Source organism: Eurosta solidaginis, chromosome 2 (assembly GCF_040869045.1).
Source record: "Eurosta solidaginis isolate ZX-2024a chromosome 2, ASM4086904v1, whole genome shotgun sequence".
NCBI lineage: Eukaryota > Metazoa > Arthropoda > Insecta > Diptera > Tephritidae > Eurosta > Eurosta solidaginis.
This window is the reverse complement of record NC_090320.1, coordinates 62,801,651-63,378,366: the sequence shown is the minus strand read 5'-3', so window position 1 is coordinate 63,378,366 and position 576,716 is coordinate 62,801,651. Positions and strand designations below refer to the sequence as shown.

At 37.9% G+C, this 576,716-nt stretch overlaps 2 protein-coding genes, 1 long non-coding RNA gene and 5 other non-coding genes across 25 annotated transcripts; 5 read left to right on the top strand and 3 right to left on the bottom strand.

Annotated features, from left to right (window-relative positions):
• The first annotated feature begins 117,314 nt into the window (after window positions 1-117,314).
• Window positions 117,315-117,386, top strand: TRNAP-AGG (transfer RNA proline (anticodon AGG)). Its single transcript has one exon. It is a non-coding gene; the product is annotated as a tRNA-Pro (tRNA).
• Window positions 117,387-121,266: 3,880 nt separating this feature from the next.
• TRNAP-AGG (transfer RNA proline (anticodon AGG)) lies at window positions 121,267-121,338 on the top strand. Its single transcript has one exon. It is a non-coding gene; the product is annotated as a tRNA-Pro (tRNA).
• Window positions 121,339-143,515: 22,177 nt separating this feature from the next.
• Window positions 143,516-143,587, top strand: TRNAP-AGG (transfer RNA proline (anticodon AGG)). Its single transcript has one exon. It is a non-coding gene; the product is annotated as a tRNA-Pro (tRNA).
• A 9,508-nt stretch (window positions 143,588-153,095) lies between these two features.
• On the bottom strand, window positions 153,096-571,401 carry osp (outspread). Of its 14 annotated transcripts, none has more exons than XM_067765574.1 (13): window positions 570,708-571,401; window positions 545,986-546,405; window positions 359,842-359,856; window positions 350,860-350,940; window positions 229,261-229,326; window positions 209,224-209,863; window positions 176,401-181,445; window positions 176,193-176,327; window positions 175,986-176,122; window positions 173,466-173,615; window positions 173,224-173,335; window positions 169,020-169,410; window positions 153,096-157,127 (listed from the first exon to the last, which is right to left on the bottom strand). In XM_067765574.1, exons 2-13 carry the CDS (start codon window positions 546,106-546,108, stop codon window positions 155,815-155,817), a joined length of 8,208 nt encoding a protein of 2,735 aa, XP_067621675.1. In that variant the 5' UTR covers window positions 546,109-546,405; window positions 570,708-571,401; the 3' UTR covers window positions 153,096-155,814. The 14 variants fall into 14 exon arrangements, with proteins under 14 accessions (XP_067621675.1, XP_067621677.1, XP_067621676.1 ...); XM_067765576.1 differs by having other exon boundaries at window positions 545,986-546,381; XM_067765575.1 differs by having other exon boundaries at window positions 570,797-571,401.
• Window positions 241,023-241,094, bottom strand: TRNAA-CGC (transfer RNA alanine (anticodon CGC)). Its single transcript has one exon. It is a non-coding gene; the product is annotated as a tRNA-Ala (tRNA).
• On the top strand, window positions 267,360-284,116 carry LOC137239845 (alcohol dehydrogenase-like). 5 transcript variants are annotated; one of them, XM_067765570.1, is made up of 5 exons: window positions 267,363-267,506; window positions 267,565-267,755; window positions 267,857-268,261; window positions 278,589-278,892; window positions 278,980-284,116. In XM_067765570.1, the coding sequence occupies exons 2-5, from the start codon at window positions 267,648-267,650 to the stop codon at window positions 279,081-279,083; spliced, it is 921 nt and encodes a 306-aa protein (XP_067621671.1). In that variant the 5' UTR covers window positions 267,363-267,506; window positions 267,565-267,647; the 3' UTR covers window positions 279,084-284,116. The 5 variants fall into 5 exon arrangements, with proteins under 5 accessions (XP_067621670.1, XP_067621672.1, XP_067621671.1 ...); XM_067765569.1 differs by having other exon boundaries at window positions 267,360-267,755; XM_067765571.1 differs by having other exon boundaries at window positions 267,361-267,755; window positions 278,589-278,914; window positions 278,980-279,063.
• Window positions 355,893-357,033, top strand: LOC137242165 (uncharacterized). Its single transcript, XR_010950105.1, has 3 exons — window positions 355,893-356,083; window positions 356,273-356,539; window positions 356,647-357,033. It is a non-coding gene; the product is annotated as an uncharacterized lncRNA (long non-coding RNA).
• On the bottom strand, window positions 507,348-507,419 carry TRNAA-CGC (transfer RNA alanine (anticodon CGC)). The gene has a single exon. It is a non-coding gene; the product is annotated as a tRNA-Ala (tRNA).
• Window positions 571,402-576,716: the final 5,315 nt, after the last annotated feature.

The following is a 576,716-nucleotide window of genomic DNA, read 5'->3' as shown; positions in this document are numbered from 1 at the left end:
GCCCCAGAAAAAGCTAAGAATCGTTAGCGAAACGTCGGGCATCAAGTAAAAAAATTTTCAAAAACCTGGTTTTTTAATTTCACTACATGGATCCATGATAGCCCACATACAAAAAAGTCCTCCGCCACCTTCTAGCAGCGACGCATCAACCGTCCGCTGTTGCTCGCGCCAAATGGCGCTTCCACCTAACGCGGTCGCTACAACCCATCACTACAATCTACGTAGCATGGATAGTAGGAATGCCGAGCACCAGCTTTTACCCCGTCCTTCCCCTCCCTTAACGACACTCGTACTCGCGTAAGAAGGAGTCATCAACTCCTTGTCCCCACACCGTGTGTTCCGTATGCCAGCTCAGAGTATTTACGATCGCGGCATCGGTCGAATGCAGTTCATGCCTTGGCCTATGCCACCGTCATAGAAGCTCTGGGCTCACAAACGGAAATCATCCGACCCGCACATTCGTTGCACCTTGCTCTCAAAACACTATTACCAACCCATTGACATCGACAAAGCCTATATCCTTCAAGTCGCCTTCATCCATCTCTGACTCCCAGAGTGACGATTGCCCCCCCCCCCCCCCCCCCTTTGCACTTCAGAATTTTGCAACTTAATTGTAACGGTTTAACTGGTAAGATCGCGGAGATAGTTGACTTCATGAATAAAAATAACATCCATATTGCCGCAATTCAAGAAACAAAGCTAACTGTCAGATCGGACCTCCGAACTTGCGATGGCTACAACATTCACAGGCAAGTTCGCACAAGGGATAATGGTAGTAGCATAACCATCCGGTCAGTCGATGTTGAACTAGAAATTATTAACATTTATATTCCCCTGCCAACTGCTTTCCAAGTGGCTATCGCCCTGATATCAGTACGCTACTCTGTGGCGAAACCCGTCTTATCCTTGGCGATTTCAACCCTCACCACGATCTCTGGCATTCCAGCTTGCCAGTCGAAATCAGATGCAGACAGCTAGCGGACCAAATAGGCAATACACTTTCTGCACGATAAACGGCGATGCTCCACCAGAATTGCAGATAATTGCCACAGCTCACCTGACATCTCAATCGTCAGTGCAGGGCTCATAAATTGCGTTGAATGGAAACCGATCCTTACTTTAGCTTCTGATCACCTGCCCATACTCCTTTTAAATGAGCGACCTGCCAATTTTATCATCTCTGAAAAGCGGACTTTCATTAGTTTTAAAAAAGCCAATTGGGAAGAATACACATCCTTTACAAACCAATATTTTGCTGCTCTTCCCGTTCCGATCGATTTCCGGCAGGGCGGGCGTGCGTTCCGCAAGGTCATCGCTTCAGCTTCTGCGCATTTCTCGGCCGAAGCCGCAAATTTAGCAAGAGAACGTGACCTTGCGAGACACCTTAACCCTAGAGACCCCTTATTAGGAGTCTTAATTTGGATATCATGCGGCTGATAAATGAACATAAACGTACCAAATGGGAAGAGCATCTAAAGAAATGCAAATCTCTGCGGGTGTTGGTAAATCGTGGTCAACCGTCAAATCCTTGTCTAATTCGACTAAACACAAAGATAAAGTATCTGTAGCCTTCGGTGATAAAACTTTATCTGATTCGAAGAAATTCGCGAGCGGCTTTTGCCGACAATGCCACACGTCTTGCTCATAAACATAAACACGACGTCCCACCATTGCCATCACCCCCACAGAGGTTGAAGCAGCCATCCGTAAGGCCAGGCCCTCCAAGTCGATAGGCCCCGACGGAATAGCCATGCCAATGCTTAAACACCTTGGCGATGAGGGAATAAATTACTTCACACATGTTGTTCGGCCGGGGTGCGTCGAATCCTGGAGGTAGGTGGGCGCATCGGGCCGATCTCAATGAACGGGTTGGGTTTTGGAATAAAGAAGAAAAATGAAGACGAGAATTTCTCGTTATAATAAGATGTTTTATTGGGTAGAAGTAAAATAAACTGGTTACAATAGTACTTACCTGACTGTATTGTAGAAAAAACGGCAGAGATCGCTGGCGGCAGATGTAAGCTGGTTGGCTCCTAAAATCCAAGAGGCGGTTGTATAGAAAGCTACATCCGTTGACCCGCAAAATCCTCCGTTTTGGAGGGGAAAGGCACCCACACATCAACCCCGACATGCATATGCATGAGTGCTGACAAAAAACACACATACACGTGCATGTACATGCATGCACATGCATGTGGCGGTGATGGTGTGGGTGGTTATAAATTAAGTCGAGTATCGATTCACAGAGTTGCATTGGGAGGATCGCAAACAGATGAGGGAAATTTAGGCATCCTGCCTAAGCACATGTTTTCAACCTGTCACTGGAATCCTTCGTTATTCCCGAAAAATGGAAAATGGCAAGGATAATCCCGCTACTAAAGCCTGGTAATTCAGCTAACGAAGACGACTCTTATCGACCGATATCACTCCCTTCGCCAGTAGCTAAACATTGGAAACTGTTCTGCTTCCTCATTTCACGACAAATCTTTGCCTAGCCACGCATCAACCTGGCTTCCGTAAAATGCATAGCACCACCACTGCGCCCAATGCCATTAGCATTCAAATTAATTACGGATTAAATCAGCAAAAACCCCATCATAGGACGGTGCTCGTGGCACTTGACTTGTCAAAAGCTTTTGACACAGTCAACCACGGCACGCTACTCTAAGACATAGAAGATTCAAGCTTTACCGCTTGTCTTAAAAGATGGACCGCTAATTATCTGAGTTGTCGGCAGGCTTCGGTTGAATTTAGAAAAGAAATTTCTAAATTTAGAAAAATTAAACAGGGGGTTCCACAGGGTGGTGTCCTATCCCCGCTTCTGTTTAATTTTCACATATCAAAACTCCCTTCCCAACCAGAAGGAGTCACAATCATTTCTTATGCTGACGACTGCACGATTATGGCTACAGGACCTGGCCCTTCAGTCGATGATTTAGTTTCTAAAATAAATAGCTATCTCCCCGATCTTTCCGATTTCTTCACCTCGGGCAACTTTACATTATCACCGACAAAATCAACGGCCACCCTGTTTACGACGTGGAAGGAACAGATGTCGCAAATATTGGACGTACGCGTCGATGGTATCACACTACCGACTGCCAGCCACCTAAAGATCTTAGGGGTAACGTTCGATAATACTCTAACCTTGAAGGCTAATACCACCGAGATTGTTTCTAAAGTACAAAGTCGCAACAATATCCCCAAGTCGCTTGCCGGCAGCATATGGGGAAAAGATAAAAAAACGTTGCTCACCACGTACAAAGCAATTGGCCGGCCGCTCATGAGCTACGCGTCACCAGTCTGGTCGCGCGGTCTTAAAAGTACAGGCTACAGACCTGTCAAAATGCTGCAATCAGAACTGCCACCGGATGCCTTCTTATGACTCCCGAACACCATCTACAGAGTGAGGCCAAAGAGCTCAATAATAAAGAGCACAACCAAATGATGAACCAGCAGTTCTTGCTTATTTGTCACAAACCGGGACATTCTAGCAAACAACTGCTTGAATTAGCACCGCCTCCACGGGGATTAAGGAAACATCTCCTAAACTACTATGACGAGATCCGGCACTCGCCAACTCAGCCGTTTGATCCAGGCATGCATAAACGCATTTGTCAGGACGCGCCCGGTAAACCCCCTTATTAATATGCAATATCCCACCCTTGTAGAAGAAGGAATCACTACCAAGGGAAACACGAGTCACCCTGACCCAACTTCGTTCTGGATACTGTAACAGGTTAAACTCTCATTTGTAGAGAATCAACCCCAACATACGTAGTGCATGTCCTGCATGTGATGTGTCCCCACATTACACCAAACATCTTTTCAATTGTAATGTGGGAACCTACGACGCTAACACCCATTTCCCTTTGGTCTCACTTCCCCCCCACGCACCCGTTGAAACAGCCAGTTTCCTTGGACTCCCGTTAGAGGATTTTCATGACAATTTTTGGCTGATCGTGCCCGTTGAATTGGACGAAGCACTGTTAATACAACAACAACAACATCATATACTATTCATATATGAGGAAAACATAGAGGAAAGGAATGATGTAGAAGCGAGAAAGGTGGGGTCAAAGACTCGAAAATGAGATACGAAAAATGGAGGTTAGGGAGAAACAAGTAAAGGAGTCTAAGTTCGGGTGTAACAGAACATTATATACTCAGCGTGAGCTTCAATTGAACATTTCATTTCAGATAAATTACTTTTCTACATAACACGTGGTACCGCCCGTCTCCCCATTTCCTCTTACACTAAAACTTGATAAGTGAAATATGATTGATTCAAATCTATTTTTTGCTAAGCTAAAGCTTATTATTCTAGTCTACGACCCTTTTACTTGCTTTATATCTAAGTTGCCGTAGTCTTTAACCGATCCCGTCCATTTTTACCAGAAATATTTCTCCTATAAGGAAAATATGTGTACACAATTTCATTACGATATGTAAATTTCCTTTGAGTTATGGCTCCCTAAACATAGAAAATTGCTTAGTAGTAAAAGGGGCGGTGCCACACCCATTTTTGAAAATTTTAAGCTTTTCCTATTTATTGTTATAAATCCACTTGGGAAATGAAATACTATTGATATAAAGCTCTTTTTTGCAAAGATATAGCTTATTTTATTCGTCCACGACCCTTTTAAAACTCTTTTATATAAAAGTGGGCGTGGTCCTTAACCGATTTCGTTAATTTTTCTTCAAAGCATTCCTTATAGTAAATGCAACCTCTCTGCCGAATTTTGTTACGACAGGTTTAACGATTTTTGATTTAATATTTGTAAAATTGGTTTTACCACAAGTGGGCGGTGCCAATCCCATTTAAAAAAATTTTTTCAAATTTTTTTCAAGAGTCTCAATGTCAGTCCACGCGTCAAATTTGAACATTCTAGGTGTATTATTTACTAAATAATCAGGTTTTTTGTGTTTTGCAAAATGTTATATATATAAAATGTGGGCGTGGTTATCATCCGATTTCGCTCATTTTCAATACCAATCTATTCTGGTTTCAGAAAAGCTCGGGTGGTGAAGACGGACGAACAGACGGACGGACATGGCTCAATAAAATTTTATTTCGATACTGATTATTTTGAAATATGGAAGTCTATATCTATCTCGACTCCTTTATACCTGTACAACCAACCGTTATCCAAACAAAGTTAATATACTCTGTGTGCAAAGCAGGCTACTGGGGGCGCCAAATGCTGCGCGAAGCAGAAATTCCTGGATAATTTATATTTTTATTATAACTGATTTCTGGAAAAAAATGTCCATACTAAAAAATTCATGCATATATCCAGAAAACTTGCGACAGGTTGTGCAATAATTGAAAGCATATATCTTTTTTCTCATGTTCATCATTACGATGGGAACTATTAAAAAATGCTTTAGCAAAAACTGTCGAACATGAATCCCAAATTCGAGACTCTCTGTGAAGAAGCAATAGAAAAAGCGAAGTATCTTTGTGATAAATGGTAATGTGAAATTTCTCGCGATATGAAGTGTGTTCTCGATCGTCCCCAACAAGAAATACGTACAAGATTTACACGACTAAATGACCTTAATTTAAGATTTTGATTTCTCTTAGACGTTGGAAATTTGTTAAACAGGCATAATAATAACGACGAAATTGTAAGGACTTGGGTGAATTTTTTAATACCTATTTCGATGGAACAGAACTTTTTATCGAAATATTGAAATGTCTCAGTATTACTAATTTATTTTATTACTAATGTGTTATAATCATATTATTATTAAATATGTATTTGAGTCTGCTTATAGATGATATTTTCAGCCCATGATAAAAATATAAGAAGGTAAAACCATTCTTTCTTCTAGGCGGCAATAATTATTTTTTGATTTTTAAAAAAATTTTAAAATCTCTCTCAAAAGCTCTGTGGAAATGCCAAACCAAAGGATACAAACAAAAATTTTAGCATATTTGACCTTTACAAATGCCCGATAAAAAATAAAAATAAAAATAAAATAGATCGAAAATTTGGTATGATTTTTTTTTAGTTCGGTTTTATAGTTTTTTTTTTTAATTTGTACGATTTAACCTTGCATGGTCAAAATTTGCTCATACCAGAATGCAGGTTACTTCCATGATTAGAGATGTTGTAGGTCTTCGCAGCTGGAGGTTTCACCTAGTCCAACTGGGGAATGTTAATTTGTTGAAGTTGAATTTTTCCGACACCTTTTTCCCCACTTTGGCGTTAAGTGGGACATCCCGATTTTGTTTTGATGGCATGCAGAGAGCAGCGCACATATACATTTTCCTGTTTATCATCTACAGAACTAGGCGGCGTAATCTTTTCCCGTCCGTCCATGTATGGTTCTTATTTTTGTTGTACAAATCCCTCGCTTGGGTTAATAGAACACTCAAGAAACTTTAAATAAAATCCTCTAACGGAGGTCCAAGGAATCGAACTCAATATGGTTTTACCAAAAAGAAGTTGCTATTACAGATTTTTGTTCCACATTACAGACGAATAGATGAGTTGTGCTATACACCAGGCTGGGGCCATACATAGAAATCGAAGTCGGGGCAGGGTAACGCGCATATCCTTCGGAAGTGTGCATTCTTCTTCGGCGATGTTTGCAAAGGCGGGAGCCTGACTTTGAAGGAAATCACAGACTCTGCGTTCGTGTTGCTCTGGATCATGCTACACCAGATCTCGTCATAGGGCTTATGCAGATGTTTTCTTATCTGCCTTGAAGGCGCAACTACATCAATCAGTTGTCATTTGGGATGCCTCGGTGCTCAGACGTCTTAAGAAGATAGGTCAACACTAATTCGGTGAACTTAAAAATATTATCAACAAAAAGAAAATAAAAACTGCTAATGACCAAAGAGGAAAAAATCATGAGAAATTTTTAAATAATAAATTAAGATTGATGCATGATGGATGTGGTAAGTTGTGCATGTGACAACAACAACAACCGATATGCCTTATAAAAATATCGTGCAATCGGTGTAATATCTATGCATGTATGTATGCGTGAGGGCAAAAGAAAATACGCGAATTCATAATAAAAATATGTTTATATCCTCTTATTCACATACACATACATATATACTTATGTGTGTATATGTATGTAGATTTGTTTGCGTTTAGATTGATTGGCATGCCTGTCTACTACGTTTATATGTTGTTGCTGTTTGTATGTCGGTTATGTGTTTTTTCTGGGTTTTGTGTATTTTTCCTCGTTTCTGTGTTGACAGCAACCGGGTGATGACTTTAGATTGATGGCTAACCACTAACCATCAAGCCGTAACAAATGGCAACCGAAAGCCTACGGGTAAACAACCACACTTGCTACAAAAACAACAAATAACAAAACGAATTCAACAACTTTTGACATATGCAGCAATACTAGAGAGCGCTATTATTTAACACTTTAGCGCCGTTTTTTTTTTTCAATTCGGCGATCGGATGTGTACTTTTGAATTTAGTAAGTGAAAAAAGAATGTTCAGTATGAAATGTGGAACTAGTTTATTTCGATGCAGTACTGGTTAAGATTGGATTTTACTTCTCAATTGTGTACTTAGTCAGAAGAACCACTTATTGCCAAGAATGATTTCTATTTCGCTATAAACACCGGCTCAGCATGCATTATTTGATGGGCGAAACACTTCGTGATCTCCTCGTTCAGCGCAAGACCCCACTTCCTCGCTTCTTTATCCATGCCAGAGAAGGTAGAAATTACGACGAGTATCTCGATTCCACGTTCATGGGTCTTCGCCGGGACTTTGAAAATGGTGACGATGTAGGCAAAAATACATAGTAGGGCTGGAAATACGCTGGTATGGTCCAATCAGTTTTGACAGTGAGCTGCAGCCATTCTTCAATACGCGTAATATAAAAAATTTTCCGAGAATATTTCTGCGCACTTATCTATTACCTTATTAGTATCTCTGCAGCCTTTTTACTCCATATCACGAATGGATTAAGAAGTAAGCCACCTAGATGTGTGCCATAACGTCGTCTTTGCAGTAAATATAAACCGGCGCTTCATCCTTCAGCTCACAAAAGCGGCACATATGTGCATCCGATAGATTTAACTTACTTAGGTAATATTGTAGACTACAGTGTGCTGTATAGTACCAAGTGAGATTTCTTAGGTCCTCTCTGAGTTTGGCTGATACTATCGTTGTTGGAAATATAAACAGTTTGGCATGTCTTTGCCACGGGCAATCAATGCAGTGCTGCCTCAATTTCTTTGTTTCACAGTAACATAGGGTTTCCCTAGTTTATACATGTGTGAGTACACAGAAGGGATCTGGACCATAGAATGCTGCTATAGCACCCTGCTTGGATACGCAGTTTGCTTGTTCAATACCTTCATGTAATGCCTTCATCCACTAGCTTAAAATTAGTTGTGTAAAAGACTGCACGGCAGCAAGGCTGCTGGTTGTGAACATAATCAGAACACTTCTCGAGGATAAGCCTCTCCGTAGACATTTTCTCATGGATTTCTACTTCAAAATAGTGGGATAGCACTCCTTAGTATTGATTACTTGAAGTTCGGCCCATAGATACTAGCTGCCGTTTTTCTGTCATCTATCAAAAAATTTCGCGAGATTCTGAAAGAAGGCGCAATTGCATCATGTAGTTGGAATATGTGATTTTCTATTAATTTTCTTATTACTTTCATATTCCCTGTCATGTTTCCGATCTTAAGCTCACAAATATTTTGAAGTCAGGTGCAGGAAGTGTTGCCTCTCTCTATAAGAATAGGGAAGGGAGCTGTTCCCACAGAGGCACTAAGTGCATCTACAGGGACGTTCTCATTGTATCCGTTATGGCAATACATAAATTTTATTATTGCTTTTTTTGCGTAGTCTTCATCAAACTTAGGAAATGTAGATGACTATAGGCTTCACAGCAGTATTAAATGTTCAGTTACGATTCCGGAAGATAGTTAGCCCCCAGTTTTGTCAATTTCAGGCCAAGAAAGCTGTTGTTGCTTTGTTATAGCAGACAGGGTATAAAAATAGTGGTACAACAAAGGGTAATGAAAATATATTGCATTGTGCGAAACTAAATTTCATTGAAAAATACTTCGAATGGGAGATCAAAAGTCGCATCAAAGATTTCAAAAATGCTGAAAGTCGGTTGCGCGATACCATTCAAATTAATGCTTGTTAGTAGCTCATGTTCCAATTTCATTTCACGAAGTTTTTTGCTTCAGTGTACAGCACACAGCCCCTTGGGTCGCGTCCTCCGAAATCATATACTGTACTCGAAGGCGGTACTGAACGAAATTTTTAACAAGTCCTTTGTTGTTGTTGTTGTTGTTGTAGCGATATAGACGATCCCCAAAAGGTGGGAAGTGTTATCGACCGGATATATATCCGGTACGCACCGGTAACAAGCACCATTAAGACAGCCCGACCATCTCGGGAAAGACTTAATACGACCACATTGAAACTTCTAGGCAATCCCGCCCCACCCCCTAGTTTCATGAAGAACTTGGGGTCGCCAGAATTTCTGCTGCTAAAGAAACAGATTAGCTAAGGCTATGTGAGGTTGACAACTGGGTTGGAGAAACTATAAAATGCACTACACAACCCCTTGAATCATTTGGGTATTTTAGTTGCCTCTTAACTATTACAGGCATACCTGGCGCGGGTATATTCTAAGCTCGCTAGCCCGTTGGGGGTCCTTTCTTACGCTTTTGCATCATCGACATATTCTTGCAGGAAAATATATCTATTCAAATTTTAAATTGAAAAGTAGATAAAACTTTCTTAAAAAACCAGGACAAGTCCCTTACGGCTTACACGCACTTTTTGCTATATGGTTATCATATGTGTGAAAATATGGGTGTGTGTTCTAAGTTAGCTTATTTGTTTGTTGTGACAGACCACAATTAAGGTTTTAGGGCTTTGCATAAGCAACTGTCAGTGATCAGTCATCAGCCATCAGACACCAGTTAAAAACTATCAGCTAACAGCCACAAATACTGCCGATGGCTTTAAAAGAGTGGCGTCGACGAAACATGACACCATTTGGTTGTGACACTAATTTCGGGTAAGCCCAATTATTCGAATATTTTTGCACTAAATCAATCAACAAAAAGTTGTTATGTGCTTGCGAGCTTATTCGTTTACTTACTACAATGAAAATGAAAACTTTGGCACTTTTGATTGATGTCACTTTGGTCTGATGATAACCAAATAACCTCTTTTAATTTTGTTAATGTTTAGTGTAAGCTCATTTACTTTTTAATTTAATTTTTCGTTTATATTTTAGATGGATGGTAAAAAATTAAATCCGCTTACGGTAATATCAATCATTTTCAATGACATATTTTGTGGCTTCATTATATCGTTGTCGAAATACATACACATGTGCATACAGATATGTATGTGTATTTGGAACGGCCAGTTTAATGGTGATTATTCACTCTCTGTAATGCGAAAAGCACGTGGAACCTTGAGCTAAGACAGGAAACTAGGTAACTTCAGTGTGAGTTGTCCGTATATTCGCAGAGAACTGCCTATTGAACCTTGGAACCGTGTCAAAACTCACGACTACATCGACTTAAACAAAATCTAAAACTTAGAAATAAGTTTTTATAAGCGGACTCGCACATATGCAATGACTTGGCACACTCCCAATGTGCTTCGGCCATGAAAAGCTTCTCCTATTCGTAGGAAAAGCTAAGAAGAGCACCACGCAAGTTGGAAGAGAAGCTTGACTTTAATCACTTCGGAAGTAGATCGCGCGAATTATTTAATTTATTTTTATACTCAGCGCTAATTTTCACACAGAGTATATAAACTTTGGTAATATAAAGGTTGACCGCAACGACACAAACGAAGATAACTTGAGTGAGTATTGAGATATCTTAATAGAAATTTTGTATATTGGTTCCTTGGCACTCATTTCCCATAGCTAATAACCGCGCCTACTTTTTATTTATATAACATTTTGCAAAACACAAAGAAATGAAATTTAATGTGTGGACTGATATAGAGGCTAAAAATTTCAAAAACGGCCTGGCACCGCCCACTAGTGATAAAATCAATTTAAAAATCTTATTTATAATAAATCAAAAACCATCGAACCTATCACAACAAAATTCGCATTTACTATAACGAATGCTTCGAAGAAAAATTAACGGAATCGAATAAGGACCACGTCCACAATTTTATAAAAGACTTTCAAAAGGGTCATAGACCAATATAATAAGCTATACTTTAGCGAAAAAGAGCTTAATCTCAATGGTATTTTACTTTCTAAATGGAATTACAAAAAAAAGTTAAAAAATATTAAAATATTTTAAAATGGGCGTGGCACTTCCCCTTTTTGGACTAAGTAATTTTCTATGTTTCAGGAGCCATAACTAGAAGAAAAATTAACATGTCGTAATAAAATTAGGCATACATACTTTCTTTATACCAAGAAATATTTCTGTAAAAATGGACGTTATCGGTTAAGGACCACGCCCACTTTTATATAAAAGATGTTTAAAAGGGTCGTAGACTAGAATAATAATATTGTAACGAATTTACTTGCAAATCCTCTTATTTGCAAACTTCTGCTAAGTTCGAATCACTTAAACTGTTGAATAAATAACTCCAATATTTAATAATACAAAATGGCCTTTATTAAAGTACTTCACAATAAATAACTCTGCTATTGCCTGACAGATTGCGTGCTTAATCAAAACTGAATTATTGCGCCTCGACTGTTGTTGCCTTTTATTCTCTCTGATTTCCTCGTTCGCATCTTCTAGGCGCTTCCATTTCCAGAATCTACTAGTTGGCCATCAGCTATCAAATTTCTCAGCTGTAACTACAATTGCACGATTTTATAGCTCATTGCATTCTTTCGGGAGTATCTCAGATATATGCGTGTGGTTGTGCGTTGCTTCTCAGCTGCGTATACGTACATATGTGTAGACATAATGATTGAATTATTGATGTGCATTCACGTCACTGCTTAGCATCGGCTTAGAGATGACAGTACCCTTAGTGTTGCTAATATTCGTTACAATATATATCTTATATAAAAATAGTTACACCCGTACTTAGACACCCTTACTTGTTTTAGTTCTACTGATGATTGAAGGTTTCAATAATAGTGTATGTCTTACTTTTTTCCACCTGGGACCGAATTAGAAACTGCAAGGTATCACAGATCGGTCTCCATCTGGTGCTTCCAACGGAGTTGAGATCTCCATTTTCCTCTATTGCTACATATGGATTCCGTTTAAAAATGCTTTCTGAATAGTAGTGTCTTAAACAATTGCCATAAAGTGGACCACACAAAGTAGATAGTGGTTTTCTGGTTCGCTGAAGCATGCCGATATCTGCATGTAGCTCATACTGCTTCTTCTTCTGCTTGTAGCGATAGGGATTTACGAGAGTTTTATCGATGTTCATGATCATTTACCGGATATTAATGATCCGGTATAAGCCAGAAAATAGCAGCATGAAGGTACTGGAACGATTTGATATGATTAAGTTTATCCTACTAAATCATTACACCCCTTCCTTCCATGAGGAACCAGCAGTCGCCAGAGCCTATTGACAATTGGGTTATAGAATCTAAAAATTCCGCTGGTAGCCCCTTTAAAGGGTTGCGCTTCTTAACTCAGCTCATACAGCCTATTTATAAATGTCCTTCTGTACTCGACATAGCGAACACGTGAGGACAAATGCTCTAAGAGCCGTCTCATTCAATTGATTTCTCATTTCAGTGTAGCATTTGTTGGCAAGGAAATAATTATTCGCTAAGTACCGGATTACAAACAATGCAATATATTGCTCCCTTTTTTCAGGTGAAAAAAGTAATTTGACGTAAGCTCCAAAATGTTCGATTAAAATCTACAGTTTGTGTATACATTTTTTTTATGAACTTTTTCGAAAATTTGGTGCATATTTCAAATCTGGGCCAGGCTATATTTAGCAAGACCGAAGACTTACTGTTAAGTTCCCATCAGTCGGTTTCTTCGATGTATTTTATGGGGGGAGACATGTACTCGTCTAACCATTCTCTACATACTTAGAAGTGGATGCATCTGCTTTATCCACTCCTCGACACTGTAATTGAATAGCTTAGCTGGCAATTAATGCGCTCCTTCAATGTTAGCTTAGGACTATCTCATCGACAGCATTGCTTGCGGAGAGGTCACTCTACAATAGGATACCTGAGAGATTGATATTTAAGGTACGAACACCCACGCTTAAAGGAAGGTAAAGATGACACACGGAGCAGCGCAGGGCTCCGTACTAGGCCCAGATCTCTGCAACATTAGGATTGTACATACCAGAAAGTGCATTCCTCGTTGCTTTCGTGGACAACTTTTCAGCTGACAAAATAGTGCAAAAACTGCCTAAAAAGATGGTTGGCGGAACATGGATTTAAGGCAGCAACAGCAAAAACGGAGAGTTTGATCCCTACAAAGAGGCGAATCCCGCTACCATTAGCATTACGGTTGAATATCAGTAAGTAAAAGCGCGCACTTCAGAAAAATATTTGGGCGTGAAGCTAAACAGAAAGCTCACCTTCTCGGCGCACAATATAGCGAAGCCGATAAGAATAATCGCAAGCACAGTTCATCCAAACCCATGTACAAGGAATCAGCACGTGAGTCTCAGATTCTATACTCTTACACGGTGCAAAAATCTGGGTGGACGAAACGAAATACCCGAAGCACAGACCCGTCCTCTCCTCGGTCCAAGGCAGAGGGGCACTGCGAACAACTTCGACTTACCGCACGGTCTCGGCAGAAGCTGTCCTCGTCGTTGCGGTAACCATAACGATACACCTTCCCACTGAGAAAAAAATGCTACATACGAGTGTGGACTGTAAGCGAAAGCTGTTGTTATACAGGCAAGAGAAGAATCGATCCAACGTTGGCAACGAAAGTAGAGCAGCAGCACCGCACGAAATTGGACCAGGAAATTAATTCCTGAAATAAAACCATGGAAGAGGTCGACTTTCACCTGACCCAATTTGTAACCGGATAGTACTGCAGACATCTAGATGATGTACACCACACCTTCTTAGAATTCGAGCACTTCGCCCTACAGCGGCCTATCCCCTGTAGTGTCATCAAAAGTATGATATACTGAAGCAGCAGATGAGATACGGTCAGCTCACTGCGTACCCAAAGCAATGCTTGTTGCGGCTACGGGGAATCGCGCGGGCCTTAGCAGGTTAGATTTTAGTTGGTAGCCCTTCAAAAAAGTGGGTATTCCTACACTCGAAGAGTCTCACAGTGAGGCTTTAACATCTCGGTCAACACACTAATGCATTTTCTTCCTTATATGAAACTCAAACGAAAAAAAAACTAACAAAACCAAGCAGTTGATGGCAATAATGAGAACAAACAATTCAAAGCACCTTTAAATACCACAATGAATCCATTGAAAATTGCTATTTCCTGGTCGATCTAATTGAACACTTGCCAATAATACTTACGAGAAGGTCTAGTGTGCACTGACCAACCGATGTAACGAGTTCATTTCAATATGTGTAAATGTGTTAAAAACTACATAAAATGTATATTAACATAGCATACATCCTAAAAACAAATAACACAAATTGTATGTAAGTATTTTGCTGATTTTATTCCTCTCCACCTAATCCATCGATTTGTAATTATTTCCGTTCAACTACATGTGAGTGCCCTGTAGTGTCAACACCAAACTAGTTACGAAAGATACTAACTCTCAATTTTATTGTTGAGATCACAGATTTGCAAGATGTAAAAGAGTAAATATTAGCAACGCTTGAAGAAATTTCAGATGGCGATATCAAAACCTCGTAAAAATGAAACTCTCTTCCCAGCAACGCTTGGGTAGTAGTGTTCCGGAACACTTCCACATTCAGGAGTACCTTTCTTGTAATATAAGGGCGACATTGTGCCCACCATTTGCGTCCTGTTTTTCCTTTTCAAAAGAAGCAGGACGGCTTTTCGGCTTCACATTAACCCCACAGTCCTTTGAAAATGGCTGATCCTCGTCATAGCACAGATAAACGCTTAGAACGGGCGGCCCGTGGTGGTATCATAGATATGAGCTAGAGTTCCGCTCGGCTGTCAGTGAAGTACTCGTTCGGACATTCCATATTTGAATTGCAGGGCATATGCAAACGGAAGTATTGAAAACCTCCCCCTTCCTCCTTTCGTGTAGTACACGGTAAAAAATTTGAGCCTAAATCTGAAAGTTTCTTGTACTATATATCCTCAGGTAGGCTCCATGGAAGAACAGCATGATTAAAATTTTTAGGAAAGACTAACACCATTCATGTTTGCGGAGAAAACTGGCACAGTTCGTTATTTGCGTGGTAGACTAGCACGTTTCAATTGTTTGCGTAGAAAATAGCTGGGTTCAGTTCTTCGCGCTGAGGACTTACATATACTTTACCGCTGTTGGCGTAGGAGGCTAACACAGTTCGTTAAGGAAAACTTAATTCCAAATTCACCAATATTTTTTGCAAATTTAATCAGAAACAACATATTCAATCTCGGGAACCATAGATGTAGGATAATAGTTAAGGCGGCGACTGTAGTTGATAGGACAACGACATCTGTTTGTCAACCTCATATAACAATAACTGGCAACGCCTACATGCGTCCCATTAATTACAACATTGATAAGTCACCTGCGCAACCCTTTCGCGTCACCGCGAAGGTAACCGAAATATTCAAACGTTTCAGTTGCAATTAGATCCGCGCCACGACACAGTAAAACGCCTCCAATACCGCGCCGGTAGTTCGACATGTGCTAAAATGAAAAGTGAACTTAATTACTTAAATTAAAACTTATTTCGAATAAAACTCAACTTAGCTTAACTTTAACCTTAATTCTAACTTAATCTAAATAAAATATAATAAACTATTTGTGTTTAAATAAAAAGTCTCAAACATTACTTGGAATCAAAAGGGGTGTAAAAAGGTAAGAATCCCACATAGATGGTACACGAAAGAGGAAACCTGCTCTCATTTAAAATAAAATAATTAAAAAAAGAATACTTTCATGAAATAATAATAATACTAAAAGCTAGAAAATAATTAGGTAGGTCCTAGGTACTAGTCACCACACTCCTCATCAATCTATGGCGTTGATCAGACAATTAAATAAAAATCTGACCACAAATACGATTTTTGGAAATATTTCGATCCATGCGCCACCTGTCGGAGTTTTTTTCTTATTATTGCATTGTCATCGGGTTCTAAACTATATTCCAAGTTTGAAGCTTGTAGCTTATCCGGAAGTTACTTAAATTTTAATTACAAAATTCTTGCCGGCCGGCCTGTCAAGTCAAGCTAAATAAAAACGTTAAAAAAAAGGAGCTAATAAAAACGAAAATTTATGGGGTCTGGCGTTAGGGTTTGAGTCGAGTTTGAGTTGAGTTTATCATGACATTTCATATGTATAAAAACATGTGAAAAATATATGACTTGCAGCAATTTAAATTTTTTTTTTAAACCAGAAATGTGTACAACTTTCTGGTATTGTATAAACACCAATAGTGTCTACTTGATTCTATTTTTAGAACTATTAAACTTTTTGGTTTTGTGTTAAACAACTTTGAGACTTAAGACTTATTTTTCAGTTAAGCTTTAAATTTAAACCGAATAAAATTAGAAAACAGTGTAGTAAAATGAAAGGTTATTATTGTAGGTGACAATAGTTGGAAAAAGGGCTTCAACCGATTGTTTTAAATTTGGGCTTAAACTTCTTACCGTGTACGTAAATAATTTGCGGTTCAGAACTCACTGATGCAGAGCAAGATGACTCACTTGTAAGTTTTACTTGAGGTTTTACTTGGCCTGCATATTAATTTTTCCCAAACTTGTAATTTTATTTTCTGAAGCATCTTTTCAAAGAAGATTTTATTCAATGTATTAATCAAATTATTTTGGGTCGGCTGGGGTCTAAACGCAACATATAGCTTTTGTAAGAAACCGGCAGATTTTTTTTTCCATTTTTTATCTAGATGTTTATGTTTGCGACTCAACGGTTTCAGCTCCCCCTGTGGGTTAGGGGTTAGAATATGCCCACGGTAGGTATACCGGTCGTAAAAGGCGACCATAATACCATGGGTACCCAATCCATGAGTAAGGTGTTTTACTCGAAAGGTAGCAGGGTGGACGCGGTGTATCACCCTGTGGGACTCTAGGCAAGGTCTTTATAAAAACTGCTACCGCGGGAGCAGGAGAAGCCAGTGTGATCTGGTGCACTGCATCTAACGATGCTTTGTACTCAGGTCTCGCCTCCTGTCCTGGGATGGCCCCCTTGTTGGAGCATCGCGGTGGCTGTGGTTTCAAATAGAGTTCACTTATGACACACGCTCTGAGTAGACTTGTTTTCCCTTGGGGACCTAAGACCCAAGGGAATTCGGTCTCATGCTTGCCACGGCAGTCCCAATTTCATTGAGAAACTGACCCTGAGGGGCAGATGATAGGTTGGTCACATCCCTTAATTTGTGACAAATATGCTGCAAATAAGTTGACGAAAGATGGTGAAGGAACGCATGTCTATCATCAGCCGAAAAACAATCGATAATTGTACGAGTGGGCCGGTGCTCATCTCGTATTTTGAGATGTTTGAGGCTGCTTTAGACTGCGTAAGCGAATACGAGGCGTTCGCTGTGTGGATGGCCACATCCTATATGTGGTAGATTTGACGTTGTCAAATCACTGCAATGTGGCGGACTGCAATGCAAGGATGTTGCTGGGGCAGGTACTCGGTACTTACAGGTCTGTGAGCGGAAAAGGTTGGACACATCCCTTAATTGTGGTAGGAGTTTATTTGGAGGCATACCGGAGCATAATTGTTGCGTAATTGAGTGGAAATTGGAGCGAAATTATTAGCAAAAATGGAAGCCAATAGTAGACAATATGGCACACAATGTTTGTCAACGTAGTGTGGCCTCAAGCGATGTCGAGGGGCATTGTTGAGGCGGGCACTCGGCACTCACAGGTCTGTGTGCGGAAAAGGTTGGTCACATCCCTTGATTTTTAATTGTGATGGAGTTTTAAGACGGAGCATAATTGGATGCCAAGCTCACCCTGTCTGTCAACGTAGTGCGGCCCTTTAAGCAATATCTAAGCAAAACCAAGCTCCGTCGTTAACAATGTATTTATACATTGTTGTAACACTGCAGGACAGAAAGGGTTGGTCACATTCCTAAATTGCGACAAAAACACAATATCTCAATCTGGTTAACTTGTTAATCAGATATCGAGATATCAAAATCAATGAAAGAGGGACTCTGAGGCAAGCACGGAACTCGCGGTGGAGTTGCCGTGCAACCGGGTGCCATTACCCGAAAATGGAAGAGGAGGATGGATAATCCTCCTCGGCCAAACCAAGGCTGGTTGACTTGAACACCCCAGCTCACCGATTTGGTACCAACTTGTTGGGCCGAAGATCAACGGACATTGATCTGTGTTTTACACCGGAGGTAAGTCTTCACGACAGGGAGTCCCGTAATGCACGTTCTTTCAACGGTTTCAGCTTCGGACTTGCACATGTGAACCGAGAAATTGTTCAATATGCTAGTTATAAGGTCGTTTATAAACAGTTGCTTTTACTGCAGGGAATATGTTCTACTCTGTATGGACCATTCCATTATTATGACTCTAAAAACCTGATATCATCACTTCATTGCAACGAAATGAAAAACATGTGTCACCTCTCAAACAAACTGAGAAGGGCATGTGTGATAAATATAATTGAGTATTATACGTGTTGGAGAGGCTTGTTAACAAAAGGTGTGACTGACTTCATGGAAACTAGGAGAGGGCTATTAAGGAGGTTTTCCAGGAAATTGACCAGAAATTTGATTTGCTTAAAGGTTAGTACTTAGCTTTGTTCTTGTCTATATTAGCATATGGGCGACTGAGTGGAAGATAAACTTATCGCGGCTGTCGTTTCGAAAACCCCTATTTCAGAAAAACACTTTAAAACTGGCCAATAACAGAATTTGTTAGAAGAATGCCTTAGACCAGATTATTTTCATAAAAGCATCAGAATTCAATGAATAATGCCCTATCTCCTATTTCAGCAGAAGTTCAGTTCATTATAAGCTGAGATAAGGCAGTTAGTGAAAAATGGCGAGCTTTTAAAACAAATTCTAATATATAAGATGTTCTTCAGTAAAATTCAGAGACAGAGAGTGAAAGGGATAAAGAGAGAGAGGAATGGCAGGAGCGAAGAGGGAGAGGGAGTATAGGATGGGAGAGAAATACTTGGAGGAAGAGAAAAGGGTGATGCATAATGAGAATGAGAGGGAAGAGGGAGATATATAGTGAGATAACAGGGAAAAGTATAATGAGAGTTAGACTGAAAGGAAGAGAGAAGGAAAGACACGGAGAGATAGAAGGAAAGACGAGGATGAGATAGAGACGGATGTGGAAATAGAGTGAGAGAAGTAGGAAGAGGAGTAGAATGGTGAGGGGAGAGTGAACAAGGTTATTTAAAATTAAGCAGCTAAAACAAAAATTAGAGCAGTACCGCATCTTCCGGGCTTGTTAGTAATAGAACAAAGTTAAAATGGATGATAAAATAGAATTGGAGTGAGAGTGGGAATGTGAGTGGAATTGGTATTGTGAGTTTGAGTGAGATTGGGAGTGAGAGTGAAAGCAAGACTGGTATTTAGAGTGGGTGTTGGAGCTCATAGATCAATGGCCATTCAACGATTTTAGGAACAAAGAGCTATAAAATCAGCTGTACTAGTTATGGTATTGAAGCCACCAAACTCACTTAAAATTATTTATATATGTATGTATCTATATATACATCCATAAATTGAACATGAATTTTAACAGTTACACAACTCAGCCAATATGGGTTTCAAATTAACATACGAGAGAAAAATTCTATTACGCAATGAATAGTACACATATGTATGTATGTATATTAGACTTAGTCGATTTATTAACCGATATCGCGCCATCCATTTTTCGATAGAATTTGGGCTCAGGAAAAAAAGTTCCACTACGCATAACCCAAAAAAATAATTTTCGAGCCTGCGAAATTTCATCGATTTTGTATGCATTTTTTTTTTTTCATTTTCAAGGCTCCAAATCATTTTTTGTGTACTTTTTTCGTGTCAATTGGTAAATGCAGTATTTTGAAAAAAAATTTCTTTTATGGAGATTTAGAAAAATTTTGGTCGAAAAATCGGCTTTTTTTTGCAAGCTCGAAAATTATTTTTTTGGGTATTCGTAGTGGAACTTTTTTTCCTGAGCCCAAATCCAATCGAAAAAGTGATGGCGCGATATAGGTTAACTTTCGTCCATACAAATCGACCCAACCCAATGTATGTATATATCAGAGGAAGACCCAGGGGAGACGGCCTCGTGGTAGTCCCTCAGCTTATCGATTAGTGCCCAAATCGTAACAACAGCAAAAGGCATTAAAATAATATATAAATATATTTAAAGGGTGTTCTTCAAAAATATTTTGAGACAATGTGTTTTGATCAAGATAGAATGATCTTTCACAAAGCCAACGTTATCTACCTGTATACTTTAGATCCAATTCATATAACGTTGGAATTACCCATACCTGAGTGTGCTTGTGCGGCTCGCCTGGTATGCGAATATTAAGCCATTTTATTATTAGAATGGAATGTAAACTTTGATTTGCTTATAAAATTCAACGCTACCGCCAACACAAATATTCAACGACATTCCTTTGCCCATAGCCAAGTCAAAAGCATCTAACCAAGTTCAAATTGTAAAATCGTTATTACCCGGCACATAAGTATCTGCAATGGCAGTCATAATGGCGCATTTGTACAACATACTTTTACTTCTCCTGCTCGAATGTATGTATGCTGTTGTTGGTCTGCAATTTTCATTCCTCACCATTCTATTTAAATTTCTATTTAATTGCTTGTCCTTACAGTTGTCACTGACAGTATTATCCATGTTGTTGCTATTTTTGTCTATTGTGTTAAACAAATTGTCTGCGTATTGAACTGTAAATAGTTTTCCGCCACTTTTCTCCATTTTCACTCTTTTCACTCCTTACTCCTCACCATGCCCTATGCTATATAAGCAATTGTCGGCTGTTATTATCCTTTTTTACAAAGTTCAAGTGGCATTATGAAACTAGCATAAAACCACATTGCGGCTAAATGTATGAGTATGGGTAAATCCATACATACGAATGTAGTCGTAATTGGCCTTTTTCATGCTTATTTGTATGCCATTCTCATGTATACGATTGTAGGTTTTGCAATTTGTTGTTTTTGGTTCATTTGTAGTATTGTGCATGTTGAAAGTGCAAAGATTAACTTACATGGCATGTTGCAAATTGAGTTGATAATACAATTGTACAAAGCTGGTGAAGTCAATTAAGCGATATTGCAAATGTTTGCCAATAGACCGAATGAAGGTTCTTATAAATGTGTGTTTGCGGAAGTTGTATATAAATATTTTTTTTCGTATGTACTACACTCAAAAAAAAGCTCTTCCCTAAAATGAGGAAATCACTTCCTAAAAAAAATGTCTATAGATTGAAGAAATATTCTATGAATTGAGTTAAATTTTTCTATTTGTGTATAAAACCTGCCATTAATTTGAGGAGAGATTTATCTTTGTTTCTGAAAACCGAAATATAATGCTGCCACCCTTTCTAAATATGTTAACGAACTTTGGTCGTGTTTTTTACGCATATGCGTTTGCGCTTAATATTCGCATGTAGAGATTTGAGCGCTTATCTCTTCATACAAAATTTAGGCGCAAACGCATATGCGCGTAATAAAAGCACGACCGCATTTCGCCCACTTGCGTGGATTTTTCTTCAAAAATATCAATTATGATACATGTTGCGTTTAATTACCAGCATTTATCTTAGCTGTCAAAAATTAAATGTCACGCAACGCGCCACAAAAGTTTTATTAAACATCCCCTTAACCGTCTCCAATGTGATCCATTAATGGTGCCATAACCTTAAACAGCTTAAACGATGCCTCATTTCGCGTTTTTTGCAAATATCTCTTGAGAGACATTTATATTTTATTTTCCGCTTTTTCACGAAAAATATAATTTTAATTTCGAAAAACCAAATACAAGCAAACACAAAATGTTCAATAACACAAAAATGGCAATCAGGTGTTTATGGATATGGCAGAAAACCAAAAAACAATTCGTTGGATATGGTATAGTTAAGGCGTTAGCGTTATGGTATGTCACCATTAATCGATTTCATTGATTTTCATACAGTTTGTTCGATCAGCTTGGTGATTAAGGTTAAGTCACCATTAATAAGCCCTTTAGCAGTACATCTGATGCAACAAGCAATAAGAGCCAAATACATTTTTGAGGCGTTTTCCAGTTTGGCTATTTTTTCCAAAATGTTTGATTCAGATAAATCATTATAGGTAACAAAACCAAAAAATTATTTTGTTGCAAATGAACAACTTTAGCTATTTTGAGCAAAAGTCATGAAAACTTGTATGATAGCAGGTGCAAGTACCAGGAACGCAATGTTATTGCTTGTTGCCACGTGCATACTGCTACGTAGTTGAGCTGGAGCAACGCATGCAGTACGAATGAGCCATTTTCCGGTCGTAGGTAAATAACAAAAAATAATAAAAAAATATCTTAATTTAAATTTGTAACAATGTGGCATCTGCTGCAAACTTGCAGGGGTAAGTATTGGCGTCAATCTTCATGCGCTGATATCGTGAGGCCAACATTAAGTTTGATATCAGCGCATTGTCTTAATGCAATCGCATGAAAAGATTTTTTTAATAGTGTCTTTGCATAGAATACTTCCTGATGCAATTTTTTGTATTGACGTTTTATGAGACTACACTGAAATTTGACACATTGATATATATCTATCTCGATTTCTTTATACCATTCGTTATCCAATCAAATTTATAATACCCTGTGTACAAGTACAGCTGTCTATAAAAAATACACGTAAAAAGTGTTATTGGCATCACTGGCGCCATTGCGACATGTTCCGAATTTATGTATCAGCGCCACTCTCAGTATGAGTGCAATAACGCAACGCCAAGCAGCGTGAAAGTGCGAATTTTCACCGATCAGCTGTTAGTTGCGCTTCTTGGTAAGATTTAAAAAGGTTCTGTTTCTTTGCCAATAAAATAGCGCAAAAACTGCGATGCACGGTCAAATCGTCGCAAATAAAGCATTTGTAAGTAAATAAAGCAAATATACTAATCCTTTGCTAAACTTTTACATATTGATGCATTGTTTAATTTCTTCATTAGGGTGTTTACAAATACATTTATCCGATTGTGTGCGCAATGGCAGAAGAATTAAAAAATCTTGTGGAGAAACTGCAAGGAGGAGTATTTTTTGAACTTCTCAAAGGTAAGTTATTGCTTTATATTTTATAGTTGTTATGCTTATTTAAGACTTTAAAAATAAAGATAATGGCTTTACAATTGAAAGCTTGCGTCATTTCAAACAAAATCATTTGGATACCCTAATTGACAAATCTATGTTTGGACAGCGCGTAATATTTGAGAGAAATCTTTTAAAATGGAAAGCGGAAGAAGTAATAAAACATAACATTTTTAATCATAAAATATTTAAAATAATTTTTGTTCACAGGGTGAAGGAGGTACTACAGAGACACATTGTTTATCGGAACCCATGCCACCAGCCTCAAGTTTCAACAGTGGTATCAGAAGTTTTTAGGATGTAAGTGTACTTGCTGCTAGGAAATGAAAATCAGTGCCAAGTTCGTATTGACTTTGCGGGAGGGGGGTGGGAGTAGGAATGGGATTGGAGTAGTAGTAGTAAGAAAGGGATGGGAGAAGGTGCAGGCGCAGGAATGGAACTGGAAGTGGGAGTAAGAACAAGATGGGAGTGGTAGTATGAATGGGAATGGAAATGGAGTAGGAGTAGGACTAGGATTGGGAGTAGGACTGGGATGAATGGGAGTGGAAATGTGAGGAGGAATGGGAGTGGAAGTGGAAGTTGGAATGGGATTGGAGTAGTAGTAGTAAGAAAGGGATGGAAGCAGGTGCAGGCGCAGGAATGGAAGTGGAAGTGGGAGTAAGAACAAGATAGGAGTTGTTGTATGGATGGGAATGGAATTGGAATAGCAGTAGGACTAGGATTGGGAGTAGAACTAGGAATGGAATTGGGTGGTAGGACTGGGAGTATCAGTATTATTTTAATTAAATTAAATCAAAAAATGCATTTTCTTTTTATTAATTTTATTGTATAAAAAAAATAAAGCCTTCGGGCGTTATTTGACTGCACCAGTGGTGATCACCTAAACAGATCACTTAATTTGTATACAGTATTTACAACTGTTTTGTATAGCATTTTTAAAACTTGTAACAGAAATCTGTAGAAGATATTTCAATTAACCAGCTAGTGGAAAACAAATCCTAAAGTTCTACGAAAACAAACAAAATCTTACATCGAAATACCGTAAATTATTACCTACAACTGTGATCAGTTATCAATTTTTCCTTGCTTGGGTTTAGTAGCAGGAGACAACTTAGCATTAAATAATATTCTCGGTTTTTCTAGATAATTTTCCTCAAACTATTTTTGTAGATTTTGTAAAACTAATAAAATAGACACAAAGTCAGCATTTACAGAAGAATTTGACAAGTTGCGAAATAAACTTAGTTATGAGCAGGATATTGTACAAAATGATTTCGGAAACACAGGGATTACTGAAAATTTTATTTTTAATAAAATACATAATTTTAATGTTACTTAAAACTATTATGTTGTTATATTACATGATATCCTAGAGGGCGTATTGAAATATGGTTTTTGTAATATTATCCTACATTATATCAATACGAAAACTTTTGAATTGGAATTTCTTAATCTTCGGAAACAAAATTTTGACTATGGTGAAACTGAAAATGGGAACATATCACCTTCTCTGCAGTTGCATCATACAAAATCATTTAACTTGAAGCTTTCTGGTCGAGAAATGCTAACATTTGCTAATTTTTTTACTTTGATTGTTGGAGATGTAGTAGATAGATGATATCGTATGGAAATTTGTTTTGAATCTTATAGAGCTATTGGACTTGTTATTATTGTCTGAGTACACGAGCTTAGATATGATAAATTTAAAATCTCATATACAAACTCATAACAGGCATTACCCAATCATTTTTTATGATACTTTGAAACCAAAGCATCATCTTCTCATCCACTACTGTAGAGTGCTTGAACATTCGGGTCCCTTGAAATTGCTTTGGACACTACCTTCTGAATCAAAGCATATACAGTTGAAAGAATATGCTAAAAATATTACATCAAGAAAAAACTTACCATGGTCTTTAGCCATTAAGTTTGCAATAGTATTTTCGGAAAGTGTAAATAATTTCGAAAATATTGAGATTTTACTTGGTAAAAAAATAGGTTTGCTACAATGTTCTTTGTATTGGACGCATTTACAGAGTATGTTTAATAATGAAACACTGGAAGAATGTGTATGTTATTTAAGTTTCAAAAGGTATAATACATTTTATAAACGGAATTTTATTATATTTTTTTATGATGCCAATTTTTCCGCTTGTCAATTACTTGAGATTTTCATAAAGGATAATAAAACATTCATGTTTTGTGGAAAAATTAGTATTCTAACATATAATGCACATTTTTTATCGTACGAGGTTGGTGGGAAATCGTCAGAATTTAAACTTTTTAACGCAGATAACTTAAAAAATCTACCAATTCATCTTTAACAGTTCAAAATCGAATGTTTTTGAGACCAAAGCAGTTCTTTTAATATCGATATATATTTGCAAATACATTTTTATTTTTGTTATTATTACTATGTATATTATTATGTATAATATTAATTATGGATGTAAATGGATTGTTTGGGCTGTCCGTTATACCCAAGGCAATTTAAACAATGATTTCACCTGGAAACCGTTTTTTGTAAATTGCACCCTAGTATTACATTAAAAAAGCATTAAGTGCAAAAGATATTAAACAGTTTCCGTTTAAATATAAAAAGGCGTTAAAGAAAAAGTGAACTTGGTATTTATATAACGGACATGCTTATATACACACATATGATTAGTACATGAATAAAATTGAAATATACCATATGTTTCATAGTTATATAATTTTTACTGTCTTGTTTAATTCCTGAAATAAATATAATAATAAAACTAATTAAAGAAAACCCGAGGAAATATTTTGTTTTAATGTACCCCAGATTTAAAGAAATATTTTCTCCAAACGCTGGAAAAATTTAACTAATTTTTAGGATTTTTTTTCTCGAAAGTAAGAAATTTTTGCTACTTTCAAGTAAAGTATTACTCATTTTGAAAAATATTTTCTCCAAATACCGGAAAAATAGAACTCATTCTTAGGATTTTTTTTCTCGAAACTGAGCAATTTTTAGTATTTTTTAGTAAAATATTAGTCATTTTAAAGAAAAAACTTCTAAAAATTCAATACAAATATTTTCATATTGTAAGAAAGCCTCTTCTCTTTCTTACGATAATCCCTATTCCTTTTGAAGAAATGCTTTTCAATGAAACAAATACTTTTTTCCTATTTTTAACTAATTTATTATTAATTTTAAGGAAAATACTTTCATAAATTCTATACAGTTATTTCCTTATTTTATTAACACATTTTTTCTTTCCTTAGATAATTTTCCTAAAACCGTGGAAAAAAATATCTTCATTTTTAAGAAAATTACTTATCTTGATTGAGGAGAACTTTTCAATGGCGCAAAATCATACCTGTTTTTTCTCAGTTTGATAGCTATTTTCCTCAGTTTTAGGAAAATTTTTTTTGAGTGTAGGCATAAGGGTTTTATGTAAAGTCAAAGTAAGCAAATGGAATATAAATACATTGCGGTTTTATAGGGTTTAAGGTAAATAACCACATTATCGCCTAATTTGTATTAAAATAATTTATTAAATATGACGAAACGAGAATAATATAGGTTTAGTTCTCAACTATTCGCTCCTAATGATTTAGCATTCAACCGCAGGGCCCAAATTTTGATGTTATCGTGTAGTAGTTGTTACAAGGTATTCAATATATTGTAGCAAATTTTAAGGATTGTCGATAATACTGCCCCTTCTGTTATCGTTCGAATCGTTTAACTGTCGAATAAATAACTCAAATATTCAGTACAGCAAAATGTTCTCTATTAACCGCTATTATGGGTGTAGTACTTCACAATTAAATTACACGCTTGCTTCACTTACAACGTTTTAAAATCAAACTGATTGACCACCTCTAGGACTGCGCTGCTTTCATACTGTCAGTTTGCCTCATTTACCTATTTCTCCCAGGGTGTAGACTTTTCGTGAACAGCCTTCTTGATTAGTTGCTTGGTTACTGCTGTCATATCCTCTGCATCCCATATTCACTGTTGCCTTCTATTTAGGTATATGTCTGAGTAATTTGCGCTTTTTACTGCTGTATAGATGTATCTGTGGCTGTTTTCTATTTCATCTGCTTGCCGCGCTGTTGCTGTTGTCCAGCATTTATTGCTAGCGACACAGCGACGTATCGAAACTACTAATATTTGCCACAATATTGTTATTATTGTTTTTTTTTTTTAACCTTGATGTAAGTACATGAAATGGTAAACTAAGGCCAGGTTCAAGTTTAAACTACAGTATGAGTTGGCTAGAATTTAAACATGCAATTTTAAATACGGCGATGAGGAGTTAGTAAGGCACATACATCAGCTTGTTTGCAAAATATGGACAGACGATTTGAATCTAAGTGTTCTTTGCTCAGTCCAGAAGAAAAAGGATACTGCAAACTGCCCCAACTATCGCGGAATTAGCCTTCTTTGTATAGCATATAAAACCCTGTCAAGCGTATTGAGCGAAAGATTGAAGCCCATCGTGAATCGGTTGATTGGACGATCGACCAGATTTTCACTATGCAATACTTGCAAAAAAACCCGCGATAAACGTATTGACACATATCACCTCTTCGTCAATTTGAAAGCCGCCTTCGACAGCACGAAAATTAGCTGCCTATATGACGCGATGTATGAATTTGGTTTTCCCGCTAAACTTACACGGCTGTGCAAAATTACGTTGAGCAACACCATCAGCTCAGTAATAATTGGTGAAGGACCTCTGCGAGCCGTTCGATACTAACCGAGGCTTCAAACTGGACTGGACAGGTCTTTTGGCGTAATTTCGAAATAGTAAAAGACTTCGTTTATTTGGGAGCCAGCATTAACACTCACAACAACATCAGCTTTGAAATCCATCTGAGAATCTTCGAGAGAAAAGTTTTTCGAAAGATTTAGGCAGCCTATACGCATTGGCGACGTCGATGAAAGAAGAATATTTAATGGTGAGCCGATAGTTCACCGAAATTAAAACACAGCGGCAACGCTGGCTGAGTGTCGTTATGAAAATGAAAGATGATGCAGCCAGCGTTGCCGCTGTGTTTTAATTTCGCTGAACTCTGCCTAAGAAAGTATTTTAATAGGAACGAGGAGGACAGCCCCCACTCCGCTGAAAGGACCAGTTAGAATTCTCTTGGTGTTACCAATTGGAGCCTAACAAAGAAGCGACTATTGTTATTATTAGGTTAAATTAATTTTTTTCCTCGTTTGAAGATGGCCGACTTCCTTATTGCGTCACTCATTCGATGTTTGTCTTGCTGTTAGCAACTCATTGTTTTTTTATTCTTACTTACTTACTTAATTGGCGCTTAACCGTCTAAACGGTTATGGCCGTCCAACAAGTCGCGCCAGTCGCTCCTTCGCTCCGCCAACTGGCGCCAATTGGTCACACCAAGGGAGTTTTAATCGTTTTCCACCTGGTCCTTCCAACGGAGTGGGGGCCGCCCTCTAACTCTGCTTCCATAGGCGGGTTCCGATAGAAACACTTTCTTGGCCGGAGCATCATCTTTCATTCGCATAACATGGCCTAGCCCGCGCAGCCGCTGCGTTTTAATTCGCTGGACTATGTTGATGTCTGCGTATAGCTCGTACAGCTCATCATTAAATCTTCTTCGGTACTCGCCATCGCCAACGCGTAGAGGTCCATAAATCTTTCGAAGAACTTTTCTCCCGAACACTCCCAAAGCCGCTTCATCTGCTGTTGTCATGGTCAATGCTTCTGCCCCATATAGCAGGACGGGTACGATAAGTGGCTTGTAGAGTATGATTTTCGTTCGCCGAGAGAGGACTTTACTTTTCAATTGCCTACCTAGTCCAAAGTAGCATTTACTGGCAAGATTGATTCTTCGCTGGATTTCAGTACTGATGTTGTTGTTTGTGTTAATGCTGGTACTAAAATAAACGAAGTATTTTACTATTTCGAAATTATATGCGCTGACTCTTTGCTCGGTGACAGCAGGTACTTCCTTTTGTTTCAGTTTGGAGTAAGCAGAGCTAACAGCGCGGGTGTTTAGGCCGATGATATCAATGTCATCAGCATATACCAGTAATTGCACGCTTTTATAGTATATTGTTCCAGTGCGGTTAAGTTCTGCAGCCAGTATAATTTTCTCCAGCATCAAATTAAAGAAATCGCACGATAGGGGTCACCCTGTCTGAAACCTCGTTTAGTTTCGAACGGCTCGGAGAGGTCCTTCCCAATTCTGACTGAGCTGATGGTGTTGCTCAACGTCATTTTGCACAGCCGTATAAGTTTTGCGGGGAACCAAATTCAGACATAGCGGCATATAGGCAGCTCCTTTTCGTGCTTTCGAAGGCGGCTTTAAAGTCGACGAAGAGGTGATGTGTGTCGATTATTTTTTCACGGGTTTTTTCCAAGATTTGGCGCATTGTGAAAATCTGGTCGATGGTAGATTTACCAGGTCTGAAGCCGCATTGATAAGGTCCAATCAGCCGGTTCACGGTGGGATTCAATCTTTCGCACAATACACTTGAAAGGACCTTATATGCGATATTGAGAAGGCTCATTCCACTATAGTTGGTGCATTTTGCAGTATCCCCCTTCTTGTGGACGGGGCAAAGAACACTTAGATTCCAACCGTCGGGCATTCACTCTTCCGCCCATATTTTGCTTATAAGCTGCTGCATGCGCCTTACCAACTCCTCGTCGCCTTTCTGGAATAGCTCCGCAGGCAATCCATCAGCGCCCACGGCCTTGTTGTTTTTCAATCTGGTTATTGCTATTCTAACATCGTCATAATCGGGCGGAGGACATATATTCCATCATCATCGATTGCGGGATCGGGTTCTTCATCTCTGCGCCGTGAAGTGCTGCCTCCATTTGTTTTTTATTCATAGGTATATAATATACCTTATAATATCGATATGTACATATATTTTTGAAAACGAAAATTAGCAAATCTAATTTCCCTATATCCATAAAACTCTTGCACCAGCAAGGCCACCAGCCATACTCACAATTCCTGTCATTTATCATTTGGTATATGCTTCATTTATTCGTTGACTGCCTGTCCATCTTCTTTACTTTGCTTCGCGTTATCCATTCATTTTTGGCATACATTAATCATGTGAAGTTGACAGCTGTCAGCACTTTTACATCAACGAAAATAAGAAAAATTATGAAATACGAAAAAATAAATATAGATTTTAGTTTAGATATTTAATCATGAGTATCTTATTTGCTGCGAAGGAAGTTCAAACTACAAAATTTTTTACTTAAGTACTTAATTGTCTGCAGTTGCAAATATAGATACATCTCCTATATATATAAAAATAAAATGATGTACGTTCCTGTCCATGTTTTGGAGCCGATACGAGGCCAATTTTATTCGTTCTTTTTTCATATTATAGATCAAATAGGGGAAGGTTTTTAGCAAAAAAAAATGTAAAGAATTTCTATGGTCTTGAGGTATAAGATCAAATGGAAGCTTCTGATGAGTACTTTAATATGGGGTACTTTTTGTACCCCTAGGTGACTAGGGTCTCGAGATATAGGCCAAAGTGTGGACCCGGGTACCCCAAGAATGTGCTTATACAATATGGATATCAAATGAAAGCTATTCATGAGTGCTTTAGTACCCCTGGGTGACTAGGGTCTCGAGATATAGGCCAAAACGTGGACCCAGATACCCCTAGAATGTGTTTATACAATATGGATATCAAATGAAAGCTGTTGATGAGTTCTTTTGCATACATCTGGGTGATTAGGGTCTCGAGATATTGCCCAAAACGTGGATCAGAATTACCTTAGGATGTATTTTTACATTATGGGAATGAAATGGTAGCTGTTAATGAATACTTCAATATGGGTATCAAAAGGAAGCTTTGCTGATGAGTGGTAATTTTTCTCTGGGTGACAAGCGTCTCGAGATCATTTCATGTGTACAACATTTTTTGAATAAATATACGAATTTTTCGATTTGTGTCGTGCTGCTAAGTTGCAAATTTTTTTCGAAGGAGAGTTAACATAAACACCGAGGTTTGTACACTGTTTATGAGAGATGCTTCAGCACACATACACAAACGTATGTAACATTTCGTTGTTGGCTGAACATTTCTACTGCTTTGTATTTGTTATACAAACGACGCTTACGTTCCGTTAATTTGTATGCAAATTGTATGTTCAACTGTGAGCAGTGTTCGGACTTCTACCACTAAAATGGTAGAACTACCACCTTTTTTCCTGAAATAGAAGTTCTACAACTTCTACCACGCAAACTTAAAAATAGGTGGTCGATTTTTATAGAACTTTCCTGAAGAAACCGTATTTTTCCACAATTATTCAGAGAAGTGTAAGTCAGTTCTTACGAGGGTACTTAGATAACATTACGTGAACTTAACGATGCACTTAGAAAAGCGCTAAAATTTTTTTCTTACATCTTACATCATACATCTTACATCATATATCCCCCATACCCATACCATCCTCCATATACATACCCATACCCACCCAATCTTACATCTTATATCTTACACCTTGCACTTACAGCTTACATTCAAAATTCCACCACACCGTCAGCAAAGATGTTTACACATAAAAAATATTCACAAATGATAATAATAATCTCACAAATGTGATTTTTTTTAATTCAGGCGTAGAAACGAATAAAAAAGTTAGCGCTATGAATTATTATTCATATCGATTAATGATTCGCTAAAATGAAAAATCTCACATTCTGAAATGCAAAAGATTGTTCCACCAAATTTTCGTTGACACGTGTGCGAAAATTGAAACCGAGCGTTTAAACTATATCAAATTAAACCAGACTAAGTTACGGTCCGAGGAATACATTCACTTACGGGATGCAGTGAATAACGATGGTAATGTGAATGCCATCGGTAGAATGATCATATTACCAGCAACATATACTGGTAGCCCGCGACACATACATGAATATGCACAGGATGCCATGGCGTATGGACGGCCGGATCTGTTTATTACTTTTACATGCAATCCGCAATGGAGTGAAATCAAAGACCATTTGTTTCCTGGCCAATCCCCAATTGATCGACACGACACAGCTGCACGTATTTTCAAACTAAAACTAAAATCACTTATGGACTTTATTTTCAAACATAGAGTGTTTGGAGAGCTGCGTTGTTATATGTATTCCGTTGAATGGCAGAAGCGGGGATTACCGCACGCACACATTTTGATTGGGTTGGTTAATATAATTACACCGGATCAAATTGATAGTGTGATATCAGCTGAAATACTGGAACAAACGATTGATCCAGATTTGTTCGAAGTCGTCACAAAAACTAGCATACATGGACTTTGCGGTGCATTGCATGTGAACTCTCCATCCATGATTGTTGGAAAATGTTCGAAGCGATACCCACGAACATTAATTTCGGATACGGTCACAGGTGACGATGGATATCCGGCATATCGTCGTCGATCCACTGATGACACTGGCAAATCAATGATAATTAAGATGGGAAATCAAAATTTTGAAGTTGACAATCGTTGGATTGTTCCATATTGTCCATTGTTCTCCAAAACATTCAAAGCGCATATTAAAGTGGAATACTGTTATTCCGTTAAATCAATTAAATGCATTTGCAAATATGTAAATAAAGGAAGCGATATGGAAATATTAAATGGGGCGCTATATAAGCTGTAACGAAGCGTTATGGCGTATTTTTTCATTCCCAATACACGAAAGACATCCAAAAGTCGTTCATTTAGCGGTTCACCTTGAAAATGGCCAACGCGTTTATTTTACTCCTTAAAATGCAGCGCTTAGAGCAACAAGTGCACTGTCTACAACTTTGACTGCCTTTTTTCATTTATGTCAATCGGACGATTTTGCAAGAACATTGCTATATGCAGAAGTGCCACAATATCTCACATGGGATAAATCCAGGAAAACATTTCAAAGGCGAAAACAAGGAAAACCAGTTCAATGTCATCCGAATATGTTCTCAACAGATGCATTAGGATACGGATAATAACGTTTCTTGGCACTCGCTTCTTCCGGAATTGCGGCTACATTACTTGAAGGCGGTCGCACAGCACATTCTGCATTAAAGTTGCCTTTGAATATGCAGGTAAATGAAACACCAACATGTAATATTTCGAAAACATCTGGAATGGCAAAAGTTTTTAAAGTATGTAAGCTCATCGTATGGGATGAATGTACTATGGCACACAAGAAATCATTGGAAGCACTTGATAGAACTTTGAAAGATCTACGAGGAAGCCAAACAGTCTTTGGAGGTGCCATGATTTGGCTGGAGATTTCAGGACATTACCTGTGATCCCAAAATCCACGGCTGCAGATGAAATCAATGCATGTTTAAAATCATCGTATTTATGGAGACACGTAAACTCGCTTACACTTAGTACAAACGTACGTGTTCACTACAAAATGATCCGTCAGCAGTTGAATTTTCACAGCAATTACTAAAAATCGGAAATGGCCAAATGTCTGTCGATCCAACAGGAACGATTACATTGCCTAACAATTTCTGCACTTTTGCAGAGTCTAAAGAGGCATTGATACGGAGTGTGTTTCCAAACATTGTTCAACATTACAAAAACTATGATTGGCTTAGCGAAAGAGCAATTTTAGCTGGGAAAAATAAGGACGTCAATGATATAAATGCAGCTATTCTGGATCAAACACCTGGTGACATAGTTGCATATAAGTCAATGGACACTATTACTGTTCAATATGATCGTAAGTTATACAACTGAATTCTTAAACTCGCTCGATTTGCCAGGCCTGCCACCTCATAATTTACCATTAAAAATTGGAGCACCGATTATTATGCTGCGCAACATTAATGTGCCACCACTTTGCAACGGTATCAGACTAGCTGTGGAGAAGCTAATGGGTAACGTTATCGAAGCAACAATTTTGAAAGGGAAGTACAAAGGAGAAGACGTTTTTATACCCAGAATTCTACTGGTTCCGATGGATTTACCATTCGATTTCAAACGTTCGCAGTTCCCTATTCGCCTTGCCTTCGCTATGACAATTAATAAGGCGCAATGACAGTCTCTAAAAATATGCGGTATTAATTTAGAATATCCAATTTTTTCTCATGGACAATTGTATGTAGCTTGATCACGAGTAGGCAAACAATCGTCATTTTTCATTTACGCGAAAGATGGAAAACCAAAAAACGTTGTCTACCAAAAAGTGTTACAATAAAGTTCGAATGAAATTGTATGAAAGAATTGACTTTGTTTATTATTAATTTTATTCTCTTTCAGCAAATCAATGTATTTATCGCCTAGCGAATCGGGCGAGGGTACGCTAGTATATTTATAATGAGAGGCCTTATAGGATTTGGTAAATGAAGTAATTTTGTTTCTTAAAGGTGTTTTTATATTTTATTCTGAATAATTTCTGGTAAAAAATCATTTTACTCATCTTTTCTTTATGAAATCTGATGCCATTTGGGAACGCGTATGCTGACGAAGTCATCCCCTATACTTGTTCAGATCTCTTTTTAAATAGGAAACTTGAAAATTTGGCATCCCTTTTACCGCCATACTACAACTCTCTGGCATAAACAATTTTTTTTTATCGACAGGTCTTCGCAAGGAGCAGTGCAGGCCATTGAAAAACTTAAAAAAAAAACAAGTAAGAAAGTCTAAGTTCGGGTGAAACCGAATATTACATACCCAGCTGTACACTTGAAATGCTGTTGTTGTTTGTTTTGTCTGCTTAATAGTGTTACAAGGCTGCGCAATAATACATGTAAATATGGTTCTATTCTGAACTAATTTTCGTTTAAAAGAATCAAAAAGGATACAGAGGCTAACACCAATGACCTTGAGCGGGTAATAATGCAGTTTTCCTTCAGATATGGGGATTTCCCTACTGTTTATTTAAAAATAAAGATATAACAGAACAATAATTTAAACACACAAGTGCCATTGTACTAAAAAGCGTTATTACAAAAAAAGAGCAGGGTTATTAACGAAATTTTCCAACTTTTACTAGAAATAGCTTATTGCCTGCATCTACGCACTTTTACAAAATCTTTTATATAAAAGAAGGCGACTTAACCGATTTAGTCCATTTTTACTGAAAATATTTCCTGTTAAACATCAAACTTTTCGTGGAGTTATGGCTCCAGAAACGTTGGGAAATGCATTGTAAGAAAGGGGCTGTGCCACGCCCATTTTTCAAGATTTAAATTTTTTTCCCATTTCTTGTTAAAATGGCACAAAATACGATTGGTACAAAACTATTTTTTGCTAAGAATTAACTTATTATTTTTGCCTGCGGCAATCTTATATATAAAAGCGGGCATGGTCTTTAACCAATCTTATCCATTTTTACTAGAAATATTTCCTGCTATAAGGAAAAATGTGTACCCAATTTTGTTACGATATGTAAATTTTTCTTCGTGTTATGGCTCCCGAAACATAGAAAATTGCTTAGTCATAAAAGGGGTGGTGCCACGCCCTTTTTTTTATTTTAAGTTTTTCTTATTTATTGTTATCAATCCACTTAAGAAGTGAAATACCATTGATATAAAGCTCTTTTTGCAAAGATATAGCTTATTTTATTCGTCCACGACCCTTTTAAAAATCTTTTATATAAAAGTGGGCGTGGTCCTTAACCGATTTCGCATTTTCGCATTCCGTATAGTAAAGGCAAGCTTTCTGCCGAATTTTGTTGAATAGGTGTAACGATTTTTGATATATGATTAATAATATTTGTAAAATTGATTTTATCACAAGTGGACGGTGCCACGCCCATTTTAAACATTTTTTTCAAATTTTTATTTCAATTTTCAGCATTCTAGGTGTATTATTTACTAAATAATAAGGTTTATTGTATTTTCCAAAATGTTATATATATGAAACGTGGACGTGCTTATCATCCGATTTCGCTCATTTTCAATGCCGATCTATCCTGGGTCCAGATAAGCACGTGTACCAAATTTGGTGAAGATATCTCAATATTTACTCAAGTTATCGTGTTAACGGACAGACGGACGGACGGACATGATCCAATCAAATTTTTTTTCGATACTGATGATTTTGATATATGGAAGTCTATATTTATCTCGATTCCTTTATACCTGTACAACCCACCGTTATCCAATCAAAGTTATAATATCTACCCTGTGTACAAGTACTGCTGGGTATAATAAATATAGCGCTAGAACATCAATTTAAAATTACGCCACTACATATGCAAAACAATTGGATGACACACACCCCAATATGCACAAGTACAACTTTTTTCCAACCTTTGAGAAATATGTAGTTCTCAAATGGAAATCCAACTTTTACAACAATTGGAGATCAAATGATTTTTCCAAAGTTAGTTTTCAAATTGAGTGCTCTTGGAGGTCAATTTGAGGTATTACTTAAAATTTTTTCAGATGGTAACGCGTTTTTTCATTTATGTTTGTGGCAATGCTGGCAAATCATCTGTCAAAAGATTTGATAGCAGCGAAACTCAAAGTAGTAAAAAAGCAAATTAGTTTATATATTTCGGAGAAGTAGCCAATTTTAATACTGTAAGTGTTAAATTAATGTAATATACATATGTGCAACAAACAAAATGCATAGAAGTAAAAAAGTTAGAAGTGAGGTAACGCAGGTGGTGGCTTTGCTGTCGGAGCGCTCGCCAACAGTTGAAAGTTTGCCAATGGAGCCTTCCACATCAACTGCTGCATGCAATACTCTTTTGGAAAACTTTTCAAGTGAAGAAACTTCCTCGGAAAGCGATTCAGAAGAGATTGCTGATGATTTGCCCAACTTAAATGATGAGTTAGCTAGTTGGGCAGTAGAATTTAATATTACAAATGAAGCTGCCAATAGCCTTTTAAATATATTGGGTAAGCGCATATGTGGGCTTCCAAAAGATGTGAGAACTCTGAAATCGACTCCAAAATTTGCTCCCGTAGAAAAAATGGGTTCGGGAGAATATGTACATTACGGGCTTAAGGACACATTAACTGATTTTTTGGTAAAATATTCTTCATATTCTGGTGAGCTCAGCCTGAATATAAATGTTGATAGTCTCCCGTTATCCGAAAGTTCGGGTTTGCAAACTTGGCCCATTTTGATAAATGTCAATGGGACGTCAGATGTTATGGTTGCAGGTGCTTTTTGTGGAGAAACTAAACCAGAGTGTCGCAATACGTATTTAGAAAAGTTAATAGAAGATTTATGTGAATTAATGGAAACAGGGTTGAATTTCCAAACTAAAATATTATCCGTCAAATGTCGAGCATTTATATGCGATGCACCAGCAAGAGCGTATATTATTGGCATAAAAGGGCATTCAGGATACTTTAGTTGTTCGAACTGATGCAAACTTTCGATCGAGAAGAGATACCGACCATCATAATATAGATCAACCAATGGTTATAGAAAAATTGCCGATAGACATTGTCAAATCATTTCCAAATGATTATATACATGTTGTCTGCCTGGAGGTTATGAAAACAATGGTTATAGCTTTGATTAGGGAAAAAAGACAAATATATTCCTTATCAACATCAAAAATAAAATTATAGATAAAAAACTTATATATTTGAGCAACCAAATGCCCAAAGAATTCGCAAGGCGTCCCCGAAGCTTAAATAAAATAGATAGATTTAAGGCCACCGAATTAAGGTCATTTCTTTTATACGCAGGTATTTTTGTACTGACTGACATTTTAGATGATGAACGCTATACTCACTTTTTGTTACTAAGTTTAGGAGTTAGGATTCTATTAGATTCAAAGTTGTGTATAGAAAAAAATGAATGTGCTAACTTACTTTTAACTGAATTCGTAAAAAACGTTGGACGTCTTTACGACAAAAAATTGTTAACCTTCAACTTTCACACATTTAGCAAGTGATGTACTGCATTACGGCTCTTTGGAATCAATAAGCGCTTTCATGCTCTGTCATGCAAAGCCTGAAGACCAAGCAATTTGCGCCTGCTGGTATATGATGGGAGGGTCGTTAAAGTCACTGGTGTAACGCTACTTAACCCAACCATTCCTGTAAAATTCGTAAAAGTTGACTTAGCACATTTTCACATTAAGCTAACGATATATATATATATATGTATATATATAAAACAACGTATAGTATATAACGTAAACTATATACCAACATGTATGTATCGTTGCTCGCTTGTTAACAGGTGAACCCATTAACTCTATTTAGAAACAAGTAAGGAAGGCTAAGTTCGGGTGTAACCGAACATTACATACTCAGTTGAGAGCTATGGAGACAAAATAAGGAAAATCACCATGTAGGAAAATGAACCTAGGGTAACCCTGGAATGTGGTTGTATGACATGTGTATCAAATGGAAGGTATTAAAGAGTATTTTATGAGAGAGTAGGCCATAGTTCTATGGATGGACGCCATTTAGGGATATCGCCATAAAGGTGGACCAGGGGGCCTACTCTGTATTGCGATGCGAAAGAAAAAATACGCGAAATCGCAAAATCGGTACTCTGTATCTTGACATTCGCATGTATATTTTGACTTTCGCATTCACATTTTGCCCATTCGCAATTTTTCTCCCTTTTCGCATTGCCGGCACTCTGTAAAGCGAAAGCGAATGTCAAACAGCATTCATTTTCGCATTTTTCTTGCTACAAGTAATAGGCATTCGCATTGTTCAAATATGTAAGTATTAATTGACGATTTTATAAATTGATATCTTTATATTCATTTAAAAATATATAGGACAACTCAAAAAATAAAACAAACACAAAAGCAACAATTTGTAATCCTAGTGGACTTAAAATACATAAATAAATAACAATTAAATCGAAACCACTTTTTTATAAAGCATTTCTATTGGAAATCATGTCATTTTTTATTTGTTCTCTGATACAACTAGCAATATTTCCCATTCTATGATTTTCCACGTTTTCTGTATTTATCACGTTCACTTCTTCCAGTTCAATTTCTGAACTGGGAGGATTTCTTCATTTAAATCGTTCCATAATGCTACAGAATCCTTTTTTTAATTTGTTCAACAAAAATTAATCGTTTGCCGAAATTGTAATCGCCTTGTTTCTTTTGTTCTCTTTCTTTGAGTTTGGTCAGTGATGCATACTCAAGCAAAAAATTTGCGAAAAATAAAAAAGCGACATTGTTAGCGATGCGATAGCGCTACAGAGTTCCAATTACCTTTCGCATCGCAATTTATTTTCGCATCGCACTGCCTTTCGCATCGCAATACAGAGTAGGCCCCCAGGGCTGACTCTAGAATTTGTTTGTACGATATGGGTATCAAATGAAAGATGTTGCTGAGCATTTTAAGAGGGAGTGGGCCTTAGGTCTATCGGTGGACGCCTTTTCGAGATATCGCCATTAAGGTGGACCAGGGGTGACTCTAGAATGTGTTTGTACGATATGGGTATCAAATGAAAGCTGTTAATGAGTATTTTAGTTCCATAGGAGGACGCCGTTTCGAGATATCGCCATAAAGGTGGACCAGGGGTGTCTCTAGAATGTGTTTGTACGATATGGGAATCAAATGAAAGGTGTTACTGAGCATTTTAAGAGGGAGTGGGCATTAGGTCTATAGGTGGACGCCTTTTCGAGATATCGCCATTAGGGTGGGCCATGGGTTACTCTAGAATGTTTGTACGATATGGGCATCAAACGAAAAGTGTTACTGAGCATTTTAAGAGGGAGCGGGCATTAGGTCTATAGGTGGACGCCTTTTCGAAATGTCGCCATTAGGGTGGGCCAGGGGTGACTCTAGAATGTGTTTGTATGATATGGGTATCAAATGAAAGGTGGTAATGAGTATTTTAAAAGGGAATGGGCTTTAGTTCTATAGGTGAACGCCTTTTCGAGAAATCGCCATAAAGGTGGACCAGGGGTGACTCTGGAATATGTTTGTACGATATGGGTATCAAATGAAAGCTGTTAATGAGTATTTTGAAAAGGAGTGATCCTTAGTTCCATAGGTGGACGCCGTTTCGAGATATCGCCATAAAGGTGGACCAGGGGTATCTCTAGAATGTGTTTGTACGATATGGGAATCAAATGAAAGGTGTTTCTGAGCATTTTAAGAGGGAGTGGGTATTAGGTCTATAGGTGCACGCCTTTTCGAGATATCGCCATTAGGGTGGGCCAGGGGTGACTCTAAAATGTTTGTACGATATGTGTATCAAACGAAAGGTGTTACTGAGCATTTTAAGAGGGAGTGGGCATTAGGTCTATAGGTGGACGCCTTTTCGAGATATCGCCATTAGGGTGGGCCATGGGTTACTCTAGAATGTTTGTACGATATGGGCATCAAACGAAAAGTGTTACTGAGCATTTTAAGAGGGAGTGGGCATTGGGTATATAGGTGGACGCCTTTTCGAAATGTCGCCATTAGGGTGGGCCAGGGGTGACTCTAGAATGTGTTTGTACGATATGAGTATCAAATGAAAGCTGTTAATGAGTATTTTAGTTCCATAGGAGGACGCCGTTTCGAGATATCGCCATAAAGGTGGACCAGGGGTGTCTCTAGAATTTGTTTGTACGATATGGGAATCAAATGAAAGGTGTTACTGAGCATTTTAAGAGGGAGTGGGCATTAGGTCTATAGGTGGACGCCTTTTCGAGATATCGCCATTAGGGTGGGCCAGAGGTGACTCTAGAATGTATTTGTACGATATGGGTATCAAATGAAAGGCGGTAATGAGTATTTTAAAAGGGAGTAATCCTTAGTTCTATAGGTGGACGCCTTTTCGAGATATCGCCATAAAGGTGGACCAAGGGTGACTCTAGAATGTTTGTACGATATGGGTATCAAACGAAAGGTGTTACTGAGCATTTTAAGAGGGAGTGGGCATTAGGTCTATAGGTGGACGCCTTTTCGAGATATCGCCATTAGGGTGGGCCAGGGTGACTCTAGAATGTGTTTGTACGACATGGGTATCAAATGAAAGGTGGTAATGAGTATTTTAAAAGGGAGTAATCCTTAGTTCTATAGGTGGACGCCTTTTCGAGATATCGCCATAAAGGTGGACCAAGGGTGACTCTAGAATGTTTGTACGATATGGGTATCAAACGAAAGGTGTTACTGAGCATTTTAAGAGAGAGTGGGCCTTAGGTCTATCGGTGGACGCCTTTTCCAGATATCGTAATTAAAGTGGACCAGGGGTGACTCTAGAATGTGTTTGTACGATATGGGTATCCAATGAAAGCTGTTAATGAGTATATTAGTTCCATAGGAGGACGCCGTTTCGACATATCGCCATAAAGGTGGACCAGGGGTGTCTCTAGAATGTGTTTGTACGATATGGGAATCAAATGAAAGGTGTTACTGAGCATTTTAAGAGGGAGTGGGCATTAGGTCTATAGGTGGACGCCTTTTCGAGATATCGCCATTAGGGTGGGCCATGGGTTACTCTAGAATGTTTGTACGATATGGGTATCAAACGAAAAGTGTTACTGAGCATTTTAAGAGGGAGTGGGCATTAGGTGGACGCCTTTTCGAAATGTCGCCATTAGGGTGGGCCAGGGGTGACTCTAGAATGTGTTTGTATGATATGGGTATCAAATGAAAGGTGGTAATGAGTATTTTAAAAGGGAATGGGCTTTAGTTCTATAGGTGAACGCCTTTTCGAGAAATCGCCATAAAGGTGGACCAGGGGTGACTCTAGAATATGTTTGTACGATATGGGTATCAAATGAAAGCTGTTAATGAGTATTTTGAAAAGGAGTGATCCTTAGTTCCATAGGTGGACGCCGTTTCGAGATATCGCCATAAAGTTGGACCAGGGGTATCTCTAGAATGTGTTTGTACGATATGGGAATCAAATGAAAGGTGTTACTGAGCATTTTAAGAGGGAGTGGGTATTAGGTCTATAGGTGGACGCCTTTTCGAGATATCGCCATTAGGGTGGGCCATGGGTTACTCTAGAATGTTTGTACGATATGGGTATCAAACGAAAAGTGTTACTGAGCATTTTAAGAGGGAGTGGGCATTAGGTCTATAGGTGGACGCCTTTTCGAAATGTCGCCATACGGTGGGCCAGGGGTGACTCTAGAATGTGTTTGTATGATATGGGTATCAAATGAAAGATGGTAATGAGTATTTTAAAAGGAAGTAATCCTTAGTTCTATAGGTGGACGCCTTTTCGAGATATCGCCATAAAGGTGGACCAAGCGTGACTCTAGAATGTTTGTACGATATGGGTATCAAACGAAAGGTGTTACTGAGCATTTTAAGAGGGAGTGGACATGAGGTCTGTAGGTGGACACCTTTTCGAAATATCGTCATTAGGGTGGGCCAGGGGTGACTCTAGAATGTGTTTGTACGATATGGGTATCAAACGAAAGGTGTTACTGAGCATTTTAAGAGGGAGTGGGCATTAGGTCTATAGGTGGACGCCTTTTCGAGCTATCGCCATTAGGGTGGGCCAGGGGTGACTCTAAAATGTTTGTACGATATGGGTATCAAACGAAAGGTGTTACTGAGCATTTTAAGAGGGAGTGGGCATTAGGTCTATAGGTGGACGCCTTTTCGAGATATCGCCATTAGGGTGGGCCAGGGGTGACTTTAGAATGTGTTTGTACGATATGGGTATCAAATGAAAGGTGGTAATGAGTATTTTAAAAGGGAGTAATCCTTAGTTCTATAGGTGGACGCCTTTTCGAGAAATTGCCATAAAGGTGGACCAAGGGTTACTCTAGAATTTTTGTACGATATGGGTATCAAACGAAAGGTGTTACTGAGCATTTTAAGAGGGAGTGGGCATTAGGTCTATAGGTGGACGCCTTTTCGAGATATCGCCATTAGGGTGGGCCAGGGTGACTCTAGAATGTGTTTGTACGATATGGGTATCAAATGAAAGGTGGTAATGAGTATTTTAAAAGGGAGTAATCCTTAGTTCTATAGGTGGACGCCTTTTCGAGATATCGCCATAAAGGTGGACCAAGGGTGACTCTAGAATGTTTGTACGATATGGGTATCAAACGAAAGGTGATACTGAGCATTTTAAGAGAGAGTGGGCATTAGGTCTATAGGTGGACGCCTTTTCGAGATATCGCCATTATGGTGGGCCAGGGGTGACTCTAGAATGTTTGTACGATATGGGTATCAAACGAAATGTGTTACTGAGCATTTTAAGAGGGAGTGGACATTAGGTCTATAGGTGGACGCCTTTTCGAGATATCGCCATTATGGTGGGCCAGGGGTGACTCTAGAATGTTTGTACGATATGGGTATCAAACGAAAGGTGTTACTGAGCATTTTAAGAGGGAGTGGGCATTAGGTCTATAGGTGGACGCCTTTTCGAGATATCGCCATTAGTGTGGGCCAGGGGTGACTCTAGAATGTGTTTGTACGATATGGATATCAAATTAAAGGTATTAATGAGGGTTTTAAAAGCGAGTGGCCCTTAGATGTATATGTGAAGGCGTTCTCGCGATATCGACCAAAATGTGGACCAGGTGATCCAGAAAATCATCTGTCGGGTACTGCTAATTTATTTATATATGCAATACCACTAACAGTATTCCTGCCAAGATTCCAAGGGCTGTTGATTTCGGCTTGTAGAACTTTTTCATTTTCTTCTACTTAATATGGTAGGTGTCACACCCATTTTACAAAGTTTTTTCCAAAGTTATATTTTGCGTCAATAAACCAATCCAGTTACCATATTTCATCCCTTTTTTCGTATTTGGTATAGAATTATGGCATTTTTTTCATTTTTCGTTATTTTCGATATCGATAAAGTGGGCGTGGTTATGGTCGGATTTCGGTCATTTTTTATACCAAGATAAAGTGAGTTCAGATAAGTACGTGGGCTAAGTTTAGTAAAGATATGTCGGTTTTTGCTCAAGTTATTGTGTTAACGGCCGAGCGGAAGGACAGACGGTGGACAGTGTATAAAAACTGGGCGTGGCTTCCACCGATTTCGCCTATTTTCACAGAGAACAATTACCGTCATAGAATCTATACCCCTACCAAATTTGAGAAGGATTGGTAAATTTTTGTTCGACTTATGGCATTAAAAGTATTCTAGACAAACTAAATGAAAATGGGCGGAGCCACGCCCATTTTGAAATTTTCTTTTATTTTTGTATTTTATTGCATCATATGGAGTTGAATTTTTACTTAATTTACTTATATACAGTAAAGATATTAAATTTTTTGTTAAAATTTGAATTTAAAACAATTTTTTTTTAAAAAGTGGGCGTGTTCTTCATCCAATTTTGCTAATTTTTATTTAGCACATATATAGTAATAGTAGTAACGCTCCTGCCAAATTTCATCATGATATCTTCAACGACTGCCAAATTACAGCTTGCAAAACTTTTAAATTACCTTCTTGTAAAAGTGGGCGGTGCCACGCCCATTGTCCAAAATCTTACTAATTTTCTATTCTGCGTCATAACGTCAACCCATCTACCAAGTTTCATCGCTTAATCCATATTTGGTAATGAATTATCGCACTTTTTCAATTTTTCGAAATTTTCGATAACGAAAAAGTGGGCGTGGTTATAGTCCGATATCGTTCATTTTAAATAGCGATCTGAGATGAGTGCCCAGGAATCTATATACCAAATTTCGTCAAGATACCTCAAAATTTACTCAAGTTATCGTATTAACGGACAGACGGACGGACGGACGGACGGACATGGCTCAATCAAATCTTTTTTCGATACTGATGATTTTGATATATGGAAGTCTATATCTATCTCGATTCCTTTATACCTGTACAACCAACCGTTATCCAATCAAAGTTAATATACTCTATGAGCTCTGCTCAACTGAGTATGAAAATGCACATTCATGTTTCTGGCTAGATAGCGACGATGTGTACATTGATTCATATAAAGCTTTTTAAAGTGGCATTTCCATAAAAAAATGTCTACTATAAGAGCTTTCTAAACTGTTTTATTTATATATTCTATTCAACTGTATACTTCGTACTCTCTTTTTGCTCTAGGTTGTTGAACTTCAAACTATAGTTTGTGGCAATTCCATACGCTTCTTAAAAATGGTGTGGCGAAAAGTGATGAGCGATGAAGCTGCCAGGCACTTCACTTGGAAGGGCACGTCCAACAAGAAATCTATTAGAGTGCTCAGTACAACGGGAGCGCTGAAAAGTAACTATTACATGTCCATTATTATTTTAATTTATAATTCAAATCTTTTTTATTTCAGAGGCTTACAATCAAAAATTTGCCAACTCTTCCGATGAGGACTTTGAAAGGACTAATATGTCCTTCTTTCATCAAGCCAACAACCGCCTGGTGAAAAAAAAGCAATACAGCAAGAAGGAGAATGCTACTGAATTTAAATAAAAAAATTATTAATTTATTGCATTAATTTAATGATTCTATAATAATCATTAAAAATCTTAAGTAATTGTAATTCATTAATTAGATTCTTACAAAAGTTTTAAAATTGTTTGCACCAAAGCTGAGATATTTTTTTTTTTCATGCTCAAAGCATCGAGAAACAGAAAAATGTAAAAAAAGTGTGGGGTCAACCGGAGAAATTCTGAGATAATTGAAGTTATGTACTCGAAAAACGGATTTCCCCCACTTTTGAGATCTTGTACAGGGTACAAAAATTTTTGGTGATTTCTTTCTCCAATCATATCATTTAGTACTACTCTTAGCCTTCAATTCAAGATGTTACGATCTTAATTACGAACTCTTTTCGTAAAGTTATGGCTATTTTAAATTATGAAAAGTGCATTGAAATTTGATACATAACTTAAAATAGCTGCAACTTTGCGAAAAGAGTTCGTAATTAAGATCGTAACTTCTTGAATTGAAGGCTAAGAGTAGTATTAAATGATATGATTGGAGAAAGAAATCACCAAAAAATTTTGTACCCTGTACAAGATCTCAAAAGTGAAGGAAATCCGTTTTTCGCGTACATAACCTCAATTATCTCAGAATTTCTCCGGTTGAACCCCCACATTTTTAACATTTTTCTGTTTCTCGATGCTTTGAGCGCGAAAAAAAAATATCTCAGTTTTGGTGCAAACAATTTTTAAGATTTTGTAAGAATCTAATTAATGAATTACAATTACTTAAAATTTTTAAATACTTTTAATTTATTTAAAAAAATGTAAAATGAATTACTATTTATTTTAATTTATGTTTATTTTATTAAACTGAAACCAATTTAATATACAACGCTGTTATTTTTATTCAATTGGGATGGGAAATTTAATTCTAGAAGAGTTTTTTTTTTCATTTGAATCCAATTGGAGATTGATGTTGGAGTTCAAATTTATATCAAAGAACTTCTCAAGTGGAGAACTAAGATTATTTACGTATAAAAAATGTGCCGTTTTGTTTGAGAATGGGTTGGTTCTCCAATGGAGGTACAGTGGATATAAAACATTGGAATTTGGAGAACAAGTTGGATTTCCATTTGACCTCAAACCAATTTCCAACAAAAATGTTTATTGGGACACTACTATGCTCAAAATCATGTTGTTGTTTAGAAACCCAGCAGGCCTCTTGTTAATAAACTGAGAACTCAGACTATATTTCGAGAACAAATGAGCGAAGAGTGTGTACCAGTATCTGCATGATTGCAATCAAAAGCCGAAATAAGCCACTCCCAAAAAAAACGATTGGTGAATCAGCACTGTGCACCAAAAATGCGAGTGGGATTCAAGGCATGATTCATGTAGCGTGGTGTTGGTGACTGTTGATGTCAAAGCATGTACTACCTGTGGTGAAATTGCTTGAATGCAGCGAATACTTTACTAGTATTCGCGATTGGTTTTATTTTATATGCACCTATGCCTTTGACGATTACTTGATGCCTTTTTCATGAAGCTACACAATTAATGTAAAGAAATACGCATATTGTCACTTGCGAAGCGAATATATTTGGCGAGTCGAACATATTGGCGAATTCACATCAAATTTGCATTGTGAGTGGCGAATGAACTTATTCGACTGCAATGTGTCATTGCCATTCAAACAAATTTAATTAGTTCATCCGAATTTGACGTTTCTGTCATCTGTTTTTATTATTTATTTGTGCACAAACAGAAATGTAAAAAACAAATTTATTAAATAGTAATAAATAAAGGTAAAAATGTTTTATAACGTTGAGCTTTTTTCCGTTATTACCCGGATTATTAGTTCCACGCCCGTTATCACCCGGATTATTGGTTCCAAAGGACTGTCCTGTCGGGTTAGCGGCTTCTTGGAGGTTCAGTAGCTCATTCACGGATCTCTCTAGCGCAGATAAACTTCGCTGGGCGTACGGTCCTCCTACAGTGGCTACGATCTCGCTGCGGTTTGTAGAAAACTTTTTCTTAAGCTTCAATTTATAATCTAACCAAACCTAGGACAAATATATTGGTAAGTATGAACTGACACGCAGAATACAATTCAGTTACTACTAGAGGCCTGCACGGATACGATGGTTCGGGTTATAGCTAAGTAAAGCTTCTGACAATTATCACATTGTCAGTTACTTTGGAAACTTGCATCGTGATACCGTACGGTTACTTTTGAAACTAACTGGTCAAGTATCTTATCGGGTATTATCAGAAAAATAGTAGGCGGTGGCTCGGAGCTAGGATCTAACCAAACCTAGGGCCCATCTCTGCACCCTTCACAATGCCAGTAACATACCCGAGTAGATACATTAGCAGGTAAAGCTGCTTTACTCGAGTCAATTTCCTGGTAAATTTTCTCAAACAAAGTGCCTACTTGTATATGATGGTTGAATTGAGTTGGGAGTCAAAAAAACCATCAGTAATTCGACTCGTGTAAAACAGCCTTAAGTATCAAAAGTAACTCCAGTCAGTAACCGTTCGATGCTACGATGCCACGATTCTGCGATGTATACTTTTGTATTATTCGTGCAGGTATATTCTTCTTACCTTGTTCCACTCGCGCCCGTTACGTATTGGAGGACCTATGGAGTTAAGATCCGTGGCGAAATGGTCCCACAATTCTGCCCTGCTCCTCCTGGTCTCTCCAAAATTCCCCATGCCTCTGGCGACGTCTGGATTATTTTCCATCAGCTCGACCAGCTTTTGGAATTGCTGCGGCGTTGTTCTTCTCATTCTGAAAACTTCATTTATTCAAACCAATAAATAACTCAATTTAATTTAATGAATTACTCACTTTTATTTATTTATTCAATTTATTTACTTTTTTCAATTGAAAACATTCAAATAAATGCCAATGCGTCCTTTTCTATTTTCAAGCGCGAACAAAATAAGCATTCGACAAATTTTGACAGATTTGGCGAAGCGAATATGATTTTTTCGCTTGTGGCAATTCGACAAATTCATCTTCGTCACTCATTCGACTTTTTTTTGCGAATTCGCTAGCGATTCGCATCTCGCAATTCGAGACCGCGAAATTCGACAAAGTTTTCATTCGCTTCGCAAGTGACAATATGCGTAAAAATGATTGAACCACTTTTAAACGTTATATAGACTGCTAGTATGATTGTTAACTATATATTTGTGCATTGAAATATACAAGAATACTTATTGACATATTTTAATAGAAGGGTCGTAACTTAAAAGTTTTGTTAATAAGGCCGTATCTGAGCGAAGTTGCTAATAAAGTCGTACCTCAGGTTTTAAAGAGGTCGCAACTGAAAAAATTATTTTTTTTTGTCCAAAAAGCTTCGAATTTAACTTTATTTCCAATTCAGAATTTACAAAAGACATAAATTGGTAAACCAGAATATTGATTTTGTGTCGTCTATAGTATAGTTTAGCATTTAACCAACTTTCAAAAGAATTTGAACTAAATTTAGTTCATATCTCGACCTTATTACGACTTTATTAACGACTTCGTTGAGATACGGTCTTATTAACAGAATGTCTAAGATACGTCCTTTTTAACAAATCTTTTAAATTGCGACTTTCCTATTAGTACAGGCCGATATCTATTAAGCAAATAAAGTTTTTAAAATTGTATGAAAAAAGCAGGGTAGGTTAGAAAATTGTTTAGCAGCTTGATAATATGTCTCTATCTCGAGCTTTATATGTTGAGATAATTAAAATTAGTATTTTTTACCTACGCTGTCTTCACTTGAGGTCTCTTAAATACCTTAATTTAAACAACTTCTAAAAAATTATAAACGGAAATCAATTCTGATTAAGTCCACTTACGGCTGGGAAATAAGGAAGGTTTTATTTACCAGCTGATTCACAAAGGCAAAATTAAATTAAAATAAAATTAATTATTCAGGGATTTTTATTTAATTTTTTTTTATAATTTATATTTATGTTTTATGTTTTTGTCTTATATTTTTTTTTCTTACTTTATTTAAAAAAAAGTAAGCATAAATCCCCTCCTAAACTCTTCTTCAAACGATTCGTAAAACTAAAGACTGATTGAAGAGTAAAGATGTTGCAGGGACGAAGCAAGCTTCACAAAATCTCTAGTGGGTCACATTCACCACTTATCACAGCAGAATTTGTTAACTACCACTGTCTGTATTTGTTATTTAATAATTATTTGTACACTTTTTATTCAGCTAATGTATTCAGAATTTTAACTTTTACTCTCTAAAACTCCAATCAGTGTATTTGTGTGATTAAATTATGTTAAAAATAGTGTTAAAGTTTTTGGTGTGTTGAAAGTGACCTACTAGAATTTTGTTATGCTCCGCTGCTCTCCACCGAAGTTTGCGCCTGCAACATCTTTACTCTTCGATCAGTCTTTGGTACAACACCAAAAATGATTCGCTGCTTTTCGTTCATATACTGAAAATGCTTTGAAATTTATTATTACTAAAATAGTATTCTCATATTGTATCAATAAAAACCAATTCTTCCTATCAAACTTATCTGTTGATTGAAAAAAATTTAATATATTTTAAATAATTTTATTCTAAAACTATAATAGTTCCACTTACAAAAGTACAAAATCTTAAAATTAAGTTGAATGAGTTTTTCTTGATACAAAAAAATCATATATACCTAATTATATATTTAGTTATTATTATTTTTCAAATTACTTAAAGAATTTAAGAATAATAAATTATTTGAGCTTTTTGGTCCCAAGCGATTCCTTTTGTCAGTCATAATATTTCCCGCTAGTGAAAAAACTCTTTCAGATGGAGCACTGCTTGCAGGATTGCTCAAAATAATTTTTGCAAATTTTGATAGGCTGGGATATTCTGATGAATGGTGATCCCACCATTTCAATTGCTCACAATTTTTATCAGGATTTACTTTACACGAGCAGTACCTTTTCAATTCATCTCCTACACGTTCTCTATCTGAACGGTTCTCTGTACTAATCACACTTGAGAAAAATAATCTGAAATCTAGATCTTGATTTGTGAAACTCATTGAGGTATTCTCGACTGTTAAATCAATTGTTGAGTTAACCATATTTCCTTCCAAAATTTTAGAAATGCATTTTTGATTTCAGCATTGTCTTCAATTAGATTATTAGTGGGAGGATACAAAAAACAGGCTACTTTGTGGTATATACTAAGATTTGGAATCCACTTCTCCTCTATTTGATGCAAAATCTTATCTTTCAATGTTTGTAAGACTAATAAGTCTTCGTGATTAGGAGAAAAAATCTGCCTCATGCTGGAAATCGAAAGGTATACATAGTTTATTGACACATAATTTTTCTTCCTGTAGCTTTCGGTTGATTCTATCAAACTTTTCAAAAATTCCTACCAATGCATTTAAAGTCGGGTAATCTATCGAACTTATTCTATACATTTCGTTGTGATTGGACAATATTTCGCCTATCTTAACCCAATTAGCTAAAATTGATTTGAATAAATTAAGATGGGAACTCCAACGCGTAGTGCAAAATTTTTTAATGAAGTATCTAGCACGTGCTGTAAATTTGATTTTTTGAAATAACGGACCAGTTTTTTACAAGAGTCAAAAATTTGGCCTAGTTCCTCAGTTTCTTCAAATGCAGAGCGTTGAACATTGTTCAGGAAATGATTAGCACAGTTAATTCTATTGAAGCCTTCTAGAGCTTTATTTATATTGGAACCCCTATCTGTTAGAAATTTAACATTTTGAAGTTCTCTCATGTTAAATTCCTCTAAAAGTGATTGGAGCCTAGACAAAATATTTTCTCCTGTACATCTCTCGAATTCAAGAGATTTTGCACCTAAGACTAACTCTGCTGGCTTGAAACTTTTTTGTGAATGAAGAGCAGCACATAAAAAATGTCTTCTTACAAAATTATCGCTCCAAAAGTCGCATGTAATTGACACCCCCTCTTCTATAAAAAGCCCTAACTCTGCTGATAACTCTATCCTCTGTTGAGCCATTTGGCCGACATGCCGGGATATTGTAGTACTAGGAATCATATCTCTTATGTTGATATTTCTTCCATACTTTGATCCAAGATTAACGAAGTATGCTATCATTTTAAGATATCCCTTCCCATCCACCGACGAAAATGGCTTCGTATCTTCAACCACCCACTCGGAACATACTTTCACTACTCCAGTTTTGTCATCGGTGCTTATAATTTGCAGTTCCTCTTCTACGTTTCTGTTAATGTAACACGTATGGCGCAGAAGGTTCGATGTTTGCTTTCCATTGTATGATAATATATTTTGGGAGTTTCGGCAAAACGCAATCCTATCTATTACTGTGTCGTCTTCCTTTTTGACCAGCCCAAATACTTTCCAGATTTGGCTTTTACTTTTTCCCTTAGGAACAACGGAGTAACTTCCACTCAAAATTTTGCTAATAATTTCTTGGTTGTCCATGGTAAATACTATCAGCAATTTTAAACTTTGAATGTCAGATTCGCGTGAAAGTAAAAATTATACTGGTGATATATTCAGAAGTACTTGTTCTATTAATAAAAATTTATTGCATAGTTACGAATTCTTGAGATTACGAGCATTGTTTAATATTAAAATTTAAAAGACTTAAATCAATACACATATTATCCGGCCCATAAAAACATATTGTTTTACATAAGATGTAAAACCGCATTTAGTGGCTTTGTAATAATGATGTTTGTAAGGATATTTTTTTAATTTTTCCTTTTTTGGATTAGAATTTGGTGCTCAAGGTTACAAAAAAAAGGCATACCCATATAAGTAGGTATTTTTTTGGCTTGAACAAGCTCAACGGATAACTATATTTCGAGTTTTGCGAATAAGAAGAAATAATTCTTAGATATTGTTATTTGAAATACATGAGTATATGAACGAAAATGTTTGTGTGTGCATGAAAAACCCTCAAAAGTATGCAACATTTTGTCACTGTATGATGCAAGTTGCTTTCACCACGTTAACATCGTCATACACCTCGAATGACATTGCTGCCTTCCAAAAAGCAGCGAATCATTTTTGGTGTTGTACGAATCATTTGAGGTGATTCCAATTTTCAGAGTGCGCTGCATTATGCTAACTTTTATTAAATAATTTTGGAAATTCGGTAAAGAATTCGTTTGAGCTTAGTAAGCCTTGCCTGTTAACCGCATTTTGCTGATCCATGTTATATATTCATAACTAATAATATACATATGTTGTACGTTGCACTAATTACTTTCGCAAGTAGGTAAGTTTACACTGTATGCAAGTGATGACCCACTATTAGCCAACCTACTAAATTTTCTAAAATTTGAAAAGGCTTAGATTATTGTTATATTCGCCCACAGAAGACTTCGGGGAAAAATTTGCACTCGCTGATTTTTGTCTTTGTTATGTTGATTAAAAGGATACGGTTTTGCTGTTTCATTGTTTAAACCAATAGAAAACGTTCTGTATTGCACACTAAAATGTAGTACTATGTAACTAAACATTTGTACGTATTCAATTTGATAACAAAAACATGCGTTAACTATATAAATGTATGTATTTAAAAACTCTATTATTAATATTAAAAGTGCTTGTATCCCTGGTATATTGGTCATTTAAATATATGCTTATATGAACGAAATTTATTTTATATATGTACGTAAACAACGAATTTCAGCTCGATTCATTTTATTTCACTATAATTTATTTATTTAATAATAATGAGAATAATGCACTGCCAATTTCTCTAAAAAATTGGAATCACCTCAAATGATTCATCCAACACGAAAAACGATTCGCTGCTTTTGAAAATGCACTACTGTCTTCGAGGTGTAGCTCGATGTTAGAATAGTGAAAAAATAATGCAGTACTGTCGACTGGGAGTGCAGCATTGGCAGCGAATTCTTGAATCTGATTCACATACGAAACATTCGGCACTGTTCTCTGAACGATTGTAACCGAATGAATTTTATTCTTCTTGCTCTGCTTAGCTTAAAGGCCCCATTACTGATACTTAGCATAGACTTGACTTGGCGTAAATTTGGCAACTTAGCCACGATTATACTCCACTCAGCGCATACAATCTGGCATCATTATCAATAAATGTCAATTTGTATGACAAAATGTCAAAATGAAATGGAAACAAACAAATGGCATCTCAAATGTAAACGTCACTTAGAACTTACATAGAAAATCAAAATTCAACAGATTTCTAAATCAAGTTAAGTGTTGCTAAGTTTTGAGTAATCAGTAACATACAATGTTCATTTAACAAAACTGTAAGTGGCAGTTCTCAAGCCAAGTCAAGTCTATGCTAAGTATCAGTAATGGGGCCTTAAGGTAAATTTTTAAAGTAATGAGAATAAAGAGAATCAAATAACAATAACCGTTAACTCTACATTGTACTAAAACAGTGGTGGCTAAGCATATTAAGCCGTACATAAATAACAATAAATAATAGTCAGGTCTTACTAATGGTAGATATATTAATCAGCTCGTTACAAATTGAAATAATTTAAAAAAATAAAAACAAAAAACTCAAATTCAAGTTAAATAACATAAAATAAAATAAGTTAAAATTAAATTCATTAAAATAAATTAAATTAAATTGAATTAAATAAAACTAAAATTATTTAAATTCAATTATATTAAATTAACTTAATAAACTAAACTAAACTAAATTAAATGAAATTAAATTAAGTTAAACTAAATTATTTAAATTCAATTAAATTAAACTAAATAAAATAAGATAAAATTAATTAAAATAAACTAAATTAAAATAATTTATATTATATTAAACAAAGTAAAATAAATAATATGAAATAAATTAAAATAAACTAAAAGTAAATTAAGTAAAATAAAATGAAATAAAAATATAAATATAAATAAAATGATATTAAAAAAATAAAAAGAAAAGAAAAGAAAAGAAAAGAAAAAAAAAAGAAAAGAAAAGAAAAAAAACGCAAACGCATAGTTCCTATGGGGACTATGTCCTGTAGTATATATATATAAATAAATAAATAGAGTGAATTTCAGCCATTGGGCGAACTCTAGTTTTTCAATTTTCATCAGATTCATTGTGAATTCATACAGGTTGCGAATTTTATACAAAAACGTTCACAATAGTAAACAGCCTCGATCACCTGTTCAATCGCTGTTCGATTACTTAAATTATTTGCTGAATAGCGCTTTTCAAAAATTTTTGTAGAGGACTGGTTTATTGCATTATTTACATATTTTAAAATGTTTGCTTAACTGGCTGCTCAGATTTTATCTTTTAACTAGATTTTAAAAATTAATAGAAATATGTTGTCTGTATTTTAGTATACACATTTAAAAGGAAATCTGATTTGAGACACAAATGGGCAATTCATGGCAGTTCAATTTAATAACGGAGAGCAAAAAACAAACATATCTTCCATTCTCTGGCCACTCGCGACAGCCATTCTCCCTGTCAGCTATTATTTGACAGGTGGGTATGGCAATGGAAGAATAGAAAGATTTTTCACTTGTATGAATTCACAATGAGCAGATCATTGTTGCCTTGCATTCGAGAAAGATATCAGATATTCGGCACAGCCGTCTCGCCCTTACTTGCTTCAACTAACTTTCTTGGTACGAAAACATATTTCATCTTTAAGTAGATTTTTATGTATAATATATGTACATTGTATGTGTGTAAAAAATGTGCTAAATCAGCTATGCAATTTTCATTAAAGTGTCAGATATAAACATTTATAAAAACTTCTTTCCCAATATAAGTAACACATTCATAGATTCTATTAGCGGCTAATTCTTACAAACTAATGATTAACTCATCATTTTTCTCTACAAAACTGTGTAAAGGCAAATTGTTATTCATTATGAAATTTCATGCACATATCTCAAACAGCCGTGAAGTTATGAGCGCACACTTTTTTATCGCCTCAGATTCGAATAAGAATCAAAAGCATCTGCCGAAACTGGTTACTTTCATGAATTATGTACAACAACTGCAATTACAACATTCAGCAACAATCTGTTCTGCAGAAGAGGTAGATGCGATGCATACCTATCAACAACCAAAAGTTGTAATTGTAAAAGTACCCAATGGAGGTACCCAATTTGCCAAACGGCGACTTATTGAAGTCATCTACGACAAGTTGTATGCAACAGTTTGTGTACAACCTGTCCACGAACGAGTGTAGCAATAAACAAAAAGTTTTATTAAGGGAAAGTATATTTTGTTGTAATTTTGTTGTTGAAATAGTTGCAGCCGACCGCCTTTAAATTCAAAGACGATGTCAAACTGATTTTTGATGTGTAAATCCTGAATGTAAGCGTAAGCGTTTTCTATGTAAGTGGTATGCTATATGAGGAATATATGAAGAATCAATATATATGCAGGCCTAGTGTGTGATATTGGTATGTTGTACGGAGTAATAGAGGATGTAAATGTAACCGTCACTACACTGCACGTGGCAGAGTTGATATGGGCGAAATAATACAGCACGTCACCTACATATAAATTAAAGTATCTGAGCATATACACAATTTTTATGCATGCACGAAGAGATGTATACGCTGCAGTTTTGTTGGAAATAAATAAACAGAGGGCGTTTACAAAAACAAAACACGTGATAAGGTATTCAGTTATAAAAGTAATTTGTTTTTAAAAGGATTTCAACTTGTTTTCGGAAATTTTTAGATTTGTTATCGGCGTGTTAGGTATTCTTAATCCGCGTGTCTTCCGTCATGAAAAGATTCTCAGTAAAAACTCATCTACCTTGTAAATCGGCCTAAAATCAATTCGAAGGTTATCACGCCTTGCATTTATTTATTTGTTTATCGGCGTGTTATAAAAAAATTACTTCTTTCGGTGCAATGAACTAAGTGTGATTCCTTGCGATTGTCTAAATTCGTCTGGCCCCTGCCAGAACTTTTTCTCTTATAGGTATTTCAATTCCTTTGGCTTCTGAAATACGTTTAAAATCAACTAAGTATGAGGTATTGAGATATAGCTCTATAAGAAGTTCCTCAAAAATTGATTTCGAGAATCCATCACATCCGTACAATTTTGCCAAATATCTATATCCGTGCGTTACCTAGCGAAACTGTCATTTAACTCTGAACCACAATACAAATATCAGGTATCTAGCTGACTGGAAGCTGAAAACTGGATTTCCAGCGGTGCGAGAGAATTTAGTTAAAAATCGATCGCAAGATTCCTATGCCACTCTAAATATCACGATCTCTGCCCAATCTTGAAGAATTTTTCACCTTTATATTTCGTTATAATATAACTATAAGCTATGTTCAAAAATCATATGCAAATTCTATATCAGACTAATAAAGTTGCTCATATCTCAAAAGGAAGAAGACTTAAGGCTTATGATGGACATGCTAACTGAACACAGCCTTCTGGCGTCTTAGCATATAAATTAAACCTCGTCAGAAACAGCAGTTGCTTGAAGTATGGGCTGCAGAGAAACGGTTGAGAATATCATGTGTTAATGTCTGTGCTCGCGAGGTCATTGCACCAGCTGATAGGGGTGGCAAAGTTGCCAGATCTCGAGGCTGATATTAAGATGGGTTCTAGAGAACCTCTAGCATTTGCCAAGAGGGCAGAGTTATTTTATAACACAAGTCCTGATACCTAATTGGCGGTTTTCCGTTTGGTCGTCAAACAAATTCTGGTGACACTATGAACACATTCAATCTATGTGAATCCTCTATTCACCGGAAAGTTCAACCTAACCTACAAATGTTCAAAATTGCAAGTCTGGACATAACCGGGAAGTTACTTAAATATAGTTTTTTTTTTAAATACCATGTTCATAGCGCCACCAAGCAACATTCTTTTCCCTCTTGCTGAATTGGCATTGGGTTCTGAAGTGTGTGTCATGTTTTAGGACTCCAGCTAGACGGTAAGTTACTCAAAAATCAATTGCAAGATTCCTCCATTTTTGCTGAAATCTCTGCACAAACATGAAGCCGACTTAATATAAAGGAAGAAAGATCCAACTCTGCTGCAGTTTCAGTCAACTCCGAGCTTTAACGAGGAAACCACAAAGTATTGTCATCAAAACATTGATTTCAAATAGCCCTTGTTGTATGGTAAATTGGGTAGCACGACGAAAAATTAACAGAAAAACTCATTTTCAAAGCGTGTTCGAATCGAACATTCAATTGAATTGCAGCGGCATCAACAAATTAACTGCACTCAGCAAATCGAGTGTGCGGCATATTTATGCAACGCCATCAATTACAGCAACTCGACCTGAGTAGAATGGAAGACACACTAATGCATTCATTCATATTTATTTAAATGTGTGTGAGTATGAGTAATTGTAGCAGCAGCAGCAGGTTTGTTGCCTCTTTCGCTTGTGAATGTATGGTAATATCAATGTCGATAAAATATTATTAGCGCGAATGGTTTCCCCTCCTTAATGAAACACTTTGCACAATTTGCAATTTGCTGTTATTCCCGCTTAACGACTTTTTTACATGGACATATAATTCTATGCTTTTTTTTTGTTTTTTTCATCGTCGTCTTATTAGGCAATTGCCTATTGCTGCATGCACCACCACGTTCGATAGAGCTCATCAGGTTAAGACTTAAGAGTGCAGTCTCAATCGATCAAAAAATGCAACAGCAACGCTCATCGAAAAATGCCAAGAGCGAGAGGAGATGTGAAAGGCAGTTTAATATGCAAGTCTTCATCTTCTTTAAATAAGAAACGCATATTGTGTGCTAGTTTGGATAAAAATTGGCTTGAAATTTAGGAACACATGCGCCTTCAGCTGTGCGATGTAAAGTTAGAACTTATAATGGAACGAGTACTGGATTTCCAAGAAGAAAGACCCATATTTCGCCGCAACAACAACCCTAAGCCAAGGTGTAGAGGTAGTCGTGCCGATGACTGAATATTTAGCGGCCGGTCATTGAATAGCTGACCACGAACGGTCCCCTCCGATGCCCGGACAAGGTCGGCTGTATAAGTGCCTTGTCCCGTTATGCTGGATATGCCGGAGCTCACGAACCCCTTTCCGTTTCACTTATGGGAATCAAGTGGGAATATAATGGCAATAAAAACAAAAAATAAGAAAAGGAAAAAGATGAGGAGATCGTCGTCAAGTCAAGGAAAAGCACAGTGGCTCCTCGACAATCAAAAAAGTCGTCAGAAACCCTACTAAGGGCTAAGTTCCTGGGGCTTTGTTTATATTAAAAAATATCCCCAGTAATAAGAAGATTGGCGTGGTTCGCCAAAGAGTACGAGACTGCCCTCGCCAATAAATCCGCGACGCAGCCACGGCAGCAACAACCATAACTACAGCAGGCGGCAAAGCGTATGTCAAAAAGGGCAGGTTCAACTAGTGCTTTGGCTTTGGCAAGACACCCCTATAGCTAGGTGGTCAGAAACAATCTTCAGATTGCTTTCATCTATGCTGAGAGCAGTAATGGGAGGCAGGTTTCAAAATTGTGGAGATTAATTAGGAGACGCCCAACTGAGATGGTCGTCGAGCGCCTCGTGGAAAAATGAACTCCAGTAGCGGGATACAATTTTGATGAAATCTGCCAGTGCTTCAGGGTCATCAAATATACGGTCGTTTTCTTGCAGGGAATTCCTCGAGCAATTCGTTTTTAAGTGCGATCTCGTCAACTTCTGGCAGTGCGAAAGAGCGTTCCTGGTCCAATGATAAAAATTGCGCAGATAAGCTTGCAACATGCCGAATTTGCCACGAATAACCTAATGGTTCTCCATAGGGGGAACCACATCGACGCCTAGTTCAGGAACCGTGAGTTAAACGCTTAAAGAACAGGGGCATACAGGCAAAAAATTGCAACTTACACATATTTGAAAGATTAGCAGTCCCTACCATCGTTACGAATACGTTTAATGCTTCATATTTACCTAATTTCAATACCTACAACGTTGCATATGTAAGCGTGGGGTCACTATGCGGTCGCATCTTAGTGAGGAGGAAACTCAGCTAAGGGATGGCATAACCAGAAATTAGTTGATGGTCAGTGGCTGCGACGCCAACGCCGTATACGCCATATAGGGCAGCAGCGAGATATATGAACGAGATGAGTCACCCTTTGACTTTATAGTAGGTCATTTTCTCCGGATATGTAACAGCAGAGGTCCTATCTTTTTCTTTTCGAGCTCAGGGAACAAGACTTGCGGTGGTCCTTGGTATCCTGAAGCAACTGATTCCCGTAATCTCTCATTAAGGAACTGGGCGGTGTTGACATAAACCTCCAGTACAGGAATCCAAAACGAATGTTTTGGAGTCTATTCAATAAGATTCAATGATAGGCTATGTAGAAACAAGTCACATATCCAATCATCAGCAAGTCAGCTCGGCCGAGTAAGGGGAAAAAGCTTTCATGTAACGTAGAAAGTTGCCTGTACAATTTCATGGAGCAAGAAAACCTCCATGGAGACATAAAAACCTAAACGACCCACGGTCAAGAATGTTTTCAACGAATGGTGGCTTTCAGAGGTATACGACCTATGTATGTAAGGAAATATTATATGTGGTGAGAACATTCCGAATATAACGCGTTCATGAAGGTCTCAGCAAGGCTTGTAAAGATTGTAGCAAAATCATTAAATCAATGTTCCTTTCTTCAATTTCATTTACTCTTATATAATGCTGATACATCTTACCCTTAATTTTGCTCACATTCCGAGTCGTCACCGAGTAAAGACCACACAGACTTTCAAAGAAGATTTCAGTTAAACAGGTAACTACAAAATCAGCTTAATTTTTAAATTGTGTAAGTTTCGCCTTTATAACCTACTGTACAGTGTTCACATCAAGCAGCAATGCTTGTAACAACAACAATAGAAAACCACTTGCACGAAGATTGAGCGGCAGCGGTTTTAAACGGAAATTACATACAACGCGTTGACGTGCCGAGTCACCGCACCGACAGACAGCCGACCAAAAAGCTGAAGTGTAGGCTGTAAGCCACTTTGCGATTACCAACACAACAACAACACGCCACCAACCACCAGCCGCCCTCAACAGCTACAATCCTCAACGATTATATGATATGCTAGCGTGCAGCATGTAGCACGTTTTTCGAATCAAGCAGGCTGAAAACAAAAATGTCTGAAGTTGGTAAGGAGGAAAGGGCATGCAAATTTTGTTATTTTTTTTTTTTGCATGTAAATATATTTGTTTCTACGATTCTTTGCCACGCGAATGCAGTTGAAATGATTGCATGCAAGCCAACGCTTTTTTCTTCGCAATTTATGTTTGTACATGTGCTCTTGCATATTAATAATAAATTTTCTTTGCATCAATTGGCGTAATAATAATTTCGTGTCTGAGCTTTGTTGCAGGCGGCAAAGGCGTTTTTATTTTATTTCCTTTTCATCGTTGCAGCGGCTATATGCTGCATTAAAGTGCATAATTAATTCTGTTTACAACATAAAATACGTCGAGTGTAATAGATTTCGAGCAGCTTGCCAGCTCTCCAAGCCTAAGGCAGCAACATATCATTGCGCTGCGGTAGAGCATGGTGCTGGTATTTACATATATACAAAATTGATGGGTATGACAAAAGTTTGGAGAACATAATTCCGTTTCAGATATACGCTGGAAATCGATTTTATTGGTGTAGAAGTATGTTCCTCAGGATGTAAACTTCTTGCGGGGGCATGTCAAATGACCGGTCTAACTGGAAGGGTCTTTAAACCCGACCTTTTATAACATTCATAAAAATGAAATGATATATTAAGCATGTCACGAGTCTCAAAACTGTAAGTCCATAGAGGAGAAACGATAGACCCACCAATAAGTACATCGAAATTGTCAGGATGACGATCTGAGTTGATTTAGCCATGTCCGTGTGTCTTGTTGAACGCAAACTAGTCCCTCAATATTTGAGATATTTTGATGAATTTTGGTAAGCGGGTATATTATGTCGTCCAATTTACAACTAATTTTTCAGAAAAGAGGTTTTTTGCCATATCTTTCTGAGTTTATCAGAAGGAAGCTTCAAATTTCACCAAATTCTTTCGTATATCGCCCACTAACCAGAAGCATAAATGTGCATTTTTTCCGATTTTGTGTTATAGGCCTCGTTATATTATCCTTTAGATTATCTAGGTTCTACTTAAATCTAGAGCTTCCTACGCACATGGAAACCCCAATAATTTGCAGTGCCATTTGCATGAATGTGCAATTCAATCACTCAAAGTCGAGCCAGAAAAATGAATGTAGCACATTCATGTTTATTTATAAAAATCTTGAGGGCAACGCTTACCCAAACCCAATATTTCAGAAGATTCTGATTCTGATGGGAATAAGAACTAGTTCTAAGTTTGGAATAATATCTTAAATAAAAACATATTAGTGTATATGAAATTGAATTGAATGTGTAACTTTTTCATTTACATATGTACATACTTTCGATAAGTTAAAGCCGCGGATGTTTTCCCCAAGTACTGTGATGCTCCGAATCCCAATCCGCCAACAGAATTGGCCTAGCAGGTATTGGCTTGGCCCTAACATTATTTAAAAATCAATCTGCAGTGATTTTTTTTTTACGTGTGTTGAGGTTAAGGCCATACCATGACCACTTGGGCCAATTCTTATAGAGCCTTTGTATTCAGCGCATCAAAATGTATAGAAAACATGAGTCAAATTATCTGATCCGACTACTTTTATTTTTTTTGCCAGCAAAATGAATGTGCTAAATCTCGGAAAATAGAATAGATGCGAGCAGAACAATTATCTCAGTTGAAAGAGCATAGTGTCAATATAATATATAGATACACTTTTACATTAGAAACTAATTCTTCTAATTTTGAGGGAGCAATAAACTTTGAAACTCGATTTCCCAACATTTTCATTTTGGCACATTCATGCTTCTGGCAAGCATCGTACATATTGTTGTCCGAAAAAATCGCAGAGATCGGTCGTATACCTACATCTATATACATATAAAAATAAATTGCTGTTCGTAAGTCTCGTTAAAACTCGAGAGTGGCTGAACCGATTTGGCAAATTTCGTATTTTAATTATTTTTGGAAGTCCAGGGAAGGTTAGAAGGTGAGTAAACATGATAAAAATATCAGGGTCTAGCTGACCCGGCTAGCTTGACCGATTTCGATAATATTTTTGTTTCATTCGTTAGGTTTTAAGGATGCTTGAGAAAATATTTTGGAAAAAGTAGCAAAGTAATCAAAATTTGTTATAGAGTTTCCATACATGAGTGGAGCTGCAGTGGAAGTGGATGTGAAAGTCGGCGTGAGTGTAGGTGTGTGAGTAGGAATGGGCGTTTTAGTGATAGTTGGAGTGGTGGTGGGATTGGCGCCGTAGTGGGAGTAGGAATGGGAAGGAAAGTTGAAGAGGAAGTCTGGACCTGAGTGGGGTTGGGAACGAGAGTGGGAGTTGGGGTTGAAGTGGAATGGACATTTATCTCCAATAAAGGATTGACGAGAATAACAATAGAAATAATGGATAATGTAGAAGAGAGTGATATAGAGAAAGAAGAGGGGAAGCGAGGCTCATTTTTTGAATGTTGGCAAACCAATTTTCCTACAGGACAAAAGCTGCCCGATACCCTAGTATACACTGAAAGAAAAAGACTGGTAAAATCAACCGAAATACGGGTCAATTCAACCGAAATTTTTGTAAATTTTTATCCATCGCAACAAGATGTTGAATCAACTGCGCACAAATCGTTGATTCGTAATTGACCGTTTTAGTAGTCAAATGAACAAAAAACGTTGTTGCGACAGCTTTGTATGAAAGTACTTATGTTGCGGCATTTGCAAGGCAGATGAGTTTTCACTGAGATCTTTTCATGCCAGAAATACACTCGGAGTGCTTGCCGAACAGTGCCGAGGGGCGACCCCACTTAGGAAAATTTTTTTTTAATTGAAAAACATTATTTCTAAAATTTGTATGCTGCTTTGCCCGAGGTGTGAACCCAGGGTCTTCGGTGTGGTAAGCGGAGCACGCTACCATCACACCACGGCGGCCGCCATATACATACGTAAATATGTGCATAGATATAGTACACAGCATACATAAGTACAAAGTAGAGAGCGCAGTGAGCGTAAAATTCTCTTTGAAATTTGCTCATGTACTGACTGTTGATCGCTAATGAAATGAGCAGTAGATTGATTAGGAATTTGTCAATTTTACAGAACTTTGTTAACTTAAGAGCGACAATCTGTTGAAATGACTAAACTAATTTGTTCGCTTAACAAAAAAATCGGTCGAATTAACCATAATTTCTTCAATTTCACCGAATCTCCGTTAAGCCAAGAAAAACAGAACCGATTTGTTGATTTTACTAGCACTAGTAGTAGGCGAAGTTTTATTACATTAGTGATACGTGCTGTACGAGCTATACGCAGACATCGACATAGTCCAGCGAATTAAAACGCAGCGGCTGCGCTGGCTAGGCCATGTTATGCGAATGAAAGATGATGCTCCGGCCAAGAAAGTCGGAACCCGCCTATGGAAGCAGAGGTAGAGGGCGGCACCCACTCCGTTGGAAGGACCAGGTGGGAAACGATTTAAACTCCCTTGGTGCGACCAATTGGTGCCGGTTGGCGGAGCGAAGGAGCGACTGGCGCGCCTTGTTGGACGGCCATAACCGTTTAGACGGTTAAGCGCCAATTAAGTAAGTAAGTAAGATACGTGGATATTTTGTTTTATATATTTTCTATGCCGATTTCAAATGATAACTGCTTAAAGAGTGGTATTATTTTATAGAAAGATTTTCATTGCAGAATACAGATCACTTCCGAGAGGTGACCCCGCCTAAACGACTTTTTTGCAAGTGTTTTGATGTTAATTCTTCCATTAGCTGAACTAAGGATAGCTCTTCCCTTACTTATTTAGTGCAGTCGAATTTTGTTCAATCCCCACAAAGATGCATTTATCAATTTAAATAAATTATATGCGTAGCAATGTGAGCGGATACTACACAATCTTAAACTCATTTGTATACGTTTTAAATATATTATTATGAGGCTTGTGAGTTTGCTAGTATTTATAGGACCATTTGCGCTCGAGCTTAAATGCAAAAAGAGCCGAATATATGGACGGTTGCGATACCTGTTCCGGCTCTGTAATCTTTGGCGTTTCCTTTCTGAAAATAGTGCATCCTCTTGGCTCTTCTCAGCTACCTTGTAAGTTTGGGTGTACCCCTGCATGACATGACAACTAAAAAGTCTTTGGAAACTGAATTTGTGAGTTAACTTTTTTATAGTCTACTAATAGTGACTTATTTTGCATATTCCTGTAAAATAGTTAATTATTAGCAAGCTTATTTTTATTGACGAGTTATGGGTTTGTAATCGATTCCGACTATTTATCGAAAAGTTATCTATATACTATGACAGAATTATCGATTTTTCAGGCTATGAAGTGTTATCAATTTGTTATCGCTTTTTGTCGATTGGCTATGGAAAAGTTATCAATTTGTTATGGAAAAGCCATCGATTTGTTATCAATAAGCTATCGATTTGTAATCTATTGTTATCGGCGTGCTGTCGATTTGTTATCGATGATTCTTTTTTTTGTAGCCATAAAGCTTCAATATAAAATCTATGACACATCTTAAACACGTCGATAAATAAAATAAATAAATACAGGGCGCGATAGCCTCCGAAGAGATTTTGGACCGAACTTCTCGTCCGATTTGCGTCGTGGTCCTTTTTTAATTTTTCCTACAAATTGGCGGGACGGGATATCCGAACGGCATTTGCAAGGTAGATGAGTTTACACTGAGTAGCTCCAAAAACTTTCTTCTTATTGAGAAAAACTTGTTTCTAAATTTTTGATGTTGCTTTGCCCGGGAATCCAACCCAGGATATTCGGTAAAAAGCCGACGAAGTTCTTCTCAAAAAGCCCGAAATTATTTGTTTCTGGTAAATCACCTCTGTTGTGATAAAAAAATTATTTTCAAGACGTATATCTGTATGTTCACTTATAGAAATTTGTGAGTATCTGGTGCTCACGCTTTTTTTCAATTCTAGGTCTTTGGTTCTCGGTTATTTCCATCACCATCTACTTTAATACCACTTAGTAACCGAGCAACAACGAAATTAGTATGAGTCGTCATGCAGCGAGTAATTGGGGCTATTCAAGCTTGCAATGTGGCAAAGTGCTTGCATAAACTCAAGTGCATGTATGTATATAATTATGAGTGGTATGTATCCAGAAAATAAGCGTGCTTGTTTTTAAGAACTGTCAAAGTTTACGGAATCGCCTCTCCTGTTACAACTTTAGGCATGTGCTTAGCCGACCATTTATATATAGAAGACGCCTATATTTTACTATCACTTCAACTCCTTATCCCATAGTTGTTATTCTTCTCGGATAGCCGAAACTCTCTACCTCTGAGAGAAATTGCGAAACCTCATATCTGTTGTAAAAAATACCACAAAACAGCAGCAGCGAAAAATATGCTCTGCTATTGCTCCGGCTCTAAACACGAATAGAGCAAGAGCAGTGAAAGGTGAGAGTATTTCTTATCTCGTAGATACGTCGTGCTTTAGAGTGGAGCAAATAGTAGGAAAAAACTCCAAACGAAATGCTATTTGTATCGGAGCGGTAGCAAAAAAAAAATATTGCAGAGCATAAGAAACGCTATCACTTTTTTATTCTAAGGCTCTGATCTATGCTCTGTTCATGTACAGAGCCGGAGCAAAAGCACAAAAACCCCACATTATACTTTGTTTAAAGAATGCTACATTTGTATCGTCCTGGCCGCGATAAATGCTGCTGAATCCGTCATATGCCGACTCTGAGTGACTAAAAGACTGTTCGTATGATTTAAAATGATTCAATTAACACCAAACTGTAACAATTGCCAGCCACATAGTGCCAGATTATGATTGTAAATTTCAAAATATATAGATAATATATGGAGTTAGCAGCTTTTCATAGTTTTTTTGGAGTCAACGCTTTTCTTTTATGATGATGTGCAGAAATCGTGTCTCATTCCTCCAATATAAAAAATACATTTTTATTGAAACGTGGAGTTACTAGCTTTTACCACGGCATCGAAGATATTTTAACGAATCAAAAAAAGTTTTTGACTATTTCGCGCCTTCTGTTATTGTTGAAATCGCTGAAATGTCGCATACATAACCCATATATTCAGTATAGCAAAATGTTCTTTATTTACACACTACTATGGTAGAAGTACTCCATAATAAAATTATTCGCTACTTCACTTAAAACTTTATAAAATCAAACTGATCGAATATTCCTGAGATCGCGCTGGTTTTACACTTTGAGTTGCCTCGCTCGCCTGTTTTTTCCCCAAGGTCTAAACTTTTACGAACAGCTTTATCGAATAATTGTTTATTTATTTCTCGTTTCTGTATGTCACATTGGAATTGGCTATATGGTACATGTATACCTGAGTATATGACTGAGCTATATGCGCTGTACATCTCTGCATCTCAGTTGCCTTCTATGTATATGTGTATATGACTGAGTAATATGCGATCTTTCTTGCTGTGTATATGTATGTGTGGCTGTTTTTTATATCATCTGCTCGCTTTGCTGCTGTTCAGCATTTATTATTAATGGCACAGTAACGTATCGATACTGCTAATATTAGCCACAATATTGTTACGAATATTAGCAAAACTAAGGGGTGCTGCTATCTCTAAGCCGATGCTAAGCAGTGACGTGAATTCACATCAATAATTCAATCATTATGTATCTACATAAACGAAACAATAATTGCGTCTACACGTATGTACCATGTACGTATACGAGCAGCGGAGAGTCAATGCACAAACACATGCATATATCTGAGATACTCCTGAAAGTATGCAATGAGAGAAGCTATAAAATCGTGCAATTGTAGTTATAGCTGAGAAGTTTGAGAGCCGATGTCAACTAGTAGATTCTGGAAGCACCTAGAAGATGCGAACGTTGAAATCAGAGAGTATAAAAGGCAGCAAATGCAGAGGCGCTGGAATTCAGTTTGAGTTGAGCTATTAAGCAGTTTCGATTAAGACGCTATCTAGCGAGCCATAGCAGTATTATTTTGAAAGCAGAGTTTCATTTGAGCTATCAATCAGTTAGGTTGTTAAGCCAGCTAGTTGCAAAGTATAAGTGTTATTGTGAAGTACTTTAATAAAGGCCATTTTTCCATTATTCAATATTGGAGTTATTTATTGAACAGTTTAGTGATACGAACATTGGCAGAAGATTGCAAATAAGGGGAATTGCAGTAAATTCGTTACAATATGTACAAATTAGTGCTTTAAAAATGCTGGACCTTACTCTACAAGAATTTCGATCAAATGAAATAAGCAGCAATTTTTATTGTGATGTTATAAGTAAATATTTCATAATGTTGTATGATCCACTCAAATGCATAACCGTTTGCACTCAAACCACTCATTTGGCCCTTAGATACAGCTTTACTCCAGTTTAAATATCTTATATATGCCGTATAGTTATACATATTTATCAGCGTATAGACACAAGTGAGTGTGTAAGTATGTTTGTACGCATAGAGCTTGTCAAATTGCCTAGCAAAGCAATAAAATTATCTCTATGCACTGCCTGCTAGCTGCCACTTTGAACTCGCATGTTGCATGCCACAACTTTCAATCAGCAACTGTGCAAAAGCTTATAAAAATTGCTATGAGTACTCACATGCTGTCCCGCACTCATTCTTACATACATAAATTTTTTACACATATAAGTTAGTATGTATGTGCTTACATGCTTTTCTCATATTGCATGCCACACATTGGCATGAAGAAAATTGATTTATTATCGCGATACGCATGTGCAGTCTACATTTGTTGTTAGTGCTGTACACTATCACCACATCAACAACAACACCAACAGCAACACAACTTTGGCATACGAAACGACCCTAACATCAACCATCAACATGCACATCCGCACAAATTGTCGGTGTCAGCCACCGCATATCCTGTTCATGCAACAAACATTTTTCATTTCTGTTGCATATCATTTGTGCCGTTTTGCAGTCTGTTGGCAGTCGTGTTGCACATTTGCATCGATTAATATGAGAATTTTACAGCGCGCCCATATTTTACTGCTATATTCTCGGGTTGTTTGTAGCTTGCATGCATGGTTTGTGTAAGGTGTTGTTGTGAATGTTGTTGCAGGGCTGAGAATTGAACAATTTGCACAGTGGCAGAAATTTAACAAGGCAGCAAAAATTCAATGAATTTCTGATGGAAAAGTCGCGACATAAATTACAAACAGTACCCCATCTCAGCCTTGTTGGTATGAATGTGAAAGCTCTTTGTTTTATACGGCCCATATTCATCTTTCCTCTCTTCGCAATCTTGCCATACTCAAACAAGTTTATCATCAACTTTCTGCGTTATAGGCCTTCATTATTTTCTCTACCTTCGACTTCAGCGTACTTTCATATTTATTATCTCTTTGTCCTCAATCCATTTATGGCATGTCTATAACTCCGCTTGTCACTACTTTGTCTTCATTTCTCACCTCATGCGCCTCTTTCCACATCTCAGCGCATCTGCGCCCAATTTATGGTTTTCATCTTTTATGCAATTTCTTTAATCCAATACATTCACACTTGATATATATTTATGTGTAATGCAATGACGGTACATATATGTAAGTATGTATGTCTGCACATCAGCCTTAATCATAAATTTATAAATCATCATTGTGCCCATCAGTCGGTGTCGCTGATAACAATACTTTGTATGATAGTGTGTTGACAATAAATTAATAAATTATTTTATATTGTAAATAATGCATATGTCGGTATGTATGCAACATTTGTGCAGAACTTAATTATTTATGGTTTAGCAGTATGAGCTTTTCAGACGAAGTTGTTGCTTGATTAATTGACGTGGCGTATGCGCAACTAGTTAACCCCTTCGCTGTCAGTCCTAGTTTAAGGGCATCATCATCATAAATTGTTTTATAACCGTCTATCCCTGTTTCGCTAAAAAATGAAGCCAATTGGGAGCATGGTGCATAGCGATCAAGTCTACCGTCCATGATTCCGAGCCAAACATCATGAGTGACTTGTGGAACGTGATTTTTTTACGTCGAGGGGGGACTTTACTTTTCATTTGACTACTCAGTCCAAGGTACCACTTGTTCGCAAGAGGTTTTCTCCGTTTGATTACTAAGCTGATATTGTTTTTGCAGTTGATGGTTCCCAGATAGACGAAATCCCTCACAGTCACGGGGTCGGGCAGACATGCGCTCATTTTGCGTAGGAATGGTTGATGCATGCCATTTTACCAACTCTTCGCGTCGGTATTTGAACAGCTCGGCGGGTAGTCCGTCATTGACAGGCGCCTTACGGTTTTTAACAGGCATAAGCGGTCCTAAAATTTCATATGCGGGTGACAACTTGTTAAAAAAAAGTTGATTTGATTGGAATTTGTTGCGTGAAATAATTAATTTTAGGTCAATTTAGGCGAGGGTCCATCTTCACCAACGAAATGCAACAACAAGTAAATGTATTGGTTATTTCATAAAAAAAAAAGAGTTTAACCGATGAAGCCGATTAAATTGCAGCTGAAACCGACTGACTTGATTAACAAGCGAATTTTATAAAAATAGCAAATAAAAACCCACATTGAGACTAACAAAAAAAAAAAAACAACAAATAAAAAAAAAAAATAAGAATAATCAACGCAGGATAAAAAGCGTGAAGTTGGAAAGAAAAATGCCCACTTTGCCATCTCGTGGTAAATAACCATTCATCAAATTGTTGTCCAAATTACAGACATTTCGCATCGTTTTTCTTCAACTTGTTTACACCAATTTCTCACTAACAAGAGCTGAAAAAGAGGTAGAATGCGTTCCGCTGCCACATACTCTTGGCATGCACATTGTTGTTGTATCTGTGTATGTGAGTTAAAATCAGAACATTATGGTGACACTTAAAAATTGTACCTAACCTTCCAAATGCAAATTTAACGTGTCCAATTCCCAGATCTTATGCATCCTGAATAAAAATCATCTTAGGCTGGCATTTTATTCCATGAGATGTACCGCAAATAGAGAATGTTTTCTTTTTTATATAGCAGTTTTTTACGTATACCAGTTAGTGAGAACCTAGCTTGTTTTAATTTAGTTGACTAGTAGTTAGCTGGACCAGGACAATAGCAGAAGAAGCGGCTCTGGAAGTGTTCGAGAAAAAAGTTCTTCGAAAGATTTACGGACCTCTACGCCTTGGCTATGGCAAGTACCGAAGAAAATTGAATGACGAGCTGTACGAGTTTTACGCAGGCATCAACATAGCCCTGCTAATTACAAAGCAGCGGCTAAGCTGGATATGCCATGTTATGCGAATTAAAGATGACGCTCCGGCTAAGAAAGTACTTTAATTGGAACCTACCTATGAAAGCAGAGGAATAGAGCGGCTCCCGGTCCGTTGGAAGGATATGGTGGAAAACAATTTGAACTCCCTTGGTGTGACCAATTGACGCCAGTTGGCAAAGCGAAGAACCGACGCGGCCTTATTGGACGGCCATGACCGTTGAAACCGTTAAGCGCCAGTTAAGTAAGTAATTAGCTGAAAAGTAATGCCTGACTACTTTTCGGCCATTGCCATACAAAAGTAGTTTACTTCCTTCAAAGATAATAAAGCACGTTAGTTCATTGGTAACCAACTTTTAATTAGCTCATAGTAAGCTTATTTTCCAGCAAGGAATAAGAGTAGAGTATTCTATCTTTCTTAAGATATTATAGAAAATGTAGAAAGTTTTCATTTTACTTTCCGAAAAATAGTCTGAGGTGGTTATTGTTAACCCTGATAAGCGATGTGTCACATCAAAACAGAATTCATCCACTAACGGCTCTTATTCTGGATGCATTCCCTGCAGAAAAAGTTAGTATCTACCTTCCAAGAAAAGTCATAAGCTTTCTGCTACCTTTTTGTATAGAGTTTTAAGCAAACCTACACGGAGGAGCCCTGGGTTCCGCGAGAAATATATGTGTGCCTTATTATTTTTTGAGCACGACCTTGTAAGAACACAGTCGGTTAAATACCTGAGATAACAGTGAATTGAATTTGAAATTCTATTTGAGAACAAGTGTTTATTTTCAGTTGCTTAGAGTAAACTCTTTAACTTAAGTGCACTTTTAATTGGAATAACTTAATTATAACAAACTTTCTTCTAATGCATTGCTGAATGTTATTTTTGTATCTTGCAGGCAATTAGGTTAAAATAAAATAAAAAAATGTAAGGCGCGATAACCTCCGAAGAGATCTAAGGCCGAGCTTCTCTTCCATTTGCGTCGTGCTCCTCTTGAGTTTCCCTACAAATTGGCCGGACGGGACCTACATGTTTTATGCCGACTCCGAACGGCATCTGCAAGGCAGATGAGTTTTCACTGAGAGCTCTTCATGGCAGAAATACACCCGGAGCGCTTGCCAAACACTGCCGAGGGGCGACCCCGCTTAGAAAAATTTTCTTCTAATTTAAAAACCTTATTTCTAAACTTTTGATGTTGCTTTGCCCGGGGTGCGAACCCAGGGTATACGGTGTGGTAGGCGGAGCACGCTACCATCACACCACGGTGGCCGCCAAGTTGGTTAGGTTAGTTAAAAATGGCCGTTTCCGCTGCCCAAGTGGAAACTCATGTAGGCTATTGTGGTCCGTTATTAAAGCACGAAGAAGTGTTTACATTCTTTAGAATGTGGTTCATACACCCATAAAGCTTAACCAGTGCGTTTGCCTAATATAGCGCCGAATGTCGTTTATATTTGCGGATTCTATTTATTTATTTATAATAGTATAATTTTAATCCTTACAGACTATAATACACAAAGAAGTATCTGTGGAGACAACGGTACTTGGTCTTCGATAGGGCGAAACAATGGCATAGATAATGCTTTACGCTTTCTATCTTTTCCTCGTGCCTGCAGCTGCGACAGACGTAATTTGTTTGCAGACCCATATGAGCCCCATGGGCACCCATAATACAGTGACCTGTTAGAATACCCACTAATGGGCTAATAGAAAGGCGGTTCAGAAGTATGACCAATTACGATCTCTTTTCGTCCAGCTTGGGCCAGATTTTCCTGGACACCCTACATGTTGGTTCCGTGGCCCATCTCGCATTAGCTTGTCCCGAGAACTGAGGACGCAGCCAGTGCTTGCATGTATTCATAGGAGGATTCACCTAGCCAAAAAAAAAAAAAAATTCCCGAGATGTAACTGTGGCCTAGGACCCATACTCAGGTTGCACTTATCAGCTCGCTTGTTTAGAACTTCCCTGCACTTTAATGCTACTAGTGACATTGTATCCTTATCGCTACAACAACAACAACAACGCTGTATCACTTCATTGTAGAGATTGTATGGCAGCTTGGCTGTCGGAAAAATTGAAGCAGAGTTAGTCGCAGGGAAGTAACGCCGATTCATAGAGAAGCGAGAGATAAAGGAAATGTCAAAATTCCCTGGCTGCTGCTATTTTGCACACAAGAAATACATACGAATTTTTCTTCAGCTGTTTCTAAAAATGTGCATACCGCGCTTAAAATTGGTTGAGAACTTCCTAACTTAAGTTAGTCATATTAGACTGCAAATGTTGATTTTAAACTTAAACAACAATGGGCCAAGTAAAAGTTTCTGAGTCGTTTTTATAAAAACTTTAATTTCTTTCAAATTCTATTTTCATGAAAATAAGTATGTATAACTCATCCAGCACAACAAGCTTATGTTCCTAACCTAATAGTTCAGAATTAATATATCAGCGAATGAAGCTCGACCATAATTTTAAGAATTTTTTGGAGATATTTTATGGGACTAATACTACGTAAGGGCGGCCACCGTGGTGTGATGGTAGCGTGCTCCGCCTATCACACCGTATGCCCTGGGTTCGCACCCCGGCCAAAGCAACATCAAAATTTTAGAAATAAGGTTTTTTAATTAGAAGAAAACTTTTCTAAGCGGGGTCGCCCCTCGGCAGTGTTTGGCAAGCGCTCTGGGTGTATTTCTGCCATGAAAAGCTCTCAGTGAAAACTCATCTGCCTTGCAGATGCCGTTCGGAGTCGGCATAAAACATGTAGGTCCCGTCCGGCCAATTTGTAGGGAAAATCAAGAGGAGTACGACGCAAATTGGAAGAGAAGCTCGGCCTTAGATCTCTTCGGAGGTTATCGCGCCTTACATTTATTTTTTTTATAATACTACGCAAGAGAAGCTCGGTCTAAAATCTCTTCGGAGGTTATTGTGCCTTATATTTACAATACTACATTTTGTGACAAATAAGTTATGTATTATTTGTGAAAAATCCATGCGTGTATTCCTTAAAATGTTTTAAAAATTGTCGTGTTTAAGCCCACGATGAGTACGTTGAACGTAGCTGCTGGCTATATTATAAAGACAAACTGATATTTCAACCTCATACTCCTTCAGGCATGAGGAGTTATATGGAATTTTGATTTAAGGTACACCCTAACAAATATATGTACATATGAACTTACATACGTATGCATCCACAAAAGACACTCAGACAGCTGGGTCACTGGATTCACCTTTCATTCGCATTCGTTACTCAGTGCAACCCAACAAATTTCGTACAATTTATTTAGCTTCCCTTTTATACAAGCATTTGATTTACTCGCAATAATTTTTTCTAAAGCACGAATACTTGCAATAAGTACAATTCCTGCCAGCTTTGCGCTACACTTAAACATTAAAAATATTGCTTTTGGTAGTTATTTTCCATTTCTCTTTGTTGATATTAGAAATATGCTTTCGTGTTGGCCGCAAGTGGCAGTTAGCCATCAGGAGTTTACTTATGTACATAATGAGCCCCTGCAAAGTATTTTACATTCCGCATACAGTGGTTCAGGGGCGAACAAAATTTATGTAAAAGGTTTTCTGGTTAGTCAATTAAGGCTTAAAATACCTAGTCCGATTTTACTGTCGGTTATATTGTATTTGTATTATTCGATTGATCACTTACTCAATTTATCAATATTCCGAGTAATTTTTCACAACATTAAAATAATAATTTTAAAGGTAGATCTTTACATTAGCTCACAGTTCCTAAAACACGTCCAAAAATATTGGGAGAGGTGTCAAAACACGCGCTTTGGAGCCATGATAATGAATCCTAAAACGGGAACTAAAAATTAGATTTCTATCAAAAGATATTTTCAAAAAAAGGAAAAGGATCCCGGATGGCTCCGAAACACAGAACATTTATCTGCGTTGGGCCTTTCAGTCGCACTTATAAAGAAATTAACCTCTTTGGGTTCAACACAAGTATGGAGCTCAAAAGCATATCGACGCAAAACGCCTTTCTACATAATTTTTCTTTGTGTGTACAATAAAATTATGAAAAATGCAACAATCATATGGAAAAATTCAACTTATTTTGCAACTATATTTTGACAGAAATACAACTTATAATTTCATCCACGGTCCACCTTTCTGCTTTACCGCTATCCCGATTACATTGAAATTTGCCAATTTTTTTATTATGCTTGGTTTTCACTTGGTCAAATTTGACCACAAACTTGGCGATATCAATAAAAACGGTCTGTAAAACATACAAAGTTTGCCGTTCGTTTTGACTACAAAGTGACAGTTAAATTGACCAACGGTGTGGCAAATTGGAGATTCAAATTTCGACTTGTGAAATATATGAACACAAAATCCTAGCGTGGGGTTCGACCACGCACTGCTTTATCGACTTGGAGTCAGTAATGTAACATAATGGAAACGCCTTTGACCCCAACATAACAGCGGGTCAGTTTGGGACAGTTTTTGATGTCAGCCAATTTGACCTAATAAGAACCAAGCATTAGAGTTCGGGCGGCCGCCGTGGTATGATGGTAGCGTAATCTGCCTTTCATACCGAACGTCCTAGGTTCTAATCCCGACCGATCATACAATTTTTTTTTATTATAATTTAAATTATAATTTTAGAAAAGTTTTGTCATAGGCCTCACGCGTTACACTGTGCATGGTTTTTCAAAATGTATTTTTTACACTATATACATTATTTTTTCATTTTGCTTTAGTGTTATGTAACTAAGCTGGTATATTTATGTTTGTAAGCGCGCAATTTGGCCAGCTTTTAGCGGACTAAATGAGTGCGTGAGATGTACCAATAAATGTCAGTGAGCGGATCACCTTTTAAGCACATTAAGTAGAAAGTGCAAAAACGATTTTTTAAGTATTTATTGTGTCAATGGCGTTAAGGTATTTGTAAAGGAATGGTTAATGAGGAGGGTATTTATATGCACTTCTACCTACTTATAAAGCGAATAATTAATACTTTACAAATCTAAGTAAAGGAAATTGGGTTGAAGTTGTACCAGAGGCTGAGAGCGGAGGCTTTCATTGCCGTTCCACTATACCATGGGCCTAGATTCTGTTTCTCCTATTAAAGGAGTGACAACTGGTTAGAAATTATCTTTTTCCTCGTATCGAGCTGAAAAAAGAATTAACAAACTCTCTGTGAATGGAGATCCCTCCTTATTTGCGCCCTTGGTAGCTCCGCGTCAAACGGATGTCGTTGGTGTGTGCCGTTAGGCAACAACCCAGGAGGAGCCGAATACAATTTCAAGCATATGCGTCTCGCGTTGAATATGATGTTCCATTCCTTGGCAGTCTAAAGCGATGTTATGGCATTTCTGTCATTTCATCCACCTTTTTCCCATGCCTCGATGTGCACACTGGTCGAGCAAAGTTGAAAATCGGCAAGCAGATTTTATTGTTGGTTGCGCGCAACGTCTCCGTGAGAGTGTAGACAATCTCAAGTACTTTACGGAAGGAAGAGTAGTAACCATATCAAATATTTGGCACAACAGCCGACAAAGTACCTTAGAGTTTTGACGCTGACGGCATGTAACAATGTGGATTGTCGGTAATTTCTTCTGACGGTCCTGGCAGATTAAAAATGGTTGAACATTCGTGAGTTTATTACTGACAGGGTCTATTTCACAAACGCGTTGTACTGAGGGTTTGTGTTATGTGAAAAATCACTGAATGCAAGATCGATAGTAGCTATGTGTAGATTTATGATGGATAGATAAAAGTATAAATTATTGCAAAATCTAGATCGGAGTTCACGCAGAGTGACCCTCGTCGGTACATATCTCGACAAAAGGACTGTGCTATGTATAGTGCTTCCCATTATATGCATAGCAAACGGGGCTGCGTCAAGAAGTGGTATGCGGCGATGTTATTGTTCATGACATTCGTGAAACTTTGCAACTTCCTCCGGTGCAGTGCAATAACTCCCAAATGCAATAACTCCCATGAAATAATTACCAATGAAATAAGTCCCAAAAAAATGAAATAAATCCCAAATCAAAATTTGAAATGGTATCTTTAAACTATATAATCAGTTACAATGAGATTTGAAAAATACAGCAAATCGTTATGTACATGTGTAAAAGTTACAATTGCAAGAAAATTTGAATAGTGTCGTCGACCTTTGCTCGGACAGTTAAAGCTTTCTAGTCCTTCGGAAATACTCTTAGCCTGCAGCATTAGAACACAAGCGTTGCATATTTTTAAATGTTTGCACGGCATCAACAGTACATTGGGCTCAACCTCGAAACAAATTACGCATAAAATTTGAGAGCGCGGTATTTCTGATGTCTTTGATGCGGAATCTTGTTCTTCCTCCTCCTCTTCTTCAAGATACGGTTTATCTTCAAAAAAATCTTCTTCTGGCTCCATTTCACTAACAATTTTATTTTTTGGATACACCATTCGATTAACAAACGCAGTAGCTGTTATGATTCCAGAACGTAGATTTTCGTTGGATTTCGCAATCAGTTCAGCTTTTTCAATAAATTTCCGTCTTTTTTTAGTTATTCCCAAAGCTCCACTACTATTAGCCAGCATTTCGAAATTTCGGGACATATTGAACTCCTCTGTTTGCAAAACTTTGATAAATTTATAAAAGTTTCCCTGTTTTGGTATCATTTTTGCCAGCGCTCCATTATATCCCTCGATGGCCGATGTCGTCCGTGTTGTTGTCGCAAAGACTGACATTGCATCTAGTCCAATCTTTATTCGATATAAATAAAAAGCAAAAAACAAAACCTACAACATACGCAAGACTTGTATGAGATTTCGGTAAAAGTCTAGTTGAGGGGTCGACTGCTAATACGTGTCCAAAAATATCGAAAGAGGTGTCAAAAGACGCGTATTGTCCTCGACAACAATTATCAGAGGGCTGAAAAAAAAATTGTATCTATGTCCGGAGATATTTGCAGTTGAATTTGGCAATTTTCATGTGGTTGTTGTAATGTTGTTGCGCACTGAAAAAAAATTGTAACGCAGAAGGCCATCACCGTGGCGGTAGCCACGGTTATACCACACCCCAGACTTGGCATGTCGTAGCACAGGTAATTTTTTATAAGCACGGCCGAAGGACGCCAATGCAAAACGCTGTTCTGCGCAAAAATACTATGGATTCCACCCACGGTTTCGGAGGGACCCGCGGGTAATTTTTCGGTTTTTCGTTAATATCTTTTGAACGGTATAAAATTTATCTTTTCCGCTTTCGGATTATTGTTGTCGAGGTCATTACGCGTCTATATTTTTGGTAGCGTATTAGCAGTCGACCCCTCAACTAGACTTTTACCGAGATTTCTTTAATAGAGCTTACCTTCTTTAGCCATTGTTTCTCGAAATATTCCAAAAAGCTTGCAAAGTGGGAATGACGCTCGGGGTTTCCAATATCGTCCTTAATTTTTAGAAATGTGACCACTATATGCTCGGCGAGCAACAGAGGAAGTGACAAAAGCTTGTGGTATTCCAATGACGCCTTACTGTTTTGTCGAATCAATTGAGCAAGTTGTTTATGCTTTGTAGTTATTTGGCCTCGTACCGCGTGGCAAAAATGGAACCAACAGCCGTACAATTTTGAATCTAAAAATGAGGCTTTAATAGCCTTCCTTACGCTCGCTTCATAATCGGCGATGAAGGTCGCACCATTTAAGTTCAAAAGATTTGAATTTACATATGTAGTTGAATAAATGTGTATAGCATTTTGTTGACTTTTTATTTGTCAAAATAAAAAATACTGGAAAAACCTAGTAATAGTAACACGAAATTATTTTGGAACCTTATTAATTAATATATAAAAAAGGGTGAAGAAGGGGGTGGGCGTAACGCGCCGCGCAGGATCCTGGCGGTGCGGGCGTTACGCGCCACACAACGCGCCGCCCCCTCCCCTCCCCCCCCCCCCCCCCCCCCCCCGCCGTTTCTAACCTTTTCGTAATATTCAATATGAATTAAAATGAACTGCTTAAAACATCCAAGTGGTACAATTGAAAATGTACCATCAATTAAAATCTGTCTATTGTTGTAGTTGGGAACGTTTTCACCCATCAGCTTGATTATCTTATCAGATGCAAATACGCAGTACGCAAAATCCTTCGAGTTATGGCAAACTTTATAAAAGAGTGTTTTCTCTTGGCCATCGTGCAAAGTAAGTCCAAAGTTATTGAAAATATTTTTTTTCTTAAACATATTAACAATATCAGTTGGGGTCTTCGGAGATGCTGCAAACACTTTGGCTGTCAAATATTGCAGACCACGCTTGATTTTATTAAAATCAATATTTTCGTCGATTCCTGCTGGCTTTATTAACAAAAGACATTTTTAACACCCAATGTGAGTTTACACATGCATGTAACATTATTCTTACCTCATGCATATTTCTTGAAAATTCTCTCGGATTCCGCTGACAGTACTAGATGCACCAAAAGTACTTGTGAAATGTAAACACCTATCCCTTATTTCATTAAGGGCTTTGAGTTCTTCATATAGCTCATGTTGATCATTATAGTTATGCTCTGTGAAGTTTCGGACCTTTCGACACTGTCCGCTTTCCAAATATACTCGCGATTTACAATTTGTTTCATAACACGTATAGAATATTTTACCATTACTTTCAGATTTTTTTAAGTAAAATTTTTTTTTCATTTTTTATGTACAATAATTAGCAATTTCTTCTTTTTCCACTCACTACTTCAAAATCAAGATTTGACATTTTTAGCACTCTCGCTAAGCACCGATCTATAATAGTAAAATTCTAACAAGAACTGATGGCGTACAGATTGATAATTGAAAAATAACTCATTGTTTTGATACAGATTTCTTTACACCAGTTATAGAAACTGTTAGAAGAAAGTTTTAGTTTGATAAAACTGTATTTTTAAGAAAATGAAATAACTCACAACAAAAATGAAATAAATCCCAATGCCTGAATTACAAACAATGAAGTAAGTCCCAATAAAAATGAAATAACTCCCAATCTCAAAAAATTATGAAATAACTCCCAAAGAAATTTTATTGAGGATTATTTCATTTGGGAGTTATTTTATTATGAAATAATGACCAGCAAAAATTATTAAATAAGTTCCAATGAATTGGGGGCTATTTCATAATAAAATAAGTTCCAATTTGTATGGAAAATATTTGGGAGTTATTGCACTACACCACTTCCTCCACTTTGTAGTTCTTTGATTTCGAGAGCATACTGGCAAATCGTAGCACACAATATGCTGGACGTTTCATTGTATGTGGCCAGCGTCTTTCTTTGGCTTTTGTTCTTCGCTATGAAAGCAATTTCGGTTATATGTATGCTGAAGGTAGGACTATATCAAAGGAAGCTTCCAGGATTTGAGGAAAGATACCAGTTTATAGCGTGAAACCATTGACATGGATGTGTTATTTTTGCCCCCCTTCATTCAAGGATTCAAGGTTTTGTTAAGCATAATAAAATGTTTTATAGCGTCCCGGTTTTCCGAGATGGTCGGGCTAGTACCTTAACCGTGCTTGTACTGGATCTATAAAATTCTACCAAACAATCCAGCGGATGAAGGTGCGGCCTCAGGCCTGGTAAATCAACTATCAACGAGATCTTCACGATGCGTCAGATCGTGGAGAGGACTCACGATAAGAGAATCGAAACTAACGGGCTTTTGTCTAGTTCAAAACAACCTTTGACAGCTAGAAAAGAAGCTGTCAAAAGACGTCGAGCAACACCACCAGCCCCATAAGGATTGGGAAGGACCTCTCGAAGCCATTCGAAACCAAACGAAGCTTCAGACAAGGCGACTTCCTTTCCCTGGAAAAAATAACTCTGTAAGCATAATTAAACTGTGATGGTGCAATCTATTAAAAGAGCGTACAACTACTGGCGTATACTGATGATATTGATATCTTTGGCCTGAACAATTTAAAAATGAAGTCCTCAAAGTCCAAAATCAGGCGGTTAAGCGCTAATTAATGAGGATAAGATGGTACTCAACCGAAAGTTATGCCTGTACTAATGGTGTTACATGAGTGTAAAAAAATGAAAACGATCCAGTTGAAGGATAGAGGAAGTAGGTAATTGACGATATGTGTAGGCATGTGAACGCACTTAGGCTCAAACTACAATTGATGCATACCATTTACTGTACATCAATATTCCTTGCTCCATCAGTACATCAATACATCAACATCAACTGAAGTATAATTATTATCTACTCAAGTGCATATAGTATATATGTATGTATGTATGCACATATAGACGTATATCATAAAATCATAAATTATGTTTTTCTCCCTAGTCATGGCGTAACAAATGATTTGTAACGTTACAAGAATAATCTGTAAATCGCATGAGGGAATACTTGCGAGCGCAAAGACTGGATAATAATTTTTTTTTTCTGTACGTTATTTATGACAATTCAAACTGAGCTGCCATTGGGCATTCCAATATAATTAGCGCTATATACAAGGTAACGAGTTATTGATCGACAGCAACATTATCAACGGCAGTCATCGATCAACACAAACACTATATAAGACGTACGATGGAAGAAACATAAGTCATTTTAAGTTTGTTCTCTTTTCTTTTTTGATTTACGCGCCAACATTCTACTTGAATTTTTCATTTTTTCTTTTTCAGTTCTTTGATTGACATGTTGTGGCATCCGGAAAATGTATAGATTCATAAAGGTTGGAACAACTACTGATCTCTTTTTATACCTTTCATGAAAATGAAATGGTATATTAAATTTGGTCATTGAGGTATTTAGGCGTCCGATAGACATCTGTCGGAACCGGCCGGATGGGACCACTAAAGCATATATCGGGGATACAACCAATTTTTCAAAAAATTTGATTTTTGTCATATCTTCCTCAATTTATCACATTGAAGCTTCAAACTTCATCCTATGCTTTCGTATATTGCAAATATTGTTGTCTGAAAAAAATTGTAGAGATCGGTCGTAAATATACCATATGTTCCCTACAATGGATTGTTCAGATAAGAAACTTTTCGCAATTTCTATATAAACAAAATTCAATAGCGGGAGTTGGAGTATGGTGTATGGAGTAATACGGAATGTAAACGGCAGTGTAGTCACCACACTTTAGCGTGCTGTGGAAACAATGTACGCGGTAAAGTTTATATGATCGAAATCACACAGCAAATCAAGGCAAGGCAAGCAAGAAAAGAAAATGGAACGTAAGGAAAAGGAAAAGAAGCTTAATAACGATTAGAAGTCCGAACCGAAGTCGGAATCATAACCGACAGGCTACCTATCAATTTGCTACCGAAGTGTTAGCGGATTAGGGGCGTGTTTTCAATTTCATATCAACGAGTTGTCGGTATTTTGATACCATACCCATCGATATTTTATAAATTCATTATCAATTGGTATCGATATGTTATCGAATGTTGTCGATTTATTATCGAAAATTCATCGCTATGTTATCAAAAAATATAGATTTTTTTATTGCAAAAATATCAATTTGCTATAGGAGTTTTGCCAATTCATTGTCGGCGTGTTATTGATTTGTTTGCCAAAAAGCTATCGGTTTAATTTTGAAACAATTTCGATTATTTATGGAACAGTTATCAATATGTTTAGAAAACATTCAGTGTCTAAGAAGAATCAGATATGGATCCTTAATCGTTTACACTCCTTATGAGGTCATGTATGAGTTCAAATATCCCTGCTTTCAAATGATTACAGGTAACCTGATATGTGAGAAAAAGCACTCCAGCCTATTTCAAAAGGAAACCGCAGCGCAAGAAGATAGTTTTCTTTATATCGCAGATATAAAAGCCTCCTAAATTAATATATTTCTTAGACTTAAATTTCTCGCATACCTTAAACTCAAAAAGGTTATACGAATCACCCTAATTAAATTAACTTCTATTAATTCGAATAAATTCAGAAATTTCCAAGAATTTGAGTTGAAGTAAGAAAAATGTTTTTGTGGGGCACATTTTTGAGTGGAGAGTAGGAGTAGGGGACTCCGGTAAAAAAAAAAAGTAATTTAAGGTTAAACAGGCAATCGCGAAGTAAGGGCATGTCATGAAGGAACAGAAATCGAACTCTCGTAAGCAGCTCATCACTGGAGCCTTGCTGTATCCTCCAGATACATGGACAGTAATTACTAAGGGGGAAACTACTGGGCGCCGACCTATATCTCATTCTTTTCACAGACTCTTATTTGGAATACTCCAAATTTTTGTAAGCAAAATAAAAAAATATTTTAAATATTCACGTATCGAGAACCAATTTCACTCAATCGATAAATATAAATCTGGCAAGCTATTGGGAAAAATGATAATACATTATGAATATACATAGCAAGGACTTGTAGCCAATATTCCATGTATTGCCTCAACTCCAATCACCATTTCAGTGGTATTGCGATTAAAAAACAGAATTCGATCACGGATCGTAGAACACGATACGGGCTCTGATATTATCTGAACTTTTGAAAACTTTACCAAGCAGATACAAAAAAAAATTCACATGTTCCACTGCAAAAGTCAAGGGTGCCCCTTCGAAGGGGTGAGACCTCCTATAGAAAAATAAGTCACAAAATTGAAAGCTCAATAATCCCTTAAAATAACGTAACATTACATTTCAAATAGGTTTCGAGAAATGTTTTTTTCACATAAAGTCGTCTTTCCCCAAATAACACCACGCAGACAGCACGCATAAATGTCTAATTTTATTTCACATACATGTGAAACAGACTTTCAGTCAAAAATATTGCCTCCAAATTACCAACAGGAAATAGGCGACCTTTCGAAATAGGATAAGTGGTTTCAAAATAAAAAATAAAACTATATGAACCACCCTGTTAATCTGCAAGTTTGGCTCTTATTCGATCTTTAGCTGCACACACGTGCATAACGAATTGTGTTTATTTACGCTAAGTCATCGAAGAGTGACATGAGTCGTCGATCTTTTTATGATCTGCGCCTGCGCCTTAATGTGCCTCACGATCATTGTACACATCATTTAACGGCGTTCGTTACTTCAAAATGCCCAGAGCGCTACTCATCAATTGGTTTTCTATGCTTGTATACATATATTCTTTACTTTTTCTTTCTTTTATTGAAATCATATCTCAACGTTCCCATATAGACTTTTCATGATTTAGTATTTCTAACTTCTGGTTTTACGCGTCACAAAAGACTATTTTGATTGATGGTTTCTGGTAATTACCTAATTTTTTTTTAATGCTTCGGCATGTTATTTTCTTGACATTTCACTGTCCTCATATCGGGTCACTGGGGATTTTTATGAGTGTCTCAACATGGTATCTTAATGTTTGATTGGTTACATCAAAGTTGACGTCGTTATAAATGAGGAAGTTGTTTCTTTGATTTATTTATTGTGTTTTTTTGTGTTTTCTTCTTTTTTTAGACCACAAAACATTTTTCCAAAGGTGTGAAATGATTGCAGCTGAGCATATTTATGAAATAAATCTAGCAAAGACCAGAGCATGAGAAATTAAAGGGATATTTAAAAAGGAATCTGACGTTTTCAGTGGATCAAGCCAAGCCCTAAGTACAGTAGGCTTTTAAAAAATGAGAAATATGGAACGCCACCCTGAAGTAATGCGAAAGTGGTGCCGGGGTGGGCGACGGTTCCAGAACGGGGCTGTTTTTTAGTATACGGACACACGGTTGCTGCGACGGCAGGAAATATGGCGCAGTAGGCATTTTTCAGCCCAGCCTCCCCGCAAAAAAAAAAAAAAAAAAAAGAGTGACGCGCATTTCCCTAGGGAGAGTGCGTTCCTCCTCTGCTAGTTCTGGGTATTTTTCTTTGAGTACCGGATTTGCCGGGCAATTCCTAGCACAGAAATCCGACGCCTGTTTGTGAATATCACTGAGGACCTGCTTGTGCTTTTTTGCTGCATACGGCTGTGTTCTCAGGTGCTGTATTTTCTCATAATGATTACGGAGATGACCCCTTAAGCCTCTGGGCGCTGTAGCCTCATCAATAAGAGGTCTGTTAGGAGTTGGGTATTCAACAGAAACTGTTTGGTTAGCATTTCATTTCTCTCCCTAATGGAGAGTACTCTCACCTCATTGTTTAGATAGTGTTCTGGGGACATAAGAAGCCAGCCCGTAGCGGTTCTGAGGGCAGTATTTTGGCAGGCCTGTATTTGCCCCAGTTCTTCTTTAGTGGGAACTTCTATGGATATTCTCAGTGTTTTTAAATGTTTCAAAAATTTCCTCCGGTTCGTTGGGCTAGAGTTTTTAAAAGTTTCTCATTTCTCTGCCGCTTTAGTGGGATGCTGAAGCTGATATACGCATAGTGTGAGAAGCATCGCCTATAAAGGACTCCTCAGACATACCTTGATACATCACGTTCAGAGCTCAATGTAATATCAAGTATATTGCTGGATGTTGGATCAACATATGTAGGGACGCTACCTCTGTTGGCTATCTGCAAATTACCTTGCAGCTTATAACAAAAGCATTTGCATCCGCGCCTATGACCAACCATCCTTTACACCTTTGTTCTTCCACTAGCCTTTGGCATACCCCCGTTGGTGCCTCCGCCGTATGGGCCATATAACAGGATGACAGGATAAACAAAGTTATAAGGTGTGAGAAAAAGTATTACTCAAGACAATTTCAACCGCTCTGAAGTTAAAATGTTTCTCTCTTTTATTTTCAATCTCAATTCTACTCACTTCTACTTATAATTGTCTGTCCATTAAGTTGATACCTTGTTGTAACTTTTTGTACTTGCCAAAAAAAAAATCATAAAAAATGCTAACGCACACAAATTGTTACTGCCTAATGATTTGACGTACACGAAGTCGTCCATCATCGGAACCATTAGTCAAAAAATTGTGTATCATTTATATTAATTTATTATCACCACTGAGCTCAATTCTGTTTGAACATGGCGGGTGGGATGAAAGCAAAGCAGATTAATATGAAACGCCGCAGAAAATGATATTTCATCAAAAGCGCCAGAACGCAGGAACAATAAATGAGCGCCATCCATCTAAAAGTAATAATAATCTGTCTGGCTGTCGATTCGCCTTAAATAAGTGAATTAATGAATGACCAAAGGCATGCCTATCGTAGTTAAAAGTTTCTATTTTTGTTGAGATTTTCCATTTTGCGGTTGATTACATATTATACCCAGCAAATAATATATTTTACAATCATAGCTACAAATTATAAAATTGCTCTATATTTATGATTTTTTTTTTTTAATGTGTAAAAGTTATTTTTTCCAATATACCTGTTTTAAATTTAACACGGGTTAGGTACGAAAAAGATGTACATACCTGGGCATCTGGAGTCGGGTTAGCCGCCAACGCGGAAAAAAGCGAACGTATACCAAAAACTTGTTAGGGTTTGCAGAGTATCAATGATTAGCATAACGGGAGCCTTAAAAACTACCGACATCAGCATTGCATGCCATTCTACACATCCCGCCTGCATACCTAACGCCCAAAAATAGCGCGTTAGTAACGGCAACAATGCTTAAGGCCCTAGGCAGCTTGATTGCAGGCCATATGGTCATATCAGTATAGTGCCATCTAATATCGGGCAAACGGAATATATGGTCCCGTGCCTGTGCTTCGGAAGAGATATTAGGGTCACAATTTAGCCGGAGGGGTGGTGACGGGGTGCAAACATGGCAGAACATACTATACACGTGTTTACGGATGGTTCCAAATTAATGGAAGGGGTTGGATCTGCTGTTTACTATGTCGACCCAGAAATAAGTAGATGGTACAGGCTGCCAGATTACTGTAGCGTTTTTCTGGCGGAAATTATGAAGAAAGCAGCAGAAAATCCGGAGGAAGCGTGCTTGAGCTTCAGTCGTGCCAATTTATATACTGATAGTCATGCTGCGATTAAGGCAATAATCTCACACAGTACTTCATCAATAAGTGTCTGTAATGCAAAGAAGCATTGGAAAAACTTCGCTCAGGCCGGACCATACAAATTTTCTGGGTTCACGTTCATAAAGAGATAGAAGGTAACGAAAAGGCCGATGAGTTGGCAAAGGAGGGTGCAACACTTGCTGAATCGACAATAAACGTATCTCTGAAGAGAGAAGACTTAAGTCTCACGATGGTCATACTGACTGGGCATTGCCTTCTGGCATCACATGCTTATAAGTTAGGTCTCGTCAGTAACAGCAAGGGTAGGAAGTGCGAGGTGCAGGAAGAACCCCTCGAGCACGTTCTGTGTTCATGTCCTGCGCTCGCCAGGTCAAGATTCCAGCTGTTAGGGGCGGCAGAGTTGCCAGACCTCGAGGCAGCAATTAAGCTGGGTCTTAGAAAACTGCTAGTATTTGCCAAGGGGACGAAGTTATTCCATAACATATGCCCTAGCACCTGATTGAGGTTCTTCCGTTTGGTCGTCAAACAAATTCTGGTAACACTATGGACACATTCAGTCTATGTGAGGTCTTTATTGGCCGGCCGGGTCAGCCTAACCTAGGTACGAAAATGAAGACAATCTTGCTATATATAAACAAGGTTAAAGCTACTTAGAAATGACATAGTTTCGAATAATTCCGATCTCGACCCCGTATAAAGGCCATCTCCTAGTGAAGCGTGACCATATACTTTCGGCCAGACCTGCTAAAAGCTGAATATTCAAGCATAAGTGTCTCAAGGCTACCACTCCATCACCCTCCATGCATCTGCAGTAAGAGGGGTTTTCCATTATATTGATGCTTAACGCATGGACTACCATTGAACAGTGGCCCGAAAAAAATCCAATCACCATTAACAATTGGTAATTTTAGCAGACCTCCAGCTATCCACTTCCGGCCATATCAAATGCTTGGGTACCTGCCAATGATGGTCTTAACTTGCGGTGCTTAAAATCACAACGGATCTAATTACATACGTAAAACATCGGTCCAACGAAGGCTTCATGCCATACCAACACTTCAGTGCATAACGTTGATACTAATAGATTATAAAGGGTGCATAGTAGAGGTTTACGCCGATCACTTTATCGGCGGCGGCGGCGTAGGTACTATTATATACCGGCGGCGGAGGCGTTGGCGGCGTGCCGGCGTACGCCGGTGTTCTTACTTTAAAAAGCTTGATTTTTCTATTTAAAAAAATAATATTTACGAAAGGTTTTGTTTGTATGTATTTAAAGAAATCAACGTGTTGGCCAGTTCGAAAGATCCGTAGTTTTTGCCTCAAGATATCGCAGACCATTCAAAAATGTTCAGGCGCAGCTCCTTGCGGAGGGATTGTCCCTCATTCACTTACTCCAGAGAGGATTCGAACCTAACCCGGTCTTTGGAATTGGTACTGCTGCGTCTTCATAAAAGAAATAGATATACATAAAATATGCACACTTTTGTCTGTATATCTCGTACAAAGCGTAGTTTCACCTAGTTTTAACTCCTAATAATCGTCGCGAACACAATTTCTCTAAATCATTTGTGGCTCCTTGGCGATCACGCACAAAGGCGACTTATTGTTGCTATTAATGGTCTATTAATACTCATGACTCTCGTGGCACAGGGCGCCTCCAGGTTTTTCGGCTGTTTTTAAGAGCTACAATTCCGGATGTGCGAACAGTAGCAATTCCGAACAACAGTCGCTACCACGCCTCCTGACTCTCTTACCATATGCCAGCACAGAAGCTATAGGACTGCGACTTCGAACTCATACTTTCGTCGACGTCACTTTCCTAGAAGCTCGGATGCTTTTGTCGCGCTATGCTGCCGAGCTACACCAGAGAAACATATTGAAACGTTAGGGAGTGACTATTCGGCCAAAGATGCCGCCCTCGAAATCATAAGCAGTCTAAGTGGATGTCATTTCGTAATGGGCGAAAATCGTAAAATCCTCGGCGCATCTACATAATTAAAATTTTACAAGGACTCTGCATTAAATTTTTAAAATATAGATCAAAGTTTGCAGACGTTTGTATTCACAACATTGATTTCAATAGTCTTCGTTAAATCAAAACGATATTTTAGAATGAAAGTCGACCGATTTTAAGTTGAAAGATGTTAACTGTTGTTTTCCGGCCTTATGATATAAGAGCCCGTTTTGGATGACCGCGTAGCTTCAGTTTTCAGACTAGTTCGATTGTCCACTACGTTAGGGTAGTAGCACACACGGTCATTAGTTCGACTGTCTTGGGAAAGCTTTTGCTTCACCACTTTGAGTGTTCTTGCGAAGGACACATTCACATTTGCAAAAGGAGTCGTAACGTGTAGGTGATATTTAAACTTGGTTGATAGGCTATAATCAATGTGATTCACTCCAAGGGACTAGTTTTGGATAGGGCCGCCAACTTTAGGAAATGTCAAAGCGGGAGACTTGGGTGTTCAAGGATGAAGTCTGAAAATCAAAATTAATATTTCAGACCCTATTGTATAGTTTCGCAAATAGACAACAGATGTTTGAATGTAAACCCAAGTGATTTTTCAAACCCTTCTCATACGTCCATAAATCCCCAACTTAAGTATGAGGTAAGAATCATTTCAAAGGAGTGTTTATGCCCCTAGAACATATTAAAGGATTTGGCATCACGGATTTCGCTTATTCTTTCAGCAATGTAAAATTTAAAAAAATCGGCACCTTTTTGTGTAATTTGGCTTTTAACAACTTGAGGACAATTTGAAAACATGTTCGCCTTGGGTAATTTTATTTGAATTGATTGTTCATTACTAATTTTTTGAAAAAAATGTCTAAATTTATAATCTAACTCTTCTTTTAGTGTTTTGTTTAAATAAGTCCGTGTTAAGCTGGCATTGAAAGTGTCTGTTTTTTTAAATAACTTTTGAAAATGTAGAAAGAGTTAAATTTCGCAATTAGTTTTTTATAACTGGCAGCGATGCGCACCCGTTGATACACTTTCGACCATATTCGACCATATTCGACCAATTTTCGACATGAACAATAAATGGCCTAAACAGTCTTAAATTAGTAGAAAATATAGTACCGCGTCGGACGCCGCCGCCGCGCCGATATTTTTGACATTCGGCGGCGGCGTTTGTCGGCGGCGTATATCTCTAGTGCATAGATACAATCTATCTTGGCTAGGTACGAGAGCTAACTATATTCTCTGTAATTTAATGGATAACATCCGGTCCACCAAAAGTTCCAATATTCGTTTAAAACCACATATAGGCAGTTCGATGCATCTTGTTAAGACATTTAATCTCCAGACTGCAACATTCACTGTTTGGGGATATGATCAGCCTTTTCATTGACCCTACTTTGGAAGGCGGAGTTGAACAATTCATGCATAGATATAAATAAAGGAGCTGCTTTACCCTTGGTGGCAGAAAATCCAAAGGAAAGGTTCACTGCCAAATTATAGATTGCAGATACCGCTTAACCCTAGGTGCCGCCTCACCAAGAAGAGCTTTATTGCCGACTTCAAGAATAGAAGAGACTACTTTATCCCTAGTGACGCATTATCAAGGGAAATCTTTACTGTTAACATCTTTCTAAAATGAGCTTTTCTCGCATTTGAGCTGAAAGCAAAAATACAAAAATACAAACAAAAAAATAAAAAAATTTTATTTCCGAAGAGATTTAAAGCCGAGCTTCTCTTCCAATTTGCGTCGTACTCCTTTTAGTTTTTCCTACAAATTGGCGGGATGGGATATACTTGTTCAATGCCGACTTCGAACGGCATCTGCAAGGCAGATGAGTTTTCACTGTGAAGTTTCCATGGCAGAAATACACTCGGAGCGCTTGCCAAACACTGCCGAGGGGCGACCCCGCTTAGAAAAATTTTCTTCTAATTGAAAAAAAAGTCTTTCTAAAATTTTGATGCTGCTTTTCCCTGGGCGTGAACACAGGGTATTCGGTGTGGTAGGCGGAGCACGCTACCATCACACCACGACAGCCGCAACCCCAAAACTCCCAGTTAAGGGCCGTGACCTTGTACAGGAGATGAGACTTCTATAAGGACCACTACAAGTTTTTCCTGCTCCAACGGACCAGTTTTTAACGGCCTTCGTGAGTCCCGCAAGTGGTACTCTACGCCGCAGCTTACCGTCTTTGAGTAAATACATCTTACTGCGAATTGGGTACCCATATTTTAATCACCGTTTAATCCAATTCCGGCCAGTGAAATCTCGCTCCCCTGTAAGATATAGTGTCCACCCAGCATTTGCTTAGCGGAAATTTCCACTTGAAGACTATGTAGTGCACGGCCAACTTCAATTTTGCGTTGGTTCCACATTGCAACTGAAAAGATGGTTGGTGTAATTTGGAGACCGTTACAAACCGGACACATATGTGTCGGGGTTGATTCTGGTTAAGTAAGGATTGAACTTATTACAGTATCCAGAACGAAGTTGAGCTAGAGTGACGCGCTTGTCCCTCCGGTGGTGGATTTCCTCAACTGCGAGTTCAGGGTATTTGTCTTTGAGAACGGACAACCTCTGGCATACTAGTACAGCGACTTTGTCTCTGAGGGCCTTTTCATGCTCCATATCTTCATACGGCGTATTTCTAAAGTGCCGGATTTCTTCATAGAGCTTACAACATATTATATGAGGTTACACTGAAATAACAACCCTTGGTCGGGAAACATGAGGAGTCGCTCCGGTATATAGAACCGGCTGCCGTGGGAAGCGTCATAGTGCTTACGGAGATGACTTCTTAAGCTCCTGCGAGGCAGGCCTCTTCAACCAGATGTGTGTTGGGACGTTCTGGTTTCTGGGTATTAAGCAGAAACTGTCTCCTTTATGGGTAATAGTCTCCTCACTGTGTGGTGATGTTATGCGGACAAAAATGTACGTCCCATGCCAGTTCTGAGCGCAGTGTTTTGACAGGCCTACAGTTTCTTTCAGTGTGTTCAAAGACTTGAGGGTGTTGTAACGGCTCTGAACTTTAGGTACAGTAGCGGCCGCATGCTCGCCAAAACTTAGGTCCTGATTGAACCTCGTATTTTTGGGTGGGTATAGGACAGTCAGTAGCGTAATGCCATCGACTTGGATGTCCAATATGATCGACATTTGCTTTCTTTCTCCAAGTTGTAAATTACGTCACCGAGGCTTTGGTCGTAGACAGTGTCACATTTCGCGAGTTGAAAAAACTGGAAAGACTAAAGAGATAGTCCTTGAACGGGATGTTCAATAGTATTAATAAATACAATATTTAATGGAATTTAATAGAATATTCATATTTATTTTGTAACGTATAAAGTTATTCTACCAACAAGCACAAAGTTCCCACCCATCAACAATCATTAATACTAATAACATTTATAAAAGTTTTAACAAATTTATTTACGAGGCCTATTCCAAGAGTAAATAAAATAAAATATTTGAACTTATGCAGCACAATAACTAAGCAGTATGTTTGTACTTTCGGTTACCCCTTTCGAGCTGGTAACAATTTTCAATTCATATAAAAATCACAAAAGTCGTATACAAATTGAACTTCCTTTCAACCTAAACTCCAGCGACAGCAACACCAAAGCAAAGGCATTACCATTGAAAAAAGCTGGAGTCCCACAGCAGAGTCATTGGGATAAAAGCAGCAAGAAATTACGATTCACGACGCGCTAGATGTGGTGACAATTGCACAAATGCTTACAACACCAACACCGGCATATAATAGATATAGCTACAAAACATTTCTATTCTCTTGACGTTGTATTACAATTGTATATTGTTATTGGTGTTTTTGCCTTTTCTGTTTGTTGCTTGCAAAGTCATGTTGACAATGGCTTTAGTTTTGCTTTTGACACTTGAAATAAGCAGCAGCAACAACAACTAAGGCAGCAGAACCAGAAATTGTAAATAACAGCGAAGCTTTTTCCACAATCTAAACAAGGAGTATACAAATGTTCATAGTTGGTGTGCGTGTGTGTGTGTGCGTGTGCATGAGTGTCTACCCGCTGAGCCATGCTGACTTGGCAACCAATCTTAGTGACAATACTAGCGACTGGCGACAGAAGGCAGTCAACCAAGAGTTTGAAATAGTGTAGCATACAAAAAGGCGCTACTCTCTGTAGAGTCAATGGAGACGGTGTTTGTTATTGTTCAGCTTGTGACAATTTTACAAATAGGGTTTGTAGAATGCGCTATCCTCGTACTGACTCATGCATACTGCAAAACTGCAGTCCGCCACAAGCGTATCATATGATGTCAACACTTTGAGGTTTGAGTGAAAACTGAATTGGGTGATTTAATATGAGTGTTACCCGGCGGGTAGGAAATGAACGACTTTTATATTTTAGGATAGCAATCAAACTCTCGAAGATTGCATTGTCCAAGATTTATTAGAATAACTCAACTAATTTTACTGTATCCTTCATGGGATTATAATCACGTTACAGTCGGAAGGCCTCTTCACGTAATGAGGAAATTGATGGAATCGACTAAAGCGCAAAATATGCTAATACGCAACGAAATTGACACCGTCCTGATAGGCTTTGTCGATTTAGAGAGGGCCTTTACGGTTGACCAAAACTTACTTTCACAGATGAGAGGTTACAGTTCTTTAGATGTTCCTCCCATTTCCTCCGAAGCGGATTCAATGATCTTGCGAAAACCACGTTCCCTGTATCTGTGTATCCTTTCCTATTTTGAAGTGGATGAAAATGCAATTGTCAGCAGGTGCCACGAAAGTTTTAAAAAAAAAAATGTGGTCGACGAATATCGGGTTCTAGCCCACAACACTCCGTCCGATGCAACCATTCTTTGCAATTGACACACACATGACGTGGGTGTGAATGTGCCAAAAAGATTTGTTTCGAGCACACGCAGAAAAATATTTTCCTGATCCGGACTTAGGTTTAACACCTTCCCGAAATAAGAGGGTATGGAGCAGTCCCGCTACAAGTATCTGCGCTGAGGATGACAGTGACGCAACAAACTATTTGGAGGTACACTGACAGTCAACGTCATTTTGCTCAGCTGTATAAGTTTTCGGGGTAACCAAATGCAGACATAGCTGCATATTGGCAGCCCTTTTTCGGACTGTTGAAAGTGGCTTTAAAATCGATGAAGACGTGTTGAGTGTCAATTCGTTGTTCGCTGTTTTTTTATATTCAGTTGAGCAGAACTCACAGAGTATATTAACTTTGATTGGATAACGGTTGGTTGTACAGGTATAAAGGAATCGAGATAGATATAGACTTACATATATCAAAATCATCAGTATCGAAAAAAAATTCGATTGAGCCATGTCCGTCCGTCCGTCCGTCCGTCTGCCCGTTAACACGATAACTTGAGTAAATTTTGAGGTATCTTGATGAAATTTGGTATGTAGGTTCCTGGGCTCTCATCTCAGATCGCTATTTAAAATGAATGATATCGGACAATAACCACGCCCACTTTTTCGATATCGAAAATTTCAAAAAATCGAAAAAGTGCGATAATTCATTACCAAATACGGATTAAGCGATGAAACTTGGTGGTGAGTTGAACTTATGACGTAGAATAGAAAACTAGTAAAATTTTGGACAATGGGCGTGGCACCGCCCACTTTTAAAAGAAGGTAATTTAGAAGTATTGCAAGCTGTAATTTGTCACTCGTTGAAGATATTATGATGAAATTTGGCAGGAACGTTACTCTTATTACTGTATGTCTGCTTAATAAAAATTACCAAAATCGGAGAACGACCACGCCCACTTTTAAAAAAAAAATTTTTTTTTATTCAAATTTTAAAAGAAAAGTTAATATCTTTACAGTATATAAGTAAATTATGTCAACATTCAACTCCAATAATGATATGTTGCAACAAAATACAAAAATAAAAGAAAATTTCAAAATGGGCGTGGCTCCGCCCTTTTTCATTTAATTTGTCTAGGATACTTTTAATGCCATAAGTCGAACAAAAATTTACCAATCCTTGTGAAATTTGGTAGAGGCTTAGATTCTAGGACGATAACTGTTTTCTGTGAAAAAGGGCGAAATCGGTTGAAGCCACCCCCAGTTTTTATACACAGTCGACCGTCTGTCCTTCCGCTCGGCCGTTAACACGATAACTTGAGCAAAAATCGATATATCTTTACTAAACTCAGTTCACGTACTTATCTGAACTCACTTTGTATTGGTGTAAAAAATGGCCGAAATCCGACTATGACCACGCCCACTTTTTCGATATCGAAAATTACGAAAAATGAAAAAAATTCCATAATTATATACCAAATACGAAAAAAGGGATGAAACATGGTAATTGTATTGGTCTATTGACGCAAAATATAACTTTACAAAAAAAACTTGGTAAAATGGGTGTGACACCTACCATATTAAGTAGAAGAAACTGAAAAAGTTTTGCAGGGCGAAATCAAAAGCCCTTGGAATCTTGGAAGAAATATTGTTCGTGGTATTACATATATATAAATAAATTAGCGGTACCCGACAGATGATGTTCTGGATCACCCTGATCCACATTTTGGTCGATATCTCGAAACGCCTTCACATATACAACTACCACCACTTTCTTTTAAAACCCTCATTAATACCTTTCATTTGATACCCATATCGTACAAACATATTCTAGAGTCACCCCTGGTCCACGTTTATGGCGATATCCCGAAAAGGCGTCCACCCATAGAACTAAGGCCCACTCCCTTTTAAAATACTCATTAACACCTTTCTTTTGATGCCCATATTGTACAAACGCATTCTAGAATCACCCCTGGTCCACGTTTATGGCGATATCCCGAAAAGGCGTCCACCCATAGAACTAAGGCCCACTCCCTTTTAAAATACTCATTAACACCTTTCTTTTGATGCCCATATTGTACAAATGCATTCTAGAATCACCCCTGGTCCACGTTTATGGCGATATCCCGAAAAGGTGTCCACCCATAGAACTAAGGCCCACTCCCTTTTAAAATACTCATTAACACCTTTCATTTGATACCCATATAGTACAAACAAATTCTAGAGTCAGGCCTGGTCCACCTTTATGGCGATATCCCTAAATGGCGTCCATCTATAGAACTATGGCACACTTCCTCTTAAAATACTCTTTAATACCTTCCATTTGATACACATGTCATATAAACACATTCCAGGATTACCCTAAGTTCTTTTTACAACATGGTGATTTTCCGTTACTTTGTCTCCACAGCTCTCAACTGAGTATGTAATGTTCGGTTACACCCGAACTTAGCCTTCCTTACTTGTTTTTTCAAAGATTTGGCGCATAGTGAAAACCTGGACTTTGTTAGACTTACTGGGTCTCAGTTCGCACTGATATAACTAAACAGACAATTGTAGACCGATAAATAAAAGCATTCCGTCCGTCCATCACAGCGCTATGTAGAATGATTAATATTTTTAGGCCATATTTCGAGCACCGTCGAATTCGATCCGCCTCAGTCCATTAGGTGCGGCTAAAACCACCTTATTTGCCCACCTTGTCGTGGACTTTTATATCATAGCTGGGGGAGCACTCTAGGCGCTCGTAGAATGAGTCTTTCACTTCTCCTCCATCGGTGCATGGGCGCATCGGTAGCGGCACATGGGGACGACAGTACTTGGCGAAGTCTCTCTCCCACCACAAACCATACACCGAAACTGAACTCATTTTCATGACCACGCCAGTAAATATAAAAAATGTTTGTTGGTTTGTTTCCATGTTTTGTCAATCGTCAGTCGCATCTCATGGATGGTGGTGATATCGCCTTTTGTCTTCACGAGAACATCAAGCAGTCAGACATATGCACCAACCCCACTGAGGGAACGAACATATCAGGTGGATGAACATTTTATTTATAATATTTACATGGGACAGAGTCTAGCGGATATCCGAACCCGGCTATGATTTTCTACTCTGGAATTCTATATCTATCCGGCACAACCAACCCTACTTGTTATATTATTAAATCTTGACGTCTTTAAAACGAAGAGGCATAGTCATGCCATTAAACTTGTTCACTTAACTTTTCATTGCTGCTAAAAATGGAATATATATCCATGTACCTATGTAAAAAGTATATTTGACATACATAGACACATGTAACATACATGTATATTAGAACAGACTTCGATTCCGATTTTTATGCGTCGGAACTTTCGATTGACTCAGACTTTCGATGCCGATGCCGGTACAGACTATTCGGTATCAGATTCAAAAGTAAAATCCTCTCTCGGCAAATGAAAATCATACTCTACAAGTCACTTATCGCAAAGTTCTTCGAAAGAATTATGGACCTCTATGCGTTGGCGATGGCGAGTACCGAAGAAGATTTAACGATGATCTGTACGAGCTTTACGCAGACATCAACATAGTCCAGCGAATGAAAATGCAGCGGTTGCACTGGCTAGGCCATGTTATGCGAATGAAAGATGACGCTCCGGCAAAGAAAGTGTGTCTATCGGAACCCGTCTATGGAAGCATAGGAAGAGGGCGGTCCCCACTCAGCTGAAAGAACCAGGTCGAAAACGATTTAAGCTCCCTTGGTGTGACCAAGGCTTGGCGCCAGTTGGCAGAGAGAAGAAGCGACTGGCCGGCCATAACCTTTCCAACGGTTAAGCGCCAATTAAGTAAGTAAACATCATCCGCTATGCGTTTAACGACTACCTCCGAAATTGTGCTAATCAGGTGCATAGCGGGACAGTGGCTGCACTTGTACCAACAGCACTTAAGTCTTAGCTATATGAGTTTAAATCATCTACTCAAAGGCAGCGCCTATTTCAGAGCCACCTACAACTGAACCAGTTAAGAACGCGTTCAAAAGGTCTGCAGGAGTGACAATTTCCATTTCGTATGAAATCGCAATGTTAAACGTGTCAGATGAAAGCACTGCTAGGGGACGGCATTAGAACTATTACCGTCTTTGAAAGAGATAGTTCTGCGCTAGTTTGGAACTAGTGCGATTCGCTATGTAAAAGTAAAGAAGTAAGGTTGTTATTACTAGTGATTACATAGTAATGTTGCATGCTTTTCTGCGTACTTGATACTGTTTTAGAGATTTTTAGCGATGAGGTTTTGGCGTTAGCGAAGGTTTAAATTTGGGGTTGAATCAAAACCCCGAATCGTTTTGTAGGACGCAACAGGGATTAACCACTCTCCACAGCGCCACTAAGGGACAATTTATCTGTACTAAATATTGATATTTTAAGATAAGGAGTTTATTGGATTTAATAAGAATTGTTTGTCAAAAGTCACTGGTCGGTCTAATGTGACGAAGAAAGAGTGGCTGTTAGTATTTTGTGAAAAATTACAAAGCATAAATCTTGGCGTTGGACACTAAGTTTTCATTTCACACCTTTCAACGAAATATCCAAACTGACATTGAAACTTACTGAATAAAAATAAAACATACTTATAAATAGAAGAATGGTAGCACAGAATAAAAAAGTGGAAAACAGGGTAAAATCAACAGAAGGTGAGAAAGTTAAATGTAACTTATAGAGTATAACATGAAATCAAACACTGGGACGAGCTGATGTGAATTATGGTGGACAATAGATATGTATAATATATATGGCGCCAACTTGTGAACTCAAATGGAGCAATTACGGGACTGAAAACAAATCATACCCATAAGGATACTATTTTCATCTGATAGTAACAAAAGAAAGATAGAGAGGGAAGTTTAAAATATCTTGGTATTCCTAATTAAGAAATTTTTAAAGACCTAATAACCAAGGCAGGTGTTTTAGTCGTATGCGTATTTCTCTGCGCTCCCCTACTAAAGTCCTAATGGAATGCTCCTCTCCAAAAACTCTGTGTACAGAGAGTCTTTCGCCGTGAAAACGAGGGCAGTGAAACCTAACATGTTCTGCGCTTTCCAATTCGAAGGGACAGTGTGGACAGAAAGGATTCTCCTCTATCCCATGCTTATGCAGATATTCCTTGAAGCTGCCGTGCCCGCTCAATATCTGTGTGAGGTGGTAATTTAGTTCACCGTGTTTTCGCTCGTACTATTCCGCTATATTCCGAACTAGCATGAAAGTCCAGCGCCCTTATCTCGATTCTTCTCAGCTTTCTATCCACCTAACTATTGTTCGTTACCTTGCGCTTTTCTTAGCATCTTCAGATGGTCGGCTGATTCCAATGTCATACAGATCGGCCATTGCACCTGAGAGTAGATCTACTTGAATTTTCCAGGATAAAAGATGGATCCCGTCGTCGGACACCGTCCGATACGCACATGCTATTCATATAGCAGTAATACGGTAGGCTGCTAGTATATCTTTTTGGTGGACCATTTTAGATCCGTGCCATACTGATGCTGCATATAATATTTTCGGGCTCGTTACGTTGGATAATAGTTGACGTGTAGCTTCGCCTGTGCCGCCGATGTTGGGCATTATTCGCATTAGGCCTCCACTAACTCTAGAAACTTTCTCCCCCACCGTCCTGAAGTTCTCCTTAAAAGTTAGTTTTGAGTCAATGATTACTCCTAGATATTTTAAGAAAGACTTTGAATTTATTTGATAATCTCCTATGGTTAGGACTAACTCATTCACAGTCCGCTTTGTGCTCAACAAAACCACTTCTGTCTTATTGGTAGCCATCACCATGTTCGTCAGCCATCCCTTTATTCTTCCCAAGGCGTCATTACATAATGCTTGGAGCAGATCAAGTTCCTTGGACACTGCTACTACGACAATATCATCTGCATAGCCGACAATTTCCGTGCCTGCGGGAAGGTAAGTTTGTAGCACACCATCATACATCTCATTCCATAGTGTTGTTGGACCCTGAGGAACACGGCCTCGTTTAAATAGCTACCAATTATTCGGAGCAGGTAAGCTGGTGTGCCAAAGTTTCGTAGCGCTGTCATTATCTGTATCCAGTTGGCGGTGTTCAATATGTATGACTTTATAAAGCCGAAGAGTATCTTTGCGACACCAACCGAATAGTCGAAGATAACCTTCACTTAAAAATTGTCACTATTCAGATCTGGGTGGGAATCCTTGTTCTGTGAAATAAGGAAGGAAAAAACTTGTATACATTTGAATCAAATTACTAGAAAGCTCCTCTAAGTTTTGCATCTGCAATAAAGTTTAAAGCTGCATACATTGGTGCTTTATCGGTAACCGTATCGGTAACCTTATAACAACAACAACCAACCTTATGGGAATCAATGCAATCGATTATTGGTGCCGCTAAGGTAGTAACCTTATCGAAGCCAACCAATTGGTTTTTGGTTTTCCGCCGTAACGATAAACAGCTGATTACGTTAGGGATACGACTACAGCAATACGACAAACGGCACCAATGATTCCAGCTTTAAAGATGTTCTTTCAATAAATCATAACCGCTTTCTCTGTCGCGCCTAATGATGCTCTGGGTTCAGTGCTTAATGGGCGAAAAGTAGATCGTAAGGGAATCGTGCATTTTCACTTACACGGAATTTCACGGCATCTTTTTCGTTGCTAACGAACTTTTATACTCAGCGTGCTTTGCACACAGAGTATATTAACTTTGATTGGATAACGGTTGGTTGTACAGGTATAAAGGAATCGATATAGATATAGACTTCCATATATCAAAATAATCAGTATCGAAATAAAATTTTATTGAGCCATGTCCGTCCGTCTGTTCGTCCGTCTTCACCACCCGAGCTTTTCTGAAACCAGAATAGATTGGTATAGTAAATGAGCGAAATCGGATGATAACCACGCCCACTTTTTATATATATATATAACATTTTTGAAAGCACAAAAAACCTGATTATTAAGTAAATAATAAATACACCTAGAATGTTGAAATTTGACGTGAGAACTGATATTGAGACTCTGGATACAAATTTGAAAAAAAATTTAAAATGGGCTTGGTACCGCCCACTTGTGATAAAATCAATTTTACAAATATTATTTATCATAAATCAAAAATCGTTAAACCTGTCGTAACAAAATTCGGCAGAGAGGTTGCCTTTACTATAAGGAATACTTTTAAGAAAAATTAATGAAATCGGTTAAGGCCCACGCCCACTTTTATATAAAAGATTTTTAAAAGGGTCGTGGACGAATAAAATAAGCTTTATCTTTGCAATAGAGAGCTTTATATCAATGGTATTTCATTTCCCAAGTGGACTTGTAACAATAAATAGGAAAAACTTCAAATTTAAAAAAATGGGTGTGGCACCGCCCCTTTTATGGCTAAGCAATTTTCTATGTTTCGGGAGCCATAACTCGAAGAAAAATTTACATATCGTAACAAAATTAGGTACACATATTTTCCTTATAGTAGGAAATGATTCTAGTAAAAATGGACGGGATCGGTTAAAGACCCCGGCAACTTAGATATAAAACAAGTTTAAAAGGGTCGTAGACTAGAATACTAAGCTATATCTTAGCAAAAAATAGTTTTGAATCGATGATATTTCACTTATCAAGTTTTATTGTAAGAGGAAATGGGGAGACATTTTTCTTTTAAACGGCCGGTGCCACGTGTTATGTAGAAAAGTAATTTATCTGAAATGAAATGTACAATTGAAGCTCACGCTGAGTATATAATGTTCGGTTACACCTTTACTTGTTTTAAATTGAGTTCTCTTGGGCTCAGTATAACCGTTTTCACTGTCTTCGGTTAGTCACTTATTCATAAACTATCGAAAATCTCATTTTCGCTATGCTAACTGAAACAAGGACTGTCAGTTAAATGCAAGAATGCAAACAAAACAGCTGTTTTATTGCTTTTCAGCTATACAAAATATATTTTTGTGATTTGTTTTACAAAATATTAACAAAAATCGATTTAACTGGGAGTTGGTCACCATGGCTGGTGAAAACGAAAATGTCCAATGAACCTATCTGAAGTAGAACCAAGCTGTTGTAATACTGGTTCGTAAATATAAGTTTGGCCCAAAATTTTGTTGCGTTTACTCTACTCTGGGTGCTTGGTCGCACAGGAGATTCTGAGAATGAGAATGTGTTATACCTGGTACGCTCTCTTTCAGCCTTCGAAGCGACAGTCGCAAACTCGGTGGGAAGCAGCGAAGCAAACCACACTATGCTATCAATCTCATGTAGTCTAGCTGGGTATTCGTGTTCACTGAGTAAAGAGAATGAACATGAGAAAGAAAATCATCGACTACATGATATTTCAGACTGCGCTTTCTGCCTTTGAGGAAGATAAGAAGGCTATTCACTTTCTATGCACCTGCCATCACTCCACTAAGAACAGTGGCTTAAGGTATAGAGATTCTCGGCGTATGAAAAAGGTTATCAAAGTCCGATATGTGTTATCTTAGGAACTACTTGACGATCTGGTAATTGACGTATACGCACATAAACCTGAAGAAGACCTGTGAAAAGATGTGCTCGCTCCAATCCTTGCTAGACCAAACCAGGTTCAGACTAGGCGATAACCTATTATCAGAGCCGTATAAAAGTGTAGCTCGTCGGACGAAAAAGAAGGTCTCACCCTTTTTTGTTTAGAAGTTTATTGTCGGTTATACACTTTTAGCACGCAAATATAACATCTCCTACGCATCGAAGAGGTGGTGTGAGCATGTCACCTTTTGACTGTTTCCTCGAACAAAGCTTAGGTAACTCCTAAAAGTTGTGACCTATAACACAGGGATTTGGGATGTCTCAGCACGTCTGGATTAAGCAGAGTTTGACCTTCTTAGCCAATTTCAAATACAGAGTTTCGTGGACTTTGCTTATGTAAATAAATATCCGTAGTACAAAATATTTGTGCTCAAATGCAAAAGACCATAGAAAGGCACAATTTATTTGTTTTCCTCGCCATAAACTACACTCGTAAGAAGTGAGAAGACAACAAAGCAACATTGAGTGAACATTTTTGTATTTCGCTTTTTAAAAAAGAAGAACCCGCTAAACAATCGTATGCTCACACTAAACACACACAAGCGTGAAAATCGAAGAAAAATGAGAGCATAAGAAAAGTGTAAAAGCAATGAAATTGTGGACTTCTGTTGCAGGCAAAATAAATCAAAGGTCCCACCAACACTGCCAGTTAACGTTGCATTGGAAATTATTGTCTCAGCAATGGAAGAGAAAACGAAATCAACGTTGATGAGAAAAGCAAAACGAAAATAGGAAGTTAAGCTTAATATATGTATATAGCTGTACAAGATTCAACAGCTTTTTCGCCCCCGATTTGCTTTCACAACGAAAATTGTACATATTTTATTTCTCACTTTCTTGCCACACGGACACTTCTCCGTAACATCCAAACTGCTTTATTAACTTGCATGTGTGTGTATAGCGACCCTGTAGGACAAATCTTTAGCTCTTCAAAAGGGCACTTTAGGTGGGTTACTATAGTGGTTGCTACCCAGACCACCCATGTAGTCGATTTAAAGTTGATAATCTCCTCATGGTTTTCAAAAGAGGTCTTCCAAAGAATCTTAGACAAATTTTAGCTAGAGCCGGGCATTATTTACTTTCTTTCTAACCGTTTAAACGAGTGTGGCATTCCATCCATCCACAGTCGCTTCTTCATTGGGCTAACTGACGCCAATTGGTCACACCAACGAAATTTATATTCCTCCAGCGGAGTGGGGACCGCCCTCTTCCTCTGCTTCCATACGCCGGTTCCAATAAAAATAGCTTCCTTAGCCGGAGCATCATCTTTCATTCGTCTGACATGGCCAAGCCAGCGTAGCCGCTGTACTTTAATTCACTAGACTATGTTGTATTCGTAGAGCTCATACAGCTCACCATTAAATCTTCTTCATTACTTAGCGTCGCCAAGCGTGGCGTCCGCAATTCCTTCGAAGAACTTTCCTCTCGAACACTCCCAGTGCCACCTCATCTCATGTTGTCATCGTCCATGCTTCTGCACGATTTAGCAGGACGTGTACGATAAGTGGCTTGTAAAATATGATCTCCGGGTAGTATGTAAATGCCGATTCCAGACCAATTTTGTATGGAAAAAATGGTGCAAGGAAAAGTATATACACACCGACACACATATATATACAGCAAATCAATTTCGTTGCCTACATTTAGGCGCATCCATGTGTGTGTGTGTGTGTGTGTGTGTGAACCCAGCCAAAAAAAAAAAGGAGCGACTGATTAGTATCAGAACCGTATCTGTTCAAATACTGATCAGATACTGGTCTGACACTGATCAGATATTGAACTGATACTGATCAGACAGTATCAGCCCAGTATCTGAGCAGTACCTGATCAGTATCAGTCGCTCGTTTTTTTGCTGGGCTCACAAAGTTCAGACACACACACACACACACACACACATGGATGCGCCTAAATGCAGGCAACGAAATTGTTTTGCTGTATATATATGTGTGTCGGTGTGTATATACTTTTCCTTGCACCATTTTTTCCATACAAAATTGGTTTGGAATCGGCATTTACATACTACTTCTCCGTTTGCCGAAAGAGGACTTCACTTTTCAATTGCCTACCTAGTTCAAAGTAGCATTTATTTGCAAGAGCGATTTTTCGCTGGATTTCAGATCCTGTGTTATTATTTGTGCTTTAATGCTAGTTTGCAAACAAAATCTTTTGACGAAATTAGGTATGCAAATGCGCTGCCTGTTTGCTTGATGACAGCAGGTACTTCGTATTGTCCTCATTCACCACAAAACCCATCTTTTCCGCTTCACTTTCTAGTTTGGAGCAGGCACAACCTACGGCGCCGGTGTTCAGGCCGTTGATATCAATGTCGGCAGCTTACATCAGTAATTGCACCCTCTTATAGGATGTTGTTCCAGAGCGGTTAAGTTCTGTATCTTTTATTATTTTCTCCATAATCAAATTAAAGCAATCGCACGACAGCGGGTCACCCCGTCTGAAACCTCGTTCAGTTTCGAACGGCTAGGGGAAGTCCTTTCCAATTCCGGCTGGGATGATGGTGCTGCTCATTCATTTATTCCATCATCATAGATTGCGTACTCAGGCTCATCATCTTCCCAAGGCGTATCATCGCTCTCTCTCTCTATAGTAACGGTAACTCATTGGACAAGTTTTGAACTGCTGGAGGTGCTTGTACTTAGTTCTTATTTGACTTAAGTTCTACAACAGAAATCATTTTCCTGCAGGGAAATGTTCTTTGGTTTTGTGCTGCTATTGGTGCAACAGACAAGTTGGAGATGTGCAACATGAAAAGCATGCTCGTTGCATGGGATCAAGGGTTGATAACATGATAGCTTTATAGTAGTTCTTTTAATACTTTTCCAACAGCAATATAAGACTTCCGAATTGGTGTAAATGTGTGTATGCGCGTGTAGCAAAGTGAATGAGGTGTACGGGTTAAGATGATTACATTGCAACATGGCCGACAGCAAAAGTAACAGCACCTACATATAAATAAAGTGGCAGCAATTTTCACAGGAGTTTGCTTACATTGGGGGCTGCCAGTCACCAAGCTAAGCACTTTTGCCATATATGTGTATATTCACTGACATAAATTGCTTCAACTGGCAGCAACAGCAATATCAGGAAGAACAACAACACCAATTGCCACATTTACACTTACAAAGTTTAGTAAAGCTAACTGCAAAGCCATCACCTTAGTGTTAAACAAAAACGAATATTCGCATATCTTCAAATTCTGCACTCTCACAAAGATGGAGTTCTAAAAACTCGAGCATATCCTGACAAGGGCGGCATTTATCATTCCTTCATATGCTCTATGGTAAATTAATATTAAAATGGAATTGTTGCTAGTGAAAAGGACATTTCCAATTTATTTACGCTTCTAGCCACTCTATCACTTTTCAGTTATTTCTTTTGGTCAACAAATCAAGGATTTACATATTTATAAATGAAAATACTTATGTATGTAAATGTACAAGCATTTCCTCGCATACTTCTTCCACTTCTTGAAAACCTTTCACTCGAGATTATGAAGAACTATTGTGGAAGGAAACGGCATTACGTCTGGACGTAAATCATATGCTAGTCCTCCACGCAAATGTATTAGTTTTTCATGTGTTTATTCCCCGGCTTGCGCTGCTTTTATACTCTCTGTTGCCTCGTTCGCAGAATTCTCCTAAGATCTAGAGGTTTCACCTTCTAGAACAGTTGTATCTCCTGCTTGGTAATTTAGCTATATGCGTGGGTATTTGTGAGTAGCAACTTCTGTTCTTAGCAGATGACTACATATGTGTATGTGAGATAACTTCTGTGCTTTAAGCTACTGGTTATGTGTGTGAAATATTCTTCGTCGCCTTCTATGTATACATATGTGTTTAAATGGCTTTCTTTGATGTGCTCATATACACAAGAGTGGCTGCTTCCTTTATCGTTGTTGTGCATTTATTTGGTAGCAGCATAGTTATGTATAGAACTGCTTATATTCACCACAATATTAAAAGCATTCTTCCCCACCCACGAAGCACACTTGAAGAACCTCCGCCATTTACATCAGCAGAGTTACAACTTGCAGTAAGAAGATTGAAAAATAATAAGGTCCACTTCCAAATGGCATTCCAGCAGAAAGAGATCGCAAAAATGCGCCCAGAGTTTATACTGAATATGTTTAATGTATGTCTAAAGGAGAGACTGTTCCCCGAAATATGGAAAAAGCAGCAGCTTGTTTAATTTGGCAAAGACAAAAAGGGCCCGAAACAGCTACCTCAGTGATCTCATCCTTATATATCAAACCCAAGAGTATTCGCGTACCATGAAAGTCACATGCGGAGCAGCACAGGGATCAATTCTTGGTCCTGACCTGTGGAACGCCAGTTACAATGAATCTTCAAATGTCTGATGATTCATTTTTAATTTGATAAGCAGACAACATTGCTGCCGTCATTACAGCCCGAAGCACAGAAGAAGTATGCATAAAGTTCAATCTGGCCATAATACGTACAAAGGAGTGGCTAGACTCGCGTGGACTCCAACTGGCAGCAGAATGATACTTCTCTAGCAAAAAAGCATATACAGCTAACAGATGACTTTGAAACCTTCTCTGGAAAAATAACATCAAGGAAGGTTGTCAACTATTTAGGAAAAGTGACACCAAAGAAGGTTATAAACTATTTTGGAGTAAGGTTCAACTCCCGACTAACATATTGGGCGCAAATGCGACTAAGAGGGTATCCAAATAGGTATCGTTGATAAACAGCCTAATGGCAAACATGGGAGGATTAACAGAAAGCGATAGAAAAATGCTGATGGACATCACCCTATCCACGTTATTTCACGGCTCCGAACTGTGGGCACACAGTCTTCGTAGGAAGAATTGTTGTAAACTTATAAAAGTTGTACAGCAAACAGCAGTTTTCAGAGTAGCATCCACTAATTGCACTGCGTCAGTACCAGCGGAACAAGTTACTATCGGAACAATCCCCATCGACATATTAGCGCTGGAAAGAAGAAGGTTATAGAACACAAGACGGATCCAGAGCGCCAGAAATGTTGCTGAGGAACCCATCATTATACTTAGAGCAAAAATGCGAGACCTTCCCCCGAATTCCAACAATCGCTAACGCTTAAACTCCATCGCCAAAAATTTTAAAACAGTATCAAGTTCGCAGAAAAGTTTGTAATATTTAGAACCATATGGTCATAAGGAATAACCATCTAAATCCTATGTAAAAGTATAGGAATTATGCTGTTATTTCTTGAGACCATATGGTACTAACTGTTGCGTACTTTTCTGAGCCTTGATACTGTTTTAGAAAGTTTTGGCGTTGGAGTTTAAGCGTTAGCGGATGTTGGAATTCGGGTGCTGAACGCAGGAACGACAAAAGGATCTTAAAAAACGAGAAATATGGAACGCCACCCTGAAATTATACGAAAGCGGTCCCGGCTGTGGGTGACGGTTACAAACAGGGTGGCTTTTAGGTCACGGACACACGGTTGCTGCGACGGCAGCAATTATGGTGCATACGACATTTTCCATCCCAAACAAAAAAAAAATAGCATACTTTAGCGAATATTAGCAGTTCTACACATAACTATGCTGCTACTAAATAAATTCACAACGCAATAAAGCAAGCAGCCACACTTGTGTACATGAACACATCAAAGTAAGCCATTTACACAGTTACATAGAGGGCGACGAAGAATATTTCACACACATAACCAGCAGCTTAAAGCAAAGAGGTAATACACATATGAAGTTATCAGCTAAGTGCAGAAGTTGTTACTCACACATACACACGCAAGTATGCGATACAACTGTTCTATGTTCGTGAAAAGTCTAGACTATACGCGAAATATGCGAACGAGGCAACAGAGAGTATAAAAGCAGCGCAAGCTGAGGAATAACTAATCAGTTTGATTTAAACACGTTATTAGTTGTGAAGTACTAATCCCAAAATAGTCTAAATAAAGACCATTTTGAAATACTGAATATTGGAGTTATTTATTCGACAGTTCAGCATTCGAACGTTAGCAGAAGGTGCAAAATAATCGGAATCCCCCAAAATTCGTTACAATACATAGGTATCTGAACACATATACGATATAGTCGCATACTACTTTGCGATTTATACCGGATTCATTTTGGAATACTGTTCGTATTTCTGGCAAGAGTATTACTGTTTTCAAACACATTTATACTATATATGTGCATATATACAGATGATTAATATATCGTGCAAAAAATCGAAAGTCCAAAATTCAATTCATTCACTTAGGCTGTCAGTTTAACTGACACACCACGTCTTTCAATGCCAATTGATGCAAAGTAAACTAAAATTATATAAGTTGTAAGCTCGGCACAATCTAATGCTGCCAGGATAATTGTCAAAATGAATGACAAGGATACTTAGGGATTTGTTAGCCAAATGTGCATGATATATGATGTGGAGTATACTATGAAAATGGACGCTTACAAACACAAATATACAAACACACAAGCGCACACACAAATACACTCGTAACATTTGACACGCCACACAGCAAGCACACAGAATGATTAATGACTTTTGAAGTGACTTGTATGAAAAATAACCCAAGTCTGTGACTACAACAAGAAAAGGCAGCAGCAGCAGTTAAGTTAAGGAGCTGCTAGTTGGTCAACCGTTCAGCCGGATGACGAATGAACCTAACGGGCCAAGGCAAAGCAAACCGGCGAAGGTGATGAAGAACAGGAAAATTGTACAAAGAGTCACGAGTATAAATTAGAAAAGAACAAATGATCGCAGCCAACGAGTCAGACGCTAGTGGCTGCAAAAACAACAACAGCGGAAGTAAATATTCGTACGCCATTACCTCCACTATGTTTGCCATATCAAATCACTTGTAGTCCTGTGAGCGTGCTGCACTCAAGACTTTCAACAATGACAACAACAACATTAACGCTTTTCATGTCAAAATGAATGACACGATGGAACTATGTGGAACTATGGCGAAAATGAAAACGAAAACGTGTGAGGTCGCTAAAATTAATGGTTCAAATGACTTGGCGAAAACTGTTTAAAGGCTAAAGGAAAATCATGTTGTTGTTTTTGTCATGGTGGTGATGTTGAATTTGATGTGTACGCTTAAGGAAATAGTATGTATGAACATATATGCTGATTGGAAGTCAAAATACGGGAAAAAACTACAAGGCAATTTTTTTGAAAAAAAAAATCTTAAAAATATGCAGTCATGAAAAATTAAGCTTTTATTTCAACATTTTTATTTTCAAGCGTATGCAATTTTGTTTGTTTCTTTCTAATATAGTCTTTTTCTCCCTTTTTTTATTTACTCACACATTCCATCCATCTACTACATCCATTTACTTCCGCTGGCGTATTGGCATTACTTATCCGTCAAATGAACAACGAATGCAACGTAACGCGTAGCAACTATGACAGCGTTGACGTTGACAGCGAGACGACAGCTACAACGATTTGTGTGTGTTAATTGCAGTGCACGTCAAAAGTCGATGTATTTGACATGGGGCAAGGTTCATAGTAATGACAAAGATGATGATGGTGCTGTTGTTGATGGGTGATGGGTTAGTGATGGCTGAAAGAGAATATTTTTACTGAATTGTTGAGGATCACTACGATGTCAGATAACAGTGGCGTATGCATTTTTTAAAAAGGGTGCTAAGGTTTGGAAAAGTGGCGAAGAGGTGAAGGCAGCAGGACGGGCACAGATTGATGGAGAGGTAAAAGGGAAAGGTAGATATACACAGTGAGGAGAGGCACAGGAGCTGAGACGAGAAGATATACAGGGATAGGGATAGGGATAGGGATTGGGAGAGGGCTACTGAGGGAGAGGAAGAGGATGTGCGATTAGCAGAGGCAGAGATAAATCAGAGGGCGTAGGGAGAGAGGGAGACTGTGATAAATAACAAGAGAGGTATAAAGATATAATAGGGAAAAGGGAGAAAGATGCGGAGTTGGAGAAATAAGAGTAGAAGAGTGTGTATTTATACATAATTAATTTTTCAAATAAATACTGATTTCGGAAATTAGTATTTTGCGGCAGTAACGCGCTGGTTAAAAGTTTGAGCCTAAATCTGAAACTTCGCCTAAGCCATTATGGCCGTTTCGTAACAAGTAACGCCAGCTATCCCTGTTTCACGATGACTGAAGCCAATTGAGGACACCAAAGAAGGTCCAGTCTTCCTCAGAGAAGGTCCCCCTTTTCTCTGATTCCCTACTGCGGCGTCCACCTTCTAGCTAGGAGCGTTGTTCTTTCTCATAATATGGCGTAGCCTTTGGGCTTTTATTTGCTGCACTAACTTCGCATCTGCGCAAATCCCATACATATTTATCGCATCTCGCTTTCGGCATCACGGACATGACCATAAATCTTCCAGAGAACTTTTTTCCTCACAATAACGATCTGATCAACCGCGCGTTGCCGTCCCCGTGCGCGTGACACTCCTCATCGTACATGTTCGTCTTAGCAGCAGCGGTACGTAATGAGAGAGAAATATGTCTTAACTACTCCGCATGTCTGAAAGCCGAGTATAGTATTCATCAGCTGTTTTGTAAGCAGCTTTTCGATAGCAAACTTTCCTTGTGCCGCTGCACGAATTGAATCTTCCGACTATAAAACCAAAGACGGGCTCCTACGTGTTGGCACCGAAGAAGATAGATGTAATGATGAGCTTTAATCGGAAAACAAAATAGCCCAACAGCTACGCTGGCTAGGCCATTTTATGCCAATTAAAGATGATGCTACGGCTAAGAAGGTATTCTTTTTCGGAAGCCGCCTACGGACGCTGAAGAAGAGCACAGCAACCACTTGGAAGCACCGGGTTGAAAACGATTTAACCTCACGGGGTGTTGCCAGTTAGCCTAAGATAAATCCCTGGAAAGAAATGGGACAGACAAAAGCATACATCTATATTGGGTCCCAGGGCATATGGGAATAGATGGGAATGAAAAAGTGGATGAAAGGGAGCGTGTCATTATTCTGTATTACAAAATTCTGGGTGACAAAATTCTGCTTGAACAAAATTCTGCTTGAACAAAATACTGCTTTCTAAAATTCTGCTTTTTTAAAATTCTGCATGTTTAATGCGAAAAATTCCGCTTTATTCAAGTTTTGTGATTTTCGTCATACGCAGAAGGGTGTACTACGCAGAAGGGCATCACCGTGGCGGTAGCCACGGTTATACCACACACCCGGACTTGGCATGGCGTAGCCCAGGGTTATTTTTTATAAGCGCGGCCGAAGGCCGCCTATGCAGAAAGGTGTTCTACGCAGAATTTCTGTGCATGGCGCAGCCGGTGTTGGATCGGCTTTTTCCAGAATATTGACTTCCACAATATTGATTTCCGGTGTTTCGACGTCCGGAATTATGAATGCATGACCTCTGCAACATTGCTAACATTATATTTTAATACAGAATTTTGTAATACAGAATTTTGAAAGCAGAATTTTAGAAAGCAGAATTTTAAAAAAGCAAAATTTTAAAAAGCAGAATTTTGTTCATACAGAATTTCGACACCAACCCGGATGAAATAGCTAAAAAGGACGCATTCTTCAAAGCTTGCTCCGCAAACGTCGTAATTAGATTGGGCGGGATTAAGAGAAGGCGAGAGGTTCACATGACAGACCACGCGGGAAAGGCGTGGACCAAAACGTGGGGTTGCAAAATTTCGAAGGCCAAGTATAGCTTTTACAAAGTTAGACTTATAAAATTACTTCTATAACTAAAAAGAGAGCACTGTAGACTCATGACGGGTATTCTGACTGAACACTGCCTTCTGGTGTCACATGCTTTTAAATTAGGCTTGGTCAGTAATAGCGTATATAGAAAGGTGGGTAAGAGGAGGAAACGATCGAGCACTTTTTGTTCTCGTGGACTGCGCTTGCCCAGCTAAGACTCCAGCTATTAGGAGTAATACGGTTGTCAGATCAAGTGGCATAGATCCTAAGAAAGCTTTTGGTATTTGCCAAAAGGACGGCGTTGTTTTATAACATAGGCCCGGGATTTTGATACGTTTTTTTTTCAGTTTGGTTGTTAAACACACTTCTTGTATCACTAAGGACTCATTCAATCTATGTGAGGTCCTCATGGACCGGCCAGTACAACCTAACCTAACCTAGCCTTTTACGACAGGCATATGCACCCACCGCGGATTTATTCCAAACTACCAAAACCCGAAGGGAAAATGTTGCTACGTTTCTCTACCACAGCCTTAAACTAAGTACTCTTGGCGATTCCTCCAAAAAAAATAAAAACTTTCTGATATTTGGTAAGAAAACTCAAGAGAAACGTGTCGTAATACGGTGTGGGAAACGATTTCAGCAGTGACTAGATGAGATGTTGATCTTGAAAAATATATATTCTTATTTTTCAGTATTACACCGTAACTACTTCCAGTTAGGCTTAACCTCATATAACTCTTTACATATCTGTTTTTTACCTTCGACCATCCTTATGAGACTTCCGGACTTAAGCCGGGCTGGCTTAAACAAATTTTCCAAAGTATGTCCAGCCACTTGAACCTGGGACTTTGAACTAAGAATCTTAAAGAACAGTCTCACATGTCACCGAAGGCACATGAAAACCCTCGGCATTTGGTCATGTCAGTATCACGGGATCGCTAGTTTTCCTACATACGCGAAGTGAACCCTCAGCTTGTCGCTCTGAAATAGCAAATCAACGCTCTTAGAAGTGAAAACAGTCAGTAACAAAAACAAAAAAAATTATACTTCCACAAACGGCAAGCGTGTTTTCGCAGTGACGTTAGGAAGCCATGGCAGCTGTGCAACAACAAAGATTGATGCGTTAAGGAAAATAAATGATGATGGTGATTATTTCTCATTGTTTTTTGCTTTCTCAATGTAGTGCTTGCAGTGCTGAAATGTAATATTGCCATGACAGCAACAGCAACATCAATGGTAGTGGCAGCGGCAGCATCACTCGTTGAAGATCCATGGCCGTCATTAACATCAACATCATCTATGAGTCGCCAACAATACTGCTCAGTCACTAACGCGTACCTCCCCCCCGATACACACATACACCTAGGCAGGCTGTTAATGCAACATACCATTCATCTGTCCGTCGAAATAACGTTCAACTACATATCCGCCCATCCAGCCACCAGGCGATCCATCTCTTCTATTGCCAACATTCATCTAATCATATGGCATAGCCAACGACAGTTAGCAGTCAGCAGTAAGCAATCACGATGGAACAACAACAACATGAAAACAAAAACCAACAAAATCCAACATATTTTGTCATTTTTAACTTTTGACGCGAATTGGCAACATCACAGCCAAGTCATTGTTGAAGTGACGTCGGAATATGACTCAACTGGATTAGATATTAGATGGATAACCCATACATAAATATAGAAGAACATACATACATACAGTTCCGTAAGCATGTTGGCTTACAATTTGTTATACTTGATAAGATGGATTGGTTGACTTGTTATTGTTCCCCTGATTCTTATTGCGAGGAAGTTCATCCAATAAGAAGAATAAGCACAAATTATTTTAAGTACTTGGAAATGATTTCGATTTTGGCACAATTTCAGCGCTCACTGAAGGATTACTCAAAGGCTACGGCAGTGAACGACGACAACATACAAAACTGTCGAAACTTCTTGAGTATTTTTATATTGATGGCAGCAGAGGAAGGGGAAATCCTTCATTCGTTTGGAGGGAGGTGAACCGTGGTTAAAAGTTTGAGCCTAAATTTTAAACCATTCATCGGTTTAAGCAATTTTTAAAACTTGCTTGTACTAAGTTAGGTTGAACTGACCGGTCCGTGTGGACCTCGCATAGACTGAATCAAACTAAAAACCCCTATCAAAAACTAGAACCTATGTTATAAAAAAAGTATGTCCTATTGGAAAATATTAGTAGCTTTCTAGGGTCTTTCACGAGCATGAGCGCTTTAGAGGCTTAGATTATACCCGCGGCAGATATGCTTGTCGTAAAAGGCGACTAAAATACCAAATTGATTCAAGGGTTGTGTAGCGTAACCCTTTCAAGGGGTTACCAGCGCAATATATAGCTTCTCCAACCCAATTGTCAAACTCACCTACCCGTGACGAATCCTGTTTCTTTAACAGCCGGGTATGAGGGCGGTATGCCCTAGAAGGTTTCATGTGGTCATACCAATTCGTTCCCGAGATGGTCGGGCTGGTGCCTTAATGGTGCTTGTTACCGAAACTTACCGACTTTGCGTCCGCCAAAGGGCGCCATCAACATCGTTAATACTTCCCTAAGCCTTCGGGGAGTGTCCTTATCGCTACACCAATAGCGCTTTCTGTCGGCAATACAACAAGACACGCGCACATAAACATAAACACAGCGCGTCTCCTAATACCATCACCACCACAGGGGTTAACGAAACCGTAAAACTTGCTAAACCATCTAAAGCAGTAGGCCCGAATGGGATTACCAGCTTGGCTCTGAGGGCTTAAAACACCATGCCGATTCTTAAAACCCGTGGTTCTAAGGGTTTTAAATACCAGGCTCTCGTCTTCAACCTGTCTCTGTTCACTTTTATAATCCCTGACAAATAGAAAATGGCGATGGTTATACCGCTACTAAAGCCAGGGAAAGTAGCCAAAGGATTTCGCCATAGAACAGCACTCGTAGCTCTAGACTTATAAAATGGCTTTGACACAGTCAATCACAGCACGTTATTGCAAGAATTGGAAGGGTCTACCCATCCTCCCAGTCCCAAAACATGGACTGCAAATTATCTGTGTGGTCGGCAGGCATAGATCGAGGAAGACTAGAACCAAGAAGGGCTGCCGCAAGGTGGTGTTCTATTCCCATTTCTGTTTAGTTTTTACACATCGAAGCTTCTTTCCCCAACTGAAGGAGTTACCATTGTGTTTCATACGTCTGATTTGTTGAGTGCGGAATTTCTTCATAGTGCCCTGAGACACATCCACATAAATTCGGAAAATTACTATGCCAACAAGTACCCGAAATTCGGTGGGTACTGTGACAGGTTGAACTTTTACTTATCCAGACGCCCACATACTCAATGTATGTCCCGCATGTAATACGTCTCCACATGACACCAACCATATTTTCTATTGCAATGTGGAACCAACACCTCTAACACCCATATCTCTTTGGTTCCACCCTCCTGAAACTGTAAGTTTCCTTGTACTCCCGTTAGAGGATGTTGATGACAATTTGTGAGTGATCGCACCTTTTGGAAAGGGCGAAGCAAAGGTACAGCATCAACTACAACATACATACAACTGCTGCCACCGACGAGACCTTATTTAGGAGCATGAGACGCAGAATGCTGAGTCCAGTCAGAATACCCATCATCATAAGTGTAAGTTTGTTAGTTAAGAACGTAAGACTTCCACATGTTCTTCGAAATCTTCCAGTTCCGCACTTTGTTCCACGACTTTCCTGCTTGATGAATTAGGAGCAACTATTGCCGTCTTTCCATCTCGCTCTAGCAGCAAGCCCTTAGTAGATAGCACTGCAGTTATCTGACAGCTCGAAGGATCTTTTTGTTTCCGCATCAGCACGGTATACTGCAAACCCACTCTTCCAATTATTTTTGAACCATTGGTGTGCACGTGACCTGAATTTCTGCGCTCTTGGGCCAACCTTCTACCACTATTGTTTCCCACCGAAACGCTAGTTCGGGATCAGTTAGTCTGTTCATCCAATATTTGATAACACTATACTACTATGGTTGTATGGTTTGCGCTCAGGCTGCCCCGAGGTATTTAGTGTCGTTGCATTTGCTTAGGCAATCTTCTTCGCCACCGGGTCTACAGATGGGAAGTGCAGAATGTCATATAGTGCAGCCGTCAGGGTTATTTACTGGGCACCCGTTATTCTAAGCATTGACAGACTACTTTAATGCAGGTTCTTTTTTGTATGGCCGTCCACCAAACAAGGACTCCATAGTATAGGATGGGCTTTACTATCGCTGCAACTATCCAATGAGATAGAGAGTGCGATAGACCCTATGTAAAGTCCAACATTACTTTACATGCATAAAGCGCCGACGAAGCTTTCTTCACTCTCGTCTGCAAGTCGAGCTTCCATGACTATTACGGTCTAGAATAATTTCTAAACATTCTTGATGTATTTACTGCCGAGGGGCAGTATTTTTGATGATATTTTTGTCGCACTTATGGTAGGAGATGCGGGTTTGTAGGCAAGCATGCTACCTTCATATCAATCGAATCCATTATCCATAGGAAATTTGAATAAGAGCTGAATTGTCATTGATTTCTCCCTTCAAGAATAGTCTGGCTATCGAATGCTATAAAACGTTGGACATCGAAAGGTCGCTTTTGCTGGATAATGGCTTGTTTCTCCAATCGAATACCAACCTAACTTCATGTTCAATATCCAAAGTTAGGATGAGTTTTCAAATTAATGGGGTTTTCCAATTAAAGGCAAGCTCAGTTGGACACTTTTTGATCCGTTCTGTTATCACATACATACTTTTACGGTGAAACTGGCTTACAGTTATTTAGCAAATCGCTGCGTTGCAACTATAAAGCTACGAATAAGGCACAAATCGATCTTAAAGATTTCCTCCGGGGAGTCGAATTCATCCCTACGGAGATATTAACGCCTCGTCCTCGCAACATCTGAATTTTATAGCAAGTAAGACTAGAAAAAGTTATTCCTTTTCCAAACTTGTTCAACCTGTTTTTGGAGGACCACGGCTTATTAGGTACTAATGTTATTCTTTAGACATATTTTTGTGTGGCCTGAAGCGGTAACAAGAGTCAAAAATTTAATTAACAATGTAGCTGATAAAAGCGAAAAATTATTAGCATAATTCAAATAACTTCAGTTGAAAAAAAGTTACAATCTAAATTAAATAAATTTTGGAAATCTAGGGCAAAAAGCCAAAGTGTCTGTTTTGTTCTACATTTCTCTAATTATATTTCTTTCATTTCGAATATCATATATTGAACATACTTACATACTTACATCTACAATGAAAATTTCAAGTTAGTCTCAATTGCCTAATTTTCTGGTTTTGCGAAACCGTCTGGGTAGTTATGCCATATACATATGGCCACAAAATGTGCGCTACCTCAAGTAATATTTTAATTTTTTAAGTTAGCTAAGTCAAACACCTAAACAAAAACCGGCCGTTATACACGGCGACATCTGTTCGCAAATTCTATACTTAAACACTTTAGTTGTTACCAAGAGATGCCGCATAAAGCAACCGGATTATTATGGCAGCTACTATTTAATTTGCTTGTGGTTAAATGCGGCATTGGGCAAATCTTTTGGATTGGCTCGTTGGTCTAGGGGTATGATTTCCGCTTAGGGTGCGGGAGGTCCCGGGTTCAAATCCCGGACGAGCCCTTGTAATTTCTAGTGTTTTATATTTTATTTTTTTTAAACAATCAAAATTATTTTCAACTATTATTATTAGATAATATAGGAAATTTTTGTATATAGTATCAAAAAAATTAAAAGCATAAAGAACTGCCAACAACTAATATTGAGAAACAGTTGACCATCAAATCGCGCGTAAGTAATTCAGCACTGGGGAAATGTGACTTAAAACTCAACTCGCCAATTTAGACACTAGACACATTTATATTTTGATTCTTATAATAATCACAATTTAACTATTTTGTAACTTTATCAATAACTTTTTTGTGAAATTTTATTTACAACACAGGCCCCTATTATAAAAAAATGTTTATGTTCAAATGTGATCAGTCGGTATTATGACCAGTGTTTTACTCCAAATATAATTTACAGATGCAATCTGTGTCTGTGGTCATTTGACCTACTACAACCATTTCACTGCTTGCAAGAGGATATCCATATTAAAGGTAATATGTGTGAGATAAAAATATACATAACGTCAAATAAAATTTGATATCATCATCTGATGAATTGGAATAAATATTTGATTTGTTCATTAGTTCAGTGAGATCGTTTGTTATAATAAAATCATGGCAGCACTTATTTTCTTTCCCTAGTCCGCACCTTACATATAAAATTGAAGTTAACATTTTTAAATGTAACCTGTTACGCTGCTTCGTTTTAACATTGTTCATGGTGCTTAAAATTCGATCAACCTCTGCATTACTGAGTGGCAAAACCAAAAAATCGAAAACAAAAGTGTAAAGACAGGCAAAGGGATTTCCCCCAAAAGCGTTTTTATACTCTCGAACCTCTGCCCAACCTACGTTGTCCCATTCATGTAGATGCATTTTTTCCACTGCATTTCAATGTTATTTATTTCATTGAATAACTACATTTTTCTTGTGTGAATCTATCGAAAATAAGTGGTTTGACAGCACTCAGTGCCTCTTCAATAGAGAAAAAATGTATATCTTTTAAAGTTTCTATATTAATAGGCAGACGTTGCCGTAGTTGCTCTATTAATTTTATAGTGAAACTACGGCAGTTTTTTCTTATAATTTTTGCGAATGTGTATCATTAACTTTGGTTTTTAAAAAGTCCTAATGGGAGTAATTAAAATTGGGCATATGCACCAATAACGGCGGTAAATATCTTAAGATCACGATTAAGTAGCAAACAAGTAGAAAACAAAAAACTTACATTTTAAACGAAAATTTCGACAGAGATGAGCTGTCATAATACGAATTTCAAATTCGATTTTCGATGTTCGGTAGGCAGCGATGATCGAAGATCGAAAGATGCTCATAATAAGGAGCACAGTACAATACCATACATTTCTGTTCGTTGTGGGCGATTATCTATTGCTTCAAGTTTCTCTGCATTATATAGTATTGTAACGAATTTACTTGCAAATCCTCTTATTTGCAATCCTCTGCTAAGTTCGAATCACTAAACTGTTGAATAAATAACTCCAATTTGTAATAATGCAAAATGGCCTTTATTAAAGTACTTCACAATAACACTCAAACTGTGCAACGAATAGCTTGCTTAATAACCAAACTGATTGATAGCTCAAATGAAACTCTACTACTCAAAATAATACTGCTATTGCTCGCTAGATAGCGTCTTAGTCGAAACTGCTTGACAACTCAAATCAAACTGAATTCTAGCGTCTCTACAATTGCCGTATAAAACTCGCGGATTTCAACGTTCGCATCTTCTAGGCGCTTCCAGAATCTACTAGTCCAGCAGCTCTCAAACTTTTCAGCTGTAACTAGAATTGCATGATTTTTTTCTCATTGCATACTTTCAGGAGTATCTCAGATATATGCATGTGTTTGTGTATTGACTCTCCGCTGCTCGTATACGTACATGGTACATATCTGCAGACGCAATTATTGTTTCGTTTATGTAGATACATAATGATTGATCTATGGATGTGAATTCACGTCACTGATTAGCGTCGGCTTAGAGACGATAGCATCGCTCAGTGCTGCTAACGTTCGTTACAGTATTTTTTTAAATTTATTTTCATAATCAGGTGGTGGCTTCTGAACGTCGCTAAACGAATAATGATGAATAAGCAAATGAAAAAAATAACGCAATCAGCTGCTTTTGACAATGCATTCTGCTAAGATTGCAATTCTGAAGCAAAAAAAAAAAATTTCGACAAAAGAAAGTTGTTGCTAAAATAATAGGGGGACTCATGTAACCGTATAAATGCCTTATAAAGTGTGTAAACGTATAAATTTATCTAGTGCGTAAACGAGCTGTCAAATTTTGTATGAAAAATCATTTACACAATTTGTATAAATTTACGCGCACATTTCATTCTGTAAACCCGATAAACTCAAAGGAATGCAACCTTGCAGACATTACAGCAAGCATTTTCATCAGAAATCTCCAACATCAGCAAGCAAAGGCGTTTTAGTTTTGATTTTTCACTTAATATTGGCATTTTTTAATTTGTGTAACAATCAAAAAAATTTTGTTTGGCAATAATACAGCTGATAAACAAACAAATGTTTACAAGAGTATTACTAGGTGCGTTCATATAACAGCGTGTGTAAATGGATATATTTTTATACCTTATAAGTTTATATGCTTTCATGAGTCCCCCTAATGATTTAATGAAAAGTATTCGAAATTTATACTATGTTTGTTGTAAAATACTTAAATTTTTCAAAATTTTGTAATTTAAAATACCAAATTATCAGGATTGTGCTAAAATTCACTCTCCAGTAAAATTGCTTGTTAAGCCGATCTAAATTGGCCGAAGAAAGCAAGTGAATTCGGGTCAATGTGAAATACGGCACATACCGGTATGTTTCTGTGGAGCATAATTTATCAAATTTAAGAAAATAGGAATTGGAAGTAAATTATTTATAGTCCAGTTTGCTTTAAATTTGGTACAGGGGCACCGCTATTGCTGCATTTCGCGGAAGTTTACCATGGCAAATCTATTCTACTCATTTAGGCTTAAATTTTAGAAACTTTTCCTTCCGGAAAGTGAACCAGGGATCGAACTTTTATAAGGGGTTTTATTTATGGTACTATATGCTTAAAATTTGGTACAGCGGTACCTCCTTATCTAGATTAATATTAGAGAAGAAGATGAAAGGTACTAGAAGTCGCAGTATAAGGTCGTTATCAATAATCCCAAAGCGGAAATAAAAAAATTTGCTTCTTCAAAATACTATTCACAAAAAAAAAAAAAAAAAAATTGCGCTGGACCGATTGAAGCGGCATCCGTTATGTTTCTGCGCGAAACTTTCTTTCTGCATTTACAGCCTTCAGAGGCTTATAAAAAAATATATCTCTGGACACGGAACACGGTTTTGCTTAAATGTGTGTGTGCCTGTACAATAAAATCATAAGAAATTCAACAACGTCTATCAACAGCTCTTGACAGTATAAAAACTTTTATTTTTAACTTAGAGGTCGTAAAAGGGATTATAGCATTATATGAAATTGATAGGTGAAAGTAAGAGCTAAGCCCCCTCTAAGCAATTTTATTTCGCTCATAAGGCAAATTTGAAGTTGATGCCAAATTTCATTCCTTTTATTTTTATTGTTCTATATTAACTGTTTATGCTCTAAAATCGCAACGAATAAAGAATTTCTACTTTTTTCCGAAAGCTCGTCGTCATTAAGATACACGCCATGTTCACACTTCCATACATATTTACGCAGTATATTTACCTAAATTCGCTGTGTGTATAGTTTCAAATACAAGCAACTATAGTTCCTACCAGGTTGTTTTTGTTAATATAAAACGTAGAAACAAGTTTGAACATTGCCCCCTTCATATTTTCTACGTTTTTTCCTATTGTCAAGTCTGTTATTTGACAACGCAATAGCAACTGGCTCGTTGGTCTAGGGGTATGATTTCCGCTTAGGGTGCGGGAGGTCCCGGGTTCAAATCCCGGACGAGCCCTAGTAATATTCACGTTTTTTTTTATTAAATTTTTTTTTTTTTAACAAACAAAATTATTTTCAACTATTATTAGATAATAAAGGAAATTTTTTTATAGTATCAAAAAAATTAAAAGCATAAAGAACTGCCAACAACTAATATTGAGAAACAGTTGACCATCAAATCGCGCGTAAGTAATTCAGCACTGGCGAAATGTGACTTAAAACTCAACTCGCAAATTTAGACACTAGACACATTTATATTTTGATTCTTATAATAAACTTAACTATTTTGTAACTTTATCAATAACTTTTTTGTGAAATTTTATTTACAACACAGGCCCTATTATAAAAAAATGTTTATGTTCAAATGTGACCAAAGGAGCTGATTGAAGGAATTTTCAGTCGGTATTATGACCAGTGTTTTACTCCAAATATAATTTACAGATGCAATCTGTGCCTGTGGTCATTTGACCTACTACAACCATTTCACTGCTTGCAACAGGATATCCGTATTAAAGGTAGTATGTGTGAGATAAAAATATACATAAGGTCAAATAAAATTTGATATCATCATCTGATGAATTGGAATAAATATTTGATTTGTTCATTAATCGTTTGTTATAATAAAATCATGGCAGCAGTTATTTTCTTTCCTTAGTCCGTACCTTACATATAAAATTGAATTTAACATTTTTAAATGTAACCTGTTACGCTGCTTCGTTTTAACATTGTTCATGGTGCTTAAAATTCGATCAACCTCTGCATTACTGAGTGGCAAAACCAAAAAATCGAAAACAAAAGTGGAAAGACAGGCAAAGGGATTTCCCCCAAAAGCGTTTTTATACTCTCGAACCTCTGCCGAAGCTACGTTGTCCCATTCATGTAGATGCAATTTTTTTCGACTGCATTTCAAAGTTATTTATTTCATCATTTGAATATCTACATTTTTCTTGTGTGAAGCTATCGAAAATAAGTGGTTTGACAGCACTCAGTGCCTTTTCAATAGAGAAAAAATGTATATCTTTTAAAGTTTCTATATTACTAGGAAGACGTTGCCTTAGGTAGGTAGGTAGGTTGAACTGGCCGGTCCATGAGGACTTCACATAGACTGATTGAGTCCGTAGTATTACCAGAAGTTTGTTTTAACGACCAAACTGAAAAACCCTATCAAAAACCAGGACATATGTTATAAAATAACTCCGTCCTCTTTGAAAATACTAGAAGCTTCCCAGGACTTAAGCCACTTGCTTCTTCTAGATCTGACAGCTGTATCACTCCTAATAGCTGCAGTCTTAGCCTGGCAAGTGCAGGGCACGAGCACAGAACGTGCTCGATCGTTTCCTCCTCCAACCCGCACTTCCTACATCTGCTATGACTGACCATGCCTAATTTAAAGGCATGTGACGCCAGAAGGCAGTGTCCAGTCAGAATACCCGTCATGAGTCTACAGTCGTCTCTTTTTAATGATAGAAGCAATTGTGTTAGACTAAGGTTGTAAGACCTACACATAATCTTCGACACTTTACAGCCCCGCCCTTGAACCCACGCCTTTCCCGCGTGGTCGATCATGTGCACCTCTCGCCTTCGCTTAATCTCGCCGAATCTAATTGGGATATCTACGGAGCAAGCTTCAAGGGATGCGCCCTTTTTAGCTAGTTCGTCCGCTTTTTCATTCCCATCTATTCCCATATGCCCTGGGACCCAATATAGATGTATGCTTCTCCTTGTCCCGAATCTCTCCAGAGACTGCTTACACTCTAACACGCATTTAGATGCTGTGCTATGCGAGATTATTGCCTTAATTGCTGCTTGACTGTCAATATAAAAGTCAACACGGTTGCAGCTTAAGCTATTCTCTTCCAGGGTTTCTACTGCTTTGGTTACGGCTAATATTTCCGCTTGGAAAACTCTACAGTAATCCGGCAGCCTGTAGGATCTGCTTATTTCCGGATCAGCGCAGTATACCGCATACCCTACTCCTTCCACTACTTTGGAACCATCGGTGTACACATGTATCTCCTCGTCCGCCATTTGCGCACCCTTGCGCCAACCGTCCACCTCTATTGTGGTCTTAAAATCTCCCTCGAAGCGCAGATAGAGAATCATATAGTCTGTTCGTCTTGTGATAGATGACGCTATACCACTGTGGCCATATGGTCGGCGCTCAAGCTGCCCCGAAGCACCGAGCGTGGTTGCGGTCGTTAACGCTTTGTTCTTTGCTACCAGGTCTACAGGTGGGATATGCAGAATGGCATACAGAGCAGCCGTCGGGGTTGTTTTCAGGGCTCCCGTAATGCTAAGCATCTATAGTCTGCATACCCCCTCTAATTTTTTGAGGTATGTTGATTTTTGTGTGGCTTTCCACCAAACAAGAACTCCATAGTATAGAATACCTAGATATTTTGTGCAAGGTCTCCTGTAAGGTCACCCCTCCTAACTTAGGCCTGGTCCAATTTGGGACCTTGTACCTCTTTTTAAACAAGACCATATCCGTCTTCTCCGCATTGACTTTCAACCCGACATTAGATGCCCAGGTATGAATATCCCGAAGCGCCCGATCCATCAAAGAACTAATCGTTGGAAGGCACTTTCGACTTATGATAATTGCAACGTCATCTGCGTAAGCCGTAAGTTTTACGGGTCCCTCATCGAATTGCCTGAGCAGTTGGTTGATGACCAGCGTCCACAGCAGAGGTGATAGCACCCCTCCCTGCTGCGTGCCCCTGTCCACTGATTTCGTGGCCTCGTACAATCCCCATTGTGATGTAATCTTTCTGCAATTTAACATGCAGCCGATCCATCTGATTAAGGCAGGATGTACTTTAATGTAATTAAGACCATCCATAATCGCCCATTTTGCAACATTATTGAAAGCCCCGGCAATATCCAAGAAGACTCCTAGAGCATACTCCTTATATTCCAGGGATTTCTCTATGCTCATTACCACCCTACGCAATGCGGTGTCTACCGACTTACCTTTGGTGTACGCATGCTGTGTTGTGGAGAGCAGCTTTTCATCCACGTTGGACTTTATGTACACATTTATCAGCCTGTCAAAGGTTCTGAGCAGAAATGATGTTACGCTAATGGGTCTATAGTCTTTGGGATACACGTGACCGATCTTCCCCGCATTTGGTAGAAAAGCTACACGAGCAGTTCTCCAAGAGTGCGTTACATGATTCAGTCTTATGCACCCATCGAATATTATTTTAAGCCATTCCACGACCGCGTTCCTTGCGACTTGTAGCATGGCCGGGAATATACCATCTGGGCCCGGCGATTTAAACTTAGAAAACGTCTTCACTGCCCACTCGATCTTGGTATCGGTCACCAAGCCCGGCACTACTAGCTCCGTGATCGAAGTGTGAGTGATGTTTGCTGGCTCTTCTAAACCGTCTCCCGATGGGAAATGTGTATCGAGAAGCACCTCAAGGGATTTCTCACTATTACGTGACCATTCCCCGTTCTCTTTCTTTATTAGTCCCTGGACCATGTTTCCCTTTGCTAGGACTTTTTTCAACCGCGCTGTTTCGCTGGAGCACTCTATGTCCATACAGAAACTTTTCCATGAGTTTCTCTTCGCCCTGGTAATTACACTCTTGTAGATCCTCAGTAGATCCCTGTACTCGTCCCAACACGCTTCGCTTTCCGCGGTCTTTGCTCCACCATGACGGCTTTGCTTTTCCTCTGAATCTTCTTAGAGGGCAAGCTTTGTTAAACGCAGTTATAAGCGTCCTTGTTAGGAATTCATTCGACTCCTCCAGTTCCTCTACATTAGCAACCTCTTTGGGTTGTCCCAGTTTTGTTTCTACATGTTTCTGGAATTTAGTCCAGTTTGTTAACCTAGGGTTTCTAAAGGTTCCTCCCTTCTCTACCCTCTTTAGGGGGATGCTGAAGCTGATATACGCATGTTCGGAGAAGGATGGTCTATCAAGAACCATCCAATCATACCTTGCTTGATATATCACGCTCGGAGCTCAATGTAATATCCAGCACATTGCTGGATGTTGGACCAATGTATGTAGGGACATTTCGCTTGTTGGCTATCTGCAAATTGGTTTGCAGGATGTAACAAAACAGAGATTCGCCTCTCTCGTTCGTATCTGCTCCTCCCCACGCATTGTGGTGCGCATTTGCATCTGCGCCTATGACCAACCGCCCTTTCCGCTCTTCTTCCTGTACTAGCCTTTTGCACTCCATCGGTGGAACCTCCGCAGCATGGGCCATGTAGTAGGACGCCAGGATAAATGCGTGCTTATTCTTTTGCTCAACGGCCACCGCTACGAGATCCTCAGTGGTTTAATTAGGCAGCATATATGAATGCAGCTGTTTCCTTACCATTACTACAGCTCGCACCCGTCCTTCCGTTTGCGCGTAGTAAACGCCAAACCCGCGCGCGCTAAGTCCAGAAACCTTTCCTCCCAATGAGAGCCACGGCTCCTGGATCAGCGCCACGTCAAACGAACCCTCCTCAAGGGTTAGGAGTTCGCTCGACGCCACTTTACTGTGTTGGAGGTTTATATGTAGGACTCGCAGCACCATTGGGCTGTTTGTCCCCCTCCAGCACCTTCGTCTTGACGTCGTCGTTCTCCCCTTGCCTTTTTGATTTAGAGTATTCGAGGCTCACTCCAGCCTCTCGTGACTGTTGTGCCGGGTGTTCCTCTGTGCGAGTCACAGCACCATTTAGCGGTTGGTCCTCTTCTAGCACGTTCGTGGTGACGTCGGGGACCTCCACCTGTCTTTTCTCGCAATGTTTTCGCACGCTATCATCTTCACACCATTATACCATCCCCCGAATCAAAGGTTGGAAGGGGCTTACTTGGTTGCTCCCGCATCATCTTAAGCATTAAGCTAATAAGCTCTCTTTCCACAGATCTCCACCTTTCAGTAGTCATTTGTCCAAAAGGACTGCTACTATCAACCAGCGCCACAGTCAGTGACTGCTTTGCCACATCACTCATATTCTCGGGAAAAACAGGAGTCTTAGTGTTATCTCCCTTTGGTACCTCCGAGAAAGCTGGAGTCTTAGCGTTATCTCCCTTTGGCTTATCGCCTACTTCCGTAATTGGAACTTCCCTCTGACTCGCAGCTTTCGAGGTAGTTGCTACCTCGCTATTGGAGCCCATCTGTCTTACAGCTTTGGGCCTACTTGTCTTGTATATGCGACTGCCCTGCCTCGCGGCTCTAGGACTGGGTCCTTTCTGCCTCTTGAAAGCAGGCTTGTCGCCTTCCGCCGAACGTTGCCTCTTCATTCTGCCATTCGACGCTTCTTCCTCCTCGTACCGGTTGCAGAACCGAGGGTTTCTCGCAGCAAACCTTTTGAACTGCCTTCGACCTACTTCTACCGCTTCATGGGACCATTCCAAGCGCCCGATCTCCACTTTTGTTGAGTCGACCACTGCTCCAAAGCGTTGTACAATTCTTAGTGCTGCACGGTACTGCGAGAGAGCTCTTTTACTTCCTCTGCTCCGCACCCTTCTCCACTCTTCTACTCCGTTTTCATTTGTGTGCTTCTCCAACACGGAGTTCATTGAATCAGCACTACTCTCGCTCCCCGAGTCCGACGCATCGCTTAATTCGTATTTGTCGTCCTTGGATTGCGACACAGTCCTCCTCTTTACATCGTCCTTATTACAATCAGGTAAGGAGTCGTTCATCTTGCCCGACAAGGCGGGCTCAGCGGTCCAGTTCTATATACATGGAAAGAACCGTCCGCCACAGCAGCGCCCCTTACTGTGGTAAGGCCATTAATACTTCCCGAGGTGGCCCGGTATAGGGAAGGCTCCGTTGGAATACAGCCGAATTTATCCCCTGGCTGCAAATCGTCCAATAGGCACGGTCCGCATAACAGCCTGGATTAGTGGGTTGGCAGTTCTTGGTCACCGACATCCCGCCGCCCTCCTATGAGGCGAAACGGCGTATATGTCAGTCCTAAACAGCTCCGCCTCATAGTCGGGCGCTATGGAGTTCGGCCAAGCCCTCACACCAACGGCAAGGTGCCTACCCTAGTGAGGGAAGACGTTGCCGTAGTTTCTCTATTAATTTTATAGTGAAACTACGGCAGTTTTCTCTTATAATTTTTTGCGAATGTGTATCATTAACTTCGGTTTTTAAAAAGTCCTCATGGGAGTAATGAAAATTGGGCATATGCACCAATAACGGCGTTAAATAGCTTAAGATCACGATTACGTAGCAAACAAGTAGAAAACAAAAAACTTACATTTTAAACGAAAATTTCGACAGATATGAGCTGTCATAATACGAATTTCAAATTCGTTTTTCGATGTTCGGTAGGCAGCGATGATCGAAGATCGAAAGATGCTCATAATAAGGACAACAGTACAATACCATCCATTTCTGTTCGTTGTGGGCGATTATCTATTGCTTCAAGTTTCTCTGTATTATATAGTACTAGCCTTTACCCGCGGCCCCGTCCGCAAGGAAAATTTTAAATATATGGGCTATTCGCGTTAGCCTGCTTATTATCTGTTTAAAATTTTGTTTTCTGTCTAATGCATTTTATTTTTGTAATTGAGTAAAAAAAAGAACTAAATGAGCGGATAACCTGATAGGATCCCAAATGATACCGAAATTATCCAGAAAAAGCTACGAAATGACCCCAACGCTATCGCGGACGGATCCCGAAAACCATCCAGAAATGCCCCGAAAGGGTCTCCAAAAGTTCCCCGAATAGTCCCAAAAAAACCCGAAATGAGAGCGACACGATTCTAGACGTATCCAGAGAACCACACAGAAATGATCCCTGAAGGTGTTCCAAAATGATCCCGAAAAGGTTCCGAAATGACCCTGACGGGCTCCCGGGCGGATCTCAAAAACCATCCAGAAAATATCCAGGAAGGGTCCCTAAATTATGCCGACTAACTCCAGAAAAAGTTCCGAAATGTCTCCGAGGGGATCCACGATGGATCGCGAAAACCATACAGAAATGATTCCGGAAGGATTCCAAAATGATCCCGAAATAGTCCGGAATTGACCCAGATGGGATCCCGCACAGATCCAGAAATGATCCCGGAAGGGTGCAAAAACTACCCCGGAAAAGTAACAAAAAATCCCGAAATGGCATCCCGGACGGATCCAGAAATGATCTCGGAAGGGTCCCCAAATGATTCCAAAATGGTCCCGAAATGACCCTGAATGATCCGGCAAACCATCAAGAAATTATGCCGAAAGGGTCTCAAAATGATCCCGAAATAATACAGAAAAAGTCACGAAACGACCCCAAGAGGATGCCGAAAAGGTCCCGAAATAACCCCGACGGGATCCCGGACAAATCCCGAAAACCATCCAGAAATGATGCCGGAAGGAATCCCAAATGATTCCGTAAAAGTCCCGCATTGATTCCGACGGGATCCCGAACGGATACCGAAAATCATCCAGAAGTGATGCCGGAAAGGTCCTCAAATGATCACCTAATAGTCCCGAAATGACCCTTAAGGGGTCATCGACGGATACCATAAACCATCCAGAAATGATCTCGATATAGTCCCGAAGAAGTCCCGAAATGACCCTGACGGGATCTCGAACGCACCCCTAAATGACCCTGACGGGATCCCGGACAGATCCCGAAATCCATCCAGAAATGATCTTGGGAGGGACCCCAAATGATCCCGAAAAAGTCCCGCAATGATTCCGAGGGGATCCTGATCGGATACCGAAAACCATCCAGAAGTGATGCCGGAAAGGTCCTCAAATGATCACCTAATACCAAAATGACCCTGACGGCATCCCGGACTGATCCCAAAATCCATCCAGAAATGATCTTTGGAAGGTACCAAAATTATCCCGAAATAGTCTCGGAAAAGTTCAGAAATTACCCTGACGGGTTCCCGGACGAATCCTGAAAGCCATCTCTAAATGATCCCGAAAAAGTCCCGAAATGACCCTGACTGGACACCGAAAGGATCCCGAAAACTATCCAGAAATGATGCCGGAAATGTCATCAAATGATCACCTAATAGTTCCGAAAAGACCCTGACTGGACCCCGAAAGGATCCCGAAAACTATCCAGAAATGATGCCGGAAATGTCCTCAAATGATCACCTAATAGTTCCGAAAAGAGCCTGATGGGATCCCGAACGGATCCCGGCAACTATCTAGAAATGATGCCGAAAGGGCCCGCAAATGATCCCGTATTAGTCGAGAAAAAGTCCCGAAATGAACCCGACGGGATGCCGGACGAATCCCAAAAACCATCCAGAAATGATGCCGGAAGGGACACCAAATGATCCCGAAAAAGTCCCGCAATAATTCCGACGGGATCCTGAGCGGATACCGAAAACCATCCAGAAGTGATGCCGAAAAGGTCCTAAAATGATCACCTAATAGTCCCAAAATGACCCTGACGGCATCCCGGACAGATCCCCAAATCCATCCAGAAATGATCTTGGGAGGGTCCCAAAATTATTCCGAAATAGTCTGGAAAAAGTCCAGAAATTACCTTGACGGATCCCGGACGAATCCTGAAAACCAATCTTAAATGATGCCGAAAAAGTCCCGAAATGACCTTGATGGGACCCGGAAAGGATCCCGAAAACTAACCAGAAATGATGCCGGAAAGGTCCTCAAATGATCTCCCAATAGTTCCGAAAAGACCCTGACGGGATCCCGAACGGATCCCGACAACTATCCAGAAATGATACCGAAAGGGCCCGCAAATGATCCCGTATTAGTCGAAAAAAGTCCCGAAATGACCCCGACGGGATGCCGGACGAATCCCAAAAACCTTCCAGAAATGATGTCGGAAGGGACCCCAATGATCCCGAAAAAGTCCCGCAATTATTCCGACGGGAATCTGAACGGATACCGAAAACCATCCAGAAGTGATGCCGGAACGGTCCTCAAATGCTCACCTAATAGTCCCAAAATTACCCTGAGGGCATCCCGGACAAATCCCGAAATCCATCCAGAAATGATCTTGGGAAGGTCCCAAAATGATCCCGAAATAGTCTCGGAAAAGTCCAGAAATTACCCTGACGGGTTCCCGGGGAATCCTGAAAGCCATCCTTAAATGATCCCGAAAAATCCCCGAAATGACCCTGACGGGATCCCGAAAGGATTCCAAAAACTATCCAGAAATGATGCCGGAAAGATCCTCAAATGATCCCCTAATAGTTCCGAAATGACCGTGACGGGATCCCGAACGGATCCCGTCAACTATCCAAAAATTATGCCGAAAGGGCCCGCAAATGATCCCGTATTAGTCGAGAAAAAGTCCGGAACGAATCCCAAAAACCATCCAGAAATGATGCCGGTAGGTATCCCAAATGATCCCGAAATAATCCCGAAATGACCTCGTCGGCATCCCGGACGGATACCGAAAATTATCCAGAAATGATGCCAGAAAGGTCCACAAATGATCCCCTAATAGTCCCGAAATTACCCTGATGGGATTCCGGACGGATCCCGAAAACCATCCAGAAATGATGCCGGAAGAGCCCCCAAATGATCCCGAAAAAGTCCCCAAATGACCCCGACGATATCCCGGACGGATCCCGAAAACCATCCAGAAATGATGCCGGAAGAGCCCCCAAATGATCCCGAAAAAGTCCCCAAATGACCCCGACGAGATCCCGCACGGATCCCGAAAACCATCCAGAAATGATGCCGGAAGAGCCCCAAATGATCCCGAAAAAGTCCCCAAATGACCCCGACATACTCCAGAAAAGGTTCCGAAAGGGCTCCGAGGGAATCAACGACGGATCGGGAAAACCATACAGAAATGATTCCGGAAGGATCCCAAAATGATCCCGAAATAGTCCGGAAATGACCCAGATGGGATCCCGCACAGATCCAGAAATGATCCCGGAAGGGTGCAAAAACTATCCCGGAAAAGTAACAAAAAATCCCGAAATGGCTCCTACGGCATCCCGGACGGATCCAGAAATGATTTCGGAAGGGTCCCCAAATGATCCCAAAATGGTCCCGAAATGACCCTGATGGATCCGGCAAACCATCAAGAAATTATGCCGAAAGGGTCCCAAAATGATCCCGAAATAATACAGAAAAAGTCACGAAACGACTCCTAGAGGATCCCCAAATGATCCCGTATTAGCCCCGAAAAGGTCCCGAAATAACCCCGACGGGATCCCGGACAAATCCCGAAAACCATCCAGAAATGATGCCGGAAGGAATCCCAAATGATTCCGTAAAAGTCCCGCATTGATTCCGACGGGATCCCGAACGGATAACGAAAATCATCCAGAAGTGATGCCGGAAAGGTCCTCAAATGATCACCTAATAGTCCCGAAATGACCCTTAAGGTGTCATGGACGGATCCCATAAACCATCCAGAAATTATCCCGATATAGTCCCGAAGAAGTTCCAAAATGACCCTGAGGGGATCTCGAACGCACCCCTAAATGACCCTGACGGGATCCCGGGCAGATCACGGAATCCATCCAGAAATGATCTTGGGAAGGTCCCAAAATTATCCCGAAATAGTCTCGGAAAAGTTCAGAAATTACCCTGACGGGTTCCCGGACGAATCCTGAAAGCCATCTCTAAATGATCCCGAAAAAGTCCCGAAATGACCCTGACTGGACCCCGAAAGGATCCCGAAAACTATCCAGAAATGATGCCGGAAATGTCCTCAAATGATCACCTAATAGTTCCGAAAAGACCCTGACGGGATCCCGAACGGATCCCGACAACTATCTAGAAATGATGCCGAAAGGGCCCGCAAATGATCACGTATTAGTCGAGAAAAAGTCCCGAAATTAACCCGACGGGATGCCGGACGAATCCCAAAAACCATCCAGAAATGATGCCGGAAGGGACACCAAATGATCCCGAAAAAGTCCCGCAATAATTCCGACGGGATCCTGAGCGGATACCGAAAACCATCCAGAAGTGATGCCGAAAAGGTCCTCAAATGATCACCTAATAGTCTCAAAATGACCCTGACGGCATCCCGGACAGATCCCGAAATCCATCCAGAAAAGATCTTGGGAGGATCCCAAAATTATCCCGAAATAGTCTGGGAAAAGTCCAGAAATTACTCTGACGGATCCCGGACGAATCCTGAAAAACAATCTTAAATAATGCCGAAAAATCCCGAAATGACCCTGATGGGACCCGGAAAGGATCCCGAAAACTAACCAGAAATGATGCCGGAAAGGTCCTCAGATGATCTCCCAATAGTTCCGAAAAGACCCTGACGGGATCCCGAACGGATCCCGACAACTATCCAGAAATGATACCGAAAGGGCCCGCAAATGATCCCGTATTATTCGAGAAAAAGTCCCGAAATGACCCCGACGGGATGCCGGACGAATCCCAAAAACCATCCAGAAATGATGTCGGAAGGGACCCCAATGATCCCGAAAAAGTCCCGCAATTATTCCGACGGGAATCTGAACGGATACCGAAACCCATCCAGAAGTGATGCCGGAACGGTCCTCAAATGCTCACCTAATAGTCTCAAAATGACCCTGAGGCCATCCCGGACAAATCCCGAAATCCATCAAGAAATGATCTTGGGAAGGTCCCAAAATGATCCCGAAATAGTCTCGGAAAAGTCCAGAAATTACCCTGACGGGTTCCCGGACGAATCCTGAAAGCCATCCTTAAATGATCCCGAAAAAGTCCCAAAATGACCCTGACGGGATCCCGAAAGGATTCCGAAAACAATACAGAAATGCTGCCGCAAAGGTCCTCAAATGATCCCCCAATAGTCCCGAAATGACCGTGACGGGATCCCGACAACTATCCAGAAATGATGCCGAAAGGGTCCGCAAATGATCCCGTATTAGTCGAAAAAAAGTCCCGAAAGGACCACGACGGGATCCCGGACGAATCCCAAAAACCATCCAGAAATGATGCCGGTAGGTATCCCAAATGATCCCGAAATAGTCCCGAAATGACCTCGTCGTTATCCCGGACGGATCCCGAAAATTATCCAGAAATGATGCCGGAAAGGTTCCCAAATGATCCCCTAATAGTCCCGAAATTACCCTAATGGGATCCCGAACGGATCCCGAAAACCATCCAGAAATGATGCCGAAAGGGTTCCCAAATGATCCCGTATTAGTCGCGAAAAAGTCCCGAAATGACCCCGACGGGATCCCGGACGGATCCCGAAAACCATCCAGAAATGATGCCGAAAGGGTTCCCAAATGATCCCGTATTAGTCGCGAAAAAGTCCCGAAATGACTCCTACGGGATCCCGGACGGATCCCGAAAACCATCCAGAAATGATGCCGGATGAGCCCCAAAATGGTCCCGAAAAAGTCCCCAAATGACCGCGACGAGATCCCGGACGGATCCCGAAAACCATCCAGAAATGATGCCGGAAGAGCCCCCAAATGATCCCGAAAAAGTCCCCAAATGAACCCGACGATATCCCGGACGGATCCCGAAAATCATCCAGAAATGATGCCGGAAGAGCCCTCAAATGATCCCGAAAAAGTCCCCATATGACCCCGACGAGATCCCGCACGGATCCCGAAAACCATCCAGAAATGATGCCGGAAGGGTCCCCAAATGATCGCGAAATAGTCCCGAAATGATTCCGGAATAGTCCCGAAAATGTTCCAAAATAACCCCGACGGGATCCCGGACGGATCCCGTAAACTATACAGAAATGATCCCGGAAGGGTCCCAAAATGATCCCGAAATAGTCCCGAAAAAGTCCCGAAATTACCCCGGCGTAATCCCGGACCGATCCCGAAAACCATCCAGAAATGATCCCGGAAGGGTCTCGATATGACCCTTACGGAATTACAAATAAGGTGAAGCTAATTATAAAACCATGTTAATAAGGCAGCAGGCGCATCGGAGCGAATAAAAAGTTAGATAGAAACCAGGCATGCTTAACCAACGAACCGATATCATTTCGTTACGATAATTAACGTTAATAAACGATACAAAGTCATTTCGTTTCGTTTATTAACGTTAAGAACGTCAAATTAACGAAATGATTTTGTTTCGTTTTCTGCCATATCAAAGCGAAATCAAATCGTTTATGTTGATTATTAATTTCAAACTATGCTGGCAAAGCTGATTGATGGCGTAGTCATTAAAGGTGAAAGCATTAGCCAAGCTGATTGCAACTTTTCTCATGAATTTTGACAGTACGAACATTCCTCAGAGTATATTTGACATTACCACCAACGAATTACACAAACAAATTACATGCAGTTTGTGTGTGTATGTCCGCGCGCTGTTACCACCTTACGGCTTCACCATGGCTATAGCATTGCCAGCACAATTCAAACATAAAGTATCACGTTTTTGTTAACGTTTTTAACGTTAACGAAAGCTTTTCGTTTCGGTTAAAAACGAGATACAATGTATCTTGATAATTTCTTTAACGATAATATTTCGAAGTGTTTCAACGGAAACGGTGGAAATTTTTTGATAAACGATTAGCTTAACGTTAAGGTGCATCCCTGATAGAAACATACAGGTAAAGCTAATAAAAGCGTGCTAATAAAAACAATTGATGGAGGGCGGATGGCGGGAGTAGAGGAGAGGACCACTGATCGTTCCTCCAAAATTGTCTAGATCTCATTCTGTATGTACCAGATACCAAAAACTATTGATTTAGGAGAAAATTTAGATTGAGTTATAACAATTTATGGATTTTACACCAGAGGGGGAGATAAAGGGGGGCGGGCGGAGGGTGTCACTGCTTACTTTGTAAGCCCTGGACTTATTTGACCCTTTGAGTCTGTGATATTGGTGAAGGCCAGTATACGTAAAGTTATAATGTGTAAAAATTATGAAAAATAATTTCTCGAAGGGGTCGTGGGACCCCTACCCCTCTTTCCATGTTCGAAAAAAATTTCGCTAGTAGACTACTGTCTGTGTCCCAAATTTCATCAAAATCCGTGTAGCCATTCTGGCGTGATTCAGTCGCAAAGACGAAAAAATATAATAATTAAAATATAACTGTTCCTAGGGGGCGTGGACCACGCCCCTTTTGAAAAATATATAGCTAGTAGATCCCTATAGACTATTGGCTATATGTGTGCAAAATTTCATACAAATCGGTCCAGCCGTTCTTGCGTTATTGAGTCACAAAGACAAACGTCTGGACAAACATCCAAACATCCAAACATCCAAACATCTTAACATCCAAACTTTGCCATTTATAATATACTAGCCTTTACCCGCGGCCCCGTCCGCAAGGAGAAAATAAAATATATGTGCTATTCGCGTTAGCCTGTTTATCAAGTTGTCTGTTTAAAAATTTTTTCTGTCAATGTATTTTATTTTTTAATACAGTAAAAAAAAAAAACTAACTGAGCTGATGGGCACGCTTACATGAATAGTACAATACACTTTTTTCGAATTAAAAAAAATACATTTTGTTTCTAAGTTAAATTAATTGATATGACAGGGGTGAAATAATTACTACTCATAGAACAAAGGAGTGAAACTACAATTAGCTAAAACCAAAAAGAAGTTTTTAAATAAAAGCAGTGTTGCTTTTTCGGGTATTTAGTTGGTTAAAATATTACAAAAATTTTAATTATAGTTGTAATAGTTCGTTACAGGATTCATTTAAAAATAGAACGAAAAAGCTGTGATATATTAAAGATAAAACATACCGAATTTTAATTACGAATAATTTGCCGTAAATCCACGGCCATGTGTGCTGAATTACCGGTTTCGAAGAGACCTAAAATGATCCCGGAAGTGTCCCTAAATGACACCAAATAGTCACGAAATGATGCCGACGGGATCCTGGACAAATCTCGAAAACTATCCAGAAATGATGCCGGAAGGGTCCCAAAATAATCCCGAAGTAGTCACGAAAAGTCCCGAAATGACCCTGACGGGATCCCGGACGGATCCCGAAAACCATCCAGATTTGATTCCTGAACGGTCCGCAAATGATCCCGAAAATCGCCCAGAAATTATCCCGGAGGAGTCCCAAAATGATTCCGAAATAGTAATCACGAAAGAGGCCCGAAATGACCCTGACGGGATCCCGAAAACCATCCAGAAATGACTCTGAAGGGATCCCCAAATGATCCCGGAAAAGTCCACAAACCATCCAGAATTGATCTCTGAAGGTTCCGCAAATGATCCCGAAATAGTCCCGAAAGTCACGAAAAACTCAGACCCATCCCGAAAATCATGAAGAAATTATCCTGGAAGGGTCCCAAAATTACCCCGAAATAACTCCGACGGGATCCCGGACAGATCCCGAAAATCATCCAGAACTGAGCTCTGAAACGTCCGCAAATAATCCAGAAATAGTCCGGAAAAAGTCCCGAAAAAACTCCGTCGGGATCCCGGACAGATCCCGAAAATCCCCCAGAAATTTTGCCGGAGGGGTCCCAAAATGATTCCGAAATAGTCCCGAAAAAGTCCCGAAATGACCTTGAGGGGATCCCATACCGATACCGAAAACCATCCAGAATTGATCTCTAAAGGGTCCGCAATTTATCCCAGATAAAGTCGCGAAAAAACTACGAATGGATCCCGAACAGATCCCGAAAATCATAGAGAAATTATCCCGGAAGGGTCCCAAAATGATCCCGAAATAGTCCCGAAAAGGCGCGAAATAACCCTGACGGGATCCCGGACGGATCCCGAAAACCACCCAGAAATGATCTTTAAGGGCAACTGACCCCGAAATAGTCGTGAAAGTCCCGAAATTACCCCGACGGGATCCCCAAAACCATCCAGAAATTATCCCTGAAGGATCCCCAAATGATCCAAGAACAGTCTCGAAATTCGCTGACATTTTCCCGAAAAAGTAAAAAAATAAACCCGACGGGATCTCGGACGGATCCCGAAAACGATCCAGAAATGATGCCGGAAGGGACCCCAAATGATCCCGAAAAATTCCCGAAATTCCCCCGATGGGATCCCGGACGGATCCCGGATCATCCAGAAATGATGCCGGTTGGTACCCCAAAATGATCCCGAAATAGGCCAGAAATGACCCCGTCGGGATCCCGGACGGATCCCCAAAAGTATACAGAAATGATGCTGGAAGGTGAAATGATCCCCTTAAAGAAAGATGAAAAATAAAATGATCCCCTTATAGTTCCGAAATGATCCTGACGGGATTCCCGACGGATCCCGGAAACTATCCAGAAATGATGCCGGAGGAGACCCAAATGATCCCGCTAAAGTCCCAAAAAGACCCCGACAGGATCCCGGACGGATCCCGTAAACCATCCAGAAATGATGCCGGTAGGTACCCCAAATGGTCCCGATATGACCCCGTCGGGATCCCGAACGGATCCCTAAAACTATCCAGAAATGATGCCGAAAGGGTCCCCAAATTATCCTGTATTAGTCGAGAAAAAGTTCCGAAATGACTCCAACGTGATCCCGGACGGATCCCGAAAACCATCTAGAAATGATGCCGGAAGAGACTCCAAATGATCCCGCAAAAGTCCGAAAATGACCCCAACAGGATCCCGGACGGATCCCGAAAACCATACAGAAATGATGCCGGAAGAGACCCCAAATGATCCCGCAAAAGTCTCAAAATGACCCCGACAGGATCCCGGACGGATCCTGTAAACCATCCAGAAATGATGCCTGAAGAGACCCCAAATGATCCCGCAAAAGTCCCAAAATGACCCCGACAGGATCCCGGACGGATCCCGAAAACCATCCAGAAATGATGCCGGGAGAGACCCCAAATGATCCCGCAAAAGTCCCAAAATGACCCCGACAGGATCCCGGACGGATCCCGTAAGCCATCCAGAAATGATGCCGGAGGAGACCCCAAATGATCCCGCTAAAGTCCCAAAATGACCCCGACAGGGTCCCGGACGGATCCCGAAAACCATACAGAAATGATGCCGGAAGAGACCTCAAATGATCTCGCAAAAGTCCCAAAATGACCCCGACAAGATCCCGGACGGATCTCGTAAACCATCCAGAAATGATGCCGGAAGAGACCCCAAATGATCCCGCAAAAGTCCCAAAATGACCCCGACAGGATCCCGGACGGATCCCGAAAGCCATCCAGAAATGATGCCGGGAGAGACCCCAAATGATCCCGCAAAAGTCCCAAAATGAGCCCGACAGGATCCCGGACGGATCCCGAAAACCATCCAGAAATGATGCCGGAATGGACCCCAAATGGTCCCAAAATGACACCGACGGGATCCCGGACAGATACCGAAAACCATCCAGAAATGATGCCGGCAGGTACCCCAAATTATCCCAAAATAGTCGCGAAATGACCCTGACGGGATCGCGGACGGATTCCGAAAACCATCCAGAAATGATGCCGATAGGGTCCCCAAATGATCCTGTATTAGTCGAGAAAAAATTCCGAAATGACTCCGACGGGATCCCGGACGGATCCCGAAAACCATCTAGAATTGATACCGGAAGGTACCCCAAATGATGCCGAAATAGTCCCGAAATGACATCGACGGGATCCCGGACGGATCCCGAAAACCATCCAGAAATGATGCCGGAGGAGACCCCAAATGATCCCGCTAAAGTCCCAAAATGACCCCGACAGGATCCCGGACGGATCCCGTAAACCATCCAGAAATGATGCCGGAAGAGACCCCAAATGATCCCGCAAAAGTCCCAAAATGAGCCCGACAGGATCCCGGACGGATCCCGAAAACCATCCAGAAATGATGCCGGAATGGACCCCAAATGGTCCCAAAATGACACCGACGGGATCCCGGACAGATACCGAAAACCATCCAGAAATGATGCCGGCAGGTACCCCAAATTATCTCAAAATAGTCCCGAAATGACCCTGACGGGATCGCGGACGGATTCCGAAAACCATCCAGAAATGATGCCGATAGGGTCCCCAAATGATCCTGTATTAGTCGAGAAAAAATTCCGAAATGACTCCGACGGGATCCCGGACGGATCCCGAAAACCATCTAGAATTGATACCGGAAGGTACCCCAAATGATGCCGAAATAGTCCCGAAATGACATCGACGGGATCCCGGACGGATCCCGAAAACCATCCAGAAATGATGCCGGAGGAGACCCCAAATGCTCCCGCTAAAGTCCCAAAATGACCCCGACAGGGTCCCGGACGGATCCCGTAAACCATCCAGAAATGATGCCGGAAGAGACCCCAAATGATTCCGCAAAAGTCCCAAAATGACCCCGACAGGATCCCGGACGGATCCCGTAAACCATCCAGAAATGATGTCGGAAGAGACCCCAAATGATCCCGCAAAAGTCCCAAAATGACCCCGACAGGATCCCGGACGGATCCCGAAAACCATCCAGAAATGATGCCGGGAGAGACCCCAAATGATCCCGCATAAGTCCCAAAATGACCCCGACAGGATACCGGACGGATCCCGTAAACCATCCAGAAATGATGCCGGAGGAGACCCCAAATGATCCCGCTAAAGTCCCAAAATGACCGCGACAGGGTCCCGGACGGATCCCGTAAACCATCCAGAAATGATGCCGGAAGAGACCCCAAATGATCCCGCAAAAGTCCCAAAATGACCCCGACAGGATCCCGGACGGATCCCGTAAACCATCCAGAAATGATGCCGGAAGAGACTCCAAATGATCCCGCAAAAGTCCCAAAATGACCGCGACAGGATCCCGGACGGATCCCGTAAACCATCCAGAAATGATGCCGGAAGAGACCCCAAATGATCCCGCAAAGGTCCCAAAATGACCCCGACAGGATCCCGGACGGATCCCGTAAACCATCCAGAAATGATGCCGGAGGAGACCCCAAATGATTCCGCAAAAGTCCCAAAATGACCCCGACAGGATCCCGGACGGATCCCGTAAACCATCCAGAAATGATGTCGGAAGAGACCCCAAATGATCCCGCAAAAGTCCCAAAATGACCCCGACAGGATCCCGGACGGATCCCGAAAACCATCCAGAAATGATGCCGGGAGAGACCCCAAATGATCCCGCATAAGTCCCAAAATGACCCCGACAGGATACCGGACGGATCCCGTAAACCATCCAGAAATGATGCCGGAGGAGACCCCAAATGATCCCGCAAAAGTCTCAAAATGACCCCGACAGGATCCCGGACGGATCCCGAAAACCATCCAGAAATGATGCTGGAAGAGACCCCAAATGATCCCGCAAAAGTCCCAAAATGACCCCGACAGGATCCCGGACGGATCCCGTAAACCATCCAAAATGATGCCGGAAGAGACCCCAAATGATCCCGCAAAAGTCCCAAAATGACCCCGACAGGATCCCGGACGGATCCCGTAAACCATCCAGAAATGATGCCGGAGGAGACCCCAAATGATCCCGCAAAAGTCTCAAAATGACCCCGACAGGATCCCGGACGGATCCCGAAAACCATCCAGAAATGATGCTGGAAGAGACCTCAAATGATCCCGCAAAAGTCCCAAAATGACCCCGACAGGATCCCGGACGGATCCCGTAAACCATCCAGAAATAATGCCGGAAGAGACCCCAAATGATCCCGCAAAAGTCCCAAAATGACGCCGACGGGATCCCGGACGGATCCCGTAAACCATCCAGAAATGATGCCGGAAGAGACCCCAAATGATCCCGCAAAAGTCCCAAAATGACGCCGACGGGATCCCAGACGGATCCCTAAAACCATCCAGGAATGATTACGGAAAGGACCCAAACTGACCCCGAAAAAGTCCCGTAATGATCCCGGAAACCATCAAGAATTTATCTCTCGAAGGTACGCAAATAATCCCGAAAGTACCCCGACGGGATCCCGGACGGATCCCGAAAACCATCCAGAAATGATGCCGGAAGGGTCCCCAAATGATCGCGAAATAGTCCCGAAATGATTCCGGAATAGTCCCGAAAATGTCCCAAAATAACCCCGACGGGATCCCGGACGGATCCCGAAAACTATACAGAAATGATCCCGGAAGGGTCCCAAAATGATCCCGAAATAGTCCCGAAAAAGTCCCGAAATTACCCCGGCGTAATCCCGGACCGATCCCGAAAACCATCCAGAAATGATCCCGGAGGGTCTCGATATGACCCTTACGGGATTACAAATAAGGTGAAGCTAATTATAAAACCATGTTAATAAGGCAGCAGGCGCATTGGAGTGAATAAAAAGTTACATAAAAACATACAGGTAAAGCTAATAAAAGCGTGCTAATAAAAACAATTGATGGAGGGCGGATGGCGGGAGTAGAGGAGAGGACCACTGATCGTTCCTCCAAAATTGTCTAGATCTCGTTCTGTATGTACCAGATACCAAAAACTATTGATTTAGGAGAAAATTTATATTGATTTATAACAATTTATAGATTTTACACCAGAGGGGGAGATAAAGGGGGGGGGGGGGGGCGGAGGGTGTCACTGCTTACTTTGTAAGCCCTCGACTTATTTGACCCCTTGAGTCTGTGATATTGGTGAAGGCCAGTATACATAAAGTTATAATGTGTAAAAATTATTAAAAAATAATTTCTCGAAGGGGTCGTGGGACCCCCACCCCTCTTTCCATGTTCGAAAAAAATTTCGCTAGTAGACTACTGTCTGTGTCCCAAATTTCATCAAAATCCGTGTAGCCATTCTGGCGTGATTCAGTCGCAAAGACGAAAAAATATAATAATTAAACTATAACTGTTCCTAGGGGGCGGGGACCACGCCCCTTTTGAAAAATATATAGCTAGTAGATCCTTCTAGACTATTGGCTATATGTGTGCAAAATTTCATCCAAATCGGTCCAGCCGTTCTTGCGTTATTGAGTCACAAAGACAAACGTCTGGACAAACATCCAAACATCCAAACATCCAAACATCCAAACATCTTAACATCCAAACTTTCCCATTTATAATATATATTAGATTAGATTAGATATTAGATTTATTTTAATTTATTTTCATAATCAGGTGGTGGCTTCTGAACGTCGCTAAACGAATAACGATGAATAAGCAAATGAAAAAAATAACGCAATCAGCTGCTTTTGACAATGCACTCTGCTAAGATTGCAATTCTGAAGCAAAAAAAAAAAAATTTCGATGAAAGAAAGTTGTTGCTAAAATAATGATTTAATGAAAAGTATTCGAAATTTATACTATGTTTGTTGAAAAATACTTAAATTTTTAAAAATTTTGTAATTTAAAATACCAAATTATCAGGGTTGTGCTAAAATTCACTCTCCAGTAAAATTGCTTGTTAAGCCGATCTAAATTGGCCGAAGAAAGCGAGTGAATTCGGGTCAATGTGAAATACGGCACATGCCGGTATGTTTCTGTGGAGCATAATTTATCAAAATTAAAAAAATAGGAATTGGGAGTAAATTATTTATGGTCCAGTTTGCTTTAAATTTGGTACAGTGGCACCGCTATTGCTACATTTCCCGGAAGTTTACCATGGCAAATCCATTATACTCATTTAGGCTTAAATTTTAGAAACTTTTCCTTCCGGAAAGTGAACCAGGGATCGACCTTTATAAAGGGTTTTATTTATGGTACTATGTGCTTAAAATTTGGTACAGCGGTACCTCCTTAACTAGATTAATATCAGAGAAGAAGAAGAAAGGTACTAGAAATCGCATTATACGGTCGTTATCAATAATCCCAACGCGTAAATAAGAAAATTTGCTTCTTTAAAATACTATTCACAAAAAAAAAAACAAAAAATGGTACTGGATCGATTGAAGCGGCATCCGTTATGTTTCTGTGCGAAACTTTCTTTCTGCATTTACAGCCTTCAGAGGCTTATAAAAAAATATATCTCTGGACACGGAACACGGTTTTGCTTAAATGTGTGTGTGCCTGTACAATAAAATCATAAGAAATTCAACAACGTCTAAAAACAGCTCTTGACAGTATAAAAACTTTTATTTTTAACTTAGAGGTTGTAAAACGGATTATAGCATTTATAAAATTGACAGGTGAAAGTAAGAGCTAAACCCCCTCTAAGCAATTTTATTTCGCTCATAAGGCAAATTTGAAGTTGATGCCAAATTTCATTCCTTTTATTTTTATTGTTCTATATTAACTGTTTATGCTCTAAAATCACAACGAATAAAAAACTTCAACTTTTTTCCGAAAGCTAAACATGTTCACGTCGTCGTTAAGATACACGCCATGTTCACACTTCCATACATATTTTCGCAGTATATTCGCCTAAATTCGCTGTGTGTATAGTTTCAAATGCAAGCAACTATAGTTCCTAATGGGGTGTTTTTGTTAATATAAAACGTATAAACAAGTTTGAACATTGCCTCATTGAATTTTTCTTTTCCTCTTGTCAAGTATGTTATTTGACAACTAGTAGCAAATTGGCTCGTTGGTCTAGGGGTATGATTTGCGCTTAGGGTGCGGGAGGTCCCGGGTTCAAATCCCGGACGAGCCCAAATTAAACTTTTTTTGTTGTTAAAATGTATGCTCATGGCATAGAAAAGTTCAGCCATCAATTTATAACCACTTTTATGAATACTTGCGGCACTTAATATGTGTAATCACCAATAAAGAACATGCAAAATAGGTATGAAAAAGTGAATCTAACAAAGTGTCATAGACAGCAAAGAGGATAAATATAATAAGAGCCGTCACTCGTTATTTTTAGGCATTTACTCGATGTAAACTGTGAGGTAGTCGCTACTTTTTTTTTGGGCGAGATGTATATAAATGTCTTCTATACATTTTCATGAGGTATTTGTGTTTATTTTTCCGACTGTATTTAATTAATTATTTAATTCTCTTTCCAAAAAACACGTTTGCATAAAGTGACAACACCGCATGGATAAATGCGAAGCAATTCAAAAATGTCCCTCATAAAACAAAAGTAGCGACTACCTCACAGTTTACATCGAGTGACGGCTCTTATTATATTTATCCTCTTTGTAGACAGTTGCATCCCAGTGTTGCCAGGTAATGCAAAAAAGAGAAGCTAGATTGGCAAAAAAAAAGGTTAGAAAAGGCTAAGTTTAGAAAAAAAGAAGCTAAAAAAAGGCCAGAAATTTTTTGGTTAATTCATTAAATTTTTTTTATATAAAAACTTATAAACATAACTTAAGCATAACTTCCTGTTTCAAAACATATCAGGCACATTTTCTTTGACTAGCATATGGAATTATTTTAAATGATTGCACATGTGTATATACATAAAAAAGATTATTATAAACTAATTATTTATATAAAATATTCCCCGTCTGAAGAATCAGAAGAGCTTATGTCTGGGTATAAAGTTTGGCTATTTACCATAGATATGAGATCATAGGTAATTTCAAAGTCATTACAACATTTAGATAAGCATTTTAACGAGCATCTAATATTAAGCAGCGCATTAAGCATTTTAATTTTTAGTTTGTTCCTTAATTTAGTTTTCAGAATTTTCATGCCACTAAAAACTCTTTCAATCTCTGCGTTACTGAGTGGTAATACTAAAAAACTAAATATGAATTCGACAAGTTCTAAAAAGGAGGTTCGTTTAATGCATTTTTATGTTCTCGGACTTCCGACCAAAATTCCATGGTGGAGTGTACATTTTTCCATTGTATAGTTATAAGTTTTCTCCTCTGCAGCTCTATTAATGCTATTTGACTTGAATAATAACTATACTTCTCTTTTTCAAAGTAAAAAAATACATCTGGCTTTGAAATTTTCAACAAATTTTCAGCAGAAAAATAATTAATCTTTTGTAGAGAACTCATATTATTAGGTATTAGGTGTTGACAGGAAATATTGAAATTATTTTATTTTAGAAATTTTTAAAAATATATTCGGAGTAAAAAAGGCTAGAAAAAAGTCACGAAGCTAAACACAAAAAAAGGCAAAAAAAAAAGCTAAATCAAGCCTCGAAAAGGCTAACCTGGCAACAATGTTGCATACATAGACCAAAGAGCATAAATCGACAAAAGACATCACTTAACATGTTTGCTTCGAACACAAACTACTCGCTGATTTATATTGTGGTTACTGACACTTCCTTTTAAGGGTGTTCGCAAGCACACGGCTAAAACCACGGTTGTCACTTCCGACTCTGCTTGGCGCGCTGGTACCTTTTTGACAATTTTGGTGCTTTTTAAGCAAGTAGCCACGATTTTGATATTTTTGTCTTTTTCAATACTGCACAGATTCAAAAATCGTTCAATCATTTAATTGTAGCAGAACTAAGGCAATTCGGGCACATAAAGGAGTAATGTCGGATTTTACAAAAAACAAATTTTGTAGATAGTTGATGAAGTTTTGGTGGTTAGATATTTCGATCGATTAAATTAAAAATGTATTTCGAAATCCCGTTTGCCTCTTGGTAATTTTATAAAGCTTCCCAATGATGCAGCCAATAAGATGACCAGCGAAAAAATTAATTGAAAACAAAATTTTACATTTAGTGCATTCAATCGAATCGACTTGAACTAGGTAACCTGTCACTCTGCAAAATGGCTGAGTTTATACCACTTTTCTTATTCTGTAAGAAATATTGCCACGATTTTGTTATGCCACAATTTGTATGCTGCCACGACTTTGTTATGAGAAATTATCTCATTAATTTTCATACATCAGATGATGAATAGCACTGTGAATTTGAAATATTTTGGGTCTTATTTATGTATATGGGCAAGTTGCATTTAACTTTTAGCTTTTATTCTTAGTGGCGGCCACCGTGGTGTGATGGTAGCGTGCTCCGCCTATCACACCGAAGATCCTGGGTTCACGCCCCGGGCAAAGCAACATCCAATTTTTATAAATAAGGTTTTTCAATTGGTAGACATTTTTTCAAAGCGGGGTTGCCCCTCGGCAGTGTTTGGCAAGCACTCCGAGTGTATTGCTGCCATGAAAAGTTCTCAGTGCAAACTCATCTGCCTTACAGATGCCGTTCGGAGTCGACATAAAACAAGTAGGTCGCGTCCCGCCAATTTGTAAGAAAAATTAAAAAGACCACGACGCAAATTGGAAGAGAAACTCGGCCTAAAATCTCTTCGGAAGTTATCGCGCCTTACATTTATTTATATTTATTCTTAGCTTTAAAAAATTTCATTTCGCTTCTTTTAGCCTTAAATTTTTGTCTATATAGCCTTTTTCTGCAAGAAGTTATGGCAACACTGCTCTAGTATTTTGACATGCGGCGAAAATTAAAACGAAAAGTGGGAAGCAACTGCCAGTAACCCTAATCTTTTGTGGCGAGTGTTTGATATCAAACATACGAACTTGCGCCTCTTGTTATGTATGCTCTTTGCATAGACAGCCGCTATACACTTGTTGCACTTTTGTTTTGGTTTTGCCATGAATCATACGCACAGATTCAAATTCACACTTAGATATAAAAAAATGTTTCATAGCACTCCCATATGTCCACACATATAATTTCGAATCATATGAAAAGGCTTGAATTTCCTATGAAAGTGCCAAGAAAAAGCACTCCCGTATGAAGCTCAGACACTTGTGTATGATAAAAAAATTTACACTAACAATATCACAATTAAAAATTATTAAAAAACATTATATCACTGAAAAAAATTTGCAATCAAAATTGATTCCTAAATAAAATTAAAATACTATTATACGTTTTTTGCGACCTTTTTACTTATTTAAATGTTTTTAGATGGTTTGAGGTCCAGAAAATATTTGAATAAAACGCCACGTCAAGCACTACAGGCGAATTTACCCTGAAGACGATTACCGTGTGTAATCGAAATATATTGGTAAGGAACGGATAAAACATGCGTTTTATTCATACATTTTCTGGACCTCAAGCCAGCTAAAAAAACTTAAAATTAAAATAAATAATTGAGCACGGAGCTGAAATATATGGGGCATACGACCAAAGAATGTAAGCAAAACTGTACCAAAACAAGAGGAGCCTATTCTAACTTCATATGATATTAGTTAATTACCCTCAAAGGAAGTCAGTAACTAGTGATACAAAATTCTGGTTCAGAACTAAACCTAGAGTGTCAAATAAGTATTAGTTTGTTAATACCTAGATTTTCTGTTATAAAATCGACTAAAAAACTGCTACCAGCTTTAACGAGCTGCGGCTACATATGAGTATGCCTCTTTCTCAACACTATTACCAAAAAGAAATTTGCAACTAGTGAAAAATTAAAGCATCGGGGACAATTTCCACCGCCTAGGACATCGCGATGTTAAATTCGTCAGTTGAAAACATGTAAAAGAGATAAATGGCGAACTATTAGTGGTTCAGAATGCAGTAGCAATGCACTCATTTTGAACTAGAGATCTCCTTATGGGGTAGTTTCTGTGACTTTTTCTTTCAATTCAATATATTATTTTTTTTGATTATGAGACATTTTTGGATTGAAAGTGGGCGGAACCGTAAAGTAACCATGCCTATCATTTACTTATTAAACATTTTATTAAATTCAAATGGTATTTCAGCACCTCAGTAATCTCTGTTGCTAATATATGTATGTATGTAAATTTGAACACAAATTTAGGCTGGGTTCGAGTTCGCCTAAATTTTAGGTACTTAAACTAATATTCCACTGGAACTTTCCAGCACTGCAACAATTTAGGAAAAAGCTGTCAAAACCGTGCGAGTTGATTTGAAAACCTAATTAGTTTATTTCTGCTAAGAAATAAAACAACAATACGGAAAATTTGGTAATTTTGACGCTTTTTCATTGTTAAAAAGAACAGAAGTCAATTAGGGTCCTATCCCAAGATAGCAGTACAAGAAAATGAATTGGCTTCGTTTTATAAGGCTTTTTTTCCGGACATAGTGGAGCACATGCACAATGACCTTTTCCACAATCTCGAATTCAATACTGTGATGTTGGTGGGCCTCCAAAAACTTCTTTAGGCCAATTAGTGCACTTGGTTGACAAACTTGTTCAGATTGTGGTCCATATTTTAGAAGGATCCATTCTTGTGACGCCAACATCAGCTTGAATAAATTTGAGCTCACCATCACGTACAATCGATCGGACCTTAATCGCAGCAGGGATTATCACTCTATGATCTATGATTTACTTAAATTGAATGGACAAGAGCCATTTATTTGCATATACAATATTGAAAAACCAATATTTTTGTTTTTGAAATTTGACATTTGAATTTAGGTTAAAAAGTATGCTCATAAAAATTCTAAATTTTTATTTTGCACTGCCTTACCGACAGTTTCCAGTGATTTAGGTTTTTTCCCTATTTAGGTAGAAATTTAGGTCAACTCGCACACAGCCTTAAAACAAACCACGCGGAGCCCTCTAATTAAGCATTTCAAAAGTTTTAAAATTCAATTTCCAATGCAACATTCGCGGAAATCTCTACATTCACTTTTAGTATGATTATTGAAACCCAAATTCCGACGATATATAGAATATGTTCCCACAAAACTTGAGGCTAGAGGTCAATGTAATTTTTCGCTACTTTCAAAACTAAATTTATTGGCTCTTGTATATTAGTAATATAACTATTGACGTAATATTTTAAGCAAATATTTTGTAACTTGAAACCAAATATTCAGCTTTTTCCGACCTCAGACAATTAAAAATTTTTAAATATATTTTTTTAAATACAAAAAAGTTTCAGTGCATATACAATTTTGTACATGTATTGTGATTCGCACTTCCATATAAAAAATTTTGAGCAGTACTGATTATGTCAAACAAATAAATTAACCCGTTGTTTTTTTTTTTTTTTTGCTTTTACCTTGTGTGACAGCATTATTTACGACCACAAAGAAGACAATATGAGAACTCTAAAAACCGACCGTAATTTTTTCAATAAAACTATATATTAATATGTACCTATATATGTACATTTGTAAATGTCGAATATATGTATGTAACTATCTCAGGTAACGATTTTTGATCCACACTCTACTACTCTCTCAGTGTCATACATCGAATTTTCGAGCTTCTTTAAAGCAAAAAGTTTCCTTTATTGAGCTAGTCTGGTCTGGATTACTGAAAGTTGAAATATTTCACATAATTGTGTTTAAGGACAAACATTCTTGCTCTGAGTTGCTCTACTTTTTGTTTCACGTGTCTGCTCAAAATTAAACTAGAGCAAGATCACAAGTTTCTGAACCAGCTTTTTGCTAGAGTAAAGAAAATTTCCTTGAGTGGTGTGATGTGGTATGACATACTCCGTGCTTATCAACTTCAAATTAGGGCACTCACAGTCACTTTTAAAATCAAGATTTGTTAAATTAACCACATTACCAAATCAGGACTGCGAGATCCCTTTGTTTGTCAATATTTTACTTTTGACAATTTAAAACTATTTACATATTTTTTCATTTCAATTAACAGTGGTTTCTTCTCTAATAATAACAGAGCTTTTAAATTTAAAAATCAGGACGGGTTGTTTTCACGAAGTACGGAAAACGTGGAATAATTCAATCCCCTTCAGCAAAAATTGTAGTAGAAAACTAACTGAAGTAGTGTAGTATATTAGTAGTGATACCAGTTTTGCAAATGAAAACAGGTTTAGGGGAAAATATTTATTTTTTACAAAATATTTTGAGGAATGTTAAAGAGTTATGTTGCTTTGATTGTTCTTCCAGAATTTGTTTGAAGAACGCCGTACTTTAGAAGTTTATTCAAAATTACACTATTTCAAATTTATTTGAAAAACTCCCTATTAAGAATAAATTCAATAAATTTCAACATAAGATATGGCGTTTATGAAAAACAGAGAGTATTTACCTACTTATTCTGAAACATTGAAAATCTCGTTTCCTTTTCAGTAATCATTAAATCGTTCCAAATAAACCGTTAATTTAGAATATTCAGAACACTTTCGTTTGCAATTTCGTCACGAGGTTCGAATATTCCAAATAGGTATATAAATAATATTCCAAATATAAAAACGATTCCATAAATACTTATATAGGGACAAATGTTCGACATACGGCATGAATAAGTAGAGGTTTTAAAAAATCGATGTCGAATTTTTTTTGGAAGCACCCGCCTAAAATGTTTAAGTTTGTTAGATTTTAAGATTGCCAAAGTTTAAGCACAATTGGAAGATGTTAACCCGTGCCACTGGGGCCTCGAAAGTTTTAAAAACCTCGATTTTTTGGCGACTTCGGCGACCCATATCTCTGGAACGGCTAAAGCTATTTGGCCGTGTCATACATCAAATTAAAGGCGATACTGTTAATAATATTTTATATGTAATAAAAAAATTGCTTGCTTTGTTAAGATTTTTGTCGCTATTTGGCTCTTTACGGTGTTTTGCACTGCCGGGTCAAACAATGTCAGGACAATAAGTTTAGGGCTAAGATACCAAAGGTGATTTATCATTTTGTTAATTCCTTTTTCTGATATTTCTTTGTCATTGCTTTCATATTTCAATAGATTTTCAATGAGGTCTAGGTCTTGTTTTGGTGCTAAACACGCTCTGGGTCGTTAAACCAGGCTTTACAGTGGTCCCAGTGGCACGGGTTGACATCTAGGTCATTTGTAATAGATATACGCTCCAAAGGGGTGCCATCTATTACAAAGGGTTTCAAAACTGGCTTCACTTTACATTTAGAGCAATTTAAGTAAACATTGGAACGAGTCCAAATCAGCCTGAAGAAGATCCAAGGAACTCAAATGGATAGCACAGTAAGTGTAGCAAAGTTTTACGTCATCCGCATACATTATAGTATGGGAATGTAACATTATCTGTGGCAAGTCATTTATGAGCAAAGGGCCTAAATGACTTCCCTGAGGTACACCGGAGGAAATTTCGAACGATTCCGAGAGATTGGACTTGAACAGCACTTTCTGGGCCCGGTTTGAAAGATAGCTTTTCAGCCACATTAATAGATGAAACGGAAAGCTTAGTAAATCAAGCTTATGAATAAGTAACTCATGGTTGACGGTATTGAATGCTTTGCTGAAATCAGTGTGGATGACATCCGTTTGCTTGTTCGCTAAAAATCCTTAAATAACTATAGAGGTAAATACTAGCAAGTTTGTACTGATTGCCCTTTGACGAATAAAACCGTGTTGGCATGGAGATAAAAGAGAAGAGCACTGAGCACTTTACCAAATTCGGTATACGGGCTTATCTGGACCCAGAATAGATTGGTATTGAAAAGAGCAAAATCGGACGATAACATACCTTTTCGATATCGAAAATTTAGAAAAATGAGATAATTCAAAAACGAATACCGTTAGGCTAATGAAATTTTTAGGTGGATTCGTTTTAAGACCAAAACATAAATTCCAAAAAACCCACATTTAGATGAAGAAAATTTCGAAGTTTAACAAACATATTCCGTTGAAATTTGGCAGAGACACTATCCTTGCCAAATTACATAGACTGAGTGAAGATAATCAAAATCGGTAAAGAATCACGCCCACTTTTATATAAAATATTTTTAAAAGGGTCGTGGATGAATAAAATAAGCTACATCTTTGCATAAAAAAGCTTTATATCAATGGTGTTTCATTTACCAAGTGAAATTATAACAAGAAAAAGCAAAAAATTCAATTTTTTGAAAATTGACGTGGCACCGCCCCTTTCTTGTCTAAGTAATTTTCTGTGTTTCGGGACCCATAACTCGAAGAAAAATTGAGGGATAGACTAAGATTGGGTGCACATATTTTCCTTATAGCAGGAAATATAGCTAGTAGTAGTATATAAATTGTGTTTAAAAGGGTCGTAGACTAAAATAATAAGCTAGAGAAAAATAGTTTTGTTATAAATAAATCCCGTTACCGTTGTCAAATGTTGTTAAAAAAGTTAGTAAATCGTTCCACATTCATTCGTTGTGTGTGCTGGCAAGAAGTCATCTTTACAATTCCGTTCTTGTTCTTTCGTGAGAGTGGACGTACAGTGCCAGGCTCGGCTCAACCAAAAAAGGTTTTCAGTCTACTTTAACTGAAGTTTAAGCTGAGCGTAAGCGGCCGATCTGGTAGGGCTAAACTCTAGCTAACTTATCGGTGATTTGCGTTCGTTCGAAATGTCGTCGAATATACCCAACAAGCATTTGGGCTTGAGTACCATTAGAGCTCATGTTGATTACTAGACATACTTCTAAAATTTCAAGAGTTGATACGAAAGAGTGGCTAAACTTGAGAATCATAGTGTACTCAGCAAAAGAAGGAATTTTTTATAAAGCGAAAAGTGCTATTCCTTAAGTTGAAAAAATGATCGTTCCCAACATGTTGTTCTTTGACTGGACTCAAGTATAAGATTCCAATACTACAGTATTTACATGAAAATAAAATTAATGAATGAATGAAATAAATTTAGTTGCAGCTGTCTTGACAGATAGCTCATAGAAAATGATGTCAAAAAGCTGCAACGAATTTTAATACCTATTTTATTTTGACTATGAATATGCGCTATATAATTTATTTTTGATAAATTACGCTTCATTACTGTTATAAATCAGTTGTTTATTTTTAACAATAACCAGCTGTTGGCTTTGGTAGTACCACCTTGGAGATTTTTTTTCAACTTAACCTCAACTCGATATCCAATGTAGGATATCAACTGGAGAAACATGTCCAATATTCATTTGAGAATTGTACATTTCTCAAAATCTCTCAAAAGTTGGATAATAATTTGAAAATGCTAATGAGGTTGGAGATCAACTCGAGAGCTATAAATTTTACAAAATTTCCCAATTGGATAGTGATTGGAGAATGAAGTTGGATATCACCTCCGGAACTAGATATATATGTATTTCGCTGAAGAAATATCTTTTAAATGTTTGTTGGGTAAGCAAAATCCAGTTGTTGTCGTATTTACACATTATTTAGAAAATAAAAAACCAATGTTGCCGACAAAAAAGCCAACCCCAAAGGCGGCCTTAAACTGTGACTGAAAAACGTCAGAGTAGTTTAACTGGAGTTTAAATCTGACTAGAGTTTAAGCAACCAACTACTGAAAAACCGGGCCTAAATCATGTTAACCTCCAGTAAAAATAAAACAAAGAATGTGTCAAACAATTTTCATAAATTAATCTTTATTTATGTATTTATAAACTTTCGATAAATTCATACATATATGTATATGTTTTAGTTATATTGGAAAAATGGTGTTCAGTTTAACATATGTGTAAAGAAATAGAGATTAAAGGGATAATTACATACACTATATAATATAAAATTAATACAATGTTTAAAGAAACAAAAAATATATGTGTACATAAATATATGTTTATGTTTTTTTTAATTACTACATATCTTTCATGTTCAATTTTGTTATTCATTTTGCGTATTTACTTGAACATTTTGTATATTTTTGGGTTGCTTGTAGAATTTTGTTATTATAAACTTAAGAAAAATATATGGTACGTAATTTGTACAAATTAAATAATAACATAAATTGTGTAGAATTTTTATGAAGAAATTTAAATTTTAAATAATATATAAATTTATATACATATGTATGTGCATGCATATAGTTTTTACGTATATTAATATTTCAAATAAAATACATACATATACATATATTCATATTATATTAATTTTTTTTCTCATATGCATAATATACAGACAACAAAACAAAAATTAACTGCCTTGATACCCAAGATTTTGAATAGCAAAAAATGGATTAATTGTTTTATTTTTTTTATTATATATGTACATATGTGTATACATATTAAAATTTTCTTTCGAAGTTCTATTTGAATCAACGACCTGGCCTTTGTTAAGTAAATTTTTCGATAATAGTGTGGTAAATATTACGCTTCATTATTTGTATTTATGGCGATTTTGTCAGCTCAGAGCTAAAGCTGCTCAAATTATAAAGAACGACATTTTTTTAAATATTTATTTACCCCATAACTTTTTTAGAATAAAATTAATTTTTTTCTATGAAATGTGTCTTTCTGTTGTTCTGGTTTCTGGATACCACTGGATATTATCAAATTTGATATTTAGGAAATGGCTTCTTTTGAGCATTGGCGGTGTTGATCAGGCTGAATCTTTAGCACACATATCGCCGGAGCGGTTAAACTTCACGCCTGTGGACGAAACACGCACCTGTGGTCGTACCTGCCTTATCTAGGTGAAAAACGGGCGTTCAAGCCCCCAGGCATGACATTATGTCATTGCAGAGGCTGGGGTTGTACGTGCTTTCCTAGCACTACTTGAGAGCGCACCCCGGTAGCAGTACATCTTTTCACTCAGATACTTCTAATGAAATCCATTAGAAACCCGTTTACGACGCATCCTGTCTGGTTTTCGACTTTTCTCCCTTTGAAGACCACTAAACGGATATCCAAAAGACTTGGAGGCAAAAGCAAGTAAGTAGTGCGCTGCTTGAAACGTAGATGCTCTTTCTCTCGGATTTCAGAAATTGTGTTTAGGACAAGCCTTACAAGAAGGCAGGACGATACATACATTTTTCATGCCGACTCCAAAAGTCACCTGCAAGGCAGTTTAGTTTTCACAGAGAGCCTTTTGATAGCATAAATCCCCTCGTAGTGTTTGCCAAATCAACCAGGATATTCGGTGTGATGGGCCAGGCTCTCTACTGCCACAAAACGGAGCGAACGTTGCTATTCCTAATTTGAAGTGTAGTCATTTCGATTCCATTCCGGTCATGTGCTGTGATCTCTCTAGCGCTATCAAAGCGTATTTGAGAACTTAATCAAATGAAGATTGAAGATAACCACGCTCACTTAATTGGCATCTAAAATCTCAAATGTAAAATAACGTTTTAATTTTTTTTCCTCTTGAACATACTGTGGCTAATATTAGCAGTTTCGGTACGTCACTATGCCGCTAGTAATAAATAATGAAAAAGACAGCAACCACACATACATCTACACAGCAATAAACTCAGCCATATATACACATATACATGGAAGGCAAAAGGAATATGAGATGCAGAGATGAACACAGTAATAAAGAGTGAATATTACTCATACACATATAATGCAACACTGAATATGAGAAGCAGAGGTATGACAGAAGTAAATAAGCAACGAATCGAGAAGGCTGTTCGCGAAAAGTCTAGACCCTGGGAGAAATAGATAAACGAGACAAACGGAGATAATAAAAGCGGCTCAGTCTAAGTGATGGAGAATCAGTTTGATTTTAACACGCTATAAGTAAAGTACGCGTAAACACTAAGCTATGAAGATTTACTACCATAGTAGTGCTATTAATAAAGAGCATTATACATACAAAAAAATTTCCTTTTACTTGTTCGACAGTTTAGTGATTCGAAGGATAACAGAAGGCACCGAATTAACGAGAACTCCTTTAAGATTCGCCACAATACATATTCATGCTTAGCAATATATGGTCGGCTTATATTCAATACTCTTCATCGAACAAAATGAGTTTTTGTTGGTAAATTGATCTCTGCCGCCCCTAGTTTCAGGGGAATGAATATTTAATTAACATTTTTAACAGTGACTAACTTAGGATCAAAATGGTGTGTTATTCAAGTAGTGCTAGGAGTATGTACAATATCCCTATATCCGCATGTATATGATTTTGGCAAAACTGGAAGTGTTTACGGTTGCAACGTTAATATTAAAATTTTTTAAATGTTTCTTAATTTTTGGTATATTCATAAATTTATATAATTTTTGAAATTTATTTTAATTGTGTTGTATATGAAGTATCCTTTTTTTAATATCAGTAGTTATAAAGTTATTAAAAACATATGTTATATGATTATTGTAGCTATGCAAATATGCACAATAAGTTGCTAAATCTCAAACTCGAATCTACGCAAATGATTTTTAATTGCAGTTGTCGGTCTCTTAGACGTCGGATTATGTGGCAACACTGTTTTCGTTGGTGTATTCAACATCGTATGCTCAACAACAACACTTCCGCTCGTACCGGAAGTGGGTGAACAAAATGGTTTGTTTTCGAGCGAACGCCTATCCAATGCTGCTGTTGTTGTTGTTTTTGTTGGGATGTATGCTTGTATCTGGGTGTTTTTACAATTGCTGCCGAAACTGATATTACATTGATGCTTCTGCTGCTGTTGTTGTTTTCGCTGTCGCCTATCATCATCACCAACATCATCACCATTATCGCTTTCATCACCATCGTCACTATAATCGGGTTTGCGATGGAATTTCGATTTGACGTTTGCTGTTGTTGTTGCTGCCGTATCGCTGACATTACGCGCAGTTGCTGCTGTTGTTTTACGCACGAAATCGGTAAAACTATTTAAATTGATGGCATTACGTTCGGCTACACACATATGGCCGAGCTTAAATTTGTTTGCTTCATTTCTTGTTGTTGTGGGCAAATCAAATACTGTAGTTGCTGTTGTTGGTGCAGTATTCACTGATTCTAGATTACTATCCAAAAACTTTGTCATCTCTATGTTGTTGGTTAAGCCGCCATTGTTGTTATTGTTGCTATACGCAAGTGCACTTATACTATTTAGATTATTATTACTTTGATTTGGATTAATATTGCTTATCGTAGGGTTACTATTATTATTATTGTTATAATTATGTTTATAAATAGTTTTATTAGCACTAGAAATCTTTGGTTGTTCCACTGGTTTTGTTATTGTTAATGTTGTTGATGTAAATGGATTATGTAATGGATTTATATCTACTGTTGTAATTAAATTGCTTGTTCTTGCTATATCTGTATTGTGACTATTGCAAGTGTTTATTGTTGCTGCAACATTCGCTTTTGAATCAGCACCTAACACTTGTTCCTTATTATGTTGTTGTTGCATTGAACTTCGAACATTTTGTTCTTGTTGCTTTTTATAATTTACTTGTTGCTCTACTTTTTGCCAAATTTGGTTTTCGCATAATTCACGTGGCTCCGCGTGCTTTGAACCCTCAATTGGGCTAGCTTTTAAGAATTCTATTGTTGTTGCAGAGTTTTCCAGCATTTCGTTGTCAGCTGTTGCTGTCGCATTGTTGGATGATGTTGGTGACGATTTGGCTGTTGTAGTAACAGCGCTTGCTGTTTGCGGCATGCTGGCAACACTGGTCATGCATTTGGTTGTTCTCAATTTCTTGCCGAATGTGGAAGATTTTAAACCTATTTTGTACAAAGGTAGAAAAAGATAAAAAATTGTAAATATTAATATGTTTGCAAAAATTAATATTAGATATGCAGGTACATATGTTTAACATTTTAGTGATTAGTTGTTAGATGAAGCCATGAAATGACAGCCAAGAAATGACAATATATTACATATTATTAATTAAGGTAAATTTAAGGTGTTGAAAGCAATTGATAAATTATATCGAATTTCTGAAAATTAAGTGCCGATTTACATAGAACTTGTTTGTTACTTTGCCTCAAAGTTTTGTTTAACCTATTGTTCAACAATCTCTGTGTAGCAAGTTCGCACCTAAAGTATACAATGAACGCATTTGGGCGAATAATATCAGTTTCGACATGTCACTCGCTCGGCTCGTAAATAAATGCTGTCCGACAAGAACAGCAAGACAAGCAGTTGAAATGGAAAACAGCCACACATACATAGATCTAAACAGCAGCTAAGGGCGCATATAACATTACATAAATATGTAAAGGGATACATAAATACGTAAAGAGAAATAAAGAGCACATATGACCTTACATAAACAACAGATATAAATGTAAACAGCGACAATGCGATGCAGATGGATGAGAGATGTAAATAAAAAACCTATCAAATACGGGTCAATTCAACCGAAATTTCTGTCAATTTTTATACTCAGTTGAGCAGAGCTCACAGAGTATATTAAGTTTGATTGGATAACGGTTGGTTGTACATATATAAAGGAATCGAGATAGATATAGACTTCCATATATCAAAATAATCAGGATCCAGAAAAAATTTGATTGAGCCATGTCCGTCCGTCCGTCCGTCCGTCCGTCCGTCCGTTAACACGATAACTTGAGTAAATTTTGAGGTATCTTGATGAAATTTGGTATGTAGGTTCCTGAGCACTCATCTCAGATCGCTATTTAAAATGAACGATATCGGACTATAACCACGCCCACTTTTTCGATATCGAAAATTTCGAAAAACCAAAAAAATGCGATAATTCATTGCCAAAGGCGGTTAAAGCGATGAAACTTGGTAGATGGGTTGACGTTATGACGCAGAATAGAAAATTAGTAAGATTTTGGACAATGGGCGTGGCACCGCCCACTTTTACAAGAAGGTAAGTTAAAAGTTTTGCAAGCTGTAATTTGGCAGTCGTTGAAGATATCATGATGAAATTTGGCAGGAACGTTACTACTATTACTATATATGCGCTAAATAAAAATTAGCAAAATTGGATGAAGAACACGCCCACTTTTTAAAAAAAATTTTTTTTAAATTCAAATTTTAACAAAAAATTTAATATCTTTACTGTATATAAGTAAATTAAGTCAAAATTCAACTCCAGTAATGATATGATGCAACAAAATACAAAAATAAAAGAAAATTTCAAAATGGGCGTGGCTCCGCCCATTTTCATTTAGTGTGTCTAGAATACTTTTAATGCCATAAGTCGAACAAAAATTTACCAATCCTTTTGAAATTTGGTAGGAGCATAGATTCTATGACGTTAACTGTTCTCTGTGAAAATGGGCGAAATCGGTGGAAGCCACGCCCAGTTTTTATACACAGTCCACCGTCTCTCCTTCCGCTCGGCCGTTAACACAATAACTTGAGCAAAAACCGATATATCTTTACTGAACTTAGCCCACGTACTTATCTGAACTCACTTTATCTTGGTATAAAAAATGGCCGAAATCCGACCATAACCACGCCCACTTTATCGATATCGAAAATTACGAAAAATTAAAAAATTGCCATAATTCTATACCAAATACGAAAAAAGGGATGAAACATGGTAATTGGATTGGTTTATTGACGCAAAATATAACTTTGGAAAAAACTTTGTAAAATGGGTGTGACACCTACCATATTAAGTAGAAGAAAATGAAATAGTTCTACAAGGCGAAATCAACAGCCCTTGGAATCTTAGCAGGAATACTGTTAGTGCTATTGAATATATAAATAAATTAGCAGTACCCGACAGATGATTTTCTGGATCACCTGATCCACATTTGGTCGATATCGCGAGAACGCCTTCACATATACATCTAAGGGCCACTCGCTTTTAAAACCCTCATCAATACCTTTAATTTGATATCCATATCGTACAAACACATTCTAGAGTCAACCCTGGTCCACCCTAATGGCGATATCTCTAAAAGGCGTGCACCTATAGACCTAATGCCCACTCCCTCTTAAAATGCTCAGTAACACCTTTCGTTTGATACCCATATCTTAAAAACATTCTAGAGTCACCCCTGGCCCACCCTAATGGCGATATCTCGAAAAGGCGTCCACCTATAGACCTAATGTCCACTCCCTCTTAAAATGCTCAGTAACACCTTTCCTTTGATACCCATATCGTACAAACATTCTAGAGTCACCCCTGGCCCACCCTAATGGCGATATCTCGAAAAGGCGTCCACCTATAGACCTAATGCCCACTCCCTCTTAAAATGCTCAGTAACACCTTTCGTTTGATACCCATATCGTACAAACATTCTAGAGTCACCCCTGGCCCACCCTAATGGCGATATCTCGAAAAGGCGTCCACCTATATACCTAATGCCCACTCCCTCTTAAAATGCTCAGTAACACCTTTCGTTTGATACCCATATCGTACAAACATTCTAGAGTCACCCTTGGTCAACCTTTATGGCGGTATCTCGAAAAGGCGTCCACCTATAGAACTGAGGATTACTCCCTTTTAAAATACTCATTACCACCTTTCATTTGATACCCATATCGTACAAACACATTCTAGAGTCACCCTGGCCCACCCTAATGGCGATATCTCGAAAAGGCGCCCACCTATAGACCTAATGCCCACTTTCTCTTTAAATGCTCAGTAACACCTTTCGTTTGATACCCATATCGTACAAACATTCTAGAGTCACCCCTGGCCCACCCTAATGGCGATATCTCGAAAAGGCGTCCACCTATAGACCTAGTGCCCACTCCCTCTTAAAATGCTCAGTAACACCTTTCGTTTGATACCCATATCGAAAAAACATTCTAGAGTCACCCTTGGTCCACCTTTATGGCGATATCTCGAAAAGGCGTCCACCTATAGAACTAAGGATTGCTCCCTTTTAAAATACTCATTACCACCTTTCATTTGATACCCATATCGTACAAACACATTCCAGAGTCACCCCTGGCCCACCCTAATGGCGATATCTCGAAAAGGCGTCCACCTATGGACCTAATGCCCACTCCCTCTTAAAATGCTCAGTAACACCTTTCGTTTGATACCCATATCGTACAAGCACATTCTAGAGTCACCCCTGGCCCACCCTAATGGCGACATTTCCAAAAGGCGTCCACCTATAGACCTAATGCCCACTCCCTCTTAAAATGCTCAGTAACACCTTTCATTTGATTCCCATATCGTACAACTAGAGACACCCTGGTCCACCTTTATGGCGATATCTCGAAACGGCGTCCACCTAGGGAACTAAGGATCACTCCTTTTCAAAATACTCATTAACAGCTTTCATTTGATACCCATATCGTACAAACATATTCTAGAGTCACCCCTGGTCCACCTTTATGGGGATTTCTCGAAAAGGCGTTCACCTATAGAACTAAAGCCCATTCCCTTTTAAAATACTCATTATCACCTTTCATTTGATACCCATATCGTACAAACACATTCTAGAGTCAGCCCTGGTCCACCTTTATGGCGATATCCCTAAATGGCGTCCATCCATAAAACTATGGCCTACTCTCTCTTAAAATACTCTTTAATACCTTCCATTTGATACACATGTCATACAACCACATTCCAGGGTTACCCTAGGTTCATTTTCCTACATGGTGATTTTCCTTATTTTGTCTCCATAGCTCTCAACTGGGTATGTAATGTTCGGTTACACCCGAACTTAGCCTTCCTTACTTGTTATCTATCGCAAGAAGGTGTTGAATCAACTGCGCACAAATCGTTGATTCGTAATTGACCGTTTTAGTAGTTAAAAGAACAAAAAAAGTTGTTGCGACAGCTTTGTATGAAAGTACCTATGTTGCCATATAAATAAATAAATGTAAGGCGCGATAACCTCCGAAAAGATTTTAGGCCGAGCTTCTCTTCCAATTTGCGTCGTGCTCCTTTTTAATTTTTCTTACAAATTGGCGGGACGGGACCTACTTGTTTTATGACGACTCCGAACGGCATCTGAGTTTTCACTGAGAGCATTTCATGGCAGAAATACACTCGGAGTAGAGATTTACGCCGCAGATAAACGCCGCCGCCGATTAGGGTCGTTTTTCGCACGCCGCCGCCGAATGTCAAAAATATCGGCTCGGCGGCGGCGGCGGCGGCTGCGGCGTCCGGCGCGTTACTATATTTTCTACTCGTTTAAAACTGTTTAGGCCATTTATTGTTCATGTCGAAAATTGGTCGGATATGGTCGAAAGTGGTGTCAAATGATGTGCATCACTGCCATTTATAAGAAACTAATTGCGAAATTTAAATATTTCTGACTGTTCAAAAGTTATTTAAAACAAGTAAGAACGGGACTGTCTTCGGCTGTGCCGGAGACTTCATACCTTTCATGAATGGGGCTGAACAATAATCTTATCCCGTTCGTAATCTCCAAATAATCGGATGTATAAGATAAGAAATATATAGTGAACAGATCTGCATACCTTAACGATTTTTAAGATAAATATAAAATAAAAAACAGGTAGGTACTTTGTGTGAGGATGCAAAGTTTCTGGTTTTTTGTGGTCTGCGTGTAAAAACTATGACTGCGAATCACGTATTTCAACAATATATGACGTAAACGTAACTATTTGATGAAATTTGATGAATTTTGAAGCTTCTAGCCGTAAAAAGGGGGCAAAAATTGAGTTTATATGGGGTATATAATATATATACCACCGATCTCTATGATTTTTTCAGACAACAATATATGCTATACACGTAAGCATTTGGTGAAATTTGAAGCTTCTAGCTGTTAAAATGGGGAAGAAATTGCGCAAAGTTTCTTATCTGAACAATCGGTTGTATGGGATATATACTATATATACCACCGGTATCTATGATTTTCTCAGACAACAATATATGCTATACACGTAAGCATTTAGTGAAATTTGAACATATCTAAACAATTTTTAAGATAAATATAAAATAAAAAATAGGTAGGTAATCTGTGTGAGGATGCAAAGCTTCACGTTTTTTGTGGTCTGCATGTAAAAACTATGACTACGAATCACGTATTTCAAAAATATATGACGTAAACGTAACTATTAGATGAAATTTGATGAATTTTGAAGCTTCTAGCCGTAAAAAATGGGCAAAAATGACAGTTTATATGAAGTATATAATATATATACCACCGATCTCTATGATTTTTTCAGACAACAATATATGCTATATACGTAAGCATATGGTGAAATTTGAAGCGTCTAGCTGTTAAAAAGGGGCAGAAATTGCGCAAAGTTTCTTAACTGAACAATCGGTTGTATGAGATATATACTATATACACCATCGATCTCAATGATTTTTTCAGACAACAATATATGCTATACACGTAAGCATTTGGTGAAAGTTGAAGCTTCTAGCTGTTAAAATGGTGAAGAAATTGCGCAAAGTTTCTTATCTGAACAATCGGTTGTATGGGATATATACTATATATACCACCGGTATATATGATTTTCTCAGACAACAATATATGCTATACACGTAAGCATTTAGTGAAATTTGAACATATCTAAACGATTTTTAAGATAAATATAAAATAAAAAATAGGTAGGTAATCTGTGTGAGGATGCAAAGCTTCACGTTTTTTGTGGTCTGCATGTAAAAACTATGACTACGAATCACGTATTTCAAAAATATATGACGTAAACGTAACTATTTGATGAAATTTGATCAATTTTGAAGCTTCTAGCCGTAAAAAAGGGGCAAAAATGAGAGTTTATATGAAGTATATAATATATATTCCACCGATCTCTATGATATTTTCAGACAACAATATATGCTATATACGTAAGCATTTTGTGAAATTTGAAGCTTCTAGCTGTTAAAACGGGGCAGAAATTGCGCAAAGTTTCTTATCTGAACAATCGGTTGTATGAGATATATACTATATATACAACCGATCTCTATGATTTTTTCAGACAACAATATATGCTATATACTTAAGCATTTGGTGAAATTTGAAGCTTCTAGCTGTTAAAATGGGGTAGAAATTGCGAAAAGTTTCTTATCTGAACAATCGGTTGTATGAGATATATACTATATATACAACCAATCTCTATGATTAATTTTGCAGACAACAATATATGCTATATACGTAAGCAATCGGTGAAATTTGAAGCTTATGGCTGTTGAAATGGGGTAGAAATTGCGAAAAGTTTCTTATCTGAACAATCGGTTGTATGAGATATATACTATATATACAACCGATCTCTATGATTTTTTCAGACAACAATATGTGCTATATACGTAAGCAATCGGTGAAATTTGAAGCTTATAGCTGTTAAAATGGGGTAGAAATTGCGAAAAGTTTCTTATCTGAACAATCGGTTGTATGAGATATATACTATATATACAACCAATCTCTATGATTAATTTTGCAGACAACAATATATGCTATATACGTAAGCAATCGGTGAAATTTGAAGCTTATGGCTGTTGAAATGGGGTAGAAATTGCGAAAAGTTTCTTATCTGAACAATCGGTTGTATGAGATATATACTATATATACAACCGATCTCTATGATTTTTTCAGACAACAATATATGCTATATACGTAAGTATTCGGTGAAATTTGAAGCTTCTAGCTGCTAAAATGGGGCTAAAATTTGCGAAAATATATATATATATATATATACTATATATATATACTATATATATATACTATATATACCACCATATATATACTATATATACCACCGATCTTTATGATTTTTTCAGACAACAATATATGCTATATACCTAAGCATTCGTTGAAATTTGAAGCCTATAGCTCTTAAAATGGGGCAGTAATTACGAAAAGTTCCTTATCTGAACAATCGGTTGTGGGGGATATATACTATATATACGACCGATCTCATCAATTTTTTCAGGCAACAATATGTGCAATATACGAAAGTATATGGTGAATTTTGAAGCTTCAATCTGTTAAATTGGGTAAGATATTACAAAAATCCTCTTTTTCTGAAAAATCGGTTGTATGGAGGATATATGCTATAGTGGTCCGATCCGGTCGGTTCCGACAAATGTCTAATCGGACACCCAAATACACCCGCTCACCAAATTTTATCAAGATATCTCAAAAATTGAGGGACTAGTTTGCATACAAACAGACAGACGGACAGACGGACATGGCTAAATCAACTCAGCACTTCAACCTGATTATTTCGGTATACTTAATGGTGGGTCTATCTATTTTCCTTTAAGGACTTACAATTTTCGGTTTCGTGACGAAATTAATATACCATTTCATTTTCATGAAAGGTATAAAAACAGGCGCTTTCGATGTCAGCTTAACGCGGACTTTGCATCACCCAATTCACCAAGTTATTAAAACAAAACACTAAGAGAAAAGTTATATATCTAATAAATTTATATGCTCACTTTGCATATTTTTTTTCAAAAAATTAATAATGAACAATGAATTCAAATAAAATGACCCAAGGCGAACATGTTTTCAAATTGTCCTCAAGTTGCTAAAAAAAGCAAATTAACCAAAAAAGGTGCCGATTTAAAAAAATTTATATTGCGATTGGCTGAAAGAATAAGCGAAATCAGCGGCGCAAAATAGGGGCATACACACTCCTTTGAAATGATGCTTACCTCATACTTAAATTGAGGATATATGTACGTGTAAGGGTTTGAAAAATCACCTGGGCTTACATTCAAACATCTGTTGTCTATTTGCGAAACTATACAATAGGGTCTGAAATATTAATTTTGATTTTCACACTTAATCCTTCAACACCCCAGTCTCCCGGTTTGAGATTTCCTAAAGTTGGCGGCCCTATCCAAAACTAGTCCCTTGGAGTGAATCACATTGATTATAGCCTATCAACCAAGTTTAAATATCACCTACACGTTACGGCTCCTTTTACAAATGTGAATATGTAGGCACAGATATTTACCAGGTGAGGCTTTGTCTTTCGCAAGAACACTCAAAGTGGTGAAGGAAAAGCTTTCCCAAGACAGTCGAACTAAGGACCGTGTGTTCTACTACCCTAACGTAGTGGACAGTCGAACTTGTCTGAAAACTGAAGCTACGCGGTCATCCATAATGAGCTCTTATATCATAAGGCCGGAAAACAGAAGTTAGCATCTTTCAACTTAAAATCGGTCGACTTTCATTCTAAAATATCGTTTTGATTTTGGTCTACATTTCAAAAATTTAATCCAGGGTCCTTGTAAAATTTTAATTATGTAGATGCGCCGAAGATTATACGATTTTCACCCATTACGCAATGACATTCACTTAGACTGCGTATGATTTCGAGGGCGGCATCTTTGACCGAATAGTCACTCCCTAACGTTTCAAGGTGTTTGTTTCTCTGGTGTAGCTCGGCAGCATAGCGCAAAAAAAGCATCCGTTGGAAAGTCTTTCGAGCTACACCTAGAGCTTCTAGTCTAGGTATGAGTTCGAAGACGCAGTCCTATAGCTTCTGTGCTGGTATATGGTGTGAAGGTCAGGAGGCGTGGTAGAGACTGGTGGTCGGGATTGCTATTGTTCGCACATCGGGAATATCTCTTAAAAACAGCCGAAACAACTGGAGGCGCCCTGTACCACGAGAGTCATGAGTATTAAAAGACCATTAATAGCAACCGTAAGTCGCCTTTGTGCGTGGCCGCCAAGGAGCCACAAATGATTTAAAGGAATTGTGTTCGCGACGATTATTAGGAGTTAACCCTGGTGAAACTACGCATTGCACGAGATATACAGACACAAGTGTGACTATCTTATGTATCTTTATTTCTTTTCAGCCGACGCAGAGCAGTACCAATTCCAAAGACCGGGGTTAGGTTCGAAGCCTCTCTGGAGTAAGCGAACGAGGGACAATCCCTCAGCAAGGAGCTACTCCTGAAAATTTTTGAACGGACTGCGAGATCTTGAGGCAAAAACCCCGGATCTTTCCGAACTGGCCAACACGTTGATTTCCTTAAATACATACAAACAAAACCTTTCCTAAATATTATTTTTTTAAATAGAAAAATCAAGCATTTTTAAGTAAGATCGGAGTAAACCTCTAACTCAGAGTGCTTGCCGAACACTGCCGAGGGGCGACCCCGCTTAGAAAAATTTTCTTCTAATTGAAAAAGCTTTTTTCTAAAATTTTTGTGTTGCTTTGCCCGGGGTGTGAACCCAGGGTCTTCGGTGTGGTAGGCGGAGCACGCTACCATCACACCACGGTGCCCGCTATATAAATACGTAAATATGTGAATACATAAATACGCATGCTTGCTACATATTCATACATATGAATATAGAAATGAAAATAGTAGTCACAAAACTGATTCTCAATTCTTTCAGTTGCAGCTCATCTCATTCTCAATTTCTTCTCTCGCATGTAGTTGCACACTTGATTGTTTCGAACAAAACTTGTAGTATAAATGTTTGACGTAACATTTTAAAAAGAGAACTTGTGAGTTATAGAAAAGTAAAGAATCAAATCGCAGGAAGGTAATTCACCACTGGAGTAACTTTACATGTAATTCCGCAAGTTTAATTTTCGTAACACTTTAAGTTGAAACGATTCCAAAACAACTCAAACTTTTATTTTGTCGGAAACAGCAACATTAAAAAAGGATTTTTTTTATTAACTATCTTATTAGATTCGTTCGCGTGAGTAAAAATTCATTAAAACTTGAACAAAATGTTACTAACTTTGGAAAAATCCTGTTCGTTCAAGCAAAACTTTTGCAACAAGAGGGCGCAATTTTGCATTTCGCTTGGACGAGAAGTTGCAAAATTGTACCCGATATATATGTGTCCCGGTATCTCATAATTTTTTGCACAGTAAATTCAAAAAAGGGGTTTTTCGTTTTGTATTGATAAGTGAAAAACTAGTTTTTTGTTGTTTCCCCATTTTGTGTGTTTTTTCGATTTGATGGTTTTTTTTTTTAACAAGTCACCATCGTCATAAATACAAAGTAGAGAGCGCAGTGAGCGTAAAATTCTCTTTGAAATTTGCTCATGTATTGACAATTGATCGTTGAAATTACCTGTAAGAATATTTGTGTTAACAGAAAAATCAGTTATATTGATCAGGAATCTGTCCATTTTACAAAATTTTGTTAACTTAAGAGCGACGATTTCTCTTCTGTTGAAATGACTAAACTAATTTGTTCGCTTGACAAAGAACTCGGTCGAATTGACCATAATTCGATCAATTTCACCGAATCTCCGTTAAGTCAAGAACAACAGAAGCGGTTCTTTGATTTTACTAGCACCATTTCTTGCAGTGTAGTTTATTCTCATACATTAATATGTCTGTAATTACATTAGGGTGGTCCTTATAGATCAAATATTCATTTTGTTTAAATATCACTCCTTTAAGCGATAATACAAAGGACAAAAATATTACACATAAACTTTTGTCCTGATTGGAGACGATTAATTGGTGTATTCTACAATTTGTTGGACAGTGTTGAGCGCAAAAACCACTATGAGCAACTTAGTTCTCCGACGATTTTTATTACATTGCTGAAGATTTTAGATATTTTTTGGTTGTAGTTGTAGTAGGGGCCCTGTGGTGTAGTGGTAGCGGCTCCGCCTACCACACCGAGGGTCCTGGGTTCAACTACCGGACAAAGTAACATCAAACGTTTTTTCAATTAGAAGAAAATTTTTCTAACGGGGTAGCCCCTCGGCAGTGTTTGGCAAGCACTCCGAGTGTACTTCTGCCATATAAAGCTCTTCAGTGAAAACTCTGGCTTGCAGATGCCGTTAGGAGTCGGCATTAAACAAATAGGCCCCGTCCCGCCAACTTCTAAGAAAACTTTAAAGGAGCACGACGCAAATTGGAAGAGAATCTCTGCCTAAAATCTCTTCGGAGGTTATCGCGCCTTAAATTTTTTTATTTTAGGTGTAGTAACATAGGCCTTGGGGAGTGCTATCGATGTTGATGGTCCTTTGCCGGATGCAGGTGCTGTACGGTCCGGTAACAAGCACCATTAAGGTAATAGCCCGATCATCTCGGAAACGATTTGCTATCACCACATGAAACCTTCTAGGCAATTCCGCCCTCCCACCCCCATAAATCCATGAGGATCCATGGGCTATATATTGCGCTGGCAATCCCTTGAAAGTTTTGCGCTATATAACCCCCTGCGGGTATATTCTATGCCCCGTAACCCATTGGGTGGTGTTTTCGTGGTGGTTGTTGTTGTTGTTCCTCATTGAACTTGGTGGTAGGGAGGGAGGGAATGGTCTGTAGGTTTAATATGGCCACATAAATCGTTCCCGAGATGTCGGGCTAGCACCTTAATGGTGCTATGGTACCGGAGCGTACCGGATTTGTATCCGGCAAAGGACCATCACATCGATAACACTCCCCAAAGCCTTCGGGGAGCAACCTTATCGCTACAACAACACCGCTGGCAATCACTTTTGACAAAACAGTACTTATATGTGTATAACAAACTATTTCTAAGTAAATGTAGTTAATGCTTAATAAAAGTTTTGCAAATGCTAAATAAGTAAAGTTTCAGTAAAGCGACGAAATTTTTTACAAAAGAAACGTAACCCATGTAAGTACGGTGTAATATGTTATCATTGCATAATATTATAAAATATACCAAAGTATACAGATATCACAAAACAGAAGGTACAGTTACACATAAGAGATGAAAGTACAGACACAGCGATTGTGAAAGATATAGAAAGATTTTTATGCTTTTCATAAATTGCCATTACCTTCAAAACTCAGCCTACTTTGAAAATAATACAAATTGCTTTGCTTATAACAAGGCTCATAGGTATAATAGCTGGCATCTAGTTCATCATTATCGCAATCATCATCAATACTATCAGTATTGACAGCGTCGTCATCATCATCATCTTCATCATTTGATTTTTTCTCTATCGATTCCGATTTAAGCGAAGTATTTTGTTTGGCTTCAGAAGTCGTTGTTGGCTGTGCAAAAGCAGCTAACGGAGTCAAGGAATATGCTCCACCAATGGCAGGTGAATCATAACTTTTGAATGATGTACTCTGTGTTGACATCATTGGTGATGGCATTGGCACTATATTTGTTGTATTCGTTTCGGAAAACTTATGAAACACTACATGCGCATGCAAATTTGGCTATTTGTATATTTAAATGTGTATTTTTGTTTGTATTTGTTTCATTGTTCAATTGATTGTGACAACATACATTTGAAATAGAATAATAACAATAAAATAATACCGTTATGAGTTTTAATTAGTTTAAATTCTAGATGATTAGTTACAGTTGTAAAATTACTTCTGTACATATTTAACTAAAAAAAAGTCAAACTTTGTAAATACTAATTTACAATGAAGCAAAATTTGCATAATATATATTTAATATCGAAAGGACATACACCGAAAGAAATGAAACTAGTAAAATCAACAAATAAGGTTTGTTGTTCTTGAAATAACAATCATTCAGTAAAATTTATCGCATTATGGTTGATTCAACGGTGTTTTCTTGTCAAGAGAACAAACTTGTATAGTCATTTCAACAGTAGAAAAACGATTGGTCTCAAGTTAACAACTTTCTGTAAAAGTTACAGATTTTCAATCAATCTAACTGATTCTTCTCTTAAAAGCACTGATTTCATTGACCATTTTAACAGCGAACAACTGTCAGTAATATGCAAATGCAGCAGCTAATTTTAAAGAGAAACTTATGTTTGGTTTTCGTTAGGTCAAAAAACTCGCTGCTGAGTTGTGGTCAAAAGCATTTCTATTATATAACCACAGAGAATAGATAGAATAAGAGAAATCATCTCAGTTTTTATTTGTAATGTACCTGATTGGCGGGTGTTAGAAAATTGCCTTCTACACATTTCTAAGAAGTTTATATTAATATACTAGAAGACCCGGCAGACGTTATCCTGTCCTAAATTGGCCTATATGCATACATTTTAATAATCTTTTTCCGTCTGACTCTGCCCTCCCCCTCTTCACTTTTTCCTAATCCTTTTATTCACTCCTCCCTCCGTCTTTTTCGCTTCATCTATCTCCATCTTCGTCTCTTTCTATCTCTTTCTCAATCTCCTTCTCTCTTTTCTCTTCTCTCAATTCCTTCTCATTCTTCTGCATCCCTTATTGCCTGTCCCAGAGGGTGGTATGTATTTTATTCCAGTCCCAGTCTCACTCCGAGTCTCATTCCCAGTCGTAGTCCTAATCCCAGTCGGTCTCTGGATAATATATTACTCTGTACCAAAGCACTCATCAACAGCTTTCATTTGATATCCATATTGTATAAACACTGTCTAGGCATTCACTGGCCCACGTTTTGGCCTATATCTCGAGACCCTGTACCTGTAGTAACTACCGCGTGAGGTTTACGCAACTTGTGTGAAAGTTTGAACAAAATCGACCGACGCATCTCTTCAAACACCGGCGACCAACTAACACACTCGGCGGGCCTGGTGATGTGTTATACTTGATATCATTCGCTATAATATTTTTTATTCATAAGCAGGTTGTTTAATTAAACACCAAGCAATTACACGGAAGTATATCCGCACCACCTGAAAATATGAGTGCCACTGCGTATACCTAACATTTTAATATTACGTAGAAACAAATAAAAAAAATTGCAATAAAATAATATTGCGACTATAAACTGAGATATAACCTATCCTATATTTCAAGTCAGATCGAACTCCACACCGGATGCAAAACAAATTCAAAATCGGTTCAGTAGTTTAGGAGTCCATTGGCCTCACTTTTGTGACACGTGTTTTTTATATATTAAGATATTGTGATTGTTGGAAAGAGGATGAATTGCTTAATTAATACGATCCTTTAAAACAATCAATAATACCACATGAAAATGTGTAGAAGCAATTTAAAATTACCCCTCAATGGGACATTACAAATAAATTTCGCAAAAAGTATGAAATGACGTCTCTTATTCTATCTATCCTCTCTGATATAACATTACTGACTCGAAATCGATAAAGCAGTGCGCGGCCAAAACCCACGCTGTAGTTTTGAGTTCATTTATTTCACAACCGGTTTTATTATTTTGCTTCGTTTCACACGCGGTGGCATTATTTATTGATCGGACGCCAGTTGGCAAACGTAATTTCCACCATGTTAGCGAATAAAATTTCAATGTCAAATTTGACAGATCTTTGGGCAATTCCAGTTTTCATTTAATGTCGAATTTAATTGTCACTTTGTAATCAAAACGGAAGGCTAATGCATTTGATTATGTGTGAAAAGCCGTTTGCATTGATATGACCAAGCTTGTGGTCCAATTTGAACCAGTGAAAACCAATCATTACTCTCATCGCGCCACTGCAACAGCCACTGTTATATGTTAACATTCTTCATTGGCATTTTTAGGGTGACATTAATAATTGTTAGTAAAAGAGTAGAGTTAGATTTCGATTCGATTTTTAATAACATTACAGACTCGAAGTCGATAAAGCAGTGCGCGGTCAAAACCCACGCTAAAATTTTGAGTTCATTTATTTCACAACTCGTTTTATTATTTTCCTTCGTTTCACACGCGGTGGCATTATTTATTGATCGGACGCCAGTTGGCAAACGTAATTTCCCCCATGTTAGCGAATGAAATTTCAATGTCAAATTTCACAGACCTTTGGGCAATTCCCGTTTTCATTTATTGGAGAATTTAATTGTCACTTTGTAGTCAAAACGAAAGGCAAATGCATTTGATTATGTGTGAAAAGCCGTTGATATGACCAAGCTTGTGGTCCAATTTGAACCAGTGAAAACCAAGCATTACTCTCATGGCGCCACTGCCAACAGCCACTGTTATATTTTAACATTGTTCATTGACATTTTTAGGGTGACATTAATAATTGTTAGTAAAGTATAGAGCTGGATTTCGATTCGATTTTTTATAGATCTTTTTTTAAGGACTGAAGAATCGTTTTTTTTTTAGAATCGTATTTATTTTTAAAAACTTGCAGAAGATATATTTGTTGAATTGGTGGATATTCCTAGTCCAAATAAAATAGTTTTTCAATTTTCAAAAATCTAGTCTCAATTTAGGTATGACTATGCGGCTTTGTGTTGATGGCTTTTAGGAAAAAGGAGATAGATGAAGAGATTTTATCATCACCACCAATTCGCGCTTAACTGCCTGGGATATTTTGGCGTTGCGTAGCAAGTCAGGTCAGCTATCCTTGTTTCAATATTACTGACATCAATCGCGAACACCAAGGAAGATCAAGTTTTCTTGGCGTAGGTCCCCCACTTTGTCTGTTTCCAAATACGGGTGCCGATAGGAATATATTCTTCATGCATTTCCATCACATGATATAGCGGTTGGCATCACCGAGAAGACCTTTTAATAAAGTCGACAGGAATTTTCCCTCTAACAAAAGGCCATCCGACTCGATACGGTAGCTCTGATGAGAGATTTATAGAAGGTTTTGAAAAGAGTTGTTTGATTTCTAAGCTAAATAGGTAGCGCCGAAGGCAGCACTTACTAAAGAAATTTCTGTTTACTGAAGGTCGGTTTCTCTACTTTAAATGAATAAAAAAAAAAAAAAAACACGGAAAGTAATATATTTCAGTGTGGAATACACTAATAACCCCACTCCGATGGAAGGACCAAGTGAAGAACCACGTGGTACTCCTTGATGTTACCTTGAAAGTCCCGTGATCAAGGTCTGTAAGAAGCAACATCAAAATCTTTGGAAAGCCGTTATTTATTTGTATGTTTTTTGGTTTTTTTTTAACAGAGCTGTGGCTTACTACTAAAGAATTTTTTTTTGTTGATCTGACTGTTAAACGGTTAAATCAGAATCAACTATTTGTACAAAGTTTATTCAAGAGCTATTTGCGATGGATACAAATTTACAGAAATACCGGTAGTTCGGTTGATTTTACCATTTTTTTCTTGCAGTGTACACATTTTTTTTACAAAGTAAATTAGATACCTACCTCACTGTCTTCGCATGCTATACCATCATCTTTGGCTGAGGCGAGGCCTTGAACGAAGTTAACGTCGTCCGTGGGATCCTCGGAAGCTAAGCGCGCACGAAATTGTTTATTTCTATAGCATACAAAAAATAAATAAATATTCAAAACATAAGTATTCAAATGGCAAATAACGTTATCCTAAAATCTGTTGGCTAAGGTTTTTGTGAATTTAACTAACGAGATGCAGGTTTTACTTTACGTACCTTAACTCCAACTGCTGCATTTGTTGCAAATGTTTCAATTTTTGCGTTGTGTTACGCAATTTTTCCTCCAATGTAGCATTTTCCACGCATTTTATAGAGAATTTCTCGGAGAAAGACAAAATCTCGCGACGTAACTCTTCTAGTTCCTCTCTGTAAAATGAAATTGCATATATTACAATATTGGTAAACGCGTTCATACATGATTCCCAAGTTATTATTTCCTTGTGGTGACATCAAAAAACAATGGGATTGCACAGATTAGGGGGATTCGCTTTGTCTTGCAGACGGTGCACGGAATGCATGAACTCAGCAAAAAGTATACTCCTAAATTGGCTAGTATAATGGCCCTATCTGCGCCATTGACCATTCCATTCCGCAACGTACCTATTTATGTGATTGCCCATACTGCTCACACATATAGCGCAAATGTAAACAAAACTATAGGGCTGTGCTGTTCGTACAACTTTTTTGTGGAACAAGGTGGGATTTTTGGTTGTTGGCCGACGTTTTCTGTCACTTGCTGTCACTGCACGAATTATAAAGTCACAACAACAAAATACATGCAAAAATGCAATGCAATCCGTGCAATATAAATTGCATTCTCCAACGTTTGTACATTTTCGTGCAACGAATTGTTTCAGCGTTATTCCTATCATTGCTCTCAATTCGCTCACGAAAAGATTGAGCAATGATTTTTTAAAATTTTTCGTCGTATTTGGTTATTTAATGTGCAAATTTTTTGGCGCCTTTTACTGATGCTTGCTATTCGCAATTGGGTGCTTCCGTAATCTTGCATACTTTGAATTGCATGGAGTGCATATCATTTTTTGCGTGTATTTTGCAGCTGTGACCTGTGAGATGTGCTTCTGATCTAGATTTAGTTTATCTGCATGACTTTCAACATGTTGTCATCTTTATCTCCTTTCCTTTCCCTCTCTGTATCCATCTCTCTCTAGGTCCCTCTCCTTCTCCCTACCCCGCTCATCAGTATGTTTCTTAGTGTCTTTCTCCTGCCCTAGCCTGTCCTTTATCTGGTTTCCTCTATCAACATTTCGAGCAATCCGCTTCCTAAAAACAGAATGTGAACTATAAATGTAGGCGAATAATTCGGTCCCTAGACCCAGAAAAATAGTGTCCTAGGTACTTAATTTCGGCAAGAAGCTCTAATGTGGCAGCCGCTTCATATATATGATGTTCAAGAATGTGTGTCTGATACAGTTCCCCAAGAAAACTTTGAAGTAATATTGACTGTCCATGCAGCTATCTCGGATATTTTAACAAAATCGCCAGAGTGTAGAGGGAAGACATACATTTCAATACCAATCTATTGTGGGTCCAGATAGGCCTGTATAACAAATATGGTAAAGAAATCGCAATTTTTACTCAGGTTGTCGTGTTAACGGACGGACGGACAATTCATTTTCGATGCTGATAATTTCGATATTAGAAAGTATACATCTACTTCGATCCCTTTATGCCATTACGTACTACGGGTGACGTGGGGAATATTATCAGGCTCCCTATGGAATGCGTTTCTCCGAAGCGCGTAGAAGGGAAAAAGGAAAATTTAATTTTGCCTTATAATTTCTCGGCCGTTTTGAAGTCTTTGTTCGACACAAACTTTGACTCTCATATACTTCGAAATTGCCGCATTCCCCTCTCTATTTTTCTCTCCCCCTTTCACTCAGGTAGAGAGAACCTGCGCTCCTGATCCACTCATTCCTTCTCCCATCATCCTATTCTTCTCTAACTCTACTTCCACTCAAACTCACGTTCCCATTCACGCTCCCACTGAAGATATCTTCATCGTATTGTAGAGTATGTCTGTATTGCATATCTCTCTTCGGACCAAACACGTTTCTTCATTTTGGAGCGATAAAAACTAAACAGGCTCATCATTTCATGCCTCATTAGTGGCTCGCTTATATTTATGCTTCAAATGTAATACTCCATATGAGGGAAGATTTCACCGCCTACTCAGCACTTTCTACCAAATATAAACTACATTCCGAGAGATAGTGATATTCGCCGATGCATCCGACCTGCATCCTCGATCAAACACACTAATACTTTCCATCGCAGGAAACCAGCCGGTGCCATGGCATTTTCTTTTCTGAAAATAATGTCGCCCTGTTGGTCTTTTCAGGTCTCTTTTGTGCTTGTGTGTTACCTTATATAAGAAAGGGGGTCTCATTAGGTCTCATTCCAAGTGACCCCGTTCAAAAGTTAGAGTTTAAGAGTGCAACATGAGGGTAACATTTTTTTTTTCAGAAAAGATTATAGTCTTGAAAAAACATCATACAGAGAAAATAAATTTTATTATCTGGATTCGAACCTCGGTTGTCAGGGTACTAGCTTACTACAATTAATTTGTCCAAAAAAGAAATCCGGCAAAAAATCAGAGGAGGTATGACTGGCCCTGTAGCTAGGAAAGTGGATAGTATTCAGCTTGAGAGAGTTTTATTTAAGAAGTTCTACACTGGTTTAGGTAAAAGAATTTTCATAGAGGCCGTTACTTACTCATTGGCCTTGGCAGTGTAGGCCGAGTGTTCGCCTTTCTGGAAGTTTTTTAAGAACTCTTGTTTGAAACGAGCCACCTCACGTTGCACCTCGCTTTGATGAGCTTTGCGCATGGCATCCAGTGCAGCCAAAGTGGCCTGATAAATAAAATTAAATATATTATCAACACTACAAATGCATTCAATACAATGATCACATCTCCCATACCTGCGTTTCTTCAGCCAAAGCTGTTTCCTTCTCAATTAGTAGCTGCTCAATTTCTTGCCGATGGTTTTCCTGCAAATCGGCTATAATGCGGCGATGAGATGATTCCATTGCTGAGAGCCCCTTTTCACAAAGAGTCTAAAATCAGAGAAATAAATATGTTCATTTTAGTTAGTGAGAAATATTGCAGTTCTATCAACTGCAAGCTTACGCGAAGCTGTACTATTTCCGCTTGATAGCGTTGGCGAAAACTTTCATCGTCAGTTGTGGCACTGCTCAAATCGGGTGAGTGTGACATCAATTGCTCACGATACGTTTCCTGCAAACACTCAAGCTGTTTACTATGCTCGAGTTCCAACATCTCCAACCGTCGTTCGAAACGTCGGCTACGCTCTTTCTCTTTCTTTAGCTCCGCTTGTAAATAATCGCGCTCCTGCAGCAGCACCGCATATTCTTCATCTAGCCGTCCACATTTTTCCACCAATGCATTGCTCTCCTCCTCGTGTATACGCAATCTTTCCGCTTGTTCTTCAAGTCGACGCAGCAACGACAATTGGTCATCCATCTTGCTGCGCAGTTCTTGCTCTTTGGTTTGCAATTTATCATTAACAGTTGAGATCTCGCTAGTACGCTGCTCCAGCAAATCATTACTGCGTTGCAGCTCCGCACTGATGTCATCTTTTTCGGCTTCGAGTTTCTTTAAAGCGTTGCGCTGATTTTCAAGCTGTTGCAAATATGAGCTCTTATCTTTGGCATGCACCTGTTGCATTTGTATTAGTTCGCTCTCGTGTTGTTGTTGTATTCTTAACAATTTCTCATGCACTTGTCTACAATGTTGGCATGGTGTGTTGAGTGCACGATGTATCTCTTGGCAGAGTTGATCGGCGCGTTGCCGTAAATCACCACATTTATTGCAAACATCTTGTAAATTTTCGATGGAAATGGTTGAACGCGGCATGGACGTCGTGGAAGCGGACGCTGATGCTTCGCATTGTAGAGCAATCAACGAATCCTCCAACTGACTGAGGAAAGTTGAGATTTCAGACAAAACTTGACGATCATTTAAAAAATCAATGGTGTGCTGTTTATAAATGAACTCGAAATCAGCATCAGCTAATATGTCTGCTGGGTTGTTAATCTGCAAATCATTTGATAGTTCCTCAAAAAGACTCTCATAGCGTTGAAGCGCTGTAATGCCAATTTTGCGCGGTTCCATTTTAATGGGATCTGCATTTTCCTTCGCTAGTTGTTGTTCCACATACTCTCCACGTAAAACGATAATACGTGCATCTACCAGCGCTTTGTGAGCTATGATATCTGCGAAATCGGAAAGTAACTGCCTGCCTTCCGATATCTTACGCTCCTGCTCGAACTGCAGCCGCCACTGGCCGTGTTTCATCTGTTTTATGGCCTCTTTGTAGCTTTGTGTGAGTTGCGCGACTGCCAACTCCATTTCCTTGCGTAACGCGTCATGTACAGAATCGGCGAATTTTTCGAATGACAGTCGCTCTTCAGCGGTGAGCGTGTAACCAAATGAAGGTGTAAGTGAGTGTTCAAATCTCTCCGCATTACGTAACATTATGTGTGCAATCTCAGATTGCACCAGCTCGGCATTGAGAGTTTCTTGCGCTTGACGCCATGCTTCCTGCACTGCGCCTTGCACTAGATCGTTGCCTGAAATATAACTTAGGGTCTCAGCAGCTAGTCCCCTTGCAACATTTTCCATTGCATTGTTTTTGTAACGTTTTGCAATCAGGCTGATTTCGTGCTGCTGTCTGAGCAAATCGTCCATTATATTCTGATCAACTGGGTCGAGGTGCTCTTTACTATTTGATGTCTTTTTACGATAGTTGGATAGCATTAAACGTCTTGCCAATACCCCAGCTAATATGTCGAGCGTGCCAGTGGACTTGAGTGCACATTTACCACTTAGCTTTGCTTTGAGCATTGTCATTAAATGAGAAGTCTCGGCAACCTCCGCACGCGTTTGTCGCTCACCAAAAAGTTCTGGATTCTCGGCGCGCATAACAGAGTCTCGTAATTTACCGAAGCACACGCTTTCGAATGCTACACGTTCGGCTAAGAGTTCCATATTTTTGCGCTCGGTTAGTTCATTACGTTCACGTAGCACACGACGTTGTTTCAGCAGTTCGGATAATTTAGTACGCAGTTGCAACTCTAGTTGTGTGAGCGCAATTTTAACAGGATTGGAAGCGGGCAACAACATTACATTAGGCACCGTGCATTTATCCCCACATCCACTAATTACGCAAGTTTCGCAAGACTCGCGTATTAATTCAACGACCTCGCTCAGGCAACGCTGTATATAACGGTATGAATCCTTACGGTCGGTGATGGGTGATACCGAGCGACGACTGTGTGACGAGCGTAAATTTTGTAGCTGATGCAGACCTTGTTCGAGGCGATCACGGCTCGTTACTAAAACGTTCTCGAGACAACGCAAACGATCCATCAAATGGTCGGGTACTTTGGATTGAGAATGTTTAGTAGCACCTTCAATGGTTGGTGTGCTGCAGGAAGGTGTTGGCGTGGACGACGAGCAGACAGAGCCAGCGGCTGAAGTATCCTCCAAACGTTTTTCCAAATCATTTAAGCGCAACATGAATTGTAGTGGATCGCTATTGCTGGCGTTACTTTCAAGTGAACGTCGTCTTGAAGACTTCTTCGAAATTGAACGGCTGGTATCCGAGCTTGCGCTGGTGAATTTATCCATTTCATCAATTTTTGCTTCCAACTCACACACTTTCAGTTCAAGTTCTTTCGGTATGCTCATTTGTTCTTTGCCCTTAAGGGAAAGCGATCGTCTGCGCTCGGACTTGGCCATCTTTTGTTTTAACGTGCGCACTTGCCTCTCAGAACTACTATATTTAAGCGTTAGATCTTGTATGCGTGCAGCCATCATCTGCACTCGTGCACGATCTTCAAGTTCTTTGCGTTCAAGGTCTTGCTTTAGCGCAGCATATGATATTTCCAGAGAATCAAATTGATTCTGTGACTCCTTCAATTCACGCTTCATTGCTCTTATCTCGTTCACGGCTTTTTCAAAGCGTGAACGTAACTCGTTATATTCATCTGCAAGTGGATCACGCTCCAAAGCGAATGGATCAATGTCTCCGATTTGTGAAAGATCGCTCAAAGAATCCATGCGTTTAAGTTTACAACGATTCAATTGGCTGAAGCTGTTAAGGCTGCTGCCCTCCAGCTCATGCACACGCTTATAGAGCGCTTCATTTTCATCGATGCCACGTGCCAGCCGATCCTCTAGATCTTTAATTTTTTGCTGGCTCTCTTGTAGTTCTTCGTTCAAACGCTCAACAATATCCTCTGCATTGCGCTTAGTCTCCTCCAGTTGCGCTGTCAAAGTATCACGTACTGCCTGCATCTCTTGTAAGCGTGCATTGAGTTGTTGTTCGGTGCGCTCTAACGTTGTTAGCAATTCTGACATGCGCGTCTCACGTTCTTTGGCTTCATCGCGCAACATATTACGCTCCTTTTCTGCCACACTCAGACGAAATTGTAATTCTTTGTCAATGCTGAGTTCCTCTTGCACGGGCTGCATGACAGGCGATTGTGGCAACTCATCTGATGCAACGCTGTCCACAGTGCTGCGGCGCGATGTAGGCGGTGAAGAGTGGCTACGTTTATGTGATCTTGCCGCCGCTGTTGTTGAGTTAATGGAACGCGCATATAAAGGTTCTCGTTTGCGCAATATTGAGGTTGTGATCGGCGGTGATGGTGACAGCGGTGAACCCCAGTCGACGCTATCACGACGACCACCCTCTGAGGCTGTGCGATATTCGTCGTCTGAAGAGAAATGCGCGCTCTTTGGTGTCGATGGCGTTGTGGTGGCGTTAACTACTTTGGTTGATGCATTCCCCGCAGTTGGCGGTGTTACGGGCGGACTAGTTTCATTCAAGTGTTGATGATGACTGGGCATTGCTGGTGTACTCTTTTGCAATTCATGATTACGTTGCGCCTTAATAAAGTCCTTCTCAATTTCACTTGTCATATTTGTATTGGTGTCGGCACTGTCTTTGATAACCAATTCCACAGATGGCGGCACATCGGCGTCTGTTAGTGGCGTGCTACTGTTACCCGTACTTGTGCTGATTGGCGGTAAGATTGGCAAACCGGCGATGTTCCTCAATATAGCAATCCAACTATTGCGTGAGCTTGGCGAAAGACTAGCTAAAATGAGGCGCCGTTGATCCCAAGATGTTAGTTGGAATGCATAACTTTTACAGGCACTAACTTCCGCCACATTCGTCAAACTATTCACATCCAAAACGCCATCCAACACGCCACGCTCCTCCGACACAGGGTCACGATAGTAGAAAAGCGCCGCACCACTTAACGAGAACCAATGCTTTGTCCAATCACCTGTGCGGTTATCTTGTTTCATTAACCAACCCTTTTTCGTATTAAGTGACTCCTCGGCTGGCGGATTGACACGTAACTCAGCCGTTTTAGCCAAGTAGTTGGTGGAGAGATCGTCTAGATTACAGCCACCATCCGGATCGCCTCTTTCATGCGCTTGTTGTTGCCTATGATGATGATGATGCTGTTTTTGTTGCTGCTGAAGTTGATTTTTGTTGGGTTGATGCAAGTGTTGTTGGCGATGTTGATTGCTTTCGTGTTTCTGTTGCAGATTTTTCAATTGTAATTGCAATCGTGGACTAGATTTGCTCTTATTATTGCTCAAACCAATACCGCCACCACCAGCCCCCAACCCCTTTCCAATTTCATGTGTACTATTGTTTTTCTTATTACTGCTATCATTTGTCGAACCAACACTATCGTTGTTGTTGTTGTTCTTGTTACTAACGTTATTTTTATGGTTGTTGTTATTGCTGCTTGACGCCGATAAGACGGGCGGTATCTTCTTGACTATGGCCGAAACAATGGCAGGCGTAGAACTTGCTGCCAATGGTAATGACTTTGGTCTCAAATTGGCAATATTACCTTGTTTCTGTTGTTGTTGCTGTTGCTGATGATGATTATGCTGTAATTGTTGTTTGTTCGTTGGACGTTGGTAATCGGTTTCATCACGCGAATTTTTCTCTTGCGCCTCCGTTGTTGTTGTTGTTTGATGTAGATGACTATTGAGAACATTATTGACATTTGTATTGGACCAGCGATTTTTTTGTTGACTTAGATTTGTTATTGTGTTAGCGATGTCTTTGAATGTTTTCTCATCCCGCCGGATATCCTCGATGAGTAGACATGATGATGGAACTACAATAAAAACAAAAATAAAAAGTTTAAATGTAAAATTCAATATAAGTGGTGTAGAATTATTAGAACTTAGAATTATTACAAATATGAGCTTAAGCCAAAATCGTTTTGAGTGCAAAACTTTTAAAGGAGAGGCGATCTAAGATATCAGGAGTGAATAAATGATTGAAGCAATCAAAATGAGATAAATTAGCTTAGTGATGCTTTTGCATTGTAAAAAAGACAATTTGTAAATCAATGTTAATGTCAAAGTGAAAAGTGGGAAACTGGCAATGGAGTTCACAAATAACAGTAACAAGATAAGTTCAATTATTCTCTTGAAGATTTAATAGAAAGTCAGGAGATCAGCTAAACTGAACCACGCGGGTTAGGAGGCTTACAAAAATACCCAAGTAATTCAAAGGGATGTGTAGCGCAATCCTTTCAAGGGGTTGCCATCGCAATTTATAGCTTCTCCAACCCAATTGTCAACCTCACCTACCCGTGGCGAATCCTGTTTCTGTAGCAGCTGAGGCTCTGACGACGCCAAATTCTTCTTGTAACTAAGGGGTGGAAGCCGGGATAGCCTCGAAGGTTCAGTGTGGTCATATTAAATCGTGCTCGAGATGGTCGGGCTTGTAACCTAATGGTGCTTGTTACCGGAATGTACAAGATCTATATCCGGCAAAGGGCCATCAAGCATCACCATCAACATCGATAACACAACGCAAAACCTTCGGAGGATGTCTTTATTGCTACAACAACAATGACAACAACATCAGGGGGCAAATTCATGTTCTGTGAAGTGATAAAATGAAAATGAATTTTCATACATTTGAACAGATTTTTTTTCATTTTATCACTTCACAGAACGTGAATTGCCCCCCAGCTAAACTGCTTTCGAAACAATTACTTAAAAAATAATGAAATCTCCGAGGAGATGAGCTTTTCTTTCAATTTGACTCGTGATACTTTTTAATTTTTCCTACAAATTCGTATGACGGACCTATATGTTTTACGCCGGTCCGGGCAACTGAAATGCAGATGAGTTAACGCTGAAGAGCTTTCCATGGTAGTTAGTCAAACTACTGCCCAAGTGCCCCACGTATTGAAAAACACTTCTGAATTATTTTGATATTGCTTTTTTTCAAAAAATTATTATCATTGATTAATTCGCACTCAATCTATGCTTCATGTTTTTTTAGTATTTTTAGAACTACAAACATCATACAAAGGTATGATATCGCGCGCAGAAACAGCTACACTAACCGTTCGTAGCAGGTGACGAAAGAGGTAGCGCCTTGCGGCTCGACCGCTGATCTACAAATATCAAGTATTTCATCTCTCACTATAATCGCCTGATTTTTTCCGTGAGGTGGCAGTGTTAACTGTAAACATCTTCTGGAAAACAGCTAAACCAGGTGAGACGACCTAAAAGTAGCACCGAAGGTACCGAACTCATATTCGGCAAAATAATGCCCGAATCGATAACGGACTTAAAAGTCTTCGGAAATAGTTTTTGCGTTAAAACTACAACATGATAAAATTTGGGAAGAACAAGTTTGATATATAGAAAAGGATAATTAATCTTTCAATTGGCTGGAATACCCTTTTGTCTCCACAAATAATCCTTACATCTTATGACTATATACTTTTGAACGCCGATCGAAGGGGGTGGTGATATTCATCAAATGTGTGACATTGCAAGCACCAAAGGCTCTCAGTCAAGCTGGGAATGAGATAAGCCTCTAGGAGAGAGAGGTGGAATGACAGGCAGAAGCTAAGAACATGGAGAAGGAGAAGAGATGTGGGAAAATAGAGAGAACAGGTAAATGGACGGAAATTGATAGAAAAAAAAAAATAAATGTAAGGCGCGATAACCTCCGAAGAGATCTAAGGCCGAGCTTCTCTTCCAATTTGCGTCGTGCTCCTCTTGATTTTTCCCTACAAATTGGCCGGACGGGACCTACATGTTTTATGCCAACTCCGAACGGCATCTGCAAGGCAGATGAGTTTTCACTGAGAGCTTTTCATAGCAGAAATACAATCGGAGCGCTTGCCAGACACTGCCGAGGGGCGACCCCGCTTAGAAAAATGTTCTTCTAATTGAAAAATCTTATTTCTAAAATTTTGATGTTGCTTTGCCCGGGAGTTGAACCCAGGGCATACGGCGTGATAGGCGGAGCACGCTACCATCACACCACGGTGGCCGCCAAGAAATTGATAGAAGATCGACAAAAAAGGGAAGGAAGTTGAAAAAGGTGGGACGCCTTGAATGAGAAATGTAGCATACTTTTTTCGGAAAATCTACCAAAGACCGATCTATTTAAAAAAAATCGCATGTGGTAGATCGAGAGGGAGAGAATGAGCCAGAAGAAGGAGAGGAAGAGAAGGCTTCGGATTCGGCAAAAAAAGAGAGGAGGAGAAGGGAAAATGGAAGTCGGGCATATATAGTGTGAGAAAATAGAGGAAAGTGATAAAGTGGTGAAAAAAGAGGTAAAAATTGAGAGGCGGAGACGAGAAAAAGGGAGTCGGACGTATATAGTGTGAGAAAAGAGAGGAAAGTGATAAAGTGTTGAAGCAAGAGGTAATATGAAAGGTTGTAATGGAGAAAAGGGGCTAGGTAAGAGGAAGTAAGACTCAGCAAAAGAGGTTTTAGAAATTTATTAAAAAATGGCATGCAAACCAAACCAAACATATTTGCGCGTTGGTAACTACGTCATTGTTGGTAGCCATAATTTCGAAATAGAAATCCAGCGAAGAATCACTCTGGCCAACAAATGCTACTTGGACTGAGCAGGCAATTGAAAAGTAAAGTCCTCTTTCGGTAAACGAAAATCAATGTTCTACAAGTCACTTATCGTACACGTCCTGTTATAGGGCGCAGAAGCATGAATATTGACAAGATCAGATGAGGCGGCTTAGGGAGTGTTTGAGTGAAAGTTCTTCGAAAGATTTATGGGCCTCTACGAATTGGCGATGGTGAGTACCGAAGAAAATATAATGATGAGTTGTATGAGCTTAACGCAGGCATCAACGTATTCTATGTTATAGGAATAGAAGATGAGAAAAAGTATTTTTATCGGAATCCGTCTTTGGAAACAAAGAAAGAGGGCGGCCAGGCGGAAAACAATGAAAAATCTCTTCGTGTAACCCATTGGCGACAGTTAGCCCAACGAAGAAGCGATTGGTGCACCTTGTTGGACGGCCGCAACTGTTTAATCGGTACAGCGCCAATTAAGTAAGCAAGTAAAGCAAACCACAGAAACCGCGTAAAAAGCCAATATTTGATCTTATCTATGAAAAAGAAATAAGCTTTCAAGTGATATGGAATGTGATGCAAAATTAAAAGTTACACCTTATCGTTCTCTAAGGCCCACTTGTAGAACGGCAAGTTAACTTTTTAACTCAGAGTTAACTTTAGATGAGGTGTTGAACTCATATATTTTTGACAAATTTTCCAAGTTAACTCTGAGCTAAAAGAATAACTTGCCGCTCGGCAAGTGGACCTTAGGGAGCAAAACTGAGTTATCAGAGTATTTTTATGAAAGGTTGCTTCGTACAAATAACTTGTGCTGAACAAACTTTAAACACAGCACCTTTGAGTTTTTACATTGCACTTGAAAGGTCATGGGACCCAATAGGTCTATGTACTTCTAGTAAAGACATATGAAGCTCTACAACTCACTTGCGTAAGGAGATATTGCTCTGGTTTGGAAGTGGTCCTTTAGTGCCAAACAAGTACTAGTTCGTTAGTACCTAGACTTTCTCCGACAACCGACAGTTGGGCTTTTATATTTCATGTTTAACATATATTTGAGGAATACGCTACCAAAATAAAAGCTGCTACCAGCTTATCGTACTAGAAGCAACCTTGTAGAATTTTGGTCCAGCACGCAGCTATCGAAAATGTACAAAGAAAAAAATTCAACATACATTTTAATACATTTTGACCGGAGATAGGGCGTTTTGAAAAGAGTTCTGAGATAGGATTTGCTTCAAACCAAAGCAGAGTGTTTCGTGTAGAACAAGCTAGCTGGACAAAAACAAAGTTCTTATTCCAAGAAAAGTGTAATGAGAAATGAAAGAAAACAAACAAAATAACGGGATTTTTGCTTTTTTTTTGATATTTTTTCTCATATATATTGAGTAATTGAAGTAAGAAGGTAGGAGTGGCCGTAAAATGCATTGATTAATTTGCAAAATTCTTGTTGAATATTAAGCTTCATATTTATTTTAAGTGAAAACTTTTATATAATTTTTTTGATGTATTCTAAGCTCGAAGGTGAGTAAAATTTTTTAATAGTAATTCTTTCGCAATTAGAGTATTTTCAATATATTTAACATTCCGTTATTAAGAAGAAAAGCTTTTTTCTCTATAGTTTTAAATTTAGGGACAAACAAGTTACATACATCCGCGGACATCCGGGCTAAATTTTACATATGTTATAGTCGCAAGTATTCCCTAATAGTCGAAAGAAAAAACCATTGCGAATTCTTTGCACATCTATTTTTAATTTTTTTTTGCAGATTTAATTATCTCTACATATAAAATAGGATGTATGTACGTACCAGCTCCGACGAGATATTTGAACCATTAAAGCTGATCTACAAACGACAAAACCAATTGCCAGGTACAGGGAACAAACTCGTAGCCATAAAACGCACAAAAATAAACGCGCAAGGTCAACAAGAGCACATTAAAAGCAAAAAGGCGAAGATCACTGACTTCAACCTGCCACAACCTACCGCACCAGTCACCAAGGCATAAAAACAGGTACATACAAAGCAATCCTAATGCAGGTATAACCACACAGGAACGCTATACAAAACAACCCCATTTGGTAGCATCTACGCCAATACCTGAGTGTAATATAAATACTGCACAACTTGTATTGATAGTAGATAAACCAAAACCAGGTTTCGGCAATACCAATGACGGCAACACTTCTCGTAGGTTTTTCGCAAATTCTGAGGCTAGTGCTGAGATTACGGGATTGGATGTTATGCTCATCAAAAGATTCGACACTCTCCTTCGCGCATTAGCATCAGGGTACAATATAAATATCCAAAGATTTGAAAAATTTGCGGTCGAGACTAAAAAACTATACATAGATTTCTATCCATGGTTTAATATGCCTGTTACAGTTCATAAATTCTTAGTGCATAGTACTGATATTATAAAATCAGCAATTTTACCTATTGGTCAACTTTCTGAGGAAGCACGGGAAGCCCGTAACAAAGATTTGAGACGATTCAGGGATTATAACACACAAAAGCAGACGCGTGAAGCCACGAATAGAGATCTTATGAATATGTTGCTTTTAACATCGGATCCTTAGTTAACAGTTTTAGGGAGATACCTAAGAAAAAATTTAAAAGTCTGACTTCAGAAGTCTTAAATTTACTGTCCCCGATAATGTTGAGGAGTCAATAAATACCCCAGTTGTTTCCAGCTTTCACAGTAGTGTTGCTGATGCTCGTGACTATTCCACAAGTGACTCATCGAATGAAAGTGATGATAGCGAATAATAGCATAATTATAAAAGGTAACCTATCCTACAACTTTTTGTTGGATCAGGTTTTATTTAATTTAAATCTATAGTCTTTTCTACTTTGCATGATACTTTACTTTTAAGTTTTTGTAATAAGTAATTTTCACATAATTAATTTAATTATTTACATTGTTATTATTATTATTGTAATTTACTTTTACATTCCTGACCGGTACTATATAATAATTTTGTAAAAATTGTAGTGCCAGGATGAATACTCAAATAAATACAAAATATGTATGTACATATGTACAGTCACTCACATAAATAAGTAGACCCCCTTTTTGGACAATTCTTACAATTTTCGCTTTCGCAAATTTATTTTAACTAATTTCCCATAAGAAAATTTGTCACGATCTATAACAAAAACTAAATTATATTTAAAAAATGTTTGAAAAATTCGACGAATTTTCATATTTTAACTAATTTCCCATAAGAAAATTTTGTCACGATCTATAACAAAAACTAAATTATATTTAAAAAATGTTTGAAAAATTCGACGAATTTTCATAATTTTTCCGAATTTTTAGAATTTTTTAGAGTATTGAGATTTGTAGTCCATTCAATTTAAGTACAATAAAGTAATATTCTTAAGTCCTTTAAATTTTTTTTGATCTATGTCACTTATTCACATGAGTTACTGTATATGAAATAAGCAAATATATGCATATGAAGTAAAATTTTGGAAAAAAATAAAAAAAAGAACATATGGCTGAAAAAAATGACGTAGTTGTAATAAATGACTGCATATGAAACGGAAAATCTCATAAAATAATTTTGTTCAGCTAGCTTGTTCTACACGAAACACTGTGCAATGTTGAGTTAGAACATTTTCGCCCATATAGAGTGATATTCCAGCTCAGATAGAGTGATACCCCACTCAGGCGCTGATTTGTTGTTTTGTGCAGTTTTTTATATTTTTATTCATAACCAGGAGCAAAGATATACTAGATAATATAAAAAAAGTTTCTAATAACGTCTCACTCACTTTGGAACAAAGGTACTAAGAATGTTTTTGTTTAATGTTCATTAGGGCGGGTCGATTTAAAAATCGCTCATTTCTCTGTAAAAATCGTATTCTAGGGATCAAGATAAGAAACTTTGCCGAAGGAACCATACCTCTAAAATGAATTCTGATGTCCCCCCCTTTGGGTCGAACTTTTGGGTAGGGGTAATTTCAATTCTACCTGCTGTGTGTTGTGGTGGCTTAAAAAAAACAACACAAGCAATTTTACGATCTGCAATTGTGTCACAGTGATACCTTCATTTTTTAAAACGGTTGAATAAAAAACCCACACAACTATGTTTACGACATGCAAATGCATCACAGTGATGCCTTGGTTTTAAAAGGGGGTTGTAAAAACGCTAATTTCTAATAATTGTTTTTAATTTCTTTTCTATTACTAAGTTAAATTAATTTTTTCATTTACATATGTTCTGACTAAATAAATTTTTAAAGAGAAAAATAAACTCCAAAAAGAAAAACCATAGGCATTTCAAAGTGGGATTTTTCAAAATTTGCCCCTACGACCCAAAGGGGGGGACATCAGAATTCGTTTTAGAGGTATGGTTCCTTCGGCAAAGTTTCTTATTTTGATCCCTAGAATATGATTTTCACAGAGCAATGGGCGATTTTTTTGCCTCCCCCCAAATCGACCCGGCCTAATGTTCATACAATCGCCAACGTGAGCTGACTCTTATCGAATCTGGGCCGGTATTACGTTTAACGATACGTGATCGAAACTCCTTTTTTAAATCAAAATAGATTTCAAATCCGTAATAACACATGTGAACTAGCCACAAATAGTACTCGTTAGATCCCTAACTTATTATAATTTTTAAAAATAGTTTTCAGTCAGTGATCGTGAAACGTAATAAGTTTGTAATTTATTTTCATACACTGAATTGAATTATGAATGGAAAAATTTGGTAATTTAATAAATGTTTTGAATGCATTTCCAAAAGAGGCACTTACAAAATTGTTCGAGTAAGAATATTGTTAAGTTAAATGTACAAAAGTACTTTGGTAAAAGCTTCGTTAAGCGAAGAACATATTTAGATAGTATATATGTATATTTGTTGTTAATCGTGTATGTTACTCTTATCCTTTAAGCTGGAAGAGAACCTGCGCATTTAAAAGTGAAAGGAATATAGACGTAATTTTAATTAGTAAGTTATTAAGTGGTTGTTAAAAAATAAAAGTATTTATTTCATTTATTATTTAAGTGCTCAATGAGGTGTTAACAATATGGATTATGAATAGTTAAAGGCAAGGAAAACAATTGTTATACAAAAACTAGAGTACCCAGTCGACTTTGTTCTGCCCGAAAATTGGTTTGTTCGCCTCCCCTTTTCGTCCTCTATCCCATTCTGTTCTACTTATTTTTGTCCACATCTCATTCCATTTATCTTCCTTCTCTTCTGAACCCATTCCCACTCCAAATACCGCTACCATTCCCACTCACACACACACTCTCAATCCCATTCCGATTCCTACTTCCCACACCCACACCCACTTTTACTCCCTTAAAACTCCTATTCCCATTCACGCATCCATTGCTGGCTGAACTGGCCGGTCAATAAAGACATCCCATAGACTGAATGTGTCAATAAAGTTACCAGAATTTGTTTGACGACCAAACGGAGGAACCCCTATTAGGTATCAGGTCTTATGTTATAAATACTAGAAGTTTTCTAGGACCTAGCTTAATTGCTGTCTCGAGATCGGGCAACTCCTGCCGCCTCTAATAACTGCAGCCATGACCTGGTGAGCGCAGGACATGAACACATTTCTTCCTGCAGATGTGCTAGTCCGATCTTTGTTTTTGTAAATCACTACGAAACCATATGAAACTAACTCAAGTAAATGGATAGACAATTCAGACGTTTTCCTGCCCCATAATATTCCTCTCTACGATACGATGTACCTCATTTCTCAGTAAACAGAGACATTTGTCATATTGTAGCTTCTGCAAAAAAAAAAAAAAATCTATCTTCTTGTATCTGTCTCCACTTCTCCACGTTTGATCTCTGTCTCTCTTCGGTCTTCATCCGTTTCCTGCTCCCACGTTCTACCATCACATTCTCCCTATATTTCTTCCTGTTATCCTTTATTCCTCTTCATCTCCAATTCCCACTTCTATCTCTTATTTTCCTTTTTCTCTTTTTCAGCCCATGGCTTTTTTTAAAACTCTACCTTTCACTCTCGCTTTTCTTTTCACACCTTCCCCTAAAGCCCTCATTAACACATCCTATTTGATACACATATTATGACAATACATTCTGGGAATACTCTGGTCCACATTTCGGTCTATATTTCAGAAATGGGTGCACATATGGAACTCATCCTCACTTGCAGAGCTTCTACGAAATTTTACGCAACTTACGCAGCCATTATTTTTAAAATTAGTTCAGCCGATCTTGAGTTATAAAGTTACCAACAGATCGCCTAATAATAAATTTCAAACAAATCGCACCGTCCTGGTCCACTTTCCGGAAAAAAAGTTCAAATATTAAACTTATCGAAGAGGAAACCCTTACTAAATTTCAAACAAATCGCACCATAAATTGATTTTTTGGAATAGGTCGGTCCTCAGTCCTCTTTCTGGGAAGAGAAGTTCCTCAAAAAATAATCCAGGCAAGGATTAGATTAGAATTAAATTTTTTGGAAGAAGTTGGCCTTTGGTTCACTTTGCGGAAAAATAAATTGTGAATCTAAAGCATCCCCAAATACACCTCAATCAAACCTAGTCCAGTTGCTTAGGGGGAGTTCAGTCACAAACAGATGTACAGAAGAAATACATATATATATTTAGACATAGGTACGAGTTCTTTTATCTAATAGTTTAAAGGCTGCACGCGCTTTTTCGAACTCTCTTCCGTACAGCCTAACAAAAAGATAGTACAAAGCACACAAATGTCGCTCACCAATTATTATTTTTTAACTTAAATGATTTTCACATATGCCAGCCTTATACCGTTTTCACACAGAAACTTAATCGAATCACAATTCTGTTTAATGAAATAATAAAGTTTCCCTTTTCATAAGCGAACATCTGTCAGCAGCCCCAAAAAAATATTTCGCTTTTACAAAAAATAGTTAAAATGGAAAACAGCCGTATCCTTCTTAACTATAAATACAATCAAAATAAAATGCATGCGCAACTACTCATGGATGTTGCACCTAACCAAATATGTGCCTATTTTGAAAAAGCCATATTATCTTTTGCAGCAAATTCAGAAAAAATTTAATTTTTTCGTGTTTTTCTATTTTTCGTAAATTATTGAAAATAATTTATTTTTGATTGTCATTTGTTACATTGACAATAAAAATCGAAGCACCAAGAAAAGCCGACTGGATTTTTCACTCAATTAGGCATTCAATAAAGCAATAATGATATAATTAGGCATTTGTATTTTGCATGGAAGATTGAGTTCAATTAGCGCTTTTATGTAGAAAACTTGACTAATTATTTCATTCAGCCTTTGTGTGACATTGGAATTATATATGAAATTGAGTCACCCAGCTAATTAAGGTGCTCATAAATAAAATGATAAAATCAAAACGGAGTCTCTGATCTGAAGACTTTTCCTAAACATCACGAACTCAAAATTTTGTTAAGGCTTATAGAGATTTGTGAGATATAATACAAGCTACAGAGGGAACGAAAGGTAATCTTTAACTGTGAAAATGTTTAGAAGCCTGAATGGGTCCGTGATATTACCAGAACTTTGTTTAACGACCAAACTGAAAAACCTTACCAAAAATCAAGACAAGATCAAGTACACATGTAACGCCTCGTCCGCCATTCGAGCACAAAAGTCATGATTCTTAATAGAGGCTTTTGATTGCACATAAAAAACTTCGTTTTAACTTACTTAACTTAATAAGCGCTTAACTGTTAAAACGGGTTTGGCCATCCAACAAGTCACGCAAAACGGTCTTCGTTCAGCTAACTGGCGCCAACTTGTATCACCAAGGAAATTTACGTCGTTTTCCGCCTGGTCCTTCCAGCGGAGGGGGACCACCCTTATCCTCTGCTTCCATGGGTGGGTTCCGATAAGAAGCGCCTTCCAAGCTCTCGTGCGCATACAATAAAAGTCGCCGAAGCACTTACTGCCGGGCATCGCTCGATCATATCAGTGCATCGCCGTTCGGATGTTGCCTTCGTCCTTTACAAACATGCGTAAAAGTCGCCGAAGCACATACTGCAACGCATACTCGATCATATCAGTGCATCGCCTCTCGGACGTCGCCTTCGTGCTTATGCGTAAATGGCCTTCATACCAGAGATAACTGGCATCAAAATATTGTTGGCATAATTCGGAGGTCTGCCACAGTTCAGCACTTTATGGTAGTGGTAGATATAACTAGGTTAGAATACGTTAGTCTAGTTAAGATAATTATAAAATACATTTTAAATTGATATAAGCTAGGCTTAATTAAACTGTAATAAATAAATAAATATGAGTAATTCCTTTGCCGGCGCGTCATCTTTCATTGGCATAACATGGCCTTGGCAGTGTAGCCCTTGTGATTAAATTTGCTGGACTATATTGAAGTCTGCGTAAAGCTCGTGCAGCTTATCTTTAAATCTACCTCGATATTCGCCGTCGACAACGCGTAGATAAACTTTTCTCTTGAACACTTCCACAGCCGCCTCATCAGATGCTTTCAGCGTTCATGCTTCTGCACCAAATAGCAGGACGGGTACCATAAGTGACTTGTAGAGCATGATTTTCGTTTACCGAGAGAGAAATTTACTTTTCAAATGCCTACCTCGTCTAAAGTAGTTGTTATTCGCGAGATTTTAGAGCTGGATTTCAGAACTGATCTTGTTTAATTTGTTAACGCTGCTTCCTAAATAAAGGAAGTCTGTTACTGTTTGAAAAATATGGCTGTCAACAGTTGTCAAGGCGCAAGTGCGCTGACTCTTGGTTTTCTAGGAATTTCATTCTATATCAGCTGTGCCAAGAGAGTACATTGAGCACATGTGAGTTCTTGGAGTTGTATCTGTTGGACGCCTAGTTAAATTACGTTTATTTTTGTTTTTATCTTCAAAGCACTATCTAAGAGACACATATTTTACACAGAAGTTATCAACTTTGCGCCACAAAACGAAGGCACAGAAAGAAACACATCATACATATGCACATACCCATCATACTCTATTTATGACAAGTATGTCTATGCAGCAAACTGCTTTTAACTGCCGGCGATTCAATAGGGGGACTCATGTAACCGTATAAATGCCTTATAAAGTGTGTAAACGTATAAATTTATCTAGTTTACGCAGGAGCTGTCAAATTTTGTATGAAAAATCATTTACACAATTTGTATAAATTTACGCGCACATTTCATTGTGTAAACGCGGTAAACTCAAAGGAATGCAACCTTGCAGACATTACAGACGGCATTTTCATCAAAAATCTCCAACATCAGCAAGTAAAGGCGTTTTAGTTTTGATTTTTCACTTAATCTTGGTATTTTTTAATTGAGTGGCTACAGGCGTTAACGAAGAAGCGAGGGTCAGGCGGACGAACAGCAAATTTTCAAGTTAGCCGAACTAGCGAATGAACAAATAAGATCAGCGACAACGCATCACAACACTGAGCACTGATGTGGAAGCCACACTGAGTTGCTGCTAATGTAGAGTTGAAGATCTAGCTTTAGGTACTGGCCAAAGATCTTTTGATGTTGCAGCAAAGTCTTCCCCCAACTTATTTGACTCAGGTAAAAAGTAACTAAGAATTTAAGCTCAACATTGTAATGCATTAAAGCAATAAATAAATGCGGATAAACTGGGCTTATATGGCTGAGGGTAGGGTACTCTTCATGCTTTGTTGTTTTACGGAACATAAAAAAAATTCAAATACTAGCGGAGATGAGTTTGATGTACTCAGTAGTGAAGTCTAGCATCGCCCATTATTCTAAAATATTTCACATATTTTTAAGTAGCCAAGCAGGCAACTGCTCCTCTCACAGCTTTCTTATGACCTTAAGGGTGTACACCAGTGGTCGGCGTGCCATAGCTCAATTGAGCCAAACTTGGTTCACACATATTCTTAAGGCCGCGGTACCATGACATTTTTCATATAGATGCGTTTAACACAAGCTTATGCATTCCAATAACATCGCCACAATCAACCAAGATGTTGCGTTTGTAAATATGAAGGAACTTCAGACTTGGCAATTGAAGTTTATTACACCTTGCCCATTCACATACATAATTTCGCGAAGCACTGTTGAAAACATTCTCCCTATACAACAAAAATACTTGCTAACATATTTTGTTTCGCAGTTTTTAATTGCGAAAAATGTTAGAAAATTTACCAACCAGTGGGAAAAATAATTTCACTTGCAAAGTGTGCCAACACCCTTAGCCAAAGCAAATGTCAAATTCTTCTTTTTATGATTTGCCTGGAACAAAATTGGGGAGTTGGCTACTTTTCAATATCAGATGGCGCCAGTGTCGCGCAGTGTACCGTTCTCCGTAAAAAAAGGTGCAATCTACTCATAATGCATAAGCATGTGTTAAAGTCATCTATATGAAAAACTGCTTATGTGTCGGAGCTATTACTCTCCATCGTCACTCGTTAGCGAGACAGAAACGAATAAACGTTGCGCACGGCTGTCGCAAAAATGATGAGGTTCCCTGCGAGAAATATTACGATGGGATAACGCAGCTGGAATGACGGCCTTTCCATATGTAGCTCATCTTCTTCTTAGGTTTGGGTTTTTACCTTTTTATGTATGTTATATTAAATAATTTTTCAATACAATATGAGTTTTTTAAATGATTTTAACAAAAGTTGTAACAATTTCATTCTGGACTCCTTTTTTTCTTCCGCAAAAAAACTGAGCTTCTGCACTGCAAACAACTATTATATTGACATGAATGTATCTTTATGTTTTTGTTTTTTAAATCAGGTATATATTTTTTAAACATTTTGTATATCCCCGGTTGCGGCAAATGTATTAGTCTCGGAAATATGATTTTTTAAGCGAGTGATCGGCTCTATTTTTGCGATGTTTGAGGGACTTGAAAATATTTCAAACTATTTCTGAATTAAAAATGAAATTTTCCAAAAATTTTGGTATAAATGCATCCCCTCCATGCTGTAATTTTAATTTTAGTTTCCGGCTGGGTTGCTCATGCTGTCACTCTCACCAATACACTTACATTTTTATTTTTGCCGACCACTGGTGTACACCAATGTTATTTCTGCATAGATTTTATCCGTTCTGAAATATTGTTAATTTTATCCTTTTAGTCAGCATATCAAGCCTTTCAAGCTAAATATTTTCCTTTTGGCCGCATCTCATCATTTCGATTGCGATAAAGACACTCGCCGAAGGTTATTGGGTGTGTTATCGATATTGATGCTCCTTTTCCGGATATGGTAAGGACTAAGGTACTATTAACATTTCAGAAGTGACAGTGATATGAATCCGATGCGCTCAATTATAAGCAACTTCTGGTACTAGACCGATTTCCGTAGAAATGATTTGGTTGATAACTCCAACTTTTTGTTCTGTGGATTTTAGTCACCCTTTAGGATAGGAATGCTTCAACGCGGGAATAATGTAAGCAATTCATGTATGAAGGCAGACTCTCCGTGTAAAAAGTGCGCCATGAATGTGGCGAGCCGACAGAGACTAGGTTCAGTAGCGACGTCTTATAGAATGAATGTGTGCATAGTAGTACTAGAAACTGGTTCGAAGATACTTAAACACAGCCAGGACTTCTATATTTTAAAATAACTTTGTCCTCTTGAAAAAAAAAAACAATTTTAACTTTTAAAGGACCTACTATCCTTACTGCTGTATCGAGATATGAAAGTTGTGCCAATCCGTCCGACATCCGTAATGTACTCCTGTTGAAACTGCTAGTTTCCTTATACTCCCGTTAGAGGTTAGGTTGAACTGGCCGGTCCATGAAGACCTCACATAGACTGCATGAGTCCGTAGTCTTCTCCCGTTAGAGGATTTTGATGACAACTTGTGAGTGGAGCACTGTTAACACAACAACATTAACTACTACTATTATTACTTTCCTTATGCCGCCTGAAATCACCACTAGCTAGTACTGCTGGGTATGCAAAATATTTGTAAACAATAATCATTCGCTGGGCACCGATAACTGGACTCACAAGCGCTTAACTTAGCTCTTTCAGAAATAAGCATTATGAACATTGGCTATGTATTGGAACTAAGCTTTGTGATGCTGATGATGACGATGGTGATGCCTGGTATTGTTATTATATCTGGTGTTGGTGCTGGTGCAAGAGTAGTGTAGTAGTGTTTGAGGTGCATACCAGAAGCCTGTAAATGCTATGTTTATCTTGATTGAACAGTGATTTAATAAAATGAAAGCAAAAGTTACTGGTCAAAGTGTGGTCTGACATTATATTCGTCGTACTTGATGAGACTGAATAGTGTTCTTGTAGCGTTATTTTGGCTCTGAAGCGATTGCATATTTCCATTCTGCACCGTTCAGTTTAGTTGTTGGTAATGCTGCTGCGTTATGCTGATCATCATAGTGGTGTGATCGTTTTAGGGAGGTGCCAGCTCATAGTAATAATGATAAAGAATGTACATATGTGATAACATCAACACTATAAACGGCTCATTTTGCAGTGCAAGTGTGGTAAAAGGTTCAAGGTTATTTTGTTAAATGAGGGGTATGCATTTAATTGGTGTGCCTGTAAAAGACTATGACAGCACCGGAATTTATGATGCTTGTGATACTTTTACACCATACTACGACTCAGTAGATCACTACTCGTACAACATACCGCATCACAACAAAAAAAAAAACAAAAGACTGCTCCAGTTAATTTTATAACCAGCTTAGCGGTCGCAGGAGCTGGCTGCATAGTCATCACCATCAACATGAGCTTCAATTGTGTAGACACGTTGTATGCTCTTTGGTTCCTCAGAGAGCTACATGTGGTAAGCTTCCCAAAAGAAAATTGTCTAATGCTATGCTTCCAGCAATTGGCTACTGTGAGCCATACTGACGAAAGCAAAAACACATTGACTTGGTATGCCTTAGATCGCAAACCTGCTAAGTACCAAAAGAAGACTATGGTCGTATCGGCAATTTCATAACAAGTCACGCCAGCAATCCCTGTTTATCTATATATAAAAAAATAAATGTAAGGTGCGATAACCTCCGAACAGATCTAAGGCCGAGCTTCTCTTCCAATTTGCGTCGTGCTCCTCTTGATGTTCCCTACAAATTGGCCGGACGTGACCTACATGTTTATGCCGACTCCGAACGGCATCTGCAAGGCAGATGAGTTTTTACTGAGAGTTTTTCATGGCAGAAATACACTTGAAGCGCTTGCCAAACACTGTCGAGGGGCGACCCCGCTTAGAAAAATTTTCTTCTAATTGAAAAACCTTATTTCTAAAATTTTGATATTGCCCGGGGTGTGAGCCCAGGGCATACGGTGTGGCAGGCGGAGCACGCTACTATCACACCACGGTGGCCGCCGTTTCTCTATAACTGACACCAATTGGTAACACCAAGGAAGGTCACGTCTTCTTCCACCTAGCTCTTCCAACTCAGCATAATGTACAGGACCATAAATCTTCCGAAAAACTTTATTCTCGAATACTCCAAAGGCTATCTCATCTTCTCTCGACACTATCCATGATTCCGAGCCATACATCACGACAGGCATGATATGTAGAGCATGATTCTTTCCGAGCCGATTCTTTCTTGGATGACAGCAAGTACTTCGCTTTTTTCTCATTTACCGCAAGACTTATTGCTTTTTTTTGCCTGTTTATGTAATCCAGAGAAGACAGAACTCACGATCAATATTTTGGTTTAGTTCTGCTTGCACATTTTGTTTCATCGCACGGAACGGGGTCGCCTTGTCTGAAGCCTCGTTTGGTTTCGAATGGCTCGGAGAGGTCCTTCCCAAGCTGGTGGTGTTGCTCAAGGTCATTTGATATATCTTTATTAACTTTGCAGGGAACTTAAATCTAGACATGGCAGCATGCAAGCAACTTATTTTCACGTTGTCAAAGGCGGCTTTAAAGTTGACAAAAAGATGGCGAGTGTACATTCAATTATTGCGAGCCTTCTCCAGGACCTGGCGCATCGTGAGGATGTACTTCAGTCTTTCGCACAGTACGCTATATAGAACCTTATACGCTATATTAAGCAAGCTGATTCCGAGGTAATTGGCACGATTTTCATCATCGGCGATTAGGATATCGCGTTCGTCTTCTCCCTCGCTAGCTAGCTATGAAGAGAAGTGTTTCCTCCACAACTTAGGCACACTCACTAGGTCAGTTACCGGGTGGTCATTTTAATTACTGCAGGAGTCTGCCACGATCTTGAAACCTTTGTCTGGTTTTTTGGTAGAATTATCGGGCACTATTGCTATCAGCCACCATCTCAAGCTCCTAGCACTCACGCCGTTTAGTCTTTGATGGAACCGACGGTATAAGGTTAATTCAGGTTAACGTGGCTCCCCCCAACAATGTGAGGGACACACTTAGGGCGGCTGGCCCATTGTGATACCACTATATGGACTTTAGCCCTTCCTTCTTTAGACAGCAGCTTCACCAAAAATCGTTGGTTGGAATACCCATACGATCGCCGTATATTCCCATCAGGCAGTGGCCCGTTAGTATCCCGATCAGTGGCCCTAAGGAGAGATGGTTGAGGTTAATAAGGAACCTAGTTCGGTTCTTATTTATGCGAGGCCAGGTTTGTTTGGGCACACGGAATGTGGGTTCCAGCGTCCATCTGGAATTTGCCTTCTTGGTAAAAAATGATGTGAGCCAGTATTTACACGCAGCAGGAGGGGGAGTAATATCCATCAGCTGGCTTAGCTCTGTCTGTTCATCGGCAGCACAGTTCCCGTATACACCGCTGTGCGCTGGGACCCATACAACAGCTGTTTCGCACCGCGAAGCAAGTTCGTTTAGGGTTTGTCTGCATTCTATTGCAGATTTCGATGAAGTGTTCTTGCCTCTGACGGCTTTTATTGCCGCTTGATTGTCAGAGTAAATTGCCACGGATGTGGGATTCTTAGATAGCAGCAAATGGGCGGCCTCCATTACTGCAGTAATTTCTGCCTGGAAGACGCTACAGTGGCTTGGCAGCACTATGCTTAGGGAAAGTGAAATATCTTCTGAATAGATTCCACTACCCACGTTACCATTAGCTTGAAACTATCCATGAAGATGGTCGTGCACTCCGGGTCTGGTGTAATCTAGTTGACATAAGTTTTCGGAGAAGGTTCCCAGAATGCTGGCATGACCGCATCTGACGTCCCTCCAGGGCAGGATAGCGTTCAGCCTCACTGCGTTGCAGCTTGCCTGGAGTCTGCCATACAGGTCTATCGGAAGGAGGTTGAGCATGACTTCTAGGGCCTTTGTGGGTGTGGACGGGAGTGCCCCTGAAATGAGCATTGCTGCTGACCGCTGCACCCTGGTCATGCTCGAAACTAAGCTGTTCCTTTCAAGTGCCAGCCACCATACTATGATGCCGTAGAATAAAATAGGTCCTACGACCGAGGTGTATAGCCAATGTAATACCCCACATCTTTCCCACGGCTGCCTTAGAAGCATAGAGGGCGGTTATCGCTTACCTGGTTCTATCCTCGACGTGCTTGTTGAAGTTTAGCTTACCGTCCCAGATGGCGACAAGGTATTTTACCTCCGTTGAAAGTTTGAGGCTCACTTTATTTAACAAAGTAGGTCTGAAAGGTGGTATTTTGTAGCTCCTGGTAAATAAAAACATTTCGGGTTTCGAAGGGTTGACTCTGAGACCACGACCCGTAGACCAGTCTTCCATACGGTTCAGCGCGCTCTGCAATACCGACGGTATAAAAGAGTATAACGTTCATCCCACAAGGCAGATGGCACTCTTTTGTGATTTCGGGTTTAATGATGATCAGGCTCAACCTCAAATCGCTAAAAAACGCCCTTTACCTTTACTTTTGTGCATTAATACACATACATATTTACTTATGTCAAAATATGCCTAGCCAACGCAAAGATGCCAAATGTAATTAAGTTGATAACCATATGCTTTAAAGGGACGTAATAAAATTTAGTTTATATTGCTAATAGTTGATAATATGCGCAAAGACGTAAGACAATTATGCAGGTACTAGATCTTCCTTTAGCTTTTGCTTAGTCATTTTTGTTTTTGCACGATTGAGGACTGCAGCATGTGACATAGTCAAGGAGAACCAACAATGTTTGCAATTGAAATTAAACCAGGCATGCTTAACGAACGAAACGATATCATTTCGTTACGATAATCAACGTTAATAAACGAAACGAAGTCACTTCGTTTCGTTTATTAACGTTAAGATCGTCAAATTAACGTTAATTTGGCGTTCTTAACGTTAATAAACGAAACGAAATGACTTCGTTTCGTTTATTAACGTTGATTATCGTAACGAAATGATATCGTTTCGTTCGTTAAGCATGCCTGAATTAAACAATACAACTAAGACCACTTTTACAAACGGGATTCCGAGAAAACTTGCAGTTTCAACAAGTTTGGACCAAAGAGATAAGGGTGTTAGAGTCGCTGGTTCCATATTTCAATTGAAGCGATTATTGATTTCATGTGGGGACACCTTCCAGGAGGATATAGATATGGTATGACGGGGTTGATTCTGGATAAGTAGGAATTCATCAATTACAGTATCTAGGCGAAAGTTGAGCTATAGTGACGCGCGTCTTCCTGAAGCTCAGGATTTTTGTCTTTGAGAACGGGGTTATTGTCGGCGTAGTCTAACATAAAAAGCCATAGCAACGCTTTCTGCGCTAACACCATCGTTACTATCCGAGGAAGGCTCCGTTAGGATACAGCCAAAAATATATCCCCTGGCTGCAAATCATCCAATAGGCACCGTCCGCATAACACCCTGGTTGCCAGTTCTTGGTCACCAACATCATGAGTTTGAACGGCGTAGATGAAGTCCCCTAGACCGCTCAGCCACATAGTTGGGCGCCATGGAGTTTGGCTAAGCCTTCACCTCATCGACAACGTGCCTATCCTAGTGATCGTACTTTTCACATACTTTCACATCATAATGCAATATTTAGGATACTTTTCTTGATGGGGCAAAGATCTAGATATTTAGAAGTCCCAAATAGATGATGTCGAACATTGCGACCGGTTTTTAAGTAACTTATCATTGAGCTAGAGATCTAGGTATTTAAGATGGAATCATTCGGGCAATTTTTGACAGCCTTCAAATTGAGCTACAACTTAATACCATACATACATAGATCGAGGTTTAGTTCTGCTTATAATAAATATTGTTAAAATTAAAAAATCCAAATTCATCAACAGTATGTCTGTGTTTAAGGACATGTTGTTGTTGTTGTTGTTGTAGCGATAAGGTTGCTCCCCGAAGGCTTTGGGGAGTGTTATCGATGTGATGGTCCTTTGCCGGATGCAGATCCGGTAAGCTCCGGTACCACAGCACCAATAAGGTGCTAGCCCGACCATCTCGGGAACGATTTATGTGGCCACATTAAGCCTTCAGGCCATCCCCTCCCTCCCCACCCCCAAGATCCATGAGGAGCTTGGGGTCGCCAGAGCCTTGTCTGTTAGTGAAACAGGATTCGCCGCGGATAGGTGAGGTTGACAATTGGATTTGGAGAAGCTATATATTGCGCTGGCAACCTGAAGGGTTGCGCTACACACCCCTTGAATCTGGTATTTTAGTCGCCTCTTACGACAGGCATACCTACCGCGGGTATATTCTGACCCCCTTACCCGCTGGGGGTTTAAGGACATCTTTTTCATCAGTTTATATAGAGGAAGTGTTTAAAAGGATTGTATGTTTAGTTGACCGAGTGCAGTGATCACCAAAGTTGAAACTGTTATTGCGTTGATAAGAGTATTACCATCGTAGTGGTGGTGGTGGTTTAGTTGTTGATTAACGAGCAACGAGGCAAGATGTATGCACGCAAACTTGTCAACACTCAACGCAATTAAACAACAGCCTCCTACAATGTTGCTAGAATGCTTGCTGAGTGACTACTAAATGAAAGAGAATAATAATATATGTGAAGGGGGCGAGAATATTTATTTCATTAACTGACGGCCTTTGATCTAGAGTACGCCTCCGCTAAGAAGACTAAGCTATTGAAATATGTATCATTCTCGATCGGTTGACTCCAATTTTGTTGCTGAAACACATAGCTAGGTTTCTAGATAATATTCTTCGTTGTCAAGAAATATTCGGTTTTGTGAACATATTTTAATTTTTATAGTTCTTTTAGAACTCTTCGACTAACATTGTAACGAGCAGATAAATAGAAGTAAACGTTTCGAGGGCGATTCAATACATCCGTACGTTATAATATCATACCTGAGTTGGTTGCAATTGTATTGGCAAATGCACGATCAATGAATAGTTTTATGCTCATTCATTTGTTGAAATTTTCACATTTTATTATTTATTGATTTAATCAAGCGCAATGGTTCGTTCAAAAGAGCTTGGAGCTCGAATATATTCACAACATTTATATACATCCATACATATAGTACATGTATGTGTTGAAATGTATTTTAAGTACCAGCTTGTGCGGCACAACTTGACATGCTGATCCAACCACCATCGCGACGATCAACCCACGGACAGCGGCTTAAAGGTGAATTAAAAATCAACTGCAAGCTTACAAAGTTTTAAAATCATCGATCCAATCCACTGTATATTCCAAGCCTTTGCAAGATACGGTGTAATGCGCCGTTCGATAAGTTAAAATATGTTTGGTCGCCCATGTAACATTTTCTTTACGATATTAATGACTGAAAATTAGTTTATGTCAAATGCAGTTCATATGTGTGCCCACGAGGATGTACACTGCGGCTCATTGGAATAACCTCAATAAGTTTTTAGTTTAAGTAACTTATGCGAAAACAAGGTACCTGTTGTCAACCATCAAAGAGTCAGCGCATTTGCGCCATGGAAACCACGCCACTGTTGACAGCCATAATAGCGAAATAGTAAAATACTTTGTTTCTTGGGGAACCAGCATTAACACTAACAACAACATCAGCGCTGAAATCCAGCGAGAATCACTCTTGCCAATAAATTCTACTTTGGACTAGGTAGGCAATTGAAAAGTTAAGTCCTCTCTCGGAATCGTGCTCTACAAGTCACTTATCGTACCCGTCCTGCTGTATGGTGCAGAAGCATGGACCATGACAACATCTGATGAGGCGGCTCTGAGAGGGTTCAAGAGAAAAGTTCTTTGAAAGATATGTGACAGTTCAAACACTGCGGAAAGATGATGCTCTTGCCAAAAATATCGGAACCCGCATATGGAAGCAGAGGAAACGATTTGAATTCTCTTGCTGCGAATCTAATTCTGAGAAATTTGAAACAAGAGAATTCAAAGCACTTCACACTGTCGATAGAAACACTTTCTGGACCGGAGCATAAGACCTAAGAACAGACTCCCCAGCGGGTTAGGGGGCTTAGAAAATACCTACGGTAGGTATGCCTGTTGTAAGAGGCGACTAACGTGTCAAATTTATTCAAAGGGTTGTGTAGCACAACCCTCTGAAGGGGTTGCCAGCGCAATATATAGCTTCTCCAACCCAATTTTCAACCTCACCTACCCGTGGCGAATCCTGTTTCATTAACAGACGAGGCTCTGGCGACCCCGAACTTCTGGTGGATCTAGGGGATGGGAGGGCGGGATGGCCTAGAAGGTTTCATGTGGTCATACCAAATCCTTCGCGAGATGGTCGGGATAGTGCCTTTATGGTGCTTGTTACCGGAACGTACCGGATCTGCATCCGGCAAAGGACCATCAACATCAATAACACTCCCCAAGGCCTTCGGGGAGTGTCCATATCGCCACAACAACAACAACCTAAGAACAGAAATTACTTTTGAACTTCCATCTCAGTCCAAAGAAGCTTTTGTTGTGAAGAGTTATTTTTCTTTCGACCTCAATAATAGCGTTTCGATAAAACACTTTCAAAGCTTACTTTAATTATGAGCAGGGCTGCCAGTTTTAAATAATGCCAAATTAGGAAATCTGAGTTGTTGTAACAATGCTGTCGCTACATCCAATTGGTGCAACCACTCACAAATTATCATCAATATCGTCTAACGGGAGTCCGAGGAAACTTCCTGTTTAACGGGGTTCTACCAAAGAGAAGTTCATGCCATATTGCAAATTGAAAAGGTGGTTGGTGTTATGTGAGGACACCTTACAAGCAGAACATACGTCGAGTATGTCTGGGTTGATTCTGTATAAGTAAGAGTTTAACCTATTACGCGTCTCCCTGGAGAGGTTCCATTCCTCAACTGCGAGTTCGGGGTATTTCTTTTTGAAAAAGGGGTTCAATGTGTAGATGATGCTCCGGAGACATAAGACGACATTCCGTGGCAGTTCTGAGCATGGTATTTTGACAGGCCTGAAGTTTTTCCAGTGTTTTTCGTATTTTAAACCTTCCGTGTATTTTCCTTTCCATTCCTTTCTTTTCCTTTCCTTCACACTCCCTTCCTTTCCTGTCCCTTTCTTTCCTTACCACTTCTTTCCTCTTCTTACTTTACTTTCTTGGAAAATGCTATAGTAATCTGGCAGCTTGTAGGATCTGTTTATTTCCGGATCAGCACAGTATAACGCAGAACCTATTCGTTCCATTAATTTGGAGCCTTCGGTGTATACGTGTACGCCTTGTCTGCCATTTGGACACCCTTGCTTGAATAATCCACCTCTATTGTGGCTGTAAGAGCCCGTTCGAAGCGCAGGTAGTCTGTTCGGCCAGCAATTGATGACAGTATATTACTGTGGCCACATAGTCTGGGCTCAAGCTTCCTCAAGGCGACTGGCGAAATTTTTTAAAGATAATGTTTGGCATAAATTTTGCCGGGAGTTGTAGCAAGGGCCATCCATAAAATAAACGAGCTTCTAACCTTCTTACCATGGTAGGCGTAATCCTATTCATATACGTATGTAAATCGGGGTTTTCATGGAAAATAATAGGTTTCTGCCGAGTTTCTTATTAATCTCCTGATTAAGTATTGGTACAAATAAGCCAGATCAGGTGCGCAAGGCAGATTTTGCAGGGGGCTGAGTCCCTTGAATCGCAGCTATGCGGATATTGTACCGCTTCATGGAGTTCATTGTCTCCGTGATCTTCCCAGTTGACCCATTGCAGTTTTACTGCAGTATCCTTAAGACCAACGGGGAAGACGTCGTCTCTTTTGGGGTAAGGGGCAGGGTTTCGTAGGCCGCGAGCAGCAGTGGGTAGTTGTTATGGTTTGCTGAGCAGCGATGCTGCTAGAAGTTGGTGGGGACGCTAAGGCGCAGACTACGGGGTGACCTGCGCGTGAACAGCAAGATGCCACTAAAGTTCTGAAGAAATGAAGGGGCGACTAATATTGGGATCTAGGTCAGAACACCCCGATCGATGCAAACACCATTTGCGCGTGACACACCGACACGAGTGTGACCGTCCTAAAAATGTTCGTTTCCGCCACACGCAGCAACACCATTTTCTGGACAAAGGTTTGGTTCCGAAACAAGAGAGTATGGAGCAGTTCCGCATACGTTGAGTATGTCTGGGTTGATTCTGTATAAGTAAGAGTTTAACCTATTACGCGTCTCCTGAAGTTTTTCCAGTGAGTTTCGTATTCTAAACTTTTCGCGTATTTTCCTTTCCATTCCTTTCTTTTGCTTTCCTTTACACTCCCTTCCTTTCCTCTCCCTTTCTTTCCTTACCACTTCTTTCCAGTTTTTACTTTATTATCTTTTACTTTATTTTTCTTTTCTTTTCTTTCCATTCATTTCCTTTTCTTTTCTTCTCTTTTCTTTTCTTTTCATTTCTTTTCTTTTCTTTTCGATTGTTTTCCTTTCCTCTACTTTCCGCTCTTTTCCTTACCTTTAATTGTATTATTTCATTTTATTTTATTTTATATAATTTTTTAATTTTATTTTACTTTATTTTGTTTATTTTGTTTTAATTTTATTTTATTTCGTTTTTTTTTATTTTATTTTAATTTATTTTTCTTTATTTTATTTTATTTTATTTTATTTCATTTTATTTTACTTTATTTTATTTTATTTTATTTTATTTTGATTTACTTTATTTTATTTTATTTTATCGAATTTTATTCTATTTTATAAAGTTTTTTTTTTATTCTACTTTATTTAGCTTAATTGTTTTAAATTATATTTTAATATAAATCTCTCAATAATGTTACAATCAACAAAAACCTACCAATAATTTCAACATAAACCTGAATACTTAATCACGTGCTTTGTTTTTGTAAACACTTTGTATATCAGTATGCATTTGGTCATGCTTCCTATCCTAGTTCTATATTTCCAACAAAAGAGCAGAATGTATTCACATCTTCTTGCTGTGCTTAAAATTTAAGTTATAGGTGCTGTGTTTGTGCTTACTACTCAAGCAAACTTTTACTGTTGAAATATTCTCTTAAGCTGGAGTCATTGGTGCCGTTTGTCGTATCGCTGTAGTCGTATCCCTAACGTAATCAGCTGTTTATCGTTACGACGGTAAACCAAAACCCAATTGGTTGGCTACGATACGGTTACGACCTTAGCGGCACCAATAATCGATTGCATTGATTCTCATAAGATTGGTCGAATCAGCTGTTATAAGGTTACCGATACGGTTACCGATAAAGCACCAATGTCTCCAGCTTTACTATGCTTACAACAAGGGGATTGCTTCAGAGCTTACACACACAGCTTCACCATATACTCACACTTACAACGTCTGTGTTGGCATTTGTAATGGCTTCATTTTTAAATTCATATATAACTTTTAAGAAATTTTTTTTAATGGCCTGCACTGCTCTTTGAGGAGGTTCATTGATTTATATGCATTTGCTTGTATCAAGTTTTTTTTCGATTGAGCCATGTCCGTCTGTCCGTCCGTCCGTCCGTCCGTCCGTTAACACGATAACTTGAGTAAATTTTGAGGTATCTTGATGAAATTTGGTGTGTAGGTTCCTGGGCACTCATCTCAGATCGCTATTTAAAACGAAGGATATCGGACCATAACCACGCCCACTTTTTCGATATCGAAAATCGAAAAAGTGCGATAATTCATTAACAAATATGAAACTTGGTAGGTGAGTTGAACTTATGACGCAGAATTGAAAACTAGTAAAATTTTGGGCAATGGGTGTGGCACCGCCCACTTTTAAAAGAAGGTAATTTAAAAGTTTTGCAAGATGTAATTTGGCAGTCGTTGAAGATATCATGACGAAATTTGGCAGGAACGTTACTCATATTACTGTATGTATGCTTAATAAAAATTAGCAAAATCGGAGAACGACCACGCCCACTTTTTAAAAAAAAAAATTTTAAAGTCAAATTTTAAAAGAAAAGTTAATATCTTTACAGTATATAAGTAAATTATGTCAACATTCAATTCCAGTAATGATATGGTGCAACAAAAGAAAAAAAAAAAGAAATTTTCAAAATGGGCGTGGCTCCGCCCTTTTTCATTTAATTTGTCTAGGATACTTTTAATGCCATAAGTCGAACAAAAATTTACCAATCCTTTTGAAATTTAGTAGAGGCTTAGATTCTAGGACGATAACTGTTTTTTGTGAAAAAGGGCGAAATCGGTTGAAGCCACGCCCAGTTTTTATACACAGTCGACCGTCTCTCCTTCCGCTCGGCTGTTAACACGATAACTTGAGCAAAAATCGATATATCTTTACTAAACTCAGTTCACGTACTTCTCTGAACTCACTTTATATTGGTGTAAAAAATGGTCGAAATCCGACTATGACCACGCCCACTTTTTCGATGTCGAAAATTACTAAAAATGAAAAAAATGCCATACTAATATACCAAATACGAAAAAAGGGATGAAACATGGTACTTGGATTGGTCTATTGACGCAAAATATAACTTAAGAAAAAACTTTGTAAAATGGGTGTGACTACTACCATATTAAGTAGAAGAAAATGAAAAAGTTTTACAGGGAGAAACCAAAAGCCCTTGGAATCTTGGAAGGATAACTGTTCGTGGTATTACATATATAAATGAATTAGCGGTACCCGATAGATGATGTTCTGTGTCACTCTGGTCCACATTTTGGTCGATATCTCGAAAACGCCTTCACATAAACAACTACCACCACTCCCTTTTAAAACCCCCATTAATACCTTTAATTTGATACCCATATCGTACAAACAAATTCTAGATTCAGCCCTGGTCCACCTTTATGGCGATATCTCGAAAAGTCGTCCACCCATAGAACTAAGGCCCACCCCGTTTTAAAATACTCATCAACACCTTTCGTTTGATACCCACACGACACAAACAAATTCTAGAGTCAGCCCTGGTCCACCGTTATGGCGATATCCCTAAATGGGGTCCATCTATAGAACTATGGCCCACTCCCTTTTAAAATACTCTTTAATACCTTCCATTTGATACACATGTCATACATACACATTCCAGGTTTACCCTAGGTTAATTTTACTACTCCATAGCTCTCAACTGAGTATATAATGTTCGGTTACACGCGAACTTAGCCTTCCTTACTTGTTATATATAGATAAAGGTCTTTAGAATAACTTAATATTTGAGGAAAATATGGAACTCTACGCGATTAGTTACGTAATTTGGTTCTCTTGCGGGAGTGGTTCATTTCAATATCAATGTCACTGCATGTGTTTTGGCCGCAACTGCTATAGAGCAGTATCTGCAAATACTCGCGCTAAATTGTAGCATATGTTGAATCCATCTAAGCGAAATAGTTCTTTTATGAGCATCCTTAGGGTAGACTTTTAAGACACCGTACGAATCTCAAACAAATAAAAAAAATTTAATTGTAAAAGTACCAAGAACTTTTTAACCAGTCATACCCGCAGGATATTTGTATTCATGAGAATTTCATATCCATGCCGAACAACATATTCACATATACACGCATGGAACATTTTCTACTCTAAATTATAGGCTGCAAAATTTGCGAATATTTCGTGCCGTTCTATGTACAAACATACATATCATGTAGAAAGATATGCGAATAACTAATTCCAGTATCTGTATAGGAGCTATAAAATTATGCGGCGAAAAAGTGCAATTTTAAAAATAAATATCAAAATGATTTCTAGCCGATTTAAAGGCGATCAAGTTGTTTTCTGTGAAGGTGATGAAGACTTTGCTACATGTACATACATAGATATACTTCATACATATAAAGATTGATTATATATGTATTAAGGTAACCCACCTTTGCTATTAGTGCCTTTGCTATCACAGCGACTTTTGTCGTCTTGCTGCGATTCCATTTTGGCCGCGTCCACTTCATCGCCAACGCGCACACTTACTACTTCGTCTTCATCTTCGTCCTCGCCTGTTTCAACACCATCATCTTCATCATCATCGTCTTCACCATCATCTTCATCGTCTTCATTGTTAACATTACGATAGTCATTGCCGCGTTTCGTTGGCGATGCCGACGATGTTGCTGTCGTCACGGAGCTGGATGAGCGTTGTGCATTGCCACCACTGCCAATTAGCACACTGGTCGTTTGCACGGACGTCAATGCATCCTTATGGTATGAATTATGGCGGTTGCGTGTTTGTATGCCAGCGGCAGAAACAGCATCTGAATTCATTTGCTGCAATATTGTTGTAGTAGCTTGACCGCCTGGAAATGTAGCATTACGTTTATGGCGCCCTTTGGATTTGGGAAATGCAGCCAATATATTAAGCCACCATTTCGATTCTTCGAGGCATGTGCCCTTCACGAAAGTCACACGATCCGGTGCTGTAATGGCAATTGAATTCGTATGGCCAGTCACATCCTCCGCCATTGCGACCTCAAGCACTTTGGTCATATCAATGCAGGCCTGTGGCACCGTTTCGGGCTGTGGAATTGTAAAATGGAAAATAATTTAATATTTAACATATTTTATAATATTAATAACAATAACATAAATATATGTGAGTATATTAATGTATATGTGTACAACACAAAGTTTAAGATACATCTTCGAAACGGTTCAACCGATTCTCATAAAATTTTTTTGAGCATTTTGAGTACGTCTGAGGAAAGGATCTGGTTCAGGAGCTGGGGCTGAGACTGTGGCTGGGGGTTAGAATAAGGGACGGAGAAGATTAAAAAGAACTAGAAAGAAAACGAGGGAAGGAGAAACAGACTGGGAAGTGATAAGAGTTACACGAAGATAGAGAGATAGGGTTAGATGGAGCGGAGGGCCGAGAACGATTAGGACCTAGAAAGAAATAAGGGATAGAAAAGACGGAGAGGGCAAAAGAAACACAAAGAGAAGAGTCAATAAAATGACAAAGAAAAGAGGGAGATGGCGAAGGAGAGTAAGCAGTAAAAACTTATTAAAAGTTATGCAGCTAGACCAAAGTTAGGGCAGTATTAGCTAGTATAACGGTAGAATTTGTTATATTTATACCTTTCATAGAAATGAAATGGTATATAAAGTTTGTCACGAATCTCAAAATTGTAAGTACTCCAGTCCTTAAAGAGATAAACCCACCAATAAGTAAACAGAATCCATCAGGTTGACAATTTGGTTTGATTTAGCCATGTCGTTCTGACTGTTTAGACGAAAACTAGTCCCTCAATATTCGAGACATCTTTTTGAAATTTGATCACTAAAGCATACATATGTTCCCCATACAACCAATTTTTGTCAAATCTTCCTCAATTTATCAGATAGAAACTTCAAATGTCACCAAATGCTTTCGTAAATGGCATATGTTCTTGTTTATCAAATACTTACGTTAGGGTGGGTCGATTTATTAACCGATATCGCGCGATAGGATTTGGTCTCAGGAAAAAAAGTATAAATAATTTTCGAGCCTGCGAAATTTCATCGATTTTTTCGATTTTTATGCATTTTTATTTTTATTTTCAAGGCTTCAAATCATTTTTTATGTATTTTTTTTAGTGTCAATTGGCGTAGTCCCAAGTGAATTCATGCGCTAAAGATGATGGTAATGCAGTTTTTTGAAAAAAATTTCTTTTCTGGAGATTTAGAAGAATTTTTAAAATGAAATTTCGCAGGCTCGAAAATTATTTTTTTGGGGTATGCTTAGGTTAGGTTAGGTTAGGTTGAACTGGCCGGTCCATGAGGACCTTGGGTCCGACCCACCCTAATTTACGCATACGTCACGTATTGTTTAGATAAGTAATTCATAACAAGAAACGTGAAAATTTGTAAAAGGATTACATGAAACCTTCTAGGCCATACCGCCCTCCCATCCCTTAGATCCATAAGGCACTTGGGGTCGCCGGAGCCTCGGGTGTTAAAGAAACAGGATTCGAAACGGGTAGGTGAGGGTTACAAATGGGTTGGATAAGCTATATATTGCGCTGGCATCCCCTTTAAAGGGTTGCGCCAAACAACCCCTTGAATCAATTTGGTATTTTAGTCGCCTTTTACGACAGGCATACCTGCCGCGGGTATATTCTAAGCCCCCTAACCCGCTGTGGTATTGCTTATATATATCTATTCTCTATGTATTACACATCTTATACAACCGACTATTCGGATAAAACGCGTGGGAAAAGAGCATGGCTCAGCTTTCATCATGAGGTATGAAGTCTTCGGCATAACTCACCCAGATACTATCTCGGTCTAGAAATAAGCAGGTCCTACAAGAATTTAGGTAACTGCAGTGTATTTCAGGCGCAAATAGTAGGTACAGGCATGATTAGAGCCTTTAAGAGTAAGATTTTTGTTCGTCGATAGAAGATTTTACTTTTAAGCTCTGGCCAAAAAAGGACTTGTTGGCAACAATCAATTCCAACTTGGATTGCTAAGCTGGCATGGCTATCCCTGTTCGTTGTTGCGAAGTTCTTCAGAACTTCGAATTCATATACGTCAACAGGGCGGCATTGCTGACAGCAAGTACTTCGTCTTGTTTTCGGATATTAAAATTAAAAAATTGATCATATCTCTAAAGAGAGAAGACTGACGGCTTATGACGGGCGTTCTTACCGATAACTACATGTTGACATCACTTGCTTATAAATTATGCACGGGAAGTGACAGCAGATATCGTAAAGGCGGTTTTTAAGAAGAAATGATAGATCACGTTCTATGTTTGTACCCTAAGCTCGCGAGGATAAGGCAGCGACTGCTGCGGATAGCACTGTTACCCAGTCTCGAAACAGCAACTGACCGAGAAGTACACCATCTTTGACCAAGATAATATTTCAGAAATTTTTCATTCGGGGAAATGGACCACGGGCCTACCTATTTTAAATAAAAATTGTGTATGGTGCCATTTTATTGAAATTCAATGACTAACTCATTATTTGAGGAACTTTTCTTTCCGGGAACTAAAACAGAGATAGACGTATTGAGATTCGGTTAAGTGGTATCACTTTTCCTAGCTTAATATTTCATAAACAATTCCTGCCGGGCAAAGTATCAGTGGTCGGTCTGATATTCGGGACCCTATTCTCTTGTAAGTGTACCAGGGGGAGGGGAAGGAAAAAAAAGTGGGATTAGGAAATGGAGATTAAATTGCAGAAAGTGCGAGGAGAAGATATGAAGGAAAGGAAGCCAAAGAATGGGCGGAGATGAAGAAAAATAACGAGAGGTTGAGGGAGAGGAAGAAAGTGGGAGTAGAAAACGGGAAATCGAAAGGGGAAAAATAGAAGGAGAGAGTGAGATCAAACATTGAGAAGAGGAGGGAGAATAAGGAAGATACAAAATTTCTTGCAGAAACCTCAAAATGGGGAATGCCTCTCTTTACTGAGAGTGTTGGTACATCGCCGGGAGGACTATTGTCATGCAGGAGAACGTCTCAACTATCTATCTATATCTAATATATAAAATTCTTCTGTCACCGTTTTAGAGGCTGAACTCCTCCGAAAGGGCTAAACCGATTCTCATGAAATTTTGTGAGCATATTGGGTAGGTCTGGGAATCGGCCAACGTCTACCTTTTTTTCGCTACGTGCCTAGGGTCTTGAGATCAAAACGTGGACCCGGGTACCCCTAGAATGTGTTTATACAATATGGATATCAAATGAAAGCTGTTGATGAGTGCTATAGTACAGGATAATTTACATACCCCTGGGAGGCTAGGGTCTCGAGATATAGCCCAAAACGTGGACCCGGGTACCCCTAGAATGTGTTTACACAATATGGATATCAAATGAAAGCTGTTGATGAGTGCTATAGTACAGGATAATTTTCATACAACTGGGAGGGTAGGGTCTCGAGATATAGCCCAAAACGTGGACCCGGGTACCCCTAGAATGTGTTTATACAATATGGATATCAAATGAAAGTTGTTGATGACTGCTATAGTACAGGATAATTTTCTTACGCCTGGGTGACTAGGGTCTCGAGATATAGGCCAAAACGTGGACCCGGTACCCCTAGAATGTGTTTATACAATATGGATATCAAATGAAAGCTGTTGATGAGTGCTATAGTACAGCATAATTTTCATACAACTGGGAGGCTAGGGTCTCGAGATATAGCCCAAAACGTGGACCCGGGTACCCCTAGAATGTGTTTATACAATATGGATATCAAATGAAAGCTGTTGATGAGTACTATAGTACAGGATAATTCTCATACAACTGGGAGGCTAGGGTCTCGAGATATAGCCCAAAACGTGGACCCGGGTACTCCTAGAATGTGTTTATACAATATGGATATCAAATGAAAGCTCTTGGTGAGTGCTATAATACAGGATAATTTTCATACAACTGGGAGGCTAGGGTCTCGAGATATAGCCAAAAACCTAGAATGTGTTTTTGCATTATGGGTATCAAATTGAAGCATCTGATGTATGTATGCTTTAATAAAGTGAAAGTTTTCCACCGCTGAGTGACTAGGGTCTTGAGATATAGGCCAAAACATGGACCCGTATACACCTAGAATGTGTGTGTATTATGGATATCAAATGAAAGCTGTTGCTGAGAGCTCTAAAGTTCATTGTGATATTCGAGTCACATCAACCTGGCAAAACTAATAAATATGCACGCGAAGCCGAAATAAAGACAAGAATTAATAATACCCACATACCTATTTACATATGTACGTCCTATTCGATTTGCCTGAAATTTCGTATATAAATTTGCCTATATTAGTAGTTACGATGCCTTTTTCCGGGAAGTATACCAGAGACGGACTGGGACTGGGATTAGGACTAGGACTGGGACTGAGACTAAGACTCGGAGTGGGACTGGGACTGAAACTCGGAATGGGACTGGAACAAAATACATACCACCCTCTGTGACTGGCAATAAGAGATGAAGAAGAAGGAGAAAAACTTGAGAGAAGAGAAAGAGAGAAGCAGACCGAGAAAGAGATAGAATGAGACGAAGATGGAGATGAAGCGAAAAAGACGGAGGGAGGAGTGAATAAACAGGTTAGGAAAAAGTGTATAGGGATAGGGCAGAGTTAGACAGAACAACGTCTGCCGGGTCTGCTAGTATAATATATAACAATGATTGCGAATTATAAAACTGCACCTGTGTTAGTTAAATATAGTTTTGTAGACGTTTATGAAAAAACGATATTGAAGTCGGTATGGTGAAGCAGGTATTCAATGTTTGATATAGAGATTTCAGATATAAGAAATTGAAGTGAGAGTGGGGGTTGGAGACGAAGAGGGAGTAATAATGGAACTGGGAGTGTGAGAGGGAGCAGCAGTGGGTCTAGGAGGGGAAGTGGGAATGGTAATGGGAGTAGGAATAGGAGTACAAGTTTAATTGGGTTGGGATTGGGTTGGAGTGGGAATGGGAGTGCGAATGGGAGTGGGAGGGGAAGTCGGGGGGTAGGAATAGGAATGTGACTGGGAACGGAAGTTGGTTTGGGAGTGGGAAGGAGATAAACGGAATAAGGCATGGTTATAATAAGAAGAAAAATGAAATATAAAGTAGAAAAGAAAGGAGCGAGACCTATTTTTTAAATGTAGGCAAACAAATTTTCGGCAGAGCAAAGTTTGGCGGGTACTCTAGATTTTATTATGAAAATAAAACTTTTCTTCAGAACGCGGTAAGTTTTCTAAATGAAAACGAAATATTTTGTTTATTGAATTAGCGCTCATTTCCCTCTAAAACAGTTTTTTGTTTATCCAATCTAGAGAAATATTTTTAACTATTTTCTAATATTTAGCCTCTCCCTTTCACGCCGCACTAACAATAAACACGTCAACTTAACTGCTCGTTAATATGAATTTATGTAGCACGTTCGAATATTTTAGTGCACTTTTCATGTAACGATATTATTTTCTGCAATCCTTGCCTTTGGCGCATATGAGTTTAAAATACTAGAAAGAGCGGAAATTATGATAAAGAAACAATGTTTAGTGTTGTGGACTTCTGCTGGCCTTCACCATTGGAGTCGCACAGTCAGTCAACCAAATTGAGCAGGTCTAGTACCGGCAGTCGAAGACAGTAAGGAAAAAAAAGTATGCCCAACCACATGCAGCCCAGTGAGTAAGGCCAACAGTCAATAAGCAGCAGCGACCAACACTTTTCCTACAGATACACAATTCTATAAAATTTGGAAAGCACGTTCATCTCATTCTCATACCCGATACCCGTAACATTAAATTGTTGCATGCAAACAGCTGTGACAGGTGCTACAGTGGGGTGCCAATTAGTATACAATTTCATAGTATTTTGTTAAGACCTTAATTTTGTTGTATAGATTTTTTTGCTATGCTAGGTGAGTCACGGCGACATACAAAAATACAAACAAGTGCATAGAAAGTGCTTTTTAATGTTTTGCTCCCTATGGTTTTTTATTTGTCATTTATTGACACTGAAAGCTTATCGAATGTGTAAGAGCAGCGAGGCGGAAAATGTCCCGAGCCCAATATGTTGGATGTCAAATCTATAGTTTATTGATAATTTCTGCTTGAAGTTTATGCAGCTTCGACAGAAATGATGAGGCCAGAAACAAACTCATTTACCGTTTACGACTTTTTTCAGTGAAAAGTAGGGCTAAAGAGCTCTTTTCTGGTAGAAGGCGCTGAATAAGAAGAGCAATCAAGAATGGTTTGGGAAGGTGCAAAGGCTAGCATGCCCACGTATGTCATGCGCAGTGAGAAGCCCACCTCAGGAAGTGTTAAACCTAATTTTTCACTTGATGCATCTAAAAGTGTTCGTGCAAGGACTGGATTTGGAGAATCCAACATGTAAAAGTCAAACGAATACGGACACGCGACGATATTAGATGACACAACAAAGAGACGATTAAATGGAATCACAGATAACCTAACATCCGACACCGATCACGTCACGGTGATTTATGACTTTCAGGTGCAGAACATCTAAGATATTCTTCAAGAGGGGATTGGAGGAAGGCCTAGACAGCGAAAGGGGCACTACAACCTACAAGGTTGGCTCGAAAGTGTAAAAGGGACTGGAGCTAAAATGTACTAGAAATATCTGCAGGCAAATCGACGCCAGACTGCTCCAGGATAGTACGGTCTCAGACATCAATGCCACGATTTTTGTCAACACCCAGGCTGCCTTAAAGGCATTAGAACCTAACCTTATAAAGTCGAATATAAATCGGAGATGTCGAACCTCGCTGGTATACATAAGGCACCTAAATTTCTCCCTTTTCTAAGTCCTAGGGCGCAGCGATATTGAGGGGAATTTGCCGATGAGAGAGCGACATAAGCGAGGCTGGCAGCGCCGCTTGACCACCGTTGGGCTTTTCCCTTGGAAAAAATCTAGTAGTATGAGATTAAGGCAACGGACTTGCTATGAACCAACAGGTATGATTGCGAGCTCTCAAGGCCCTTCTGGCCATGTTTGATACGAAAGATCCGTCTATGACACCGTTCGGTTGATTCTTCCATTGACAGTCCCTCACGTTGAAGCATATTGAATAAATATCATCCCAACTGTCTGATTGTAGATCAGAATGCAACGGATCATGGTGGGCATTAAAATCGTCTAGAATAATGCGATCTTCACCAGTGAAGAAAGCAATTATAATAGGCAATATATCCACTGGTGCAGCAGGTGACAGGAGGAATGTAAATGTTGATTTCTAAATTCGCATCGCCTGACGGGACAGCTGTTCCATGACGTTACAAGACACTGTCGCTGTGGCTGATCTCGCGTTCAAATATATTATACTGCACAGAGTGGTGAGTCATAAATGTGAGTCCGCCTCCAATTCCTCCTGCATTGTCCTTTCTATGGACATTGTAGGCAAAGCAGGTGTGCAAAGCAGATTTTGCAGTGAGCTTAGTCTCTTGCATCGCAGCTATGCAGATGTTGTCCAGCTTCATGAAGTGGGCTATCTCCGCGATCTTCCCAGTTAACCCATTGCAGTTTCACTGCAGTATAGGAGACAGGGGGTTCGCCTAGGTTGTAAAAGGCTGGGGCGCATGTGCTGTTGAGACAATAGGATGGGATGTCCTAGGGAGAGTGCCTGGGTATCCGATATTGTTGGGTGCGCGGCTAGGCAGTACTGCGACAAAACCACCCGTCGGGGATTACCGACGCTGAGCCCATAACATCTAAGGAAACGGCATCGTCCAAGGCAGGAACTGCACTGGGCAGATGCCGGAAACGTATGCTATCTGTAAAAATTTGTGAGCATGGTTACACTGCCACACCGTCATTTTATGCAGGGTAAAAGTGTAATGGTTTTGCGTTGTGCAAAATTTTCACAAAAGAACGAAATACCCCGTAAAGGCGTTGCCTGCTTTTTAGAATAGAACAAAATATATTTACAAACCTTTCGCGGCGTACAAAAAGCATAACACTTTTTCCAGGAATTTTTTTGTCCATGGGTTGGAGCGGCCGTGAAAGCTGGTGGCGGCGATGCTGCTAGAAAGTGGTGGGGGGCGCTACGGCGCAGACAACACGGTGACCTGCGGCGTGCACAGCAAGAGGCCACGTAAGTTCTGAAGAAATGAAGGGGCTACTAATATTGGGATCTAGCTCTGCACCCCGATCGATGCAAACACCCTTTCCGCGTGACACATCGACACGAGTGTGACCGTCCTAAAAATATGCGTTTCCGGCCACGCAGCAACACTATTTTTCTGGACCAAGGTTTGGTTCAACGCCTTCCCGAAACAAGAGAGTATGGAGCAATTCCGATGCAAGGATCTGCTTTGGGGATGATAATTTATGGGAGAGACGCTACAATTTAAATGGGGTTATACTGAAATTATAGCCTTTGGTCGGGAAAAATACCGTGTCGATCCGGTACATAGAACCGGCTGCCGTGGGAAGCCAACGGTAGAAAAGTCATGCGATTTGTCCCATGCCAACCATGGAATACTCCATAAAAATATTTATCAAAATGTATACATTCACACATGCTCAATTAAAAGAGGCATGCACAAGATACAAATTTATATACCGGTTATAGGCATTTTGACTTATGCATGTTTTAATTCAAATACGAATTTATTACGTTGTTAGGGTCCCTTAAACAAGTCTCATGCAGGCCGAAAAATGGCATCAACCGGTGCTCAGTCTCATGTGTGTTGGTGCCATTTGAATTATGATACCAATTATTAAAGCAGATATTACATAAATATAATTAAAAGGTAGCATAAATTATGCATGCCACGTAAATTAAGAACGAGAAAATCGATGCTGCAAGACGAAAATTGAAAGAGGCTGCTCAAGTGAAAAAGGGCGTAGCAAAGTGCTTCAACAAGAGCTGCCGTTTATAATAATACTTAATCAATTGATATGTGGTCGAGCAACACATTATTATTTCGTCGATAAGAAGATGCACTTGCCATGTATATTACACTAAAGTGGATGTAAAGGCGGTGTTTGTATCTACAAATACTATAAAGATGGTCTCAAGATATATATCTGTTTAGGAGATAAGTCTTTTCCTACTAAGTGGATGTTTCCCCTGCGGGTAAGGGTTTAAACTTGCCGCGGTAGGTTATACTCGTCCAATATACGAGTTTTGTATTACTCGAAAGGAAGCAATATGGACGCGGTGTATAACTTGCGCAACCCTATTACGGTCGTTACTGAAAACTATACCACAGGGAGCAGGGAAAGCCAGTTGTTGTGATCTGTATATACTGCATCATATGATACTTTTGTGCAGGTATCCTGGCCTCGTGTTCGTTTCACCACGCATGCGAGGGAGTTCACATATGGGTAAGTTGACAATAAAGTATACTCAATGGAGGAGCTATGTATTCTCTTCTCCACTGAAGTTGACAATGAATGCCATCTCTTCCGCTCTCGAAGTTGACAGTAAAGCATTCTCTTCGAAGTAATGCGTACCTTCGTTAGAAAGTTGGCAATGAAGTTTGTTTTTGGAGGCTCTGAAAGGACTTTTTACTTGTTCTAAGCTAAGCATAAATTTTGTAAATGACCCTTCAGCGGAAGGTCAAACAAAAGGTTGATAACATCTCGTAATTGTGCGGAGATATCTGATTAATAAATGGTCGACAAAGCAGATACTTGTCGTGCGTGGATAACAATTGATAATTGAAAGAGTGGGGTATGTGCTTATTTTTCTTTTTGAAAATTTTGAAGCTGCATTAAGCTTAGCTGAATGGTGGCATTGGTTTTAGTGTAAATGTGATTAGTGGCTGAGACTTTATGTCGTAGACGCGAACGGATATTTTGATTTTGATGTGACGAACAAGTTGTAATCACACCCCTTAATTGTGATGCAGGTTATTCCTGGTACTCGGAAAATGTTATTCACAGTCCTTAATTGTGAAATAGTATATTGTATCTGATTAGCCAAAAGATCAGAATATGGTGGAATTATTTGTGCTAAGATTTCAATGGGTATTGGAATTCACGGTATCGTTGCGTTCAAACGGACGTCATTATACATAAAATGGAGAAGGTTATAGAAAAACCTTGTATGAGGTGGGTTTTGTCGAAGGCTGAGGTAGCACTCAGTCAATCCAGGGTCAAGTAGAGGTCCCACAAACCCCCACTTAATAAGAACACAGTATTTTTGTGCTAATGACGAATGCACATACATACGGCTTGAAGGATTTGGAGGGCAGCAGCTTTCCGTACCAAGACAGTGGTTGGTGAGAGATGACCTGACGTAGCAGTGCGCAACGGACGGAGTAGGTGAGGATAGACGGGGTCGCGCGTTTTCCCCGCCAGTTAGATGGTAAGGGATCAGCCAATAGCAGCAGCGGCGAATCAGCACAGCAACAGCCGAACGGTGGTAGCAACGGCGGGTGTGGCGACGGCAACAATCGTGCGACGGGGCGCGTACCAGTGGCGTAGCCAGGGATGAGTGTCGGTTTCAAGGTTGGGCTTTATTACCTTTAAAGCGGATTACCAATGGCGGCTTCTTATAGGCGTCGGTTATGGCGGCTTCCTGTAAGCGGACGCTATCACAGTGCCGGCTGCGAGGGAGACCTCCGAGGTATGATATGTGGTTAGTAATGGCATGACGGCAGGGCTGGACGCGGAGTTGTACCAGCCTTAGTAGATGTCTCCACCTTGCTCCACCTATATGAGGCGCAAGCAATCAAAGTATTATTGCTTTTATTCGCTGCACTATGTTCATGTCTGCGTGAAACTCAACAGCTATTAATCACGGACGGAAACATAAACGCTCCAGAGCACTTTACTTTCGAACATTTCAAGTACCGCCCCATGTTTCTTTTGGATCATTCATAATATCGAAAGAGAACTTGTCTGACGCATTTAGAGAAGATGATATCACACACTTTTTCAAATACTTTTAATCTGCAGCAGAATTTACTTCTTTTATCGGCTTAAGTACTCGGTAATTTGGCTAAACAATAACTTAACAACATTTCAAGTACCGCCCCATGTTTCTTTTGGATCATTCATAATATCGAAAGAGAACTTGTCTGACGCATTTAGAGAAGATGATATCACACACTTTTTCAAATACTTTTAATCTGCAGCAGAATTTACTTCTTTTATCGGCTTAAGTACTCGGTAATTTGGCTAAACAATAACTTAACGATTTAGCTATGCAGTAAGCAGTTTACCCATGATCAGATAACAACTTTCTTCCCCTTAAACTAAATAGGAAAATAATCTCATAAGCGTACCTATAATTGAGGAAGTGAAACCTAGAATCGAGAGTACTAAAAATATATACGAAAATAATTTATCAGGGTGACGCTATCAGAAAACTGTCGCAAAACATAGTTAGTGGCAGAAAGTGGCAGCTGATATTAACACTTTGGAATTTTAAAACGTTGGCTAATAATAAGATATAAGTCTTAACGTGAGGATCGGTGCGGAACCCAACTAAAACTTTAGCTGAATTTGAAATATTTGTACAAATAAACACGAATAAAGGCACTGGTGAAATTTTAAATTACAAAAAAAAAAAAAAAAAAACAAACACAACAAGCTTAAGACACTAAAATTATTTCAAAATGAAGTAAATACCTTTGACTTCAATATTAATTTTTATTTATTTCAATACAATAATATTTTATGTATTTTTAAATAGCTTAAACTTGCACTTTATTTTTAACTTGCTCACACTGCAAAAACCAACTAATACCATAACCTCACTTTTGAAGCTTTTATTAAAGAGTACAGTTCGAATACAACAAAAACACCTTTTAAATGGCTGTGTTAATAAGAGATCCTCACGACAGATTTGGTGGCAAACTTTTCACTTTGATTTTTTTATTTTTGGCCTATGGAACCGACCACTGTGGACCGGTTGAGATTTTTCGACGCCCGTGTAGAACACATAAAAGTATGCATTTTTTTAAGTATTCGAGTATTCAAGCACTCATAACCGCTTTATTAGAAGTTTTAAAAAATAAAGCAGATTATTTGGAAATATCTGATTTTGATAAGATGTATGAATAAAATAATTTGTATGTTTGCCAACGATTTGCTAAAAAACCAATTTTTTTTTTTCAATTTTATCTTTAATCATCAAGACGAGAGATAAAAATATTTTAAATTGGATATTATCTTGATTTTATTTTATATTTAGTAATTACGTATATTGAGCGCTAAAAAAGTTTAATTAACTCTAGATCTTATTACCGACGGACGAGATGTCGTTTGTATAGTTAATAAATTTGTAAACTCCGCGAATGTGTTAGATGTTTCCAAATATGAATATAATACGCTTAGGTATTAATTTTTCTCGAACGACTTGGTTTGACCGGTTTTGAGACCATCCCTACTTGCTTTTTTTGTGTGTTTTACTCAAAGTTTGAAGTACGATTGAATCACGAAGATACACGTGATATGAAACCGCTAAGTAGTACACTGAAAGAAAAATACTGGTAAAATCAACCGAAATACGGGTCAACTCAACCGAAATTTCTGTAAATTTTTATCCATCGCAACAAGATGTTGAATGAACTGCGCACAAATCGTTGATTCGTAATTGCCCGTTTTAGTAGTCAAATGAACAAAAAAAGTTGTTGCGACAGTGAATACATATGTAAATACGCATGCTTGCTACATATACATATGCACATACATATGTACGCATTTACTAACCGAACTTCAAATATGCTGGCACCCATTAAGCATTATACACTTTAATATTTTGTTTTATTAAACACACTTTCACCAAATTTTATATTTTATAATTTATTTAATTTATAGTTTTGAACTTCGCTTTGCAAATAGAAATGAAAGTAGTAGCCACAAAACTGATTCTCAATTCTTTCAGTTGCAGCTGAGCTCATTCTCAATTTCTTCTCTCGCATGTAGTTGCCACACTTGATTGTTTCGAAGAAAACTTGTAGTATAAATGTTTGACGTAACATTTTATGTAGAGAACTTGTAAGTTATAGAAAAGTAAAGAATGAAATCGCAGAAAGGTAGTTCACCACTGGAGTAACTTTAGATGTAATTCGGCAAGTTTAATTTTCGTAACACTTTAAGTTGAAACGATTCCAAAACAACCCAAACTTTTATGTTGTGGGAAACATCAACATTAAAATAGGATGTTTTTTATTATCTTATTAAATTAGTTAGCGTGAGTGAAAGTTCGTAAAATCTTTAACAAAATGTTACTAACTTTGGAAAAATCCTGTTCGTTCAAACAAAACTGTTGCAACAAGAGGGCGCAATTTCGCATTTCGATTGGAGGAGAAGTTGCAAAGTTGTCCCGATAAATAGGTGTCCCGGTATCTCATCATTTTTTGCATAGAAAATTCAAAAAAGGGTTTTTCGTTTTGTATTGATGACTGAAAAACTAGTTTTTTGTTGTTTCCCCATTTTGCGTGTTTTTTCGATTTGTTGGTTTTCTTATTTTGGTGTTTTTTTTAACAAGTGGCACCATTGTCATAAGTACAAAGTAGAGAGCGCAGTGAGCGTAAAATGCTCTTTGAAAATTCTCTCTCATTTATTGACTGTTGATCGCTGTTGAAATGACCAGTGAGGTCATGTATTGACTGTTGATCGCCGATGAAATGACCAGTGAGGTCAGTTGTGTTAACAGAAAAATCACTCAGATTGATTAGGAATCTGTCAATTTTACAGAATTTTGTTAACTTAAGAGCGAAAATTTCTCTTCTGTTGAAATGGCTAAACTAATTTGTTCGCTTGACAAAGAACTCGGTCGAATTAACCATAATTCGCTCACTTTCACCGAATCTCCGTTAAGTCAAGAACAACAGAACCGATTTGTTGATTTTACTAGCACCGTTTCTTTCAGCGTAGTTCTTCGAAAAATTTACGGGCCTCTACGCATTGGTTACAGCGAGTTACAAAGAAGATGGAATGATGAGCTGTATGAGCTTTATGCTGACATCAACTTAGTATAACTAATTAAGACACAGTGGCTACGATGGCTATATCATGTTATGCGAATGAAAGATGATGCTCCGGCAATTATTCATAGAAAAAATATATTATTCTTATCGAATTTCGCTTATGGCGCAGAGGAAGAGAGCGGACCAGGTGGAAAGATTTCAATTTCCTTGCTGTTGCCAATTCGCGTGAGTTATCACAGCGAAGAGGCGACTAGCGTGACTTGTTGGACGACTATAACCGTTTACTTAAACGGTTAAGCGAAAATCAAGTGGGTAAGTAAACAGTGGATCCCTTTTTAATATGACAATTATTTTTTTTCTTATCTAAAACTTTATTTACATTGGGATCGTAAATCTAATGATGCTAAATGAGTTCGATATGTGAGAACCTTTGCGAAGTTAATTAGAATTCCAAATCGTCACATGCTTCTAGCTGGTGCAGTACTAAATTCTTTATTATATTATCATTTATAACTTTATTATACTCAGCTGAGCAGAGCTCACAGAGTATATTAACTTTGTTCGCATAACGGTAATCCGAAAAGGCATAAACTAGTCGAGATAGATATAGACTTCTAAATGATCTGGGTGAAAAAAGAAATTCATTTAGCCATGTCCGTCCGTCCGTCTGCCCGTCCGTCTGTAAACACGATAACTTGAGTAAATTTTGAGGTATCTTGATGAAAGTTGGTATGTAGGTTCCCGGGCGCTCATCTCAGGTCGCTATTTAAAATGAATAAAATCGGACTACAACCACCCCCACTTTTTCGATATCGAAAATTTCGAAAAACAGAAAAAGTGCGATAATTCATTACCAAAGACGGATAAAGCGATGAAACTTGGTAGGTGCGTTGACCTTATGACGCAAAATAGAAAACTAGAAAAATTTTGGACAATGGGCGTGGCACCGCCCACTTTTAAAAGAAGGTAATTTAAAAGTTTTGCAAGCTGTAATTTGGCAGTCGTTGAAATGAAATTTGGTAGGCACGTTACTCCTATTACTATAAATAAAAAAATAAATAAATATAAGGCACGATAACCTCCGAAGAGATCTAAGGCCGAGCTTCGCTTCCAATTTGCGTCGTGCTCCTCTTGATTTTCCCTACAAATTGGCCGGACGGGACCTACATGTTTTATGCCGACTCCGAACGGCATCTGCAAGGCAGATGACTTTTCACTGAGAGCTTTTCATGGCAGAAATACACCCGGAGCGCTTGCCAAACACTGCCGAGGGGCGACCCCGCTTAGAAAAATTTTCTTCTAATTGAAAAACCTTATTTCTAAAATTTTTTTGATGTTGCATTTGCCCGGGGTGCGAACCCAGGGCATACGGTGTGGCAGGCGGAGCACGCTACCATCACACCACGGTGGCCGCCAATTATTGCTATATGTGTGCTAAATAAAAATTAGCAAAATCGGATGACGAACACGCCCACTTTAAAAAAAAATTTTTTTTAAAGTCAAATTTTAACATAAAATTTAATATCTTTACAGTATAAAAGTAAATTATGTCAACATTCGACTCCAGTAATTATATGGTGCAGCAAAATACAAAGATAAAAGAAAATTTCAAAATGGGCGTAACTCCGCCCTTTTTCATTTAATTCGTCTAGAATACTTTTAATGTCATAAGTCGAACAAAAATTTACCAATCCTTGTGAAATTTGGTAGGGACATAAATTCTATGACGGTAACTTATTTCTGTGAAAAATGGCGAAATCGGTTGAAGCCACGCCCAGTTTTTATACACAGTCGACCGTCTGTTAACTAAACTTAGTTCACGTACTTATCTGAAGTCACTTTATCTTGGTATAAAATATGGCCGAAATCCGACTATGACCACGCCCACTTTTCCGATATCGAAAATTACGAAAAATGAAAAAAATGCCATAATTCTGTACCAAATATGAAAAAAAAGATGAAACATGGTAATTGGATTGGTTTTTTGACGCAAAATATAACTTTAGAAAAAACTTTGTAAAATGGGTGTGACACCTACCATATTAAGTAGAAGAAAATGAAAAAGTTCTGCAGGGCGAAATCAAAAGCCCTTGGAATCTTGGCAGGAATACTGTTCTTGGTATGACATATATAAATAAATTAGCGGTACCCGACAGAAGATGTTCTGGGTCACCCTGGTCCACATTTTGGTCGATATCTCGAAAACGCCTTCACATATACAACGAAGGGCTACTCCCTTTTAAAACCCCCATTAATACTTTTAATTTGATACCCATATCGTACAAACACATTGTAGAATCACCCCTGGTCCACCCTTATTGCGATATCTCGAAAAGGCGTCCACCTATGGAAATAAGGCCCACTTTGTTTTAAATAATCAGTAACACCTTTCATTTGATACACATGTTATACAAACACATTCCACCTAATCCCATAGGTTCATTTTGCTAAATGGTGATTTTCCCTTATTTTGTCTCCAAAGCTCTCAGCTGAGTATGTAATGTTCGGTTACACCCGAACTTAGCTTTCCTTACTTGTTTTTCATTTTTCATAGTCAGCAAGGCTTTATTGTTTATTTCATCCTAGGCTAACATTAACCATAAATGTCTGGTTTGCTTTCAGTTCTGCTTTAACAAAAAAAAAAAAAAATCATATTGTCCATTCGGCGGAAAAAAGCTGTAAACTTCACTTTTCTCTAAAAAGTACTCTTTCACACGGATGTAGAGGGGCACATTTCAATCTGTATGGTGTTACTTTTTAATTTTTCCCACAAGTTGATGACGAGACGTACATGTTTTTTGCCGGCATGAGAATCGATTTTCAAAACTTTTCCCACTTCTTTGAAATTAACACTTATATAAACAAACAAAAACTTAAAAATAGGAAATAACAGTTCTAACTATCAAAATTATTCTATAAATAAAAGAAAATGTATTAAAAACAAGTAAGGACGCGACCGTCTTCGGCTGTGCCGAAGACTTTATACCTTTCCTGAATGGGGCTGAACAATAATCTTATCCCATTCGTAATATCCAAATAATCGGCTGTATAAGATATTAAATATATAGTGAACAGATGTACATAACTAATGCAGATGCATTTATCCATTCAGCTAGCTTTGCAATTGGTCTCGAAGAATTGCCTTTTTGTTGCTATTCCTTTTTTATTCACTATTTAGGTACATACACTCTGTATGTTGTTTAATCCTAATTGTGTGGAACGTTTTAGGCGCACTTGGACGCATCAGATTTCTATTGGTAGTCATAATTAAGATGAACTGAACCTTAATCAGATTACGCTACGCTTCACATATTTAGAAATTTCAAGCGCCCAACGCTTTTGTTTAAAGAGGCAGTAATAACGAACAGCTTCTTATCTGAACAATCGCTTGTGGGGGATATATGCTATATATATGACGGATATCATCCATTTTTTCAGACAATAATATGTACAATATACGAAAGCATATGATGAAGTTTGTAGCTTCAATCTGATAAATTGAGGAAGATATGAAAAAACTCCTCTATTCTGACAAAGGGGATATATGCTATAGTGGTCCGATCCGGCCGGTTCCAACAAATGTCTTATCGGACACCTAAATATACCCGCTCACAAAATTTTATCAAGATATCTCAAGTATTGAGGGACTAGGTTGCATACAAACAGACAGACGGACATGGCTAAATCAACTCAGCTCTTCATCCTGATCATCTCGGTATACTTATTGGTTGGTCTATCTATTTTCCTTCAAGGACTTACTATTTTGAGATTCGTGGCGATGTTAATCTACCATTTCATTTTCATGAAACGTATAAATATACGAGCTGGATTGTTTTTTTTAGTCAGCTGAGCAAAGCTTTGCAACCCTTCGTTCAATATAAAAAAAAAATACAAAATAAAGGGCTACATTTTTCCTGCTCCTCATAACCACTTTTTAATTTCTTTGCCACTCCATTTCCCTGATAATATTACTTTTCCCCCTTTTTAGTTTCCATCAGTCTTCTCATCTTCATTGTTCCGTTCTACTTTTATCCTTTCCCTTATCGCCTTCTTCGTGTCTCCCTATTATTTTGTTTATCTTCTCCTACCGTACCTTAATATTTATTCATGTGGACAGGATGCCACTTTAAAATAATTGCGTTTTCTTTTCTTGCTAAAGTGTTACGCTTTTTGTACGCCGTGCAAGGGTTTTTGTTCTATTCTTAAAACCAGGCAACGCCTTTACGGGGTATTTCGTTCTTTTGTGAAAATTGTTGCCTGCTCGCAACGCAAAAGCGTTACACTTTTACCCTGTATAAAATGGCGGTGTGGCAGTGCAACTCTATGAAACTCTCAATTCGCTCTTAAGTTCCACATATACTCTGTTCATATGAGTACACAGATTACGCATTCAGGAGTTCAAAATTGCTTCGTTTTAAGCAACTACGTCACAGTTGACTGTTTGAGTGAATGAAATAAAGAGAGAAAAAAACAAGAGCTAAAGGAAAATGACGTTAGAATTGCCCATAAAAAAGAGCTGACCTAATATTTACATGCGCAATGCGCAATCTTCTTGTGTGATTTGTGATATGAGTGAATATGGTGAGTTGAAATGTTCTTTGTATGCACTATAAATGTTGACAATTTTCTGAGGTAGGAGTAACTCTATTAAGGCTTTACCATTTACTTAGGCAACAATTTATTTCAGAAAAGAAAACGCTATAAGTTTTCATCGCGCTAGTGCGATCGTGCACTCGCCTTCCCAACACATCCTAATCTGAGTGCATATAAATATATTGATTTATGATGAATTGGTAAATTAATCAGGCATGCTTAACGAACGAAACGATATCATTTCGTTACGATAATCAACGCTAATAAACGGAACGAAGTCACTTCGTTTCGTTTATTAACGTTAAGATCGTCAAATTAACGTTAATTAATTTCAGGCATGCTTAACGAACGAAACGATATCATTTCGTTACGATAATCAACGCTAATAAACGAAACGAAGTCACTTTGTTTCGTTTATTAACGTTAAGAACGTCAAATTAACGTTAATTTGACGATCTTAACGTTAATAAACGAAACGAAGTGACTTCGTTCCGTTTATTAGCGTTGATTATCGTAACGAAATGATATCGTTTCGTTCGTTAAGCATGCCTGAAATTAATTGATGCCCAGGCATTTGATTTTGAATCTGATGTGGATGAACGGACAATCAGAGAGGGGACAAAGAGATGAAATGTGGGGATATATGACTGCAGGTTGAGTATTGATGTCAACAAAAACTGCCGACTTTGGAAGCGAGGAAATCAGAGGGCCGGTCAAACAACATCGTTTACGAGACCACCTTAAAGGGTGGCGATATTAAGCGCGTATTGCAGTTTGAGTGTGGTGTGCTTCATCAACAGGTAAGAAAAGGGAAGGTCGAAAAAAAACTATCAGCATTGCCTTCAGATGTGACTTCCACATGCTGGCTTTCGTTGGCCGATTGTTACACCTCGTATCTGTGACAACAACCAAGAACAGCCAAAGTCGAGTTAAGAACCAATTGAGTTATTATATACATAGATCTGGTATGTTGAGGATATCAAAATTCTTAAATTTTTACTCACGTGCTCATCCACCGAATAAGTAAGTTCACCATCATCGTATAACACAAACCATCGCCGCTGCCATCGCTGTAAAAAAAAAAGGAAAAAAGAAAAATTAATGCGAGTGAAGTTATTTTTTGGTTGTATTAAAAATTGATAACAAAAGAATTAACTTTCTATAACTCGCATTTTATTTCTCATTAAAAGTGTAAGGCCCCATGGGGTTGGATCAAGTTGTCAACGATGTTTGTGTTGTTTTCGTAGCAATATTGTTTGTAATTGCTGCAATTTTTGTTTATTATTTCTTGTTGGTTTTGTTGTTATGAATTTACAATGTACACTACACTGCTGGTTTATAAGCTTATTTTTTGTAAAGTTTGCCGCTAAAGTTATTTTTTGTGAAAAATAATAATTCAGTCAAAACCGCAAATTACAAACAACAACACTAGCCCAAGCCCACAATATTATAATAATGACAACAATAACAGTAATAACAACACAAACCTGGTATATAAACACATAAATATGTATGTACTAGATACTGCAACATTTGTATTGCATACGGCTAGAATTGCGGGGGCATTCCAAGGCGCATATGGATATATGTATGTATGTACATATGTCTACATTCATGAATTATTGCATATTTACACTCCTCATGTCATATCAAATGCAACATACACCTATAAACCGACTTTTTCGATTAAAATACATACATTGGGGTGTTTCACTTTCGGCTATTTTTTTCTTTTCCACAACAAGTAAAAAACACCAGAAAATAAAAAAGGACAAAAAATTAAAACAAAAGTGTGCTTTTATCTAAGAATTTATAACTTTTTTCACCAAAGGGAACCAAAAATTGAAAGTGGTCCGACAGAGATATACATATAACCAAATTTAGTACGCGACAACAGCTACACTGTAAGAAAAAAAGCTGATAGAATCAATCCAGTTATGGGTTGATTCAATCGATATTTCTGTCCATTTTTATCCATTGCAAATGGCTGTTGAATCAACTTCGCACAAGCTTGGGATTCTGAGCTAACCGTTTTAACAGTTAGATCAAGAAAAAAGGCTCATCAAATGTACGCCACAGCTCTGTTAAAAAAGAATACAAATGAAAAGCTTTTTTCTAAACATTTTTACGTTGCTTTTTCCAGGCCTTGATACCATGATACCATCACACCACACATTCTGATGTGTTAACTAATATTTATTAATAGCCGTGTTTTTTTTACACGCGTATATGTTTCCGTTTGCGCGTAAACAAAACGCTTATCCTCGCTTAGATAATGCTTAGGAGACCTAGGTTAGGCTAGGTTGAAGTGGCTGCCTCCGCTGTCCAAGCGGATACTCGCGTAGGCTGTTGTGGCCTGTTGTGCTACCACGCGAGGGGCCTCCTATTTCCTATTTCCCTACTTCCGAATAATGTTTCGACCCCAGTGAGGCTAAACCAGCGCGTTTGCCTGATGAAACGCAAGATGTCGTTTGTGTGTGCAGATTTAAGCTCCGAAAGACCCTCAAAGGATTGTCTGTTGAGGCATCGGTACCTGGTTTCTGACAGTGCGGGACAGTGACACAGATAGTCCTCCTCGTCCCTACAGCTGCGGCAGAAGTCATTTGTTTGTAGGCCCATATAGGCACCATGAGTGCCCATGAGACAGTGATCTGTGAGAAGGCCCACTAGTGGGCTTATAGAAATACTGTTTAACATTATCACCGATTGCGATCTCTTCCAGATTAGGCCAGATTTGCTTGGATATTCTACATGTAGATTCTATGGCCCATCTGGCGTTTGCCTGATGCGTGAATAGAGATCGCAAGCGGTGCTTGCAGATGTTTAGAGGAAGGCTGGCCCAACCTGCGGAGGTTATTGTTTGCAGATTGGTGCCTTCCCTAGCTAGCTCACCCGCAGCCCAGTTTCCTGAAATGTCACAGTGGCCAGGAACCCATATAATGCTCAGGTTGCATTTTTCAGGTAGCTTGTTGAGGGTTTCCCTGCACTTCAACGCCACTAGTGACGAGGTGTTGCTACATTGCAGGGATTTTATGGCAGCCTGACTGTCCGAGAAAATTGAAACAGAATTGGTCACCTGCAGGTTAGCAAGATAGAGGGCTGCTTCCCAGATAGCTATAAGTTCAGCCTGAAAAACTCTAGCGGCAGTGGTTAAATAACTAGCTACAGAACATGTTGTACCGAAAAGCGCAGACACAAACCTCTGGTGGCCATAGTGTATAACATACAGCTGAATCGGTTGTGATGAATAGTGGACACACACCTTTGTAGAGGTGATACATAGAATTAGTGTAGAGGTGAAACATAGACACATATTTCAGTTGCATCCGAGTATAATTCGTATTGAAATTTAGGAGTACTAATTTTATGCGCAGCAATTTCAGAAGAGTAGATAAAGTTTAACGCTTAGCAGTCCATATAAAGTTTAAGCGTAAACGTATATAGATGTAAAAAAAACACAGCTAATGACAGCGTAAAAATATTAACGACTACTGTTAAAATATAACAGTCGCTGTTAATATTACAGAGATATCTCTTTTTTTAACAGAAAAATCTGTAAGGTTGATTGAGAATCTGTAATTTTTAAAGAATAATGTAAACTTGAGACTATTAGTTTTTCTTTTGTTGAAATGACCGTACAAGTTTGTCCTCTTGACCAAAAAACACTGCTAAATTAACAATAATGCGATCAATTATACGAATTTGGGACGAATAGAATACAAGCGGCCAGCCAATTGATTTATAAGTGATTATGGGCGTTTCTTTGTCTATGCCACAAGTGTTGCCAGCAAGAAACTTGAGGATTTTGTTACGGCTCTGGACTCAAGGTACAATTACGGGTGTCAAAATAAAAAAAGTCGCCGAGGATTTGGTCAGTGACAGTGCCACATTTCGTGAGATGAAAAAAAACTGGAAAGACTAGGGAGGAGCTAGTCGTTATTTGTATAGCATAGCTCATAGATGGATTGGTCAGGTCCTGTTTGCCATCATCGTGCAGCATTCGGTGTAGGATACAATTGTAACTCCTTCTGGTGGGGAAAAGAGCGCCGTTGTGTATAAGTTAAGTGAAAGCGGGGATAGGACACCACCCTGTGGCACCCCTTGTTTAACGTTTCTGGGTTTTCGTGTTTTGTTCCAGTCCACTTTTTTAGACAGGGAGGAAGGGTGGACTCCTCCAAGTCTTGTAGTAATATACTGTGACTGACTGCGTCTAAAGCTGTTGATAAGTCTAGCGCTACAAGTACTGCTCTATGGTGGAGTTCTTCACTCAATCCGCACTTTCTTTGTGTGTGGATGACGTTAAGCGCTGTGGTGATGCTATATATGGAAGCAATGCTGATGATTGGCAAGTCACAGGTTTGCGGTGTAATAAGGGATGTAATTTATTGGTATTGTTATTGGTCGCAGGAATAAAATAATAAAATGGTACCTTCAGCATAACTATTTAATTTTTTTTTTTTTTAATATTTGCTTAGTAATTGAACATAAAATTTAACCATTAAGTGGATCAAAATTACCCAACGGTGCGTTTAGAAAGTTATCACTCAACGAAAGATCAACAGTTGTGTTCGCTGTAAGCGCTCCTTATTCGCTAGCGAAAATTATAGTTTTGTTAATGACGTTGGCGATGATGGTGTTGTTGGTGTGCACAATGCTGATTACATTTTGTCTGCGAAGGCGTTGGTGCGCGACCAATCTGGTTTTTATTAATATATATACATAGATGTGTATGTATGTGTTTATAACATATTTTTAAACTTCATCTGCATAAATATTGCAACATATACATATGTACGTACGTATATACGCGTACATAGCTTTAACAGACATTTAGTGTTTGCCTGAAACCATTTGGTTGATTTATGCATGAATTATTGTAATTGCACTCGAGTGCAATTTAACATGACTTTGGATGCACATAAAATAATCATTTTTTTCTGTTTGTCACAATTATGAATTTATAAAATCATATGCAAATATTTATGTGTTGATTTTGCTTTTGAATGGCAACATTTATCATACAAAAAATGCGTTGAAATTTGGGTTGGGCTTTGCAAGGATAGGAAAATGATGCCAGCGAAAACCGAAAAAAAAATTTTAAAAGCACAAATTGACAGCTATAAAGTGTGTTTTGAATAATAAAGACATACCTACATATATTTTTCATACTAAAATGTGCCATTACAATTGAACTAATTTAAGGTTAGACATTGCGTATGAGTTACATACATACATATGTACATATTTTCTACAATTCAATGAACAAGCATAAATGCCGGTAAAATTGCCACCTTTGCACATTTAGATGAAAATTGTACAATAACGGGTTAATTTAGAATAATTTAACTTATCAAAGTAAAACAAGTAAGGAAGGTTAAGTTCGGGTGTAACCGAACATTACATACTCAGTTGAGAGCTATGGTGACAACATAAGGGAAAATAACCATGTAGGAAAATGAACCGAGGGAAACCCTGGAATGTGTTTGTATGACATGTGTATCAAATTAAAGGCATTAAAGAGTATTTTATGAGGGAGTGGGCCATAGTTTTATAGGTGGACGCCATTTAGGGATATCGCCACAAAGGTGGACCAGGGGTGACCCTAGAATTTGTTTGTACAATATGGGCATCAAACGAATGGTGTTAATGAGTATTTTAAAAGGGAGTGGGCCTTAGTTCTATATGTGGATGCCGTTTCGAAATATCGCCATAAAGGTGGACCAGGGGTGACTCTAGAATGTGTTTGTATGATATGGGTATCAAATTAAAGGTATTAATGAGGGTTTTAAAAGGGAGTGGTGGTTGTTGTATAGCTGGTCGCCTTTTCGAGATATCGCCATAAAGGTGGACCAGGGGTGACCCTAGAATTTGTTTGTACAATACGGGCATCAAACGAAAGGTGTTAAAGAGAATTTTAAAAGGGAGTGGGCCTTAGTTCTATAGGTATTCGCCTTTTCGAGATATCGCCATAAAGGTGGACCAGGGGTGACTTTAGAATATGTTTGTACGATATGGGTATCAAATGAAAGGTGTTAATGAGTATTTTAAAAGGGCGTGGGGCTTAGTTCTATAGGTGGACGCCTTTTCGAGATATCGCCACAAAGGTGGACCAGGGGTGACTCTAGAATGAGTTTGTACGATATGGGTATCAAATTAAAGGTATTAATGAGAGTTTTAAAAGGGAGTGGTGGTAGTTGTATATGTGAAGGAGTTTTCCAGATATCGACCAAAATGTGGACCAGGGTGACCCAGAACATCATCTGTTGCATACCGCTAATTTATTTATATATGTAGTACCTGCCAAGATTTTAAGGGTTTTTTATTTCGCCCTGCAGAACTTTTTCATTTTCTTCTACTTAATATGGTAGGTGTCACAACCATTTTATAAAGTTTTTTCTAAAGTTATATTTCGCGTCAATAAAACAATCCAATTACCTTACCATGTTTCATCCCTTTTTTCGTATTTGGTATAGAATTATGGCATTTTTTTAATTTTTCGTAATTTTCGATATCGAAAAAGTTGGCGTGGTCATAGTCGGATTTCGTTCATTTTTCATACCGAGATAAAGTGAGTTCAAGTAAGCACGTGAACTAAGTTCATTAAAGATATGTCGATTTTTGCTCAAGTTATCGTGTTAACGGCCATGCAGAAGGACAGACGGACGACTGTGTATAAAAACTGGGCGTGGCATCAACCGATTTCGCACATTTTCACAGAAAACAGTTAAAGTCATAAAATCTATGCCCCTACCAAATTTCAAAAGGATTGGTTAATTTTTGTTCGACTTATGGCGTTAATAGTATCCTAGAGAAATTAAATGAAAAAGGGCGGAGCCACGCCCATTTTGAAATTTTCTTTTATTTTTGTATTTTGTTGCACCATATCATTACTGGCGTTGAATGTTGACATAATTTACTTATATACTGTAAAGATACTAAATTTTTTGTTAAAATTTTACTTTAAAAAAACATTTTTTTTAAAAGTGGGCGTGGTCCTTCTCCGATTTTGCAAATTTTTTTTAAGCGTACATACAGTAATAGCAGTAACATTCCTGCCAAATTTCATCATGATATCTTCAACAACTGCCAAATTACAGCTTGCAAAAATTTTAAATTACCTTCTTTTAAAAGTGGGCGGTGCCACGCCCATTGTCCAAAATTTTACTAATTTTCTATTCTGCGTCATAAGATCAACTCACCTTCGTCGCTTTATCTGTCTTTTGTAATGAATTATCGCACTTTTTCGGTTTTCCGAAATTTTCGATATCGAAAAAGTGGGCGCGGTTATAGTCCGATATGGTTCATTTTAAATAGCGATCTGAGATGAGCGCTCAGGAGCCTACATACCAAATTTCATCAAGATACCTCAAAATTTACTCAAGTTATCGTGTTAACGGACGGACATGGCTCAATCAAATTTTTTTTCGATCCTGATTATTTTGATATATGTAAGTCTATATCTATCTCGATTCCAATCAAACTTAATATACTCTGTGAGCTCTGCTCAACTGAGTATAATAAAAGAGGTACAGTGAAAACTTTCTGTGGCGGACACTCAACGTCAGCCAACTTTTGTCCGCCCAGAAGTTTATTCGCTCAGCTCGTTTACAATTTTTTTGTTATTTAATAGATTTTCTACTCACAACCTTCCATTTTTAAGAAAAATGTTTATATAACATTGCGCTAAAAACTATGTAAGCCTGTTCGGTGGAGATCTTGGAGCCCCAACAGAGGTGAAATAGTGGGGTAAGGGAACAAACTAGTGGACTCGGTATAATCTATGGTATACTGTACCGATCCGGTAATAAGATTATCGTGAAAGAGTGCAGATCTCTAAAATGTCTTTCAGGCGAAAGTGCAAACCGTGACCAAAGCAGGAGAGACACTGGAAGAAACCACCAGGCAGTAATTGCGGTGATAAACTACCGCAGCACAAAAACTAGAAGTATGTAAGAAACAGGTAGAAGCTTACAATCACTATAGGGCCCCGGGGATATGGGCACATATGGTAATGAAAAGGCGGGTAAACTGGAGACACAAGCTGCACATGATGAATCAAGCAGTAAAGTTTTGAACCTAAACGTAGTTCTGCAAGGTGTCAAATAAAATGTTTAGGTCTAGAAGCGGCTACTGAACCCTAAAACACTTTTATTATATTCCAAGAGGACATAGTTACCTTACATCAAAGGTCATGATGAGTATGCGTCCGTTCAAGAGAGGTTTTTGATTGATTTGTTATAAAAAGAGGTGTCAAAATTACATTAGCAGTTTTTCCGGAACTATAAATTTCGGGAGGGTTGGGGTCAAAATTCTGCTTTTTTGGAAATTCTGCATTCATAATTCCGAAAGTTGAAACACCGGAAATCAATATTATGGAAGTCAATATTCTGGAAAAAGCCGATCCAACACCGACTGCGCCATGCACAGTAATTCTGCATAGAACACCTTTCTGCATAGGCGGCCTTTGTCCGCGCTAATAAAAAATAACCCTGGGCTACGCCATGCCAAGTCCGGGTGTGTGGTATAACCGTGGCTACCGCCACGGTGATGTCCTTCTGCGTAGTACACCCTTTTGCGTAGGCGGCCTTTGGCCGCACTTTAAAAAAATAACCCTTAGCCGATCTAACACCGGCTACGCCATGCCATGATTCCGGAATTTTGTGGACCCAGACTTTTGACTTCCAGAATTTTGTCGACCCAGAATTTTGATTCCGGAATTTTGACTTAAGAATTTTGATTATAGAATTTTGACCGTTTCCCATTTCGGGAATCATTAAGCATGGTTCGGAAAACTTCAATTATTAAAAAGAAAAGTTATGGTGCTGTTACAATTATCGGATTTTCGTCAGCATATTATCGTCTTGTAATCGATTTGTTATCCGTAACAACTATTATCGAAGAGTTATCGCTATATTTTTTATCGAAATAATATAGATTTGTTATCAAAAATATCGATTTGTTATCAAAACATATACATTTTTTGTTTTTGAACAAATACCGATATGTTATCGGAAAAATATCAAATTTTTATCAAAAAATTATCAATTCATATTTGATAACTAATCGATACTTTTCCGATAACAAATCGATATTTTTTCGATAAATCATCGATAACAAATTTATATTTTTTCTAGAAAATATTTATAAACTTTCCATAACATCGATATATTTTCGATGGCAAATCAATATCTTTTCGATAACAAATCTATAACTTTTCGATAACAAATCTATATTTTTCCGACAGCAAATCGATGACATCGAAATATTTTTGATAACAAATCTATATTATTTCGATTAAATATACCGATACCTGTTCGTTAAGAGTTTTTTCCGATAACAAGTCGATAATATGCTGATGAAAATCCGATAATAACAACAGCACCATAACTTTTCGTTTTATCTCATCCAAAATAAATGCACATATATGACCCGGCCTATGAAAAGGTGGCTTATGACACAAACAAATTTTCCACTTTTTTTATGGTTTCGATAGTTTTTTTATCTTTAACAGCTGTTTCTCGCAATTTCTTTTTTAAGTCATAAGCCACCTTTTCATAGGCCGGGCCACATATAGGTTAGGTTAGGTGGTAGCTGCCCTGATAAGGTCCCTTGTGATACCACAAACACTAAGAATAACGGTGACGTAGATATAGTAATTTAGAGCATCGTTGGGTAGCAACGATAAAGTTCCGAATGATACCGATCTCAACCTTGGATAAATCTTCGGGAGATCCAAGTGAGTCGCGACCGAAGCACTTTCGCCTAGTTCTGCCAAAAGCTGGGCAATCAAGCATAAAGTAATTTGATTCCAACTCATCATCCTCCATACAGCTGCAGCAGGATGGAATTTCCAGTATATTGAGACGTACCGCATGGATACCCATGGGACAGTGGCCCTGTCAAAACCCCAATGACCATTGATTGGTAGACCTCCTGTCATCCACTTCCAGCCCGAAAGACCTAGATGCAAATATAACACGCCCACGAACCGTCGATAACAATCCGATAACTCGTTGATAGCGATTGTTATCCTTTTCTTTCCTTCCTTTTTATTTTATGTTCTTTTCTTTCTTTCATTTTATATTTGCGGAAGCATAGAAATTATTCACGGGTATGTTATTCGTTGTTGTTTTTGTAGTAGCACCAACTCTGTAAGCTAATATTTATGTATATACGTCTCAACGGAGCGTGATTTATATTTTTTTCGGTAATCGGTTTTTCTCGTTCACTGAACATTCCCTTTATTTTGCTTGCAAAACGGTTTTTCTTTTTGAGAAACCGCAACCAGCCGTACCGGCATTTAACAGTTATTTAATGAGTGTTTATAAAATAACTGTTTCAATTGAAAGTATTGGTTTCGGGAACTGTTATTTGCGATATCCGTTATATTCAGGTTCATTACGACAACGAAACTCAGTTTGCATAGTCTGGAATAGTAACCAAACCTGAAATATTGGCCGAATAAGTCGCCCACTCTGTTCTTCGGGTTAAACTTTTGAATAATAAAAATTAAAATTGCAGCCCATAAATTTTGTTTTTTAGTTTTTCAGGCATTTTGATATTGTAGGATTTTGTCTATTTTTAATGCAGTCTTATCATGTTACCGAAAGCCACAGTGCTAAATTTGACCAAGATTTCAGTTCAATTAGAATATATTGTCAATTATTTCAATTAAAACTAATTTAAGTGCGTGCTCCGTGGTGTGATGGGTAGCGTGCTCCGCCTATCACACCGTATGCCCTGGGTTCAACTCCCGGGCAAAGCAACATCAAAATTTTAGAAATAAGATTTTTCAATTAGAAGAAAATTTTTCTAAGCGGGGTCGCCCCTCGGCAGTGTTTGGCAAGCACTCCGGGTGTATTTCTGCCATGAAAAGCTCTCAGTGAAAACTCATCTGCTTTGCAGTGCCGTTCGGAGTCGGCATAAAACATGTAGGTCCCGTCCGGCCAATTTGTAGGGAAAATCAAGAGGAGCACGACGCAAATTGGAAGAGAAGCTCGGCCTTAGATCTCTTCGGAGGTTATCGCGCCTTACATTTATTTTTTTTAATTTAAGTTAATTAAACCTATTGAAATAATGTGTATGGATAATTTATTTCAGTTCAGCAAAGATAATGTAGGTATTTAAGATTTTTAATTGCGGTATAAAACAGGTTAAGATTATCAAGCAATTGTTTAAATGATAGCATTAACAAACGGACGGACAAACTTGTACATTTAGCAAGACCGATTTTGTTTTTCATTCTGATAACGTTATTGTACAAAAAAAATAAATGTAAGCATAAAATCAAATTTTTATTAAAACAAGTAAAGGTGTAACCGAACATTATATACTCAGCGTGAGCTTCAATTGTACATCATTTCAGATAAATTACTTTTCTACATAACTCGTGGCACCGTCCGTTTAAAAAAAAATGTCTCCCCATTTCCTCTTACAATAAAACTTGATAAGTGAAATATCATTGAATCAAAACTATTTTTTGCTAAGTTATAGCTTATTATTTTAGTCTACGACCATTTTAAACTTATATTATATCTAAATTGCCGTGGTCTTTAACCGATCCCGTTTACTAGAAATATTTTCTGCTATAAGGAAAATAAATGTACCCAATTTTATTACGATCCGTTAATTTTTCTTCGAGTTATGGCTCCTGAAACATAGAAAATTGCTTAGTTATAAAAGGGCGGTGCCACACCCATTTTAAAAAATTTTAGTGTTTTCCAATTTAATGTCATAATTCAATTTAAAAATTTAATTCTATTGATACAAAGCTCCTTTTCGCTAAGATACCTTATTATTTTCATCGACGACCCTTTTAAGAATCGTTTATATAAAAGTGGGCGTGGTCTTTCACCGATCTGGTCCATTTTTTTGTAGAAATATTTCCTGCTATAGGGAAAATAAATGTACCCAATTTTATTACGATATGTAAATTTTTCTTCGAGTTATGGCTCCCGAAACATAGATATTATTTAGTCGTAAACGGGGCGGTGGCACGCCCATTTTTTAAATTTGAAGTTTTTCCTATTTATTGTTATAAATCCACTTGGGAAATGAAATACCATTGATATAAAGCTCTTTTTTGCAAAGATATAGCTTATTTTCTTCGTCCACGACCCTTTTAAAAATCTTTTATATAAAAGTGGGCGTCGTCCTTAACCGAATTCGTTAATTTTTCTTCAAAGCATTCCTTATTGTAAAGGCAACCTCTCTGCCGAATTTTGTTACGATAGGTCTAACAATTTTTGATTTATGATTAATAATATTTGTAAAATTGATTTTTTTACAAGTGGGCGGTGCCACGCCCATTTAAATTTTTTTTTCAAATTTGTATCAAGAGTCTCAATATCAGTCCACACGTCAAATTTCAAAATTGTAGGTGTATTATTTACTAAATAATCAGGTTTTTTATGTTTTCCAAAATGTTATATATATATAAAGTGGGCGTGGTTGTCATCCGATTTTGCTCATTTTCAATAACAATCTATTCTGGGTCCAGATAAGCTCGTGTACCAAATTTGGTGAAGATATCTCAATATTTACTGAAGTTATCGTGTTAATGGACAAACGGGCGGACGGATGGACGGACGGACGGACATGGCTAAATCAAATTTTTTTTCGACACTGATGATTTTGATATATGGAAGTCTATATCTATCTCGATTCCTTTATACCTGTACAACCAACCGTTATCCAATCAAAGTTAATATACTCTGTTTGCAAAGCACGCTGAGTATAAAAAAGTTAAACAAATTCCTAAAGTAACTGGAGGTGCCGGGGTTTGAACCCGGGACTTCTCACATGCGAAGCGAGCGCTCTACCACTGAGCTACACCCCCAGCGGGCGTTGGGATGCCAAATGGCTGTTTTGCCACTTAGCCACCACAGCAGATAAGCAACAAGTGTTGTGGTAAATATCACACAACTCACCATACACTAGAGGCAGCGCATGTGAGACAAAGCAACCGTTGAGCTACGAAAGTTTACAACGAAGCATGTAACGGCAATAATTTAGAATGAAAACGAAAGCATAGCGGTATACATCCGTAACTATGAAAACGGAACAAAAGTACCTACAAGCGCGGTTGCCAGCCCTTGTTTTCATTTAGGACTAAAATTCATTGAAAAAAGGTACCAAATCCCAAAGCAAGAACCAATTTGTAACAATGGAATATTGGTTCAGTATTTTGTATATATGTAGTTACTTTACATATATATATATATATATATATATATTACTCAAAATGAGCTTGAAATGTCTTAAAAATATAAGGCGCGCTAACCTCCGAAGAGATTTTAGGCCAAGCTTCTCTAACAATTTGCGTCGTGCTCCTTTTACTTTTTCCTACAAATTGGCGGGACAGAACCAACTTGTTTTATGTCGACTCCGAACGGCATCTGCAAGGCAGATTAGTTTTCACTGAGAGCTTTTCATAGCAGAAATATATACATTCGGAGTCTTTGCCAAACACTGCCGCTTAGAAAAATTTTCTTCTAATTGAAAAATTTTGATGTTGCTTTGCCCGTGGCGAGAACTCAGAATCTTCGGTGTGATAGGAGGAACATGCTACAATCACACCCCGACGGCCGCCTGTTCCTTAATTAAATGGTATAAAACCGGCAGACGAACCTTTTCTGATTGAAACCATTTATCTGTAGTATGAATAGCACCACTAACTTACAGCCACGAGTAAAAAAACCTAGCCGAATCACCTCCGAATGGTTCTCAACGAGTAACAGAAGTGGTTTAACAACATAATAGTCTTGAAATTCCTAGAACTCTTTAATAAACTTTGGGTTATATAGACGTATAACACGATATGTAAGGCTTTGAAATTTTTTTTTAAAAGAGCTTGAACATAAATTTTGTGAGTTGAAAGCGCCTTTTCATGTAAATTTTTAATTTTTATACTCAGTTGAGCAGAGCTCACAGAGTATATTAACTTTGATTGGATAACGGTTGGTTGTACAGGTATAAAGGAATCGAGATAGATAAAGACTTCCATATATCAAAATCATCAGTATCGAAAAAAAATTTGATTGAGCAATGTCCGTCCGTCCGTCTGCCCGTTAACACGATAACTTGAGTAAATTTTGAGGTATCTAGATGAAATTTGGTATGTAGATCCCTGGGCACTCATCTCAGATCGCTATTTAAAATGAACGATATCGGACTATAACCACGCCCACTTTTTCGATATCGAAAATTTCGAAAAACCGAAAAAATGCGATAATTCATTTCCAAAGGCGGTTAAAACGATGAAACTTGGTAGATGGGTTGACGTTATGACGCAGAATAGAAAATTAGTAAGATTTTGGACAATGGGCGTGGCACCGCCCACTTTTACAAGAAGATAATTAAAAAGTTTTGCAAGCTGTAATTTGGCAGTCGTTGAAGATATCATGATGAAATTTGGCAGGAACGTTACTACTATTACTATATATGTGTTAAATAAAAATTAGCAAAATTGGATGAAGAACACGCCCACTTTTTAAAAAAAATTTTTTTTTAATTCAAATTTTAACAAAAAATTTAATATCTTTACTGTATATAAGTAAATTAAGTCAAAAGTCAACTGCAGTAATGATATGATGCAACAAAATACAAAAATAAAAGAAAATTTCAAAATGGGCGTGGCTCCGCCCATTTTAGTTTAGTTTGTCTAGAATAATTTTAATGCCATAAGTCGAACAAAAATTTTCCAATCCTTCTCAAATTTGGTAGGGGCATAGATTCTATGACGGTAACTGTTCTCTGTGAAAATGGGCGAAATCGGTGGAAGCCACGCCCATTTTTTATACACAGTCCACCGTCTGTCCTTCCGCTCGGCCGTTAACACAATAACTTGAGCAAAAACCGATATATATTTACTAAACTTAGCCCACGTACTTATCTAAACTCACTTTATCTTGGTATAAAAAATGGCCGAAATCCGACCATAACCACGCCCACTTTATCGATATCGAAAATTACGAAAAATTAAAAAAATGCCATAATTCTATACCAAATACGAAAAAAGGGATGAAACATGGTAACTGGATTGGTTTATTGACGTAAAATATATCTTTGGAAAAAACTTTGTAAAATGGGTGTGACACCTACCATATTAAGTAGAAGAAAATCAAAAAGTTCTACAAGGCGAAATCAACAGCCCTTGGAATCTTGGCAGGAATACTGTTAGTGGTATTGCATATATAAATAAATTAGCAGTACCCGACAGATGATTTTCTGGATCACCTGGTCCACATTTTGGTCGATATCGCAAGAACGCCTTCACATATACATCTAAGGGCCACTCGCTTTTAAAACCCTCATTAATACCTTTAATTTCATACCCATATCGTACAAACATTCTAGAGTCACCCCTGGCCCACCCTAATGGCGATATCTCGAAAAGGCGTCCACCTGTAGACCCAATGCCCACTCCCTCTTAAAATGCTCAGTAGCACCGTTCGTTTCATAGCCATATCGTACAAACATTCTAGAGTCACCCTTGGTCCACCTTTATGGCGATATCTCGAAAAGGCGTCCACCTATAGAACTAAGGATTACTCCCTTTTAAAATGCTCATTACCACCTCTCATTTGATACCCATATCGTACAAACACATTCTAGAGTCACCCTGGCCCACCCTAATGGCGATATCTCGAAAAGGCGTCCACCTATAGACCTAATGCCCACTCCCTCTTAAAATGCTCAGTAACACCTTTCGTTTGATACCCATATCGTACAAACATTCTAGAGTCACCCTTGGTCCACCTTTATGGCGATATCTCGAAAAGGCGTCCACCTATAGAACTAAGGATTACTCCCTTTTAAAATACTCATTACCACCTTTCATTTGATACCCATATCGTACAAACACATTCTAGAGTTACCCCTGGCCCACTCTAATGGCGATATCTCGAAAAGGTGTCCACCTAATGCCCACTCCCTCTTAAAATACTCAGTAGGACATTTCGTTTGATACCCATATCGTACAAACATTCTATAGTAACCCATGGCCCACCCTAATGGCGATATCTCGAAAAGGCGTCCACCTATAGACCTAATGCCCACTCCCTCTTAAAATGCTCAGTAACACCTTTCGTTTGATACCCATATCGTACAAACACATTCTAGAGTCACCCCTGGCCCACCCTAATGACGATATCGCGAAAGGGGGTCCACCTATAGACCTCATGCCCACTCCCTCTTAAAATGCTCAGTAACACCTTTCGTTTGATACCCATATCGTACAAACATTCTAGAGTCACCCTTGGTCCACCTTTATGGCGATATCTCGAAAAGGCGTCCAGCTATAGAACTAAGGATTACTCCCTTTTAAAATACTCATTACCATCTTTCATTTGATACCCATATCATACAAACACATTCTAGAGTCACCCCTGGCCCACCTAATGGCGACATTTCGAAAAGGCGTCCACCTATAGACCTAATGCCCACTCCCTCTTAAAATGCTCAGTAACACCATTCGTTTGATACCCATATCGTACAAACATTCTAGAGTCACCCCTGGCTCACCCTAATGGCGATATCACGAAAAGGCGTCCACCTATAGACCTAATGCCCACTCCCTCTTAAAATGCTCAGTAACACCTTTCATTTGATTCCCATATCGTACAAACACATTCTAGAGACACCCCTGGTCCACCTTTATGGCAATATCTCGAAACGGCGTCCACCTATGGAACTAAGGATCACTCCTTTTCAAAATACTCATTAACAGCTTTCACTTGATACCCATATCGTACAAACATATTCTAGAGTCACCCCTGGTCCACCTTTATGGCGATTGCGTTTTCTAGCTCCGTACCGTGATATTTTTATACACATAAGTTGTGATAGGCGGATATCGATGTTGGTCTTCATTTGACACATAAGGCCAAGCAACAGCATCTATTTTTGAAGAAGAAGGGTTTATTCAAGGCCGTGTTGCCAAACCAAAGATAAGAAATTAAAAAATTATCTGGCTCACAAATTAAACCAGACTTCTATGTGGATATGACTGATTTTAGTTTTTAAAAATGTATAACGGTCCATATTTAGACTATCGATTTTAAGTGATTTTTGTGAATATTCGAGATTCAAAGCTTTCTATACAATCTTTTTGTTGCTGTTATCACTTCTGAAAAAAGTCTAGTCACAGTTAAAGTTTACACAACTCCGCTTTTTAAGTGCACAACGGTCTTAAACAATATTTACATATCTAATATTTACATGCTTATACATAATAGCTACAATGTACGGAACTGCAATTTCCCCTGACGATAAATTTTTTGCAAGTCATCCTAAGAATGAACAATGAGAAGATACAAAGTATAAATATTTTCAAAATATTTACTTATGAGATTTACACATGAATACAAACAGTGATGGACATACTCCCTCTACATTCGTTGATATGTAGAAGTTAAACAAAAGTAGGGATAGGACACCACCCTGTGGCACCAGTGCCGTAGAGAGAAAATCCGGGCCCGGGACTAAACAATTTACGGGCCCCCTATAAAAAATCCACTAATACATTTGATTAACTTGAATTAATGACGTCTCATTCATGAATCATTACTGATGGATTACATCAAAAAAAAATTTCCCACATTGGACTAAGAGCTGACAATAAAATTAACAAGGAATATTTACTATTTATACTATTTTATTGTAACGTAGAAATAAAATTCTCTTTTAACAGCCACATATTATTTCAAATAATCTTTTCTAGTTATTTGGTAACATTTTAATACATTTCTGATAAATTTAATGATGATTATAACTTTTAATTATTCAATATGGAAAGTTCGGATATCGAAGAGTGGCTTTACTTGCTTTTTTCGCTGCAAAATTTTTATAATAATATCGAAATTTAACTGTCCTGCCAAAACGGATTCAACACAAAGCGTGGCAAGTCATGAAACTCGTTCTTGTGATGAACACGGTCTATGAAAGTTTTTGATTCCTGAAAGGACGCTGAAGGAAAGTTCTGCACTAGCTACAGTGACAGGTATAATGCAAAAGATACGTAAAGCCACACAAATGTTGGGGAAAATCGTATACAGATTTTGAACAACATAGATGGCATTTAGCAATTCCAATGGTGAGAGACCTTTATCAAAATTTGCTTCGTAAATGTGTTTCAAGTGAATTATTTCGCATTCTAAGCTTTGAGAAATGTCCGACTTGTATTTTTCCTCAAATTTTGCTGCCCTCGCTCGAACCGTAGTTTCATCCATGTCTTCAAATTACCACAAAAAGGAAAAAGTCTCGCTCAAATTTCTCATATCTGCAAATCGTTAAGTAATGCCAGTGATTATCTAATCAACGATCACCAGGAATGTATTGTTTTTAAAATCAGACTCTGAATCATCCGTAATCATCTCATTTAAATTATCTTCAGAACGTCTTTTGGTTTTCTCTTTCGAGTGTCCGGAAACTTTGGCGAGATATTCAATTGAATAGCAACTGTTTTGCATTCGTATAAAATTCTTTCCCATTGGTTCCTGATCAACTTCTAATCAGCTAATAAGGCATCTAGATGTCGGACCTCAACATCTATGGTGGCGTCTCTAGCTTGGAGTACGACGTTTATTTCATTAATGGTAATCAGTATTTTGAACCAAATTGAGGACAGCAATATACAATCGAACATGTTGATGTACTTGAGACTGCCGGTAACATCTCCGTATGCTTGCGCAGTCAAATTTGGCTTTTGTCTGAAAGACTATGAAGAGAGCTCGGTACATTTTTTTTGAGGATGTCCCATCGTTGTGGAGTGCCGCTGAAAATGGTTAAACATTTTGTACAACTTCGAAGAAAGTAATTGCAGCCGTACAACATTCTGCAGCATCAACACCACATACATTTAGACTGTGGGTTGCACAAGGCGAGTAATCTGCATTCGAGTTTTTGTGGAGAATGTGACGTAGTGCTCCGTTGTAAGCTCCTTCATATTGGCGCCGTTATCGTATCCTTGTGCACGACAATCTTTTAATGGGATTTCGTGTTTACCTAGAGTATGGCAAATTAGATCAGCGATTTTCTGATCAGTTTTTTGGTTACAATTCACGAAAGCCAAAAACCGTTCTTGAATTGTAAAATTTGTTGCTTTCGAATTGAAATGGAGTTAACTCAAAATGAACGTAGTCAACGTGTCTAGCATCAGGCATAGCATCAACGATAATAGCAAAATACTTGGCTTTCTTGCCTTGATCTAATATAGTTTCCCTCACATGCTTTGCACAAATTTCTATAAACTCGTTCTGAATGTCTGGGGAAAGATAGTGAATTTGTAAACGTTTGTGCTGCTGTTGTGATATCCTAACTTTCTCCAAATGATCTTTAAGAATCGGATCATAATGGCTTATGCCCAAAAAATGTCCATTATTTCGTTCACCAAGATATATACTTTCGCCTTTGAAAGCTAGGCCTCTTTCACCCAAAAATAAAATAGTGTCCAAAATTCTATATAAAATTTCTTTCCACTTTTGAGTTTCAGTGATTACCTGTTCATTTATAAGTGTATCAATTGTAGCCTCCTTTTGAATTAGATTTTGTAAAGATCACCTTTGAATATAACATTTAATGTGATCTTGAGTATTTTCGTGTGATGGCAGTTTATCGCATAGCTTCTTTCATACCTGGAATTTCGTATATCCGCACAACAAATTTTAGGTTGATTTAAAGTATTGGCAACGAGGTAGGAAATGCCTCGTCATGACAATCACGTGGAAAAATAACAGGACACTTTTGATCACCTCGACGAATTATTTCGTTGCCTTCTTCAGATCGCAAAAACTCATTATTCACGGTACTGATATCGAAGTCGTTTAAATAATCTGGACTTTCATACAGAGTTGGTGGTATTGTTGGAGGACCTTTTGAAGACGAGCCTTTATCAGTGTCGCCACGAAAACTTTACGATTTCGGATTAATGTAAGCATACATTTTTGTTTGATGTTTTTATTGTCTCCTCAGGCCCAGGCAAAAAGTCATTATCAATATTCGTTGCTTTTGAAATTCGGCTTAAAATTTGCACACGGAACAACTAAAGACCCTCCTGAATTAAAAAAATGTCTTAGTACGTCTAAATCGCGGGCTCCCTGAGAAACCCCCAGCTCGGGGGGATTACCCCTAATCCTAAGAATGAATAATGATAAGATATAAAGTATACACATTTTCAAAATATTTACATGTACTTAGGCCCGGTTTTTCAGTACAAGTTCAACTTAGTTTATCAGTTAAACTACGATTAAACTTATTCTGCAGTTCTTCAGTCCACTGGTAGATTCAAACTCTAGTTAACCTATCAGGTATTTGCGTTCGTGAGAAATGGCGTCGAATATGCCCAAGAAGCATTTGGCCTTAAGTACTATTAGAGCTCATGTTGATAACTAGGCATACTTCTAAAATCTCAAGAGTTGTTTCGAAACAGTAGCTCAACTCGAGAGTCATAGCGTACCCAGCAAAAGAGGGAATTTTTTATAAACAACAAATACTATTACTTAAGTTGAAAAAATTTAATTAACAACTTGTGGTTTTCTAACTGGACTCAAATGTAAAATTCCATACCACAGTAGGGTAAGGCTTTGTCAACTGAGCCCCGTTTTCACCAAAGTCAATATTTTGCGATGTCCGGCTAGTTCGCTAAATTTAACATTTCCATCACTTATTCGAACTAAATTATTATGGTTATGGTTATGGTTCTTTTTTTTGAAAAGGGTTACAGGGTTGTTCACCAATATGCTCCTATTTAATATCAATGCAAACAAAATAATTATTAATAACTCTATTTTTATTGTTTTCCTTATTGACAACAAAATTTTTAGTACTAAAGGTTTCGTAAAACAAAGCAATGTTTTCAAACTACATATTTCGAATCTCAAGCATTTTTTTTGTAGATTATCCCAGCAGTTGTTTTTACATAAGCTGTTCTTTGAAATTTCCCTCTGCAAGGCACTAAAATTGTTTAAATATTCAATTGTTTATAGAAAATGTATTGCAAACCAACAACACAAAATTTTTTGCAAAAAAAAATAATTGTACTCTGTACTTGATTGTCATTTAAATCTATATCTAAAAAATTGTCCCGTTCGGACGCTTACTTTCGGATAAACAATTAATTTCCCAAAACAATCCAAATATATTTGATTGCTAATTAAAAAAAAACTATGCACAATTTTGCAACGAAATTCACACAGTGTTTTTCTCGACCACAAAACTCGGCGCTGACCAAATATCATCGCAAAATATTGACTTTGGTGAAAACGGGGCTAAGTTGAAAAAGCCTCACTCAGTATTTTCACGAAAATAAAATAAACAAGTAAGGACGGGACTGTCTTCGGCTGTGCCGAAAACTTCATACCTTTCATGAATGGGGCTGAACAATAATCTTATCCCATTCGTAATCTCCAAATAATCGGATGTATAAGTTAAAAATATATAGCGAACAGATGTACATACCTAAACGATTTTTAAGATAAATATAAAATAAAAAATAGGTAGGTACTTTGTGTGAGAATGCAAAGTTTCAGGTTTTTTGTAGTCTGCGTGTAAAAACTATGACTACGAATCACGTATTTCAAAAATATATGACGTAAACGTAACTATTTGATGAAATTTGATGAATTTTGAAGCTTCTATCCGTAAAAAAGGGGCAAAAATGACAGTATATATGAAGTATATAATATATATACCACCGATCTCTATGATTTTTTCAGACAACAATATATGCTATATACGTAACCATTTGGTGAAATTTGAAGTTTCTAGCTGTTAAAATGGAGCCGAAATCGCAAAAGAAAAATATATATATACTATATATACCATCATATATATATTATATATATCACCGATCTCTATGATTTTTTCAGACAACAATATATGCTATACGCGTAAGCATTTGGTGAAATTTGAAGTTTCTAGCTGTTAAACCGGGGCAGAAATTGCGCAAAGTTTCTTATCTGAACAATCGGATGTATGAGATATATACTATGTATACCACCGATCTCAATGATTTTTTCAGACATCAATATATGCTATACACGTAAGCATTTGGTGAAATTTGAAGCTTCTAGCTGTTAAAATGGGGCCGAAATCGCAAAAGAAAAAAATATATATACTATATATACCATCATATATATATTATATATATCACCGATCTCTATGATTTTTTCAGACAACAATATATGCTATACACGTAAGCATTTGGTGAAATTTGAAGTTTCTAGCTGTTAAACCGGGGCAGAAATTGCGCAAAGTTTCTTATCTGAACAATCGGTTGTATGAGATATATACTATATATACCACCAATCTCAATAATTTTTTCAGACAACAATATTTGCTATATACGTAAGCATTTGGTGAAATTTGAAGCTTCTAGCTATTAAAATGGGGAAGATATTGCGCAAAGTTTCTTATCTGAACAACCGGTTGTATGGGATATATGCTATATATACAACCGATCTTTATGATTTTTTCAGACAACAATATATGCCATATACGTAAGCATTCGGTGAAATTTGAAGCTTCTAGCTGTTAAAATGGGGCTAAAATTTCGAAAATATATATATATACTATATATATACACTATATATATATACCTATACCACCATATATATACTATATATAGCACCGATCTGTATGATTTTTTCAGACAACAATATATGCTATATATGTAAGCATTCGTTGAAATTTGAAGCCTCTAGCTCTTAAAATACGGCAGTAATTACGAAAAGTTTCTTATCTGAACAATCGGTTGTGGGGGATATATACTATATATACGACCGATCTCATCAATTTTTTCAGGCAACAATATGTGCAATATACGAAAGTATATCGTGAAGTTTGAAGCTTAAATCTGTTAAATTGAGTAAGATATGACAAAAATCCTCTTTTTCTGAAAAATCGGTTGTATGGAGGATATATGCTATAGTGGTCCGATCCGGCGGTTCCGACAAATGTCTAATCGGACACCCAAATACACCCGCTCACCAAATTTTATCAAGATATCTCAAAAATTGAGGGACTAGTTTGCATACAAACAGACAGACGGACAGACGGACATGGCTAAATCAACTCAGCTCTTCAACCTGATTATTTCGGTATACTTAATGGTGGGTCTATCTATTTTCCTTTAAGGACTTACAATTTTGAGTTTCGTGACGAAATTAATATACCATTTCATTTTCATGAAAGGTATAAATATATATAATTTATTATTGATTAATTACGCTCCACCCCTCACTAGGGTAGGCACCTTGTCGTTGGTGTGAGGGCTTAGCCGAACTCCATAGCGCCCGACTATGAGGCGGAGCTGTTTAGGACTGACATCTACGCCGTTTCGACTCATAGGAGGGCGGTGGGATGTCGGTGACCAAGAACTGCCAACCCCCTAATCCAGGGTGTTATGCGGACCGTGCCTATTGGACGATTTGCAGCCAGGGGATAAATTCGGCTGTATTCGAACGGAGCCTTCCCGATACCGGGCCATCTCGGGAAGTAGTTATGGCCTTACCGCAGTAAGGGGCGCTGCTGTGGCGGACGGTTCTTTCCCCGTATATAATACTGGACCGCTGAGCCCGCCTTGTCGGGTAGGTGGTCGTACGACCAAGATGAACAACTCATTACCTGAATGTAATAAGGAGGATGTAAAGAGGAGGACTGAGTTGCAATCCAAGGACGACAAATACGAATTAAGCGATGCGTCGGACTCGGGGAGCGAGAGTAGTGCTGATTCAATGAACTCCGTGTTGGAGAAGCACACAAATGAAAACGGAGTAGAAGAGTGGAGAAGGGTACGGAGCAGAGGAAGTAAAAGAGCTCTCTCGCAATACCGTGCAGCACTAAGAATTGTACAACGCTTGGGAGCAGTGGTCGACCCAACAGAAGTGGAGATCGAGCGCTTGGAATGGGCCCATGAAGCGGTAGAAGTAGGTCGAAGGCAGTTCAAAAGGTTTGCTGCGAGAAACCCTCGGTTCTGCAACCGGTACGAGGAGGAAGAAGCGTCGAATGGCAGAATGAAGAGGCAAGGTTCGGCAGAAGGCGACAAGCCTGCTTTCAAGAGGCAGAAAGGATCCAGTCCTAGAGCCGCGAGGCAGGGCAGTCGCATAGACAAGACAAGTAGGCCCAAAGTTGTAAGACAGATGGGTTCCAATAGCGAGGTAGCAACTACCTCGAAAGCTGCCAGTCAGAGGGAAGTTCCAACTACGGAAGTAGGAGATAAGCCCAAGGGAGATAACGCTAAGACTCCGGCTTTCTCGGAGGCGCTAAAGGGAGTTAACGCGAAGACTCCGGTGTTCTCGGAGGTTCCAAAGGGAGATAACACTAAGACTCCTGCTTTTCCCGAGAAGATGAGTGATGTGGCAAAGCAGTCACTGACTGTGGCGCTGGTTGATCGTAGGATTCGGGGGGATGGTATAATGGTGTGAAGATGATAGCGTGCGACAACATCGCGAGCTTGCGGTGGCTGGAGGAAGTCGTTCCAAACCTCCAAAGGCAAGGCACGAACGCGCGGTTTGAGGTGGTGGATAAAGCGCAAATCCCCACGGTACCAAAAGTTAAGGTATGGATACCATGCGTGATGAAGTCGGAGGATACACTGCGACTTCTGCAGAATCAGAATCCGAACATACCGACACGGGATTGGAAGGTACTTACTGTATCTCGGCCTACCGAGGATGGTCAGTTCTACATCTTTCAAATAAACAAGCAGGCGGAGGATATTTTGTACACGCAGCTTGGCAAAATGTCCTTTGGCACTGGCAAAATTTACATGCGACTCAGGAAAAGAAGTCCCGAGGATAAAAATCCTAACACGCTGGAAGTGGGCGAAGTCGAAAAGGACCTCAGAAGCCTAAGGGAAAAAATACAGGTGGAGGTCCCCGACGTCACCACGAACGTGCTAGAAGAGGACCAACCGCTAAATGGTGCTGTGACTCGTACAGAGGAACACACGGCACAACATTCACGAGGGGCTGAAGGGGGCCTCGAATACTCTAAACCAAAAGGGCAAGAGAAGGACGACGACGTCAAGACGAAGGTGCTGGAGGGGGAAAAACAGCCCAATGGTGCTGCGAGTCCTACAGATAAACCTCCAACACAGTAAAGTGGCGTCGAGCGAACTCCTCCTAACCCTTGAGGAGGGTTCGTTTGACGTGGCGCTGATCCAGGAGCCGTGGCTCTCATCGGGAGGAAAGGCTTCTGGACTTAGCGCGCGCGGGTTTGGCGTTTACTACGCACAAACGGAAGGACGGGTGCGAGCTGTAGTAATGGTAAGGAAACAGCTGCATTCATATATGCTGCCTAATTACACCACCGAGGATCTCGTAGCGGTGGCCGTTGAGCAAAAGAATAAGCAGGCATTTATCCTGGCGTCCTGCTACATGGCCCATGCTGCGGAGGTTCCACCGATGGAGTGCAAAAGGCTAGTACAGGAGGAAGGGCGCAAAGGGCGGTTGGTCATAGGCGCAGATGCAAATGCGCACCACAATGCGTGGGGAGGAGCAGATACGAACGAGAGAGGCGAATCTCTATTTTGTTAAATCCTGCAAACCAATTTGCAGATAGCCAACAGGGGAAATGTTCCTACATACATTGGTCTAACATCCAGCAATGTTCTGGATATTACATTGAGCTCCGAGCGTGATATATCAAGGTATGATTGGATGGTTCTCGATAGACCATCCTTCTCCGACCATGCGTATATAAGCTTCAGCATCCCACTAAAGAGGGTAGAGAAGGGAGGAACCTTTAGAAACCCTAGGGCAACGAATTGGACTAAATTCCAGAAACACGTAGAAACGAAACTGGGACAACCCAAAGAGGTTGCTAATGTAGAGGAACTGGAGGAGTCGAATGAATTCCTAACAAGGACGCTTATGACTGCGTATAACAAAGCTTGCCCTCTAAGAAGATTCAGAGGAAAAGCAAAGCCGCCATGGTGGAGCAATGAGCTTAGTCTTCTAAGAAGACAGGTAAAAGAAATGTTTAAACTCGCAAAGACCGCGGAAAGCGAAGCGTGTCGGGACGAGTACAGGGATCTACTGATGATCTACAAGCGTGAAATTACCAGGGCGAAGAGAAACTCATGGAAAAGTTTCTGTACGGACATAGAGTGCTCCAGTGAAACAGCACGGTTGAAAAAAGTCCTAGCAAAGGGAAACATAGTCCAGGGACTAATAAAGAAAGAGAACGGGGAATGGTCACGTGATAGTGAGGAATCCCTTGAGGTGCTTCTCGATACACATTTCCCATCGGGAGACGGTTTAGAAGAACCAGCAGACATCACTCACACTTCGATCACGGAGCTAGTGGTGCCGGGCTTGTTGACCGATACCAAGATCGAGTGGGCAGTGAAGACGTTTTCTAAGTTTAAATCACCGGGCCCAGATGGTATATTCCCGGCCATGCTACAAGTCTCAAGTAGGGCGGTCGTGGAATGGCTTAAAATAATATTCGATGGGTGCATAAGACTGAATCATGTACCGCACTCTTGGAGAACTGCTCGTGTAGCTTTTCTACCAAAGGCGGGGAAGATCGGTCACGTGTATCCCAAAGACTATAGACCCATTAGCTTAACATCATTTCTGCTCAAAACCTTTGAAAGGCTGATAGATGTGTACATAAAGTCCAACGTGGATGAAAAGCTGCTCTCCACAACACAGCATGCGTACACCAAAGGCAAGTCGGTAGACACCGCATTGCATAGGGTGGTAATAAGCATAGAGAAATCCCTGGAATATAAGGAGTATGCTCTAGGAGTCTTCTTGGACATTGCCGGGGCTTTCAATAATGTTGCAAAATGGGCGATTATGGATGGTCTTAATTACATTAAAGTACATCCTGCCTTAATCAGATGGATCGGCTGCATGTTAAATTGCAGAAAGATTACATCACAATGGGGATTGTACGAGGCCACGAAATCAGTGGACAGGGGCACGCCGCAGGGAGGGGTGCTATTACCTCTGCTGTGGACACTGGTCATCAACCAACTGCTCAGGCAATTCGATGAGGGACCCGTAAAACTTACGGCTTACGCAGATGACGTTGCAATTGTCATAAGTGGAAAATGCCTTCCAACGATTAGTTCTTTGATGGATCGGGCGCTTCGGGATATTCATACCTGGGCATCTAATGTCGGGCTGAAAGTCAATGCGGAGAAGACGGATATGGTCTTGTTTACAAAGAGGTACAAGGTCCCAAATTGGACCAGGCCTAAGTTAGGAGCGGTGACCTTACAGGAGAAACCTTGCACAAAATATCTAGGAATCATCCTAGACAGTAAGCTGTCATGGAAGCTCAACGTGGAGGAGAGGGTCAAGAAGGCCTCAACGGCACTCTACGCATGTAAAAGAATGCTGGGGTGTACGCCCTCTCTTTCTCATTGGGTTTTTACAGCGATTGTAAGCCCTATTATATACTATGGAGTTCTTGTTTAGTGGAAAGCCACACAAAAAACAACATACCTCAAAAAATTAGAGGGGGTATGCAGACTATCGATGCTTAGCATTACGGGAGCCCTGAAAACAACCCCGACGGCTGCACTGTATGCCATTTTGCACATCCCACCTGTAGACCTGGTAGCAAAGAACAAAGCGTTAACGACCGCAACCAGGCTCGATGCTTCGGGGCAGCTTGAGCGCCGACCATATGGCCATAGTAGTATAGCGTCCTCAGTCACAAGACGAACAGACTACATGATTCCCTACCTGCACTTTGAGGGAGATCTTAAGGCCACAATAGAGGTGGACGGTTGGCGCAAGGGTGCGCAAATGGCGGACGAGGCGATACATGTGTACACCGATGGTTCCAAAATAGTGGAAGGAGTAGGGTCTGCGGTATACTGCGCTGATCCGGAATTAAGCAGATCCTACAGGCTGCCGGATTACTGTAGCGTTTTCCAAGCGGAAATATTAGCCGTAATCAAAGCAGTAGAAACCCTGGAAGAGAATAGCTTAAGCTGCAACCGTGTTACCTTTTATATTGACAGTCAAGCAGCAATTAAGGCAATAATCTCGCATAGCACAGCATCTAAATGCGTGTTAGAGTGTAAGCAGTCTCTGGAGAGAATCGGGACAGGGAGAAGCATACATCTATATTGGGTCCCAGGGCATATGGGAATAGATGGGAATGAAAAAGCGGACGAATTAGCTAAAAAGGGCGCATCCCTTGAAGCTTGCTCCGTAGACGTCCCAATTAGATTGGGCGAGATTAAGCGAATGCGAGAGGTGCACATGATCGACCAAGCAAAAAAGGCGTGGGTTCAAGCGCGGGGCTGTAAAGTGTCGAAGATTATGTGTAGGTCTTACAACCTTAGACTAACACAGTTGCTTCTATCATTAAAAAGAGAGGACTGTAGACTCATGACGGGTATTCTGACTGGACACTGCCTTCTGGCGTCACATGCCTTTAAATTAGGCTTGGTCAGTGATAGCAGGTGTAGGAAGTGCGGGTTGGAGGAGGAAACGATCGAGCACGTTCTGTGCTCGTGCCCTGCACTTGCCAGGCTAAGACTCCAGCTATTAGGAGTGATACAGCTGTCAGATCTAGAAGCAGCAAGTGGCTTAAGTCCTAGGAAGCTTCTAGTATTTGCCAAGAGGACGGAGTTATTTTATAACATAGGTCCTGGTTTTTGATAGGGTTTTTCAGTTTGGTCGTTAAAACAAACTTCTGGTAACACTACGGACTCAATCAGTCTATGTGAGGTCCTCATGGACCGGCCAGTTCAACCTACCTACCTACGCTCCATTACTGCTATCAACCAGGTGTTTATTTCTCACAATAAACAGCTGTTGGTTTTGGTGGTACCACCTTGGAGATTTTTTTCAACTCCACCCCAACTCGATATTCAGTGTAGGATATCAACTGGAGCAATGTGTTGAATATTAATTTGAGAACTGTACATTTCTCAAAATCTCTCCAAATTTGGATAATAATTGGAAAATATTAATGACGTTGGAGATCAACTCGAAAACTCGAAAATTTTACAAAATTTCTCAAAGGTTGGTAGTGGTTGGAGAATGATGTTGGATATCACCTCCGGAACTAGATATATATTTCACTGGAGAAATTTTTTTCCATGTTTGTTGGGTAAACACAATCCAGCTGTTGCGTGTATCTACAAATTGTTTAGATAATAAAAAAACCAATGTTGCCGCACAAAAACCAACCCCAAACAGAGGCGGCCTTAAACAGTGACTGAAAAACTGCTGAGTAGTTTAACTGGAGTTTAAGCAAACTTGGTTTATGCTTAGCTTAACCAACTACTGAAAAACCGGGCCTGAAACACCCTTAAAGCAGAGGTCGTGATATTTTTGTTTTTGTACACATGAGTCGTGATAGGCAGATGCCCCTGTTGTGTTTCATTTAACACATACGGAGCGACATCTATTTTTGAAAAAGTAGATTCACTAAAGGCAGTGCCAAACTAAAGAGAAGAAATTAAAAAATTATCTGGCACACAAATTGAACCCGACTTCTATCTGGCTCAAATCGTTGTTGCATTTACATGCAAATTTTGTTTATCTGGTTTCGGATCATTAGGACGGGATGACTGCAAAATTGTAAACTTGAGTCGAGAAATATGTAGTACATACCATTTTAAGAACCTTAGAAAATAGTCGTTGTACTGAAAATAACAAGAGCAGTGGCCGTTCGAGCAAACTATATCGCCTAGACATTAGCTTTATTTTGAAATAAGTGTACCAAAATCCAAGAGTTCTTGCTCCAAAATTAGCCAAAGATATAGCAACCTCATCAGGCAATTGTGTCTATCCACGAACAATCTAAAGAGCTCTGCACAAGAACGGCTTTCACAGCAGAATCCCACGCAAAAAGCCTCTTCGGCAAAAAACCTAAACTTCGCTTATAGTTTTTGAAAGTACACAGGGAAATGGGATGGATTCTTGGCAAAAACATTCGTTTACCGATGAGTCAAAGTTCAATACTTTCGGTAGCGATGGAATAACAAATAAAACAGGTTTTCAGAGCTGCTATCCTCAAAGACGCATCATAGAAGCTTGGAATAGTATAACACCTGCATAGGTAACCAATTTAGTAGCCTCAATACTAAGAAATAATATTATTAAGGCTTACGTGAAGTTGTCCGGAAAATATGTCTTTGAACTCATACATAATGTTGGTGAACGCGATTACCAAACTAATGGTAGGTTACGTTAGGTTAAGAGGGGTGCATGGGAATTTCTCACAGTTTTACTCGGAAACATTTTTGTAAATTGTGAGTTCCAGGTGGCGGCATGTTATGTTATGTTATGTTGAATTGACTGGTCAATAAAGATCTCACATAGATTGGATGTGCCCATAGTGATACCAAAATTTGTTTGCCGACCGAACGTACAAACTCCAATTAGGTACCAGGACTTATTGAATAACTCCGTCCTCTTGGAAAATACTCTAGGATCAAGCCTAATTGCTGCCTTGGGATCTGGCAACTTCCTCGTCACTGACTAGGCCTAATTTATAAGCATGTGACGCCAGAAGGCAGTGTCCAGTTAGTATGCCCATTGTGGGCCTTAATTCTTCTCTATTTAGAGATATGAGAAACTTGGTAAGTCTAACATCCTAGGGTTTGCACATGATCTCAGAAACTTAACAAAATTTGGTTGTTGTTGTAGCGATAAAGGCAGTTCCCTAAGGTTTTCGTGAGTGTTATCGATGTTGAGGGTCCTTTGCCGGATATAGACTCGATACTTTTAGGTGGCAAAAACCCTAAAAGCAGGACCATCTCGGGGACGATTTATTATGACCACATTTAACTTTCTACACCATCCAGCCCCACACCCCCTAATTCGATGAGGAACTATGGGTCGCCAGAGCCTTGCTTGCTAAATGAACAAGATTCGCCACTGGTAGGTTAGGTTGACAATTGGGATCGAGATGGTTGCGCTACACAACCCTTTGAATCCCAAATTTGGTATATATTTATAGTTCGTTACAACATTACCATATCACCACTGGTAGGGGAAAGTATGAAAATTTTTAAAAAGTTGTAAGTGGTCCTGATCCGCTCCTTTTTAGTTAATCCCTCCACAAATCGTTTAATGCCATAAGTCGAACAAAAATTTACCAATTTTAACGAAATTTGCTATGAACATTGTTTTTATGACAGTAACGGTTTTATAGCATCTTACGAAAGGCGATATTTGCATAGATAGTTATAAGGACAAGACGAAATACTTGCTGTAATCCAAGAAAGAATCGGCACATTCGTGCCTGGGCAGCCACGCTACTGTTGACGATTAATAAATTTGAGACTGTGAAGGATTTCTTCTATTTGGGATCCAGCTTTAATAGCAAAAACAATGTCAGCCTAGAAATCAAACGGATAATAACCCTTGCCAACAAGTGCTTCTTTGGACTGAGTAAGCACTTGTTCTCGACGAACAAAAATCGCGCTCTACAAGTTGCTAATCATACCTGTCCTGATCTATGGCACGGAATCATGGACGATGTCGAGAGAAGATAAGAGGCTATTGGAGTGTTCGAGAGCAAAGTTTTGCGGATTATTTATGGTCTTGTCCGTGAGCCGACGAAGAGTATTGAATGCAACACAAACAAAGCACACAGCTGGGTGTATAATATTCGTTTTCGCCCGAACTTTCACTTCCTTTCTTGTTCATTATTGTTTTTCGTTTGCTATTATTTTTTGTGTAAACAGGCTTTCATGCAATCGAACTTTCAAATAAGATAAGGTTGAATATTGAAAGAACCAATATTATGCCCTTGAGTTAAGCATTTAAGACAATCTAGTCATATATTGTTATTGGCAAAATGGAGTATGCGGCATTGTGGGGACAAAACCCCCGGATTGCATATTTGGCGGAAATCGAGTTGTTTTAGCATAAATTCTAAAATTATTATTTTCAGTAGAAATCTAAATCCAGTACTTAAAGCCAATCGACCCATTGCACGTCATATATTTGAAAAAATTCGATTGCCTACTTGAACCACCTATTTGCAGAAATACCTGGTGAATACTTACTGGTCGAAAATATTGAGTGATCATAAGGATTACACAAACGTCCTATTTTGAAAGAGCAAGGTTCATGTTTCGCATTATATTCACTTTCAAATCAGGAATGGAGCTATCCAGATATGCAGGCAGAATATGTAATACATATATCTTAATCAGCAGATGTAGTCGACCATTTTACGTTTCTTGTCGACTTCAAATAAATAAATGAGTTCAAGTCATGACCCAAACAAAATCCAGACTTCGCTCGTATTCTTGGGAAATTTTGCATTTTTTTAAGAACAAAAACGCATCAATTTTGGGTCCGACAGAATATTTAAAGCACATTGATACCCAAAAAAAATGTGTCCCAAAACCTATCGAAGTAGGAGCAGAAGTCGTTACAGTATTGAGCTGAGTAGCTTCTGGCCTTGTTGCTAACGCATAAATGATGAGTTATTGCTAAATTTTCCTTTTGTTCTATTTCTGAGTTGAAATTTATAGCAAAGGGGTATATACTATATATACGACCGATCTATATGATTTATTCCGACAACAATATATACTGTATAAGTAAGCATGTGAAATTTGAAGAGTCTAGCTGTTAAAATGGGGCAGAAATTGCCAAAAGTATCTTATCTGAAAAATCGGTTGTATGGGATACAGGGGCGTAGCGATGGGGGTTTCGGGGGTTTAAACCCGCTTCCCCTAAATATAGACATACATATAAACATTGCTTACGGTTCTGTTTGTTCGCCGAACTAAACGATACTAATTCTATTGCTTTAATTTTATTCTCCACATTTAAATAATGTTAAATTTACAGCATTTTTTCGAAGTACACATTTCCTATTTTGAAATATAATGCAAATTTGACATTATTTTCCATGTGGAAAACACATTATTATAATGTAATATCTACATTTTTTTCATATCAAAATCACATTTCAAAAATGTAAAATTCAAATTATTTGATAAATGAAAAAAATAATGTGTTGTTCACATTTTAAAATGTAAAAAACACATAAGTGTTTTTTTCGCGTAGATATGACTTTTTATACTCAGTTGAGCAGAGCTCACAGAGTATATTAACTTTGATTGGATAACGGTTGGTTGTACAGGTATAAAGGAATCGAGATAGATATAGACTTCCATATATCAAAATCTTCAGTATCGATTGAGCCATGTCCGTCCGTCTGTCCGTTAACACGATAACTTGAGTAAATTTTGAGGTATCTTGATGAAACTTGGTAGGTGAGTTGAACTTTTGACGCAGAATATAAAACTAGTAAAATTTTGGACAATGGGCGTGGCACCGCCCACTTTTACAAGAAGGTAATTTAGAAGTTTTGCAAGCTTTAATTTGGCAGTCGTTGAAGATATCATGATGAAATTTGACAGGAACGTTACTCCTATTACTATATGTCTGCTTAATAAAAATTAGCAAAATCGGAGAACGATCACGCCCACTTTTTAATAAAAATTTTTTTAAATTCAAATTTTAAAAGAAAAGTTAATATCTTTACAGTATATAAGTTAATTATGTCAACATTCAACTCCAGGAATCATATGGTGCAACAAAATACAAAAATAAAAGAAAATTTCAAAATGGGCGTGGCTCCGCCCTTTTTCATTTAATTTGTCTAGGATACTTTTAACGCCATAAGTCGAAATTTGGTAGAGGCTTAGATTCTAGGACGATAACTGTTTTCTGTGAAAAAGGGCGAAATCGGTTGAAGCCACGCCCAGTTTTTATACACAGTCGACCGTCTGTCCTTCGCTCGGTCGTTAACACGATAACTTGAGCAAAAATCGATATATCTTTACTAAACTCCGTTCACGTACTTATCTGAACTAACTTTGTATTGGTGTAAAAAATGGCCGAAATCCGACTATGACCACGCCCACTTTTTCGATATCGAAAATTACGAAAAATGAAAAAAATGCCATAATTATATACCAAATATGAAAAAAGGGATGAAACATGGTAATTGTATTGGTCTATTGACGCAAAATATAACTTTAGAAAAAAACTTGGTAAAATGGGTGTGACCCTACCATATTACGTAGAAGAAAATGAAAAAGTTTTGCAGGGCGAAATCAAAAGCCCTTAGAATCTTGGAAGGAATACTGTTCGTGGTTGTACATATATAAATAAATTAGCGGCACCCGACAGATGATGTTCTGGATCACCCTGGTCTACATTTTGGTCGATATCTCGAAAACGCCTTCACATATACAACTAAGGGCCACTCCCTTTTAAAACCCTCATTAATACCTTTAATTTGATACCCATATCGTACAAACACATTCTAGAGTCACCCCTGGTCCACGTTTATGGCGATATCTCGAAAAGGCGTCCACATATAGAACTAAGGCCCACTCCTTTTTAAAATACTCATTAACACCTTTCATTTGATACCCATATCGTACAAAAAAATTCTAGAGTCACCCCTGGCCCACCCTTATGGCGTTATCTCGGTTATCGGAAGTTCCTTAAAACTCGAAAGTGAAATATCCAAGCTGGAGCGATTTTTGAATTTTCACGATCCCTGGAGAACTTTGCGAAAATTGTTTTCTCTCATGTTGCATTGTCATGGTGTTTTGAAGTAAGTTCTTAGTCTCAAGAATCTATCTACGGGTAGTTATTCAAATAGCGGCCGCAAGATCGCACATGTTGTAAATGGACTTTCTTAATATCTCTAAATACCTCGATCCCTCCGCCGAAGGAAGACAATTTTTTTAACTTTTTTTATGTAACCGACTAACTTAAAATATATATATATATATACTTTTATAATTTTAATGCCACACAACCTTATCCTAAATACAAATATATGTATGAATTTGTTTACATACAACAGTAATTAAATTGATTTGATAAGAAAGCGCATGATATTGCAAAATTTTGAAGAACAATAAAGTTAAGGCACTGATAAGTAATTACCAGAATTTTGGCAAAAGTATAGTACATGATCGTAGGTCCGATACGTGCACAGATACTAAATTGGTATCAGTAGTCTTAGTTTTACGTTTATTAACACCTATGGAATAAAATTCGCAGAAAGTACGTCCATATTTATAAGCGTGCCACAGAAAACACAGTGCCTTAAATAATTACACTGTTTTTTGTAAACATATTTTCGCCAGAGAGAATATGTCTATGTTAGCATATTACTTGGCGCGATTTTTCTACGAGGAGATTTGGGCCGAGCTTCTCTTGATCATGTAAATTGGCAGTACGGAACCTATCAGACCAATTCTAAACAAAAATTCCGTGCGAATTTTTCCCTTCTCCCATCCCTCGTATTCTAAATAAAAATTCCTTGTGAGTTTTTCACTTCTCCCTTTCATCCTATTCTGAACAATGTTCGAAAAAGCAGAAACCGGTTACGGGGAGAAAAGTAGGCATTATGAATGTGAGTGAGAGGGAGATTTCTCTGCCATTTCTTTGGAGTTTTTTCACTTGTTAAATTAAAGGGAATGCATCAAAATAGTTAAAGGAAATTGGTTCTTTTAAGAAAGAATACTTATGTATTTGTACAAATTTGTGCTAAAATATGTACATTCTACCACAATATTTTTTATTTTAAGTCGAAAATTATATCATAAGCAAAGGAAGAGCTCTTGGTATATTTGATGCAGCCATCCAGAAATTGCACAAGGATTTTTTACGAAGGCTTAAATAGATTTCGGCATATGACGAAATACGTATTCAACTTGACTTGGCCGCCAGAAAATTGCTTTGCTGAATGGAAGGAGGCAATTTCCGCGGATTTGTGTTATCCCGCCGTTTTCTTCTTCTTATGCTCCTCTGCTGATGTTGCTGTGGCACCAATTCATTATTCATTTCAGTGAATACCACATGAAATTCAATACTGTGCATTGTTTGTATTTTATTTCTTAATTTCAAACAAATTTGCAACAATAATTAAAGTTTTCAATTTTTTAAACAAAATAAGAAATGCGCAATGAAATTTCAATTCACAAAACAGCTGACTTCGAAAATTCGAAATTACTATTCCCCAATTATTGTTCTCCCTAGAAGAAAAGAATTGGAGGAATTTTCCGCGGGAATACAAAAATCCGCGAGAACAAAATTCCGAGGGAATATTTAGATTTGGGCTGTATATGCTTTATGCCGATTCCGAATGACATCAGCAAGACAGACAGACACTTTGTTCATCAATTCGGTTTTCGTTGCAGAAATATACTCTTAGTGTTTGCCAAACTACTGCTGAGTGTCGACCCCGCTTAGAAAACTGGTTTCAGAACCTTCTTTGTGGCTGACGAGCACGCTACCGCCACACAAAACCCACAATTTCGAAAATGTCACGTTTTCTCAAGCTTTGCGGTGTTTCCTTCCGTACAAAGTTTTAGACCATTTTATTAGCCACTCTAGTGTATATATTGAGCACATTTTGTTCGGAATTGAACTTACACACGAAAGTATACGATACTGTCGAAAACTTTGGATAACACTTCAAACTATCGAAAATACCGAAAGGCGCCACAATCACTAGTTTTGCAGCTTTATGTTGACCAAAGAATCGGTATTGGCTCTTTTTTCACAGTGATGTGATTAAGTTAGCTAGGCGGTGGCGAGATCCCATTTTTATCATAAACATATGGCATCACTGCTGCTGATTAATAGCCCTACAAGAAACGCTGATAGTTTTACTAATACACTCACACTTGTAATTGACAATGCTGATCCTGCGATGACGTAAACATTGATACTCAAATTTATGTATGTTCCTTTGTTCGCTCACGCATGTCCGCATGTTCCCAACGACAGCCTATAATCATGAAAAAGGACTCAAACTGGGAAAGCTTCGGACACCTGGTACAGAACAAAAGAACGTACAGCAGATACCATTATGCATGTGAGACAGATACATAATTCTCAACGGAATTTTATGTATGCGAGAACAGTTTATCCGATTTAATCATGTTGTGACTACTGACTGTCATATGACAATCAAATGATTATAACGGTTGTTTTGTTATTTTTTAAATTCCGCCATTTTCAACCGAAGAAAACCATATAAAAAATAAGTTTAAAAAATGAAAAAGAGAGCATTTCAAAGCTCCATGCTAAAAGAAAAAATCGAAAATAATATTGAAAAACACCAAAAGCTGTCGGAATGTATGGGGCGCACTCAAAAATTTGATACCCGAAAAAGAATAGTGGTTAGTGGTGATTCATTTTTAAATGTGTTTCCGCATGAATTTCTGAATTTAAATTGAACATTCTGAACTCGAATTCTTATAAAACTATTTATTTTCAACAAATAAAAAACACGTATGCTTTTATCACGTACAAAATTAAAAACGTAATGAAATAAAGTAAATAAAAAGCATTGTTTCATTTTTGGCGGAATATAACAATGGTCAGTTATGATAGTATAACAGTCAAACCTGATATCTACAGTAAACTATCATTTATGACACTTTTTGATAGTTAGAGTGTCAGCACTGATCCAGGAAAAGGAATGAGAGTGAGCAGTACGGCTATATACTTAATCAGTAGGCCATGTTGGTGTACAAGAAGGAGACAAAAACTCACACGTACACGGTTGTTTACATCACATTTGCGCAAGTCCCCTTAAGTTCGTGATAGAAAGTTTGTATGAGGCGCTGATCGTTAGGTTGACATTGCTGACAATCAGATGATAGTCATATGATAGTCAGTATTCTTGTAGGGAGGTTGATACATGCGGGGCTTTAAGTCAGCATGCATGCGAAGGGTCAAACGAACGGACAAACGAGGGATAATTGGATTTCTTTTCCTTCCTTCGTATTTAGAAATATATGAAAGTATATATCTATCTCTATTTGTTTATGCTATTTAATATAGCATTAGGCGATCAAAGTTAATTTATTCTGTGTGCTAGTCGCAGCTGAATATAAACAAAATACTATTCCGGCAATTGTCTGAATATAAGTTTGTATCACTGTGCGCCGACAATGTAGTTTTGATATGTATTAACAATATATGTATACCCAGCAAAAACTGGCATAAGCGGTTGTAAGCTTACATACATACATGTGCCTTTACATGTAAAAATATCGGTTAGCTTTCGGTGGCACTACAACTTAACGAATGAAGGGACTTGGGACATTTTCAAACAATTTCTAAAACAAAAGTCAATTTTTTCAAAAAGTTTGATAAAACTGTTTTTAATAAATGCACGTTGCCATTTTAAATTTAATTTCCTACTGGGACGCAGCAATAAGCTGGGCTCTAAAAAACTGCTTGTATTTGTCAAGAGGACGGAGTTATTCTATAACATATGTCCTGGCACATGATTGGGGTTCTTCCGTTTGGTCGTCAAACAAATTCTCAGTTCAACCTAACCTAACCTACTGGTATGGTCATGCTCTCGCTCCCGCTAATACTCTTACATTTAAATTTTTGCCGACCATTGGCAATAAGTAATACTGGTTAAACTTCGGACAGATAAAAAAAAAATACTTGGCGTGATCCACCTCCGAGGAGATTTAGGCCAAGTTTCTCTACCGATTTGCAAATTTTTCTAAGCGGGCTCACCCCTCGGCAGTGTTTGGCAAGCACTCCGAGTGTATTCTGCCATAAAAACTCATCTGTCTTGCAGATGCCGTTCGTAGTCGGCAAAAACAAAGTAGGTTCTGTCCTAACAGTAGGAAATATTAAAAGGAGCACCACGCAAATTGGAAGAGAAGCTCGGCCTATAATCTCTTCGGAGGTTATCGCTCCTTACACACACTTATATGAAATAAAGTCAACATTTTTTGCTGGGTAGGTACAACGTGAATGCATATACAAATAGCGTACGCGTAGACCTAAATGGTGACTAAATCAAAAAACTTATATTTTTCAGAAAACGTAAAACATTTTTAACGCCAATATGTACGTTGTAGAAAATGTTTGCTGCAATCAAGTATTTTCTCGCTAAGCTGTGCACAAACTAAATAATTTTTTGCATAGAACGTAGTTCATTGAGGTCATAAATTTTATAGTATATAAAAATTGAAAACTGGTAAATTTTGAGTTAGCACTTTTTAGAGCTGCGTGTGTTATATGTTTACGTAGCATGACTTGCAAAAGCGAGGGTTTTAAACACTTTTTTTTTGTTACTGAGCTCCACGCGCAAGTGGCTCAGTCAAATTACGAACGCTAGAGCATACGGTCGTGTTTATAAATATTTATCTATACATTTTTATTTACAATTTTTTTTTTAGTTAAAAAGAAACCTGACAAACGGCTATTGAAAAACCTAGAAAATGGAATAAAATAAATAAAGCGTAAACAAAATTAATGCAATATTATTAAGAATATTGAATTTATTAGAAATTTATTTAGCGAAAATAAAAATAGATCGTGTAAAAAAATTTTATATAAAAATATAAAAAAAAAACAAAAACACACCCACACAAATTTTCAAAATGGATGAAATGAATATGAATGTTGCGGGAAAGAACATAGTGTATGTCGGCGGTTTTGGAGATATTGCTGTAGAAACTTGCAAACTTCTATTGCAAAAGGGTGTCGCGGTAGGACTGGTGTACAAATTAAGCACACATTTTGCAAATACAATGTGTAAATAAATATTTGCTTTTTTTTTGTTTTGTTCTCACAAAACATATTTTTATAGAATCTTATGATACTCAACAAAACATGGAAGGAATCAGCATTTAATGAATTGAAATCAAATGATACAAAATCCGTATGCCAATTCATGGAGTTCGATATTACTTGCGGTTTAGAAAACACACGCAAAGTATTCGCACAGATAATGGATAAATTTGGTTACATCGATATACTAATCAATGGCGCTGGTATATGTGATGAGCGTGACTATGATTTAATTATAGCTATTAATTTAACGGGCACAATTAATACTACACTCGCTGTCTACGATCTCATGGATAAAAGTAAAGGTGGTAAAGGGGGTATAGTTATGAATATCTCATCGGTTTCGGCGCTAACACCATTTCCCGTCTTACCCGTATACAGTGCGACGAAGGGTGGTGTACTAAGCTTTACCAGAGCATTGGCGGTAAGTTAAATACATATATGAGAGCAAAAAAAAAAAAATTGTTCATATATTGGCATATGTGTGTTGTATTCAGTGGCGTAGTGAGGTTTTCTTGCGCCCGGCAAATATTTTTTTATTTGGAAAAACATATTCTCCATACCAGATTTTAAAAGTAAGTTATTCTAACGGAGTTTTAGATTCAATTTCTTTTCCACTGCGAAGTAATTTTATGCAGTCACATTTTTCGATAAAAAGTTCTGATCCATCGAAATCTGTATTACAAAAATCACCCAAGTTCTTACAATCTCTTTCTAAGTCGTTATTATCCTTGTTTAACAAATTTCCAACGTCTAGGAGAAACCAAAATCTAAAATTAAGGTCATTAAGTTGTGTAAATCTTGTACATATTTCTTGTTGGAGACGATCGAAAACACTTTTCATAACGTGAGAAATTTCACATTCTGCGGAAAGACCAACATCTCTAGCCGATTCTCCGGGCATTTTGCGGCGCCTTCTTACACGTTTTATTATATCAACATCCCATTTTTTACAAAGAGACTTCGGTTTTCCTATTGCTTCTTCACAGAGAGTGTCTAGAATTTCGGACAATTCACTCGCTAATGATTTAAGATCATAATACCCTTCTCTAAAATTCATCCCTGGATCTTGTAATCTAAGCTGCACACGATCAATCCTCCTTAAGATTTCATACCAGAAATGAACTGATGTTATAAATTTAAAATTTAGTATATTTTGCAACAGAATTGTAGCTTCGCTTCTGGTATCACTTGTGGTGTTAGTATCCTCTGCTAATTGTTCTAAGTGTTCTACTACATTCTCTAGCCCATCGACAATAACGCTAACCGCTTGTATTCTGACGTTCCATCATGCTTCAGATTCACGTTGGACAGTTTTTGTTACAGCATTTTTCAATAATTCCCATGTTGTTGTTGTAGCGATAAGGACACTCCCCGAAGGTCTCAGGGAATGTTATCGATGTTGATGATCCTTCGCTGAATGCAGATCCGGCACGTTCCGGTACCAAGCCCTACCATCTCGGGAACAATTTTTTATGACCACATGCGACCTTTTAGGCCATACCGCCCTCCCACCCCCTAGATCCATGAGGAGTTCGGGGTGACAGAGCCTCGGTTGTTAATGTAACAGGATTCGCCACGGATAGGTGAGGTTGACAATTGGGTTTGGATAAGCTATATATTGCGCTGGCAAACCTGAAAGTGTTGCGCTACACATTTGTGGTTAATAATTCCCATCGTAACGTTGAACGTGAGAAAAAAAGATATACATATGCTTTAAATTATGCCACAACCTGTCGCAAGTGTTCCGGATATATGCATGAATTTTTTAGTCTAGAATTTTTTTTCCAGAAATCGGTTATAATAAAAATACAAAATAATCAGGAAGTTCTGCTTTGTGGACCATTTGGCGCCCCCTGTGAGTAACGCTCGGGGCAAGATGCCCCCTTTTCCCACACACTACACCACCGACTGTATTTGTGTAAACTAGCGGTCAAATTTGTATGTACATATGTATGTATACAACTTTATGCGAGTATCGCATACCCAATATGCACAAGTACAACCTTTTTCCAACCTTTGAGGAATATGTAGTTCTCAAATGGAAATCCAACTTTTACAACAATTGGAGATCAAATCGTTTTTCCAAAGTTTGTTTTCAAATTGCGTGCTCTTGGAGGTCAATTTGAGGTATTACTTAAAATTTTTTAAGATGGTAATGCGTTTATACATTTATGTGTGAAACTGAAAGTAGTGAAAAAAGTGAATTAATTGATATATTTCGGAGAAGTACCCAATTTTAATATTGTAAGTATTTAATTAATTTAATATACATATGTGCAACTATTAAAATGCATATAAGCAAGAAAATTAGAAATGAGGTAAGGCAGGTGGTGCCTTTGCTGTCGGAGCGCTCGCAAACAATTGAAAGTTTGCCAATGAATCCTTCCACGTCAACTGCTACAAACAATCCTCCTTTGGGAAACTTTTCAAGTGAAGAAACTTCCTCGGAAAGCGATTCAGAAGAGATTGCGAATGATTTGCCCAACTTAAATGATGAAAGTGTTTCTATCGGAACCCGCCTATGGAAGCAGAGGTAGAGGGCGGACCCCACTCCGTTGGAAGGACCAGGTGGAAAACGATTTAAACTCCCTTGGTGTGACCAATTGGCGCCGGTTAGCAGAGATGAGGAGCGACTGGCGCTCTTTGTTGGACGGCCATAACCGTTTAAACGATTAAGCGTCAATTAAGTAAGTAAGTAAATTATGAGTTAGCTAGTTGGGCAGTAGAATTCAATATTACAAATGCAGCTGTCAATAGCCTTGTAGATATATATTTCCATAAAAATTTTCTACTATAAGAGCTTCATAAACTATTTTATTTATATATTCTATACTACTGTATACTTCGTACTCTCTTTTTTCTCTAGGTTGTTGAACTCCAAACTATAGTTTGTGGCAATTTCATACGCTTCATAAAAATGCTGTGGTGATGAGCGATGAAGCTGCCAGACACTTCACTTGGAAGGGCACGTCCAACAAGAAAGCTATTAGAGTGCTCAGTACAACGGGATCCCTGAAGGGTGACTATTACATATCCATTGTTACTTAAATTTATAATTGAAATCTTTTTTATTTCAGAGGCTTACAATAAAAAATTTGCTAACTCTTCCGATGTGGACTTTGAAAGAACTAATATGTCCGTCTTTCATTAGATTGTTGGTCTGGTGAAAAAAATGCAATACAGCAAGAAAGAGAATGCTACTGAAGTTAAATAAAAAAAGATATTGATTTATTGCATTAATTTAATGATTCTAAAATAATCATAAAAATTTGAACTAATTGTAATTCATTAATTAGATTCTTACAAACTTTTAAAAATTCTTTGCACCAAAGCTGAGATATTTTTGTTCGTGCTCAAAGCACCGAGAAACATAGAAAAAGGTAAAAAAAAGTGGGGGTCAACTGGAAAAATTCTGAGATAATTGAGGTTATGTACGCGAAAAACGGATTTCCTCCCACTTTTGAGATCTTGTACAGGGTACAATAATTTTTGGTGATTTCATTCTCCAAACTTATCATTTAATACTACTCTTACCCTTCAATTCAAGATATTACGATCTTAATTACGAACTCTTTTCGTAACAAAAAAAAAAATTTATGAATTACAATTACTTTAAATTTTTAAATACTTTTAATTTATTTTTAAATATGTAAAATGAATTACTATTTATTTTAATTTATGTTTATTCTATTAAACTGAAACCAAATTGTTGTATATACGCTGTTATTTTTATTCAATTGAGATGGGAAATTTAATTCTAGAAGAGTTTTCTTTTTCATTTGAATCCAATTGGAGATTGATGTTGGAGTTCAAATTTATATCATAGAAATTCTCAAGTGGAGAACTAAGATTATGTGCCGTTTTGTTTGAGAATGGGTTGGTTCTCCACTGGAGGTACAATGGATATTAAACACTGGAATTTGGAAAACGAGTTGGATTTCCATTTGACCTCAAACCAATTTCCAACAAAAATGTTTATTGGGTAGTCGCGGTAATCATTTCGGTATTTTCTAAATATATATATATATATGGATATCATGGTTGCCACACCATTTTTTCATTTGGGACCAAAATTATTCTAAGAAAAGGACCAAATTTTTGTTTTATTTTATTGGTATACAGACAATTCAGCAATTTACTAGAATGTCGTATTCGTTGTTAAATGTGAAAATTTTAGGACATTTCCATGGCTTCCTATATAAATTTTTTTATAAATATAGCGAATAGGAGCCACTTGGCTTTAACTTAAACTGCACAAACAAAAATAATGTGTACCTTTAGGTATTACATTTTCGAATTTCTAGGATAAGTATAAATGTATGGCACAATTATGTTTTAGGAAAGTAAGGTGCAAAAATTACTTTGTGGCTAACTCAGTAAATCGTTAATGAAATTAAGCATGCTAAACGTTTAAACTGCATACCAGGGCCTAGGTTCAGAAAGTGTGAATTTTTAACTCACATTTACTGAATCTATCCCGAGGCTGAGATTAAAAATCAAGCGACTTTAAAGTTTTAACTGTGTACATGTAATCAGTACGGGAAACTAGTGTTATTAATTGAAGTTTATGGGGTTCTGCAAGCACCTACAGGAAAAATTTTACACAAAACACTTCCGAAATTAAATCTCTTTTGCATTAGCTTCAAAACCTAAATATAAAAATACATTTTTTAATCGCAATTCGTTGTACATTTGTAAAGTTATCGTTTTCAAAAAGTATTTATGTCATACTTTATTTAAATGTCGACACTCCAAACGAGAAGTTACGCTTTCAAAGTTTTGAATAGAATTTTTTTGTAAAAAATTTTGAAGCTTTTACTTTTTCTTTGGCACGTTGTACTTCACAAACTCTCAGTATTTCTCGGTATGCTTGAACATAAATTAAATGAGTGGCAAGCACACTCTATATAAAAGAAATTAGATTCATTCTTTTACTTAGTTTTCAGTTCATTGTCGTATTTCTTAAAGACACTCGTGTTTTTAAAATAAAATATTTTAGCTCGTCTAGTTATAAAGATCTATCATGAAAAGTTTTTGATAACCAATGGAAATATCTAACCACTTAAACAAGACTTTTTTTTGATAAGTCCGTTGTTTCATCATATGTATTTGCCCAAAGATCCAACACTTCTATTTTTAATGCCTTCGCTAAATTATCTCCTAGGTGAAATGTCATTTTTTTGCTATATTTTATTGACTGAGCAATTTTTGCGGTAAGAATTCCATTCAAGTAAATCGAAAAAGAAAGAAATGTACTGAAATCGTGGCTACTACCTGAAAAGGACCAAAAGTGAAGAAAAGGGACCAGCTGACCAAATGGGGTTGGAAGGGACCATATTTGGTCCAAATGGACCAAAGTGGCAACCGTGATGCATATATGCAAAAACATACTTAGCATGGCGGAACGATACAAGGTGGCAGCATTGTGACATACCTGCAAACATAAATAAAAATTCCATGTACTTTGTTTTTGTAAATTCGATGGACAAATGTCAAAATCGTACTGCGCCGGAAGTTGATGTATCAAATCAAATAAAAAAGTTTATAATCAGCTGTCCCATGCTGCCACCTTGTATCGTTCCGCCATGATACTTAGATAGTATTTGGATAGACGCATCGAAAATAAAAATGACAAAAGCTGAGTTCCGATGAGGCCTGATCCAGATCACAATACAAATTTAACATGCAAATGCAGCAAAAACTCCGCCATCCTGATATATATATAGATCAGTGAATCATATGAAACATACGAAAACGAGCGATTGCCTGTTCTTAGGTTCAAACCACATGTTTTGATACCTCGCCAGATATTTCCAGACGCGTTTTAACTGACGACCCCGGTTTTTAGGTAATAGTATTGGAGTGCAATATTTCTATATATGTGACCCGGCCTATGAAAAGTGGCTTATGACTCAAAAAACAAATTACTACTACTGAGAAACTGAAGAAATAACAGGTATTCATTATGTTTCCCCCATGAGTTAAATGCTACCAACTCACAAAGAACTGACCAAGTTCGTTCCAGTGAGATTTGAACGTGAGCCAGAGCTGGATAACTTCTTGGAACTCAACTATATGTATGATATTGGTCATGTTCGCGTGCTCAGTTCATAACGCGATCTAGTATGAATTTTTACAAACTATCATGTTTTAGCGTTTTCGTACACATATATTTGAAGAATTTTGGTACATAAGAAAGGTATAAAATTTTATTTCTAACTATTTTCATATAAAAGATGTATGTCTTAAAAGTCTTAAAAATAACTTGACAACATGTTTTTTGTTTTGTTTTGTTGCTTGTCTTTGTTGAGCGTGGTCGCACTTTTGCACTTGTTCTCTCCTCCTCTGTTCGGTATTCTAAGCACTTAAGTTGATAACGAGTTCTTTGTGTTGCTAGTGTATAGCCAAACAGAATTACTGCTGATGCCATACAAGCAATAGGAACATTCAAGCATACATATCCACACGTAGATGAATAGGGAGCTAAGTCAAAAATGTGAAATTTTGAGCTCATGGCTACTACCGGGTTCCTCAACTCAATACCTATCGTTATGTATATGCTTCTAAATATTACTTCCACTACTCACCCAGAGAGGGCTTGGTAAAAACTAAAATTAGCGTTGGCGCACATGAGGAAGTCAATCAGTTTTTTGCCTCTCCTGAACAGTGTGGTTTTTTGAGTGGTTTTGAGCTGTTTTGGTTTAGGCGTACAGTATATGTATTGGGTTGAGTCGATTTGTATGGACGAAAGTTAACCTATATCACGCCATCGATTTTTCGATAGTATTTGGGCTCAGGAAAAAGAAGTTCCACTACGCATACCCAAAAAAATAATTTTCGAGCTTGCCAAAATAAAAGTCGATTTTTCGACCAAAATTCGTCTAAATCTCCATAAAATAAATTTTTTTTCAAAAAACTGCATTCACCAATTTGAAAATGATTTGGAGCCTTGAAAATGAAAAAAAAATGCATAAAAAACCGAAAAAATCGATGAAATTTCGCAGGCTCGAAAATTATTTTTTCGGGTATGCGCAGTGGAACTTTTTTTCCTGAGCCCAAATCCTATCGAAAAATCGATGGCGCGATATCCGTTAATAAATCGGGCCCAGTCTAATATGTATATTTACATACATATCTCATAGCTAGATACCATGGCGTGATCTGAAGGGAGCTAACTGAAAAATCAACAAGTAAAGGTGCCTAAGTTCGGGTGTAACCGAACATTATATACTCAGCGTGAGCTTCAATTGTACATCATTTCAGATAAATTACTTTTCTACATAACTCGTGGCACCGCCCGTTTATAAAAAAATGTCTCCCCATTTCCCCTTACAACAAAACTTTATAAGTGAAATATCATTGATTCAAAACTATTTTTTGCTAAGTTATAGCTTATTATTCTAGTCTACGATCCTTTTAAACTTGTTTTATATCTAAGTGGTCTTTAACCGTTTCCCGTCCATTTTTGCTAGAAATATTTTCTGCTATAAGGAAAATATGTGTACACAATTTCATTACGATATGTTAATTTTTCATCGATTTATGGCTCACGAAATATAGAAAATGGCTTAATCATAAAAGGGGCGGTGCCACGCCCATTTTCAAAATTTTTAGTGTTTTCCAGTTTAATGTTATAATTCAATTTAGAAAGTAAAATTCTATTGATACAAAGCTCTTTTTCGCTAAGATATAGCTTATTATTTTCGTCTACGACCCGTTTAAAAATATTTTATATAAAAGTGGGCGTGGTCTTAAACCGATCTCGTCCATTTTTTCTAGAAATATTTCTTGCTATAGGGAACATTTGTGTACCCAACTTTCTTACGATCCGTTAATTTTTCTTCGAGTTATGGCTCCCGAAACATAGAAAATTGCTTAGTCATATAAGGGGCGGTGCCACGCCCATTTTTTAGAATTTGAAGCTTTTCCTATTTATTGTTACAAATCCACTTGGGAAATGAAATACCATTGATTTAAAGCTCTTTTTTGCAAAGATATAGCTTATTTTATTCGTCCACGACCCTTTTAAAAATCTTTTATATAAAAATGGGCGTGGTCCTTAACCGATTTCAAACCATTCCTTATAGTAAAGGCAACCTCTCTGCCGAATTTTGTTACGATAGCTTTAACGATTTTTGATTTATGATTAATAATATTTTTAATATCACAATATTTGTTTTTAATTTTTATCAAGAGTCTCAATATCAGTCCACATGTCAAATTTCAACATTCTAGGTGTAGTATTTACTAAATAATCAGGTTTTTGTGTTTTCCAAAATGTTATATATATAAAAAATGGGCGTGGTTATCTTCCGATTTCGCTCATTTTCAATACCAATCTATTCTGGGTCCAGATAAGCTCGTGTACAAAATTTGGTGAAGATATCTCAATATTTACTCAAGTTATCGTGTTAACGGAGAGACGTACGGAACTATTTGGATTTTCTCCGTCTCCTGACGCTCAATAGTTCTAAAAAAATATATGCATTCATTTCTGGCAGAGCGGTTTATTACTTTTCAGTCGTAGCGGTACCTGCAACTGTGTTCTACCTTCTCGGACGCCAGACCAACGTTTCACAATCGGTGATCGAAACATATTTTTTAAATAACAATAGCTTTAAAATAGTGAATCTGATTAATGACAAATAGTACTCGTTAGATCCATATCTTTATAAAAAGAAATAGTTTGACAGTTTCTTGTTATCCTTTGAGTGAAAATGGTTTTCAGTCGTTGAACGTAAAACGTAATACGAGCCCAGGTCTGCAAAGTATCAGTGATTAACACCGAGAAGAAACGATTAAACTACCAAAGACGGAGTAGCCACATGCAAACATTTGGCATATTATCAGTTAGTCGCCAACGGTTTTGTGACACGACTGAAGATAATGTTGAGCACATTTTTCTCGGCAGCGATGTCATCGCTCGGAAGCAAGCAAAGCATCGTGGCCAAAGCCTGTATGAAGTGCATTGAAGAAAAGAGAGCACAAAAGACTCAAGCTCGCGGTGCTTTTCTCAAAACATTTTATTCCACCTACATGTTCGGCCTTAAACACTATAATAATGTTGAGTAGAACACTGAAGAGTTAGTTTATATATGGATCCTAACTTTATGTATGTTACGAATAGGTTGGCTTTAATGAATGATTTTCAACAGTACACCTGGCAAGAGAAAATGCATCACAACGACGCCCTTGCGCTACCTGGGCCGGGGTCTTTACTATCCGTGCAGCACAGCAACCAACCAACCGCTGTCAGAAACGTGATATTCATCTATTTCATAAATTTGAACTTGCATGGTTTTAGCAGGAAATGGTGAACATCTATTTACGATAAAAAAAAATAAATGAATATCTATAAAGAGACGGAAGTATTTCCAATTATGTCCACTCGTAGTGCTTTCAAATGACACTTTTAATCTTGTGATGTCCCACAAAATTACAGTTGCAACCATTTGCAGCCCTTTTGATTAAGTCCTTAACTGCTTCAGTCTTAGATGGGTTCTGAAAAAGTTACAGCCTTTGATTTATCAAACTAAATTCATATAGCAACAAAAATTGTTAATACATCCCAGAGCACGGGGAAAAAGTGTCAATAAAATATGACACTATGGCATCATCGCCATAAACAAAGTCCAGTTTTCACAACTATTCTGTAACAGATGTCGCAGTGCTGTGAATATCAATTGGCAAGAACCAGAATTGAAGTAGGAATAATGAAGACAAACAAAAAACCGCTGTGATGGCTGAATGGTTATAGCAGCGGCGCCTAAACGTTGCCGATGAAGGAATTTAGCAGTTCCTGAAATGGATCTATACAACGAGCTTTGGCAGTTGTCTAAATTTTTTCTTTCTTCTATTCTAATTTCAAAATTTTTTCAATTAAGAAAAAATATATTATAACAATAATAATGATAAAATAATTATTGTTAGGCCTTGAGCTCGATTCAAACTCGCGATATTATAAATTCATATAGCTTCGACTTGATAACTGTCCCGCTCTGCATCCGATTAGCACCAGTTCCGAGGTAGTCATTATATATGTATGTCGTGCGAAACTGCATCTTTCCATATTCGCTGCGTGGGTTTTACACACCATTTTTACACCCAAATTAAACTGTTTTGAAAACAATTAATTACTAAACGGTTTATTGCACACATATAAAAGTGTATTTATAATTTAGGTGAGGAAGTTGAAAGAAAGATTGGGGTAGGCACCTGCATTTTGTTTTCTTTTGTGTATGTTCGCCACAAACACCCAAACACATAAAATACACATTTTTGATGAGTCACGTAGACACTTATCTATTATGAAGGCTAGAGAATTACAGCTATGCCGTAAACCAAAGTTTTGGCTATTGGTCTGTCTGGTCCAATTTTGAAAAGTTCGCAATAAGCCACAACGTGTTTGATCTGTTTATAGGACTAGGATTTGTAATGATTTTCAAATTATGCAAATCCCTTGATAAATATTTTGGGATAAACTGATAAATTACCGCTAATAACTCTTCTGTAAACTAACCAAAATTTTTTCCCGGGGATCTCGATTCCCCATCTCTACTGGGCTTACTTAAATTAAATTGCACGGATCGCATATAGTTGTTTGCGTGTATTTTGTTGTTGTAAATTTTCAATTCGTGCACCGTTTGCAAGACAAAGTGATGAAACGACAATATATCAATTTCCTCCAGGACAAAATAACTTTGTAGTAGTTTTTAGTAACCAAATAGTTTCTTTACTTTTTATTTCAGCATTTGGAGCCAAAAACTGGTATAACTTTATATACGATTTGTCCTGGTATTACGGATACAAAACATTGGGACAATGCCTTTTACTTTCAAGGCAAGGGCCTTTGCTTGAGAGAGAGAGCGAAATCATTTCCTTCACAAACGGCTGCCGTATGTGCTGCGAACATTTTAAAAGCAATGGAAATGCATAAAAATGGTGCAACCTGGATGTGTGATCTAGGGCAGATGAAAATGGTAGAGATCAAAAATTTTTGGACACCACCTGAAAAATCATGTTGTAGCAGCACCGATTCTTCAAAAGAGCAAAGTTAGAATATAAATTTTTTTAAGTATTAAAAGCTTACATATACACATATATATATATATATTTATGAAAATCGATTGGTGTTTTCAGATAAAGCAAATAAACTAAAGTATACCAGAAAAAGTCTGGTGGGAGAGCGGGATAAAGAGAAAACAAGAAGGATACAAGATGTACATACATATATATGTATATGAAAGGTCTGCAATCCATAAATGGAAGAACTGTATAAGGTGGCAGCACGGTGTGAGCTGATTTGTACTTTTTTAATATGATTTGATGCATCAACTTCCGGTGCAGTACGATTTTGACATTATTCCATCGGTTTACAAAAACAAAGTACATGGAACTTTTATTTATGTTTGTAGGTATATCACCGTGCTGCCACCGTGTATGGTTCCACCATTATTCTAGCGGTCCTCATTTAATGAAATGATTATTGGCGCCACTTCACACGTATTAAGGGCCCATTACTAATACTTAGCATAGACTTGACTTGACTAGAGAACTGTCACTTACAGTTCTGTTAAATGAACATTGCATGTTACTGATTACTCAAAACTTAGCAACACTTAACTTGACTTAGAAGTCTGTTGAATTTTGATTTTCTATGTAAGTTCTAAGTGACGTTTACATTTTGAGATGCCATTTGTTTGTTTCCATTTCATTTTGACATTTTGTCATACAAATTGACATTTATTGATTATGATGCCATATTGTATGCGCTAAGTGGAGTATAATCGTGGCTAAGTTGCCATGTTTACGCCAAGTCAAGTCAAGTCTATGCTAAGTATCAGTAATGGGCCCTTTATTATTCTCTTTCGTCTTTAGTTGTCGCTAAACAAGAAGAGTAGCAACATGGTATGATGTTATTGTTTATTTGCGCATTTTCGAAAAGATATTTTGCAAACAAACGCTCATGCGCAGAATGTTTTCATGGTTTAATGTTAACAATTTATTTTGTTTAAATTTTTCCTTAGACTCAAGCAATAAAGTAGTACGAGCCTGACCCGTGCGCATCTTGCGCAACTAATATAAAGTTCTCTTATCAAATATCAACAGAAATCAGCTGTTCTATTAACTTACAGCTTGCGCTGCCATCTAGCGTACAATACAGTTTGCGCTGCCATCCAGCGTACAATAGCAACTGCCGGCAATGTAGTGCAAATATTCACAATAGTGACATAGTACAAATAGATTTCTTTGTGTGCTCACAATCGTTTATTTTTAACAAATTATTTTAATAAAATATAGCTAAACAAAAGCACTACCACCAAAATTGCCCAAAGATCGCTAATAGCCCGAATCTCCATCTTTACAGCCAACACTTTATTTATAGATTTGGATTCCAAATAAGAGCGAAAAAGGGACCCATACATAAAAACAGCAATTAGAAATAATATATATGATTTGTATGGCATATTTACGAAATACTTTTTGTATGTTAACAAACATACGATCATACATACGTCCCACCTCATTGATTTTTCATCAACAACTAAACCACTACCAATAAGATGATTTTAGTTTTACTCACACAGTCACAGTTTTGGAGACCACTGATGTATAGTAATACTAGTACTAGTAGTAGTAATAATAGTAAGACGTCGCCAAATAGTGAAACAATTGTTCGCATTCAATTCACACGTATTTTTATTCTCTTTAGTTTAGTAGTCGCTGAGCATTTGGCGCAGTAAAATCGATTGTGTGCGTCGCTCGCAATGTTGTCCATATGTATATTAAAAGTACATATTTTGTAAACAAAAATATGTATTAAACACATGTGTGTTAAGATAAACCATTATTTGACTGAGTAGAATTGGCAAACTTCAAAACAAAAATTATAATAAGGGATTTTGTCTTGTTGCTTGCTAATAAGCGAATGAACAACGCAAAACACTCTCACTAACACATCTGCATTTTCATTTTGCCGACGTCTGTTTTACACACACATCTACACAGCAACAATGAGAGAAGACGACATTACTAACATATACATATACATATATACAAGACAAAGAGATATATGAGATGCAGCAGGTGAGAGAAGCAAATAAACAGCTAATCGAGAAGTCTGTTCGCGAGAAGTCTAGACCAAAGTTTTGCATTCCATTGCAAAATTGTGCTCTTATTGCGTGTGTGAAAGGACAATCACTTTCGATCTTTGATACACTAGGCGAAGGACGGTGATTCATTTTGATTTCAGCAGGCTGTAAATAAGTACGCGAATCCATTGTTAAGTTCTATTTACAGTGTAGTGATGTTTATAAAAAGCATTTCATACAAGCCAACCTAATATAAACGCACGCAAGTCAAAAATGTCCCATGCACATACAACTTGTATGAAAGCAACCCAAATTGAATTTGCTGCGTGAAAACCCAAGTCGATTTCCAATTTTTGTTCTGCGTGACATTTAGATTTGACGTTTGCACACAAGCTTTACATTGTCGCAACGCATGCTTCGAGCAAAAAACGCCGGTTGTTTGGCTTGATAAACAGAACATTTGAGTGTATTTATTCGGCAGTTTAGCGATTCGAACGATAACAGAGGCGCAGGTTTAACGAAATTTCCTAAGATTCGTTACAATATAACAAAGGAAAGGAAATGGAAATCGAAATACTGTCTGATTAGTTCCACATTCTTGTAAAATTGCAATGCCCTACAGTTTTTCCAACACCCATTAGTACAGGATGGCTTAACTGAGAAAATCATTTATTGATTAATTAAAGCGTTTATTTGTTTCCTTTAAATGACACTTTCTCTGGTAAAAAATAGTAAAAAAGTCAATGTTATTTAAAGGAAATTAGTCACGGACGGGCATTGAACTTGGCGTTTCGATAATTTTGAAGTCACAACCGTGCAGGTCATGGCAAAACAACCAATCTGGCATCGCGTGTTAATGTTGCAATTAATTATTAGCAATTTTCACGCGCCCGCTCATTCACTATTTGTGATATGAAGCAACAACAGCAACTTACATTGGCTAGCAAATATGCTAGGCCTCGGGGTCCATTGAACTTTAACACGAATTCGCTGTGACGCGAAAAACTGTTTATTTTTGGGCGATGTTTACTGTTGCGCACGGAACGTGGCATGCCACACGGTTGCATGACATTTTAAGCAAATGTTTGCAATTTGCAGCTTGCCAATAGGGAAAAAAATCACGTACCTACATATACTTGTAGGTATGTATATATGTATGGACATAAATAAGTATATTCATATGAGTAAAGCTGATTTCTCGGATAGGGAGATTTTGATATAAAAAGATGGAAAAACATGTAAAAATTCAAATAAAAAATTTTAAAGGCGGAAAAAATTGGCACCGTTTCAAATTGTGCAATGCGAAAATGTACATAATTAGGGCCACATTTGTAGCAACTCGTAAGCAAGAATAATTTAAAAATGCATTAATTCCGGTGGCAATTTTTTGAAAAACTTTCTTCTCAACAATTATTTGCGCATTGTGAAAATTGCTAGCAGCAAATTAGATTTTCTTTGAAACTAAAGAAAAAAACCACAAAAAAATTTCAAACTGCAGAGTTCAACAAAAACAATTAAAATAATTTTTCCACTGTTGATAGCAAACACAAAAATTAAATAAGCCAGCGGCAGCTTAGTCACTCTTGCGCTATTTTTCAATCATCGAATTGCCCATACAGACTCACATCAACAGGCATGTCCAGCTAATATTAGGATTGCCATTTGTATTAAAATTTTTGTATAGTTAGCAAGCTTAAAAATTAAGTTCTGTATGTAAGGGGAATATTTCAAACCTTAGGCAAAAAAATACTTGGTTAACCTCAGAGGAGATTTAGGCCGAGCTTCGCTTCCAATTGAGTATTTGTAGTTGCTGTGTTTACAGCGCTTCGCCCCATTCAATAGGTAGGACCACTCACAAATTGTCATCAAGGTCCTCTAACGGAAGCTGAAAGAAACTAGCAGTTTAAACAAGGTTGGACCATAGGGATGTTGCTGTTAGAGGCGTAGGTTCCACACTACAATTGAAAAAGTAGTTGGTGTCACATCGCATGCAGGACGAACCATGCGTAATTCGGGGTTGATCCTGAACAAGTAAGATTTTAAACTGTTACAGTATCCAGAACAAAGTTGGGTCAGTATCTTCCTTGGTAGTCTGCTGCCTTCTTCTAAAATAATTTGAGAGTGTATATTGATAACCGGGCTCACCGGGCGCGACCAACCAAAGGTGTTTAACGGTTGTGCGTAGATTAGGCCTCCTCGTGCTTGTATAGATCAAACCTCGTGTATGCAGATGCCTGATCTCATCATAGTTTCATCATCATGTTTCATTATCCCTTTTCGAGGCGGGGCTGGATCAAGCAGGTTTTTGCTAAGGTGTCGCGATTTGTGACAATTTAGCAGAGACTGTCTGTTCAGCATTTGATTATGCGCTTTTATGTTGAGTTTTTTGCCTCACTAGGTAGATGATGTTCAGGCATCATAAGAAGTCATCCCGTGGCAGTTCTGAGTGCAGCATTTTCGCACGCCTGCGGCCTTTTCTTGTTTGTGTTTTTTTAGAATATGTGACCAGACTGGCAACGCGTAGCACATGAGCGGACGGTCAATTGCTTTGTAAATTATAAGTAGCGTTTCGTTATCTTTTCCCCAAGTGCTGCCGGCAAACGACTGGAGGACTCTCTACTTTAGATAAAATTTTGGAGGTCTTGAAAGTAAGAGTGTTATCGAACGTTACATCTTTGGGTGACTGACAGTCGGTAGCGTAATACCATCGACGTGAACGTCCAATATTTGCGCCATCTATTGCTTCCTATTTGTAACAGAATGGCAGAAGTTCTGGGCTTTCCCTCGTTGGCACTGAGTTATGGTGCCAGTTTTTTTTAAACGGTTTTATTTAGCTTGACTCTGTGTAGCGTTGTTTACGAACTCTGAAATTGAAATTTAAGTAACTTCTCGATAAGCTACAAGCTGGAAGCTTGGAATATAGTTCAAACCTCGTTGACAATGCAATAAAAAGAAAAACACAGCTAGATGGCGCATGGATCGAGATATTCAAAAAAATCGTATTTGTGGTCCGCTTTGGCTCATATTTGAAACACATATTACTTACATAAATAGACAGCGACCTATGAAAAAAATCGCCGCCAAGTGGCGCAACGATCGAGATCGATTTGGCTCATGGAACAAGTGTTATGTACATACAGTCCGGTAGAAGTGATATCAAAATACTTTGTAGCACATAAGTTCAAATCTTGTAAGCGAAATTTAAGTAAATAAAATAATTTAAAAACAATTTTTAATTCTTAAAAATTTGAAACGATGTACATAAGCATATTTCATATTATAAAGACAGAAAAGCCCGTTCATGATCTCATATTTGCTCATATCTATTCCAGTTATTTCCCTGTTTAACCACGTATTTTTTTAAGGGTCCACTATCGACAGTATTTTTGCAGCAAACTTGAGGACGGCCTCATACCTTTCATATCATTGAACAATTTGTTCCCTAAGTGAATTATATAATGAGATTGCCCGCTTAGGATTTTGGAAGGACTTGTCAAGCGCAGTCGCTTTATTATGTTTTGCTGGAGAGAAAACAGTTTTCTTTACCAAAATACCACCTTTTGGATTTTGTTCTTTTCACTTTTCGACGTAATGGCAACACTCACTGCCACCTCATTAGAAAACAACAACATGCACTAACGCGTCGCCAATTTGGGTTGCATTATGTTTAGACTTCAATTCTGTGCAACGTATACTGAAACCGGTTCAACGGGCAGTAGAGGTGTCACGGCATGTATGGACAGCCCAATTCGCTGACATTGACTTAGTATGCTTACCGGCTTTTTGCAGGCTTAGCCGGGTATTCATGAATGGCTTTTGGATTTTATGCAGGAAGTGTGGCAAGCAACAATGTAGTTCACACAAACTAAATTACATACACATACAACAAATGAAAAGATCAAAAACAAGAAATTGGATTAAAAAATATTTAGGCACGGAAAACTGCAGCTGGGAATTTCGTGCATCCGTTAGACGGCCTATAAGCATGGATTTGCCTAAATTAATTTTAAATCGAATTGACAGGTGAATTATGAATTTCCAAAATAAAACTGTGATGAAAATTAACTCAACTAAAAACAGGAATTGAGAATTAATCAAGACGTGGTTTGGTAACTTTGCTCTAAAGTAATATCAACTTTTTTTCATATCTGGGGATGGGACTTTGTGTAGGGTGTGAATAACGCGCACACTAGAGCATTACAGCAGTCAGAGTAGACGTAAGCAGTACTGAAACGTAAGAGTTGGCAAGGCGAAATTATTTGATAGCTGGTACGCATAAATTATTTCCTGTCAAAGCGTTGATGATTAGTCGCGGCCTCCCGAAGTGACCTTGTTTCTAAAGTACGGTATGGATTTTTAACCGGACGGTGCCAAATCTAGCCTTCCCCTAACCCAAGGTGTTATGCGAGCTTGGGCCTATATAAATGGTTTGCTTATAGATGCACCCGAGTACCTTTAGAAAACTGCCATACTTGATGAACTAATAGAGAACCATGGTTCCTTAAGATCATCTTACCTTAACATAATCTTACATAGCCTCGCTCTCAAAACATGATTTTTGTCCTCAGAGAAGGTGAGGATGTATTTGAGTGCAAGAGAAAATCTGTACGATTTTTGCAATACCCCTATTTTCGAGAAGGGTACATGCGGCACGGATGGGACTGGAACGCAATACCTCCTGTGGCTGCTGCAAGCATCCGGAGGCAGAGGAAACGGTTGAGCATCTGCTGTGCGAATGCACAGCACACCGTCGAAACAGAATAAAGTTTCTTTGAAAGCCCTTTTTCGAAAGCCTCCCAGAACTCAAGGATGTTAGGCCGGGAGAGCTTCTCAAATTTATAAGCTCCACGGGATGGATATAGGGGAACGGGTTTCCCTGAGGCGCTTGAAAATTCTTATTAGTCCTCTTACAACACCCTAATGATGGTTCCCAAAAATGCGAAGATTTCTTAAGTTTCAAATTTGTAACACCTGCTTGAGTTCCAAAACTAAAATTTTGATTTTCTCACCTTCTGTATGGAAATATTGATACAGTGACTATCTAAAGCTTGCTGTTCAGGATGCCATCAACATATTAACTGATGGCTCTAAACTTAACGAGGAGGTGGGGGTGGTATATTTACACCGAACCTGGGACTAGATATCTACTTTTGCCTTCCCGACTATTGTAGCATATATCAAGCGGAAATGCCAGCAAAATGCGGTGCTTTAAACCATTTGTGCCTAAAGACCTGCGTGCAGGGATATTGAACGCAACTGCAAAATTGATGAGCTGGCAAGGAGGGGTACGAGCGCCACATCCTTCTACTTTTATATTCCGTGCGAGCACTGCCACTTTAAGCAGGATATTTGCCCTGCTCTTATTAACACTTCCTACATGAGAGCCATTTAGGTTGTTTTTGTCTACTTTTAATAGTAGACGGCTCTGCTATGGATTATCAATCGTCATTGTTTGAAAAGGTACTCACGCCACTAGAACAGGCATTGAATCTTTTGATTACAGTGGCAGCTGCAGATGTGTTGAGTAGGAAAGCGTGCAGCATCTTCTGTGCCACTCCCCGGCGTTAAGTAGAAGAAAGATGGCTGCTCTCAGTCATCCATTTTTCAACGGTCTTGAAAAATAGTTTTGAAATGATACTGAAAAATAGTTTTAAAATGATACTGAAGTTGTCCCGAAATAGTACCCAAAGTAATCCGGAAGACATCCTAAACCTGTTCCGAATTGGTTCGGATATAGTCTCGAAATGATTTCCTTATGGTCTTGATATTAATTGTTTCTTTCAACTTACGGTAAGTAAGAGTATGTATATTTCAGTGTCACCATGTTTAATTGAACCACCTTACCTGATAGTAGTCAAACAGAATTTGGATTATGAGAAACACCATATTGAACTCGCTTTTAAACACTTACAATAAAATGTAACACAAAAACAAGTAAGGAAGGCTAAGTTCGGGTGTAACCGAATATTACATACTCAGCTGAGAGCTTTGGAGACAAAATAAGGGAAAATCACAATCTAGGAAAATGAACCTAGGGTAAACCTGGAATGTGTTTGTATGACATGGGTATCAGGAAGGTATTAAATAGTATTTTAAAAGGGAGTGGGCCATAGTTCTATAGATGGACGCCATTTCGGGATATCGCCATAAAGGTGGACCAGGGGTGACTCTAGAATGCGTTTGTTCGATATGGGTATCAAATGAAAGGTGTTAATGGTTATTTAAAAGGAAGTGGGCCTTAGTTCTATAGGTCTTTTTATAGGCCTTTTCGAGATATCGCCCTAAACGTTGACCAGCGGTGACTCTAGAATTTGTTCTACGATATGGGTATCAAATTAAAGGTGTTAATGAGTATTTTAAAAGGGAGTGGTGGTAGTTGTATATGTGAAGGCTTTTTCGAGATATCGACCAAAATGTGGGCCATGGTGACCAAGAACATCATCTGTCGGATACCGCTAATTTATTTATATATGTAATACCACGAACAGCATTCCTGCCAAGATTCCAAGGGCTTTTGATTTCGCCCTACAAAACTTTTTCATTTTCTTCTACCTAATATGGTAGGTGTCACACCCATTTTACAAAGTTTTTTCTAAAGTTATATTTTGTGTCAATAAACCAATCTAATTACCATGTTTCATCCCTTTTTTTCATATTTGGTATAAAATTATGGCATTTTTTTCCTTTTACGTAATTTTCGATATCGAAAAAGTGGGCGTGGTCATAGTCGGATTTCGGTCATTTTTTATACCAAGATAAAGTGAGTTCAGATAAGTACGTGAACTAAGTTTAGTAAAGATTTCGCCCATTTTCACAGTAAACAGTTATCGTCATAGAATCTATTCCCCTACCAAATTTCACAAGGATTGGTAAATTTTTGTTCGATTTACCTCACTAGGGTAGGCACCTTGTCGTTGGTGTGAGGGCTTAGCCGAACTCCATAGCGCCCGACTATGAGGCGGAGCTGTTTAGGACTGACATCAACGCCGTTTCGCCTCATAGGAGGGCGGCGGGATGTCGGTGACCAAGAATTGCCAACCCCTAATCCAGGGTGTTATGCGGACCGTGCCTATTGGACGATTTGCAGCCAGGGGATAAATTCGGCTGTATTCGAACGGAGCCTTCCCGATACCGGGCCATCTCGGGAAGTATTTATGGCCTTACCGCAGTAAGGGGCGCTGCTGTGGCGGACGGTTCTTTCCCCGTATATAATACTGGACCGCTGAGCCCGCCTTGTCGGGCAGGTGGTCGTACGACCAAGATGAACAACTCATTACCTGAACGTAATAAGGAGGATGATGTAAAGAGGAGGACTGAGTCGCAATCCAGGGACGACAAATACGAATTAAGCGATGCGTCGGACTCGAGGAGCGAGAGTAGTGCTGATTCAATGAACTCCGTGTTGGAGAAGCACACAAATGAAAACGGAGTAGAAGAGTGGAGAAGGGTACGGAGCAGAGGAAGTAAAAGAGCTCTCTCGCAGTACCGTGCAGCACTAAGAATTGTACAACGCTTGGGAGCAGTGGTCGACCCAACAGAAGTGGAGATCGAGCGCTTGGAATGGGCCCATGAAGCGGTAGAAGTAGGTCGAAGGCAGTTCAAAAGGTTTGCTGCGAGAAACCCTCGGTTCTGCAACCGGTACGAGGAGGAAGAAGCGTCGAATGGCAGAATGAAGAGGCAAGGTTCGGCAGAAGGCGACAAGCCTGCTTTCAAGAGGCAGAAAGGATCCAGTCCTAGAGCCGCGAGGCAGGGCAGTCGCATAGACAAGACAAGTAGGCCCAAAGTTGTAAGACAGATGGGTTCCAATAGCGAGGTAGCAACTACCTCGAAAGCTGCCAGTCAGAGGGAAGTTCCAACTACGGAAGTAGGAGATAAGCCCAAGGGAGATAACGCTAAGACTCCGGCTTTCTCGGAGGCGCTAAAGGGAGTTAACGCGAAGACTCCGGTGTTCTCGGAGGTTCCAAAGGGAGATAACACTAAGACTCCTGCTTTTCCCGAGAAGATGAGTGATGTGGCAAAGCAGTCACTGACTGTGGCGCTGGTTGATCGTAGCAGTCCGTTCGGACAAATGACTACTGAAAGGTGGAGATCTGTGGAAAGGGAGCTTATTAGCTTAATGCTTAAGATGATGCGGGAACAACCAAGTAAGCCCCTTCCAACCTTTGATTCGGGGGGATGGTATAATGGTGTGAAGATGATAGCGTGCGACAACATCGCGAGCTTGCGGTGGCTGGAGGAAGTCGTTCCAAACCTCCAAAGGCAAGGCACGAACGCGCGGTTTGAGGTGGTGGATAAAGCGCAAATCCCCACGGTACCAAAAGTTAAGGTATGGATACCATGCGTGATGAAGTCGGAGGATACACTGCGACTTCTGCAGAATCAGAATCCGAACAAACCGACACAGGATTGGAAGGTACTTACTGTATCTCGGCCTACCGAGGATGGTCAGTTCTACATCTTCCAAATAAACAAGCAGGCGGAGGATATTTTGTACACGCAGCTTGGCAAAATGTCCTTTGGCAGTGGCAAAATTTACATGCGACTCAGGAAAAGAAGTCCCGAGGATAAAAATCCTAACACGCTGGAAGTGGGCGAAGTCGAAAAGGACCTCAGAAGCCTAAGAGAAAAAAGACAGGTGGAGGTCCCCGACGTCACCACGAACGTGCTAGAAGAGGACCAAACGCTAAATGGTGCTGTGACTCGCACAGAGGAACACACGGCACAACATTCACGAGGGGCTGAAGGGCGCCTCGAATACTCTAAACCAAAAGGGCAAGAGGAGGACGACGACGTCAAGACGAAGGTGCTGGAGGGGGACAAACAGCCCAATGGTGCTGCGAGTCCTACAGATAAACCTCCAACACAGTAAAGTGGCGTCGAGCGAACTCCTCCTAACCCTTGAGGAGGGTTCGTTTGACGTGGCGCTGATCCAGGAGCCGTGGCTCTCATCGGGAGGAAAGGTTTCTGGACTTAGCGCGCGCGGGTTTGGGGTTTACTACGCACAAACGGAAGGACGGGTGCGAGCTGTAGTAATGATAAGGAAACAGCTGCATTCATATATGCTGCCTAATTACACCACCGAGGATCTCGTAGCGGTGGCCGTTGAGCAAAAGAATAAGCAGGCATTTATCCTGGCGTCCTGCTACATGGCCCATGCTGCGGAGGTTCCACCGATGGAGTGCAAAAGGCTAGTACAGGAGGAAGGGCGCAAAGGGCGGTTGGTCATAGGCGCAGATGCAAATGCGCACCACAATGCGTGGGGAGGAGCAGATACGAACGAGAGAGGCGAATCTCTATTTTGTTACATCCTGCAAACCAATTTGCAGATAGCCAACAGGGGAAATGTTCCTACATACATTGGTCCAACATCCAGCAATGTTCTGGATATTACATTGAGCTCCGAGCGTGATATATCAAGGTATGATTGGATGGTTCTCGATAGACCATCCTTCTCCGACCATGCGTATATAAGCTTCAGCATCCCACTAAAGAGGGTAGAGAAGGGAGGAACCTTTAGAAACCCTAGGGCAACGAATTGGACTAAATTCCATAAACATGTAGAAACGAAACTGGGACAACCCAAAGAGGTTGCTAATGTAGAGGAACTGGAGGAGTCGAATGAATTCCTAACAAGGACGCTTATGACTGCGTATAACAAAGCTTGCCCTCTAAGAAGATTCAGAGGAAAAGCAAAGCCGCCATGGTGGAGCAATGAGCTGAGTCTTCTAAGAAGACAGGTAAAAGAAATGTTTAAACTCGCAAAGACCGCGGAAAGCGAAGCGGGTCGGGACGAGTACAGGGATCTACTGAGGATCTACAAGCGTGAAATTACCAGGGCGAAGAGAAACTCATGGAAAAGTTTCTGTACGGACATAGAGTGCTCCAGTGAAACAGCACGGTTGAAAAAAGTCCTAGCAAAGGGAAACATAGTCCAGGGACTAATAAAGAAAGAGAATGGGGAATGGTCACGTGATAGTGAGGAATCCCTTGAGGTGCTTCTCGATACACATTTCCCATCGGGAGACGGTTTAGAAGAACCAGCAGACATCACTCACACTTCGATCACGGAGCTAGTGGTGCCGGGCTTGGTGACCGATACCAAGATCGAGTGGGCAGTGAAGACGTTTTCTAAGTTTAAATCGCCGGGCCCAGATGGTATATTCCCGGCTATGCTACAAGTCTCAAGTAGGGCGGTCGTGGAATGGCTTCAAATAATATTCGATGGGTGCATAAGACTGAATCATGTACCGCACTCTTGGAGAACTGCTCGTGTAGCTTTTCTACCAAAGGCGGGGAAGATCGGTCACGTGTATCCCAAAGACTATAGACCCATTAGCTTAACATCATTTCTGCTCAAAACCTTTGAGAGGCTGATAGATGTGTACATAAAGTCCAACGTGGATGAAAAGCTGCTCTCCACAACACAGCATGCGTACACCAAAGGCAAGTCGGTAGACACCGCATTGCATAGGGTGGTAATAAGCATAGAGAAATCCCGGGAATATAAGGAGTATGCTCTAGGAGTCTTCTTGGACATTGCCGGGGCTTTCAATAATGTTGCAAAATGGGCGATTGTGGATGGTCTTAATTACATTAAAGTACATCCTGCCTTAATCAGATGGATCGGCTGCATGTTAAATTGCAGGAAGATTACATCACAATGGGGATTGTACGAGGCCACGAAATCAGTGGACAGGGGCACGCCGCAAGGAGGTGTGCTATCACCTCTGCTGTGGACACTGGTCATCAACCAACTGCTCAGGCAATTCGATGAGGGACCCGTAAAACTTACGGCTTACGCAGATGACGTTGCAATTGTCATAAGTGGAAAATGCCTTCCAACGATTAGTTCTTTGATGGATCGGGCGCTTCGGGATATTCATACCTGGGCATCTAATGTCGGGCTGAAAGTCAATGCGGAGAAGACGGATATGGTCTTGTTTACAAAGAGGTACAAGGTCCCAAATTGGACCAGGCCTAAGTTAGGAGCGGTGACCTTACAGGAGAAACCTTGCACAAAATATATAGGAATCATCCTAGACAGTAAGCTGTCATGGAAGCTCAACGTGGAGGAGAGGGTCAAGAAGGCCTCAACGGCACTCTATGCATGTAAAAGAATGCTGGGGTGTACGTGGGGCCTATCGCCCTCTCTTTCTCATTGGGTTTTTACAGCGATTGTAAGCCCTATTCTATACTATGGAGTTCTTGTTTGGTGGAAAGCCACAAAAAAAACAACATACCTCAAAAAATTAGAGGGGGTATGCAGACTATCGATGCTTTGCATTACGGGAGCCCTGAAAACAACCCCGACGGCTGCACTGTATGCCATTCTGCACATTCCACCTGTAGACCTGGTAGCAAAGAACAAAGCGTTAACGACCGCAACCAGGCTCGATGCTTCGGGGCAGCTTGAGCGCCGACCATATGGCCATAGTAGTATAGCGTCCTCAGTCACAAGACGAACAGACTACATGATTCCCTACCTGCACTTTGAGGGAGATCTTAAGGCCACAATAGAGGTGGACGGTTGGCGCAAGGGTGCGCAAATGGCGGACGAGGCGATACATGTGTACACCGATGGTTCCAAAATAGTGGAAGGAGTAGGGTCTGCGGTATACTGCGCTGATCCGGAATTAAGCAGATCCTACAGGCTGCCGGATTACTGTAGCGTTTTCCAAGCGGAAATATTAGCCGTAACCAAAGCAGTAGAAACCCTGGAAGAGAATAGCTTAAGCTGCAACCGTGTTAACTTTTATATTGACAGTCAAGCAGCAATTAAGGCAATAATCTCGCATAGCACAGCATCTAAATGCGTGTTAGAGTGTAAGCAGTCTCTGGAGAGAATCGGGACAGGGAGAAGCATACATCTATATTGGGTCCCAGGGCATATGGGAATAGATGGGAATGAAAAAGCGGACGAATTAGCTAAAAAGGGCGCATCCCTTGAAGCTTGCTCCGTAGACGTCCCAATTAGATTGGGCGAGATTAAGCGAAGGCGAGAGGTGCACATGATCGACCAAGCAGAAAAGGCGTGGGTTCAAGCGCGGGGCTGTAAAGTGTCGAAGATTATGTGTAGGTCTTACAACCTTAGACTAACACAGTTGCTTCTATCATTAAAAAGAGAGGACTGTAGACTCATGACGGGTATTCTGACTGGACACTGCCTTCTGGCGTCACATGCCTTTAAATTAGGCTTGGTCAGTGATAGCAGGTGTAGGAAGTGCGGGTTGGAGGAGGAAACGATCGAGCACGTTCTGTGCTCGTGCCTGCACTTGCCAGGCTAAGACTCCAGCTATTAGGAGTGATACAGCTGTCAGATCTAGAAGCAGCAAGTGGCTTAAGTCCTAGGAAGCTTCTAGTATTTGCCAAGAGGACGGAGTTATTTTATAACATAGGTCCTGGTTTTTGATAGGGTTTTTCAGTTTGGTCGTTAAAACAAACTTCTGGTAACACTACGGACTCAATCAGTCTATGTGAGGTCCTCATGGACCGGCCAGTTCAACCTACCTACCTACCTACCATGGCATTAAAAGTATTCTAGACAAATTAAATGAAAAAGGGCGGCGCCACGCCCATTTTCAAATTTTCTTTTATTATTGTATTTTGCTGCACCATATCATTACTGGAGTAGAATGTTGACATAATTTACTTATATACTGTAAAGATATTCAATTTTTTGTTAAAATTTGACTTTTAAAAAAATTTGTTAATTTTTATTTAGCACATATATAGTAATAGAAGTAACGTTCCTGCCAAATTTCATCATGATATCTTCAACGACTGCCAAATTACAGCTCGCAAAACTTTTAAATTACCTTCTTTTAAAAGTCGCAGTGCCACGCCCATTGTCCAAAATTTTACTAGTTTTCTGTTCTGCGTCATAAGCTCAACCCACGTACCAAGTTTCATCGCTTTATCCGTCTTTGCTAATGAATTATCGCAATTTTTAGGTTTTTCGAAATTTTCGATATCGAAAAAGTGAGCGTGGTTTTAGTCCGATCTCGATCATTTTAAATAGCGATCTAATATGAGTGGTCAGGAACCTACATACCAAATTTCATCAAGATACCTCAAAATTTACTCAAGTTATCGTGTTAACGGGCAGACGGACGGACGGACGGACGGATATGGCTCAATCAAATTTTTTTTCGATACTGATGATTTTGATTTATATAAGTCTATATCTATATCGATTCCTTTACATCTGTAAAAACAAATGATGCGGATTATTACCTTCTCTTGTAGATTCACCTTTTGCGGCTAATACCTGTAGCGGATTGTCAGTACGGCAAGAAATACTTCTGCTGCTCTGATGCGGTGGTTTCCAAATCGAAATCAATACTCGAGAATACTTTAATTCTTAACAGCAAATAACTTTATTAATACAAATTAAGGTACTCAAAAATATTGGCAAGTATTAGCAAAGGCAATTATTCGATAGCGAGCGGTATATATAAGAAAAAGTGGACTGTATGCCAGAATGTAAGAAAAAGAAAGCACGCTGATAAACGCAATAAACTAAAAAAACGCTGAAAGGCCTGCACTAAAGTAAATTTACAATTATTGCCTAGAACACTTAGGGCGGTTTCACCATATCCAGTTAACTTAGATTTTACCTGGAGGATAGCAATATATAAGATAGCTTCATTTAACATTTTTGTTTTCACCAACACAGGCAGATCCCAGATATTTCTTCCTCTTACGCCAAAGCGCAGGACAATCCCACAGAAAATGCTTGACTGTTTCTCTCTCCTCTTCGTCTTTGCAGTTCTTGCAGTAATCATTATAGGGAGCACCCAGCCGAGGTGCATGCTTCCCGTTGCGCGTCTCGCATCCCATTGAGCTCACACGAGTTAGTGTGGTGTAAGGATTCGATATTGCTCCATCTCACACCCGCTTCCCTAAGGAAAATCCTTTTCAAAGTGAGCTTACTGGTAGCGAGCGGCGTTCTAAATCCCTTCCAGGACGACGAAAGCGGAACGGATGTGCCCTCTCTTGCGAGTTCGTCAGCCATCTCATAGCCCGGTATAGCGGATTGTCCAGGCACTCATACCAGACTGAGGGAAGTTTGCTCAGCGATCTCGTTAAGAGATTTGCGGCACTTCTCTCTGTCCTGAACATACATGTGACCGATCCAAGTGCTTTTAGTGCAGCCTGGCTGTCAGAGTAAATACAAATTTATTGATTATAGCCGTGAACAGCATTTCTCAGGTGATCAACGTCCTCATTTATAGCAGCCACCTCCGCCTGAAAGACGCTGCAATGATCGGGTAGGCTAAATTACAGATTCGACCCTAGTTGAGGTGCAAAGATCCCGCTGCCCACCTTTTTATCCACTTTGGAGTAGTCAGTATATATATGCAGCCTATCGCTCAGGTCCGGCGGCTCCTCCAACAAATAATCCCTATCCTGGATAACAACCTTGTACTTCATATAGAAAAGTACAGTCGGAGCGCAATAGTCCGACGAAGGAGAATCCAGATTCTTAAGGATGACTGCATGGGCGTTCACATTGTCTCTCCAGCCGGATAACTCTGGCAGCAGTAGAGCAGAAAAGGCCGTACATTGCTTGGCCATTAAATCTATTGACAACACGTTAAACAGAGTATTCGGCGCCTCCGCAGGGGTGGTGCGCAGAGCACCCACCACGCAGACTAGAGCACTTCTTTGTACCTTCTGGAATACCCGTAGGTTTGATTTAGTATCTAAGCTCGTCCACCAGACCAATGCCCCGTATAGAAGAATTGGTCTAACCACAGCAGTGCAGAGCCACAGGGTAATATCTGGTGATAGTCCCCATCTTCGAGCAACAGCTCCCCTACAGCTGTACAGTGCCACCGTGACTTTTAGGTGCAATGAGTTGTAACTGACAAGAGTTTTGCTCTGTTAACCCATATTTATGCAATTTTAAAATAACTTTCGTTCTTTTTTTAAATTCGAAACACGAAGCATCAAAATCAATAAAAAAAACATCTTCATGAACAATGCTGGGCTTGGTTTTCCGCAAAAATGTTCATCACAAACAAAATTCCGAGTTAAACTGCATGTGTGCATACATTCAAAGTTACTCATATGTAGATATGATTGTTTGTTATTTATGTAGTTACCAAACATTTTTTAATGGTATTGCTATTGCGTTTGTTGTTTTTGTTTTTGTATGACACTAATACGACGAGTTCGTAGATTAAACGCAAGAAGCGCCATCAACTAACTAAAAGAAGAAAATAACGTAAGAAATATTTTCGTGAGAAAAATCGTTTTCCGCCGTCACTAAGTCAAGGCAGCTAATACTGACGACAGACGGTAAAGCTAAACAATCGAACCAACAAACAAACTAAAGTTTGCAGTCGACCGCCTATTATGTGAGCAACAACAGCAAATATCAGCAAACAATGAAATAACAATGTATGCACTGACAAGAACGGGTTGAAAGAAAAAAAAAAAACAACAACAAAACAGTAAAAACACAGCTTAAGCGGAAAAAATAAAGCGAAAATAATAATATTGGCAATGGGACGAGCGACAAGAAGTGTGCACAGCAACCAGCGTGAAGGTAGTCATAGGCAACGAAACGTAACGTAATAAGAACAACAACAGTAACGAATGAATGCACGCAAATAACAACAATATGGCTGGCAGAGGTAAGCTCACACTCGCATGGCGGCTGGCACGTCTGTCTGCCCATTCCTTTACTCGTCCGTTCGTCATTCATTCGGCCAATCCATTGCGGTCGCTGCTAAAAAGCCATTCAGCCATTAAATACCTTTATCTGCTGATTACACAATAAAGTGAACAACAGTTTACGAAAAAGAAGTAAAAAGAAAATGAAATTCTTTTTTAACAGTTCTTTTATATAAAGAGACTAAAACGCTGCGGAAAATGTGTTTTTGAACACAAATATAATAGCTGCGTTTTTTATACTCAGTTGAGCAGAGCTCACAGAGTATAATAACTTTGATTGGATAACGGTTGGTTGTACAGGTATAAAGGAATCGAGATAGATATAGACTTCCATATATCAAAATAATCAGGATCGAAAAAAAATTTGATTGAGCCATGTCCGTCCGTCCGCCCGTCTGTCCGTTAACACGATAACTTGAGTAAATTTTGAGGTATATTGATGAAATTTGGTATGTAGGTTCCTGAGCACTCATCTCAGATCGCTATTTAAAATGAACAATATCGGACTATAACCACGCCCACTTTTTCGATATCGAAAAACCGAAAAAGTGCGATAATTCATTACCAAAGACGGATAAAGCGATGAAACTTGGTAGGTTAGTTGAACTGATGACGCAGAATAGAAAATTAGTAAAATTTTGGACAATGGGCGTGGCACCGCCCACTTTTAAAAGAAGGTAATTTAAAAGTTTTGCAAGCTGTAACTTGGCAGTCGTTAAGGATATCATAATGAAATTTGGCAGGAACGTTACTCCTATTACTATATATACGCCTAATAAAAATTAGCAAAATCGGAGAACGACCACGCCCACTTTTAAAAAAAAATTGTTTTTAAAGTCAAATTTTAACAAAAAATTTTATATCTTTACAGTATATAAGTAAATTGTGTAAACATTCAACTCCAGTAATGATATGGTGCAACAAATGCTAAAATAAAAGAAAATTTCAAAATGGGCGTGGCTCCGCCCTTTTTCATTTAATTTGTCTAGGATACTTTTAATGCCATAAGTCGAACAAAAATTTACCAATCCTTGTGAAATTTGGTAGGGGCTTAGATTCTGGAACAATAACATATTTCTGTCAAAAAGGGCGAAATCGGTTGAAGCCACGCCCAGTTTTTATACACAGTCGACAGTCTGTCCTTCCGCTCGGCCGTTAAAACAATAACTTGAGCAAAAATTGATATATGTTTACTAAACTCAGTTCACGTACTTATCTGAACTCACTTTATATTGGTATAAAAAATGGCCGAAATCCGACTATGACCACGCCCTCTTTTTCGATATCGAAAATTACCAAAAACGAAAAAAATGCTATAATTCTAGACCAAATACGAAAAAAGGAATGAAACATGGTATTTGGATTGGTTTATTGACGCAAAATATAACTTTAGAAAAAAACTTTGTAAAATGGGTGTGACACCTACCATATTAAGTAGAAAGAAATGAAAAAGTTCTGCAGCGCGAAATAAAAAACCCTTGAAATCTTGGCAGGAATACTGTTCGTGGTGTTATATATATAAATAAATTATCGGTATCCAACAGATGATGTTCTGGGTCAACCTGGTCCACATTTTGGTCGATATCTGGAAAACGCCTTCACATATACAACTACCACCACTCCCTTTTAAAAGCCTCATTAATACCTTTAATTTGATACCCATATCGTACAAACACATTCTAGAGTCACCCCTGGTCCACCATTATTGCGATATATCGAAAAGGCGTCCACCTATAGAATTAAGACACACACCCTTTTAAAATATTCATTAACAACTTTCATTTGATACCCGTATCGTACAAACATCTTCTAGAGTCACCCCTGGTCCACCTTTATGGCGATATCTCGAAAGGGCATCCACCTATAGAACTAAGGCCCACTCCCTTTTAAAAAGGCCCATTAACACCTTTCATTTGATACCCATATCGTACAAACAAAGTCTAGAGTCACCCCTGGTCCACCTTTATGGCGATATCTCGAAAAGGCGTCCACCTATAGAACTATGCCCCACGCCCTTTTGAAATACTCATTAACACCTTTCGTTTGATACCCATAATGTACAAGCGCATTCTAGAGTCACCCCTAGTCCACCTTTGTGGCGATATTTCGAAAAGGCGTCCACCTATAGAACTAAGGCCCACTCCCTTTTAAAATGCTCATTAACCCCTTTCATTTGATACCCATATCGTACAAACAAATTCTAGGGTCACCCCTGGTCCACCTTTATGCCGATATCTCGAAAAGGCGTCCACCTATAGAACTAAGGCCCACTCCTTTTTAAAATACTCATTAACACCTTTCGTTTGATACCCATATTGTACAAACACATTCTAGAGTCACCCCTGGTCCACCTTTATGGCGATATCTCGAAAAGTCGTCCACCTATAGAACTAAGGCCCACTCCCTTTTAAAATACTCATTAACACCTTTCGTTTGATACCCATATTGTACAAACGCATTCTAGGGTCACCCCTGGTCCACCTTTATGCCGATATCTCGAAAAGGCGACCACCTATACAACTACCACCACTCCCTTTTAAAACCCTCATTAATACCTTTAATTTGATACCCATATATTACAAACACATTCTAGAGTCACCCCTGGTCCACCTTTATGGCGATATCTCGAAAAGGCGTCCACCTATAGAACTAAGCCCCACGCCCTTTTAAAATACTCATTAACACCTTTCGTTTGATACCCATATTGTACAAACGCATTCTAGAGTCACCCCTGGTCCACCTTTATGCCGATGTCTCGAAAAGGCGACCACCTATACAACTACCACCACTCCCTTTTAAAACCCTCACTAATACCTTTAATTTGATGCCCATGTCGTACAAACGCATTCTAGAGTCACCCCTGTTCCACCTTTATGGCGATATCTCAAAAAGGCATCCACCTATAGAACTAAACCCACGCCCTTTTGAAATACTCATTAACACCTTTCGTTTGATACCCATATTGTACAAACGCATTCTAGAGTCACCCCTGGTCCACCTTTACGCCGATGTCTCGAAAAGGCGACCACCTATACAACTACCACCACTCCCTTTTAAAACCCTCACTAATACCTTTAATTTGATGCCCATGTCGTACAAACGCATTCTAGAGTCACCCCTGTTCCACCTTTATGGCGATATCTCAAAAAGGCATCCACCTATAGAACTAAACCCACGCCCTTTTGAAATACTCATTAACACCTTTCGTTTGATACCCATATTGTACAAACGCATTCTAGAGTCACCCCTGTTCCACCTTTATGGCGATATCTCAAAAAGGCATCCACCTATAGAACTAAACCCACGCCCTTTTGAAATACTCATTAACACCTTTCATTTGATACCCATATCGTACAAACAAATTCTAGAGTCACCCCTGGTCTACCTTTACGCCGATATCTCGAAAAGGCGACCACCTATACAACTACCACCACTACCTTTTAAAACCCTCACTAATACCTTTAATTTGATACCCATATCGTACAAACACATTCTAGAGTCACCCCTGGTCCACCTTTATGGCGATATCTCGAAAAGGCGACCACCTATACAACTACCACCACTACCTTTTAAAACCCTCACTAATACCTTTAATTTGATACCCATATCGTACAAACACATTCTAGAGTCACCCCTGGTCCACCTTTATGGCGATATCTCGAAAAGGCGACCACCTATACAACTACCACCACTACCTTTTAAAACCCTCACTAATACCTTTAATTTGATACCAATATCGTACAAGCGCATTCTAGAGTCACCCCTAGTCCACCTTTGTGGCGATATTTCGAAAAGGCGTCCACCTATAGAACTAAGGCCCACTCCCTTTTAAAATGCTCATTAACCCCTTTCATTTGATACCCATATCGTACAAACAAATTCTAGGGTCACCCCTGGTCCACCTTTATGCCGATATCTCGAAAAGGCGTCCACCTATAGAACTAAGGCCACCTCCTTTTTAAAATACTCATTAACACCTTTCGTTTGATACCCATATTGTACAAACACATTCTAGAGTCACCCCTGGTCCACCTTTATGGCGATATCTCGAAAAGGCGTCCACCTATAGAACTAAACCCCACGCCCTTTTGAAATACTCATTAACACCTTTCGTTTGATACCCATATTGTACAAACAAATTCTAGGGTCACCCCTGGTCCACCTTTATGGCGATATCTCGAAACGGCGTCCACCTATGGAACTAAGGATCACTCCCTTTTAAAATACTCATTAACACCTTTCATTTGATACCCATATCGTACAAACAAATTCTAGATTCAACCCTGATCCACCTTTATGGCGATGTCCCTAAATGGCGTCCACCTATAGAACTATGGCCCACTCCCTAATAAAATACTCTTTAATACCTTTCATTTGATACCCATGTCATACAAACACATTCCAGGATTACCCTCGGTTGTCGGTATGTTGTCACCATAGCTCTCAACTGAGTATGTAATGTTCGGTTACACCCGAACTTAACCTTCCTTACTTGTTTATTATTATCTTTATATTTCGGTAACTTCCCGTTGAGCTAGACACTTGATACTTAGAACATAGTTCAGATCTGCGAGACATTAGAATGCAAGTGAAAAAAAATCCGCTAAGTGGCGCACGGATCGAGATATACAGAAAATTTATTTTAAAATGGAAATTTTGCGATCGACTTTTAACTAACTTCTCGGTGATCCAGAGACTTGAAACTTAGCACATAGTTTGCGAGTCGATGGCACTACAATTCGTGGAAAACAAAATGCCGCCAGGTAGCAGAGGAATCGAGATAAACGAATATCCCTGAAAAAACGCAGGGAATCTTGCGATCGATTTTTAAGTAACTTCCTGGATATCTAGATACTTGAAGCCTGAAATATAGTTTAAAACTCGGTGGCAGTGCAATGTTTGATCAAAAAATTTGAGCTACGTAACGCACAAGTCGAAGGCGTTGTAGAATTCCACCTTGTTGAAGGCCCAAGTCAATGCACGTCCTCGCATACTTCTAGGCGTACGCGACTTTCACCACGATTTTCAGCTGTGCAAATTAAGTACCTGACAAACGAGGCGGAATTCTCTTGTTATGATGTACATTCACCAGCAATGAAAATTCACCACATTATCAATTGTGTTGAACTTACTTCCTCAACAATTGTGATCATATTGACCAACAACGATTCCGTTACACTATCGCCAACAAGAATCATTCACCACATTCATCCTCTTTGTCCAACTCACCCGCTCCCCCAATATCAAGAACATCGAACAGCTATAATAATTCACCGATTTATGTGTAGCACACATACATCTTTCTACATTCACCTAAGCCGAATAAAGATATAGACGTAGTACGTCCGAGCAACGCCAAAGAACAAATAAATAAAGATACGAATTTTTAGTTAGGAATTACTTAAATTACTAATCAAAGTTGCAATTGCTTTTTTGTAGGCAGTACTAAAAAATTGAAAATGAAAAGATGATGAAAAATTTTAAGGACTACCTTTATATAAATGGACCAAAAAATAGATGGCAATTTTTCCTTTAATACAGACATAGTATTGTGGAATTTTGACTAAAAAACTTTAACAATAGCTCTTGTAAAAGAATTTTGTGGTTTAAAATTATAATGGTAGAGCGCGTGTTTAAATTTTAAATAATCAATTAGTTAATCCCAAGTACATGGTTTGCCTGAAATTGAAAGATTGCGCTCCAACTTTATAGTTTTAAATCCCAAAATTCTTTTACAAGAGCTATTGTTAAAGTGTTTTGGTCAAAATTCAACAAGACTATGTCTGTATTAAAGGAAAAATTGCTTTCTATTTTTTGGTCCATTTATATAAAGGTAGTCCTTAAAATTTTTTATCATCTTTTTATTTTACATCTATAGACGTTTACGCTTAATGGACTGCTAAGCGTCAAACTTTAAATACTCCTCTGAAATTGCTGCGCATAAAATTAGTACTACTAAATTTCAATACGCATTATATTCAGATGTAACTGAAATATGTGTGTATGTTTCACATCCACACTAATTCTATGTATCACCTCTAAAAATGGTGTGTATCCATTATTCATCGCAACCGATTCAGCTATATGTTACACACTATCGCCACCAGAGGTTTGTGTCTCCGATTTTAGGTACACCCTGCTCTGTAGCTAGTTATTTAACCAATGCCGCTAGATGGGTCTCCTAAGCATTATCTAAGCGAGGATAAGCGTTTTTTTACGCGCAAAAGTAAACGTATAGGCGTATAGAAAAAAACCCGGCTAATGTTAATGCATTTATCTTGACCGCGGAATTTTCCTCTCCGTCTGTTGCAATGAGCTATGTGTGAGGTTAGAAGTTTCAAGCTCAATGGGAAGTTCTTTGAAACTGGATCGCAAGGTTCCCTCCTTTGGTACGAAATTTTCTAAATATCTCGCACCGGTCGCCACCTATCCCTACCACCTTTCTGTTTTATGTAATTTCTTTATATGCCATTCGTATTGAAAAGTGCCTCTCCTTTCCTCTTTCCAACGTTTTATGTATAGCAAATTCACAGGTATTGATTTCATCTATTGTTACATTGATGACATCCTTATTATATCTGAATCGTACGACGAAAGCGAAAAACATCTGCACTCGGTGTCCTTTTGGATTTTCTTTGCGAATACTGAAAGAAATCCGTGAACTCCTCGCCATACATGATGGTAAATGCTATTTCAGGCTTATGCTATAGGCATATTTGTTCGTTATTAGAACATATTATAAGCCTTTAAAGTATGCGTTCTCTCAAAAGCAAGATAAAGCCTCTCTGCGTCAGCTTCGACATTTAGACTTTATTTCACAGTTTACAACCAATATTGTAAACCTCGCGGATGCTGATAATACGGTTGTTGATGCCTTTTCACGCCTAAATGCCATTTCGATGGTGACGGAAATTAGCTTGAAAAGAATCGAGCCTGCACAAGGCGAAAATTTAGGAATTGTTAAAAGGATTTTCACCACTGAAGTTGCAAAAGGATGAATTCGGTAATAATATCAAGGTGTATTGCGACATATCCACTGGTTCGGTAAGGGTGTATATTCCTCAAATTTTGCGAGATTATGTTTTCATTGCAGCCCACATCCCAGCGGGAGGGCTACATTGCAACTATTACGACGACGACATAATCTTTTGGGCGTGAAGTTGTCTACCATGTCAGAGATCTCAAACTCATCGATAGAATTCACAAGCAAAATAGATATGCCAGGCAATAGTTTCGATCACGTGCACCTGGCCATTGTGCATCGGCTGCGGGTTTACTTTACGGCAGTCATATACGGCTACCAGACGGGATTTGCGATGATTTGGATACACCAGTTAATATTCTAGATTTTTTTAAAGAAATTCCGAGATGTGGTACATGCGAATGCTGCGTCCGGTCTACACAGGCCAACACATCAAAAAGAGCTTGTTCAAACATAAGCATTTAACTGACTGTTCTCACGTTCTTTAAGAACTGACGCGGTGCGGGAATTCTTCGAGCCATCTTATTCGGGACTGTATGAGGTCATTAAGCGTTCAACGGCGTGTGTGTATGTTACCAAAATCTATGGAAAGGAGTTGTGGGGTCCGCCTCCATTAGGAGGCATTAAGCCGCTTAGGACATACGAACGTTCAAAAAAAGCATGTTTCGCGTGCGGATTGGTAACTGGAAAGGAAGCGCCACCTGTCTGTGAATTGGTAAAGCTTCGCTGATGGCAACTCCGCATTTTGAAGTGATAAAGTATGTGGAATGTATTGTATTCTATGTTTTTGCTTGATTGTTCCGAGAAAAATTCCTGTTTGTACATTTGTAAAATCTCACGATTCTTGTGCCACCTATGAACATTTTTTCGCCCATGTCAAACTGTCATTTGGTTTTGAAGTATGTTCCAAGTCTCAAGACTCTAGCTCCACGGGAAAATTTGTACATGAAACGAACCGAATATAAAGGAAGTAAAAATCCGATACAAAATAGTTGTTTTAGACGCAACAACTAAGAAAATTGTAAAAACAAAAATCAATTGCAGTGACTCGCACATAAGAAAAATAAAAATAAAACAAAACAATGAACAACAAGTAAGGAAGTCTAAGTTCGGGTGAAACCCAACATTACATACCCAGCTGTACACTTGAAATGCTGTTGTTGTTTGTTTTGTGTGCTTAGTAGTGTTACAAGGCTGCGGAATAATACATATACATACATACATACATATGGTTCTATTCTGAACTAATTTTTCTTCGAGTTATGGCTCCAGAAACAGAAAATTGCTTAGTCATAAAAGAGGCGGTGCCACGCCCATTTTTTAAAATTTGAAGTTTTGCCTACTTATTGTTATAAATACACTTGAGAAATGAAATACCATTGATATAGAGCTCTTTTATGCAGAGATATAGCTTATTTCGTCCACGACCCTTTTAGAAATCTTTTATCTTTATCTTTTTGTCACGCCCATTTAAAAAATGTTATCAAGAGTCTTAATATCAGTCCACACGTCAAATTTCAACATTCTAGGTGTATTATTTATAGATATAAATAATCAGGCTTTTTGTGTTTTCCAAAATGTTATATATATAAAAAGTGGGCGTGGTTATCATCCGATTTCGCTCATTTTCAATACCAATCAATTCTGGGTCCAGATAAACTCGTGTACCAAACTTGGTGAAGATATCTCAATATTTAATATGGTTATCGTATTAACGGACAGACGGACGGACGGACGGACATGGCTCAATCAAATTTTTTTTCGACACTGATGATTTTGATATATGGAAGACTATATCTATCTCTATTCCTTTATACCTGTACATTGTACAGTGTACAACCAACCGTTATCAAATCAAAGTTATAATACCCTGTGTATAAGTACAGCTGGGTATAAAAACAACGAAGTATACGGCAGATAGTAAGACAGAATTAGAAAAATCCGAGGCAAAATACTTATATATATACCTACATACAAATATACATTTTTTAGTAGCGCTATATGTATATTTTATAGCAACAACACGCATTGGCTATTATAAGCAAATGCTAAATATATTGAATAATACAACTGTTAGGGCTGTAAAATGAATTTAACAGTCTGCCTTCAAAAAATTAGCGATATATAGCGCTATAGAACAGGGCCCGTATTACGTTTTACGATCCGTGATCGAAACACAAAATCACAATAGCTCCGACGGATCGGATCGGATTAAGACACATGTGAACTAGCGACAAAAGGTACTCCTTAGAACCATGACCTATTATAATTTTTAGAAATAGGTTAACAGATGCGTAATTATTGTTTGAGTGAAAATGGTTTTCAGTCACTGACCGTAATCTATATATATATAAAATAGGGTTTATGTATGTTTGTATGTTTGTATGAGGCTTATGGACTCCGAAACTACCACGCCGATTTTAATCAAATTTTTAGGATAACTTAGTAGGAACCCGGAGAGTGTTTGTGAAAAGTTTTTTTCCGGGAAGTGGACCAGGGACCGATTTATTGTAAACTTGATTACTTTGATTTATTAAACGGACTTTAAGAAAATTTTATTTTTTATAATTTATTTAATTTATAGTTTTGAACTTCGCCGTGCGTCACTTTACTGCTTATTCTCAATTTCTTCTGTCGCATGTAGAGTTGCCACACGTGATTTTTTCGAACAAAACTTGTAGTATAAATGTTTGACATAACATTTTAAATAGAGAACTTGTAAGCCATAGAAAAGTAAAGAATGATATCGCAGGAAGGTAATTCACCATTGGAGTAACTATACATGTAAATTGTGTAACACTTTATTTTGAAACGATTCCAAACCAACTCAAACTTTTATGCTGTCGGAAACATCAACATTAAAAAAGGATGTTTTTTATTATCTTATTACATTCGTTCGCGTGAGTGAAAGTTCTTAAACGCTGGAACAAAATGTTACTAATTTTGGAAAAATCCTGTTCGTTCAAACAAAACTTTTGCAACAAGAGGGAGCAATTTTGCATTTGGCTTGGAGGAGAAGTTGCAAAATTGTACCCGATAAATAGGTGTCCCGGTATCGCATAATTTTTTGCAGTGTTATGCACATTAAATTCAAAAAAGGTTTTTTTGTTTTGTATTTATAACTGAAAAACTAGGTTTTTGTTGTTTTCCCAATTTGTGTGTTTTTTCGATTTGGTAGTTTTCTTATTTTGGTTTTTTTTAACAAGTGGCTCCATCGTCATAAGTACAAAGTAGAGAGCGAAGTGAGCGTAAAATTCTCTTTGAAATTTGCTCATATATTGACTGTTGAAATGAACAGTGAGGTCAATTGTGTTAACAAAAAAATCAGTTAGATTGATTAGGAATCTGTCAATTTTATAGAATCTGTCAATTTTACAGCGGGTCACCCACGCCTCCAAAATTTTACAATTTAAGCTTTTCGTCGAAAGTAGTGATGTTTGAGACGAGTATTTATTTGTAGCTAATTAAACGAGAACTTGCCTAGTGAATGAAAATTTTTATACTCAGTTGAGCAGAGCTCACAGAGTATATTAACTTTGATTGGATAACGGTTGGTTGTACAGGTATAAATGAATCGAGATAGATATAGACTTCCATATATCAAAATCATCAGGATCGAAAAAAAATTTGATTGAGCCATGTCCGTCCGTCCGTCTGTCCGTTAACACGATATCTTGAGTAAATTTTGAGGTATCTTGAAAAAATTTGGTATTTATGTTCCCGAGCACTCATCTCAGATCGCTATTTAAAATGAACAATATCGGACTATAACCACGCCCACTTTTTCCATATCGAAAATTTCGAAAAACCGAAAAAGTGCGATAATTCATTACCAAAGACGGACAAAGCGATGAAACTTGGTAGGTGAGTTGAACTGATGACGCTGAATAGAAAATTAGTAAAATTATGAACAATGGGCGTGGCACCGCTCACTTTTAAAAGAAGGTAATTTAAAACTTTTGCAAGCTGTAGTTTGGCAGTCGTTGAAGATATCATGATGAAATTTGGCAGGAACGTTACTCCTATTACTATATGTATGTTTAATACAAATTAGCAAAATCGGAGAACGACCACGCCCACTTTTAAAAAAAATTTTTTTTAAAGTCAAATTTTAACAAAAAATTTAATATCTTTACGGTATATAAGTAAATTATGTCAACATTCAACTCCATTAATGATATGGTGCAACAAAATGCAAAAATAAAAGAAAATTTCAAAATGGGCGTGGCTCCGCCCTTTTTCATTTAATTTGTCTAGGATACTTTTAATGCCATATGTACCAATCCTTGTGAAATTTGGTAGGGTCTTAGATTCTGACACAATAACTTATTTCTGTTAAAAAGGGCGAAATCGGCTGAAGCCGCGCCCAGTTTTTATACACAGTCGACCGTCTGTCCTTCCGCTCGGCCGTTAACACGATAAGTTGAGCAAAAATCGATATATCTTTACTAAACTCAGTTCACGTACTTATCTGAACTCACTTTGTATTGGTATAAAAAATGCCCGAAATCCGACTATGACCACGCCCACTTTTTCGATATCGAAAATTACCAAAAACGAAAAAATGCCATAATTCTATACCAAATACGAAAAAGGGATGAAACATGGTATTTGGATTGGTTTATTGACGCAAAATATAACTTTAGAAAAAAACTTTGTAAAATGGGTGCGACACCTACCATATTAAGTAGAATGAAATGAAAAAGTTCTGCAGGGCGAAATAAAAAACCCTTGAAATCTTGGCAGGAATACTGTTCGTGGTATTATATATATAAATAAATTAGCGGTATCCAACAGATGATGTTCTGGGTCATCCTGGTCCACATTTTGGTCGATATCTGGAAAACGCCTTCACATATACAACTACCACAACTCCCTTTTAAAAGCCTCATTAATTACCTTTTATTTGATACCCATATCGTACAAACCCATTCTAGAGTCACCCCTGGTCCACCTTTATGGCGATATATCGAAAAGGCGTCCACCTATAGAACAAAGCCCCACGCCCTTTTAAAATACTCATTAACACCTTTCATTTGATACCCATATCGTACAAGCATATTCTAGAGTCACCCCTGGTCCACCTTTATGGCGATATCTAGAAAAGTCGACCACCTATAGAACTAAGGCCCACTCCCTTTTAAAAAGACTCATTAACACCTTTCATTTGATACCCATATCGTACAAACAAAGTCTATAGTCACCCCTGGTCCACCTTTATGGCGATATCTCGAAAAGGCGACCACCTATACAACTACCACCACTCCCTTTTAAACCCCTCATTAATACCTTTAATTTGATACCCATATCGTACAAACACATTTTAGAGTAACCCCTGGTCCACCTATATGGCGATATCTCGAAAAGGCGTCCACCTATAGAACTAAGGCCCACTCCCTTTAAAATACTCATTAACACCTTTCGTTTGATAGCCATATTGTACCAACGCATTCTAGAGTCACCCCTGGTCCACATTTATGACGATATCCCGAAAAGGCGACCACCTATACAACTACCACCACTCCCTTTTAAAACCCTCATTTATTCCTTTAATTTGATACCCATATAGTACAAACACATTCTAGAGTCACCCCTGGTCCACCTTTATGGCGATATCTCGAAAAGGCGCCCACCTATAGAACTAAGACCCACGCCCTTTTAAAATACTCATTAACCCCTTTCGTTTAATACCCATTTTGTACAAACGCATTCTAGAGTCACCCCTGGTCCACCTTTATGACGATATCTCGAAAAGGCGACCACCTATACAACTACCACCACTCCCTTTAAAACCCTCATTAATACCTTTAATTTGATACCCATATAGTACAAGCATATTCTAGAGTCACCCCTGGTCCACCTTTATGGCGATATCTAGAAAAGTCGACCACCTATAGAACTAAGGCCCACTCCCTTTTAAAAAGACTCATTAACACCTTTCATTTGATACCCATATCGTACAAACAAAGTCTATAGTCACCCCTGGTCCACCTTTATGGCGATATCTCGAAAAGGCGACCACCTATACAACTACCACCACTCCCTTTTAAACCCCTCATTAATACCTTTAATTTGATACCCATATCGTACAAACACATTTTAGAGTAACGTCTGGTCCACCTATATGGCGATATCTCGAAAAGGCGTCCACCTATAGAACTAAGGCCCACTCCCTTTAAAATACTCATTAACACCTTTCGTTTGATAGCCATATCGTACAAACACATTTTAGAGTAGCCCCTGGTCCACCTTTATGGCGATATCTCGAAAAGGCGTCCACCTATAGAACTAAGACCCACGCCCTTTTAAAATACTCATTATCACCATTCATTTGATACCCATATTGTACAAAGTTATTCTAGAGTCACCCCTGGTCCACCTTTATGGCGATATCTCGAAAAGACGACCACCTATACAACTACCACCGCTCCCTTTTAAAACCCTCATTAATACCTTTACCATATCGTACAAACACATTCTAGAGTCACCCCTGGTCCACCTTTATGGCGCTATTTCGAAACGGCGTCCACCAGTAGAACTAAGGCCCACTCCCTTTTAAAATACTCATTAACACCTTTCATTTGATACCCATATTGTACAAACGCATTCTAGTTCTAGTCACCCCTGGTCCACCTTTATGGCGATATCTCGAAAAGGCGACCACCTATACAACTACCACCACTCCCTTTAAAAACCCTCATTAATACCTTTAATTTGATACCCATATCGTACAAACAAATTCTAGGGTCACCCCTGGTCCACCTTTATGGCGATATCTCGAAACGGCGTCCACCTATGGAACTGAGGATCACTCCCTTTTAAAATACTCATTAACACATTTCTTTTGATACCCATATTGTACAAACAAATTCTAGGGTCACCCCTGGTCCACCTTTATGGCGATATCTCGAAAAGGCGACCACCTATACAACTACCACCACTCCCTTTAAAAACCCTCATTAATACCTTTAATTTGATACCCATATCGTACAAACAAATTCTAGGGTCACCCCTGGTCCACCTTTATGGCGATATCTCGAAACGGCGTCCACCTATGGAACTGAGGATCACTCCCTTTTAAAATACTCATTAACACATTTCTTTTGATACCCATATTGTACAAACAAATTCTAGGGTCACCCCTGGTCCACCTTTATGGAGATATCTCGAAACGGCGTCCACCTATAGAACTAAGGATTACTTCCTTTTAAAATACTCATTAACACCTTTCTTTTGATACCCATATCGTACAAACAAATTCTAGAGTCAACCCTGATCCATCTTTATGGCGATATCCCTAAATGGCGTCCACCTATAGAACTATGGCCCACTCCCTCTTAAAATACTCTTTAATACCTTCCATTTGATACACATGTCATACAAACACATTCCAGGGTTTCCCTCGGTTCATTTTCCTACATGGTTATTTTCCCTTATGTTGTCACCATAGCTCTCAACTGAGTATGTAATGTTCGGTTACACCCGAACTTAACCTTCCTTACTTGTTTTTTTTTTAGTTTTGTGGAAGGAGGAAATGCTTTGTGCCCTGTCAGCCTCACTGCTAGACTCTTGGAGTGTAGCACTTCTACTTCCATGAAGGGCTACCCACTAAAACCTAACCTCCCACGACCCTCGTAGTTCCCCGTACCTGGGACCACGTTTAGCATTACTTCGGGTACGGGTATGCGCTAAGTGAGCTCTATGGCTATTCCCACGCTAATGGGCTAAGCATCAATCTTCCCGTTTGCTAAGAAATATATGCGTCACATACGTGCTTGCCCTTTCCTATCTGTCGCTTCGGTAGGTCTTGTTATTGATGACACTGCCCGGGGATAGGTTGCTAAGTATCTCTTTTACCATCCTGCGCTGTTCGGCGAAGTGCTCGCATTCGAAAAAGGTGTGGCGTACATCAGCTAATTCCCCACAGTATAGGCAATCCGATAAGGTACAAGCTTGAAACTTGAAATATAATATATTTCAAAAAATCGTATTTGTGGTCCGATTAGGCTCATATTTCATATCGCTTCATATAACGATTCCTAAGGAATTTCTTTTGCTTTCTTCAATGCTATAAGTTTCGCCTGAAACACGCTGTAGTAATCAGGCAGCCCGTAGGATCTATTTATTTTTGGACCAACTGAGTAAAGAGCAGATCCAATCCCTTCTATTAATTTGGAACCATCCGTATAAACGTGTATAGCACAGGGGTAAGGTTATTTACGCTCCTGTGGAGTAAAACGAAATGTCGACTTAAGCTTTGCTTGCAAATGAAGTTTATAATTTTCCCGCAAACTGGCCTATTGCGCTATTTAAAACAAAAAAAAACTCTACTTCCCGTTCAATCTGAAACATTTTGCATTCATAAGTACGTACAATACTTTCGTATTGTACGACCAAACACTGTACCAAGACTGTGTGTGATACGTGCTTATTGTACAATCGCTGGAATCAAACTAAATAAATATTTGATTTTGCATTCGTGCTAGCCACGCGTTCGTGTATACTAACACATTCTCAATTTGGTAATCGTGTAAATGTAGTGGTGCCCACCTATGCATATGAGTGTCTTTAGTACATGGAAAAAATACTTTTTTTTTTGTTATTCGCTAATAAATAATTAACTGGACGGGTACGATTAGTGAATTGTAGAGCATAATTTTCTTTTGCCGAGAGAGGACTTTACTTTTCAATTGCCTACCGCTTTTTATTCCAGTTTAGAGTGAACAGACTTTATGGTGTTCAGGCCGATGATGTCAATGTCGTCAGTAATTGCACGCTTGTATATAATATTGTTCCAGAGCTGTTAAGTTCTGTAGCTTGTCCGAACGACTGGGAGAGATCCTTACCAATTCTGAATGAGCTGATTCGCTTAATAGGACCTTACTTGCGATAGTTGATGTAGTTTGCAGGATCACCTTTCTTTTGCACTGGGCAAATAACATTTAAATTCCAATCGTCAGGCATGCACTCGCCCGACCATATTGCGCAAAGAAGCTAATGCGTGCGCCTTGGTATTCTGACTTCGCTATAATCGGATGGGGCGGTATTAATTCCATCATCATCGATTGTGGGATCGAGTACATCATCCCTGGGCGGTACATCGCTCTCTCCATTTCCTCCATTTAGGAGAGTAGAGTAATCTCAGAGAGAAGGTTTGAGAGTGGGATTCCGAAACCTTTGGCCACTGATGACCTGATATGAAACTTCTCGCTCTCTAAGAGCGCGTGAAAATGTGCATTTTTTATAACATTGGCCATAGATGCCATCATGCTCAAACCCAAATTTGGACATTTCAGAATAACTTTTGGGTATTTTACATGGTAAAGGTTTAATTTATGAATTCACCGACAATTTACTCAAGATTAACAAATGGGATATCAAAACACTCGAAATTTTTTCAGGTTTACAAATCCGAAGAAAAAAATAAGTCTTTTTCACTCGTGGAAAATTTATCAGTTAAACACCTTTCATCGAAAGGCTGTACACGAAACGGGTTTCGGTAGCAACTTTCGATTGATATAAAAGTCAGCTTCTTAGTCTTCGCATTGATGTAAATGGATGCATAAAGGCCATGTTTTTGTGGAGCGTTGTGACATTCCATTTTTGACAGCTGAGATAAATTGTAGGTATACGTATAGGTTAACGCAACATGTTTAATTAATAGCCTTTTGCGGACGACAACGCAGGTACTTCACCAAGTGATCTAATTTCGTATTTTTCGCGTTTTTGTTGTATGTGGATATGCATATGTATGTACATAAACGGTTTGGTCGCATCAAAGTGAAAAAAGGGGCTAGCCGTTCATTGTTATCTTATGGCGGTGCCAGAGCAAGAACGCACAGCAACGCAATCGAAATATATTATTTCATATTTTTTCACTTATCTACCACAAAATATTTCTACAAAACTTTGCCTTTTTTATAAATTTGAATAAGTTTTTATCAGCTTACTTGCTGATTTATTTGAAAATAATGAAACCGAACGGATTTCTTCGAGTTTTTTTTTGCGTATTTTAGGCAACTCTATAGCCATCTGATTTCAGGACCCATTCTTGGAAACGAATGAACTTTTGTTTACAATTGAATGAACTGGCAGCTGATTTCAAGCCCCATTCCTGGAAACGAATTGAGAGAATGAATGTTTCGTATCAAGTCATCAGTGCCTTTGGTAATCTCTTGCGATTGACGCCTGCGACGACATAGTGATCCGAGTCGATCGTAGTTGCACCAGGTGAACCCCATTAACAATATTCACTATCCAGCCCTTGAGGAAACAGAGAACAGAATACCAAGGGAGGTGCGAGTCACCACAGCCCATCTTCGTTCTTGATACTGTAACAGGTTGACACGTTACTTGTGCAGAATCAATACCGATAAACGTTATGTATGTCCTGCATGCGATGTGTTCCCACATGACATCAACCATCTTTTCAATTGTAATGTGTAGCCTACGCCTCTATAAGCAACTTTTCTATGGTCCAACCATCTTGAAACTGTTAGTTTCTTTGGAATCCCCTTAGAGAACTTTGACGACAATTTGTGAGTGGTTGCAACATTAAACGAAGTGCACTGAAAGAAAAAGACTCAACCGAAATTTCTGTAAATTTTTATCCATCGCAACAAGATGTTGAATCAACTGCGCACAAATCGTTGATTCGTAATTGACGGTTTTAGTAGTCAAATAAACAAAAGAAGTTGTTTCATTATACTTTACCCATAGTTTTGTTAAATTAACAAATACTACTGTCGCTTTAAGAATACCAATCAAAAACGTTAATATGAAAGGGATTTCTGTTCATTCGAAATAACCAGCATAAACTGTTAAATTAACAGTGTTTATTGTCGAAATGACACTGACAGTGAAATCTATTGAAATAGCAGATATTTCTGTTTTTTCTAGATTAATAGCGTAAACTTTTACATCAACAGAATTTACTGTTCATACCTATTATACCTACATTAATACCTGTGGAAAAAATAAAATCCGGATAAATATATTTTTAAACTTACGTAGTTTTGTTTTATTTGTATAAATTACACATAACTACATTTTATTTCTAATGATTTTATTGCTATATTTAGTAATATTAATTAAAATAATAAGAACTTAAATCTGAATTCAAATAAACAAAACTTATTCCGAATCACCATCGAAAGTTTTGTACGAAAGTATGTTGCCATATATATACGTAAATATGTGAATACATAAATACACATGCTTGCTACATGTATATATGTATATAAGCTACATACATATTCACACACGCGTTAGTACATGCTGTAGCGAAAATAAAAGCATGTACTGTTTGTTAAACCACATTGGCGTCGGTTTCAAGAATTTTATTTCAACTTTACTATTAAACATTATACTCTTTATTACTTTGTTTTATTAAACGCACTTTAACCAAATTTTATTTTTTGTAAATTATTTAATTTATAGTTTTGAACTTCGCCGCGCGTCACTTTACTGCTTATTCTCAATTTCTTCTGTCACATGTAGAGTTGCCACACGTGATTTTTTTCGAACAAAACTTGTAGTATAAATGTTTGACATAACATTTTAAATAGAGAACTTGTAAGCTACAGAAAATTAAAGTATGAAATCGGTGGAAGGTAATTCACCATTGGAGTATCTATACATGTAATTCGGCAAGTTTAATTCTCGTAACACTTTATTTTGAACGATTTTTATGCTGTCGGAAACATCAACATTAAAAAAGGATGTTTTTTATTATTAGATTCGATGGCGTGAGTGAAAATTCGTAAAAACTTGAATGTTACTAATTTTGGAAAAATCCTGTTCGTTCAAGCAAAACTTTTGCAAAAATTGTACCCTATAAATAGGTGTCCCGATATCGCATAATTTTTTGCAGTGTTATGTACATTAAATTCGAAAAAGGTTTTTTTTTTTTATTGATAACTGAAAAACTAGTTTTTTGTTGTTTTCGCAATTTGTGTGTTTTTCGATTTGGTGGTTTTCTTATTTTGGTGTTTTTTTTAAACAAGTGGCACCATCGTCATAAGTACAAAGTAGAGAGCGCAGTGAGCGTAAAATTCTCTTTGAAATTTGCTCATGCATTGACTGTTGTTCAATGCTACAGAATTTTGTTATCTTAAGAGCGACAATTTCTCTTCTGTTGAAATGACTAAACTAATTTGTTCGCTTGACACAGGCATGCTTAACGAACGAAACGATATCATTTCGTTACGATAATCAACGTTAATAAACGAAACGAAGTCACTTCGTTTCGTTTATTAACGTTAAGATCGTCAAATTAACGTTAATTTGGCGTTCTTAACGTTAATAAACGAAACGAAATGACTTCGTTTCGTTTATTAACGTTGATTATCGTAACGAAATGATATCGTTTCGTTCGTTAAGCATGCCTGGCTTGACAACTTGGTCGATTAACCATAATTCGATCAATTTCACCGAATATCCGTTAAGTCAAGAACAACAGAACAGATTTGTTGATTTTACTAGCACCATTTCTTTCAGTGCATTAAATATTTTTTTCTTTTCAGTTTTTCCCAATAAAAACCAAAATAATATTGAACAAAAATTATTATTTACCGGTGTTAAGCTCTTTATTTCTTAAAAATTTTAGGTAAAATTGAATAAGTAAAATAAAATAATTTAAAATATAATGAAAATAACATAAGATCTATAAACTAAATATATAGCGCAAAACAGAGTTAAAATATGAAAAAAAAAATTTGTATAAAAAGTGAAAGTAAATGAACCAGCCAGAAGAACCGCAATTTGCTTCCAAAAAACAGTAAAAAAAGGTGAAATTTATTTAGTGACAGTCCCTGATTTGTTTGAATTTGCACGCAACCGCAGCGTTGCTGTAACTGACAAAAAACACAAGCATTTGTGATTCACAATATATGTATGTTATGGCCGCTAAATGGATTTAGGCTAAAAAATTACGAATTCCATTTTAAATTTTTGTCAATACCATAACATCATTCACATCAGCTGATTTAAATTTAAAGCTAATCCGTAGAGAAGTTATGATTAAAGCAATTGTGGCTTTAGCCCAATTTATATAGATTTTATAATTTTTTCAAGAATAAAAATTCGATAGCTGTAAAATTTTCTGTACGTCGCTGCAGCTTTTTAGCTGTTATTGCTCGATATGTGGTCCAAAAAATAAGCTTTGTACTATTTTATTTTCAATATTGATTATTACTTAGATAACTTGTAGATACGGTAACAGCTGAATTTTGTTTACTCAACAAACATGGAAAAAATATTTCTCAATCCTTCGAGAAACTTACTTATATATAATTCTGGGTGTTCATTAAGTGTGAGTTTTAAAATGTACACCTTATCTTCATATAATTTCTATGAAAGAAAAACTCACACTTACGGATTATAGCCCCTGGAGTTGATATCCAACATCATTCTTCAATCCCTGTCCAACCTTTGAGAAATTTTGCAAAATTTATAGTTCTCGAGTTAGTCTCCAACGACATTCTCAAATAATTTTCGAAACTTTGAAGAAATGTATAGTTCTCAGATGAATATCCAACATATTTCACCAGTCATATTATGTTGGATATAGCGTTGAGGTTGAGTTGAAAAAAAATCTTCTCCAAAGCCAACAGCTGTTTATTGTGAGAAATATATACATATTGTAACGAATTTAGTGAAATTCGGCCTACTTAAACTTTCTGCTTACGTTCGTCTCGCTAGACTGTTGAATAAAACACTCCAATATTCTGTATTACAAAATGTTCGTTATTAGTGTACTTTGAAAGTACTTCGCAATTAAATTTCACTTCGCAACTGATAGCGTGCTTAAATCAAACTGATTATGGACTACTCAGCTTCTGCTGCTTTTATACTCTCTGCCCAAATGTCCAGACGTCTCTTCTTCTGGAATCCTCTACCTGGTCATCAGCCATACGCGCGTGTATTTGTAATGTGTAACCATATGCGTGTGTATATGTGAGCGAAGTAGTAGCTGATGATGACATGCGTTTGTGAGTATCTGTCTGCTGCTTGTATGTATGTGTGTACCTGATGATTAATGTGTTTATGTAGCTTGCTTAAATATTGTTGCGCCTTTATTTAATAACCTTAGATATGGTAATATTCGTCATACTGCCCTCCACCTAAGTCTGATCGTCCCGATCAGACAAATTTTCCGGTCTACATGCTGCCAGCCTTTCCAAATGAACCACTTTCATTTTGTTTCGTGGTTTGCCAATGGTTTTGTATGCGGTAAACTACATCATTGATCCGTTTTACAACTTTGTATGGGCCTTCCCAATTACATTGCAATTTCGGGGACAAACCTTTTTTCCGTTGTGGGTTGTATAACAGCACTAAATCTCCTTCCCGAAAACCTTCCGAATTAATTTCTTTATCGTATCTGGCTTTCATCTTGTCACTCATAATCTTCGTTCATTGCCTTACAAGATCGTGTATTTCTCTCATTTCTTCTTCCAAGGCACCAATGGATTTCTTGGTATTTCTCTCCGCATCGGCATCTATCCCAATCTTCAAATCAGCTGGCAGTCGAAGGTCATTGCCAAAAATTACCTTTGCGGGAGTTTGGCCCGTTGTTTCATGCACTGCCGATCGGTAAGCCATCAAGAATAATGATAAGTGTGTATCCCTCTCTCTATGGTACTTGTCGACTACTTTCCTTAAGTGCTCCTCCAAGGTTCTATTGAATCGCTCAACGATACCATCGGACTGAGGATGCAATGCAGTTAACCGTGTTTTTCGAATGTCCAATTTCTTGCACATTTCTTGAAACACCCCTGATTCGAAATTCCTGCCTTGGTCAGAATGTCTTCGTAATTCCAAGAGGACCTCCATTTGGCTCACTGAGAGCGTCGGGAATCCTTTTCGTGGGAACAACTATCAGTTTCCTCTTACTTGAACCATCCTCACTCTCCCGTACTATGAAGGCAACCGGATATCAATTCTAAACTGTTCCGCTGTGTCCAATATGACTTCGCAATGGGACTTTCTGCTGACATCTCCTCTCTATTTGGTCTTTCGTTTCGTTCGAGCCCTTGCATAACATGTGACAGATCTGTATCTTCTAGCTGACACTTCCTTAGTTGTTCCTTGTCCCATTCATCCGTACATGTTATAGTCATTAGCCGGACATCTATAATGTCTTCTTTAGCCTTGGCCTTTGAACAGTGCTTGCATTCCAAACTACATGGTCTTCGTGACATTGCATCAGAATTTCCATCGGTACTACCATTTCGATGCTCAATGGAAAAGTCATAGTTTTGTAGTCGCTCGATCCACCGTGCCAATTGTCCTTCTGGATTACGGAACTGCAAGAGCCATTTTAACGCTGCGTGATCTGTCCTGACGCGGAATCGCTGCCCGTAGAGGTACTTGTGAAAATGTTTAATGCAATCTACCAATGCCTGCAGCTCTCTCCGTGTAACGCAATAGGTCTTCTCTGGTTTTCCAATTGATCGGCTGTAATAGGCAACTACCTTCTCCTGTCCATCTACCAGTTGTGATAAAACGCCTCCTATAGCATTTCCGCTCGCATCTGTATGTAGAATAAACGTTGCTCCTGGAATCGGGTATGCCAACATTGGGGCAGTGCATAAACGTTCCTTCAATGTTTGGAAAGCCACTTTTTGCTCCTTCTTCAATTCAAAAGCTTTATTTTTTCTTGTAAGCTCGTGGAGGCTATGTGCTACGCTGGCAAAGTTTAGTACAAACCGGCGGTAATATGTGCACAGCCCAAGGAAACTTCTTAATTCATGCAAGTTCTGTGGTATTGGCCAATCCTTTACAGCTTCCATCTTTTCATTCGCAGTACAGATACCCTCTGTCGCTACCTTGTGACTCAAATAATTTACTTCCTTTTTAAACAGCGAACACTTTTTGGGACTTAGTTTCAGACCAGCGCCAGCTATTCTCTGGAAAACTTCCTCCAAGTTTTTAAGATGTTCATCAAAGTTCTTGCCCAATACAATGATGTCGCCCAGGTACATCAAGCATGTTTTCCAATGTAGTCCTTTTAGTATCTGGTCCATGAGTCTCTCAAAGGTAGCTGGTGCATTACAAAGTCCAAAAGGCATCACTGTAAATTGCCAAAGACCATCACCGACACTGAAGGCTGTTTTCTCTTTTCTCTTCCTCCTTCATCTCCACCTGCCGGTAGCCGCTTTTCAAGTGCAGTGTTGTAAACCATTTCGTACCGGATAGCGAGTCCAGAGTATCGTCAATTCTTGGCAATGGGTAGCTATCCTTTTTCGTAACGTCGTTCAACTTGTGGTAGTCCACGCAAAACCTAATTTTTCCATCCTTCTTCCTCACAAGTACCACCGGTGAGCTCTATGGACTAGCTGGTGGTTCGATGACGCCGCTGTCGCTCATTTCTTGTACGATTTGACTCACAACTTCCCGCTTCGCCAGTGGAACACTACGAGGAGCTTGACGGATCGGCCTCGCATCTCTAGTGTCAATTTGATGTTTCACAACGTTGGTGCGGCCTGGTTTGGAGCCATCCTGGTCAAATATGTTTGCGTACTTTAGGAGAAGTTGGTTTGCCTTACCCTTATAGTCTTCCTCTAGTCCCTCAGTCCATGTCCTGATGTCATCTGAAAGATCAATCTTGCTAGTTAAAACGTTTTCCTGGAGCTGTTCACAATTTCCTGGAGCTGTTCACAATTGATTACTACTTCAGGTGAAGGTACAGCACTCGCTTACTGCTGTATTCTCTCTCGTAGCCGAAATTAAAAGGCACATCCATGTTCTCAATTCGCATCGCCTTGCTTTGCATGTCGATCTTGATGCCTTGGTCGATTAAGAAGTCCACTCCAATTATGATTTCATCAACAATCTCTGCCACTATAAAATTGTGTACCACCGTGACGTCCCCAATTTCGACTTCACATGATACTTCTCCAATTACCTGGGTATCCTCTCCAGTGGCTGTACGTAATCTTGCTCCAAGAAATGGTCTTATCTTCTTGTTGAATGTTGTTGTTGAATGATGGAATGAGATGCACCCGTATCTGCAGTAAGTAAACGTTCTTTTCCATCCACATGTCCTCCGACCGTAAGATTGCTTGACCTTCTTCCAATTTTCGAGATAGAGATTATGGGGCATTGAAATGAGGGAGCCAGCTGTCGCCCCTTACGGCTGAATCGCTTTAGTTTAACGACTGAGTGAAAGTAGAGATTTGCTCATCTCTTTCAGCTCTGCGTTTACGGCCACCCACATTGTTGGACCTATTAGGACCGGTGCTGCAATGACGCGCAATATGACCTGGGTTGCCGCACTTGAAACATTTCATAACTCCAATATTTTTCTGCTGCGTTCCCTTCAATGCTTCCAAAATTGTGTCTACCCACTGTTGCGTTCCCTTCAATGCTTCCAAAATTGTGTCTACACACTCTGGTCTTTCTACTTCCACCCGATGGGCTTTGTACGCTGGTTTACTCAATAGTGAGGCAGTTTCTTGAGTCAATGCATGTGATACCGTTTCAGCAAATGTTTGCTTTGGGTTCGCGTATGTGGCTCGCTGCGTTTCGACGTCCCGTATGCCTTTTATAAAGCTCAGAATCTTTACCCTTTCAGTGTATTCCATGGGTGCGTCCGCATTTGTCAAATGAGCCAACCTTTTAACATCCGAAGCAAACTCCTGCAATGTCTCATTCGTTTCTTGGTAACGGTTTTGCAACTCAATTTGGTATATCTGTTTTCTATGCTCGCTTCCGTAACGTCTCTCGACAGCGGCCATCAATACGTCATAACTGTTCCGTTCGTACTCTGGCATAGTTTGTAAGATTTCGGCAGCTGGTCCTTTCAATGCTACGAAGAGTGCAGGAACTTTATCTTCAGCATTCCAGTTGTTCACTGCTGCGGTCTTCTCCAACTGTAGCTTAAAGACCTGGAAAGGAACAGAACCGTCAAAGGATGATGTTTTTACCTTTGGGTTACTCGCTGAAACTGCTGGGCGATTTATTTGTAACTCCTGTATACGACCTCTCAAAGCTTCTATCTCGGCAGCAATTTTGTCCTCGAGCTGTACAATTTTTGTATCCCGTGCTTCCAGCTTTGAAGTTACCCTTGCTTCCTGTGCTTCTAACTGCGAAGACATTTGCGCCACCTGCAATGATAAGCGCTGCTCTTGTGCTTCCATCTTCGGTGTTATTTGTGACAACATTTCTGAAAAACGTGCTTCTTGTCGTGTCTCCTGTGATTCCAGTTGAGTTTCCATCTTGGATGTTATACAGTTCTCCTAGGATTCTAGTTGAGATGCCATATATGTCTTCTGTGATTCCAGTATGCCACTGTCGATGTTTGTGCAGATATTGCAGCCAATATCGCGTTCAATTCTGTGCTGGTAACTGCCTGCGATGTTTCGTTTTTCTCTTCAAGTTTTGTTGTTGTCTCGTCCCCATCAGGATGAAAGATATCATCGTCCACATTAATTCCTTCCGTTTCCATAGCGTCTCGTAACCGTGCTTGAAGTTCGATCTTATTGCCGGTTGTATTCAATCCACGGTTCTCCCGCTCCTTTTTCAGTTGCTGGATCCTTAATTCACTTAACTTTGCCATGTCCAAGTTGTGTTCGAAATTTTCAGAATTTATTCAACAATTCCTCTCCTGACACCAATTGTAACGAACTTAGTGAAATTACGCCTATTTGCAACCTTCTGCTTACGTTCGTATCGCTAAACTGTTGAATAAAACACTCCAATATTCTGTATTAAAAAATGGTCTTTATTAGTCTACTTTGAAAGTACTTCGCAATTAAATTTCACTTCGCAACTGATAGAGTGCTTAAATCAAACTGATTACGGACTACTCGGCTTCTGCTGCTTTTATACTCTCTGCCCAAATGTCTAGACGTTTCTTCTTCTAGAATCCTCTACCTGGTCATCAACCATACTCGCGTGTATTTGTAGTTCTCTCTCCGATTCGCTCTCCGATTTTGCTAATTTTTATTAAGGATACATATAGTAATAGGAGTAACGTTCCTGCCAAATTTCATCATGATATCTTCAACGACTGCCAAATTACAGCTTGCAAAACTTCTAAATTACCTTCTTATAAAAGTGGGCAGTGCCACGTCCATTGTCTAAAACTTTACTAATTTTCTATTCTGCGTCATGAGTTCAACTCAGCTACCAAGTTTCTACGCTTTATCCGTTTTTGGTAATGAATTATCGCACTTTTTCGATTTTTCGAAATTTTCGATATCGAAAAAGTGGGCGTGGTTATAGTGCGATATCGTTCATTTTAAATAGCGATCTGAGATGAGTGCCCAGGAAACTACATACCAAATTTCATCAAGATACCTCAATATTTACTCAAGTTATCGTGTTAACGGATGGAGGGACGGACGGAGGGACGGACGGACATGGCTTAATCATATTTTTTTTCGATACTGATGATTTTGATATATGGAAGTCTATATCTATCTCGATTCCTTTACCAACCGTTATCCAATCAAAGTTAATATACTCTGTGAGCTCTGCTCAACTTAGTATAATAAACTATATTTATTAAATTTCATTTTCCTGAAAATACTGTGGTGTTGGAATCTTACATTTGAGTCCAATTAGAGAACCACACTTGAGTAAAAGTTGAGAACTATCTTTTTCTCAACTTAAGTAACAGCATTTTTTTACAACTGGATAGCCTTATTTGTTGAGAACGCTATGACTCACAAGTTGAGCCGCCGTTTCCAAACAACGCTTGAGATTTTCGAAGTAATGGTACTCAAGCTCAAATACTTGTTGGATAAACTCGACGCCATCGCGAACTAACGCAAAAAAGTGATATAATAACTGAAGTCTAACCCTGCCAGATTAGCCGCTTGAGCTCAGTTTAAAATTCACTTAAAATAGACTAAAAAGCTCCCAAAAAAATGTTAAGCATAGTTTAACTGACAAACTGAGTTGTACTTGTACGGAAAACCCGGCGCTAAGAGAAATTAAAAGTGGTGGACTATAAGTTTGTTTATAAAAAAATTTCCAGAAACATTTCATGTGTACTCTGTGATAAAATTGCTGTGGTACAGTGTTTTTCTAACTTAAATTGTGGCTCATTAATTTTAACAAGAGCCAATATTTTCGCAATGACTTTATCTAAGACATGCTGATGACCATAAAGACAACAAGCACATCGATGCCTTAGCTAATTTCGTTACTGGGTCAGTAATAAAATGAGGGGTCTAACCACCGTAGCGGTCAGGACTCATAGCCGGTTATAGAATGTCACTTTGCCAATCCTTGGTGTCTCATTTGCACCAATTGTTAGGTCTTTCAATTTTCTATTCGCAGCTTTGCGATCTTTTATGAATCTTCTGAATATATGAAGTTATGTACGTGTAATTTAAAAACTTAAGAATTAAATTTAAATTGGCACTCTACCAATAGTTGCACATAAAGAACTGCACTTCAAGCCATAAGCAAACGTTGAATGATAAGAATCTAGAGAAAGGCTATTAACACTGATGGGAATGTGCATATAAAAGTACAAGCTGAATGCTGTCAGGTCATATACATCTGTACATATGTATGTACATGTAAGCACATATCCAGATAAAGCTATTTATTTCAATTTTGACACGCTTTTACATTTAGCAATAAAAGAAAGCATTGCTTAATTTCATAAAAATTTTAATTCTCGAAATTGGTCATCTTCGAAATGGAACTCGCCACACTTGCAATTAACCTGTTGCCCCTATTGAAGTAAATATGTATTTGGAGATTGAGCTTGTACATAATTGGCAATGAAAAGCACTAATCTTGTTAGTGGAGCTAACTGTGTTAATTCGTGAAAACATACATACATTGCTTGACATATCTGAAATGAGTTGCAGTAGTGAAAGGGTTAATAATTTCGAAATTATTAGTTGGATTTTATACATCGCACAGCTTATCGAAAATCACAATGAAGAAACTACAAGGGTTCGCTCAGTGGTTGAAATTCAACCTGTACTTCTTTCCTGTGCAATCTTTCCCTTCCTTTTCGTTCGCTTCTTTCCTTTTCTTTCAACTGTCCTTTCATTTTCTTTCCTTTCCTTGCCTTTCCTTTTCTTTCCGGGAAAGTAATTTTATCGGAACCTGCCTATGGAAGCAGAGGAAGGGGACAACCACCAACCCCCTGGAAGGACCAAATGGAAAACGATTTATGGTGACGTTGGGACAGACAGGTGGTGGAAGACTTGTTCCTCCCTTGGTGCACCCAATTGGCGTCAGTTATTGCAAAATACAGATATAATGACTTGTTATACCTTTCATGGTATATTAACTTCGTCATGAATCTCAAAATTGTACGTCCTTAAAGGAAAATAGATAGACCCACCAATAAGAATACCGAAATGATCAGGATGAAGAGCTGAGTTGATTTAGAAATGTCTGTCTGTTCGCTTGTCTGTTTGTATGCAAACTAGTCCCTCAATTTTTGAGATATCTTGATAATTTTGTCCAATTAGTTATTTGCCGGAACCGGCCGGATCGGACCACTATAACATATATCCTCCATACAACCAATTTTTCAGAAAAAGAAGATTTTTTGTCATATCTTCCTCAATTTATCAGATTGAAGCTTCAAACTTCACCAAATGCTTTCGTATATTGAACAAATTTTTGTCTGAAAAAATGGAGATCGGTCGTATATATAGCATATATCCCCCACAACCGATTGTTTAGATAAGAAACTTTTCGTAATTTCTACACCATTTTTAAGAGCTAGAAGCTTCCAATTTCACCAAATGCTTACGTATATGGCATATATTGTTGTCTGGAAAAATCGTAGTTATCCGTCGTATATAGAGTATGAATCCCATAGAGTATAAATCCCATACAACAGTTTGTTTGGATAAGAAGCTTTTCGTAATTTCGTAGAGATTGAAGACCGTCTCGTCCTTACTTGTTTGTTTTGACATGCACTTCACAATATTAATCTGACAAATGCTTTGTCTGATAAAGTTACGGTTTGACCTTAGTTAAGGACGAAAATTGTAAAACTGCGCACGATTTGGCACGTAGCAACCGTGGAATGCTCCATGTGATTGTCTTCAAGTAAAGTACGCACAGTTATATGGAATAATTTCCGATAATTTGCTTTGACAAATTAATCGCTGCAATTTGCATGGAAATTTATCATAGTTCGGCGCTACATACAAGCACCTCGATGGGTGCATATGTATATTTGTATGTATGCGCACGCGTTTATGTGTATGCATGGATATGAATGAGTAATAAATATGCAAAATAAGGATGGGTTTTCTTCACAAACGGTCTGACATGCTCTTACCTCACCTGTAGTAGGTCTCTTTTGTGGGAAGGGTGTGTGTGATGCAAGCAACAGGTATATGTATATATGTACACGCCGTCGTTTATTTGCGCTTGCCCACAGGAAGCGAATATTTTAGTTTAGTTGCAAATACTTGAAACATGTTGCACGCGCACTTACGAACAAATTCAATTTGGCCATTGACGACAATCATGTGTACATAATTGTTTTCAAGCGAGGCTATGACTGCACTACCGCTGCTACATACATACATACGTACTTAGATGGTATGTATTTTAGCTACACCTCAACGCTTTGATGGAAGTGCAAAAATGCGCACAAAACGTCAACGATAAGCTTTTACAACAACATAAGATAGTTTGCATATCTTGCAACTTGAATCGCGCCACAAAATTTTGCCTCGCAGCAGTCAACAACAAGTCAACTGCAGTTGCATGGTGTATGGATTTATGTATGTACATATGTATGATTGCATGTATGCATAACTATTTATTTGTTAGCAACATAATGATGACTTGTTGTTTTGTTGCAAATGGGAGGGGCTAAGATAGCAGTTAACAGCCAGCAACAGTGACTATAAATGTTGCTGCCACTTGCAGCAATGTACTCGTTGTACCGCGGAAATGCAGTTAATTCAACATTTTCTCATCTTTTTATTTGAGTTCGCAGCTAAAATGAAAAGCCACTTAATTTTACGTGAAAAGGAAGCATCAGCGCACCACAGCAGGCAGCTACAAGAAACAACTAATATTAAAGTGCGAGTTGGGTGAAAACTAACACTATATACCCAGTAGTAGGCTTTCTACTTCTTCTCTTCTTTTTTATACCTTTCATGAACATGAAATGGTATATTATCTAACGTTGGTCCGATGTTTGTAACGTTGAGAAATATAGAAGATAGACTGACCATTAATTATACCGAATTGATCAGGGCGACGAACTGAGTTGATATAGCCATGTCCGTCTGCCCGTCCGTCTTTCTGTTTGAACGCAAACTAATCCCTCAAATTTTGAGATATCTCAATGAAATTTGGCACAAGGATGTATTTTTGTATTATATTAGACATTTGTCGGATCCGGTAGGATCGGACCACTATAACATGTATCTCCCATACAACCGATCGTTCAGATAAGACGACTTTGGTCATTCCTGTCGCAATTTAGAAAGTACAAACGTGAAACTCGGTGATATATATTCTAATATATCATGGAAGATTTTCTGAAAAAATCACTTTGAGCGCAGCTATATATAGTATGTATCCCATACAACCGATCTTTCATATAGAAAGGTTTTTGGCAATTTCTCCCTTGATTTCCAATATAAAAACGTTCAACTTGGTGATATTTATTCTAATATATCATAGAAGATTTCATGAAAAAATTATTTCGATCGGAGCTATATGTAATATTTATCCCATACAACCGATCGTTAAGATAGGAAGATTTTTGGCCATTTCTCCCTTAATTTAGAAAGTATAAACGTGAAACTCGGTGATATATATTTTAATATATCACAGAAGATTTTCTGAAAAAATCACTTTGATCGGAGCTATATATAGTATATATCCCATACAACCGATCGTTCAGATAGAAAGGTTTTTAGCAATTTCTCCCTCAATTTCCAATATAAAAACGTTAAACTTGGTGATATTTATTCTAATATATCATAGAAGATTTCATGAAAAAATCATTTTGATCGGAGCTATATATAATATATATCCCATACAACCGATCGTTCAGATAGGAAGATTTTTAGCCATTTCTCCCTTAATTTCCAATATAAAAACACTAAACTTGGTGATATTTATTCTAATATATAATAGACGATTTTCTGAAGAAATCAGATTGATCGGAGTTGTATGTATATAGTATATACCTATCCCATACAACCGATCGTTCAGATAGGAAGATTTTTGGCCATTTCTCCCTTAATTTAGAAAATATAAACGTGAAACTTGGTGATATATATTTTAATATATCATAGAAGATTTTCTGAAAAAATCACTTTGATCGGAGCTATATATAGTATATATCCCATACAACCGATCGTTCAGATAGAAAGGTTTTTGGCAATTTCTACCTTAATTTCCAATATAAAAACGTTAAACTTGGTGATATTTATTCTAATATATCATAGAATATTTCATGAAAAAATCATTTCGATCGGAGCTATATATAATATATATCCCATACAACCGATCGTTCAGATAGGAAAATTTTTAGCCATTTCTCCCTTAATTTCCAATATAAAAACGTGAAAGTTGGTGATATTTATTCTAATATATCATAGAAGATTTTCTGAAGAAATCACATTGATCGGAGCTGTATGTATATAGTATATACCTATCCCATACAACCGATCGTTCAGATAGGAAGATTTTTGGCCATTTCTCCCTTAATTTAGAAAGTATAAACGTGAAACTTGGTGATATATATTTTAATATATCATAGAAGATTTTCTGAAAAAATCACTTTGATCGGAGCCATATATAGTATATATCCCATACAACCGATCGTTCAGATAGAAAGGTTTTTGGCAATTTCTCCCTTAATTTCCAATATAAAAACGTTAAACTTGGTGATATTTATTCTAATATATCATAGAAGATTTCCTGTAAAAATCATTTCGATCGGAGTTATATATAATATATATCCCATACAACCGATCGTTCAGATAGGAAGATTTTTAGCCATTTCTCCCTTAATTTCCAATATAAAAACGCTAAACTTGGTGATATTTATTCTAATATATCATAGAAGATTTTCTGAAGAAATCACATTGATCGGAGCTGTATGTATATAGTATATACCTATCCCATACAACCGATCGTTCAGATAGGAAGATTTTTGGCCATTTCTCCCTTAATTTAGAAAGTATAAACGTGAAACTGGGTGATATTTATTCTAATATATCATAGAATATTTCATGAAAAAATCACTTTGATTGGAGCTATATATAGTATATATCCCATACAACCGATCGTTCAGATAGAACGGTTTTTGCCAATTTCTCCCTTAATTTCCAATTTAAAAACGTTAAACTTGGTGATATTTATTCTAATATATCATAGAAGATTTCCTGTAAAAATCATTTCGATCGGAGCTATATATAATATATATCCCATACAACCGATCGTTCAGATAGGAAGATTTTTAGCCATTTCTCCCTTAATTTCCAATATAAAAACGTGAAAGTTGGTGATATTTATTCTAATATATCATAGAAGATTTTCTGAAGAAATCACATTGATCGGAGCTGTATGTATATAGTATATACCTATCCCATACAACCGATCGTTCAGATATGAAGATTTGTGGCCATTTCTCCCTTAATTTAGAAAGTATAAACGTGAAACTTGGTGATATATATTTTAATATATCATAGAAGATTTTCTGAAAAAATCACTTTGATCGGAGCTATATATAGTATATATCCCATACAACCGATCGTTCAGATAGAACGGTTTTTGCCAATTTCTCCCTTAATTTCCAATTTAAAAACGTTAAACTTGGTGATATTTATTCTAATATATCATAGAAGATTTCCTGTAAAAATCATTTCGATCGGAGCTATATATAATATATATCCCATACAACCGATCGTTCATATAGGAAGATTTTTAGCCATTTCTCCCTTAATTTCCAATATAAAAACGCTAAACTTGGTGATATTTATTCTAATATATCATAGAAGATTTTCTGAAGAAATCACATTGATCGGAGCTGTATGTATATAGTATATACCTATCCCATACAACCGATCGTTCAGATAGGAAGATTTTTGGCCATTTCTCCCTTAATTTAGAAAGTATAAACGTGAAACTGGGTGATATTTATTCTAATATATCATAGAATATTTCATGAAAAAATCACTTTGATCGGAGCTATATATAGTATATATCCCATACAACCGATCGTTCAGATAGATAGGTTTTTGGCAATTTCTCCCTTAATTTCCAATATAAAAACGTTAAACTTGGTGATATTTATTCTAATATATCATAGAATATTTCATGAAAAAACCATTTCGATCGGAGCTATATATAATATATATCCCATACAACCGATCGTTCAGATAGGAAGATTTTTAGCCATTTCTCCCTTAATTTCCAATATAAAAACGCTAAACTTGGTGATATTTATTCTAATATATAATAGAAGATTTTCTGAAGAAATCACATTGATCGGAGCTGTATGTATATAGTATATACCTATCCCATACAACCGATCGTTCAGATAGGAAGATTTTTGGCCATTTCTCCCTTAATTTAGAAAGTATAAACGTGAAACTTGGTGATATATATTTTAATATATCATAGAAGATTTTCTGAAAAAATCACTTTGATCGGAGCTATATATAGTATATATCCCATACAACCGATCGTTCAGATAGGAAGATTTTTAGCCATTTCTCCCTTAATTTCCAATATAAAAACGCTAAACTTGGTGATATTTATTCTAATATATAATAGAAGATTTTCTGAAGAAATCACATTGATCGGAGCTGTATGTATATAGTATATACCTATCCCATACAACCGATCGTTCAGATAGGAAGATTTTTGGCCATTTCTCCCTTAATTTAGAAAGTATAAACGTGAAACTTGGTGATATATATTCTAATATATCATAGAAGATTTCCTGTAAAAATCATTTCGATCGGAGCTATATATAATATACATCCCATAGAACCGATCGTTCAGATAAGGGGGTTTTTTGCCATTTTATATTTTATATTTATCTTAAAAATCGTTTAGGTATGTACATCTCTTCACTATATTTGTCTTATCTTATACATCCGATTATTTGGAAATTAGGAACGGGATAAGATTATTGTATAGCCCCAGTCATGAAAGGTATGAAGTCTTTGGCACAGCCGAACACAGTCCCGTCTTTACTTGTTTTAGTTTGCGTAAGGAGCTAATCATTCAGACACACTAAACTAGGTTGAATCGATATATATTTGAACGATTTTCCCCCATGCATTGTAATATATGGCTTGAAGACAAACTGATTTTGGCGTTGTGCCACCTTCAGTGTCAGTTAACCTTTTGATCTGTTTTTATCGTTTGTTTTGTATTTATAGTTAGTTGGCATGTACACGAACAAGTAAGTCAAGTCCTTCTCTAACTGCTCTTTGTAACTCTATGTTTGTAAATCCTTGGGTGATTACATTGAGCCCTGAACGTTATACGTCAAGTTATTATTGCACGGTCCTTGCTAGAGCATCCTTCTCGGACCATACATATATTAGCTTCAGCATCCACCTCCAAAGGTAGAAAAGGGAGGAACCTTTAAAACCCCTAGGTAAACGTACTGTACGAAATTCCAGAAACACGTAGAAACAAAACTGCGACAACCCAAAAAGTTGCCAACGTGGAAGAGCAGGAGAAGCCCAATGATTTTCTAACAAAGACGCTTGAAACTGCGTATTACAGAGATTAGAGGGCAATTTTCTGATTCAGAGGAAAAGCAAAGCCGACATTGTGGAGCAATGAGCTGAGTCTTCTTATAAGACAGTTGAAATAGATGTTTAAGCTGGCAAAGGAAAGGCCGGTTGAGGAAAGTCCTAGGAAGAGGAAATATATTCCAGGGACTAATAAAGAAAGAGAACGGGGAATGGTCACGTAAAGTGAAGAATTCCTTGAAGTACTTTCCGACACACATTTTCCATCGGGAGATGATTCAGAAGAGCCAGCAGATAGCACTTGCACTTCGGTCACGGAGTAGTGCCGGGCTAAGTGACCTATGCCAAGATCGAATGGGCGGTGAAGGGATTCAAGGGGTTGATAAGCGCAATACAAAGCTTTATAGCTTTAAAGTTTCCGCAACCCAATTGTCAACCTCACCTACGCGAGGGGAATCCTGTTACAATTATGAATATTAGTCGTTCCCGAGGTGGTCGGACTAGTACCTTTATATTGTTTTGTTACCGGAACGTACCAGTTTTATATACGTCAAAGGACCACTAACATCGATAGCACTCCCCAAAACCTTCGGGGAGTGTCTTTATCGTTAATACAACAACAACAATGGGCGGTGAACTTTCTTTACGTTTAAATCGCCGGGCCCAGGTGGCATATTCCCAGCTACAAATTTCAAACAGAGCGGTCGTGGAATGGCTTAAAATAATATTCGATTGGTTTATAAGGCTGAATCATGTAACGCTCTCTAGGAGAACTGCTCGTATAGCTGTCCTACCTAAGGCGGGGAAGATCGGTCATATATACCCCAAAGACTACAGGCTCATTCGCTTAACATCGTTTCCGCTCATAACCATTGAGAATACGATAAATATGTAGATGAAATCCAACCACGATGAAGAACTGTACTCCACAACACAACATGCGTACACCAAAGGCAAGTCGGTAGACACGGCACTGCCGTAGGGTGATTATGAACATAGAGAAATCCCTGGAACATAGGGAGTATGCGTAAGGAGTTTTTTTGACATTGTTCTGGCTTTCAGCAATGTTTCTAAAGGGGCAACCATAAATGGTCTTTACTACATTGAAGCACCGATCTGCATGTTAATGGAGGTTGTATGAGGACAAAAAATTCGTGAATAAGGGCACGCCGCAGGCCGGGGTATTATCACCTCTGCTTGAATCTATATTGGGTCCCGAGCCATATGGGAGTAGATGGGAATGAAAAAGCGGACGAGCTAGCTAAAATGGGCGCATCCCTCGACTAAGCAGGAGAGGTGTCGATACAAGAGCGGGGCTATAAAGTGTCGAAAATCATGTGTAGATCTTACAATCTCAGACTAACAAAATTACTCTTATCATTAAAAAGAGAGGACTGTAGACTAGGACTATTTTTCTGACTGGACACTCTCTTCTGACGTCACATGTTTTGAATTAAGGCCTAGTTAGTGACAGCAGGTGTAGAAAGTGCGAGCTGGAGGAAGAATAAATCGAGTACGTTTTGCGCTCGTGTCCTGCGCTTGTCAGGTTGACACTCCAGCTATAAGGAATTATATAACTAACAGATCTAGAAGCAGCAAGTGGCATAGGTCATATAAAGCTTCTAAAATTTGTCAAGAAAGGTTTCCAATTAAGTACAATGAAGTTTTAAAGATTGCTTAAACCGATGGATGTTTTTATATGTAAGCTCAAAAATTTAATGCTGAAAGAGAGGAGAGATTACAGCGGCATGCTGGCTTTTGGCAGAAGATCATTAAGAGCTGATTCATAGTTAAAATTTATGACTTGGATTTGCATTTTAATCAGTTTTAAGTTAATTATTCACCCAAGCTTTTTCTGATATAGATACCTGCGGGCTACTGGGTATACAAATCATGATCACCTGCAAGCAGCGTAAGCGCCATTGGGGTAGCTATCTACAACGGTAGCAAAAGTAGTAAGACAGCAACAAGTAGGAAATACTTTTCAACAACAGGTAAATAAATTAAAAGAAAAAATGAAAATGAGAAGCAAAATAAAATTGAAAAATATGAACAACACTTGCACTCCTCGTAACAAGGTTGCAAGTTTGTTGGCAGCGCGTGCGCTTTACGCTCCTTTGAATGCATTACGAGTAGACAATTTTGTTGCTGCGATATTGAAGGATGGATGTGCAAGCAAAGACGGGAATGTATAAAAATTTTACGAGTAGTAATTTTAATTTTTCGTTTTGCCAGTCACAACCTGACAGAATTATGGATACTGGTATAAACTATGCTGCTTAATTATTATGATGATGGTGATGATTATGAAAATGAACAAAAAAAAAAACATTGCAATAATATTGCCGATGGAGTGGTAATGCAACCAGGCGCGTTGATTAAAATCCTTGTTAGTGTAGAGAGTTGAGGTTAGTGATGGGCGTTAGCAGGAGGATCCTATTAATTGTGCAGCACACTTTGCTTTAATTAGTTAACATCATGTTGTTGTTGTTTCATTTTTAATCTACATTGAATCCTTAGTCTAATTTTAAAATAAAAGCATAAGGCATTTCGAACAGTGGTGCACTCGAGAGTTTCGGTTTTTATTCGACGTTCACCTACATGTTGTGTGAGCGCAGCGACAGAGATTCATTAAAGCAAGCAGTCAATCAGTTTTAGCTAGCATTGTACAGGTTTACAAGTATGATATGTATGAGAGGGAAACAATTTCTTTCCCTTTCTAACACACGGCAGTTTGACACTTCGGTCAGTGTCAAACTAGCGTGGAACCCAGTGGAACCTGCGTGGAACATGAGTTTTGACACTGAACGAAGTGTCAAAATTACAGGGGTTGCTTCGTCGAAAGCGACACAGGGAAGCAAAAAAGGGATCGGAATATCAGATATGGGTTGCTGTGATGGTAAATTTCTTTTAACGAATTTAGTAGGAAATTTTAAGTGCACCCGTGTGGGTCCTTCAGAAAATTATAAAAAAGTCTTCAATTGGGGTATCTGAGGACGCGTAGTTATTTCAGTATTAAGAATACAAACACGGGAGTTAAGTTTTTCTACCCGTTCAAAAGTTCTCCGCGAAAAACAGTTTGAAACCGAGGTCGACTGCAATAACCCGTCCAAAAAAGCGGAAAGAAAAATGAATAGCCCGTTTTGTCCTGTTGTCAATAGTCCGAAGAGAAAAAGTATTCGAATTATTGGAAGCGAGGCAAAAACGCGTCTATTAATACCTCCCCCGACGGTTTTGGTCGTGTTTTAGCAATCGTCCCCGTAAAAAAGTATCACAATATGTTAATTAAAATTGTCCAAAATATATGGTTATTAAAGAGAGATGTAATTAAGTGCTCGTTTGAAAGGAAATAAGTATATTTCTTTGTAATATAAGAAAAAAAATTTTAAGCAGTTTTCGATATCAGCTTCTAAACTTTGTTTGGTCCTAAGAAGTACAACAGTGCCAAATAGCATCCACAAAAAAAACGAACAAGAACAAGCATTTTATCAGGTGAGCGTGGCTGTGTATGTGCGTGCTGCTACATATCCTACTTGTAGACCTGTACAATGTTAGCTAGAACTTCAAGCAGTAAACATCTCATGTTTTAATTCTACGCTAAAATATTGTATATGTAAACACATACTAATACAAAAAAAAGTTGAGTTCCCCTGCAAAAAATGCGATTACTCTAGAAAGAGGTCGGGATGAGTTGCAAAGGAGGAGTTTTGGTCTCTTTTTTATGCGTTGAACTATTCCCATTTGTTTGAGCATGTCCTATGAAGAAACTAATTGTACCCACACTCAGAGAAAAAATCGTTCTAAAACGAACGAAACAAGTTCAAAATTAAGAACATTCGTTGACAAAAGTCTGTTAAGTACGTTTTTTCTTAACTTGTGACCGATGGGCTTGTTTTAAGAACAGTTTTTCCAAGCACACCGTTCGTATTTTATGACCACTTTGGTATTGATGTGTGAACCTTCTGTGCTCATTTCAAGCACTACTTGGGCTTGATTTAGGATTTTTCGTTCTCACGCTTCGAGAACGATTTGGGGCCGATTTAACATTTTTCGGTCTCAATTTAAGAACGGTTCGTGCTTTATCTTTGGTGGGAGGGAAAGTATTTTTCTAAATATATTTATTTAATTTTTATTAATAATAATATTTTTGTCATAAATAAAGAATATTTACAACAAAAAAATTGTTATTAAAATTCAAAAGTTTAAGAAAAAATGCATAATAAGCATTTTCTCATACATTTCTCTTATTGAGAAATTATTCTTATTTAAAGATGTAATCTGCATATATACTTAAAACATTTCATAACAAGTTTGAGAATTACCTGTGGATATGTGAATGGAACTGAACGAAAAATAAGAGTTAAAAAAATAGAACAAAAAAAATTGTTTTAAAAAATTCAGAGTTTGGTGGTGATCGAACTCGCGCAACACGATCGCAAGCGCAACATCATAGCCGCTGGGCCACTACAACTGCTTGGTAGTTCGTGCCAAATGGTGTATTTAACATTGTAGTGCACACGAATTGTACCGTTTTTTTTTCTTGGGCTTGATTTAAGAACATCGTTCTCATTAATTGAACATTTGTTCATATTTTAAGACCGGCCGTTCGTTTTTCAAGAAAATGGTGTCAGTTCAAGAACAAGGTTGTTGTTTTAAGAACAGGTCGTTCGTTTTTCAAGAACAAAAAAGTAAGAACATGAAAAGCTTGAGGAGTCCGGTGGTGCTGGATTTTAGAACGGCGTTTTTCTCTGAGTGCATTTATACCCGAACGGGAACGATAGGACCAATCCCCTTTGTAACCATATGCGATCGAATGCAGACTAATCTCTTTTCTCATCAAAAAGTGTTAGTTTTCGTATAATTCGACGTTATGTACATTTTAAACGCAATATTGAACTTGTATAAACTGTTAGATCCATCTATGGAAAAAAATATTAAGTTGCCAACTCATTCCAAGAGGTATGGGTCGACGATAATGGAACATATGGTCTAAGTCATTTAGGTTCGGTATAGAGTTCCGCATTTTTATTTAACTCACTCGTTGCCGCTTTTTCTATGTTTCTCCAAATGGGCTACATAGATTTCAACCTGCCTAATCCCAACTGTACCCAAAAGGGACTAGAGGGGATCAATTATGCCCCTATGTAGAACAAAGAGATTAATCATGGACCGCTCTGTTTAGGGATTAGTGGCACTATTTTTTGCAGGGTCGTATTCGAAGCTCTGCCGGCGTTGTGCACCACTGATTTAGAATCTAGAGCGAAAACTTCGTATTCAAAACAAGTATAATGCTGCTTTACTATGTGTACGCCATTTTTAATTTTCAGGTCTGTATCTAAAAACAGGGCCAGGATCATGGAAATCGCGTGTCTGAGAATTCATCTAAATAGCATTATATGGAATTTATTTGAACAATGTTCTTAACATAAGTTCGTCTGTTTACGTATTTTCCGAGATCTCGACTCGGTTTTGGACTTAGAGTAGCTTTTGAATATGATTTTATGATATAGGTATCATTCATTGCCATATGCCCATTTTCTAAAACCTACAGTGATCTGACAGATTATAGGAATTGTTTATATTCAGATTATGCTCTTTGCATAACTTTGGAACAGTCGGTATACGTGTGAATTTCCTCGTCTACCATTCGAGCGCACTTGCGCAAACCTTCCACCTCTATTGTGCCTCTAAGAGACGCGTAGGTATTGAACTTTGTAGGCTGTTCGTCCAATATTTGATGATCCTATACTAATATGGCCATATGGCAAACGCTCAAGATGCCTCGAGGCATAGAGTTGCAGTTTTTATCGCTATGTTCTTCGCCCCAAAGTCTACTACAAGGTAAGTTCCTTTTTGAGTGGCCGTCGACAAAACAACAACTCCAAAGTAAAGGATAGGTTTGACCATCGCTGTAAATATCAACTGAGAGAGTGAGGGCGATAGACCGCACGCACACCCGAGCATTTATATACATGCAAAAATCGCCACCGAGGCCTTCTTCACTCTCTCCTCCACGTTGAGCTCCCACGACAGAATTATGCCTATATATTTGCTAGAAGATTTCTCCTGCAGGTTCACACCGCTTAGCTTAGGCCTAGACCACATCAACATCAAACAGCTGGTTGACAACCAGCGTCCACAGCGTAGGTGATAAAAACCCACCCTGGGGCGTGTCCCTGTTTACTGATTTCGTGGCCTCATACAGCCTTAATTGTGAAGTGATCTTCTTTGCGATGAAGCGTGCAGCCGATCCATCCATCAGGTCCTTAAGACCCTCTATCCCTGTTTCCGCACTTTCATCAATCTCTGCTGTTTTCCATTCAATGCATTCCATATAGTGTAAAGTTTATTATTAATTCAAGTAGTTTTTAGACATTTTCATTTTATGTGTCGCACTTCTCCTATTTTTCGTAATTTTTTATTAATTAATACAGGAAATAGTTTTCTCAGAAGATACTTGTGCACTTCACTGTCTGCTATGCGATAACAACTTTACGGCTGAGTTGCACTACAAATACACTCAAGCTTAGGCAACCACTTGCCACTTGGCCGTTGAAGTGTCATTGGCAGTCTAGAAAGTCGGGGGTAGACAACAAGTTTGTGTGTCAAACGATTACAGCTCGTAAGATATTTTTGCATGAGGAAGTAGTGTAAAGTTAATTAACATTAATTTATTTATTTTGTATAATAATAGGGTTAATAAAAACAATGTATGTGTGTATAATGAGATGGTGTATGCTGTGATACCCATAAGTGATGCTGTGAGATTTTGTCTTTTACAGGGTTATCAGCTGATATGGGTTTCATGCAAAGTAATATCGAAACAGGAATCAATCGTATGGCTTGGAGTTTTCTTGATTAAGTCAAGCGAAATAATCCGTTAACTTATAGATAACAAAGCTTTTCAATGAGTAATCGATGTTTTATATTCATGTTATCACTTCGTTATCAACTTTTTATCGAAAGGCTATCGATTATAGATCGAAAAGTTATCGGTATGTTATCAAAAGGTTCACGATTTTCTAACGAAAAATTATAGATTTGTTAATGAAAAAATAACGATTTTTTATCGAAAACTTATCCGTTTTATCAAAAAATTTCGATTTTTCATTTAAAAATTATGGAATTTGTGTCGAAAAATTATGAACGATCTAAACAAAAATGATCGATACATTAAAACGTTACCGATTTTTTATCTGAGTGCTACCACTATATAATCGGCGTGTTATAGATTCGTTAAAAATGACTAAATCGTTCTTTATGAAACAGATAGCTATAGAGCTTTAAATAAAAATCGATGACATTTTTGTAACCCATCGATAACAAGGCGATAAGAAACCTATTACAAGCCGAAGACTCGGCGATATAAAACCGATAGATTGACGATAATAATTCACCATCAATAACAAGCCGATAATAAAATAATAACTTTTTGGTATCAGTTGTTACCGATAAGAAGACGACGAAGCTCCTTTTTAAATGACCGAAATTATTTGTTCCTGACAAATTTCCCTCTCTTGTGGCTCAACTTTAACCTCTGGGCGTTGAATTTAAAAACAGTACTACTTAGGTCTCACGCCTGTTTTAATTATTATTAATAGGCCTGGAAGCACTGCGACCTTTGTGCAGATCTATTGTACATGAACTTCCAGCCTACTTTTGTATCTGGAGGTTTTTGATGTATCTAAGTACCTCTTCAGACTTTTTTAATCCATATCACATAGGGATTAAGAGCCACACCACCTAGATGGGAGAGTCTCTGCCTAACCAGAGCGACGCATTCGCAGCGAATGTGAACCGGCGTTTCATCATCCAGCTCACAGAAACGACAAATTTGGGTATCGGATAGATTTAACTTACTTAGGCGATATCGTAGACCACAGTGTCCCGAATAGTACCCAGTGAGAGTCCTTAGGTCCTCCCTGCTTAGTTTAATGAGTTTGGCTGATACTTTCATTGCCGGAAGTATAAACAGTTTGGCCTGTCTTTGCCCTGGGCTGTCAATCCAGTGACGTCTGAACTGTTTAATTTCCCACTTACTTATAGCTTCCCTGGTGTGTCCTTTTGTAAGTCCACAAATGAGCTCTGGACCATAGAATGCTGCTTTAGCACCCTGCTTTGCTAGGTAAACTGCATGTTTATTACTTTCATGCCCCTGATGTCCGTGAATCCTTCCTAACAAGATCTTGTTTTTGGCTCCCATGTCATTAAAGATTTCAGTGCAGTAATCCACAAGCTTAGATGTAACTGTGAAGGATTGCAAGTCACTCAGGGCCGCCTGGATGTCCGACATAATGAAGATGCTCCTCGATGTTGAGCCTCTTCGCAGACATTCTCTACCACAGACTTCTATTGCATGGATTTCTGCCTGAAATATGGTGGGGAGAATCCCATTGGTATCGATTTTTTGAAGTTCGGCCCATAGATGCCAGCTCCCGTTCTTTCGTCATCGAATTTCGATCCATCTGGGAACCAGATCTCTGACTTAGGGTCATTATAACGATTTCCTGTTTTCCAGTGAGTCCTGTCCACAATGCACACTTCAAAGTTCAGTGAGATTCTGAGCTTGCGCTTGTTTTAATTCTTCTAGTACTTTTCTGAATTGTGCTTCCTTGGGAGCAGTAGTCTACAGAACATGGAAGGCATTCTTTAAAATAAGAGAGGTGTTAATTTTAATAAAATTCTTAATATTCAGAAATGCTCTTACATAAAATATAACTGGGAATGAATTAATCGTTTGATATATAAGAAATAATAAATGATTTTCATTCATAATTGAATTAATCAACACAGCTCAACTATATGCGCTAATTGGCGTTGAATATAATTAATGTTATATTAATTTGTCAAATCTAATAAATACGTGATCAAAAACCACTTTTCAAATGTTTTAAGCCATGTTGAATTGCGCTTAATGACAGTAGGCCTTCAAAAAACGGCTCTAGCATGCAAATATCGACATACCAATGTTTGTATATATTAATAATTCATCTGTCAGTAACACCGACTACACTTGTCAGAGGAAACAGCAACATCTCTGTAAAAACTGTATGAATGCACATTTGTTTTGTATACGCGTAGACTCCCAAGCAAAACCTCAATGGCCGTCATTCACACATCGTCATTCACACCTGTCACACTTCCTTATGCCATAGGCGTCAAAATGCTTTAACCGCTAAATCTGTAATGCGCCGTCGTCGATGTCGGTGCCATATACTTCATATGATATTAGTTTTCCAATGTTTTATTGAATAGCTTTATTAATAAATTCAAACGCATAACTGTAGCTCTTCAACTATGTGTTATTTTAATTATATGTTGTATATTTATTCGCCCACTCAACCAAACATACCTATGTACACTGTGCACACATACATAACGTTTGGTGTGTGCTTTTCACATGTATATACATATGCACTTAAACTTTATATGGACTGGTAAGTGCATAACTTTATCTACACTTATGAAATTGTGGCGCAAAAAATTAGTACTCCTAAATTTCAGTATGCATTATACGCCGTTGCAACTTAAATGTGTCTCTCTTCTATGACCGAAAAGTGTGTGTGTCCACAATTCATCGCAACCGATTCAGCTAGAGGTTATACACTGTAAACAATAGAGGTTCGTGTCTCCGCTGTTAAGGGCAACCCGTTTTATATCGAGTTATTTAACCACTGCCGCGAGTCTTCAATAATTGGCGCTAGATGGGTCACGTAAAAATTATTTAAGTGATGACAACCGTTTTTTTTTACCCGCAAATGTAGATGTATATACATGTAAAAAAATACGGCTATTATAAGCCCAACATTCAAGGCAATTATCTGTAAGCTAAACAAAATTTGTAAAACTCTGTAGCGCGAGCACAATCAAATGGTGCAACCGTGTTTTTTCTCTGTCGAATAAGCCCTTCGACATATATTACAAACGTCTTTCAAGTACTTCTGGTACATTCACGTCAAGAAGTCCCATATTTGTTTTTACTAATGAGTTAATGTCGGTGAGTACAGTCCCAGACCTGAAGCAGGTGCTGATCTGTTGAAATAGACTTCCTACAACTTCATTAAAAATCTTCTTTTTGTGCCACACCACATTCCCATCGCTAGCATACTTGATGTGCTTATAACACAGATCTTCATAAAGGCCCGAGTTTCATACTTGATGTGCTTATACCACAGATCTCTTCATAAAGGCCCGTGTTTCAGAACGCTAGTGTCGGCTTAAATTTTAATAAAAATCGCGCATTTTTTAACAGTTCGAATCAAAGTTGAAAAATGATTTTTGTTTAAGTTTATTTAAATTTGAATTTTCTATATTTTTTGTTTTTTGAAAAATATTTGAAATTTTCGGAACTACATTTGAGCTTTTCTGGAATACTTTGGGATTTTCCTGAAATTCTTTTTCCATATACTGAAATACATTTGAGGTTTTCTGGTAAACGTTTGGAAAATCTGAAATACAGTTGGTTTTTCCCGAAATATATTTGACCTTTTCTGAAATAAAATGGATATTTTGTGAAGCACAATTAAAATATCTGAAATAAATATACACTTTTCTGATATAAAATTTAGCTTTTCAATTGTTGTTTTCTAAAATTTAGTTGAAAAAGGTGTAGTACGAATACGAGTACAAGCCAACTGAACTTTTCTCAACATAAGCATTATGGGGATGATGCCGAACGAACTGAGCAGGTAATTGAAGAGTAAAGTCTTTCTGGATGCATGAACAATGCCAACATCTGATGAGGCGGCTCTGATAGTGTGCGACGAAAAAGTTCTTCGAAATTGACGGATATCACCGCGCTGCCCACAGCGAGTACCGAAGAAGATTTAATTATGAGCTGTACGAACTTTAAGCAAATATCAATATCGTACAACGCATTAGGACACAACGGCTAAGCGAGCTAGGCCATGTTATGCCAATGAAAGGTAACGCTCAGGCTAAGAAAGTGTTTTATAGGAACCCGCTTACGAAAGCAGAAGAACAGGGCGACCCCCCTTCGCCGGAAGAACCATGTAAAAAACGATTTAAATTCCCTTGTTGTTACCGATTGGCTCCAGTTAGCCGAAAAAAGAATCGACTGAGGCGACTTGTTGTACGGCCAAAACCGATTAAGCGTATAAGCGCCATTTAGGTAAGGAAGTAAGATGCTGTCAGATGAGCAGCACAATCAAAATGCTGCATTTATTAAGCGATTAAGCTTGTTTACTAATTTATAGAGCATATTTTTACCACCAGTTACTTAAATAGAATTTACATTTTAATAATAATAAAAATCAAACTTGCATGTTGCTTGGGTCGTACTTGAACCCAGGACGTTCGGTATTCAAATCTGCCACTGTGCAAAACAAGTTGCAACAGTTTTGACTCTAAAACTGTACAATTTCACCAAACTGTTTCACATTACACTAAACTGGTGCAAAGTTTAAAGGTATACCAAAGTGATATTACTCCAAAAAATGTTAGAACTACACTAAAGTGTTTGTGTCCAGTAGAGTGGTTTTATCTCATAGGGTAAAAAAAATTTCTGAATTTCTTTGGGGGCACCCACCTAAAATGTTTCATTCTGTTAGATTTTAAGATTGCCAAAGTTTGAGCACAATTGTAAGATGTTAACCTGTGCCACTGGGGCCTTTTAAAATCTCGATTTTTTGGCAGTTTGGCGACTTCTGCGACCCATACCTCTCGAACGGCTAAAGTTATTTGCCCGTGTCATACATCAAATTAAAGGCGATACTGTTAATAATATTTTATATGCAATAAAAAAATACGTAAGTAGTACGCAATTCGAGATAATGAAGCCAAGGTCCCTAAAAACGTGACTAGTTACCTGATACCCTTAGAGCGAAGATGCGTTATTTGTATTATTGTTGCTTATTATGGACAAATTCTTGTACTTTGGAATCGCATTTCATTTAAATATGTTTGCTATGGTATAACGTTAATTTTAAACCCAAAACAATGTTCTTTTTAAACGGTTTTATTTAGCTTGACTTGACAGGCAGGCCGCACGGCTGCATCCGCGGCCGTTGTGAATGAATTTTGTAATTGAAATTTAAGTAACTTCCCGATAAGCTACAAGATTGAAACTTGGAATATAGTTCAGAACCCTATGAGACACATAATACATAAAAGAATAGAAAGCGACCTATGAAAAAAAATCGCCGCTAGGTGGCGCAAAGATCGAGGTATTAAAAAAAAATCGTATTTGTGTTCCGATTTCGTCCATATTTGGAACACATAATACATACATGAATAGAAAGCGAGCGACCTATGATGCCCCATTTGGCTCATATTTGGAACAAATATTACATACAGTCCGGTAGAGGTGACATCAAAATATTTTGGAGTTGGAGGAGGGACAAGCATACGTGACGCAGAGCCGAGTAAAGTCTTTGGAAGAATTATGTATTGAGGACTTATATTGTAACAAATTGTCAGGAAAGAGTCCTTGTAACAAAGAGTCACTAAATGAATCAAATATAATGAGAAATAATAAGCACTTAAATAAAGACCAAAAACTTGAAATAAAATCATTAAAAAAAAAATTTAAGTTAAACGGTTTTATTGAAAACAATTCTTACATGAAGTAATAATAATACTAAAAGCTAGAAAATAATTAGGTAGGTCCTAGGTACTAGTCATCGAACTCCTCATCAATCTAGGGAGTTGATCAGACAATTAAATAAAAGCGTTGGATGCGTCAAATTTCTATTGATAGTCATATATAAGACCAACTGAACCTTACTCAGGTTATGCTACGCCTCACATTTTTAGAAATTTCACGCGCCCAACGCTTTTATTTAATTGTCTGATCAACGCCCTAGATTGATGAGGAGTTCGATGACTAGTACCTAGGACCTACCTAATTATTTTCTAGCTTTTAGTATTATTATTACTTCATGTAAGAATTGTTTTCAATAAAACCGTTTAACTTAAAAAAATTTTTTTTATTATTTTATTTTTGTTATGTCCGGTATGTATCTATTTTTCCTCATACTGTATTACTGGCGACCCCGCACTTTGAGGTCCAGTGGCACGGGTTAACATCTTTCAATTGTGCTTAAACTTTGGCAATCTTAAAATCTAACAAAATGAAACATTTTAGGGGGATGCCCCTAAAAAAATCCGACATCGATTTTTTGAACCACCCTAGTGTCAAGGTATTCAATTCTTTGTTTGTCAAACAAATTCTTCATAAGCTTAAATCAAAATAAATAACGATGCAAAGCCAATCTGCCACACCTTATTCATAATGGCAGTCCTGCCTCCACCACTGCATTTAACTCCCACATGACTGCTGCGCCCTCTATATTATAAATTAATGTGCAATTTTGAAGTTTGGTTTAGTTTAAAGCTTGCTAACTCCATTTACAGTCATGCGCATATTTTCTATATCTGTTTTAAAAATTAGTGCTGAATAAGGCCTATGATTCGAAGGTTTTTTTTTATAGCAAATAAAGGACTAGCATTTTACTATAAAAATTTCGAAGATTTTGAAAATGTCATAATTTTTAAAGTGCACAACTGAGAAGTTATATTCTCTAGTTACTTCTTTTTAGCATGAAGCGACAAGAGCAAAATAAAATGCATAGAAAATAGTAATGAGATATAATGTGTTAAAAATATGTATATAGACACCCTGAACCTTAAGTTAAATATCGGCCAAGAAAGTCATGAATGAAATACTATAACGCCCATGCAGTGATTAATCTAGTGCACAGCAATTGTTCCATATAAGGATAAATCACCAAAAAATTTACAGACAGAAATGTGTTTGTAGATTCAGTTACAGCATGTGAATACTGTGCTTATGCGGTGTACGTAGAAAGGGTGTTACATTATGAATCAACGAAACAAAACCAAGCTGCAGCGAACATTAAGTCGCGCCAAGCACCAATTTCGCAACACAGGTTTTATGACTACCTCCAGACGGGTGTTAATCGGTTGCACAGCAGAACAGTTGGCAGTCAAAATGTACTAATAGCGCTTATGTCTGAGCTATATGAATTTGAGTTCATGAATCAAAGGATGTGACTACTTAGTATCGAGCATGAATGCTGCTCTGATTTCCGCCCTTTAATTTTCCCCATCACCGTTCTGTAAGCCAATCCCCAAGGATCAAGGTCGGCACTATCCATCAGTTCCTTGAAGCACGCTCTCCGGCTCTTTTTTTTGTATTTGTAAGCGCCGTTCTTTGGGCTATGTAGGTATTGTGTAGCGTTGGTTGGAAGCTATCTTTGGTAAAGTTTCCTAGGTTAATAGCTTTGTGGTTGCTGTGTGGGTAGACGTTACTGATGGACCATTTTGCTCGTCTCGCTATTTCGCTACTAGTCTATTGCCAGTGTCGATTGTATATTTTCCTGGCTCATTTGAAGTTCTTGACTCAGTTGTGTAAGGCTTTCGAGAACAACTCTACCTCTATCGTTAGTTGGGGTGGGATGGCCTAGAATGTTCAATGTGGTCATATCTAATCGTTCTCAAGATGTTCGGGCTAGTATTCTTCCGGATTTTCCCAACCAATGGCTGTAGTTTTAGTGTAGTACCTCAATGGTACTAGTTATCCGAACGTACCGAATCTATATACCGTTAAGTACCACCAACATCGATAAGCTCCCTAGCTAAAACAGCAACCAACAATTATTGTTAATAACATCAAGAATGTTGGGATATGTGTTTCAGATAACATGCTCAGAATTTTTAGAACGGGGCTTCCGTTGGATCTTGGCCATGCCCTTGCTGGAGCAGGGAATTTCGGCCATAACGGTTTCTGCGAAAATACCCATATTTTTCCACATGTATACTTTAAGCTATGCAGACTGCTATGAGCCTTTTAGGTTTACTCAAGATAAATAAGCTCACTAAGACGCTGGATTTTTGTTTGAAAAAACAGCACAATATGACTTATATTTCCGCCCCATACCTTATACAGTATTGGAACCGTAATTATTTTTATACAATTATGAACTGGGATCATGCCACTTCCAATCATCCCTACTATGAATGCCAGGATTAACACTGCCCCTCAATCAACAATGGAATGGTTTGATGTGGACTGTTATTATACAAACATCAAGCCATTTACTGGCGACTATCTTTAATAATAAAGCTCACATTCCGTTAGGTATGCGCAATTCGAATCTCCGGTACGTTGAGCTCGAATAAACTGAAAGTTTCGAGTTATAGCAATAATAACTTGGAATCAGGGCATCTCTGCGTTTATTACATTAATACCATCGTCTTTTTATAGTGGACTCAGGTTCAGCATCTTTCCTGAGTGCTTCATCGCTGCTTCCGTTGAAGAGAGCATAATATAAGAATTCTCTGCACATCGATTACAACTTCACAATTTTCGTTCTTACAGCGATTCTGTCCGCTCCGTCTTTTTAGTTTTAGTAAATTCTTGTTATTGCTACTCCTGCTGACTTGCGGTCCATGTTATTCGCACTCACGCCTTTTTGTCTCTACTTATTTCTTTCGCTTCCTTCTCCAACTCCTGGCAGAGTTCGAACACATATCTCGACGCATTCGATGTTGTTGTTGTTGTAGCATTGATGCGCCCCATCCAATAGGTACACCCAATCATAAATTGTTATCAATGCCCTCTAACTGAGGTCCAAGGAAACTTGCTGTTTCACCAGGTGTGGAACATAATGACAGGGGTGTTAGAGGCGTTGGTTCCACAATACAGTTGAAGAGATGATTGGTGTCATGTGGGGACACATTGCAAGCAGGACATACACTTTGTATGTCGGGGTTGATTCTGGATAAGTAAGAGTTTTACCTGTTACAGTACCCAGATCGAAGTTGAGCTAGAGTGACGCGCGTTTCCCTAGGGAGAGTGCGTTCCTCCTCTGCTAGTTTTGGGTATTATTCTTTAAGTACTGGATTTGCCGGAAAATTCCTGGCATAGAGGTCCGACGCCTGTTTGTGGATTTTACTGAGGACCTGCTTGTGCTTTTTACTACCTTTATGTTTGTCCCGTCATTTCCATACGAATTTTTGACCCACGGAAGTCTTTTTCGATAACTTCCCATTGAGCTAGACATTTGATACTTAGAACATAGTTCAGATCTGGGGGACATTACAATTCAAGTGAAAAAATCCGCTAGGTGTCACACGGATCGAGATATACAGAAAATTAATTTTAAAATGGAAATTTTGCGATCGACTTTTACTAATTTCTCGGTGATCCAGAGACTTGAAACTTAGCACATAGTTTGCGAGTCGATGGCACTATAATTCGTGTAAAACAAAATTCCGCCAGGTGGCAGACGAATCGAGATAAACGAAATTCCCTGAAAATCCCTGAAAAAACGCAGGGAATCTTGCGATCGATTTTTAAGTAACTTCGCGGTGAGCTATAGACTTAAAGATCGAGATATTAAGAAAATTAATTTTGATTTGGGAATTTTTCAAACCATTTTTAACTAACTTCCCGGCGATCTAGAGACTTGAAACTTGGCACACAGTTCGTGGCTTCGTGACAATACAACTTACGGAAAACAAAATTCCGCTGGGTGGCGCGCTAAGTGAGATAACTACAAATCCTTGAAAAACGAGGGGAATCTTGCAATCGATTTTTGAGTAACTTCCCGGTGAGCTGGAGATATGAAGCTTGAGCCGTAAGTCAGAACCCGGTGAAAATGCAATATTTTATCAAATATAAATGGACCAAAAAATAGAAGGCAATTTTTCCTTTAATACAGACATAGTCTTGTTGAATTTGTACTAAAAAACTTTAACAATAGCTCTTGTAAAAGAATTTTGGGATTTAAAATTATAAAGGTAGAGTGCGTGTTTAAATAATCAATTAGTTAATCCCAAGTACATGGTTTGCCTTAAATTGAAAGATTGCGCTCAGACCTTTATATTTTTAAATCCCAAAATTCTTTTACAAGAGCTATTGTTAAAGTTTTTTAGTAAAAAATTCAACAAGACTATGCCTGTATTAAAGGAAAAATTGCCTTCTATTTTTTGGTCCATTTATATAAAGGTATTCCTTAAAATTTTTTTATAATCTTTTTATTTGCTTCATGCGGCTGTGTTTTCAGGTGCCGTATTTCCTCATAATGTTTACGGAGATGACCCCTTGAGCTCCTGGGCGGTGTAGCCTCATCAATTAGATGTCTGTTGGGATGCCTGTAGCGGTTCTGAGGGCGGTATTTTGGCAGGCCTGTATTTTCTTCCAGTGAGTAGCCTTTAGGCTTGGCGACCATATCGGGGACGCGTAGTATGCAATCGGCTGGCCAATTGCTTTGTAAGTGGTAATGATCGTTTTTTTATCTTTACACCAAGTACTGCCGTCAAGAGATTTGATGATTTTATTACGGCTCTATATTTTCGGTACAATTTCGGTTGCATGCTCTCCAAAATGTAGACCCTGATCGAACGTCACACCCAAGTTTTGGGATGTAAGACAGTCGGTAGCATGGTGTCATCGACCAGGATGTTCAATATGGTCGACATTTGGCGCGTCCGTGTTGTAAATAAGGTCGCCGATGATTTAGTCGGTGACAATGTCTGCGGGCCTGGGCCTGTGGCCATTATTGTGCAGTCATCAAGTTAAACAAAAGTGGGGATAGGACACCACCCTGTGGCACCCCTTGTTTAATTCTTCTTGACGACGCATTTGATCTCAATGTGCTGTTCTTTCTGTCGGTTGCAAAGCGAGTTTTTTTATAGAACCAGGCGTTCTTTGTGCTCTCGGGGAAAGGCTGCGCTAATCATATGATAACACCTTCACAGCTCCAAAGGGCATTAAAAGCAAGTATGTAACTTTATAAGACCAAACTAATGATGTATCGATTCTTAAACTCGGTTCTTCTGTTGTATTTCGAAGGATAAAAATATAAAGTTTTTTTCCAAAAGGCTCTCAACACAAGCTTCCTATTATAGCGCGCACTTTAGCAAGTTTTGCGACCCAATCTAATGTTATGGTTATTTTATGTTATTATGAATGCTACTAAATATGCTAATGAGTTGCATTGAATTACGCCTGTAAGTTTAAGAATGTAGTGACGTGTTAGGTCGGCTAACCCAATATGGCTAATAGATAAATTGCAATAGGTGATAAATACCAGATTTATTAGTGCAAACGATGCGTGTTTCTGTTGACTATTATTTATATGTAAATATTTTTAATTGCTTAGCTATTGTAGTTGTTGTTTTAAACGCCTACATAGAAATTTATAAATTAGTTTAATCATCGTATTAACATGAAAACAAGCAAAATATGCAACATACCTACGCAAAACAGTGAACATTAGAGATGGAAAAAGCGGCATCCCGGTCTTTCTTAAGGGCCGAAAATCACGGGTTTTTTTAAGTAGTCCCTGCGGTGCCGCTGAAACACTTTCTTGGCCGAAGCGTCTTTGTCCATACGCACGAAGCCTTTGCGTTTTTATTCGCTGCATTGTCTTCTTTTTGCTTAAAACTCATACAGCTTATCATTATAATGATTCGATACTCGTCGTCGTAGTCATGACAGGACCATTAATCTTACGGAGAAGTTTTCTCTCGTGCACTACAAGATCTATTCCATCTTCTCTCGACACCGTCCATGATTCTGAGCCTTACATTAGAATTTTTGTTCGTCGGAAGATGACTTCACTCTTCAATTGGCTACTCAGTCCAAAGGAACACTTGTTGGCAAGAGCTATCCTCCGTTTAATTTCTAAGCTGGCATTGATTTTGATAGACGAAATCTTTCGCAGTCTCAAACTTATATCCGAATGGTTCGGAGAGGTTCCTCCCAATCTTTACGGTGCTGATGGTATTGCTCAACGCCATTTGACAGATACTTATTTATTTTGCGGGGATCTTTAATTCAGGCATAGCAGCATACAAGCAGATTCCGCGCTGTCAAAGGCTGCTTTGAAGTGGACGAAAAAATGGTGAGTGTCGTAACGTGATTCTCCTCCACAACCTAGCGCACCGTGAGTATCTGATCGATGGTAGATTTACTAGGTCTGAAGCCGCACTGATAAGGTGCAATTAGTTCGATCCGCGGTAAATATGTTTAAAAAAAGCAGTATTATCTTTTACTGAAAAACTCGGGGTTTCAAAAATCGGAAAATTTCACATCCCTCTATAGACACCTTTTACCTGAATTATGGTGAACTTTATACTAAAAGTGAAATTTTTATAAAAGCTTTGAAATTCTTTATAATTACATGTAAGTAGAAATAACTGAAAAACAGTAAAAAAGTATTGGCATCCAGCCATATATTTAGTGAAATTGCGTTTTTCTTAGCTTTGTTAATTTAGATTATTTCATATTCCAAACCGTAATTATCCGGTTATGGAAAAGAGCTAAATAACAAGTTTTTATAAAATTGTGAGAAAATATAAAATAATTTCCGGGGATCGCCATTTTATATGCAGGAGCTACATTCTGTAGTGACAAATATATAAGAGCTCAGGGTTTCCACATAGTAATGCAGAAATGACTGATGGACTTCAGTACAAACGAAGGAAAATACGACCACGTATTACTTTAGGACTTCGTCCTTTATGACTTTTACTTATTTACTTACTCTATATATAGCATATATACGAAGTAGGTATATGGCTTAAATCTACTCACCTTTGTTCTATAGAGCGGATTGCTAAAATCCCAATCTGGGGCTACGAAGAGATAACCACATTTCGATACTTTACGTGAAGCCTGTGAATATAAAATACCAAATTTTTTTTAAGTGAATAAAATAATTAAAAATATATAAAATGTTTTTACATATATTTACACCTAATTACTAACTTTGTATTTGATAGTGCTTAATGCTAAAAAACTGTCGCATTTGCAAAGAAAGTGCACAAAATATTTGAATGACAAGTAATTAAAAATTCTAACATAAAATATGAAGTATGAGTTTATTTATATTGTGTTGAAATGCTTATAAAAAAAACTAACGAAAATAAAATTCTGTGACGAATATTAGCAGTTTCGATACGTCACTATGCCGCTATTAAATAAATGCCGCATAATCAAAACAACAATGTGATGATAATATAAGACAACAAATATGTACGCACACATGAATACAGCAGCTAAGAGAAAGGGCGATATTACACACACATACACACAGCAACAAAGAGCGCGTATGACATTTCTCACACAATTACGGTGAAGACAGCAGTGAATATGAGATGCAGCAGATATGAGAGGTAAATAAACAACTAATCGAGAAGGCTGTTCGCGAAAAGATTAGACCCTGAGAGAAAGAGGCGAACGATTGAGAGTATAAAAGCGGCGCAGTTCAAGTGATGGTCAATCAGTTTGATTCTAACATGTAATAAGTAATGTACGCGTATTTGTTGTAAGTAGTATTGTAAATAAACCGTATTTTATATACAGAGCATTTGAGCGTATTGGCTCGACAGTAGAAGGCGCAAAATTATCGAGAATCCTTAAGACTCGCTACACTATACGTATACTGAAAAAGCCGTCATAACTCCGATTTTGCGGCATACGCAGGAACTTTTCTGAACCGAGTTTAATTGCTGCATTGAAATCTAATAACTCTGCCTCCTCTAATAACTCGAAACATAAGCTTGTAAGCGTAGGACACGCACAACCTTTTTCTCCTACATCTACTAGCACTGAACAGCGCTTACTTACAGGCAAATGACGCCAGAAGGCCAATTATGTTCCTCAGGTTTTCTCTTAAGATACATAAGGAACATTCTAAATCCAATGTCGTAAGACTTACACACCATCTTAGAGATTTCGCAGCCCGAGCTGCAATCTACTCCCTGTCTGCTTCATGAATAATATTGTGGCGAACATTAGCGTCACTATGCTGTTAGCAAATAATCATAACAACAAATACAGCAAGAAGCCACTATTATTTACATGTACACATTAAAGCAGACAACACTTACGTACATAGAAGGCGACGAAGAATAACTAATATACACATATGTAGTCATCTGCTAAGAGAAGAAGTTGTTACTCACGCATACATGCATATAGCTAAGTAACCAGGTATGAGATACAACTGTTCTAGAAGGCGAAACGGCTAGACCTTAGGAGGTATATGCCAACGAGGCAACAGAGAGTATAAAAGCAGCGCAAGCTGAGGAATAATCAATCTGTTTGATTTAAACACGGTATTAGTGGTGAAGTGAAGTATTATTGTGAAGTACTAGTCCCAAAGTAGTCTAATAAAGATAATTTTTCAATACTGGAGTTATATATTCGACAGTTCAGCGATTCGAGCGTTTAGCAGAAGGTGCATAAATAATCAGAAATCCCCCAGAATTCGTTACAATATGCAAGTAGAGCTGCCGACCCTGCTGCCAAGTCTGCAATTTAAAAATTGTTTCATAAAATACACCAAAAGTGTTACGAAATGTAAATAGTGGACAGAGCGCACGTTTTTAATGCAGGGTACCACGACTCGAAATCTGGCCTCATGGGAGACAATACCAGAAGCGGCAGATATGGTAAGTTTATAAGAAATTTTAAGAATCGGAATATGAAAGTAGATACATATTGAATATTGATGTTTCAGACAGGTTAAAAATTTTGTCACCCCTTGCTAACTTTGGTTTGGGGACGGACCAGTTTCGGCGTTGTACGGCTTTCAGTATCAGTTTTTTTTATGCAGTACGTCTATTTAGTATCAAAACATAAAAATATTCAACTAAAAAGGGCATATACGTATGCGGGTTTCAGTCCCAGCTCCCAAAAGCTGTGCGACTTGAAAAGTGAAGCAACATGATCACAATGTACATCCAACCCAGTACTCAACTTAGGAATACTTCACGGTAGTACCGGGGGAATTGGTACTTGACTGTGGGAGGTTTATTGCTGTTAGAGTTCCACACCGACTTTAAGGCTTTCGATGTTTCCTCATACGAAAAAAAAACATACGTCGGTCTTTTTTATTTTCCTTATGATCTGGAACCCAGTGTATATGTACGCACCACCCTCAGCGCACTTTGTTTAGTGCTTGTGTGTACTCCAGGACACGTTGGAAAGAAGTTCAATATGAGATTGCCTTAATGCTGGCTCTGTGTTATGATGCGACTGCGGCTCTTCTTCGTCTAGTAAATCTGCTAGTTTTGTCATGGCTACAATTTCAGCCTGAAAGATACTATGGTGGTCTGACAGCTTGTGCGACCTGCTTATATCTGAATGGGCACTCACCAGCCCCTACTTGTTTTTTGTAAATTTGAACCATCGCTATACAATTGTATCATATCTTTTGCCATTTTCACGCTTTGCACCAACCTTTTATCTTCATTGTGGTTTCAAAATCTCTTTCGAAACTCGGGAATGGGACCATGTTGCCTCGTGTTAGATGTCGCTTTATTAATATGGTCACACTATTTGAAAATTCGATATTAAGAAGTCTGTGTTTGCTCGACTTTTACATGACCGTACGGTTTATGTAGTAAAAAAAGAATAAAGACTTAAAACCCCAGCGGTTTAGGGGGCTTAGAATATACCCGAGGTAGGTATGCCTATCGTAACAGGCGACTAAAATAACAAATTAATTCAAGGGTTTGCCAAAGCAATATATTGCTTCTCCAACCCAATTGTCAACCTCACCTTCCCGTGGAGAATCCTGTTTCTTTAACAGCCGAGGCTCTGATGACCCGAAGTCCTGATGGATCTAGGGGGTGGGAGGGCTGGTATGGCCTAGAAGATCGCATGTGGTCATAACAAATCTTTCCTGAGATGGTCGGGCTTGGTACCGGAACGTACCGGATCTGCATCCGGCAAAGGCCCATCAACATCTATAACACTCCCCAAGGCCTTCGGGGAGTTTCCTTAACACTCCAACAACAAAGACTTAAAACAAATAGCTAACTCACAACCTCATTGAAATGACTTATAGCGAAAGGCAATGGTAATAAAATGAAGAAAATTGCAGACTCCACCTACAAACCAATTGACCAACAATTGCAACTTCACCCGCAATGGACGATCCAGTAATCGGTTGGCTTTTAACTGTTATGAAGCCAACAAGCGCAAGTTACCGAAAAACTGCAAAAATCTTGAACTAGCGTATCAAGCAATTGTACATATTTCACTGAATTCATCGAAGAAGGACAGATGCAAAAATAAGAGCAAATAAGTTTAAACAAGTAAAGGTGTCTAAGTTCGGGTGTAACCGAACATTATATACTCAGCGTGAGCTTCGGTTATACATTTGATTTCAGAAAAATTACTTTTCTACATAACACGTGGCACCACCCATTTAAAAAAAATACCTCCCCATTTCATCTTACAATAAAACTTGATAAGTGAAATATCATTGATTCAAAACTATTTTTTGCTAAGTTATTCTAGTCTACGATCCTTTTAAATTTATTTTATATCTAAGTTGCCGTGGTGTTTAACCGATCCCGTCCATTTTTAGTAAAACTATTTTCTGCTATAAGGAAAATATGTGTACCCAATTTTATTACAATCCGTTAATTTTTCTTCGAGTTATGGCTCTCGAAGCATAGAAAATTGCTTAGTCATAAAGGTGGCGGTGCCACGCCCATTTTTTAAAATTTGAAGTTTTTCCTATTTATTGTTATAAATCCACTTTGGAAATGAAATACTATTAATATAAAGCTATTTTTTGCAAAGATATAGCGTATTTTATTCGTCCACGACCCTTTTAAACATCTTTTATATAAAAGTGCGCGTGGTCCTTAACCGATTTCGTTAATTTTTCTTCAAAGCTTTCCTTATAGTAAAGGCAACCTCTTTGCCGAATTTTGTTACGATAGGTTTAACGATTTTTGATTTATGATTAATAATATTTGTAAAATTGATTTTAGCACTAGTGGGCGGTGCCACTCCCATTTAAATTTTTTTTTCAAATTTTTATCACGAGTCTCAATATCAGTCCACACGTTAAATTTCAACAGTCTAGGCGTATTATTTACTAAATAATCAGGTTTTTTGTGTTTTCCAAAATGTTATATATATAAAATCCGATTTCGCTCATTTTTAATATCAATCTATTCTGGGTTGAGGTAAGCTCGTGTACCAAATTTGGTTAAGATATCTTAATATTTACTCAAGTTATCGTGTTAACGGACAGACGGACGGACGGACATGGCCCAATCAATTTTTTTTTGATACTGATGATTTTGATATATGGAAGTCTATATCTATCTCGATTGCTTTACACCTGTACATCCAACCGTTATCCAATCAAAATTAATATAATCTGTGTGCAAAGCACGCTGAGTATAAAAAAAAAAATAACAATATCCAACATCACAATAAAATACACACCAAAAACAATGACAAAATTGGATTAGTCAAAGTAGCAAGTCGCAAACAAATAGCATAACAGGTAAATTCGCTCGTTCGGCATGACAATTCAGCGCCACAAACTGTCAGACTATTTGGTTAAAGCTAATTAAAATAAAATAAAAGCGAAAAAGTTAGCAATTGTTATCTTTTGTTTGCCGAAGAGAAAAACCATAGCAAAGTAATTGAAGTAAAAGTGATTGTTTAATTTTTTGTTTATTCATTTTTTGCTCTCGATCCTTAAACATATCAACTCTCATTAGAATTGAGTGGCATAAGGTGGCTGCCGCAACCACTTTAAATTCTATATCGACCTGGCTTGATACTTAGAGACCCCTTTGACTTTGGCGGCATCACACAAACGGAATTATTCCTTAAGTGTTGTATAACGAATTGCTATTATTTGGTTCACACATACTCGTACTAAGAAACTAATGTGTGAGCTGAACAAGACAAATAATAGCTGAAAATAATTGAAATTAAAAGTGAAAAATTGAAATACCCCCACATTGGTAGCGAGATATGTTTGGTAGATAAGCAGTAGGTATGTGGGTGTACTTGTCGACAATTCTGATAATATGGGAGTGCTGTAATCAAATACCGCTAAATACAGCTGAATGCTGAGTAAATAGTGCTAAATAACTTTAAACAAATTGGAATTTTGGGAAACGTGGACACTAACAAATGTTGCATCCTTGAAATGTAATACATGTATTTTTTTGTATGATTTCAGGCACAATATGTGAGTATGGCAGCGAAAACTTTTCTTCGGCGATCTAAGTAGAGTGTTTTTTGAACCATAGCCACTAGCAAAACCAGTGCTCTGGACAGATTTTGCGTGGAAGCAGTTATTGGCAGTGAAGCTACATGAAGTCCATGAAGGCGATTGAAGTACTTCAATACCGCAGACATCAACATAGTCCAATGAATTAAAATTTGTAGTTATCAATTTTCAATACCAATCTATTCTGGGTCCAGATAAGCCGGTATACCGAATTTGGTAAGATATCTCAATATTTGCTCAAGTTATCATGTCCGGGGCATACGGATGGACAGAAATGCCTAAATCAATTTTTTTTCGATACTGATGATTTTGATATATTGCAGTCTATATTTATCTCGATTCCTTTACACCTGTACAACCAACCCTTATCCAGTCAAAGTTAATATACTGTGGCGAATGTTGACATCACTATGCTGTTAGTAAATAATCACAACAACAAAAACAACAAGCAGCGACACTTATGTACAAGGCAACGAAGAACATTCCAAACACATAACCAGTAGCTCGAAGTGAAGGGATATCTCACATACACATATGTAGTCATCCGCTTTTTTTAGTCATCCGCTGAGAGCAGAAGTTGATACTCACACATACACACGCATATGGCTAGTAGAAAAGCATAAACTACAAATATAAATGTATATAGCTGGTAACCAAGCATGAGATACAACTGTTCGCGCGCTGAGTATAAAAATTGAAGAAAAACATTCTCTGAAACCAATAAAATATTTTAAACAAAAATCAAATATTCTTACTCATTAAATTGAAATTTTCCTCCATTAAAAAGAAATATTTTTGGAAATATATTCCTCATTTTAGGTAAGTGTTTTTTTTTTTGAGGGTAGCATTAAAATTTAAACCGGGTTTTTCGTCCAACCTCTGTAACCGACCCACGGTGGGGTATTTGATCAATCTAGCTGGCCAAAACTAAAATAGCAGTTATTTCTGTTAAAAAAGTGGTTGCCTCACTTCACCCTTATGAACGGAAATTTTTGACAGTAAATTCACGGCGTTCCGCGCAGAATTACTTGGATCGAGCACCCGATTTCGGAGGGACCCGGGGTAATTTTTCGGCATTACATGAGATATGTATGCCATTATGGGTATCAAACGAAAGGTATTTTACTTCTCATTTCTATTGACACTTTTGAGTAGGGTTGCCACTTAGGGTTGCCACCTCACCTCCTTTTTTATATTTCTTTGTATATTCACTACCATCTCGGAAACGTTTTGAACGATTTGAATCAAATTTGGTACATCGATATAGTATTACATTACAAGACTTTTCACCTAACTGTTGCCACTGAGGATATTTTCGCAAGGATGCCACCTTTTGCCAATAGGGGTATCAGTCTCTTACAAAATTGATCACCACTCAAAAAAGCGCGGGTATGCACAGCCGTTTTTGTTGTTAAACTTTGAAACACACATAAGCTAATGTATTGCCAAAAAATTACTGACATGATATGCCATGAAAAAAAGATATACACTCAGAGAAAAAAATCGTTCTAAAACGAACGAAACAAGTTCAGAATTAAGAATATTCGTTGACAAAAGTCTGTTAAATACGTTTTTCTTAACTCGTGACCGATGGGCTTGTTTTAAGAACAGTTTTTCCAAGCACACCGTTCGTATTTTATGACCACTTTGGTATTGATGTGTGAACCTTCTGTGCTCATTTCAAGCACTACCTGGGCTTGATTTAAGATTTTTCGATTTCACGCTTCGAGAACGATTTGGATTTAACAGTTTTCGGTCTTAGTTCAAGAACGGTTTGTGCTTGATCATTGGTGGGAGTGGGAAGGTACCATTTATTTATTTTTTTATTAAAAATACTTTTTTTGTCATTAATAAAAATATTAATAACAAACAAATTGTTATTAAATTCCAAAAGATTAGAAAAAAGGCATAATATGTATTTTTTCATATAATTCTCTTATTGAGAAATTCTTCTTATTTGATGATGCAATCTGAATATATATTTAAAACATTTCATAACAAGTTTGACAATTACCTGTCCATATATGAATGGAATTGAACGAAAAATAAGAATTAAAAAAATAGAACATAAACAATTATTTTAAAAAACTTAATAGTTTGACGGTGATCGAACTCGCGCCACACGATCGCAACCGCAACATCATAGCCGTTGGGCCACTATAACTGCTTTATATCTTGTGCCAAATGTTGTATTTAACATTGTAGTGCACATGAATTATACCGTTTCTTTTTTCTCGAACTTAATTTAAGAACATTGTTCTCATTAATAGAACATTTGTTCACATTTTAAGACCAGCCGTTCTAATTTCAAGAAAATGGTTGTCAGTTCAAGAACGAGGTTGTTGTTTTGAGAACAGGTCGTTCGTTTTTCAAGAACAAAAAAGTAAAAACATGAAAGGCCTGAATTGAGTCCGGTGGTGCTGGATTTTAGAACGGCGTTTTTCTCTGAGTGTATCTTTTCGTTTGCAAGGGTTTTAAAAAATTTAATATTGAAAAATAATAGCATTACAATTAGAATAACTCAGTTAAAACATGCGGTATAAAAAATCTAACATATGAATTAAAAACACATTTACCTGTCATAAAAGAAAATTTAACTAGATTTGTTTAAGGTTAAACAAGTGAACAAGTATTTAGGTTAGAACTGTATATTGCTTTTTGATCCAAAAATACATCGAGCTGCACACAATTTTTATACAACTTTAGATGTGCGCGGTTAGCTCCATTGACGTTGCAGATGGGTTTTGGGGTATGTATACTATTCAGTGGACATCTAGGAACGCCAGGGAGAGTATTTAAAAAAAAATTGGAATGTTTTGCAAAATCGACTTTTGGCCAGCTAAATTGATGAAATACCTCACCGTGCGACCGCTCCGTATGAAAAGGTGAATAATACTCATATTTATCAAAAAGAGTCTGGAAAGATTTTAGACTCTTTTTTAGCAACCCATCGTTCGTGCAGGGGCGCAACGATAGAGGAGTGAGACCTAATGTACACATAAGTTTGGCTAATTTCGCGTCCAACCGCGCGTAGAGTATAAGTGACAACAATTAATTCCTACAAAAGTTGTATGATTTTATTACCTCTCCTGTGCAGTAGCTTCATGAATGGTATTTTGCTATATATACAACATAATGATTTATTATTAATACTGTTACGAAACTGTTTTTATATAATATTTGAAACTAATCTTATTTACATAGTGAATGCCTGGGAACATTGTAGACAATACGTTTGTGTGTTAATTTGCAATATGTAAACTAAAAAAATGTAGTAACAAGTAAAAAAAACTGGATGCTTCTCGAAGCCGTAAATTAATTAATTAATAGTCCAAATTAAGCATTCATAAATGTATAGGCCATGCACCTCATACCACAGTCACATAAATTACAAAACAAATATAGATATATTTATGTGAGTATAAAATTTGATTTGCATATTTACAGATTTCAAAAGCAGATGAATTATAATATTAGTATGATTGTAGACACAAATTATTTATTGTTAGTGTACTTACAGGCGGTGTTACCGGCTTTTGTTTTATATTGCAAGTGGTAAGCATGTAAAATATATAACACAAAGTTATTAGATTTGTTAGTGGGAACATAAAGTAATTTTATAGTTGGTGAATCAATAAATGACTTATGACACGATGTAAGTATGAATATTAATTGCTTATTGTAATAGAACATTTCAAAAATATATTTTTATAATTTTCATGAAAATGAAATTGTATATTAAGTTTGTCACGAATCTCAAAATTGTAAGTCCTTAAAAAAAGAGATGAACCAACCAATAAGTACACCGAGATAACCAGGATGAGGAGCTGAGTTGATTTAGCCATATCCGTCTGTCCGTCTGTAAGTCTGTTTGTATCGAAACTAGTCCCTCAAGTTTTGAGATATCTTGATAAAATTTAGTGAGCGAGTTTTACTTAGGTGTCCGATTAGGCATTTGTTGGAACCGAAGGGATCGGACCACTTTAGCATATATCCCCCATATAACCGATTTTTCAGAATAGAGGTGTTTTGTTATATCTTCCTCAACTTATCAGATTGAAGCTTTAAACTTCACCATATGCTTTCGTATATTGCGAGAACTGTTGTCTGAGAAAATGGATGAGATCGGTCATATATATAGCATATATCCCCCACAACTGATTGTTCAGATAAGACGCTTTTCATAATTACTGCCCTATTTTACAGTTAGAGGCTTCAAATTTCAGCAAATGCTTACATATATGGCATTAATTGTTGTCTGAAAAAATGTTATAGATCGGTGGTATATATAGTATATATTCAATACAACCTATTATTCAGATAAGAAACTTTTCGTAATTTCTGACCCGTTTTAACAGCTAGAACCTTAAAATCACTCAAACGAAAGAAAGAATTTCCCAGAAAGAATGCAAGGGTGATTTCAAGCCAGGGCGCACTACTATTGTGAAACGTCAAAACGATACTGTTTATGCAAAGCCAATCCGTCAAGATCAAACCCTACTTGTTCATTGGCCAAACAAGAGAGTGTGAGGGAACGAACCAGGATAATGAGTAGTAAGATGAAACACAGGTACGACAAAAACAACAATTTGGAAGGTTTCCTGGAGAGAGATTTGGTAGTGCCTGAAGGTTTAATGTGGCCATACAAATCGTTTCCGAGATGGTCGGGCTAGCACCTTAATGGTGCTGTGTTGCCGGAGCATACCGGATCTGTATCCGGCAAAGGACCATCACATCGATAACACTCCCCAAATCCTTCGGGGAGCAACCTTATCGCTACAATAACAACAACAACAGCCGCATACAAACCATTGGCAAACCACGAAACAAAATCAAAGTCATTTGGAAAGGCTGGCAGCAGCCCAAGTAGTTACTCACACATACATATGCATATGGCTATAACCTACAAATGTACATGTATATAGCTGGTAACCAAGCATGAGCTACAACTGTTCGCGAAATTACTAGACCTTAGGAGAAAATGGGTGAACGAGGAAACCGAGCATAAAAGGAGCGCAAGCTGAGTAATAACTAATGAGTTTGATTTTGCGGAGTGAAATATAATTGTGAAGTATAATTGTACTACACCCAAAGTAGTCTAATAAAGACCAATTTGCAATGCAGAATATTGGAGTTATTTATTCGACAGTTCAGCGATGCGAACGTTAGCAGAAGGTTTCAATTAAGCGGAATTTCCCAAAATTCATTAAAATTTTTGCACCTTAACACACTCCTAGTTGTCCTGGTTGTCTTTACAAAAATGTATGCTACCGCTGTTCGAGCAGTTTTTTTCAGTATATCTACGATCTTTTTATTACCGGATTGGCACAATATATGGTAGGTGTCGTGTGGGGACACAGGCATAGTGGACATATATAACGTACACGCGCGGTATTTATTCTGCACAAGTAAGAGTTTTAACTGTACAGTATCAACGAAGTTGGGCCAGTGTGACTTGCGTCTCCCTTGATAGTGTGCTTTCTTCTTCTGCAAGGGTAGTTAGTGTATATTGATAACGGGGTTCACCGGGCGCTTCCCAGCAAAGACGTTTACCGATTTTGTGTGTATTTTGCATAGGGCCTCCTTATCCTTGTCTGATCTCATCATATTGCTCATAGAGATGATCCTTTAATCCTCTTGGAGACGGGGCTGGATCAAGCAGTTGTTTGCTAGGGTGTCAAGGTTTATGATGATTAAGCTAAAACTGCCTGTTTAGCATTTCGATATGCTCTTTAATATTGAGCTATTTTGCCTCACTATGCCGATGGTGTTCAGGGGTGATAAGAAGACATCCCGTGACTGTTTTGAGTGCAGAATTTTCGCAGGTCAGCAGCCTTCACCAGTGTGCGTTTTGAGGACCAGGTGATCAAACTGGTTTCGCGTAGCACATGAGTGGCCGTCCAATTGTTTTGTACGTGGTTAGCAACGCCTCTTTATCTTTTCCCCAAGTGATGCCGGCATGCGACTTGAAGATTTTATTGCGACTCTGTTCCTTAGATACAGTTATGTTGGCATGCGCCTTGAAGGTGAGAGTGTTATCGAACATTACCTCTAAGATCTTTGGGTGACTGATAGTTCGTAGCGCAACACGATCGACGTGAACGTTTAATATTTGCACCATCTTTTTTCTTCCAGGTCATGAACATACTGGGACTGGGGATATACGTTAATTCTAGAAACAAATTCGTCTATTGGAGGGCCAGGTCCCGTTGTAATTATCGTTCAATCGTCGCCGTAAGAAATTATAGCACGAAGCTTTGATATGCTGAAATTAAACCCACTCTGTTGAGCAGTCGCCTCAAACAGACAAAACTTGGGTGACGGTGAGTGTCCGTCCTAGTGAGGTTTTAATGTACATACATTAATTCATATTTCAGAGAGAACAAAGCATATTTTACGATAAATCTTTCAATTAATAATTTTTAATTTAACTATTAAATTTATTTTTTACTACAGTAACGGGTCAAAGTGGCGATAAAAGTTAATAAAACGTTCGCAATTCAAGTGCTTTATTATATTTATGTGTGTGGATTAGATATTTGCGAATGTATTGGTAACAGTTATGCGGCTCTATAATTGCTAAATGATTAATGAGTTTTTAATATCTTGACCAAAATGAATAAAGACTTTCTGATTACTATTCATACAATTTCATACTTTTTCCTTGCTGTTGTTTTTTTTTTTATATTTTTGAAAAATTGTAATTATTTGCTTAATTTGCTACAGAAGCCGCAAAGATTAAAAACTAATTAAATTTTCATTTCGTAGAGCAACTGCATTTCACTTGCGCTGTCACTTGTTATTGTTCCAAACTCGTGCTCATGAGCTTAAAACACACATACACACACACACTCAACGCGTGATGCATAAGAGTGCAAGTAAAATGTATATTGGTTGTCTTTTACTTACAGCTGAATATGCATGTATGTATGTATGTGTTTGTTTGTTCCATTTTAATTTAATTTATTTTTATGATCTTCACAGGTTACTCATAAATCAAATAGAAAACATTCACAATTAGATGTAAAAGTGTTTAAGCTTTTCCATAAGCATTTGCGGCAAAATAAATGACAGCTGCATTGAACAAAAAAAAAACAAAAAAAAATAAAAATTAAATGGGGGAAAATTGTAAAAAAAAGGTGCGGTTGCAAAGAAATATGAAACTAAGGCTTAACTGGAAATATCATTAAAATATATCGCATTAAATTGAATTTGTTTCCCAACTAAACAAAAGTGACAGTACAAATTGAATATAGCAAAAGCAAGGAAAACCGAAACAAAGAAATACCTGACAGATGCCATAATTGACATGATGACGTATCGTCACGGTGCATACTTACTATAAACAAGGAGAAGAGAAAAGAAAAGCAAGTAAGGGTATCTAAGTTCGGTTGTAAACATACATTAAATACTCAGCTGAGAGCTTCTATTGCACAGTTCATTTAGCTTCAGCCTTTTAAAACAAAAAAAATTGAAAAAATGGAAAAAATTTTAACTTTATGTTGCACTCTGCAATTCTAACTTTTGAACAAGGTCACCTGAAGCTATGCAAAATTGCGCATTTTGTGGGTAATGAGACCCCTTTTGTTATTCATTGTAAATACGACCCTATTTTCAGAAAAGAAAACGCATAAGTATTTCAAAAATGTGCCTGTTTATTAATCGATTTGGCCACTTTTATTGAAAATATTCCTCTTTATAAAGGATATAACAGTACCGAATTTTTTTACGATAGGTCGAATCTCCATGTGTTACGGCTCCCGAACGTAGAATGATGGCGGCTTCAAGAAGGCGATGTGTCACGCCCATTTCCGAAAATTTTCTTTAAACACAATGTATAAATAAAATGGCATTGAATTAAAGTTGTGTTTCACAAAGTTATAGTTAGCACAATTTATTCGTGTATGGTCATTTTAAATCTCAATTATATAAAAGTGGGCGTGGCCCTTTACCGATTAAGTTCATTTATTCCAAACTCATTCCTTATGAAAAGGTTAATTAATTTGCCAAGTTTTGTGTTGACATTTTAAGCCATTTTTGATTTATAACCAATAATGTTTCAAAAATTTATTTTGTCAGAAGTGGGAAGTGCCACGCCCCTTTTTAAAAATAAAAAATAGAAGTTAGTATTTCAAACCCACGTATGAAAGTTTGGTGTTTGTGGCTATATATAATAAGTGGGCTTGGTTATCATCCGATTTCGCTCATATTGAATAGCGATGAAAGACAAGTGCCAAGGAGCTCCATAACAGCAATATATCTCAAAATTTACTCAAGTTCTCGTATTCCCAGAGGGACGGCCATAGCTAACGAAATTTCTTTTCTTACCCCGATCAATTTCCTATATGAAAGTCTATATTTATCTCGATTAGTTTATGCGGTTAGAATCTAGCGTTATGTCAACGAACAAAGTTAAAACGATTTGTGAGATTTGCTCAGCTAAATATAGCAGTCTAAGTTCGGGCGGATCTAAACATTTAAAACGAACTGTAAGTTTTCAACAAACACCCTTATATCTTACAAAATAAAATCATTCAATACATATTAATATGGTAACTGCACACAGAAAGCACCGATTTGAAAACGGGTTTTCGCATTCTAAAGCTTGTTTTAGTGGGTTGGTGATTATCGATGTGAATACAATGTGATAATAGGACGTGGAAATTCGCCGAAATCAACCGATTGAAGCATATCTTATTTGCGTTTAAACTTTTAACTAACTTCCTTCTGCATAAAAAGAATAAATTATTAATCAAATTATTTACACAAAAATCTATTTTTTCCAAAAAAAAGTTTCTTGTGTGTTTGTTCGCAGTGAACCCAACATTCAAATACGCGTTCCATGAGAGCATTTCACAGTTAGCATACCATTCCATTCGCTAGAGTGGGGAGGGGAGGCGAAGAGAGAGGGGATAGGCGGAGATCCCGCGGGAGGAAGTATGAGAAGGAGTGTGAGATGGAGGGGATATGGGAAGAAGTTGAAGTAAGAGGAAAGGGAGAGGGGTGGAAAGGAAGAAGTTAATGAGAGGTTAAATAAATGGAGAGGAGTAGAGAGAAGCAGAGAGATGAGGAGGGGAGAGAGGAGAGCGGAAGTGTAAGAGGAAGAAAGAGGTTTAGTAAGTGATAAAAACCTTTTAAAAGGCACTTAAAATTGTACAGGTAAACCAATAAATTATCGAAAATGTCCAAACGCATATTTCGAATTCCTATTCAAAACATCTAAATACCCTAGAAATATATTTAATTTGATAGGCAAATTGATAGTTTAATTCCACAGCCGTAATTTTTGTACTTATGACTTTTTCCAAATATCTCGAGATGTTGGCGGTGTATTGACAAATCTGACTTACAATTGGAAATACGCGTAAGCGTCTCGAAACATATCGGTACCTGGGTCTAGCACAGGGCTCTTCAAAACTGAACCTGTAACGGTGTTATTAAGAGTATTATGAATAGAGGTAGTGGTTTTCGTTAACATGCTATAACAATATAATACTCGGAGTGTTTGCCAAACTCTGCCGAAGGGCGACCCCGCTTGGAACAAGTTTTTTTTTATTTGAAAATACTTGTTTCTAAATTTGTGATGTTGCCTTTCCCGGGACTTGAGCCCTGGATCTTCGGTGTACTAGCGGAAGCACTATACCAACACACCACGCCGGCCGAATACAAATAAAAAAGTGCTATCAAAAGTCCTAACTTTGCTTTTTGGGACACTATTGAAGAGTATCAATTGTTTTTTTGAACGTATCGAAAACTATCGATGGTTATACTATCGAATAAATAAACGGCATAGGGAGGCAATCCATATGAATCAAATCTGTACAATCGTGCTATGAAATGATGACCTCTGGTCTAGTCCCACTGAAACTCTACGAGATTACAGCTATACAACAATGTGAACAAGTACAGTGGGGTATAAAAACATGCTTTGGCGTACAAAGATTGAAAGCTGCAACAACACAAATCAATGGTGCAACGAATAAATTATGAATGAATGAGTGACGGCAAAGGCTGCATCTGTTTGTGTGAGTCAAGGTTTTATGAGTGAACACGCAGGTGAGCTAACAACGATTAACAACAAAAACCAAAAAGTGGCGATCGATGGAAAGGGAAAGCCAATGCTCGCCGCCAGGCAACATTTACAGAGCGGTGACAGCGGAACGTTTGTTGCAATACTTTCTTTTTTTTTTTAAATATAAAATCATTTGCTGCATTTAAAACAATATATGTATGCAGGTATGAAAGCGCAAAACTGCTAAGCATGAAAAATGTAAAAATATTTTATAATAAAGAAAAAACGAATAACGGCAACGAACCTTTGGATTGAAGGCGCTTTTTATTTTGGCGTTATTGCTTCGGTATAACCTCCACATATATGTATAAATATAAATACATATAGAGTGACGTAGTGAGGGGCGAGGAGGGGAGGGGAATCTTGCCCCGGGCGCTACTCACGGGGGGGGGGGGGGGGCGAAATGATCCGCAAAGCAAAACATTCTGGATAATTTGTATTTTTATTATAACTGATTTCTGTAAAAAAAATTGTATACTAAAAAATTCATGCATATGTCCGGAACACTTGCGACAGGTTGTGGAATAATTGAAAGCATATATGTATCTTCTTTTCTCACGATCAACATTACGATGGGAATTATTAAAAAACATGAATCTGAAACACGATGGAGCTCAAGAATACAAGGGTTAGCTTTATCTTAGATGGGCTTGAGAATGTAGTAGACCACTTAGAAAAATTAGCGAAGGACATTTACACCACAAGTGACACCCGAAGCGAAGCTGCAATTCTGTTGCAAAATATACCAAATTTTAGTTTCATAACATTAGTTCATTTCTGGTATGAAATCTTAAGGAGGATTGATTCAGTGCAGCTCAGATTACAAGATCCGTGTATAAATTTTAGAGAAGCGTATTATGATCTTAAATCATTAGCGACTGAACTACCCTAAATTCGAGACACTCTCTGTGAAGAAGCAATAGAAAAAGCGAGGTCTCTTTGTGAAAAATGGGATATTGATATAGTAAAAAGTGAAAGGAGGTGCAGCAAACTCGGCTAGAGATATTGGTCTTTCCGGAAAATGTGAAATTTCTCGCGTTATGAAAATTGTGCTCGATCGTCACCAACGAGAAATACGTACAAGATTTACACGACTAAATGATCTTAATTTTATATTTGCATTTCTCTTAGACGTTGGAAATGTGTTAAACAAGTATAGTAACGACTTAGGAAGAAATTGTAAGAACTTGTGTGAATTTTATAATACAGATTTCGATGGAACAGAACTTTTTATCGAAATATGTGACTGCATATCTTGCAGTAGAAAAGAAATTGAAAAAAAAATATTTTTTCCCGGGCGCAAGAAAGCCTCATTACGCCACTGTACATATATGACATGGTGCACGAAAATGTCGAAACACTTCATGAGCAACCTGCTATTGCGGCAATATCAATTTTCTACTGAAACAATAACACCCATAGGTTACAGAGCCATCAACTAACAAAAACAAGCACAAAATTCACGAAAAAGTAATAAAATTTCAGCTGGTACCGTCAAAATAAGAAATTACAGAAAAAAATCCACATTGAAATTTCGGCTGCAAATTTTGGTACAATGAATGTATTTTATTTATTTAGAGTGACATGCAGTTGGTATTTCATGTGAATATGTAATAATATTGTGCCATTTACTTATGTAACTCTAACAAGTATACTTTCCTAGAAAGTTTACAAATGTACCTGATATTTGAGATGCCTAATCTAATATATCTAACAGGAAAAGTGTTATCGCCCTTTAGGTTGCTTAAAGAAATTCTGAGGGTGATTGTTTAAATGATGCGAATAGCAGTGCAATTAAAACAATTCGTTGTTGTTGTAGCAGTATCGTGGGCTTTTAGTGTGTCCACTCGAAGAATTGTCGCCAGGATTCTCGAACGCATGTTTTACGAATCTGATAGTTTCAATTGGGTTGGATCATAGAAAGAGTGCTGCTAGAGAATTCAATTCTCAGACTATCGAAATAGACATAAAGCATACATTAATTAAGTAAGGAAGTCTAAGTTCGGGTGTAATAGAATATTTCATACTCAGCAGAGAGCTTTGGAGACAAATGTTGGAGTTGAATGTTGTCATAATTTACTTATATACTGTAAAGATATTAAATTTTTTGTTAAAATTCGTCATCCGATTTTCCTAATTTTTATTTAGAACACATATAGTAATAGGAGTAACGTTCCTGCCAAATTTCATTACGATACCTTCAACGACTGCCAAATTACAGCTTACAAAACTTTTAAATTACCTTCTTTTAAAAGTGGGCGGTGCCACGCCCCATGTCCAAAATTTTACAAATTTTCTATTCTACGTCATAATGTCAACCCACCTACCAAGTTTCATCGCTTTATCCGTAATGAATTATCGCTCTTTTTCGGTTTTTCGAAATTTTCGATAAGTGGGCGTGGTTATCGGCTGATTTCATTCATTTTAAATGGCGATCTGATATGAGTGCTCAGAAACTTACATACCCAATTTCATAAAGATACCTCAAAATCTACTCATGTTATCGTGTTTACGGACAGACGGGCGGACGGACATGGCTAAATGAATTTCTTTTTTCGCCCAGATCATATCTCGATTAGTTTATGCCGTTAAGGGGTACCGTTATGCGAACAAAATTAAAATACTCTGTGAGCTCTGCTCAGCTGAGTATAAAAATTACGTATACGCCATGCATGCATGTTGAATCCTTGTTAATTTGATTGATTACTATGTATAGAACTGTAAGTCTCAAAAATAGTATACCCACGCAAAATTTTCTGAACTTTCCGATTCACTTGAGAAAAACATAAGTAAGCATACACGAATTTTGAGAAAAATAAATATTTTGGGAAAAATCAATATTTTGGGAAAAATTAATATTTTGGTAAGACTGTCAGTAAATGGACAATAATCGATATTTTTACAATTTTTGGGAACCTATTTGTGGGCATCGCAAATATATTTGGCATTATTAGAAATAAAGAGGTTGTGGGGCTGCTCGTGTTCATTTTGAAAAAACTAATATATAATGCGTCGGAGGTCATCATAGTAGAGCTGAATTTCAACTCGATTTTTAATCAATTAAATCGATGTTTTTTGAAGAATAAGAAATCGGGCTTTTACAATCGTTAGATTTTTCAGCCTTCGAAGTTTCTAACATCTTACAGTAACAGTAGGCACAGTTTCTTATTTAAATTAAGATTCATTGGCTCATATTTACAGTCCCGATCAAATAGTTTTTAAATTTTTAACTGCATGACTTAATTAAGAACCATAACACGACTATGCACCATTGTGGTGGTGGCCTTAGGAGAAAAGTGAAGATATTCTATCATCACCATAATATTGCACTTAATCGCCAAGAAGATTTTGGCGTTGGGTAATAAATAAAGCCAGCATCCCTGTTTTAACATAATTGACACCAATTATGAACTCCTCCGTCAATATATTCTATTTTTACTTATCATAAATATTTTTGCAATTTCTATGTCAAAATATAAAAATCAAAGTTTAGCAAGAATATGTCTTTATATAAGGAGACATTTTTTTGCTAATTTTTGTCCATTTATATAAAGGAAGTGCTTAAAATTTTTATTTTATTTTTATTTTCTCCTTTTGTTCCTTTGTCACGGTGTCTTAACCTGTCTCTGAGGTTTCATGTTTGTAGCTCAATGAGAACTTACTTTAAAATCGATCTCAAAACACCAAATTTCCAAATTCGTATCTAAATATTTCGATCCGAGCGCCATCTTACGGAATTTTTTCTCCCTTTCTTAAGTTTTCTCGGCGTCTTTCCTATCTGTGAAGTTTTACAGTTGTAGCTCAATGAGAACTTACATAAAAATCAATTCTAAATATCTCATCCCGTGCGCCTCGTAGCGAATCCTTTGTATCGTGTCATCGGCTGTCATCGACCTCTAAATTAATTTTGAAATTTCAAGTCTCTAGCTCATCGAGAAGTTACTTAAAAGCTGGTTTGAAAATTTTCAAATTATTGTCTAATTATTTCGATCCGTTCGCCACTTAACGGATTTTTTTTCCTTTTGTTGCATTGTCACGGTGTTCTAACCTATGTGTAAAGTTTCGCGTTTGTAGCTCAATGAGATGTTACTTAAAAATCGAATGCAAGATTTGTATGAAAAGCGGACAAACATTCAACCGACCTAATATAAAGGAAGTAAAAACATAGAAAGTATGATATTTCAGTACGTTTTGCAGAACCCAGAGAAGAACCATATATATATATATTTTACGAAGCAATGCGGATAACCGGCTGCGGAATATTTTCAGCATTCTAAGGAAGCATGACGATCTATTCTCTACGCAACTGTTAAAAATAATGATATCGAACGATTTAGTTTTCCTTGACTGGCTCTTTACCCAGGTTTTGGTAGAGGTATAAGTATTGCCTGCTTCCATTTATAGGGAAGTGGGATGATACGTCGTTTGGCCTCATCTGTCAATAGATAGATTTTGGTCTTTTTCGCGTGCAACAAAACTTTAGCATAACGTTTTGCTTCGTTAGGCAAAAAAGATCACGTTTGACCATGACATACCTATATCAACAGGAAGATTGCAGGTACTGAGTTGCTCTTCCTATTTTACCCGATTTTGCTCATCTACTAGTTGCCTGATTTGCATGTGTACGTCTCCTATTTACGGCTGCCTTTAAAGGCACGCTTCGTTGATCCTTCAAACCGGACCAGCTGGTTTAACTGAAGTACTTGGTTAAGGTTCGGGCGTTTTGAGTTTAGAAATATACTCGTTGATTTATTGGCAGGAGTATGAGCAGGTGCTCAGATGCTAGTATAAACAGCAGATGTTAGTTAACCCAAATTTTAGCGGTGAAGATGGAACATTCTGCCTCCTATCATCTGCAAGTTGGAATGCCCGAGTTCATTATTGAATCTCTACCTCAATGTGATCTAAATATTCCATCGGTATCCGTGCAAACGATAGCGAAACTCTTTGTCATATGTGTTACGCTGTTATTGACCTCGGAACCACATTCTTAATTTCCTCTAGCCTCTAGCTCACCGGATTATTTGAAAACTAATCGCAGTATTCCAAATTTTGTGCAAAGTTCCTAATTATTGCGACCAGTGCGCCACCTATGTACTAACATAGTTGGTGCTTAACAGTTTAATTGGAGCCAATTGTTAACACCAAGGGAATTAAATCACGTTTCATCTGGTCCATCCAACGTAGTGGGGGTCGCCATCTTCCCGACACGTTCAGCGCATCATGGAATCTTCTTTGGTACGCGCCGATAAAACCTCCGACGCTTCACGAAGCTCTTGAGGGTATCACTGCTCCAGCTCAACTCAAAAATTGATTGCAGTTTTGTACTAAGTAGGTAGGTAGGTAGGTGAAATGGCTGCGACCCTGGTCGCCCAAGTAGCTATTTAAAGCCGTTTTGATGCCATGTAACTCGTCTAAAAGCCTGCGGAATGTTACGGTCAATGTATTACAACCAGCCAGAGTTGTTGATAAAATTAGGAATATTCGGTATTGCTATCACAGCTAACCCTCTGAGGTCTTCTAGAAACGGAGTTCCAAGGAACCTTAGTCGGGCTCTAGCTTCAGCCGGGTATTTTGTTCTACTGTCTCCCTGGCATTTGGATCTTTACAGCTTCTGCAGTAGTCGTTATACGGAATGCCCATCTTTTCCGCATGCGTACCTACTGCCCAATGACCGGTGAAGACTGCTATCAGTTTGCGTGTGTTAGCCCAGGATTTGTTCAGAAGACTTCTCGTCCTCTTTCCATCACAGTTTGGCCAAATGGATTTTGATATTGCACAGGTGGTGATGTTATTCCACTTTGTTTGTGCTTTCTTCAAGTATAAGCTTGGATATTCCCCTTGGCTACTGCTAAGGGTATGCCTACTTCGACACTGGTTATTTCCTCGTTCATCTCCGATGAGCCCCTGCGTGCTCGCTCATCGGCCTTCTCGTTACCCTCTATCCCCCTATGAGCCGGGACCCAGATAACGCGTAGTTCTAGATTGGTGGATAACTGGGATATGAGTCGCTTACAAGCCCAAACTAATTTTGAGTTAATGTGTGGCGAGGAAAGCGCTTTTATCGCTGCTTGGTTATCCGACAGGATGCAAACTTTACCAGCCACATACAAGCCCTCCAGTGATTTGCATGCTTACCAAATCGCGAGGATTTCTGCTTGAAACACGCTGCAGTGCGATGGGAGTCTGAATGATGCAGACAAATCTAGGGACTCATAGAAGACTCCGGCCCCCACTCCCGATTCCATCTTGGAGCCGTCAGTGTAGATTTGGATGTCGTCTACCCTTATGCCCGGGTTTCTCTTCCACTCCTTCCTGCTTGGAATCGCGGTATTACAACCGTACTCAAACTTCAGTTTGCGAGGGTAGTAATCTGTCTCGGTACTACATGTACCATCCGGAAGTTTCTTTAGGATACTACTATGCCCTTGCTGAGTATCCTTCCAATACCCCGACTCCCTGAGTCTCAGTGCAGTTTGTGACGATGTACAAAGTATTTTGTACTAATTGAGTATAAATATGAAAGCCAATTCATCTAAAGGAAGTAGTAAATCACAATAAATATCACTCTCATTTCTTTTGAAAAAATTATTGCTATACATTTGTAAATATTTCCACTTTATTTTCCCATAAAGCACAAGCCAACCCAACCTGCTGTGCTGTTCTTCTTCAGTTACGAATGCGCGCAGTGCACAGATCAATGATTGGCGTCAAACTGTGCCGTTTTGAAGTTATTGCTGTCGCTGTGTTTGTTAATTTAGCTATAAACCTACATACATACATACATACCTGAGCAAGCCATTGACTTCTTTGCTGCAAGTTTTAGGCTACAATAAAACGCAAGGTATATATTTTGTTGTACGTTGACAGTAAGTGAAAGTGAATTTGATGGAAAGAAAGTGACGTGCACACACCACGTAAATATCAAAAAAAATTTATCGAAAAAAGATCGTCGCTGCGGGGTAAAAGTGTGGAGATGGCTTAGTATGCACGTTGTCACATGTAATATGTCACATATAAATATGTATATATGCATGTGCGGTAAGTTTTTGGTTCGAAAGGGAGTCAGAAGACAACCCGCCAGCCAACCATTAAGTAGCCGTTGAACTAACCGCGTACTGGTAATAAACCTGTTCATATGAAATTTCCAATAGTCATGCAGTCTGGAAGTTTGACTTGATACAGAAGCTTAAAGTAGAGATTGCGACAACTTCAGGTTCAATTAGACGAATTCCCATTCGCCTTGACTCCGTCCTGTCATTTCACATTCATCTGTTAACTATGCATTTGATGTTTTTAAGCTGAATGCAATTCATTGTTACTCGTGTTCGTATTTAGTTGGTTGGGCACAATATTGCATGCATGTACAGTGGCTAATGGTGGAAATCGGACAATGGTTGTTTTTTTTTTTACTATTTTTGCCGTATTTGATCATTATTAATTAGCGATTCGGTCCGTCACAATGAAGATTCTCGTCAAATCTTATTTTAGGGCTCTCGACATTTAGCAATTTGCAATCCTGTCTGAAAATGTTAGTTACAAAGTGTTCTGTTCCAAGATTGCCGTTGAAAATCTCAACAGAAACAAAAGTAGTTTGTACATTTGACCCAAGTATTAAACAGGCCCCAAAACATAAATTGGTCCAACATATTTGACGGAGTATCCAGTGGCACTTATTTGTTCCAGAACTAGGAATTCGAAGTCGGAAAACAGCTTTGGGTTACATCAGCTTGCTCTATTTGCTGTTGACAGCTGCTCTACTCTGCTCTAACCTGACCTGTTCTGCAGTTACTCTGGGTACGATAAACATACCTATAGTTTATTTTCGTGTACTGGATTTTACTGACATTTGAAAAAAAAGTAACACGTTCATTTTAACCCGATGTTTTCATATGGTGTAAAGGACTAATTTTCATAAGCCCTACTGAGCTTTTTAATAAATAAGATACTGGTAGAGTTATTCTGAAAACCTTATACCGCTGATGCTAGAACTTCTATATGAGCAGGGGAATTATGCATTCACTTGCAATATACGCTCTATAATGGATCCCACGTTTACCAGTAGCGAAATAGCGAAACGAGCGAAATCTCAGTAGATCTACTGTCAAGCGAAATGGCCGCACTGTATGACATTGGAATGGGCCGACCATCTAAAGATGCCAAGAAAAGCACAAGGTCACGTACAATAGCTCGGTGGCAAGAACGATGAGAAGAATCGAGAAAACGGCGCTGTACCTTCATGTTGTTCCGAATAAAGCGGGAGCACGGTGAACTAAACTACCAACTCACGTAGATATTGAGTGGACACGGTGGTTTCAAGGGATATCTACAAAAGCGTAGGATGGAGCAGGATCCCACCGAATTGGAAAACGCAGCACACGTACAGTACAGTCGAAAGTATTAGAACAAGATGAAAAAGTTGTTTTTGTCTGTTAACCGTATCATTTAATAAAATATTACTCACATATTCGCAGTAGTTTCGTATATTCAACGTAGTTCTATTATCCGAAGACATTTTTAATGAATTTTACTGAGTTCCGTCAAAATTTATAAGAAAACAGTGAGTATGTTACTTTGAGCAATTTTTTTGAAAATGGCCACCTTTTGCTTTGATGACTGCAGCGCACAATTTCGGCATTCTTTCGACAAGTTTTTGAAGTGTTTAATGTGAAATATTATTCCACGCTTCGTTCAAAAAATCCCTAGAGGTCAGGAAGGCTTGTTGGCTTTAGATCTCTCACACGTCGATCCAATGCTTCCCACAATAGCTCAATGGGATTTAAATCGGGGGATTGTGGTGGCCACTCCATTGTGTCAAGGTCACCTGCGACTTTTTTTTCGTTCTAAATAAGAAGTACAAAGTTTTGATGTATGTTTCGGAATGAATCCACGACCAATCAAATTAATGCCAGATGGTATTGCATGGCATTGGAGTATATTGTGATACTGGCCTTTTTTCATAATTCCTTAAATTTTTTTTAGTTGACCAATGCTGAAGCAGCCCGAAAACACCACTGAGCCACCGCCATGTTTCACAGGTGGAAAAATGCAATCTGCTTTGAATTTTTCATTGACGCTTCTGCGAAAATATTGACGCCTATGGCTGCCGAAAAGTTCGAATTTTGATTCGTCTGATCATAAAACTGATTTCCACTGATCAGTCGTCCAGTCAATATGTTATTGAGCGAACTTCAGTCTTTTCTGTTTATTTACTGGCCGCGGAAGTGGCTTTCTGACAGCAATGCGTCTAATCATACCTTTTTCTTTAAGCCGGCCTTTGACTGTCGTGAGCGATATTGGTAAACCCAAGTCTTCATTGATTTCAGCACGAATTTACAATGCAGATTTCCGTCGACTGGCCTTACTTATTGCATATATTTTGTTGTCGATTCTTTGATTTGTCTTTCTTGGTCGACCAGATCGTTTTCTGTTAGTATTTTGTTCAGTTTCCCGATATCTTCTAATAGCCGTATGAACTGAACACAGAGATACATATTTTCAAAAGTTTGGCTATTTCTCGATAGTTTTTCCCTGTTTTTTTTTGCAAAAAATGATTTGGGCTCATACTTCGACGGATATTTCCTTTCGCCTGACCATTTTCAATCTGGAAAAATACAATTCTGAAGCTATTTCAAAATTAACATCTTTTTTATCTTGTTCTAATAGTTTCCGCGTGTACTGTAGTGTTTCATTGTCCTCGCTTTCACGGCGAAGGAGTTTTTGGATAGGAGCCTTCCATGAGGAATTTAGTTTCCCTAATGAAAAAAAGAAGTAGCACTTGATATCGGACTATAGACATGGCGGACATACATTTTAAGAACGTCACGACGTTGATGGAACCTCGGTATATTATTCGATCGATCAAAAAACACTATATATATGCTTTTAATTTCATCTTTTGTACTCGACCAGAGTTAGTCTCTCATAACTTTGCTCTTGCGATGTCACCACATAGATAAGCTTACGAAGATGTTCCCTTATGTGTCTATGTGGCAACGAAGCTTCTGATAATGTCTGCGCAGGTGATTACAACTGTAATATTCTCAAAATAAACATCAACTATATCGGCAGTTTAGGAAATTAACGAGAAATTATCATAGTAACATTCTCACTCTAATGCAGTGTTAATCTGCAGCTATTACAAGCGTAAAAGCTGAATCTAAAGTCGAAGCATCAAAGCCGACATTTATTTATTTGCAATTAAACTACAATTAAAGTGATGAACGTTGGATGCAAGCAAACTAACAAACTGACAACTAATAGCGTTTTCTTTTCTGAAATAAATTGTTGCCTAAGTAAATGGTAAAGCCTTAAGCTCCCATTACTGATACGTAGCATAGACTTGACTTGACTTGGCGTAAACTTGGCAACTTAGCCACGATTATACTCCACTTGGCGCATACAACCTGGCATCATAATCAGCGTTGAAATTTATTTTTAAATAAATGTCAATTAGTATGACAAAATGTCAAAATGAAATGGAAACAAACAAATGGCATCTCAAAATGTAAACGTCACTTAGAACTTACATAGAAAATCAAAATTCAACAGACTTCTAAGTCAAGTTGTGTTGCTAAGCTGTAAGTGACAGTTCTCAAGCCAAGTCAAGTCTATGCTAAGTATCAGTAATGGGCCCTTTAATAGAGTTACTCCTACCCCAGAAAATTGTCAACATTTATAGTGCATACAAAGAACAATTCAACTCACCATATTCACTCAGATCACAAAGTACACAAGAATATTGCGCATGTAAACATTAGATCAGCTCTCTTTTATGGGCAATTCTTACGTCATTATCCTTTAGCTCTTATTTTTTCTCTCTTTCTTTAATTCACTCAAGCAGTCAACTGTGACGTAGTTGCGCAGAGCGAAGCAATTTTGAACTTGTGAATGCGCAATCTGGGTAGGTGATTTCTGTGAGCGAATTGAGAGTTTCACAGAGTTGCACTGCCACACCGCCATTTTATACAGGGTAAAAGTGTAACGCTTTTGCGTTGCGAGCAGGCAACAATTTTCACAAAAGAACGAAATACCCCGTAAAGGCGGTGCCTGTTTTTTAGAATAGAACAACAACCCTTGCGCGGCGTATAAAAAGCGTAACGCTATAGCCAGAAAAGAAAACGCAATAAGGCTACATAATGTCTACGTATGCACAAACCTATGTACATACTTTTACATATAGTAAACTGCTAAACGACTGCTGGACCGTTTGATGGACTAAACAACAAAACGAATAATTTGCGCGGTGCATTTACCGTTAATTTTCTGACATTCACACAAGGTGGAGCAATCGACATTTGACATTTTGTATACAAAGAATAAGAAGAAGAAATACCTATTTGAATGAAGATTTGCAATTATCAGCAAATAATTTGTTTTCTCAAGAGTTAATTGAATTTTTGAACAAAAAATGCGAATGGTTCGTTTTTCTGGAAGTTCTTACATCAGAGCTCTCACGCGCTGCACGGGGGCTAGTTTATTCTTTTTTTTCTGTTCTTCTCGCGTTCTCTTCCCAGCTGCTTCTTCCTCTTAGGTATTGTGTTAGTTACGATTTTAATTTAACTGTCCCGCTTTCTTTCATGCTTAGTCTTTCTTTACTTCTTCCTTTCCCTTTTTATACCCAGCTGTACTTGTACACAGGGTATTAGTAATATAACTTTGATTGGATAACGGTTGGTTGTACAGGTATAAAGGAATCGAGATAGACATAGACTTCCATATATCAAAATCATCAGTATCGAAAAAAATTTGTAGGGAGTTAAGTTGAGAAAAAGTTTATTTCTTTTTCTTGCACTAGCGCACATCAGACCGCATCAGCTTATTAAAAAACTAACACGAAAAAAATTTGATTGAGCCATGTCCGTCCGTTGACTTGAGTAAATATTGAGATATCTTTACAAAATTTGGTACACAAGCTTACCTGGACCCAGAATAGATTGGTATTGAAAATGAGTGAAATCGGATGATAACCACGCCCACTTTATATATATATAACATTTTGGAAAACACGAAAAACTGATTATTTAGTAAAATAATAATTAAAATAAAAATAAAAATATTATTAATCATAAATCAAAAATCGTTAAACCTATCGTAAAAAAATTCGGCAGAGAGGCTGCCTTTACTATAAGGAATGCTTTGAAGAAAAATTAACGAAATCGGTTAAGGACCACGCTCACTTTTATATTGTAATAAATCCTCTTATTTGCCCTTTTGCTAGGTTCGTATCGCTAAACTGTTGAATAAATAACTCCAATATTGAATAATGGAAAAATGGCCTTTATTAAAATAATTCACAATAACACTCAAACTGTGCAACGAATAGCTTAATAACCAAACTGATAGCTTAAATGAAACTCTACTATTCGCCACCAGATCGCGTGCTTAATCAAACTGATTGATAGCTCAACTCAAACTGAATTACAGCGCCTCTACATCTGTCGCCTTTTATACTCTTTGGTTTCCTCGTTCGCCTCTTCTAGACGCTTCCAGAATCTACTAGTCCAGTATCTCTCAAACTTCTCAGCTGTAACTACAATTGCACGATTTTATAGCTTCTCTCATACCCCATGCTTGTATGTGTGAGCGATACTTCCACAATTATAATTGCCTACATTTAGGAGCATCTCAAATAAGATGTCTGCATATGATTGTGCCTTGCTTCTCAGCTGCGTGTACCTACATATGTGTAGACACAATGATTGATTCGTTTATGTAGATACATAATGATTGAATTATTGATGTGAATGTTTGTAGTTTACAGTCTCTCGCGCACACATAGGCGTAAATGCATCTGTGTGTGACATCTCTCGGCTGCCTTATATATGTGTATACATGATTTGATTATTGACGTAAATACTGCTTAGCATGGCCTTAGTGATGGTATAGCTTAGTGATGCTAATATCCGTGACACTGCCCTCCACCTAAGTCTGATCGTCCCGATCAGACAAATCTCCCTATCTAACTGCCGCTAGCATCTCCAAATGTACCACTCTTCTAATCCGTGGTTTGCCAGTGGTTTGTATGCGGTAGATGGTATCACTGTTGTTTAACAGTACCAAATCTCCCGCCAAGAAACCTTCCGAATTAAAGTTCTTGTCATGCCAGTGTTTCATCTTATTACTCATTACCCTGGGCCGTTCCTTCACACTCTGTTGTTTGGTCAATGAACCACTTCGTAGAGCTTGCGCTGGACGGATTTGCTTTGCATAATCGGTATCGTTCCCACATTTCACAACAGTAGTGCGCTCCGGCTTGAAACTACCCTCGCATTCTTTCTCGGAAATACGTTGCTTCGTTTTCCTGCGTCTTTTAGGTTTTGTCAATGCCAGTGTTTATCTCGCAGGTACTTTTGATTTTGATTTATTTGGCCCATTCGATCTATCAGCCTTTGCCTTTGACTTTCGTGGTCTTTGTCGAGTCTTTTCCACCAGTACCCGAATACTGCTGAACCCTTTTTCCAAACTAAAGTTAAGTAGTATGTCCTGGTTCTTATAGCGCATAATTTTTCTCCGCGTATCGATCCTGACATCATGGTCAACCAAGAAGTCCACTCCCAATATGACTTCATCAACGATCTCCGCCACATCGAATTTGTGTAGAACCATGACTTTTCCAATTAATACCTCACATACCACTTCACCTTGGACTTGATTATACTCTCCTGTGACCGTATGCAACCTTGCTCCAGGTAATGACTTTACTCTCCTGTAGACCAAATCAGATCGAATCAAGGAATGAGATGCCCCCGTATCTACAGTCAGTACACGCTCTTTACCATCCACATTAACTCTGATGGTAAGACTGCTTGATTTCCTTCCAATCTGCGACACAGATATTACAGGACATTCAATAGCCGGGGCAAGTTTTCGTTCTTTACATCCGACACGCTCTTGCTCATTTCCGCCAGCTTTGCGTTTACGGCCACCCACATTGTTGGAACTATTAAGACCAAGATCGCAATGACGTGCAATGTGACCTGGGTTGCCGCACTTGAAACATTTAATAACTCCGGCATTCTTCTGTTGAGATCCCTTCAGTGCTTCCAAAATTGTGTCTACCCACTCTGGTCTTTCCACTTCCACACGATGTGCTTTGTATGCTGGTTTACTCAATAGTGAGGCCGTTTCCTGAGTCAGTGCATAGGATACCGTTTCTGCGAATGTGGGTTTTGGGTTTGCATATGTCGCTCGCTTCGTTTCTACGTCCCGTATGCCATTTATAAAACTCTGGATTTTTACCCTCTCGGTGTACTCCACGGGTGCGTCCGCATTTGCCAAATGTGCCAACCTTTTAACATCCGAAGCAAACTCCTGCAATGTCTCATTTGCTTTTTGGTAGCGGTTTTGCAACTCTATTTGGTGTATCTGCTTCCTGTGTTCGCTTCCGTATCGCCTCTATAGAGCGCTCATCAATGTTTCGTAGTTGTTCCGCTATCCCTCGGGAATAGTCTGTAGGATTTCAGCAGCAGATCCTTTCAATGCCACGAATAGTGCAGCAACTTTATCTTCCGCACTCCAGTTGTTCACTGCTGTGGTCTTCTCAAACTGAATCTTAAACACCTGGAAAGGAACAGAGCCGTCAAAAGTTGGAGTTTTTACCTTCGTATTGCTTGCTGAAACAACTGGGCGAATTAGTTGCAATTCCTGTATACGACCTCTCAAAGCATCCACCTCTGCCTCGAATTTTTCTTCAAACTGCGTTATTTTCTCGTCCATACGTGCTTCGAGTTTTGATGATATACGTGCCTCTTGCTCTTTCAGTTGTGTTTCCATCTTTGATGTAATCTGTGTCGACATTTCTGAAATACGTGTCTCATGTGATTCCAGCTGGGATGCCATATATATCTTCTACTCTTCCAGTTGAGATGACATTTGCGACGACATTTCGGATATACGTGTCTCCTGTGCTTCCATCTTGGATGTTATACGCGTCTCCTGCGATTCCAATTGTGATCACATATACGTTTTCTGTTCTTCTAGTTGAGATGACATATACGTTTTCTGTTCTTCCATCTTGGATGTTAAACGTGTCTCCTGCGATTCCAGCTGAGATGCCACTGTCGATGTCTGAGCAGTTATTGCAGCCAATATCATGTTCAAGTCTGTGCTCGTAACTGTCTGCGATGTTTCGTTTTTCTCTTAAATTTTTGTTGTTGTTTCGTCCCCATCAGGATAAAAGACAAACTCGTCCACATCAATTCCTTGCGACTCCATTACCTCTCGTAGCCGTGCTTGAAGTTCGATCTTATTGCCGGTTGTATTTAATCCACGGTTCTCCAACTCCTTTTTCAGTTGCTGGATCTTCAATTCACTGAACTTTGCCATGTCCAAGTTGTATTCCCAATCTTCGGAATTTATTCAACAATTCCTCTTCTGACACCAATTGTAACGAATTTGCTGCAAATCCTCTTATTTGCCCTTTTGCTAGGTTCGTATCGCTAAACTGTTGAATAAATAACTCCAATATTGAATAATGGAAAAATGGCCCTTATTAAAATACTTCACAATAACATTCAAACTGTGCAACGAATAGCTTAATAACCAAACTGATAGCTTAAATAAAACTCTACTATTGGCCGCCAGATCGCGTGCTTAATCAAACTGATTGATAGCTCAACTCAAACTGAATTACAGCGCCTCTACATCTGTCGCCTTTTATACTCATTGGTTTCCTCGTTCGCCTCTTCTAGACGCTTCCAGAATCTACTAGTCCAGTATCTCTCAAACTTCTCAGCTGTAACTACATTTTGCACGATTTTATAGCTTCTCTCATACCCCATGCTTGTATGTGTGAGCGACACTTCCACAATTATAATTGCCTACATTTAGGAGCATCTCAAATAAGATGTCTGCATATGGTTGTGCCTTGCTTCTCAGCTGCGTGTACCTACATATGTGTAGACATAATGATTGATTCGTTTATGTAGATACATAATAATTTAATTATTGATGTGAATGTTTGTAGTTTACAGTCTCTCGCGCACACATAGGCGTAAATGCATCTGTGTGTGACATCTCTCGGCTGTCTTATATATGTGTATACATGATTTGATTATTGACGTAAATACTGCTTAGCATGGCCTTAGTGATAGTATAGCTTAGTGATGCTAATATCCGTGACAATATAAAAGATTTTTAAAAGGGTCGTGGACGAATAAAATAAGCTATATCTTTGCAAAAAAGAGCTTTATATCGATGGTATTTCATTTCCCAAGTGGATTTATAACAATATATAGGAAAAACTTCAAATTTAAATAAATGGGCGTGGCACCGCCCCTTTTATGACTGAGAAATTTTTATGTTTCGGATGCCATAACTGAAAGAAAAATTTGTTCAGAATAGAACCATATGTATATGTATTATTGCGCAGCCTTGTAACACTATTATGCAAACAAAAAAACAACAACACCATTTCAAGTGTACAGCTGGGTATGTAATGTTCGGTTTCACCCGAACTTAGACTTCCTTACTTGTTCCTCCCACCTTTGTCTTTTTACATCCCTACCTCTCGTTTTCCTTGTAATTACTTCTACTTTTTATACTCAGTTGAGCAGAGCTAACAGAGTATATTAAGTTTGATTGGATAACGGTTGGTTGTACATATATAAAGGAATCTAGATAGATATAGACTTCCATATATCAAAATAATCAGGATCGAAAAAAAATTTGATTGAGCCATGTCCGTCCGTCCGTCCGTCCGTCCGTTAACACAATAACTTGAATAAATTTTGAGGTATCTTGATGAAATTTGGTATGTAGGTTCCTGAGCACTCATCTCAGATCGCTATTTAAAATGAACGATATCGGACTATAACCACCCCCACTTTTTCGATATCGAAAATTTCGAAAAACCGAAAAAGTGCGATAATTCATTACAAAAGACCAATAAAGCGACGAAACTTGGTAGATGAGTTGAACTTATGACGCAAAATAGAAAATTAGTAAAATTTTGGACAATGGGCGTGGCAACGCCCACTTTTAAAAGAAGGTAATTTAAAACTTTTGCAAGCTGTAATTTGGCAGTCGTTGAAGATATCATGATGAAATTTGGCAGGAACGTTACTCTTATTACTATATGTACGCTTAATAAAAATTAGCAAAATCGGAGAAGGACCACGCCCACTTTTAAAAAAAAAATTTTTTAAAGTAAAATTTTAACAAAAAATTTAATATCTTTACAATATATAAGTAAACTATGTCAAGATTCAACTCCAGTAATGATATGGTGCAACAAATACAAAAATAAAAGAAAATTTAAAAATGGGCGTGGCTCCGCCCTTTTTCATTTAATTTGTCTAGGATACTTTTAACGCCATAAATCGAACAAAAATTAACCAATCCTTTTGAAATTTGGTAGGGGCATAGATTTTATGGCGTTAACTGTTTTCTGTGAAAATGGGCGAAATCGGTTGATGTCACGCCCAGTTTTTATACACAGTCGTCCGTCTGTCCTTCCGCATGGCCGTTAACACGATAACTTGAGCAAAAATCGATATATCTTTACTAAACTCAGTTCACGTACTTATCTGAACTCACTTTATTTTGGTATGAAAAATGAACGAAATCCGACTATGACCACGCCCACTTTTTCGATATCGAAAATTACGAAAAATGAAAAAAATGCCATAATTCTATACCAAATACGAAAAAAGGGATGAAATATGGTAAGGTAATTGGTTTGTTTTATTGACGCGAAATATAACTTTAGAAAAAACTTTATAAAATGGTTGTGACACCTACCATATTAAGTAGAAGAAAATGAAAAAGTTCTGCAGGGCGAAATAAAAAACCCTTAAAATCTTGGCAGGTATTACATATATAAATAAATTAGCGGTATCCAACAGATGATGTTCTGGGTCACCCTGGTCCACAGTTTGGTCGATATCTGGAAAACGCCTTCACATATACAACTACCACCACTCCCTTTTAAAACTCTCATTAATACCTTTAATTTGATACCCATATCGTACAAACTCATTCTAGAGTCACCCCTGGTCCACCTTTATGGCGATATTTCGAAAAGGCGAACACCTCTAGAACAAAGGCCCACGCCCTTTTAAAAATACTCATTAACACCGTTCATTTGATACCCATATCGTACAAACAAAGTCTAGAGTCACCCCTGGTCCAGAAAGGCCCACTCCCTCTTAAAATACTTATTAACTCCTTTCGTTTGATACCCATATTGCACAAACGAATTCTAGAGTCACCCCTGGCCCACCTTTATGGCAATATCTCGAAACGGCGTCCACCTATGGAACTAAGGATTACTCCCTTTTAAAATACTCATTAACGCCTTTCATTTGATACCCATATCGTACAAACGCATTCTAGAGTCACACCTGATCCATCTTTATGGCGATATCTCGAAAAGGCGTCCACCTATAGAACTAAGGCCCACTCCCTCTTAAAATACTCATTAACTCCTTTCGTTTGATACCCATATTGCACAAACGAATTCTAGAGTCACCCCTGGTCCACCTTTATGGCGATATCTCGAAAAGGGGTCCACCTATAGAACTAAGCCCCACGCCCTTTTAAAATAATCATTAACACCTTTCATTTGATACCCATATCATCCAAACAAATTCTAAAGTCACCCCTGGTCCACCTTTATGGCGATATCTCGAAAAGGCGAACACCTATAAAACGAAGGCCCACTCCCTTTTAAAAATACTCATTAACACCTTTCATTTGATACCCATATCGTACACACAAAGTCTAGAGTCACCCCTGGTCCACCTTTATTGCGATATCTCGAAAATGCGTCCACCTATAGAACTAAGGCCCACTCCCTTTTAAAATACTCATTAACACCTTTCGTTTGATGCCCATATTGTGCAAACAAATTCTAGGGTCACCCCTGGTCCACCTTTATGGCGATATCTCGAAACGGCGTCCACCTATGGAACTAAGGATTACTTCCTTTTAAAATGCTCATTAACTCCTTTCGTTTGATACCCATATCGTACAAACGCATTCTAGAGTCACACCTGGTCCATCTTTATGGCGATATCTCGAAAAGGCGTGCACCTATAGAACTAAGGCCCACTTCCTCTTAAAATACTCATTAACTCCTTTCGTTTGATACCCATATTGCAATAAAATACTCTTTAATGCCTTTCATTTGATACACATGTCATACAAACACATTCCAGGGTTTCCCTCGGTTCATTTTCCTACATGGTTATTTTCCCTTATGTTGTCACAATAGCTCTCAACTGAGTATGTAATGTTCGGTTACACCCGAACTTAACCTTCCTTACTTGTTTCGTATCTCTTTACCTTTGTATATCCTTGTTTTATTTTCCTCCACCCTAAACTTCTTTCCTCTCCTTTCTACTAGTAAACCGATCCCTCTTCCTTTGCCTTGAGGGAATATATGGTTGCGGTAAACGATCGTCACTGGTGGACGTGCTCACCATTGATAGAATTAGTAAGTATTGAACTCGTGCTGCTCGTGCATGTGTACTTTAGTGGCATTGGTGTTCACCATAAAAAACATAAATATAGTTTAAAAGAACTGAAAAACACACCGCAGCACAGAGGTTCGTGTCCCCGCTATTAAGCACACTCGCTTTGTAGGGAGTTATTAAACCACTGCCGCGAGTCTTCAATATTTGCCGCTAGATGGGTCTAACCCTCCTTTGCACACCTAGCTTAGATTGTTACAAACAAGCATACATACAAGTGAAGCTAATATGAGAGTGATGAAAAGAGCTCTCATCCTAGGCATTAAGTTAGGTTGAATTGGCAGGCCAATAAAATTATGTTCTTACAGACTGAATGTGTCCATAGTCTTACCCGAATTTGTTTAAATACCAAACAGAAAACCCCAAAATAAGCACTAGGACTTATGTAAAAAAAAAAAAAAAAAAAAACTTATGTATGGACTTATGTATATTATAGAATAACTCTGCCCTCTTGGTAAATACTAAAAGTTTTCTAGGACCTAGCTTAATTGCTGCCTCGAAATATAGCAACTATACCGCCCCTAGCAGGTCACGAACACAGAACGTGCTCAACAGTTTCTTCAGTGCAGCTCGTACTTCCTACATCTGCTGTTACTGAGGTCTAGCTCATAAGCATGTGATGGCAGAACGCTGTGTCCAGTATGCCCATCTTGAACCTTAAGTCTTATCTCTTTAGAGATATGAGCAACTTTGGGAGGCTAGGTTAGGTTAGGTTCCCCTGATAGGTGAAGCTCACTTGGACAACATGAAAGTCCGTTGTGATACCACATATAATAAACTAAAATAACGGTGACGTAGATATAACCACTTAGAGAATCGTGGGTAGCTACGATAAAGTTCGGAATGATCCCGATCTCAACCTTGGATAGCTCCTCGGGAGAGAAGTGAGTCGCGACCGAAATACTTTCGCCTAGTTCTGGCAAAAGCTTGGCAATTAAGCATAAAGTGATTTGGCGAGTCTAACGTCGTAGGATTTGCACATGATCTTAGAAATTTGGCAGTTCCGCGCTTCTGTTCACGCAGTTCTGCTTGATGGATCATATGGGACTTTTGTCTCCTTTTGATTCCTCCTGAACGGATTGAGATGTCTACCGTCGATCTATCGAGTACTGCACCCTACTTCGCCAATTCATCGGTTTTTTCGTTTAAGTTTTACTAACATTTTTCTGAGGGTAGCGAACTTTTGAAATTTTTGTTATATTAACACTTTCAATGAATACTTGAGAGACTTAGCACCACATTGAACAAAACTTTCTTTTTTAAGGCCAATAAAGGCGACGCGTGAATAAACAGGTAATAACCTAATGCTAAGAAATACGAAACTGTGTGCTTATGGAAAAAAATACAAACATATTACAAGTTCATGGCCCTTATATATACATACATATATAAATATTTGTAGATGCTACACATAAATACCATAAAGAAAAATATTATCAGTTGCAACGCAATTAATCGTGTTTTTACGGGATTCATATAAGTAAATCACTTTTAGTGATTTGTAACTGCGGCTTTTTAGTCGCAGTGATTTTTATTCTGTGACTGTGACTAAGCAGAGATAGAAGAGCAATATGCTATAAATCGCAATATAAAATAACGATTACGAATGTTCGTAAACACAGCAGAACAAAAGTTATGACTTGTGCCCCGACGAAGTAGCAGTCGATGTTGCAAGGTGGAAAAGTCGCCTAATAAGCACAAATCAAAGGTTCATTTATTCAAGCAATCATATCTAAATTCTCTTCTGAAAAGGATTGTGATTGCGCATATTGGTAATCGACAGTCAGTCGTTCAATTTCTTCGAAGCTGTCGCTGCGATTTACTGTGAGCTCCCTATCGCTGTGACAAAATTACAGCGACAAAAGTAGTTGAAAACTCTTGAAAAGTAAAGACTTTTTCGCCATACTGTCGTAATATATGTCTCGCAATCATGAACCGTGTTGAAAGAAGAAATAATAGGTTTTGTTGTATTCGGGGGAAAAAAAAATTCTCCGTAAGAGTTAATTTTTTCACGTGAAGCCAGTGGCGTAGTCGTAGGTAAGTTAAAGCTGAGCTATAGGAGCTTGACACATATATGAACATAGGACACCGCAGGCAAATTTCTGTAGAGTCTCTGAAACAACGCCTCACGAGATCGTTAGAGAACAGAGGAGGGCTGTCGCGCTGATGGCTTGGTTTCCGGAGGGGGCACTCGACAATGGATACCATAGCAGAAGTAATAAACGAAGTCTGAGCGACAGGTATCTAATGTATGGAACCACTCACGGTAAAAGAAAGGTAAAAATAACAGGTGGCGCAGCGCAGGGTTCGGTACTTACGAGAGTCTTCTTATATTGGACATGCCAGAAAGCACATTCCTCGTTGAATGTGGCAGCTGTGGTAACAGCACCAAGTTGCGAGCTGGCACAGCTGAAACTAAATCAAGTCATGCGCAGTGTAAATAGGTGGATGGATGATCACGGTATATCTTCCCGCTGAGGAAAGGAAATCATCAGATGCGAGTAGAGCTGCTGTTGCTATACAGGCGGGAGAAGAATCGGCATGACGCTGGCAAGAACAGTGTAGCAACAGCACCATAGGAAAGTGAACCAGGGAACTGATTCCATAGCTGACCACAAATGGATGGCGACTTTTACGTGAATCAATTATATCCGGCCACGGTTACTTCCGCAAATATCTCCACAGAATGGGCAAGGTTGCAAAACCCGATTTGCCTATACTGTGGGGAATTAGACAATGTACGCCACACCTTCTCCGAATTCGAGCACTTCGCCCAACGGCGAAGGAGGAAAGAAGAGTTACTTGGCGACCTATTCCCGGGCAGTGTCAGCAATAATATGATCTGTCGAAGCGACGAATGGGACAGCACATATATAAAAAAAATTTTTTTAAATAAATGCAAGGCGCGATAACCTCAGAAGAGATTTTAGGCCGAGCTTCTAATTTGCGTCGTGCTTGCTTTTTAATTTGTACTACAAATTGGCTGGATGGCACTTCCACTGAGAAGCTTTTCATGGTAGAAATTCACTCGGAGTGTTTGGCAACTAGCGAAGGGCGACCAGACTTAGAAAAACTCTCTTTCAATTGGAAAAAAAGTGTTTCTACGTTTTTAATGTTGCTTTGCCCGGGGCGTGAACCCAGCATCTTCGGTGTGGTAGGCGGAACATGCTTCCACCGCACCACGGCGCACAGTGGACATTGAAAAGTTGGGACTTAGGACTTTAAATGTACATTTTCGCATTCTGTGATCTCTTTTCATAATTTATTGTTATATAACATTTTTTCGTAAAACCTAATTTAAAAAAGTTATGACACTTTTAGTAACCGGGTTTCATATCGGCATACCCTAACGAGCATATGTGTACATCTAGGTATTTTTTCCAATTTCCAGCAATTTTGACTTCAATTTTATTTTAAAAATTTGTGTAAAATTCGCGAATTCGACGAATCTTAGAGGTTATACAGAGTTAATAGTTGACAATACAATATTTTAAGAAAACGTATGCATGAAAAGGCTGAGGACATACTTCCTTCATATTATAAAATCCAAGGAGAAAAGCAGGAACGTTATGTGCCTAAAAACGATATAACATTAACATATGGTGGTGCTAAAGTTCGGTTGCAATCACTTTTGGATCTAACAGTAATAAGGCTATTGAAAACGATACAGTTGGATCGTATGAATACCAAAATTTAACATTAACAAGTAAATGGCGCTTTGATGGTCCTTCCAGTCAAGCCAATTACAAGCAAAAAATTAGCACTTGTGATGATATTGGAAACGATCCTTGCATTTTAAAGCGAAGTTTGGTATCGATTAAATAAGCTTCTGAGGAGAAGGTTGTTTGGGAAAATGAATTTCAGAATTCGACATATTTATGTCGTCCCATTTTTTTCAAATTTGTGTAAGAAAACAAATATACTATCACTCAAGAAATGAGTGCGATTCAATTCGAAATCGACAATTTAACGGAAACAAAATGTGAAAAAGTTAATTCAGTCACTCATTAGTACTAACCATGATTGATGGAAAAGCTTCATCAATTTTGAGTGATACATCCACGCAACGTTGTGACATATGTAAGGCTACCCCAAAAGAGATGATTGACCTCACTTTAATTTTTAACATGGACGTTGCTACTGACATTTACAAATATGGGATGTCAACTCTGCATGCGAGAATTCGGTTTATGGATGTGGGGTCAAGAAGCGTTTTCTTTGACCGCAAACTATTCCAAAAAGAACCAACGAGGAGGAAATCAACGGGCTATGCAATTAACCGGCAAGAATTATTTATTTCCGCGTAAATGAAAATCGTGTCTTGGTGGTCAACAGTAGACTGACTATTTAATAATTTTCATAATTCAACAAGGTATAACAATTCAAGTAAGGCATAAAGGTATACACGTTTGTATGCTTGTATATGCATAACCATGCACTAGCGAGAGAAGATGCCAATGGGTGACAACTCTTGTTATTGTTCTGACGCATGTAGATATGTAAGCATACAAGCGTGTGTTTATACACATGATGTTGAGTGGGAGCATCGAGTTGTTTAGTAATACATAAGTACAGATATGTTGTATGATTGTTCATGCTCTTAAACTAGACATTGGAATGCGACAGTTAGGTACATTTTAAAGCAAGTAAATGATAGGAATTATAAGTAAATGAATTTAAATAGGCTTTTGAACCACGACAGCTCTTAGTTAGGCAGGGTGTCCCAACCAATGATCCAACAATGGATGTATTCTTCATATATCTTACCGATTAGAATTTAAATCGTGGATAGCGAAAGGAGATAATAAATCTAAATTGGAAGAAAAGCGAAGAGAGCAGTACATAATTCTTTCAGAAATCAGACTGGTTTATTGGTAGACGTGGTAAAGCAAGGACACGGTACAATGAATGATGGAAATACCGCTAGACGATTTTTGCTGACATTAAAACTACAGCCTCTATACCTGGTGCTGGTGAAAATCTCATTCGAAGATTCTCTACAATATTAGGGGCACTTTCATGTGGGTGTACAATAGATGTACAAAAGTTCAACATGTACGCCAGAGAAACCATTCGAGTTTACGTCGAAATATATGAATGGTATTACATGCCTTCAAGTGGGCATAAAATTGTAGTACAATGAGCTTCAATAATAGAACAGTTTGGTTCCTGTATGGAAATAAAGATTTTAGAGCATATCGTCGAGACCATGGAAGAAAAATTAGCCGCAAAGCCACAAATGAGGACATTTTAAATAATTTGTTAGTTACTTCTAACCCATTTATTTCATGAGGATATATCCGTAGAAGTGAAATCTCTACTACTCCTACCGCAAAACCTAGACTATGATACAGAAAACTAAATATTTTAGTTTCTAAATTTTAATTGGGTACGAATGTACATACTACATATGAAACGCAACATTTACTTAAAATAATAAAAATTGTTTTCATTTTTGGTCATATACCTATATGTATATTTGGAGATTTCATGAACTATTGACCGATCGAATAATTTTTGGTTTTAATTACTCTTTTGGTACTAACGAACAAGCTGAAATAGTAAGCATCATACAAAAAAAAAATTAACGAACAAGCTGGAATAGCTAAATTTTTGATTTGAATCTTTTTTGGATTGTTAAATGTAAATTCAATATAAAAAAATTAAATGTATAATGTGAATTATCAAATATTTTTGTTTTTAAATATTACCCAAAATTAAAGTGATTCGCAATACTAACGTCAATAAAATAATAAAAAAAAAATTTTTAAGTTAAACGGTTTTATTGAAAACAATACTTACATGAAATAATAATAATACGAAAAGCTAGAAAATAATTAGGTAGGTCCTAGGTACTAGTCATCACACTCCTTATCAATCTAGGGCGTTGATCAGACAATTAAATAAAAGGAGTGTGATGTACCTAGTACCTAGGACCTACCTAATTATTTTCTAGCTTTTCGTATTATTATTATTTCATGTAACTATTGTTTTCAATAAAACCGTTTAACTTAAAAATTTTTTTTAATTATTTTATTTTCAATTTTTTAGTCTTTATTTAATTGCCTATTATTTCTCATTCTATTTAGTTCATTTAGTGACTCATTATTACAAGGACTCTTTCCTGACAATTTGTTACAACCTAAGTACTCAATACGTAATCCTTCCAAAGACTTTACTCGACTCTGCGCCACGTATGCTTGTCCCTCTTCCAACTCCAAAATATTTTGATGTCACTTCTACCGGACTGTATGTAATATTTGTTCCAAATATGAGCCAAATCGGGCATCATAGGTCGCTTTTTATTCATGTATGTATTATGTGTTCCAAATATGGACCAAATCAAATCGGACCACAAATACGATTTTTGTGAATATCTCGATCCTTGCGCCACCTAGCGGCGATTTTTTTCATAAGTCGCGTTTTATTCTTGCATGTATTATGTGTTCCAAATATGAGCCAAATCGGACCACAAATGCGTATTTTGCGAATATCTCGATCCTTGCGCCACCTAGCTTATTATTGCATTGTCATCGGGTTCTGAACTATATTCCAAGTTTCAAGCTTGTAGCTTATCGGGAAGTTACTTAAATTTCAATTACAAGATTCGTTCACAACGGCCGTGCGGCCTGCCTCTCAACTCAAGCTAAATAAAACCGTTTAAAAACAAAAAAAAAAATAAAAACACGAACCTTTTCGAACCATGAAACCGAGTATATTGCATAGCATATAACCGTAACTATGTATAAAATAAATTAATCAAGTTTTGAGGAAATGTGAGGAAAATGAGAAAATGTGATTTTTCCCATACATAAATTTTTTTATTTCCTTTAACTTTTTTGTTTAAGACTTTATGAAAAAATACTCACATATAAAAACGTCACGTAATAAGACTTAAAATCGATCCCCATCAAAGTTTTTGTGTTATTAACTAATATTTTTTTCATTTTCCTAAGTCCACTGAAAGCCAAATGCAGACCACTGTCCGGCGGCCGCTTGTGGTCAGCACAAATACTTCTCAGTAAACGAGTAGATGAATGCCTAGCCTATTCGCGTGAGAGTAGCCATGGAGCTCACGTAGCGCGCACCCGTATCCGAAGTAATAGTAAACATGGCCCCAGGTACGGGAAATTGCGCGTTTCATGAGAAGATTTTAGTAGGTAGCCCTTCGTGGAAGAAGGGAGTCCTACAGTTGGAGAGTCTTACAGTGAGATCTAAATATCCCGATTAGCGCATAAAACATTTCCTCCTTCCATGACACTCAAAATTATGAACATAGACAAATAAGCTCAAATACTTCACTGGCTAGATCATGACATCCGAATATGACAATAGAGACTGCATCTCTATTCTAAAAATCTAATTAACGAATGTTGTATATTCGTAGTTATTTTCCCAATAGAGCACGTTCATATATAAATATATGTGGACACGGAAATGTTTTGTGTTGCCGCCAATGTTTGGGTGTTACTGGTTGATAACCAGAGGCGGATTCTGTATACACAATCAACACCATTTGTTGTCGGGAGCAACTGATGTTCCTGCGCGCTTAATTCTGCTATGCCCATCGCTACAACTCTCTCTTTCCAACGAGATTTTATGCAATTTTTTACGTATTTTTTATTTTTTTATTTTCTATTGCTTTCATTAAATTTTTCTTTCGATAGTTTTGTTTTTCTCGCTCATACCTATGCACACAAATAAATATATAACATATTTATTATTATACAAATACGTATTACTACGCGTTGTTATGAAAAGTGAAACGAATGCTTAGCGCAAGTGTAACATAACGTATCGAAGGGGATGGAGTAAAGTGCAGCAGTGTACGCTGTTGCTCAGCTGGATGCCGCTGCGCATTAATGACCGTCGATGATTGTGGCCGCGTTTACTTTGACTTTTTAGCTATGCACCGCGCAACCGCAGCTGCATTCGCTACTTGAGATATGTATGAGTGTACTTGTACCGGGGAATGGTCTGTAGTGTTGGCGCATTTATTTATGAATGAATGTATGAATAAATGCAAGGTGATTGGAAATAAATGCTGGTGTGTTGGCAATTCGGTGCTTCGCAATATTTCCACCGATTAATTCGATTTTCTGATTAATTATCACAATCATTTTTTATTTGCTGCTATATAATTTTTTCTTTCTTTGAAATCATTAATTTCGTCAGTGACAGGCATAGCAATTACTGAATATTGCAACTCAAAGTATCAGACTTGTGAGGCTGATCTTGATGGGCAAATACAGAGCTGATAAGTTCACCAGGAGATTTAGGATCGCTCATACCCCTAAAGGATGTGGCATTGAAATGCGAACTGGCTATCAGCATACCGGAAGATTATGCATGCTCGACACAGCCGGGAAAACTTTTTGAAAGGCTCCTAAAGCCACGCATAGTGGACGCCGTAGGACAATTAGGAGTACTTTAGCACAGACAGCATGACTTCAGAACTGGGAATACACTTTAAGCGCAATTAAAGAAATCTTCACAAGTGTAGAAATAGCACAGCGAGGTAATGCTAAATCGAATCGAGTTGTCCTCCTTGCAACCTTAGAAGTAAGAAACGTTTTCAATAGCGCGAGATGGCAGACATAGCGGCCGCTTTAGAGTAGCGAATCCAAATACAGTGCAACCTGCAGCGCGTCATCAGAAGCTACCTCAGTGATCGCATCCTTATTTATCAAACCTCACTGGTTCCGCGTACCATGAAAAGTACATGCATAGCAGCACAGGGATCGCGTCTTGTTCCTTACTTGTGGAGCTCTAGTTTCGATGACATTTGCATGATGATTCATTTCAAGTTGGATATGCAGACCAAATTACTGCAGTCATTACAGCCTGAAACACAGAAGAAGCAGAAAAAAATCTCAATCTATTCATGATACGCACAAAGGAGTGGCTAGACTCACGTGGACTATATCACCTCTTGAAGTTCGCTTAGAAACTTCTTTCCGGAAAGAAGGAGTAAGGTTAGACTCCCTAATAACATGTTGGTGCAAATCCAGCATGCGGCTGAAAAGGTATCTAAACAAATATCGTTGCTAACCAGGCTGCTGGCAAACATCGGAGGACAAACAGAGAGCAAAATGAAACTACTGATGGATGTCACCCAATTTACTTTACTGTACAACTCCAAACTGTGGGGAACACACTTCGTAAGAAGAATCGTTGTAAGCTTCTAACAGCCGTACAAGTGATAAGCGGAGAAAACTCCACCAAACCATTAGCGCTGAAAAGAAGAAAGTTATGGGAAACATAACAGCGCATGAAAGTCGTCGTGAAAGAGAGCAGCGAACAACCGCTTAGGTTGTGTGGCAAGAACTGCGCGAAAATTCGGCAGATGGACAGCGAAGCTTATATGAAATGTTAAAGCATGGAGCACCAGAAGCCTTGGCGAGGTAAATTACTACAAATCCCAAATGCTCTCCGGGAACCGGTATTTCAAAAAATATTTACACAGGATTAAAAATGGACGAAAATCCTAAATGCGTTAGTAGCGATGCGACCAGGACGATGCTAAACACACATTCTTCCAATGCTCGCGATGGAGCTAGAACCGACAATTGATCGAGGAAAGTATCGGCAAAATCACTGTCGATAATGTTACAGCAAAAATACTAAGCTGCCCAGAAGAGTGGCAACAAGTCAGTAACTTCGTACAAATATGGAAGGCCACCCTAAAGTTATGCAAAAGCTGGCGCAAGTGTGCGACGGCTCCAAATAGTGTGGTTTTCAGTAATTTTTTAGATTCTTTTAAGCCCAACCGGCAAAAAGAGAAAGGAAGTTTTAACTGGATGCTGCTGTTGTTGTTTTTTCAAGCGTTTCGGGGAGTCTTATCGATGCTGATGGTCCTTTGCGGGATACAGATCCGACACGTTCCGGTAAGAAGCACCGCTAAGGTACAAGCCAGAACTTCTCGGAAATGTTTTTTATATCTCCAATTGAATCATCTAGACCATCCCGCCTTAGCCCCTAGTTCCATTAGAAATTTTGGGATCACCAGAGCCTCGCCTGCTAAAGTAACAAGATTCTCCACGGGTAGGTGAGGTTGACAATTGAGTTGGAAAAGCTTTAAAATGCGCTGGCAACCGTCAAAGGGTTGCACCATACAACCTCTTGATCCATTTGTGTATTTTGGTCGACTTTTCCGACAGGTATACCAGCCGCTGATATATTCTAAGCGCTTTAACCCGCTGGGGTGATAATGTGAACTGGTAGGGGAATTTCATCCTATGACATAGGATGGCGGTCATCCCGCCATAATGAGTACCTATGCAGAGAATTTTGTGCACGCAGCGACACAAGGAAAGTTTGCAATCGAAGTGCTGCCCCGAAACAGACGGCTAGGAGCAATTTTGACTTGACGATGAAGTCGAATAGTGAAAGCACACCCTGAATTGTACTGTCCTCACTCTGCGTACGAGGGTAAAATATCGTGTAAAAGAATCGTAAGCAGAAACTGGGGTATAAAACACATACTTGTGATGTGGCTACATGGAGTCATCCTCAGCCCTATACAAACATATTTAGTTATAGCATGGTAGCATGGACAAACAATACTATATATAAAAGATGTATAGAGTACAGCGGGCAGCCTTCGAAAGGGTAACCCGTGTGCTAAGGTCGTGTCCAACTGATGCACTAAATGTGCTCCTAAACCAGATACCTCAGGATCTTCACATACGCGAAACTGCACCTTTTTTGGCAGTAAGTCTGGCTATTGGAACTCGAGGTAGTATGAGCAGAGTAGTACCCACAGAAGGCTTTCCGGTGTAAATCCGTTATCACATTATCACACGTCACCAACAACTTTTGACAGGTGCCATAAGGTAAAGTTCCTGTCAAAAGGGGACTGGTTGCAAAGAACGGATACAATCCCAATTCCAGTTCCATCCCCAGTCCAGTTTAGTCCCAGTCCCAATCCCAGTCGGGACCTGGTTCACTTCCCGTGAAAAATATCCGTAATCCAATCTAGGCAAAGGGCTACCTATTTATGTACAAAGTTTCAGGCATATCGAACCATTAAAAGAATTTGTTCGAATAGATCGGTTCCTGATCCGCTTCGCAGAAAGAAGCTTCACAGAAACACTCCGGGTTGCGGCGGAGTGGTTTCGGAATCCATAAGCATAATACTAACACATATCCTTCTTTATATAGATTCGTACGTACACTGCACTACAGCGGTGCAAGTGCTATGTTTTGATTATTAGCCACCATAACGAATTCGTTTTTTTTTGCATTAGTTACCTCTTGACTATAAATAATTGTTTAACTCTTTCATAAATGTTGTTAATGAAAATCGAATTTTTTCAGTGTCTTTACAAATAACTCGACTCTCGTTAGTTAATGCAATTTTTCATGTGGTGTGTGTGCTGTGTAGTGCCATGCAATGTGCGCTTTTGATATTGGCAATGAACGAACTTTGGCGGTCTGTTTGTTGTAGAGTTGATTAATTTCGTTTCATTTGCTTACCTGCAAGAAAGAAAAAAGGATGAAAGTGATAAAAATTTTAATTTATTTTAAGTTGAAATGAAAATGAAAAATTTTTATAGCAAATTAAAGCTTTTATGTTTTGCAAAATTGAATGTGCTATAAAAAGAAATTGGATACACTGAAATAGAAACGATGTGCATTTTATAGGAAGTAATTAGTTAACTACAAAATTTTTGCATTAATCGGATAGTGAAATGTTTTCAAATTAACACTTTTGCTGCTGTAGCCAATGGCGGAAGTGAATTTATAACTTTTGAAGTTGTACAACTTTAGGTGGGCCATGTAAAAATTATGAGGGTGAAATTTTAGAAATGTAACACAAAATTAACAGGTTGAAAATGCATTTCGTGTGTATGTCCGCTGTGAACCGTACGAGTAAACTTGCTTTGAGTGCGAATTTCACCACACCACATTATGCGTTTAGCGGTTAAGCGCCAATTAAGTAAGTAAGTAAGTAAGTATATACGTGTTGAATTAGATCGAATGGTGAAAAAATCCAGCATTCGCTAGCGTTATTTAACCTCGGGAGAGCAATTATGGGTATGTATGGATGCATGTTTTTTCAATTCATATCAGCTTGACATACATACTTATTTATGCATGTGAATGTTGTGAACGGTTAAGAATACATACATACATACATCGCTTGAAAAATACTCTTTTATTTAATATTTTAAACGTTTCGTTAAAATTCTTAAACAAAAAATCAATCTTTTTGGTATCTTTGTATGTATCTATGTAAACATATGCTAATCTTTGTGCGCTAAGGAGATTTAATATATTTTTGTATATGTATATAGAAGAACGTACATATGTTTGTATGCCGCTTATGGACTCCGAAACCACCAACCGCCGCAGTCGTCACTCTGTAGAATGCAATAACGGGTTGGAGCGGCCACATAAGCTGTAGGTGCCGTTTGACGCGAGCAACAGCGGGCAGTTGATGTGACCTGCTGGGCAACGTTGCTGCTAGCAAGTGGCGGAGCTACGCTTGACGTGAACGGCGGGACGTCCTTGGATGAGAATAGCAGGAAGTCACAAAACCTTGAAGACATTTCAGGGTCAACGAATGGTTGGTTCTAGCCCAGAACATCCCGAACGATACAACATTGTACGTGACACGCTGACAAAAGTATGACCGTCTGAGGTATATCCTTCTCCTGAATATTCAGGAGAATAACATCCCGAGTAGCTACGGTACATAGAACCGTCTGCCCTGGGAAGCGTGTTCTTTCCCCGCTTCTATGGCGCCTATGGTTAAAGCCGTTATTTAGAGAGATGGGGGAGCGGAGAGATTGTGGCTTATGGGGATGACGTAGCTATTACTTACGGAGACAAGTTCTCTCAAACTTTGTGCGACCTGATGCAGGTAGCATTGCGAGAGTTTTCTCTATGGGCCTCCTTAAGTGGACCCTGTGTCAATTCAGATAAAATTGAGTTTATCTTTTATACCAAACGATATAAAATACCACTTTAAAACCTACCAGAACTGAATGGAAAAGCTGAACTGGAAGGTCAAAGTCATTCAGCGATAAAAGACATTGCGTTATTAAAATATGTACGTGTAAAAGAGCCATTGGCTTAATATGGGGACTCACCCCCAATATATACAGATGGATTCATACCCCGGTTATCCGACCCATTCTGTCTTGAGCAATGTGTGAAACCTCAACTTGTTTGGTTAAATTCACAGATCGAATATATTTAGCATAAATTGTGCTTTGAGAACAATGCCTAGCGAAGCTCTGCCGATCATTCTTGACATCCTACCTTTGCGTTCAAGAGAGTTGTCCAGTTTGAACAATAAAACCATATAATACTCTAGCATACCAAACAAATACAGTTTTTTTTCCGCTTAGCACGGATCGCTGTAGGAATGATTGGGCGGAGTCGGACAGGTGCCTAGCTGTTGACGGCAGCGTATCCATATACACGGCACGGTTTCAAGCAAAACGGCAGGGTTGGAGGTGGAGTTTATTCAAGTGATCAAGACCTCAAACTCTCCTTGAGACTATTCTATCACTGTAATGTCTTCCAAGCAGAAATATGAGAAATCATGGAAATCGTAGTTAGGATAGGGACAACAATATCGAAATCTTTATTTTCAGCGACAGCCAGACTACTATCAAATCTCTTGGCTCTTACTCTTTCAATTCTGAACTAAAACTAAACTATCGCCGATCTCTTCAAGAGATGGTCCAACACAACCGTGTAAACTTTGCACGGGTCTGGGACACAGGTACATCATGAGTTTAGGTATGCCCCTTTGCCACATGCAAGCTAATGCTGAAGGAGCCCATCCAGCATCAAGCCGGCGAAAGATGACTACAAGCAAAGGGGTGTCCGACATCGAAGGAAACCTAGCCAAAATGGGACCCTGCAAGATCCTATCATGTTTACACCCTAAGTAGGGATACAATTTGCACACTTGTAGGGCCTTATAAGTAGGCATGCAGAAAGGTTAGAACCGCCTTATCGTAAATGCTACAGGAGTTGTAAAAAGGATTAAGTGGTGGAAACGCTGGTTCACCCCATCTTTCCATTGTCCGGCGCTAAGTGTCGCAAGGTAGCGTTTTCTGGGAGCTCCCTTTCTGCTTGATCTGCGCCAGAGCGTGGAGTATGACATCAAAGACTTGGCAGCCTTTATCAGGTCCCCAAAATAGTTCGTGGATGAAAGTAATGCCGCCTTTTCGTGGTATCACAATGGGCCCAACGTTACTGGCCTAATTGTGCACTCATATTAGTTGATATTAGCGCAGGATATGTATTCCAGTAGGCAGAATGTCCAGAGAAACATCGACTCAATCATGCTCTTTAGGAAATTTCCGTATTGCTGTCCAGCAAATGCCTACTCTGTGGCTGCGACAAATATCATATCAAATAATCTAATTAACGTCATTCAAAAAACTACGTAAATGTTAGCCCCTTTTGACATATCAAGTTAAAGTCCACGCTATTAACTAAGCCATGAAATAACGGAAAGCATACATACCAATATATGTACACATTAGTTCTCCTTCAGAACTTTCACGTAAAATGCTAATTTATTATCCTCTTTATTCGTCATAATGATCTGGCCCACTTTGCTGAATGTTGTTGCAGAATTTCAAATTGCTCTTCTACATACCAGCAACACACTACTAGCCAATGGGGCAAAACATATACAGAGATGTAAGGACAAAGTAAGCAATATATGTGAGTTTACGAAAAATGTTACCAACAGAGCAACAACCAAATATGTATTTGTAAAAACTGAAGAATAAATTTCAAACAGTTAGCGCCAATGCAAACAGTGTTTATTGAATGTCACTTTTGTCAGAAATGCATAAATATCCATATACATACATATGTAGGAAGCTACGTATCAGTACGAGACCCACAAAACTTGTGTCACCGAGTTGCAAAAGCAAGTACGTTGAACAATGAAACATTTGAAAGAAAAAGACTGCCTCTTGTAAAGAAATGGATTTGTTGACTTCGACCATGTTTACACATGCACTAATCTACATTAAGTCCACAAAAGTTAAGCTAGGCATGCACATATATCCCATCTCTAAGAACTGGGCCAGATGTGAACATTGGAAAAATTTTTCGTACTCCCTTGTCGAGTTTAGTTTGTAGAAAAACGAGTTTCGGCGGTGAGTAATCATCAGTGTAGTTTTTTGTTCGTTTTCATCTTTCTTGGAATCAGGGTAAGCATGTACTAGTAAATACGTCAAAAACGACCGGAAGAAGTCGGTTTTGCAGGGTGATCTTGTATACAAAAAAGTTAGTAATGTTCACTTTGCAAGTTTAGGTTAGCCTTGTTGACGTTTCAATGTTATTGCAACTATACAATTGTTGACGGATCATCTTGTTGTGATTGTATAGTTCTTGTTATTTTTGCTGTGGCGTTTACAGTTTCTTTATATGTTAGTAAATAGGTACATTTATATTAGCCTGGCGATTTATGCGATGTGATGGACACACGTATTTGTACGTATATATGTGCATATTTGTACGCGCATATGCAACTCGAACTATTACACGATGAAAGAGTACACGCGTTCGCGTTGTCGCAGTCGAGAACAACTTAAAATGCTGCTGCACAGTGGCTCAGCACAGCATTTATTGTGACAGTCGTCACTTTGCAAATGCCATTGCGCCTATTAAACGACGAATATATGTTGGTAAGTCAAATGTTATTGTGTTGTATAACGGCTGTAGAAAAAACAAAACAAAGTAAACAAGTGTTGCTAAAGTTCAAGCCGTTAGGCAGAAAGGCCTCACTTTAATAGCTCGCGCCAATTTTAATCGTACAAACCTACACACAATGTTAACAATATTCGAATTCGTATTCACCGAATTCTGCAATTTCTTTTATGTCTTAAGACTTGAAGCAGCTACACAAATGTTTTAAATGTTAAAAAGGGTATTGATGACATTAAAAAACATACTTCTTTGATTGAGAATTCCATAAAGGTAACTTTACAAGAAACAAATTGTTTCGGGCTTTTTGAGAAAAGGCTTGTTATCGGCAAGAAGCGATACCGACAACTTATTGTTATCGTATCGGTTTATTATTAATAGCGAATTAGTATCGTCGAGTTTTCGATTTGTTATCAGCTTGCTATCGAATTGTTATCAGCTTGTCATCGTCTTCTTATTAGTTTCGTATCGGCTTGTTATCGACGGGTTGTATATGTGTCATCGACTTTATATTGAAGTTTTATCGTTATCTCTGTCATAACACACCAACGAGTCATCATCAACAAATCTATAATATTGTAAAAAAAATACTGGTGGTACTTCGATAAAAATCGATAGCTTTTCGATAGAGATTTGACAACTAAATCGATAATTTTTCGATAAAAACCGATAACAAGCCAATAACAAATGGGTAACTGTTATGAATTCGTATTTATATGGAATGACCCTACACAATACAATACAATTCTGTCTTACTTCTATATGTCAAATAATAAATACATCCTTTACTTCCGGTTGAATTACAATTGAAATAAGTTGCTTCTATTGTCACACGCTGCGGATATCGGTTTGTATACAATACATCAAGAGTAACACTCCGACAACAAATCTATTAGTTTCCGAAAACAAATTGATATACTTTTTGATAGCATATCGATTATTTTTTGATAACACTCCGGTAGGAAATTGGTAATATTTTGATAACGATAACCAATGTTGATAAATAGATAGTTTTTCGACAAAAAACCGATAACTCGTCGATAAAAAGTGATTTTATGCAATTTAATATTATTATACTCAGTTGAGCAGAGCTCACAGAGTATATTAAGTTTGATTGGATAACGGTTGGTTGTACATATATAAAGGAATCGAGATAGATATAGACTTCCATATATCAAAATAATCAGGATCGAAAAAAAATTTGATTGAGCCATGTCCGTCCGTCCGTCGGTTAACACGATAACTTGAGTAAATTATGAGGTATCTTGATGAATGGGTATGTAGGTTCCTGAGCACTCATCTCAGATCGCTATTTAAAATGAACGATATCGGACTATAACCACACCCACTTTTTCGATATCGAAAATTTCGAAAAACCGAAAAAGTGCGATAATTCATTACAAAAGACCGATAAAGCGACGAAACTTGGTAGATGAGTTGAACTTATGACGCAAAATAGAAAATTAGTAAAATTTTGGACAATGGGCGTGGCACCGCCCACTTTTAAAAGAAGGTAATTTAAAATTTTGCAAGCTGTAATTTGGCAGTCGTTGAAGATATCATGATGAAATTTGGCAGGAACGTTACACTTATTACTATATGTACGCTTAATGAAAATTAGCAAAATCGGAGAAGGACCACGCCCACTTTTAAAAAAAATTTTTTTTAAAGTAAAATTTTAACAAAAAATTTAATATCTTTACAGTATATAAGTAAATTATGTCAAGATTCAACTCCAGTAATGATATGGTGCAACAAAATACAAAAATAAAAGAAAATTTAAAAATGGGCGTGGCTCCGCCCTTTTTCATTTAATTTGTCTAGGATACTTTTAACGCCATAAGTCGAACAAAAATTAACCAATCCTTCTGAAATTTGGTAGGGGCATAGATTTTATGGCGTTAACTGTTTTCTGTGAAAATGGGCGAAATCGGTTGATGTCACGCCCAGTTTTTATACACAGTCGTCCGTCTGTCCTTCCGCATGGCCGTTAACACGATAACTTGAGCAAAAATCGATATATCTTTACTAAACTCAGTTCACGTACTTATCTGAACTCACTTTATCTTGGTATGAAAAATGAACGAAATCCGACTATGACCACGCCTACTTTTTCGATATCGAAAATTAAGAAAAATGAAAAAAATGCCATAATTCTATACCAAATACGAAAAAAGGGATGAAATATGGTAAGGTAATTGGATTGTTTTATTGACGCGAAATATAACTTTAGAAAAAACTTTATAAAATGGTTGTGACACCTACCATATTAAGTAGAAGAAAATGAAAAAGTTCTGCAGGGCGAAATAAAAAACCCTTAAAATCTTGGCAGGTATTACATATATAAATAAATTAGCGGTATCCAACACATGATGTTCTGGGTCACCCTGGTCCACATTTTGGTCGATATCTGGAAAACGCCTTCACATATACAACTACCACCACTCCCTTTTAAAACTCTCATTAATACCTTTAATTTGACAACCATATCGTACAAACTCATTCTAGAGTCACCCCTGGTCCACCTTTATGGCGATATTTCGAAAAGGCGAACACCTATAGAACGAAGGCCCACTTCCTTTTAAAAATACTAATTAACACCTTTAATTTGATACCCATATCGTACAAACAAAGTCTAGAGTCACCCCTGGTCCAGAAAGGCCCACTTCCTCTTAAAATACTCATTAACTCCTTTCGTTTGATACCCATATTGCACAAACGCATTCTAGAGTCACACCTGGTCCATCTTTATGGCGATATCTCGAAAAGGCGTCCACCTATAGAACTAAGGCCCACTCCCTCTTAAAATACTCATTAACTCCTTTCGTTTGATACCCATATTGCACAAACGAATTCTAGAGTCACCCCTGGTCCACCTTTATGGCGATATCTCGAAAAGGGGTCCACCTATAGAACTAAGCCCCACGCCCTTTTTAAATAATCATTAACACCTTTCATTTGATACCCATATCATACAAACAAATTCTAAAGTCACTCCTGGTCCACCTTTATGGCGATATCTCGAAAAGGCGAACACCTATAAAACGAAGACCCACTCCATTTTAAAAATACTCATTAACACCTTTCATTTGATACCCATATCGTACAAACAAAGTCTAGAGTCACCCCTGGTCCACCTTTATTGCGATACCTCGAAAATGCGTCCACCTATAGAACTAAGGCCCACTCCCTCTTAAAATACTCATTAACTCCTTTCGTTTGATACCCATTTTGCACAAACGAATTCTAGAGTCACCCCTGGCCCACCTTTATGGCGATATCTCGAAACGGCGTCCACCTATAGAATTAAGGCCCACTCCCTTTTAAAATACTCATTAACACCTTTCGTTTAATGCCCATATTGTGCAAACAAATTCTAGGGTCACCCCTGGTCCACCTTTATGGTGATATCGGCGTCCACCTATTAAACTAAGGATTACTCCCTTTTAAAATGCTCATTAATACCTTTCATTTGATACCCATATCGTACAAGCGCATTCTAGAGTCAACCCTGATCCACCTTTATGGCTATATCCCTAAATGGCGTCCACCTATAGAACTATGGACCACTCCCTCATAAAATACTCTTTAATGCCTTTCATTTGATACACATGTCATACAAACACATTCCAGGGTTACCCTAGGTTCTTTTTACAACATGGTGATTTTCCCTTACTTTGTCTCCACAGCTCTCAACTGAGTATGTAATGTTCGGTTACACCCGAACTTAACCTTCCTTACTTGTTTTTTTTCATTTTGCTTTACTTTATGTTATTTTATTTTAATGTATTTCATATTATTTTATTTTATTTAGCTTAGTTGTATTTTGTTTTGTTTTATTTTACTTTATTTTATTTTATTTTATATATTTTATTTTATTTTATTTTATTTTACTTTATTTAATTTTATGTTATTTCATTTTAGTTTAATTCATTTAATTAAATTCTTTTCAATTTTATTTTGTTTTAAGTATTAAATTTTTTCTTTGCTTGCACTTTTATATTTTACGTAAGTCTTTCCAAATGATGTACAAAGATGATACAACTTACAAAATTCTATTTAAACCGAAATACCTAATCACGTTGTTGTTGTTATTGTTATAGCGATAAAGACACTCCCCGAAGGCTTTGCGGAGATTTATCCATGTTGATGATTCTTTGCCGGATATAGATCCGGTACGTTCCGGTACACAGCACAATTAAAGTAAAAGCCTGACAATCTTGCGAACGATTCAATATGATCACATTGAACCTTATAGGCCATACCGCCCTAATTTCATGAGGAACTTGAAGTTTATGTTAAAGGTACTAATGTATATTCTAAAAGCAATCTATGCAATTTGACTGAAGTTATCACTTCTTTTAATTGTTATTTTCAATCACTCAAATTCGAACATTCGAGTTCTTAATATTCTCATGTCAAAAAATAATCATTCGCAGCATCCCTAATACGCACACATGCTTGCTTTTGGTATTGTTTGGGGGCATTATTGGCCTGCAGCGAAATGTCAAGAATTGTATAAAATTTGTAAAAATGTATGCCAATATGATAGACGTAAATTCTGTGCATATCTCCGTAAGAAATCAACTGTCATGTCGAAAGCGTCTATAGTATTTAGGTGCATGTGTGTGATATCACACATACAAACCTAAAGGTATATGTGTCCAACAATGACGGAATTCTTCGGTATATAACAAAGTTCTAATATCGATTCCCTCGTATGGCATTTGAAGACCCTTACCATTGCGTGAAAATCGTTGACAAGATGAGTAACATCCCTGCAAAATTCGTTGGATCATGTGGTCCACTGGAGTACTTACCATTATACTCCACTGTAATGCAGCAATGGACCAAATTATGTTTCTACACGAACATATTGTTAGCCGATCATTGCTCGTTTTTAACGATTTTAATCACTACATGATGTTTATTGGACTGTGGGTACTTCATGGATTACTCTGATGTAATGCTGAGCTGGAGAATATGGTCCAGTCTTAGGGCATCGCAATGTTAATTGGACCATATTTTTTGTATGAATTGTGGTTAATTATGGAGCACTCGCTTGGTCCATAGCGAGTACTCCATATATGCATGCATGGAGTACTCGCGATTTTTGCAGGGATATTTGCGCCCTAATTGAAAGTTTATTTTAGCAGTGCTTATCTAAAATTTCCTAAATTCTTATCAGCACGTTTGTACCCGTCAGGTTAGAGCTTGCAAAGGCTTGAAAGCTTTTCATAATTTTTTTATCTCAATGTTTGGACATCTCGGCGGGTAACCCAATATTTCCCAGTTTTTTTTTTTTTTTTGTTTAAGCGGATTATAGATTTCATCGCCAGAGATTGGGATATGTGCACCCAAAAGTCCAGCTTACGCTACGCTAGAACTCTATCTCTCTTTCAAGCACAGCTACAAGAATAGAGATTGCCTGTTGTTTACTGTCGTAGAACTTTGTAAATTTTAGATAAAAAAATAAATAAATGTAAGGTGCGATAACCTCCGAAGAGATCTAAGGCCGAGCTTCTCTTCCAATTTGCGTCGTGCTCCTCTTGATTTTCCCTACAAATTGGCCGGACTGGACCTACATGTTTTATGCCGACTCCGAAAGGCATCTGCAAGGCAGATGAGTTTTCACTGAGAGCTTTTCATAGCAGAAATACACTCGGAGCGCTTGCCAAACACTGCCGAGGGGCGACCCCGCTTAGAAACAATTTCTTCTAATTGAAAAACCTTATTTCTAAAATTTTGATGTTGTTTGCCCGGGGTGCGAACCCAGGGCATACGGTGTGGTAGGTGGAGCACGCTACCATCACACCACGGTGGCCGCCAAATTTTAGATAGGTTTGCATATTATTAGACAGTCAAACAGCGCTCAATGCATTGGACTCACCACTTACGTGCTCTGAGGTGGTCGATAACTGTCAGAAGGTGCTGCGCAATTCAGCGAACTCAGCGAACATTACCCACACATGGGTATCGGGCCACAGGAATATAGAAGGCATTGAAAAAGCGGATGAACTTGCCGAGGTCGGTGTATCATTAGACATCATTGAGGCAGTCCTGGTACATCCACCGCTCGCAGCAATAAAAAGTGACATTCGTACATATTTCAAGAAACCCGCCAATCAAAACATGAGTCGACTCATGTAAGAGGATTGGAATCCCCTTCAACGACATCTGTAAAAGGTGCAACCAAGAAGGAAACGGTCAGCTATTTTCTCTGTCTGCGAATGTCCAGCCATGGCAAATATAATATACCGAATTCTGCCCGGTTTCGGGCTCACAGGAATACAGACGGCATTGAAAAAGCATCGTTAGACATCATTGAGGCGGTTTCGGGCTCTCCGATCTAAGCGAGGTATCAAAATGCTCCATAAATGGCATTTAGAAAGAGAATTTGTCCGACAGTACCCGTAAGGGCGTTCAAGGGAATAGAAAAAGGACCAGTCCGACAGTACCCCTTTAGCCATAAAAAGGTGTGATTGGTCCCACCATAGGACATGCTCAAACAAAAGGGATCAATCCAACCCATATAAGAAGATAAAAACTGGGACAAACACACTTCGTGAGAAGAATCTTTGTAAGCTTTTAACAACTATGCAGTCAACAGCATCTCTGAGCCTCCGCTTATTGCACTGTATCAGGACCAGCCGTACAAAAGATTAGCGGTATAATCCCCATCGACTTATTCACGCTGGAAAGAAGAAGGTTATAGAAGACAAAAAAGCAGACGGATCAAGCGCGTATGAAAGCCGTTAGGAAGGATAGCAGGGAAGAAGCCTTCAGGTTGTGGCAAAAACGTTGGGAAAATGAAGAACGAGGCAGATGGACAGCGAAACTTATAACAGACGTTGAAGCATCAAGCACCAGAAGCTTTGGCGAGGTAAATTAATCCATTACCCAAATGCTCTCCGGGCACGTGTACCTTAAAAAATATTTTCACAGGATAATAAACCCCGGAGATCCTAAGTGAACACACATTCTTCAAATGCTGGCGATGGAGACAGAACCGGTAATTGCTCGAGGAAAGAGCCGATAAATATGGAACTCAACATTAAAGTTATGCGAAACTGGTCCTGGGGTGGGTGACAGTTCGAAATGGTGTGGATTTTAGTCCACGTACATACGTTTGCTTTCACCATCCCAACCCGCAAAAAAAATTCTCAAAATCAATAATACTATAGCAGACGGTTAGGAAATAATTAGGGGCTATCGTATAGGGATCCAAGTTCAGATTACCCTATGAAGTCTCAATATAGCTAAATCTGAACAAATTTTCGACATCCCTTAATCGTTTTCCATCTGAACCATAATGTATATGTGATGTCATAGGCTTGATATTTGGTATTAGACACAAGAAAATATAACTAACATTTTTGGAGTCTAGATGGAAATACCTTAATTTTGACCACTTTGAGACATTGTTAACCGCAGCTGGAAGGACCACCCTTATGGCGCATACCTCGTATTTTTGCAAGTATAAATGAACGTGGCAGAAAGCAAGTGATCTCATATTCAGTGAAACCTACCAGCAATTCCCACTTCTAAAGTTTATATCAGCTTATAATATGAGTTAAAGAAGAAATTTGAAAATGTATAGGGAAGTATTTGGCTTTATCTGCGGGTCACTTTTGTAGAATCCTGCAGCGGAAGATACAAGGAATGAACTACTGAATTCGACCGCTGTTTTATTAGTTCTGCTAAGTTGCATGCAGCGGAGCTTCAAAGTGTCGAAGATCATGAGTAGGTCTTACAACCTAAGATTAACAAAGTTACTCCTATAATGAAAAGAAGAGGTCTGTAGTCTCTTCCGACTGGACACTGCCTTCTGGCGTCACACGGTTATAAATAACGCTTGTTTGTGATAGCAGATGTAGGAAGTGCAGGTTGGAGGAGGAAATTATTGAGCATGTTTTGTGCACATAGCAGGCTAATATTCCAGCAATTAGGAGTGGCACAGTTCTCAAATCCAGAAGCAGTAAGTGTCATAGGCCCTAGAAATCTTGTGGTATATGGCAAGAGAATGGAGTTATTTTATAACAAGGCACTTGGTTCTTCATAAGGGTTTTCATTTTAACGTTAAGACTATAGACTCAATGAGTTTATGTGAGGTTCTCACGGACTGGCCAGTTCAACCTAACCAGCTTGAAGTTGATCTTAAGCCTTAATTTTTTATTGAGTCATAATCAAAGTCGAACACTTCAATAATGCGAAGTAAGTCAAAGCTTGCAGACCTTACTATACCTTGTTTTCGTTTAAGTAGATATTAAGCAGTTATTGTAAATTGAATTATAAGCGAAATATGGATTGGGGATTAAAAACAGGAAAATGCCACTACAAATGGATTTTTTTATTGCATCCATAGTTACTGTTAAATTTATTGCCCATATGCAATCGAAGGCTTTTAAGCATACACACATAGATATGTACATATGTAAAAGAGACTGCATGTGTGTTTGTTTATGTACATACATATATTTATATATACATGGACATAACATGCGTAGGCTTTTAAAACTTCCGTTTTTGTTGATCTCCAACCGTCCGCGGTCCGCGTATTCACATTTGTGAAAAACTTATAAAAGTTGCATCGGTATGTACAACAAAAATTAATTTTTTCGACAAATTTGAAATCTGCCATAAGTTATGTCATTTAACTGCGCATGCGACGCGCTCGTAAAGGTAGAAGAGCAACAACAACAATAATGTCACAGATAAAAAATCTTTGGGACATCTGCTCCTCATTGCTTTGGCCTCAAAGCACCCCAAACGATTAAACTTCATTTTTTATACTCAGCTGAGCAGAGCTCACAGAGTATATTAACTTTGATTGGATAATGGTTGGTTGTACAGGTATAAAGGAATCGAGATAGATATAGACTTCCATATATCAAAACCATCAGGATCGAAAAAAAATTGATTGAGCCATGTCCGTCCGTCCGTCCGTCCGTTAACACGATAGCTTGAGTAAATTTTGAGGTATCTTGATGAAATTTGGTGTGTAGGTTCCTGAGCACTCATCTCAGATCGCTATTTAAAATGAACGATATCGGACTATAACCACACCCACTTTTTCGATATCGAAAATTTCGAAAAACCGAAAAAGTGCGATAATTCATTACCAAAGACGGATAAAGCGATGAAATTTAGTAGGTGAGTTAAACTTATGACGCAGAATAGAAAATTAGTAAAATTTTGTACAGTGGGCGTGGCACCGCCCACTTTTAATAGAAGGTAATTTAAAATTTTTGTAAGCTGTAATTTGGCAGTCGTTGAAGATATCATGATGAAATTTGGTAGAAACGTTACTCCTATTACTATATGTACGCTTAATAAAAATTAGCAAAATCGGAGAACGACCACGCCCACTTTAAAAAAAAAATTTTTTAAGTCAAATTTTAACAAAAAATTTAATATCTTTACATTATATAAGTAAATTATGTCAACATTCAACTCCAGTAATGATATGGTGCAACAAAATACAAAAATAAAAGAAAATTTCAAAATGGGAGTGGCTCCACCCTTTTTCATTTTATTTGTCTAGAATACTTTTAATGCCATAAGTCGAACAAAAATTTACCAATCCTTGTGAAATTTGGTAGGGGCTTAGACTCTGGGACGGTAACATATTTCTGTGAAAAAGGGCGAAATCGGTTGAAGCCACGCCCAGTTTTTATACACAGTCGACCGTCTGTCCTTCCGCTCGGCCGTTAACACGATAACTTGAGCAAAAATCGATATATCTTTACTAAACTCAGTTCACGTGCTTATCTGAACTCACTTTGTATTGGTGTAAAAAATGGCCGAATTCCGACTATGACCACGCCCACTTTTTCGATATCGAAAATTACGAAAAATGAAAAGAATGCCATAATTCTACACCAAATACGAAAAACGGGATGAAATATGGTATTTGGATTAGTTTGTTGACGCAAAATATAACTTTAGAAAAAACTTTGTAAAATGGGTGTGACACCTACCATATTATGTGGAAGAAAATGAAAAAGTTTTGCAGGGCGAAATCAAAAGCCCTTGGAATCTTGGCAGTAATACTGTTCGTGGTATTACAAATATAAATAAATTAGCGGTACCCGATAAATGATGTTCTGGGTCACCGTGGTCCACATTTGGGTCAATATCTCGAAAACTCCTTTACATATACAACTAAGGGCCACTCCCTTTTAAAACCCTCATTAATACCTTTAATTTTATACCCAATTTATATATATAATTTTTTTCTGTTTTTCTTCCCTTTCAGTTGCTGCATCTGCATTATGTAGCTATTGTTGTTTGTTGCTATTTTGCAGTATTATGCAGAGCAATACTTTTTAAAAAAAGTAAAAACATAAAAATGAGGAAGGCACAGATAGCAAAAAAGGCGCACAAAATACAAGCCATAGGCGTACAAAATTAAACAACAACATTCAGCAACAACAACGTACCGCTTATCAGTCGGTAGCAGTCGACTAAGTGAGAAAAAAGGCAAAAAAAAATAAAAATTATGAGATCAATTTGAACCTTAACCCGGGTAGCAATGTTGCACCCAAAATAAATGCCGGCGTCAATATAAAAACAAAACCATACAAATTTAAAACATCAAAGATACACAACATTAAACCTTCAACACATTGCACGATTACACGGAAAAAAATCAATAGCTTTAGTCAGCGACGCACAACCGAAATAATCGATTAATCAACAGAAAAAACTTAAGGCTATCAATAAAGAAAATATCTACTTGGCGCTATTTGTAGAGGAGATTTAGGCCAAGCTTCTCTTCCAATCTGCGTGCGCCTTTTAATTTTCCCTACATATTGGCGGAACAGAACCTACATGTTTTATTCGGACTTCGAACGGCATCTGCAAGGCAGAGAAACTTTCACTGAGAAGCTTTTCATGGCAGAAATACACTCGGAATGTTTCCCAAATCACTTCTGAAGGGCGACCCCGTTTAGAAAAACTTTATTCTAATTAAAAAAACGTTTTTGTATATTTTTGATGTTACTTTGCCCGGTCGTTGAACCAAGAACCCTCGGTGTGGTAGGCGGAGCACGCTACCACCACACCACGGCGTCTGCACTTAAAACTATCACCAGAAAAATTATTTCATATGTTTTGCTTCTGCGAGCCGTTAAAAGTATCAATTTTTCATTCCAATTATTTCATTATCGAAAGAAGAATGCTAAGGCCTTCAGAGATATCCGTAAAAAGCAGTCGGACTACAATACCAGGGATTTCCCGATGAACCACGTTCTTAAAGACAAATACCCTAAGCCCGAAGTTGAGGAAAGAAACTTCCCAGGGAGACGCGCGTTACTCTAGCTTAACTTCGATCTGTTATAGGTTATTTTACTTATGCAGTATAAACCCCAATGCAACATGGAAACAACGCCTCTAACACCCTTTCCTCTCCCTAATTCCAACGCTGTTGAAACTACAAGTTTTATCGGACTCTCGCTAGAGGATATTGATGACAAAAGTGCGTGATCGTAACTATAGGATGGGGCAAAGCACTGTTACAACCACAACAACAATATGGCTATAGGCAGCTGAGCTTGTCTTGTCGGGAAATGAGTGTGGGAGGAAGTAAACTCGGTGAGAGAGCGGCAACTGGCGAAGCCGCACAAAGAAATGGAGTGGGGAAAGGTAAAAAAACAGTTTGCAGAAAAGATATACTTTTACTTGAGAAACCCCCGATACCTGAACAAAATGAAGAAGGAATGTGATTCAGGTGGATACTAAGGCGATCGCAAATACGGTTTTAGGTAGATAGGAGGTAGATAGGACAGGAAAACATCAAATGGTAGAAGAAACTTGAGGCATCCTTGACGAAACAACGCTACCTACACTACTAAAGCTGTAGTAAAAAAGCATTTGCAAAGTCGCAACATCGGAAATCCATGTTCCTTGAAAGTTGAATAGCTAAAAAAACGAGAGAGATAGAGGCAATATCCAAATGAGCAAAAGACTGATGGTTGGTGCGGTAGATAAACCAAAGGAAGTCAACACTGAAAATTCGACCTACCCCAATAAGTGAAAAGGTCATCACGATACCAAAGCCCAAATCATGGATTTCATGTGTGGCGAAGAAAGTGATAATAAGTTAAAGTTCGGCATCAGATTATAGAAATATAATAATACTAGCCTTTACCCGCGGCCCCGTCCGCAAGGAGAAAATGAAATATGTGGGCTATTCACGTTAGCCTGCTTATAAAGTTATCTGTTTAAAATTTTTTTTCTGTCTAATGCATTTTATTTTTGTAATTGAGTAAAAAAAAGAACTTTATGAGCTGATAACGTGATAGGATCCCAAAATGATAACGAAATTATCCAGAAAAAGCCACGAAATGACCCCGACGCTATCGCGGACGGATCCCGAAAACCATCCAGAAACGCCCCGGAAGTGTTTCCAAAAGTTCCCGAAGTAGTCCCAAAAAAACCCGAAATGACAACGACACAATTCTAGACTTATCCAGATAACCACACAGAAATGATGCCTGAAGGCTAACAAATTGATCCCGAAATAGTCCCGAAAAAGTTCCGAAATTACCCTGACGGGCTCCCGGACCGATCTCAGAAACCATCCAGAAAATATCCAAGAAGGGTCCCTAAATTATCCCGACTAACTCCAGAAAAAGTTCCGAAATGGCTCCGAGGGGATCCACGATGGATCGCGAAAACCATACAGAAATGATTCCGGAAGGATTCCAAAATGATCCCGAAATAGTCCGGAATTGACCCAGATGTGATCCCGCACAGATCCAGAAATGATCCCGGAAGGGTGCAAAAACTATCCCAGAAAAGTAACAAAAAATTCCGAAATGGCTCCTACGGCATCCCGGACGGATCCAGAAATGATCTCGGAAGGGTCCCCAAATGATCCCAAAATGGTCCCGAAATGACCCTGATGGATCCGGCAAACCATCAAGAAATTATGCCGAAAGGGTCCCAAAATGATCCCGAAATAATACAGAAAAAGTCACGAAACGACCCCTAAAGGATCCCCAAATGATCCCGTATTAGCCCCGAAAAGGTCCCGAAATAACCCCGACGGGATCCCGGACAAATCCCGAAAACCATCCAGAAATGATGCCGGAAGGAATCCCAAATGATCCAGAAGTGACGCCGGAAAGGTCCTCAAATGATCACCTAATACCAAAATGACCCTGACGGCATCCCGGACTGATCCCAAAATCCATCCAGAAATGATCTTGGGAAGGTCCCAAAATTATCCCGAAATAGTCTCGGAAAAGTTCAGAAATTACCCTGACGGGTTCCCGGACGAATCCTGAAAGCCATCCTTAAATGATCCCGAAAAAGCCCCGAAATGACACTGAGGGGATCCCGAAAGGATTCCAAAAACTATCCAGAAATGATGCCGGAAAGGTCTTCAAATGATCACCTAATAGTTCCGAAATGACCGTGACGGGATCCCGAACGGATCCCGACAACTATCCAGAAATTATGCCGAAAGGGTGCGCAAATGATCCCGTATTAGTCGAGAAAAAGTCCCGAAATGACCCCGACGGGATCCCGGACGAATCCTAAAAACCATCCAGAAATGATGCCGGTAGGTATCCCAAATGATCCCGAAATAATCCCGAAATGACCTCGTCGGCATCCCGGACGGATACCGAAAATTATCCAGAAATGATGCCGGAAAGGTCCACAAATGATCCCCTAATAGTCCCGAAATTACCCTGATGGGATCCCGGACGGATCCCGAAAACCATCCAGAAATGATGCCGGAAGAGCCCCCAAATGATCCCGAAAAAGTCCCCAAATGACCCCGACGATATCCCGGACGGATCCCGAAAATTATCCAGAAATGATGCCGGAAAGGTTCCCAAATGATCCCCTAGTAGTCCCGAAATTACCCTAATGGGATCCCGGACGAATCCCGAAAACCATCCAGAAATGATGCCGAAAGGGTTCCCAAATGATCCCGTATTAGTCGCGAAAAAGTCCCGAAATTACCCCGACGGGATCCCGGACGGATCCCGAATACCATCCAGAAATGATGCCGAAAGGGTTCCCAAATGATCCCGTATTAGTCGCGAAAAAGTCCCGAAATGACCCCGACGGGATCCCGGACGGATACCGAAAACCATCCAGAAATGATGCCGGATGAGCCCCAAAATGATCCCGAAAAAGTCCCCAAATGACCCCGACGAGATCCCGGACGGATCCCGAAAACCATCCAGAAATGATGCCGGGAGAGCCCCCAAATGATCCCGAAAAAGTCCCCAAATGACCCCGACAATATCCCGGACGGATCCCGAAAACCATCCAGAAATGATGCCGGAAGAGCCCTCAAATGATCCCGAAAAAGTCCCCATATGACCCCGACGAGATCCCGTCCGGATCCCGAAAACCATCCAGAAATGATGCCGAAAGGGTTCCCAAATGATCCCGTATTAGTCGCGAAAAAGTCCCGAAATTACCCCGACGGGATCCCGGACGGATCCCGAATACCATCCAGAAATGATGCCGAAAGGGTTCCCAAATGATCACGTATTAGTCGCGAAAAAGTCCCGAAATGACCCCGACGGGATGCCGGACGAATCCCGAAGACCATCCAGAAATGATGCCTAAAGGGACCCAAAATAACCCTGAAAAAGTCCCGTAATGATCCCGGCAACCATCAAGAATTTATCTCTCGAAGGTACGCAAATGATCCCGAAAGTACACCGACGGATCCCGAGAACCATCCAGAAATGATGCCGGAAGGATCCCCAAATGATCGCGAAATAGTCCCGAAATGATTCCGGAATAGTCCCGAAAATGTTCCAAAATAACCCGGACGGGATCCCGGACGGATCCCGTAAACTATACAGAAATGATCCCGGAAGGGTCCCAAAATGATCCCGAAATAGTCCCGAAAAAGTCCCGAAATTACCCCGGCGTAATCCCGGACCGATCCCGAAAACCATCCAGAAATGATCCCGGAAGGGTCTCGATATGACCCTTACGGGATTACAAATAAGGTGAAGCTAATTATAAAACCATGTTAATAAGGCAGCAGGCGCATTGGAGCGAATAAAAAGTTAGATAGAAACATACAGGTAAAGCTAATAAAAGCGTGCTAATAAAAACAATTGATGGAGGGCGGATGGCGGGAGTAGAGGAGAGGACCACTGATCGTTCCTCCAAAATTGTCTAGATCTCGATCTGTATGTACCAGATACCAAAAACTATTGATTTAGGAGAAAATTTAGATTGAGTTATAACAATTTATGGATTTTACACCAGAGGGGGAGATAAAGGGGGGCGGGCGGAGGGTGTCACTGCTTACTTTGTAAGCCCTCGACTTATTTGACCCCTTGAGTCTGTGATATTGGTGAAGGCCAGTATACGTAAAGTTATAATGTGTAAAAATTATGAAAAATAATTTCTCGAAGGGTCGTGGGACCCCACCCCTCTTTCCATGTTCGAAAAAAATTTCGCTAGTAGACTACTGTCTGTGTCCCAAATTTCATCAAAATCCGTGTATCCATTCTGGCGTGATTCAGTCGCAAAGACGAAAAAATATAATAATTAAATTATAACTGTTCCTAGGGGGCGGGGACCACGCCCCTTTTGAAAAATATATAGCTAGTAGATCCTTCTAGACTATTGGCTATATGTGTGCAAAATTTCATCCAAATCGGTCCAGCCGTTCTTGCGTTATTGAGTCACAAAGACAAACGTCTGGACAAACATCCAAACATCCAAACATCCAAACATCTAAACATCCAAACATCTTAACATCCAAACTTTCCCATTTATAATATACTAGCCTTTACCCGCGGCCCCGTCCGCAAGGAGAAAATGAAATATGTGGGCTATTCACGTTAGCCTGCTTATAAAGTTATCTGTTTAAAATTTTTTTTCTGTCTAATGCATTTTATTTTTGTAATTGAGTAAAAAAAAGAACTTTATGAGCTGATAACCTGATAGGATCCCAAAATGATAACGAAATTATCCAGAAAAAGCCACGAAATGACCCCGACGCTATCGCGGACGGATCCCGAAAACCATCCAGAAACGCCCCGGAAGTGTTTCCAAAAGTTCCCGAAGTAGTCCCAAAAAAACCCGAAATGACAACGACACGATTCTAGACTTATCCAGATAACCACACAGAAATGATGCCTGAAGGGTACCAAATTGATCCCGAAAAAGTTCCGAAATTACCCTGACGGGCTCCCGGACGGATCTCAGAAACCATCCAGAAAATATCCAGGAAGGGTCCCTAAATTATCCCGACTAACTCCAGAAAAAGTTCCGAAATGGCTCCGAGGGGATCCACGATGGATCGCGAAAACCATACAGAAATGATTCCGGAAGGATTCCAAAATGATCCCGAAATAGTCCGAATTGACCCAGATGGGATCCCGCACAGATCCAGAAATGATCCCGGAAGGGTGCAAAAACTATCCCGGAAAAGTAACAAAAAATCCCGAAATGGCTCCTACGGCATCCCGGACGGATCCAGAAATGATCTCGGAAGGGTCCCCAAATGATCCCAAAATGGTCCCGAAATGACCCTGATGGATCCGGCAAACCATCAAGAAATTATGCCGAAAGGGTCCCAAAATGATCCCGAAATAATACAGAAAAAGTCACGAAACGACCCCTAGAGGATCCCCAAATGATCCCGTATTAGACCCGAAAAGGTCCCGAAATAACCCCGACGGGATCCCGGACAAATCCCGAAAACCATCCAGAAATGATGCCGGAAGGAATCCCAAATGATTCCGTAAAAGTCCCGCATTGATTCCGACGGGATCCCGAACGGATACCGAAAATCATCCAGAAGTGACGCCGGAAAGGTCCTCAAATGATCACCTAATAGTCCCGAAATGACCCTTAAGGGGTCATGGACGGATCCCATAAACCATCCAGAAATGATCCCGATATATTCCCGAAGAAGTCCCGAAATGACCCTGACGGGATCTCGAACGCACCCCTAAATGACCCTGACGGGATCCCGGACAGATCCCGAAATCCATCCAGAAATGATCTTGGGAAGGTCCCAAAATTATCCCGAAATAGTCTCGGAAAAGTTCAGAAATTACCCTGACGGGTTCCCGGACGAATCCTGAAAGCCATCTCTAAATGATCCCGAAAAAGTCCCGAAATGCTGACTGGACCCCGAAAGAATCCCGAAAACTATCCAGAAATGATGCCGGAAATGTCCTCAAATGATCACCTAATAGTTCCGAAAAGACCCTGACGGGATCCCGAACGGATCCCGACAACTATCTAGAAATGATGCCGAAAGGGCCCGCAAATGATCCCGTATTAGTCGAGAAAAAGTCCCGAAATGAAACCGACGGGATGCCGGACGAATCCCAAAAACCAGCCAGAAATGATGCCGGAAGGGACACCAAATGATCCCGAAAAAGTCCCGCAATAATTCCGACGGGATCCTGAGCGGATACCGAAAACCATCCAGAAGTGATGCCGAAAAGGTCCTCAAATGATCACCTAATAGTCCCAAAATGACCCTGACGGCATCCCGGACAGATCCCGAAATCCATCCAGAAATGATCTTGGGAGGGTCCCAAAATTATCCCGAAATAGTCTGGGAAAAGTCCAGAAATTACCCTGACGGATACCGGACGAATCCTGAAAACCAATCTTAAATGATGCCGAAAAGTCCCGAAATGACCCTTAAGGGACCCGGAAAGGATCCCGAAAACTAACCAGAAATGATGCCGCAAAGGTCCTCAAATGATCTCCCAATAGTTCCGAAAAGACCCTGACGGGATCCCGAACGGATCCCGACAACTATCCAGAAATGATACCGAAAGGGCCCGCAAATGATCCCGTATTAGTCGAGAAAAAGTCCCGAAATGACCCCGACGGGATGCCGGACGAATCCCAAAAACCATCCAGAAATGATTTTGGAAGGGACCCCAATGATCCCGAAAAAGTCCCGCAATTATTCCGACGGGAATCTGAACGGATACCGAAAACCATCCAGAAGTGATGCCGGAACGGTCCTCAAATGCTCACCTAATAGTCCCAAAATGACCCTGAGGGCATCCCGGACAAATCCCGAAATCCATCCAGAAATGATCTTGGAAAGGTCCCAAAATGATCCCGAAATAGTCTCGGAAAAGTCCAGAAATTACCCTGACGGGTTCCCGGACGAATCCTGAAAGCCATCCTTAAATGATCCCGAAAAAGCCCCGAAATGACCCTGACGGGATCCCGAAAGGATTCCAAAAACTATCCAGAAATGATGCCGGAAAGGTCCTCAAATGATCCCCTAATAGTTCCGAAATGACCGTGACGGGATCCCGAACGGATCCCGACAACTATCCAGAAATTATGCCGAAAGGGTCCGCAAATGATCCCGTATTAGTCGAGAAAAAGTCCCGAAATGACCCCGACGGGATCCCGGACGAATCCCAAAAACCATCCAGAAATGATGCCGGTAGGTATCCCAAATGATCCCGAAATAATCCCGAAATGACCTCGTCGGCATCCCGGACGGATACCGAAAATTATCCAGAAATGATGCCGGAAAGATCCACAAATGATCCCCTAATAGTCCCGAAATTACCCTGATGGGATCCCGGACGGATGCCGAAAACCATCCAGAAATGATGCCGGAAGAGCCCCCAAATGATCCCGAAAAAGTCCCCAAATGACCCCGACGATATCCCGGACGGATCCCGAAAACCATCCAGAAATGATGCCGGAAGAGCCCCCAAATGATCCCGAAAAAGTCCCCAAATGACCCCGACGAGATCCCGCACGGATCCCGAAAACCATCCAGAAATGATGCCGGAAGAGCCCCAAATGATCCCGAAAAAGTCCGCAAATGACCCCGACATACTCCAGAAAAGGTTCCGAAATGGCTCCGAGGGAATCAACGGCGGATCGCGAAAATCATACAGAAATGATTCCGGAAGGATCCCAAAATGATCCCGAAATAGTCCGGAAATGACCCAGATGGGATCCCGCACAGATCCAGAAATGATCCCGGAAGGGTCCAAAAACTATCCCGGAAAAGTAACAAAAAATCCCGAAATGGCTCCTACGGCATTCCGGACGGATCCAGAAATGATCTCGGAAGGGTCCCCATATGATCCCAAAATGGTCCCGAAATGACCCTGATGGATCCGGCAAACCATCAAGAAATTATGCCGGAAGGGTCCCCAAATGATCCCGAAATAAAACAGAAAAAGTCACGAAACGACCCCTAGAGGATCCCCAAATGATCCCGTATTAGCCCCAAAAAAGTCCCAAAATGACCCTGACGGGATCCCGAAAGGATTCCGAAAACAATACAGAAATGATGCCGGAAAGGTCCTCAAATGATCCCCTAATAGTCCCGAAATGACCGTGACGGGATCCCGACAACTATCCAGAAATGATGCCGAAAGGGTCCGCAAATGATCCCGTATTAGTCGAAAAAAGTCCCGAAAGGACCACGACGGGATCCCGGACGAATCCCAAAAACCATCCAGAAATGATGCCGGTACGTATCCCAAATGATCCCGAAATAGTCCCGAAATGACCTCGTCGGCATCCCGGACGGATCCCGAAAATTATCCAGAAATGATGCCGGAAAGGTTCTCAAATGATCCCCTAATAGTCCCGAAATTACCCTAATGGGATCCCGGACGGATCCCGAAAACCATCCAGAAATGATGCCGAAAGGGTTCCCAAATGATCCCGTATTAGTCGCGAAAAAGTCCCGAAATGACCCCGACGGGATCCCGGACGGATCCCGAAAACCATCCAGAAATGATGCCGAAAGGGTTCCCAAATGATCCCGTATTAGTCGCGAAAAAGTCCCGAAATGACCCCGACGGGATCCCGGACGGATCCCGAAAACCATCCAGAAATGATGCCGGATGAGCCCCAAAATGATCCCGAAAAATTCCCCAAATGACCCCGACGAGATCCCGGACGGATCCCGAAAACCATCCAGAAATGATGCCGGAAGAGCCCCCAAATGATCCCGAAAAAGTCCCCAAATGACCCCGACGATATCCCGGACGGATCCCGAAAACCATCCAGAAATGATGCCGGAAGAGCCCTCAAATGATCCCGAAAAAGTCCCCATATTACCCCGACGAGATCCCGCACGGATCCCGAAAACCATCCAGAAATGATGCCGGAAGGGTCCCCAAATGATCGCGAAATAGTCCCGAAATGATTCCGGAATAGTCCCGAAAATGTTCCAAAATAACCCCGACGGGATCCCGGGCGGATCCCGTAAACTATACAGAAATGATCCCGGAAGGGTCCCAAAATGATCCCGAAATAGTCCCGAAAAAGTCCCGAAATTACCCCGGCGTAATCCCGGACCGATCCCGAAAACCATCCAGAAATGATCCCGGAAGGGTCTCGATATGACCCTTACGGGATTACAAATAAGGTGAAGCTAATTATAAAACCATGTTAATAAGGCAGCAGGCGCATTGGAGCGAATAAAAAGTTAGATAGAAACATACAGGTAAAGCTAATAAAAGCGTGCTAATAAAAACAATTGATGGAGGGCGGATGGCGGGAGTAGAGGAGAGGACCACTGATCGTTCCTCCAAAATTGTCTAGATCTCGTTCTGTATGTACCAGATACCAAAAACTATTGATTTAGGAGAAAATTTAGATTGAGTTATAACAATTTATGGATTTTACACCAGAGGGGGAGATAAAGGGGGGTGGGCGGAGGGTGTCACTGCTTACTTTGTAAGCCCTCGACTTATTTGACCCCTTGAGTCTGTGATATTGGTGAAGGCCAGTATACGTAAAGTTATAATGTGTAAAAATTATGAAAAATAATTTCTCGAATGGTCGTGGGACCCCCACCCCTCTTTCCATGTTCGAACAAAATTTCGCTAGTAGACTACTGTCTGTGTCCCAAATTTCATCAAAATCCGTGCAGCCATTCTGGCGTGATTCAGTCGCAAAGACGAAAAAATATAATAATTAAATTATAACTGTTCCTAGGGGGCGGGGACCACGCCCCTTTTGAAAAATATATAGCTAGTAGATCCTTCTAGACTATTGGCTATATGTGTGCAAAATTTCATCCAAATCGGTCCAGCCGTTCTTGCGTTATTGAGTCACAAAGACAAACGTCTGGACAAACATCCAAACATCCAAACATCCAAACATCCAAACATCCAAACATCCAAACATCCAAACATCCAAACATCTAAACATCCAAACATCCAAACATCTTAACATCCAAACTTTCCCATTTATAATATATATTAGATAACCCTTGGCCGATGTAGGACGATTTTCCTCACTAATTTTCGATGAGTTACTTTTAATTTGTAAATTGGTGTTGCCTTAAGTTCTGATGCCGAATCCGTATGGCATCTGAAAGGGCACTTGAAGAGATCGACATGAAGAGCAAACACACTACTACCACGGCTGCGACCAGACAGATCTTAATAAATTGTTTATAACAACAGTACAGCCAGACGAGAACCCGGGGGAGATTTGCTATGAAAAACTTCTGTAGAAACTCAACCTTACAGGACCGGTTTAGGATAGAGCCTCATTAAAATCTGCGTGGAATGGGTGGAGAAGGTTATTTTGCTCCATGTCAAAATTGTTTCTATCAACCATATGCTTAGGGAGGAGGATATAGATTTCAGCTTTTTGCTTATGAGTGTCTTACTCTACAATTGCGAGTCGAAAGCGGTCGAAGCCTACATCGGTATGCATGACATACGAGCCACCGGTAAAGTACCATAAACATCGCAAAAGTAGATGGTACTACCGGACGGTGCGCTGTGGAAGAAAGTCTTTGAGATCACTACAGCCACTGTCCGCTTAAATTTTTTGGTTAGCGGGTGGAAAGTATCAAAAAGTACAGTACAAGCACAGTTACAGCTCTGACATACGGACTGACTACTTAACACGATTTGCGGAAGTTAGATACGCCGAAAAAGGCGAATACATCAATCTGCTGCCGAACGGTTTAATCCAAAAATAATTTTTTTTCTTCGTGTAAAACACCCACCAAAGCAACATCAATTTACTATTTTTTGGCAATTTTTGTTTTGTTTGAATGTTTCAACAGAATTTCGAGTACGTAACCTTTGCCGACTATGCAACAATGTTTTCGTTTTTTGGTTAACTGATAATGCAGCACTGTTTCACATAAGGTTCAAAGCTTAGGTCAGTAATGAATTGAACGAATGCGAAGGGATATAGCGACGTCAGATTTGCGCAGTAAGTACGTAACCTGACGTATTGGTAGACAGCAGGCAGCCGATGATAAATCGGAAAAGCAATAAAAGAAAACGTAGAACTGAGGGTGCTGCAACACCGTGTTGAAATTCGGGTTGTAACAACATGGACTTGGTTTTGCCCACTGGTCTGCTTACTCTTCTATAATGAAACACAAATGAGCGAGTAATATGCTTCCAGCGAATCCGAAGTCTTAATATGTTCTTATCTCCAATAGCAAATGAAGAAATCTACATTCCAACATTTGTTTGTAAAGATGTGTGAACATCTGATCAAAATAACAAACACCGGGCAAAGTTTGGAGCTTTATTGCGCATTGTACAAACGACTGAAGCCAACCGACTTCTTTTGGAACCTTGCATTCCGGTTTGAGATCTGGTAGTTCAACTGTTGAAAGGATTTTCACTATACATAATGAGGTAGGCTGAGGTATGCTCAGTCGATCCAGAGTCGGGTGGAGGTCCCACTTTCCTCATCTAAATAAATATACAACAAGTAAGGAAGGTTAAATTCGGGTGTAACCGAACATTACATAATCAGTTGAGAGCTATGGTGACAACATAAGGGAACATAACCATGTAGGAAAATGAACCGAGGGTAACCCTGGAATGTGTTTGTATGTCATTTGTATCAAATGAAAGGTATTAAAGACTATTTTATGAGGGAGTGGGCCATAGTTCTATAGGTGGACGCCATTTAGGGATATCGCCATAAAGGTGGATGAGGGTTAACTCTAGAATTTGTTTGTACGATATGGGTATCAAACGAAAGGGGTAAATGAGCATTTTAAAAGGTAGTGGGCCTTAGTTATATAGGTGGACGCCTTTTCCAGATATCGCCACAATGGTGGACCAGGGGTGACTCTAGAATGCGTTTATACAATATGGGTATCAAACGAAAGGTGTTAATGAGTATTTCAATAGGGCGTGGGGCTTAGTTCTATTGGTGGACGCCTTTTCGAGATATCGCCATAAAAATGGACCAGGGGTGACTCTAGAATGCGTTTGTACGATATGGGTATCACATTAAAGGTATTAATGTGGGTTTTAAAAGGGAGTGGTGGTAGTTGTATAGGTGGTCGCCTTTTCGAGATATCGGCATAAAGGTGGACCAGGGGTGACTCTAGAATGTGTTTGTACGACATTGTATCAAATTAAAGGTATTAATGAGGCTTTTAAAAGGGAGTGGTGGTAGTTGTATATGTGAAGGTGTTTTCCAGATATCGATAAAAATGTGGACCGGGGTGACCCAGAATATCATCTGTTGGATACCGCTAATTTATTTATATATATAATACCTGCCAAGATTTCAAGGATTTTTTATTTGGTCCTGCAGAACTTTTTCATTTTCTTCTACTTAATATGGTAGGTGTCACAACCATTTTACAAAGTTTTTTTCTAAAGCTATATTTTGCGTCAATAAACCAATCCAGTTACCATATTTCATCCCTTTTTTCGTATTTGGTATAGAGTTATGGCATTTTTTTAATTTTTCGTAATTTTCGATATCGAAAAAGTGGGCGTGGTCGTAATCGATTTTCGGCCATTTTGTATACCAATACAAAGTGAGTTCAGATAAGTACGTGAACTGAGTTTAGTAAAGATATATCGATTTTTGCTCAAGTTATCGTGTTAACGGCCGAGCGGAAGGCCAGACGGTCGACTGTGTATAAAAACTGGGCGTGGCTTCAACCGATTTCGCCCTTTTTCACAGAAATAAGTTACCGTCCCAGAATCTAAGCCCCTACCAAATTTCACAAGGATTGGTAAATGTTTGTTCGACTTATGGCATTTAAAGTATCCTAGACAAATTAAATGAAAAAGGGCGGAGCCACGCCCATTTTGAAATTATCTTTTATTTTTGCATTTTGGTGCACCATATCATTACTGGAGTTGAATATTGACATAATTTACTTATATACTGTAAAGATATTAACTTTTCTTTAAAAATTTGACTTTAAAAAAAAATTTTTTTTTTAAGTGGGCGTGGTCGTTCTCCGATTTTACTAATTTTTATTAAGCATACATATAGTGATAGGAGTAACGTTCCTGCCAAATTTCATCATGATATCTTCAACGACTGCCAAAGTACAGCTTGCAAAACTTTTAAATTACCTTCTTTTAAAAGTGGGCGGTGCCACGCCATTTGTCCAAAATTTTACTAATTTTCTATTCTGCGTCATCAGTTCAACTCACCTACCAAGTTTCATCGCTTTATCCGTCTTTGGTAATGAATTATCGCACTTTTTCGGTTTTTCGAAATTTTCGATATTGAAAAAGTGGGCGTGGTTATTGTCCGATATTGTTCATTTTAAATAGTGATCTGAGGATTCTACATACCAAATTTCATCAAGATACCTCAAAATTTACTCTAGTTATCGTGTTAACGGACGGGCGGACGGGCGGACGGACAGACATGGCTCAATCAAATTTTTTTTCGATCCTGATGATTTTGATATATGGAAGTCTATATCTATCTCGATTCCTTTATATCTGTACAACCAACCGTTATCCAATCAAAATTAATATACTCTGTGAGATCTGCTCAACTGAGTATAAAAAATTAATGCATTGATTTCGAACACACGCGCACAACGCGGTTTTTTAAGAAAAATCCGCACAACCTGAAAACTAGATGAAAGAGAGAGACGAAGTAGGAGTGCGGTTTCGCGTTGGTAATATCGCCGCGTTACTTGCCACTCAAAGACGGTGACTGTTTTCCACTGCGATAGAGTACTAGTCAACGGTGGTTTTAGTAATGGTAGTAACGCTCGCAGGTAGGTAGTAGAAGTGACGCTCGTATAATGATGACAGAGTACGTTTAGTAACGGTGACGAATATTAACGACGTTGGCCCTCACCAGAGAGAGATAACGGCGAAATTAGTAAAGGGGATGCTTCGGATAGCGATGCCGAACTACAATTAGTAACGGTGACGCTCGGAGAGAGGATACTAAACGACACTGGACTCAGCAGGGAAGGACGACGGTGGAATTAGTAACGGGGATGCTTCGGATAGTGATGACAGAGTACCAGTAGTAGCGGGGACGACGAAAGAGTGACGAAGACGGAGTTAATAACGGTGAAGCGTCGGATAGCGATGTCGGGAACCATTAGTTAAGGGGACACTCCGAGAAGAGATATGAACGACGTTGATCCTCACCAGATAGTAATAACGGTGAAAATAGAGATAGTGAAGCTCGGAGAGAAGATGTTGACGATGCTGGGTCTCAACAGAGAGTAATTATGTTGGAAGTAATGGTATAGACTCAGTGGTAGGTTGCACAAGAGTTGTTGTTGTTGTAGCGATAAGGTTGCTCCCCGAAAGCTTTGGGGAGTGTTATCGATGTGATGGTCCTTTGCCGGATACAGATCCCGTACGCTCCGGTAACACAGCACCATTAAGGTGCTAGCCCGACCATCTCGGGAACGATTTATGTGGCCACATTAAACCTTCAGGTCATCCCTCCCTCCCCACCCCCAAGTTCCTTGAGGAGCTTGGGGTCGCCAGAGCCTCGTCTGTTAGTGAAACAGGATTCGCCACGGATAGGTGAGGTTGACAATTGGGTCTGGGGAAGCTGTATATTGCGCTAGCAACCTGAAGGGTTGCGCTACACAGCCCCTTGAATCTGGTATTTTAGTCGCCTCTTACGACAGGCATACCTACCGCGGGTATATTCTGACCCACTAACCCGCTGGGGTGATGTATAAGAGTCGGAGAAGGCGGTGTTGGATGTACCTGGAAGTGTGATTCATCCCTCACGTACGAGGAAGTGTCGGGTTTTAGTTGATGTCTTGTACAGTGCCACCTATAAATAAGTTGCGAATTGCTTCCTATTGCGCGATAGCTAATGAAATTGCCAACCTGAAGAGGGAATCTCAATATCTCTGCGCCAATACAATGAGGCGTCAGAAGATGAGTTACGTGCAGGGCTGGTTATGTATACACGTAAAGAGCTGGCAAACATCAATTTTACTCTTACGCAAAACGAGGTCAAAGGAAAGCCTGCCTCTTAGTTCCATTCTCTGTCCAATTCATAGCAAAAGATACTCAAAAAATGCTGTGACATCACTCACATTACTATCACATATCAAGTTCTGACAAGAGCATTCTTAAAACGACTAAAGTCCACTTAAAAACTCTGCGATTGATCACATTTTCACTATCTTCGAGAATACCCTTGAACAGAAAGTCAACACGCACCTTTTGTCGATGTCAAAGCCGTTTTGGTAAGCCGCCAATTTGGGTGAAGAGGCTCTTGGAGCAGCTTGATACAGTCTACGTGTTTTTACTTCAACTTGAAGGTCCTGCGTGCATAATGCCTTGTACGAGCATGAAGTTTGTACAGTTAGCGAACACATATTTGGTGGATTCGTTCCTTTACCGAAACTCACAGCTTATGATATTATTTAAACTTTTCATATACGGTTTAACACTTTCAATCGCTTGTATGTAATTTCACTTACGAATTAGTTTCATAACGATTTTCTTATTATACTCAGCGTGCTTAGCACAGAGAGTATATTAACTTTGATTGGATAACTGTTGGTTGTACAGGTATGAAGGAATAGAGATAGATATAGACTTCCATATATCAAAATCATCAGCGTCGAAAAAAAATTTGATTGAGCCATGTCCTTCCGTCCGTCCGTCTACCCGTTAACATGATAACTTGAGTAAATATTGAGATATCTTCACACAATTTGGTACACGAGCTTATCTAGATCCAGAGTAGATTGGCATTGAAAACGAAATCGGATGATAACCACGCCCACTTTTTATATATATAACATTTTGTAAAACACAAAAAACCTGAATATTTAGTAAATAATACACCTAGAATGTTGAAATTTGACGTGTGGACTGATATAAAGACTCTTGATAAAAATTTGAAAAAAATGTTTAAAATGGGCGTGGCACCGCCCAATTGTGATAAAATCAATTTTACAAATGTTATTAATCAAATATCGTTAAACTTATCGTAGCAAAATTCGGCAGAGAGTTGCCTTTACTATAAGGAATGCTTTGAAGAAAAATTAACGAAATCGGTTACGGACCACGCCCACTTTTATATAAAAGATTTTTAAAAGGGTCGTGGACGAATAAAATAAGCTATATCTTTGCAGAAACAGGTTTATCTCAATGGTACTCATTTCCCAAGTGAATTTAAAACAATAAATAGGAAAAACTTCAAATTTAAAAAAATGGGCGAGGCACCGCCCCTTTTATGACTATGTTTCGGGAGCCATAACTTGAAGAAAAATTAACGGATCGTAATAAAATTGGATACGCAAATTTTCCCTATAGTAGAAAATATTTCTGGTAAAAATAGACGGGATCGGTTAGAGAACACGGCAACTTTTATATAAAAGACTTTTAAAAGGGTCGTAGACTAGAATAATAAGCTATAACTTAGCAAACAATAGTTTTGCATCAATGATATTTCACTTATCAAGTTTTATTGTAAGAGGAAATGGGGAGACATTTTTTTTAAACGGGCGGGGTCACGTGTTATGTAGAAAAGTAATTTATCTGAAATGAAATGTGCAATTGAAGCTCACGCTGAGTATATAATGCTCGGTTACACTCGAACTTATACACCTTTACTTGTTTTTTGTATATGTTTGAAAACATCACATAAAAACAAACTCGTTGCAAAAACTTGAGGCATCAGTGCATTACGTAAAATGTTGCTAATTTCTGTGAAAGCACGTATGCAATATTTTGATGATGATAGCAATCTGCCTCCACTAAACACTGGAACAGTTAAACAAGCGAAATATCATTCATATGAAGAGTTTCACATATTTCATGCAAATCTCGCATTTGCCAGCATAAATTTATTCGCTTACAACTGCATTTTTGTATGCATGTACTAGGGGTGTTACAAATGTGGAAGCTTACACATCCGTGTAGGCATTTACAGACTTTGTTCACCTCGGATTCAGGAACTTTTTAAAGGGTTTTATTTAGTTTGACTCTGTTTAGGGAACAGAAATTTGTAATTGAAATTAAGCTACAAGCTTGAAATTTGGAATATAATTCAGAACCCGATGACAATGCAATAATAAGAAAAAAATCGCCGCTAGGTGGCGCAAGGATCGAGATAATCAAGAGAATCGTGTTTCAGCTCCGATTAGTCTCATATTTGGAACACATAATACACACATGAATAGAAAGCGACATATGAAAAAAATCGCCGCCAGGTGGCGCAAGGATCGAGATATTTAACCCTTTCGATACGCAAAGCCTGTGAGGTAAACAGAACTTGTTAAAAGTGTTCAACATTACAGTGGCCAAAGTAAAAACATTCTATCACATCAAGATGAAATTCTTGAAAAAAGGGGCAGTGGAAGGGGCTGGGACACATAAGTCCCGTCTATATTTTTGTATTGGACTTATTTGTCCCGATTAGTATTTTATGATCCCTTACCTGAAATATAATTGCATTTGGTTTTTATAAGAAAATTTACTTTATTTCAAATTCAATGAATAATTTCGGTAAGGAATACAAAACAAATAACGGAGAAGCAATACAGTATAAAAGTGGTTTTTTATTTTGTGTAAGGTGCGGAGCAATCCTTGCAGAGAGGAATTTCGCATTCTTGACATATCGTCTTGGTTCTCCTCTCCTTATTTTGTTCCGCACAGAATGTGCCACGCCTTCGCTTAGGAATTGGAAAAGGTAGGTGACCTGCGGATAGTTTCCTTTTTCTCCCAGACATGCCCCTTCGACGAACAGCTGCTCTCTCGTTTCTTTCAGCTATCAGAACTATCATGAATTTTATGAGTGGATTTTCTCCGTCCAAGTTGAGAACTGATTACCCAACAATTGCCAGCTGTTCTCATCAATAATCGGTAAAAAATTCGTTTTCACGAATAGTGTCTTACAGATGGCAAATGATTATATGACATAATTATTATTCAACCAATTACGATTTTTTGTCCAATATATGTTAGCTTTATATTTTTATACTTTGCTTTGGAGTTTCGCATAAGGCTCAAAGTTTTTACTACTACCGTCTGAAAAATCGGCATCCTCACTAGATGATTGGCGGCCACCGTGGTGTGATGGTAGCGTGCTCCGCCTATCACACCGTATGCCCTGGGTTCAATTCCCGGGCAAAGCAACTATATCAACATTCAAGTTGATATTTTAAAAAACTCTTTTATTTTGGTTTGCAATAAAAAATTTATTTTTGTTTATTTTTGAGTTTAGATATTTTCCAACTAATTAGAATTTTCTTTTTTTGAAGTTATTCAAAATTTTAAGTTAACACGAAAACTCAATTAAAATTATTTTAAAAATTAAAGTAAAGAGTACAAAGTAGTTAACACTATATTTACTCCCCCTCCAAGAAAATTTGAAACAAACAAATTATTAATTAATATTAAATGTAACCTTTTTTTGTTTTTTGTTGCTTAATGTATTTGTATTTAAATTAGTGTTAATAAGTATGTTTGCTGGTTTAAGTAAATCAATTGAAATATTTTTAATAGTATTATTGTATTGAATTGTAAATGTTTTATGTTTCTTAGATATAACTTTAAAAGGTCCTTCATAAGGTGATTCTAAATTAGATTTACGAAGAACTTTAACAAAAACATACTCACAATTTTCTAATTGTTTAGGAACGAAAACATTTTCTTTGTTATGATGAAAAACTTTAGAACGAACAAGTGAAAAATATTCTCTTATTTTATGAAGAGCGTCATTAGAAAAATCATGTTCTTTATTACTATTTGAAATAATTAATTCACCAGGTATTCTAAGTGTTTGGCCATAAACAAGTTCAGCAGATGAACATTTTAAATCTTCTTTAATAGAAGTTCGTAAACCAAGTAGAATGAATGGTAAAATGTCAGACCAATGAACCGAGTCGTTTGATGCTATAATTGCTGCTTTTAAAGTTCGATGAAATCTCTCTATCATGCCATTTGCTTGGGGATGGTAAGGAGATGTATGAATTTTATGAGAACCTAAAAGTTTAGTTAATTCTGTAAAAAATTTTGAGGTGAATTGTGAACCTTGATCTACTGTAATATTTAATGGTATACCAAATCGTGGTATATAATTTTGAATAAAAGTTTTTACTATAGTATTTGTTGAAATATCTTTAAGCGGATAAGCTTCAGGCCAACGTGAAAATCTGTCAATAATTGTTAAAATATAATAATTTCCATTTGAAATTGGAAGAGGTCCAACAATATCCATATGAATATGTTCAAAACGGCCTGATGGTATTTGAATTTTTTGGATAGGAGATTTAGTGTGTCTTGAAATTTTGGATTTTTGACAATCGATGCAAGATGAAGTCCAATCGTTAATCTCTTTACGCATGTTAGGCCAATAATATTTATTTTGAATTAATTTTCTAGTTGTTCTTATACTTGGATGAGATAATGAGTGAATTTTGTCAAATATAATTCTTCTCATAGAATGTGGAACATAAGGTCGAAAAGGTTGTAGAGAAACATCACACCATATATTTAAATTAATAACTGGAATATGAATTTCTTTTAAATTATTTTTAGAATTTTGATCAGAAATGGTTTTTTGTAAAAATGTATCAGTTTGCTGTTCTTTATATAAAGTTTCTAAATTTATATCTTGAGTTGAAATTGTATTTATTTCCGGAATACGGGAAAGTGTGTCGGCAACTATGTTGTCTTTTCCACGTATATATTGAATATCATTTGTAAATTGAGCAATATATTCAAGATGACGTAGTTGACGAGGAGATCTATCTACTTTAGAATTTAGAACATGAATTAAAGGTTTATGATCAGTATAAATTGTAAAAGTTCTACCTTCAAGAAAATGTTTAAAATGTTTAATTGAATTATAAATTGCCAAAAGTTCACGATCAAATGTTGAATATTTAGTTTCTGTTGTAGTTAATTTTCTTGAAAAATAAGCTAAGGGTTCTAGTATATTATTGCTAGTTTGTTGAAGAACTGCTCCAATAGCAACATTTGATGCATCTACAGCTAATGATAAAGTACCATTTTTGTCGAAATGTGTAAGTAAAGTATTTTTTGCAAAATGTTTTTTAACATTTTCGAAAGCTGTTGTGGTTTCATTTGTCCAATTTAATTGTTTGAGTTTGTTTTTAATTGCATGTGTTAACATTTCATGCAGAGGACTAAGTTCTGTTGCTAACATTTTAATATATCTGTGATAGTAATTTATCATACCTAAAAATTTTTGTAATTTATTTATAGAAATTGGTTTTTCAAAATTTGTTATGATTTCAATTCTATCTAAAGATGGTTTAATACCTTCGCCTGAAATTTCGTAACTTAAAAAATTTAATTTATTTACACCGAGAGTACATTTTGAAGGTTTGATATTTAAATTATATTCTTCAAGTCTTTTGAAAACTGATTTTAAATGATTTATATGTTGATCTTCATTATCACTGGCAATAAGAATGTCATCAATGTATGTAAATACAAAATCGAAATCAGAAAATACTTCATTAATAAAGCGTTGGAAAGTTTGAGCACTGTTTCGTAAACCGAAAGGCATTCTTACGAATTCAAACATTCCAAAAGGGGTAGTTATTGCAGTTTTATGAATGTCTTCTTCTGCCATTGGAATTTGGTGGTAAGCACGCACAAGATCAATTTTGGAAAAAAATTGTTTGTTTTTTAAATCAATTGTTAAATCGTGAATATGTGGTAAAGGATACCGATCTGGTGTAGTAATAAAATTAAGTCTTCGATAGTCTCCGCAAGGTCTCCAATCATTTGGTTCTTTTTTAGGAACGAGATGAAGTGGAGATGCAATAGGAGAATTTGAGGGTCTGCATATACCCGTTTTAACTAAAAATTCAAATTCAGCTTTAGCAATTTTAAGTTTGATTGGATCAAGACGTCTGGGTTTCGAAAATGGTAAAATACCTTTTGTTTCTATCCTGTGAACCGTATGGTGTTTAACTTTTTTAGTATAATCTGGTTCACAGGTAATAGACGGAAATTCATTAAGTAATTTTGAAAACTTATTTTCGACAATAGGAATTTTGAGTGAGAAAATATCAGAAAATCCAGAAGATCCAGTAACTTTAATTTTTGTAGTAGAATCCATTATTTCTTTATTTTTAATATTGACAATAATTCCGAATTTTTCTAAAAAGTTTGCTCCTAAAATTGGTGTATCAATATTCGCAATAATGAATGGAAATTCAAAATCTCTTCTTAAACCTAAATCAATTTTAAGTAGTTTTGTACCGAAAGTTTCAATTGAAGAACCGTTTGCTGCAGTTAAAGTAAGATCAGAATTTCTTTTATAAATTTTAAATTTAGAAAAAGGAATAACTGATACAACTGCACCGGTATCGATAAGAAAATTAAGTTTATTGAATTTATCAAATATGAAGAGGCGACGAGTAGGTTTAATAATAGTTCCATTATCCGTCACCGTCATAATGGATCGTTTCAGTTTAAATTTTGTTCGTAATTTGAATTATGATTTTGATTAAAATTGCATGGGGGTATACATTTGAGAGCGTTATTCTTAAATTTTTTGTGATACCAACAAATAGTTGTTTGTGAATTAAAATTACGATTGTTTGAAAAATTTCTAGATCCTGAAAAATTTCGAGATTTAGATCTATTTCTATCTTTAGATCTTGAACGGATTTGTAATTGATTAATATCATTCGAAATTTTATTTAAATTTTGATAAATAGCCGTAGTTAATTCAGTTAAATTTTTAACGCATTGTTCTAAAATATTATTATTTATACTTAAGACTACAGGAGATTTGGAAGAATGAGGTTTATTGATTAAATCAAAAAGTTTGTCAGCTAAAATAATAATTTCATCTCTGTTTTGATTATTATTGGAAGTCAAATGAATTTGTATTTCTTGTGGTAATTTACGAATCCACAATTTAAAGAGTAATTCTTGGCTAACTATGGAGGCAGAACCTATAAGTGATTTCATAAATCTGAATAATTCAGATGGTGAACGATCACCAAGTTCAGTTTTTGAAAATAATTGTTCTAATCGTTTTTCTTCGCTAAGAGAAAATCTTTCACATAGAATTTTTTTGATTGTATCATATTTATTAAAAAGAGGAGGAGGGTTAATAACATCTAAAATTTTAGATATAGTATCTCGTTGAAGAGTAATTAGAATATTTTGAAATTTTAAATTATCATCATTGATATTATTAATTTCAAATTGTCCTTCAACAAGTAAAAACCAGGCATCAGGAGAATCTTGCCAAAATTGTGGTAATTTAATAGATTTAGTAGAAGAAAAATTTGTAAAGTTATCTTGTCTTGAAGTATCTTGTGTTATATTAGAGATGATGTTTTGTGTTGTATTAATGTTAGAATTTTGAGTTGTATTGTGAGTCATGATGTTATTTGTATCGTTGATATTTTGATTTTCTGAATTTGTAAATTTACGAGTTCGTATTGGTGAACGTAGAACCATATGAAAAGAAATTTAAATGAAAAATTAGAAAATAAGAAAATATTTAAGATTTTTTTTGGAAAGGGAGTTAACAATTTAAATAAAATATTTAATTTTATATAAAAAATAAGTAAATTTAAATAACTATATTAAAGTTGTTAAAATATAAAAATAATCTTAAAATAAATTTAAAAGTTTAAAAGGTTTAAAATTTTAATTTAAATTATAATTGGAAAATTTGTAATATGATATTAAAATAAAAATTATACTTACATAAAATTAAATTAGTAAAAAAATATTCAAATTAATAAGTATTTGATTGATGATTGTAGAGATTTTGAGGGAATAAATGACGTTTTTTGGGCGTGATAACAATTAAATTCATTGTTGTTGCTGTTTATGCAATGGCTTTGTTGTTTTCTTTATGAATCTCATCATTTTCATCGTGATGTCTTATACTTTAAATCCGTTCTTGTGTGTATTTTGCGTAAAATTGTTGTAATAGCTCTTGTTGTAGTGAAGTGGAAAACTTAACTATTGTTTTAAGCGTAGTATATTGTTTTTAGAGTTCTTTATTAATTAACGATTCGTAGAAAAATTTTATTTTTATTTATGTTGCATAAAATTTATAGCATGTCTACTAGTAAATTTCCGCTATAAGTACTTTATGTTTTATTTGATTGTCCGCACTTATTTTTTGTTTTTGTTTCGTATATAGAATTTACAGCGACTGTTATATGCAATTTGCACAAAATATTGTTTATTAATTGAAGTATTTTTAAGTTTCATTTTTTTTTTAAATCGATGTGCGATTTACAATTATGGTACTATGATTTAACTTTTTAATTTTTTTATTGTTTCTTTAAAAGTTTTAACAATTGGTTAAACTATTTTGTTCATCAAATCTGCTAAAATTTGATTTCCGTTTTCGGGTGTTTCCACACAGCCCATCTACGAATGTCTATGGACTTTCACTTATTTTCACAATAGTAAATGTTTTAAGCACTTTCAAAACGAAATATTTTTAAAGTTAATTATAGCTTCGTATTATAATCACTAAATTCATAATTTTTTGTTGATGGCGAATGTATTTCCAAATTGGATTTTAAGTAAACAAACTGATGGCTGTTCGTTTAGTCTGTTTCGCACAACTATTTAAATCGTTGTAAATATGACGGAGTAGTTACTTTAAAATTGCGAAATTTTTTGTTCAAAAATCATTTATCACAAGCACGAGGTATTATATATATAAGCACGGACAGATATAGATTTAGATAATAAATGCATTTTAATTAAAAATTAGCGAATGGAAATTTTCGTAATCATTACAGTCATTAATGAAATAAAATATTTGCGCAGGATCGTTGGTAGGATCGCCAATATATCAACATTCAAGTTGATATTTTAAAAAACTCTTTTATTTTGGTTTGCAATAAAAAATTTATTTTTGTTTATTTTTGAGTTTAGATATTTTCCAACTAATTAGAATTTTCTTTTTTTGAAGTTATTCAAAATTTTAAGTTAACACGAAAACTCAATTAAAATTATTTTAAAAATTAAAGTAAAGAGTACAAAGTAGTTAACACTATAGCAACATCAAAATTTTAGAAATAAGATTTTTCAATTAAAAGAAAATTTTTCTAAGCGTGGTCGCCCCTCGGCAGTGTCTGGCAAGTGCTCCGATTGTATTTCTGCCATGAAAAGCTCTCAGTGAAAACTCATCTGCCTTGCAGATGCCGTTCGGAGTCGGCATAAAACATGTAGGTCCCGTCCGGCCAATTTGTAGGGAAAATCAAGAGGAGCACGACGCAAATTGGAAGAGAAGCTCGGCCTTAGATCTCTTCGGAGGTTATCGCGCCTTACATTTATTTTTATTTTTTAGAAGTAAATAATAATATCAACACATTCTGATATATTTCTAAGAAATGGGCATATTCAGTCCTGACTGGGACACTTTGAGCCCATCATGAATACCGATGGGACACATACATCCTTAGCGGGATGCTAACAGTGTTTGAAATAAAAAGAAAATCTGATAATTACATACAAACACTAGCTCAAATAATTAGTATAATTTTGGTTGATTTTAAAACTCAATAACCACGAAAACTCGCAAAAACAGCGTCACTTACAAAATTCGCGTCCAAACTTGCGTTCTTATTTTAACTAAAGAGAACGTGTTTACCATTAAATGTCAAATAACGGAAAAGAATACCGTTAAGAATACCATAAACTACGAAATGGGATCAGCTAAGCCCATTTTAGTCACTTAATTTCCAGGCTGGGCATCCTCAAACATATACCGGGACACATAGGCCCCGATCGGATCGAAAGGGTTAAAAAAATCGTATTTGTGGTCCGATTTGGTTCATATTTGGAACAAATATTACATACAGTCCGGTGAAATTGACACCAAAATACTTTTGAGTTCGAAGAGGTTCAAGCATACGTGGCGCTGAGTCGAGTAAAGTCTTTGGAAGGATTATGTATTGAGGAGTTAGATTGTAACAAATTGTCAGGAAAGAGTCCTTGTAATAATAAATGAACTAATTAAAATGAGAAATAATAGGCAATTAACTAAAAACTCAAAATGTGAGGAGTGGGATAAATTGACTAAGGTATGGTTGGTTTTACTTATGAATATCAATAGAAATTTGCCGCGCCCAACGCTTTTATTAAATTTTCTGATCGACTCCCTAGATTGATGAGGAGTGCGATGACTAGTACCTAGGACCTACCTAATTATTTTCTAGCTTTTATAATTATTATTACTTAATTTAAGTAACGTTTTTAATAAAACCGTTTAACTTAAATTTTTTTTAAATTATTTTATTTGAGGTGAAATTGTAGATGATATGTGTTATAAATTTATTTTATTTTTTATATTGTGAAAATCAAATAAAAATAAAATAAAAAAATTTAAATTTATATAAATGGACAAAAATCAGCGAAAAATATCTCCTTAAACTTTGTTTTTTAAATTTTGACATAGAAATTGCAAAAATTTTTATGAGAAGTAAAAATTTAAAGGTGCAGCGCACATTACTTGGATTGGAAAGTTGGCAGGAAAGGAGATATTATTAGCCAATAATTGCGATCCACCTTTATATTTTTACTTCTCATAAATATTATTGCAATTTCTATGTCAAAATTTAAAAATCAAAGGCAAATTCTTTATATAAGGAGAAATTTTTCGCTGATTTTTGTCCATTTATATAAAGGAAATGTTTAAAATTTTTTTATTTTGTTTTTATTTTCCCCCTTTCTTACATTTTCTCTGTATCTTGACCTATGTATCTGTTAAGTTTTACGCTTGTAGCTCAATGAGCACTTACATAAAAATCAATCCAAAAATTCCCTCCGTTCCGTTTGATTTTCCTAAATATCTCAGTTCGTGCGCCCCCTAGCCAAACTTTTTGTATTGTGTCATCGGCTGTCATCTACCTCTGAATTAAGCTCTAAATTCTTAGCCTCTAGCTCATCGAGAAGTTCCTTAAAACCCTGTTTCAAATTACCAAATTATTATCTAATACTTTCGATCCATGCGCCACCTAATGGAATTTCTTTCTCCTTTTGTTCCTTTGTCACGGTGTCTTAACTCTCTCTGAGGTTTCATGTTTGTAGCTCAATGAGAAGTTACATTAAAATCGATCTCAAAACACCAAATTTCCAAATTCTTATCTAAATATATCGACCCATGCGCCACCTAACGGATTTTTTTTTCTTATTTTCTTAAATTTTCTCGGCGTCTTATCCTATCTGTGAAGTTTTACAGTTGTAGCTCAATGAGAACTTACATAAAAATCAGTCCCAAAATTCCCTCCGATTTTTCTAAATATCTCATCCCGCGCACCCCCTAGTGAATCTTTTTGTATCGTGTCATCGACTTCTGAATTAAGTTTGAAATTTTAAGTCCTTAGCCAATCGAGAAGTTACTTCTGGTTTGCAAATTTTTAAATTCTTATCTAATTATTTCGATCCGTGCGCCACCTAAAGAATTTTTTTCCTTTTGTTGCATTGTCACGGTATTCTAACTTATGTGTAAAGTTTCACGTTTGTTGCTCAATGAGAAGTTACTTAAACTCGATTGCAAGATTTGTATGAAAAGCGGACAAACATTCAACCGACCTAATATAAAGGAAGTAAAAATATTCAATTGGTGCATAAGGCAAAATCATGTACCACACTCTTGGAGAACTGCTCGATTAGATTTCCAACCAAAGCCGGGAGAGGTTGATTATATGTACTACAGATCCATTAGCTTTACGTCGTTTCTTCTCAAACCCTTTGCGAGGTTGATATATGTGTAGATAAAGTCCTACGTGCATGAAAAACTTCTTCCCACAATACAACATGCGGACACCAAAGGCAAGTCGGTAGAAACTACACTGCATAGGGTGGTAATAAGCATAGAGAAAGCCCTGGAAGAGTTTACCTTAGAAGTCTTCTTAGACACTACCGGGGCTTTCAAAAATGTCTCTAAACGAGCAATCATGGATGGTCTTTTCTACATCGAAGTACATCCAGCCATAACCAGATGGATCGGCTGCATGTTTAAGGGCAGGAAGAATACACAAGGGCACGCTGCAGGGTGGGGGTGATATCACCTCTGCTGTGGAAGCTGGTCATCAAGCAACTATCCTGTCGGCTCAATGAGGGACCCGCCAAACTTACTGCTTACGCAAATGACGTTGCAATTATCACAAGTAGAAAGTGCCTTCCAACGATTAGCTCATTAATGGATCGCGCGCTTCGGTTTATCATACCTGGGCATCTCATTTCGGGTTGACCACTAACGCGGAGAAGACGGATGTGATCTTGTTTACTAAGGGGTACACGGTCCCAAAATGGACCAGGCTTTAGCTAGAAGAATAAATTTTGTAGAAAATATCTAGCAATCATTGTAGATAGTTATTGGTCTTAGAGTCTCAACGTGGAGGAGGGAGTGAAGAAGGCATTGACGGCACTTTATGCATGTAAAAGAATGGTTGGATGTACGTGGGGCCTAACACCCTCTATCTATCATTAGGAATTTACAGCGATTGTAAAGCTCATACTATATTATGGAGTCCTTGTTTGGTGGACAGCCACACAAAAAAGAACCTACTTCAATAAAATTAGAGGGGGTATGCAATGCAGGCTATCAATGCTTAGCATTGCCGAAACCCTGGAAAGAACTTGAGCGTAGACCATGCGACCATAGTACTACATCGTCATTAATTACGGGCCCAAAAAGCTACTTGATTCTGTGTCGGTGCTTCTAAGGGGCTCTTAGAGCCACCATAGGAGTGAATGGTTGGCGCAAGGTCGCCAAAATGGCAGAGGAGGCGATACTCGTATACATCGATGGTTCCAAAGTATTGAAAGGAGTACGGTCTGCGGTGAACTGTGCTGATACGAAAATAAGCAGATCCCATAAGCTGTCAGACCACTGCAGCGTTTTTCAGGCGAAATTGGTAGCCGTAATCAAAACAGTAGAAACACTGGAGGAAAACAGTTTAAACTGCAATCATGTAAACTTTTACATTGAGAGCCAAGCAAAAATGTGTTAGAGTGTAAGCAATCCCTGGAAAGAATTGTGATAAGGAGAAGTATAAATCTATGTGGGGTCCCAAGACATAAGGCAATAGGCGGGAATGAAAAAGCGGACGAGATACCTAAAAAGAACGCATCCCTCGAAGCTTGCTCTCTAGACGTCCGAATTAGATTGAGTGATATTGAGAGAGTTGCAAATCGACCAAGCAGGAAAGAAGTGTCGGAGACCATGTGTGTAGGTCTTACAACTTTGGACTAGCAAAGTTACGTCTATCTTTAAAAAGAGAGAACTGTAAACTCATGGCGGGTATTCTGACTGGACACTGCTTTTTATCGTCACATGCACTCGAATTAGGCTTGTTCAGTGATAGCAGATGTTGGAAGTGCCGGTTGGGGGACGGAAAGATCGAATATGTTTTGTGCTCGTGACCTACGCTTGCCAGGCTAAGACTACAGCTACTAGGAGTGCTAGGTACAGCTGTCAGTTCTCGAAGCGGCAAGTGGCATGTGTCACTTAAAGCTTGTAGCATTTGCCGTTAAACTAACTTCTGTTAACACTATGTACTCATTCAGTCTAAGTGAGGCCCCCACGGACCAGTCAGTTGAAACTAAAATAACCTAACTTACAGACAGACGATGCTTAATAGACTCAGCTCGTCGTCATGCTCGTTTCGGTGTATTTATGTATTTATGGGTCTATGTCTATAACTCGAACCTTGCGTACTAATTTATTGCCTTGAAAGGGTGTGCTTAATACACAAAAAGAAATGCGTTGACTTAATTCACCCGATATGATGTTGACACCCCTGGTAAATACATGTACATTTTTTCTTTACATATAAACACTAAAAAAGATTAATTTCTGAGCAGCGCTGTTGTGTGTTGTTTAGATTTTTTATTATCTTTAAATATCTTGTCAGGTGCGCTTGGCTTAGTGCCTGGTGATTTGTATAGTTGCTTTTTAAACTCATATTTTTTTCTTAGTTCTTGCATTTTATGATATTTTTATTGCTTCCTTATCGCCTCGAGTCTAGGCAGCGTTTGTTAGTATTCAAGCAATCTGTTTTGTGAGTTTAAAACATTATTCTGAGTTTATTTTATTTATGTATGCTATTCACATCGAAATATATATGGCATAGACGCGAAAAATGTTGAAGAGCTCTGTTCCATAAACTTAGTTCCATAAACATAATTTCGTAATAGTAAAAGACTTCGTCTATTTGGGAACCAGAGTAAACACTATCAGCATATGGAAGCAGAGGAAGAGGGTGGCCCCCACTCCTCTGGAAGGACCAGGTGGAAAACTATTTAAACTCCCTTGCTGTGACCAATTGGCGCCGGTTAGCAGAGATGAGGAGCGACTGGCGCTCTTTGTTGGACGGCCGTTTAAACGGTTAAGCGGAAATCAAGTAAGTAAGTAAAAGCGCTGAGAGTTCCGCCGTCTGTGCATTAGATAAAGAAGCAAAAAAAGTGGGACTTGCAGTAATTGGGGACAAGAAAAATAACTCACTGTCATCCAAGAAAGAATCGGCGCATTCGTGTTTTGGCAGCCACGTCACTCTTGACGGATATACATAAATTGGATACTGTGCAGCATTTCGTCTATTTGGGAACTAGCACTAACAGCAAAAACAATATCAGTTTAGCAATAAAACTGAAAATAGATCTTGCCTATAGAGCTGGATTCGATTCGATTTTTTGGAGAATCGATTTTTTCAATTCGATTCTCAAAAAAATCGATTTAATCGATTAAATCCAGTTGAAAATAGTTGATTGCTGCTCAATTGTTTACCAAGGTTGTACCGCTAAAAAATCTCGGCCGTTTCTTTCTCGTTTCGTTGACTGAGGCTCTTTGGCAACATCAAGGAGTACCACAAGGTTATTCACTTGTTCCTCCCATAGGCGTGAGATTGATTGTGTATTCGGTACATAAATATCATGCTTTCTATGTTTTTCCAGATATTCCAATTTTGTGAGCAGACATTTCTTCAGTTAGTCCTCCATTCTCTGCAATGTTAGCTTAGAAATCACAAGGAGAACAACTTTTGCCTATAACCCTCTATTAATCTCTCATCGTAGCTGCGATATCGAGAGTCGACGGCATGGCCCTTTTCAAGAGAAAAGTCATGTCGATGAATTATGGTCATCTCCGTCGAACCAGCCGATAAGTCTTGTTATGGAAATTCATGAAATGGTTTCGGCACAGCAGGTGTTCCTATCGGCATCCGTAGGACAGAGACGAAGCGGAAGACCTCCGCCAAGAAGACTTGGTCTCCCTTGGTGCCCGCAATTGGTGTCAGTTATGTTGAAGCCGGGATAGCTAGACTGACTTACGCAACTACAATGCCAAAATCTCCTAGGCCGCTAAGCGCCAATTGTTGGTGATTTTAAATGTCTTCATATTCCCCCTTTTACTCATAGCCACCATCATAATGGCGTATAGTCATAGTTCATGGTTTTTAAAAAAGTCGAGCCGTTTGAAAATTTAAACACTATATGATTTGGTCTGTGAATATGCGCCAATAAAGCAAAATTTATAAAAAATTACAACAAATATATTTTCTGCACATTCTTATCAATAAATATGAAATAGGCACAGTTGATGAAAGATGATCAAAACTTCAAAAAAGTGCGATTAAATCGATTAATAATCGAATCGAAATCCAGCTCTACTTGCCCACAAGTGCTACTTTGGGCTGAGTAAGCAATTGGAAAGTAACGTCCTTTCTCGACGAACAAAAATCACGCTCTACAAGTCACTTATCATATGTCTTTATATTTGGTTCAGACTCATAGACGGTGTCGAGAGAAGATGAGTTGCCTCTTGGAGTGTTCAATTGAAAAGTTCTCCGGAAGATTTATGGTCCTGTACGTGATGCCGACGACGAGTATCTAAGGAGGTATAATGATGAGCTCTATGAGTGATGTATATTGGAATAATTTTCCGTCATCCCATGTCAAATGTAGTCTCAAGACAAACTCGGTTTCGGCTTGCCATCATCATGTCGATTTTCGTTCTGATCTGTTGTCGTTTATCTTGTATTTACAGTTCGTAGGTACAAGATCACGTTTTATGGAAATGAATGTTTGTGTATATGTATATGTATGTGCTGTGTGTTCATTCAGAATCGAGGATGGATTATACTGATCAATTTGTAGAAGTCAGTAATTCTAGTCGTTTGACCTTCTTTGTGAGTTTGTTACTTTGGTGCATTTATTTCTTTGTGTTTATTTGTTGTTGTGGGTTTGTCTATTCTATGTGCTGTATGAGCTTTACGCAGATATGAAAAACACAAACGCTTCTCTGGCTGCGGATGGACGAAGGAGCTCCGGCCAAGTAAATACTTTTACTGCTGAGATAGAATTTAAGCAGTTATAATTCGTGTATACTCGTTTATTCGCCATATCTACAACATTTTCATGCAGCGTAAGCCACTTGGCTGAATTCTAAGAAAATATTTCACCTCACATATAAGGTACGCCATTAAATATCTGTTAGTCGCTTATGGAAAATATATCTATATGATTCGGAGAGATGTCCACGATTGTCGTTTATAGCAAAAAAAAATTTCCTGATCCTATTCGGACTATAGTTTTTATATACAAAAAAATGTGCCAGGAAGGAACGTCCGTAACGTTGGAAACACTCATATTCCAGGTACAGGCTTAGTCTATAAAAAAAGAAAAATGGTTATTAATAAAACTAAGACACCCATTTATTTATTGTATTTTTTTTTTTTTCATTTGAATGTTAAACTTATCTGCAAAAGATGCCATTAGTCTAGTTGGAGTTCGGGAGGAGTCGCAAAGGAATATGTGACTTAAGCTAGTTTTTATCTCTTTATATGGGTTAGAGTGATCCCATTGTTTCAGCATGTCATGCGGAAAGATCAGTTGTATCTGTTTTTGTCTGAACGGGTAGCGTCGACGGGGTCTCCTTAAACACCTAAGGGTCCTGTTGTAGAGACCCATTTTCTACTCTCCTTTATGGTCTTGCGGGTACTGTTCGACACGTCCGTTTTGTAACTATATGCGTACTGTCAGGACTGGTTGTTTTTGTACATCCACGGGTAGTATCGGAAAGGTCTATTTATATTTTGGGTACTGTCGGACTAGTCCTATTTCTATCCGTACGGTAATTCTTAGTAATTTTATAATTTTTTAAGAGGCTCAAAAATTTTTATTAAAAATGTATATTAACTTTGATTGGATAACGGTTGGTTGTACAGGTTGTACTTCCATATATCAAAATCTTCAGTATCGAAAAAAAAGTTGATTGAGCCATGTCCGTCCGTCCGTCTGTCCGTTACCACGACAACTTGAGTAAATATTGAGATATCTTCACCAAATTTGGTATACGAGCTTATCTGGGCCCAGAGTAGATTGGTATATAAAATCAGCGAAATCGGATAATAACCACTCCCACGTTTTATATGTATAACATTTTGGAAAACACAAAAAACCTGATTATTTAGTAAATAATACACCTAGAATGCTGTAATTTGACGTGTGGACTGACCTTGAGACTCTTGATTAAAATTTGAATAAGTTTTTTGAAATGGGCGTGGCACCGCCCACCTGTGATAAAATCAATTTTACAAATATTATTAATCATAAATCAAAAATCGTTAAACCCATCGTAACAAAATTCGGCGGAGAGGTTGCCTTTACTATAAGGAATGCTTTGAAGGAAAATCAACGAAATCGTTTAAGGACCATGCCCACTTTTATATAAAAGATTTTTAAGAGGGACGAAAATAATAAGTTATATCTTAGCGAAAAATAGCTTTGTATCAATAGAATTTTACTTCCTAAATTGAATTATAACACTAAATTGGAAAACAATAAGATTTTTGAAAATGGGTGTGGCACCCCCTTTTATGACTAAGCAATTTTCTATGTTTCGGGAGCCATAACTGGAAGAAAAATTAACATATTGTAACGAATTTACTGCAATTCCCCTTATTTGCAATCTTCTGCCAACGTCCGTATCGCTAAACTGTTGAATAAATAACTCCAATATTGAATAATGAAAAAATGGCCTTTATTAAAGTACTTCACAATAACACTTATACTTTGCAACGAATAGCTTGCTTAGTAACCAAACTGAGTGATAGATCAAATGAAACTGATATATTTTCCGACAGATAGCGTGCTTAACTGAAAACTGATTATAGCGCCTCTACCGCTGCTTTTATACTCTGTGATTTCCTCGTGGCATCTTCTAGGCGCTTCCAGAATTTACTTAGTTATTTATAAATATCTCAGCTACAACTACAGATGTATAATTTTTATAGATTCTCTCATATCCCATGCGCTTGTATGTGTGAGCGACACTTCCACAATCACAATTGCATACCTTTAGGAGCATTTCAGATAAGATATCTGCATGTGCTTATGCGTTGCTTCTCCGCCGCGTGCACGCGTATGTGTAGACATAATGATTGATTTATTGATGTGAATTCACGTCACTGCTTAGCAGCGGCCTAGACATGGCAGTACCCCTTAGTACCGCCAACATTCGTAACACTGCCCTCCACCTAAGTCTGATCGTTCCGATCAGACAAATCTCTCGATCTAAACGCTGCTAGCATCTCCAAATGAACCACCCTTCTACTTCGTGGTTTCCCAATTGCTTGTATGCGGTAGATGACATCACTGATCCTCTTCACAACTCTGAACGGGCATTCCCAGCTGCACCGATATTTGGATGAAACACCTTTCAGCCGGTGAGGGTTGTATAGCAGTACCAAATCTACCTCCAAGAAACCTTCCGAATTAAAGTACTTGTCATACCTGTGTTTCATCTTACTTCTCATTACACTGGGCCGTTCCCTCACACTCTGTTGCTTGGCCAATGAAGAACTACTTCGCAGCGCTTGATCTTGACGGATTGACTTTGCGTCATTAGTATCGTCTTGGCGTTTCACAACAGTAGTGCGCGCTGGCTTGAAACCACCCTTGCATTCTTTCTTGAAAATTCTTTCAGTCGTTTTAGTGCGTCCATTAGGGTTTGTCAATGCCAGTGTTTTTGCTCGATCTACTTTCCTTGACTTTCGTGGTCTCTGTCGAATCTCCTCCATCAGCACTCGCTTGCTGCTGAACTATTTTTCCAAACTGAAGTTAAGTGGCCCATCTTGGTTCTCATAACGCATCACCCTTCTCTGCATATCGAGCTTGATGTCATGGTCAACCAAGGAATCCACTCCCAATATAACTTCATCAACAACCTCCGCCACAAAGAATTTGTGTAAAACCATGACATTCCCAATTAAGACTTCACAGATCTCTTCTCCCCGGACTTGGTTATACTCGCCAGGGACCGTACGCAACCTTGCTTCACGTAACGAATTTAGTCTCCTGTAGACCAAATCAGATCGAATCAAGGAATGAGATGCGCCTGTATCTACAGTCAGTACACGTTCTTTACCATCCACATTCCCTCTGACGGTAAGACTGCTCGATTTTCTACCAATTTGCAACACAGATATCACAGGGCATTCAACAGCTGGATCTAGCTATCGATCTCTACATCTTACTCGCTCTTGCTCATATCCGCCAGCTTTGCGTTTACGGCCACCCACATTGTTGGAACTATTAGGGCCAAGATCGCAATGACGTGCAATGTAACCGGGCTTCTCGCATTTGAAGCATTTGATAACTCTTCCACTCCCCTTTTGCGATCCTTTCAGCGCCTCCAATATTGCGTTTACCCACTCTGGCCTTTCTACTTCCACACGGCGAGCTTTGTGCGCTGGCTTACTCAAAAGTGGGGCTGTTTCCTGAGTCAGTGCATGCGATACCGATTCAGAAAATGTTTGTTTTGAATTCGCATATGTAGCCCGCTTCGTTTCCACATCTCGTATGCCATTTATGAAGCTCTGGATGAGCCAATCTTTCAATATCTGAAGCAAGCTCCTGCAATGTCTCATTTGCTTGTTGGTAGCGGTTTTGCAACTCAATTTGGAATATCTGTATTCTATGCTTGCTTCCATAACGTCTCTCGACAGCGGCCATCAATGCTTCATAGTTGTTCCGCTCTCCTTCTGGAATCGTCTGTAAATCTTCAGCATTCCAGTTGTTCACTGCTGCGGTCATCTCAAACTGCAGCTTAAAGACCTGGAAAGAACAGAACTGTCAAAGGATGGTGTTTTTACCTTTGGATTGCTTGCTGAAACAGATGGGCGATTTAATTGCAACTCTTGTATACGACCTCTCAAAGCATCCACCTCGGCTTCGATTTTTTCCTCAAACTGCGTTATTTTCTCGTCCATACGCGCTCCGAGTTTTGATGATATACGCGCCTCTTGCGCTTCGAGTTGTACTGTTATGCGTGCCTCTTGTTCTTTCAAATGTGTTTCCATCTTTGATGTAATCTGTGTCGACATTTCTGACGTACGCGTTTCTTGTGCTTCAATCTTCGATGTAATCTGTGTCGACATTTCTGACATACGCGTTTGTTGTGCTTCAATCTTCGATGTAATCTGTGTCGACATTTCTGACATACGCGTTTCTTGTGCTTCAATCGTCGATGTTATTTCTGACGACATTTCTGACATCTGCGACGACATTGATGTTACTGTCGATGTTTGTGCAGATATTGCAGCCAAAATCATGTTCAAGTCTGTGCTCGTAACTGTCTGCGATGTTTCGCTTTTCTTTTCAATTTTTGTTGTTGTCTCGTCCCCATCAGGATAAAAGACATACTCGTCCACATCAATTCCTTGCGACTCCATTACCTCTCGTAGCCGTGCTTGAAGTTCGATCTTATTGCCGGTTGTATTCAAACCACGGTTCTCCAACTCTTTTTTCAGTTGTTGGATCCTCAATTCACTCAACTTTCCTATGTCCAAGTTGTATTCCCAATCTTCGGAATTTATTCAACAATTCTTCTTCTGACACCAATTGTAACAAATTTACTGTATTTCCCCTTATTTGCAATCTTCTGCCAACGTTCGTATCGCTAAACTGTTGAATAAATAACTCCAATATTGAATAATGAAAAAATGGCCTCTATTAAAGTACTTCACAATAACACTTATACTTTGCAACGTATAGCTTGATTATTAACCAAACTGAGTGATAGCTCAAATGAAACTGATATATTGTCCGACAGATAGCATACTTAACTGAAAACTGATTATAGCGCCTCTACCGCTGGTGCTTTTATACTCTGTGATTTCCTCGTGGCATCTTCTAGGCGTTTCCAGAATTTACTTAGTTAGATATAAATTTCTTAGCTACAACTACAGATGTATATTTTTTATAGATTCTCTCATACCCCATGCGCTTGTATGTGTGAGCGACACTTCCACAATCACAATTGCATTCCTTTAGGAGCATTAGGAGCTTGTGCGTTGCTTCTCCGCCGCGCACGTGTATGTGTAGACATAATGATTGAATTATTGATGTGAATTCACGTCACTGCTTAGCATCGGCCTAGAGATGGTAGTACCCCTTAGTGCCGCCAACATTCGTAACATTAGCCGTGTTTTTTAACACGCGTATATCCGTTTACTCTTAAACTTTATATTGACTGCTAGTCGACAAACTATAAATACACCTCTGAAATTGCTGCGCATAAATTTTGTCCTACTAAATTTCAATACGCACTATACTCAGATGTAACTGAAATATGTGTCTTTGTTTCACCCTCTACACTAATTCTATGTATTCTATGTGTGTCCACAATTCATCGCAACTGATTCAGCTATATGTTATACCCTATGGCCATCAGAGCGTTGCGTCTCCGCTTTACGATACACCCTGTTGCTGTAGCTAGTTGTTTAACCACAGCCGCTAGATGGGTCTCCTAAGCATTATCTAAGCGAAGATAGGCGTTTTTTAACACGCGCAAACGAAACGTATACGCGCGTGTTAAAAAACACGGCTATTATTGTAAATTGTGAAATATTAGATTACTAGCAGAAAATATTTCTAGTAAAAATGGACGGGATCGGTTAAATACCACGGCAACTTAGATATACAACAAGTTTAGAAGGGTGGTAGACTAGAATAATAAGCTATAACTTAGCAAAAAATAATTTTGAATCATGATATTTCGCTTATCAAGTTTTATTGTAAGAGCAAATTTTTTTTAAACGGGCCGTGCCACGTGTTATGTGGAAAAGTAATTTATCTGAAATGAAATTTACAATTGAAGCTCACTCTGAGTATATAATGTTCGGTTTCACCCGAACTTAGACACCTTTACTTGTTTTTTTTTTTTTGATTTGGGAGGTTCCACGAGAAAGTGAACCTTGATGCAGAAGAGATTTTCTTATAAAACTCGAGACAATATGGATACTAATGTTGTAAAGATCTTCATCAACCCAAAACTATTAAATTTAATTTTAAAACTTATTCTTTTTTTACTCTTAAAGTAAAGTGCTGATTTGACGATTTTATTTAGGTTTAAATGGCTTGTTTTAAAAAAGCTGTCAAGCGATTTGTGATTTAATACTCAAATGATTAGCCGTGTTTTTTCACACGTATATACTTCTACAGAATACGTTGCGGAAAAGCGGAGACACAAACTTCCGTTGGCCATACTATCTATCCTATACCTGAATCGGTTGCAGTGAATAGTGGACACACACCATTTGTTGAGGTAATATATAGAGGTGAAACATAGACACATATTTCAGTTGCATCTGAGTATAATGCGTATTGAAATTTAGGAGTACTAATTTCTGCGCAGCCATTTCAGAAGAGTAGATAAAGTTAAACGCTTAGCAGTCTATATAAAGTTTAAGCGTAAACGTATAGAGATGTAAAAAAAACATAGCTATTAATAAGAAAAATAACTACCGTAGCTCATCTTTAATTAATGAAGTTGATTCAAATACCAAATAATATAAACCCTGTATTCTTATTATTCGATTTATAGGACGGTATTAGCTTTGTCCCAAGAGTGACAAAAAAAGTTGGAAGTTGTTATTCTAAGTTTTGGAAGTCTTTTTATTTCATACTTCTTATACAATATTAGAGACTCGTTTCAAATATATCAAACAATTCAGTTTTGACTTCTTTGAGGTTATTAAGGAATTACTCAAGAATGAAGTTTGTCGCACCTGTGACAACTAGACAGAAACTGTGGTTACAAATGAGTAGGCATTGCTAGTACGCCTTATAATCCTCATATCAACTAATTAAGTCCACTAGACAATTTAATCAAACTAAGCCATCTATGAAGTAGGTTTTTTCATGGTGCTTGAATCTGAGTCAAAGATTTAGAGAGTTAAAATTCTTAAAATTTTCCGAGACTTCAATTTATTTAGCCCTTGAAATGATTCCATGACGTGAACCATATTAGAATATTGTACTTACTATAAACAAGTTTATTAAATGGTTTTAATTCGCACATGTCCCACCTGTGATATCTGCTGTCCCACCCGTGACACTAATATTTTTGATTAAAAAAATATAATCACTTAAGAAAAATTTGTTATTTTTTATTAGCATTTGGTTCCCTAAATGTTCGTATGTCTTAAAGTATTCGAACAAAAAAAGCTACTTTCATATATTCGCAGAGTTTTTATAATATACTAGCAGAGTACCCGACGTCGTTCGGGTATAAATAATAGCAACCCCCATTTGTATGGGAGATGCCACGCCCCTTTTTCATTATACCCAGTTTTTCTGGATGGGGGTAGGGATTGGTCTCCTATAACCACTCACCTAATTTCAGTCGTCTAGCCTTAATACTTTCAGATATATTGAATACGAAATATTCCAGTTGTATGGGAGGTGCCACGCCCCCTTGTCGAAAACTTTTTTTATATAGCCTACCATAGATTGACGCACTCAGGCTATGTCATGGCAAAATTTCATTTGATTGCATTCTGCTCTTTAGGCTGCAAGTCCAAACATACATACAGACATACTTTCGCAAATATATAGTAGAAGATAAGATCATTAATGGATAGCGTATTTTTATGTCCCACGTGTGACAGTAATAAAACTTATTTTATTTTGCATATATGTTAAGATAATGTAAGTTTTTTATACATAACTGTGTTGACTGAATGTTAATTGTCTCATCATGTCATTTAGAACCTAAAATATCCAGCCGGTATTACCAGAATGCTTCAACAAAGATGAAATATTGCATACAATTATCCCACCACTGCCGACGGAACATGAAAAATGAAAGAAATACCACGATAATGGAGCATAGGGTACAATTATTTTAAGCTCGGTAAAGGGTCCAACAGTTTTCTTAATCTGACTAATCCCAACTGCACCCAAAAGGGACTAGATGGGATCAATTTTACTCTACTGCATAAAAAAATCAATAGCAGACCACTCTATTGAAATATTAGTAAGGAGCGCACTTAGAAATTCGGCTAAAGTTTATGATTTTCGATGGAATGAGGTCTACTTCAGTTAAACTAAATGACTTTGTTTTTAGATCATTATATTTCCAATGAACGACGAATTTTTCTGAAAATTCTAATTTTTTAACAACGTTTTTCGTGCCTATACTTCATTTGTTCTTTCACAGTTTGTTGTTGGAATTATCTGCCACTTTGCTGATGTTAAACAAGTTGACCCACATAGATATATTTAACGTGAGTACAATTGTTTCAACAGAAAATACGTGAATACTTACATGCATGCATACATATTTCAGTATCTACATATTTAATAATATACATAGGTTGTAACACTTTTTTCTAGGCTTTGCCAATTCTATTTTAAATAAGCGTTCTAAATAGAGGTATAAAATTTTATATTAACTAATTTCATAGCGAAAATAGATAAAGTCGTTTAAACTTTGTTTACATGTAAATGTGAAAAATAAGTAAACGGTTAGAGAGCTGTCTTTGTTATACTCAGTTGAGCAGATCTCACAGAGTATATTAAGTTTGATTGGATAACGGTTGGTTGTACAGGTATATATAGACTTCCATATATCAAAATAATCAGTGTCGAAAAAAAATTTGATTGAGGCATGTCCGTCCGTCCGTTAACACGATAACTTGAGTAAATTTTGAGGTATCTTGATGAAATTTGGTATGTAGGTTCCTGAGTACTCATCTCAGATCGCTATTTAAGATGAACGATATCGGACTATAACCACGCCCACTTTTTCGATATCGAAAATTTCGAAAACCCGAAAAAGTGCAATAATTCATTACCAAAGATAGATAAAGCGATGAAACTTGGTAGGTGAGTTGAACTGATGACGCTGAATAGAAAATTAGTAAAATTTTGGACAACGGGCGTGGCACCGCCCACTTTTAAAAGGAGGTAATTTAAAATTTTTGCAAGCTGTATTTTGGCAGTCGTTGAAGATATCATGATGAAATTTGGCAGGAACGTTACTCCTATTACTATATGTACGCTTAATAAAAATTAGCAAAATCGAAGAAGGACCAGGCCCACTTAATTTTAACAAAAATTTAATATCTTTACAGTATATAAGTAAATTATGTCAAAATTCAACTCCAGTAATGATATGCTGCAACAAAATACAAAAATAAAAGAAAATTTCAAAATGGGCGTGGCTCCGCCCTTTTTCATTTAATTTGTCTAGGATACTTTTAATGCCATAAGTCGAACGAAAATTTACCAATCCTTTTGCAATTTGGTAGGGGCATAGATTTTATGACGCTAACTGTTTTCTGTGAAAATGGGCAAAATCGGTTGAAGCCACGCCCAGTTTTTATACATAGTCGTCCGTCTGTCCTTCCGCATGGCGGTTAACACGATAATTTGAGCAAAAATCGACATATCTTTACTGAACTTAGTTCACGTACTTATCTGAACTCACTTTATCTTGGTATAAAAAATGAACGAAATCCGACTATGACCACGCCCACTTTTTCGATATCGAAAATAACGAAAAATGAAAAAAATGCCATAATTCTATACCAAATACGAAAAAAGGGATGAAACATAGTAATTGGATTGGTTTATTGACGCGAAATATAACTTTAGAAAAACTCTGTAAAATGGGTGTGACACCTACCATATTAAGTAGAAGAAAATGAAAAAGGTCTGCAGGGCGAAATAAAAAACCCTTGAAATCTTGGCAGCTATTACATACATAAATAAATTAGCGGTATCCAACAGATGATGTCCTGGGTCACCCTGGTCCACATTTTGGTCGATATCTGGAAAACGGCTTCACATATATAACTACCACCACTCCCTTTTAAAACCCTCATTAATACCTTTAATTTGATACCCATATCGTACAAACAAAGTCTAGAGTCACCCCTGGTCAACCTTTATTGCGATACCTCGAAAAGGCGTCCACCTATAGAACTAAGGCCCACTCCCTTTTAAAATACTCATTAACACCTTTCGTTTGATACCCATATTGTACAAACACATTCTAGAGTCACCCCTGGTCCACCTTTATGGCGATATCTCGAAAAGGCGACCACCTATACAACTACCACCACTCGCTTTTAAAACCCCCATTAATACCTTTAATTTGATACCCATATCGTACAAACAAATTCTAGGGTCACCCCTGGTCCACCTTTATGGCGATATCTCGAAACGGCGTCCACGTATGGAACTAAGGATCACTCCCTTTTAAAATACTCATTAACACCTTTCTTTTGATACCCATATTGTACAAACAAATTCTATGGTCACCCCTGGCCCACCTTTATGGAGATATCTCGAAACGGCGTCCACCTATGGAACTAAGGATTACTCCCTTTTAAAATACTCATTAATACCTTTCATTTGATACCCATATCGTACAAACAAATTCTAGAGTCAACCCTGATCCACCTTTATGGCGATATCCCTAAATGGCGTCCACCTATAGAACTATGGCCCACTCCCTCATAAAATACTCTTTAATGCCTTTCATTTGATACACATGTCATACAAACACATTCCAGGGTTTCCCTCGGTTCATTTTCCTACTTGGTTATTTTCCCTTATGTTGTCACCATAGCTCTCAACTGAGTATGTAATGTTCGGTTACACCCGAACTTAACTTTCCTTACTTGTTTTTTATTATACTCAACGTGCTTTGCACACAGAGTATATGAACTTTGATTGGATAACGGTTGGTTGCACAGGTATAAAGGAATCGAGATAGATATAGACTTCCATATATCAAAATCATCAGTATCGAAAAAAATTTTATTGAGCCATGTCCGTCCGTCCGTCTGTCCGTTAACACGATAACTGGACTAAATATTGAGATATCTTCACCAAATTTGGCACACGAGCTTATCTGGACCCAGAATAGATTGGTATTAAAAATGATCGAAATCGGATGATAACCACGCCTACTTTTTATATATATAACATTTTGGAAACACAAAAAACCTGACTATTTAGTAAATAATACACCTAAAAAAAAATAAATGTAAGGTGCGATAACCTCCGATGAGATATTAGGCCGAGCTTCTCTTCCAATTTGCGTCGTGCTCCTTTTTAATTCTTCCTACAAATTGGCGGGACGGGACCTACTTGTTTTATGCCGACTCCGAACGGCATCTGCAAGGCAGATGAGTTTTCACTGAGAGCTTTTCATGGCAGAAATGCACCCGGAGTGCTTTGCCAAACACTGCCAAGGGGCGACCCAGCTTAGAAAAATTGTCTTCTAATTGAAAAACCTTATTTCTAAAATTTTGATGTTGCTTTGCCCGGGGTGTGAACCCAGGGCATTCGGTGTGGTAGGCGGAGCACGCTACCATCACACCACGGTGGCCGCCAAATAATAATACATCTAGCATGTTGAAATTTGACGTGTGGACTGATACTGAGACTCTTGATAAAAATTTGAAAAAAAATTTAAAATGGGCGTGGCACCGCCCACTAGTGATAAAATCAATTTTACAAATATTATTAATCATAAATCAAAAATCGTTAAACCTATCGTAGCAAAATTCGGTAGAGAGGTTGCCTTTACTAAAAGGAATAACGAAATCGGTTAAGGACCGCGCCCACTTTTATATAAACATTTTTAAACAGTGGTGGACGAATAAAATAAGCTATATCTTTGCAAAAAAGAGATTTATATCAATGATATTTCATTTCCCAATTGGATTTATAACAATAAATACGAAAAACTTCAAATCTTAAAAAGGGCGCGGCACCGCCCCTTTTATGACTAGGGAATTGTCTATGTTTCGGGAGCCATAACTCGAAGAAAAGTTAAAGGATCGTAATAAAATTGGATACACAAATATTCCCTATAGTAGAAAATATTTCTAGTAAAAATGGACGGGATCGGTTAAAGACCACGGCAACTTAGATATAAAACAAGTTTAAAAGGGTCGTAGCCAAAAATAATAAGCTATAACTTAGCAAAAAATAGTTTTTAATCAATGATATTTCACTTATCAAGTTTTATTGTAAGATGAAATAGGGAGACATTTTTTTTAAACGGGCGGGGCCACGTGTTATGTAGATAAGTAATTTATATGAAATGAAGTGTACAATTGAAGCTAACGCTGAGTATATAATGTTCGGTTACACCCGAACTTAGACATCTTTACTTGTTTTAACGGTGTTTTTCCCCATTCAATGGGTGCGACCATTCACAGATTGTCATCAGAGTCCTCTTACGGGAGTCCAATGAAAGGAAAAGTTTCAACGGGGGTGAACCATAGGACAGTTGATGGACATAGGTCCACATTAGTATGACCGTATAACAATAGACAGTTTATATCTTTTTAGAACCCGGTAACCTTTATCCCTTTGCTGTCATCATACGTTCATAGGAAGACTATATGCCTAGCTGCTTAAGCAATCAAAGATTTGCCACATCATTCATTATCATTAATTGGCTATTAACCGCCCAAACTACTTATACCGTTTTGTTATACCTATTTGGCGATAACTGATATCAATTTGGTACTCCAACAGATTTTAGTCTTCATCCACCTGTCTCTCTCAAATCTGTAAAAGCCTCTCGCTTATATTGCTACCAAAACAAGGTAGAATACTTTCTGAGCCGAAGTGTTTCATCCATTGGCATAACATAGCCTAGCCAGTGAAGTCTTTGGCCTTTTATTTGTTACGCTATGTTCATCAGACTGGGTCGATTTTTTAACCGATATCGCGCCATCGATTTTTCGATAGGATTTGGGGTCAGGAAAAAAAAAGGTCCACTACGCAAACCCAAAAAAAAAATTTTCGAGCCTGCGAAACGCGAAATCGGTTAACTTTCGTCCATAAGGACCTCGCAGGCACTATGGAGTCAGTGCTACCAGAAGTTTGTTTAACAACCAATTACAAGAAGCTTAATCAGACAAAATCAGCCTTTGTTTTGATTTGGGTGCTTCAAGAATTTTTCACCTACCGTGCAGCATAACTTAATATAAAAACTAGCAGACCTGACAGACGTTCTTCCAGCAGAAAATTTACATGCCCTTATTTCAAAAAAAAAAACCTAGTCTCACCGCTCCTGGTATCTCCATTTATGATTTTCTTTTTTCCTGCCGTTACTCAGCCTGACACTCTTCCTAATTATCTGTTTTTCCTTCTCTTTATCTTTGTCTCATCTTTCTCTTTGCCAGCTGCCTTCCTTTCATGTTTTTAATTCTCTCTCATTTTTCACAAAACACAGCCTGAAAATTTCACAATGGCCCGTTGAGGACTTTGAAAGTTCATAAAGGACCCACTCATATCATATTTTTTGTAAAGGAAACTTAAACCGTTCATTTGTGGAAAGTGCTGCAAGTCACAGATCCTATCTCACAATATTATTGTATACATATGAAGTGTTACTACATTTGTTATAAAGATGTGTGTTTACTATGAAGTGTAAGGTCCCAAATTGGGCCAGGCCCATGCTAGTGGAAGCTGTGAGTGAAGAAGGCCTCGGCGGCACTTGTAAATAATGCTGGGGTGAATGTGGGGTATATCGCCCTCTCTCCCTCAATGCCTCGGGCAGCTTGAGTGCAGTCCATACTACCATAAAAGTATAGCGTCATCAAGTACTAGACGAATCAGCTACCTTATTCCGTAACCGCGCTTCGAAATAGCTCTAAGATCCATAATAGAGGCGAATGGTTAGGCAAGGGTGGCCAAGTGAAAAAAGCATGTTCTGCGGTATACAGTGCTAATCCGGAAATAAACAGGTCTTACAAGCTGCTTCTGTAGTATTTTCAGGCGGAAATAGTAGCCGTAACCAACGCAGTAGAAATACTGGAAGAAAACACTTAAACCGCAGTAGCGTCAACTTTTATATTGGTAACAGTCTATGTGAGGTGCTCACGAAGTGGCCAGTACAGCCTTACCTTTACAGATGAAACAGCTGAGTGGATACAAAATAGAACTTTGATGCAAAGCACTTTCACTAGAAACCTGCCTGCAGACTGATCGCACAATTTTTTTAATACAATTGGAGATGCCCCTGGTTTAAAATTGAAACCAAGTTCATATTCGGTTTCGTCATATATATAGTAATAAAAAAAGTTTCAGATTTAGGTTCAAATATTTAACAGTCATCCTTGTTAGGAGCAAGAGAAAAATGAACATAAGTACAGCACAAGAAGCTTCAGATGCATAACCAAGCAAAGCTTTGCATTCTTCATTTCTAGCAAACTTACATATTTTCTTTTGTTACAAAACAAAAATATGAGAATCATATCTTAATTTTTAGTAAAATCCTGTACTTTAAAATACAAAGAAACAGAAAACAATTTATGAACTACTTAGAAACATAGAAAGTGTTTTCACAACAACAACTCCTTTAAAACGTTTTTATTCTTTAGCATCTTCTCATACCAATGTAATGAAAATTTTCACAACTAACTAGAAAAATAAACGTTGTGTTCTCCTTTCCGCATAACAAGCGTAACACTATCTTCCATATTTATAAAATAATAGGCAACACAATATGGGAGCATAGAACCAGTTGTTGACGTATTCTATTTACCGTCTTTTATTTTAATACTATATTAAGAGGAGGATTTTCATCTCAACTCAAGACTCAAAGATGGTTCAATGTGTTATATGTATGACAAACACGTTGCATAAGGCATGCGTATTCACCAAATCTGTCACATGTAAGTATTAATGTGTTGCCACCAGCGCGCGGAACAATTACAATGATTACATTAGAGATTACGATGTTATAGATATGACTTTTTTAAAACTGTATGCAGCAAATTGTGTCATTAGAATCGGAGAAAGGTAGTTTTAATAAAATTTAATCAGTTGCATAGGTAGTATTCATTTTTTATACTTTTCAAGAAAATAAAATGGTATATTAAGTTTAGTCCGAATCTCTGAAATTGTCCATCTACCACCAAAAATATGAAAATGATGAGGATGACGTTCCACGTTGATTTAGCAATGTCCGTGAGTCCGTCTGTTTGGTTGAACACAAGCTAGTCCCTCAATTTCCAAGATTTGTTCTTGAAATATGGTGAAATATACCCGTTTGACGACTAGACAGGAATGGACCACAATAGCATGTATCGAATATTGGCAGTTTCAATATGTTGCTATACTGCTGTAATAAATAACAACAACAGCAAGCCAAACAGATGAAACAGAAAACAGCTACATATACATATACACACAAATAAAGAGCGCATATTACTCAGACATATACACACACTGTGGCCGCCGTGGTGTGATTACCACACCGAAGATCCTGGGTTCACGCGCCGGGCAAAGCATATGTGCTACACACATATACATAGAAGACAGCGGTGAATATGAGATGCACAGGTATGAGAGATATAAATAAGCAACTATTCGAGAAGGCTGTTCGCGAAAGTAATGAGAGTATAAAAGCAAGGCAAGCTAAGGAATAGTCAATCATTTTTATTTTAACACGGTTAAGTGAAGTACACGAATACATTAAATTGCGAAGAACTACTACCATAGCAGTGCTCTTACATAAAGAGCATTTTATAAACAGAACATTTGTGTTTATTTATTCGACAGTTCAGTAATTCGAACTATTACAGAAGGCACAGAATGATCGAGTATTTTTTAAAAGTCGTAACATTATATCCCATACAACCGACTGTAGTTGTTTGTAATTTGTTCACAATTGTTACAGCCACAAACTGGACATTTTATTGCTTACTTAATATCGCATGAATTTTTGTCTCAAAGAGCCATCAAGATAGGTCGTATATTTAATACTTATATCATGCAATCGATTGTGCAGATGAGAGTATTTTTATCACTTCTGCATCACTTTAATGCTAACGGCAGAATGCTCGATATGAGCTATGCTAGACGAGAAGCAAATTTTATTTTCATATATTTTACAAGCTTGAAACGTTTCTGGCACTCGGACAATTAGCAATTTTCCATAAGCAATAATTTTCGTCAGCATAATATCAAAAGCTTCAAATTTCACCAGATAAGTAGTTCTTCGTCATAGCTATATCAGCCACACATACATGTAAACTGCAGCTAAAAGCGCAGAGGATATTTCACACACGTGCACACAGCAACAAAGAGCGAATATGATCTTACATAAACTAAAGATATACACGTGTGTATCCAAAGCCAATATGAGATACAGAAACGGGAAATAAATAAGCAAAAACGAGATACAACAACAAGAAATAAATTATCAACTATTCGCGAACAGTCTAGACCCCAGGAGAAATAGGTGAACAAGGCACTCTGAGAGAATAAAAGCAGCGCAGTCCAAGCGATGTTCAATCAGTTTAATTTAAAACGTTTAAGTGCGGTAGGCGAGTATTTTAATTGTGATGTACTACTACCATAGTAGTGTTGTAAATAAAGGACATTTTGCTGTACTGAATATTTCAGATATTTATTCAACAGTTCCGCTATTAGAACGATAACAGACCGTGCAGAATAATCAAGAATTTCTTAAGATACACAACACTATGTATATCTTATACAAGCGATTGTTCAGATATTACGAATTTTTGAAGTTTTATGAAGTTTTTGTTCAGCAACAATCATGAAAGGTGTGAGGTCTTCAGCAATGCCGCAGACAATTTCGTACTTCCTTTTTTGTTTACAAATTGCTAGAGCTGGTTAAGTTTCTAAAATTTATCTAATAGGGTTTGCAGATTAACCGGACACTAGTTCACAAATATGAGAAGCTTATTTAACTATACAATACAATCCACTTAGATATTTGATGTTGATAGCACCGTAGCACAGAGGTTCGTGTCTCCGCTAATAAGCATAACTCGTTTTGTAGCAAGTCTAACTTTCCGCGCCTAGCCTTGAGAGTGTTACACACAAGCACACATACAAGTGAAGCTAATATAAGCGTGTTAAAAATATTGGCAACGAAGTTCTGGTCTGAACATTTGTGAAAAATATGTACTGCTGAACAATAAGCGGCATAGGTATATGAAAATACGAGAGCCCACAATCCTTAGGTTTCCACACTTTGCCAATGGGTTCCATGTATGGTTTAGGTATGCTTAGTTTCAAAACTGGAATTTCTTTGGTCCCTGCTTTCAACACATTATAGTATAGCACAACAATAACTGAACAGGTATGAAAATGTTACATGTGTACATTGTACCTACATAGATACATATGTTCTAAGCTATATGTTGGTGTTGCTTTTGTGGCACTACTGTTTGTTGACTTTGTAGCAAGTTGCAACAAATCAGGCTAATAACGACAACCTCATTTTCGTTGGGGGATTATAACAACAACAAGTAAGGAAGGCTAAGTTCGGGTGTAACCGAACATAACATACTCAGTTGAGAGCCATGGAGACAAAATAAGGAAAATCAATCTGGGGTAACCCTGGAATGTGGTTGTATAACATGTGTATCAAATGAAAGGTATTAAAGAGTATTTTAAGAGAGAGTAGGCCATAGTTCTATGGATGAACGCCATTTAGGGATATCGCCATAAAGGTAGACCAGGGCTGACTCTAGAATTTGTTTGTACGATATGGGTATCAAATGAAAGGTGTTACTGAGCATTTTAAGAGGGAGTGGGCCTTAGGTCTATCGGTGGACGCCTTTTCGAGATGTCCCCATTAAGGTGGACCAGGGGTGATTCTATAATGTGTTTGTACGATATGGGTATCAAATCAAAGCTGTTAATGAGTATTTTGAAAAGGAGTGATCCTTAGTTCCATAGGTGAACGCCGTTTCGAGATATCGCCATAAAGGTGGACCAGGGGTGTCTCTAGAATGTGTTTGTACGATATGGGAATCAAATGAAAGGTGTTACTGAGCATTTTAAGAGGGAGTGGGCATTAGGTCTATAGGTGGACGCCTTTTCGAGATATCGCCATTAGGGTGGGCCAGGGGTGACTCTAGAATGTTTGTACGGTATGGGTATCAAACGAAAGGTGTTACTGAGCATTTTAAGAGGGAGTGGGCATGCGGTCTATAGGTGGACGCCTTTTCGAGATATCGTCATTAGGGTGGGCCAGGGGTGACTCTAGAATGTGTTTGTACGATATGGGAATCAAATGAAAGGTGTTACTGAGCATTTTAAGAGGGAGTGGGCATTAGGTCTATAGGTGGACGGACGCCTTTTCGAGATATCGCCATTAGGGTGGACCAGGGGTGATTCTATAATGTGTTTGTACGATATGGGTATCAAATCAAAGCTGTTAATGAGTATTTTGAAAAGGAGTGATCCTTAGTTCCATAGGTGAACGCCGTTTCGAGATATCGCCATAAAGGTGGACCAGGGGTGTCTCTAGAATGTGTTTGTACGATATGGGAATCAAATGAAAGGTGTTACTGAGCATTTTAAGAGGGAGTGGGCATTAGGTCTATAGGTGGACGGACGCCTTTTCGAGATATCGCCATTAGGGTGGGCCAGGGGTGACTCTAGAATGTGTTTGTACGATATGGGTATCAAATGAAAGGTGGTAAGGAGTATTTTAAAAGGGAGTAATCCTTAGTTCTATAGGTGGACGCCTTTTCGAGATATCGCCATAAAGGTGGACCAAGGGTGACTCTAGAATGTTTGTACGATATGGGTATCAAACGAAAGGTGTTACTGAGCATTTTAAGAGGGAGTGGGCATTAGGTCTATAGGTGGACGCCTTTTCGAGATATCGCCATTAGGGTGGGCCAGGGTGACTCTAGAATGTGTTTGTACGATATGGGTATCAAATGAAAGGTGGTAAAGAGTATTTTTAAAAGGGAGTAATCCTTAGTTCTATAGGTGGACGCCTTTTCGAGATATCGCCATAAAGCTGGACCAAGGGTGACTCTAGAATGTTTGTACGGTATGGGTATCAAGCGAAAGGTGTTACTGAGCATTTTAAGAGGGAGTGGGCATTAGGTCTATAGGTGGACGCCTTTTCGAGATATCGCCATTAGGGTGGGCCAGGGTGACTCTAGAATGTGTTTGTACGATATGGGTATCAAATAAAAGGTGGTAATGAGTATTTTAAAAGGGAGTAATCCTTAGTTCTATAGGTGGACGCCTTTTCGAGATATCGCCATTAGGGTGGGCCAGGTGTGACTCTAGAATGTTTGTACGATATGGGTATCAAACGAAAGGTGTTACTGAGCATTTTAAGAGGGAGTGGGCATTAGGTCTATAGGTGGACGCCTTTTCGAGATATCGCCATTAGGGTGGGCCAGGGTGACTCTAGAATGTGTTTGTACGATATGGGTATCAAATGAAAGGTGGTAATGAGTATTTTAAAAGGGAGTAATCCTTAGTTCTATAGGTGGACGCCTTTTCGAAATATCGCCATTAGGGTGGGCCAGGTGTGACTCTAGAATGTTTGTACGATATGGGTATCAAACGAAAGCTGTTACTGAGCATTTTAAGAGGGAGTGGGCATTAGGTCTATAGGTGGACGCCTTTTCGAGATATCGCCATTAGGGTGGGCCAGGGGTGACTCTAGAATGTTTGTACGATATGGGTATCAAACGAAAGGTGTTACTGAGCATTTTAAGAGGGAGTGGACACTAGGTCTATAGGTGGACGCCTTTTCGAGATATCGCCATTAGGATGGGCCAGGGTTGACTCTAGAATGTTTGTACGATATGGGTATCAAACGAAAGGTGTTACTGAGCATTTTAAGAGGGAGGGGGCATTAGGTCTATAGGTGGACGCCTTTTCGAGATATCGCCATTAGGGTGGGACAGGGGTGACTCTGGTATGTTTTTGTACGATATGGATATCAAATTAAAGGTATTAATGAGGGTTTTAAAAGCGAGTGGCCCTTAGATGTATATGTGAAGGCGTTCTCGCGATATCGACCAAAATGTGGACCAGGTGATCCAGAAAATCATCTGTCGGGTACTGCTAATTTATTTATATATGCAATACCACTAACAGTATTCCTGCCAAGATTCCAAGGGCTGTTGATTTCGCCTTGTAGAACTTTTTCATTTTCTTCTACTTAATATGGTAGGTGTCACACCCATTTTACAAAGTTTTTTCCAAAGTTATATTTTGCGTCAATAAACCAATCCAGTTACCATGTTTCATCACTTTTTTCGTATTTGGTATAGAATTATGGCATTTTTTTCATTTTTCGTAATTTTCGATATCGATAACTTTATGGTCAGATTTCGCCCATTTTTTATACCAAGAAAAAGTGAGCCCAGGTAAGTACGTGGGCTAAGTTTAGTAAAGATATATCGGATTTTGCTCAAGTTATTGTGTTAATGGCCGAGCGGAAGGACAGACGGTGGACTGTGTATAAAAACTGGGCGTGGCTTTCACCGATTTCGCCCATTTGCACATAGAACAGTTACCGTCATAGAATCTATGCTCCTACCAAATTTGAGAAGGATTGGTAAATTTTTGTTCGACTTATGGCAATAAAAGTATTCTAGACAAACTAAATGAAAATGGGCGGAGCCACGCCCATTTTGAAATTTTCTTTTATTTTTGTATTTTGTTGCATCATATCATTACTGGAGTTGAATTTTGACTTAATTTACTTATATACAGTAAAGATATTACATTTTTTGTTAAAATTTGAATTTTAAAAATTTGTTTTTTAAAAAGTGGGCGTGTTCTTCATCCAATTTTGCTAATTTTTATTTAGCGCATATAGAGTAATAGTAGTAACGTTCCTGCCAAATTTCATCATGATATCTTCAACGGCTGCCAAATTACAGCTTGCAAAACTTTTAAATTACCTTCTTGTAAAAGTGGGCGGTGCCACGCCCATTGTCCAAAATCTTACTAATTTTCCATTCTGCGTCATAACGTCAACCCATCTACCAAGTTTCGTCGCTTTATCTGTCTTTTGTAATGAGTTATCGCACTTTTTCGGTTTTTCGAAATTTTCGATATCGAAAAAGTGGGCGTGATTATAGTCCGATATCGTTCATTTTAAATAGCGATCTGAGATGAGTGCTCAGGAACCTACATACCAAATTTCATCAAGATACCTCAAAATTTACTCAAGTTATCGTGTTAACGGACGGACGGACGGACGGACGGACATGGCTCAATCAAATTTTTTTCGATCCTGATTATTTTGATATATGGAAGTCTATATCTACCTCGATTCCTTTATATATGTACAACCAACCGTTATCCAATCAAACTTAATATACTCTGTGAGCTCTGCTCAACTGAGTATAAAAACAGCCACAATGATAATATATAATAATATTAGTAATAATAGCAGTAGCTGCTACAACAACCACTTGGCGCATAGATCGCGTAGATTAAAAATAATTGGTAGTGTTGGCGGAAAGTCGTATTTGTGGTGTGTGCGTCGATGATAGAAACCCTTTAGGGAAGATAAATTAATTTTCGAACTAATATTTCTTTTTGAGCCCATGCAATTTTTTTGGATAAAAATATCGAGCTCTGAAGGTAAATTTTATTAACTGCCAAGATAAAATGAGGTTATATTTAAAAATGGAATAAGATGAGATCAAAGGATTTAAAAAAAAAGAAAACCTTGTAGTAAATTTTAGGCAAGGTTGCAGACGTATCTCGTCAGAAGCGTGGGCAAAAAGCAAAAAACAGAAACAGTAGCAAAATAATTAAACGCTTCTTTTTTAGGGCTGCTTGAATTTGCCAATAAATCTCATACAAAAACATATTTTAAGGGGAACAATTATTAACGCGAATGTTATGGAAAATGCCAAAAAAAATCTATTGATATTTTATAGAAAACAAACTAACTAAGCGGATTCCGTTAATGTTGCCCTGCCTTATTATTTTCTTGAAAGCAAATATGTTAAATCAATTTTTCTAGAAATTTGATACTTAAAGTATACTATGTCTGTAAAAAGAAGCCCTAATCGCTTCCTCTCCCATATTCGGAACAGGTTAAGATATTGAAAAGAAAAACTACTGATGCTTATATAATTTTTCTGATATCCATATCGCTTAAACACATGCCAGGGTTACCACTGACTTACATATATTGATTGATTTCAAATATCTCAACACCAAATCCTAGTTGTCTACCATAAAGACGTCTAAATATGTGTAGTAACTGGAAAACCTCAGTTTGTTTTAGAATCGTCACACCCATTTTTCCAAATACATGATTGATTTCATACAAATATATTTCTATGTACTTCTTAAAAAATATGCAGCACGAAAAAAACGATATTTTCGACACGGGCTTAGAAACTTTTTCATGAAGACTCTAAGGTACATAATTTATCTCCATATCGATTTCCAGTTCCCTAACTTGAACACTTCCAAAGATATTCAGTATGAAAAATTGAAATTGCATAAGGCTCACCCTTAATATTTTCGACTTGTTTAATGTGAATTCAGAAGACTAAGCGTAAGCATAGTTTTCGGAAGTAGAATTCTGTAAGCGTAGTTAGGTGTAGCCGTAGTGTGTGAGATTGCTATGCTGTAGGTATTAAAACAGATTGTAAGCATAAGTGTTATAACTACCTGGAACGTATTTAGGTAGTGGAAACAATGTACGTAGTGGAGTTGATATGAGGGAAGCGGTTTGATATCGGTGAGTTAGCGGTTTATTATCGAGGAATTATCGCTTTGTTAAAGGTGTTTTATCGACGAAGTAAAAATGAGTTATCGATTTGTTATCGAAGAGTTATATATATATATATATGATGGCGATAGCAAGCCGCTAAGAAACCAATAAGAAGCCAATGACTCAGCGATAAAATATTGTATCTTGCTGAATTAAGCTGTAAGTCTGATTTTGAGCTCTGAAATTGGAAAAATCCTGTAAATTGCGTCTGTTCATGAGAAGGTTGTAAGCTTTTGTTTTCTCGTTTCAAAAATGCAGTAGATCTACATACTGCAATTGCAATAGAGTCTAAGCCCTGCTTGACAGTGATGAGAGCCACTAACCAAAACTCTATAGCACGCATACACTCATATGTAGCTACTAGGGATGACGATTTTCTGGATTTTTTGTCTTCCGGGATCCCGGCATTATGCCGAAATTTAGCCTCTAGAAAGAAATCTTCCTTTATGGTTTTTGAACAAAATTGTAAGACACTGACGAGTTTGCCAGACTCAATAAATTCAATGGACGATTTCTCAGAAGCAAATAAATTTTTTGAGTTTCCATTTTGAAGAGTATGGGTGTTACTTGCAGGAAAAGTAACGATCTAAACAAACAAATCTAGGAGTAGCAAGACCTCAAATGTACCCTCCCTGTAGGGAAGTCAGTAAGTAATGATAAACAATTTCTGACACAGAACTAGGCCTAAAGTACCAAATAAGAAAGAAATAGTTTGAAAGTAACGATATTTTCTCTAGGTCAAAAATGGGCATTGCTTACAAAAACTCCATAGCATATAGCTAAGCAAATTGGCTGGAAAGGGGTTCCAGCAAGACAGTTTTATCGTCATAGATTCAACAGAGTACATTTGAACAATGGCAAGCAACTTATATTTGAGTCAATTAGTATTAAACACGCATAAAGGCTACATTACTGATACTTAGCATAGACTTGACTTGACTTGGCTTAAACTTGGCAACTTAGCAACGATTATACTCCACTTAGCGCATACTATCTGGCATCATAATCAATAAATGTCAATTTGTATGACAAAATGTCAAAATGAAATGGAAACAAACAAATGGCATCTCAAAATATAAACGTCACTTAGAACTTACATAGAAAATCAAAATTCAACAGACTTCTAAGTCAAGTTAAGTGTTGCCAAGTTTTGCGTAATCAGTAACATGCAATGTTCATTTAACAGAACTGTAAGTGACAGTTCTCAAGTCAAGTCAAGTCTATGCTAAGTATCAGTAATGGAGCCTTAAGGCTTTCAAAGGGCAATTTTGGAAAATCCGAAATATTTATTGCCTCTACACACTCATACTTATGAAAGTGACTATACCAGGAAATGCTTTGTATCGCTTAGGCGATGTTACACCGAAAAGAAGAAGACCAACAAAGCAGAAAGGTGCCAGCTAAAATATTTCGAATTTTCGCCTGGATCAGAACTCTCAAAAAGGCAGTATTTTTGGCAACATGTAAATTTTGGTTCGGAACCCACAAAATATACCATTAAAAAAATAGATCTCAACTGTAAATTTTTACACTGGCTAGGAATTTTCGAAAAAGTACCAATTAACTAACTAGTTCTAAAGAGGAAATTTTTATTTAGTTCGAAACTACAGAAAAGGACCATTTCCACCGCCTAGGAAACCGGTATGTTAAATGCGCTGGTTCAAAGCATGCAAAGGCTATATAAAACAAACTAGTAGGGGCTTCGAATGCACTAGAAGCGCACCAGTTTTGAACTAGAACCGTGCAGGGTTACTAAAAAGTGCTTTTAGGTTCGAACGTAACTCAAAAACTTGAAGTGCCGGGACAGATTCGACTCAGATTCGGGTTCACCACATCGACACCTTTGAGAAAGTACAGTCTTGTTTCTGTTTATAAAATTAATTTGATTTTTGTCAGGTTTGTCTTAATCTTAGATACGAATATCTCGAAAAACTGAACAAATATGGAAAGTCTGCGTTCAGATTAGAGTTCTTGGCCATAATAACCCTTAGAAACCAAAAATTTAAAAATCTTGCCTTCCAATTTTGTTTTAATTTTTTTGTTTTAATTTTGTTTTAATTTTACCTAGAGGATACCGATCCATCAGATAGCTTCATTTGAAATTTTACACACACAGCAACACAGGGTGACCAACACCGGTTAAATCAATAAATGTGCAAATTTTGTAGAACAAATTGCAAAAAAGCTATTGTAAATATACGCAAACTAGCAAACAGCTGACTTTTGTTTAGGCTGTTTCCTTGGTGAAAACGAAAATTTCCATAACTTGTAGATTAGTGACAAACTGATGATGATGAAAACGATCCTAAAATTGTATTTCCAAGAATTAATCCCTGAATTATTGGGACTTAAAAAGACCGGAATCACTGGATTGTCATCCTTAGTAGCTATGCTGGCAAGCGGTCACATATTTGGAGTGGTTTTGGGAGGCAACTACTGCTTGACTACATACTCTTACTAAATACATAGTAGGTTAGCCATGTGCGCTTGACTGCTTGGCGTCTTGATTGACTGGTTGACTACTTGATTATTTGCCAAAGTCGCCTAGTGGATGCTTAAATTGCATAGTACGAGCAGTAACAACAACACAAAACAATCACAATGTAGCAATTGTAAAGGAATAATCAACGGTAGTAGGCAATTGTGGCGAAAATACAAATAGCATTGACGATGGCGGACGACCAAGTATAGTGCAGAAAAAAAATTTATAAAAAAAAATTATAAAAAAACAAAATTGAATAGCGAAAAAAATCAATCAATTTGGGTTAACCGACAATAACAACTCATTGTTTGTCTTGCGACTAAACTACTTAACAGATTTTTCTGCTGTTTCTTTAATGTCCGTAATTGTTGTTGTCTCTAGTACATACCTACCTTTACGCTCATAGGTTTGCTACTGCAACGTGCAATTGTTCTACTGCGAAAATTGCTATGAGAAGTTTAAGTAGCGAATTAACGAAACATTTGTTGTTGTTCCATATTTTTTGCAACCGCTTTTTAATGGATGTGTTCTTTGTCGATAATTTTTTATTTTTTCCTGCACTTTTGTAGATACAGCTGCGGTCAAAATCTTAGTAGTGAACCGAAGTAATAAGAATGGGTAGTTTTAGACAGAAAATAAGCTGTACTACGACACTCCCTTGAGTGGTAGAAGATATACGGAAACGCAATGATGATAACTTCAAGGCTATTCTAACCATTATTGATCACTTTAAAGCCTTTGACTCTGTCGACCAAACCCTACTATGTTAGAAGCTGTGCATCCAACCTCATCAGTTCTTGTCTGAATGGCAGAAGACATTAAACAATGAGCATAAGATACTGCAATATGGATGGCAGCCATATTGGCTTGGTACGTCATCCATATCAGCTGACTTACTTGTGTTTGTTGTTGTTATACACACGTGTTTACATGTTTTTGTTTAGATTTTAGCATGGCTGTTTTCCATTTTACGTCATTCATCCGGCCGCTAATGCTTTACTGCCAGATCTTTAGCTCTTTGTTTCGTGAGCAGCACCCAGGTAGTATGTGTTGATACAGAAAGTAGAATTGTTAGACGTTTCGCGCGGTGTTCCCCATGGTTCAATCGTGGTTCCTTTATTATTTGTATTCTACATTAAAGACCTGCCTAGTATTTTTAAGTATTGTGACGTTTACGCTGACTATGTTCAATTGCCTACGTGCTGTCTTGTCGATTGTACCAGTTCATGTATAAATAACTTTAATTATGATCTGGGCTAAATAGAAGTATGGGCTACTAGAAACGGCTTAAGTCTAAGTCCTAGAAAGTTGAAGTGTATCGCCATTCCTAGAAAGCCGCTAGCTACAAATGGCTAATAATAATCATAATAATAATATTATGTCCGGAAATTCTGTTCTAGAATATGTTGACACTGCAAGAGATCTGGAAATAATTTTTAACAAACCATTGACATCGAAAAAACCTATCTTTAGTACAGTGGGGAAGGTGTACGGAATGCTTTCCTCAAAACTTCTTTTAAGAAACTTTGCTTGTATGTTTTGGGCCGTTGTCTTGCTGGAATGTCCAAACAAGTGGCATTTCTTCTCTGGCATATGGCAGCATATGGCCCCCTACATATTGGATTGATCCGTTGTCACCACACAAGAAAATTTTCGACTCGCCCAACCATAAAGTGTTGCGCCAGTTGGTCCAAGCTCAATTCAAATGTTTTTAGGCAAATTGAAGTCTCTTTTGGATATGCGTTTTAGGCAACAACAGTACTTTTCTTGGACCCAGGTCGTGCTCACGCAAACACCGAGGAACATTCTCAACGCTTGAAGACACATTTTCTTTAGCAAAACTTTGCCACTAAAATAAAATGAACCATAAGCACTACTAAGATTTTGAACGCAACTGTATGCACTTTACAACTGCCTAACATTGAACTTTTAATCAATAGCTCGGTTTACGAGTACTTTATCTACTAGTGCTTGCTCAAAATCAATTTTTTTTTGCGCTCACCAGAAAATTTTAATTTCGGGTGAAATTAGGACAGCGGAAAATGAAGCAATCATCGATAGCTGATTTTTGTTTAATTTACTATATTTCCTGGCTGGGCTCAATATCAATGGTATTTTGTGCTGTGCGACTTTTGGCATGTATTTTTATAAGTACCTACTACTTACTAACACATAAAAGCAACTGGGTCAGTGGTGGTACATTTTGTTAACCACCCAGCATTCCGCAGAGGTAAGATATTATTTATTGCCGGCGTTTGGCGAAAAGCTGTTCAAACACTATCTGAATTTATATGAATTTTATTACTGCTAATGGTAAGGCCGACGTTACTTTAGCCGCTCATGCATACATTTGGCAACAAAAGTATACGTACTCATCATAGTTGCCAGGGAGATAGTAAGGAGTCAGCCTTTTGATGGAATTTCCCCAAGGAGACGCACGTCACTTTGACACAACTTCGATCTGGATTAGATGAGGCGAAGTTACAACAACAACAGCAGCAGTCGCCAGAGCTTGAACTTTCAGGGCTAGAGAGTTGTGGTATGAAAAATGTTGGCCGGCGTTAAATAATCTTTCATACCCGCCGCTTACAGCATGCAAAGGTCCATAAACTTTTCCAACAACTCTCCCTCGAGTATTTCGAGACACATTTATCTATTTTCTTCACCGAATAAGAATGAGTTCGTCTTGAACTGAAACTATGCAAAGCAATCTTCAAAATAATTCGAAACAATTTCGAAGTTTTCATTTAGAGTAGCTTTTTTTATATGAAAGGAAACAAGAAACACTCTTCGGAAAAAAATTGACAATCGTCAACTTTTTGTGATTAATTCGAGCCTACTCAAGAAAATTCGGAAAATTAAGTTAAAACAAAAAGTTAAAAAATTTTCGAGTGAACGAAGACGAATTCAGTACCAGGTGTTGTTATCCCAACAGCTAATTGATTCTTCTTGATTATTTTCCGTAAAACAATATGTCAATTAATCGAAATCAATGAAAATTTTCTTTTAATTTGACATTCTCTGCACGGCGAAATGGTTGAATTCCCTTTGCCACCACATGGTATAGGTTCGCCTTGATGTTTTATTTCTGCCTTACAAACTCGCCGATAAAACGGCGCTTACATTTTTTGGTTTTGTGTTAAACAAATTTTTAAATTTTAGGTGAGTTGAAAATTAAAAAAAAATGTAAGACGCAGAAGTAAATTGAAAGGTTTTAAATTGACGACAACAAATTACTATTCTATTTATTCTCAAATATTTACCCAGCTGTCCTGATGTATGGTTAGTAATCGTGGGTAGCCCTCAGATTTGCGTAGTGCAATCCGATTATATAGAAAAACTTCTATATAATCAGCTACATTGAGCTCTACGTATATATGAACATAGTGGAACGAATAAAAGCCCAAAGGCTACTACGATGGCTAGATCTTGTTATGCGAGTGGATGATGATGGTAATTATTGAAGACTCGCGGCAGTGGTTAAACAACTCGCTACAAAACGGGTTGAGCTTATAGCGGAGGCACACACCTCTTTCGGTCATAGTGTTTTACCCCTTATTGTCTGACGGTACTCTCCAGTACCACTTCTGGTTTTGCTACTTTAAAAGCAATCAGTAAGTTTTTTACATTATGCAGACTAACGGTACTTTAAAGTAAAAAACATAGAACATATATAACGGGATTTTTAATAAAATTCGTGGATTCTTTGCTTTTTATGCTCATTGCAAGGAAGTGTTTTCCATAGTGCGGTCACAAATTAGAAGTGGTGTATTATTTTAATTATATCTTGCTAAATTCTTAATATATCTCTATTAAATAAAAAGAAATTATAAGTTTTGTGAATTTGGTATTTAGTTTTGAAGATACAAAGAACTTTACTGTTTTTTTTTACCAGTGATCTTTGATTTTCCGAAGGAGACTTGTAAGTACCGTCGGGCTCTGTTATCCTTGCATTTTCTGATTTTTATACACAGCTTTTTACAAATACTAGTGGATAATGGCTGGAGTCCGTGGAAGATTTTTGTCAGAAAATGAAATTGCTTCCATTTTGGAAGAAATTCCAATCGATAATGAGCAAGATACAGATATCGAGAGTGATGATGAAGATGAAGAGATTACTTTACCGAACGAGGAAGATCAGTTTTTGATTGAAGTCCTAAATCAAATTCAGGAAGAAGAAAATGAAGAGACAAATATATTGCTAGAAAACGAAAGAAGCACCGTGGTTTCACAATTTGATTCTGCAGAGGGACCAATAATTGGATTTTTTGACGATATGGAAACGCCAAAACAATTTTTCCTATCTTATATGGAGCCTATTGTGGAAGGAATCATATTTCATTCGAATTTATATGCGGTACAAAAAAACAAAACCTTGAATTTACAAAAAAGTGAATTTCATGCATTTGTAGGCATAAACTTTTTTATGGGCTACCATCACCTGCCAAGTTATCGTCATTATTGGAGTACTAGCGAAGATCTGGCTGTGCCCATAGTAACAAAAACCATGTCCCGAAACAGATTCGATTCAATCTTACGTTTTTGCACATAAATGATAATTCTAAAATTCCGGAAAACAATAAGGATCGACTGTTCAAAATTCGCCCTATGATTGAAGGTCTGAATCAGCGTTTTCTTCAGGTATACCATGGAACGAAGGAGCTACCAGTTGACGAATCTATGATTATTTTCAAAGGTAGAAGTGCTATAAAACAATATTGCCCTATGAAACCAATTAAGCGTGGTTACAAATTTTGGTGCATGGCGGATCAACGCGGATATATCAAAAAGTTCTCTATATACCAAGGAAAAGACGAAGCTGTCGAAGAAAAGTACGAAGGATATGGCCTGGGAGAGAGAGTAGTTTTATCTCTCACAGAAGAGGAGTGGGGAAAAAATAAGTACGTGTACTTTGATAATTATTTTACATCTGTCAGGCTACTAGAATTTCTACAAACGCAGAAAGTTTTTGCTTGCGGTACAGTACGAGGAAATCGAAAAGGACTTCCTTCAAACATGAAAGCGGACAAGAAAATGAAAAGAGGCGAGTTCGATTCACGAACAACTATGAACGGTGTAACTTTTTTTAAATGGATTGATAACAAGCCCATACTGTTGGCTTCCAACTTCCATGGCACTGAGAAAAGTACTGTCCAGAGGAGAGATCGTAAAGGTCAGGCAATGCAAGTTCAATGTCCAACTGCAATTAAAGATTATAATTCATTCATGGGTGGCGTAGATCATGCAGATCAGTTGCGTTGTGCATACGGTATAGGCAGGCGATCAAAAAAATGGTGGCATAGATTGTTTTGGGGGCTCTTGGAAATAGCTTTCGTTAATTCCTACATTGTATATTGCCGAAGTCATGATAAAATGACTCTTCTAGAGTATAGACGATCCGTTGCACAAGGCTTAATGACGCAAAAAGATGTTGCCAACAAACGCAAGTTGAGTCTTACACCAACACCCTCAAGCAAAAAACGTCGTGGAAAAGGTGAGTCAGTACCAAAAGATATCCGATTAGGTAATTTGGGAGTACATTGGCCAATTTTTGGAGAAAGTCGAGGAAGATGTGAAATGTGCAGTATCAAAAAAATTCAGTCAAAGCCGCATTCGAAATGTCAACACTGCGGAATATTTTTGTGCTGTAATGACAAAAAAAACTGTTTTTCCGAGTACCATGGCATTAAAGCATAAAAATATGAGCTCTTCAAGCCCGAAGGTACTTCCGAGTATCCATATCCTTTTTTTATACTACAATGTCCTTGAAATATTTTGTTTATTTTTTTGGTTAATATTTCATGCCTTTGAATAAAAATATACTAAAGCATATAACATAAAAGCCTTTTTTCTTGGTTTGGTCAACAAGGGGTTAACTTGTAGCTGAATCGGTTGCGATGAATCGTGGACAAACACATTTTTCTGTCACAGAAAAGGAGAACAACACCGCTTATATGCATGTGTTTTCGTTTTCATCATAGCAGATACAATCCAAGGAAGAACTGCAGGGATTTGCAGTCCCTTCAAAACAAACGAAGTTAACGCTCCAGTGAATAAGTACTGAATTATGTAACTGTTTTGCTTGTAGCAAAATTTCTAAGGGTTAAACCCTCACATACATACATGCATACATATGGGGTATTCCATCCCATTTCGACCAATTTTGAACCCGACCCCTTTAGAATTGGCTAAAAGTTTTTCTTCTTTTTCTAGCTTACGAAAGACCTTTTTCAGAAGTTTTTCAAATTTTTTCATCCAACTCAAAAAAAGTTATGAATGTTTAAAAAAACACCGTTTTTGTTTTCAAAATGCTATAACTTTTTGATCGTTTGGGATCTTTTATTTATAAAAATTTGTTTTTAAATGTACTTTTCGGAAACAATTCAAAAAAATATTTAATTTTTTTTTTTTTTGTAATTTTTCAGTTTTTCGAGATTTTTCGAATTTCGCCCTTTTTTTCTCATACAAAACTTCAATCAATTCTGCAATCATCCCCACTAATCCCGGAGTGGGCCGAGAATTTATTTTTTTTTTATTTAATTGAAAAAAAAAAAATTTAATTTCTTTTGTATTTTTTCCGAAAAGTACATTTAAAAACATATTTAAAAAAAAAAAAATGATCCCAAACGGTGAATTTTTGAAAAATTTATAGCATTTTGAAAAAACACCGTTTTTTTTCAAAATATTTAAAACTTATTTTGAGTTGGAAAACGGTGTTTTTTTTTCAAAATGCTATAACTTTTTAAAAAATTGACCGTTTGGGATCATTTTTTTTTTGTAAATATTTTTTTAAATGTACTTTTCGGAAAAAATACAAAAAAATTTTAAAGTTTTATTTTTTCAATTAAAAAAAAAAAAAACAAAATTCTCGGCCCACTCCGGGATTAGTGGGGATGATTGCAGAATTGATTGAAGTTTTTTATGAGACAAAAAGGGCGAAATTCGAAAAATCTCGAAAAACTGAAAAATTACAAAAAAAAAAAATTTAAAAATTTTTGAATTTTTTCCGAAAAGTACATTTAAAAACAAATTTAAAAAAAAAAGATCCCAAACGGTCAATTTTTGAAAAATTTATAGCATTTTTAAAACAAAAACGGTGTTTTTTTTTAAATTCATAACTTTTTTTGAGTTGGATGAAAAAATTTGAAAAACTTCTGAAAAACGTCTTTCGTAAGCTAGAAAAAGAAGAAACACTTTCAGCCAATTCTAAAGGGGTCGGTTCAAAATTGGTCGAAATGGGATGGAATACCCCATATATAACCTTCTAAAAACTATCTTTTTTCTCACACAAAAAGCAGAAGGAGACAGTGCGTATACTTTAAGCGCCCACTGTGCCTACAACATATACCTTTTGCTTATCTACATCAACCTTTCAAAAAAAATTTATTGCAATGAAAAAGCGGCCAACTTTTTAGTGCGTTTGTGTTAACTCATTAGCAGCATTGCGAAAAAAAAGACAGCACAAATAATTCCCGTTTTTCACAATTAATTTGTGCCGCTAAATTGCACCAACAGAACAATATAAAAAGCAAAATTTAAAAAAAAGCTCGAGAAGTTAGCAAAAAATGTCGGCTTAAACTGCAATTTGCTCAAGCGCAAAGAAAACAAGTACGAAACGGACTGTCCTAGGCTGGGCCTAGGACCTCATACCTCTTATGAATGAAGCTGAAAAATAGTCTGATAAAATTTGAAGAATTCTATCTACAATCAATTCTATGGAATCATATATGTAATACTCCTATATTGCTAATAGAAAATGCTCGCAATGTGTTTTGGATGCGAAATCAAAGCAAGACAGCCAGTTCTGAGAAAAACCAAGTTAAAAGAAAATAAGTTTTTAAAATATTTTTATTTTTTTTTTATTAATCGTAAATAAAGATTAGTTGTAATATTTGTTTTAGGTTAATCATTAAGTGTTAATTAACTTATGTACATAAAGACTGTTTTAAACAGTTAATACAAAAATTAATGTGGCTTCGGCCATTTTGGAATCCATTTAAAAAAATATATTGATAGGAACTGAGGGTTAGGCCATTTTGGCTCCATTAATTAAAAAATACAAAATTTCTTCAAATAAATAATAAAAATAAAGTTTAGTATTTTAAATAATACAAATTAATAATAACTATTATTCGTGGTCTTCCTGAATATCTTCGTATTCGGCGATCGAATTTGTTTTTAAATTATTATAAAAAGCATGCTTTATAGGAGGTATGAACTCTTTGAGTTCCTGCAAATCCTTAAACTATGCAGCTTCAATGAATCTTTCTCCAGGATAAAATGGTCCCAATTCCAAGTCTACCAAATATACGGACTTGCTGGAGCTCCACTTTGAAATACCATTTTCTTGAAATAAAACATCTATGTCATTTGAATATTTGTATTGAATTATAAATGACTTCACATTGTGGAATCGAAGCCACTGAATCTTAAGCAATTGAACTTATGAAGTCTGTTCTGCGGAGATTTTTCTGTTTGTCACTAGTTTCTCGGTTAAGGATATGCTTTTAATATCATCTGCCGTCATCTTTACCAAGTGAAATGGTTCGCTTTTTTTGGTAGTGATGATTACACGATCCCAATCATCAGGAGTAAAAATGTCCTTATAATATTTGTTTTCCTTTTCAATGAGACCAAAATCTTGATCGCATGGTAGGAATGAGTGGCCAGATACTAAAAATTTGTGGTCCATCTGTTCCACTGGGAAGGTCGAATTATTGACCATGTATGTGCAGCAAATAGTGGTCATTATTAAGTGCCGGTTTTGGCCACCACATTGATCACTATACATTAACATATTAAGTTCTTACATTTGACATTGGCTTTCACGTAATGCATAATGCAAGACCCTATTTCCTGTGGGTCACGTGAAAATATTCCCTCATTCCAGGTATACATGAACGACTTGTTCGTGATAAGGTCATGAATACCAAGACAATAGGTACATAGCTGTCTTTTGTAGTAAGCTACCCTTGTGGAAATGATTGGTGTCGGCAGAGTTTTCATAAGATCGAATGCTATAACTGCATATTCTTACTTGTTAAGTTTCGAGTCCAATTGCATCCCAGTTCTTGCTGATTCTGCTCTTCGGTAATGTAAATCTCTTTCGGTTGTAATCCTTTCATTTTCAGAAGGATCACCTACGGCTTCGATTTTTACTTTAAAAGAATCACATTTTTTGCAGCTGTCTGAAATTGGAGCTCGAAAATGCAAATTAAAGTTTTCTGAAAAGATTTTGGTGAAAACGAATTTAGATACAACTTTGTCCATTTCTACAGTTCCACGATACAGCTCGTACATAAACGATATGTTTAAGGTAGGTGCGAGAAATTCTCTTTGGATATTCTTATTTCTTGGATAGTGGGAGCTATACCTCGGAAATTTATTGATAAATTCTTTCACGATTTCTGTAGCTTCAACGCTGGGCCCAATTTTGGGGTAGTTGTGCCACTTGCAGGAGCTCTATTTTTAAGTGCACGTGTAATACGACCATCGGTTATTTGCAAGATCTGTTTAAAATATCTTTTGCAGACATGCATTCCAACATTATTTACTCCAGGTAAATTCTTGTACTAGATCTTCGGATTTCGCCAATAGACTTCTTATAAGATCTTCTTGTTTCAATTACTGCAATGTGTCCACATAAATAAGCATTTTGCAAATCATGATCAACAATTTTATAAAAATTTTCAAAAATACTTCGCAAATTATTCTCACTGAAATGCTGATGAAATTTTAACGGAAATGGACATTCAAGTGCATTAAGTGTTTCATCACTCCTTTCACAGTTTTATACGATTTTCGGAATTTCTCTGAACTTTACTTACGTGGTTTTTCCAGTTAGATTTGTTGGCAATCCGTTTTCTAGTAGATGTTTTCAATTCATTGCTGCTTTCAACTTCGATATCTGGTTCAGCTGACCTGCTTTCATTTTCTGTTATTCCGATCTGGGATTCTGTTGCCGCAAGTCCCGATGGCCCAGGCAATGTATCTTCGGAAGAGCGCGATGAAATTTATGACCCACTTGGTGTTGGGACGTACTCCGATCCAGAATTTTTAAAGTCTTGGAAACACATAGAGTCAGCATCAGACATGTTTATTCACGTACTATTTTTTTTTGTTGCTAATATATTTTCAATTAAAAACACTGATAACAAGGCGAATTTATACCAGGTGGTGTCGGTAGGGCAAACACAAAACAAACATGTACAACATGGCTAACTTGATTTATTTTTCGAATATACTCTTGACTAAAACGTAACATGCGTTTTTTGCCTAACCCACACATACTTTTTATTGCTAGAATTCGATTTGGCCTAAGCGGCTTAGATCATTATGGCATCCACATTTCTTTGAACTTTGCATAGTCACAGGTAGACAGTTTTCAGCAGGTAGTATAACCTAGTGTTATACTATGCAATAGGAAGTTTTCTAGTATTCATTTCAAACGGTTCCGGTTAGATCAGCATAGTCAGTTTAATTTTTTTTGAAATGAGGGTTAGGCCGTTTTGGCGCTGAGCGCCTCACGCGTAAGCACCATGTGCAACTTCAAGAAATTACGTAAACCTTCTCTTTCGAAAACTCGATTGCATGGGAGATATATACTACAATGGTGCGATCCGGTCGGTTCCGAAATTTCAACATGATATTTCAAATATTGAGGGATTTGTTTGCGTTCCAAAAGACATACAGACGGACATGGCTAAAATAACTCAGCTCTTTCTCTTGATCATTTCGGTATACTTATTGGTGGGGCTATCTCTCCTTTAAGGAGAACCATCTCTCAAGGTATTGTGAGTTCTTCAATGATATATTATACAAGATTTGAATGACTATAACATAAGAGTTATACACAACTGGAATGTATGTTACGTATACGATATCGAATAAAGGGTATCATACTTTTTTGGATGAACGCTTACTCCCCGTAAGCGACAAAGTGAGATAAATAATATCAATTTATACGTATACAAAACGTCATACTGGCTGCGGATATATATTTGCCAAAAGAAAGAGGGGGCTCCCCAAGTAAAACCAATTTTTTGTTAGATAAACATGTAGTCAAGTTTGCGAAGTATTGTAGTCTGTCGCTACTTATTATCGCCTTTATGAAAATTAATAGTAAAACTTCCAGATTGTCTGAAGTTAGGTTAGGTTGAACTGGTCGGTGCTTAGGGACTTCAAATAAACTGAATGTGTCCAGACGTCCATTATGCGACGACCAAACTGAAAAAACCCCTCAAAATCAATGTTGTGAAATAATTACGTCCTTTTCGAAAATACTCGAAGTAACATAGCGTCGGCGCCATTAACGGCTTCTAGACCTGAAAACGTGATCTTTGACACCTGAAAATAGCCACCAATTCCTCTAATAATTTGGGAAAAATTTAAACAACATGACATATGGACGGACAAGGCGACAGCTGTTTCTATTATACCTTGTAAATCTCTTCAAAGCCTTATCTCCCGGGAGTGGGATTTGAACCCGCACTCCTACGATGGTTGAAGTGTTACAAACGCATTCAGCCACGTCATACCTTAGTTGTTGTAAATTCCGTTGAGCAGGCGGACAAAAGTTGACTGAAGATGAATGTCCGCTCAAGGGAGGTTTCACTGTATATATTTGCATATATGCATTGATATTGCAACAATGTGATGACGTCAATCTAATATTGCCTTTGTCATTCAACCATCAATTTCCTTGATTATTTTATGCTTAAAGAGCGGATACTCGATTCCTAAATATATCGCTATAAAACTATCCACTAGAAAATATGGTTATCGAGTAGAGCTTACGATTTTTTCCCGAACACAACCGAGAATTCCGAGACCCGATAAATCGTAAGCTTTATTATCTTGTGACAAAATTATCGGCATACATATATGCATGATATCACATCGTACGTCTGACTGAGGTTTACTGTTAAAAAAGTCATCTTTGCCGTTTCTTCTTTTGCACAATTTCTTCCATTATTTATTTCTTTTTCACATTTACAGTTTAATTAGCTCATTTTCTGCTTGTGGCAACTGAGTTGTCGCTGTCAACCAACCAATCAGAGATTCATTTCGCATTATACTCATCGTGAGCAAATTATTTAAGTTTACTTTCTGTTACTTTATAAATTTTTTTTTTGTCTTTTCAACTTGTGTAAAATAAAAAAATAACAGAATGAGTATCAAGTAATTTGGTTAGCTTCCGCGGCTATGATTAATATGCAGATTTTTTATGGCAAAATATTTTGAGGTAAGGTATTTTTAGAAGCATTGATATTTCTACAACAGGTATAATTGGGAATATGACATACTTTAATTGATCACATCGCACATTTCATTTTCAACTGATGTGAATCAAAATTTTCGTTTTTCGTTATTTTGTCATACCGTAAAACAGACGGTCAGCAGCCGTTCATGTTCACATATATAAAAATACTCTTAAGGGCAAAAATGGCCGGACTTGTCTTTGAATTTCATTTTTGTAATGAAGCTGTATAAAAATAAAACTTTTTTCGTTTTCCTAACAAATTTTAATTTTGAATTAGAACAAGTAAAGGTATCTAAGTTCGGGTGTAACCGAACATTATATACTCAGCGTGAACTTCAATTGTACATTTCATTTCAGATAAATTACTTTTCCACATAACACGTGGCACCGCCAGTTTAAAAAAAATGTCTCCCCATTTCCTCTTACAATAAATCTTGATAAGTCAAATATCATTGATTCAAAACTATTTTTTGTTATAGTCTATTATTCTAGTCAACGACCCTTTTAAATTTGATTTATATCTAAGTTGCCGTGGAATTTAACCGATCCCGTCCATTTTTACTAGAAATATTTTCTGCCATAAGGAAAAATATGTGTACACAATTTCATTACGATAAGTAAATTTTTCTTTGAGTTATGGCTCCCGAAACATAGAAAATTGCTTAGTCATTAAAGGAGCGGTGCCACACCCATTTTCAAAAATTTTAGTGTTTTCCCATTTAATGTTATAATTAAATTTTAGAAAGTAAAATTCTATTGATACAAAGCTCTTTTTCGCTAAGATATAGCTTATTTTATTCGTCCACGACCTTTTAAAAATCTTTTATATAAAAGTGGGCGTGGTCCTCACCCGATTTCGTTAATTTTTCTTCAAAGCAACCTCTCTGCCGAACTTTGTTACGATAGGTTTAACGATTTTTGATTTATGATTAATAATATTTGTAAAATTGATTTTATCACAAGTGGGCGGTTCCACTCCCATTTAAAAAGATTGTTTCAAATTTTTTCAAGGGTCTCAATATCAATCCACATGTCAAATTTCAACATTCTAGGTGTATTATTGACTAAATAATCAGGTTTTTTGTGTTTTTATATAAAAAGTGGGCGTGGTTATCATCCGATTTCGCTCATTTTCAATACCAATCTATTCTGGGTCCAGATAAGCTCGTGTACCAAAGTTTGTGAAGATATCTCAATATTTACTCAAGTTATCGTGTTAACGGACGGACATGGCTCAACCAAATTTTGAACGCTGAGTATAATTAAAATCCCTTACATTTCAAAAGTGAGCCTTGCTTCCCTTGTCCACACTTTATCTCCCATTTTCTTTATTGTTGTCCATCCCTTATTCACCTTGTCTTCCTCCCACTCCCGATCCCATTCTCACTCCAACTAACGCTCCACTTTCAATACCACTCTCACTCCCACTCCTGTTTGCACTTTCATTCCCATTCGTACTAACACATACACTCTTACTTATACTCCCACTGACACTCTCACACGCACTACGAATTACATTCCCACTCCTAGAAACACTCCCACACCTACTCCTTCTACCTCTCTCAGTTCAATTTTCTTCATATTCTCACATGACCGACCGATTTCAATATCTTTTTTTTTTTTTTTTTTTAATCTATACGTAACCATTATACACTAACGCAGGTCTCCTTTACCTACTCCCACTTTTTTTCTTTACCTCATCCTCTCTCTACGTTTCTTCCTCTCACCCTTTCCTCATCTGCATCTCCAATTCCAACACCTATCTTTTATTTTCCTTTTTTCTCTTTATCAGCCCATGGCGTTTTGTATAACTCTCTTTCCCTCGCGCTCTTCTTCTCACAATCACCCCAACACATCCTATTTGTTACTCACACATTCTGGGACCACTCTGGTACACATTTTTTAAAATTTATTCATCCGATATAAATCGCACCATAATGGTCCAATTTCCGTAAAGAAAGAATCCAAATATTTAACTTGCCTTTACTAAATTTCAAGCAAATCGTACCATAAATAGAATTTTTTCGTGTAGGTCGGCTGCAGTTTCACTTCCTGGAAAGAAAAGCCTTTTAAATATTAAGTTTTTTAAAGAGGTAACCCTGTTCCAAATCTTAAGCAAATCGCACCATAAATGACATTTTTTGGAATGAGTCGGTCCGTGGTCTTCTTTCCGGAAAGCAAAGTTTCTCAAATTATAAGTCAGTCAAGGAGGTAGCTCTTTACCAAATTTCAAGCGAATTGCATCATAACAAACAAACGTGTCGAAAAAATAAATATATTAAGCTTATTTTCTTCTTAATTACAGTTAAACCGTGAATATGATTTTAGACGGGTTAGGTATTTTCGTCCGTTGTTTGTTTCCTTATATCTGCGGGGTAGTCGTGGTTTACTCCATCTCCTTCTACGGCATGGGACATCCCATAATACTCCGCTCAGGGGCACCCTATGGTTTGAACCGTCAGTTCACCAAGAATGTAACTGCAAGCGAACATCTGCATAGTGTTACGAAATCAATCTCCTTGATTACCTCATCCTGCTCTCGCTACTCACATGGACCAGGTGCACGAAAGAGGCTGCAATAGTCGCCACTGAACATGGCTGTGCAACTATGCTTCACACAGTAAACCCATATCCCTTTTCTTTGCATTCTCATTGCCCTTTTAGAATGCCCATTATCAAGACTCTTCTGTGCATTTTTATCAAGACATTTAGTTCACTTTGTAGGTGATATTGAGCAAAAGTATACCCTGAAGTGTGTCGTATGTGGCAGGACGCCTTTGCTGTATGGCAAGGATATAATATTTCTCAAGATCTGGGTGTGGCAGGATGCCAGTTCCAATGACATCACTATATTAAAAGGGCATATAAAGTGTAGTTAAATAAGGGGGTTGCCGCTGCTACGAAAGTTATAAGAATTCTAATGTTTAGAGGCAGACCTGCAGAGCTACAGGCAGGGACCTTAATTTTAAAAACATTCTTTTTTTTTGGTAATGAAACTTTTCTTTAATTATCCAACCCAATTTTCCAGAACATGTCAATAATATTTCAGCATTTAAGGTTTTGAAATTCCTTATAAGTTTCTATGCTTTTGTTCCGATGTCAGCTTCAACACAAGCTTTTCTCGAGATGGTTTAGCTAGGCATTTACTTAGGTTTCGAATAGGGGCCTTCTAAAACAACTCGATTCAGCTATTCGAGAAGGCTGTTCGGGAAGGTCTAAACCCTGAAAAAAATAGGCGAACGTGATAACTTAGAGTACAATAGTAGCGCAAGCTAGGGAATATCATAGCAAGTCAATTGAATTTAAAACGCTGTAAGTGAAGTGCGTGAGTAGTTTAATTGTGAAGTACTGCTATCATAGTAGTGATGTAAATAAAGAACATTTTAATTTACTGAATATTTGAGTTATATATTTGACAGTTCACCGATTCAAACGGCAACAGAAGGTGCAAAATAATCAATCTGGTGACCCCAAGTTATACATGAAACTAGGGGGTGGAGGGAGTTATGGCCTAAAAGTTTCAATGTGGTCATATTAAATCGTTCCCGAAATCGTCGGGCTAGTACAACTCGATTCGAAAAAAATTTCATTCGAATATGAACAAAAATGTATGTGGTTTGAAAGCTTTCAAATTGCATTTCCTTTCAAATCGAGTTGCAGAACAGGGCTCCAAAACAATAAAATTAATTACACATAGAATAAAAAAATCAAACAACAAATGTTCTTAAATGTTGTTACATTATAAGATTTAGTTAATTTCCTGTACTTAAGTGCATAAACTGCCAACAAATAACACAAAATTTGGTCATATTGTGCATCCACCTGCAGTCATTATTCTCTGCTTCATCAACAACAATAACAACAAGCAAATAAGTACATGACTTCTTTGAAATGATCATTCAACCATGGCGGAACCATACAAGGTGGCAGCATGGTGACATACCTGCAAACATAAATAAAAGTTCCTTGTACTTTGTTTTTGTAAATTCGGTGGACTAATGTCAAAATCGTACTGAACCGGAAGTTGATCTATTAAATCAAATAAAAAGGTACAAATCAGCGGTCCCGTGCTGCCACCTTGTATAGATAGTTCCGCCATGCATTCAACTTGACTGTTGGCCTTAATCAGTGAAGTTTGCGATCATCATCATATATATATTGTAACGAATGTTAGCAGCACTGAGCGATGCTATCGTCTCTAAGCCGATGCTAAGCAGTGACGTGAATTCACATCCATAGATCAATCATTATGTATCTACATAAACGAAACAAAAATTGCGTCTACACATATGTACCATGTACGTATACGAGCAGCGGAGAGTCAATGCACAAACACATGCATATATCTGAGATACTCCTATAAGTATGCAATGAGAAAAACTATAAAATTGTGCAATTGTAGTTACAGATGAGAAGTTTGAGAGCTGCTGGACTAGTACATTCTGGAAGCGCCTAGAAGATGCGAAGGTTGAAATCAAAGAGTATAAAAGGCGGCAATTGTAGAGGCGCTGGAATTCAGTTTGATTTGAGATTTCGATTAAGACGCTATCTAGCGAGCAAGAGCAGTATTATTTTGAATAGAAGAGTTTCATTTGAGCTATCAATCAGTTTGGTTATTAAGCAAGCTATTCGTTGCACAGTTCGAGTGTCATTGTGAAGTACTTTAGTAAAGGCCATTTTGCATTATTACATATTGGAGTTATTTATTCAACAGTTTAGTGATTCGAACTTAGCAGAAGGGCAAATAAGAGGATTTGCAAGTAAAATCGTTACAATATATATATCTATATATGTATATTTGTTGCTTTTAGTGTATACACAATAACTCTCTATTCCAGAATTAGTACGAATAATGTCCAGTTTCGGAAATCTATTCAAAAACGCCCTATCTGATATAATTTAATATATTTTTATGTCACATAGTACGTTTATGAAATAAATTTTGGAATAGGGTGTTTTGGAATTGGCAGCCGAGATAATATGATATTTCTCACAGCCCTCAATCAAAGACGTGATAGTTATTGAAGAACTCAAGTTCTGGGCTGGTATAGTATTATAGGATCCGTAATCAAAATCGGCTTTCTAATTCCAAATAGCTCTAAATTGTGAATCAGATTAGTTACAGTTACATATTTATCCTTCAAGTAAAAGAAATATAATTCTAACAAAGGCCCATGCGACAATTTATTCGAAATAGTCTCGAAATAATTCTTAAGTTTTCCCGATACCTAAAATATATCCAAAGTGATCCTGAAAACATTAAAAATTGGTCTTGAACTGATTCCGAAAATAATTCGAAAGTAATCCTAGAATTGTAGCAAAATACCCATTTATAGTCGCCCGTTTGTTTAGAAGTCGCCAAACAGGCCTCTATTGTGTATTTAAAAGTCATGAGGTTGATTACCAGTATTTGTTCTTAAGCACATTCCACTTATTTAAGTGCTTAGAAAAAACTGCAAAATTCATTAAATGATTTTAAACATTAGTAAAAAAAATTTATCTTCTAGACTTAAAAGCATCAAATATTTATTGCGCTATTAATTTCAGCTGCTTTCCATGCGACACTCACAATATATATTCATATATTAGGGCGGATCGATTTACTTTGTGACATCGACCATATCGGATACGAATTCTAGCTCAAGTTCTATGAAAAAGGTTTATTGCAAAATTGATTATAAGTCAGTTTCGAGCATACGTAATTTAAAATAAATAAAATTCAAAATTATAAAAAGCTTTACAATAGTGAGTGAATACCTTTGGGAAACTTTCACGATTTAAAAACTAAATCAGTGTTTTTGAAAAATTTCCGCGTAGTTTAAAGCACCTAAAAAAGAACAGCAAGCACTTACTATTTCAATACAACGGATCGTGTTTGCGATTTTAATCAAATTGAGACCAACGGAGCGCAAGTATTTGGTATCAAAGGCACGAGGCATTATAACTTTTAATATTGTTGAATATTAGCAATTTCGATGCATCACTATGCCGCTGGTAATGAGTGCTGAACAACAGCGACACAAAACAAACACACATATACATATAAGGCAACAGTGAATAAGGCATGCAAAAATATACACAGCAATTAAGAGCACACATAACTATTACATAGAAGGCAACATTCAACATGAGATACGGAAACGGCCAATAAATAAGCAACTATTCGAGAAGGCTGTTCGGGAAAGTCTAAACCCTGAAAGAAATAGGCGAACGAGAGAACTTAGATTACAATAGCAGCGCAAGCTAAGGAATAGCATAACAAATCAATCGAATTTAAAACGTTGCAAGTGAAGTACGTTAGTAGTTTAATTGTGAAATACTGCTATCATAGTAGTGATGTAAGTAAAGAATATTTTAACTTACTGAATATTTGAGTTATTTATTTGAAAGTTCAGCGATTCAAACGATAACAGAAGGTGCAAAATAATCAAGTATTAATATTTAGCAGGCGAGGCTGTGATGCCACCAAGTTCTTCTTGGAACTAGGGGGTGAAGGGGGGGATTATGGCTTAAAAGGTTCAATGTGGTCATTTTAAATCTTTCCTGAGATCGTCGGGCTAGTAACATAATGGCGCTTGTTACCGGAACGTACCGAATTAATATACTACAAATGACCATCAACATCGATAACGCTCTCACATAATCTTCGGGGAGTGTTCTTATCGCTACCTTAGCAACAGCAACACAATGCCACAACTATCTATATTTAAAATGTGATTCGTGATATTTTATGAACCAATTTGGTAAGGTTCTTCCCAAAAAAATTTTTCTTTTTTTACGTTTAACGGAATAACACTCCTCGAACTCGGTACGCACCTATTGGCACTACCCCAACTACCGTGGGTGCATAATTTCTCTTAAAATTTTATATAGAATCTGTATCCGCTAACAGACTTTGCAAAACCCGTCCAATTGATCCACCCTAACATACTAATGCATCATTGTATAAAACAAATGAAGAAACAACTGTTAGCAATTTAGAAAATTGTCAACGCGTACAGCTGCAGCCACAATACGTATGTACATATGTACTTCCAATTTTGGTGTGTAATTGAGCAATTTATTTTAATTATGAAAACAAAGTTGAAATCATGCTGGCGTTACTTAAAGAAAATTCTCTTTTTTTCAACTACATTTTAATTTCGTTAAGTTAATTTTTCAATTCAATCTTTTATAATGTCGCTTTTGTGGACGTTAACTGTAGAAATTTTACAATTTCCATATTTATCAGCAACATTTTTGAACGTCTCATACCAATTTCGTACAACAACATTTTTCGTAAACATTTTGTATTCCTTAACCGTTTTGGGCTATGTAAGCCGCAAACGACTATTTGTGCTAACAATTACGCTTGCCAAAAAAGTAGCAACAGCCAAATGTCGACGACAAAAAAAACCAAAACCTTAATAGTGGAGGGAATGTACGCGCATGCGCGGTGCTTATTCAAACATAATCACGTATATATAAAGTGTGACCGGGTTTGTGTTCTGGGTATTTGGGTCACAAACGTAAATTTCTAACATTTTTGGCACGATTTGGATTATGCGTACAACTTGACCGTTTTACACATATACATAGAACAGTAAGTAGGTAATTAAATGGTTTTTGCCAAATGAAACCATAAAGAAAGTTTAGAATGTACTGAATGATAGCTTTAATGCTTAGTTAAATTTTTAAGTCCTTCGGCAAAGCACCGCTGTTGAACTACTTAATTTGTGGCACCAATTATTTGATTAGATGAGCTTATTGTTGCTCCTAATTGGCGAAAGGTTCTTAAGAAAAAGAAAGCTGATGATTTCGTCTCTTGACTCACGCACCTGCTCCCTGAGGGCAATCTTTGACATGAAGATGTAACCGTGCTGTGAAAGCACTTCAAAAATGATATACTGCCATAAATATTGGCCTAACCATCGACGAGCAGTGGTCTTCATATCGAAAACTTAGTAGGATCTGCAAGTATGCTAGTCGTTTCCGTAAACCAAACCAATTACCACGTAATCAGCCCGCTTATTATCGCATCATATATTCTATGGTGTTGTTGTTGTTAACAATGCTTGGCCCCATACAATAGGTGCGACTACACACAAAGTGCAAGGTAACTAGCAGTTTCAACAGGGTTAGACCATAGCGATGCTACTGTTAGAGGCGTACGTTCCACCTTAATATTGTAAAGATGGTTGGTGTCATGTTGGGTCGCATCGCATGCAGGACATACTTTACGTATGTCGGGGCTAAATCCGGACAAGTAAGAGTTTAACCTGCTGCAGTATTCCGAACGATAATGGCCACTCGTTAGTCGTGTCTCCCTTGGTAGTATGCTTCCTTTTGCTGCAAGGTCGCAACTTAGCAAAGGTGTTTACTGACTTTGTGTGGACTAGGCTTAGGACCACCTTATGCTTATCTGAATAAAACAGCCACGTAGGCAGTAACGGAACTCATCAATACACTTACGGAGATATTTCCTTATCCCTTTTGGAGGCGTATTTGTGTGGTGGGGTTTCCAGGTTTGAGACAATTTAGCAAAAACTGTCTGTTTGGCACTGTCTGTAGAGCATCTTTTATGTTAAGCTCTTCTGCTTCACTGTGTGCACAGATGATATTCAGGGGTCATTCCGCCATCGACGTAAATGTCCACTACTTGCGTCATCTGTTTCTTCCACGTCGAAAAAGGGTGGCCGTGGATTTGGTCGATGATAGTATCAGATCATGATAGTATCAAGAAACCGGAGAGACAGAAGAGATAGCCATTTATTTTAAAAAATAATTTAATTTATTGAAGTGCCAAGTCCGGTTACCATTATCGTTCAGTCGTCGGCATAGGAAATGATAATATCTCCCTCTATGGAGAAGGCAACTTTGAGATGTAGAAATTAAACAGAAGTGGGGAACCACCTGTTTAATTTTCCTGGGTTTTGAGGTTTTGTTCCTAAATTGAACCGGTGCTTGCCAACAATCAGGGGGGAGCGGTGAACCTTCTATGTCTTGGAGTAGTATGCAGTGGTTGACTATGTGAAAAGCTATTGATAGGTCATGTGCCAACAATACCCTCCTATTTTGGAGTTTTTGCTGGTTTCGTCCTTTATTTATCTGTTTGTTTATGGGACTTCGCGTGGGGGCAGTGCATAGCAGTAAAATTAGGGAGCAAGACGGTCTGCAACGTCTGCGCTACTGGCAAGACGAATGATATAGTCGATATGACTCACCTTTGTTAGCTAGTTTTAGTGGTGGAGTTATCCTTGCCATTGCTAGGGATTGACGAAACACTTCCACCACAAGTTGAAAACGTGCCTCAAGTAACTTACTCCCTCATCGCCAACGGCGATGGATATCTCATCATTTGTCTTAATTCACCGTAACTTAATTTGACCATAATTTACCACCCGCTGTTAGGCTACAGTTCCTAAGATGCTCTTTCCATTTAGCACGTTTATGTACCTTACCAATCGCATAATATGCAAGTTGATATTCTTAATGTGATGGTCTCTAGGCTCGAGCTGTCTCGCTAGGTCACGTTCTCTTGCTAGGTTTGTACCTTCGGCCGGGAAATATGGTATGACTTCTAATATTCTACCAGCCGAAATTAAGCGTGACGAAACTGTAGCGTACAAAATCGCTTAGGCGGTTAAGCGTCAATCATGATGATTGTGAACAAAGTACTAGTCAGTCTCAACACAAGTTACCCTAGCCTGTAAACTATTATACATTTTTGTTCAACTGTTATAATAAAAACATATTCTCGATTGGCAATGGTTTTTATTCTGGGTGAACAAAATCAGATCTAGGCTCAGGGGACAAAAAATGTTTTTTTCATATTTTTTCACAATTGTTTTTAGAAACCGCTAAACTTCAAAATAATATTTTTAGAATTAGAATTTTTAGAATTTTAGAATTTTTTCGAAATTTACAAAACTTCTTTACAACTTCATCAACTCCTCAAAATTAAAGGGCTAGTTTGAACAAGAATAAACACGTTTTAACTCTGAAATTGATTGACATGTCAGAATCTGACCGAAGTCAGGCGAAGAGACAATGGCTAAATTTTTGATCGACAATTACCTTAAGTTGCTTTTCTGTTTTAAAAATGTGATTAATTTTTGCTTACCTGAAAAGAAAACAAAGAAAAATTTTAAATATGCCTTATATACATAGTATGTCAGTATTCTTTACAGTACATAAAAGTATCTAACTACCTACATATTTTATATATTATTTCTAATTGTTTTTTTTTTTTGTGAAGGGCCCCTTTTTCGCTCTTATTTGGAATCCAAATCTATAAATAAAGTTTTGGTTGTAAAGATGGAGATTCGTGCTGTTAGTGAGCTTTGGGCATTATTACTTGCAGGGCTTTTGTTTAGCTATATTTTATTAAAATTATTTGTTAAAAATAAACGATTGTGGGCCCACAAAGAAATCTATTTGTACTATGGCACTATTGTGAATATTTGCACTGCATTACCGGCATTTGCTAGCATACGCCAGATGGCAGCGCAATCGCATGTAAGTTTATATATGTTTGATTGATAGAACAGCTGATTTCGGCTCGTATAAATAAAAGATATTTTTATGCAGAACGCAAATTCAATAAAATTCACAAAAATTAGGAAAAGGAAAGTATATTACCCTGAAAGAACTTTTCTATTTATTTTGAAAACGTTATTCTATTGACATACATCTTTTCTGCTACAAAATCAATCGAATGATATAATATAACTACACAAAATCATACTAAATCTATCAACACTAAACTGACTAAATTAACCCAATAAGAACATTTGTTGTGTAGGTGTGATGATTTCCTCATCATAGGCCCCCATATTACGGTTTTCACTATAAAAATATCAACAATATTTTTAGTTGTCTTGTTGCAATTGTAACGCTATTCTTTTACGGTTGACAATATCTTACATACATATGTAACTTTGTTTTTTCTTTCTTATATTGCATTAGATGGTGTGTGAATATATATATTAGGGTGGGTCGATTGGTATGGACGAAAGTTAACCGATATCGCGCCATAGATTTTTCGATAGGATTTGGGCTCAGGAAAAAAAGTTCCACTACGCATATCCAAAAAAATAATTTGCGAGCCTGCGAAATTTCATGTTTTTGACTTTTTTTCGACTTTGATTTTTACGGTTTTTCATGACCTACTAAAAAAATTTTCATATGTATATATATTTTATTTTTTTTTTAACTGTACAATCAAAGGAAAATGTTTTTAGTAGGTCATGAAAAAAACCTTAAAAATCAAAGTCGAAATAAAAGTAAAAAAAAAAATTAAATTTCGCATGCTCGAAAATTATTTTTTTGGGTATGCGTAGTGGAACTTTTTTTTCCTGAGCCCAAATCTTATCAAAAATCGATGGCGCGATATCGGTTAATAAATCGACCCAGTCTAATATACATACACATTTTGTTTGTGCTTTTTCACCTACTTTTTGTATTTTGGTACAACATCGCTCAACCAAATCATTAACTGATCGTGTCTTATAGATTGTTGTTGCAACAACATGTGTACAGCACTCAAACTTAAGTTTGAATTTGTTCGATATTCTGTAACTGTCGTCATTTTGAAAGCTTTTGTATTTTATTTTTATACATGTGTAAAAGATTGTAAGTACTGCATACCCGACACAAAATTTGTTTCACAGGAGGCATTTTATTTTTTTAGCTGGTTGCAAACTATAATATACGTAACACATGAAAATTATGGTATTGCACGACAAGAGATCACATATTTTTAAGGAGCTTAGTTGACTTTAGAATTCCTTATAAAACTACAATTTTTTGATTGTACTGATGACTTCTTTGACTACTGATGAAAGAGGTATGTTTACATTATCTTTGAGGGAAGACCTTATATAGCGAACAAATTTTGATGTATTAACGTCTTTGCTAACGGTATGGGACAATCCTGAATGTAAGCGTAAGGTGTAAAGTGTAAGCATAGTCTTAGTAAGTGGTATGCTATATGGGAGATATAGATATGTAGAATTTAAATGCTGGCGTAGTGTGTGTTATGGGTATGTCGTATGGGGAATAGAGAATATAAGCTCAAGTGTAGTAACCACAGTGTGGCGTAATTTGGGAACAATAGTAGAGTTTATATGAGCGAAATCAGACAGAAATCAAAACAAGGCAAGGAAAAGAAAAGAAATGAAAGGAAAGTAAAGGAAAGCAATGGAAAAGAAAGGAAGGGCAAGAAAAGGAAAAGAAAGCAATGGAAAGGAAAGGACAAGAAAAGAAAGCAATGAAAAGGAAAGGAAATCAAAGTAGAGCAAAATAAACAAAGGACGTCGTGTTATCAGTGTTATCAATTTGTTATCGAAGTGTTAACGGTTTGTTACCCATGCGTTTTGGGTGAGTTACCGAATACCAGTGAGTTACGGGTTTGTTATCCATGGGATATTAGCGTGTTATACATTTTTTATCAATTAGTAATCGGTTTGTTATTGGTGTATTATCGACAAGGTCTAGAGAGTTATCGATTTGCACCGACAGGCTGCAAACTATGGTTCTAAAACAAAACTGATCATTTTTCTTATCGATGATTTATCGATTTTTTATTGATTTATTATCGAAACCGTTCATTTATCAAAATGTTATCAATATGTTTTCGAATAGTTATCAATTTACTAAAGAAGGGAGCATCAATTTGGTATTGGCGTATTTTATATTTTTTATCAAAAAATTATCTAATTATTATTGAAAAGTTATCGACTTGTTATTAAAATTTACCGATTTGTTATCGGAAAGTTACCGATTATCTATCGAATGGTTACCAAAAATGTATCGGTATGTTCGCGGAAAGCTATCAGTTTGTTTGAAAAAACTTATTTGTTATCGATATATTATCGAATTAGTTTCTTAATGCTATCGGTTTCTTACCGAAAATCTATCGATCTGTTATCAAACAGTTATTGATTTTTCATCGAAAACTTTTCGCTTTGTTATTTGAGTTTTTCCAATATGATTTCGTTGAGTTATCGCTTTGTTACCGATAACTCATCGTTATGAAACTGATACCGATTAAACTTCAACCAGCCGACAACAACCCGATAGCTCGACTACAATTCTTCGATAAAAAGCCGATATTAACATTATAAGTTGTTGGTATCGGTGTTAAATATAATTTTTCCACATCAACCCTTACAAGTATTAACATTATAAGTTGTTGGTATGGTTGTTAAATATAATTTTTCCACATCAACCCTTACAAGTACTTGGTACTCACTCCTTTTTTAAAATTTGCTCGTTCACAAATTTTTTTATGGTTGTACCTAAATTGTGTCAAGATTGCCTTACGAAGAATTTTTTGGGGTCACTTGTGCATACATTGTTTCGATTTCGAAATCAATCGATAAGCATATAAATGATTAGAATTTAAAACGAATAAGGAAGGCCAAGTTTGGGTGAAATCGTATATTATATACAGTTATGGTCTACTGGTTTATCCTACAAGGTTATTTTAATTCTTCTAACGGAAGAATAAACTCAAAAAGTGCGATAACAAATGGCTTGTAAATAACTTTATTGAATTCACATAATAGTGCCTACGGATATGAGGAAATAATATTGTCATTTGTGTGATGCGCCCACTTTCTGCATCAGCGGAGGTTGCGGATAAAAATGTTGATTTCCATTTCGCGTAACTCCTGTATCGATTAATTCATATTGTTCATGTGAAAGTGTAAGTGAAAATTGGGTATATTGGAAAGAGGCGTGCGGCACCGACCATACATTTTCAAATTTCCATATTTATTTATTTATTAATTTATTTATTAGTCTACAATTTAAAAATTTATACAGACTAAAATGTTCGATTTACTTAAATTATGTAGTATATGTAATATAAATAACATATTTATTCTACAAATTTATAAGGATAGATTTTTGTGCATCAATTCTTAAACGTATGCCCAAGCAGGCATCCGTCGTGAGGATCTCTGAAGGACGAGAATTGCTCAGAAAGGAGCTGTGTGCCCATTAGGGAGCCGACATGAAGCGCTCATACAGGAGCCAACGCGAAATGCTCATGAGGGAGCTGTTTGCCCAGTAGGGGGGTTTTTGTAATGTATTTATTAGGCGTATGATCTTATCACACTTAATTGTGTTGATTTGCCTGTGCTTGCATTAGATAAGCATTTTCTAATTTAGGTTAAATAGTATACTTTTCTTTATTAAGAAAGGCGAGTCTGTAATATCGAAATTTATGTAGTGCTTGTTGAAATCCAAACACAAACAACGAAAAGCTTCGTGCATTTCAAAATTAGATCTGCATGTACTCAGGAAGAGTGGTTGACAATGTCTTGATGGCCTCATAGGGACATTAATCTTTATCTCACTAAGTAAAAATGGGCTATGTATGTAAATATTCGTTACTTAGGAATCTACATTAATGGTATTCGTTGGGTATCTATCTATCTATCTTCTATAAATCTTATAAAATAAAGTCGCTAAATGCCATGAATGCACATAACTTCACACAGAATGCTCCGATTTTAAAACGGTTTTTTGCATTTGAAAGCTTAGCTAGGTGAGATGGTACAGTTAATATCATTTGAAGATATATATTATAGGGGCGTGGCAAATTGCCAAAATGTAGTAAAAAATCATAAAATTTTTGTTTACACAGCTATAACTCATAAACGTATGGATGGATTTAAAAAATTCTGCTTTTCAGTAAAACTTTGAAATATTTACCTTCGATCCGCATCAAAAAAAAAAATACTTGACTCCTTTCTTATATCAGCCAAATTGTTTAAACAAAAGTAACATTTTTAACTAAAAATTCGTGTGTGCGAATGTTTGGTGTCAACTGTTCGCGCTAATTGCTTTTGAGTTAGGTATGATGCGACACATACGTACATATGTACATAGCATTCGCTGCGTTATTTAAATTCGGGCGTAGGTTTATAGGCATGTACGAATGTACATATGTATGTATTTTCATATCATATCAGCTTGAAATAGTTATGTACATACATATTTATGCAACATAAATGGTTAATTGTTAATGCAACATACATAAATGTTTAAGAATGCATACATCTATTGAAAAACAATCTTTCGTTAAAAATATTAAATATTTCCTTAAAATTCTTCAAAAAAGTTTTATTTTTTAGTATTTTTGCATGTATCACTATCACTAAATATTATAAAACAAAGTCGCTTTTTCTGTCCCAAGTCCCTTTGAATGCTCAAACCTTTAAAACTGCGCAACGGATTTTCATGCGTTTTTTTGTAATAGATAGAGTGATTGAAGTTTGTAGATTATATAATAACATCCATTAAATAGTGGAGAAATACTGTTATTTTTGAAGTTTCTAATGTGATGAATATACATATGTACATATATAAGAGAAAGTGGTGTTAGTTACACTATTTATAACTCAAGAACGGATGAACAGATTTCGCTGAAAATTGGTGGAGGGGTAGTTTAGAACCAGGAGACAGACATAGGATACTTTTTATCCCGTTCTGGATAGGGTCTTGAGATGACAACGTGGACCTGGGTAATCCTGGGATATGTTTGTAAAATGTGGGCATCAAATGGAAGCTGTTTAGGGGTACTTTGATACGGGGTATTTTTCGTACCCGTGGGTGACTACGGTCTCGATATATAGGCCAAAATGTGGACCCGGGTACCCCTAGAATGTGTTTATAGAATATGGATAACAAATGAAAGCTGTTGATGAGTGCTTTAGTACAGGGTAGTATTTATATCTGTTTGTCACTAGAGTCTTGAGATAGAGGCCAAAAAGTGGACCAGGGTAACACTAGGATGTGTTTTTACATTATGGGTATCAAATTGAGGCTGTTGATGAGTGCTTTAGTGCAGGGTAGTTTTCATACCTATAGGTGACTAGGGTCTCGAGATATAGGCCAAAACGTGGACCAGGGTAACACTAGGATGTGTTTTTACATTATGGGTATGAAACTGAAGCTGTTGATGTGTGCTTTAGTACAGAGTAATTTATACCGCTGGGTGACTTGGGTCTCGAGATATAGGCCAAAACGTGGACCCGGACACCCGTAGAATGTGTGTGTAATATGGATATCAAATGAAAGCTGTTGCTCAGAGCTTTAAAGTAATTTTCATTGTGATATTCGATTTAGTCGCATCAACCTGGCAAAACTGATAAATATGCATGCGAAGCCCAGAAAAAGCATGAATTGATAATACCCACATACCTATTTCAAAAATTCTACTTTTCAGTAAAACTTTGAAATATTTACCTTCGATCTGCATCAAAAAAAATACTTAATTCCTTTCTTATATCAGCCAAATTGTTTAAACAAAAGTAACATTTTTATCAAAAAATGCGTATGTGTGTTTGTTCGCTGTGAACTGTGCGCGCTAATTGCTTTTGAGTGAGGATGATGCGACACATACATACGTACATATACAGCATTCGCTGCGTTATTTAACTTCGGTAGTAAGTTTATAGGTATGTATGGATGTACATCACTACATAGTATAAAACAAAGTCGCTTTTTCTGTCCCATGTCCCTTTGAATGCTTAAACCTTTAAAACTACGCAACGGATTTTCATGCGCTTTTTTTTTAATAGATAGAGTGATTGAAGTTTGTAGATTGTATAATAACATCCATTAAATAGTGGAGAAATACTGTTATTTTTGAAGTTTCAAATGTGATGTATTTATGTATTTATAACTCAACAACGGATGAACAGATTTGGCTGAAAATTGGTGGAGGGGTAGCCTAGAACCAGGTGACAGACATAGGATACTTTTTATCACGTTCTGGATAGGGTCTTGAGATCACAACGTGGACCTGGGTAATCCTGGGATATATTTGTAAAATGTGGGCATCAAATGGAAGCTGTTTATGGTTACTTTGATACGGGGTATTTTTCGTACCCGTGGGTGACTAGGGTCTCGAGATATAGGCCAAAATGTGGACCCGGGTACCCATAGAATGTGTTTATAGAATATGGATAACAAATGAAAGCTGTTGATGAGTGCTTTAGTACAGGTTAATTTTCATATCTGTTTGTGACTAGGGTCTTGAGATATAGGCCAAAACGTGAACCAGGGTAACACTAGGATGTGTTTTTACATTATGGGTATCAAATTGAAGCTGCTGATGTGTGCTTTAGTACAGAGTAATTTATACCGCTGGGTGACTAGGGTCTCGATATATAGGCCAAAACGTGGACCAGGGGGTCAATTCCGTAAATGTGAAAAACTGAAAAATGTACACTCATTGAAAACTCATTTGCACACACAATTTACACTTTACATTTTCATGCGATGTGTACATTGTTTTGCTGAATGAGCGCTGAATGTAAAAGTCTTATGTCAGTGAGAAAATATTCATCAAACGCCATGAAAACAAAAAAGTCATTCTGCAACAGTGCGTATGAGTTTTGAATGTCAGAATAGTGTACAATGGCTGCTAAGAAAACTCACGAAGTTTTTATCAGTGAGTTTTTTCGTTCACAGTTTTGCTTTAGAGAATCAGAATTTCAAAGTTTGCACAATCTCTTGTGTACATTTTAAAACTCACAGTTAGCGAATAGGGCCCCAGGGTAACACTAGGCCGTGTTTTTACATTATGAGTATCAAATTGAAGCTGTTGATGTGTGCTTTAGTACAGAGTAATTTATACCGCTGGGTTACTAGGGCCTCGAGATATAGGCCAAAACGTGGACCCGGATGTGTGTGTAATATGGATATCAAATGAAAGCTGTTGCTCAGAGCTTTAAAGTAATTTTCATTGTGATATTCGATTTAGTCGCATCAACCTGGCAAAACTGATAAATATGCATGCGAAGCCGAAAAAAAGCATGAATTGATAATACCCACATACCTATTTACATACGTCCTATTCGATTTGTCTGAAATTTGGTATATAAATTTGCCTATATTAGTATTTACGATCCTTTTTTCGGGGAAGTAGACCAGAGACGGGCTGGGAATGCGATTAGGACTAGGATTGGGACTAAGACTCGGAGTGGGACTGGAACTCGGAATGGGACTGGAACAAAAAACATACCACCCTGGGGGACTGGCAATAAGGGATGAAGAAGAATTAGAAAAACTTGAGAGAAGAGAAAAGGGGGAAGGAGAAGGAGACTGAGAAAGGGATAGAGTGAGTCAAAGATAGAGATAGATGAAGCGAAAAAGACGGAGGGAGGAGTGAATGAAATGATTAAGAAGAAGTGAAGAGGGGAGGGCAGAGTTAGAGAGAAAAAGCTTATTAAAATGTATGCAGGTAGACCAAATTTAGGGCAGAACAACGTCTGACGGGTCTGCTGGTTACTAATATGAGAAGTCTGGCACTACGAAGTGTGTACTCATAGAATTTAACATATCATCATATATATAAGCTGTGTCTTTTTTTTACATTTATATGCATATGCACCTAAACTTTATATGGACTGCCAAGTGTATAACTTTATCTACACTTATGAAGTGGTTGCGCATTAAATTTCCACTGCTAAACTTCAGTATGCATTATACTCAGTTGCAACTGAAATGTGTCTCTCCATTTTATCTCTACAGTTTCCTCCACTTCTATAATCGAAAAGTGTGTGTGTCCACAATTCATCGCAACCGATTCGGCTATAGGTTATACACTATGACCAACAGAGGTTAGTGCCTCCGCTATTAAGCACAACTCGTTTTGTAGCGAGTTATTTAACCACTGCCGCGAATGTTCAATAATTGCCGCTAGATGGGTCTCCTAAACATTATCTAAGTGATGATAAGTGTTTTTTTACCCGCAAATGTAGATGTATATACATGTAAAAGAAAAACACGGCTATTAATATGACACTTCCTTTTCATTCTGGTTTAGCCCATTCGCATGTTTTATTCTATTTTAATGAGTTATTCGCCGATTTCAAGAAAACCGCATCACCAGATTGTAAATTTTGTATAAAGGGCTGAGATAGCCAAAACGAATAACACAGCTACGCCTGTGACGTGATAGTTGGATTAGAGCTACACAACATATGTTTACACATTGTTGTACAGAAGAATACAATTTATGGGAAAGAGGTTGTGACCAATGTCAAGTAAAGAGAAAGTATGCCCAATGTCTAGAGCTTTCGACTACGGGCGATACTAGCTTTGTATAAAAATACCAACCTCAGATTGAGTGTTAGTTTTCGTCATCCATAAATTGAAATAGCTAGCTTCTGTCAGACGCTTAAATTCCAGTGCTAGTTTTCGTATGGCACGTCGATATATCGTTATATATTTCGTCCATTCCTGAAGGTAGCATTCGCATCTGATTTCGTTTAAGATAAGTAGATTTTTGTTAGATTTATGGCCTACTTGTAGACCGGAAATTTGTTTTCATACTTCAGAGTTCATTTAAAAAATGTCCAAAAATGTTTGAGTTTATCCCCTCACATATTTTTGACTCTGTGTTAAAAAAAAACTTGCTGATCTGATAGTGAGCATTAGAGCTTAAATAGAAAAGCAGAAACCCAGCCACCTACATTTTCAAAACTGAATAAATGTTTGCACTGCTCCCATAGTTTTTCAAATGGAGTTTTGTTTTATTTTGGACTTACCTTTTTAACAAAACGAAAAACCAGCATCGAAATCTTTAAAAATGGTTTTTTTTATTACAAAAAAGATTTTCGAATTAGGGTTGGCAGAGGTTGACTACACTCCGAGTGTATTTCTGCTATGGAAAGCTTCTCAGCAAAAATTGCCGTTCGGAGTCAGCATAAAACATATAAGTCACGGCCCACAAAATTGTAGAAAATATTCAAAAGCTAAGCCTAATGTCCTCGGAAGTATATCGGATTTTGTATTTCTTTCATTTTTGTACGATAGTCGTCGTGGTGATCAAGCCCATTGGCCCATTTTTTCCTAATACGTCACAACAAACAATAAAGATAAACTTTGTACTAAGTTAAGAGATGATAGCTTTATGGGCTTTTCGTCAATGGCTGTTCAAGTTTGCCTTTAGAAAGGCTATTAGCTCTGTCAGTATGTAAGCAAATTCCACCTTAACACCTGAGTGGTTTATTGTTGCATTTAAAAATGTTTACGTCTTGTGTATGGGATTATAGGTTGTCTTCCAATCAAAACTTAAAAACAGAAAATTTTTTCGCATACTTATCTTTCAATATGCATTAACGGCTGTACTTAAGCGACAATTTTTCTCCGATAAACAAAGCATTTGACCGAAATCGTATAATTTTTATCTAAGAATAAAAGCCCGTCTTCTGTAAATTTTATATTTTTGCGTTAATGCTTTGTGGTGTTTATGATTCAATACGTTCTCGTTTTATCTCGTCAGATGTGAAAGGTTAGAGATTGATTTATAACAATTTATTTAAATTTGCACTTTACATACATAGATTTCACTGTTTCCATTTAATATAATTTTTACCATTAACATGCGAAAATCCTCCATACATTAGGGTGCCCTTATTTCTTTCTTATCCAATGTTTTACTGTGAAGCACCATTGTTGCATTTACGTATGAGTGTTTTTTTTAAGGTTTGGAAATAACAAATTCACCCAGTCTAATGTTAATCGTACCAATCAAATACATATATGAGAATATGCCAAAGTATCATTTAATTATTGTCAATTATATTTCATGTTTATTCGCTGAAGGTAGACAATTTTATGTATTTGATTTAAATGTACATTTACATACATTAAGTGCACATGTATGAGTATGAAAATTTGCTTGCATGCTAATAATAAATGCTATTAGGGATCAATCGAAATATGAATTTCATACATTGCGAATGTGAATGTTAGAGTTCGAGCAGCACAACACGGGCTCCATCTTGATATATTTATCTTAACAGTCGTTGGGGAAATTACCTTCTACAAAGCGGCAACAAAAACGTAATATACGAGCCTGACCCATTCGCATCTTGCGCAACCAATATAAAAGTCTCTTATCAAATATCAACAGAAATCAGTTGTTTTATTAACTTACAGCTTGCGCTGCCATCCAGCGTATAATAGCAACAGCCGTCAATCAATTAAAACTTACAGCTTTCGCTGCCATCTAGCGTACAGTGTGCTCACAATCGTTTATTTTTAACAAATTAGTTTAATAAAATATTGCTAAGCAAAAGCACTACTACCAAAATTGCCCAAAGCTCGCTAATAGCCCGAATCTCCATCTTTACAACCAAAACTTTATTTATCGATTTGGATTCCAAATAAGATCGAAAGGGCCCCTTTTTCATAAAAACAACAATTCCTCTTATTTGCAACCCTCTGCTAAGTTCGAATCACTAAACTGTTGAATAAATAACTCCAATATTTAATAATGCAAAATGGCCTTTATTAAAGTATTTCACAATAACACTCAAACTTTGCAACGAATAGGTTGCTTAATAACCAAACTGATTGATGGCTCAAATGAAACTCTCCCTTCGTCTCTACTGTCGCGCCTTTTATACTTTTTGATTTCTCATTGCGTACTTCCAGGCTTTTCCATTCCAGAACTTACTAGTTAGTTTCAGCTACAAAATCGCCAGCCACAACTACGTTTATAACTTCTCATTTGAGTAATACTTGCACAAACTATTGCCCTCTCTTGTGACAACTCAGATAAGATATATGCATGTGTTTGTTAATTGGTTCTCCGCTGCTCGTATACGTACATATGTGTAGACGCAATTATTGATTCGTGTATGTAGATACATAATGATTGAATTATTGATGTGAATTCACGTCACTGCTTAGCATCGGCCTGGAGATGGCAGCACCCCTTAGATTTGCTAATATTCGTAACACTATATATAGTTGTGGCGAATATTAATAAATTCGACACAGAACTATATCGGTAGTAAATAAATGCTAAGCAACAACACCAGCAATGAAATCAGGTGAGACAACAAATAGCTACGCACACATATACATAGCAGCTAAGAGCGTAGACGACATGTACACAGCAACAAAGAGTGCGGACCATATTACTTATACAATGAAGAGAACAGCGAATATGGCCGCAGCGGGTTAGGGGGCTTAGAATATACCTGAGGTAGGTATGCCTGTCGTAAGAGGCGACTAAAATACCAAATGGGTTGTGTAGCGCAACCCTTTCAAGGCGTTGCCAGCGCAATATATAGCTTCTCCAACCCAATTGTCAACCTCACCTGCCGTGGCGAATCCTGTTTCATTAACAGCCGAGGCTCTGGCGACCCGCAACTCCTGATGGATCTAGAGCGTGGGAGGGCGGTATGGCCTAGAAGGTTGCATGTGCCAAATCGTTCCCGAGATGGTCGGTCTAGTACCTATATGGTGCTTGTTACCGGGACGTACCGGATCTGCATCCGGCAAAGGACCATCAACATCGATAACACTCCGCAAGACCTTCGGGGAGTGTCCTTATCGCTACAAGAATAACAACAAAAACATCGAATATGAGTTGCAGCTGACGTGAGAAGTAAATAAGCAACTGAATTAGATATTGTTCGCGAAAAGCCTAGGCAACTGCAAGTCAAGTACGCGTATACTCTCAATTAGCGCCACGCAAATTAGAATGGGAGCTCGACGTTAATCCCCTCGGGGATAAGTTGCGCCGAGTAATTTTTTTTAATACTTGAGAAGCAATGAATTGTGAATTGCGAATGCGAACTTCAAAATGAATCGTAATGCGGATATTCGCAACACTCCTATTGACTTTACACAGATATACAGCACTTATCGAGTCACTTTTCGGTATGTACATGCGATGTGAGTATATGTCAATCATTATTTAACAAGCCAACGCTAAATTGGTTTACAGTCAATGAATATGTTTTATGTGTATTCTGGCGAACCTTCTATTTTATTTTTCTTTGTTTTTTGCTTGCTATAATCAACTATTTGTCGCAGAATATTTATTTATTTGCTGTTTGCGCGCTTAATTTAATTAGTTGGTTGCGGTTGAACAATACTACGACATCGAGGCAGGTATGTATTTATTTAGCTATACATTCCTCATCTCCAGCCCGCCATATTTACTGATGTCCCTCTTGGAACCATTGAAATCACCTAAATTCACAGTCCCAGTCATTGTCGCAAACTGTCATTGTTTTCTCACTCTCATCTTCATCAAAAAATCATTGACTCATAAATTTGTCGTTTTGACACAAAGTTATACATGTTCTTTTTTTTTTGAATTTTTTCTACTTTGTTGTGTATTCGGTCAGTCATTGTGCAAATTTGGTTATTTTGTATGACATTTTCTTTGAAATTTTAACAATATTCAAATTAACTGGCAGTCTTGCTTATATCAATTGTATGACGTTTGATTCCGTGAGGGTCTAAATTTCGTTATAATAAATATTTTTCGTCAACTTGTGTGGTCAACGGAGGTTGCGTCCTATTGAGTATTATCGGATAACTATATTGTATTTGGATGAATAATATTGCTAGAAAATGTTGTTAAAACGGGGATGAGTGGCTGCTAAACTAGATAGTATTAAATATTCTTCTTGGTAAATAGGTTTTTGTTAAAGAGGAGATAATTCGAACACTAAAACTAAACCGCTTATCATTTTTTAGTTTTTATCTAGCCTAGAGCAATTTTTTTTTTTTTTTGTTTTCGTTTCGAGCACTCAACAAGGCGTGCCTTCGTCGTTTCTTCGTTGGGTTAACTGGCGCCAATTGGTCACAACAAGATAATTCAAATCGTTTTCCGCCTAGTACTTCCAACGGATTGGGAGGAGCCGCTTTCTCATGATTTTTCATTCGCATAGCCCAGTAGACGCTGTGTTTAAATTCGCTGGACTTTTTGATGTACGCGTAAAGCTTGCACAGATCATAATTCTATCTTCTGTGGTACTCGCCGTCGCCAACGTGTAGAGTTCCATAAATATTTCGAAGAAGTTTTCTCTCGAACACTCCCAGTGCCGCCCCATCTGATGTCGATGATTCTGCACCAAATAACAGAGCGGGTACGATAAGTGACTTTTGGAGCACGATTTTCGTTTGTTGAGAGAGGATTTCACTTTTCAATTGCCTAACTAGCACAAAGTAGCATTTATTGGCAAAAGTGATTATGTTAGCGCTAGTTTAGATTAATTAAGAACGATTCAGAAGCAATTAACTAATTTGATGCAAAGTAATTTTTCAACTTTAAAAATTTTACGAGCAATACTAATTCAGTTAAATGGCTTTTATTAGGATTGCAACAAAAAAGGCATATACGAATGCTTAAGAAAAAAGAAATTTGATACTCTTTTCTTTGAAAAAAAAGGTCGACTAAGTGTTAGCACGTAATAAAACTATATAGCTACGTAATCTCTTAAGTAGGAAGTTACAGTAGTAAAAGTAAAAGTCATAAAAAGCGCCAAAAGGGGAAATACCTACTTGCAGTAAGATGAGACTTAATGATGAGCATTGAAAGCAACACTAAATGCCTGAAGTCAGCTGGATGTCAACAATGCGGCAGTTTAAAGGAAAAAAAAACACATATAGTAGACGTAATGAAAAGCCACGAGTATGAGGAAAACAAAAAAAAAAAAGCAGTAACAATGCAATGAAAACAATTACGAAAAAATTCAGTGCAGTTGAAAAATGAGCAACGAGTGCGTAAGAAAAAACATACGAGATACTTGCTAGTAAAAAGTAATGAAAATATTAGTAAATAAAAGCAGTGGGACTAAAAAAAAACTATTATATAATCTGTAGATATCTACATAACATGCATTCAACAATTGCGCATACAAACAAAAAAAATAACACAAAACTAACTTGCAATCATACACCAGCCAGATTCAAGTAAATTGTAGTGGATATGTTGGGGTTGGTATGCGCCCAGCCATGGTTGGGTGTATAAAGTGTTAACACCAACTAACATCACGTCAATGCGATTAAATGAAAACAACAACTATAAACAAAAGACGTTCCTCTATGGGGCGCTCAACACAATGCCCACAATAAAAATTACGTATAATGAGCTGTTTGCTTGCTCCAACTTGCACCCATTTTCAAAAATTTTAGTGTTTTCCAATTTAATGTCATAATTCAATTTAAAAAGTAAAATTCTATTGATACAAAGCTCTTTTTCGCTAAAGATATACATACCCACCTTATTATTTTCATCTATGACCCTTTTAAAAATCGTTTATATAAAAGTGGGCGTGGTCTTTAACCGATCTCGTCCATTTTTTTCTAGAAATATTTCCTGCTATAGGGAAAATAAATGTACCCAATTTTATTACGATCCGTTAATTTTTCTTCGAGTTATGGCTCCCGAAACATAGAAATTGTTTAGTCATAAACGGGGCGGTGGCACGCCCATTTTTTAAAATTTGAAGTTTTTCCTATTTATTGTTATAAATCCCCTTGGGAAATGAAATACCATTGATATGAAGCTCTTTTTTGCAAAGATATAGCTTATTTTATTCGTCGACGACCCTTTTAAAAATCTTTTATATAAAAGTGGGCGTCGTCCTTAACCGATTTCGTTGATTTTTCTTCAAAGCATTCCTTATTGTAAAGGCAACCACTCTGCCGAATTTTGTTACGATAGATTTAACAATTTTTGATTTATGATTAATAATATTTGTAAAATTGATTTTATCACAAGTGGGCGGTGCCACGCACATTTAAAATTTTTTTTTCAAATTTTTATCAAGAGTCTCAATATCAGTCACGCGTCAAATTTCAAATTTGTAGGTGTATTCTTTACTAAATGATCAGGTTTCTTGTGTTTTCCAAAATGTTATATATATATAAAGTGGGCGTGGTTATCATCCGATTTTGCTCATTTTCAATACCAATCTATTCTGGGCCCAGATAAGCTCGTGTACCAAATTTGGTGAAGATATCTCAATATTTACTGAATTTATCGTGTTAATTGACAAACGGGCGGGCGGACGGATGGACGGACGGGCATGACTAAATCAAATTTTTTTTCGACACTGATGATTTTGATATATAGACGTCTATATCTATCTCGATTCCTTTATGCCTGTACAACCAACCGTTATCCAATAAAAGTTAACATACTCTGTTTGCAAAGCACGCTGAGTATAAAAAGTTAAACAAATTCCCAAAGTAACTGGAGGTGCCGGGGTTTGAACCCGGGACTTCTCACATGCGAAGCGAGCGCTCTACCACTGAGCTACACCCCCAGCGGGCGTCGGGATGCCAAATGGCTGTTTTGCCATTTAGCCACCACAGCAGGTACCCTGCAAAAATCGCGAGTACTCCATGCATGCATGTATGGGAGTACTCGCTATGGACCAACCGAGTACTCCAAAATTAACCACAATTCATACAAAAAATATGGTCCGATTAACATTGCGATGTCCTAGGACTGGACCATATACTCCAGCTTCGCATTACATCAGAGTAATCCATGGAGTACCCACAGTCCAATAAACATCGTGTAGTGATTACAATCGTTAAAAACGAGCAATGATCGGCTTACAATGTGTTCGTGTAGAAACATGAGTTGGTCCATTGCTGCATTACAGTGGAGTATAATGGTAAGTACTCCAGTGGACTACATGATCCAACGATTTTTGCAGGGTAAGCAACAAGTGTTGTGGTAAATATCACACAACTCACCATACACTAGAGACAGCGCATACAAAGCAACCGTTGAGCTACGAATGTTTACAACGAAGCATGTAACGGCAATAATTAATGCGGCAGTTACTCACGAACGTACGTACCAAAAACGTGTCAGCTGACACGACCTATCTTATGAGTGTGCAATGTAAACGAAAACTCACCGACGTGCAGCGCCCGTACGTACGTAGCCCGGAACGTAGAAATCAAAACAATTTTGATTTTTTCCGTATGAACGTGTCAGCTGATCGCTCTCTCACTAGACAGAGTTGCCTAGTAAACTTTTGTGCGCTAATTTTTGACGGTTTGCAGTTTTATGCAAAAACACCTATTTAAAGTTTGAAAAATTGTGAAAATAATTCGAAATAATTATGTAAAAGTGCAGATTATATATATGTAATCTATTTATTTTTATTTAATATTAATTCCAGCCTTTTGCAACATCAAAAATTAAATTGGAAAAAGTTGATGTTTCCATAAGCATGCATGCAAAATGGTCAATGGCAACAGTGCTTATCTGTAAACAATGCACACACAAATATGTTATGTACATGTACACAGACGCACACATTGATTCCTACGGGCTTGAGGGTTCGGTCAAACGTGCTTCGTACGACAAACGTCCGTACGTACGGCACACGTCGGTGGGTAATTGCCGCATAAGTAAAATATGTACGTATTTGAGTACATATCTAGATATACATATGTACTAAAAAGCAAATGAGTAAAATTTACTTCGTTTGCTAAATGTGTGCTGCTGCGCAAAGCACAATAGAAGAATAAAGATATATACATATGTATGTAAGTATATACATACATATCGCTCATTTACTTCAATAACTTCAATAGTGTCATAACTCAAAAATCACAATGTTAATATAATGAAGATTTTTCCAGTATCACCCAAAGTAGAAACGTAGAACAGACCAAGTAATAACGACAAAGGTTTATGCTATGTGATAAATGATTTAATTCAAGTAAATATGAGATGAGTATTCATTACAATTTATGAAATATACAAGACGTATCAAAAGAAACGTGTTCACCTTAGCGAGATCTTTTAGAGAGAGAGATAACAAAACGGAATAAGAATTACAGAATCCGCCATATTTTTAATTATGACATACAAGAAACGAAATGTAGTTGCCACATTGTAAGAGACAATTTAATTCCTAAAAGTGAAAACCTCAACACACAATTTTCCAGGAGAGCCATTCAAAGATTTCAACTGCCATATGTTGCGCATATAAAGGCATATTTTCATTTTTATAGCACGCGGTAAATTTTTAACGGATCACAAAGATTGTTTTATACAACATATGTAGATCATGATATTGGGTACGTGTCTATGTTATTAACTCAAAAGTCATGTTTTGTGAGTTATGACACTATTGAAGTAAATGAGCGATATAGTGAAATGAGAACCCCTTGTTCTGTCAACAAATGCCGACACAAAAATAATTAAACAAAATTATGTGACTAGTTCCTTAAGATAGTTGTCCTAGACTAATCCCATTCGGGTACAATTTGTCTATAATTACTTACTTACCTAATTGGCGCTTAAGCGTTTAAACGGTTATGGCGTTCAAGAAGGCGCGCCAGTCACTTCTTCGCTCTGCTAACTGGCGCTAATTGGTTACACCAAGGGAGTTCAAATGGTTTTTTACCTGGTTCTTCCAGCGGAGTGGGGCCGCCCTCTTCCTCTGCTTCCATAGGCGGGTTCCGATAAAAATACTTTCTTAGCCGGAGCGTCATCTTTCATTCGCATAAGTTGGCCTAGCCAGCGTAGCCGCTGCGTTTTAATTCGCTAGACTATCTTAGTCTCTCATACAGCTAATCATTAAATCTTCTACGGTAATCACTATCGTCAACGCGTAGCGGTCATAAATCTTTCGAAGAACTTTTCTCTCGAACACTATCAGAGCCGCTTCATCTGATGTTGTCTAGGTCCATGCTTCTGCACCATATAGCACGACGGGTACGATAAGTGACTTGTAAAGCATGATTTTCGTTTGCGAAGAGATAATTTCACATTTCAATTGCCTACCTAGTCCAAAGTAGCATTTATAGGTAATACTGATTCTTCGCTGCATTTCAGAGCTGATGTTGTTTTAGTGTAAATGCTGTTTCCCAAACGAACGTAGTCTTCTACTATTTCGAAATTTTGGCTGCCAACAGTCGCGCGGCTGCCAAGGCGCATATGCGCTTACTCTTTGCTCGATGGCAGCAGGTACTTCGTTTTGTCCTCATTCACCATCAAACCCATCTTTACCGTTTCTTTTTCCAGTTTGGAGTAAGCAGAACTTACGCCGATGATATCAATGCCATCAGCATACGCCAGTAATTGCTAGCTTTTATAGAAGATTGTTTCAAAGCGGTTGAGCTCGGCAGCTAGTATAAATTTATCCAGCATCAAATTAAAGAATACGTGGAGATTTAAGCCTTAATAGGCTTGTTATGCCGCTTTCATTAGCATCATCACCTTACATTCGTAAAGTTTCCACTAAATACGCCTCTACTGTATCAGTGATCATCAAGCGAATGAGAATGCACAGACAAAATGCAAGAAAGCAGTTTCAAGCATTTCATTCGCGTGACAGTCGCCTAAACGAGTGTGCGCAAACTTCTCAAATTCTTTAAAACAACTTAAACTTAGGTAGAAATAGTTTGCATTTGATAGGGCATCGAAGGCGCGACCTGCGATAAGAGAATTCAGTACCGCAAACACTTTGCGCGAACAGATGAAATTCCCTTATCTTGCACAGGCTAGCCACTTTTAATCAGTAAGTGACCTCGGTCACCCACTACTTTCGGTTTGTCGGAGATTGAGTGTGAAGGAAGCTACTTTCTAACCCCTCTTTCGCCCAGACACAGATGTGACCAGCGCCTCCGTCCCTACTGGGCCAGGCCACAATATAAATAATTCGTAAGCTGCGGCTCGCCGGATATCGATTTCACCAGCGCCTGTGTCTTGAAAATCTATCAACTGATTCGTCCACTGCATATCGCCAATTCGCCAATCCTTTCCACTGATTCATCAGCTGCAACTCGCCGGATGTCGATTTCACCAACCACCAGTTGCTATCCACCCACATCCGCATACCACCGGTTGCTTGGAATCGATTAAGCTATTCGTCAAACAATTTTAAGTGATTTCCTTTTCACACAAGCAAGGAAAGTACAATTGTGCTATGGAATGCAGCCCTCGAATTTAGAGAGAAAAAAGGTACATTCTCATCTCTGTATTGACTAAGTACTACCCCAGCCTTCGACGAAACCCACCATATGCCAACCTACTATACCGAATGTCCGTAATTTACTTTCAGAACCTTTTATCTAACAAATGACACATGTGCTTTATATGTTAAATGTCCGGTGGTTGCAGGGGAGTACGGAACTATTTGAAGATGTTTACGATTCATTTACAAAGGCAATTAGATGTATGATTGAGGTCGTTATCTTGTAGTAAATGAAATTTGTTGCAATTTAGAACCGAGGTTTGCCTGAGAATGTCTGAATATTTCTCTTTGACCATTGTAAGTTAATCAAGCGGAGGTTTTTTATGACGACCAACTCCCAATAGTTCTAAAAACTGACTTGATATTCACAATTTCAACAAAAAAATGCATTTGGAGAGATATGATCTAATCCAATATAAAAATGTGGTATGGAAACCCATTTACTCAAGCTTACGCAATAATATATTTTGAGTAATAGTTTTAAATACCTTAGCAAAGTCAATGTAGCCAAAATCTACCTGATGATTCTTAAATGACGTGGCGCAAAATTGAGAAAAAGAAGCAAGGTTCGTCGCCGTGGATCGCCCACTTATAAAGTCGTGTTAGTACTCATCATTTACACCGGTATAAAAAGAGTAAATTAGTTGCTTCATAGGATATGCGATCAATTCATTCCATATATAAAGCTATCAAAAAAGTAGTAGCTTTATGTTCCTTGGCGAATGGTCCCAGCTGCATCCGAGACTAATCACATTTTTTTACAGGGATGCATACCTATGTACATACAAATATATAGTACAGATATATAGTATAGATATATGCTGTAGATTTGTATGCTCATTCACAGGTACGCAATAAGACGCCTAGTCAATAATTGTCCAAAAGTAATGATTTCTATTAATACAAAAAAATAGAAACTTCATTAGAAATGCATATACATAAATAAGTATTTAAAGAAGTTTCATAAGTTAGAAACTGTTGGTAGTCATGTAGGCCAGAGGCGTTTCAGGGCAATATTTTCGTTGGCCCTTGGACACAAATGTGTCTACATTAATGTGTGCCTTATTTGGCAAATTTTTAGAAAAAAGTTTTCGACATGACAAAACCATGCTGTGCGTTAACTGTTAACTTTAAGGCTGCCCATATTCAACCGGAAATTTAAATAGCATAAAAACTCCGGATGAAAACTTTTTTCTTTATCTTATTTCTTAATTTCGGATATCTTATTTTATTGTTGTTTTATTCTTGCCTTTGTTTTATTACGTTTCTCTTGCTTACGCTTTTTTGGCGTTGCTTTTCTTGCGAATAGCCAATTTATAACTTGTTAGGTGCCATTCCGAAAAGTTTTCATTGAGAGCGAAATTTCGGCAATGGAGACAGAAATATGACTGGATAAATGTTAACGGCTACGATTACAGCTACATACGTCTTCGAACATGACTGAGCTCACATGTATATACATCTGCATATGTGTGAAAAAAACGCTTATCATCACTCAGATAATGTTCAATGTGTAATTATTGAAGACTCGGGTCAGTAGTAACGCGCTACAAAACGCGTTGTGCTTAATAGCGGAGACACGCCCCTCCGTTGGTCATAGTATCATATATATTATTTCTAATTGCTGTTTTTATGTACAGGTCCCCTTTTCGCTCATATTTGGATTAAAAATCTATAAATAAAGTTTTGGTTGTAAAGATGGAGATTCGGGCTATTAGCGAGCTTTGGGCAATTTTGGTCGTAGTGCTTTTGTTTAGCCATATTTTATTAAAATAATTTGTTAAAAATTAACGATTGTGAGCACACAAAGAAATCTATTTGTACTATGGCACTATTGTGAATATTTGCACTACATTACCGGCAGTTGCTACCATACGCTAGATGGCAGCGCAAGCTGTAAGTTTTAATTGATTAACAGAGCAGCTGATTTCTGTTGATATTTGATAAGAGACTTTTATATTGGGTGCCCAAAATGCACACGGGTCCAGCTCGTATAACATATAGCTGAATCGGTAGCGATGAATCGTGGACACACACACTTTTCATTCATAGAAGTGGAGAATGTTTTAGAGATAAAATGGAGAGACACATTTCAGTTGCAACTGGGTATAATGCATACTAAAATTTAGCAGTACTAATTTTCTGCGCAACCACTTCATAAGTGTAGATAAAGCTATGCACTTAGCAGTCCATATAAAGTTTAAGTGCATATGTATATATGTAGATGTAAAAAAACCACAGCTTAGATCATCTTAAGCTTCTTTTGCTTCTTCTCGTATTGAAAATGAGACCACCTCGATGGTTTTGGGCAGATTTTGCTATCCGGAAAATATTACCATTGTGGTGCTAGCTCGACCCGGGAATCACTGGATATGACCAAGTAGGTTCTTCTAGGTGGATGAGGTTGACAATTGGGATGGCAAAGCTAAATTCCCTTTGTCAACCCCTTGAAATTTTACCTCTTGAATATGTAGTTGAAAATCCCACCCAGTTTAAAATTTTGGCCTCACCCCTTAATCGTGGTAATCCAAAGGCTTGAAGTAAAAGTGGCTTAAATGATGCACAATGCCGGAATTCTTCCAAATTGGTTCCAAATATTTTTGAAATAATTCCGAATATAATCCCCTAGTGGTTCTGAAATGTCACGAAATTGGTTCGAAATAGTAATAATCCAGAAGTCCAAGAAAATATGAATTGTACTTCCATCCCCTTCGAAATTTGATGGGAGTCTGTCAATCCATTACGCATGGACAAAGGTGGCACTTAATCCCTTACTAGTTGATATGCCTACCACACCGAAGATCCTGGGTTCACGACCCGGAAAAGCGACATCAAATTTTAAAAACCAATTTTTTTCAATTAGAGGAAAGTTTTTCTAAGCGGGGTTAGCCCTCGGCAATATTTGGCATGCACTCCGAGTGTATTTCTGCCATGAAAAGCTCTCAGTGAAAACTAATTTGCCTTGCAGATGCTGTTCGGAGTCGGCATAACGCAAGTTTGTAACACCGATTTGAAAGAAAAATTAAAAGGGGCATGACGGAAATCGGAAGAAAAGCTCGGCCTAAAATCTCTTCGGAGGTTATCGCGTCTTAGATTTATTTATTATATTCAGCGTGCTTTGCGCACAGAGTATATTAATTTTGATTGGATAACGGTTGGTTGTACAGGTATAAAGGAATCGAGATATAGACTTCCATATATAAAAATCATCAGTATCAAAAAAAAAATTTGATTGAGCCATGTCCGTCCAACCGTCTGTCCGTTAACACGATAACTTGAGTAAATATTGAGATATCTTCACCAAATTTGGTACACGAGCTTATCTGGACTAGATATATTGAAAATGATGGTATTGAAAATGAGCGAAATCTGATAATAACCACGCCCACTTTTTATATATATAACATTTTGGAAAACACAAAAAAACAGATTATTTAGTAAATCTGATAATAACCACGCCCACTTTTTATATATATAACATTTTGGAAAACATAAAAAAACAGATTATTTAGTAAATAATACACCTAGAATGTTGAAATTAGACGTGTGGACTGAAATTGAGACCCTTGATATAAATTAGAAAAACAATTTTAAAATGGGTGTGGCACCGCCCACATGTGATAAAATCAATTTAACAAATTTTATTAATCATAAATCAAAAATCGTAACAAAATTCGGCAGGGAGGTTTCCTTTGAAGAAAATTTAATGCTTTGAAGAAAAATTAATGAAATCGGTTAAGTACCACGCCCACATTCATATAAAAGCAGGGATGCACCTTAACGTTAAGCTAATCGTTTATCAAAAAATTTCCACCGTTTCCGTTGAAACACTTCGAAATATTATCGATAAAGAAATTATCAAAATAAATTGTATCTCGTTTTTAACCGAAACGAAAAGCTTTCGTTAACGGTAAAAACGTTAACAAAAACGTGATACTTTATGTTTGAATTGTGCTGGCAATGCTACAGCCATGGTGAAGCCGTAAGGTGGCAACAACGAGCGCACATACACACACAAACTCTATGTAATTTGTTTGTGTAATTCGTTGGTGGTAATGTCAAAAATACTCTGAGAAATGTTCGTTCTGTCAAAATTCAAGAGAAAAGTTGCAATCAGCTTGGCTAATGCTTTCACCTTTAATGACTCCGCCATCAATCAGCTTTGCCAGCATAGTTTGAAATTAATAATCAACATAAACGATTTGATTTCGTTTTGATATGGCAGAAAACGAAACGAAATCATTTCGTTAATTTGACGATCTTAACGTTAATAAACGAAACGAAATGAGTTCGTTTCGTTTATTAACGTTGATTATCGTAACGAAATGATATCGTTTCGTTGGTTAAGCATGCCTGTATAAAAGATTTTTAAGAGGGTCGTGGACGAATAAAATAAGCTATATCTTTGCAAAAAAGAGCTTTATATCAACGGTATTTCATTTCCCAAGTGGATTTATTACAATAAATAGGAAAAAATTCAAATGTTAAAAAATGGGCGTGGCACCGCCCCTTTTATGACTAAGAAAATTTATATGTTTCGGGAGCCATAACTCGAAGAAAAATTAACATATCGTAATGAAATTGTGTACACATATTTTCCTTACAGCAGAAAATATTTCCAGTAAAAATGGACGGGATCGGTTAGAGACCACGGCAACTTAGATATAAAACAAATTTAAAAGGGTCGTAGACTAGAATAATAAGCTATAACTTAACCAAAAATAGTTTTTAATCAATGATATTTCACTTATCAAGTTTTATTGTAAGAGGAAATGGGGAGGCATTTTTCTTTTAAGCGGGTGGTGCCACGTGTTATGTAGAAAAGTAATTTATCTGAAATGAAATGTGCAATTTAAGCTCACGCTGAGTATATAATGTTCGGTTACACCCGAACTTAAGTGTGTGCTTTTTAGACTAGGCGACCAGACTGGCGACGCGTAGTATATGAGCGACCGACCAATGGCTTTGTAAGTTGTAAGGAGCATTTCTTTATCTTTCCTTGAAGTGCTGCCGGCAAGGTTAGGTAAGGTTAAACTGGCCGGTCAATAAAGATTTCAAATATACTGAATGTGTCCATAGTAGTACCAGGATTTGTTTGACGACCAAACTGAAGAACTCCGTCCTCTTGGCAAATACTATCAGTTTTCTAGGACCCAGCTTAATTGCTGCCTCGAGATCTGGCAACTCTGGCACCCGTAATATCTGGAGCCTTGACCTGGCAAGCGCAGTACACGAACAAAGAACCTGCTCAACCCTTTCTTCTTGCAGCTCACACTTCCTACTTTCCTAACTTTCTGTTACTGACGAGGCCTAACTTATAAGCATGTGACGCCAGAAGGCAGTGTCCAGTCAGTATGCCCATCGTGAGCCTTAAGTCTCTTCTTTTCAGAGATTTGAGCCACTTTGTGAATCTGATATCGTAGGCTTTGCACATGATCTTAGAAATTTTGCAGCCACGCGCTTTTGTCCACGCCTATCCTGCTTGATGGATCATATGCAACTACATATGCCAGCAAGCTACTCGGAGATTTTGTTGAATGTAAGAGTGTTATCGTTATGGGTGGCTGGCAGTCGATAGCGTAATGGGAACATCTAATATTTAAATCATCTGTTCCTTCCACGTCGTAAATAGAGTGGTCGTGGATTAGGTTAGTGATAGTGCCAAATCGATCGAGGTGAAGAAACTGGAAAGACTGGAGAGATAGCTATTTATTCAAGAAACTAAGTTTTTCGTCTGTTGAAGGAAAAGATCCTGTTGCAATTATCGTGCAGTCCACGACATAGGAAATGATAATAACTTCCTTATTTTATTACTGCACTTCTTTTCTTTTACCGCATTTGATATAAATCCCGCTTTTACTGCCGACCGCACAAATATAGCAAATATACTTAACCCCATTTACATCCTGAGGTAAGGAACTTCAAACATACAATTGCGAAAAAAGAATGTTTTTCTCATCGACGAGTCACTCTAATATGCACTCCAATATGCATACACATGCATACATATAATTTATCGCTTAGTTAGCGAGTACGAGAGTTATATTTCAGATATGCACTGCAATATCTGCATATCTCATCTGTCAGCACTGTTTCCATGGGTAGAGCTGTAGGTGCATAAGTGTGACTTAATTATATCAAATAACTGGCAAAGCAAAAAACGTCTGAAATAAAAACCAGGAAAATAATCTTAACAAGCAATTGCGATAAAAGATAAGGCAAAGCGAGCATGTTTGCTTTACAAACTCATTTGTTTGCTTATAATAGCATTTTTTTTGTGTGGCTACTGCATCTGATTGAGGGAATAATTATAGTGTGAGGTCTGTTCTAAAGGTATAGTCTGTCAGTCAGATAGTATAGTATATAATTTGATTTACTTAAGTATTTATTTCTCTTCTTTAATAATATATATCCATTTTTTTTTCAGAGATTTAACAGTAGTCACTATTGCCTACAAGTGCTACTTTGAACTGAGTAGGCAAATGAGAAAAATCCCGCTCTATATGCAAGGCTCTTATCAGATGTATCTTAACATATCTACATACATATGTGCCTGTCGCGGATTAAAACACGGCAGATGATCTATTGATTAATGATGTCTTCGTTAAGTCAGAACCGAGAATCGAATGTGATTTCATAATGAACTTTGCGCACTTCGATAATAACATAATGCACCGATTAAATTTTTCGGAGATTCAAGATTGCCAAGCGCAATGCATAGCTTCCGCAATCCAATCGGCAACCACTCCCATGCGAGGCGAATCTTGTTACAAGTATGCAAACATATTTAGCATTCGAGGTTCTGACGACCACAAGTTCTTGATGGAACCAAGGGGTGAGGGCGGGATGGTCTAGAACGTTCAATGTGGTCATACTAAATCGTTCTTGAGGTGGTCGAGATATTAGCTTAATGACGCTTGTTACCGGAACGTACCGAATCTATATCCGACAAAGGATCATCAACATCGATAACACTCCCGAAAGACCTCGCAACAACAACAGTAAACTTTTCGCTGACCATGTCTGTCATCCGAAAAATTAATAGGTGCATGAATTATAAAGTCATAGTAGAGCTCTTTTAAGACTCGTGATATATCATGAGAAAAATTTAAAATTGTTACATCTCGACTGACCGGCTATGAATCGCCAACATCGACGCAGGACGATGGTTGACGTTTCAGATATGCCGGAAAATCACTTTTTCAATACGCTGGGATATCATCATCATATGTCATCAAAAATGGTCAAAGTTGAAGAACACACTGGGTGTTTAAATTGATGTTTGTTATAGAACCGTCTGCCAGACATATAAGTGTAACATTCATGAGCGGAACAACAACACATCCGGCATTATACAAGAGGAAAGTCTAAGACAATGGAATCTTTACATGCTTAATGCCAACTCTGAACGGAAATAAATAAAGTAGATGCATTTGGCTGAGAAGATTTTTATGTACTCGAACGTTTAGCCAAACATTACCGAGGGGTCACCACGTTTTAAAAAAACTGTCTAAAGTGATGTTATTTTTTTTCTAGATATCGTCGAGTAGAACATGAAGAGTCTGTCCATTCTAAAACCCATTCAACCGGGTCGTTTGTAATAAGTATGTTAGTTTTGACGGGTGGACCAGCCCTTTTCAGATTACAGATGGGAGCTTCGTAGGCATAGCAAATTTAAATCTAACTGAAAATGAGGCGAATAGGGAGAGTGTTCCGGTAACGAAGGAATATTTCTGGCTAGTTGTAAAGAGAGCGCCAATGCACGAAATGATACGAGTACCATCCATAGTACTTTTTTCATTCATATTTAAGCAACAATTTCCACTATATCAGTCCCAGTGGTTCACAAAAAATCTAATATGAAATAAGCAAAAAACTCATAAGTTAACGGAGACCTAATTAGAGCAGATTCAACAATCAGAATAAGACCTCTTCCACTAACGCTTCAGTATTGAACGAACCCTACAGATTGGGCGTTAGATATAGTTTCTAGGCTGACCTTGTCGATGCAATGAGCAATATTGGAAGAAAAATTCTGGCAATAAGTTACTCCATTTAGGAATCACTATCCAATTTCAATTCCCTCCTTTAAGTGCACTCAAACATGTTGAAACAGTCTGATGATTAAGTGATAGGACATTTTCTAGCCAAAACTTATTTAGAAACACGTTAGTAAGATGAGCACTACATTCGATGGTCTTTCCATCGAAGGCTCCCTAGAAGGATCCGAGAGTGCGATTGGTTGTTCGATATGGTTCAAGAAAAGGTCATGCCCTCTTAGATGCAGAACTCAGGTGTTCCTTTGGACTATGAGCAGTTCCCAAAAAAAACCAGGCGTTAGTACCAAGTACTCGTGAAGCTCGATGTGTAAACATACAGGTATACATCGAGATATTTAATATTTTCAAACAAACCGATAACAAATCGATAACTTTTTAATAACATAGTTATAAATTTAAGATACTGGATCGATACATTTTCGATTACAAATCGATAACACGCCCATAATAAGTTGCGAACAACACGATGAAAAATCTATAACTTTTCGATAGAAAATCAATATTTTATCGGGCGCAAGTTAATAACATTCCTTTTACACCTCGCCTATAACACACCGATAATAAATCGATAAATTTTCGATTAAAAATCCATAACACTACGATAGCTAATTGGTACCACTGCGATGAAAAATCGAAAATTTTTCGATAACAACCCGATAATTTGTCGATAACATTTCATCTTTACCTCGTCTATAACACACCGGTAACTCGTCGATAAGAAATGGATTACCGGCCCATATCCTGTTGGTAGGAAACCGATAACTCATCGATAGCAAATTGTTAACACTTCGATAGCCAATTGTTAGCAGCCGTCCGGCTTCGGTTCCGACTTGGATTTTGATTGCTAATATTTCACTTCCTCTACCCTCTTTTTCTTTTTTCATTTCTTTCCGTACGATACAGAATATCAATACTCTTTACTACGCCTGCACTTTCATTTTATGTTCGCCCATATAGTATATATCTTTTAAAGGACCTGAGAAAGCTATCTGAAAAGTTCGTTGCAAACATTCTTGACATCATAACAACTAGGGCTGGTCTAAGTGTTTTATGTTCAGTAAATTTTATCGAGTTCTATGAAATCAAAGCAGCTGCCTATGTACCTGCCTGACACTCTCAACTTAAATTTGAAATATGCCACCTTTTCAAGAACTTCACATCCTAAACAATCTAAGGCTGGAATAAAAGGTCCAAAATGAGAATAAGTATAAATATCTAAATAGGCTATCCAATAACTACTATGTACAATGTGCACCTACATATCTCCGACTGCTAACTTACCCCTCGGAGTATCTCCTTCATAGTAGACTATCTAATAATCACATTAATTTGGCTTAACCATATAAATATATACAACACCAACCCACTATAATATTCAAGTTATTTCAACTCAGTGGGTAACACAATTTTTAGCAGACGCGTATTGTAGTTGGCACGGGTTTGCAGAAAAAAAATCGCTTTCGTAATAGAGCTGTCCGTGGTTACGCGCATTTAATAAAATTCTATTGTCACTATATTACGAGTTTAACCTTCCACAGAGTCAAAGCGCAAAAAAAAATCGTACACAACAATGGACGATATCGACACTACGCCTGCGCCTGTGCTGCGCTGCCCACTTAAACACCAAACATCCAACTTTTGTATGCTTGAGCATTTCCTTTTTACTATGAATGTAGTTTTTATAGTACTTATTATATATGCTTAGGAAATACAGAAAAGAACGAGTAATGACAACACACTTTTTCGACTGCGCCGAAGACCTCATACCTTTCATGAATGGAGCGGAGCAATAATCGTATCGCATTCGTAATATCCGTATAATCGGCTGTATAAAATATGTGTGAGTTTCGTGGAAGAACGAAATGGTTTATGCACTGACTAGGATATTTAAGGCTCGCTGCAATACGCTCCGATAGTAGGACTCCACTCTTCCATGAAGGGCTACCCCCTAAAACCTTACCTCACACGGCCCTCGCAACTCCCCGTACCAGGGACCGCAATCTTCACACAAGTGTTCATGGTTCCTGTGATCTACTTTAGATAGCTATGACGATGAACCCCTTATTTGAACACAAGATTGTATGATATATATATTACCATTTTTTCAGACTACAATATACGCCATATACGTAAAGGCTGCGGCACAATGAAATTTTTCATATAGATGCGTTTAACACAAGCTTATGAATTCCAGTAACATCGCCACTTACTTACTTACTTAATTGGCGCTTAACCGTCTAAACGGTTATGGTCGTCCAACAAGGCGCGCCAGTCGCTCCTTCGCTCCGCCAACCGGCGCCAATTGGTCACACCAAGGGAGTTTAAATCGTTTTCCACCTGGTCCTTCCAACGGAGTGGGGGCCGCCCTCTACCTCTGCTTCCATAGGCGGGTTCCGATAGAAACACTTTCTTGACCGGAGTATCATCGCCACAGTCAACCAAAATGTTGCGTTTATAAATATGAAGGAACTTCAGACTTGGCAATTGAAGTTTATTTTGCCTTGCCCATTCACATATTAAATTTCGCGAAGCACTGTTATAAACATTCTCACTATAAAACAAAAATACTTGCTAACATATTTTGTGTCGTATTCATTTGTTATATTGCAGTTTTTAATTGCGTAAAATGTTAGAAAAGTTACCAACCAGTGGGGAAAATAATTTCACTTGCAAAGTGTGCCAGTACCCTTAGCTATAACAAATGTCAAATTCTTCTTCTTACGCTCTTCTTGCAACAAAAGTTCGAAGATGGCTACATGCCAGATGGCGCCAGTGTCGCTGAATTTAACGTTCTCCATAAAAATACGTGCAATCTACTTATAATGCATAAGATTGAGTTAAACGCATCCATATGAAAAACTGGTTATGCGACGGGGCTTTAAGTATTTGGTGAACATTGAAACTTCTATCTGTAATGATCCGATGAGGTCGGTTTCGAAAAATGTCTAATTGAACACCAAAATATACCCGCTCACCAAATATGATCAAGATAACTCAAGGGACAAGTATATGACTAAATTAACTCAGATCGTCATGCTGATCATTTCAGTTAAGGACTTACAATTTTGAGATTCGAATCCAACTTAATATAGCATTTCATCTTCATAAAAGGTATAAAAATATGTTTACATTTGTGTATGTGCTTATGACATTCCAAACTGGTGTTTGGTATTTAGCAGCCAAGAAGAATGTCTGGCATGCAAACTGGATTTGCTAACATTTGCACAACAGCAAACTAAATATATCTAGATATGTATATGAATGTATGAAACCTACAGTACTAAACCAGTGCCTCTGCACATCTCTGCACTTCATCCTGCACCACATACCATCACACTATTTAGTCAAGCAACGCACAAAGTTTTACATGATATGTGCAAAATATTACCGTGTAAGTATGTATGTATGTATGTATTTATTAAGTTGTTTTGGTTTTTCTATTTACTGCAAAGTTCTAGCGTTATTTTGCCGCAACAAAAGTGAGAACATAAATTGTTAAAGCTGTTTCGTGTGTCCAATGATTTCTCAACCTCTCACCATTACAACAGTCAACACCTCTATTGCATTCAACTACGTATTCAAGTACATAAGTATATGTATATGCAGGTTTTTTATACAAACTTACATACAGATTGCGCCAAAAGTACTGCCACAGTATCTTTCATATCTTCGAGACATTTTCAAGATAATTTTAATAAACTAGCCGGACCCGTGCGCATTTTGGCAACAAATATAAAAGTCTCATATCAAATATCAACAGAAATCAGCAGTTCTATCAATCACTTATCTATCAATAAAAACTTATATGCGCTTGCGCTGCCATCTGGCGAATGTTAGCAACTGACGGTAATGTAGTGTTAGTTCTAATCATCTAATCATATTCACAATAGTGCCATAGTATAAATAGATTTCTTTGTGCGCTCACAATGGTTTATTTTTAACAAATTATTTTACTAAAATATAGCTAAACAAAAGCACTACGACCAAAAATGCCCCAAGCTCGCTAACCGCACGAATTCCCATCTATACAATCAAAACTATTTATAGATTTGGACTCCAAATAAGAGCGAAAAAGGGACCTGCACATAAAAACAGCAATAAGCTTGGCTTTACTGCCGCAGCTAAGTTTATTTGCCTAATTAAATTCTCCCCATGCCTCCCCCTAGCTTTCTCTTTCCTTCTGAACTTCTCTTCCCCTATTCCGATCCTTAAAATTATTCCTTATATAAACCTTGGCAAAAAGCCTCATACATATTTCCCGAGTTTCAAGCAAACCGCATCATACATCCGATTTCTTAGTATAGTTCGGTCCAGGTTCACTGCACGCAAAGAAAAGTTTTTCAAGTATTAAACTAATCAAAGGGGTACCCCTGTACCAAATTTCAAGCAAATCGTAGTATACAAATAGTTGTCCCTTTGCCAACTTCCCGGAAAGAAAAGTTTCTTAAACATCAACCTAAACAATGAGATACCCTTGCATCCAAATTTCAAGCAAATCGCGTAATAAGACTTTTTAGAAGAGATCGAAACCTGGTGCACTTCCCGAAAATGAAAGTTTCGCAAATAATAACCATGTAAAATTTCAAGCAAATCCCACTATAAATAATATTTTTTTGGAACATGTCACTTCTAGTCCACTTGTATCATATTGTAACGAATTTAGGGAAATTCCGCTTTTTCCGCCTTCTGCTAACGTTCGAATTGCTAAACTGTTGAATAAATAACTCCAATATTCAATAATACAAAATGCTCTTTATTAGACTACTTTGAGGTACTTCACAATAAAACTTATACTTAAACTTGTACAACCAATAGCGTGTTTAAATCAAACTGAGTACTGACTACTGCTTTTATACTATCTGTTGCCTCGACCACCTATTTCTTCTAAGGTCTAGTAACTTCGCGAACCTCATGCTTGGTCATATATGTACAGGTATATTTGTAGTTTATAGTCTCTCGCATAGCCATATGCGTGTGCATATGAGAGTACTACTTCGGCTGATGGTGAGTATCTCTCTGCTGCCTTGTATGTACATGTGTAAATGATGATTGATTTGTTTACGTTCATACAAGTGGCTGCTTAGTATCGGATTAGGGATGCTAGTATCATTTAGTGATGTGAATATTCTTCACAATATATTATAACCTAGCAAAAGAAGTAGTGAATTAAAAGCAAATCGTATAATAACAAGTAAAGGCGTATAATTTCGGGTGTAACCGAACATTATATACTCAGCGTGAGCTTAAATTGTACTTTTCGTTTCAGATAAATTACTTTTCTACATAACACGTGGCACCGCCCGTTTAAAAAAAATGTCTCCCCATTTCCTCTTACAATAAAACTTTATAAGTGAAATATCATTGATTCAAAACTATTTTTTGCTAAGTTATAGCTCATTATTCTAGTCTACGAACCTTTTAAACTTATTTTATATCTAAATTGCCGTGGTCTTTAACCGATCCCGTCCATTTTTTCTAGAAATATTTCCCGCTATATATAGGGAAAATTTGTGTACCAAATTTTATTACGATCCATTAATTTTTCTTCGAGTTATGGCTCCCGAAACATAGAAAATTGATAGTCATAAAAGGGGCGGTGCCACACCCATTTTTAAGAATTTTAGTATATTGCAATTTAATGTTATAATTCAATTTAGAAAGTAAAATTCTATTGATAGAAAGCTTTTTTTCGCTAAGATATAGCTTATTTTCGTGTACGACCCTTTTAAAAATCTTGTATATAAAAGTGGGCGTGGTCTTTAACAGATCTCGTCCATTTTTTCTAAAAATATTTCCTGCTACAGGGAAATTTTGTGTACCAAATTTTATTACGATCTGTTAATTTTTCTTCGAGTTATGGCTCCCGAAACATAGAAAATTGCTTAATCATAAAAGAGGCGGTGCCACGCCTATATTTTAAAATTTGAAGTTTTTCCTATTTATTGTTATAAATCCACTTTGGAAATGAAATACCATTGATATAAAACTATTTTTTGCAAAGATATAGCTTATTTTATTCGTCCACGATCCTTTTAAAAAGCTTTTATATAAAAGTGGGCGTGGTCCATAACCGATTTCGTTAATTTTTCTTCAAAGCATCCTTATAGTAAAGGCAACCTCTCTGCCGAATTTTGTAACGATAGGTTTAACGATTTTTGATTTTTGATTAATTATATTTGTAAGTGGGCGGTGCCACACCCATTTTAAAAAGGTTTTTTAAATTTTAGTCAAGAGACTCAATATCAGTCCACACGTCAAATATCAACATTATAGGTGTATTATTTACTAAATAATCAGGTTTTTTGTGTTTTCCAAAATGTTATATATATAAAAAGTGGGCGTGGTTATTATCCGATTTCGCTCATTTTCAATACCAATCTATTCTGGGTCCAGATAAGCTCGTGTGCCGAATTTGGTGAACATATCTCAATATCTACTCAAGTTATCGTGTTAACGGACAGACAGGATATGGCTCAATCAAATTTTTTTTCGATACTGATGATTTTGATATATGGAAGTCTATATCTATCTTGATTCCTTTATACCTGTACAACCAACCGTTACCCAATCAAATTTAATATACTCTGTGTGCAAAGCACTCTGAGTATAAAAACGGTGTTTTTTTTTGGTACACTTCTCGCAAAACTACACAGAAAAACTATCCAGCGAAGCTGAAAATTTGATTGGAATCAGCGGAGCAGTTTCGGAGTCTATAAGCTGAATACATACCTACGTAACTACCTTTTTTATATATGTATGTGTATAGAAAATGGTTGAACTAGAAGGTTTAATGTGGTCACGTTAAATCGTTCCCGAAAAAACCGAGCTTTTTACCAGAACCTGCCGAATCTATGTCCGGCAAAAAACTATCAACATCGATAACACTCTCCCCAATACCTTTGGGGAGTGTCTTTATCGCTACAACAAAAACATCAGCAACTAGAAACTTTACCACTTAGCCCAAATGCCGCTTCCCTAGTACCCGGAGACTTAACATTGCGAGCGCAAGACCCTAACACAAAACTTGCTCAAACGCTTGTTTTAGCGAGCCGCACTTGTGCAGCCGCTTATGAGGCTTTAACTACATGCCCAGTAGGCTGCGTCCTGTTAGTACACCCATCATGGCCCCTCTCGAGATCCTCTGTTGATCCGATACGCTCCGAAAAATAGCATCATTAAGGTACTAATCCGATAAACGCGGAAATCATTTAATATGACTACGTTGAACCCTGCTAGGTCAACCAACCATCTCTTTCCTTGAGGAGCTCGGGGTTTCTGGAGCCTAGCCTTCTGCTCCCGCTTTGGCCAATTTATCGGCCGTTTAGTTACCTCCTGCTCCACTTTTTTTTTTTTTTTTTTTTTTTTTTTTTTTTTTTTTTTTTTTTTAATGGACGTTGTGGCAGCGCGCTGCCCTCAAGTGGCCCAATGAAACCAGGCTAATCCTGTTCACGCGATCGATTTAAATATATATATAATAACTTTTTTTTTTTTTTTTTTTTTATTTTGCCGAGTCTTTGATGGGCAGCGGTTTGTCAAGCGTCACGATCTGAGACTGCTCAGCTACAGAAGAAATTTCATCAGCCAAGCGTAATACTTAAAGAGAACAGAAGCAAACGTATTATACATTAATTTAGAGAGGTGAGAACAATCTTTTTTATAGAAAAAAGGGAGTCCGAGCTATCAAATGTGTGTGAGTGAGAGTTATAATTTTGGCATAAACGCCGAAAAGGTTCATTTTGTTCGAAATTCGTTCTACATTGTTTCAGCAGAAGAGGTTTGAAGTGTCTCGATGTCCGAGAGGGAACGCAAAAGTTCACTTCATTCAGAAGGAATGGGCTCGAAATTGATCCATTTAAAAGTTTTGTCATAAATATCACACCAAGCATTTCCCTTCGACTAGCAAGAGTTGGAAGATTGATAAGCTTTAATCGATTAGTATAAGGTGGAAGATTAGTTATAGAGTCCCATTGGAAATTTCTTAAGGCAAATAGTAAAAATTGTTTTTGTATTGATTCGAGACTGTCTGCATGGACTTGATAACGCGGATTCCAAATTATCGAGCCGTATTCTAATATTGGCCTAACTAATGTTGTAAAAAGTGCTTTAGTTATGTAAGGGTCGTTAAATTCTTTTGACCACCGTTTAACAAATGCAAAAACACCTTTGCCTTTATTCACTGTAGCATTAATATGAAGATTGAAACTAAGTTTGGAATCCATCATGACTCCCAAGTCAATAAAATTATTTACAGTTTCTAGACTATAGTTGTTCATTGTATATGAAGCTGGTGGCGAAACTCTCCGAGAAAAACACATGAATTTACATTTTTTGAGATTGAGCGGCATATAATTTACATTGCACCAGGTAACCAAGTGATTTAAATCCATTTGAAGCAAGGAATGTTCCTCAACCGAGGCACATGATTTGAAAAGTTTTACATCGTCTGCGTACATCAAGATTTTTGAGTATTTAATTGTACCAGATATATCGTTTATGAACAACAAGAACAGAATCGGACCAAGATGGCTGCCCTGAGGAACACCAGAAGAAACATTGATGACCCCAGAAAGTGTATTTTTAAAGATTACTTTTTGCGTACGATAACCAAGATACGAAGAAATCCAACATATAAGACGGGGTTGAAAACCGAGTTGACTGAGCTTATGAATAAGTAATGGGTGTGATACTTTGTCGAAAGCTTTACTGAAATCGGTGTAAATTACATCAGTGTGAAGGCCTTTTCTAAATCCATTAGAAACGTGGGTGGTAAATTCTAGTAAATTGGTGATAGGTGATTTGCCCTTACAGAACCCATGCTGCGAGCTTGCAATTATGGGGGAAATAGGGAATGTTAGGTGGTGGGTAACAATAGCCTCAAATAACTTTGGGATAGCGGATAACTTTGCTATGCCCCCGTAGTTTTCTATTGAAGACCTGCTTCCATTTTTATGAAGCGGAATAAGAAAAGATTCCTTCCATATTGTTGGGAAAACGCCATAAATTAAAGATAAATTAAATAAATCTGTTAGCGGCTGATAGATGTTTGCGGCACATTTTTTAAGAAAGTGTGTCGGGATCCTGTCGGGGCCGTATGAATATGATACTTTTAAAGTTTTTAAATAAGATAATACATCTTCTGAAGATATAAATGGGGCTCTGATTGAATAACATGAATCAATATGGTATGGGTATTCATTAGGTGGAACATTGGTCTCAATAGAGTAATTTGATTTGAAAAATTCCGCAAAGAAGTCGGCGATCTCTTGATCATCGCTGGAAATATTATCTTGGAATTTCATGGATGATGGAAACCCTTTCACCCTGCGTTTAGAGTTTACGAATCCGTAAAATGCCTTCGGGTTGCAAGTTATATTTCTTTTCATTTTACAAAGATAAGCTTTGTAACACTTTTTGTTCAATTGAAAATACTTGCAGCGTAGAATCGGGTACTGTAAGTAATGGTTATGTAAACCCGTCTTTTTGAACAACTTGAAAGATCGAGACTTTTTATTCTTTAAAATTTTCAGCTCTTTAGTGAACCATACTTGGCTTGTATCGGAATGTACACAAATCCGCTTAGGTACGTATTTTTCAAAAAGACAGTAAATGGTATTGTAAAAGTGAGAAACGCTTTGCTCCACATCAGCATTAAATGTTGGCCACACTATTCGAGATAGATCACGATTTAATTTTTTAAAATTGGCCTTCGCAAAGTCGAAGCGATAACTGAAGTCGTATCGTTTATTTCCGCTGTTACAAGCATAATTTACAACTTCGTAAACTATTTTGAGGGAAGGGTGGTAAGCATCTTCAGGTTCAATAATGGGTTCGCATCGACTAATGGAATATTTAGATTCATCATCCACAAAGGCTAAATCCAACACTCTTCCGAATTTATTCGATTGGATGTTGATTTGTTGAAGGCACAGCTCAGACATTCCGTCTAGAAATTCATTGTTGGAAGACTTTGACGAAACTGGTACGATATTAAAGTCAGAGATGCACCATGATATGTGTGGCATATTGAAGTCACCCAAGGCAATAATGGAATCGGAAGGCTTTAGCATCGAATTAACAGTTCTTAGCAAGGAAATGTGATTCATATAAACGGACAGTTCAGAAGATGGCGGGATATAACAGATGGCCAAATAAATGTGGATATTTGCTAGTTGTGTGCGTATGCACAAGAACTCAGTTGTATCGGTGGCGGTTACGCAAATCTCTTCAGATGGTATTGAAGAGTGTACAGCAAGCAGAACCCCACCTCCAACCCTGCTCAGGCGGTCATTTCGATATATCTGGTAGTCATTACAGAGGATCTCTGAGTTAAAAACATGAGGTTTCAGCCAGGTTTCGGTTAAAGCAATTATATCGTAGCTTGAGTTAAATGATTTTAAAAACAGTTCTGTTAACTTGGTGTTTAAGCCTCTAACATTTTGGTAAAGTATATCTAAAGCAGATTTTTCGTTCAGTTTTTTGACTCAGTGTTATTAACAGGGATCTTTGCCAAGTTTGGAACACTCTTATTCCGCCTATATTCAAATTCCCGCACAAGTGCCCCAGAGGGCCAAAAATCGTTACTCAAGATAGTGTCAAAATGGTCAATAGGTACATCTAATCTAAAGGAAGATACGGACGGAAAGAAACTCAGTTTAATTGTACACTCCTCCTTGAACGAACTCTCCAAATCATTGAAAACTCAAATTCTTTAAATTGCTAATGGTAATTTATTTGACCACCAAACAGTGAACCCTAATTAGGTGCCCGTTCCTTTTGACAAATACTAGAAGTTTTCTAGGACCCAGCTGAGTTCTGGCCACTCTTCCGCCCCTAATAGTTAGAGCCTTGACATAACGAGCGCAAGACACGAATACAGAACGTGCTCAACCATTTCTTCCTGCAATGCGCACTTCCTACATCTGCTGTTACTGACGAGGCCTAACTTTTAAGCATGTGACGCCAGAAGGCAGTTTCCAGTTAGTATGCCTATCGTGAGCCTTAAGTACTGTTTTCTTCTATATATATATTGACGCAACTGCAGATTAAACACGTTTCCCCTAGAGCTTCTGCTGCTTTATTCAGGCTTTAATTTACTTAATAGACGCTGTAATAATCTAGCAGCCTGTGGGATCTACTTAATTCTGGATCGACGCCGTAAACAGTAAACCCTTAAATTTATACTATTTTCTGCCATTTCTGCATCCTGGTGCCAACCCCCGGCTCAATTGTGGCTCCAAGATCTCTTTCGAAGCTCAGACACTGGGCCATATATTCCGTTTGCCCTATATTAGATGGCGTCATGTTGATATGGCCATACGGCCTGCATTCAAGCGGCCCCGAGGCCTTAGGCCTTGTTGCAGTTAGGTTAGGTTAGGTTCAAGTGGCTATCATCCACATTGGAGCGGCACACTTCGGCCTTTATAGGCGCATTGTGAAACCACACGGTTGCAGTGGCTAACACGATATTTTTTGCCATAGAATCTGCAGGCGGGATGTGTAAAATGGCATGCAATGCTGCTATCGGTGTAGATTTTAGGGATTCCGTTATTATAATCATTGATAATCTGCATACCCCCTCTAGTTTTTAGGTTTACGTACTTTTTGTGTGGCTGTCCACCAAACTAGGACCGCATAGTAAAGTATGGGTTTGACAATTGCCGTAAATATCCAATGAGAAAGTCTGGCTGATAGGGCATACAATACTGCGGAGGCTTTCCTCGCTCTCTCTTCCACATGGAATTTCTACGACAACTTACTATCTAGTATGATCCAAGATATTTTGTGCTATATTTTTCTTGCAGAATTACACCTCCAAGCTTAGGCTTAGTCCAATTAGGGACTTTATATTTCCTTGTAAATAATAACAGATCGGTTTTTTCCGCATTGGCAGTTAGCCAGATTCCAGATGCCCAGGCGATGGTTACTAGGACATATTTCAGAGTTTCACTTCTTCGTCAGCTAACTTTTCGAGAGCTGAGTTTTAAACTCGAAATCTTCAACATTCTTACTTCATACTGGTGTAAAGGCAGATGCCTCTATCCAGTTTTTGGATTTTTTAATCCAGGGAAACCTAGGGGTGCTTTCTCGATTGACAGAACAGCTCGGCCAAAGAACTGAAACACGAAAATTGCGGACTCGCAAGCTACATATATCATTTTTTTAAACATATTTCATGGTTCCTTTACTTACAACGCTCACTGTTTATGTCATATGCAATACTATACATATAGATGGTATCTGTTCGATAGTGTTTAAGTTTGTTTTGCGCAGGGTGCACATCACTTCAGTTGCAGCCATTGATTTTCTTGTTGTTAGTGTTTTTGTTGTTGGTGGTGAATCATTCGTGCGGTTTCGCGTTTGGGTTCAATGCACAGCATTGATTGGTGCAACTAATTGTTGTTATATTGCAAATGCCATAGCACGAGAAGAAAGAAATATCTCGTAAAGTACTGTAAACTTATAAAGTTTCCACTGATTTTATTTTTCCTTCATAAAAATCTTTTCACATTTGTTTTTAATAGACTGCTGTTTTATGTTCATTTTTATTCTTTTTAAAGAAAAATAACAGTTGATGCGATCAATGACTTTATCCCGTACTTTCACAAAATGCTTCACGGTATAATCATTTCATTTGGGGCAACACATAAAGGCTTGGCTAAAAGAAGTAGAATGTAATGCTGTAGATGATGTTTCTAATTTCTAATAATGAAATTCGATTTAATAAAAATATATTGATAAACTTCTGGCATTTAAAGGGATTGCTGACCTTAAAACGTGTTTATTACATAACTATTTCATCGCAGTATGTACATTAACCCGGGTCGATTTGTATGGACGAAAGTTAACCAATATCGCGCCATCGATTTTTCGATAGGACTTGGGCTCAGGAAAAAAATTTTGACTACCCATACCCAAAAAAATAATTTTGGAGCCTGCAAGAATTTTTTTTTGTTTTTTTCTTTTGGTTTTTGATTTTTATGGTTTTTTTTCATGAACTTTTTTCCTGAGCCCAAATCCTATTGAAAAATCGATGGCGCGATATCGGTTCATAAATGGTAATGTACATAGCTGTCTTTAGTTAACCACGGATACTTAAGCATAATTAATGCGACTGACGCGGTTTGGTGGAAAGCACCATCATTCATATTATTTGGCGCTTAACTGCATAGGCCGTTAAAAAACCACGCCAATCATTCCTTAGAAGCAGAAACTCATATTGATTGGAGATATGAATGGCGGTCAAATCACCCCCACTTAGTTTTCTTAACTCTATGCGGTTTCCTTCTGTTGCTGCCAACGTCGGTTGTATGTCGAGAGCCTTATAAAGCTTCGTCTAAATTTTTCGAGAGAGGAATTTCTTTTTCAACAGCCCATTCAGGTCCATGAATCGTCTACTTCCAGTTCAATGCAGATACAATTTTAATCGCATCTTTATCTAGGTCAGCGAAGCCAGAAATCGCAAGCTTATAGAATAGACTGTACCGGTGCTATTTAGTTCTGCCGCTAGGATTGTCTACGCCGGCCATGTTTGGTTTCGAAAGGTCAAGAGAAATCTTAACTCTGCTGGTGTTGTCAGCGCTGTAGAACGCTGCTAGGAAATTCTATAGTAGAATCGGCTTGTCGACGGTGAACTCCAAATTTGCTTAGTAAACACGAGATAAAGCCTTATATACGTTTCTAAGCAAAATTTACATAGTTTGGGAATCGCCTTGCGTATGGGTTAGTCGCTCTCAAGTTCTTACGGGTGCATTTGTGTGTCAATATTTTTTATAAAACTTGGTGCATACTCTTTACGAGCTCTTCGCTTCCGTGTTTGAACACCTTTTAGGGGCTTCCATCATTTCCCGATGCTTTTATTATTTATAACATAGGGTATTGCCAGGCCCAGTGCAGTACTGCTGGGTTTAAGTGTAGTGGATTCTTGTTTTTAAAACTTCCACAACCCACCGGACTTTCTGATTTTCTGGGCATCATTCTTATCAGCCAAAGCCGCTTGCTTCTCTCAACAACGCCAGTCTGCTAAACAAGATATCACAATAGGCAGCAAGCTTAACTTCCAAAGCGGCTCCGAAAAGTCTTCCTAATCAGTTACATGGTTAAGTTGAAGCTTACTCTCAAAAGCCGTTTAGAGAAATTATTATTAGCCTCTTTTTGCAGCGGAACTTTCGTTACGTTCCTATGCGCACTTTCTTCGCTACACAAAGGCATGCGCGTATTTTGGTAGCTGGTAGTCTGGTTTCTTTTCGTGCTAGAATCTGCTACGACAGTCTACCCCTAAGCAACCTCGAAAATGCATGGCTTGCTAAATACTAAGAGTGTATGAAAAGATACTCGACAAAAACTCATCTGATTTGTAGAGGTCGTTCATAGTCGTCGTAGAACATGTAGATCCCGCCAACTTGTAGAAAAAGGGGAAACGGAACTCGGTCTGAATCTTCTCGGAGGAATATTGCTTCAAATTATTTTTGCTATTATTATTAGTAAGGTAACCAGTTTCATTAAACTTATGTACAAAGTTGTTGTTGTGGCAGTGCTTTGTCCCATCCAATAGGTGTAACCACTCACAAATTTTCATCAATAATCTCTGTAGGAGGATATTTGCTGTTTCAACAAAGATAAGAGTATTAGAGGCGTTAGTTCCACATTCAATTGAAAAGATGTCGGAGTTGATTTTGGACAAGTAAGAGTTTAACTTATTACAGTATGCAGATAGAGGCTGAGCTAGAGTGACGTGCGTTTGTCTTTAAGAACGGGATTCACCGGCCAATGTCTGGCATAGTGATGCGAGGACTCTTTGTGGATGTGTATGAGGGTCTTCATGGTCCTTTTCTTGATACGACTAAACTCTTTAGAGACGAATTTGTTAATAGTGCTAACGGAGATGATTTTTTAAGCTTTTGGGAGATGGGGCCTCTTTAATCAGATACCTGTTGGGATTCCTAGGTTTCTGGGTATTCAGCAGACTTTGTTTGTTGAGCATTTATCTCCTTTATGGTGAGCATTCTCTCCTCACTTTGTAGATGATGTTCCGGAGACTTAAGAAGAAATCCCGTACCAGTTCTGATTGTGATTGTGTAATGTAACCCCATTTAACTTGTTTCTTCATCTCTTAGGTACAAAGTCTTTTAATTTTGTAGCGTTTATTTACATAAGTGCCAATTTTTTATTACTCAAGAAATAAATACATGAATAAAAGACCGATCTGACAGTGAAATGCCAATCAATATGAAAAAGCAACTCTTTGATAGCTTTATAACCTGAAACACTGGCAATTGATTAATACGTACTAGGGATGCCGCGAATATTCGCATTCGTCAATATGAAGCTTTCACATTCATTTTAATTTGAGCATACCCATAAATATTTATGTATCGACGGTTATTAACACAGCGCGCCAAAATAGCTCGGACGATTGGAGTGTAGCGATCTACGAAATGCAGCTTGTTCACCCACAACACCAAAGGTCCTGGGTTCAGGGCACGGAAAAAGCAGCATCAAAATCTTTGGAAAAGGTTTTATCAACGAGAAAAAAATCAAAGCCGGTCGGTAGTTTGCAGTTTGCAAACACTCCGAGTGCTTTTTTGCATGAAAAGTTTCTCAGCGAAAATTCATCTGCTCGCAGATAGCGTTCGGAGTCGGCATAAAATATGTTGGTCTAGTCTCTCCAATTTGTAGGAAGAAATAAAAAGTACCACGACGAAAACTGGAAGAGAAGCTCGGCCTAAATCTCTTTGGAGGTATATCGCGTCATTCATTTATTTATTTATTAATGTTGCGAGTTTCAGGAAATCTTTATTATTTTTTCGCCTTCGATTATCGTTCAAAGCGCTGAGCTGTAGAATACATAAACTCAAATCTTTATTTGCAGCACTACTGTAGTAGAACTTCACTATTGAAATTATTCGTGTACTTCACTTACGACGTTTTACAATCCTGATTGACTTGCTTTTATACTCTCTGTTGGCTCGTCATTATTTGCTTCAAGGGTGTAGACTTTTCCGGACAGCCTTCTCGAATAGTTGCTTATTTATTTCTCGTTTCTGTGTCTTATATTGGCTTTGGCACATGCATATACCTCTGTAGTTTATGTTATATTATATGCGCTCTTTATTGCTGTATACATCTGTTCATAGTGTCGTCTGCACCCTTAGGCGCTGTTTACGTGAATGTGTGGCTGGCTTTACATCTGCTAACTCTGCTGTGATATGTGCAGCATTTATTTACTACCGGCATAGTGATGTGCCGGAATTGGTAATATTCGTCATATTATAATGAAAAACGTTGCAAATAAATTGATAGAAGTGCAAATTTCAACAAATCTCGTAAAACATGGTAATCGTATCTGCATCCGCATTCGCAATCGAGATTTTCTCAAATTTTACATTCGCTGTAACCCTTCGACATATTTTGCTTTTGGGGAAACTCATTTAAACACGTAAAAATCTATCACAGCACCCCTGGCATGTGCAAATTTATCTTCTTCTGCTTCTAATTATCTGAATGAGCAAAGAGTTCTTGTACAAAATTTATCGCTTGCCATAAATTATATCGCAAAGTTGAGTTTTGACATATTTCTTACGTGTTTAAAGTACTTTGCAGCTTAATTGTTTTGCACAACTAGTTTGGCACCAAAAAAGGTTTTAGGCGATAAATTGTTCATGTTGGAAACTTGAATAAAAACTGTTTCCATAAATTCTTTGAATGGACATGTGATTGATCTATAGTAATTTCTTAAAAGCCTTAAGTGCGCGGTCCGTAATGCCCGCGAGAGTAAAGTTTGTTATTCCAGTACTTTGCATCATAACAAAAAATGATATTGAGAAAAAATGTATATATGTATATATGTACATATATATTTTTTTTAATCAATTTAAATTTGACAAACTGTACTGGTGTCCTTAACAAAAAAGCTGTAAAGTGTATCGGTGCTTCTTCTTGTAGCGACAGACAGTCTTCTAAGGCTTTACGGAATATTATAGTTGGTATAGGCCCTTTTCCGGATATTGATCGGGCACGTTCCGGAAATTAACACTATTGAGGTACTAGCCCAACCATCTCTGGAAAATGTGATATGCCAGCGATCCTTCTAGGTACGTGGATCTTAGTCGCCTCATACGCCTCCTAACCCGACAAGAATCTTCTTCACTATGTGTGAAGTATCAAGTTTGAAGCTCAATGGCAAGTCTCTTAAAAACTGAGAGCAAGATTAATTTCAAGTTTTACTACTCTAGCTCGCTGATACCGTGGTGGTAAAAAGCGCTGTTCAGGTCAATGCCACGAGGGTATGTCCTCAAGGAGGAGTTCTGTTGCCCCTTCGTCTAGAAGTGGATTAACTCAGGCAAAGATATCATACGCCAAGGTAACGCTGATGATATAGTAATCATTGCAAGGAGTAAATGCGAGAGCACTCTATGTTATTATAGAGACAGCATGAATGCCATAATGGTATGCAAACGTCTAGCAGGCAAAGCATAGGGCTGTAGCCCTCATTTCCTGAGAGGGATGTATACCATAAAATTAAAACCGACAATAACCTATGGCTCGACAGCATGACATCCAGAAAAGCTCGATTGGCAACGTGGCAAACGCAGACAAAACTCCAACGACTGGTTTGTGTATGCAACACGGGGGCTATGCGTACATGCCCACAACAGCGCTAGAGGCTATACTCAATCTAACCCCCCTACACATAACGAAAGAGCAGTCAGCCAAGCGAACCCTCCTGAGCATTGCAAAGGTCGGCACGGGCAATGGAAAAGTCATTTCATCCCGAAACATAGAGGAACTAAAAGAGCAGATCCAAATCTCACAACTCCCAAGAGATAATATTCTCAAGAAGGTAATATTTCAGGAAATATGTTAAGTTTGCGGCCACCGTGGTGTGATGGTAGCGTGCTCCGCCTACCACACCGTATGCCCTGGGTTCGCACCCCGGGCAAAGCAACATCAAAATTTTAGAAATAAGGGTTTTCAATTAGAAGAAAATTTTTCTAAGCGGGGTCGCCCCTCGGCAGTGTTTGGCAAGCGCTCCGAGTGTATTTCTGCCATGAAAAGATCTCAGTGAAAACTCATATGCCTTGCAGATGCCGTTCGGAGTCGGCATAAAACAAATAGGTCCCGTCCGGCAATTTGTAGGGAAAGTCAAGAGGAGCACGTCGCAAATTGGAAGAAGAAGGCCTTACATTTATTTTATTTTTTATGTAAAGTTGAATTGGAAGACAAGATATCGAGGAATGTAGCTACGCCCGAGAGCATCCTACGCCTAGACAAGATCATATGATGTACAAATGGCTCGAAAACTCCAAAGGGGATTGGAGCTGGTGTCTTTGGACCCAGAGCCAAAATATCAGTGCCTCTGTGAGAGTACACGAGCATATTTCAAGCGAAAGTATACACCATAAATCCGTTTGCTGAGCTGAACTTTCAGCGCGGATATATCAACGAAACTATCGCCATACTCAGGGACAGTCAAGCTGTTCGAAAAAATTAAAGAAAAAAAACTTTTTTAAAAATAAGCTTTTATTATTTTGGCTAATAAAATTAACTAAAAAGTAAACAATAAATTGACTCTAAAGAAATATAACACTTTATAAGTTCATTGTAAGCTTACACGATAATTAGGCTTTTTCGTCTGCGACAAAAAAATTCTATATTGTACATAATTATATATTTTTAACATTGAAACTTTACACCTAAGTTATTAAATCTTACAGTTTATATCACAGTCCAAATTGTTCTAATAAAAAACGTGTTAAATTTTGATGGTATAATTAAGAACATTTAGGATCTCATTTTCTTGCTATCTCAATGTAACACGCTTTTATTAGAACAATTAGGACTGTGATATAAACTGTAAGCTTTAATAATTTAGGTGTAAAGTTTTAATGTTAAAAATATATAATTATGTACGATATAGAATTTTTTTGTCGCAGACGATAAAGCCTAATTATCGTTTAAGCTTACAATGAACTTATAAAGTGTTATATTTCTTTAGAGTCAATTTATTGTTTACTTTTTAGTTAATTTTATTAGCCAAAACAATAAAAGCTTATTTTTAAAAAAGTTTTTTTTTTTTAATTTTATTTTTTACTTTTTAGTTCGTTTTATTAACAAGTAATAGAAGCTTGTTCTTAGAAAAGCCTTTTTCTTAAATTTAATTTAAATATGCATTTTTTTTTTTAATTTTTAGTAGGGTAAATTATTATGGCTTTGGCCGTGTAAATTATTATGGTGTATTTGTATATTTTAGATTTAATGCACAATTAATATGTGTGTGTTTGAGCGGCCAAATAATAACAGTAGTATTTCTAAAGTAGTTGATGGAATGTCGTTAATTTCCTAGCGATGATCAGCAGATTGTCAATATTTCGTTCAACGGACGCGCGAAATTGCCACATCTGCTAAAATTTTCCAAGATTTTCCATTCTTGATTTAGCTTAAGCTGTTATGCTAATATTTTTCAGTCATCTTTTTTCAAATAGGTAATTTTTCCAAAAGCAAAATAAATTACAGAAAAGATTACAGAGTTAAACAGCCTTAAAAATTCAGCTATGTTGGTTATACACAGAAATACAACAGAGGGTTGTGTCTCCGCTTTTCTCAAGCGTTGAGATTCACCACGCGTGACACGCGTGATTCACCACGTCCAAATATCACAATCCACGGATAGGTACCGGCGGGTTTGTATGGGACTTAGGCTGTTATGCCAAAGTAAATACAAATCTTTACCGATAACTGTGTTATCGATTAACTTATCGAATTCTAACAAAGTAATATTGCATTGTCATCGGAGTTATACATGTGTGCAAAATTTCAGCTCAACCGGACACCGGGAAGTGTATCAAATTTAACTTGCAAGATTCCATTACAGACAACAAAAGTGAAACTAAATAAAAGCTTATAATATAATAAAATCAGCACTAGTCTTGGAGTGCATGGAAAAGCTAAACCACATGGGAGTGGAGGGTAATTAGTAGGCGCACAGTCTGGCGAGAGAGGCAACGACTGCACGACCTATTGGGCCTGATCCATTTATTGCTAAAAGAGAGGAAGAAGAGAGAATAGAACTGGCGCAATGCACCAGGCTTAAAACAATTTAAGCCACTGTTAGGCGGATATAGCACAAATCGCTATAGGGCAATCATAGGTCTTACAAAAAGTAACCTTAGAATACCAACAGCTATACTTACAGGATATTGCACAGTCAATAGCCACATAAGTAAATTGAACTTAAATCGAGTGACACCTGTCGATTCTGTGATCATTCAGCGGAGACGGCAGAACATATCCTCTTTTTGGGCTCGCCATGGTCAAAGCACTCGCACATAAAACCCCTCGAGCCAAGGGAACTACAAAGCTTCATCAGGGAAATGGGCTTGGATAAGGTGTGCGAGGGAGACAAGGGCACAATACACCAATGGATCTATCTAGTCTATCTCTACGGGAAGTTACTCCAAAATCGATTACAATTTCGTACTGAAATTAAAAAAATACGAAAACGACTTTGTATGGGGCTTCAAAACACTAACTCGAATTTTTATATGAACTGAAATGTATTGAAATTTAATAATTTGAAATGAATAAAATAAAAAAAAAATTATGATGAGAAAAACTATAAGAAAATTTCAAATGCTTCTTTCAACACAACCAGCGAAAACTTACTTTGCTTTCCTATACATTTGTAAAATGAAAGAAAGCCAAAAATGATTTAACCATGTGATATCAGAAGCAGGCATCCTAAAACATCGCGCGACAATTTGCTTCAAAAATGTAAATAATGATACATATCGCTTTCTAAAAAAAAAACTAGTTATAAACCAGCTGATAAATGCAAAGTTTGAAAGCTTTAAATTATGCCAACAAAGCAACAAATATCATAATATTAAAGTAAAGTTAAGGTAAATTGAAATTAAACACGGAAAAGCAAACATAAGAAACACAAATAAAAAATAGTAACGAAATTTGATTAGAATAACAAAGCGACAGAATGTCAGCTAATTATTTATGCTGTGCCAGCAAAGCAGATCGCGTGTTGCACACAGAACGGTGACTTTTGTGACTTTGTTTTCATTAAAAAATTATATTTGTACTGAGCTGGATTAGCGCTACTAGCCAACTGCCTACGGGGCCCCAAGCCAATAGTACGGAAGTTATGAAAGATTTTGGAAATTTAAATATGCTGTGAAAATTACAGATTCTCAATAAATCTTACTTATTTTTCAGTTAAGAAAACTGGTTTTAATGGTCATTTCAACAGCGAACAACTCTCAATACTATGCATATGCATCCGCTAATTTTACGCTCACGGCGCTCACTAGTTAGCTCTTATGACTATTCTGTCACAGAAATCCCTGTAATAACAACAGCCACTGTTATATTTTACTAGTTTCCATTGGTATTTTAAGGACGACTTTAATAATTTTTAGTTAAAACACCGGAGCTAAGCGGCCAACGTGGTGTGATGGTAGCGTGCTACGCCTTCCGTACCGAAAATTCTGGAATCAAAGACTGAATAAAGCAACACCAAAAATTTAGAAAAAACGTATGAAAGTTGACAGAAATATCGGTTGAATTGATCCGTAATTCGGTAAACTGCGTGTTGGATAATATCAATAAAGCGGCGACTTTAGTAATAGTTTTTTGTAAGTTTAGGAAACTTGGGCCATGGTTCATATGTGCTTCACCGTTCTTTTGTCAGTCAGTGATATGGTATATATGAACGTTAGTTTTATATGGGCAAATCCACAAAACTTGTATTCTTTTTTTACTCTATTACGAAAACAAAAACAAGACAAAAATAATTTTTATACAGATAAATTGATAATCATGGTAAAGTGAGTAGACCTTATATATTTAGGAAAATTTTATGCGCTTTAAAATGACTCTAATATATTGCTACGAATTTAGGAATTCCTCATTATTTCGCACCTTTTGTTGTAGTTCGAATCTCTGCACTGTCGATTTAATAACTCAAATATTCAGTATAGCAAAATGTTCCTCATTGACAACACCACTTTCCCAGTAGTACTTCACAACCAATCCACTCGCGTATCTCACCGCAGCGTGCTAAAATCAAAACTGACTCCTTATTCCTCAGCTTGCGCTGCTTTTATACACTCGGTTATCTCTCGGTTATCACTCGGTTATTTCTCCTAAGGTCTAGAATTTTCACGAATAGTTCCTTATTTATTTCTCTCTTTTTATGTGTATGGTATGCACTTTTGTCTTCTAGTTACATATATGCGTGTATATGTGGGATAGTGATAACGTCTGTTCGTCGCTGCTTACTATATGTATGTATGTGAAATATTCCCTTCGCTGTTTACATGTATGTTTGTGTGAGGGCTTGCTTAGATGTTTACATGCACATATGTGTGGCTGCTTGCTTTGATGTTTATATGTACATATGTGTGGCTGCTTGCTTTTATGTGTTGTTGTGAATTTATTTAGTAGCAGCATAGTGATATACCGAAATGCCACACTAAAATACAGCTTTGTGTCTTAAATTGTTTAAGCATGCATAAATCAATCAAGCCTCCAACTGTACAGAATGATTTTGTCTTGCGGGTTAGAAGTTTAGAATATATTCGCGGTGGGCATGCTGGTCGTGACCAAATATCATGGGCATCCCATTCGGAATAAGGTGCATTACTCAAAGGCAGTAAACTAAAGACGCGTGTACCTCTTGCGCGACTCACCATTGCTGATAAAAACTGGTGCCGCGGGGAGCCTTTATACAAATTTCACTCTCCGAGAAGAGTTTACTTTTGATTTTGATGCATAACCTATTATAAGTTATACAGTATAAGTATAAGTACGCAATAAAGTTTTCTCTTAGAATTACCTACTAAGGGGAAATTATATCGATGCCTGTTCTAAGCTATTCTGAATTTTTTTTTTGAGTCCTCTTTGAAGGTCGAAGAAAAGGTTGATCACATTTCAAAATTGTGTTAAACTGGTGATAAATGGTTGATATGGTGAAGCGATTGCCTATTTATAGTTGATGTCAATCGATGATTGTTAGGAAGAGGTTTGAAATAGAATTTTAAAAAAGACCTCACCAAAGTAGATTGCATTTTGTGTACACTTATGTGACGTATTAGTTCTAACATTGCTATTGTAGCATTGTTTGGCCAGTGATTTACGTAATTAGATCCGATGTGTTTTGAGCACTTATCCAAATTTGGCAGGTACTATCGTATCTATTAGAAGTTATGACGAAATTCTCATATTATAAAAAAAAAATAAATGCAAGGCGCGATAACGTCCAAAGAGATTTTAGGCCGAGCTTCTATTCAAATTTGCGACGTGCTCCTTCTTTTAAAATTTTCCTACAAAATGACGGGACGGGACCTACATACATTACAACGACCACGAACGGCATTTGCAAGGGGGATGAGCTTTCACTGAGAAGCTTTTCATGGCAGAAATATTCCCGAAGTGTTTGCCAAATCACTGCCGAGGGGCGATCCCGCTTAGAAAGACTTTTATCTAATCGAAAATACTTGTTTCTGAATTTTTGATATTGCTATGCTCGGGAATCGAACCACACCACACCACGGCGGCCGCCGAAATTCTCTTACTAAACAAGATAAATATAACTCCGGTTAGCGCATATTGATGCCACTTTGTGTTCGAGAGATTGCACCTATAGGATGGGGCGAAGCGCTGTACAGCAACCACAACACGTTCTCTTATCTGAAGAACCACTTGCGTAGTGGAGTTTTAACAGGGTGCATCAATGCCAAAAATATTTCTTTTCGAAATTTAGAAAGAAATGAGCCTGATTTGCTTAATCTGGCCCTGTTTATCCGCACACATACACACATATTTACAAAGTTTTGTCTTTCCTTTTAGATTATGTGACTTATGTACCTCTCATACGTATTCAAATAAATGTAAATACAGTATAGTGCATATATAATTTGTATATGCATATGTAAGTATGTTAATAATAGGGGGACTCATGTAACCGTATAAATGCCTTATAAAGTGTGTAAACGTATAAATTTATCTAGTGCGTAAACGAGCTGTCAAATTTTGTATGAAACATCATTTACACAATTTGTATAAATTTACGCGCACATTTCATTGTGTAAACGCGGTAAACTCAAAGGAATGCAACTTTGCAGACATTACAGCAGGCATTTTCATCAGAAATCTCCAACATCAGCAAGTAAAGGCGTTTTAGTTTTGATTTTTCACTTAATCTTGGCATTTTTTAGTTTGTATAACAATCAAAAAATTTTTGTTTCACAATAATACAGATGATAAACAATCAAGTTTATCAAGAGTATTACTAGGTGCGTTCATATAACCGCGTGTGTAAATGGATAGAATTTTACACCTTATAAGTTTATATGCTTTCATGAGTCCCCCTAATGTTTTGTCGGCTTTTTCGGCACTTGGTAAATTTCTATGCTTATGTAAATATTAAGTTTCTATTTTTAAATGCGCAGTATGGAATGTTTAAATGCAGGCGTGCTAAGAATATGCGCTTCCTGAGGCAACACTATTTTACTACATATTTTGTATGTAGCTAAGTATGTATATTCACATAAGAACTATTGTATGTATAGTCACATAAGAACTATTTATAAATAGATAGCTGCATGTGCATGGTGTATATATCGTCGATCTAATGGAAGACTAGCACTTTTCATATTCCCATTGAACACTGACACGACTCGTGTTAGCGTGGAAGATTAGGCAATTCAACCGATATTTTTGTGTATTTTTATGCCATCGCAAATAGCTGTTGAATCAACTTCGTAAAAAATTGTTGATTATGACCTAAACGTTTTAACAGTCAAATCAACAAAAAAAACTTTCATCAAATGTAAGCCATAGCTCTTTTTAAAAAACAGAAAAACAAATACAAATAAAAAACTTTTTTTTAAAGAGCTTGATGTTGGTTTTTCCCGGCCTTGATCCCAGCATTTTCTGTGTGGTAGCCGCAGTACGCTACCATCACAACACGTTGGCCGCCTAGCTCTGACGTCACCCTAAAAATACGAATGAAAACTGTTAAAATAACAGATTTCCTTCAAGATTACAATAACAGTGGCTGTTTGTATGATAAAGATTTCTGTGGCAAGATAGTCCTAAGAAAAATGTAAAGAGCGCCGTGAGCGTAAGTTTCTCTTTACAATTAGCTGATGCATTTGCATAATATTGGCAACCGTTCGCTGATAAAACGACCAATGAAATCAGTTCTTTCAACAGAAAAATAAGTTAGATTTATTGAGAGTCTGTTACTTTCACGGAATATTGGCAACTTGATACCAATATTTTTTCTTCTGTTGAAATGACATTTGGTACCATGTGGTTATAATGAATAACCGCTTAAGTCCTATGTAAAATTACAAGGGTTTGGCTGTTAGAGTACGCTTACACAGCCACCCATTTTGATCGCCCGATGCCGGTCGTAATCGTCCGATAAAAATAAACACATGTATTTATATGAGCGTGTGTACATTTCAACTTTCATTGCTTAGTCATAAAAGCGGCGGTGCCACGCCTATTTTTTTAAATTGGAAGTTTTTCGTATTTATTGTTATAAATCCACTTGGGAAATGAAATACCATTGATATAAAACTATTTTTTGCAAAGATATAGCTTATTTTATTCGTCCACGACCCTTTTAAAAATCTTTTATATAAAAGTGGGCGTGGTCCTTAACCGATATAGTTAATTTTTCTTCATAGCATTCCTTACAGTAAAGGCAACCTCTCTGCCGAATTTTGTTACGATAGGTTTAACGATTTTTGATTTATGATTAATAATATTTGTAAAATTTATTTTATCACAAGTGGGCGGTGCCACGCCCATTTTAAACAATTTTTTTCACATTTTTATCAAGAGTCTCAATATCAGTCCACACGTCAAATTTCAACATTCTAGGTGTATTATTTACTAAATAATCAGGTTTTTTGTGTTTTCCAAAATGTTATATATATAAAAAGTGGGCGTGGTTATCATCCGATTTCGCTTGTTTTCAACGGTAGTCTATTCTGGGTCCAGATAAGCTCGTTTATCAAATTTGGTGAAGATATCTCAATATTTATTCAATTTATCGTGTTAACGGACAGACGGATGGACGGACATGGCTCAAACAATTTTTTTCGATACTGATGATTTTCATATTTGGAAGTCTGTATTTTCTCGATTCCTTTATACTTGTACAACCAACCGTTATCCAATCAAAGTTATAATACCCCGTGTAAAAGTACAGCTGGGTATAAAAAGCTGCCGGCCGATAATCGGTTGCAATTTTAACACCAGCCCGGCCGATTTCATCAGCTGATTGGAATTTTTCGGTTTATCGGTGGCTGTGTAACCGGATCCTTACTCTTTGTGACTACACACTTTCCTGTGTACTTGATATTGTTTTAGAGATTTTAGGCAATGGAGCTTCAGCGTAAGCGAAAGCTTCCCCCGAGTTCCAACATTCGCTAACGCTAAAGTTCCACCGCCATATATCTCTAAAACAGTATCAAGTGCGCAGAGGAGCATGCAACATTTAGTATCATGTTGTCATAAGGAATAACCTACGTAAAAGTATGGGTATAAGGATGTTATTCCTTGTGACCATATGGTACTATACGTTGCATACTTTTGTGCGCATTTGATACTGTCTCATATATTTTTGACGATGGTGTTAGCGGAGGTTGGAATTTGAGGGCTGATTTGTTGATTTCACCAGCTTCATTTCTTCCGTTGTAATTCTTAGTAAAAGAAAAAATATAAAATAGTGTTTTACTACAGTGTACCAAAGTATTGATACATATATGTATACTGAATATGAAGAAATGCATCTGACATACCCGATTACATTCCAAGGCGGCGGCGCTATGCTCCTCCCGTTGACGAAAGCAGTGACTGCATTTGCTTTTGTTGAAGATATTTGGTGAAAATTTACGGCAATCCGAAGTGCGTTGCGTCGACATTTTGTGTTGTTGCGGCTTTTTTAGTTGAAATTTTTCGTTTTTCGAATGTAGTTTCAGCTGAGTTTCTTATTTTCAACTACATGCAGATACATTCAGACATAGAAATATAATATACATATGTATGTAGAAATGTTCATATTAATGCTTCAAGTTGTTGCAATGAATTTTTTTTTAATTTTTTATGAACTTTATTGTTGGTTTAATTATTTTTATTATTAGCATTAGCATTGTTGTTTGCTTTTACGATTTGCTGTTATTGTAAATAGGCATTTGCTGAAATTGTGACTATATCTGTAGCTATGTATTTGTTATAAGAAAGGAGATTAATTTCATTAGATACGACATGTAAAAAGTTTATGCTCACTAGTTATACTGAAGTTTTTTTATACTCAGCTGAGCAGAGCTCACAGAGTATATTAATTTTGTTCGCATAACGGTAATCCGTAACGGCATAAACTAACCGAGATAGATATAGACTACTATATATCAAAATGATCTGGGCGAAAAAAGAAATTCAATTAGCCATGTCCGTCCGTCCGTCTGTCCGTTAACACGATAACTTGAGTAAATTTTGAGGTATTTTGATGAAATTTGGTATGTAGATTCCTGGGGACTCATAACAGATCGCTATTTAAAAGGAACGAAATCGGACTATAACCACGCCCACTTTATCGATATCGAAAATTTCGAAAAACCGAAAAAGTGCGATAGGTAGATTGACCTTATGATGCAGAATAGAAAATTAGTAAAACTTTGGACAATGGGCGTGACACCGCCCACTTTTAAAAAAAGGTAATTTAAAAGTTGTGCAAGCTGTAATTGGGCAGTCGTCGAAGATATCATGATGACATTTAGCAGGACTGTTACTCCTATTACTATATGTGTGCTAAATAAAAATTTGCGAAATCGGATAACGAACACGCCCACTTTAAAAAAATTTTTTTTTTTATTCTCGAGACCCTAGTCACAATAGGTATGAAAACTACCCTGTACTTAAGCACCCAACAACAGCTTTCATTTGATATCCATATTGTAAAGGTATGAAAACTACCATGTACTAAAGCACTCATCAATAGCTTTCATTTGATATCCATATTGTATAAACACATTCTAGGTGTGCTCGGGTCCACGTTTTGGTCTATATCTCGAGACCCTAGTCACCCAGGGGTACGAAAAATACCCAGTGTCAAAGTACTTATAAAGAGCTTCCATTTGATACCCATATTGTACAAACACTTCCTGGAGTTACCCGGGTCCGTGTTTTGACCTATATCTCGAGAACCTAGTTTTTATATAACATATGGCTAAACCGATTTGGGATTTCAAAATCAACTAACCATCACCTCTCCTTCCTGTATCTTTCCTAAAAATTTCATGGCAATCTTTCCGTTCTCGAGTTATGGAGTGACATCCAAAATGTACACTTCTTTTTATATATATAGATATTGTCACGGATATTAGCATCCCTAAGCTATACCATCACTAAGGCGATGCTAAGCGATGTTCACGTCAATAATCAAATCATATATTTATTTATTTTTATTTATTTATTTATTTATTTATTTATTTATTTATTTATTTATTTATTTAAGTTCAGTCTACAGAATTTAATTCTTACAGACTAGATATAATACGCAGTTAATCAATTAAAAATAGTGTATAATTTTAATTTAAATATACTTGTACTATCATTAAACTCAATAACGCTTGCATAGGTATTGCATAATCTAACGCTCCTAGCAATCGGCTCGTTCATGGCGTAATTAGTAGAGTGGAATGTGTCTACCAATAAGCGATTATTTCTTAAGTTACGAGGCGGGTCATATAAATTGACCAAATTAGATAAGTCGTCACAGTGTATGTTATTATTAATGACATTATAAATAAAAAGTATTGAGAAGTATATTCTCCTATCATATAGGGACTGCAAGCCCATTAGTTTCCGTCTACCAATATAAGAAGGAAGATTACCTTGCCACGGTAACTTTCTTAGAGCAAATTTCGTGAAAACTTTTTGAACTCTTTCGATTTTGTTTGAGTGGGTTTCATAGTATGGGCACCATATTAGAGAACAATACTCTAGTCTGCTTCGAACAAGAGATATGTAAAGAGCTTTTAAAGTGCAAGGATCTCTGAAATCCATTGAATTTCTTCTTATGAACCCTATCATAGAAAAAGCTTTTGATACTATTAAGTCAATGTGTTGAGAAAATGTTAGCTTTGAGTCGAAAATAACACCCAAATCTTTCATTTTGGTACTTCTAGCTAGAGCACAATTGTCTATATTGTAACTAAATATTATGTTGTTAGACTTCCTAGAGAAGGTGACAACACAGCATTTATTGATGTTCAGTTTGAGACAATTCAAAGTGCACCACTGATTCAGTGAATTGAGATCGACTTGTAACTTATGGCTATCACTTGCATCACGAACGGTACAAAAAAGTTTGACGTCATCCGCGAACATTAGGCACTTAGCGAATTTAAAGCAATTCGGTAGGTCGTTAATAAATAAAAGAAATAGCAGTGGTCCGCAGTGAGTACCCTGAGCTATACCTGACCACGCGTCGATAAATAGTCTTGAAGTTGTATTCCCTAACTTAATAAATAGTTTCCTGTTTGACAGAAAACTAGCGAAGAAATTAATGAGAATGCCACTAACTCCGTAACTTCGTAACTTCTCCAAAAGTATGGTATGACATACCTTATCGAAGGCTTTGGAGAAGTCTGTGTAAATCACATCAAGTTGTGCCTGCTTTCCGAACGCACCCACTATACTATTCGATAATAGGGTCAAGTTCGAACAGGTTGATCTTCCAGGAAAGAAGCCGTGTTGATCTTTAGAGATAAAATCCCGAACATGGTCAAATAACTTTGATTGGATTATGTAGTCGAACAATTTGGCCAGTGTCCCCTGTATAACGATAGGCCTATAATTACAAACATCATTACGATCACCAGACTTAAAGACATGAACAATGTGACATAACTTCCACTGGTCGAGGAAAGTACCCTTATTGATACAATGCTGGAAAAGCTGGGATATGGGATTAGCTACAGTATAGCAGCAACGCTTGAAAAATACAGGCGCAAATCCCTCGGAGTCATGTTTGGAACTGGACTTTAGCGATGAAATAGCGGATAGTACATCCTCTTCGGCGATTGAAAAGGAGGTTATAAAAGGTAAAGGTATGGAATGAAATGTAGGCGATATAGGAATCCTATGATTCTCATAAACTTTCTGAAAAAACTTTGCAAACAAGTCGCAGGACTCGACAGTATTATCAGAGATAGCGCCATCATATTCCAAGTTCGTTGGGAATCCATTTGTTTTCCTCCTGGAATCTATGAATTTCCAAAATCCTCTCGGATTGGACTTTAAATTCGTTTCAACGGTATACATATAGTGCCTAAATAAGAAGTTATGAAGATGATCATACTCCTTTCTTAAATGAATGAAGTTAAGACGACTGATTTCAGAACTATTATTCTTGAACTTCTTAAAAGCCTTATTCTTTTTATTTCTCAAGTTAGAGAGTCTTAGATTGAACCAAGGTGGCTTGTTTTTAGCTGCGCATCTTTTTAGGGGAACAAAATTAGAGATGGCTTCAGAAAAAATGGAACACAATATCTCGTAAGAAGTATTGGGACAGCCGGAATTTTTCAGAAACTCCCAATTGGAACAGTGCAAAAAATTATTTATAGACTCATAATCGGCACTCATGTAATCACGCCGAGCTAGTGGTTCATCTTTTACGGTATCGAAACTATAAAACATAATACTAAGAAAAATAGCCTTATGATGAAAACTATTATTCAAAATTGGAGATAGACATTCATGGCATGATACTTTTAAATTATTAGTAACAAATATTAGATCTAGGATTTTATTATTGTCATTCTGAACTCCGTTACGTTGCAGGAAACCATGAGAGAGCAAAGTGCTTACGACATAGATTTCGACGCTGGAGCTGAGATTATGCGGTATTAAAGTTTTATTATGATTTTCCCAAGAGATATTGGGTAAATTAAAGTCGCCTAAGAAAATAATTTCATCACCAGACTTTAGAGAATTTGAAATTGCAATCACATTTTCTAAATGTTTTACATACATTTCTATATCACTACCAGGAGGAATATAAGAAACTAAAAGTATTAATGATTTGTTGCTAGTAAATTTAACTCTAACACAGATTTGATCTAACAACCCATCGGATAAATCAAGACTGATTGCGTTACTGCACAAATGTGCCCTTACAGCCAGTAAAACACCACACATATATAAGGCAGCCGAGAGATATCACACACAGATGCATTTACTTATACGCCTATGTGTGTGCGAGAGACTGTAAACTACAAACTCACATACATCTGAGAGACGCTGAAAAGTAGAAAATTGTAAACAAGTAGAAACTATATGAGAACTATAAACACTCGAAATAGTTGGTAAGTTCTGGAAATAGAAGAGCCTAGATGTATGCAGCGTAAACTATAAAAGCGGCACAAGCGAGTAAAATGTAATTCAATTTGATTTGAGTTGTCAAGCAGTTTCGAGTAAGACGATATCTAGCGAGCAATAGCAGTATTATTTTGAATAGTAGAGTTTCATTGAGCTATCAATCAGTGTGGTTATTAAACAAGCTATTCGTTGCACAGTCTGAGTGTTATTGTGAAGTACTTTAATAAAGGCCATTTTTCATCATTCAATATTGGAGTTATTTATTCAACAGTTTAGTGATTCGAACTTAGCAGAGGATTGCAAATAAGAGGATTTGCAAGTAAATTCGTTACAATTGGTGTCAGAAGAGGAATTGTTGAATAAATTCCAGAAGACAACAAGGATATGGCAAAGTTCAGTGAATTAAAGATCCAGCAACTGAAGAAGGAGTTGGAGAGCCGTGGATTGAATACAAGCGGCGTTAAACTCGAACTTCAGGCACGGCTACGAGAGGCAATGGAAGCAGAAGGAATTGATGTGGAAGAGTATGTCTTTCACCTTGATGGCGAGGAGACAACAAAAATTGAAGAGAAAAACGAAACATCGCAGACGGTTACCAGCACAGACTTGAACATGATTTTGGCTGCAATATCTGCTCAAACATCGACAGTGGCTTCTCAACTGGAATCGCAAAAGACAGATATAACATCTCAACTGTCATCTCAACTAGAAGAACAGAAAACGTATATGTCATCACAAATGGAATCACAAGAAACGCGTATTTCAGAAATGTCGTCGCAAATGTCATCTCAACTGGAAGAACAGAAGACATATATGGCATCGCAACTGGAAGAACAGAAGACATATATGATATCTCAGTTGGCTCAGCAGTTGAAAGCGCAAGAGGATCGCATATCATCGCAGTTGGAGGGTTTTAGTGAACGACAAGATAAAATGGAAGCTGAGATGGATGCTTTGAAAGATCGGATTCAGCAGTTACAATTAAATCGTCCAGCAGTTTCAGCGAGTAATCCAAAGGTAAAAACACCATCCTTTGACGGTTCTGTTCCTTTCCAGGTCTTTAAGCTACAATTTGAGAAGACGTCGGCAGCTAACAACTGGAATGCGGAAGATAAAGTTGCTGCACTGTTCGTGGCATTGAAGGGGCCAGCAGCGGAAATCCTACAGACGATTCCCGAAGGAGAGCGGAACAATTATGAAGCATTGATGGCTGCTGTAGAACGACGTTATGGAAGCGAGCATAGGAAACAGATATTCCAAATTGAGTTGCAAAACCGTCACCAAAGAGCGAATGAGACTTTGCAGGAGTTTGCTTCAGATGTTGAAAGGTTGGCTCATCTCGCAAATGCGGACGCACCCGTGGAATACACCGAAAGGGTAAAGATTCAGAGCTTTATAAATGGCATACGGGACGTCGAAACAAAGCGAGCTACATACGCAAACCCAAAGCCAACATTCGCAGAAACGGTGTCACAAGCTCTGATTCAGGAAACAGCGTCGCTTCTGTGTAAGCCAGTTTTCAAAGCACGCCGTGTGGAAGTAGAAAGGCCAGAGTGGGTAGACGCAATATTGGAGGCACTGAAAGGATCGCAAAAGCGAAGTGAAAAAGTTATCAAATGCTTCAAATGCGGGAAGTCCGGTCACATAGCACGTCATTGCGATCTTGGTCTTAATAGTTCCAACAATGTGGGTGGCCATAAACGCAAAGCTGGAGGAGATGAGCAAGAGCGAGTAAGAGGTAGAGAGCTAGATCCAGCTATTGAATGCCCTGTGATATCTGTGTCGCAAATTGGAAGGAAATCAAGCAGTCTTACCGTCAGAGGGAATGTGGATGGCAAAGAACGAATACTGACTGTAGATACGGGCGCATCTCATTCCTTGATCCGATCTGACTTGGTCAACAGGAGAGTAAAACCGTTACCTGGAGCAAAGTTGCGTACGGTCACTGGCGAGTATAACCAAGTTCAGGGAGAAGTGATATGTGAAGTATTGATTGGGAAGGTCATGGTTCTACACAAATTTCTTGTGGCAGAGATTGTTGATGAAGTTATATTGGGAGTGGATTTCTTGGTTGACCATGACATCAAGATCGATATGCAGAGAAGGGTGATGTGTTATGAGAACCAAGATGTGCCACTTAACTTTAGTTTGCAAAAAGGGTTCAGCAGTAATCGGGTACTGGTGGAGAAGACTCGACGAAGGCCACGAAATTCAAAGGTAAAGGTTGATGGAACAAATGGGCCAAACAAATCAAAACCGAAGGTACCTGTGAGAGAAATACTGGCATTGAAAAGCCCTAACGGACGTACTGAAACGAAGAAAGAATGCAAGGGTGGTTTCAAGCCTACTGTTGTGAAGCGTCGGAACGATACTGATTATGCAAAAGAAATCCGTCCAGCGCAAGCTCTGCGAAGTAGTTCTTCATTGGTCAAGCAACAGAGTGCGAGGGAACGATCCAGGATAATGAGTAGTAAGATGAAACACAGGTACGACAAGGAAAATAATTCGAAAGGTTTCTTGGCGGGAGATTTGGTACTTGGAAGGCCCGTACAAGGTTGTGAAGAAGATCAGTGATACCATCTACCGCATACAAAGCATTGAGAAACCACGGAGTAGAAGAGTGGTACATTTGGCGATGCTAGCAGCGTTTAGATCGAGAGATTTGTCTGATCGGGACGATCAGACTTAGGTGGAGGGCAGTGTCACGGATATTAGCATCCCTAAGCTATACCATCACTAAGGCGATGCTAAGCGATGTTCACGTCAATAATCAAATCATATATACACATATATAAGGCAGCCGAGAGATGTCACACACAGATGCATTTACTTATACGCCTATGTGTGTGCGAGAGACTGTAAACTACAAACTCACATACATCTGAGAGACGCTGAAAAGTAGAAAATTGTAAACAAGTAGAAACTATATGAGAACTATAAACACTCGAAATAGTTGGTAAGTTCTGGAAATAGAAGAGCCTAGATGTATGCAGCGTAAACTATAAAAGCGGCACAAGCGAGTAAAATGTAATTCAATTTGATTTGAGTTGTCACGCAGTTTCGAGTAAGACGATATCTAGCGAGCAATAGCAGTATTATTTTGAATAGTAGAGTTTCATTGAGCTATCAATCAGTGTGGTTATTAAACAAGCTATTCGTTGCACAGTCTGAGTGTTATTGTGAAGTACTTTAATAAAGGCCATTTTCCATCATTCAATATTGGTGTTATTTATTCAACAGTTTAGTGATTCGAACTTAGCAGAGGATTGCAAATAAGAGGATTTGCAAGTAAATTCGTTACAGTATGAAAAAAGGGATGAAACATGGTAATTGGATTGGTTTATTGACGCAAAATATAACTTTAGAAACAACTTTGTAAAATGGGTGTGACACCTACCATATTAAGTAGAAGAAAATGAAAAAGTTCTGCTGGGCGAAATCAAAAGCCCTTGGAATCTTGGCAGGAATACTGTTCGTGGTATTACATATATAAATAAATGGGCGGTACCCGACAGATGATGTTCTGGGTCACCCTGGTCCACATTTTGTTCGATATCTCGAAAACACCTTCACATATACAACTAAGGGCCACCCCCTTTTAAAATCCTCATTAATACCTTTAATTTGATACCCATATCGTACAAACACATCCTAGAGTCACCCCTGATCCACACTTTACGGCGATATCTCGAAAAGACGTCCACCTATAGAACTAAGGCCCACTCCCTTTTAAAATACTCATTAACACCTTTAATTTGATACCCATATCGTGCAAAACCATTCTAGAGTCACCCCTGGTCCACCTTTATGGCATATCTCGAAAAAGCGTCCACCTATAGAACTAAGGCCCACTCTCTTTTAAAATACTCTTTAACATCTTTCATTTGATTCCCATATCGTACAACACACATTCTAGAGTCACCCCTGGTCCCCCTTTATGGCGATATCCCGAGATGGTGTCCACCCCTAGAACTATGGCCCACTCCCTGTTAAAATACTCTTTAATACCTTCCATTTGATACCCATGTCATTCAAAAACATTCCAGGGTTACCCTAGGTTCATTTTCCTACATGGTGATTTCCCCTTATTTTGTATCCAAAGCTCTCAGCTGAGTATGTAATGTTTGGTTACACCCTAACTTAGCCTTCCTTACTTGTTTTGGTTTATACACGTTACTGTTGTCGTTTCTGCTGCTGTTACATGAATAATGTAGTTAATTTTTGATTTATCTATTATAAAGAATAAAGCACCTGCCAAACCCGTTTTTAATTATGTAGTCCTAATAGACGTTATTCTATTGATAGACGGTCAAATTTGACTCAACTTACGCACATTTAGCCGAACTGAAATACTTTTGATGTACATAGACCTTGTCGAGTACAACAGTACCTTGACCTTTTATATGTCAAGTGTTTGTTTATTTTAACAAAAGTAAGGAGCGGCGTATATTTGAAATAAAGTTTTCCAGCATCGCCGTTAGTAATATTAGCCGTGTTTTTTTACACGTATACACATCTACATTTGTGTGTAAAAAAAAACGCTTATCCTCACTTAGATAATGTTTAGGACACCCATCTAGCGGCAGTGGTTAAATAACTAGCTACAGAACAGGTTGTACCGAAAACGGAGACACACACGTTTAGCAGAATCGGTTGCGGTGAATAGTGGACACACACCATTTTTAGAGGTGATACATAGAATTACTGCAGAGTTGAAACATAAACACATATTTCAGTTGCATCTTTGTATAATGCGTATTGAAATTTAGGAGTACTTATTTTCTGCGCAGCAATTTCTGAAGTGTAGATAAAGTTTAACGCTTAGCAGTTCATATAAAGTTTAAGTGTATATGTATATAGATGTAAAAAAACGCAGCTATTATATTTACATTTTAACAACATATCGTGTCATAAACGCCATTAAGATATGACCTACAAAATTGTCTACTTTTCATATTCGACATATGCTGATAAACCAAATTTTGAAATTTTCTTTTAGTTAGTCAAATGTTGTTCGCAGCTATGGCTCGTTATGTGACAATGAAGAAAATATCACGATCAGTTCATCTAGCCTACAAATTATTTGTGCAGCTATTGCTTGGTTTACTGATTGGACGTATTCGGTACGCATGACATATAGGAAGTTTTTGATATAATCAATCATACCATATGCATACAGAAGAATCGCTGCTCTCGCCGAAACCGAGGACGGAATAAACGATCTGCCGAAAGGCATCAATAAAAGATCAAAGTCAAGAGAAGCAGTTAACAAAGCCTGTCGATTACTGACCGATAATGAGGATAACATTTAGGAACTTTTTAAAATAAACCATCTCATTTCTTAACTTCGGGAGTTCTGATTTATCACCGATTCAGCACAGGTCCACCTGATTTACAAAGTGTAAGAAGGACTATTATTAGAGTTACTTATCTTGGTCGAGATTTGTTCTGAACACATCGATGTTATCTCACGCTCGACTTGAATCTAGTTTCTCTGCCTAAGCAAGAATAAGATTTATTTGAGAAAAATATTGAAGTTAACATAAAAAATTTAAGAATTCATGAATTTAAAACCGGTTTATGATAACTGAATATTCAATTATAATATTATAAATATTCAATTTTTATTTTTATTTAGTAGGAAAAACTGAAAAACCTTAAATAGTCTTGTGGTTTAAGCAACTGCAGTTTCACAGAGTTATCCGTGGTTGCAGTCTCGGTGAAACCTTTGATATAACGATGATTGATGATGGTAACGTGTTCTAAATGTTACCATCCCAATATGCAAGTAAATGGACCTGTATCGCAAATTAAATACATATGAATTATATTGATATATTAGAACAGTGGAAGCATTGGTAATAGCGCACTTCTAAAAATCCAATGTTCCCAGTTCTGTTGAACGCGCCTCAAAATACTCCACACAATTTATTGTGTATAAAAGGAATATTAAGATAATACTAAGAGAAAATTTACAAAGTGTGCAGTGGGGCATTTATATGGCTGAGTAGATATAGGCTTCTGCTTTTAAACCAACAAGAAGTATGAGTATTGAAGATTTTGAATTCAAAACTCAACAACTACAAAGTTTCAATATTAAGCCAGTCAAGCCCATACTTGCAGCTAAAAAACAAAAAAAATTTAGCGGACAGTGGCCTGCTTTCGAACCGACGTGCGGTATGCTCTACACACATAGCAGTAAGTTTAAACTTTCGAACTTTATTTTAAAACCAGAACAGTGTGGAAGTTTGTTTTTCTAAATTTTTGAATATTTTTGGTTTTGTTTCAAATCCAGAAGTATTATATAATTTTAATGTCACTATATCTACGTGTAAATTAAATTTATTTACTGTGTTAAACTAGCAATAGTCTGTTAGGTTAACCTGTAGGCTGAATAAATAAATAAATGAAAAATTTGTACTTCTGAATTTTTTAAACTTTTTGGACTCGGATTTAAAACCAGAAGTTGATACAACTTTCTTCTTCTAGATGTTTAAATCTTTTTGGTTTTGTTTCAAAGCCCGAAATTTGTATAAATTTCTACTTTTCTTTAAACCTTTTTGGTTTTGAGAATTAAAAACCGTAGTTAGTTAAGAGATTTCCAGTTTATTTCAAAAAAGTTTGAAAAATTGCTTAAACCGATTAATGGTTAAAATGTTCGGCTCGAACTTTTAACCGTGTATGGTTTGCTGTTATTAAGAAATACTTTTGTATTTCATTTATTCATACGTATGAGTGTACCGGCATATGTCATACACTGATCTTGACTACTCAATGTATGCAGTATTCTTGATATATGGATTTGACAGCTGTTTTAACAAGTAACAGTAGGTCATAACAAAAGCTTCGTAATAAATGCAAAGTGGGATATATTTATAATTGAAGCATACTATAAATGTCTATATATGTGCATATACATATAGACATATGTATGTATATAAAATAGGGCACTATATGCCAACTCAATTTATACTGCCTTCCAAAACTGTGTTTTTTTTCATATATTCCTTTCTCTCAGCTAATTGCGTGATTTGAATTTTTTCAAATTTCGGGATTTTTTTTTTTATTTAGTTCTGCGACACCATGGGGACATTCGGCCTATATGACACATTTGTTGACTGGCCAGTTCAACCAAATCTAACTTGATTAATTTTCTTAAAGAGTTTCACTAAAAATATATAAACACATTTTTATTTCTTATTTATTTCCATAAAATTTGAACATTCCGTATGTTTTCTTGTACCCTATACAATATCTGGACATCTAATATCGGGTTAACCGCCCACGCGGAGAAGACAGATATGGTCTTGTTTACTAAGAGGTACAAGGTCGCACACTGTACTAGACCTAAGCCAGAAGGGATAACCCTGCAGTAGAAACCTTGCACAAAATGTATCTAGGAATCATTCTAGACAGTATGGTTTCTTGGAAATTGGAACGTGTAGGATAGAGTGTAGTAGGTCTTGACGGCAGTTTATGCATGTAAAAGAATGCTGGGGTGTACGTGGGGTTTATCACCATTTGGGTATTACTACAGGGTCCTTGTTTGTGGAATGCCACACAAAAGAGAACCTATGTCAAAAACTTACAGGCACAACATCTCAAAGTGCAAAAATATCTCTGTAAATAATCAGGATAGGGAGAGGCATACCCTCGAAGCTTGCTTCGTAAATGTCAAAATCAGATTGGGTGAGATTAAGAGACCGTAAGGGTGCTCTAAGGTGTCGAAGATCATGTGTAGGTCTTACAAACTTAGACAAACAAAGTTATTCTTATTATTAAAAAAAGGACTATAGGCACATGACATGTATTCTGACATTGCCTTCTGGCGTCACATGCCCTTAGTAAGGCCCAGCCAGAGATAGCAGATGTAGAAAGCGCGGATTAAAGGAGCAAACGATCGAGCACATTTTGTGCTCGTGCACTGCGCTTGCCGGGCTAATACTCCAGCTATCAGGTCTAAAACCAACAAGTAGCACAGGCCCTAGAAATCTTCTGGTATTTGCCAAGAAAACGAAATTATTTAATAACAAATATCCTGCTTTTTGACACGGTTTTTCAGTTATGTTGTTAAACAAACTTTTTTTCAGTGTTTGTGAGATCCTAACGGACCAGCCAGTTCAACCTTACCTTCTGTTATTATTCAATTATTTCACAAAAGCAGATGAAAACCCAGAACCAACGGTACAAAAGAATCAAGAGTTAAACAGACCCGTCTCAAAATTCGTGAAAAAAACTGGCGCAAAGAAACCGAGCCAAACACCTTAATGCTATCTTCATACATAATTAATGCTTCAGCAATTTTTCACGATGTGTAAGTAGGCGTAAAGTGCGTTTAATTAGCTTAAAGCAGAAAGGTCATTAAATGCAAATAAAAGCAAAAGCAGAAAATACTTTTGTATATTATATGCATGGTTGTTGTTGGTGTTTAAACATTTGCGAATTTAAGATAAATTGCCGTATTCAGCGTATTTATGAAAGACACAGCAACAACAGAAAAAATAAATTTTGTTTATTTCGCTATTTATTTGAATAAAACTTTTTTTTAGTTAAGCTACTATATCGTAACCTTTTCGCTCAACAGCGCTATAAAGCAAGAGAGGCCAATTTGGATATAAATTTTAGTTAGTGTATTTTACTACCTTCTCACCGTTTTATTCATATTTACCTTTCGCTATTACCTACACCTGAATATGAAAAAAGGTTTAAAACGATTATGCCTCTTTTAAATTACGTACATATTTTGTTTTGTTTAAATTCTGTATGAGCACATTTATTTTTATCTTTCATTGCTTTAAATTCTTTTTTCCTGTTTTTACTGTTATTTTTATACTCAGTTGAGCAGAGCTCACAGAGTGTATTAACTTTGATTGGATAACGGTTGTTTGTACAGGTATAAATATCAATATAGATATAGATTTCCATATATCAACATCATCAGTATCGAAAAAAAATTTGATTGATTGTCCGTCCGTTAGCACGATAACTTGAGTAAATTTTGAGGTATCTTGATGAAATTTGGTATGTAGGTTCCTGGGCACTTATCTCAGATCGTTATTTAAAATGAACGATATCGGACTACAACCACGCCCACTTTTTCGATATCGAAAATTTCGAAAAATCGAAAAAGTGCGATAATTCATTACCAAAGACGGATAAAGCGATGAAACTTGGTAGGTGAGTTAAACTTATGACGCGGAATAGAAAAGTAGTAAAATTTTGGACAATGGGCGTGGCACGGCCCACTTTTAAAAGAAGGTAATTTAGAAGTTTTGAACGCTGTAATTTGGCAGTCGTTGAAGATATCATGATGAAATTTGGCAGGAACGTTACTCCTATTACTATATGTACGCTTAATAAAAATTAGTAAAATCGGAGAAGGACCACGCCCACTTTTAAAAAAAAAAATTTTTTAAGTAAAATTTTAACAAAAAATTTAATATCTTTACAGTATATAAGTAAATTATGTCAACATTCAACTCCAGTAATGATATGGTGCAACAAAATACAAAAATAAAAGAAAATTTCAAAATGGGCGTGGCTCCGCCCTATTTCATTTAATTTGTCTAGGATACTTTTAATGCCATAAGTCAAGCAAAAATTTACCAATCCTCGTGAAATTTGGTTGGGGCTTTGATTCTAGGACGATAACTGTTTTCTTTCAAAAAGGGCGAAATCGGTAGAAGCCACGCCCAGTTTTTATACACAGTCGGCCGTCTGTTCTTCCGCTCGGCCTTTAATACGATAACTTGAGCAAAAATCGATATATATATTTACTAAACTCAGTCACGTACTTATCTGAACTCACTTTGTATTGGTATAACAAAATGGCCGAAATCCGACTATGACCACGCCCACTTTTTCGATATCGAGATCTTCGAAAAATGAAAAAAATGTCATAATTCCGTACCAAATACGAAAAAAGGGATGAAACATGATAATTGGATTGGTTTATTGACGCAAAATATAAATTTAGAAAAAACTTTGTAAAATGGGTGTCACACCTACCATATTAAGTAGAAGCAAATGAAAAAGTTCTGCAGGGCGAAATCAAAAGCCCTTGGAATCTTGGCAGGAATACTGTTCGTGGTATTACATATATAAATAAATGAGCGGTACCCGACAGATAATGGTCTGGGTCACCCTGGTCCACATTTTGGTCGATATCTCGAAAACGCCTTCACATATACAACTACCACCACTCCCTTTTAAAACCCTCATTAATACCTTTAATTTGATACCCATATCATACAAACAAATTCTAGAGTCACCCCTGGTCCACCTTTATGACGATATCTGGAAAAGGCTTCCACCCATAGAACTAAGGCATACTCCCTTTTAAAATACTCATTAACACCTTTCATTTGATACCCATATCGTACAAACAAATTCTAGAGTCAGCCCTGGTCCACCTTTATGGCGATATCTCGAAAAGGCGTCCACCTAGAGAACTAAGGCCCACTCCCTTTTAAAATACTCATTAACACCTCTCATTTGATACCCATATCGTACAAACAAATTCTAGAGTCAGCCCTGGTCTACCTTTATGGCGATATCCCTAAATGGCGTCCACTTATAGAACTATGGCCTTCTTAAAATACTCTTTAATACCTTCCATTTGATACACATGTCATACAGGCACATTCCAAGGTTACCTTAGGTTCATTTTTCTACCTGGTGATTTTCCCTTACTTTGTCTCCATAGCTCTCAACTGAGTATGTAATGTTCGGTTACACCCGAACGTAGCCTTCCTTACTAGTTTAAGTTATATTTTATTATTTACTTTTTTTCTTTATGGTGCGAACCCTTATCTTTATTATCATTCCAATATTATTTTTTGCCCAGCTGTGCTGTTTCAAGCTACTCCACAGGTTGAGAGTTTGTGCATTTTAGTAATGCTTCTTCTTATGTTTTTTTGTTTTATTGCTTTTTAAAAGCTGTGCACTTTATGAGGCGCCCAGAAAATATATATAAAATAAATTGTGCATTACTTAATAAAAACAAAAACATTAACGACATTGCAAACGTGTCTTTCTCTTTAAATGAAGTCTCGCCAAAAAGAACTAACTCAGCCCTGATTTTTCAGTATTTGGTTAAACTAAGGTTAAACTAGATCTAGAAGCAGCAAGCGGCTTAAGCTTCTAGTATTTGCCAAGAGGACGGAATTATTTTATAACATTGGTCCGGGTTTATGACAGGGTTTTTCAGTTTGGTCGTTATAACACTACGGACTCATTCAGTCTATGTGAGGTCCTCATGGACCGGCCAGTTCAATATAACCTAAGCTTAAACTAAGTTTGCTTAAAATCCAGTCAAATTTAAACTCCAGTGAAACTAAAGAACTGTCAGACAAAGTTTAGAAACGCCTTTGGGGAAGACTTTTTTGTACGGCAACATTGTTTTTTTTTTATTATCAATATAATTTGTCGATACAGCAACAGCTGGGTTTTGTTTACCCAATAAACATGGAAAATATATTTCTCCACGATTAGATAAATATATGTAGTATCTAGTTCAGAAGTTTATATCCAACATCGTTTTTTAATAATTCTTAAACCTCATATTTCTCAAATTGATATCCAAATCCAACATAATTCTCCAATCACTATCCAACCTTTGCGAAATTTTGTAAAACGTATAGTTCTCGATTTGATTTTCAAAGTCATTCTCAAATTATTACCTAACCTTTCAGAGCTTATGAGAAATGTATACTTCTCAAATTAATATCGAACACATTTCACCAGTCGATATCTTACACCGGATATCGAGTTGAGGAAATCTTCTCCAAGGTGGAACCACCAAAGCCAGCAGTTGTTTATTGTGGGAAAAAACACCTGGTTAGTAGCAGTAAGGAAGTGTTATTATATTATCATAATTTAGAAATACATTTTTAATATCTTATTTTATTTTCGTGAAAGTGTTTTAGTATTGGAATATTACATTTCTATTAAAGAAACCACACTTTCTTATCTTTTTTTCAACTTAAGTTACAGCATTTTTTGCTTTATAAAGAATCCCACTTTTGCTGAGAATGCTATAGTTCTCAAATTGAGCCACTGTTTCGAAACAACTCCTGAGATTTTAGAAGTATGCTTGTTATCAACATAAGCTCTAATTGTACTCAGGCCGAGATGATTGTTGGGTATATTCGACGCCATTGCAAACGTATGCAAACAACTGATAGGCTAACAAGAGTTTAAACCTGTCAGACCGACGGCTTAAACTCAGCTTAAACTTCATTTAAAGTAGACTTAAACAATGCAGAATATGTTTAAGCATAGTTTAACTGAAAATCTGAGTTGAACTTGTTCTGAAAAACCGGGCCTTAAGCATAACAAGTCAGGTGAGCGCTTTGGCAATCACCTCTATATGGTAAAATTTTTGAAAATGGTAAGACGTCCATGCCAATATTTAGAAGCCAACAATTTTTAAGTTTTCTAATTCATAAATGAAAAGCCGGTGGGAATATTATATTGAAATTTGGCATGAAACAAACCACGATCGCTTTAAAAATCGATATCGATACCTAAATTTCGAAAAATGGACAAAATGTTTTCATATCAAAGGCCGATTAACTGATGAAACTTGACATGTGGGTTGACTTTATGGCGAAAAATTGATAAAATTTTGGGAAATGCGCCCACATCAAAAAGAAGAAAAATTTTAAAGTTTTACAAGCCGTAAATCAAAAGCCATTGAAGATATCACATTTATATTTGGCATGGAGTTTATCCTTGCAGATATGTATGTATATACTTTTTGGTCAAACTAACAAAATCGGCTTGGTGACCACACTCACTTTAAAAAAAAATGTTCAAAGTCAAATGGTAACAAAAACACAACACTTTCGCAGTATAATATAACTAAATTTTTCTCAAATCTCACCTGAGTAGTGGTATGGTACAGTAAAGTACGTGGCCGTTTCCCTTTTTTTAGAAAATCTCTTTAAATTACCACAGAACAAAAATCAATTTAACGTAACGAAAATTGATATAAAGATTATTTTTATAACAAAAACTCTTTCTTGTGAAGGTGAATTGGTTGGAAGCTAGCGATGCTTTTTATACGCAGTTAGATATTTGAGCCGAAATTTGAACCATTCATCGGTTTAAACTTCTCCAGAGAAGCAGTAAAAACGACAAATATGCTCTGCTACTGCTCCGGCTCTTAACAAGAACAGAGCATAGAGCAGAGCCGTAGCATAAAAAAGTGAAAGCATTTCTTGTGCTCTGCTACGAGCTTCGTTGTGTTTTAGAGCGGAGTAAATAGCAGAATAGAAACTCAAAACGAAATGCTATTTGTAGTGGAGGGAGAGAAACAAAAAAAATTGTATTCTATTCGCTCTGTTAGACATTGTTATGCAAAACTCAGTGTCAATGCTCGATTCATGCTCAGGGTAAGAGCAATAGCGAAAAAAAAATTTTAAATTTTTAATTTCTAACAGTGCTCGTTTTAATTATGCTTTTCATACAACTTGGAATAAATTAAAGTCGAACAAAAAGCTACCAAATTTGGAGAGATATGACAACGACATTGTTTATATAACATGTAACCTTAATATATATATGAGAGCACACGCTGGGTATATAATGTTCGTTTTCACCCGAACTTAGGCTTCCTTACTGGTTCAATTTCAAACTTTTTTTTTCAATTTTAGTCACAAAAGGCTTCACAAATTGTTTGTTTTTTTTTTTTTGTAGAAACTTTCTTGATGGCACTTTTTCAGATCCGAAGTCTGTTATGCCACATCGACAAAATGCCTTTAGTTGACTTTTGAACGGTACATGGTAGTATAGTTTCGTATCTTGCACGTAACAGTGATTAAGGCACAAAATCAATTTACAACGGTCTTCGTTAAGATAACTTTAGAATTCTTTCATAAGCTGCTTTTATTTATTATGTATGTATCTATTCTTATTGTCAATGCTGCGCTTTTGTCGTGGCTTCGTTGTCATGACAAAATTTATATACATGCATACATATGTACGTACCTAGAGTATATTTCATTGCAGCAACACTGATTATAAAATCTCAACAAAGTTTATTATAAAATTCCATATTGAATGGTTATAAAACAAGTAAGGAAAGCCAAGTTCGGGTGTAACCGAACATTACATACTCAGCTGAGAGCTTTGGAGACAAAATAAGGGAAAATCACCATTTAGCAAAATGAACCTAGGGTGTGTATATTTCGGCCATTTTCACAGAAAACAGTTACCGTCATGGAATCTATGTCCCTACCAAATTTCAGAAGGATTGGTAAATGTTTGTTCGACTTACGGCATTAAAAGTATTCTAGACGAATTAAATGAAAAAGGGCGAAGTTACGCCCATTTTGAAATTTTCTTTTATCTTTGTGTTTCGTTGCACCATATCATTACTGGAGTCGAATGTTGACATAATTTACTTTTATACTGTAAATATATTAAATTTTTTGTTAAAATTTGACTTAAAAAAAAAATTTTTTTTAAAAGTGGGCATGTTCGTCATCCGATTTCGCTAATTTTTATTTAGCACACATATAGTAATAGGAGTAACGTGCCTACCAAATTTCATCATGATATATTCAACGACTGCCAAATTACAGCTTGCAAAACTTTTAAATTACCTTCTTTTAAAAGTGAGCGGTGCCACGCCCATTGTCCAAAATTTTTCTAATTTTCTATTTTTCGTCATAAGGTCAAAGCACCTACCTAGTTTCATGGCTTTATCCGTCTTTCGTAATGAATTATCGCACTTTTTCGGTTTTTCGAAATTTCCGATTCGTTCATTTTAGATAGCGATCTGAGATGAGCGCCCAGGAACCTACATACCAAATTTCATCAAGATACCTTAAACTTTACTCAAGTTATCGTGTTTACAGACGCACGGACAGACGGACGGACATGGCTAAATGAATTTATTTTTTCACCCAGATCATTTTGATATATAGAAGTCTATATCTATCTCGATTAGTTTATGCCGTTACGGATTACCGTTATGCGAACAAAGTTAATATACTCTGTGAGCTCTGCTCAGCTGGGTATAAAAATAAGATGTATACGATATTTTTAGTGCTTATTTAATGTATAGTGACAGCAACAAACTTGCCAACACAACCAATATTGACAGACAATACTTAGCAGTTGTGTGTGAATCTTGAATCTCACGTAAAGAGCATCAGCATCAGCAACAGCAACGACAACAAAAAAACGCTTTAGCTTTTGCCAAAGTTTAACAGAACCTACAACAAAACAAGTAAACAGCACACGTTACTCAAGCGGTTAGCCAAAGTCATACGTATGGACAAATACATATGTACATATGTACACATGGGTATTCCTAAAATTTGCCGGTAAACATTAAAGAAAGGCTACACCAGCAACCAATTACTTGTTAACTGTTCTTCATGGTTGGTCAGTAGGCCAAAGTTCGTATCAAGTCAGCGATGACAGCTGTTTGCAGTAGATCGTACATTAAGCGCCATTTTCACCAACTCGAGTTAAGTTAGATTTTATTCGGAAAATAGCAATCCATCAAAAGCTTCATTTGATATATTCGTTTTCACCAATACAGGGTGACCAACCCCCCGGTTAAATGGATAATTGTGTATATTTTGTAGAAGAAATTGGAAAAATCTATTGTGAATACATGAAAACTAGCCAAATAGGTGATATTTTTTTACACTTTTTCCTTGTACTTAGCTGAGGCGCGAAGATCACTTAGGGCCATTTCACCATGACAAATTGAACATGACAATTGCCCAACGGCATGATAATTTTGATTTTAAAATGTTCGTTTTAACCTAATGAAAACTTAGCATTAGTGACCAACTGAAGATGACAAAAATGGCACTTAGGCATCTCTGTATGTAAAAATTTGGTCGTGTTCATTGACAAGTATTATATTTTAAGAACTAAATTTTCTTTGAAATTCAATTTTGAAGAAAATTATAAAACTTTTTGAAAACGAAATTTTTATTGCAAATCTTATTAATGCATACATTGGTAGTGTCTTTTTTTTTTTTGACGCACATATGCAAACCCCGTTCCTAAAGTGAAATACCCTAAACGCGCAGTAAAGGAAAGCAACCTCTCCAGGGAGACCGCGCGTCACCCCGACTCAACGCTTTTAATACCCGTTTATATCTGGTCCACCCTTGTTGAAACTGCAAGTTTCCTTGGACTCCCATTAGAGGATATTGACGACAATTTGTGAGTATTCGCACCTATTGGATGGAGTGAAGCTCAGCTACAATAACAACAAGAACAATAATCGATACCAGAAATGAGTAAACAACGGTATTATTCTAGTTTCTGGAATTCATGGGACCTAGTCGGGAGCTATTTTACACAAAACCTATATACGACTTGTTTCGAAAATAGGATTTTTTTTTTTGGAAAAGTCCGTTGTTTCATCAACAATTAACGAAGATTTGTTTGTCCTGAGATTCAACACTTTTCTTTTTAATGCCTCCTTGCCTAAATTATCTGCTAACTGAATTCCATTGTTCTCCTATATTTAATTGATTGAGTAATTCTTTTGAATCTCTGCAACACTTTGCAAGCAAAAGTTTTAAGAAATCCCTTGAAGTTAATGAAAAATTGTATGTAGATTCATGAAAATCGATTGGTCAATAAAGTAAATTTTGTGGGCAGTGTTGTGCATTATTAATTCAGAGCAAAACTAAGACAAGTTCCAAGACCGTGGTTACTGCCTAAAAAGCATCAACATTTAATCAAAGGGATCAGCGGACTAAACGGGGTTTGGCAGTGCGAAATGGACCAAAGCGGCAACTGTGATTAGCAGCCTTATCGGTTTTTATCAGCGTCGACTTTGGATCCGATTTAGAGCTTAGTTAAACTGAATTTAAAAGTACTGAGTAGGTATCAATGTCGTAATATTACTTTCCGGAAACTTTCAGAACTACCCTCGCACATATCTAACAATAACTGCATGGGTATGCGTGAAGTCATTGAGTCAGTCAGCAAGTCAAACAGCGAGTGAGTTCTTGCTGCAAGCAACATCTCATTATTTTGTCCGTCGCAATATGTATGGATGTATGTACATATGTACACTAGGGTGGCCCTTCGTTGTGTGGAGAAAAAAAGGTGTTTGGATTTTCGATCTAGAAAGAAGCTAATATAGCATAAACGAATATATACAAAGTCTGATGCCAATCTATAAAAATTTAGAGGCTGCGCAAAGAACTTGAAGTCCTGATAAAGGATGAATTTTAAACATTTCAAGTGTTCATATTCTTTTATCCTAAAAACGTTTACTCCTTGCCAAAGCAATTTTTTATATCTTTAGTGTCTTGCTTCTTCAAAATGACTAAATTCTTATAAATCGGTCAATTAATAACAGAGCTACATACTAGAATACAATACAAATGTATAGAAGAAAACGACAAGCACCCGTCACGATAAAAATTTTCAAAAATAAATAGAAGTCGACAGCGTTTTGAAACTTGCACGTCGTTGAAGTCAAGTTGAATGAGCTTTACTCGAAAAATGCCTAAGACTTCAGAATCAAAAGTTGAAATCTTGGCATCTCTTCTATTTCATAAGTTTTTGATTATTTGACCTTTTATAATTTTAAATGTGTTTGAAAGCAAAATCTGGGGTGAAATTCTCTAACTGTGAAAAGCTGAAAAATGTACACTAATTGAAAACTCAACAAAAAATTAACACTTTAAATTTCCATGCGATTCTGTTAATACCTTGCACACTGTTTTGCTTAATGTAAAATGTCATCGCAGTGAGAAAATATTTTTCCACAAACGTCATGAAAACAAAAAGGACATTCTGCAACATTGCGTGTGAGTTTTGAATATCAAATAAAATAATTTAAAAAAAATTTAGTTAAACGTTTTTATTGAAAACAATACTTACATGAAGTATTAATAATACTAAGAAAAAATAATTAGGCAGGTCCTAGGTACTAGTCATCACACTCCTTGTCAATCTAGGGCGTTGATCAGACAATTAAATAAAAGCGTTGGGCCGGTGAAATTTCTAAAAATGTGAGGCGTAGCATAACCTGATTAAGGTTCAGTTGGTCTTATATATGACTATCAATAGAAATTTGACGCGTCCAACGCTTTTATTAAATTGTCTGATCAACGCCCCAGATTGATGAGAAGTGTGATGACTAGTACCTAGGACCTACCTAATTATTTTCCAGCTTTTAGTTTTATTAATACTTCATGTAAGTATTGTTTTCAATAAAACCGCTTAACTTAAAAATTTTTTTTAATTATTTTATTTTCAAGTTTTTGTCTTTATTTAATTGCCTATTATTTCTCATTCTATTTAGTTCATTTAGTGACTCATTATTACAATCCAATTCCTCAATATATAATCCTTCCAAAGACTTTACTCGACTCTGCGCTACGTATGTTTGTCCCTCATCCAACTCCAAAATATTTTGATGTCACTTCTACAGGACTGTATGTAATATTTGTTCCAAATATGAGCCAAATCGGACATCATAGGTCGCTTTCTATTCATGTATGTATTATGTTTTCCAAATATGGACCAAATCGGACCACAAATACGATTTTTTTGAATATCTCGATCCTTGCGCCACCTAGCGGTGATTTTTTTCATAGGTCGCTTTCTATTCTTATATGTATTATGTGTTCCAAATATCAGCCAAATCGGACCACAAATACGATTTTTGTAAATATCTCGATCCTTGTGCCACCTAGCGCCGATTTTTTTCATAGGTCACTCTTTATTCTTGTATGTATTATGTGTTCCAAATATGAGCCAAATACCATTTTTTTGAATATCTCGATCCTTGCGCCACCTAGCGGTAATTTTTTCTTATTATTGCGTTGTCATCGGGTTCTGAACTATATTCCAAATTTCAAGCTTGTAGCTTATCGGGAAGTTACTTAAGTTTCAATTACAAAATTCGTTCACAACGGCCGTGCATGCGGGCGTGTGGCCTGCCTGTCAAGTCAAGCTAAATAAAACCGTTTAAAAAGGTGTACACTTGCTAACGAAGTTTATATCAGTGAATTTTCTTGTTCACAGTTTTGCTTTGCAGGATCAGAATTTTTAAGTTTACACAATTTCCAGTGTACACTTTAAAACTCACAGTTAGTGAATCCAACCCCTGTAGAGGCTATTAATAACAAGTGATAACCAATTCCGTCCACATTGAATGAATAAGGGTGGACCAAAGAAATGTAAAAATTCATCCTTTATACGATTTCAAGCTTTTTGCACATATGTACCTACAATTCTGTTTGGTGAAGGATACGTTGACGCTAAAGCCCTGGCAAAGTTGACGTATCCATATCTATATAAAACAGCTGATCCAACCAACCTTATGGAAATCTATGTAATTAGTCAATGGTGGCAAACCATAACGCCCTAGCCATAACAATACCATAGCTAACCAATTGGTTTTTGGTTTTTCGCCATATCCATAACCTATTTATTAAATTTATTAATTTTTTATATATTTCTTTATTGTTTTGGATACGTTTTGACTAAGACACTTATTGTTTCATCATTTTTATGAAAATTTTACGATTTTTAGGTTAAGGCACCAATAACAGATGCAAATTGATATGGATAAGTAAAAATATTTTTATGACTATGTCAACTTTGCCAGGCCTTTTATTCGTTAACTGCACGAAAGCACTTGTCAAATTTGTTTTCGTCCTTTCTTTCGGACTCTACGTTTTCGCTTTCACTGCAGCTGCTCGCCATAGAGAATGCCGAGATAACGTAAGAGTCGAGTGATATCGTTTTGCCTGTCGTATCGCTAATCGTGCTACAAACGGACCAACTGCGATCGTTTTGGACACGATAGCGTCAAAGGTAATGAGGCTGTATTTCAATATTTCTGGGGGGTGAGATCGAAGATCGGAACACTTTGGAAAAAAAAGGCCACCCTAATATACACTGGTACATGTGTGTGTGTCAGTCTAATTTGCTGCACAAATTCCCAATTTTTCTTTGGCTTCACTTGTTTTCTTATTAGGCAGCTATATTTGCGCTTAAGTAATTTTTTGCATATTTTTAGCGACGATTTTCGTAAATTTTTATTGCCTTTTATACAATTCCTCATACACAATCGGAAAGGCTTTATTTATAAATTTTTTCTTTTCATTTCACATTACACAAACACACAGTTTATTACTTTTCTTTCAATTTGCCTTCACTGGTGCGTTTGCTGCTGTGACTTTGACTATGAATGCGGCAATGGCTAATTCAATCAACCAAAACTACCTGCTGTTAAACGTTTTGCTTGTATGCATTATTTTGTTATTACTTTTTTTTTAGAAAACCGAGAGGGGAAAAATTGTAAAATAAATAAAATTAACAAAACTCGATCTCTTTATAATTTTTTTTATTTTTATTAATTTTGTTTTTGTTATTTACTTGCTGCTCAGCTTCACTACTCACAATATTCATTTCGTGCTCATTTTCGCACTGATGTATTCATTATTTTGCGCTTTACTTTGATTTTTCACTTCTCCCTCCACACCATATTTTCGCACATTGCACGTTGTTTTTGTTGTTACATATGTATGTGCATATATACATTTATTAACAATAGTAGCCAACAAAAATTACACTTTTTCGGCAATATTAATTTGTTAAAAATGCAGCAGCAGTGATTTTCGTTACACTCGATTTATTTATTACATTTTGTGTTTCCGTTTTGTATTGCAATTCTTGTTTTCAATGACCCGTTTCTTGTTGTTGGCATTTTCAAGAATAATTAGATTTCTTTCTATTTTTCTTTGCTTTTGCTATAAAACATTTCTTGTACATTCGTTTTCGTAACGTGCACAACACGTACGCGTAACCATTCAGATACGTGTATACAACTCAACTGGTTTTATTCGTTAGCCGTTCATCGTTGGTGAGCCCCAATGAATGGCAATGCCCGGCTAAACAACTTGGCAACATGATGCCATACAATGGCGCTTCAAACGTGTTCAGTTTAATACTTTGCTCATACATGTTTGACGTTCTCCCAATTTATTGGGGAGCAGAGTTGTACATATTTGTTGTATGTTGGCGCTCAGATGGCATGTTTAGTAGGTAAGGTCAGGGTATGCCCTGGCAGCGCTAAATAATGTAGTTGGGAAAAGCTACTTTTGTTGTGCACTGAAGGCCGTGACACAATGACATTTTTCATATAGATGCGTTTACACAAGCTTATGCATTCCAATAACATCGCCACAATCAACCAAGATGTTGCGTTTGTAAATATGAAGGAACTTCAGACTTAGCAATTGAAGTTTATTACGCTCATTCACATACAAAATTTCGCGAATCACTGTTGTAAACAACAAAAATACTTGCTAACATATTTTGTGCCGTATTCGATTGTTATATTGCAGTTTTTAATTGTGAAAAATGTTAGAAAATTTACCAACCAGTGGGAAAAATAATTTCACTTGCAAAGTGTGCCAACACCCTTAGCCAAAGCAAATGTCAAATTCTTCTTCTTATGATTTGCTTGGAACAAAATTGGGGAGTTGGCTACTTTTCAATACCAGATGACGCCAGTGTCGGTCATTCTACCGTTCTCCATAAAAATACGTGCTATCTACTCGTAATGCATAAGCTTGCATATATGAAAAACTGCTTATGTGTCGGAGCTATGAAATACTGAAAGTGGGGGCAATTGGAACCGTTTCTTTAGCACCATTGCATGTTGATAGCAAAACTATACTCAATTAGCGTTTAGTATTTTATCGAAGCTTGATAATATTTTCAGATTAAAGTTATCAAATATACAAGTTGTTCCAGGGTACCAGGGTGCCTCTTACCTATACGCAGCAAAATAATGCTGTGCATATCTTCTTAAAAGGTCCCCTGTTTCAAAGTGATAAATATGTTCAAAGCTTTTTTTGATCCGATAGTACCTATTAAAGCGCGGTATCCACATCGTAAGAAAATGCTCAAGAAATTTTTTTATTTTCCTCTTGTAAGAAAAAGTTAAAGTTTTGAAAATATGTAAACAAACACATTCGACTTTTGCGTCACTTTGGCGCTTACATTTACGTCAACAGCTGACTTTGAACACACACGTGTTTATGGTTATGTTCTCAATCCACAGGCAACGCAACGGGAACCCAAAGGCAACCGCAAAAAAGTGTTCAAAAACATACGTTTTTCCATACGTTGTGAATACCTTATTCCAATCTCTTAAACTGTATGCGAAATCCATTAATTCTGATTTTTATTTTGTTTATTTTGGAAAATATTTCCATACTCATGTGAAAAAATTTGTTACTTTTAAAATTTAGTCAATGTAAACAAATCAAAATTCGAGTTTTCTTGCGTTCATTGTGCCAGGATAACTTTCAACGCGCGTTATATCAAAGTGACTGACGCCAGTGCTAAAACAACGCAAAAGTCGAACGTGTTTGGTCCTTAAATATTTTCACTTTTATTATTCACATTTTTTACCAATTTTATTACAAGTTGCATTCTGCATGCATCAATTGAAATGCTCAAGAAATACTGTCTGGCTTAAATTTATAGTTGCAGCAGTCATCTCGAAAGCAATTTCATAAAGAAAACTAGCAGACCCGGCAGACGTTGCTCTGCCTTAACTTTGGTCTAGCTGCATAACTTTTAAGAAGTTTTTACATTTTAGATCTTTCCTTTAGCTTTTTAATCACTCCTCTCTGCGTCTCTTCCCCCTCCCCCCCCCCCCTTATTTTCTATCTAGTTCCCTCCCCTTATCCCTCCCCGCTCCGTCTAACCCTATCACTCTATTTTCGTCTATCTGTATCCCTCTCAGTCTCTTTCTCTTTCCCGCATTTTTCTTCTTTCTTGTTCTTTCTTTTTCTCAATCCCTTATTCCCAGTCCCAGTCCCTGTTCCAGTCCCAGTCTCACAGGGTTGCTTGTATTTTTGTATGCTGTTTCGTAAAAAAAAAACCAAAAAATTTTGTCAAAAAAAAAAAAAAAAAAATTTTAATTACCATTTTGGGATATGAAAAATAGATAAGATCCGACTCTCAGACCTACTCAATATGCTCACAAAATATAGCGAGAATCAGTCGAGCCGTTTTGAGGGAGTTAAACCACAAACACTGTGACATGAGAATTTTATATAAAAGATTAATAATAAAATACGAAAAAACATATTTTCAATTAAAAAAATTTCAAAAGAGAAATATTAAAAAAAATTTGGAGCGTTTTTTGTGAACCGGATACAACGCTTATTAAGTGGTGACGAGTTAACTATCCCGAAAATGATTCAACACCCAAGCTTTAATTCATTGCTGAAATATATGAAATATTGCAGTTGTAATATCAACAGCCACTGTTTTATTTTAACATTTCATTCATTTTATTTAAAGTTTCATTGGTATCTTTAAGGTGACGTTAACAATTGTCGGTTAACACACCAGAACCAGGCTGCCACCTTGGAGTGATGTTGTTGTGGATGTTGTAGCTACACAACCCCTGGAATAATTTTGGTATTTAAGTTGCCTCTTACGACAGGCATCACGGTCGCGGGTATATTTTAAGCCCCCTAACCCGCTGGGGTACCGTGATGTTATGGAAGCGTGCTACGCTTACCATGCCTAAAATCGTTTAATCAAAGCCTGGGAAAAGCAACACCAACATTTTTTACAGAGCTTTGGCTTCCATTTGATGAACTATTTTTAAGCTATTGCATAGATTTTATCGCGGGCTTGGCGACTACATCAAAAAAAACCGTAACGGATATTTGTCAAAAAAGATCCGAAAAGGCTCGAAAAGGTTCGTAAAGGCTCGGTGTTAGCAACAGGCCAAATACATAAAATTGGATCTCTATCGTAAACAGCGGTGGGCACCACTACATTCACACGGTTACCAAATTGAGAATGTGTTAGTAAACACGAACGCGTAGCGAGCACGAAAGCAAAATAAATTATTTATTTAGTTTGATTTCAATCATAGTGTACAAGTACAAGTGTGTTGACTTATCTGTCAAGCATTCTGACAGGCACTCGCTGGATTCGGAATGACAGCGAATTCAAAATGTATACCATTACCGAATGCTCCGAATGATTGAAAAATTGAAAAAGTCGAGACGATTGGTAGTCAAAAATGTTGTCGTTGAGACCAAAAATGCGACTCTAGACCTGAGATTTCCATCAGGTGAGCGAGGCTGTTTGTAGTTTTGACGTTTATCGCTTAGTGAACACACTTGGTATAGGTACACTATGATTTCAATGCTTGAACGGTGAACACGTGTCACAGAGAGAGAGAGCTGTCGTTGATTTTCACGAAGTAGCCATTGTGCTATCGCTTATCGTATACATATATGGTCGCTTACAAGCCAACCTAATAAAACCGCACTGCGTTTTTTTAGCGCACGCAAACAACCGGCGTTTTTTGCCCTAACCCAAATAAGCATGCGTTGCGACAATGTAAAGCATGTGTGCAAACGTCAAATCTAAATGTCACGCAGAACAAAAATTGGAAATCGAGTTAGGTTTTCACGCAGCAAATTCAATTTGAGTTGCTCTCATACAAGTTGTATGTGCATGAGACATTTTTAACAGAAAATGACTTGCGTGCGTTTATATTAGGTTGGCTTGTTAGCAGGTGCTAAGCTCACGCCCACCCCGGATCATAAAGTTAAAGTTAAAGTTAAAGTGAATGTAAAGTTAAAGCGAAAGTTAAAGTTAAAAATAAAGTTTAAGTTAAAATGAAAGTTCAAGTTAAAGTTAAAATTAAAGTAAAAGTTAAAGTTAAAATTAAGGTTAAAGTTAAAGTTAAAGTTAAAGTTGAAGTTAAAGTTAAAGTTAAAGTTAAAGTTAAAGTTAAAGTTAAAGTAAAAGTTAAAGTTAAAGTTAAATTTAAAGTTAAAGTTACAGTTAAAGTTAAAGTCAAAGTTAAAGTTAAAGATAACAATAAAGTTAAAGTTAAAGTTAAAGTGAATGTTAAAGTTAAAGTTAAAGTTAAAGTTAAACTTAAAGTGAATGTTAAAGTTAAAGCGAAAGTTAAAGTTAAAAATAAAGTTAAATTTAAAATGAAAGTTAAAGTTAAAGTCAAAGTTAAAGTCAAAGTTAAAGTTAAAGTTAAGGTTAAAGTTAAAGTTAAAGTTAAAGTTAAAGTTAAAGTTAAAGTTAAGGTTAAAGTTAAAGTTAAATTTAAAGTTAAAGTTACAGTTAAAGTTAAAGTCAAAGTTAAAGTTAAAGTGAATCTTAAAGTTAAAGTTAAAAATAAAGTTAAAGTTAAAGTGAATGTTAAAGTTAAAGTGAAAGTTAAAGATAAAGTTAAAGTTAAAGTGAAAGTTAAATATTAACTTCTCAGTTATTCAATAAAAGTAAAAAAATTGTTTTCTTATCGGTCACCACGCTTAAAAAGGTTAACTTGAATTAATATCAAAGACAAAACTTGAATTAATATCAAAGAAAACAAAATGTTGCATAAATATTATAATTGCATAAGTTGATAATATGCAATAGCCTTACCGCGGCAGTCCCCGAGTGCCACACGTCCTTTTTTTTTGTTGATATGACTGTAAAAACGGTTGATTTTGAATTAACGATTTGTTCGAAGCTGATTCAGCGACTAATTGCGGTAGATACAACTTGGCAGAAATATCGGTTGAATTGACCCATAATGGCGACGCTCTTATGATATAAGGTTGAACCGGCTGACCCTCAAGGACCACACATACTTAGCTTGAATATGTTGATAACATTGTACAGCACTCGGCCGGGTTTTATACAAACTAATTAAAACAAGTAAGGAAGGTTAAGATCGGGTGTAACCGAACATTACATACTCAGTTGAGAGCTATGGTGACAACATAAGGGAAAATAACCATGTAGGAAAATGAACCGAGAGAAACCCAGGAATGTGTATCAAATGAAAGGCATTAAAGAGTATTTTATGAGGGAGTGGGCCATAATTCTATAGGTGGACGCCATTTAGGGATATAGCCATAAAGGTGGATCAGGGTTGACTCTAGAATGTGTTTGTACGATATGGGTATCAAAAGAAAGGTGTTAATGAGTATTTTATAAGGGAGTAATCCTTAGTTCCATAGGTGGACGCCGTTTCGAGATATCGCCACAAAGGTGGACCAGGGGTGACCCTAGAATTTGTTTGTTCAATATGGGCATCAAACGAATGGTGTTAATGAGTATTTTAAAAGGGAGTGGGCCTTAGTTCTATAGG

What these genes read in the sequence shown, in the direction of transcription:
- LOC137239845 (XM_067765569.1), top strand. Translation starts at nt 267,648, where the DNA reads ATGGATGAAATGAATATGAATGTTGCGGGAAAGAACATAGTGTATGTC. An exon ending in TATTGCAAAAGGGTGTCGCG is followed by an intron (nt 267,756 to 267,856) that starts GTAGGACTGGTG and finishes ATATTTTTATAG; the next exon opens with AATCTTATGATACTCAACAA. An exon ending in GCTTTACCAGAGCATTGGCG is followed by an intron (nt 268,262 to 278,588) that starts GTAAGTTAAATA and finishes TTTTTATTTCAG; the next exon opens with CATTTGGAGCCAAAAACTGG.
- osp (XM_067765574.1), bottom strand. Translation starts at nt 546,108, where the DNA reads ATGTCGACGCAACGCACTTCGGATTGCCGTAAATTTTCACCAAATATC. An exon ending in ATCCGCTCTATAGAACAAAG is followed by an intron (nt 229,327 to 350,859) that starts GTGAGTAGATTT and finishes TTTTTTTTACAG; the next exon opens with CGATGGCAGCGGCGATGGTT. An exon ending in CTTTGGCTGAAGAAACGCAG is followed by an intron (nt 176,123 to 176,192) that starts GTATGGGAGATG and finishes TTTATTTATCAG; the next exon opens with GCCACTTTGGCTGCACTGGA.